The sequence below is a fragment of the Schistocerca serialis genome, chromosome 5 (genome assembly GCF_023864345.2).
Source record: "Schistocerca serialis cubense isolate TAMUIC-IGC-003099 chromosome 5, iqSchSeri2.2, whole genome shotgun sequence".
Classification (NCBI taxonomy): domain Eukaryota; kingdom Metazoa; phylum Arthropoda; class Insecta; order Orthoptera; family Acrididae; genus Schistocerca; species Schistocerca serialis.
The window spans coordinates 812497034-813073749 of record NC_064642.1 but is presented as its reverse complement, the minus strand read 5'-3'; positions in this window follow the sequence as shown (position 1 = coordinate 813073749).

The following is a 576716-nucleotide window of genomic DNA, read 5'->3' as shown; positions in this document are numbered from 1 at the left end:
GTGCCACTTCTATTTAATTCGGTTCCAATTTCTGTGTTTCATCGTCATTGTGAAGGTCCCAGGGATACAGTAAACCTGCAGTTGTGCATCTTGCTTTAAAACTGGTGACACAGGAAAGGGTCAAAACATAGACAGTAAGAGGACTCAATCTTCTTGTACGTAAGTCGGTATTGATCCTTTTGCATTTAATTCCGATGCAATTTATGTGTTTCATCGTCAATGTGAAAGTCCAAGGGATACAGTAAACCGGCAGTTGTGCACCGGGCTCTAAAACTGGTGACGCAGGAAAGGCTCAAATCATAGACACTAAGAAAAGTCAGTCATCTTGTACTTAAGTTGGCGTTGTGCCTTTTGTATTTAGTTCCGATGCCATTCTTGTGTTTCATCGTCAAAGTGATGGTCCAAGTGATACAGTAATCCTGAAATAAAGTATCGGTATATAAAACTGGTCTCACAGGAAAGGCTCAAAACATAGACAGTGAGAAGACTCAGTACTCTTGTACTTAAGTCGGCATTCTGCCTTTTGTATTTAATTCCGATGCAATTTCTGTGTTTCATCGTCAATGTAAAGGTCCTAAGGATACAGTAAACCTGCAGTAGTGCATCGTACGCTTAACCTGGTGACACAGGAAAGGCTCAAATCATAGGAACTAAGAAAAGTTAGTCCTCTTGTACTTAAGTCGGCATCGTGCCTTTTGTATTTAATTCCGATGCAATATTTATGTTTCATCGTCAAAGTGAAGGTCCATGTGATACAGTAAACCTGAAGTAAAGCATCGGAATATAAAAAAGTGGTCTCACAGGAAAGGCCCAAAACATAGACAGTAAGAGGACTCAGTATTCTTGTAATTAAGTCGGCATTGTGACTTTTGTATTTAATTCCGATGCGTTTTATGTATTTCATCGTCAATTTGAAGGTCCAATGGATACAGTAAACCTGCAGTTGTGCATCGGACTCTAAAACTCGTGACACAGGAAAGGCTCAAACATAGATACTAGAAAGAGTCAGTCTTCTTGTACTTGAGTCGGCATTGTGCCTTTTGTATTTCATTCCGATGCAATATCTGGGTTTCATCGTCAATGTGACGGTCCAAGGGATACAGTAAACCTGCAGTTGTGCATCCGACTCTAAAACTTGTGACACAGGAAAGGCTCAAATCATAGACACTAAGACAAGTCTGTCTTCTTGTACTTAAGATGGCATTGTTCCTTTTGTATTTAATTCCGTTGCGATTTTTGTGATTCATCGACAAAATGAAGGTCCAAGGGAAACAGTAAACCTGAAGTGATGCATCTGAATCTAAAACTTGTCTCACAGGAAAGGCTCAAAACAGAGACAGTAAGAAGACTTAGTCTTCTTGTACTTAAGTCGGCATTCTGCCTTTTGTAATTAATTCCGACGCAATTTCCGTGTTTCATCGTCAATGTGAAGGTCCCAGTGATACAGTAAACCTGCAGTCGTGCATCGGACTCTACAACTGGTGACACAGAAGGGGTCAAAACATAGACACTAAGAAAAGTCAGTCTTCTTGTACTTAAATCGGCCTTGTGCCTTTTCTATATAATTCCGATGCAATTTCTGTGTTTCATCGTCATTGTGAAGTTCCCAGGGATACAGTAAACCTGCAATTGTGCATCAAACTCTAAAACTGGTGACACAGGAAAGGGTCAAAACATAGACAGTAAGAGGACTCAGTCTTCTTGTACTTGAGTCGGCGTTGTGCCTTTTGTATTTAATTCCGATGCAATTTTTGTGTTTCATCGTCAAAGTGAAGGTCACAGTGATACAGTAAACCTGAAGTAAAGCATCGGAATCTAAAAGTGGTCTCACAGGAAAGGCTCAAAACATAGACACTAAGAAATGTCAGTCATCTTGTACTTAAGTCGGCATTGTGCATTTTGTATTTAATCCGATGCAATGTCTGTGTCTCATCGTCAATCTAAAGATCCAAGGGATTAAGTAAACCTGCAGTTGTGCAACGGAATCAAAATCTGGTGACACAGGAAAGGCTCAAATCATAGACACAATGAAGAGTCAGTCTTCTTGTACTTAAGTCGGCATTGTGCCTTTTCTATTTATTTGCGACGCTATGTAGCGTTTCATCGTCAAAATGAAGGTCCAAGGGATACAGTAAACCGGCAGTTGTGCTTCGGAAGCTAAAACCGGTGACACAGGAAAGGCGCAAAACATAGACACTAGGAAAAGTCAGTCATCTTGTACTAAAGTCGGCGTTGTGCCTTTTGAATTTAATTCCGATATCATTTTTGTGTTTCATCGTGAAAGTGATGGTCCAAGTGATACAGTAAACCTGACGTAAAGCATCGGAATCTAAAACTGGTCTCATAGGAAAGGCTCAAAACAAAGACAGTGAGAAGACTCAGTATTCTTGTAATTAAGTCTGCATTGTGTCTTTTGTATTTCATTCCGATGCAATATCTGGGATTCTTCGTCAATGTGAAGGTTCAATTGATACAGTAAACATGAAGTAAAGCATCGGAATCTAAAACTGGTCACACAGGAAAGGCTCAAAACATAGATAGTGAGAAGACTCAGTATTCTTGTAATTAAGTCTGCATTGTGGCTTTTGTGTTTTATTCCGATTCAATTTCTGTGTTTCATCGTCAATGTGAAGGTCCAAAGGATACAGTAAACCTGCAGTAGTGCATCGTACGCTAAACCTGGTGACACAGGAAAGGCTCAAGCCAAAGACACTAAGAACAGTCAGCCTTCTTGTACTTAAGTCGGCATTGTGATATTTGTATTTAATTCCGATGTAATTTTTGTGTATCATCGTCAAAGTGAAGGTTGAAAGGGATCCAGTAAACCTGAAGTGAAGCATCGGAATCTGAAATAGGTTTCACAGGAAAGGCTCAAAACATAGACAGTAAGCAGACTCAGTCTTCTTGTACTTATATCGGAGTTGTGCGTTTTGTAAATAATTCCGATTCAATTTCTGAGTTTCCTAGTCAATGTGAAGGTCCCAGGGATACAGTAAACCTGCAGTTGTGCATCGGACTCTAAAACTGGTGACACAGGAAAGGGTCAAAACGTAGACAGTAAGAGGACTCAGTCTTCTTGTACTTAAGTCGGCATTCTGCCTTGTGTATTTAATTCCGACGCAATTTTGTGTTTCATCGTCAAAGTGAAGGTCCAAGTGATACAGTAAACCTGACATACAGCATCGGAATCTAAAACTGGTCTCACAGGAAAGGCTCAAAACTTAGACCACAAGAAGACTCAGTATTCTTGTAATTAAGTCGGCATTGTGACTTTTGTATTTATTTCCGACCCAATTTAGTGTTTCATCGTCAAAGTGGAGGTCCAAGGGATACAGTAAACTGGCAGTTGTGCATCGGAATGTAAAACCCGTGACACAAGAAAGGCTCAAAACATAGACACTAAGAAAAAGCAGTCATCTTGTACTTAAGTCGGCATTGAGCCTTTTGAATTTTATTCCGATGCAATGTCTGTGTTTCCTCGTCAATCTAAAGGTCCAAGGGATACAGTAAACCTGCAGTTGTGCAACGGAATCAAAAACTGGTGACACAGGGAAGGCTCAGAACCTAGACACTAAGAAGAGTTAGTCTTCTTTTACTTAAGTCGGCATTTTGCCTTTTGTATTTCATTCCGCTGCAAATTTTTAGTTTCATCGTCAATGTAAAGGTCCAAGGGACACACGTAACCTGAAATGAGGCATCGGAAACTGAAACTGGTCTCACAGGAATGGCTCAAAACATAGAAAGTAAGAAGACTCCGTCTTTTTGTACTAAAGTCGGCACTGTGCCTTTAATATTTTATTCCGATGCAATTTCTGTGTTTCATCATCAATGTGAAGGTCCAAGGGATGCAGTAAACCGGCAGTTGTGCATCGTACTCTAAAACTGCTGACACAGGAAAGACTGAAAACATAGACACTAAGAAAAGTCACTCATCATGTACTTAAGTCGGCATTGTGCCTTTGTATTTAATTCCGATGCAATTTTTGTGGTTCTTCGTCAAAGTGAAGGTCGAAAGGGATACAGCAAACCTGAAGTGAAGCATCGGAATCTGAAACAGGACTCACAGGAATGGCTCAAAACATACACAGAAAGCAGACACAGTCTTCTTGTACTTAAATCGGCATTGTGCTTTTGTAATTAATTCCGATGCAATATATGTGTTCCATCGACAAAGTTAAGGTCCAAGGGATACAGTAAACCTGCAGTTGTGCATCGGAATCTAAATTTGGTGAGACAGGGAAAGCTCAAAACATAGACACCAAGAAAAGTCACTCTTCCTGTACTTAAGTTGGAATTGTGCATCTAGTATTTAATTCCGATGCAATTCGTGTGTTACATCGTCAAAGTGAAGGTCCACGGTGTACAGTAAACCTGAAGTGATACATCGGAATGTAAAACAGGTTTCACAGGAAAGGCTCAAAACATAGACAGTAAGCAGACTCAGTCTTCTTGTACTTGAATCGGAGTTGTGCCGTTTTTAATTAATTCCGATCAATTTCTGTGTTTCATAGTCAATGTGAAGGTCCCAGGGATACAGTAAACCTGCAGTTGTGCATCGGACTCTAAAACTGGTGACACAGAAAGGGTCAAAACATAGACACTAAGAAAAGTCAGTCATCTTATACTTAAGTCGGCATTGTGCCTTTTCTATTTTATTCCGATGCAATATCTGTGTTTCTTCGTCATTGTGAAGGACCCGGGGATACAGTAAACCTGCAGTTGTGCATCGGACTCTAAAACTGGTGACACAGGAAAGGGTCAAAACATAGACAGTAAGAGGACTCAGTCTTCTTGTACTTAAGTCGGCATTGTGCCTTTTGTATTTAATTCCGATGCAATTCTTGTGTTTCATCGTCAAAGTGAAGGTCCAAGGGATACAGTAATCCTGAAATGAAGCATCGGAATCTAAAACAGGTCTCACAGGAAAGGCTCAAAATAGTACACAGAAAGCTGACACAGTCTTTTTGTACTTAAATCGGCATTGTGCCTTTTGTAATTAATTCTGATGCAATATCTGTGTTTCATCGTCAATGTGAAGGTCCAAGGGATACAGTAAACCTGCAGTTGTGCGTCGGAATCTAAATTTGGTGACACAGGTAAAGCTCAAAACATAGACACAAAGAAAAGTCAGTCTTCCTGGACCTAAGTCGGAATCGTGCATTCAGTATTTAATTCCGATGCAATTCGTGTGTTACTTCGTCAAAGTGAAGGTCCACGGTATACAGTAAACCAGAAGTAATGAATCGGAATCTTAAAATGGTCTCACAGGAAAGGCACTAAACATAGACAGTAATAAGACTCAGTATTCTTGTAATTAATAGGGCATTGTGGCTTTTGTATTTAATTCCGATGCAATTTCTGTGTTTCATCGTCAATGTGAAGGTCCAAGGGATACAGTAAACCTGCAGTTGTGCATCGGGCTCTAAAACTGGTGACACAGGAAAGGCTCAAATCATAGACGCTAAGAAAAGTCAGTCATTTTGTATTTAAGTCGGCATTGTGCCTTTTCTATTTATTTCCGACGCAATTTTGTGTTTCATCGTCAAAGTGAAGGTTTAAGGGATACAGTAAACCGGCAGTTGTGCATCTGAATCTAAAACCGGTGACACAGGAAAGGCACGAAACGTAGACACTGAGAAAAAGCAGTTATCTTGTACTTAAGTCGGCCTTGTGCCTTTTGTATTTCATTCCGATGCAATTTTTGTGTTTCACCGTCAAAGTAAAGGTCCAAGGGATGCACGAAACCTGAATTGAAGCATCGGACACTAAAACTGGTCTCACAGGAAAGGCTATAGGCATAGACAGTAAGAAGATTCCGTCTTTTTGTACTTAAGTCGGCATTGTGCCTTTTGTATTAAATTCCGATGCAAATCTGTGTTTCCTCGTCAATGTGAAGTTCCAAGGGATACAGTAAACCTGCAGTTGTGCATCGGAATCTAAATTTGGTGACACAGGAAAAGCTCAAAACATAGACACTATGAAAAGTCAGTCTTCTTGTTCTTAAGTCGGGATTGCGCATTTTGTATTTAACTCCGATGCATTTCATATGTTACATCGTCAATGTGGAGGTCCAAGGGATACAGTAAACCTGCAGTTGTGCATCGGAATCTAAAGCTGGTGACACAGGAAAGGCTCAAAATATAGACACTAAGGAAAGTCAGTCTACTTGTGCTTAAGTCGGCATTGTGGCTTTTGTATTTATTTCCGATGCAATTTCTGTGTAGCATCGTCAATGTGAAGTTCCAATAGATACAGTAAACTTGCAGTTGCGCATCGTACTCTAAAACAGGTGACACAGGAATGGCTCTAAACATAGACACTAAGAAAAGTCAGTCTGCTTGTACTTATGACGGCATTGAGGCTCTAGTATTTAATTCCGATGCAAATATCTATGTAACATCGTCAATGTGAAGGTCCAAGGGATACTGAAACTTGCAGTTGTGCATCGTAATCTAAAACTGGTGACACAGGAATGGCCTAAAACATACTCACAAAGAGAAGTCGGTCTTCTTGTACTTTACTCGGCAGTGTGCCTTTTGCATTTAATTCCGATGCAATTTTTGTGTTTCATCGTCAAAGTAAAGGTCCAAGGGATACAAGAAACCTGAAGTGAAGCATCAGAATCCAAAACTGGTCCCACAGGAAAGACTCAAACGTACAAACTAAGAAAAGTCAGTCTTCTTGTACCTAAGTCGGCATTCTGACTTTTGTATTTAATTCCGATGCAATTTCAATGTTTCATTGTCAATGTGAAGATCCAAGGGATACAGTAAACCTGCAGTTGTGCATCGGAATCTTGAACTGGTGACACAGGAATGGCTCACATCATAGACACTACGAAAAGTCAGTCTTGTTGTACTTAAAACGGCATTGGGGCTCTTGTATTTAATTCCGATGCTATTTCTGTGTAACATCGTCAATGTGGAGGTCTAAAGGATACAGTAAACATGAAGTGATACAACGGATTCTAAAAATGGTCTCACAGGATAAGGTCAAAACATAGACACTAAGAAAAGTCAGTCTGCTTGTACTTAAGTTGGTATTGTGCCTTTTGTATTTAATTCCGATGCTATTTTTGTGTTTCATCGTCAAAGTAAAGTTCCAAGGGATACACGATCCTGAAGTGAAGCATCGGAATCTAAAACTGGTGACACAGGAATGGCTCAAATCATAGACTCTAAGAAGAGTTAGTCTTCTTGTACTTAAGTCGGCATTCTGCCTTTTGTATTTCATTCCGATGGAAATATTGTGTTTCATCGTCAAAGTGAAGGCCGAAAGGGATACAGTAAACCTGAAGTGTTGCATCGGAATCTAATAACGGTCTCACAGGATAAGGTCAAAACATAGACAGTAAGAAGTTTCAATCTTCTAGTACTTAAGTCGGCATTGTGCCATTTGTATTTAATTCCGATGCTATTTTTGTGTATCATCGTCAAAGCAAAGGTGCAAGGGATACACCAAACCTGAAATGAAGCATCAGAATCTAAAACTGGTCTCACAGGAAAGGCTCAAAACATACACAGTAAGAAGATTAAGTCTTCTTGTACTTAAGTCGGCATTGTGCCTTTCTTATTTAATTCGGATGCTATTTCTGTGTTTCATCGACAATGTGATCGATCATGGGATACGGTAAACCTACAGTTGTGCATCGGAATCCAAAACTGGTGATACAGGAAATGCTCAAACATAGACTCTAAGAATAGTCAGTCATCTTGTACTTAAGTCGGCATTGTGATATTTGTATTTAATTCCGATGCAATTTTTGTGTTTCATCGTGACAGTGAAGGTCCAAGGGATACAGTAAAAATGAAGTGAAGCATCGGAATCTAAAACTGGTATCACAGGAAAGGCTCAAAACATTAAGAGTAAGAAGATTCAGTCTTCTTGTACTTAAGTCAGCATCGTGCCTATTGTATTTAATTTCGATGCAATTTCTGTGTTTCATCGTAAATGTGATGGTCCAAGGAATACAATAAACCTGCAGTTCTGCATCGGAATCTAAAACTGGTCTTAATGGAAAGGCTCAAAACATAGACAGTTAGAAGACTCAGTCTTCTTGCAGTTAAGTCGGCATTGTGCCTCTTGTATTTAATTTCGATGCAATTTCTGTAATTCATCGTCAATGTGAATGTCCAACGGATACAGTAAACCGGCAGTTTTGCATCGGAATCTACAACTGGTGACACGGGAAAGGATCAAAACAAAGACACAAAGAAAATTCAGTCTTCTGGTACTTACCTCGGCAGTGTGCCTTTTATATTTAGTACCGATGCAATTTCTGTGTGTCATCGTCAATGTGAAACTCCAAGGGATACAGTAAACCAGCAGATGTGCGACTAACTCTGAAACTGCAGACACAGGAAAGGCTCAAAACATACACACTAAGAAATATCGGTCTTCTTGAACTTAAGTCGGCATTATGCCTTTTGTATTTAATTCCGATGCAATTTCTATGTTGCATCGTCAATGTGAAGGTCTAAGGGATACAGTAAACCTGCAGTTGGGCATCGGAATCTAAAACTGGTGACAAAGGAAAGGCCTAAACATAGACACAATGAAAAGTCAGTCTTCTTGTACTTAACTTGGCAGTGTGCCTTTTGTATTTATTCCGATTCAATTTTTGTGTTTCATCGTCAATGTGAAGGTCCAAGGGATACAGTAAACCTGAAGTTGTGCATCGGAATCTAAAACTGGTGACACAGGAAAGGCTCAAAACATAGACACTAAGGAGAGTCAGTCTTCTTGTACTTAACTCGGCAGTGAGCTTTATGTATTTCATTTCGATGCAATTTTTGTCTTTCATCGTCAAAGTAAAAGTCCAAGGTATACACGGATCCTGAAACGAAGCATCGGAAACTAAACTGGTCTCTCAGGAAAGCCTCAAAACATAGACGGTAAGAAGACACCGTCTTTCTGTACTTAAGTCGGCATTGTGCATTTTGTATTTAATTCCGATGCAATTTCCGTGTTTCATTGTCAATGTGAAGGTCCAAGGGATACAGTAAACCTGCAGTTGTGCATCGGAATCTAAAACTAGTGACCCACGAGAGGCTCTAAACATAGACACTAAGAAAAGTCAGTCTTCTAGTACTTACGGCGGCATTGCACCTTTCGTATTTAATTCCGATGCAATTTTTGTGTTTCATCGGCAAAGTGAAGGTCCAAGGCATACAGTAAACCTGAAGTGAAGCATCGGAATCTAAAACTGGTCTCACAGGAAAAGCTCAAAACATAAACAGTAAGAAGATTAAGTCTTCTTGTACTTAAGTCGGCATTGTGCCTTTTGTATTTAATTCCGATGCAATTTTAAAACTTTCATCGTCACATTGATGCTCCAAGGGATCCAGTAAACATGCAGTTGTACATCGGAATCTAAAACTGGTGACACAGGAAAGGCTCAAACCATTGATACTAAAGAAAGCCAGTCTTCATGTACTTAAGTCGGCATTGTGCCTTTTGGTTTTAATTCCGATGCAATACCTGTGTTTCATTGTCATAGTGTAGGTCCAAGGGATACAGTAAACCTGCAGTTGAGCTTTGGAATCGAAAACTGGTGACAAAGGAAAGGATCAAATCATAGACACTAATAAAAGTCAGTCATCTTGTACTTAAATCGGCATTGTGCCTTTTGTATTTCATTTCGATGCAATTTTTGTGCATCATCGACAAAATGAAGGTCCACGGCATACATAAAGCCTGAAGTTGTGCACCGGAATCTAAAACAGGTGACCTAGGAAAGGCTCAAATCAGAGACAGTAAGAAGAGTCAGTCTTCTTGTACTTAAATCAGCATTGTGCCTTTTGTATTTAATTCCGTGCAATTTCTATGTTTCATCGTAAGTGTGAAGGTCCAAGGGATATAGTAAACCTGAAGTGAAGCATCGGAATTTAAAACTGGTGGCACAGGAAATGCTCAATCATAGACAGTAAGAAGACTCAGTCTTCTTGTACATATGTCGGCATTGTGCCTTTTGTATTTAATTCCGATGCGATTTCTGTGTTGCATCGTCAATGTGAATTTCCGAGGGAAACAGTAAACATGCAGTTGTGCATCGGAATCTAAAACTAGTGACACAGGAAAAGCTAAAACCACAGACGCTAGGGAAAGTCAGTCTTCTTGTACTTAAGTCGGCATTGTGCCTTTTGTATTTAATTCCGTGCAATTTCTATGTTTCATCGTAAGTGTGAAGGTCCAAGGGATATAGTAAACCTGAAGTGAAGCATCGGAATTTAAAACTGGTGGCACAGGAAATGCTCAATCATAGACAGTAAGAAGACCCAGTCTTCTTGTACATATGTCGGCATTGTGCCTTTTGTATTTAATTCCGATGCAATTTCTGTGTTGCATCGTCAATGTGAATTTCCGAGGGAAACAGTAAACATGCAGTTGTGCATCGGAATCTAAAACTAGTGACACAGGAAAAGCTAAAACCATAGACGCTAGGGAAAGTCAGTCTTCTTGTACTTAAGTCGGCATTGTGCCTTTTGTATTTAATTCCGATGCAATTTTAAAACTTTCATCGTCACATTGATTCTCCAAGGGATCCAGTAAACATGCAGTTGTACATCGGAATCTAAAACTGGTGACACAGGAAAGGCTCAAACGATTGATACTAAGGAAAGCCAGTCTTCATGTACTTAAGTCGGCAATGTGCCTTTTGGTTTTAATTCCGATGCAATACCTGTGTTTCATTGTCATAGTGTAGGTCCAAGGGATACAGTAAACCTGCAGTTGAGCTTCGGAATCGAAATCTGGTGACAAAGGAAAGGATCAAATCATAGACACTAAGAAAAGTCAGTCATCTTGTACTTAAATCGGCATTGTGCCTTTTGTATTTCATTTCGATGCAATTTTCGTGCATTATCGACAAAATGATGGTCCACAGCATACATAAAGCCTGAAGTTGTGCACCGGAATCTAAAACAGGTGACCCAGGAAAGGCTCAAATCAGAGACAGTAAGAAGAGTCAGTCTTCTTGTACTTAAATCGGCATTGTGTCTTTTGTATTTAATTCCGTGCAATTTCTATGTTTCATCGTAAGTGTGAAGGTCCAAGGGATATAGTAAACCTGAGGTGAAGCATCGGAATTTAAAACTGGTGGCACAGGAAATGCTCAATCATAGACAGTAAGAAGACTCAGTCTTCTTGTACATATGTCGGCATTGTGCCTTTTGTATTTAATTCCGATGCAATTTCTGTGTTGCATCGTCAATGTGAATTTCCGAGGGAAACAGTAAACATGCAGTTGTGCATCGGAATCTAAAACTAGTGACACAGGAAAAGCTAAAACCATAGACGCTAGGGAAAGTCAGTCTTCTTGTACTTAAGTCGGCATTGTGCCTTTTGTATTTAATTCCGATGCAATTGTAAAACTTTCATCGTCACATTGATGCTCCAAGGGATCCAGTAAACATGCAGTTGTACATCGGAATCTAAAACAGGTGACACAGGTAAGGCTCAAAAAATAGACACTAAGATTAGTTAATCTTCTTGTACTTAAGTCAGTATCGTGCCTTTTGTATTGAATTGCGACGCAATTTTTGTGTTTCGTCGTGAAAGTGAAGGTCCAAGGGATACAGTAAACCTGAAAGGAAGCATCGGAATCTAAAACTGGTCTCACAGGAAAGGCACAAAACTTAGACGGTACGAAGACTCAGTCTGCTTATACTTAGGTCGGCATTGTGATTTTTGTATTTAATTCCGATGCAATTTCTGTGTTTCATCGTGAACGTGAAGGTCCAAGGACTACAGTAAACCTACAGATGTGCATTGGAATCTAAAACCGGTGACACAGGAAAGGCTCAAAGTATAGTCACTAAGAAGACTCAGCCTTCTTGTACTTAAGATTGCAATATGCCTTTTGTATTTAATTCCGATGTAATTTTTGTGTTTCATCGCCAAAGTCAAGGTCCAAGTGATACATTAAACCGGCAGTTGAGTATCAGAATCTAAAACTGGTGACACAGGAAAGGCTCAAATCATAGACACTAAGAAGAGTCGGTCTTCTTGTTCTTAAGTCGGCATTGTGCCTTTTGTATTTAATTCCGATGCAATTTTAAAACTTTCATCGTCACATTGATGCTCCAAGGGATCCAGTAAACATGCAGTTGTACATCGGAATCTAAAACTGGTGACACAGGAAAGGCTCAAACCATTGATACTAAGGAAAGCCAGTCTTCATGTACTTAAGTCGGCGATGTGCCTTTTGGTTTTAATTCCGATGCAATACCTGTGTTTCATTGTCATAGTGTAGGTCCAAGGGATACAGTAAACCTGCAGTTGAGCTTCGGAATCGAAAACTGGTGACAAAGGAAAGGATCAAACCATAGACACTAAGAAAAGTCAGTCATCTTGTACTTAAATCGGCATTGTGCCTTTTGTATTTCATTTCGATGCAATTTTTGTGCATCATCGTCAAAATGAAGGTCCACGGCATACATAAAGCCTGAAGTTGTGCAACGGAATCTAAAACGGGTGACCTAGGAAAGGCTCAAATCAGAGACAGTAAGAAGAGTCAGTCTTCTTGTACTTAAATCAGCATTGTGCCTTTTGTATTTAATTCCGTGCAATTTCTATGTTTCATCGTAAGTGTGAAGGTCCAAGGGATATAGTAAACCTGAAGTGAAGCATCGGAATTTAAAACTGGTGGCACAGGAAATGCTCAATCATAGACAGTAAGAAGACTCAGTCTTCTTGTACATATGTCGGCATTGTGCCTTTTGTATTTAATTCCGATGCAATTTCTGTGTTGCATCGTCAATGTGAGTTTCCGAGGGAAACAGTAAACATGCAGTTGTGCATCGGAATCTAAAACTAGTGACACAGGAAAAGCTAAAACCATAGACGCTAGGGAAAGTCAGTCTTCTTGTACTTAAGTCGGCATTGTGCCTTTTGATTTTAATTCCGATGTAATTTTTGTCTTTCATTGTCAAAGTGAAGGTCCAAGAGATAGAGTAAACCTGCAGTTGAACATCGGAATCTAAAACTGGTGACACAGGAAACGCTCTAAACATAGACACTAAGAAAAGTCAGTTTGCTAGTACTTAAGTCGGCATTGTGCCTTTTGTATTTAATTCCAATGCAATTTCTGAGTTTCATCGTCAATGTGAAGGTCCCTGGGATACAGTAAACCTGGAGTTATGCATCATACTCTAAAACAGGTGACACAGGAAAGGCTTAATAAATAGACACGAAGAAAAGTATGCCTTCTAGTACTTAATTCGGTATTGTGACTTTCGTATTTAATTTCGATGCCATTTCTGTGTTTCATCGTCAAAGTGAAGTTCGAAAGTGATACAGTAAACCTGAAGTGAAGCATCGGAAACTAAAACAGGTCTCACAGGAAAGTCTCAAAACATAGACAGTAAGCATACTCAGTCTTCAGGTACTTAAATCGGCATTGTGCCTTTCGTAATTAATTCCGATGCAATTTCTGTGTATCATCGTCAATGTGAAGGTCCAAGGGATACAGTAATCCCGAAGTGAAGCATCAGAATATAAAGCTGGTCTCACAGGAAAGGCTCAAAACATAGACAGTAAGAAGACTCGGTCTTCCTGTACTTAAGTCGGCATTGTCCTTTTTGTATTTATTTCCGATGCTATTTCTGTGTTTCATCGTCAATGTGAACGTCCAAGGGATAGACTAAACCTGCAGTTGTGCATCGGACTCTAAAACTGGTGACACAGGAAAGGCTCAAAACATAGACACTAAGAAAATACAGTCTTCTTGTACTTAAGTCGGCATTATGCCTCTTGTATTTAATTGCGATGCAATTTCTGTTTCATCGTCAATGTGAAGGTCCAAGGGATACAGTAATCCTGAAGTGAAGCATCGGAATCCAAAACTGGTCTCACAGGAAAGGCTCAAAGCATAGACAGTAAGAAGACTCAGTCTTCTTGTTCTTAAGTAGGTATAGTCCCTTTTGAACTTAATTCCGGTGCTATTTCTGTGTTTTACCGTCAATGTAAAATTCCAAGGGATACACTAAACCTGCAGCTGTGCATCGGCCTCTAAAACTGGTGACACAGGAAAGGCTCAAAACATAGACACCAAGAAATGTCAGTCTTCTTGTACTTAAGTAGGCGTTGTGCCTTTTGTATTTAATACCGTTGCAATTTTTGTGCTTTATAGTCAAAGAGAAGATCGAAGGGATATAGTAACCCCGAAGTGCAGCATCGAAATCTATAACTGGTCTCACAGGAAACGCTCAAATCACAGACAGTAAGAAGACTCAGTCTTCTTGTACGTAAGTCGGCATTGTGCCTTCTGTATTTGCTTCCGATGCAATTTCTGTATTTCATCGTCAATGTGGAGGTCCAAGGGATACAGTAAACCTGCACTTGACCATCGGAATCTAAAACTTGTGACAGAGGAAAGGCTCAAATATAAACACTATGAAAAATCAGTCTTCTTGTACTTAAGTCTGCATTGTGCCTTTTGTATTCAATTCAAATGCAGTTTTTGTGTTTCATCGTCAAAGTGAAGGTCCAAGGGATCCAGGAAACCTGAAATGAAGCATCGGAATCTAAAACTGGTGACACAGGAAAGGCTCAAAACATCGACATTAAGAAGACTCAGTCTTCTTGTGTTGAAGTCAGCATTGTGCCTTTTGTATTTAATTCCGATGCAATATTTGTGTTACATCGTCAATGTGAAGGTACAAGGAATACAGTAAACCTGCAGTTGTGCTTCGGAATCTAAAACTGGTCTCACAGGAATGGGTATAAATATAGACGGTAAGAGGACTCAGTCTTCTTGTACTTTTGTCTTCATTGTGCCACTTGTATTTAATTCCGATGTAATATCTGTGTTTCATCGTCAATGTGAAGTTCCAAGGGATACAGTAAACCTGCAGTTGTGCATCGGACTCTAAAACCGGTGACGCAGGAAAGTCTCAAAACATAGACACCTCGAAAAGTCAGTGTTCCTGTACTTAACTCGGCATTGTGCCTTTTGTATTTAATTCCGATACAATTTCTCTGTTTTTTGTCAACGTGAAGGTCGAAAGTGATACAGTAAACCTGAATTGGAACATCGAAATCTAAAACAAATCTCACAGGAAAGGCTCAAAACAAAGACAGTATGAAGACTCAGTCTGCTTGTAATTAAGTAGGCATTGTGGTTTTGTATTTAATTCCGATGCAATTTATGTGTTTCATCGTCAATGTGAAGGTCCAAGGCATACAGTAAACCTGCAGTTGTGCATCGGACTCTAAAATTGGTGACACATGAAGGGTTCTAAACATAGAGACTAAGAAAAGTCAGTCTTCTTGTACTTATGTCGGCATTGTGCCTTTTGTACTTAATTCCGATGCTATTTCTGTGTTTCATCGTCAATGTGAAGGTCCAAGGGATACAGTAATCCTGAAGTAAAGCATCGGAGTCTCAAATTGGTCTCACAGGAAAGTGTCAAAACATAGACAGTAAGAGGACTCAGTCTTCTTGTACTTAAGTCGGCATTGTGCCATTCGTATTTCATTCCGTTGTAATATCTGTGTTTCATCGTCAATGTCACGTTCCAAGCGATACAGTAAACCTGCGTTTGTGCATGGGACTCTAAAGCTGGTGACATAGGAAAGGCTCAAAACATAGACACCAAGAAAAGTCAGTCATCTTGTACTCAAGTCGGCATTGTGCTTTTTTTATTAAATTCCGATGCAAAATTTGTGCTTCATAGTCGAAGTGAAGAACCAAGGGATACAGTAAACCTGAAGTAAAGCATCGGAATCTAAAACGGGTCTCACAGGAAAGGCTCAAAACATAGACAGTAAGAAGACTCAGTCTTTTTGTAATTAAGTCGGCATTGGGGCTTTTGTATTTAATTCCGATGCAATTTATGTGTTTCATCGTCAATGTGAACGTCCAAGGGATAGACTAACCTGCAGTTGTGCATCAGATTCTAAAACAGGTGACACAGGAAAGGCTCAAACATAGACACTAAGAAAAGTTAGTCATCTTGTACTTAAGTCGGCATTGTGACCCTTGTATTTATTTCCGATGCAATTTTTTTGTTTCATCGTTAATGTGGAGGTCGAATGGATACAGTAAACCTGCAGTTATGCATCATACTCTAAAACAGGGGACACAGGAATGGCTTACATCATAGTCACTAAGAAAAGTCAGTCTTCTTGTACTTAAGTCAGTATTGTGACATTTGTATTTAATCCCGATGGAATTTCTGTGTTTTATCGTCAAAGTGAAGGTCGAAAGTGATACAGTAAACCTGAAGTGAAGCATCGGAATCTAAAACAGGTCTCACAGGAAAGGCTCAAAACATAGACAGTAAGCAGTCTCAGTCTTCTGGCACAGAAATCGGCATTGTGCTTTTTGTATTTATTTCCGGTGCAATTACTGTATTTCATCGTCAATGTGAAGGTCCAAGGGATACAGTAATCCTGAAGTGAAGCATCAGAATATAAAGCTGATCTCACAGGAAAGGCTCAAAACATAGACAGTAAGAAGACTCGGTCTTCCTGTACTTAAGTCGGCATTGTCCTTTTATTATTTATTTCCGATGCAATTTCTTTGTTTCATCGTCAATGTGAACGTCCAAGGGATAGACTAAACCTGCAGTTGTGCATCGGACTCTAAAACTGGTGACACAGGAAAGGCTCAAAACATAGACACTAAGAAAATACAGTCTTCTTGTACTTAAGTCGGCATTATGGCTCTTGTACATAATTCCAATGCAATTTCTGTGTTTCATCGTCAATGTGAAGGTCCAAGGGATACAGTAATCCTGAAGTGAAGCATCGGAATCCAAAACTGGTCTCACAGGAAAGGCTCAAAGCATAGACAGTAAGAAGACTCAGTCTTCTTGTACTTAAGTAGGCGTTGTGCCTTTTGTATTTAATACCGTTGCAATTTTTGTGCTTCATAGTCAAAGAGATGATCGAAGGGGTATAGTAAACCCGAAGTGCAGCATCGAAATCTAAAACTGGTCTCACAGGAAACGCTCAAATCACAGACAGTAAGAAGACTCAGTCTTCTTATACGTAAGTCGGCATTGTGCCTTTTGTATTTGCTACCGATGCAATATCTGGGTTTCATCGTCAGTGTGAAGGTCCAAGGGATACAGTAAACCTGCACTTGTGCAGTGGAATCTAAAACTGGTGACAGAGGAAAGGCTCAATTATGGACACGAAGAAAAATCAGTCCTCTTGTAATTAAGTCGGCATTGTGACTTTTGTATTTAATTCCGATGCGTTTTATGTATTTCATCGTCAATGTGAAGGTCGAATGGATACAGTAAACCTGCAGTTGTGCATCGGACTCTAAAACTCGTGACACAGGAAAGGCTCAAAACACAGATACTAGAAAGAGTCAGTCTTCTTGTACTTGAGTCGGCATTGTGCCTTTTGTATTTGCTACCGATGCAATATCTGTGTTTCATCGTCAATGTGAAGGTCCAAGGGATCCAGGAAACCTGAAATGAAGCATCGGAATCTAAAACTGGTGACACAGGAAAGGCTCAAAACATCGACATTAAGAAGACTCAGTCTTCTTGTGTTGAAGTCAGCATTGTGCCTTTTGTATTTAATTCTGATGCAATTTTTGTGTTACATCGTCAATGTGAAGGTACAAGGGATACAGTAAACCTGCAGTTGTGCTTCGGAATCTAAAACTGGTCTCACAGGAATGGGTTTAAACATAGGCGGTAAGAGGACTCAGTCTTCATGTACTTTTGTCTTCATTGTGCCACTTGTATTTCATTCCGATGTAATATCTGTGTTTCATCGTCAATGTGAAGTTCCAAGGGATACAGTAAACCTGCAGTTGTGCAACGGACACTAAAACCGGTGACGTAGGGAAGTCTCAAAACAAAGACACCAAGAAAAGTCAGTCTTCTTGTACTTAAGTCGGCATTGTGCCATTTGTATTTAATTCCGATGCAATTTTTGTCTATCATCGTAAAAGTGAAGGTCCAAGGGATACAGTAACCCTGAAGTAAAGCATCGGAATCTAAAACTGATTTCACAGGAATGTGTCAAAACATAGACAGTAAGAGGACTCAGTCTTCTTGTACTTAAGTCGGCATTGTGCCATTCGTATTTCATTCCGTTGTAATTTCTGTGTTTCATCGTCAATGTGACATTCCCAGCGATACAGTAAACCTGCGGTTGTGCATGGGACTCTAAAACTGGTGACATAGGAAAGGCTCAAAACATAGACACCAAGAAAAGTCAGTCATCTTGTACTTAAGTCGGCATTGTGCCTCTTGAATGTAATTCCGATGCAATTTCTGTGTTTCATCGCCAATGTGCAGGTCCAAGGGATACAGTAAACCTGCGGTTGCGCATCGCACTCTAAAACTGGTGACACAGGAAAGGCTCAAAGCATAGATACTAAGAAAAATCATTCTTCTTGTACTTAAGTCGGCATTGTGACTTTTGTATTTCATCCCGATGCAATTTTTGTGTTTCATCGTCAAAGTGAAGGTCCAAGGGATCCAGGAAATCTGAAATGAAGCATCGGAATCGAGAACTGGTCTCACAGGAAAGGCTCAAAACATCGACATTAAGAAGCCCCTGTCTTCTTGTGTTTAAGTCAGCATTGTCCCTTTTGTATTTAATTCCGATGCAACTCTTGTGTTTCATCGTCAATGTGAACGTCCAAGGGATAGACTAAACCTGCAGTTGTGCATCGGACTCTAAAACTGGTGACACAGGAAAGGCTCAAAACATAGACACTAAGAAAATTCATTCTTCTTGTACTTAAGTCGGCATTATGCGTCTTGTATTTAATTCCGATGCAATTTCTGTGTTTCATCGTCAATGGGAAGGTCCAAGGGATACAGTAATCCTGAAGTGAAGCATCGGAATCCAAAACTGGTCTCACAGGAAAGGCTCAAACCATAGACAGTAAGAAGACTCAGTCTTCTTGTTCTTAAGTCGGCATTGTCACTTTTGAATTAAATTCCGGTGCTATTTCTGTGTTTTACCGTCAATGTAAAAGTCCAAGGGATACACTAAACCTGCAGTTGTGCATCGGCCTCTAAAACTGGTGACACAGGAAAGGCTCAAAACATAGACACCAAGAAATGTCAGTCTTCTTGTACTTAAGTAGGCGTTGTGCCTTTTGTATTTAATACCGTTGCAATTTTTGTGCTTCATAGTCAAAGAGAAGATCGAAGGGATATAGTAAACCCAAAGCGCAGCATCGAAATCTAAAACTGGTCTCACAGGAAACCCTCAAATCACAGACAGTAAGAAGACTCAGTCTTCTTGTAAGTAAGTCGGCATTGTGCCTTTTGTATTTGCTTCCGATGCAATATCTGTGTTTCATCGTCAATGTGAAGGTCCAAGGGATACAGTAAACCTGCACTTGTGCAGCGGAATCTAAAACTGGTGACAGAGGAAAGGCTCAAATGTAGACACTAAGAAAAATCAGTCTTGTTGTACTTATGTCGGCATTGTGCCTTTTGTTTTTAATTCAAATGCAGTTTTTGTGTTTCATCGTCAAAGTGAAGGTCCAAGGGATCCAGGAAACCTGAAATGAAGCATCGGAATCTAAAACTGGCGACTCAGGAAAGGCTCAAAACATCGACATTAGGAAGACTCAGTCTTCTTGTGTTGAAGTCAGCATTATGCCTTCTGTATTTAATTCCGATGCAATTATTGTGTTACATCGTCAATGTGAAGGTACAAGGGATACAGTAAACCTGCAGTTGTGCTTCGGAATCTAAAACTGGGGTCACAGGAATGGGTTTAAACATAGTCGGTAAGAGGACTCAGTCTTCTTGTACTTTTGTCTTCATTGTGCCACTTGTATTTCATTCCGATGTAATATCTGTGTTTCATCGTCAATGTGAAGTTCCAAGGGATACAGTAAACCTGCAGTTGTGCATCGGAATCTAAAACTGGTGACACAGGAAAGGCCCAAGACATAGACACTAAAAAGTCAGTCTTCTTGTACTTAAGTCGGCATTGTGCCATTTGTATTTAATTCCGATGCAATTTTTGTCTATCATCGTAAAAGTGAAGGTCCAAGGGATACACGAAATCTGAAGTGAACCATAGGAATTTAAAACTAGTCACACAGGATAGGCTCCAATCATAGACAGTAACAAAACTCAGTCTTCTTGTACTTATGTCGTCGTTGAGCCTTTTGTATTTCATTCCGATGCAATATCTGGGTTTCATCGTTAATATGAAGGTCCAAGGGATACAGCAAATCTGCAGTTGTGCATCGGACTCTAAAACGTTTGTCACAGGAAAGGCTCAAAACAAAGACAGTGAGAAGACTCAGTCTTCTTGTACTTAAGTTGTCATTCAGCCTTTTGTATTTAATTCCAATGCAATTTCTGTATTTCAGCGTCAATGTGAAGGTCCCAGGAATACAGCAAACCTGCAGTTGTGCATCGGAATATAAAACTGATTACACGGGAAAGGCTCAAAACATAGACACCTCGAAAAGTCAGTGTTCCTGTACTTAACTCGGCATTGTGCCTTTTGTGTTCAATTCCGATACAATTTCTCTGTTTTTTGTCAACGTGAAGGTCGAAAGTGATACAGTAAACCTGAATTGAAACATCAGAATCTAAAACAGATCTCACAGGAAAGACTCAAAACAAAGACAGTATGAAGACTCAGTCTGCGCGTAATTAAGTAGGCATTGTGGTTTTGTATTTAATTCCGATGCAATTTATGTGTTTCATCGTCAATGTGAAGGTCCAAGGCATACAGTAAACCAACAGTTGTGCATCGGACTCTAAAATTGGTGACACATGAAAGGTTCTAAACATAGACACCAAGAAAAGTCAGTCATCTTGTACTTAAGTCGGCATTGTGCCTCTTGTATGTAATTCCGATACAATTTCTGTGTTTCATCGCCAATGTGCAGGTCCACGGGATATAGTAAACCTGCGGTTGCGCATCGGACTCTAAAACTGGTGACACAGGAAAGGCTCAAAGCATAGACACTAAGAAAAGTCATTCTTCTTGTACTTAAGTCGGCATTGTGACTTTTGTATTTCATCCCGATGCAATTTTTGTGTTTCATCGTCAAAGTGAAGGTCCAAGGAATCCAGGAAACCTGAAATGAAGCATCGGAATCTAGAACTGGTCTCACAGGAAAGTCTCAAAACATCGACATTAAGAAGACCCTGTCTTCTTGTTTTTAAGTCAGCATTGTGCCTTTTGTATTTACTTCCGATGCAACTCTTGTGTTTCATCGTCAATTTGAAGGTCCAAGGGATACAGTAAACCTGCAGTTGTGCTTCGGACTCTAAAACTGGTGACGGAGGAAAGGCTCAAACATAGACACTAAGAAAAGTAAGTCTCCTTGTCCTTAAGTCGGCATTGTGCCTCTTGTATTTAATTCCGATGCAATTTCTGTGTATCATCGTCAATGTGAAGGTCCAAGGGATACTGTAATCCTGAAGTGAAGCATCAGAATATAAAACTGGTCTCACAGGAAAGGCTCAAAACATAGACAGTAAGAAGACTCGGTCTTCCTGTACTTAAGTCGGCATTGTCCTTTTTGTATTTATTTCCGATGCAATTTCTGTGTTTCTTCGTCAATGTGAAGGTCCAATGGATACAGTAAACCTGCAGTTGTGCATCGGACTCTAAAACTGGTGACACAGGAAAGGCTCAGAACATAGACACGAAGAAATGTCAGTCTTCTTGTACTCAAGTCGGCATTGTGCCTATTTTATTAAATTCCGATGCAAAATTTGTGCTTCATAGTCGAAGTGAAGAACCAAGTGATACAGTAAACCTGAAGTAAAGCATCGGAATCTAAAACGGGTCTCACAGGAAGGCTCAAAACATAGACAGTAAGAAGACTCAGTCTTTTTGTAATTAAGACGGCATTGGGGCTTTTGTATTTAATTCCGATTTAAATTATGTGTTTCATCGTCAATGTGAGCGTCCAAGGGATAGACTAAACCTGCAGTTGTGCATCGGACTCTAAAACTGATGACACAGGAGAGGCTCAAAACATAGACACTAAGAAAATTCATTCTTCTTGTACTTAAGTCGGCATTATGCGTCTTGTATTTAATTCCGATGCAATTTCTGTGTTTCATCGTCAATGGGAAGGTCCAAGGGACACAGTAATCCTGAAGTGAAGCATCGGAATCCAAAACTGGTCTCACAGGAAAGTCTCAAAGCATAGACAGTAAGAAGACTCAGTCTTCCAGTTCTTAAGTCGACATTGTTCCTTTTGAATTTCATTCCGGTGCTATTTCTGTGTTTTACCGTCAATGTAAAAGTCCAAGGGATACACTAAACCTGCAGTTGTGCATCGGCCTCTAAAACTGGTGACACAGGAAAGGCTCAAAACATAGACACCAAGAAGTGTCAGTCTTCTTGTACTTAAGTAGGCATTGTGCCTATTGTATATAATACCGATGCAATTTTTCTGCTTCATCGTCAATATGAAGGTCCAAGGGATACAGTAAACCTGCAGTCGAACTTCGGACTCTAAAACTGGTCTCACAGGAAAGGCTCAAAACATAGACAGTAAGCAGTCTCAGTCTTCTGGCACTTAAATCGGCATTGTGCTTTTTGTATTTATTTCCGGTGCAATTTCTGTGTTTCATCGTCAATGTGAAGGTCCAAGGGATACAGTAACCCTGAAGTAAAGCATCGGAATCTAAAACTGGTCTCACAGGAAACGCTCAAACCATAGACAGTAAGAAGACTCAGTCTTCTTGTACTTAAGTCTGCATTGTCCCTTTTGTATTTAATTCAGATGCTATTTCTGTGTTTTACCGTCCATGTGACGGTCCAAGGGATACAGTAAACCTGCAGTTGAGCTTCGGGCTCTAAAACTGGTCTCACAGGAAAGGGTTTAAACATAGATGGTAAGAGGACTCAGTCTTCTTGTACTTTTGTCTTCATTGTGCCTTTTGTATTTCATTCCGATGTAATATCTGTGTTTCATCGTCAATGTGAAGTTCCAAGGGATACAGTAAAACTGCAATTGTGCATTGGACTCTAAACTGGTGACGCAGGAAAGTCTCAAAACATAGACAGTAAGAAAAGTCAGTCTTCTTGTACCTAAGTCGGCATTGTGCCTTTTGTATTTCATTCCGATACAATTTATGTGTTTCATCGCCAATGTTAAGGTCCAATGGATACAGTAACCCTGCAGTTGTGCATCGGAATCGAAAACTGGTGACACAGGAAAGGCTCCATACATAGACACTAAAAAGTCAGTCTTCTTGTACTTAAGTCGGCATTGTGCCTTTTGTATTTAATTCCGATGCAATTTTTGTGTATCATCGTAAAAGTGAAAGTCCAAGGGATACACAAAAACTGAAGTGAAGCATCGGAATTTAAAACTAGTCACACAGGAAAGGCTCCAATCATAGACAGTAACAAAACTCAGTCTTCTTGTACTTAAGTCGTCGATGAGCCTCTTGTATTTCATTCCGATGCAATATCTGGGTTTCATCGTCAATGTTAATGTGAAGGTCCAAGGGATACAGCAAACCTGCAGTTGTGCATCGGAATCTAAAACTGGTGACAGAGGAAAGGCTCGAACACAGACACTAAGAAAAATCAGTCTTCTTGTACTTAAGTCGTCATTGAGCCTCTTGTATTTCACTCCGATGCAATATCTGGGTTTCATCGTTAATGTGAATGTCCAAGGGACATAGTGAAGCTGCAGTTGTGCATCGGACTCTAAAACTTTTGTCACAGGAAACGCTCCAAACATAGACACTAAGAAAAGTCAGTCTTCATGTACTTAAGTCGGTATTGTGACTTTTGTATTTAATTCCGATGCAATTTCCGTGTTTCATCGGCAATTTGAAGGTCCACGGGATACAGTAAGCCTGCACTTCTGCATCGGAATTTAAAACTGGTGACAGAGGAAAGGCTTAAACATAGACACTAAGGAAAATCAGTCTTCTTGTACTTAAGTCGGCATTGTGACTTTTGTATTTAATGCAAATGAAAATTTTGTGTTTCATCGTCAAAGTGAAAGTCCAAGGGATCCAGGAAACCTGAAGTGAAGCATCGGAATCTAAAACAGGTCTCACAGGAAAGGCTCAAAACATAGACAGTAAGCAGACTCAGTCTTCTGGCACTTAAATCGGCATTGTGCCATTCGTAATTAATTCCGATGAAATTTCTGTGTTTCATCGTCAATATGAAGGTCCAAGGGATACAATAACCCTCAAGTAAAGCATCAGAATCTAAAACTGGTCTCACAGAAAGTGTCTAACCATAGACAGTAAGAGGACTCAGTCTTCTTGTACTTAAGTCCGCATTGTGCCTTTTGTATATCATTCCGATTCAATTTCTGTGCTTCATCGTCAATGAGAAGGTCCAAGGGATACAGTAACCCTGAAGTAAAGCATCGGAATCTAAAACTGGTCTCACAGGAAAGGCTCAAACCATAGACAGTAAGAAGACTCAGTCTGCTTGTAATTAAGTCGGAATTGTTTCTTTTGTATTTAATTCCGATGCAATTTATGTGTTTCATCGTCAATGTGAAGGTCCGAGGGAAACAGTAAACCTGCAGTTGTGCATCGGAATCAGAAATTGGTGACACAGGAAAAGCTCAAAACATAGACAGCAAGTAGGCTCAGTCTTCTTGTACTAAAGTCGGCATTGTGCCTTTTGTATTTATTTCCGATGCAATTTCTGTGTTTCATCGTCAATGCGAAGGACCAAGGGATACATTAAAACCTGAAGTTGTGCATCACAATCTAAAACAGGTGACACAGGAAATGCTCAAAACATAGACTCTAAGAAAAGTCAGTCATCTTGAACTTAAGTCGGCATTGTGACTTCTGTATTTAATTTCGATGCAAATTTTGTGTTTCATCGTCAAAGTGAAGGTCCACGGGATACAGTAAACCTGAAAGTAAGCATATAAAATAAATAAAATAAATAAAAAATGTTATTTTGAATATGTTAATTATTCTATCTGTATGATGGTGATTGTTTTTGCAATTGTATTTGCTTATCTGGAACGTGGACGTTTAATTATTCGTTATCAGACGCTTGACAATGGCTTTTTCGTAAAGGCAATGTTACTCGTAGTTGACCGTGAAATAAAACTGAATAATCGGACTTCGTAATTAAATCGTTTCCAAAGACTGCTGCGGTAGGTGCGGACTCATAATCTAAATCTCAATATTTCAATAATTTGCCATCCATGCCAATGCGTCGTACAGAGGTGATTGTCTACTAAACATAAAAAAATTACACAGTTAGTCAAATCAGATATATTCAATGAATAAGCCAAATCCTACTTACTTTTATAAATATAAATTCTTTACAGAATCGAGTGCCTAGTGTGGTTGCAACTCGCAGTATTCTTCTATAACATGAAATATGGCGGTGTGCCAGACAATAAAAAAAAAATACGTGCTACTCGCACCACTTCAACCAGAGCTCTCCTTTCTTAATCAAACATAAGAGTAACGTAATTGTGCTTTTGTTTTATCAGCGACACAGCGCTGCAGTTGTGTGCCATAGGCTTTATTTATTTGTCACTGATTATTTATTTAATTAATATTTCGCGTTTCGGAGGAAAAATCTAAGTTATCTACAACTATTTACATGACTTACATTACACATTATACACATTATATACAAAATTTGAATGACGCGGGTGCGCCGTAAAAGTTCTAATGTTGGCAGATAGAGTGCGCGCATGCGCAGAAGCGTCTGTGTAACTGCGGCACTGCCGTTATATCGTACAGTTAGATCACGCGGCACAGCATTTCAGATCATATTGTTCGTGTGCGCGCGTTTTTCAGTCGTTGCACAAAGAAAATATTCAACCAAGATTACATATGAAGACTACATTCTATGACAGGTAACTTAGTTTTAAATTTACAATATTTGTTATAACACAATACAACTTAGATTGTTGAATGTTCTTAGTTACATAGTATTGTTTTGAAATACTTCAAAGAAAAATGTCCGTATTTTTCAGTTGCGTTGACCTACACACATCGTGTCGTTATTACAGTTCATATTCATCCGCTGCACAATAATTTTTTACAGGTTAGTATCGTCGTGGTAAAGTTTTTTGATCACAGTAACATCGTTGTATAACAACGTGATTAATACATAAGCGTGTCCATTTCTCATTTCCATTATAGTCGTAGTGATGCAGTTCGTTGTGACTAAAAGCATTGCTTATTACAGATCAGATGTGACCCGTCGAGTAATTGGTCCACGTGCAGTTCGTTTTTTACATTCCGTGGAAGCTTGGTTGCAGAACCTCGGACGGCACATAGTTGGCGTCGATCCTTGGACAGTCCAGGTAAGAGTGTCCGTCACATTTCGAGAACATTTCATTCCCTGAAGTTCCAACCAAAATTCTTCCACCCGTCGTGTTGTTTTCTGGACAGGCACTTTGTGTCCATTTAATCCAGTTAACATCTTGAAGTTGGGTACTGTAGTAATGTCACTAGACGATGCACGAATTATGCACTTCACATTTTCAGTTTTTTTTTTTTTTTTTTTTGCTGAATATAGCTCACCTAAATGTTCGTAGTTATTAATCAAGGAAATCGTTCATCGCGTTCTCATAGATACGCTGCATAATGAATGGCATTAACAGTTTCTTTCACATAGGTTTCCGCGTAGTTGCAGAGTTAGTAATGTTCGTTAATGTCCGTGAACAGTGGTTCACTATGCAATGTCTTTTTGTCACTCGTTTTGTTCAAATTTTTACATAGTAACAGTTGCACTATACATCAGTTAAAAAGTAAGTAATTATACATACACACGTCACATATTTTCTTAGCATAAACATAATATAGTTGCACATAAACATGTTTACATCATCATTACATCGCTACAGATTATTACATTGTGTCACATTTGATTACATGAATTGCAGATATTTACATCCTCTTTAGCGGTTTTGCTGGGATATTATCGATGTTTTTTGTGATGCCATCTGAAATTAAGATAGGTTAGACACAACATTCATTACATCAGTAGGCAAGACCAGGCGTTTTCACTACTCAATAAATATTCAAAATAGTAAGAGAGAGAAAATGTTCGATTCCTCGCGTTTTGTGCGTGTGTGTAGAGTGTCTGTGTGGCCTTGACTACTGATAGATGCTTTTCGTGTTGAGAGATGTGCGTCTAATCTATTTCTCAAAGTAAAAGATCGCTTCACAGATGACATCTGTCAGTTCGTCAGGTGTCACACCAAGTCAGTGGTACCTTCAGTAACAAATGTTCCGTGAAAAATTAATATGTCATCCACTGCTACGTAATCATAAATTTTACTTTAATATTCCGACTTTCAGGTGGAGGCGCGCGCTGAAAGAAGAGTTCTTCTGTCTTCAACTGCGTCACTGGAACCGCTGAAATGAAAATTTCTATACTACTTATTATCTGTGTTGTAACAACAGAGTTTTTCGAGTTGCTTAGCAATATTTTGATGAGTATGACTTTGACATTATTCAGCATGAAATGCTCTAAGATCTCGGTGTGCGTATAGCCCAATAATTTTGTTAGTTCTAGGATGTTGTAACAGATACGCACCAGGATGTGGTATGTTAACAATTATATAAGGTCCTTCATATAGCAGACGCCACTTTGCGTTGCGTCGTTTGAGTGCTACAGATTTATGATGAGTACGAAGTAGTACAAGCATTCCTACCTCGAATTTTTGTTTTCTTTTTATTATGTTTCTGTGATGTTTGTTTCGTATTTGTGCGTGATGTGTCAATGTAGTCAATACTTCTTTTATTTTCTGTTCAGGTGTGATTTCCTTGTCTGACAACTTAGGTAATGGTTCTATCCACTGATCGTTCTGTTTGCAATTGAACATGATCTCGTTAGGTGTGTAATTCGTATCGTAAATATTTAAGTTATTGTGTACGTCTTCGAAAAGACTTAGGTAGGACACCCAATTAGTATGTTTTGATGAAATATAGGTCCTCATGAAACGGTTTAATTCTCGGAAAAGTCTCTCAGTCGCGTTACATTGTGGACTAAACCTCGAAATAAATATACTTTTAATGTTATTGTCCTTCAAGAAATTTCTCCATTTGTACCCAGAGTAGTATGCTGCATTATCTGATAGAATTGCTTCATGGTTTTCCCACGTGCGTCAGGTAATCACTTGAGAATCTTCGTATTATAGCATTTGCAGTGGCGGATTTTAAAGCATAAAGTTTTACATGTTTAGAAAATATATCGTAAAAAGCTAAGATATATTTGACGCCTCCAGAGCTTGCTGGATGCGGTCCACTGATGTCAGTACACAGAATTTCCAGGGGTTTACTGGGTAAAATAGAATGTAAATCTGTTTTTGTGGATAAATTCTGAGGTTTTGATTTTTGACATATGACACATGTTTTCAGTTCCCTGTAAATTTTTCTTCTCATATTGCTAAAATAACAGTATGTGCTGAGCTTCGCTAAACACTTTTTTGTCCCATAATGACCCCAAACTAAGTGTGTGTGCCAAATTAAATTACGTTCAGACTCTTTGGGAATGCATACACACCAGTTAGTAGCATTTGTATGTCGTCGATAAAGTAGCACATCATTGTGTAACTTGTAATACTTAGTCAAAGGATGATTGTGTTTTTCTACCAGTAATGTTATTATCTTATACCAGTGAGGATCAGATTTTTGTAATTCAGCCATGTTTCTGCACATATCAATATAATATTGGTGATACTGCTTGTCTTGCATTAAGAGAATCCTGTAGTCATTTATATTTTCTAAGTCACTGTTGGTATCATTCATACCTTGTGGAAGTCTAGACAAAGTGTCTGCAATGGTGTTGTCCTTACCTCTTATGTACTTAATTTCAAAAGAGTAGTTCTGAAGTGTAACTGCCCATCGTGATAGTCTAGGATGTACAAGTTTACAAGTTAACAAAAATGTCAGGGCCTGGTGATCGGTGTAAATTACTGTATGTTTTCCAAATAAATAATAATTGAATTTCTTGAATGCCCATACTATGGAAAGTGTTTCTAACTCAGTAGTGGAGTATGTACGCTCACATTCAGTTAGAGTGCGACTCGCAAACCCAATAATTCTTATCTGTTCCTCCTCTTTATTCTTTACAACTTGAAATAAGCAACAGCCCAAGCCAGTACGTGAAGCGTCACAAGTCATACAAAAATCTAAATTGAAATCTGGATGGCTCAATATGTTAGCATTCACTAAAGCATGTTTAATTGTATTAAAGTCATTCTGGCACTGTTCCGACCAGATCCAAACTTGATTCTTTCTGAGTAGATTTAGCAGATGTTTACTGTTCAAAAGTGGTTGTGGCAAAAAACGTCTGAAAAATGAACATAGCCCAAGGAATGATTTTAACTGCTTTTTAGTTCGAGGGCTAGGAAAGTTTCTGATAGCATCTAATTTACTGGGATCCGGACGTATGCCCTGTGAATTAATGATATGTCCTAAATACTTTATCTCACTGCAACCAAACTTTGATTTTCTTAGAATGGCTGTGACTCCAGCTTGTGCAAATTTTTCTAAAATTCTTTGAAGAGTGTCAACGTGTTCATTCCAAGATTGTGTAGCTATCAGTATATCATCTACATAGTGTGCCAAGCACGGTATCCAGGGCTGTAATGAATACCCCAGAGCTGACATTCAGTCCGAAGGGTAGAACACGAAACTGATAGGTTCGCCCCCCCGAACATAAATGCAGTATATTTCCGAGAATCAGGAGTGATACCCACCTGCCAAAACGAATTAGCGAGATCTATTGTGGAAAAATATTTTGCATCTAGAAATTTCTGTAATTGCTCTTCTAAATTTTCAGGTTTTGTGTGAACCGGTAAAATTATTTCATTAATAGCTCGTGCGTCTAACACTAACCTAATGCTTCCATTTGATTTTTTGACAACAAGTAGAGGACTACAATAAGGTGAGGTGGATGGTTCAATGACCTTCCAGTCTAACATTTGTTTTAATTCTTGCCACACAGCAGGTTGTTGAGATAACGGTACGTTATATGTCTTATGGTAGAAGATCTTGTGAGGCTTAACTTCAATCTTGTACACATACGTGTTGATAACACCTAATCGTTTGGTAAAAACTTGTAAATATTTGGATAACACTTCCTGTAGTTTTATACGTTCATGTACACTGAGAGCTGTAGCTTCACTTATCTTATGATCAAGCAATGTTTTCAAGTCCATTGTCTCTGTGTCAGATGAGTGTGTTTGCATGTCTTGAATGTCATTGTCAAGTACTAACTGAACCTTGTACCCTGTACAGTGTTTGTCATGCTTTAGAGTTCTCCTGTCCAAATCAATAATAATTACACTGCCTTTATCATTTAAAATACATTTACCTTTGGAGAAGTCTATAATGCAGTCCTTCTCGCTCATAATATCTATTCCTAATATGCAATTTGTCACAAGGTTTTGTACAACCAGGAATGGCCATTGTACGGTTCCATTACCTATTTTAACGTTTACAAAGACTTGCTTCGTAACCCTACATGACTTATTACCTAGTGCAGTAGTTATTTTACAGTTTTGGGCAGGAAACTCAGGCACAGGTTCCAATTCACACATCTTTTTATAGAAATTAAAAGACAAAACGCTCACAGCTGCACCTGTATCTAGGATAATAGTAGTTGGAATCCCACCTACTACACCAGTAGTAGATGCTAAAACAATTTCATTTGTGTTTAAACGACATTGTGTACTGTCTTGTAAAAGTTCATCTGATATATTGTTATTGTGGTTGTATCTTATAAATAAAACAGGTAGTTTTTGTTTAGAATTACTCGGCATATCATTATTCTGTTGTTCAAGTGTGGTGTCAAATAACTGATTAACATTGAAGTCGCCCCCCAAGAATTCTTCAGCCACGACCTGGGGCAAAGTAGTGACTGTTTCTAGTTTGTTGGATTATCATTTGTACTAGGTACTGACACAGATTGAGGTTGTGCATCAGGTGTCATTTCTGTTATATTCACATTCGGATATTGCCTATTATGATCTCCAAACTTTTGCAGTTGTTGTTGCTGTTGCGCATTATAACTTACCTGTCGGTCGTAAGGTATGCTCCAATTTTGACCTGGTGGCTGCTGTGGTAAAGCAGAGTTTGAATGAAAGTACTGATCGTAACGAGTCCAACCTTGATGCTGTCTTGGCTCGTAGTTATTATTATTTCTATTTCTGTTTGTGTTTTTGTTATTACCTTTGTATCCGTTGTTACCGTTGTAGTTATTACCGTGGTGCCTTTTGTATGGATTGCCGCATGAAATGTTATTACTGTTGTAACTATTGTTTGTATTGGAATACGCGTGTTGATTTTGATTTCCGTACTGAGACGGCATGTGAGTTTGCTGTTTTTGTTGTACCGCGTATCCAACTGTGGGCGCGCCAGAATTGTGTTGGCAAGCCTGCATGTTTTGCATACCACTAGTGTAAACATTGTGGCTGCTGTTTTGCCGCGCGAAGCGCTGATCTTCAAGTAACATGTCAACCGAATCTAAAGCTGTTAAAAAATAATCTGAATCGTCATCCGGGATATGTAGGAGTTTTTCTTTAATGTTGAAAGGCAATTTGGCCTTCAACGCACGGAGTATATCACGCGTTGCGACTGGTTCGTCTAAAAAGTGTCCCATGTTCAAGTATTTTTCAAAATATCTGCGTAAGTTACCATTTTTACTGTTAAAAGTTTCAGGTTCTAAAATTTGTCTTCTGAGTCGCTCCTGGAAGGATTGCGACCAGAATTTGTTCAGAAAAGCACGCCCAAACTCACTGTACGTGGTACATACGTCAGCTTGACTGTATGCCCAGACAGCTGCATCGCCTTGGATGTAACCGACAATATATGAAATCTTTTTCGGTCACTCCAAGTGCGTGGAAATGCGTTACTAAAAGATTTAAGAAAAATCACCGGATGAATGGTTCGTTTTTCTGGGATAAAAATCTGAAATTGCCTGTGTTTCATTAAGCTTTCATCTTCCTTCGCATTGTGATATGGATTTATTCCACTGTAATTACTGGTATGTTCAGCTGGCGAGTAATTACGATAATGTTGCTGTGGTTTACCATGAAAATAGCTTGTGTTTGTGTTTCCACATCGTGGTATGTGTTGTAGTCGTGGTGTGTTTTGTTCTTGTGTATTTGTCGTGTGCGGAATGTGTGTATCATACTCGAATGTATATTGGTTTCTGAACTGTACATTTTGACTGATATTTTCGTTACATTCAGACTGTAGTTGATCGGTGAATTGTCTCATGGGTGCAGTGACGGATTGTACTGCGTCACTGATCAGCTGTTTGTTATTAGTAATGTATTGCGCTACGGAGTCGTGCACAATTGTTGGTAAATTTTCACGTAAGCATCTATCAAAATGTTTGTCTTTGTTCTCAACCCAATCATGAAATTCTTTATTAATATTTTGAAAATGAGCTGTGGCATGTAATGTATTGCGAATACATAGAAAGAAGGATCCTTCATTGTATGATTATATCATAGCGGAACAAACACTGGTAGCAGTTACTTCTGTAAAATATCTGGGAGTATGCGTACGGAACGATTTGAAGTGGAATGATCATATAAAACTAATTGTTGGTAAGGCGGGTACCAGGTTGAGATTCATTGGGAGAGTGCTTAGAAAATGTAGTCCATCAACAAAGGAGGTGGCTTACAAAACACTCGTTCGACCTATACTTGAGTATTGCTCATCAGTGTGGGATCCGTACCAGGTTGGGTTGACGGAGGAGATAGAGAAGATCCAAAGAAGAGCGGCGCGTTTCGTCACTGGGTTATTTGGTAACCGTGATAGCGTTACGGAGATGTTTAATAAACTCAAGTGGCAGACTCTGGAAGAGAGGCGCTCTGCATCGCGGTGTAGCTTGCTCGCCAGGTTTCGAGAGGGTGCGTTTCTGGATGAGGTATCGAATATATTGCTTCCCCCTACTTATACTTCCCGAGGAGATCACGAATGTAAAATTAGAGAGATTAGAGCGCGCACGGAGGCTTTCAGACAGTCGTTCTTCCCGCGAACCATACGCGACTGGAACAGGAAAGGGAGGTAATGACAGTGGCACGTAAAGTGCCCTCCGCCACACACCGTTGGGTGGCTTGCGGAGTATCAATGTAGATGTAGATGTAGACATCTGATTGTAAGATGTCAGTCAGGTGTTGTTCAACATTGTCAAATTTATTCTGTACGTCAGTAATTCGTTTTTCAAGATTGTCATGTACTGAAGGATATGCTTGAATTTGTTCAGTAAGAACTTCACACGTGACATTAAGGTTTTTTACTTGTGTCTGTAAAAGTGCTACGTCAGTTGTAGTCTTTTCTTGTCTCGTATTGAGCTGGGAAAATTTAGTACTGAGTTCGGTCATCTGTTTGGTCAGTGTGGCGTCTATAAGTTCCACACGCTTACATAAAGTGTCATTACCTATCTTGATTGCTATGAGATCAGATTTGATTTCGTCATTTTGTGTTTTTAACTGTTCATTTTGTGTCTCTAATTGTGCCTTTAAGGTTGCCATGTTTTAGGCGTTTTGTTTCATTAGCATTTGTAACATGTCGGCAATGTTTACCGTTTGCAAGGTCTCTGCCCCCGCCGCGTCATTAGACGTGACGTCATGCATTAACATGGGCTCTGATTGAGATTTTGAAATTTTTGTAGTGGACGGCCTATCGTCAAAATTTTCGTCAACACTTGCGTCAATGTTTGATGAATCGTCACTACCGGTTGCTGTCGTAAAGTCATTTTCTAACACTTGTCTCACGTCCGAGTCGGATTGCGTCTGAATAGTACGTCCTTGCTGTTCCATTTTTGCGTATTGTTTTCTAGTTATTACCATGCCACACGTGATATATGTTTCAAGAAAATTTTTGACACTGATTTTAAAATAAAATGTAGTTGAGCATGATTCGCTCGTAGCAACAATGGCTGTCTGTTAATTTAAAAATATAAACTGAATTTGAGATTATTGGTAATGGCTGCTGGCCATGTTACATGATATCGTACAGAAGTCGGCCATATTGTACACTCGTGTATTGATATTGTTGCATACGTTATTGTTTAGGGAAAAGTACTGAGAATGAAATTTATCACTGAAACTGTTATGCAGAAAAGAAACACTACAGAATTTACTGAAAAGCTAATACACTGAATTATACGTCTGGTCAAGCCTACCAATGCAAAGATGCTGCGTCTTACCTTTTTTGCTGGAAGTTTCATTGCGTCTTCCGGCAAAATTTCAGAATTGGAAAATATCTTCAGATTTTGTTATCTCTCATACATTGACATCCAGGTCCAGAAAGTTGATTTTTTACATGAAACAAAGAGAACAATGTAACAAATGACAAAATAACAAGTCCGACACGCAGTCGCCAATATAAAATAAATAAAATAAATGAAAAATGTTATTTTGAATATGGTAATTATTCTATCTGTATGATGGTGATTGTGATTGCAATTGTATTTGCTTATCTGGAACGTGGACGTTTAATTATTCGTTATCAGACGCTTGACAATGGCTTTTTCGTAAAGGCAATGTTACTCGTAGTTGACCGTGATGTAAAACTGAATAATCGGACTTCGTAATTAAATCGTTTCCAAAGACTGCTGCGGTAGGTGCGGACTCATAATCTAAATCTCAATATTTCAATAATTTGCCAGCCATGCCAATGCGTCGTACAGAGGTGATTGTATACTAAACATAAAAAAATTACACAGTTAGTCAAATCAGATATATTCAATGAATAAGCCAAATCCTACTTACTTTTATAAATATAAATTCTTTACAGAATCGAGTGCCTAGTGTGGTTGCAACTCGCAGTATTCTTCTATAACATGAAATATGGCGGTGTGCCAGACAATAAAAAAAAATACGTGCTTCTCGCACCACTTCAACCAGAGCTCTCCTTTCTTAATCAAACATAAGAGTAAAGTAATTGTGCTTTTGTTTTATCAGCAACACAGCGCTGCAGTTGTGTGCCATAGGCTTTATTTATTTGTCACTGATTATTTATTTAATTAATATTTCGCGTTTCGGAGGAAACTCACGCTCGGCATGCAAATGTGCCTTTATAAGCATCGGAATCTATAACTGGTCTCACAGGAAAGGCACAAAGCACGGACATTAAGAAGATCAGTGTTTCATCGTCAATGTGAATGTCCTAGGGATACAGTAAACCTGAAGTGAAGCATCGGAATCTGAAACCGGTCTCACACGAAAATGTCAAATGATAGACAGTAAGAAGAATCAGTCTTCTTCTACTTAAGTCGGCATTGTGAGATTTGTAATTAATTCCGATTCAAGTTCTGTGTTTCATCGTCAATGTGAAGGTACCATGGATATAGTAAACATGCAGTTGTGCATCGTACTCTAAAACAGGTGACACAATAAAGGCTCAAAACATAGACACTAAGAGAAGCAAGTCCTCTTGTACTTATGTCGGCATTGTGCCTTTTGTATTTAATTCCGATGCAATCTTTGTGTTTCATCATCAATGTGAAGGCCCAAGGGATTCAGTAATCCTGAAGAGATGCATCGGAATCAAAAACTGGTCTCACAGGAAAGGGTCAAAACATAGACAGTAAGGAGACTCAGTCTTCTTGTAGTTAAGTCATCATCGTGCCATTTGTAATTAATTTCGATGCAATTTCTGTGTCTCATCGTCAATGTGAGGGTACGGGGATACAGTAAACCTGCAGTTGCGAATCGGAATCTAAAACTGGTGACACAGGAAAGGCTCAAAACATAAAAACGAAGAGAAGTCAGTCGTCTTGTACTTAACTAAGCAGTGTGTCTTTTGTATTTAATTCCGATGCAATTTTTGTGTTTCATCGTCAAAGTGAACGTCCAAGGGATACAGTAAACCTGCAATTGTGCATGAGAATCTAAAACTGGTGACAGAGGAAAGGCTCAAATCATAGACACTAAAAAAGTCAGTCTTCTTGAACTGAAGCCGGTATTGTGCATTTTGTATTTAATTGCGATGCAATTTCTGTGTTTCATCGTCAAAGTGAAGATCCAAGGGATACAGGAAAACTGATGTGAAGCATCGGATTTTAAAACAGGTCGTAAAGGAAAGACTCAAAGCATTGACAGTAGGAAGACTCAGTCTTCTTGTACTTACGTCGGCATTGTGCCTTTTGTATTTAATTCCGAGGCTATTTCCGTGGTTCATCGCCAATGTGAAGGTCCAAGGGATACAGTAAACCTTCAGTTGTGCCTCGGAATCTAAAACTGGTGAGACAGGAAAGGCTCAAACCATAAAAACTAAGAAAAGTCAGTCTTCTTGTACTTAACTAAGCAGTGTGCATTTTGTACCTTATTCCGATGCAATTATATTGTTTCTTCGTCAAAGTGAACGTCCAAGAGATCCAGTAAACCTGCAGTTGTGCATCGGAATCTAAAACTGGTGACACAGGAAAGGCTCAAAACATAAAAACTAAGAAAAGTCAGTCCTCTTGTACTTATGACGGCATTGTGCCTTTTGTATTTAATTCCGACGCAATTTAGTGTTTCATCGTCAATGTGAATGTCAAAGGGATACAGTAAACCTGCAATTGTGCATCGGAAACTAAAACTGGTGACACAGGACACGCTCAAAACAAAAAAACTAAGAAAAGTCAGTCTTCTTGTACTTAACTAAGCAGTGTGCATTTTGTATTTAATTCCGATGCAATTATAGTGTTTCTTCGTCAAAGTGAACGTCCAAGAGATCCAGTAAACCTGCAGTTGTGCATCGGAATGTAAAACTGGTGACACAGGAAAGGCTCAAAACATAGACAATAAGAAAAGTCGGTCATCTTGTACCTAAGTCAGCATTGTGCGTTTTGTATTTAATTACGATGCAATTTCTGTGTTTCTTCGTCAATGTGAAGGTCCAAGGGATACAATAAACCTGCAGTTGTGCATCGGAATCTGAAACTGGTGACAGAGGAAAGGCTCAAAACATATACACTAAGCAATGTCAGTCTTCTTGTACGTAAGTCGGCATTGTGTGTTTTGTATTTCTTTCCGATGCAATTTCTGTGTTTCATCGTCAATGTGAAGGTCCAAGGGATACAATAAACCTGCAGTTGTGCATCCGACTCTAAAACTGGTGACACAGGAAAGGCTCCAATATAGACACTAAGAAAAGTCAGTCTTCTTGTACTTAAGTCGGCATTGTGCGTTTCGTATTTAATTCCATAGCAATTTTAGTGCTTTATCATCAAAGTGAAGGCCCAAATGACACAGTAAACCTAAAGTGATACATCGGAATCTGAATCTGGTCTCACAGGAATGGCTCAAAACATAGCCAGTATGAGGAGTCAGTCTTCTTGTACTTAAGTCGCCATTGTGCCTTTTGGATTTAATTCCGATGCAATTCTGTGTTTCATCGTCATTGTGAAGGTCCCATGGATACGGTAAACCTGCAGTTGCGCATCGGAATCTTAAACTGGTGACACAGGAAATGCTCAAAACATAGACACTAAGAAGAGTCAGTCTTCTTGTACTTAAGTCGCCATTGTGCCTTTTGTATTTAATTCCGACGCAATTTAGTGTTTCATCCTCAAAGTGCAAGTCCAAGTGATACAGTAAACCTGCAGTTGTGCATCGGAATGTAAAACTGGTGATACAGGAAAGGCTAAAAACATAGACACTAAGAAAAGTCAGTCTTCTTGTACTTAAGTCGGCATTGTGCCATTTGTATTTAATTCCGATACAATATCAGTGTTTCATCGTCAATGTGAATGTCCTAGGGATACAGTAAACCTGAAGTGAAGCATCTTAATCTGAAACCGGTCTCACACGAAAATGTCAAATGATAGACAGTAAGAAGAATCAGTCTTCTTCTACTTAAGTCGGCATTGTGAGATTTGTAATTAATTCCGATTCAAGTTCTGTGTTTCATCGTCAATGTGAAGGTACCATGGATATAGTAAACATGCAGTTGTGCATCGTACTCTAAAACAGGTGACACAATAAAGGCTCAAAACATAGACACTAAGAGAAGCAAGTCCTCTTGTACTTATGTCGGCATTGTGCCTTTTGTATTTAATTCCGATGCAATCTTTGTGTTTCATCATCAATGTGAAGGCCCAAGGGATTCAGTAATCCTGAAGAGATGCATCGGAATCAAAAACTGGTCTCACAGGAAAGGGTCAAAACATAGACAGTAAGGAGACTCAGTCTTCTTGTAGTTAAGTCATCATCGTGCCATTTGTAATTAATTTCGATGCAATTTCTGTGTCTCATCGTCAATGTGAAGGTACGGGGATACAGTAAACCTGCAGTTGCGAATCGGAATCTAAAACTGGTGACACAGGAAAGGCTCAAAACATAAAAACGAAGAGAAGTCAGTCTTCTTGTACTTAACTAAGCAGTGTGCCTTTTGTATTTAATTCCGATGCAATTTTTGTGTTTCATCGTCAAAGTGAACGTCCAAGGGATACAGTAAACCTGCAATTGTGCATGGGAATCTAAAACTGGTGACAGAGGAAAGGCTCAATTCATAGACACTAAAAAAGTCAGTCTTCTTGAACTAAAGCCGGTATTGTGCATTTTGTATATAATTGCGATGCAATTTTTGTGTTTCATCGTCAAAGTGAAGATCCAAGGGATACAGGAAAACTGATGTGAAGCATCGGATTTTAAAACAGGTCGTAAAGGAAAGACTCAAAGCATTGACAGTAGGAAGACTCAGTCTTCTTGTACTTACGTCGGCATTGTGCCTTTTGTATTTAATTCCGAGGCAATTTCCGTGGTTCATCGCCAATGTGAAGGTCCAAGGGATACAGTAAACCTTCAGTTGTGCCTCGGAATCTAAAACTGGTGAGACAGGAAAGGCTCAAACCATAAAAACTAAGAAAAGTCAGTCTTCTTGTACTTAACTAAGCAGTGTGCATTTTGTACTTACTTCCGATGCAATTATTGTGTTTCTTCGTCAAAGTGAACGTCCAAGAGATCCAGTAAACCTGCAGTTGTGCATCGGAATCTAAAACTGGTGACACAGGAAAGGCTCAAAACGCAGACACTAAGAAATGTCAGTCATCTTGCACTTAAGTCGGCATTGTGTTTATTGTATTTAAGTCCGATACAATTTCTGTGATTCATCGTCAATGGTAAGGTCCAAGGGATACAGTAAACCTGCAGTAGTGCATCGGAATCTAAAACTGGTGACATAGGAAAGGCTCAAAGCATAAAAACTAAGAAAAGTCAGTCTTCTTGTACTTCACTCGGTAGTGTGCCTATTGTATTTAATTCCGATGCAATTTTTGTGTTTCTTCGTCAATGTGAAGGTCCAGGGGATCCAGTAAACATGCAGTTGTGCATCGGAATCTAAAACTGGTGACACAGGAAAGGCTCAAAACATAAAAACTAAGAAAAGTCAGTCCTCTTGTACTTATGTCGGCATTGTGCCTTTTGTATTTAATTCCGACGCAATATAGTGTTTCATCGTCAAAGTGAAGGTCCAAGGGATACAGTAAACATGCAGTTGTGCATCAGAATGTAAAACTTGGTGATACAGGAACGGCTCAAAGCATAGGCACAAAGAGAAGTCAGTCTTCTTGTACTTAAGTCGGCATTGTGCCTTTTGTATTTAAATCCGATGCAATTTTTTTGTTTCAACGTCAATGTGAAGGTCCAGGGGATACAGTAAACATGAAATGATCCACCGGAATTTAAAACTGGTCTCACAGGTAAGCGTCAAATCATAGACAGTAAGAAGACTCAGTCTTCTTGTAGTTAAGTCGGCAGTCTGCCTTTTGTATTTCATTCCGATACAATTTTTGTGTTTCATCGTCAATGTGAAGGTCCAAGGGGTACAGTAAAAATGCAGTTGTGCTTCGGACTCTAAAACTGGTCTGACAGGAAAGGGTTTAAACATAGTTGGTAAAGGACACAGTCTTCTTGTACTTACGTCGGCATTCTGCCTTTTTGTACTTCATTCCGATTAAGTATCTGTGTTTCATTGTCAATGTGAAGGTCCAAGGGATACAGTAAACCTGCAGTTGTGCATCGGAATCTAAAACTGGTGACACAGGAAAGGCTCAAAACATAAAAACTAAGAAAATTCAGTCCTCTTGTACTTATGTCGGCAATGTGCCTTTTGTATTTAATTCCGATGCAATTTTTGTGTTTCGTCATCAAAATGAAGGGCCAAAAGACACAGTAAACCTAAAGTGATGCATCGGAATCTGAAACTGGTCTCACAGGAATGGCTCAAAACATAGCCAGTAAGAGGTGTCAGTCTTCTTGTACTTAAGTCGGCATTGTGCCTTTTGTATTTAATTCCGATGCAATTCTGTGTTTCATCGTCAATGTGAAGGTCCCATGGATACGGTAAACCTGCAGTTGTGCTTCGTACTCTAAAACAGGTGACACACGAAAGGCTCAAAGCATAGGCACTGAGAGACGACATTCTTGTTGTACTTAAGTCGGCTTTGTGCTTTTTGTATTTAATTCCGATGCAATTTTTGTATTTCATCGTCAATGTGAGTGTCCAAGGGATACAGTTATTATGAAGTGAAGCGTCAGATTCTAAAACTGGTGTCACAGGAGAGGCTCAAACCATATACGCTAAGAAGACTCAGGCTTCTTGTTGTTAAGTCGGCATAGTGCTTTTTGTATTTAATTCCCATGCAATTTCTGTGTTTCATCGCCAATGTGAAGGTCCAGGGGATACAATAACCTGCAGTTGCGCATCGGAATCTAAAACTGGTGACACAGGAAAGGCTCAAAACACAAATACAAAGAGACGCAATTCTTCTTGTACTTAACTGAGCAGTGTGCCTTTTGTATTTAATTCCGATGCAATTTTTGTGTTTCATCGTCGAAGTGAACGTCCAAGGGATACAGTAAACCTGCAATTGTGCATGATAACCTAAAACTGGTGACAGAGGGAAGGCTCAAATCATAGAAACTAAAAAAGTCTGTCTTCTTGAACTTGAGTCGGTATTGTGCTTTTTCTATTTAAATTCGATGCAATATTTGTGTTTCATCGTCAAAGTGAAGGTCCAAGAGATACAGGAAAACTGATGTGAAGCATCGGAATTTAAAACTGGTCTCAAAGGAAAGACTCAAAGCATAGACAGTAGGAACACTCAGTCTTCTTGTACTTACGTCGGCATTGTGCCATTTGTATTTAATTCCGATGCAATTTCTGTGGTTCATCGTCAATGTGAAGGTGCAAGAGATACAGTAAACCTTCAGTTATGCCTCCGAATCTAAAACTGGTAACACAGGAAAGGCTCAAACCATAAAAACTAAGAAAAGACAGTCTTCTTGTACTTAACTAAGCAGTGTGCCTTTTGTATTTAATTCCGATGCAATTGCTGTGTTTCTTCGTCAAAGTGAACGTACAAGAGATCCAGTAAACCTGCATTTGTGCATCGGAATCTAAAACAGGTGACACAGGAAAGGCTCAAAACCAAAAAACTAAGAAAAGTCAGTCTTCTTGTACTTAACTCGGCAGTGTGCATTTTGTATTTAATTCCGATGCCATTTTTGTGTTTCATCGTCAAAGTGAACTTCCAATGGATACAGTGAACCTGCAGTTGAGCATCGGAATCTAAAATTGGTGACACAGGAAAGGCTCAAAACGTAGACACTAAGAAATGTCAGTCATCTTGCACTTAAGTCGGCATTGTGTTTATTGTATTTAATTCCGATACAATTTCTGTGATTCATCGTCAATGTGAAGGTCCAAGGGATACAGTAAACCTGCAGCTATGCATCGGAATCAAAAACTGGTGACACAGGAAAGGCTCAAAGGATAATAACTAAGAAAAGTCAGTCTTCTTGTACTTAAGTCGGCATTGTGCCTTTTGTATTTATTTCCGATGCAATTTTTGTGTTTTATCTTCAATGTGAAGGTTCAAGGGAAATAGTAATCCTGAAGTGAAGCACCGGAATCTAAAACTGGTCTCACAGGAAAGGCTCAAAGCATAGACGGTGAGAAGACTCAGTCTTCTTGTACTTAAGTCGGCATTGTGCCTTTTGTGTTTAATACCGATGCAATTTTTGTGTTTCATCGTCAATGTGAAGGGCCAGGGGATACAGTGAACCTGCAGTTGCGCATCGGAATCTAAATATGGTGACACAGGGAAGGCACAAAACATAGACAGTAAGAAGACTCAGTCTTTTTGTACTTAAGTCGGCATTGTGATTTTTGTATTTGTTTCCGATGCAATTTCTGGACTTCGTCGTCAATGTGAAGGTCCAAGGGATACAGTAAACCTGCGGTTGTGCATGAGACTCTACAACTGGTGACACAGGAAAGGCACAAAACATAGACAGAAAGAAGGCTCAGCCTTGTTGTAGTTAAGTCTGCATTGTGCCTTTTGTATTTAATTCCAATGCAATTTCATTGTTTAATCATCAATGTGAAGGTCCAGGGGATACAGTAAACCTGCAGATGCGCATCGTACTCTAAATCAGGTGACACAGGAAAATGCTCAAAACATAGACACTAAGAGAAGTCAGTCTTCTTGTACTTAAGTCGGCATTGTACCTTTTGTAATTAATTCTGATGCAATTTCTGTGTTTCATCGTCAATGTGAAGGTCCAGGGGATACAGTAAACCTGCAGTTGCGCGACAGAATCTAAAACTCGTGACACAGGAAAGGCTCAAATCATAGACACTAAGAAAAGTCATCCATGTTGTACTTAAATCGGCATTGTGCATATTTATTTAGTGCCGACGCAATTTGGTGTTTCATCGTCAAAGTGAACGGCAAAGGCATATAGTAAACCTGCAGTTGTGCATTGGATTCTAAAACTGGTGACACAGGTAAGGCTCAAATCAAAGAAACAAAAAAAGTAAGTCTACTTGTACTTAAGTCGGCATTGTGCATTTGTATTTAATTCCGATGCAATTTTTGTGTTTCATCGTCAAAGTGACGGTCCAAGAGGTACAGGAAACCTGAAGTGAAGTATCGGAATCTTAAACTGGTCTCACAGGAACGGCTCAAAACATAGACAGTAAGAAGTCTCAGCCTTCTTGTACTAAAGTCGGCATTGTGACTTTTGTATTTCATTCCGATGCAATATCTGTTTCATCGTCAATGTGAAATTCCAAGGGATACAGTAAACATGCAGTTGTGCATCGTGCTCTAAAACAGGTGACACAGGAAAGGCTTAAAACATAGACACTAAGAGAAGTCAGTCTTCTTGTACTTAAGTCGGCATTGTGCATTTTGTATTTAATGCCGATGAAATTTCTGTGTTTCATCGTCAATGTAATCGTCCAAGGGATACAGTAAACCTACAGTTGTGCATCGGACTCTAAAACTGGTGACTCAGGAAAACATCAAAGCATAGACACTAAGAAACATCAGACTTCTTGTACTTAAGTCGGCATTGTGCTTTTTGTATTTCATTCCCATCCAATTTTTGTGATTCATCGTCAATGTGAACGTCCGAGGGATACTGTAGACATTCAGTTGTGCATCAGACTATAAAACTGGTGACACAGGAAACGCTCAAAGCATAGACAATTAGAAAAGTCAGTCTTCTTGTACTTAAGTTGGCATTGTGCGTTCTGTATTTAATTCCAATGCAATTTTTGTGTTTCATCGTCAAAATGAAGGTCCAAGGGATACAGGAAACCTGAAGTGAAGGATCGGAATCTGAAACTGGTCTCACATGAAAGGCTCAAAACTTAGACAGCAAGAAGACTCAGTCTTCTTGTACTTAAGTCGGCATTGTGCTTTTGAATTTAATTTCGATGCAATTTCTCTGTTTCATCGTCAATGTGATGGTCCAAAAAATACAGTAAACCTGCAGGTGTGCATCGGAATCCAAAACACGTGACACAGGAATGGCTCAAAACATAGACAGTAAGAAAACTCAGTCTTCTCGTATTTAAGTCGGCATTGTGCCCTTTGTATTTAATTCCGATGAAATTTCTGTGTTTCATAGAAAATGTGAAGCTCCAATGGACACAGTTAACCTGCATTTGTGCTTCGGACTCAAAAACTGGTGACACAGGGAAATCTGAAAACATAGATACTAAGAAAAGCCAGTCTCCTAATACTTAAGGCGGCATTGTGCCTTTTTTATTTAATTCCGATGCATTTTAGTGATTCATCGTCTAAGTGAAGGTCCAAGGGATACAGGAAATCTCCAGTTTTGCGTTTTAATCTAAAACTGCAGACACAGGTAAGGCTTAAAACATAGACACTACGAAAAGTCAGTCTTCTTGTACCTTAGTCGGCATTTTGCCTTTTTTTAAATTCCAATGCAATTTTTGTGTTTCATCGTCAAAATGAAGGTCAAAGAGATACAGGAAACCTGAAGTGAAGCATCGGAATCTAAAACTGGTCTCACAGGAAAGGCTCAAAACATAGACAGTAAGAGGACTCAGTCTTCTTGTATTTAACTCGGCATTGTGCCTTTTGTACTTAATTCCGATGAAATTTCTGAGTTTCATAGCCAATGTTAATCTCCAATGGATACAGAAAACCTGCATTTGTGCATCGGACACTAAATCTGATGACACAGGAAACGCTAAAATCGTAGACACTAAGAAAAGTCAGTCTTCTTGTACTTTAATCGGCATTGTGCCTTTTGTATTTAATTCCAATGCAATTTAGTGTTTCATCGTCAAAGTGAAGATTTAAGGGATACAGTAAACCTGCAGTTGTGCATCGGAATCTAAAACTGGTGACACAGGAAAGGCTCAAACTTAGACACAAAGAAAAGTCAATCATATTGTCCTTAAGTCGGTATTGTGCTTTTTGTCTTTAGGTCCGATGCAATTTCTGTGTTTCATCGCCAATGTGAAGGCCCAATGGATACAGTAAACTTGCAGTTGTGCTTTGGAATCTAAAACTGCAGACGAAGGTAAGGTTCAAATATAGACACAAAGAAATGTCAGTATTCTTGTACTTAACTCGGCTGTATGCCTTTTGTACTTAGTTCCGATGCAATTTTTGCGTTTCATCGTCAAAGTGAAGGTCCAAGGGATACAGTAAACCTGCAGTTGTGCATCGGAATCTAAAACAGGCGACACAGGAGAGACTCAAACATAGACACTAAGAAGGCTTAGTCTTCATGTAATTAATTCGGCATTGTGCCTTTTGTACTTAATTCCGATGAAATTTCTGTGTTTCATAGCTAATGTGAAGCTCCAATGTATACAGTGAACCTGCATTTGTGCATCGGACACTAAAACTGGTGAAACAGGAAACGCTAAAATCATAGACACTAAGAAAAGTCAGTCTTCTTGTACTTTAGTCGGCATTGTGCCTTTAGTATTCAATTCCAATGCAATTTTTGTGCTTCATCGTCAAAATGAAGGTCCAAGGGATACAGGAAACCTGAAGTGAAGCTACGGAATCCAAAACTGGTCTCACAGGAAAGGCTCAAACCATAGACAGTGAGAGGACTCAGTCCTCTTGTACTTAAGTCGGCATTGTGCCTTTTGTACTTAATTCCGATGCAATATCTGTGTTTCATAACAAATGTGAAGCTCCAATGGATACAGTTAACCTGCATTAGTGCTTCGGACTCTAAAACTGGTGACACAGGGAAGTCTGAAAACATAGACGCTAAGAAAAGTCAGTCTCCTAGTACTTAAGGCGGCATTGTGTCTTTTTTATTTAATTCCGATGCAATTTAGTGTTTCATCGTCAAAGTAAAGGTCCAAGGGATACAGTAAACCTGCAGTTGTGCATAGGAATCTAAAACTGGTGACACAGGAAAGGCTCTAAACATAGACACGTAGAAAAGTCAGTCATATTGTACTTAAGTCGGCATTGTGCTTTTTGTCTTTAGGTCCGATGCAATCTCTGTGTTTCATCGCCAATGTGAAGGTCCAGGGGATACAGTAAACCTGCAGTTGTGCATCGGAAGCTAAAACTGGTGACACAGGAAAGGCTCAAAACATAGACACTAAGAAAAGTAGGTCTTCTTGTCCTTACGTCGGCATTGTGCCTTTTGTATTTAATTCCAATGCAATTTTTGCGCTTCATCGTCAAAATGAAGGTCCAAGGGATACAGGAAACCTGAAGTGAAGCTACGGAATCTAAAACTGGTCTCACAGGAAAGGCTCAAACCATAGACAGTGAGAGGACTCAGTCCTCTTGTACTTAAGTCGGCATTGTGCCTTTTGTACTTAATTCCGATGCAATATCTGTGTTTCATCGTCAATGTAAAGGTCCAAGGGATACAGTAAACGTGCAATTGTGTGTTGGAATCTGAAATTGGATACACAGGTAATGCTGAAAACATAGACACTAAGAAAAGTCAGTCTTCTTGTACTTAAGTCGGCTGTGTGCCTTTTGTATTTAATTCCGATGCAATTTTTGTGTTTCATCGTCAAAGTGAAGGTCCAAGGGATACAGTAAACCTGCAGTTGTGCATTGGAATCTAAAACAGGTGACACAGGAAAGGCGCAAAACATAGACAGCAAGAAGACTCAGTCTTCTTGTACTTATGTAGGCATTGTGCCTTTTGTATTTAATTCCGAACCAATTTCTGTGTTTCATCGTCAATGTCAAGGTACAAGGGATCAGTAAATCTCAAGTGAAGCATCGGAATCTAAAACAGGTCTCACATGAAAGACTTAAAGCATAGGCACTAAGAAAAGTCAGTCTTTTTATACTGAAGTCGGCATTGTGACTTTAGTATTTAATTCCAATGCAATTTTTGTGTTTCATCGTCAAAGTGAAGGTCCAATCGGATACAGTAAACCTGAACTGAAGCATCGGTATCTAAAACTGGTCTCACAGTAAAGGCTCAAAACATAGACAGTAAGAAGACTCATTCTTATTGTACTTATGTTGGCATTGTGCATTTTGTACTTAATTCCGATGCAATTTCCTCGTTTCATCGGCAATGTGAAGGTCGATGGGATACATTAAACCTGAAGTGAAGCATCGGAATCTAAAACTGGTGACATAGGAAAGGCTCATAACATAGACACTACGATAAGTCAGTCTTCTTGTACAAAAGTCGGCATTGTGCCTTTTGTATTTAATTCCGATTCAATTTAGGTGTTTCATCGTTAATGTGAAGGTCCATGGAATACAGTAAACCTGAAGAGAAGCATCGGAATCTAAAACTGGTCGCACAGGATAGGGTCAAAACATAGGAATTAAGAAACGTCAGTCTTCTTGTGCTTGAGTTAGCATTGTGCATTTTTCATTTAATTCCGATGCAATTTCTGTGTTTCAACGTTAATGTGAAGGTCCAAGGGATACAGTAAACCTGAAGTGAGGCATCGGAATCTAAAACAGGTCTCACTGGGAACGCTCAAACCATAGACAGTAAGAAAACTCAGTCCTCTTCTACTTAAGTCGGCATTGTGCTTTTGTATTTAATTCCGATGCAATTTTTATATTTCATCGTCACAGTGAGGGACCAAGGTATACAGTAAACTTCAAGTGAAGGATCGGAATCTAAAACTGGTATCACAGGTTAGACACAAAACATAGACGGTAAGAAGACACAATCGTCTTGTACTTAAGTTGGCATTGTGTCATTTGTATTTAATTCCGATGCAATTTTTGTTTTTTATCGCCAATGTGAAGATCCAAGGGGTACTGTAAAACTGAAGTTAAGCATCGGAATCTCACACCGGTCTTACAGCAAAGGCTCAATATTTGGACGGTAAGAAGAGTCAGTCTTCTCGTAGTTAAGTCGGCATTGTGCCCTTTGTATTTAATTCTGTTGCAATTTCTGTGTTCCATAGCCGAAGTGTAGGTCCAAGGGATACAGTATACCTGATGTGAAGCATCAGAAGCTGAAGCTGGTTTCACAGGAAAGGCTCAAAACATATACACTAAGAAATTTCAGTCTTCTTGCACTTATGTCGGCATTGTGTCTTTTGTATTCATTCCGGTGCAATTACTTTGATTCATTGTCCATGTGAAGGTCCAAGGGATACTGTTATCCTGAAGAGAATCATCGGAATGTAAAACTGGTCTCACAGGAAATGCTCAAAACCTAGACGGTAAGAAGACTCAGTCCTCTTGTGCTTAAGTCGGCATTGCCCCTTTTGTATTTAATTCCGATGCAATTTCTGTGTTTCATTGTCAATGTGAAGGTCCAAGGGATACAGTAAACCCGAACTGAAGCATCGGAATCGAAAACTGGTCTCACAGCAAAGGCTCAAATCATAGACACTAAGAAAAGTCAGTCATTTTGTACTTATGTCGGCATTGTTCCTTTTGTATTAAATTGCGATGCAATTACTGTGTTTCATTTTCAATGTGAAGATCCAAGGGATACAGTATACCTGCAGTTGTGCATCGGAATCTAAAACTAGTCTCACAGGAAAGGCTCAAAACATAGACAGTAAGAAGTCTCAGTCTTATTGTACTTCAGTCGGCATTGTGATTTTTGAGTTTTATTCCGATGCAAATTTTGTGTTTCATCGTCAAAGAGAACGTCCAAAGGATACAGTTAACCTGAAGTGAAGCATCGGAATCTAAAACTGGTCTCACAAGTATGGGTCAAAGCATAGACGTAAGAAGACTCAGTCTTTTTGTACATAAGTCTGCATTGTGTCTTTTGTATTTAATTCCGATCCAATTTCTGTGTTTCATAGTCAATGTGAAGGTCCAAGGGATACAGTAAACCTGAAGTGAAGCATCGGAATCTAAAACTGGTCTCACATGAAAGGCTCAAAACATAGGCACTAAGAAAAGTCAGTCTTCTTGTACTTAAGTCGTCATTGTGCCTTTTGTAGTTAATTGCGATGCAGTTTCGGTGTTTCATCATCAAAGTGAAGGTCCAAGGGATACAGTAAACCCAAAGTGAAGCATCGGAATCTAAAATTGGACCCACAGGGAAGGCTCAAAACATAGACACTAAGAAGTCTCAGTCTCTTTGTACTTTAGTCGGCATTGTGCCTTTTGTATTTAATTCCGATGCAATTCCTATGTTTCATTTTCATTGTGAAGGTCCAAGGGATACAGTATACCTGCAGTTAAGGATCGGAATCTAATACTGGTCTCAATGGAAAGACTCAAAACATAGACAGTAAGAAGACTATGTCTTCTTGTACTTAAGTGGCCACTATGACTTTTGTATTTAATGCAACTGCAATTTCGTGTATCATCGTGAAATTGAACGTCCAAGGGATACAGTTAACCTGAAGTGAAGCATCGGAATCTAAATGTGGTCTCAAAGGAAAGGCTCAAATCATAGAAAGTAAGAAGACTCAGTCTTCTTGTACTTAAGTCGGCATTGTGCCTTTTGTATATAATTCCGATGCAATTCCTGTGTTTCATCGTCAATGTGGAGGTCCAAGGAATACAGTAAACCTGAACTGAAGCAACGGAATCTAAAACTGGTCTCACAGCAAAGGCTGAAGACATGGACTCTAAGAAAACTCAGTCTTCTTGTTCTTAAGTCGGCATTGTGTTTTTTGCATTAAATTCCGATGCAATTGCTGTGTTTCATTTTCAATGCGAAGGTCCAAGGGATACAGTATACCTGCAGTTGTGCATCGGAATCTGAAACTCGTCTCACAGGAAAAGCTCAAAGCATAGACACTAGGAAATGTCAGGTAACTTGTACTTAAGTCGGCATTGTGTTTTTTGTAATAAATTCCAATGCAATTACTGTGTTTTATTTTCAATGTGATGGTCCAAAAGATACAGTATACCAGCAGTTGTGCATCGGAATCTAAAACTGGTCTCACATGAAAAGCTCAAACCATAGACAGTAAGAAGACTCAGTCTTCTCGAACTTATGTCGGTATTGTGCATTTTGTATTTAATTCCGGTGCAATAACTGTGTTTTATCGCCAATGTGAAGTTCCGAGGGATGCAGTAAACCTGAAGTGAAGCATCGGAATCTAAAACTGGTCTCACAGGAAAGGCCCAAATCATAGACACTAAGAAATGTCTATCTTCTTGTACTTACGTCGGCATTGTGCATTTTGTATCTACTTGCGATGCAATTTTTGTGTATCAAAGTAAAAGTGAAAGTCCAAGGGATACAGTAAACCGGAAGTGTAGCATTGGAATCCAAATCTGGTCTCAAAGGAAAGGCTCAAAACATAGACAGTAAGAAGACTAAGTCTTCTTGTATGTAAGTCGGCATTGTGCCTTTCGTATTTAATTCCGATGCAATATCTGTGTTTCATCGTCAAAGGGAAGATCAAAGGAATACAGTGAACCTGAAGTGAAGCATCGGAATGTGAAACCAGACTCTCAGGAACGGATCAGAACATAGACACTAAGAAAAGTCAGTCTTCTTGTACTTAAGTCGGCATTGTGGCTTTTGTATTTAATTCCGATGCAATATTTGTGTTTCATCGTCAATGTGGAGGTCCAAGAGATACAGTAAACCTGAAGTGAAGCATCACAATCTAAAACCGGTCTCACAGGAAAGGCTCGGAGCATAGGCACTACGAAAAGTCAGTCTTCTTGTACGTAAGTCGGCATTGTGCCTTTTGCATTTAATTCCGACGCAATTACTGTGTTTCATCGTCAATGTGAAGGTCGAAGAGATGCAGTAACCAGCAGTTGTGCAACGGAATCTAATACTGGTGACTCAGGAACGGCTCAAAACATAGACACTAAGAAAAGACTGTCTTCTTGTACCTCAGTCGGCATTGTGCCTTTTGTATTTAATTCCTATGCAATTACTGTGTTTCATCGTCAATGTGAAGGTCCAAGGCATACAGCAAACCAGCAGTTGTGCATCGGAATCTAAAACAGGTGACAAAGGAAAGGCTCAAAACATAGACACTAAAAAAAGTCAGTCTTCTTGTACTTAAGTCGGCATTGTGCGTTTTGTATTTAATTTCGGTGCAATTTCTGTGTTTCTTCGTCAATGTGAAGGTTTAGGGGATACAGTAAACCTGCAGTTGTGCATCCGAATCTAAATCTGGTGACACAGGAAAAGCTCGAAACATAGACACTATAAAAGTCAATCTTCTTGTACTTATGTCGGGATTGTGGATTTTGTAATTAATTCCGATATAAATTCTGTTTTTCTTCGTCAATGTGAAGGTCCATGGGATTCAGTAAACCTGACGTGAAGCATCGGAATCTAAAACTGGTCTCACAAGGAAGGCTCAACACATAGACTGTAAGAAGACTCGGTCTACTTGTACTTAAGTAGGAATTGTGCCTCTTGTATTTAATTCCGAAGCAATTTTTGTGTTTCATAGTCAAAGTAAAGGTACAAGGGAGACAGAAAAATTGAAATGAAGCATCTGAATCTAAAACAGGTCTCCCATCAAATGCTCAAACATTGACGGTAAGAAGCGTCAGTCTTCTAGTCGGCATTGTGGCTTTTGTATTTAATTGTGATGCAGTTTTTGTGTTTCATCGTCAAAGTGAAGGTCAAAGGCAAACAGTAAACCTGAAGTGAAGCATCGGAATCTAAAACTGGTCTCACAGGATAGGCTCAAATCATAGACACTAAGAAATGTCAGTCATCTTGTACTTAAGTCTTCATTGTGCCTTTTGTATTTAATTACGATGCAATTATTGTGTTTCTTCGACAACGTGAAGGTCTAAGGGATACAGTAAACATGAATAGAAGCATCAGAATGTAAAACTAGTCTCACAGGAAAGGCTCAAATCATAGACATTAAGAAAAGTCAGTCTTCTTGTACTTAAGTCGGCATTGTGCCTTTTGTATTTAATTACGATGCAATTGCTGTGTTTCATCGGCAATGTGAAAATCCAAGGGTACAGTAAACCTGAAGTGAAGCATCGTAATCTAAAACTGGAGACACAGGAAAGGCTAGAAACATAGACACTAAGAAAAGTCAGTCTTCTTGTACTTAAGTCGGCATTGTGCGTTTTGCATTTAATTCCGATGCAATTACTGAGTTTCATCGTCAATGAGTAGGTCCAAGGGATACAGTAAACCTGCAGTTGTGCATCGGAATCTAAAACTGGTGACACAGGAAAGGCTCGAAGCATAGACGCAATAAAAGTCAATCTTCTTGTACTTATGCCGGCATTGTGGGTTTCGTAATTAATTCCGATGCAATTTCTGTGTTTCATCGTCAATGTGCAGGTCAAAGGGATACAGTAAACCTGACGTGAAGCATCGGAATCTAAAACTGGTCTCACAGGAAAGGCTCAAACAAAGATGGTAAGAAAAGACAGTCTTCTTGTTCTTAAGTCGGCATTATGCAATTTGTAATGAATTCCGTTGCAACTTTTGCGTTTCATGGAAAATGAGGAGATCCAAGGGATACTGTAATCCTGAAGGGATGCATCTGAAACTAAACCTGGTCTCACAGGAAAGGCTCAAAACATAGATTTTTAGGAAGACTCAATCTTCTTGTACTTAAGCCGGCATTGTGCCTTTTGTAATTAATTCCGATGCAATTTCTGTGTTTCATCGTCAATGTGAAGGTCCAAGGGATACAGTAAACCTGAAGTGAAGCATCGAAATCTAAAACTGGTCTCACAGCAAAGGCTCAAACGTAGACACTAAGAAAACTCAGTCTTCTTGTACTTTAGTCGGCATTGTGCTTTATGTATTAAATTCCGATGCCATTACTGTGTTTCATGTTCAATGTGAAGGTCCAAGGGATACAGTGTACCTGGAGTTGTGCATCGGAATCGAAAACTGGTCTCACAAGAAAGGCTCAAACATAGACAGCAAGAAGACTCAGTCTTATTGTACTTGAGTCGGCATTGTGACTTTTGTATTTTATTCCGATGCAATTTTTGTGTTTCATCGTCAAAGCGAACGTCCAGGGGATACTGTAAACCTGAGGTGAAGCATCGGAATGTAAAACTCGTCTCACAGCAAAGGCTCAAAGCAAAGCCACTAAGAAAAGTCAATCTTCTTGTACTTAAGTCGGCATTGTGCATTTTGTATTTCATTTCGATGCAATTTTTGTGTATCATCGTCAAAGTGGAGGTCCTAGGGATACAGTATACCTGAAGTGAAGCATCGGAATCCAAAATTGGTCTCACAGGAAAGGCTCAGAGCACAGACAGTAAGAAGACTCAATCTTCTTGTACATAAGTCTGCATTGTGCCTTTTGTATTTAATGACGATGCAATTTTTGAGTTTCATCGACAAAGTGAAGGTCTAAGGGATACAGTAAACCTGTATCAGAATATAAAACTAGTCTCACAGGAAAGGCTCAAATCATAGACACTTAGAAAAGTCAGTCTTCTTGTACTTAAGTCGGCATTGTGCCATTTGTATTTAATTACGATGCAATTGCTGTGTTTCATCGGCAATGTGAAGGTCCAAGTGTACAGTAAACCTGAAGGGAAGCATCGTAATCTAAAACTGGAGACACAGGAAAGGTTCGAAACATAGACACTAAGAAAAGTCAGTCTTCATGTGCTTAAGTCGGCATTGTGCCTTTTATAATTAATTCCGATGCAATTTTTGTGTTTCTTCGTCAATCTGAAGGTCCAGGAATTCAGTAAACATGAAGTGAAGCATCGGAATCTAAAACTGGTCTCACAGGAAAGGCTCAAAGAATAGACACTATGAACAGTCTGTCTTCTTGTACTTAAGTCGGGCTTGTGCCATTTGTATTTAATTCCGATGCAATTACTGTGTTTCATCGTCCAATTTAAGGTTTAAGGGATACAGTAAAACTGAAGTGAAGCATCAGAATATAAAACTGGTCTTACAGCAGAAGTTCAAAACATAGACACTAAGAAAAGTCAGTCTTCCTGCACTTAAGTCGGCATTGTGCCATTTGAATTTAATTACGAAGCAAATGCTGTGATTCTTCATCAATGCGAAGGGCCAAGGTATACAATAACACAGCAGTTGTGCATCGTAATCCAAAACTGGTGACATAGAAAAGGCTCAAAGCATAGCCACTAAGAAAAGTCAGTCTCCTTCAACTTAAGTCAGCATTGTGCCTTTTGTATGAAATTCCAGAACACTTTCTGTGGTTCACCGTCAATGTGAAGGTCGATGGGGTACAGTGAACCTGCAGTAGTGCATCGGAATCTAAAACTGGCTACACAGTCAAGGCTCGAAACGTAGACACTAAGAAAAGTCAGTCTTCATGTTCTTAAGTCGGCATTGTGCCTTTTGTATTTAATTCCGATGCAATATCTGTGTTACATCGTCAAAGTGAAGGTTTAAGGGATACAGTAAACCTGTAGTGATGCATTGGAATCTAAAACTGGTGACACAGGAAAGGCTCAAAGCATAGGCAGTAAGAAGACTTAGTCTTCTTATACTTAAGTCGCCATTGTGCCTTTTTTATTTTATTCCGATGCAATTTTTGTGTTGTATCATCAAAGTGATGGTCCAAGGGATACAGTAAAACTGAAGTGAAGCATCGTAATCAAAAACTGGTCTCACAGGAAAGTTTGAAACCATAGACACTAAGAAAAGTCAGTCTTATTGTACTTAAGTCGCCATTGTGCCTTTTGTATTTAATTCCGATGCAATTACTGTGTTTCTTAGTCAATGTGAAGTTCTAAGGGATACAGAAAACCAGCAGTTGTGCAACGGAATCATAAACTGGTGACACAGGACAGGCTCAAAACACGGACACTAAGAAAAGTCAGTTTTCTTGTACTTAAGTCGGCATTGTGCCTTTGTATTTAATTCCGATGCAATTACTGTGTTTCATCGACAATGTGAAGGTCCAAGGGATACAGTAAACCAGCAGTCAAGCATCGGAATCTAAAACTGGTCCCACAGGAAAGGCTCAAATCACAGACGGTAAGAGGAATCAGTCTTCTTGTACTTAAGTCGCCATTGTGCCTTTAGTATTTAATTCGGAAGCAATTTTTGTATTTCATCGTCAAAGTGAAGGTCCAAAGGATTCAGTAAACCAGAAGTGAAGCTTTGGAATCCAAACCTAGTCTCACAGGAAAGGCACAAAGCATAGACACTATGAAAAGTCTGTCTTCGTGTACTTAAGTCGGCATTGTGCCTTTTGTATTTAGTTGCGATGCAATTACTGTGTTTCATCGTCAAAGTGAAGGTCCAAGGGATACAGTAAATTGGACGTGAAGAATCGGAATCTAAAACCAGTCACACAGGAGAGGCTCAAAACATAGACACGATGAAAATTCAATCTTCTTGTACTTAAGTCAGCATTGTGTCTTTGTATTTATTTCCGTGCAGTTAATTTGTTTCTTCGTCAATGTGAAGGTCTAAGGGGTGCAGAAATCCAGCAGTTGTGCAACGGAATGTAAAACTGGTGACACAGGAGTGGCTCAGAACACGGACACTAAGAAAAGTCTTTCTTCTTGTACTTAAGTCGGCATTGTGCCTTTTGTATTTAATTCCGGTGCAATTACTGCGTCTCATCGACAATGTGAAGGTCCAAGGGATACAGTAAAATAGGAGTTGTGCATCGGAATCTAAAACTGGTGACATAGAAAAGGTTCGAAACATAGACACTAAGAAAAGTTAGTCTACTTGTACTTAAGTCGGCATTGTGCATTTTGTAATTAATTCCGATGCAATATCTATGTTTCACCGTCAATGTGAAGGTCCAAGTGATACAGTAAACCTGCAGTCAGGCATCGGATTGTAAAACTGGTCTCACAGGAAAGGCTCAAATCATAGACGGTAAGAGGATTCTGTCTTCATGTACTTAAGTCGGAATTGTACCTTTTGCATTTAATTCCGAAGCAATTTCTGTGATTAATCGTGAATGTGAAGTTCCAAGCATGCAGTAAACCTGCAGGACTACAACGGAATCTAAAACTGGTGACACAGGAAAGGCTCAAACATAGTCAATAAGAAAAGTCAGTCTCCTTGTACTTAAGTCGGAATTGTGCCTTTTGTATTCAATTCCGATGCAGTTACTGTGTTTCATCGTAAATGTGAAGGTCCAAGGCATAAAGTAAACCTGCATTTGTGCATCGGAATCTAACACTGGAGACACAGTAAAGACTCGAATCATAGACACTAAGAAAAGTCAGTCTTCTTACACTAAATTCGGCATTGTGCCTTTTGTATTTAATTCTGATGCGATTTCTTATTTTCAGCGTCAACTTGAACGTCCAAGGAATACAGTAAACCTGAAGTGAAGCATCGTAATCCAAAACTGGTCTCACAGGAGAGATTCAAATCATGGACACTATGAAACATCAGCCTTCTTGTACTTAAGTCGGCACTGTGCCATTTGTATTTAATTACGATGCAATTACTGTGTTTCATTGTCAAAATGAAGGTCCAAGGGATACAGTAAACCTGAAGTGAAGCATCAGAATCTAAAACTGGTCTAACAGGAAAGGCTCAAAACATAGACATTAAGAAAGGTCAGTCCTCTTGTACTGAAGTTGCCATTGTGCCTTTTGTATGTAATTCCGATGCAATTTTGTGTTTCATCGTCACAGTGAAGGTCCAAGGGATCCAGTAAATTGGCCGTGAAGCATCGGAAACTAAAACTGGTGACACAGGAAGGGTTCAAAGTATATACAGTAAGAAGACTCAGTCTTCTTGCACTTAAGTCGGCATTGTGCCTTTTGTATTTAATTCCTAGCAATTTCTGTGTTTCAACGTCAAAGTGAAGGTACAAGGGATACAGTAAAATAGACGTTAACCATCGGAATCTTAAACTAGTCTCACTGGAGAGGCTCAAAACATAAACACTAAGAAAGGACAGTTTTCTTGAACTTAAGTCGGCACTGTGCCTTTTGTATTTCATTCCGATGCAATGTCTGTGTTTCATCGTCAATGTGAAGATCCAAGAGATACAGAGAAGCTTCAGTTGTGCATCGGAATCTAAAACTGGTGACACAGGAAAGGCTCGAACATAGACACTAAGAAAAGTAAGTCTTCTTGTACATAAATCGGCATTGTGCATTTTGTATTTAATTCCGTTGCAATTTCAGTGTTTCGTCGACATTGTGAAGGTCCAAGGGTTACAGGAAATTTGAAGTGAAGCATCGGAATCTAAAACTGGTGTCACAGGAAAGGCTCAAACATTAGACGGTAAGAAGACTCAGTCTTCTCGTACTTAAGGCGGCACTGTGCCTTTTGTATTTAATTCCGAAGCAATTTCTGTCTTTACTCGTCAATGTGAAGGTCCAAGGGATACAGTAAACCTGGTGTGAAGCATCGGAATTTGAAACAGGTCTCTCAGGGAAGATTCAAAACATATACACTAAGAAAAGTCAATCTTATTGGAATTAAGTCGGCATCGTGCCCTTTGTATTTAATTCAGATGCATTTACTGTGTTTCATCATAAATGTGAAGGTTCAAGGGAAACAGCAAACCAGCAGTTGTGCATCGGAATCTAAAACTGGTGACATAGAAAAGGCTCAAAACATAGACACTAAGAGAAGTCAGTCTTCATGTACTTAAGTCCGCATTGTGCCTTTTGTTTTTAATTCCGAAGCAATTTCTGTGTTAATCGTAAATATGAAGATCCGAGGGATGCAGTAAACCTGCAGTTGTGCACAGGAATCTAAAACTGGTGACACAGGAAAGGCTCGAAACGTAGACACTAATAAAATGTAGTCTTCTTTTACTTAAGTCGGCATTATGCCTTTTGTATTTAATTCCGATGCAATATCTGTGTTTATCGTCAATGTGCAGGTCAAAGGGATACAGTAAACCTGACGTGAAGCATCGGAATCTAAAACTGGTCTCACAGGAAAGGCTTAAATCACAGATGGTAAAAAGACTCACTCTTTACGTACTTAAGGCGGCATTGTGCCTTTTGTATTTAATTCCGATGCAATTTCTGTGATTCATCGTCAATGTGAAGGTCCATATAATACAGTAAACCAGAAGTGAAGCATCGGAATCTAAAACTGGTTTCACAGGAAAGGCACAAATCATAGACAGTAAGAAGACTCAGTCCTCTAGTATTTAAGTCGGCATTGTGTCTTTTGTATATAATTCCGATGCAATTTCTGTGTTTCATCGTCAAAGAGAGGGTCCAAGGGATACACTTAATCTGAAGAGAAGCATCGGAATCTAAAACTGGTTACATAGGAAAGGCTCAAAACATAGACAGTATGAAGACTCAGTCTTGTAGTACTTAAGTCGGCATTGTGCCTTTTGTATTTCATTCCGATGCAATTTCTTTGTTTCATCGTCAAAGTGAAGGTCCAAGGGATACAGTAAACCTGAAGACGTGCATCGGAAACAAAAACTGGTGACACAGGAAAGGTTTAAACATCAACACTAAGAAAAGTCAGTCTTCTTGTACTAAAGGCGGCATTGTGCCTTTTGTATTTAATTCCGCTGCAATTTTTGTGTTTCATCGTCAAAGTGAAGGTCCAAGGGATACAGTAAACCTGAAGCGCAGCACCGGAATCAAAAAATGGTCGCATAGGGATGACTCAAAACATAGACAGTAGGAATACTCAGTGCTCTTGTACTTATGTCAGCATTGTGCCTTTTGTATTTAATTCCGATGCAATGTTTGTGTTTCATCATCAAAGTGATGGGCCACGGGATACAGTAATCCTGAAGTGAAGCATCGGAATCTAAAACTGGTCTAACAGGATAGGCTTAAAGCATAGGCACTAGGAAAAGTCAATCGTCTTGTACTTAAGTCGGCATTCTGCCTTTTGTATTTAATTCCGAAGGAATTACTATGTTTTATCGTCAATGTGAAGATCCAAGGGATACCGTAAACCTGAAGTGAAGCATCTGAATCTAAAACTGGTTTCACAGGAAAGTCTCAAAACATAGACTGTAAGATGACTCAGTTTTCCAGTACTTAAGTCGGCATTGTGCCTTTTGTATTTAATTGCGATGCAATTTCTGTGCTTCATCGTCAATGTGAAGGTCCATGTGATACAGTAAACCTGCAGTCAAGCATGGGAATACAAAACTGGTCTCACAGGAATGGTTCAATTCATAGACGGTAAGATTACTCAGTGTTCTTGTACTTAAGTCGGCATTGGGCCTTTTGTATTCGATTCCGATGCAATTTCTGTGTTTAATCGTGAATGTGATATTCCAAGGGATACAGTAAACCTGCAGTTGCGCATCGGAATCTAAAACTGGTGACACACTAAAGCCTCAAAGCATAGGCACTAAGAGAATTCGGTCATCATGTACTTCAGTTGGCATTGTGCCTTTTGTATTTAATTCAGATGCAATTTCTGTGTTTCGTTGTCAAAGTGAACGTCCAAGGGATACAGTAAACCTGAAGTGAAGCATCGGAATCTAAAGCTGGTGACACAGGAAATTTTCAAAGCATAGACAGTAAGAAGACTCAGTCCTCTTGTACTTAAGTCGGTATTGTGATTTTAGTATTTAATTCCGGTGCAATTTTTGTGTCTCATAGTCAAAGTGAAGCTCCAAGGGAGACAGTAAAGCTGAAAAGATGCATTGGAATCCAAAACTGTTCTCACAGGAAAGGCTCAAAACATAGACGGTAAGAAGACTCAGTCTTCTTGTATTTAAGTCGGCATTGTGCCTTTTGTATTGAATTCCGATGCAATTTCTGTGTTTAAGGCCAAAGTGAAGGTCCAGGTCATACAGTAAACCTGAAGTGAAGCATCGGAATCTAAAACAGGTCTTACAGGAAAGGCTCAAATCATTGACACTAAGAAATGTCAGTCTTCTTGTACTTAAGTCGGCATTGTGCGTTTTGTATTTAATTCCGATGCAATTTCTGTGTTTCATCGTCAATGTGAAGTTCGAAGTGATACATTAATTCTGCAGTTGTGCATCGGAATCTAAAACTGGTGACACAGGAAAAGCTCAAAACATAGACCCTATGAAAAGTCAGTCTTCTTGAACTTAAGTCGGCATTGTGCCTTTTGTATTTAATTCCGATGCAATTTCTGTGTTTAATCGTGAATGTGAAATTCCAAGGGATACAGTAAACCTGCAGTTACGCATCGGAATCTAAAACTGGTGACACACTAAAGGCTCAAAGCATAGGCACTAAGAGAATTCGGTCATCATGTACTTCAGTTGGCATTGTGCCTTTTGTATTTAATTCAGATGCAATTTCTGTGTTTCGTTGTCAAAGTGAACGTCCAAGGGATACAGTAAACCTGAAGTGAAGCATCAGAATCTAAAACTGGTGACACAGGAAATTTTCAAAGCATAGACAGTAAGAAGACTCAGTCCTCTTGTACTTAAGTCGGTATTGTGATTTTAGTATTTAATTCCGGTGCAATTTTTGTGTCTCTTAGTCAAAGTGAAGCTCCAAGGGAGACAGTAAAGCTGAAATGATGCATTGAAATTCAAAACTGTTCTCACAGGAAAGGCTCAAAACATAGATGGTAAGAAGACTAAGTCTTCTTGTACCTAAGTCAGCGTAGTGGTTTTTTTGTATTTGATTACGATGCAACTTCTGTGTTTCATCGTCAAAGCGAAGGTCCAAGGGATACAGTAAACCTGAAGTGAAGTATTGGAATCTAAAACTGGTCTCACAGGAAAGGCTCCAATCATTGACACTGAGAAAACTCAGTCTTTTTCTACTTAAGTCGGCATTGTGCCTTTTCTATTTAATTCCGATGCAATTACTGTGCTTCATTGTCATAATGAAAGTCCAAGGGATACAGTAAACCTGAAGTGAAGCATCGGAATCTAAAACTGGTTTCCTATGAAAGGCTTAAATCATAGACACTAAGAAAAGTCAGTCGTCCTGTACTTAAGTCGGCAGTGTGCCTTTTGTAATTAATTCCGATGGAATTACTGTACAACATCGTCATTGTGATGGTCTATTGGATTCAGTAAACCTGAAGTGGAGCATCGGAATCTAAAACTGGTCTCACAGGAAATTCTCAAAGCGTAGACACTATGAATAGTCAGTCTTCTCGTACTATAGTCGGCATTGTGTCATTTGTATTTGATTCCGATGCAATTTTTGTGTTTCATCGTGAAAGTGAAGGTCCAAGGGATACAGCAACTTGGACGTGAAAAATCGGAACCTAAAACTGGTGACACAGGAAAGGCTCAAAACATAGACAGTATGAAGACTCACTCTTCTGGTACTTAAGTTGGCATTGTGCCTTTTGTGTTCAATTCAAATGTAATTTCTGTGTTTCATCATCAAAGTGATGGTCCAAAAGATACAGTAAATAGGACGTGAAGCATAGGAATCAAAAATTAGTCTCACTGGAGGGGCTCAAAACATAGACACTAAGAAAAGTCAGTCTTCTTGTACTTATGTCGACATTGTGCCTTTTGTAATTAATTCCGACGCGATTTCTGTGTTTCATCGTCAATGTGAAGGTCCAAGGGATACAGTAAACATGAAGTGAAGCATCGGAATCTAAAACTGGTCTCACAAGAAAGGCTCAAATCATAGACAGTAAGATGAATCTGTCTTCCGGTACTTAAGTCGGCCTTGTCCCTTTTGTATTTAATTCCGATGCAATTTTTGTGTTTCATCATCAAAGTGTAGGTCCAAGGGATACAGTAAACCTGAAGTGAAGCATCGGAATCTAAAACTGGTCTCACAGGAAAGGCTCACTACATAGACACTAAGAAAAGTCAGTTTTCTTGTACTTAAGTCGACATTGTGCCTTTTGTATTTAATTCCGATGCAATTTTTGTGTTTCATCGTCAAACTGAAGGTCCAAGCGACACAGTAAATTGGAAGTGAAGCATCGGAATCTAAAAACTGGTGACACAGGAAAGGCTCGATGCATAGACCGTAAGAAGACTCAGTCTTCTTGTACATAAGTTGGCATTATGCCTTTTGTATTTAATTCCTATGCAATTTTTGTGCTTCATCGTCAAAGTGAAGGTCCAAGGGATACAGTAAACCTGAAGCGAAGTACTGGAATCTAAATCTGGTCTCATAGGGAAGGCTCAAAACATAGACAGTAAGAAGGCTCAGTGTTCTTGTGCTTAAGTCGGCATTGTGCCTTTTGTATATAATTCCGATGCAATGTTTGTGTTTCATCACCAAAGTGAAGGACCACGGGATACAGTAAACCTGAAGTGAAGCATCGGAATCTAAAACTGGTCACACAGGAAAGGCTTAAACATAGACACTAAGAAAAGTCAGTATTGTTGTACTAAAGGCGGCATTGTGCCTTTTGTATTTAATTCCGATGCAATTTTTGTGTTTCATTGTCAAAGTGAAGGTCCAAGGAATAAATGAAATGTGAAGTGAACCATCGGAATCTGAAACTGGTCTCACAGGAAAGGCTCAAAACATAGACACAAGGAAAAGTCAGTCTTCTTGTACTTATGTCAACATTGTTCCTTTTGTAATTAATTCCGATGCAATTTCTGTGTTTCATCGTCAAACGGAAGGTCCAAGGGATACAGTAAATTGGAAGTGAAGCATCGGAATCTAAAAACTGGTGCCACAGGAAAGTCTCGAAACATAGACCGTAAGAAGACTCAGTCTTCTTGTACTTAGGTTGGCATTGTGCCTTTTGTATTCAATTCCGATGTAATTTCTGTGTTTCATCGTCAAAGTGAAAATCCAAGGGATAAAGTAAATTGGAGGTGAAGCATAGGATTCTAAAAGTAGTCTCACAGGAGATTCTCAAAACATAGTCACTAAGAAAAGTCAGTCTTCTTGTACTTAATTCGGCATTGTGCCTTTTGTAATTAATTCCGATGCAATAACTGTGTTTCATCGTCAATGTGAAGGCCTAAGGGATACAGAAAACCAGCAGTTGTGGAACGGAATCTAAGACTGGTGACACCAGGAGAGGCTCAAAACACAGACACTAAGAAAAGTCGGTCTTCTTGTACTTTAGTCGGCATTGTGCCTCTTGTATTTACTTCCGATGCAAGTACTGTGTTTCATCGTCAATGTTAAGGTCCAAGGGAGACAGTAAACCTGAAGTGCAGCTTCGGAATCTAAAACTGGTGACACAGGAAAGGCTAAACGTAGACACTAAGTAAAGTCAGTCTTCTTGTATTTACGTCGGCATTGTGCATTTTGTACTTAATTCCGATGCCATTTCTGTGTTTCATCGTCATGTGAAGGTCCAAGGGATACAGTAAACCTGAAGTGAGCATCGCAATCTAAAACTGATCTCACACGAAAGGCTCAAAACATAGACACTATGATAAGTCAGTCTTCTTGTACTTAAGTCGGCATTGTGCCCTTTGTATTTAATTCCGGTGCAAATTTTGTATTTCATCGCCAAAGTGAAGGTCCAAGGGATACAGTTAATTGGAAGTGAAGCATCGGAATCTAAAAACTGGTGGCACAGGAGACTCTCGAAGCATGGTCAGTAAGAAGACTCAGTCTTCTTGTACTTAAGTCGGCACTGTGCCTTTTGTATATAATTCCGATGCAATTTTTGTGTTTCATCTTCAAAGTGAAGGTCCAAGGTATACAGTAAACCTGAAACGAAGTACCGGAATCTAAATCTGCTCACATAGGGAAGGCTCAAAACACAGACAGTAAGTAGGCCCAGTGTTCTTGTACTTAAGTCGGCATTGTGCCTCTTGTATTTACTTCCGATGCAATTACAGTGTTTTATCGTCAATGTGAAGGTCCAAGGGATACAGTAAACCTGAAGTGAAGCATCGGATTCTAAGACTGGTTTCACAGGAAGGGCTCAAAACATAGAAAGTGAGAAGACTCAGTCATCTAGTATTTAAGTCGGCATTGTGCCTTTTGTAGTTTATTCCGATGCAATTTCTGTAATTCATCGTCAATGTGAAGGTCCAAGGGATTCAATAAACCTGATGTGATACATCGGATTCTTAAACTGGTCTCACAGGAACGGCTCAAAGCATAGAGACTATGAAAAGTCAGTCTTGTTGTACTTAAGTCAGCATTGTGCCTTTTGTATTTTACTGTGTGTCTTCGTCAAAATAAAGGTCCAAGTGACACAGTAAACCTGAAGTGAAGCATCAGAATCTAAAACTGGTCTCACAGGAAAGGCACAAATCATAGACACTAAGAAATACCAGTCATCTTGCACTAAAGTTGGCATTGTGCCTTTTGTATTTAATTCAGATGCAATGTTTGTGTTTCATCGTCAAAGTGAAGGTCCAAGGGATACAGTAACCATGAAGTGAAGCATCGGAATCTGAAACAGGTCTCACTGGAAAGGCTCAAACATAGACGGTAAGAGTACTCAGTCTTCCTGTACATAAGTCGGCGTTGTGCCCTTTGTATTCAATTCCGATGCAATTACAGTGTTTCATCGTCAAAGTTAAGGTCCAAGGGATACAATAAACCTGCAGTCGTGCATCGGAAACTAAAACTGATCACACAAAAAAAGCTTAAACATAGACACTAAGAAAAGTAAGTATTCTTGTGCTAACGGCGGCATTGTGCTTTTTGTATTTAATTCCCATGCAATTTTTGTGTTTCATTGTCAAAGTGAAGGTCCAAGGGATAAATTAAACCTGAAGTGAACCATCAGAATCTGAAACTGATCTCACAGGAAAGGCTCAAAACATAGACGGTAAGAAGACACAGTCTTCTTGTACCTAAGTCGGCTTAGTGGCTTTTGTATTGGATTGCGATGCAATTTCTGTGTTTCGTCGTCAAAGTGAAGGTCCATAGGATACAGTAAATTGGAATTGAAGCATAGCAGTCAAAAACTAGTCACACAGGATAGGCTCAATACAAAGACAGTAAGAAGACTCAGAGTTCTTCTACTAAAGTCGGCATTGTGCCTTTTCTATTTAATTCCGATGCAATTACTGTGCTTCATCGTCATAATGAAAGTCCAAGGGATACAGTAAACCTGAAGTGAAGCATCAGAATCTGAAACTGGTCAAAAAGGAAAGGCTCAAAACACAGACACTAAGAAAAGTCAGTCTTCTTATACTTAAGTCGACATTGTGCCTATTGTATTTAATTCCGATGTAATTTTTGTGTTTCATCGTCAAACGGAAGGTCCAAGGAATACAGTAAACTGGAGTGAAGCATCGGAATCTAAAAACTGGTGACGCAGTAAAGTCTCGAAGCATAGACCGTATGAAGACTCAGTCTTCTTGTACATAAGTCGGCATTGTGCCTTTTGTATATAATTCCGATGCAATTATTGTGCTTCATCGTCAAAGTGAAGGTCCAAGGGATACAGTAAACCTGAAGCGGAGTACTGGAATCTAAATCTGGTCTCATAGGGAAGGCTCAAAACATAGACAGTAAGAAGGCTCAGTGTTCTTGTACTTAAGTCGGCATTGTGCCTTTTGTATTGAATTCCGATGCAATGTTTTTGTTTCATCGCCAACGTGAAGGACCACGGGATACAGTAAACGTGAAGTGAAGCATCGGAATCTAAAACTGGTGACACACTAAAGGCTCAAAGAAAAGGCACTAAGAGAATTCGGTCATCATGTACCTAAGTCGGCATTGTGCCTTTTGTATTTAATTCAGATGCAATTTCTGTGTTTCATGGCCAAAGTGAAGGTCCAGGTCATACAGTAAACCTGAAGTGAAGCATCGGAATCTAAAACAGGTCTCACAGGAAAGGCTCAAATCATGGACACTAAGAAATGTCAGTCTTCTTGTACTTAAGTCGGCATTGTGCGTTTTGTATTTAATTCCGATGCAATTTCTGTGTTTCATCGTCAATGTGAAGTTCGAAGTGATACATTAATTCTGCAGTTGTGCATCGGAATCTAAAACTGGTGACACAGGAAAAGCTCAAAGCATAGACCCTATGAAAAGTCAGTCTTCTTGTACTTAAGTCGGCATTGGGCCTTTTGTATTTAATTCCGATGCAATTTCTGTGTTTAATCGTGAATGTGAAATTCCAAGGGATACAGTAAACCTGCAGTTGCGCATCGGAATCTAAAACTGGTGACACACTAAAGGCTCAAAGCATAGGCACTAAGAGAATTCGGTCATCATGTACATAAGTTGGCATTGTGCCTTTTGTATTTAATTCAGATGCAATTTCTGTGTTTCGTTGTCAAAGTGAACGTCCAAGGGATACAGTAAACCTGAAGTGAAGCATCGGAATCTAAAACTGGTGACACAGGAAATTTTCAAAGCACAGACAGTAAGAAGACTCAGTCCTCTTGTACTTAAGTCGGTATTGTGATTTTAGTATTTAATTCCGGTGCAATTTTTGTGTCTCATAGTCAAAGTGAAGCTCCAAGGGAGACAGTAAAGCTGAAATGATGCATTGAAATTCAAAACTGTTCTCACAGGAAAGGCTCAAAACATAGACGGTAAGAAGACTCAGTCTTCTAGTACTTAGGTCGGCATTGTGCCTTTATATATCATTCCAATGCAATTTCTGTGTTTCATCGTCAATGTGAAGGGCCAAGGGCCGGCCGCGGTGGTTATGCGGTTCTGGCGCTGCAGTTCGGAACCGCGGGACTGCTAGGGTCGCAGGTTCGAATCCTGCCTCGGGCATGGCTGTGTGTGATGTCCTTATGTTAGTTAGGTTTAAGTAGTTCTAAGTTCTAGGGGACTTATGACCTAAGATGTTGAGTCCCATAGTGCTCTGAGCCATTTCACCCATTTGAAGGTCCAAGGGATACAGTAAACCTGAAGTGAAGCATCGGAATCTAAATCTGGTTTCACAGGAAAGGCTCAAAACATAGACGGTAAGGAGACTCAGCCTTATTGTACATAAGTCGGCGTTGTGCCTTTTTTATTCAATTCCGATGCAATTACTGTGTTTCATCGTCAAAGTGAAGGTCCAAGGGGTACAGTAATCCTGAAGTGAAGCACCGGAATCTGAAACTGTTCTCACAGGAAAGGCTCAAAACATAGATGGTAAGAAGACTAAGTCTTCTTGTACCTAAGTCAGCGTAGTGGTTTTTTTGTATTTGATTACGATGCAACTTCTGTGTTTCATCGTCAAAGCGAAGGTCCAAGGGATACAGTAAACCTGAAGTGAAGTATTGGAATCTAGAAATGGTCTCACAGGAAAGGCTCCAATCATTGACACTGAGAAAATTCAGTCTTCTTCTACTTAAGTCGGCATTGTGCCTTTTCTATTTAATTCCGATGCAATTACTGTGCTTCATTGTCATAATGAAAGTCCAAGGGATACAGTAAACCTGAAGTGAAGCATCGGAATCTAAAACTGGTTTCCTATGAAAGGCTTAAATCATAGACACTAAGAAAAGTCAGTCGTCCTGTACTGAAGTCGGCAGTGTGCCTTTTGTAATTAATTCCGATGGAATTACTGTACAACATCGTCATTGTTATGGTCTATTGGATTCAGTAAACCTGAAGTGGAGCATCAGAATCTAAAACTGGTCTCACAGGAAATTCTCAAAGCATAGGCACTATGTATAGTCAGTCTTCTAGTACTTAAGTCGGCATTGTGCCTTTTGTATTATATTCCGATGCAATTACTGTGTTTCACCGTCAAAATGAAGGTCCAAGGGATACACTAAACCTTAAGTGAAGCATCGGAATCTATAACTGGTATCACAGGAAAGGTTCAAAACATAGTCACTAAGTAAAGTCAGTCTTCTCGTACTATAGTCGGCATTGTGTCATTTGTATTTGATTCCGATGCAATTTTTGTGTTTCATCGTGAAAGTGAAGGTCCAAGGGATACAGTAAACATGAAGTGAAGCATCGGAATCTAAAACTGGTCTCACAAGAAAGGCTCAAATCATAGACAGTAAGATGAATCTGTCTTCCGGTACTTAAGTCGGCCTTGTCCCTTTTGTATTTAATTCCGATGCAATTTTTGTGTTTCATCATCAAAGTGTAGGTCCAAGGGATACAGTAAACCTGAAGTGAAGCATCGGAATCTAAAACTGGTCTCACAGGAAAGGCTCACAACATAGACACTAAGAAAAGTCATTTTTCTTGTACTTACGTCGACATTGTGCCTTTTGTAATTAATTCCGATGCAATTTTTGTGTTTCATCGTCAAACTGAAGGTCCAAGCGACACAGTAAATTGGAAGTGAAGCATCGGAATCTAAAAACTGGTGACACAGGAAAGGCTCGATGCATAGACCGTAAGAAGACTCAGTCTTCTTGTACATAAGTCGGCATTGTGCTTTTTGTATTTAATTCCTATGCAATTTTTGTGCTTCATCGTCAAAGTGAATGTCCAAGGGATACAGTAAACCTGAAGCGAAGTACTGGAATCTAAATCTGGTCTCATAGGGAATGCTCAAATCATAGACAGTAAGAAGGCTCAGTGTTCTTGTGCTTAAGTCGGCATTGTGCCTTTTGTATATAATTCCGATGCAATGTTTGTGTTTCATCGCCAAAGTGAAGGACCACGGGATACAGTAAACCTGAAGTGAAGCATCGGAATCTAAAACTGGTCACACAGGAAAGGCTTAAACATAGACACTAAGAAAAGTCAGTATTGTTGTACTAAAGGCGGCATTGTGCCTTTTGTATTTAATTCCGATGCAATTTTTGTGTTTCATTGTCAAAGTTAAGGTCCAAGGAATAAATTAAATGTGAAGTGAACCATCGGAATCTGAAACTGGTCTCACAGGAAAGGCTCAAAACATAGACACTAAGAAAAGTCAGTCTTCTTGTACTTATGTCAACATTGTTCCTTTTGTAATTAATTCCGATGCAATTTCTGTGTTTCATCGTCAAACGGAAGGTCCAAGGGATACAGTAAATTGGAAGTGAAGCATCGGAATCTAAAAACTGGTGACACAGGAAAGTCTCGAAGCATAGACCGTAAGAAGACTCAGTCTCCTTGTACTTAGGTTGGCATTGTGCCTTTTGTATTCAATTCCGATGTAATTTCTGTGTTTCATCGTCAAAGTGAAAATCCAAGGGATAAAGTAAATTGGAGGTGAAGCATAGGATTCTAAAAGTAGTCTCACATGAGATTCTCAAAACATAGTCACTAAGAAAAGTCAATCTTCTTGTACTTAAGTCGGCATTGTGCCTTTTGTAATTAATTCCGATGCAGTTACTGTGTTTCATCGTCAATGTGAAGGCCTAAGGGATACAGAAAACCAGCAGTTGTGCAACGGAATCGAAGACTGGTGACACCAGGAGAGGCTCAAAACACAGACACTAAGAAAAGTCGGTCTTCTTGTACTTTAGTCGGCATTGTGCCTCTTGTATTTACTTCCGATGCAAGTACTGTGTTTCATCGTCAATGTGAAGGTCCAAGGGATACAGTAAACCAGCAGTTGTTCATCGAAATCTAAAACTGGTGACATAGAACCAGCTCAAAACATAGACAATAAGAAAAGTCAGTCTTCTTGTACTAAAGGCGGCATTGTGCTTTTGTATTTAATTCCGATGCAATTTTTGTGTTTCATCGTCAAAGTGAAGGTCCTACTGATACAGTAAACCTGAAACGAAGTACCGGAATCTAAATCTGCTCACATAGGGAAGGCTCAAAACATAGACAGTAAGAAGGCTGAGTGTTCTTGTACTTAAGTCGGCATTGTGCCTCTTGTATTTACTTCCGATGCAATTACTGTGTTTTATCGTCAATGTGAAGGTCCAAGGGATACAGTAAACCTGAAGTGCAGCGTCGGAATCTAAAACTGGTGACACAGGAAAGACTACACGTAGACACTAAGTAAAGTCAGTCTTCTTGTATTTACGTCGGCATTGTGCATTTTGTACTTAATTCCGATGCCATTTCTGTGTTGCATCGTCAATGTGAAGGTCCAAGGGATACAGTAAATCTGAAGTGAGCATCGCAATCTAAAACTGGTCTCACACGAAAGGCTCAAAACGTAGACACTATGATAAGTCAGTCTTCTTGTACTTAAGTCGGCATTGTGGCCTTTGTATTTAATTCCGATGCAAATTTTGTATTTCATCGCCAAAGTGAAGGTCCAAGGGATACAGTTAATTGGAAGTGAAGCATCGGAATCTAAAAACTGGTGGCACAGGAGACTCTCGAAGCATAGTTAGTAAGAAGACTCAGTCTTCTTGTACTTAAGTCGGCACTGTGCCTTTTGTATATAACTCCGATGCAATTTTTGTGTTTCATCTTCAAAGTGAAGGTCCAAGGTATACAGTAAACCTGAAACGAAGTACCGGAATCTAAATCTGCTCACATAGGGAAGGCTCAAATCATAGACAGTAAGAAGGCTCAGTGTTCTTGTACTTAAGTCGGCATTGTGCCTCTTGTATTTACTTCCGATGCAATTACTGTGTTTTATCGTCAATGTGAAGGTCCAAGGGATACAGTGAACCTGAAGTGAAGCATCGGATTCTAAGACTGGTCTCACAGGAAAGGCTCAATCATTGTCACTAAGAAAAGTCAGTCTTCTTGTACTTAAGTCGGCGTTGTGCTTTTTGTATTTAATTCCGATGCAATTTCCGTAATTCATCGTCAAAGTGAAGGTCCAAGGGAACCAGTAGACCTGACATGAAGCATCGTATTCTAAAACTGGTCTCACAGGGAAGGCCCAAATCATAGACAGTAAGAAGCCTCAGCCTTCTTGTACTTAAGTCGGCATTGTGCGTTTTAGTACTTAATTACGATGCAATTTTTGTGTTTCGTAGTCAAAGTGAAGGTCCAAGGGAGACACTAAACCAGAAATGACGCATCGGAACCTATAACTGGTCTCACAGGAGAGGCTCAAAACGTAGACACAAAGAAAAGTCAGTCGTCTGGTACTTAAGTTTGCATTGTGTCTTTTGTGTTTAGTTCCGATGCAATTACTGTGTTTCATTGTCATTGTGAAGGTCCAAGGGATACAGTAAACTTGCAGATGTGCATCGGAAACTAAAATCTGGTGACACAGGACAGGCTCGAATCATAGACACTAAGAAAAGTAAGTCTTTATGTACTTAAGCCGGCATTGTGCTTATTGTATTTAATTCCGCTGCAATTTCTGTGTATCATCGCCAATGTTATGGTCGAAGGGATACAGTAAATCTCGAGTTGTGCATCGGAATCTAAAACCGGGGACACAGGAAAAGCTCGAAACATAGACACTAACAAAAGTCAGTCTTCATGTACTTAAGACGGCATTGTGCCTTTTGTATGTAATTCCGATGCAATTTCTGTGTTTCTTCGTCAAAGTGAAGGACCAAGGGAAACAGAAAATCTGAATTGTATCATTAGAATCTAAAACTGGTATCACAGGAAATGCTCACAGCTTAAAAACTAAGAAAAGACAGTCTTCTTGTACTTAAGTCGGCATTGTGCCTTTTGTATTTAATTCCGAAGCAATTTCTGTGTTTAGTCGTGTATGTGAAGTTCCAAGGGATACTGTAAACCTGCAGTTGTGCTTCTGAATCTAAAACTGGCGACACAAGAAAAGCTTAAAACATAGACACTAAGAAAAGTCAGTCTTCTTGTACTTAAGTCGGCATTGTGCCTTTTGTATTTAATTCCGCTGCAATTGCCTTTTTCATGGTCAATGTGAAGTTCCAAGGGATACAGTAAACCTTAAGCGAAACATCGGAATATAAAATTGGTCTCACAGGGAAGACCTAAAACCTAGACAGAAAGAAGACTCAATCTTCTTGTACTTTTGTCGGTATTGTGCCTTTTGTATTTAATTCCGATGCAATCTTTAAGTTTCATCGTCAAAGTGATGGTCCAAGGGATACAGTAAACATGAAGTGATGCATCCGAATCTAAAACTGGTCTCACAGGAAAGGCTCAATACATAGACCGTAAGAGAAGTCAGTCGTCTCGTACTTATGTCGGCATTGTGCGTTTTGTATTTAATTCCGATGCAATTACTGTGTTGCATCGTCAATGTGAATGTCCAAGAGATACAGTAAACCTGAAGTAAAGCATCGGAATCTAAAACTTGTCTCACAGGAAAGGCTCATATCATAGAGACTAAGAAAAGTCAGTATTTTTGTACTTAAGACGGCATTGTGCTTTTTGTATTTAATTCCGATGCAATTGTTGTCTTTCATCGTCGAAGCGAAGGTCCAAGCGATACAGTAATCCTGAAGTGAAGAATCGGAATCTAAAACTGGTCTCACAGGAATGGCTCAGAACATAGACGGTAAGAAGACTCAGTATTCTAGTACTTAAGTATTCATTGTGACATTTGTATTTAATTCCGATGCAATTTCTGTGTATCATCATGAAAGTGAAGGTCCAAGAGATACTGTACAACTGAAGTGAAGCATCGGAATCCAAAACGTGACACAGGAAAGGCTCAAAGCATAGACAGTAAGAAGACTCAGTCTTCTTTAACTTAAGTCGGCATTGTGCCTTTTGAATTTAATTCTGATGCAATTTCTGTCTTTCATCGACAATGTGAATGTCCAAGTTGTTCAGTAAACCTGAAGTGAAGCATCGGAATCTAGAAATGGTCTCACAGGGATGGCTCAAACTTAGACAGTAAGAATTCTCAGTTTTTCTTGTACTTAAGTCGGCATTGTAACTTTTGTATTTAATTCCGATGCAATTTCTGTGTTTCATCGTGAATGTGGAGGTCCAAGGGATACAATAAACCTGAAGTGATGTATCGGAATCCAAAACTGGTGATACAGGAAAGGCTCAAAGCTTAGACCGTAAGAAGACTCAGTCTTCTTGTACTTATGTCGGCATTGTGCCTTTTGTATTTAATTCCGATGCAATTTCTGTGTTTCATCGTCAATAAGAAGGTCAAAGGGATACAGTAAACCTGAAGTGAAGCATCGGAATCTAAAACTGGACTCACAGGAGAGGTTCAAATCATAGGAAATTTGAGTGTCAGTCCTCTTGTACTTAAGTCGGCATTGTGCCTTTTGTATTAAGTTCGGATGGAATTTCTGTGTTTCATCGTCAATAAGAATGTCGAAGGGATACTGTAAACCTGAAGTGAAACATCAGAATCTATAACTGGACACACAGGAGAGTTCAAATCATCGAAAGTTAGGGTGTCAGTCCTCTTGTACTTAAGTCGTCATTGTGCCTTTTGTATTACATTCGGATGCAATTTCTGTGTTTCATCGTGAATAAGAAGGTCAAAGGGATACAGTTAACCTGAAGTGAAGCATCGGAATCTAAAACTTGACTCACAGGAGAGGTTTAAGTCATAGAAAGTTAGTGTGTCAGTCCTCTTGTACTTAAGTCGCCATTGTGCCTTTTGTATAAAATTCGGATGCAATTTCTGTGTTTCATCGTCAATAAGAAGGTCCAAGGTAAACAGTAAACCTGAAGTGAAGCATCGGAATCTAAAACTGGTCTCACAGGAGAGGTTCATATCATAGAAAGTTAGGTTCTGTCCTCTTGTACTTAAGTCGGCATTGTTCCTTTTGTATTAAATTCGGATGCAATTTCTGTGTTTCATCGTCAATAAGAATGTCAAAGGGATACAGCAAACCTGAAGTGAAGCATGGGAATCTAAAACTGGACTCACAGGAGAGGTTCATATCATAGAAATTTAGAGAGTCTGTCCTCTTATACTTAAGTCGGTTGTTCCTTTTGTATTAAATTCGGATGCAATTTTTGTGTTTCATCGTCAATAAGAAGGTCCAAGGGATACAGTAAACCTGAAGCGAGGCATCGGAATCTAAAACTGGACTCGCAGGAGAGTTTCAAATCATAGAAAGTTAGAGTGTCAGTCATCTTGTACTTAAGTCGCATTATGCCCTTTGTATTAAATTCGGATGGAATTTCTGTGTTTCATCGGCAATGAGAGGGTCCAAGAGATACAGTAAACCTGAAGTGAAGCATCGGAATCTAAAACTGACACACAGGAGAGGTTCATATCATAGAAAGTTACAGTGTCAGTCCTCTTGTACTTAAGTCGGCATTATTCCTTTTGTATTAAATTCGGATGCAATTTCTGTGTTTCATCGTCAGTAAGAGGGTCAAAGGGATACAGTAAACCTGAAGTGAAGTATCGGAATCTAAAACTGGACTCCCAGCAGAGGTTCAAATCATAGAAAGTTGGAGTGTCAGGCATCTTGTACTTAAGTCGGCATTGTGCCTTTTGTATTAAATTCGGATGCAATTTCTGTTTCATCGTCAATAAGAAGGTCCCAGGTATAGAGTAAACCTGAAGTGAAGCATCGGAATCTAAAACTGGACTCACAGGAGAGGTTCAAATCATCGAAAGTTAGAGTGTCAGTTATCTTGTACTTTAGTCGGCATTGTGCCTTTTGTATTAAATTCGGATGCAATTTCTGTGCTCCATCGTCAATAAGAAGGTCCAAGGGACACAGTAAACCTGAAGTGTAGCATCAGAATCTAAAACTGGACTCACAAGAGCGGTTCATACCATAGAAAATTAGAGTGTCAGTCCTCTTGTACTTCAGTCGGCACTGTTCCTTTTGCATTAAATTCGGATGCAAGTTCTGTTTTTCATCGTCAATAAGAAGCACCAAGGGATACAGTAAACCTGAAGTGAAGTATCGGAATCTAAAACTGGACTTCCAGGAGAGGTTCAAATCATAGAAAGTAGTAGTGTCAGTTATCTTGTACTTAAGTCGGCATTGTGACTTTTGTATTAAATTCGGATGCAATTTCTGTGTTTCATCGTCAATAAGAAGGTCCAAGGGATACAGTAAACCTGAAGTGAAGCATCGGAATCTAAAACTGGACTCACAGGAGAGGTTCAAATCATAGAAAGTCAGATTGTCAGTCATCTTGTACTTAAGTCGGCATTGTGCCTTTTGGATTAAATTCGGATGCAATTTCTGATTCATCGTCATTAAGAAGGTCCAAGGGATACAGTAAACCTGAAGTGAAGCATCGGAATCTAAAACTGCACTCACAGGAGAGGTTCAAATCATCGAAAGTTAGAGTGTCAGTCCTCTTGTACTTAAGACGGCATTGTGCCGTTTGTATTAAATTCGGATGCAATTTCTGTGTTTCATCGTTAATTAGAAGGTCCAAGGGATACTGTAAACCTAACTGGACTCATAGGAGAGGTTCAATTCATTGAGAGTTAGTGTGTTAGTCCTCTTCGACTTATGTCGGCATTGTGCTTTTTGTAATAAATTCGGATGCAATTTCTGTGTTTCATCGTCAATAAGATGGTCTCGGGTATACAGTAAACCTGAAGTGAAGCATCAGAATCTAAAACGTGACTCACAGGAGAGGTTCAAATCATCGAAAGTTAGAGTGTCAGTCCTCTTGTACTTATGTCGGCATTGTGCCTTTTGTAATAAATTTGGATGCAATTTCTGTGTTTCATCGTCAATAAGAAGGTCCCGGGGATACAGTAAACCTGAAGTGAAGCATCAGATACTAAAACTGGACTCACAGGAGAGGTTCAAATCATCGAAAGTTAGAGTGTCAGTCCTCTAGTACTTAAGTCGGCATTGTGCCTTTTGTATTAAATTCGGATGCAATTTCTGTGTTTCATCGTCAATAAGAAGGTCCGAGGGATACAGTAAACTTGAAGTGAAGCATCGGAATCTAAAACTGGACTCGCAGGAGAGGTTCAAATCAACGAAATTTAGAGTGTCTGTTCTCTTGTACTTAAGTAGGCATGTGCCTTTTGTATTAAATTCTGATGCAATTTCTGTGTTTCATCGTCTATAAGAAGGTCCAACGGATACAGCAAACCTGACGTGAAGCATCGGATTCTAAAACTGGACTCACAGGACAGGTTCAAATCATAGGAAATTTGAGTGTCAGTCCTCTTGTACTTCAGTCGGCATTGTGCCTTTTGTATTAAGTTCGGATGCAATTTCTGTGTTTCATCGTCAATAAGAAGGTCGAAGGGATACTGTAAACCTGAAGTGAAACATCAGAATCTAAAACTGGACTCACAGGAGAGGTTCAAATCATCAAAAGTTAGGGTGTCAGTCCTCTTGTACTTAAGTCGTCATTGTGCCTTTTGTATTAAATTCCGATGCAATTTCTGTGTTCCATCGTCAATAAGAAGGTCCAAGGGATACAGTAAACCTGAAGAGAATCATCGGAAGCTAAAACTGGACTCACAGGAGAGGTTCAAATCATAGAGTGTTAGAGTGTCAGTCCTCTTGTACTTAAGTCGGCATTGTGCCTTTGTATTAAATTCGGATGCAATTTCTGTGTTTCATCGTGAATAAGAAGGTCCAAGGGATACAGTAAACCTGAAGTGAAGCATCGGAATTTTAAACTTGACTCACAGGAGAGGTTCAAATCATAGAAAGTTAGAGTGTCAGTCCTCTTGTACTTAAGTCGCCATTGTGCCTTTTGTATAAAATTCGGATGCAATTTCTGTGTTTCATCGTCAATAAGAAGGTCTAAGGTAAACAGTAAACCTGAAGTGAAGCATCGGAATCTAAAACTGGTCTCACAGGAGAGGTTCATATCATAGAAAGTTAGTGTCAGTCCTGTTGTACTTAAGTCGGCATTGTGAAGTTTGTATTAAATTCGGATGCAATTTCTGTGTTTCATCGTCAATAAGAAAGTCCTAGGGATACTGTAAACCTGAAGTGAAGCATCGGAATCTAAAACTGGACCCACAGGAGAGGTTCATATCATAGAAAGTTAGTGTGTCAGTCCTCTTGTACTTAAGTCGGCATTGTTCCTTTTGTATTAAATTCGGATGCAATTTTTGTGTTTCATCGTCAATAAGAAGGTCCAAGGGATACAGTAAACCTGAAGCGAGGCATCGGAATCTAAAACTGGACTCGCAGGAGAGTTTCAAATCATAGAAAGTTAGAGTGTCAGTCATCTTGTACTTAAGTCGCATTACGCCCTTTGTATTAATATCGGATGCAATTTTTGTGTTTCATCGTCAATAAGAAGGTCCAAGGGATACAGTAAACCTGAAGTGTAGCATCGGAATTTAAAACTTGACTCACAGGTGCGGTTCATTTCATAGAAAGTTAGAGTGTCAGTCCTCTTGTACTTAAGTCAGCACTGTTCCTTTTGCATTAAATTCGGATGCAATTTCTGTGTTTCATCGTCAATAAGAAGGTCCAAGGGATACAGTAAACCTGAAGTGAAGTATCGGAATCCAAAACAGGACTCCCAGGAGAGGTTCAAATCATAGAAAGTTGGAGTGTCAGGCATCTTGTACTTAAGTCGGCATTGTGCATTTTGTATTAAATTCGGATGCAATTTCTGTTTCATCGTCATTAAGAAGGTCCAAGGGATAGAGTAAACCTGAAGTGAAGCATCGGAATCTAAAACTGGACTCACAGGAGCGGTTCATACCATAGAAAATTAGAGTGTCAGTTATCTTGTACTTAAGTCATCATTGTGCCTTTTGTATTAAATTCGGATGCAATTTCTGTGTTTCATCGTCAATAAGAAGTTCCAAGAGATACAGTAAACCTGAAGTGAAGCATCGGAATCTAAAACTGGATTCACAGGAGAGGTTCAAATCATAGAAAGTCAGATTGTCAGTCATCTTGTACTTAAGTTGGCATTGTGCCTTTTGTATTTAATTCAGATGCAATTTCTGTGTTTAATCGTGAATGTGCAGTTCCAAGGGATACAGTAAACCTGCAGCTGCGCATCGGAATCTAAAACTGGTGATACAGGAAAAGCTCGATTCATAGACACTAAGACAAGTCAGTCTTCTTGTACTTAAGTCGGCATTGTGGCTTTTGTTTTTAATTCTGATGCAATATCTGTATTTCATCGTCAATGTGAAGGTCCAAGGGGTACAGTAAACATGCAGTTATGCTTCGGACTCTAAAACTGGTCCCACAGGAAAGGGTTTAAATATAGACAGTTATAGGACACAGTCTTCTTGTACTTAAGTCGTCATTCTGCCTTTTTGTATTTCATTCCGATGAAATATCTGTGTTTCATCGTCAATGTGCAGATCTAAGGGATACAGTAAAATTGAAGTGAAGCATCCGAATCTAAAACAGGTCTCAAAGTAAAGGCTCAAATCATAGACGGTAAGTAGACTCAGTCTTCTTGTACTTAAGTGGGCATTGTACTTTTTGAATTTAATCCCGATGCAATTTCAGAGTTTCATCGTCAAAGTGAAGGTCCAAGGGATACAGTAAACCTGACGGGAAGAATCGGAATCTAAAACTGGTGACACAGAAAAGGCTCATAGCATAGACTCTAACAAAAGTCATTCTTCTTGTACTTAAGTCGGCATTGTGCCTTTTGTATCTAATTCCGATATCAATATCTGTGTTTCATCGTCAATGTGAAGGTCAAAGGGATACAGTAAACCTGAAGCGAAGCATCGGAATCTAAAACTGGTCTCACGGGGATGGAACGAAACATAGACAGTAAGAAGACTCAGTCTTCTTGCACTTAAGTCGGCATTGTGCTTTTTGTATTTAATTCCGATGCAATTGTTGTTTTTCATCGCCAAAGTGAAGGTCCAAGGGATACAGTAAAGATGAAGTGAAGCATCGGAATCTAAAACTGGTTTCACAGGAAAGGCTCAAAGCATAGACAGTATGAAGACTCAGTCTACTAGTACTTAAGTCTTCATTGTGGCTTTTGTATTTAATTCCGATGCATTTTCTGTGTCGCATCGTCAAAGTGAGAGTCCAAGGGATACAGTAAACCTGAAGTGAGGCATTGTAATCTAAAACGGGTCTCACAGTGAAGGCTCAAACATAGACAGTAAGAAGACTAAGTCCTCTTGTGCTTCAGTCGGCATTATACGTTTTGTATTTAATTCCGATGCAATTTCTGTGTTTCATTGTCAATGTCAAGGTCCAAGGTATACAGTAAAAATGCAGTTGTGCATCGGAATCTAAAACTGGTGACACAGGACATGTTAGAAGCATAGAAACTAAGAAAAGTCAGTATTATTGCACTGATGTCGGCATTGTGCCTTTTGTAATGAATTCCGATGCAATTACTGTGTTTCATCGTCAATGTGAAGGTCCAAGGGAGACGGTAAACCAGCAGTTGTGCATCGGAATCTAAAACAGGGGAGACAGGAAAGGCTCAACACATAGACGCTAAGAAAAGTCAGTCTTCCTGTACTTAAGTCGGCCATGAGCCTTTTGTATTTAATTCCAATGCAATTTTTGTGTTTCATCGTCAAAGTGAAGGTCCAGGGGATACAGTATAGTTGCAGTCGTGCATCGGAATCTAAAACTGGTGACACAGGAAAGGCTTAAACATAGACACTAAGAAAAGTCAGTCTTCTTGTACTTAAGTCGGCATTGTGCCTTTTGTATTAACTTTCGATGCAATTACTGTGTTACATCGTCAATGTGAAGGACCAAGGGATACTGTAAACCTGAAGTGAAGCATCGGAATCTAAAACTCGTTTCACAGGAAAGGCTCAAAACATAGACAGAATGAAGACTCAGTCAACTAGTACTTAAGTCTTCATTGTGCCTTCGTATTTAATTCCGATGCATTTTCTGTGTCTCATCGTCAAAGTGAAAGTCCAAGGGATACAGTAAACCTGAAGTGAAGCATCATAATCTAAAACTGGTCTCACAGTGAAGGCTCAAAACATAGACAGTTTGAACACTCAGTCCTCTTGCACTTAAGTTGGCATTTTGCCTGTTGTATTTAATTCCAATGCAATTACTGTGTTTCATCGTCAATGTGAAGGTCCAAGGGATACAATTAACCTGAAGTGAAGCATCGGAATCTAAAACTGGTCTCACAGGAAAGGCTCAAAACATAGACGGTAAGAGGACGCAGTCTTCTTGTACAAAAGTGAGCATTGCGCCCTTTGTATTTAATTCCGATGCAATTACTGTATATCATCGTCGAAGTGAAGGTCATGGGATACAATAAACCTGCAGTCGTGCATCGGAATCTAAAACTAGTCTCACAGGGAAGGCTCAAATCATAGACAGAAAGAAGAAACAGTCTTCCAGAACTTAAGTCGGCATTGTGCTTTTTGTAATTAATTAGGATGCAATTTCTGTGTTCCTTCGTCAATGTGAAGGTCCAAGATACTGTAAATTTGAAGTGAAGCTTCGGAATCAAAGACTGGTCTCACAGGATAGGCTCAAAGCATAGACACTAAGGAAACTTAGTTGTCTTGTACTTAAGTCCGCATTGTGCCTTTTGTATTTAATTCCGATGCAATTACTGTGTTTCATCGTCAATGTTAAGGTCCAAGGGATACAGTAAACCTGAAGTGAAGCATCGGAATCTAAAACTCGTGACACAGGAAAGGCTCAAACATTTACAGTAAGAAGACTCAGTCTTCTTGTACTTAAGTCGGCATTGTGCCTTTTGTATTTAATTCCGATGCAATTTCTGTGTAGCATCGTCAATGTGAAGGTCCAAGGGAAACAATAACCCTGACGTGAAGCTTCGGAATCTAAAACTGATCTCACAAGAAAGTTTCAAAACATAGACACTAAGAAAATTCAGTCTTCTTGTTCTTAAGGCGGCATTGTGCCTTGTGTATTTAATTCCGATGCAATTACTGTGTTTCATCGTCAATGTGAACGTCCAAGGGATACAGTAAACCAGCAGCTGTGCATCGGAATCCAAATCTGGTGACATAGAAAAGGCTCTAAACATAGACACCAAGAAAAGTCAGTCTTCTTAAACTTAAGTCGGCATTGTGCCTTTTGTATTTAATTTCGATGCAATATTTGTGTTTCATCGTCAATGTGAAGTTCAAAGGGATACAGTAAACCTACAGTTGTGCATTGGAATCTAAAACTGGTGACACAGAAAGGCCTCGAAACATAGACACTAAGAAACGTCAGTCTTGTTGTACTTAAGTCGGCAATGTGCCTTTTCTATTTAATTCCGATGCAATTTCTGTGTTTCATCGTCCATGTGAAGTTCCAAGTGACATAGTAAACCTGAAGTGAAGCATCAGAAACTCAAACCGGTCTCAGAGGAAAGGCTCAAATCATGGACTGTAAGAAGACTCAGTCGTCTTGTACATAAGTCGGCATTGTGCCCTTTGTATTTAATTCTGATGCAATTTCTGTGTTTCATCGTCAATGTGAAGGTCCAAGGGATACAGTAAACCTGAAGTGAAGCATCGGAATCTAAAAGTGGTCTCACAGGAAAGGCTCAAAACATAGACACTAAGAAAAGTCAGTCGTCTTGTACTTATGTCGGCATTGTGTGTTTTGTATTTAGTTCCGTTGCAATAGTTGTGTTTCATCGTCAAAGAGAATGTCAAAGGGATACAGAAATCCCGCAGTCGTGCATCGGAATATAAAACTAGTGACACAGGAAAGGTTTAAACATAGACACTAAGAAAAGTCCGTCTTCTTGTACTTAAGTCGGCTTTGTGCATTTTGTATTTAATTCCGATGCATATATTGCGTTGCATCGTCAATGTGTAGGTCCTAAGGGTACAGGAACACTGAAGTGAAGCATCCAAATTCAAAACTGCTCTCACAGGGAAGGCTTAAATCACAGATAGTAAGGAGACACAGTTTTATAGTACTTAAGTAGGCGTTGTACCTTTTGTAATTAATTCAGATGCAATTTATGTGTTTCATCGTCAAAGTGAAGGTCCAAGGGATACAGTAAACCTGCAGTCGTGCATCGGAATCTAAAACTGGTGACACAAGAAAGGCTTAAACATAGACACTAAGAAAAGTCAGTCTTCTTGTACTTAAATGGCATTGTGCCTTTTGTATTTAATTCCGATGCAATTACTGTGTTTCATCGTCAATGTGAAGGTCCAAAGGATACAGTAAACCTGAAGTGAAGCATCGGAATCTAAAACTCGTTTCACAGGAAAGGCTCAAAACATAGACAGAATGAAGACTCAGTATACTAGTACTTAAGTCTTCATTGTGCCTTTGTATTTAATTCCGATGCATTTTCTGTGTCTCATCGTCAAAGTGAAAGTCCAAGGGATACAGTAAACCTGAAGTGCAGCATCAAAATCTAAAAATGGTCTCACAGTGAAGGCTCAAAACATAGACAGTAAGAACACTCAGTCCTCTTGTACTTAAGTTGGCATTTTGCCTTTTGTATTTAATTCCAATGCAATTACTGTGTTTCATCGTCAATGTGAAGGTCTAAGGGATACAGTTAACCTGAAGTGAAGCATCGGAATCTGAAACTGGTCTCACAGGAAAAGCTCAAAATAATAGATGGTAAGAAGACTGAGTCATCTAGTACATAAGTCGGCATTGTGCCCTTTGTATTTAATTCAGAAGCAATTACAGTGTGGCATCGTCAATGTGAAGGTCCAAGGGATATGGTAATCCTGTAGTGAAGCATCAGAATCTAAAACTGGTCTCACAGGGAATCTCAAAACATAGACAGTAAGAAGACACAGTCTTCTAGTACTTAAGTCTGCATTGTGTATTTTGTATTTAATTCCGATGCAATTTATGTGTTCTTCGTCAAAGTGAAGGTCCAAGGGATCCTGTAAACCTGAAGTAAATCTTCGGAATCTAAAACTGGACTCACAGGATAGGCTCAAAACATAGACACTAAGAAAACTCAGTTGTCTTGTACCTAAGTCGGCATTGTGCTTTTCGTATTTAATTCCGATGCGATAGTTGTGTTTCATCGTCAAGGTGAAGGTCCAAGGGATACAGTAATTCTACAGTCGTGCATCGGAATCTAAAACTGGTGACACAGGACAGGCTTAAACATAGACACTAAAAAAAGTCGGTCTTCTTGTACTTAAGTCAGCATCGTGCCTTTTGTATTTATTTATGATGCAATTACCGTGTTTCGTCGTCAATGTGAAGGTCCAAGGGATGCAGTAAACCTAAAGCGAAGCATTTGAATCTAAAACTGGTCTCACAGGATAGGCTCAAAACATAGACAATAAGAAAAGTCAGTCTTCTTGTACTTATGTCGGCATTGTGCGTTTTGTATTTAATTCCGATGCAATTGTTGTATTTCATCGTCAAAGTGAAGGTCCAATGGATACAGTAATCCTGCAGTCGTGAATTGGAATCTAAAACTGGTGACACAGGAAAGGCTTCAACATAGACACTAAGAAAAGTCTGTCCTCTTGTACTTAAGTCGGCATTGTGCCTTTTGTATTTAATTATGATGCAATTACTGTGTTGCATCGTCAACGTGAAAGACCAAAGGATACCGTAAACCTGAAGTGAAGCATCGGAATCCAAAACTGGACTCAGAGGGAAGTCTCAAATCATAGACACTAAGAAAAGTCAGTATTCTTGTACTTAAGTCGGCATTTGCCTCTTGTATTTAATTCCGATGCAATTGTTGTGTTTCATCATCAAAGTGAAGGTACAAGGGATACAGTAATTCTGCAGTCGTGCTCGGAATCGAAAACTGGTGACACAGGAAAGGCTTAAACATAGACACTAAGAAAGGTCAGTATTCTTGTACTTAAGTCGGCATTGTGCCTTTTGTATTTGATTCCAATGCAATTACTGAATTGCATCGTCAATTTGAAGGTCCAAAGGATACAGTAAACCTGAACTGTAGCATCGGAACCCAAAACAGGTCAAGCAGGGAAGGCTGAAATCATAGACACTAAGAAGACACAGTCTTCTAGTACTTAAGTCGGCATTGTGCCTTTTGTATCTATTTCCGACGCAATGTCAGTGTTTCATCGTCAATGTGAAGGTCCAAGGGATACAGTAATCCTTCAGCGAAGCATCGGAATCTAAAACTGGCCTCACAGGAAAGGCTCAAAACATAGAAACTAAGAAAATTCAGTCTTCTTGTACTTAAGTCGGCATTTGCCTCTTGTATTTAATTCCAATGCAATTACTGAGTTGCATTGTCAATGTGAAGGTCCAAACAATACAGTGAACCAGAAGTGAAGCATCTGAATCCAAAACTGCTCTCACAGGGAATCTCAAAACATAGACAGTAAGAAGACACAGTCTTCTAGTACTTAAGTTGGCATTGGGCATTTTGTGTTTAATTCCGATGCAATATTTGTGTTTCATCGTCAAAGTGAAGGTCCGAGGGATACAGTAAGGCTGAAGTGAAGCATCGCAATGTAAAACTGGTCTCACAGGGAAGGCGGAAACCATGGGCAGAAATAAGACACAGTCTTGTAGAACGTAAGTCGGCATTGTGTATTTTGTATTTAATTCCGATGCAATTTATGTGTTCTTCGTCAATGCGAAGGTCCAAGGGATCCTGTAAAACTGAAGTAAATCTTCGGAATCTAAAACTGGACTCACAGGATAGGCTCAAAACATAGACACTAAGAAAACTCAGTTGTCTTGTACCTAAGTCGGCATTGTGCTATTTGTATTTAATTCCGATGCAGTAGTTGTGTTCCATCGTCAAGGTGAAGGTCCAAGGGATACAGTAATTCTACAGTCGTGCATCGGAATCTAAAACTGGTGACACAGGACAGGCTTAAACATAGACACTAAAAAAAGTCGGTCTTCTTGTACTTAAGTCAGCATCGTGCCTTTTGTATTTATTTATGATGCAATTACCGTGTTTCGTCGTCAATGTGAAGGTCCAAGGGATGCAGTAAACCTAAAGCGAAGCATTTGAATCTAAAACTGGTCTCACAGGATAGGCTCAAAACATAGACAATAAGAAAAGTCAGTCTTCTTGTACTTATGTCGGCATTGTGCGTTTTGTATTTAATTCCGATGCAATTGTTGTATTTCATCGTCAAAGTGAAGGTCCAATGGATACAGTAATCCTGCAGTCGTGAATTGGAATCTAAAACTGGTGACACAGGAAAGGCTTCAACATAGACACTAAGAAAAGTCTGTCCTCTTGTACTTAAGTCGGCATTGTGCCTTTTGTATTTAATTATGATGCAATTACTGTGTTGCATCGTCAACGTGAAAGACCAAAGGATACCGTAAACCTGAAGTGAAGCATCGGAATCCAAAACTGGACTCAGAGGGAAGTCTCAAATCATAGACACTAAGAAAAGTCAGTATTCTTGTACTTAAGTCGGCATTTGCCTCTTGTATTTAATTCCGATGCAATTGTTGTGTTTCATCATCAAAGTGAAGGTACAAGGGATACAGTAATTCTGCAGTCGTGCTCGGAATCGAAAACTGGTGACACAGGAAAGGCTTAAACATAGACACTAAGAAAGGTCAGTATTCTTGTACTTAAGTCAGCATTGTGCCTTTTGTATTTGATTCCAATGCAATTACTGAATTGCATCGTCAATTTGAAGGTCCAAAGGATACAGTAAACCTGAACTGTAGCATCGGAACCCAAAACAGGTCAAGCAGGGAAGGCTGAAATCATAGACACTAAGAAGACACAGTCTTCTAGTACTTAAGTCGGCATTGTGCCTTTTGTATCTATTTCCGATGCAATGTCAGTGTTTCATCGTCAATGTGAAGGTCCAAGGGATACAGTAATCCTTCAGCGAAGCATCGGAATCTAAAACTGGCCTCACAGGAAAGGCTCAAAACATAGAAACTAAGAAAATTCAGTCTTCTTGTACTTAAGTCGGCATTTGCCTCTTGTATTTAATTCCAATGCAATTACTGAGTGGCATTGTCAATGTGAAGGTCCAAACAATACAGTGAACCAGAAGTGAAGCATCTGAATCCAAAACTGCTCTCACAGGGAATCTCAAAACATAGACAGTAAGAAGACACAGTCTTCTAGTACTTAAGTTGGCATTGGGCATTTTGTGTTTAATTCCGATGCAATATTTGTGTTTCATCGTCAAAGTGAAGGTCCGAGGGATACAGTAAGGCTGAAGTGAAGCATCGCAATGTAAAACTGGTCTCACAGGGAAGGCGGAAACCATGGGCAGAAAGAAGACACAGTCTTGTAGAACGTAAGTCGGCATTGTGTATTTTGTATTTAATTCCGATGCAATTTATGTGTTCTTCGTCAATGCGAAGGTCCAAGGGATCCTGTAAAACTGAAGTAAAGCTTCGGAATCTAAAACTGGACTCACAGGATAGGCTCAAAACATAGACACTAAGAAAACTCAGTTGTCTTGTACCTAAGTCGGCATTGTGCTATTTGTATTTAATTCCGATGCAGTAGTTGTGTTCCATCGTCAAGGTGAAGGTCCAAGGGATACAGTAATTCTGCAGTCGTGCATCGGAATCTAAAACTGGTGACACAGGACAGGCTTAAACATAGACACTAAAAAAAGTAAGTCTTCTTGTACTTAAGTCGGCATCGTGCCTTTTGTATTTATTTATGATGCAATTACCGTGTTTCGTCGTCAATGTGAAGGTCCAAGGGATGCAGTAAACCTAAAGCGAAGCATTTGAATCTAAAACTGGTCTCACAGGATAGGCTCAAAACATAGACAATAAGAAAAGTCAGTCTTCTTGTACTTATGTCGGCATTGTGCGATTTGTATTTAATTCCGATGCAATTGTTGTATTTCATCGTCAAAGTGAAGGTCCAATGGATACAGTAATACTGCAGTCGTGAATTGGAATCTAAAACTGGTGACACAGGAAAGGCTTCAACATAGACACTAAGAAAAGTCTGTCCTCTTGTACTTAAGTCGGCATTGTGACTTTTGTATTTAATTATGATGCAATTACTATGTTCCATCGCCAACGTGAAGGACCAAAGGATACCGTAAACCTGAAGTGAAGCACCGGAATCCAAAACTGGTCTCAGAGGGAATGCTCAAATCATAGACACTAAGAAAAGTCAGTCTTCTTGTACTTAAGTCGGCATTTGCCTCTTGTATTTAATTCCGATGCAATTGTTGTGTTTCATCATCAAAGGGAAAGTCCAAGGGATACAGTAATTCTGCAGTCGTGCATCGGAATGGAAAACTGGTGACACAGGACAGGCTTAAACATAGACACTAAGAAAGGTCAGTATTCTTGTACTTAAGTCGGCATTGTGCCTTTTGTGTTTGATTCCAATGCAATTACTGAGTTGCATCGTCAATTTGAAGGTCCAAAGGATACAGTAAACCTGAAGTGAAGCATCGGAACCCAAAACAGGTCAAGCAGGGAAGGCTGGAATCATAGACACTAAGAAGACACAGTCTTCTAATACTTAAGTCGGCATTGTGCCTTTTGTATCTATTTCCGATGCAATGTCAGTGTTTCATCGTCAATGTGAAGGTCCAAGGGATACAGTAATCCTTCAGCGAAGCATCGGAATCTAAAACTGGCCTCACAGGAAAGGCTCAAATCATAGAAACTAAGAAAATTCAGTCTTCTTGTACTTAAGTTGGCATTGTGTATTTTGTAATTAATTCCGATGCAATTACTGTGTGTCATCGTCAATGTGAAAGTCCAAGGGATACAGTAAACCTGACGTGAAGCATCGTAATCTAAAACTGGTCTCACAAGGAAGGTTCAAATCATAGACACTAAGGAAATTCAGTCTTCTTGTACTTAAGGCGACATTGTGCCTTTTGTACTTCATTCTGATGCAATTACTGTGTTTCATCGTCAATGTGGAGGTCCAAGGGATACAGTAATCCAGCAGTTGTGCATCGGAATCCAAAACTAGTGTTATTGAAAAGGCTCAAAACATAGACTCTAAGAAAAGTCAGTCTTCTTGAACTTAAGTCGTTATTGTGCCTTTTGTATTTAATTTCGATGCAATCTCTGTGTTTCATCGTCAATGTGAAGATCCAAGAGATACAGTCAACCTGAAGTGAAGCATCAGAAACTAAAACCGGTCTCAGAGGATAGGCTCAAAACGTAGTCACTAAGAAAACTCAGTTGTCTTGCAATTAAGTTTGCATTGTGCCTTTTGTATTTAATTCCGATGCAATTGTTGTGTTTCATCGTCAAAGTGAATGTCTAAGGGATACAGTAATCCTGCAGTCGTGCATCGTTATCTAAAACTGGTGACACAGGAACGGCTTAAACATAGACACTAAGAAAAGTCTGTCTTCTTGTAGTTATGTCGGCATTGTGACTTTTGCATTTAATTCCGATGCAATTACAGTGTTGCATCGTCAATGTGAAGGTCCAAGTGATGCAGTAAATCTGCAGTTGTCAATCGGAATCTAAAACTGGTGACACAGGGAAGGCTCAAATCATAGACAGTAAGAAGACACAGTCTTCTAGTACTTAAATCGGCATTGTGCCTTTTGTATTAATTTCCGATGCAATTTCTGTGTTTCATCGTCAATGTGAAGGTAAAAGGGATACTGTAAACCTAAAGTGCAGCTCCGCAATCTAAAACTGGTCTCACTGGATTGGCTCAAAACATAGACTCTAAGAAAACTCAGTCGTCTTGTACTTAAGTCGGCATTGTGCCTTTTGTATTTAATTCCAAAGCAATTACTGTGTTTCATCGTCAATGTGAACGTCCAAGTGATGCAGTAAACCTGAAGTGAAGCATTTGAACCTAAAACTGGTCTCATAGGAAAGGCTCAAGCATAGACACTAAGAAAACACAGTCGTCTTATACTTAAGTCGGCATAGTGCCTTTTGTATTTACTTCCAAAGCAATTACCGTGTTTCTTCGTCAATGTGAAGGTCGAAGGGATGCAGTAAACCAGAAGTGAAGCTTCGGAATGTAAAACTTTTCTCACCGTGAAGGCTCAAAACATAGACATTAAGAAGACTCAGTCCTCTTGTACTTAAGTCGGCATTGTGCCTTTTGCATTTAATTCGGATGCAATTTCTGTGATTCTTCGTCAATGTGAAGATCCAAGGGGTACTGTAAAATTAAAGTGAAGCATTGGAATCTAAAACTGGTCTCTCAGGAAAGGCTCAAAACATAGACGGTAAGAAAACTCAGTCTTCCAATACTTAGGTAAAGCGCTTAGGTAAAGCGCATTGTGCGCTTTGTATTTAAATCCGATGCAATTACTGTGTTGCATCGTCAATGTGAAGTTCAAAGGGATACAGTAATCCTGAAGTGAAGCATCGGATTCCAAAACTGGTCTCACAGAGATGGTTCAAAGTATAGACACTAAGAAAAGTCTGTATTCTTGTACTTAAGGCAGCATTGTGCCTTTTGTATTTAATTCCGATGAAATTTCTATGTATCATCGTCAATGTGAAGGTCCTAGGGTTACAGTAAACCTGAAGTGAAGCATCGTAATCTAAAACTGGTCTCACAGGGGAGGTATAAAACATAGACACTAAGAAAAGTCAGTCTTCTTGTACTTAAGGCCTCACTGTGCTATTTGTATTTAATTTCGATGCCATTACTGTGTTTCATTGTCAATGTGATGGTCCAAGGGATACAGTAAACTAGCAGTTGTGCATCGGAATCCGAAACTGGTGACATAGAAAAGGCTCAAAGCATAGACACTAAGAAAAGTCAGTCTTCTTGAACTTAAGTCGGCATTGTACCTTTTGTATTTAATTTCGATGAAATTTCTGTGTTTCATTGTCAATGTGAAGGTGCATGGGACACAGTAAACATAAAGTGAAGCATCGGAATCTAAAACAGGTCACACAGGGAAGGCTCAAATCGTAGACAGTAAGGTGACACAGTCTTCTAGTACGTATGTCGGCACTGTGCTTTTGTATTTAATTCCGATGCAATTACCGTATTTCATCGTCAATGTTGAGGATCAAGGGATACAGTAAATCTGAAGTGAAGCATAGGAATCTAAAACTGGTCTCACAGTGATGGCTCAAATCATAGACAGTAAGAAGACTCAGTCCTCTTGTACATAAGTCCGCATTGTGATTATTGTATATAATTCCGATGCAATTTCTGTGTTTCATCGTCAGTGTGAAGGTCGAAGTGATACAGTAAACCTGCAGTTGTGAATCGGAATCTGAAAGTGGCCTCACAGGATCGGCTCAAAACATAGACACTAAGAAAAGACTGTTGTCTTGTACTTAAGTCGGCATTATGCCTTTTGTATTTAATGCCGATACGATTACTGTGTTTCATCGTCAATGTGAAGGTCCGAGGAATACAGTAAAGCCGAAGTGATTCATCGGAATCTAAAACTGGTCTCACTGGAAAGGCTCAAAATATAGACACTAATAAAAGTCAGTCTTCTTGTACTCAAGTCGGCATTGTGCCTTTTGTATTTAACTCCGATGCAATTGTTGTTTTTTATCGTCTAAGTGAAGGTCCAAGGGATACAGTAAACCTGCAGTTGTCCATCGGAATCTAAAACTGGTCACACAGGATAGGCTGTAAACATAGACACTAAGAAAAGTCAGTCGTCTTGTACTTAAGTCGGCAATGTGCCTTTTGTATTTAATTCCGATGCAATTACCGTATTTCATCGTCAATGTTGAGGATCAAGGGATACAGTAAATCTGAAGTGAAGCATAGGAATCTATAACTGGTCTCACAGGAAAGGCTAAAAACATAGACACAGAAGAGTCAGTCTTCTTGTATTTAAGTCGGCATTGTGCCTTTTGTATTTAATTCCGATGCAATTACTGTGTTTTATCGGCAATGTGAAGGTCCAAGGGATACAGTAAACCAGCAGTTGCGCATCGGAATCTAAAACTGGTGACACAGGAAAGGCTCAAAACATAGACACTAAGAAAAGTCAGTCTTCTTGTACATAAGTCGGCCATGAGCCATTTATATTTAATTCCGATGCAAGTTCTATGTTTCATCGTCAAAGTGAAGGTCCAAGAGACACGGTAAAACTGAAGTGAACCTTCGGAATATAAAACTGGTCTCACAGGGAAGGCTCAAATCATAGACATTAAGAAGACACAGTCTTCTGGTACTTAAGTCGCCATTGTGCTTTTGTATTTAATTCCGTTGCAATATCTGTGTTTCATGGTGAATGTGTAGGTGCAAGAGATACAGTAATCCCGCATTCGTGCATCGGAATCTAAAACTGGTAACACAGGAAAGGCTGGAAACATAGACACTAAGAAAACTCAGTTTCCTTGTACTTAATTTGGCATTGCGCCTTTTGTATTTAATTCCGATGCAATTGTTGTGTTTTATCGTCTAAGTGAAGCTCCAAGGGATACAGTTAACATGAAGTGAAGGATCGGAATATAAAACTGGTTTCACAGGAAAGGCTCAAGTCATAAACAGTAAGAAGACTCAGTCTTCTAGTACTTATGTCGGCATTGTGCCTTTTGAATTTAATTCCGATGCTATTTCTGAGTGTCATCGTCAAAGTGAAGGTCCAAAGGATGCAGTAAACCTGAAGTGAAGCATCGGAATCTATAAATGGTCTCATAGGAAAAGCTCAAAACATAGACGCTAAGAAAAGTCAGTCTTCTTGTACTTAATTCGCATTGTGCACTTAGTATTTAATTGCGATGCAGTTTCTGTGTTTCATTGTCAAAGTGAAGGTCCAAGGGATACAGTGAACGTGCGGTTCTGCATCGGATTCTAAAACTGGTGACACAGGAGAGTCTCAAAACATAGACACTGAGAAAAGTCACTCTTCTTGTACTTGAATCGGCATTGTGCCATTTGTAATTATTTCCAATGCAATTTCTGTGTCTCATCGTGAAAGTGAAGGTCGAAGTGATACACTAAACACGAAGTGAAGCATCGGAATCTAAAACTGGTGACACAGGAATGGCCCAAACATAGACAGTAAGAAGACTCAGTCTTCTTGTACTTAAGTCGGCATTGTGCATTTTTTATTTAATTCCGATGCAACTTCTGTATTTCATCGTCTATGTGAAGGTCGAAGGGATACAGTAAACCTGAATTGAAGCATCGGAATCTAAAACTGGTCTCACAGGGAAGGCTCAAAACATAGACGGTAAGAAGACTCAGTCTTTTCGTACATAAGTCGGAATTGTGCCCTTTCTATTTAATTCCGATGCAATTACTGTGTTTCATCTTCAAAGTGAAGGTCCAAGGGATACAGTAAACCAGAAGTGAAGCTTTGGAATCTAAAACTGGTCTCACAGGGAAGGCTCAAAACATAGACACAAAGAAAAGTCAGTCTTCTTGTATTTAAGTCGGCATTGTGCCTTTTGTAATTAATTCCGATGCAATATCTGCGTTTCATCGTCAATGTCACGGTCCAATTGATAAAGTAAACCTGAAGTGAAGCATCGGAATATATAACTGGTCTCATAGGAAAGGCTCAAAACTTAGACGCTAAGAAAAGTCAGTCTTCTTGTACTTAAGTTGCATTGTGCATTTAGTATTTAATTGCGATGCAGTTTCTGTGATTCATTGTCAAAGTGAAGGTCCAAGGGATACAGTGAACTTGCAGTTGTGCATCGGATTCTAAACTGGTGACACAGGAGAGTCTCGAAACGTAGACACAAAGAAAAGTGAGTCTTCTTGTACTTAAGTCGGCATTGTGCCTTTTGTAATTAATTCCAATGCAATTTCTGTGTTTCATCGTCAAAGTTAAGGTAGAAATGATACACTAAACCTGAAGCGAAGCATCGGAATCTAAAACTGGTGACACAGGAATGGCTCAAACATAGACAGTAAGAAGACTCAGTATTCTTGTACTTAAGTCGGCATTGTGCCTTTTTTATTTAATTCCGATGCAACTTCTGTATTTCATCGTCTATGTGAATGTCCAAGGGATACAGTGAACCGAAGCGAAGCATTGGAATCTAAAACTGGTCTCACAGGGAAGGCTCAAATCGTAAACAGTAACACTCGGTGTTCCTGTACTTAATTCAGCATTATGCCTTTTGTATTTAATTTCGATTCAATTGTTGTGTTTCAGCGTCAAAGTGAAGGTCCAAGGGATACAGTAAACCTGAAGTGAAGCATCGAATTCTAAAACTGGTCTCACAGGAAAGGCTCAAAACATAGACGATAAGAAGACTCAGTCTTCTAGTACTTAAGTCAGCATTGTGCCTTTTGTATTTAATTCTAATGCAATTTCTGTGTTTCATCGTCAAAGTGAAGGTCCAAGGGATACACTAAACCTGAAGTGAAGCATCGAATTCCAAAACTGGTCTCACAGGAAAGGCTCAAATCATAGACGATAAGAAGACTCAGTCTTCTAGTACTTAGGCCGGCATTGTGCCTTTTGTATTTAATTTCGATGCAATTTCTGTGTTTCATCGTAAATGTGAAGGTCCAAGTGATACAGTAACCCTGAAGTGCAGTATCGGAATCTAAAACTGGTGACACAGGAATGGCTCAAAGTATAGACAGTAAGAAGACTCAGTCTTCTTGTACTTAAGTCGGCATTGAGCCGTTTGTGTTTAATTCCGATGCAATTACTGTGTTTCATCGTCAATGTGAAGGTCCAAGTAATACAGTTAACCAGCAGTTGTGCATCGGAATCTAAAACTTGTGACACAGGAAAGGCTCAAGACATAGACACTAAGAAAAGTCGGTCTTCTTGTACTTAAGTCGGCATTGAGCCTTTATTTTTAATTCCGATGCAATTTTTGCGTTGCATCGTCAAAGTGAAGGCCCAAGGGATACTGTAAACCTGTAGTGAAGCATGGGAATCTAAAACTGCTCTCACAGGAAAGGCTCAAAACATAGATGGTAAGAAGACTCAGTCTCCTTGTACATAAGTCGGCATTGTGCCCTTTGTATTTAATTCCGATGCAATTACAGTGTGTCATCTTCAAAGTGAATTTCCAACGGATACAGTGAACCTGCAGTCCTGCATCGGAATCTAAAACTGGTGACACAGGAAAGGCTTAAACATAGACTCTCAGGAAAGTCAGTCTTCTTGTACTTAAGCCGTCATTGTGCCTTTTGTATTTAATTCCGATTCAATTTTTTTGATCCATGGTCAAAGTGAAGGTCCAAGGGATACAGTAAACCTGAAGTGAAGCATTGGAATCTCAAATTGGTCTCACAGGGAAGGCCCAAAACATAGACGGTAAGAAGACTAGGTCTTTTGTACGTAAGTCGGCATTGTGCCTTTTGTTTTTAATTCCGATCCAATTTCTGTGTTTCATCGTCAATGTGAAGGTCCAAGGGATTCAGTAAACCTGCAGCTGTGCATCGGAATCTAAAACTGGTGACACAGGACAGGCTCGGAACACAGACACCAAGAAAAGTCAGTCCGCTTGTACTGAAGTCGTCATTGTGCCTTTTGTATTTAATTCCGGTGCATTTACTGGGTTGCATCGTCAATGTGAAGGTCCAAGGGATACATTAATCCTGAAGTGTAGCATCGGAATCTAAACCTGGTCTCACAGGAAAGGCTCAAAACATAGACACTAAGATAAGTCAGTCTTCTTGTAGTTAAGTCGGCATTGTGCCTTTTGTATTTAATTCCGATGTAATTACTATGTTTCATCGCCAATGTGATGGTCCAAGGTATAATGAATTCTACTCTGCTTTTGTAAATGATGAAAGTCTATGTGAATGCAGCTTGCCGCTAACTTGGTGTAATGTTTTGTCTGTACAGAAGTGTATCTGTCGCCTTTATCGCTCTTTCCCTCTCACACATTAATCGTTACAATAAAGTCAGGGCTTCGTGTTTTCTAGTTAGGCTGATCCGTGAAAAGACAGATAAACAATTATGCTAACGGAGGATTCTCTCACTCTCTCTCTCTCTCTCTCTCTCTCTCTCTGTCCTTTATGTGTGTACAGTTTAAATATATTATTTACGTGAAATCAGCCTAGTAGAATCTCTGGTGGAGCCCTTCGTCTTAATATTCAGCGGCTGGCTTGCTAGAAAAGATCTTTACATTTGTTATTATTATTAAGCGCTGCATTCAGTTGGGAAAATCGATCGTTTGAACAATTCGTTCAGTTTACGACAGATCTAAAATTTCAGATGTGGACGAAGCCTTTTTGGACGATTTCAAAAAACTCTGAGATTGCAGGCTCTCTTCGTCACAGCTGAAACTTCCCAATTAATTACAGGGCCCAGACAATCATCAATGGTTCAGACAGAGAACTCATTCGTCATTCACTCTAGAATAAAATGGTCACAAACCTTATTTCTGAGGAAAATTGTATATTGAATCCATTTCCGTACATGTTCCGTTTTCTGTTGGTTCCAAATCTCATGTAATTTTCTTTTACAGGTTTTTCTTTCTCTTTATCTATCACGCTAGCGGCACAAACTTTCCTAGCTCGCTTTAGCGCGAAGAAGAGTAAATAAATCTCCTTTAGCAATCCGACAATCTTCCAACCGATACTTCCGAAGCTGTTCCTCTCTCTCTCTATAATAACCATGGAGCATACATTTCTGTACCTCTGTTGTTCCAAAGAATAAACGTACTAGAAAAATACCTTGGCGTCGACGAGCTGTCGGCGCATATATTACTAGAAAATCTGATCAGATACTTTTCAAACGTAAATACATGTAAATGATTTGGTTGACCATTATTAATTATTGCGTGGTAGAGGGTAATTTTGCGTGGGGAGATTACAACGCCCCTCGCAGCGAGCGAATTTTGATAGCTCAATTTTGATTCACCGAACACACTTCGCGAGCTATCTATTAGCGTGGATAACCCGGAAGTGATGATTGTCAGTCCTCCGACTGAAAAGAATATTATATTTGAGACAGACGAAGAAAAGAAATGTTGAAGACAGAAGAAAGGAAGGGACCGGTACCGCGGCTGTATTGCTTTTACGTGCATGATCTTTCATGAACTGATGTCAGGGTCTACCCATTCGGGAACTTTCTTAAGCAGGGAAACCTTGGAAAACCTCGTAAGCCTAGACCCCCAGCCTACGGTACATAGAAGATAGGAAAGCCTATAGAAGAAAAAAATATATAATTTTGAGATAGATCTCTAAAGGAAAGACAGGGATCAATTTGTATCACGATTTGGAGAAGAGTGGTTTGTGCCTCTAGCAAAAAAAAAAAAAAAAACGTTTTACAATAAATAACGTGAATTCTCGTTTTACAATCTTGCTCCTGGTACAATATCTTGCGGTGCTAAACTCCCCCGGGTCTTGCATGTCCCTGACGTCCACATTTGTAGTCGGTCTTCTACGCGGCCCCCTCTGTAGTTGATCTTCTACGCGGCCCACAATGGGAAGAGTAGAAGGAACAGGGATACTCGAATTCACATGCAACATTCATTCCAAAAGAATTATCAATGACCAAAAGGAAAACCCTTCCTGTAAGAGAACTGATTAGGTTGCACCGTCCAAGATTCTCCTTTTTGAAAGCAAAATCCTTATGGCTTCATAGATCCTTTTTGTTATGACGTACTTCAAGGAATTCAACCATTAACTAATGATGTTGCCAAAAGCATCATCCGACTTACTCCCTTTTGAATACTCCTTTTGACTTTGCCTCCCCACTTGTGCTTATAAGTCCAAAAGTTCTAACACATTTTCTGTCACTGATTTGTTCTTCGTAATTTAAAGGATTCATGTAACTTACTATAGATTTTGGATTCAAATCATCGAATAATGGAAAGTGTAGTTCATTTTATACCAAGACATCATCCATATTTCCTTGATAAGTCACATAATTTAGCTATACTCAAAACTTTTTATTCTAAGTACATATCTTTCTTCGCTTGAGTACTGAAATGTAAAAGTTATTAGCATTGAGGAATGCGGATTCGCTTCTTTCAATTACTCTCTGATTCATACGGTGTTCATCCATGCTCATATATGGAAATGGATTTTTCACACAAAATTCCCAAACGAACACGAACCATTAAATTACTACTGACTCTATGAATATTACTTTCTTTAATCATTCATTAATAAATTAAAAACTGTTAACTTCTAATTATAACACCTATTCCTTTTAGAGTTCAACATGAATCAGTTTATCCTCGCGTTTGGTGCGAGTCTCTTACAAAGCATATCTGTATCGTCTATATCTATATTATCGTGGCGACGTCAACTGTTTTGCGCGGGAAATTATCTTTGGTGCGTTAACCGTCACTCACGATTCACTACCACAACACATCCCTTCACACGTTTACACATGTAAGCGTTCACATGAGATTATATATGAATATTCACTCGGAACCTCTTTTGATTATTCCGCGTCATTTGCGGGAAACATTTCATTCTTCTTGAAGGTCAGTTAGATCCTTCATCATTCTTGATGACATTAGCAATGCTAAAGTTCTACGTTCACCCAAACCACAGGTGAAGCCTATCTCCACTATCTTCTTTACACCACTCGATAATAATAGTTAGTCACTATTTCTATACTCTATGTCACTGATTAACTATTTCAATTTAAAGGTTTCTATCACTACACACACAGTTTATTGTTATGTTTTTTACGAGCGTTCATTTTGCTTTTGGCACGACCAACAATGGGGAGCAGTATGGGCTTGTAGAGGGTTCGATCAAGCCCCATTTCAACATGCGATCTATTTCTTTTTGAACTTGAGCCTTTAACCTCCAGGGAACAGGATAGAAAGCTCTACAATACGTTTCGTGTGGCTTAACGTAGAGATGGCATATGTATCCCTTAATAACTCCTGGCCTTTCGTCAAACACGTTTTCATACACTAATAATAATTCTTTGAGCTGCTTCTTCTGCTCTTCAATAATGCAGTCGGATTCCTTTAACTTCTCATACACTAATTGACCGAAGTCTCCTTTGACTTGGAACTCATTATTTACGTGCTGTTTAGAATTTTGTGCAGTCCTGATTACTTGCACCCTGATCCTACTATTATATTTTCTGGTAAGGCTTTCCTTTTTCAACAAGTCCAACTCAATTTCTTGTTTATTTAGATTTAACCAAATTTTTCCTGTTTTAAAATCTATTCTGCATCCGTATTGACGTAGGCTGTTGACTCCTATAATGCAGTCTACCACCAAATTTTTTACAACAAGGAATGTGCTTAATATTGCTACATTTCCGACTTCTACACTAAGTAGTGACTGCACTTTTACATTAGCCGATCTAGCCCCAACGGCGCCTATTATTCTGCAATTTTGAACTGGAAAAATTGGTACTCGTCTTATATTTCTGATCTTGTTGAATAGAGCCAACGAAATAACGTTCGTGGTTGCAGCTGTGTCCAAAACCGCCACTATGGGTACAGTCTCCAAAATGACTTGCACTTCGGCTACTGCCACCTGTTCCTTATCCTCATCTTGGAGTTCTAAGTCCTCGGTCAATTCATCTGCCAGTAATCGTCCATCATTATACGTTAGCATGGGTACACATATCCTGTTGCCCCTCAACCAATTGTTGACCGCTCCTCCGGGGCACGAGTGGGTCCTTACAAGTTTGTTGGATTTTGATTCGCCTGGTGGTTGACATCGTCCGTCACTTCGGTAATTACCGGTTGATTCGTAGATGTCCGTCCCCACTGATGTTGTTTATTTGAATCTATTCCCCCCGGTTGATTCCACTTTCTATTACTGTTATTGTTCCAGGCTTGCGGTCTGAAATTCCTTTCGTTCCCCCATACGGGATTGTATCGTTTCCCATTCCTGTTGCTCCTTGGACAGCCCCTCGCAAGACTATTGCCGGTATTATTATTGAGATTTTGAGGGGTTTCTCCACTATTTATCGATCTCTGTGCGTTCCCTTGCCTACCATTTGGCGGAGGTTCTATCTCCCTATATTGGAATCTGTTGTTACGGGCTTTCTGGTTGCTCCCTTCTATAATGTCTATATGATCTAACGTCGTGAGGAACGACTCCAAGTCTTTATCGTTCCCGTAAATTAATTGATTCCGGATGTTAGTTGGTAATCTTGCCGTAAGTATGTTTATTATGTCTGGCAAAGGGATAGGTCTGTCCCAATATCTAGTTTTGTTTATATATTTTTCAAAATACTTCCTAAGGCTTCCTTTTGAAAAAGAGAAAGGCTCTGGGTATAGCACCTCCTGCCTTAGGCGTTCCTGTACCCCTTCTGACCAGAATTTTGCTAAAAACGCTTTCTCAAAATCGTCATATGTCGAGCAAACAGAAGTCATGCCCGAGGCCCAGATCGCCCCCGAACCTTGTATATACCCAGTCACGAAACTGATTTTCTGCCACTCCGACCAATTTCTGGGTAGCACTCCTCTAAAACTTCGGATAAAAACAATCGGATGGACCCCCCTTTTGTCAGTGTTAAAAATCTGGAATTGCCGATGCTTTATCATTTTTTCTTCGGCATGGTAAAGGCTTTCGTAATCTCCGTCAGATAAAACTTCACGCGAACAACTAGCTCGTGGCAATTTAATATTCGAGTTACTCACACAAGTCGGTATCGTGTGCGAATGTGCAGTAACTGGCTCTACAGACGCTGCCAACTTCTGCTGCTGGCCGGTATTCATTTGTTCGGAGCCTTGTTGTGAAACGCGTATCGACTCTTCTATCGTTTGTTTCCAATGCTCGAAATCCGCACCTAACTGCTGTCGCACTTCCTCAAGTCCTTTTGCAAACAAATTCTCTTCCTGTTTGCCGCATGGACTCTGGAATGCTGCTTTGACATTTTGCTCAACGTTTTCACACATTAGCCTTTTGTTTTCTAATGTGATTTCGGATAATTTACCCGTTAATACATTAATTTGGTGGTCTATAATGTCTTGACGTTCGGTCAGATGTTCAACACTTTCCTTTAGGTTCGTCTGCGTACGTGCCAATTCAGGAAGTTGCGCAATTGCACATGACATGGCATCTTGCTTTTGTACTAATTGCGGAACCATTTCCACCTGTTCCCGTACGGTATCTATCTTAATAGCCACATACTCCTTCATTTCTACACGAACGCGTTGAGTAGATTCCTCACATTGAGCTTTAACCAATTCTATTTGTGCAGTTAACTTTCGTTCCGTCTCTTCGGCCTGATCTTTAAGTTCCTTTGTCTTCGCCTCTATCCGCTGCTCTAATTCGGAAAAACTGTCATGTAACTGCTGCTTAATCTCAGCTTTCAGATTTTCCTGCCCCTCAGTAACTGAGGCTAATTTCGCATTCAAATCATTTTGCCCCTCGGTAACTGAGGCTAACTTCGCATTAATGTCGGTTTTCATATTATTCATGCTCTCGGTTATCATCTGCATCTGTCTCATGATAATTACAAATGGATCTAATCCATGTTGCATACTTGCTGTTACATCTACAGCCGTGTCTACCGGGCGTTCTATTGCACTATCTGTAGCGATCGGTTCTACAACACTTCTTACTACATCACTATTATCCGTGCCCACAGCTGAAGGCTGTTGCGTGTTGCTCTGCTCTGCTTGACTCATCTTAAACATTGCCCTAGTTAAAGCCATATAAATGTTCTACAGTCAATATGTATATATCTCCCTTCACACAAGAATACTTCTGCGGCTACATCACTATTATCCGTGCCCACAGCTGAAGGCTGTTGCGTGTTGCTCTGCTCTGCTTGACTCATCTTAAACATTGCCCTAGTTAAAGCCATATAAATGTTCTACAGTCAATATGTAAATATCTCCCTTCACACAAGAATACTTCTGTGGCTTCGTTCTTATAGTACTTATACAGGTAAATGCAACTAGAGCAGGTCAATCAAACTACGTCTGGCATGAACACAATTAGTAAATGTTCAAATCTACGTCTACTTCCTCAATACTAGCAAGCTTTAATAAAAAATTTTAGGTCTGGTCTTTTTCCTGCGCCCAGCGTGCTGCTTTTATTTGTAGATCCACTTAATATGCCTGCGAGTATTTCTTCTCTTTTCCAAGTTAAGTTGTCTCGTCGTAGTTCACATGGAACAGAGAACAAAATTATTTTAACAATGTCCAAAAACGTGTCCTGTCACGGATTGGCCATTATAATGAATTCTACTCTGCTTTTGTAAATGATGAAAGTCTATGTGAATGCAGCTTGCCGCTAACTTGGTGTAATGTTTTGTCTGTACAGAAGTGTATCTGTCGCCTTTATCGCTCTTTCCCTCTCACACACAAATCGGTACAATAAAGTCAGGGCTTCGTGTTTTCTAGTTAGGCTGATCCGTGAAAAGACAGATAAACAATTATGCTAATGGAGGATTCACTCACTCTCTCTGTCTCTCTCTCTCTCTCTCTCTCTCTCTCTCTCTTTCTCTCTCTGTCCTTCATCTGTGTACAGTTTAAATATATTATTTACGTGAAATCAGCCTAGTAGAATCTCTGGTGGAGCCCTTCGTCTTAATATTCAGCGGCTGGCTTGCTAGAAAAGATCTTTACAATTGTTATTTTTATTAAGCGCTGCATTCAGTTGGGAAAATCGATCGTTTGAACAATTCGTTCAGTTTACGACAGATCTAAAATATCAGATGTGGACGAAGCCTTTTTGGACGATTTCAAAAAACTCTGAGATTGCAGGCTCTCTTCGTCACAGCTGAAACTTCCCAATTAATTACAGGGTCCAGACAATCATCAATGGTTCAGACAGAGAACTCATTCGTCATTCACTCTAGAATAAAATGGTCACAAACCTTATTTCTGAGGAAAATTGTATATTGAATCCATTTCCGTACATGTTCCGTTTTCTGTTGGTTCCAAGTCTCATGTAATTTTCTTTTACAGGTTTTTCTTTCTCTTTATCTATCACGCTAGCGGCACAAACTTTCCTAGCTCGCTTTAGCGCGAAGAAGAGTAAATAAATCTCCTTTAGCAATCCGACAATCTTCCAACCGATACTTCCGAAGCTGTTCCTCTCTCTCTCTGTAATAACCATAGAGCATACATTTCTGTACCTCTGTTGTTCCAAAGAATAAACGTACTAGAAAAATACCTTGGCGTCGAAGAGCTGTCGGCGCATATATTACTACAATATCTGATCAGATACTTTTCAAACGTAAATACATGTAAATGATTTGGTTGACCATTATTAATTATTGCGTGGTAGAGGGTAATTTTCCGTGGGGAGATTACAAAGGGATACGGTAAACCAGCAGTTGTGCGACGGAATCTAAAACTCGTGACACAGGAAAGGCTCAAAGCACAGACTCTAAGAAAAGTCAGTCTTCTAGTACTTGAGTCGGCATTGTGAGTTTGGTATTTAATTCCGTTGCAATTTTTGTGTTTCATCGTCATAGTGAAGGTCCAAGAGACACAGTAAAACTGAAGTGAAGCATCGGAATCTAAAACTGGTCTCACAGGGAAGGCTCAAATCATAGACAGTAAGAAGACATTGTATTCTAGTACTTAAGTCGGCATTGTGCCTTTTGCATTTAATTCCGATGCAATATCTGTGTTTCGTGGACAATGTGAAGGTCCTGGGGAAACAGTAAACCTGCAGTTGTGCATCGGAATCTAAAACTGGTGACACAGGAAAGGCTGGAAACATAGAAACTAAGAAAAGTCAGTCTCCTTTTACTTAATTCGGCATTGTGTCTTTTGTATTTAATTCCGATGCAATTTCTGTGTTTCATCGTCAATGTGAAGGTCAAAGGGATACAGTAAACCAGCAGTTGTGCATCGGAATCTAAAACTGGTGACACAGGAAAGGCTCAAAGCATAGACACTAAGAAAAGTCAGTCTTCTTGTACTTAAGTCGGCTTTGTGCCTTATGTATTTAAATCCGATGCAATTACTGTGTTTCATCATCAATGTGAAGGTCCAAGGGTTACAGTAAACCTGCAGTTTTGCAACGGAAGCTAAAACTGGGGACACAGGAAAGGCTAAAAGCATAGACACTAAGAGAATTCAGTCCTCTTGTACTCAAGTCGGCATTGTGCCTTTTGTACTTAATTCCGATGCAATTTTTGTGCTTCATCATCATAGTGAAGGTCCAAGAGATACAGTAAAACTGAAGTGAAGCATCGGAATCTTAAACTGGTCTCACAGGGAAGGATTAAATCATAGACAGTAAGAAGACACAGACTTCTAGTAATTAAACGGCATCGTGCCTTTTCCATTTAATTCCGATGCAACATCTGTGTTTCATGGTCAATGTGAAGGTCCAAGGGATACAGTAAACTTGCAGTTGTGCATCGTAATCTAAAATTGATGACGCAGGAAAGGCTGGAATCAAAGACACTAAGAAAAGTCAGTCTCCTTGTACTTAATTCGGAATTGTGCCTTTTGTATTTAATTCCGATGCAGTTTCTGTGTTGCATCGTCAATGTGAAGGTCGAAGGGATACAGTAAACCAGCAGTTGTGCAACGGAATCCAAAACTGGTGGAACACAAATGGCTTAAAACATAGACAGTGAGAAGACTCAGTCTTCTTGTACTTAAGTCGGCGTTTTGCCTTTTGTCTTTAATTCCGATGCAATTTCTGTGTTTCATCGACAATGTGAAGGTCCAAGGGATACAGTAAACCTGCAGTTGTGCATCGGAATCAAAAACTGGAGACACAGGACTGTGTCGAAACACAGACGCTAAGAAAAGTCAGTCTTTTTATACTTAAGTCGGCATTGTGCCTTTTGTATTTAATTCAGATGTAATTTCTGCGTTTCATCGTCAATGTGAACGTCAAAGCGATACAGTAATTCTCCAGTTGTGCATCGGAATCAAAAACTGGGGACACAGGAAAACTCAAAACACAGACACTAACCAAAGTCGGTCTTTTTGTACATATGTCGGCATTGTGCCATTTGTATTTAATTCCGATATCAATTTCTGTGTTTCATCGTCATGTGAAACCCCAAGGGATACAGTAGACCTGAAGTGAAGCATTGGAATCTAAAACTGGTGACACTAAGAAACGTCAGTCTTCTTGTACTTAAGTCTGCATTGTGGCTTTTGTATTTATTTCCGATGCAATTACTGTGTTTCATCGTCAAAGTGAAGGTCCAATACATGCAGTAAAACTGTAGTGAAGCATCGGTATGTAAAACTGTTCTCACAGGGAACGCTCAAATCATAGACAGTAAGAACACACAGTCTTCTAGTACTTAAGTAAGCACTGTGATTTTAGTATTTAATTCCGATGCAATATCTGTGTTTCATGGTCAATGTGAAGGTCCAAGGGATGCAGTAAACTTGCAGTTGTTTATCGTTATCTAAAATTGGTGACACAGGAAAGGCTGGAATCAGAGACACTAAGAAAAGTCAGTCTCCTTGTACTTAATTCGGAATTGTGCCCCTTGTATTTAAATCCCATGCAATTTCTGTGTTTCATCGACAAAGTAAAGGTCCAAGGGAGACCGTAAACAGGAAATGCATTATCGAAATCTAAAAACTGGTCTCACAGGAAAGGCTCAAAACATAGACACTGAGAAGACTCAGTCTTCTTGTACTTAAGTCGGCGTTGTGCCTTTTGTATTTTATTCCGATGCGATTTCTGTGTTTCATCGTGAAAGTGAAGGTCCAAGGGATACAGCAAACCTCAAGTGAAGCATCGGAATCTAAAACTGGTCTCACAGGAAAGAATCAAAACAAAAAAACCAAGAAAAGTCAGTCTTCTTGTACTTAAGTCGGCATTGTGCCTTTTGTATTTAATTCAGATGCAATTTCTGAGTTCCATCGTGAATGTGAATGTCAAAGGGATACAGAAAATCACCAGTTGTGCATCGGAATCGAAAACTATGGACACAGGAAAAGCTCAAAACATATACAGTAACCAAAGTCAGTCATCTTGTACTTAAGTCGGGATTGTGCAATTTGTATTTAATTCCGATATCAATTTCTGAGTTACATCGTCATGTGAAGGTCCAAGGGATACAGTAAAATTGAAGTGAGGCATCGGAATCCAAAACTGGTCTCACATGGAAGGCTCAAAACATAGACAGTAAGAAGAAATAGTCTTCTTGTACTTAAGTTGGCTTTGCGCCTTTTGTATTTTCCGATGCTATTTTTGTGTTTCCTCGTCATAGGGAAGGTCCAAGGGATACGGTAAACCATCAGTGAAACATCGTAATCTAAAACTGGTGACACAGGAAAGGCTCGAAACATAGACACTAAGAAAAGTCAGTCTTCTTGCACTTAAGTCGGCATTGTGCCTTTGTATTTAATTCCGATGCAATTGTTGACTTTCATCGTCAAAGTGAAGGTCCAAGTTATACAGTAAAGCTGAAGTGAAGCATCGGAATTTAAAACAGGTCTCACAGGGAAGGCTCAAAACATAGACAGTAAGAAGACTAGGTCTTCTTGTATATAAGTCGGCATTGTGCATTTTGTAATTTATTCCGATGCAATTACTGTGCTTCATCGTCAAAGTAAAGGTCCAAGGGATACAAAAAAGTTGCAGTTGTGCATCGTAATCTAAAATTGGTGACACAGGAAAGGCCGGAATCAGAGACACTAAGAAAAGTCAGTCTTGTTGTACTTAAGGCGGCAGTGTGCCTTTTTTTTTAAATTCCGATGCAATTTTTGTTTTTCATTGTCAATGTGAAGGTCCAAAGCTCACAATAAACCTGAAGTGTAGCTTCGGAATATAAACCTGGACTCACAGGGAAGGCTCAAACTTTAACAGCATGAAAACTCAGTCTTCTTCTACTTAAGTCGGCATTGAGCCCCTTGTATTTAATTCCGATGCAATTTCTGTGTTTCATCGTCAAAGTGAAGGTCCAAGGGAGAACGTAAACATGAAATGAAGTATCGAAATCTAAAAACTGGTCTCACAGGAAAGGCTCAAAACATAGACGGTAAGAAGACTCAGTCTTCTTGTACTTAAGTCGGCATTGTGCCTTTCGTATTGATTTCCGATGCGATTTCTGTGTTTCATCATGAAAGTGATGGTCCAAGGGATACAGTAAAACTCAAGTGAACCATCTGAATCTAAATCTGGTCACACAGGAAACGCTCAAATTATAGACCCTAAGAAAAGTCAGTCGTCTGGTAATTATGTCTGCACTGTGCCTTTTGTATTTAATTCTCATGCAATTACTGTGTTTCATCGTCAAAGTGAAGGGCCAAGGGATACAGTAAACCTGCAGTCGTGCATCGCAATGTAATACCGGTGACACAGGAAAGGCTCAATCACAGACACAAAGCAAAGTCAGTCTTCTTGTACTTAAGGCGGCAGTGTGCCTTTTTTTTAAAAGTCCGGTGCAATTTTTGTGTTCCATTGTCAAAGTGAACGGCCAAGGGATACAGTAAACCTGAAGTGAAGCATCCGAATCTAAAACTGGTCTCACAGGGAAAGCTCAAAAGATAGACAGTGAGAAGACTCAGTCTTCTTGTACTTAAGTCGGCGTTATGCCTTTTGTAATTAATTCCGATGCAATTTCAGTGTTTCATCGTCAAAGGGAAGGTCCAAGGGATACGGTAAACCTGCAGTGAAGCATCGGAATCTAAAACTGGTCTCACAGGAAAAGCTTAAACGTTGACGGTAGGAAGACTCAGTCTTCTTGTACATACGTCGGCATTGTGCATTTTGTTTTTTATTCCGATGCAATTTCTGTGTTTCATCGTCAAAGTGAAGGTCCAAGGGATACAGTAAACCTGAAGTGAAGCATTGGAATCTAAAACTGGTCTCACAGGAAAGGTTCAAATCATAGACACTAAAAGAAGTCAGTCTTCTTGTACTTACTTGGGCATTGAGCTCTTTGTATTTAATTCCGATGCTATTTCTGTGTTTAATCGTGAATGTGAAGTTCCAAGCGATACAGTAAACCTGCAGTTGTGCATCGGATTATAAAACTGGTGACACAGGAAAGGCTCGAAACATAGACACTAAGGAAAGTCAGTCTTCTTGCACTTAAGTCGGCATATTGCCTTTGTATTTAATTCCGATGCAATTGTTGTGTTTCATCGTCAAAGTGAAGGTCCAAGTTATACAGTAAAGCTGAAGTGAGGCATCGGAATTTAAAACAGATCTCACAGGGAAGGCTCAAAACATAGATAGTAGGAAGACTAGGTCTTCTTGTACTTAAGTCGGCATTGTGGCTTTTGTATTTAATTCCGATGCAATTTCTGTGTTTCATCGTGAATGTGGAGGTCCAAGGGATATAGTAAACATGAAGTTAAGCATCGGAATCTAACACTGGTGACACAGGGAAGGCTCAAATCATAGAGAGTAAGAAGACACAGTCTTCTAGTGCTTAAGTCGGCATTGTGCCTTTTGTATTTAATGCCGATGCAATTTCTGTGATTCATCGTCATGTGAAGGTCCAAGGGATACAGTAATCTTGAAGTGAAGCATCGGCATCTAAAACTAGTCTCACAGGGAAGGCTCAAAACATGGACAGTAAGAAGACTTAGTCTTGTTGTACATAAGTCGGCATGGCGCCTTTTGTATTTTCCAATGCAGATTTTTGTGTATCATCGTCAAAGAGAAGGTCCAAGGGAGACTGTAAACCTGAAGTGAAGTATCGGAATCTAAAGCTGGTCTCACTAGAAAGGCTCAAAACATAGACGGTAAGAAGACTCAGTCTTCCTGTACCTATGTCTGCATTGTGCTTTTTGTATTGAATTCCGATGCAATTTCTGTGTTTCATCGTGAAAGTGAAGGTCCAAGGGATACAGTAAACCTCAAGTCAAGCATCGGAATCTAAAACTGGTCTCACAGGAAAGAATCATAACATAGACACTAAGAAAAGTTAGTCTTCTTGTACCTAAGTCGGCATTGACCCATTAAATTTAATGCCGATGCAATTTCTGTGTTTCATCGTCTTAGTGAAGGTCCAAGGGATACAGTACCTGCAGTTGTGCATAGAAAACTAAAACTGGTGACACAGTAAAGGCTGGAACCATAGACATTAAGTAAAGTCGGTCTCCTTGTACGTAATTCGGCATTGTGCTTTTGTATTTAATTCCGATGCAATTTCAGTGTTTTATCGTCAATGTGAAGGTCGAAAGGACACAATAAACCTGACGTGTAGCTTCGGAATCTAAATCTTGTCTCACATGTAAGGCTCAAAACTTAGACAGCTCGAAAACTCAGGCATCTTCTCTTAAGTCGGCATTGTGCCCCTTATATTTAATTCCTATGCAATTTCAGTGTTTCATCGTCGAAGTGAAGGTCCAATTCATACAGGAAGTCTGAAGTGACGCATCGGAATGTAAAACTGGCCTCACAGGAAAGGCTCAAATTATAGACCCTATGAAAAGTCAGTCGTTTGGTAATTAAGTCTGCATTGTGCCAATTGTATTTAATTCCGATGCAATTACTATGTTTCAACGTCAAAGTGAAGGTCCAAGGGATACTGTAAACCTGTAGTCGTGCATCGCAATCTAAAACTGGTGACACAGGAAAGGCTCAATCACAGACACAAAGATAGGTCAGTCTTCTTGTACTTATGGCGGCATTGTCCCTTTTGTATTTAATTCCGATCCAATTTTTGTGTTTCTTCGTCAAAGTGAAGGTCCAAGGGATACAGTAAACATGAACTGAAGCACCCGAATCTAAATCTATTCTCACAGGGAAGGCTCAAAACATAGACAGAAAGAAGAATATGTCATCTTGCACTTAAGTCGGCATTGTGCATTTTGTATTTAATTCCGATGCAATTTCTGTGTTTCATCGTCAATGTGAAGGTCCAAGGTATACGGTAAACTAGCAGTTGTGCAATGGAATCTAAAACTTGTGACACAGGAAAGGCTCCAAACATAGACACTAAGAAAAGTCAGTCTCCTTGTACTTAATTCGGCATTGAGCTTTTATATTTAATTCCGATGCAATTTCTGTGTTTCATCGTCAATGTGAAGGTCGAAGGGATACAGTAAACCAGAAGTTGTGCATCGGAATCTAAAGCTGGTATCACAGGGAAGGCTCAAATCATTGAGAGTAAGAGGACACAGTCCTGTAATGCTTAAATCGGCATTGTGCCTTTTGTATTTAATTCCGATGCAATTTGTGTGTTTCATCGTCATAGTGAAGGTCCAAGGGATACAGTAAACCTGAAGTGAAGCATCGGAATCTAAAACTGGTCTCACAGGGAAGGCTCAAAACATAGACAGTAAGAAGACTTAGTCTTCTTGTACTTAAGTCGGCATTGTGCCTTTTGTATTAAATTCCGATGCAATTTTTGTGTTTCATCGTCATAGTGAAGGTCCAAGGGATGATGTAAACCTGCAGTTGTGCATCGGAATCTAAAACTGGTGACACAGTAAAGGCTGGGAACATAGACATTAAGAAAAGTCAGTATCTTTGTACTTAATTTGGCATTGTGCTTTTGTTTTTAATTCCGATGCAATTTCTGTGTTTCATCGTCAATGTGAAGGTCGAAGGGATACAGTAAACCAGCAGTTGTGCATCGGAATCTAAAACTGGTGACACAGGAAAGGCTCAGAACGTAGACACTAAGAAAAGTCAGTCTCCTTGTACTTAAGTCGGCAAGGTGCCTTTTGTATTTAATTCCGATGCAATTTCTGTGTTTCATCGTCAATGTCAAGGTCCAAGGGATACCGTAAACCTGAAGTGAAGCATCGGAAGCTAAAGCTGGTGACGCAGGATAGGCTCAAAATATAGATAGTAAGTAGACTCAGTCTTCTTGTACTTAAGTCGGTATTGTGGCATTAGTATTTAATTCCGAAGCAATTTCAGCGTTTCATCGTCAATGTGAAGGTCCAAAGGACACAATAAACCTGACGTGTAGCTTCGGAATCAAAATCTGGACTCACAGGTAAGGCTCAAAACTTAGACAGCCCGAGAACTCAGTCTTCTTCTACTTAAGTCGGCATTGTGCCCCTTGTATTTAATTCCTATGCAATTTCCGTGTTTCATCGTCAAAGTTAAGGTCCAAGGGATATAGTACCCCGGAAGTGAAGCATCGGAATCAAAAACTGGTCCCACAGGGAAGGCACAAAACATAGTCTGTAAGAAGACTTAGTCTTCTTGTACTTAAGTTGGCATTGCGACTTTTGTTTTTAATTCCGGTGCAATTTCCGTGTTTCATCGTCAAAGTGAAGGTCCAAGGGATACTGTAAACCTGCAGTCGTGCATTGCAATCTAAAACTGGTGACACAGGAAAGTCTCATTCACAGACACAAATATAGGACAGTTTTCTTGTACTTAAGGCGGCATTGTCCCTTTTGTATTTAATTCCGATCCAATTTTTGTGTTTCATCGTCAAAGTGAAGGTCCAAGGGATACAGAAAACATGAAGTGAAGCATCCGAATCTAAATCTGGTCTCACAGGGAAGGCTAAAAACATAGACAGAAAGAAGAATAGGTCTTCTTGTACTTAAGTCGACATTGTGCGTTTTGTATTTAATTCCGATGCAATTTCTGTGTTTCGACGCCAATGTGTAGGTCCAAGGGTTACAGTAAACCTGCAGTTGTACATCGGAATCTAAAACTGGTGACACAGGACACGCTCGAAACGTAGACACTAAGAAAAGTCAGTCTTCTTGTACTTAAGTCGGCATTGTGATTTTTGTATTTAATTCCGATGCATTTACTGTGTTGCATCGTCAATGTGAAGGTCCAAGGGATAAAGTAAACCTGAAGTGAAGCATCGGAATCAAAAACTGGTCTCACAGGGAAGGCTCAAAACATAGTCTGTAAGAAGAATTAGTCTTCTTGTACTTAAGTCGGCATTGCGACTTTTGTATTTAATTCCAATGCAATTTCCGTGTTTCATCGTCAATGTGAAGGTCGAAGAGATACAGTAAACCAGCAGTTGTGCATCGGAATCTAATACTGGTGACACAGGAAAGGCTCAATCACAGACACAAAGATAGGTCAGTCTTCTTGTACTTAAAGCGGCATTGTCCGTTTTGTATTTAATTCCGATCCAATTTTTGTGTTTCATCGTCAAAGTGAAGGTCCAGGGGATACAGTAAACATGAAGTGAGGCATCCGAATCTAAATCTATACTCACAGGGAAGGCTCAAAACATAGACAGAAAGAAGAATAGGTCTTCTTGTACTTAAGTCGGCATTGTGCATTTTGTATTTAATTCCTATGCAATTTCTGTGTTTCATCGTCAATGTGAAGGACCAATGTATACAGGAAACCTGCAGTTGTGCATCGGAATCTAAAAGTGATGACACAGGATAGGGCCGGAAACATAGACACTAAGAAAAGTCAGTCTTCTTGTACTTATGTCAGCATTGTGATTTTTGTATTTCATTCCGATGCATTTACTGTGTTGCATCGTCAATGTGAATTTCCAAGAGATAAAGTAAACCTGAAGTGAAGCATCGGAATCTAAAACTGGTGACACAGGACAGGCCCGAAACGTAGACACTAAGAAAAGTCAGTCTCCTTGTACTTAAGTCGGCATTGTGGTTTTTGTATTTAATTCCGATGCATTTACCGAGTTGCATCGTCAATGTGAAGGGCCAATGGATAAAGTAAACCTGCAGTCGTGCATCGCAATCTAACACTGGTGACACAGGAAAGGCTCATTCATAGACACAAAGATAGGTCAGTTTTCTTGTACTTAAGGCGGCATTGTCATTTTTGTATTTAATTCCGATCCAATTTTTGTGTTTCATCGTCAAAGTGAAGGTCCAAGTTATACAGTAAACATGAAGTGAGGCATCCGAATCTAAATCTGGTCTCACAGGGAAGTCTAAAAACATAGAAAAGAAAGAAGAATAGGTCTTCTTGTACTTAAGTCGACATTGTGCGATTTGTATTTAATTCCGATGCAATTTCTGTGTTTCATCGTCAATGTGAAGGTCGAAGGGAAACAGTAAACCAGAAGTTGTGCATCGGAATCTAAAACTGGTGACACAGGAAAGTCTCAAAACATAGACACTTAGAAAAGTAGGTCTTCTTAAACTTACGTCGGCATTGTGCCTTTTGTGTTTAATTCCGATGCAATTTCTGAGTTTCATCGGCAATGTGAAGGTCCAAGGAAAACAGTAAACCTGAAATGATGTATCGGAATCTAAAGCTGTTCTCACAGGTTAGGCTCAGAACATAGACGGTAAGAAGACTCAGTATTCTTGTACTTAAGTTGTCATGTGGCTTTTGTATTGAATTCCGATGCAATTTCAGTGTTTCATCGTCAATGGTAAGGTCCAAAGGGCACAATAAACCTGACATGTAGCTTCGGAATCTAAATCTTGTCTCACAGGGAAGGCACAAAACTTAGACAGCACGAAAACTCAGTCTTCTTCTACTTAAGTCGGCATTGTGCCCATTGTATTTAATTCCTATGCAGTTTCAGTGTTTCATCGTCAAAGTTAAGGTCCAAGGGACACAGAAACCCGGATGTGAAGCACCGGAATCAAAAACTGGTCTCACAGGGAAGGCTCAAAACATAGACAGTAAGAAGACTCAGTCTTCTTGTACTTAAGTCGGCCTTGTGCCTTTTGTGTTTAATTCCGATGCAATTTCTGTGTTTCATCGTCAATATGAACGTCCAATGGATACAGAAAACCTGAAGTGATGCATCGGAATCTAGAACTGGTCTCACAGAAAAGGCTCAAAACATAGACGGTAAGAAGACTCAGTGTTCTTGTACATAAGTCGGCATTGTGCCTTTTGTATATAATTCCGATGCAATTTCTGTGTTTCATCGTCAATGAGAAGCTCCAAGGGATACAGTAAACCTCAAGTGAAGCATCGGAAACTAAAACTGGTCTCACAGGGAAGAATAAAAACATAGATAGTAAGACAGGTAGTCTTCTTGTACTTAAGTCAGCATTATGCCTTTTGTATTTAATCCCGATGCAATTGTTGTGTTTCATCGTCAAAGTGAAGGTCCAAGGGATACAGTAAACCTGAAGTGAAGCATCGGAATCTAAAACTGGTCTCACAGGAAAGGCTCAAATCATAGACACTAAGAAAAGTCAGTCTTCTTGTACTTAAGTCGGCATTTTGATTTTTGTATTTAATTCCGATGCATTTACTGAGTTGCATCGTCAATGTGAAGGTCCAAGGGATACTGTAAACCTGCAGTCATGCATCGCAATCTAAAACTGGTGACACAGGAAAGGCTCATTTACAGACACAAAGATAGGTCAGTTTTCTTGTACTTAAGGCGGCATTGTCATTTTTGTATATAATTACGATCCAATTTTTGTGTTTCATCCTCAAAGTGAAAGTACAAGGAATACAGTAAACATGAAGTGAAGCATCCGAATCTAAATCTGGTCTCACAGGGAAGGCTGAAAACATTGACAGAAAGAAGAATAAGTCTTCTTGTACTTAAGTCGGCATGTGGCTTTTGTATTGAATTCCGATGCAATATCAGTGTTTCATCGTCAATGTGAAGGTCCAAAGGGCACAATAAACCTGACGTGTAGCTTCGGAATCTAAATTTGGTCTCACAGGGAAGGCTCAAAACTTAGACAGCACGAAAACTCAGTCTTCTTCTACTTAAGTCGGCATTGTGCCCATTGTATTTAATTCCTATGCAGTTTCAGTGTTTCATCGTCAAAGTTAAGGTCCAAGGGATACAGTACACCGTAAGTGAAGCGTCGGAATCAAAATCTGGTCTCACAGATAAGGCTCAAAACATAGACTGTAAGAGGACTTAGTCTTCATGTACTTATGTCGGCCTTTTGACTTTAGTATTTAAATCAGATGCAATTTCCGTGTTTCATCGTCAATGTGAAGGTCCAAGGGATACAGTAAACCTGAAGTGAAGCATCGGAGTCTAATGCTGGTGACCCAGGAAAGGCTCAAATCGTAGTCAGTAAGAAGACTCAGTCTTCTTGTACTTAAGTCGGCATTGTGACTTTTGTATTTAATTCCGATGCAATATCAGTGTTTGATCGTCAATGTGCAGGTTCAAGGGACACAATAATCCTGACGTGTTGCTTCGGAATCTAATTCTGGTCTCACAGGGAAGGCTCAAATCTTAGACAGCAAGATAACTCAGTCTTCTTGTACTTAGTCGGCATTGTGCCCATTGTATTTAATTCCGATGCAATATTAGTGTTTCATCGTCAGTGTGAAGGTCCAAGGGATACAGTACACCAGAAGGGAAGCATCGGAATCTAAAACTGGTCTCACAGGAAAGGATCAAAACATAGACACAAAGAAAAGTCAGTCGTCTTGTACTTAAGTTGGCATTGTGCCTTTTGTATTTAATTTCGATGAAATATTTGGGATTCATCGTCAAAGGGAATGTCCAAGGGATACAGTAAACCTGAAGTGAAGCATCGGAATCTAAAACAGGTCCCAAAGGAAAGGCTCAAAACATAGGCACTAAGAAAAGTCAGTTTTCTTGTACTTAAGTCGGTATTGTGCCTTTTGTATTTAATTCCGATGCAATTTCTGTGTTGCATCGTCAATATGGATGTCCAAGGGATACAGCAATCCTGAAGTGAAGCATCGGGATCTAAAACTGGTCTCACAGGAAAGGCTCAAACCATAGACACTAAGAAAAGTAAGTACTCTTGTACTTAAGTCGGCATTGTGCCTTTTGTATTTGAATCCGACGCAATTCCTGTGTTTCATAGGGAATGTGAAAGTCCAAGGGAAACAGTAAACCAGCAGTTGTGCATCGGAATGTAAAACCGGTGACAGAGGAAAAGCCCAAATATAGACATTAAGAAAAGTCAGTCTTCTTGTACTTAAGTCAGCATTGTGCGTTTTGTATTTAATTCCAATGCAATTTCTGTGTTTCATCGTCAATGTGAAGGTCCAAGGATACAGTAAACCTGAAGCGAAGCATCGGAATCTAAGACTGGTCACACAGGAACCGCTCAAACATAGACAGTAAGAAGACTCAGTCTACTTGTACTTAAGTCGGAATTGTGCATTCTGTATTTAATTCCGATGCAATTTCTGTGTTTCATTGTCAATATGAAGGTCCAATGGATACATAAAACCTGAAGTGATGCATCGGAATCTAGAACTGGTCTCACAGAAAAGGCTCAAAACATAGAAGGTAAGAAGACTCAGTGTTCTTGTACATAAGTCGGCATTGTACCTTTTGTATTTAAGTCCGATGCAATTTCTGTGTTTCATCGTCAATAAGAATCTCCAAGGGATACAATAAACCTCAAGTGAAGCAAAGGAAACTAAAACTGGTCTCACAGGGAAGAATAAAAACATAGATAGTAAGACAGGTAGTCTTCTTGTACTTAAGTCAGCATTATGCCTTTTGTATTTAATCCCGATGCAATTGTTGTGTTTCATCGTCAAAGTGAAGGTCCAAGGGATACAGTAAACCTGAAGTGAAGCATCGGAATCTAAAACTGGTCTCACAGGAAAGGCTCAAATCATAGACACTAAGAAAAGTCAGTCTTCTTGTACTTAAGTCGGCATTTTGATTTTTGTATTTAATTCCGATGCATTTACTGAGTTGCATCGTCAATGTGAAGGTCCAAGGGATACTGTAAACCTGCAGTCATGCATCGCAATCTAAAACTGGTGACACAGGAAAGGCTCATTTACAGACACAAAGATAGGTCAGTTTTCTTGTACTTAAGGCGGCATTGTCATTTTTGTATATAATTACGATCCAATTTTTGTGTTTCATCCTCAAAGTGAAAGTACAAGGAATACAGTAAACATGAAGTGAAGCATCCGAATCTAAATCTGGTCTCACAGGGAAGGCTGAAAACATTGACAGAAAGAAGAATAAGTCTTCTTGTACTTAAGTCGGCATGTGGCTTTTGTATTGAATTCCGATGCAATATCAGTGTTTCATCGTCAATGTGAAGGTCCAAAGGGCACAATAAACCTGACGTGTAGCTTCGGAATCTAAATTTGGTCTCACAGGGAAGGCTCAAAACTTAGACAGCACGAAAACTCAGTCTTCTTCTACTTAAGTCGGCATTGTGCCCATTGTATTTAATTCCTATGCAGTTTCAGTGTTTCATCGTCAAAGTTAAGGTCCAAGGGATACAGTACACCGTAAGTGAAGCGTCGGAATCAAAATCTGGTCTCACAGATAAGGCTCAAAACATAGACTGTAAGAGGACTTAGTCTTCATGTACTTATGTCGGCCTTTTGACTTTAGTATTTAAATCAGATGCAATTTCCGTGTTTCATCGTCAATGTGAAGGTCCAAGGGATACAGTAAACCTGAAGTGAAGCATCGGAGTCTAATGCTGGTGACCCAGGAAAGGCTCAAATCGTAGTCAGTAAGAAGACTCAGTCTTCTTGTACTTAAGTCGGCATTGTGACTTTTGTATTTAATTCCGATGCAATATCAGTGTTTGATCGTCAATGTGCAGGTTCAAGGGACACAATAATCCTGACGTGTTGCTTCGGAATCTAATTCTGGTCTCACAGGGAAGGCTCAAATCTTAGACAGCAAGATAACTCAGTCTTCTTGTACTTAGTCGGCATTGTGCCCATTGTATTTAATTCCGATGCAATATTAGTGTTTCATCGTCAGTGTGAAGGTCCAAGGGATACAGTACACCAGAAGGGAAGCATCGGAATCTAAAACTGGTCTCACAGGAAAGGATCAAAACATAGACACAAAGAAAAGTCAGTCGTCTTGTACTTAAGTTGGCATTGTGCCTTTTGTATTTAATTTCGATGAAATATTTGGGATTCATCGTCAAAGGGAATGTCCAAGGGATACAGTAAACCTGAAGTGAAGCATCGGAATCTAAAACAGGTCCCAAAGGAAAGGCTCAAAACATAGGCACTAAGAAAAGTCAGTTTTCTTGTACTTAAGTCGGTATTGTGCCTTTTGTATTTAATTCCGATGCAATTTCTGTGTTGCATCGTCAATATGGATGTCCAAGGGATACAGCAATCCTGAAGTGAAGCATCGGGATCTAAAACTGGTCTCACAGGAAAGGCTCAAACCATAGACACTAAGAAAAGTAAGTACTCTTGTACTTAAGTCGGCATTGTGCCTTTTGTATTTGAATCCGACGCAATTCCTGTGTTTCATAGGGAATGTGAAAGTCCAAGGGAAACAGTAAACCAGCAGTTGTGCATCGGAATGTAAAACCGGTGACAGAGGAAAAGCCCAAATATAGACATTAAGAAAAGTCAGTCTTCTTGTACTTAAGTCAGCATTGTGCGTTTTGTATTTAATTCCAATGCAATTTCTGTGTTTCATCGTCAATGTGAAGGTCCAAGGATACAGTAAACCTGAAGCGAAGCATCGGAATCTAAGACTGGTCACACAGGAACCGCTCAAACATAGACAGTAAGAAGACTCAGTCTACTTGTACTTAAGTCGGAATTGTGCATTCTGTATTTAATTCCGATGCAATTTCTGTGTTTCATTGTCAATATGAAGGTCCAATGGATACATAAAACCTGAAGTGATGCATCGGAATCTAGAACTGGTCTCACAGAAAAGGCTCAAAACATAGAAGGTAAGAAGACTCAGTGTTCTTGTACATAAGTCGGCATTGTACCTTTTGTATTTAAGTCCGATGCAATTTCTGTGTTTCATCGTCAATAAGAATCTCCAAGGGATACAATAAACCTCAAGTGAAGCAAAGGAAACTAAAACTGGTCTCACAGGGAAGAATAAAAACATAGATAGTAAGACAGGTAGTCTTCTTGTACTTAAGTCAGCATTATGCCTTTTGTATTTAATCCCGATGCAATTGTTGTGTTTCATCGTCAAAGTGAAGGTCCAAGGGATACAGTAAACCTGAAGTGAAGCATCGGAATCTAAAACTGGTCTCACAGGAAAGGCTCAAATCATAGACACTAAGAAAAGTCAGTCTTCTTGTACTTAAGTCGGCATTTTGATTTTTGTATTTAATTCCGATGCATTTACTGAGTTGCATCGTCAATGTGAAGGTCCAAGGGATACTGTAAACCTGCAGTCATGCATCGCAATCTAAAACTGGTGACACAGGAAAGGCTCATTTACAGACACAAAGATAGGTCAGTTTTCTTGTACTTAAGGCGGCATTGTCATTTTTGTATATAATTACGATCCAATTTTTGTGTTTCATCCTCAAAGTGAAAGTACAAGGAATACAGTAAACATGAAGTGAAGCATCCGAATCTAAATCTGGTCTCACAGGGAAGGCTGAAAACATTGACAGAAAGAAGAATAAGTCTTCTTGTACTTAAGTCGGCATGTGGCTTTTGTATTGAATTCCGATGCAATATCAGTGTTTCATCGTCAATGTGAAGGTCCAAAGGGCACAATAAACCTGACGTGTAGCTTCGGAATCTAAATTTGGTCTCACAGGGAAGGCTCAAAACTTAGACAGCACGAAAACTCAGTCTTCTTCTACTTAAGTCGGCATTGTGCCCATTGTATTTAATTCCTATGCAGTTTCAGTGTTTCATCGTCAAAGTTAAGGTCCAAGGGATACAGTACACCGTAAGTGAAGCGTCGGAATCAAAATCTGGTCTCACAGATAAGGCTCAAAACATAGACTGTAAGAGGACTTAGTCTTCATGTACTTATGTCGGCCTTTTGACTTTAGTATTTAAATCAGATGCAATTTCCGTGTTTCATCGTCAATGTGAAGGTCCAAGGGATACAGTAAACCTGAAGTGAAGCATCGGAGTCTAATGCTGGTGACCCAGGAAAGGCTCAAATCGTAGTCAGTAAGAAGACTCAGTCTTCTTGTACTTAAGTCGGCATTGTGACTTTTGTATTTAATTCCGATGCAATATCAGTGTTTGATCGTCAATGTGCAGGTTCAAGGGACACAATAATCCTGACGTGTTGCTTCGGAATCTAATTCTGGTCTCACAGGGAAGGCTCAAATCTTAGACAGCAAGATAACTCAGTCTTCTTGTACTTAGTCGGCATTGTGCCCATTGTATTTAATTCCGATGCAATATTAGTGTTTCATCGTCAGTGTGAAGGTCCAAGGGATACAGTACACCAGAAGGGAAGCATCGGAATCTAAAACTGGTCTCACAGGAAAGGATCAAAACATAGACACAAAGAAAAGTCAGTCGTCTTGTACTTAAGTTGGCATTGTGCCTTTTGTATTTAATTTCGATGAAATATTTGGGATTCATCGTCAAAGGGAATGTCCAAGGGATACAGTAAACCTGAAGTGAAGCATCGGAATCTAAAACAGGTCCCAAAGGAAAGGCTCAAAACATAGGCACTAAGAAAAGTCAGTTTTCTTGTACTTAAGTCGGTATTGTGCCTTTTGTATTTAATTCCGATGCAATTTCTGTGTTGCATCGTCAATATGGATGTCCAAGGGATACAGCAATCCTGAAGTGAAGCATCGGGATCTAAAACTGGTCTCACAGGAAAGGCTCAAACCATAGACACTAAGAAAAGTAAGTACTCTTGTACTTAAGTCGGCATTGTGCCTTTTGTATTTGAATAGGACGCAATTCCTGTGTTTCATAGGGAATGTGAAAGTCCAAGGGAAACAGTAAACCAGCAGTTGTGCATCGGAATGTAAAACCGGTGACAGAGGAAAAGCCCAAATATAGACATTAAGAAAAGTCAGTCTTCTTGTACTTAAGTCAGCATTGTGCGTTTTGTATTTAATTCCAATGCAATTTCTGTGTTTCATCGTCAATGTGAAGGTCCAAGGATACAGTAAACCTGAAGCGAAGCATCGGAATCTAAGACTGGTCACACAGGAACCGCTCAAACATAGACAGTAAGAAGACTCAGTCTACTTGTACTTAAGTCGGAATTGTGCATTCTGTATTTAATTCCGATGCAATTTCTGTGTTTCATTGTCAATATGAAGGTCCAATGGATACATAAAACCTGAAGTGATGCATCGGAATCTAGAACTGGTCTCACAGAAAAGGCTCAAAACATAGAAGGTAAGAAGACTCAGTGTTCTTGTACATAAGTCGGCATTGTACCTTTTGTATTTAAGTCCGATGCAATTTCTGTGTTTCATCGTCAATAAGAATCTCCAAGGGATACAATAAACCTCAAGTGAAGCAAAGGAAACTAAAACTGGTCTCACAGGGAAGAATCAAAACATAGATAGTAAGACAGGTAGTCTTCTTGTACTTAAGTCGGCATTATGCCTTTTGTATCTAATCCCGATGCAATTGTTGTGTTTCATCGTTAAAGTGAAGGTCCAAGGGATACAGTAAACCTGAAGTGAAGCATCGGAATCAAAAACTGGTCTCACAGGAAAGGCTCAAAACATAGACAGTTAGAAAACTCAGTCTTCTTGTACTGAAGTCGGCATTGTGCCTTTTGTATTTAATTCCGATGCAATTACTGTGTTGCATCGTCAATGTGAAGGTCCAAGGGATGCAGCAATCCTAAAGTGAAGCATCGGAATCTAAACTGGTGTCAGAGGGAAGGCTTAAATCATAGACTGTAAGGTGACACAGTCTTATAGTACATAAGTCGGGATTGTGATTTTTGTATTTAATTCCGATGCAATTTTTGTGTTTCATCTTTAATGAGAAGGTGCAAGGAATACATTAAGCTTGAAGTGAAGCATCAGAATGTAAAACTGGTCATAAAGTGAATGCTCAAAACATAGGCAGTAAGAGGACTCAGTCCTCTTGTACTTATGTCGGCATTGTGCCTTTAGTATTCAATTCCGATGCAATTTCTGTCTTTCATCGTCAAAGCGAAGGTCCAAGGAATACAGTAAATCTGCAGTTGTGCATCAGAATCTAAAGCTGGTGACCCAGGACAGATTCCAATCATAGACACTAAGAAAAGTCAGTCTTCTTGTACTTAAGTCGATATTGTGCCTTTTGTATTTAATTCCGATGCAATTACTGTGTTGCATCGTCAGTGTGAAGGTCCAAGGGATTCAGCAAACCTGAAGTGAAGCATCGGTGTCTAAAACTGGTCTCACTGGGATGGCTCAAATCATAGACAGTAAGAAGACACAGTCTTCTTGTACTTATGTCGGCATTGTGTCTTTTGTATTTCATTCCAATGCAATTACTGTGTTGTATCGTCAATGTGAAGGTCCAAGGGATACTGCAAACCTGAAGTGAAGCATCGGGATCTAAAATTGGTCTCACAGAGAAGGCTCAAAACATAGACAGTAAGAAGACACAGTTTTCTAGTTCTTAAGCCGGCATTGTGCATTTTGTATTTAATTGCGATGCAATTTTTGTGTTTCATCGTCAAAGAGATGGCGCAAGGGATACAGCAAGCCTCAAGTGAAGCATCGGAATCTAAAACTGGTTTCAAAGTGAAGGCTCAAAACATAGACATCAACAAGACTCAGTCCTCTTGCACTTAAGTCGGCATTGTGCATTTAGTATCCAATTCCGATGCAATTTTATTCTTTCATCGTCAATGTGAAGGTCCAAGGGATACAGTAAACCTGCAGTTATGCATCGGAATCTAAGACTGGTGACCCAGGACAGGATCGAAATATAGACACTAAGAAAAGTCAGTCTTCTTGTACTTATGTCGGCATTGTGCCTTTTGTATTTAATTCCGTTGCAATTACTGTGTTGCACCGTCAATGTGAAGGTCCAAGGGATACAGCAAACTTGAAGTGAAGCATCGGAATCTAAAACTGGTCTCACAGGGCAGGCTCAAATCATAGACAGTGAGGAGACACAGTCGTCTAGTACTTAAGTCGGAATTGTCCCTTTTGTATTTAATTCCCCTGCAAATTCAGTGCTTCATCGTCAAAGTGAAGGTCCAATGGATGCATTGAAAATGACGTGAAGCATCGGAGTCTAAAACTGGTCTCAGATTGAAGGCTCAAAGCATAGACAGCAAGAAAACTCAGTCTTCTTCATCTTAAGTCGGCATTGTGCCTTTTGTATTTAATTCCTTTGCAATTCTTGTGTTTCATCGTCAAAGTGAAGGTACAGGTTATACAGTAAACCTGGATTGAAGCCACGGATTATAAAACCGGTCTCACAGTAAAAGTTAAAAACATAGTCGGTAATTAGACTCAGTCTTCTTGTACTTAAGTCGGCATTGTGCATTTCGCAATTAATTCCGATGCAATTTCAGTGTTTCATCGTCAATGTGAAGGTCCAAGGGATACAGTAAATCTGACGTGAAGCATCGGAGTCTAAAACTGGTCTCACAGGTAAGGCTCAATTCATAGACTGCAAGAAAACTCAGTCTTCTTCTTCTTAAGTCGGCATTAAGCACTTTGTATTTAATTCCGATGCAATTTCTGTGTTTCATCGTCAATGTGATGGTCCTAACGATGCAGTAAATTTGCAGTTGAGCATCGGAATCTAAAACTGGTGACACAGAAAAGGCTCAATACATAGAGACTAAGAATAGTCAGTCTTCTTGTACTTAAGTCGGCATTGTGCCTTTTGTATTTAATTCCGGTGGAATTTATGTGTTTCATCTCCAAAGTGAGGGTCTAAGGTACACAGTAAACCTGAAGTGAAGCATCGGAATCTGAAACTGGTCTCACAGCAAAGGCTGAAAACATAGACCGTAAGAAGACTCAGTCTTCTTGTACTTAATTCGGCATTGGGCCTTTTACATTTAATTCCGATGCAAATTCTGTGATTCATCAATGTGAAGGTCCAAGGGATACAGTAGACGATGTAGTTGTGCATCGGAATCTAAGACTGGTGACCCAGGTAAAGCTGGAAACATAGACGCTAAGAAAAGTCGGTCATCTTGTACTTAAGTCGGCATTGTGCCTTTTTTATTTAATTCCGATGCAATTTCTGTGTTTCATCGTCGATGTGAAGGTCCAAGGGATACAGTAAACCTGAAGTGACGCATCGTAGTCTAAAGCTGGTGACACAGGAAAGACTCCAATGATAGGCAGTAAGAAGACGCAGTCTTCTTGTACTTACAACGGCATTGTGCCCTTTGTATTTATTCCGATGCAATTTCTGTGTTTCATTGTCAATGTGATGGTCCAATGGATGAAGTAAAAATGACGTGAACCATGGGAGTCTAAATCTGGTCTCACATTGAAGGCTCAAAGCATAGACAGCAAGAAAACTCAGTCTTCCTCTACTTAAGTCGGCATTGTGCCTTTTGTATTAATTTTCGATGCAATGTCTGTGTTTCATCGTCAATGTGGAGGTCCAAGGGATGCAGTAAACCTGCAGTTGTGCATCGGAATCTAAAACTGGTGACACAGGAAGGGCTCAAACCATAGACTGTAGGAAGACTCAGTCTTCTTGTACTTAAGTCGGCATTGTGCTTTCGCAATTAATTCCGATGCAATTTCAGTGTTTCATCGTCAATGTGAAGGTCCAAGGGATACAGTAAACCTGACGTGAAGCATTGGAGTCTAAAACTGGTCTCACAGGTAAGGCTCAAATCATAGATAGCAAGTAAACTCAGTCTTCTTCTACTTAAGTCTGCATTGTGCACTTTGTATTTATTTCCGATGCAATTTCTGTGTTTCATAGTCAATGTAATGTTCCTAGCGATGCAGTAAATTTGCAGTTGAGCATCGGAACCTAAAACTGGTGACACAGGAAAGGCTCAATCCATACACACTAAGAATAGTTAGTCTACTTGTACTTACGTCGGCATTGTGCCTTTTGTATTTAATTCCGATGCAATTTATGTGTTTCGTCTTCAAAGTGAAGGTCGAAGGGATACAGTAACCTGAAGTAAAGCATCGGAATCTAAAACTGGTCTCACAGGGAAGGCTCATAACAAAGACAGCAAGAAAACTCAGTCTTCTTCTACTTAAGTGGGCATTGTGCCCTTTGTATTTAATTCCGATGCCATTTCTGTGTTTCATCGTCAATGTGAAGGTTCAATTGATGCAGTAAACCTGCAGTTGTGCATCGGATTCTAAAACTGGTGATCCAGGACAGGCACGAAATATAGACACTAAGAAAAGGCCGTCAACTTGTACTTAAGTCCCCATTGTGTCTTTTGTATTTAATTCCGATGCAATTTCTGTGTTTCATCGTCAATGTGAAGGTCGACGGGATACAGTAAATCTCCAGTTGTGCATCATAATCTATAAATGGGGACATAGGAAAAGCTCAAAGCATAGACACTAAGAAAAGTCAGTCCTCTTGTACTTAAGTCGGCATTGTGCCTTTTGCATTTAATTACGATTCAATATCTGTGTTTCATCATCAATGTGAAGGTACAAGGGATACAGTAAAAATGCAATTGTGCATCGAAATCTAAAACTGGTAACACAGGATAGGCTCAAAACATAGACCCTAAGAAAAGTCAGTCTTCTACTACTTAAGTCGGCATTGTGCCTTTTGTATTATTTTTCGATGCAATTTTTGTGTGTCACCGTCAATGTGAAGGTCCAAGGGAAGCAGAAAACCTGCAGTTGTGCATCGAAATCTAAAACTGGTGACACAGGAAAGGCTCAAACCATAGACAGAAAGAAGACTCAGTCTACTTGTACTTAAGTCGGCATTGTGCCTTTCGCATTTAATTCCGATGCAATTTCAGTGTTTCATCGTCAATGTGAATGTCCAAGGGATACAGTAAACCTGACGTGAAGCATCGGAGTCTAAAACTGTTATCACAGGTAAGGCTCAGATCATAGACAGCAAGAAAACTCAGTCTTCTTCTACTTAAGTCGGCATTGTGCACTTTGTATTTAATTCCGATGCAAGTTCTGTGTTTCATTGTCAATGTGATGGACATAGCGATGCAGTAAATTTGCAGTTGAGCATCGGAATCTAAAACTGGTGACACAGGAAAGGCTCAATAAATAGACACTAAGAATAGTCAGTCTTCTTGCACAAAAGTCGGCATTGTGCCTTTTTTATTTAATTCCGATGCAATTTCTGTGTTTCATCGCCAATGTGAAGGTCCAAGGGATAGAGTAAACCTGAAGTGACGCATCGGAATCTAAAGCTGGTGACACAGGAAGGACTCAAATCGTAGGCAGTAAGAAGACGCAGTCTTTATGTACCTATGTCTGCATTGTGCCTTTTGTATTTAATTCCGATGCAATCTATGAGTTTCATCGTCAACGTGAAGGTCTAAGGGATACAGTAAACCTGAAGTGAAGCATCGGAATCCAAAACTGGTTTCACAGCAAAGGCTCAATCCATAGACCGTAAGAAGACTCAGTCTTCTTGAACATAATTCTATACTGTGCCATTTGTATTTAGTTACCATGCAATTTCTGTGCTACATCGTCAATGTGAAGGTCCAAGGGATACAGTAAATCTGCAGTTGTGCATCGGAATCTAAAACTGGTGACACAGGTCAGGCTCGAAGCATAGACACCATGAGAAGTAAGTCTGCTTGTACTTAAGTCGGCATTGTGCCTTTTGTACTTAAATTTGATGTAATGTCTGTGTTTCACGTCATAGTGAAGGTCCAAGTGATACAGTAAACCTGAATTGAAGCATTGGCATCTACAACTGGTCTCACAGTAAAGGCTCAAATCATAGACACTAAGAAAAGTCAGTTTTCTTGAACATAAGCCGGCATTGTGCCCTTTGTATTTAATTCGGATGCAATTCCTGTGGTTCATCGTCTAAGTGAAGGCCCAGGGGATACTGTAAACCGGCAGTCGTGCATCGGAATCTAAAACTGGTGACACAGGAGAGGCTGAAACATAGTAACGATGAAAAGTCAATCTTCTAGTACTTAAGGCGACCTTGTGCCTTTTGTATTTAATTCTGATGCAATTTTTGTGATTCATCGTTAAAGTGAATGTGCAAGGGATACAGTAAACCTGAAGTGAAGACTCGGAATCTAAAACTGGTCTCACAGGGAAGGCCCAGGTCATAGACAGCAAGAAAACTCAGTCTTCTTCTACTTAAGTCGGCATTGTGCACTTTGTATTTAATTCCAATGCAATTTCTATGTTTCATCGTCAATGTGATGGTCTAGGCGATGCAGTAAATTTGCAGTTGAGCGTCGGAATTTAAAACTGTCGACACAGTAAAGGCTCAAACCATTGACAGTAAGAAGATTCAGCCTTCTTGTACTTATGTCGGCATTGTGCCTTTCGCATTTAATTCCGATGCAATTTCAGTGTTCCATCGTCAATGTGAAGGTCCAAGGGATTCAGTAAACATGACGTGAAGCATCGGAGTCTAAAACTGGTCTTACAGGGATATTTCAAAACATATACAGCAAGTGAACTCAGTCTTTATCTACTTAAGTCGGCATTGTGCCCTTTGTATTTACTTCCGATGCAATATCTGTGTTTCATCGTCAATGTGTTGGTCCAAGGAATGCAGTAAATCTGCAGTTGAGCTTCGGAATTAAAACTTGTGACACAGGATAAGTTGGAAACATAGGCACTGACAATTGTCAGTCTTCATGCAGGTAAGTCGGCATTGTGCTTTTTGTATTTAATTCCGATGCAATTTCTGTGTTTCATCGTTAATGTGAAGGGCCAAGGGATACAGTAAACCTGCAGTTGTGCACCGGAATCTAAAACTGGTGACACAGGAAAGGCTCAAACCATAGACAGTTAGAAGACTCAGTCTTCTTGTACGTATGTAGGCATTGTGCCTTTCGCATTTAATTCCGATGCAATTCCTGTGTTTCATCGTCAATGCGAAGGTCCATGGGATACAATAAACCTGACGTGAAGCATCTGAGTCTAAAACTGGTCTCACAGGGAAGGCTCATAACATATACAGCAAGAAAACATAGTCTTCTTCTACTGAAGTCGGCTATGTGCCCTTTGTATTAAATTCCGATGCAATTTCTGTGTTCCTTCGTCAATGTGAAGGTCCAAGGGATGCAGTAAGTCTGCAGTTGAGCATCAGAATCTAAAACTGGTGACACACGAAAGGCTCAAAATATCGACACTAAGAATAGTCAGTCTTCTTGTACTTAAGTCAGCATTGCGCTTTTTGTATTTACATCCGATGCAATTTCTGTGTTTCACGTCATAGTGAAGGTCCAAGCGATACAGTAAACCTGAAGTGAAGCATTGCCATCTACAACTGGTCTCACAGTATGGGCTCAAATCATAGACACTAAGGAAAGTCAGTTTTCTTGAACATAAGCCGGCATTGTGCCCTTTGAATTTAATTCGGATGCAATTCCTGTCTTTCATCGTCAAAGTGAAGGCCCAGGGGATACAGTAAACCTGCAGTCGTGCATCGGAATCTAAAACTGGTGACACAGGAGAGGCTGAAACATAGTAACGATGAAAAGTCAATCTTCTAGTAGTTAAGGCGACCTTGTGCCTTTTGTATTTAATTCCGATGCAATTTTTGTGATTCATCGTGAAAGTGAATGTCAAAGGGATACAGTAAACCTGAAGTGAAGCGTCGGATTCTAAAACTGGTCTCACAGGAAGGCTGAAAACATAGACGGTAAGAAGACTCAGTCCTCTTGAACTTAAGTCGGCATTGTGTCTTTTGCATTTAATTCCGATGCAATTTCTTTGTTTCATCGTCAAAGTTAAGGTCCAAGGTAAACAGTAAACCTCAAGTGAAGCAATGGAATCTAAAAGTGTGCTCACAGGAATGGCTCATACATAGACGGTAAGAAAACACAGTCTTCTTGTACTTAAGTCTTCATTGTGCCTTAAGTATTTAATTCCGATGCAATTTCTGTGTTTCATCGTCAATGTGAATTTACAAGGGATACAGTAAACCTGCAGGTGTGCATCGGAATCTAAAACTGGTGACTCAGGAGAGGCTCAAAATATGGACACTATGAAAAGTCAGTCTCCTTGTACTTAAGTCGGCATTGTGATCTTTCATTTAATTCTGATGCAATTACTGTGTTTCTTCGTCAAAGTGAAGGCCCAAGGGATACAGTAAACTTGCAGTGGTGCATCGGAATCTAAAACTGGAAACACAGGCGAGGCTCAAACATAGACACTAAGAAAAGTCAATCTTCTAGTACTTAAGGCGACCTTGTGCCTTTTGTATTTAATTCCGATGCAATTTCTGTGTTTCATCGTCACTGTGGTGGTCCAAGGGATGCAGTAAATCTCCTGTTGAGCATCGGAATCTACAGCTGGTGACACAGGACAGGCTCAAACCATAGACACTAAGATTAGTCAGTGTTTCATCGTCAAAGTGAAGGTCTATGGGTTACAGTAAACCTGAAGTAAGACATCGGAATCTATAACTGGTCTCACAGCAAAGGCTCAAAACGTAGACCGTAAGAAAACTCAGTCTTCCTGTACATAATTTGTCATTGTGCCTTTCGCATTTAATTCCGATGCAATTTCTGTGCTTCATAGTCAATGTGAAGGTCCAAGGGATACACTAAACCTGCAGTTGAGCATCGGAATCTAAAAGTGGTGAAACAGGACGGGCTCGAAGCGTAGACACTATGAAAATTCAGACTTCTTGTACTTAAGTCGGCATTGTGCCTTTTGTATTTAATTCCGATGTAATTTTTGTGTTTCATCGTCGAAGAGAGGGTCCAAGGAATAGAGAACCTGACGTGATGCATCGGAATTTAATACTGGTCTCACGGGAAAGGCTCAAAAAATGGACGGTAAGTAGACTCAGTCTTTTAGTACTTAAGTCGGCATTGTGCCATTTGTATTTAATTCCGATGCAGTTTCCGTGTTGCATTGTCAATGTGAAGGCTTAAGGGATACTGTAAACCTGACGTGAATCATCGGAAACTAAAACTGGTTTCACAGGAAGGGCTCATAACATAGCTGGTAAAATGACTAAGTCTTCTTGAACTTAGGTCGGCATTGTTCCTTTTGCATTTATTTCCGATGCAATTTCTGTGTATCATCGTCAAAGTGAAGGTCCAAGGTGTGCAGTAAACCTCAAGTGAAGCATCGGAATCTAAAACTGGTCTTACAGGATAGGCTCATACATAGACGGTAAGAAGACACAGTCTTCATGTACTTCAGTCGGCATTGTGCCTTTTGTATTTTTTTCCGATGCAATTTCTGTGTTTCATCGTCAATGTGAAGGTACAAGGGATACAGTAAACCTGCAGTTGTGCATCGGAATCAAAAACTGGTGACACAGGAAATGCTCAAAACATAGACACTAAGAAGATTTAATTCCGATACAGATACTGCGTTTCTTCGTCAAATAGAAGGCCCAAGGGATACAGTAAACCTGCAGTCGTGCATCGGAATCTAAAACTGGTAACAGAGGAGAGCCTCAAACATAGACACTACGAAAAGTCAATCTTCTAGTACTTAAGGCGACCCTGTGAGTTTAGTATTTATTTCTGATGCTATTTTTGTGTTTCATCGTTAAAGTGAATGTCCAAGGGATACAGTAAACCTGATGTGAAGCATCGGAATCTAAAACTGGTCTCACAGCAAAGGCTCAAAACATAGACAGCAAGAAAACTCAGTCTTCTTGTGCATAAGCCGGCATTGTGCCCTTTGTATTTCATTCCGATGCAATTTCTGTGTTTCATCATCAATGTGAAGGCCCGAGGGATACAGTAAACCTGCAGTTGTGCATCGGAATCTAAAACTGGTGACACAGGACAGGCTTGAAACATGGACACTAACAAAAGTCAGTCTTCTTGTACGTAAGTCGGCATTGTGCCTTGTGTATTTAATTCCGATCCATTTTCTGTGTTTCATCGTCAATGTGAAGGTCCAAGGGATACAGTAAACCTGCAGTTTTGCATCGGAATCTAAAACTGGTCTCACAGGAAAGGCTCAAAACACAGATGGTGAGAAGACTAAGTCTTCTTGTACTTACGTCGGCATTGTGCCTTTTGTATTTAATTCCGATACAATTGTTCCGTTTCATCGTTAATGTGAAGGTCCAAGGGGTACAATAAACCAGAAGTGAAGCATCGGAATCTAAAACTGGTCTCACAGAAAGGGCTCAAAACATAGACCGTAAGAAGACTCAGTCTTCATGTAATTAAGTCGGTATTGTGACTTTTGTATTTCATTCGGATGCAATTTTTGTGCTTCATCGTTTATGTGAAAGTCCAAGGTATACAGTAAACCTCACGTGACGCATCGGAATCTAAAACTGGTCTCACAGGGAAGGCTCCAAACATAGACAGCAAGAAAACTCAGTCTTCTTCTACTTAAGTCGGCATTGTGCCCTATGTTTTTAATTCCGATGCTATTTCTGTGTATCATCGTCAATGTGAAGGTCCAAGTGATGCAGTAAATCTGCAGTTGTGAATCGGAATCTAAAACTGGTGACACAGGAAAGGCTCAAACCATAGACAGAGAGAAGACTCAGTCTTCTTGTACTTAAGACGGCATTGTGCCTTTTGTATTTAATTACGATGCAATTTCAGTGTTTCATCGTCAATGTGAAGGCCCAAGGGATACAGTAAACCTGACGTGAAGTATCGGAATCTAAAACTGGTCTCACAGGGAAGGGTCGAAACATAGACGGAAAGGAGACTCAGTCATCTAGTACTTAAGTCGGCTATGTGCCTTATGTATTTAATTCCGATGCGATATCAGTGTTTCATCGTCAATGTGAATGTCCAAGGGATACAGTAAACCTCAAGTGAAGCATCGGAATCTAAAACTGGTCTTACAGGATAGGGTCAAAACATAGACGGTGTGAAGGCTCAGTCTTCTTGTACTGAAGTCGGCATTGTGCCTATAGTATTTAATTCCGATGCAATTTCACAGTTTCGTCGTCAATGTGAAGGTCCAAGGAGTAGAGTAAATATGCAGTTGTGCATCGGAATCTAAAACTGGTCTCACAGGGAAGGCTCAACACATAGACAGCAAGAAAACTCAGTCTTCTTCTACTTAAGTCGGCATTGTGCCCTTTGTATGTAATTCCGATGCAATATCTGTGTTTCTTGGTCAAAGTGAAGGTCCAAGTGATAGAGTAAACCTGAAGTGAAGCATTGGAATGCAAAACTGGTCTCACAGTGTTGTGTCCAGACAAGACAGCATAGACAGAATGAGAGGAAGCCGAAAGGCACGCGCTATGCTAAAGCAGGGTGCGTGAGGTCTGAACAGGATACGTAATGAATGCTATAAAGAAAAGTACGTAGCTTCTGAAATACTTAACTTTAATCCATCCTTTTGGTACATCTGGAGCTTGTGGCGATACAAGTGAGACTCTTTAGATACATGCAATGTTACTAATGGCGCCTTGCTAGGTCGTAGCCATTGACTTAGCTGAAGGCTATTCTAACTACCGGCTCGGCAAAGGAGCGAGGCTTCGTCAGTATAGTCGCTAGCTACGTCGTCCGTACAACTGGGGCGAGTGCTAGTCAGTCTCTCGAGACCTGCCTTGTGGTGGCACTCGGTCTGCAATCCCTGAAAGTGGCGACACGCGGGTCCAACATGTAGTAATGGACCGCGGCCGATTTAAAACTACCACCTAGCAAGAGTGGTGTCTGGCGGAGACACCACATTCCTCCCCCGCAAATCGGCGAACGGTCGTGTTATAAGGCTTCCGCCCGCCGTGGGGAGGACCCCATGTTGACGTATGCGATGAGGTGGTGAGCCTAACAACAGGCGAGGCCGTGCCATCCGCACCCGGCCATTCGGTCCGAGGGGAGCTAGCAAACGCCTGAAAACCTATTCCAGGGTGCACGTCAACACGCGGTGTATGCGCCCGTAAAGAGGCAGGAGGGGTGGAAGGTCGATCTCCATTGCGTCGGGGTACCCGACGCGCGAAGACGCCATGTGGTCCGGAGCGGGCAAGAGTTCCATGGTGGAGGATGGCTGGTCACGGGAAGCGATCGGCGGCGCGTGACCCAGGGAGGCGCTTGGCGGCTGCAGCGAAGCGTCCACTGCGGGCGGCGCCGGCTGGAGGACAGGCGGCGGCAGCGGCGGCTGCGGCGGCGCGTCGCCATGGGGCGAAATGGATGGCATCGTCGGTAACACCTGGGGATGAGGTGAGCCAGTAGATGGGTCCCCAGGCCGCTGACCGGACGGCACCGTCGCTGAAAGCAGACGGGGAGCGGCAGAACCCGTGCGACGACAGAGGCGCAGCTGATTGAGATGCCGACGCACCTCACCAGAGGCCCCCAAAACCAAATACATCGCGCGGCCAAGGCAGCGAAGAATGCGCCCTGCGAGCCAACGCCGTGAACCTCGTTGGTTGCGATAGAATACAACGTCGCCTGGAGCAAAAGCAGAAGTCTGCCGCTGCACGGGAACCTGATGCGGCGGGTGCAGCAAAGACATCATGGTTCGATGAGGACGACCGTGGAGCAACTCAGGCGGCGAGCGACCATCTCGGGGCTGAGAGCGATACGATGACAAAAAGTGCAACAACGCGTCCTCCCGAGAATGCGACTCTCAACTTCAACATCTGGGACTTGAAAGTCCGGACCAACCGTTCAGCGGCACCGTTTGACTGAGGCGAAAACGGCGCGGATGTCAGATGTTGAATACCATTGGCCTGGCAGAATGCCTGAAATTCTGCGGACATGGATTGTGGGCCATTGTCGGAAACAATAGTCTGCGGAAGACCTTCAATGCAAAAGATAGCAGACAACGCTTGGATGGTGGCAGAATACGTCGTGGAAGATATTCGGACAACAAAAGGAAAATTACTGAAGGCATCTACCAGAACCAACCATCGAGCATTCCAGAATGGAGAAGCAAAATCGATGTGCTAGCGTTGCCAAGGGGAAGTGGCTTTTGGCCATGCAAAGACTTTCCGCGGCGGTGCGGATTGTTGTTCGGCACACGCCATGCAAGAAGAGCACATATTCGTAATCGCAGCATCGATTCCGAAGCAAGTACAGTGCTGACGAGCAAGTTGTTTCGTTCGCACTATACCCCAATGTCCTTGGTGAAGAAGCCGTAAGACAGAGGACTGTAACGAACGTGGGACCACGACTCTGGACTGATCATTATCAAAACGCGACAGCAAAACACCACGTCGTACAAAAAGTCTCTCCTTGTGAGCAAAAAAATCGGTGAACCAGCGGATCCTCAATCCGCGATTTCGACAAAGGCCATTGCGTAGCAACAAAACGCAAACGGTAGCAAGGACAGGGTCAGCAGCTGTGGCTGTAGCTACACGACGAAAATCAATCGGAAACGATTCGACCACGTCATCGGTTTCCGCATCAATGAACAGGCCAGCATGTTCGGAAGAATCGAATGCTCTATCCTCAGCAACAGGCCAACGGGACAAAGCATCAGCGTTTCCGTGCTTAGCAGTGGACCGATACAAGATATCGTAGCGGTACTGCGAGAGGAAAATAGACCAGCGAAAGAAATTCTGCGCTGTACGCGGAGGTACAGGCTTGTTCGGATGAAAAAGTGACGTCAAAGGTTTGTGGTCTGTGATGATGGTAAAGGGACGACCATACAAGAAATCATGGAACTTAGTAACACCAAAGACGGGAGCCAAAGCTTCTTTCTCTATCTGTGAATAATTTCTTTGCGCAGACGAGAGTAATTTGAACGCAAAGGCAATTGGGCGATCATGCAACCCATCTCTGTGCGCAAGCACAGCACCGATCCCGAAATCCGATGCATCTACCATCAACAAAAGGGGTTTCTGGGGATTGAATGGCATAAGGCAAGTATTTGAAAGCAACGCCAATTTCAACTGGCGAAAGGCGCGTTCGCATTCCGTCGTCCACACGAACGGAACACCTTTACGGCGTAAGCGATGAAGCGGAGCTGAAATGGAAGAGGCATTGCGCAGAAAGCGATGATAATAGTTAATTTTACCCAACACACTCTGTAGCTGCTTCAAATTATGCGCCGAAGGCAAGTCTTGTATGGCACGGAGGTGCTCTGGACTGGGATGTATGCCTTGGGCATTGATTACATGTCCCAGATATGGCAAGTCACGAGCAAAAACACACATTTGTCCTTCCGCAAGCGAAGACCATTTTGTCGCAACACTTGAAATAACGTTCGTAGATTCGCTCAATGTTCGTCATCTGTCCTTCCGGAGATCACAATATCGTCCAGATAGTTCGCAGCAGTGGGGACCGACGCACAAACAGTTTGTAAATATTGCTGAAACAATGCAGGGGCGGATGCACACCCGAATGGCAGTCTTTTGAATCGGTACAAACCAAGATGCGTGGTAACCACCAAGACGCGCTGGGATTCTTCGTCCACCGGTATTTGCAAGTACGCATCGGCGAGGTCCAACTTCGAAAAGTATTTACCCGGGCACAGTTTATCAAAAAGATCTTCCGGGCGGGGTAAAGGAAAAGTTGCAGTCACTACTTGTGGATTCACAGTGGCCTTGAAGTCCACACAAAGTCTCAATTTTCCGGAAGGTTTTGGCAAAATTACTAAGGGTGAGGCCCAGAGAGAAGCCTGCACACGTTCAATTACACCTTGTGATTCTAAATCGTGTAATGTTCTTGCGACCTCATCACGCAATGCGTGAGGAACATTGCGCGCTCTGAAAAATTTCGGTTGCGCGTTGACTTTCAGTTCCAAATGTGCTTCATAGTTTTTAGCGCAGCCTAAGCCCGGTGCAAAAATGTCTCCAAATTCTTCACACAGACGAGAAACCCTGTCTGAAGGCACAGTCTGATTCACTGATAGGACCTGATTTACTATAGACATGTTAAACAATTGAAATAAATCTAAACCAAACAAGTTCACTGCAGAAGAAGAACGAAGAACGCAAAATGACACAAGTTTTGTCTGTCCCTTGTATGTTGCAAGAAGAGTGCACTGTCCTAACACAGGGATATTCTGACCTGAATAACTATGTAACTTAACATTTGTGGCACGCAACGGAGGTTCGCCCAGTTGTTTGTACGTGTCGTGATTGATCAATGAAACTGCAGCTCCGGTATCGAGCTGGAATGGTATGACCTTGCCGTGAAAGTCCAAGTCTACAAAAAGTTTATTGTCCTGCTGACGACAAGAGTGACTGTCTCGTGCAATTTGAACTGATACAGGTACAGCATCACTTGCTAACTGACGTGATTTCCAGCGACGTCGACGCACACGTTTTGTGGGACGAACACAGTCACTGTTAGAGAAAGTGGCACTGGACGAAGTGGAATTAATTACATGAATGTCCATGGGCGCAGGTTCACGAGCCTGAGTATTCTTGGTTCGATTCCGGCGCGAAGCAGAAGGCCTGAAATGATTAAGAGTGTCTGATCTGAGCTTTTTCTGGCAAACACTTTGAACATGTCCTTTTTTATTACAGTAAAAACAGATAGCTTGGCGTGATGGGCAATTTTCACGCGAATGTCTAGTGGCACACCGCGGGCATGATTTCACTGCAGTTGTATGCTGTCCGTGCAGCGCACCCGGCGGGCCGGTTAATGTTACACACGGCTGGCGAAGTTGCATATGATTCCTGAGCAAAGTCAAGCGTGTCTTGTCTATCTAATATGTCTATCACTTGCTGAAGGGAGGGATTAACTAGTTTCAAAATCTGTTCCCGTATACGAACATCAGAAACGTTCTGTGCTATTGCATCACGTACCATAGTATCTGAATAAGGGAGTCCACATTCACACTCAAAAGCACAATCCCTCGTAAGGCCTTGCAATGTTGCAACCCACTCCCTATTAGATTGACTGGCTGTACGTTTTGCACGAAAGAAAGTATACCTTTTTGTAACGACATTGACTGTATCCTTGAAATAGGCATCTAAAGCAGACAAAATTTCTTCGTAGGACAGAGTTGCTACGTCGCGTCGGGGAAACAATTTCACTATCACACGGTACGTTTGAACCCCTACACACGCCAATAAATGAGGCTGCCGCTCGTTACCTTGAATTCTGTAGGCGGCGAGATGAAATCCAAACTGGCGTGACCACTCCGTCCAGGATTCCACGTCTGCGTGAAAATTACGGAATGGAGGTGCAACTGCATGTTGTGGCTGCGATAGCGGTGAAGCGGCGGCTGCCGCATCGTTTTGCAGTGCACGTTGACCCTGGACGAACTGTCCAAGGGCATCCAATAACGCCCGCGTCTGCTGATTCTGCAAGCGATAAAATTCGGACAGTACATCTGGCGAAGCCATGACACAAGTAAATGTAAGCAATTTGAAAGAACAAGACCCTTTTCGCTGACTCGTCGCCGAAAAATGTTGTGTCTAGACAAGACAGCCTAGACACAACGAGACGAAGCCGAAAGGCACGCGCTATGCTAAAGCAGGGTGCGAGAAGTCTGAAACTGGATACGTAATGAATGCTATAAAGAAAAGTACGTAGCTTCTGAAATACTTAACTTTACTCCATCCTTTTGGTACATCTGGAGCTTGTGGCGATACAAGTGAGACTCTTTAGATACATGCTTTGTTACTAATGGCGCCTTGCTAGGTCGTAGAAATTGACTTAGCTGAAGGCTATTCTAACTTTCGGCTCAGCAAAGGAGCAAGGCTTCGTCAGTATAGTCGCTAGCTACGTCGTCCGTACAACTGGGGCGAGTGCTAGTCAGTCTCTCGAGACCTGCCTTGTGGTGGCGCTCGGTCTGCGATCCCTGAAAGTGGCAACACGCGGGTCCGACATGTAGTAATGGACCGCGGCCGAGTTAAAACTACCACCTAGCAAGTGTGGTGTCTGGCGGAGACACCACACACAGGCAAGGCTCAAAACATCGACACTAAGTCAGTCTTCTTGTACATAAGCCGGCATTGTCCCCTTTGTATTTAATTCCGGTGCAATTACTGTGTCTCATCGTCATAGTGAAGGCCCAAGGGATAAAGAAAACCTGCAGTCGTGCATTGGAATCTAAAACTGGTGACCCAGACCCTAAGAAAAGTCAATCTTCTAGTACTTAATGCGACCTTGTGCCTTTTGTATTTTATTCCGATGCAATTACGGTGTATCATCGCCAAAGTGAAGGTGCAAGGGATATAGTAAACCTGAAGAGAAGCATCGGAATCTAAAACTGGTCTCACAGGAAAGGCTCAGAAGATAGACGGTAAGAAGCCTCACTCTTCTTATACCTAAGTCGGCATTGTGGTTTTTGTTCTTAATTCCGATGCCATTTCTGTGTTTCATCGTCAAAGTGAAGGTCCAAGGGATACACTAAACCTGCTGTTGTGCATCGGAATCTAAAAGTGGTGACACAGGACGGGCTCGAAACGTAGATACTATGAAAAACCAGACTTCTTGTACTTAAGCCGGCATTGTGCATTTTGTATTTAATTCAGATGCCATTTTTGTGTTTCATCGTCAAAGTGAAGGTCCACGGGATACAGTAAACCTGAAGTGAAAAATCGGAATCTAAAACTTGTCTCACAAGAAAGGCTCAAAACATAGACGGGAAGGAACCTCAGTCTTCTAGTACTTAAGTCAGCATTGTGCCTTATGTTTTTAATTCCGATGCAATTTTTGTGTATCATCGTCAATGTGAAGGTCCAAGGGATACAGTAAACCCGAAGTACAGCATCGAAATTTAAAACAGGTGACACAGGAAAGGCTCAAACCCATACAGTAAGAAGACTCAGTCTTCTTGTCCATAAGTCAGCATTGTGCCTTTTGAATTTAATTCCGATGCAATTTCAGTGTTTCAACATCAATGTGAAGGTCCAAGGGATACAGTATACCTGACGTGAAGCATCGGAATGTAAAACTGGTCTCACAGGGGAGGATCAGAACATAGACAACAAGATAACTCAGCCTTCTTCTACTTAACTCGGCATTGTGCCCTTTGTATTTAATTAAGATGCAATTTCTGTGTTTCATCGTCAATGTGATGGTCCAAGGGATGCCGTAAATCTGCAGTTGAGCATCAGAATCTAAAACTGGTGACACAGGAAAGGCTCAAACCATATATAGTAAGAGGACTCAGTCCTCTGTTACTTAATTCGGCATTGTGCCTTTCGCATTTAATTCCGATGCAATTTCAGTGTTTCTTCGTCAATGTGAATGTCCAAGGGATACAGTAAACTGACGTGAAACATCGGAGTCTAAAACTGGTCACACAAGGATGGCTCAAAACGCAGACAGCAAGGAAACTCAGTCCTCTTCTACTTAAGTGGGCATTGCGCCCTTTGTATTTAATACCGATGCAATGTCTGTGTTTCATCGTCAATGTGATGGTCCTAGGGTTGCAGTAAATCTGCAGTTGAGCATCGGAATCTAAAACTACTTACACAGGAACGGCTCAAAACATAGACACTAAGAATAGTCAATCTTCTTGTACTTAAGTCGGCATTGTGCCTTTTGTATTGATTTCCGAAACAATATCTGTGTTTCATCGTCCATGTGAAGGTCCAAATGATACAGTAAACCTGACGTGTAGCATCGAAATCTAAAACTGGTCTCACAGGAAAGGCTCAGAACATAGACGGTACGAAGACTCAGTCTTCTAGTACTTAAGTCGGCATTGTGCCAATTTGATTTAATTCCGATTCAGTTTCTAGGTTGCATCGTCAATGTGAAAGTCAAGGGATACAATAAACCTGAAGTGAAGCAACGGAATCTAAACCTGGTCTCACAGGTAAGGCTCAAAACATTGACACTAAGAAAAGTCAGTCTTCTTGTACTTAAGTCTGCATTGTGCCTTTTGTATTTTACTCCAATGCCATTACGGTTTAACATCGACAAAGTGAAGGTGCAAGGGATACAGTAAACCTCAATTGAAGCATCGAAATCTAATACTGGCCTCACAGGAAAGGCTAAAAAGCATAGATGGTAAGAAGACTCAGTCTTCTTGTACTTAAGTCGGCATTGTGCTTTTTGTTTTTAATTCCGATGCAATTTCTGTGTTTCATCGTCAAAGTGTAGGTCCAAGGTATACAGTAAACCTCAAGTGAAGCATCTGAATCCAAATCTGGTCTCACAGGAAAGGCTGATACGTAGACGGTAAGAAGACACAGTCGTCTTGTACTTAAGTGTGCATTGTGCCTTTTATATTTAATTCCGATGCCATTTTTGTGTTTCATCATCAAAGTGAAGGTCCAAGGGATACAGTAAACCTCAAGTGAAGCATCGGAATCTAAAACAGGTCTCACAGGATAAGCGCATAACATAGGCACTAAGAAAAGTCAGTCTTCTTGTACTCAAGTCGGCATTATGCCTTTTGTATTTAATTCCGATGCAATTTTTGTGTTTCATCGTCAAAGTGAAGGTCCAAGGGCTTCTGTAAACCTGAAGTGATGCATCGGAATCAATAACTGGTCTCACAGGAAAGGCTCAGAACATAGACGGTAAGAACACACAGTTTTCTTCTACTTAAGTTTGCATTGTGCCTTTTGTATTTAATTCCGATGCAATTTCTGTGAATCATTATCAAAGTGAAGGTCCAAGGAATACAGTCAAACTGAAGTGAAGCATCGGAATCTAAAACGGTTCTCACAGGAAAGGCTCAAATCATAGACACTGAGAAAAGTCAGTCGTCTTGTACTTAGGTCTGCATTGTGCCAATTGTATTTAATTCCGATTCAATTGCTGTTTTTCATCGTCTATGTAAAGCTCGAAGGGATACAGTAAAACTGCAGTTGTGCATCAGAATCTAAAACTGGTGATACAGGATAGGCTGAAAGCATAGCCACTAAGAAAAGTCAGTCTTCTTGTACATAAGCCGGCATTGTGCCTTTTGTTTTTAATTCCGATGCAATTGTTGTGTTTCATCGTCAAAGTGAAGGTCCTACGGATACAGTATACCTGAAGTGAAGCATCGGAATCTAAAAGTGGTCTCACAGGAATGGCTCAAAACATAGACGGTAAGAGGACTCAGTATTATTGTACTTAATTCGGCATTGTGCCTTTTGTATTTAATTCCGATGCAATTTCTGTGTATCATCATCAAAGTGAAGGTCCAAGGGATACAGTCAAACTGAAGTGAAGCATTGGAATCTAAAACTGGTCTCATAGGAAAGGCTCTAAACATAGACACTAAGAAAAGTCAGTCGTCTCGTACTTAGGTCTGCATTGTGCCTTTTGTATTTCATTTAGATGCAATTACTGTGTTTCATCGTGAAAATGAGGGTCCAAGAGATACAGTAAACCTGCAGTCGTTCATCGGAATCTTAAACTGGTGACACAGGAAAGGCTCAAACACAGACACAAAGAAATGTCAGTCTTCTGGTCGATAAGGCGCCCTTAAGCCTTTTGTATTTAATTCCGATGCAATATTTGCGTTTCATCGTCTAAGTGAAGGTCCTAGGGATACAGCAAACCTGAAGTGACGCATCGGAATCTAAAACTGGTCTCACAGGGATCGCTCAAGTCATAGACAGTAAGAAGGCTCAAGCTTCTTGTGCCTTTTGTATTTAATTCCGATGCAATTTCTGTGTTTCTTCGTCAATGTGAAGGTCTAAGAGATACAGTAAACCCGCAGTTGTGCATCGGAATCTAAAACTGGTGACACAGGACAGGCTCGAATTCTAGACACTGAGAAAAGGCAGTCTTCTTGTACTTAAGTCGGCATTGTGCCTTTTGTAATTAATTCCGAAGCAAATTCTGTATTTCTTTGTCAATGTGAAGGTTGTAGGGGTACAGTAAATCCCCAGCTGTGCACCCGAATCTTAAATGGGGACATAGGAAATGCTCCAAACATAGACACTTAGAAAAGTCAGTCTTCTTGTACTTTAGTCGGCATTGTGCTTCTTGTATTTCATTCCGATGCAATTTCTGTGTGTCATCGTCAATGTGAAGGTCCGAGGGATACAGTAAATATGAGGTGAAGCATTGGAATCTAAAACTGGTCTATCAGGAAAGGCTCAAGACTTAGACAGTAAGAAGACACAGCCCGCTTGTACTTAAGTCGGCATTGTGCCTTTTGTACATAATTCCGATGCAATTTCTGTGTTTCATCGTCAAAGTGAAGGTCCAAGGGATACAGTAAACCTGAAGTGAGGCGTCGGAAGCTAAAACTGGTGACACAGGAAACGCTCAAAACAAAGACACTAAGAAAAATCAGTCTTCTTGTACTTAAGTCGGCATTGTGCCTTTTGTATTTAATTCCGATGCAATTTTTGTGGTTCATCGTCAGTGTGAAGGTCCAGGGTTACAGTAAACCTGACGTGAAGCTTCGGAATCTATAACTGGACCCACAGGGACGGCTCAAAACATATACAGCAAGAAAACTCACTCTTCCTGTACTTTAATCAGTATTGTGTCTTTTGTATTTAATTCTGATGCAATTTTTGTGTTTCATTGTCAAAGTGAAGATCCAAGGGATACAGTAAACTTGAAGTGAAGCATCGGAATCTAAAACTGGTCTCACAAGGAAGGCTCAAAACATAGATGGTAAGAAGAATCAGTCTTCTAGTACATAAGTCGGCATTGTGCCTTATGTATTTAATTCCTATGCAATTTCAGTGTTTCATCGTCAATGTGAAAGTCCAGGGGATACAGTAAACCTCATGTGAAGCATCGGAATGTAATACTGGTATCACAGGAAAGGCTCAAAACATAGACGTTGAGTAGACTCAGTCTTCTTGTACTTAAGTTGGCATTGTGCCTTTTGTATTTAATTCCGATGTAATATCTGTGTTTCATCGTCAATGTGATGGTCCAAGGGATACAGTAAAACTGCAGTTGTGCATCGGAATCTAAAACTGGTGATACAGGATAGGCCCAATTCATAGACACTAAGAAAAGTCGATCTTCTTGTACTTAAGTCGGCATTATGCCTATGTTTTTAATTCCGAATAAATTTTTGTGTTTCTCGTCAACGTGAAGGTCTAAGGGATACAGTAAACCTGAAGTGAAGCATCGGAATCTAAAACAGGTCTCACAGGGATGGCTCAAATCAAAGGCAGTATGAAGGCTCACTCTTCTTGTACGTAAGCCGGCATTGTGCCTTATGTATTTATTTACGAGGCAATTTCTGTGTTTCATCGTCAAAGTGAAGGTCCAAGGGATACAGTAAACCTCCAGTTGTGCATCGAAATCTAAAACTGCTGGCACAGGAAAGGCTCAACCATAGACAGTAAGAAGACTCAGTCTTCTTGTACTCATGTCGGCATTGTGCATTTTGTATTTAATTCCGATGCAATTTCAGTGTTTCATCGTCAATGTGAAGGTCCAAGGGATACAGTACACCTGACGTGAAGCATTGGAATTTGAAACCTTTCTCAGTGGGAAGGCCCAAAACACAGACAGCAAGAAATCTCACAACTTCTTCTACGTAAGTCGGCATTGTGACTTTTGTATTTAATTCCGATGCAACTTCTGTGTTTCATCGTCAATTTGAAGGTCCAAGGGATACAGAAAAACCTGAAGTGAAGGATCGAAATCTAAAACTGGTCTCACAGAAAAGGCTCAAAACATTGACGGTAAGAAGACTCAGACTTCTTGCACTTAAGTCGGCATTGTGCCTTTTGTATATAATTCCGATGAATTTTTTGTGTTTCATCGTCAGAGGGAAAATCCAAGTGATACAGTAAACCTGAACTGACGCATTGGAGTCTAAAACTGGTCTCACAGGAAAGGCTCAAAACATACATGGTAAGAAGACACAGTCTTCTTGTACTTAAGTCGGCATTGTGCCTTTTATATTTAATTCCGATGCAATTACTTTGTTTCATCGACAATGTGAATGTCCAAGGGATACAGTAAACCGGCAGTTGTGCATCGGATCCTAAAACTGGTGGCGCAGGACAGGCTCGAAACATAGACACTAAGAAATGTTAGCCTTCTTGAGCTTAAACCGGCATTGTGACTTTTGTTTTTAATTCCGAAGCAATTTCTGTGTTTCATCGTCAAAGTGAGGGTCCAAGGGACACAGTAAACCTGCAGTCGTGCATCGGAATCTAAAACTAGTGACACAGGTAAGGCTCAAACACAGACACAAAGAAAAGTCAGTCTTCTTGTACTTATGGCGGCCTTGTGCCATTTGTATATAATCCCGATGAACTTTTTGTGTTTCATCGTCACCTGAAGTGACGCATCGGAATCCAAAACAGGTCTCACAGGGATGGCTCAAATCATTGACAGTAAAAAGGCTCACTCTGCTTGTACTTAAGCCGGCATTGTGCCTTATGTATTTAATTCCCACGCATTTTCTATGATTCATCGTCAATGTGAAGGTCCAAGGGATAGGGTAAACCAGCAGTTGTGCAACGGAATCTAAACTGGTGAGACAATACATGCTCTAAATATAGACACTAAGAAAAGGCAGTCTTCGTGTACTTAAGTCGGCATTGTGCCTTTTGTATTTAATTCCGATGCAATTTCTGTGTTTCCTCCTCAATGTGAAGGTCCCAGGGATACAGAAAACCATCAGTTGTGCATCTGAATCTAAAGCTGGTGACGCAGGACAGGCTCGAAACATAGACACTAAAAATGTTAGTCTTCTTGAACTTAAACCGGCATTGTGACTTTTGTTTTTAATTCGGACGCAATTATTGTGTGTCATCGTCAAAGTGAAGGTCCAAGGGTTACAGTAAACTTGAAGTGAAGCATCGATATCTATAACTGCTCTCACAGGAAAGGCACAAAGCATTGACCTTAAGAAGACTCAGACCTCCTGTACTTAAGTCGGCATTGTGCCTTTTGTATTTAATTCCGATGCAATTTCTGTGTTTCATCGTCAATGTGAAGGTCCAAGGGTTACAGTAAACATGAAGTGAAGCATTGGAATCTAAAACTGGTCTCACAGGAAAGGCTCAAAACATACACAGTAAGAAGACACAGTCTTCTTGTACTTCAGTCGTCATTGTGCCCATTGTATATGATTCAAATGCAATTTCTGTGTTTCATCGTCAATGTGAAGGTCCGAGTGATGCAGTAAATCTGCAGTTGAGCATCGGAATCTCAAACTGGTGACACAGGAAAGGCTCAAAGCATAGACACCGAGAAAAGTAAGTCTTCCTGTACTTAAGTCGTCATTGTGCCCATTGTATATAATTGCAACGCAATTTCTGTGTTTCATCGTTAATGTGAAGGTCCGAGTGATGCAGTAAAACTGCAGTTGAGCATCGGAATCTCAAACTGGTGATGCAGGAAAATCCCAAAGCATAGCCACCGAGAAAAGTCAGTCTTCTTGTACTTCAGTCGGCATTGTGCCTTTTGTATTTAATTCTAATGCAAATTCTGTGATTCATCGTCAATGTGAAGGTCGAAGGGATACAGTAAATATCCAGTTGAGCATCGGAATCTAAAAATGGAGACAGTCTTCTTGTACTTATGACGGCATTGTGTCTTTTGTATTTAATTTCGATGCAATTTCTGTGTATCATCGTCAAAGTAAAGGTCCAAAGGATACAGTGAACATGAGGTGAAGCATCGGAATCAAAAACTGGTCTCTCAGTAAAGGCTCATAACATAGACGGTAAGAAGACTCAGTCTTCTTATACTATTGTTGGCATTGTGCCTCTTGTATTTAATTCCGAGGCAATTTCTGTGTTTCATCGTCAAAATGAAGGGCCAAGGGATACAGTAAACCTGAAGTGAAGCATCGATTTCTAAAACTGCTCTCACAGGAAATTCTCAAAACATTGACGGTAAGAAGACTCAGACCTCTTGTACTTAATTCGGCATTGTGCATTTTGTATTTAGTTCCGATGCAATTTCTGTGTTTCATCGCCAATGTGAAGGTCCAAGGGTTACAGTAAACATGAAGTGAAGCATTGGAATCTAAAACTGGTCTCACAGGAAATGCTCAAAACATACACGGTAAGAACACACAGTCTTCTTGTACTTAAGTCGTCATTGTGCCCATTGAATATAATTCCAAAGCAATTTCTGTGTTTCATCGTCAATGTGAAGGTCCGAGTGATGCAGTAAATCTACAGTTGAGCATCGGAATCTCAAACTGGTGACACAGGAAAGGCTCAAAGCATAGACACCGAGAAAAGTCAGTCTTCCTGTACTTAAGTCGGCATTGTGCCTTTTGCATTTAATATCGATGCAATTTTTGTGTTTCATCATCAAAGTGTAGGTCCACGAGATACAGTAAACCTGCAGTCGTGCATCGGAATCTTAAACTAGTGACACAAGAAAGGCTTAAACACAGACACAAAGAAAAGTCCGTCTTCTTTTACTTAAGGCGGCCTTGACCGTTTTGTATTTAATTCGGATGCTATTTTTGTGTTTCATCGTCAAAGTGAATGTCCAAGGGATGCAGTAAACCTGACGTGAAGCATCGTATTCTAAAACTGGTTTCACAGGAAAGGCTCACATCATTGTCACAAAGAATAGTCAGCCTTCTTGTACAAATTCGGCATTGTGCCACTTGATTTTAATTCCGATACTATTACTGTGTTTCATTGTCAATGTCAAGGACCAAGGGATACAGTAAACCAGCAGTTGTGCATCGGTTTCAAAATCTGGCGACACAGGAGAACTCTCAAAACATAGACACTAAGAAATGTCAGTCTTCTTGTACTTATGGCGGCCTCGTGCATTTTGTATTTAACTCGGATGCTATTTTTGTGTTTCATCGTCACAGTGGATGTCCAAGGGATACGGTAAACCTGAAGTGAAGAATCGGAATCTATAAACTGGTCTCAAAGGAAAGGCCCAAAGCATATACAGTAGGAAGACTCAGTCTCCTTGTACTAAAGTCGGCATTGTGCATTTTGTGTTTAATACCGATGCAATTTCTGTGTTTCATCGATAATGTGAAGGTCCAAGGGATACAGTAAACCAGCAGTTGTTCATCGGATTCAAAAACTGGTGCACGGGAAAGGCTCAAAACATAGACACTAAGAAAAGTCAGTCTTCTTGTACTTGTACTTAAGGCAGCCTTGTGCCTTTTGTATTTAATTCGGGTGCTATTTTTGTGTTTCATCATACAAGCGAATGTCCAACGGATACAGTAAACCTGAAGTGAAGAATCGGAAACTAAAACTGGTATCACAGGGATGGCCCAAAGCATAGACAGTAAGAAGACTCAGTCATCTTGTACTTAAGTCGGCACTATGCCTTTTGTATGTAGTTCCGATGCAATTTCTGTGTATCATCGTCAATGTGAAGGTCCAAGGGATACAGTAAAACTGCAGTTGTGCATCGGAATCTTAAACTGGTGATACAGGGTAGGCTCAAAAACATTGACACTAAGAAAATTCAGGGTAATTGTACTTAAGTCGGCATTGTGCACTTTTTTTTCAATTCCGATGAAATTTCTGTGTTTCATCGTCAATGTGAAGGTACCAGGGATACACTATTCCTGCAGTTGTGCATCGGAATCTCAAACTGGTGACTCAGGAAAGGCTCAAATCGTAGACACTATGAAAAGCCAGTCATCCTGTAAAGTACAGGAAGACTGGCTTTTCATAGTGTCTATGATTTGAGCCTTAATTCGGATGCAAATTTTGTGTTTTATCGTCAGTTTGAGGCCGAAGGTATACAGTAAATCTAACGTCAAACATCGGAATCTAAAACTGGTCTCACAGGGAAGAATCAAAACATATACAGCAAGAGTACTCAGTCTTCTTCTACCTAAGTCGGCATTGTGCCTTTTGTATTTAACTCCGATGCAATTTTTGTGTTTTATCGTCAAAGTGAAAGTCCGAATGATACAGTAAACCTCAAGTGAAGCATCGGAATCTAAAACTGTTCTCACAGGAAAGACTCAAAGCATAGATGGTGACAAGACTCAGTCTTCTTGTACTTAAGTCGGCATAGTGCGTTTTGTGATTAATTCCGATGCAATTTCTGTGATTCATCGTCAATGTGAGGGCCCAAGCGATACGGTAAACCTGCAGTTGTGCATCTTAATCTAAAACTGGTGACACAGGACAGGCACGAAACAAAGACACTAAGAAAAGTCAGTCTTCTTGTACTTAAGTCGGCATTGTGACTTTTGTATTTAATTCCGATGCAATTACTGTGTTTCATCGTCCATTAGAAGGTCCAAGGGATGCAGTAAACCTGCAGTTGTGCATCGGAATCTAAAACTGGTGACACAAGAAAGGCTCAAAGCATGGACAGTAAGAAGACTCAGTCTTCATGTACTGAAGTCGGCAATGTGCCTTTTGTGTTTAATTCCGATGCACTTTTTGCGTTCCATCGTCAACGTGAAGGTCCAAGGGATACAGTAAACCTGACTTGAAGCATCGGAATCTAAAACTGGTCTCACAGGGAAGGCTCATAACATAGACACTAAGAAAAGTCAGTCTTCTTGTACTTAAGTCAGCATTGTGACTTTTGAATTTAATTCCGATGCAATTTTTGTGTTTCACCGTCAAAGTGAAGGTCCAAATTATACGGTAAACCTCAAGTGAGGCATCGGAATCTAACACTGGTCTCACAGGAAAGGCTCAAACATACGCTGTAAGAAGATACAGTGTTCTTGTACTTAAGTCGGCATTGTACCTTTTGTATTTAATTCTGATGCAATTCCTGTGTTTCATCGTCAATGTGAAGGCACAAGGGATACAGCAAACCTGCAAGTTGTGCATCGGAATCTCGAACTGGTGACTCTGGAAAGGCTCAAAACATAGACACTATGAAATGTCAGTCTTCCTGTACATAAGTCGGCATTGTGGGTTTTGTATTCACTTCGGATGCAATTTTTGTGTTACATCGTCGGTTTAAAAGACCACGGTATACCGTAAACCTGACGTGAACCATCGGAATCTAAAACTGGTCACACAGGAAAGGCGCAAAGCATTGACGGTGGGAAGACTCAGTCTTCTTGTACTTAAGTCGGCATTGTGCATTTTGTATTTAATTCCGATGAAATTTCTGTGTTTCATCGTCATTGTGGAGGTCCAAGTGATACAATAAAACTGCAGTTGTGCATCGGAATTCAAAACTGGTGACACAGGATACGCTCAAAACATAGACACTAAAAAAAGTCAGTCTTCCTGTACTTAAGGCGGCCTTGTGCATCTCGTATTTAATTCGGATGCTATTTTTGTGTTTCATCGTCAAAGTGAATGTCCAAGGAATACAGTAAACCTGAAGTGAAGAATCGGAAGCTAAAACCGCTATCACAGGCAGGGCCCAAAGCATAGACAGTAAGAAGACTCAGTCTTCTTTTACTAAGGTCGGCATTGTGCCCTTTGTGTTTAATGACGATGTAATTTCTATGTTTCATCGTCAATGTGAAGGCCCTAGGGTTACAGTAAACCTGCAGTTGTGCATCTGAATCTGAAACAGGTGACACAGGAAAGGCTCACAACATAGACACTATGAAATGTCAGTCTTCCTGTACTTAAGACGGCATTGTGCCTTTTGTATATAATTCCGATGCAACTACTGTGTTTCACGGTCAATGTGATGTCCAAGAGAAACAATAAACCAGCAGTTGTGAATCGGATTCTAAAACTGGTGACACAGGAAAGACTCAAATCATAGACACTAAGAAAATTCAGTTTTGTTGTACTTAAGGCGGCCTTGTGCCTTTTGTATTTAATTCGGTTTCTATTTTTGTGTTTCATCGTCAAAGTGAATGTCCAAGGTACACAGTAAACCTCAATTGAAGCATCAGAATCTAAAACTGGTCTCACAGGAAAAGCACAAGTTATAGACACCAAGAAAAGTCAGTCTTCTTGTCCTCAAGTCGGCATCGAGCCTTTTATATTTAATTCCGATGCAGTTTCTGTGTTTCATCGTCAAAGTGAAGGTCCAAGGGATACAGTAAAATTGCAGTTGTGCATCGGAATCAAAAACTGGTGACACATGAAAGGCTCAAATCATAGACACTAAGAAAAGTCAGTCTTCTTGTACTTAAGTCGTCATTGTGCCTTTTGTACTCAATTCCAATGCAATTTTTGTGTTTCATCGTCAAAGTGAAGGTCTAAGGGATGCAGTAAACCTGATGTGAAGCATCGGAATCTAAATGCGGTCTCACAGGACAGGCCCAAACATAGGCCGTAAGAAGATTCAGTTATCTTGTGCTGAAATCGACATTGTGCCTTTTGTATTTAATTCCGGTGTAATTTCTGTGTTGCATCGTCAATGTGAAGGTGCAAGGGATACGGTATACCTGCAGTTGTGCATCGGAATATAAAACTGGTGACGCAGGAAAGGCTCAAAACAGAGACAGTAAAAAGGCTCAGTCATCTTGTACTTAAGTCGGTATTGTATTTAATTTCGATGCAATTACTGTGTTTCATCGTCAATGTGAAGGACCAAGGGATAGTGTAATCCTTCAGTTGTGCATCGGAATCTAAGACTGGTGACACAGGAAAGGCTCAAAACATAGACAGTAAGAAGACTCAGTCCTCAAATACTTAAGTCGGCATTGTGCCAGTTGCATTTAGTTCCGATGCAATTTCTGTGTTTCATCGTCAATGTGTAGGACCAAGGTATACAGTAAACCTGACGAGAAGCATCGGAATCTAAAACTGGTCTCACAGGGAAGGCTCAAAACATAGACAGCAAGAAAAATCAGTCTTTTTCTACTTAAGTCGGCATTGTGCCCTTTGTATTTAATTTGGATGCAATTAATGTGTTTCATCGCGCTGTGAAGGTCAAAGTGATGCAGTAAATCTGCAGTTATGCATCTTAATCCAAAACCGGTGACACCGGAAAAGGTCAAAACATACACACTAAGATAAGTCAGTCTTCTTGTACTTTAGTCGACATTGTGCGTTTTGTATTTAATTCCGATGCAATTACTGTGTTTCATTGTCAAAGTGAATGTCCAAGGGATACAGTAAACCCGAAATGAAGCATCGGAATCTAAAACGTGTCTCACAGGAAGGCTCAAAGCATAGACGGTGAGAAGACTCAGTCTTTTTCTACTTAAGTCGGAATTGTGCCTTTTGTATATCATTCCGATGCAATTTTTGTGTGTCATCGTCAAAGTGAAGGTCCAAGGGATACAGTAAACCTGACGTGAAGCATCGGAATCTAATACTGGTCTCACAGGGGAGATTCAAAAAATTGACACTAAGAAAAGTCAGTCTTTTTTTACTTAAGTCAACATTGTGCATTTTGTACTTAATTCCGATGCAATTTTTGTGTTTCATCGTCAAAGTGAAGGCCTAAGTGATACAGTAAACCTGAAGTGAAGCATCGGAATCTAAAAGAGGTCTCACAGGAGAGGCTCAAATCATAGAAGCTAAGAAGATTCAGTCTTCTTGTACATAAGTCGGCATTGTGCCTTTTGTATCTAGTTGCCATGCAATTTCTGTGTTACACCGTCAAAGTGAAGGTCCAAGGGAAACAGATAACCTGCAGTTAACTCTAAAATATAAAACTGGTGACACAGGAAATGCTGGAATCATAGACACTAAGAAAAGTCAGTCTTCTTCTACGTAAGTCGGCATTGTGCATTTTGCATTTCATTCCGATGCAATTTCTGTTTTTTATCGTCAATGTGAATGTCCAAGGGATACAGTAAACCTGAAATGCAGCATCGGAATCAGAAACTGGTCTCACATGAAAAGCTCAAATCATAGACGGTAAGAAGCCTCAGTCTTCTTGTACTTAATTCGGCATTGTGCCATTTGTATTTAAATCCGATTCAAATTCTGTGTTTCATCGCCAATGTGAAGGTCCAAGGGATGCAGTAAACTTGACGTGAAGCATCGGAAACTAAAACTGGTCTCACAGGGAAGGCTCAAAACATAGACAGCAAAAAACCCAGTCGTCTTCTACATAAGTTGGGAATGTGCCCTTTGTATTTAATTCTGATGGAGGTTTTTGTGTTTCATCGTCAATGTGAATGTCCAAGGGATGCAGTAAATCTTCAGTTGCGCATCGGAATCTAAAACTGGTGACACAGGATAGGCTCAAATCATAGACGGTAAGAAGACTTAGTCTTCCTGTACTAAAGTCGGCATGGTACCTTTCGTATTTAATTTCGATGCAATTTCTGTGTTTCATCCTCAATGTTAATGTTCAAGGGATACAGGAAATCTGCAGTTGTGCATCGGAATCTAAAACTGGTCTCACAGGAAAGGCTCAGATCATAGACGGTAAGATTTCTCAGTCTTTATGTACTTCAGTCAGCATAGTACCTTTTGTACTTATTGCGATGCAATTTCTGTGTTTCATCGTCAGTGTGAAGATCCAACAGATACAGTAAACCTGATGTGAAGCATTGGAATCAAAAGCTGGTGACACAGGGAAGGATCAAATCATAGACAGAAAGAAGACTCAGTCTTCTGGAACTTAATTCGGCATTGTGCCTTTTCTATTTAATTCCGATGCAAGTTCTGTGTTTCATCGTCTATGTGAAGGTCCAAGGTGTACAGTAAACCTGCAATTGTGCATCGCAATCTAAAACTGGTGACACAGGACAGGCTCGAATCATTGACACTAAGAAAAGTCAGTGTTCCTGTACTTAAGTTGGCATTGTGCCTTTTGTCTTTCATTCCGATGAAATTACTGTGTTTCATCGTCAATGTGAAGGTCCAAAGGATACAGTAAACCTGCAGTTGGGCATCGGGATCTAAAGCTGGTGACACAGGAAAGGCTCAAAACGTAGAGAGTAAGAAGACTCAGTCTTGTTGTACTTTCGTCGGCATTCTGCCTTTTGTATTTAATTCCGATGCAATTTCTGTGTTTCATCGTCAATGTGAAGGTCTAAGTGATACAGTGACCCTGCAGTTGTGCATCAGAATCTAAAACTGGTGACACAGGAACGGCTCGAATCATAGGCACTAAGAAGACTCATTCTTCTTGTACTTAAGTCGGCATTGTGCTTTTGTATTTAATTCCGATGCAATTTCTGTGTTTCATCGTCAATTTTATGGACCAAGGGATACAGTAAACCTGGCGTGAAGCATCGGAATCTAATACTGGTCTCACACGAAAGGCTCAAAACGTAGATGGTAAGAACAGTCAGTCTTCTTCTACTTAATTCGGCATTGTGCCTTTTGTATTTAATTCCGATGCAAATTTTTGTATTTCATCGCCAATGTGAAGGTCCAATGGATACAGTAAACCTAACCTGAAGCATAGGAGTCCAAAACTGGTCTCACAGGGATTGCTCAAAGCATAGACAGCAAGAATACTCAGTCTTCTCCTACCTAAGTCGGCAATGTGCCCTCTGTATTTAATTCCGTTGCAATTTTTGTGTTTTATCGTTAATGTGACGGTCCAAGGGATGCAGTAAATCTGCAGTTGCGGATTGGAATCTAAAACTGGTGACACGGGAAAGGCTCGAAACATAGACACTAAGAAAAGTCAGTGTTCTTGTAATTAAGTTGGCATTGTGCCTTTTATCTTTCATTCCGATGCAATTACTGTGTTTCATCGTCAATGTGAAGGTCCATGGGAGACAGTAAACCTGCAGTTGTTCATCGGAATCTAAAGCTGGTAACACAGGAAAAGCTCAAAGCGTAGAGAGTAAGAAGACTCAGTCATCTTGTACTTAAGTCGACATTGTGCTATTAGTATTCAATTCCGATGCAATGTTTGTGTTTCATCGTCAAAGTGTAGGTCCAAGGGATACAGAAAATCTTAAGTGACGCATCTGAATCTTAAACTGGTGACACCGGAAAGGCTCAAAACATAGACAGTAAGAAGATGCAGTCTTCTTGTACTTAAGTCGGCATTGCGCCCTTTGTATTTAATTCCAAGGCAATTTCTGTGTTTCGTCGTAAATGTGAAGGTTCAAGGGATATAGTAAACCTGCAGTATTGCATCGGAATCTGAAACTGGTGACACAGGACAGGTTCGAAACATAGTCACAAAGTCAAGTCCGTCTTCTTGTACTTAAGTCGGCATTGTGTCTTTTGTATTTAATTCCGATGCAATTTCTGTGTTTCATCGTCAAGGAGATGGTCCAAGTGAGACAGAAAACCTGAAGTGGAGCTTCGGAATCTAAAACTGGTCTCACAGTGAAGGCTCAATACATAGACAGTAAGAAGACTCAGTCCTCTTGTACTTATGTCGGCATTGTGCCCTTTGTATTTAATTCCGATGAAATTTTGTGTTTCAACGTCAATGTAAAGTTCCAAGGGATACAGTAAACCTGCAGTATTGCATCGGAATCTTAAATTGGTGACACAGGACAGGTTCGAAACATAGGCACTAAGAGATGTCAGTCTTCTTCTACCTAAGGTGGCATTGTGCCTTTGTAATCAATTCCAATGCATTTTCTGTGTTTCAACGTCAATGTGAAGGTCCAAGTGATACAGTAAACCTGAAGTGAAGCATCGGAATCTAAAACTGGTGACACAGGAATGGCTCAAAACATAGACAGTAAGAAGACGCTGTCTTCTTGTACTTAAGTCGGCATTGTGCGTTTTTGTATTTAATTCCGATGCAATTTGAGTGTTTCATCGTCAATGTGAAGGCCCAAGGGATACATTAAACCTGACGTGTGGCTTCGGAATCTAAAATTGGTCTCACAGGGAAGTCTCAAAACATAGACTGTAACAAGACTCAGTCTTCTTGTACGTAAGTCGGCATTGTGCCTTTTGAATTTAATTCAGATACAATTTCTGTGTTTCATCTTCAATGTAAAGGTTTAAGGGATACAGTAAACCTGTAGTTGTGCATCGGAATCTAAAACTGGTGCCACAGGACAGGTTCGAAACATAGACACTAAGAAAAGTCAGTCTTCTTGTACTTAAGTCGGCATTGTGCCGATGCAATTACTGTGTTGCATAGTCAATGTGAAGGTCCAAGGGATACAGTAAACCTGAACTGAAGCATCGGAATCAAAAACTGCTGACACAGGACGGGTTCGAAACATAGACACTAAGAAAAGTCAAACTTCTTGTGCTTAAGTCAGCATTGTGTCTTTTGTATTTAATTCCGATGCAATTAATGTGTTGTATCGTCAATGTGAAGGTCCAAGGGATACAGCAAACCTGAAGTGAAGCATCGGGATCTAAAATTGGTCTCACAGAGAAAGCTCAAATCATAGACAGTAAGAGGACACAGTTTTCTAGTACTTAAGGCGGCATTGTGCATTTAGTATTTAATTGCGATGCAATTTTTGTGTTTCATCGTCAAAGAGATGGCCCATGGGATACAGTAAGCCTCAAGTGACGCATCGGAATCTAAAACTGGTCTCAAAGTGAAGGCTCAAAACATAGACATCAACAAGACTCAGTCCTCTTGCACCTAAGTCGGCATTGTGCATTTAGTATTTAATTCCGATGCAATTTCGGTCTTTCATCGTCAATGAGAAGGTCCAAGGGATATAGTAAACCTGCAGTTATGCATCGGAATCTGAGACTGGTGACCCAGGACAGGTTCGAAATATAGACACTAAGAAAAGTCAGTCTTCTTGTACTTATGTCGGCATTGTGCCTTTTGTATTTAATTCCGTTGCAATTACTGTGTAGCATCGTCAATGTGAAGGTCCAAGGGATACAGCAAACTTGAAGTGAAGCATCGGAATCTAAAACTGGTCTCACAGGGAAGGCTCAAATCATAGACAGTAAGGAGACACAGTCGTCTAGTACTGAAGTCGACATTGTCCCTTTTGTATTTAATTCCCATGCAAATTCTGTGTTACATCGTCAATGTGAAGCTTAAAGGGATACAGTAAACCTGATGTGAAGCATCGGAACCTAAAACTGGTGTCACAGGAAAGGCTCAAAAGATAGACACTAAGAAAAGTCTGTCTTCTTTTACGTAAGTTGGCATTGTGCCTTTTGTATTCAATTCTGATGCAATTTCTGCGTTTCATCGTCAATGTGAAAGCCCAAGAGATACAGTAAGCCTGACGTGAAGCATCGGAATCGAAAACTGATCTCACAGGAATGGCTAAAATCATAGACAGTAAGAAAAGTCAGTCTTCTTGAACTTTAGTCGGCATTGTGCCTTTAGTATTTAATTCCGATGCAATTTCTGTGTTTCATCGTCAATGTGAAAGTACAAGGGATACAGTAAAACTGCAATTGTGCATCGGATTCTATAACTGGTGACACATGATAGGCTCAAAGCATAGACACTAACAAAAGTCAGACTTCTTGTACTTTAGTCGGCATGGTGCCTGTTGTGTTTAATTCCGTCGCAATTGTTGCGTTTCATCGTCAATGTGAAGGTCCGAGGGATACAGTAAATATGAAGTGAAGCATTGGAATCTAAAACTGGTCTCACATTAAAGGCTCAAAACCTAGACGGTTAGAAGACACAGTCTTCGTGTACTTAAGTCGGCATTGTGCCTTTTGTATTTAATTCCGATGCAATTTCTGTGTTTCATCGTCAATGTGAAGGTCCAAGGGATACAGTAAACCTGCCGTGATGCATCGGAGTCTAAAACTGGTCTCACAGGGAAGGCACAAAACGTAGACGGCAAGAAAACTCAGTCTTTATCTACTTAAGTAGGCATTGTGCCCCTTGTATTTAATTCCGATGCACTTTCTGTGTATCATCGTCAATAAAATGGTCCAAGGGATGCAGTAAATGTGCAGTTGAGCATCAGAATCTAAACCCGGTGACACAGGACCGGCTCAAAGCATAGACACTAAGAATAGCCAGTCTTCTTGTACTTGAGGAGGGATTGTGCCTTTTGTATTTAATTCCGATGCAATTTCTGTGTTTCATCGTCAATGTGAAGGTCCAAGGGATACAGTAAACCTGAGGTGAAGCATCGGAATCTAAAACTGGTCTCGCAGGGAAGGCTTAAAGCATAGACAGCAAGAGAACTCATCCTTCTTCTGCTTAAATCGGCATTGTGCCCTTTGTATTTATTCCGTTGCAATTTCTGTGTTTCATTGTCAATGTGATGGTCCAATGGATGCAGTAAAAATGACGTGAAGCACCGGAGTCTAAAACTGGTCTCAGATTGAATTCTCAAAGCATAGACAGCAAAAAAACTCAGTCATCTTCAACTTATGTCGGCATTGTGCCTTTTGTATTTAATTCCTATGCAATTTTTGTGTTTCATCGTCAACGTGAAGGTACAGGTGATACAGTAAACCTGGAGTGAATCCACGGATTATAAAACCAGTCTCTCAGTAAAGGTTAACAACATAGTCGGTAATTAGACTCAGTCTTCTTGTACTTAAGTCGGCATTGTGCCTTTCGCATTTAATTCCGATGCAATTTCAGTGTTTCATCGTCAATGTGAAGGTCCAAGGGATACAGTAAACCTGACGTGAAGCATCGAAGTCTAAAACTGGTCTCACAGGTATGGCTCAAATCATAGACACCAAGAAAACACAGTCTTTTTCTTCTTAAGTCGGCATTGTGCAATTTTTGTATTTAATTCCGATGCAATTTCTGTGTTTCATCGTCAATGTGATGGTCCTAACGATGCAGTAAGTTTGCAGTTGAGCATCGGAATCTATAACTGGTGACACAAGAAAGGCTCAATACATAGAGACTAAGAATAGTCAGTCTTCTTGTACTTACGTCGGCATTGTGCCTTTTGTATTTAATTCCGGTGCAATTTATGTGTTTCATCTCCAAAGTGAAGGTCTAAGGTATACAGTAAACCTGAAGTGAAGCATCGAAATCTATAACTTGTCTCACAGCAAAGGCTCAAAACATAGACGGTAAGAAGTCTCAGACGTCTTGTACTTATGCCGGCATTGTGCCTTTTGTATTTAATTCCAATGTAATTTATGTGTTTCATCGCCAATGTGAAGGTCCTAGGGATAGAGTAAACCTGAAATGACGCATCGGAATCTAAAGCTGGTGACACAGGAATGACTCAAATCATAGGCAGTAAGAAGACGCAGTCATTTGTACTTATGTCGGCATTGTGCCTTTTGTATTTAATTCTGATGCAAATAATGAGTATCATCGTCAACGTGAAGGTCTAAGGGATACAGTAAACCTGAAGTGAAGCATCGGAATCCAAAACTGGTCTCACAGCAGAGGCTCAATTCATAGACCGTAAGAAGACCCAGTCTTCTTGTACTTAATTCTACACTGTGCCTTTTGTATTTAGTTGCCATGCAATTTCTGTGCTACATCGTCAATGTGAAGGTCCAAGGGATACAGTAAATCTGCAGTTGTGCATCGGAATCTAAAACTGGTGACACAGGTCAGGCTCGAAGCATTGACACCATGAGAAGTCAGTCTGCTTGCACTTAAGTCGGCATTGTGCCCTTTGTATTTAATTCGGATGCAATTCCTGTGTTTCATCGTCAAAGTGAAGGCCCAGGGGATACAGTAAACCTGCAGTCGTGCATCGGAATCTAAAACTGGTGACACAGGAGAGGCTCAAACATAGACACTAAGAAAAGTCAATCTTTTAGTACTTAAGGCGACCTTCTGCTTTTTGTATTTAATTCCGATGCTATTTTTGTGTTTCATCGTTAAAGTGAATGTCCAAGCGATACAGTAAATCTCAAGTGAAGAATCGGATTCTAAAACTGGTCTCACAGGGAAGGCCCAGAGCATAGACAGTAAGAAGACTCAGTCTTCTTGTACTAATGTCGGCATTGTGTCTTTTGTATTTAATTCCGATGTAATTTCTGTGTTACATCGTCAATGTGTAGGTCCAAGGGATACAGTCAACCTGAAGTGAAGCGTCGGAATCTAAAACTGGTCTCACAGGTAAGGCTCAAAGCATTGACACTATGAAAAGTCAGTCTTATTATACTTAAGTCTGCATTGTGCCTTTTGTATTTTATTCCGATGCAATTACGGTGTATCATCGCCAAAGGGAAGGTGGAAGGGATATAGTAAACCAGAAGTGAAGCATCGGAATCTAAAACTGGTCTCACAGGTAGGCTCAGAAGATAGACGGTAAGAAGACACAGTCTTCTTGTACTTTAGTCTGCATTGTGCCTTTTATATTTAATTCCGATGCAATTTTTGTGGTTCATCGTCAGTGTGAAACTCCAAGGTATACAGTAAACCTGACGTGAAGCTTCGGAATCTATAACTGGTCCCACGGGGAGGGCTCAAAACATATACAGCAAGAAAACTCAATCTTCCTGTACTTTAATCGGTATTGTGTCTTTTGTATTTAATTCTGATGCAATTTTTGTGTTTCATCGTCAAAGTGAAGATCCAAGGGATACAGTAAACTTGAAGTGAAGCATCGGAATCTAAAACTGGTCTCACAAGGAAGGCTCAAAACATAGACGGTAAGAAGAATCAGTCTTCTAGTACATAAGTCGGCATTGTGCATTATGTACTTATTTCCGATGCAATTTCAGTGTTTCATCGTCAATGTGAAGGTCCAGGGGATACAGTTAACCTCTAGTGAAGCATCGGAATCTAATACTGGTATCACAGTAAAGGCTCAAAACATAGACGTTCAGAAGACTCAGTCTTCATGTACTTAAGTCGGCATTGTGCCTTTTGTATTTAATTCCGAAGTAATATTTGTGTTTCATCGTCAATGTGATGGTCCAAGGGATACAGTAAAACTGCAGTTGCGCATCGGAATCTAAAATTGGTGATACAGGATAATCCCAATTCATAGACACTAAGAAAAGTCAGTCTTCTTGTACTTAAGTCGGCATTGTGGCTATTGTTTTTAATTCCGATTATATTTTTGTGTGTCATCGTCAAAGTGAAGGTCCAAGGGATACAGTAAACCTGAAGTGAAGCATCGGAATCTAAAACTGGTCTCACAGGGCTGGCTCAAATCATAGACAGTATGAAGGCTCACTCTTCTTGTACGTAAGCCGGCATTGTGCCTTATGTATTTAATTCCGATGCAATTTCTGTGTGTCATCGTCAAAGTGAAGGTCCAAGGGATACAGTAAACCTGCAATTGTGCATCGGAATCTAAAACTGCTGACACAGGAAAGGCTCAACCATAGACAGTAAGAAGACTCAGTCTTCTTGTACTCATGTCGGCATTGTGCCTTTTGTAATTAATTCCGATGCAATGTCAGTGTTTCATCGTCAATGTGAAGATCCAAGGGATACAGTACACCTGACGTGAAGCATTGGAATTTAAAACTTTTCTCAGAGGGAAGGCTCAAAACACAGACAGCAAGAAATCTCACAACTTGTTCTACTTAAGTCAGCATTGTGACTTTTGTATTTAATTCCGATGCAATTTCTGTGTTTCATCGTCAATGTGAATGTCCGGGTGATGCAGTTGAGCATCGGAATCTCAAACTGGTTACACAGGAAAGGCTCAAAGCATAGACACCGAGAAAAGTCAGTCTTCTTGAACTTCAGTCGGCATTGTGCCTTTTGTATATAATTCCGATGAATTTTTTGTGTTTCATCGTCAAAGGGAAAGTCCAAGTGAAACAATAAACCTCAACTGACGCGTTCAAATCATAGACAGTGAGAAGGCTCACGCTTCTTGTACTTAAGCCGGCATTGTGCCTTATGTATTTAATTCCCATGCAATTTCTGTGATTCATCGTCAATGTGAAGGTCCAAGGGATAGAGTAAACCTGCAGTTGTGCAACGTAATCGAAACTGGTGACACAGGACAGGCTCGAAATGTAGGCACTAAGAAAAGGCAGTCTTCCTGTACTTAAGTCGGCATTGTGACTTTTGTATTTAATTCCGATGCAATTTCTGTGTTTCATCGTCGATGTGAAGGTCCAAGGGATACAGTAAACATGAGGTGAAGCATCGGAATCTAAAACTGGTCTCTCAGGAAAGACTCATTTCATTGACGGTAAGAAGACTCAGTCTTCTTATACTTTTGTTTTCATTGTGCCTTTTGTATTTAATTCCGATGCAAATTTTTGTGTTTCATCGTCAAAGGGAAGATGCAAGGGATACAGTAAACCTGAAGTGATTCATCGGAATCTAAAACTGGTCTCACAGGAAAGGCTCAAAACATAGACAGTAAGAAGACTCAGTCTTCTTGTACTTAAGTCGGCATTGTGCCTTTTGTATTTAATTCCGATACAATTACTGTGTTTCATCGTCAAAGTGAAGGTCCAAGGGATACAGTAAACCTGCAGTCGTGCATCGGAATCTAAAACTGGTGACACAGGAAAGGCTCAAACACAGACACAAAGAAAATTCAGTCTTCTTGTACTTTAGGCGGCCTTGTGGCTTTTGTATTTAATTCCGATGAAATTTTTGTGTTTCATCGTCAAAGGGAAGGTCCAAGTGATAGAGTAAACCTGCAGCTGTGCAACAAAATGAAAACTGGTGACACAGGACTGGCTCGAAATATAGACACTAAGAAAAGGCAGTCTTCTTGTACTTAAGTCGGCATTGCGCCTTTTGTATTTAATTCCGAAGCAATTTCTGTGTTTCATCGCCCAAGTGAAGGTCCAAGGGATACAGTAAAAATGAGGTGAAGCATTGGAAGCTGAAACTGGTCTGACAGGAAAGGCTCAAAACATTTACGGTAAGAAGACACAGTCTTCTTGTACTTAGTCGGCGTTGTGCCTTTTGTATTTATTTCCGATGCAATTTCAGTGTTTCATCGTCAATGTGAAGGTCCAAGGGGTACAGTACACCTGACGTGAAGCATTGGAATCTAAAACTGGTCTCAGAGGGAAGGCCAAAGCACAGAGAGAAAAAATTCTCACAACTTCTTCTACTTAAGTCGGCAATGTGACTGTTGTATTTAATTCCGATGCAATTTCTGTGTTACATCGTCAATTTGAAGGTCCAAGGGATACAGTATACCTGAAGTGAAACATCTAAATCTAAAACTGGTTTCACAGGAAAGGCTCAAAACATAGACGGTAAGAAGACTCAGACTTCTTGTACTTATGTCGGCATTGTGCCTTTTGTATTTAATTCCTATGCTATCTCTGTGTTTCATCGTCAATGTGATGGTCCAAGGGATACAGTACACCAGACGTGAAGCATCGGAATCTAAAACTGGTCTCATAGGGAAGACTCAAAGCATATACAGCAAGAAAACTCAGTCTTCATCTACATAAGTCGTCATTGTGCCCCTTGTATATAATTCCAATGAAATTTTTGTGTTTCATCGTCAATGTGAAGGTCCGGGTGATGCATTAATCTGCAGTTGAGCATCGGAATCTCAAACTGGTTACACAGGAAAGGCTCAAAGCATAGACACCGAGAAAAGTCTGTCCTCTTGAACTTAAGTCGGCATTGTGCCTTTTGTATTTAATTCCGATGCAATTTCTGTGTTTCATAGTCAAAGTGAAGGTCCAAGGGATACAGTCAACCTGAAGTGAAGCATTGGAATCTAAAACTGGTGTCACAGGAAAGACTCAAAACATAGACACTAAGAAAAGTCAGTCGTCCTGTACTTAAGTCTGCATTGTGCCTATTGTTTTTAATTCCGAAACAATTTCTGTGTTTCATCTTCAATGTGAGGGTCCAAGAGGTACTTTAAACCCCCAGTCGTGCATCGGATCTAAAACTAGTGACACAGGAAAGGCTCAAACACAGACTCAAAGAAAAATCAATCTTTTTGTACTTAAGGAGGCCTTGTGCCTTTTGTGTATCATTCCGATGAAATTTTTGTGTTTCCTCGTAGAAGGGGAAGTCCAAGTGATACAGTAAACCTGAACTCACGCATCGGAATCTAAAACTGGTCTTACAGGGATGGCTCAAATCATAGACAGTAAGAACGCTCACTCTTCTTCTACTTAAGCCGGGATTGTGACTTTTGTTTTTAATTCCGATGCAATTTTTGTGTTTCATCGTCAAAGTGAAGGTCCAAGGGATACCTGAAGTGAAGCATCCAAATCTAAAACTGGTCTCACAGGAAAGGCTCAAAACAAAGGCGGTAAGAAGATTCAGACCTCTTGTACTTATGTCGGCATTGTGCGTTTTGTACTTCATTCCTATGCTATTTCTGTGTTTCATCGTCAATGAGAAGGTCCAAGGGATACAGTAAACCTGAAGTGAAGCATCGGAATGTAGAGCTGGTGACGCAGGAAAGGCTCAAAACATAGACTGTAAGAAGACGCAGTCTTCTTGAACTTAAGTCGGCATTGTGCCTTTTGTATTTAATTCCGATGCAATATCTGTGTTTCATCGTCAATCTGAAGGTCCAAGGGATACAGTAAACATGAGGTAAAGCATCGCAATCTAAAACTGGTCTCTCAGGAAAGTCTCACAACACAGACGGTGAGAAGACTCAGTCTTCTTATTCTTTAGTTGGCATTGTGAATTTTGTATTTAATTCCGAAGCAATTTCTGTGTTTCATCGTCAAAGTGAATGTCCAAGGGATACAGTAAACATGAGGTGAAGCATAGGAATCTAAAACTGGTCTCACAGGAAAGGCTCAAAACATACACGGTAAGAAGACACAGTCGTCTTGTACATAGTCGGCATTGTGCCTTTTGTATTTATTTCCGATGCAGTTTCTGTGTTTTATCGTCAATGTGAAGGCGCAAGGGATACAGTAAAGCTACAGTTGTGCATCGGAATCTAAAACTGGTGACACATGAGAGGCTCGAAACATAGACACTAAGAAAAGTCTGTCTTCTTGTACTTAAGGCGGCCTTGACCGTTTTGTATTTAATTCGGATGCTAATTTTGTGTTTCATCGTCGAAGTGTATGTCCAAGGGATACAGTAAACCTGACGTGAAGCATCGTATTCTAAAACTGGTCTCACAGGAAAGGCTCACATCATTGTCTTTTGAATTTAATTCCGATATTATTACTGTGTTTCATTGTCAATGTCAAGATCCAAGGGATACAGTAACCCTGCAGTTGTGCATCGGAATCGAAAACAGGTGACACAGGTAAGGCTCAAAACATAGACAGTAAGAAGACTCAGTCTTCTTGTACTTAAGTCAGCACTGTGCTTTTTGTAAGTAATTCCGATGCAATTTCTGTATATCATCGTCAATGTGAAGGTCCAAGGGATACAGTAATACTGCAGTTGTGCATCGGAATATAAAACTGGTGATACAGAATACGTTCAAAATATAGACACTAAGAAAAGCCAGTTTACTTGTGGTTAAGTCGGCATTTTGAATTTTGTTTTTAATTCTGATGCAGTTTTAGTGTTTCATCGTCAACGTGAATGTCCGAGGGATACAGTACACCTGAAGTGAGGCATCGAAATCTAAAACTGGCCTCACAGGAAAGGCTCAAAACATTGTCGGTAAGAAGACGCAGTCATCTTGAACTTAAGTCGGCATTGTGCCTTTTGTATTTAATTCCGATGCAATTTCTGTGTTTCATCGTCAATGTGAAGGTCCGAGTGATGCAGTAAATCTGCAGTTAAGTATCGGAATCTCAAACAGGAGACACAGGAAAGGCCCAAAGCATAGACACCGAGAAAAGACAGTCAACATGTACTTAAGTCGACATTGTGCCTTTTGTATTTAATTCCGATGCAATTTTTGTGCTTCATCGTCTAAGTGATGGTCCAAGTGATGCAGTAAACCTGCAGTTGACCATCGGAATCTAAAACGGTTCTCACAGGAAAGGCTCAAAACATTGACCGTAGGAATACACGGTCTTGTTGTACTTAAGTCGGCATTTTGCATTTTGTATTTAATTCCGATTCAATTTCTGTGATTCATCGTCAATGTGAAGGTACAAGGGGTACAGTAACCCTGCAGTTGTGCATCAGAATCTAAAACTGGTGACACAGGAAGGGCTCAAAGCATAGACAGTAAGAAGACTCAGTCTTCTTGTACTTAAGTCGGCACTGTGCCTTTTGTATGTAATTCCGATGCAATTTCCGTGTATCATCGTCAATGTGAAGGTACAACGAATACAGTAAAACTGCAGTTGTGCATGGGAATACAAAACTGGTGATACAGGATAGGCTCAAAACATAGACACCAAGAAAATTCAGTCTTCTTGTACTTAAGTCGGCATTGTGAATTTTGTGTTTAATTCCGATGCAATTTTCGTGTTTCATCGTCAACGTGAAGGTCCAACTGATACAGTAAACCTGAAGTGAAACATCGGAATCTAAAGCTGGTCTCACAGGAAAGGCTCAAAACATAGAAGGTAAGAAGACTCAGTCTTCTTGTACTTAATTCGGCATTGTGCCTTTTGTATTTAATTCGGATGCTATTTCTGTGTTACACAGTCAAAGTGAAGGTCCTAGGGATGCAGTCAACCTGAAGTGAAGCAATGGAATCTAAATCTGGTCTCATAGGAAAGGCTCAAAACATAGACACTAAGAAGAGTCAGTCGTCTCGTACCTAAGTCTGCATTGTGCCTTTTGTATTTAATTCCGATGCAATTACTGTGTTTCATCGTCAAAACGAGGGTCCAAAGGATACAGGAAACCTGCAGTTGTGCATCGGAATCTAAAACTGGTGACACAGGAAAGGCTCAAACACAGACACAAAGGAAAGTCAGTCTTCTTGTACTTAAGGTGCCCTTGTGTCTTTTGTATTCAATTCCGATGAAATTTTTGTGCTTCATCCTCAACGTGAAGGTCCAAATGGTACAGTAAACATAAAGTGACGCATCGGAATCTAATACGGGTCTCTCTCAGGGATGGCTCAAATTATAGACAGTAACAAGGCTGAGACTTCTGTACTTAAGCCGGCATTGTGCCATATGTATTTCATTCCCATGCAATTTCTGTGTTTCATCGTCAAAGTGAACGTCCAAGGGATGCAGTAAACCTGCAATTGTGCATCGGAATCTAAAACTGATGACACAGGATTGGCTTGAAATATAGACACTAAGAAAAGGCAGTCTTCTTGCACTTAACTCGGCATTGCGCCTTTTGTATTTAGTTCCGATGCGATTTCTGTGCCTCATCGTCATCGTGAAGGACCAAGGGGTACAGTAGACATGACCTGAAGCATTGGAATCTAAAACTGTTCTCACAGGAAAGGCTCAAAACATAGACCGTAAGAAGACTCAGGCATCTTGGACTTAAGTCGGCATTGTGCCTTTTGCATTTAAATCCGATGAAATTTCGTGTTTCATCGTCAATGTGAAGGTACAAGAGATACAGTAAACATGATGTGAGTCATCGGAATCTAAAACTGGTCTCTCTGGAAAGACTCAAAACACATACGGTAAGAAGACTCAGCCTTCTTCTACTTCAGTCGGGATTGTCAATTTTATATTTATTTCCGATGCAATTTCTGTGTTTCATCGTCAAGGTGATGGTCCAAGGTATACAGTAAACCTCAAGTGAAGCATCGGAATCTAAAACTGGTCTCACAGCAAAAGCACAAACATAGACACTAAGAAAAGTTAGTCTTCTTGTACTCAAGTCGGCATTGTGCACTTTGTATTTAATTCCGATGCAATTTTTGTGCTTCATCGTCAACGTGAAGGTCCAAGGGATACAGTAAACCTAAAGTAAAGCATCGGAATCTAAAACAGGTGACACCGGAAACGCTCAGATCACAGACACTAAGAAGACTCAGTCTTCTTGTACGTAAGCCGGTTTGTGCCTTTTGTATTTAATTCGGATGCAGTTTTTGTGTTTCATCGTCAAAGTGAAGGTCCAAGGGATACAGTAAACCAGCAGTTGTTCATCGGATTCTAAAACTGGTGGACGGGAAAGGCTCAAAACATAGACACTAAGAAAAATCAGTCTTCTTGTACTTAAGGCGGCCTTGTGCCTTTTGTATTTAATTCGGGTGCTATTTTTGTGTTTCACCATCCAAGCGAATGTCCAACGGATACAATAAACCTGAAGTGAGGAATCGGAATCTAAAACTGGTATCACAGAGATGGCCCAAAGCATAGACAGTAAGAAGACTCAGTCTTCCTGTACATAAGTCGGCACTATGCCTTTTGTATGTAGTTCCGATGCAATTTCTGTGTATTATGGTCAATTTGAAGGTTTAAGGGATACAATAAAACTGCAGTTGTGCATCGGAATCTTAAACTGGTGATACAGGGTAGGCTTAAAACATAGACACTAAGAAAATTCAGTGTAACTGTACGCAAGTCGGCATTGTGCATTTTGTGTTTAATTCGGATGCAAATTTTGTGTTTTATCGTCAGTTTGAGGCCGAAGGTATACAGTAAATCTAACGTGAAGCATCGGAATCTAAACTGGTCTCACAGGGAAGAATCAAAACATATACAGCAAGAGAACTCAATCTTCTTCTACCTAAGTCGGCATTGTGCCTTTTGTATTTAATTCAAATGCAATTTTTGTGTTTCATCGTCAAGTAAAAGTCCAAGGGATACAGTAAACCTGAAGTGAAGCATCGGAATCTAAAACTGTTCTCACAGGAAAGACTCAAAACAAATCCAGCATGAAAACTCAGTCTCCTTCTACTTATGTCGGCATTGTGCCTTTTGTATTTAATTCCGTTGCAATTTTTATGTTTCTTCGTCAAAGTTAACGTCAAAGGGATACAGTAAACCTGAAGTGAATCATCGAAATCTAAATCTGGTCTCGCAGGAGAGGCTCAAAACATAGACTGTATGAAGTCCCAGCCTTCTAGTAATTAAGTCGGCATTGTGCCTTATGTATATAATTCCGATGCAATTTCAGTGTTTCATAGCTAATGTGAAGGTCCAAGGAATAGAGTAAACATCAGGTGAAGCATCGGAATCTAGAACTGGTCCCACAGGAGAAGCTCAAACATAGATGGTGAGAAGACTCTGCCTTCTTGTAATTAAGTTGGCATTGAGCCTTTAGTATTCAGTTCCGATGCAATTTCTGCGTTTCATCGTCAAAGTGAAGGTCCAATGGATACAGTAAGCCTGAAGTGAAGCATCGGAATCTAAAACTCGTCTCACAGGAAGGGCCCAAAACATAAATAGTAATAAGACTCAGTCTTCTTGTACTTAATTCGGCACTGTGTCTTTTGTATTTAATTCCGATGCAATTTCTCTGTTTCATGGTCAATGTGAAGGTCCAAGGAATACAGTAAACCTGAAGTGAAGCATTGGGTTCAAAAACAGGTGACACAGGACAGGCTCGAAACATAGACACTAAGGAAAGTCAGTCGTCTTGTACTTAAGTCGGCATTGTGCCTTTTGAATTTAATTCCGATGCAATTACTGTGATTCTACGTCAAAGTGTGGGTCCAAGGGATACAGTAAACCTGCAGTCGTACATCGGAATCTAAAACTGGTTACACAGGAAAGGATCAAACACAGACACAAAGAAAAGTCAGTCTTCTTGTACTAAAGTCGGCATTGTGCCATTTGTGTTTAATTCCGATGCAATTTCTGTGTTTCATCGTCAATGTGAAGGCCCAAGGGATACAGTAAACCTGCAGTTGTGCATCGGAATCTAAAACTGGTGACACAGGACAGGCTCGAAACATAGACACTAAGAAAAGTCAGTCTTCTTGTACTTAAGTCGGCATTGTGCCTTTTGAATTTAATTCCGATGCAATTACTGTCATTCTACGTCAATGTGTAGGTCCTAGGGACACAGTAAACCTGCAGTTACGCAATGGTATCTAAAACGTTTGGCACAGGAAACGCTCAAGCATAGACAGAGGGAAGTCTCAGTCTTCTTGTACTTAATTCGGCACTGTCCCTTTTGTGTTTAATTCCGATGCAATTTCTCTGTTTCATCGGCAATGTGTAGGTCCAAGGAATACTGTAAAACTGCAGTTGTGCATCGGAATGTAAAAGTGGTCTCACAGGAATGGCTCAAAACATAGAGGGTAAGAAGACTCAGTCTACTTGTACTTAAGTCGGCATTGTGCCTTTTGTATTTAATTCCGATGGAATTTCAGAATTTCATCTTCAATGTGAAGGTCCAAGGGATACAGTAAACCTGACGTGAAACATCGGAATCTAAAACTAATCTCACAGGGAAGGCTCAAAACATAGACACTTAGGACAGTCAGTCTTCTTGTACTTAAGTCAGCTTTGTGCCTTTTGCATTTAATTCCGATGCAATTTCTGTGTTTCATCGACAACGTGAAGGTACAAGGGATACAGTAAACCTGCAGTTGTGCATCGGAATCTGAAACAGGTGACACAGGAAAGAGTAAGATCATAGAAACTATGAAATGTCAGTCTTCCTGTACTTAATCGGCATTGTGCCCTCTGTATTTAATTCGGATGCAATTTTTGTGTTTCATCGTCCGTGTGGAGGTCCAAGGTGTATAGTAAACCTGCCGTGAAGCATTTGAATCTAAAACAGGTCTCACAGGAAATGCTAAAGACATAGACGGTAAGAAGACTCAGTCTTCTAGTACTTAAGTCGGCATTGTGGCTTATGTATTTAATTCTGGTGCTAATTCAGTGTTTCATCGTCAATGTGAAGGTCCAAGGGATACAGTAAACCTCAATGGAAGCATCGGAATCTAAAACCGGTTTCACAGGGACGGCTCACAACATTGACACTAAGAAAAGACAGTCTACTTGTACTAACTCGGCATTGTGCCTTTTGAATTTAATTCCGATGCTATTACTGTGTTTCATCGTCAATGTGGAGGCCCAAGGGGTACAGTATACATACAGTTGTGCATCGGAATCTACAACTGGTCTTACAGGAAAGGCTCAAAGCGTAGACCCTAAGAAATGTCAGTCGTCTTGTACTTAATCCGGTATTGTGCGTTTTGTATTTCATTCCTATGCATTTTCTGTGTTTCATCGTCATTGTGAAGGTCCAAGGGATACAGTAAACCTCAATTGAAGCATCGGAATCTAAAACTGGTCTCAGAGGGATAGCTCAAATCATAGACAGTAAGAAGGCTCACACTTCTTGTACTTAAGCCGGCATTGTGCCTTATGTATTTAATTTCGATGCAATTTCTGTGTTTCATCGTCAATGTGAAGTTCCAAGGGATGCAGTAAACATGAAGTGAAGCATCGTAAACTAAAACTGGTCTCTTAGGAACGGCTCAAAACATAGACGGTAAGAAGACTCAGTCTTCTTGTACTTAAGTCGGCGTTGTGCCTTTTGTATTTAATTCCGATGCAATTTCTGTGTTTCATCTTCAAAGAGAAGGTCCAAGGGATACAGTAAACATAAAGTGAAACATTGGAATATAAAACTGGTCTCACAGGAAAGGCTCAAAACACAGATGGTAAGAAGACACAGTCTTCTTGTACTTAAGCCGGCATTGTGAATTTTATATTTAATTCCGATGCAATGTCTGTGTTTCATCTTCAAAGTGAAGATCCAAGGTATACAGTAAGCCTCAAGCGAAGCATCGGAATCTAAATCTGGTCTCACAGGAAAAGCACAAATCATAGACACTAAGAAAAGTCAGTCTTCTTCTACTCAAGTCAGCATTGTGCCTTTTGTATTTAATTTCGACGCAATTTCTGTGTTTCATCGTCTTTGTGAAGGTCCAAGGGATACAGTAATTTTTCAGTTGTGCATCGGAATCTACAGCTGGTGACACAGGAAAGACTCAAAACATAGACACTAAGAAGAGTCAGTCTTCTTGTACTTAAATCGGCCTTGTGCATTACGTACTTAATTCGGATGCAATTTTTGTGTTTCATCGTTAAAGGAACGTCCAAGGGATACAGTAAACCTGAAGTGAAGAATCGGATTCTAAAACTGGTCTCACAGGGAAGGCGCAAAACATAGGCCGTAAGAAGATTCAATCATCTTGTGCTGAAATCGGTATTGTGCCTTTTGTACTTAATTCCGGTGCAATTTCTGTGTTGCATCGTCAATGTGAAGGTCCAAGGGATACAGTATACCCGAAGTTGTGCATCGGAATCTCGAACTGGTGACTCTGGAAAGGCTCAAGACATAGACACTATGAAATGTCAGTCTTCCTGTACATAAGTCGGCATTGTGCCTTTTGTATTTAATTCGGATGCAATTTTTGTGTTTCATCGTCAGTTTAAAGGTCCACGGTATACTGTAAACCTGACGTGAAGCATCGTAATCTAAAACTGGTCTCACAGGAAAGGCGCAAAACATAGGCCCGTAAGAAGATTCAGTCATCTTGCGCTGAAATCGGCATTGTGCCTTTTGTATTTAATTCCGGTGCAATTTCTGTGTTGCATCGCCAATGTGAAGGTCCAAGGGATACGGTATACCTGCAGTTGTACATCGGAATCTAAAGCTGGTGACACCGGAAAGGCTCAAAACGTAGAGAGTGAGAAGACTCAGTCTTCTTGTACTTAAGTCAGCATTGTGTCTTTTGTATTTAATTTCGATGCAATTTCTGTGTTTCATCGTCAATGTGTAGGTGTAAGGGATACAGTAAACCTGCAGTTGTGCATCGGAATCTAAAACTGGTGACACAGGAAGGGCTCGAATCATAGACACTAAGAAAAGTCAGTCTTCTTGTACTTAAGTTGGCATTGTGCCTTTTGTATTTAATTCCGATGCAATTTCTGTGCTTCATCGTCTATGTGAAGGTCCTGGGGGTACAGTAAACCTGCAGTTGTGCATCGCAATCTAAAACTGGTGACACAGGACAGGCTCGAACCATACACACTAAGAAAAGTCAAGGTTCTTGTACTTAAGTTGGCATTGTTCCTTTTGTCTTTCATTCCGATGTAATTACTGTGTTTCATCGTCAATTTGAAGGTCCAAGGGATATAGTAAACGTCCAGTTGTGCATCGAAAACTAAAACTGGTGACACAGGAAAGGCTCTAAACCTAGAGAGTGAGAAGACTCTGTCTTCTTGTACTTAAGTCAGCATTGTGCCTTTTGTATTTAATTCCAATGCAATTTCTGTGTTTCATTGTCAATGTGAAGGTCTAAGGGATACAGTAGACCTGAAGTGAAGCATCGGTATCTAAAACTGGTGACACAGGAAAGGCTCAAACATAGACACAAAGAAAAGTCAGCCTTCTTGTACTTAAGTCGGCATTGTGCCTTTTGTGTTTGATTCCGATGCAATGTTTGTGTTTCATCGTCAAAGTGAAGGTTCAACGGATACAGTAAACTGGAAGTGACGCATCGGAATCCAAAACTGGTGACACAGGAAAGGCTCAAAACATAGACGCAAAGAAAAGGCAGTCTTCTTGTACTTAAGTCGGGATTGCGCCTTTTGTATTTAATTCTGATTCAATTTTTGTATTTCATCGCCAATGTGAATGTCCAAGGGATACAGTAAACCTAACCTAAAGCATCGGAATCCAAAACTGGTCTCACAGGGATTGCTCAAAACATAGACAGAAAGAATACTCATACTTCTTCTACCTAAGTCGGCTATATTCCCTCTGTATTTAATTCCGATGCAATTTTTGTGTTCCATCGTCAAAGTGAAGGTCTAAGGGATACAGTAAACCTGAAGTGAAGCATCGGAATCTAAAACTGGTGACACAGGATAGGCTCGAAGTATAGACACTAAGAAATGTCAGTGTTCATGTACTTAAGTTGGCATTGTGCCTTTTATCTATCATTCCGATGCAATTTCTGTGTTTCACCGTCAATGTAAAGGTCCATGGGAGACAGTAAACCTGCAGTTGTTAATCGGAATGTAAAACTGGTGACACAGGAAATTCTCAAAACGTAGAGAGTAAGAAGACTCAGTCTTCCTGTACTTGAGTCTGCATTGTTCCTTTGGAACTTAATTCCGATGCAATTACTGTGTTCCATTATCAAAGTGAAGGTGCAAGGGATACAGTAAACCAACAGTCGTGCATCGGAATCTAAAACTGGTGACACAGAAAAGGTTCAAAACATAGACACTAAGAAAAGTGAGTCTTCTTGTACTCAAGTCGTCATTGTGCCTTTTGTATTCAGTCCCGATGCAATGTTTGTGCTTCATCGTAAAAGTGAATGTCGAAGGGATACAGAAAACATGAAGTGAAGCATTGGAATCTAAAACTGGTTACACAGGAAAGGCTCAAACATAGACACTAAGAAAAGTCAGTCTTCTTGTACTTAAGTCGGCATTGTGCTTTTTGTATTTGATTCCGATGCGATGTTTGTGTTTCATCGTCAAAGTGAAGCCCAAGAGAACAGTAAACCTGAAGTGAAGTATCGGAATCTAATAATGGTATCTCAGGATGGGCTCAAAACATAGACGGTAAGAAGAATCTGTCTTCTATTTCTTACGTCGGCATTGTGCATTTTGTATTTAATTCCGATGCAATTTTTTGTGTTTTATCGTCAAAGTGAATGTCCAAGGGATACAGTAAATCTGAAGTGAAGCATCGGAATCCAAAACTGGTCTCACAGGAGAGGCCCAAAACATAGCCGGTAAGAAGACTCAGTCATCTAGTACTTAATTCGGCTTTGTGCCTTTTTATTTAATTCCCATGCAATTACTGTGTGTCTTCGTCAATGTTAAAGTCCAAGGGATACAGTAAAACCGCAGTTGTGCATGGGAATCTAAAACTGCTGACACAGGAAAGGCTCAAATCATATTCACTAAGAAAAGTAAGTCTTCTTGTACATGAGTCGGCATTGTGCCTTTTGTATTTCATTCCGAAGCAATAATTGTGTTTCATCGTCTAAGTGAAGGTCCAAGGGATTCAGAAAACCTTAAGTGACGCATTGGAATCTAAAACTGGTGACACAGGAAAGGCTCAAAACATAGACCCAAAGAACAGGCAGTCTTCTTGTACTTAAGTCGGCATTGTGCCTTTTGTATCTAATTCTGGTGTAATTTTTGTATTTCATCGCCAATGTGAAGGTCCAAGGGATACAGTAAACCTAACCTGAAGCATCGGAATCTAAAACTGGTGACACAGGAAGGGCTCAAAACATAGACAGTAAGAAGACTCAGTCTTTTTATACTTAAGTCGGCATTGTGCCTTTTGTATTTAATTCCGATGCTATTTCAGTGTTTCATCGTCAATGTGAAGGTCCAAGTGACACCGTAAACCTGACGTGAATCTTCGGAATCTAAAACTGGTCTCACAGGGAAGGCTCAAAACATAGACAGTAAGAAGACTCATTCTTCTTGTACTTAAGTCGGCATTTGCCTATTGTACTTAATTCCGATGCAATTTTTGTGTTTCATTGTCTTAGTGAAGGTCCAAAGTACACAGTAAACCCGAAGTGAAGCATCGGAATCTAAAACTGGTCTCACAGGAAAGGCTCAAAACATAGACAGGAAGAAGACTCAGTCTTCTTGTACTTAAGTCGGCATTGTGCGTTGTGAATTTAATTCCGATGCAATTTCTGTGTTTCATTGTCAAAGTTAAGGTCCAAGGGATACAGTAAACCTGAAGTTAAGCATCGGAATCTAAAACTTGTCTCTCAGGAAAGACTCAAAACATAGACGGTAAGAAGTCTTAGTCTTCTTGTACTTAAGTCGGCATTGTTCCTTTTGTATTAAATCCGATCCAAATTTTGTGTATCATCGTCAAAGTGAAGGTCCAAGGGATACAGTAAACCTGAAGTGAAGCATCGGAATATAAAACTGGTGACACAGGAATGGCTCAAATCATAGACACTAAGAAAAGTCAGTCCTCTTGTACTTAAGTCGGCATTGTGCCTTTTGTATTTAATTCCGATGCAATTTCTGTGTTTCATCGTCTATGTGAAGGTCTAAGTGATACAGTAAATCTGCAGTTGTGCATCGGAATGTAAAACTGGTCTCACAGGAAAGGCTCTAATCATAGACGATGAGAATTCTCAGTCTTCTTGTACTTAAGTCAGCATAGTACCTTTTGTACTTATTGCGATGCAATTTATGTGTTACATCGTCAATGTGAAGGTCCAACAGATACAGTAAACCTGAAGTGAAGCATTGGAATCAAAAGCTAATGACACAGGAAAGCCTCAAATCATAGACAGTAAGAAGACTCAGTGTTCTCGTACTTAATTCGGCATTGTGCCTTTTGTATTTAGTTCCGATGCCATTTGTGCGTTTCATAGCCAATGTTAAGGTCCAAGGGATACAGTAAACTTAAAGTGAAGCATCAGAATCCTAAACTGGACTCACAGTGAATTCTCAAACCACAGACACTAAGAAAAGTCAGTCTTCTTGTACTTAAGTCGGCATTATGCCTTTTGTATTTAATTCCGATGCAACTTTTGTATTTCATCGTTAAAGTGAAGGCCAAGAGAACAGTAAACCTGAAGTGAAGCATCGGAATCTAATACTGGTCTCACAGGAAAGGCTCAAATCGTAGACGGTAAGAAGTCTCAGTCTTTTAGTTCTTAAGTCGGCATTGTGAATTTTGTATTTAATTCCGATGCAATTTCTGTGTTTCATCGTCACTGTGAAGGTCCAAGGGATACAGTAAACCTGAAGTGAAGCATCGGAATTAAAATTTGGTCTCACACGAAAGACTCATACATAGACACTAAGAAAAGTCAGTCTTCTTGTACTTAAGTCGGCATTGTGTCTTTTTATTTAATTCCCGTGTAATTACTGTGTTTCTTCGTCAATGAGAAGGTCCAAGGGATACAGCAAACCTGACGTGAATCATCGGAATCTAAAACTGGTCTCACAGGGAAGGCTCAAAACATAGACAGTAAGAAGACTCATTCTTCTTGTACTTAAGTCGGCATTTCTCTTTTGTACTTAATTCCGATGCAATTATTTGTATTTCATTGTCAAAGTGAAGGTGCGAAGTATACAGTAAACCCGAAGTGAAGCATCGGAATCTAAAACTGGTCTCACAGGAAAGGCTCAAAACATAGACATTAAGAAGACTCAGTCTTCTTGTACTTAAGTCGGCATTGTGCCTTGTGAATTTAATTCCGATGCAATTTCTGTGTTTCATCATCAAAGTTAAGGTCCAAGGGATACAGTAAACCTGAAGTTAATCATCGGAATCCAAAACTGGTCTCACAGGTGTAATGTCTCTCGAAACGGTCTCTCAACGATATTTTCTGAAATTTTATAAATTATATAACTCAGTACAGATCTCGAAATATCTTTTCTTATCTGACCGATTAGCAATGCAAAGTAGTTTGAACCCCAATTATTCCTTGGAGCGTCCATTTACTCCGTGGAATAGCTTCTCTGCTATCTATGTTTTCTCTTAGGGAAAAGGATAAAGGACTTCTTTCCGATTAGTCGTGAAAGAAGGATGTATATGTATGTATTTTTGGACTAGTCGCCATCTAGATGAGATTATGTATGAGAAGGAATTTAATACATGAACTAAACTAAAGTAAGTGTGTTTGTGTATTATTTAACTGATTATTTTTGACAGTGTCTGCTTTCTATGCTGTGTTGCACGGGATCAGTGGGGAACGTCTGATTTACACTGGACGAACCTGCCGTTTTCTATGCTCAAGATTTCCAGTTACTTCAAATAAATAGGCTAACACGGTCTTACCAGCAGATCTCCGGTCTTCCCCATGTGATCACCGAAAGTTAATAATTATTACAAATGTTTCCAGGAGATCGACTGACAATTTTTCGTCCCACCGAGACTTAGAAATGGCTTCACTGCCTTCTGGAATTTAAGTTAAGCTCAATTTAATCAGGATAGAACAGTATTGAACTGTGTGAATGTGATAAGCCTGCTTTGTGAACGAAAATTCCCTTAGCATACGCATGTTTTTACTATCCTGATCAGTGAAGCTAAATCAGTCCGGTGTGATAGAGGTTTTTTAAATTTGAGATCCCACACAAAATATATTAAATTTGGCGACCATGACAGTAAATGGACGCTCCAAGGAATAATTGGGCTTGAAACTACTTTGCATTGCTAATCGATAAGATAAGAAGAGATATTTCGAGACATGTACTGAGTTATATAATTTATAAAATTTCTGAAAATATCGCGGAGAAACCGCTGCAAGAGACATTACATCGCCCCTCACAGCGAGCAAGGTTGATATGTATCCACTTTGCGAGCTAACTATTGACTTAGCTAACCTGTTAGAATTTGTGGAACATACGTTCCTATAAATTTTAAAAAGTTAGTAAGATTTTTTTTTTTTTATTACGGGAACTGAAAGAGATTTTTTATCTTCGTTTTTAGATACCTAATTGTTGCTTTCACGTGTAGTGGGGCGTACCCGCATCCCACGTACACAACCAGGGAAGATGGACTTATATAGTTGTTAATCAGGTCTACCTATTCAGGAACTGGCCTTCACAGGGAAACCCCGGAATACTTGGAGGCTTAGACCCCAACTAGGTATCACAGATGATAGGAAAGACAGAATAATTTAGAAATTTGAGAGTTATCTAGAATTCAAAGGAAAGATAAAATCTGCCTCATAGCCAAAAAAAAAAAAAACTTTACACAAGGAAATTTTTTTTTACAATCTTCGGAAAAATTTCCTTTATCGATGTCTTGCTGAACTTCGGTGAAACTGACCGAACAGGAACATGGGACATGGCACGGAGGACAGGACAGGCGTCGCATTGGCGTACCGTACAGGAGACATAAGGGATTTGAGAGACCAGCAGGAACCTCAGGAACAGGTACTCAGGATTGTGCCAAGAAACAATCGAAATTCGTCTAAGGAATGGTCTACTATTAAAGATTCCTGGAAGAGAATGGTTAGTCGAAATTTTCCAGATTATTTTTGAACTCAAATATGGACCTGATCCATCCAATCTTCCATCTGAGGAATGGGAAAATCCATTTGTCTTATTCTTTCCACACCTAGGTGTCTTAATCGACACTGTACTTGCACAATATCACAACTCCAGATCGGAAAACAATGTTTGAAAACATGGATAATTTCATGCATCTTCTTAAATAAGCCGAAAGGTTCTAATCCTGGTTTTAATTATTTATTTATTTAATCTGTTTTTTCGTTGGCTTTTCCAGGTGGAAGTAAATCTGAATCTTTCCTAATTTGATTTCAAGTACGAATGTGGATAGCATGTCAGAATATTAAAAACTTTATTATTTGAGACAATTTCCAAAAAAAATTATATCTTAGTCAAACATGATTAAAATGAAATTATGCTGAAAGAGAACGTTTAAGTAAGTCTTGCTGCATGATCTCTCCAGCTGAAATTAATCTTTGTTATTGACAATAAAATTTTTCTCTTTTATACTCCAAATGCCGCATTTTCTCATGAACATATATGAATGCAATATAACAATAAACAAATCCAACTGGAAAATGAAACATTATTACAAATTCAATGAAGAACTTTCTTACTAACTCTAAATTTATAAACACACACTAAGCTGGTTAATTAAATTCTCTTGAACAGAATTTAGATCGCGACAAAAAAAAAAAAAAAAAAAAAAAAAAAAAAAAAAAAAAAAAAAAAAAACACAGCGAGTCTTTATATCTGTGGACAGTAGCAATCGATTCTAATTTCCTAACGCGGTTCATTTGTTCTCCTGTGAACTGTCAGTTTACAAACACTAACTTTACACGCAAGCACCGTATTCGATCATATAGTTTCAGTAAACTTATTCTCACTGGAGATTGACACTCCCTGAATGTATATTATTTCACACACACAAGCTTCTTTGGTGATCATCGTGTAGACAGTTAATCCGTAAGTCTTCACAGCAATAGCTACAGTTCCACTTACTTTTCTAAATGTTCCTATACTATCACAGAAGCAATCGGTTACTGTTCATTAAACTATCACAGATGCTAGGCATGCTGTCAATTAACCTATCACAGTAGCTGAGGCATACTGTCCTTCGCACTTTATTTATTTATTTTTTTAACACCCAAATACTCTGTTCTTACCTACGTACTCTTCCGAAGTGGTCAGCAGTGCTGTATGTGTTTCGTCAGTGGCACCAGCTGTACTATTAGCAGCGTAGCATCTCGGTGGTCAGATGTTAGTGTTAGTAAAAAAACAAATGTAAAATATTTGGTGTGGTATCTCAAATTTAAAAAACCTCTCTCAAAAAGGCCTGATTTAGCTTCACTAATCAGGATAGTAAAAACATGCGTATATTAAGGGAATTTTCATTCACAATGCAGGCTTATCACATTCACACAGTTCAATACTGTTCTATCCTGATTAAATTGAGCTTAACTTAAATTCCAGAAGGCAGTGAAGCCGTTTCGAAGAGTCGGTTCGACGGAACTTGTCAGTCGATCTCCTGAAAACATTTGTAATAATTATTAACTTTCGGTGATCACATGGGGAAGACCGGAGATTTGCTGATAAGACGGTATTAGCCTATTTATTTGAAGTAACTGGATATCTTGAGCATACAAAACGGCAGGTTCGTCCAGTGTAAATCAGACGTTCCCCACTGACCCCGTGCAACACAGCGTAGTAAGCAGACACTGTCAATAATAATCAGTTAAATAATATGGGAACACACTTACTTTAGTTTAGTTCATGTTTAAATTCCTCCTCATACAGAATCTCATCAAGATCGCGACTAGCCCAACAATACTTACATATACATCCTTCTTTCACGACTAATCGGCAAGAAGTCCTCTATTCTTTTCCCTAAGAGAAAACATTGAGAGCAGAGAAGCTATTCCATGGAGTAAATGGACGCGCCAAGGAATACTTGGGCTTGAAACTACTTCGCATTGCTAATCGGTAAGACAAGAAGAGATATTTCGGGATATGTACTGAGTTATGTAATTTATAAAATTTCTGAAAATATCGCGGGGAGACCGCTGCAAGAGACATTACATCGCAACACACAGAGAGCAGAGTCAATATGTATCCACTTTGCGAGCTAATTATTGGCTTAGCTAACTCGTTAGAATTTGTGGAAGATACATTCCTATAAATTTTAAGAAGTTAGTAAAGTTCTTTTTTTCTTTTTTTGGCTATGAGGCAATATTTAATATATTTTTTGTGTGGGAACTAAAATTTAAAAACCTCTCTCACACCGAGACTTCGAAAGGGCTTCACTGCCTTAAGGAATTTACGTTGAGCTCAATTTAATCAGGATAGGACAGTATTGAACTGTGTGAAAGTGATAAGCCTGCCTCGTGAATGAAAATTCCCTTAACACACGCATGTTTTTACTATCCTGATCAGTGAAGCTAAATCAGACCGGTGTGAGAGAGGTTTTTAAATTTTAGATCCCACACAAAATACATTAAAGAGGAAATGCTAAAACCATAGACACTAAGAAGAGTCGGTCTTCTTGTACTTAAATCGGCATTGTGCCTTTTGTATTTAAATCCGATGCAATTTCTGTGTTTCATCGTCAAACGGAAGGTCCAAAGGATACAGTATACCTAAAGTCAAGCATCGGTATATAATACTGGTGACACAGGAAAGGCGGAAATCATAGACTGTAAGAAGACTCAGTCTTCTTATACTTAGGTCGGCATTGTGCCATTTGTATTTACTTCCGATGCAATTTCTGTGTTTCATCGTCAATTTGAAGGTCCAAGGGATACAGTAAACCATACGTGAAGCATCGGAATCTAAAACTGAACTCACAGGGAAGGCTCAATACATAGACTGCAAGAAGACTCAGTCTTCTTGTACTTAAATCGACATTGTGCCTTTTGTATTTAATTCCGATGCAATATCTGTGATTCATCGTGAATGTGAAGGTCTGAGGGATACAGTAAACCTGAAGTGAAGAGTCGAATGCTAAAACTGGTCTCACAGGAAAGGCTCAAATCATTGACGGTGAGAAGACTCAAGTCAGTCTTCTAGTACTTAACACGGCATTTTGCCTTTTGTATTTAATTCCAATTCAATTACTGTGTTTCATCGTCAAAGTGAAGGTTCAAGTGATACAGTAAACCTGAAGTGAAGCATCGGAAACTACATCTGGTCTCACAGGAAAGGCCCAAAACATAGGCACTAAGAAAAGTCAGTCTTCTTGTAATTAAGTGGCCATTGTGCCTTTTGTATTTAATTCCGATGCAATTATTGTGTTTCATCGACACAGTGAAGGTCCAAGGGATACAGTAAACCTGAAGTGAAGCATCAGAATCTAGATCTGGTGTCACAGGAATGGCTCAAATTATAGGCGGTAAGAAGATTCAGTCTTCATGTACTTATGTCGGAATTGTGCCTTTTGTATTTAATTCCGATGCTATTTCCGTGTTTCTTCGTCAATGTGAAGGTCCAAGGGATAGAGCAAACCTGCAGTTGCTCATCGGAATCTAAAACTGGTGACACAGGAAAGTCTCAAAACATAGACGATGAGAAAAGTCAGTCTTCTTGTATTTAAGTCGGCAATGTGCATTTTGTATTAGATTCCATTGCAAATACTGTGTTTCATTTTGAACGTGAAGGTCCGAGGGATACAGTATACCTGCAGTAGTGCATCGGAATCTAAAACTGGTGACGCATTAGAGGCTCAAAACATAGAGAGTAAGAAGTCTCAGTCTTCGTGTACTTAAGTCCGCATTGTGACTTTTCTATTTAATTCCGATGCTTTTTCGGTGTTTCATCGTCAATGTGAAAGTCCATGGGATACTATGCACCTGCAGTTCTGCATCGGAATCTAAAACTGTTTGCACAGGAAAGCCTCAAACCTAAGACACTGAGTAAAGTCAGTCTTCTTGTACTTAAGTCGCCATTGTGCCTTTAGTAAAAAATTCCGATGGTATTACTGTGTTTCTTTTAAAATGTGAACGTCCAAGGGATACAGTATACCTGCAGTTGTGCATCGGAATGTAAAACTGGAGACACAGGAAGGGCTCAAAACATAGACAGTATGAAGGATAAGTCTTCTTGTAATTAAGTCGGCATTGTGCCTTTTGTATTTAATTCCGATGCAATATTTGTATTTCATTGTCAAAGTGAAGGTCCAAGGGATCCAGTATGCCTGAAGTGAAGCATCGGAATTTAAAACTGGTCTCACAGGAAACTCTCAAAACATAGCCGGTAAGAAGACTCAGTCTTCTTTTACATAAGTCGGCATTGTGCCTATTGTATTTAATTCCGATGGAATTTTTGTATTTCATCGTCAAAGTCAAGATCCAAGGGATACAGTAAACCTGAAGTGAAGCATCGGAATCTAAAACTGATCTAACAGGAAAGGCTCAAAACATAGGCACTAACAAAAGACAGTCTTTTTGATTTAAGTCGGCATTGTGCCTTTAGTTTTAAATTCCGATGCAATTGCTGTGTTTTATCGTCAAAATGAACGTCCAAGGGATACAGTAATCCTGAAGTGAAGCATCGGGATGTAAAACTGGTCTCACAGGAAAGGCTCGAACCATAGACGGTAAGGAGACTCAGTCTTCTTGTACTTAAGTCGTCATTGTGCCTTTTGCATTTAATTCCGATGCAATTTCTGTGTTTCATCGTCAATGTGAAAGTCAAAGGAATCCAGTAAACCTGAAGTGAAGCATCGGAATCTAAAACTAGTCTCACAGGAAAGGTTCAAAACATAGACACTAAGAGAGATTAGTCTCCTTGTACTTAAGTCGGAATTGAGTCTTTTGAATTTAATTCCGATGCAGTTACTGTGTTTCATCGTCAGTGTGAAGGTCTAAGGGATACAGGAAACCAAAAGTTGTGCAACGTAATCTGAAACTGCTGACACAGGAAGGGCTCAAAACATAGACACTAAGAAAAGTCAGTCTTCTTGTACTTAAGTCGGCATTGTGCCTCTTGTATTTAATTCCGATGCAATTTTTGTGTTTCATCGCAAAATTGAAGACCTAAGGAGTACATTAAACCTGAAGTAAAGCATCTAATTCTGAAACTGGTTTCACAGGATAGGGTCAAAGCATAGTCACTAAGAATAGTCAGTCTTCTTGTACTTAAGGCGGCATTGTGTATTTTGTATTTAATTACGATGCAATTACGGTGTTTCATCGTCAATGTGAAGGTCCAAGGGATATAGTAAACCTGAAGTGAAATATCGGAATCTAAAACTGGTCACACAGGAAAGGCTCAAAACCTAGAGGGTAAGAAGACTCAGTTTTCTTGTACTTAAGTCGGCATTGTACCTTTTGTTTTTGATTCCGACGAATTTACTGTGTTGCATCGTCAATGTGACGGTCCATGGTATAGAGTAAACATGAAGTGAAGAATCGGAATGTCGGAATGTAAAACAGGTCTCACAGTGAAGGCTCAAAACATAGACAGTAAGAAAACTCAGTCTTTTTGTACTTCAGTCGGCATTGTGCCTTTTGTATTTAATTCCGACGCAATTTCTGTGTTTCATTGTCAATGTGAAAGACCAAGGGATACAGTTAACCTGAAGTGAGGCATCGGAATCTAAAAGTGGTCTCACAGGAAAGGCTCGAAACACAGACACTAAGAAAAGTCAGTATTCTTGTACTTAAGTCGCCATTCTGCCTTTTAAATTTAATTCCGATGCAATTACTGTGTTTCATCGTCAATGTGAAGGTCCAAGGGATACAGTAAACCAGCGGTTGTGCTTCGGAATCTAAAACTGGTGACACAGGAAAGGCTCAAAACATAGACACTAACGGAAGTCAGTCTTCTTGTACTTATGTCGGCATTGTGCCTTTTATATTTAATTACGGTGCAATGTTTGTGTTTCATCGTCAAGGTGAAGGTCCAAGGGATACAGTAAACGTGAAGTGAATCATCGGAATCTGTAACTGGTTTAACATGAAAGGCTCAAAACGTAGACGGTAAGAAGACTCAGTCATCTTGTACTTAATTCGGCATTGTGCATTATGTATTTAATTCCGATGCAATATATGTGTGTCATCGTCAAAGTGTAGGTCCAAGGGATACAGTACACCTGAAGTGAAGCATAGGAATCTAATACTGGTCTGACAGGAAAGGCTGAAAACATAGACACTAAGAAAAGTCAGTCATCTTGTACTCAAATCGGAATAGTGCCTTTTTTATTTAATTCCGATGCAATTTCTCTGTTTCATCGTCAATGTGAACGTCCACGGGATACAGTAAATCTGCAGTTGTGCATCGGAATCTAAAACTGATGACCCAGGAAAGGCCCAAAAAATAGACACTAAGAAAAGTCAGTCTTCTTGTTTAGTCGGCATTGTGCCTTCTGTAATTAATTCCGATACAATTTTGGTGTTTCATTGTCAAAGTGAAGGTCGTAGGGATACAGTAAACCCGAAGTGAAGCATCAGAATCTAAAACTGGTGACACAGGAAACCCTCAAATCATAGACATTAAGAAGACTCAGTGCTCTGGTACTTTAGTCGGTATTGTGCCCTTTGTAATTAATTCAGATGGAATTTGTATGTTTTATCGTTAATGTGAAGGTCAAAGGGATACAAAAAACCTGAAGTGAAGCATCGGAATCTAATATTAGTCTCACAGGAAAGGCTGAAAACATAGACGTTAAGAAGACTCAGTCTTCTAGTACTTAAGTCGGCGATGCGACTTCTGTATTTAATTCCGATGCAATTTCTGTGTTTCAACGTCAATGTGAAGGTCCAAGGTAGACAGTAGACCTGAAGTGAAGCAGCGGAATCTAAAACTGGTCTCACGGGAAAGGCTCAAATGATAGACACTAAGAAAATCCAGCCTTCTTGTAATTTAGTCGGCATTGTGCCTTTTATATTTAATTCCGGTGCAATTTTTGTGTTTCATCGTCAAAGTGAATGTCCAAGGGATACAGTATACCTGAAGTGAAACATCGGAATGTAAAACTGGTCTGAAAGGGTAGGCCCAAAACATAGACAGTAAGAAGACTCCGTCTTCTTGTACTTAATTCCGATGCAATTTCTGTGTTTCTGTGTGAACGTCCAAGGGATACAGCATTGAAATTTAAACTGGTTTCACAGGGAAGGTTCCAATAATAGACAGCAAGAGAAATCAGTCCTCTTCTATTTAAGTCGGCATTGTGCCCTTTTTATTTGATTCCGATGCAATTTCTGTGTTTCATCGTCAACGTGAAGGTCCAAGTGATGCAGTAAATCTTCAGTTGTGCATCGGAATCTAAAACTGATGACACAGGAAGATCTCAAAATATAGACACTAAGGAAAGTGAGTCTTCTTGTACTTAAGTCGTCATTGTGCCTTTTGTATTTAATTCCGATGCAATTTCTGTGTTTCTATGTCAATGTGAAGGTCCAAGAGATACAGTACCTCAAGTGAAGCATCGGAATCAAAAACTGGTCTCACAGCAAGTCTCAAAACATTGACACAAAGAAAAGTCTGTCTTACTGTACTTCAGTCGGCATTCTGCCTTTTGTATTTGTTCCGTTGCGATTACTGTCTTTCATCGATAATTTGAATGTCCAAGGGATACAGTAAACCTGCATTTGTGCATCGGAATCTACAACTAGTGACACAGGACAGAATCGGAACATAGACACTACGAAAAGTTAGTCTTCTTGTACTTAAGTCGGCATTGTGACTTTTGTATTTAATTCCGATGAATTTACTGTGTTGCATCGTCAATGTGAAGGTCCAAGAGATACAGTAAACCTGAAATGAAGCATCGGAATATAAAACTGGTCTCACAGGGAAGGCTCAAAACACAGGCAGTGAGAAGACTCAGACTTCTAGTACTTAAGTCGGCATTGTGCCTTTTATATTTAATTCCGATGCAATTTCTGTGTTTCATCGTCAATGTGAAGGTCCAAGGGATACAGAAAAACCTGAAGTGAAGCTTCGGAATCTAAAACTGGTCTCACACGAAAGTCTCAAGGCATAGACACTAAGAAAAGTCAGTCTTCTTGTACTCAAGTCGGAATTGTGACTTTTTTATTTAATTCCGATGCAATTTTTGTGTTTCATCGTCAAAGTGAAGGTTCAAGGGATACAGTAAACCTGCAGTGAATCATCGTTTTCCAAAACTGGTCTCACAGGAAAGGCTCAAATCATAGACGATAAGAAGACTCAGTCTTCTTGTACTTAAGTCTGCATTGTGCCTTTCGTATTTAATTCCGATGCAATTTCTGTATTTCGTCGTCAATGTGAAGGCCCAGGGGATACAGTAAATCTGCAGTTGTGATTCGGAATCTATAACTGGTGACACAGGAAAGGCTCAACAATAGACACTAAGTAAAGTCAGTCTTCTTGTTTAGTCGACATTGTGCCATTTGTGTTTATTTCTGATGCAAGTTTTGTGCTTCATCGTCAAAGTGAAGGTCGTAGGGATACAGTAAACCTGAAGTGCAGCATCGGAAGCTAAATCTGGTGACACAGGAAACGCTCAAAACATAGACACTAAGAAGACTCAGTGTTCTTGTACTTAAGTCGGTATTGTGCCTTTTGAATTTAATTCGTATGCAATTTTTTGTTTCATCGTCAAATGAAGGTCCAAGTGATACAGTGAACCTGCAGTCGTGCATCGGAGTATAAAACTGGTGACACACGAAAGGCTCAAACACAGACACAAAGAAAAGTCAGGCTTCTCGTACTTAAGGCGGCCTTGTGCCTTTTGTATTTAATTCCGATTCATATTTTGTGTTTCATCGTCAATGTGTAGGTCCAAGGGATACAGTAAACCTGAAGTGAAGCATCGGAATCTAAAATTGGTCTCACAGGGAAGCTCAAATTATAGATAGTAAGAACACTCAGTCTTCTTGTACATAAGTCGGCATTGTGACTTTTGTATTTAATTCCGATGAATTGGCTGTGTTGCATCGTCAATGTGAAGGTCCAAGGGATACAGTAAACCTGAAGTGAAGCGTCGGAATATAAAACTGGTCTCACAGGGAAGGCTCAAAACACAGGCAGTGAGAAGACTCAGACCTCTAGTACTTAAGTCGGCGTTGTGCCTTTTGTATTTAATTCCGATGCAATTTCTGTGTTTCATCGTCAATGTGAAGGTCCAAGGGATACAGAAAAACCTGAAGTGAAGCATCGGAATCTAAAAGTGGTCTCACACGAAAGTCTCAAGGCATAGACACTAAGAAAAGTCAGTCTTCCTGTACTCAAGTCGGAATTGTGACTATATTATTTAATTCCGACGCAATTTTTGTGTTTCATCGTCAAAGTGATGGTTCAAGAGATACCGTAAACCTTCAGTGAATCATCGGAATCCAAAACTGGTATCACAGGAAAGGCTCAAATCATAGACGATAAGAAGACTCAGTCCTCTTGTACTTAAGTCTGCATTGTGCCTTTTGTATTTATTTCCGATGCAATTTCTGTATTTCGTCGTCAATGTGAAGGCCCAAGGGATACAGTAAATCTGCAGTTGTGATTCGGAATCTAAAACTGGTGACACAGGAAAGGCTCAGAACATAGAAACTAAGTAAAGTCAGTCTTCTCATTTAGTCGGCATTGTGCCATTTGTGTTTATTTCGGATGCAAGTTTTGTGTTTCATCGTCAAAGTGAAGGTCGTAGGGATACAGAAAAACTGAAGTGAAGCATCGGAATCTAAAAGTGGTGACACAGGAAACGCTAAAAATGTGAAGGTCCAAGGCATACAGTAAACATGAAGTGAAGCATCGGAATCTAAAATTGGTCTCACAGGAAAGGCTAAAAGCATAGACGTGAAGCAGACTCAGTCTTCTAGTACTTAAGTCGGCATTGTGCTTTTTGTATTTAATTCCGATGCAATTTCTGTGTTTCATCGTCAATGTGAAGGTCCAAGCGATACAGTTAACCTGAAGTGAAGCATCTGAATCTAAAATTGGTCTCACAGGAAAGGCTCAAAACATAGACACTAAGAGAAGTCAGTCTTCTTGCACTAATTCGGCATTGTGCCTTTTATATATAATTCCGATGCAATTACTGTCATTCATCGTCAATGTGAAGGGCCAAGGGATACAGCAAACCAGCAGTTGTGCATCGGAATCTAAAACTGGTGACACAGGAATGGCTCAAAACATAGACACTAAGAAAAGTAAGTCTTCCTGTAGTTAAGACGGCATTGAGCATTTTATATTTATTTCCGATGAGATTTCTGTGCTACATCGTCAAAGTGAAGGCCCAAGGAATACAGTAAACTTGAAATGAAGCATCGGAATCTAAAACTTGTCTCACAGGAAAGGCTCAAATTGTAGACAGTAATGAGACTCTGTCTTCTTGTACTTAAGTCGCCATTGTGCCTTTTGTATTGAGTTCCGATGAAATATCTGTGTTTCATCGTCAATGTGAAGGTCCATGGGATACAGTAAACCTGCAGTTGTGCATAGGAATCTAAAACTGGTGACACAGGACAGGGTCGAAACATAGACACTAAGAGAAGTCAGTCTTATTGCACTAATTCGGAATTGTGCCTTTTGTACTTAATTCCGATGCAATTTCTGTTTTACATCGTCAATGTGAAGGACCAAGGGATACAGTAAACCTGAAGTGAATCATCGTAATCTAAAAGTGGTCTCTTAGGAATGGCCCAAAACATAGACATTAAGAAAAGCAGTCTTCTTGTACTTAAGTCGGCATTGTGCTTTTTGTATTTAAATGCGATCCACTTACTGTGTTTCATCGTCAATGTGACGGTCCAAGGTATACAGTAAACCTGCAAATGTGCATCGGAATCTAAAACTGGTGACACACGAAATGCTCAATCACAGACACAAAGAAAAGTCAGTCTTCTTGTACTTAACGCGCATTGTGCCTTTTGTATTTAATTCAGATGCAATTGTTGTGTCTCATCGTCAAAGTGAAGGTCCAAGGGATACAGTAAACCTGAACTGGAGCAGCGGAATCTAAAACTAGTCTCACAGGGAAAGCTCAAAACATAGACAGTAAGAGAACTCAGTCTTCTTGTACTTAAGTCGGCATTGTGCCTTTTGTATTTAATTCCGAAGCAATTTCTGTGTTTCATCGTAAATGTGAAGGTCCAAGGGATACAGTAAACCTGCAGTGGTGCATCGGAATCTAAAACTGGTGACACAGGATGGGCTCGAAACATAGACACTTAAGAAAAGTGAGTCTTCTTTTACTTAAGTCGGCATTATGCCTTTTGTATTTAATTAGGATGCAATTACAGTGTTTCATCGTCAATGTGTAGGTCCAAGGGATACAGTAAATCTGCAATTGTGCACATCAATCTAAAACTGGTGATACAGGATAGGCTCAAAACATAGATACTGAGAAAAGTCTGTCTTCTTCTACTTAATTCGGCATTGTGCATTTGTATTTAAATCCGATGCAATTACTGTGTTTCATCGTTAATGGGAAGGTCTAAGGGATACATTAAACCTGAAGTGCAGCATCGGAATATAAAACTGGTCTCACAGGGAAGGCTCAAAACATAGACAGTAAGAAGACTCAGACTTCTAGTACTTAAGTCGGCATTGTGCCTTTTTGCATTCAATTCCGATGCAATTTCTGCGTTTCATTGTCAATGTGAAGGTCCAAGGTATACAGTAAACCTGAAGTGAAGCATCGGACTCTAAAACTGGTCTCACAGGAAAGGCTCAAAACATAGACACTACGAAAAGTAAGTCCTCTTGTACTTAAGTCGGCATTGTGAGTTTTGTATTTAATTCCGATGCAATTACTGGGTTTCATCGTCAATGTGAAGGTCCAAATGATACAGTAAACCAGCAGTTGTGCATCATGATCTAAAACAGGTGACACAGGAAAGGCTAGAAACATAGACACTAAGAAACGTCAGACTTCTTGTAGTTAAGTCGGCATTGTGAATTTTGTATTTGAATCCGATGACTTTACTGTGTTGCATCGTCAATGTGAAGGTCAAAGGGGTACAGAAAACCTGAAGTGAAGCATCGGAATGTAAAACTGGTCTCACAGGGAAGGCTCAAACATTGACTGTAAGAAGACTCAGTTCTCTAGTACTTAAGTCGGCATTGTGCCTTATGTATTTAATTCCGATGCAATTTCTGTGTTTCATCGTCAATGTGAAGGTCCAAGGGATACTGTAAACCTGAAGTGAAGCATCGGAATCTAAAAGTGGTCTCACAGGAAAGGCTCAAATCATGGACACTAAGATAAGTCATTCTTCTTGTACTTAAGTCGGCATAGCACATTTTAAATTTTATTCCGATGGAATTACGGTGTTTCATCGTCTATGTGAAGGTCCAAGGGATACAGTAAACCAGCAGTTGTGCATCGGAATCGAAAACTGGTGACACAGGAAAGGCACAGAACATAGACACTAAGTAAAGTCAGTCTTCTTGATCTTAAGTCGGTATTGTGCCTTTTAATTTTAATTCCGATGCAATTACTGTGTTTCATCGTCTATGTGTAGGTCCAAGGGTTACGGTAAACCAGCAGTTATGCATCGGAATCAAAAACTGGTGACACAGGACAGGCTCGAAACATAGACACTAAGAGAAGTCAGTCTTATTGCACTAATTCGGCATTGTGCCTTTTGTATTTAATTCCGATGCAAATTCTGTGTTTCATCGTCAATGTGAAGGTCCAACCGATACAGTTAACCAGCAGTTGTGCATCGGAATCTAAAACTGGTGACACAGGAATGGCTCAAAACATAGACACTAAGAAAAGTAAGTCTTCCTGTAGTTAAGTCGGCATTGAGCATTTTATATTTATTTCCGATGAGATTTCTGTGTTTCATCGTCAAAGTGAAGGCCCAAGGAATACAGTAAACCTGAAATGAAGCATCGGAATCTAAAACTGGTCTCACAGGAAAGGCTCAAATTGTAGACAGTAATGAGACTCTGTCTTCTTGTACTTAAGTCGCCATTGTGCCTTTTGTATTGAGTTCCGATGCAATATCTGTGTTTAATCGTCAATGTGAAGGTCCATGGGATACAGTAAACCTGCAGTTGTGCATAGGAATCTAAAACTGGTGACACAGGACAGGGTCGAAACATAGACACTAAGAGAAGTCAGTCTTATTGCACTAATTCGGAATTGTGCCTTTTGTACTTAATTCCGATGCAATTTCTGTTTTACATCGTCAATGTGAAGGACCAAGGGATACAGTAAACCTGAAGTGAATCATCGTAATCTAAAAGTGGTCTCTTAGGAATGGCCCAAAACATAGACACTAAGAAAAGCAGTCTTCTTGTACTTAAGTCGGCATTGTGCTTTTTGTATTTAATTGCGATCCACTTACTGTGTTTCATCGTCAATGTGACGGTCCAAGGGATACAGTAAACCTGCAAATGTGCATCGGAATCTAAAACTGGTGACACACGAAATGCTCAATCACAGACACAAAGAAAAGTCAGTCTTCTTGTACTTAAGGCGCATTGTGCCTTTTGTATTTAATTCCGATGCAATTGTTGTGTCTCATCGTCAAAGTGAAGGTCCAAGGGATACAGTAAAACTGAACTGGAGCAGCGGAATCTAAAACTAGTCTCACAGGGAAAGCTCAAAACATAGACAGTAAGTGAACTCAGTCTTCTTGTACTTAAGTCGGCATTGTGCCTTTTGTATTTAATTCCGAAGCAATTTCTGTGTTTCATCGTAAATGTGAAGGTCCAAGGGATACAGTAAACCTGCAGTGGTGCATCGGAATCTAAAACTGGTGACACAGGATGGGCTCGAAACATAGACACTTAAGAAAAGTGAGTCTTCTTTTACTTAAGTCGGCATTGTGCCTTTTGTATTTAATTAGGATGCAATTACAGTGTTTCATCGTCAATGTGTAGGTCCAAGGGATACAGTAAATCTGCAATTGTGCACATCAATCTAAAACTGGTGATACAGGATAGGCTCAAAACATAGATACTGAGAAAAGTCTGTCTTCTTCTACTTAATTCGGCATTGTGCATTTGTATTTAAATCCGATGCAATTACTGTGTTTCATCGTTAATGGGAAGGTCTAAGGGATACATTAAACCTGAAGTGCAGCATCGGAATATAAAACTGGTCTCACAGGGAAGGCTCAAAACATAGACAGTAAGAAGACTCAGACTTCTAGTACTTAAGTCGGCATTGTGCCTTTTTGCATTCAATTCCGATGCAATTTCTGCGTTTCATTGTCAATGTGAAGGTCCAAGGTATACAGTAAACCTGAAGTGAAGCATCGGACTCTAAAACTGGTCTCACAGGAAAGGCTCAAAACATAGACACTACGAAAAGTAAGTCCTCTTGTACTTAAGTCGGCATTGTGAGTTTTGTATTTAATTCCGATGCAATTACTGGGTTTCATCGTCAATGTGAAGGTCCAAATGATACAGTAAACCAGCAGTTGTGCATCATGATCTAAAACAGGTGACACAGGAAAGGCTAGAAACATAGACACTAAGAAACGTCAGACATCTTGTAGTTAAGTCGGCATTGTGCCTTTTGTATTTGAATCCGATGACTTTACTGTGTTGCATCGTCAATGTGAAGGTCAAAGGGGTACAGAAAACCTGAAGTGAAGCATCGGAATGTAAAACTGGTCTCACAGGGAAGGCTCAAACATTGACTGTAAGAAGACTCAGTTCTCTAGTACTTAAGTCGGCATTGTGCCTTTTGTATTTAATTCCGATGCAATTTCTGTGTTTCATCGTCAATGTGAAGGTCCAAGGGATACTGTAAACCTGAAGTGAAGCATCGGAATCTAAAAGTGGTCTCACAGGAAAGGCTCAAATCATGGACACTAAGATAAGTCATTCTTCTTGTACTTAAGTCGGCATAGCACATTTTAAATTTCATTCCGATGGAATTACGGTGTTTCATCGTCTATGTGAAGGTCCAAGGGATACAGTAAACCAGCAGTTGTGCATCGGAATCGAAAACTGGTGACACAGGAAAGGCACAGAACATAGACACTAAGTAAAGTCAGTCTTCTTGATCTTAAGTCGGTATTGTGTCTTTTAATTTTAATTCCGATGCAATTACTGTGTTTCATCGTCTATGTGTAGGTCCAAGGGTTACGGTAAACCAGCAGTTGTGCATCAGAATCAAAAACTGGTGACGCAGGACAGGCTGGAAACATAGACACTAAGAGAAGTCAGTCTTATTGCACTAATTCAGCATTGTGCCTTTTGTATTTAATTCCGATGCAAATTCTGTCTTTCAACGTCAAAGTGAAGGGCCAAGAGATGCAGTAAACCTGAAATGAAGCATCGGTATCTAAAACAAGTCTCACAGGAAAGGCGCAAAACATAGACGGTAAGAAGACTCACTCTTCTTGTACTTAAGTCGGCATTGTGCCTTTTGTATTGAAATCCGATGCAATTTCTGAGTTTCAACATCAAAGTGAAGGTCCAAGGGATACAGAAACTATCAGTTGTGCATCGGAATCTAAAGCTGGTGTCACAGGAAAGGATCATAACATAGACACTCTCGCGACCGTCCGCCATCGTAATTTAATGTATATATTATTGTTGTTATTATTATTTTTTGATTGTTGCCGACTTACGTGGTGGGCCTTAATAAAAATGATATTTAAGTTGAACAATGTAATAAACTTTTCATATTACTTTCCTCGGCTAGTCAGTTCACTTTAAAGCAAGAAATCTTTAGTTTTTAATTAAAATTGCGGCCCACACACGCGCGAGAGTATTTTTATTACCTCCGTTGACCATTGTATTGTAGTCGGAGTCCTGGCTCTGGCTCTCAGCTATGGTACTGAAAATAAGAATCTTAAAGCTAAGTATTTCTGCAATTTCGTGCGGCTGCGGAGAAGAATTGATATTATGCTAATAGCGGGCGAGTTTTCCGCTTCCGCTAATTTTTCATAAGTTAAATTCGCCACGTAATGGCGTCGTTGACTGCATCGCCCGCTGCGATTGTTGAGCTGTAAATTACTTGAATGCAGTTTATTTCAAGGAAGGTGGACATGAAATCGGGATCACCTCTTACAAATTAAAAGTGCACAATAATATTAAATCAGTATATTATATGCTTAACTCATACAAATATGCTTACATTCGTCAGCACACGCAAGATGTCCCTCTAGACACATTCAAGACAAAAGAGGAAGTGAAGACGACTAAAAAATTAACAAGAGAGTGTATCTTGTCACCTCTTTAGATCATTTTGTCATAAATTATTTCTTTGCATTTGAAACTTGGACAGAGAAATTATTATTTTACGGCTACATGAAGAAAAATCTCTTACAAATTATGAATGTCTTCTTTATAATTAATTTAAAGTCTTTTCGTAATATGGCACTGGGGACGCTATATTGCCCCCCGAAATGTTTATGTCATAAAAAAGGTTCGTGTTTTTTGACATAAATATTTCCTCTTTCATGTCCACAGTGTCCACACGTAGATTTTTCTTTCACAGTTTACATATGTCACATCGTATATTTAAAGCGTTAAAATACTGAGGTGTGTTGTCCACAAAGTGTAATACAGATGAGGTTCAAGGTATACAACCACGAGTTAGTCCGGAATATTTGAAGTCCCAGGGGTGTCAACTGTTCGCTCCCCATTTGGCGCGGCCGTAGGGAAACCTGGGGAAAACCTCGGCGGAGCTACAGACTAACTGCTTAGGTCACTTTCACTTAATTGTTTCTGGAATGTCATTGGAGTACAGGATGTGCATACAAATATTTTGTTGCACTATGCAAAAAATGAGGTCATTATAACACTTGATGATCTACGCCGCGACGTTTGGCTCGCGACGGCGTCGGTTGGTGTGTTCGGTGCTCGGCGTTTGCGGCGGCTGCGGAGAGGTCAACGCCCGCTCGACGCCAGCGTGTGTCTCGCCGTCGCGGAACGTCAGAATCAGCTGATCGGCTGCACCGTTGGCGATGCGCTTCTGTCTCGCCCGGGTGTGGCGGAGTGGGATGATATTCGCCCCCCGCTCTTGTTGGCAGGAGTCAGCTCTGCTACGCATCTCCGACGTAGTACATGAAACATACACACAACCAACGTAATATTTGTTTACCGCTGCAGATGGTTACGCTAGTGGGAAAGGAGCATTTATTAGTGCGGCAGTTGTTGTTAAGTTTTCGCCAGTTTCCGAATGTCAAGCTAGCACTGTCTTGCAGAATACATGACATGGATCTTCTCCCGTGAATGAAGTTTTGATGCGCCACTGTTTCCATTACACGTCAGTTTTTGTCTTGATAAAATTATTTATGTTTTCGCCGCACTCGCAGGCACTGGTGAGTGTCCCAATACGAGCTTAGTACAAACATTCGCCGTTTCTGCGGTCGCTGTTTTGCAACAGTCCATGCATCGCATTCCAATCTCGCATTGTTGTACTCACTGAAATTACAGTCTGTCCCAAAAATATTGACTGTGGGTTCACTTCACGTTAACAGTTCACATTTATAAGCAAATTCACAGTTTTTCGTGCGTAATATTGGCGTTTGGCGTCCTCACCGCTGTTGAACGTTCAATACTAGCACTTCACTGTCCATATCACAGTTTCACCTTCACAGTTTTTCACACTGTTTAAAGTAACTGTTTCGATTAGTTCACAAACACTAATGTATTTTATTCAGTCTGAACTGGATTTTGGCTTGTGCTGGATTTTACCAGTCTCTCGCACTACTTGTCTCTTTTCCTTTTCCACTTAGAGTCGTACTTGCCTTCAGATTTTTTGACTATACAATTGTATTTCCGTCTCATCTGAGGTCTGTCCCCATGTCATGTCTGCCCACTCATTGCGTACTTGCCCTCCAGAGCCAGGCTCGACTTTACAAAACCTTGCCTCTCGCATTATTGTACACATTTTATAATCTAGGCCTAGTGTGCAAGTTCCTAGATTAATGTTAGATTTGTGACTTTTGTTTGCACTACAAATTCGTGCAAATCTCTGCCTTAGCAGATGGCAATATATTTTAACAGTGCTTAGCGGTAGTCGCGTTTATTGATTTGCTTTGTACCTTGTCCACAACACATGAGGTACCTTGGGTGATGTACACCCTGCACTCATGTTGTTTAGTAAATTATGATTGAGCATATTTCAAGATCGGTATAGACATAAATACATGGAACAACATATACATTATAATATTAAATTTTCATAAGTTTCATTACTACTACAGTTCAAAAATATTCATGACACACTAATGAAAACTTCTTTCATCGTTACATGCTATTGAATTTCCTCTTTTTTTAAATATTTTTTTTAGCGTTTTTCAACATGAAATTTTTAACATATTCTTAAACCTACGTTCATTTTTTTTCTTCAAAATGCAATTGCTTAAAAATATTATTATTCCTTAACATCTACAAAATTGAATCGCACTAATCTTGTGTGCATCATTGTTTTTAAATATTACACTAAAATCGGAACATTTACACACAGAAAAAATACACTATAAACTTAACCTACTACACACAAATGTAAACGTTGCTCTACTGAGCAAACTTCTTTAAGTCTTTGTAAGTATTTTTCTTGTTTACTTCGTAATTCCCTCCTTCTTCGACCACGGGATGGTGTAGTTTGCGTGACAGAAAGTTTCGTGAGGTACCACTTCGATGTTATAGGTGTAGCCCTCGATAACACCGGGTTTTTCCGAAAACACATTCTCATAATCTGTAAGTCGGTGAGTCAATTCGTTTTGTTGTGCTTCAGTCAAATGTTCTGACTCCCTAACTTTCATGGCTATCAGTTCCCTTTTTTCCTCTTTATCTTCAGTAATAAATTCTTTATAATACGCTTGTCTTGTACTTAAGTCAGAATATAAATTCATTACCTGTATTCCTTCGAATCTCGTTTGAAAGCTCCGGCAATATTTACCGTGCACTTCCCGTGTCCTCAACAATGGCAAAACTACACGTCTATCATTCATAAGGCTTACTTCCCCGCACAAGAGGTCGATTTTTGCGTCCCTCTGGCGTAAAAATCCCATCCCCAGGATGCAAGCAACACTTAATCCCTTAACTACTAGGAACGAGCTTTTCATTGCTTCATTTCCTACCGTAAACTCGACTTGCACCTGGTGCTTTATGATATGAGATTGTGCACCTATTGCACCTGTAACACGACAACTCTTCACTGGCAATACTGGTATTCTATTCTTTTGACTCAAGTACTTGTAAAAATTTGCGCTCATGACATTGGTTGACGCACCGGTATCGACTATTATGTGTATTGGTGCTCCATACATATCTGCTTGCAATATAGCCTGCACAACACTTTTGTCGGTTCGGTTACATGTCTGCGGTATGTCTACAAGTTCCTTTTCTATTTTTGTTCCTTCATTGTATCTCAGCATACAAAGTATATGGCTGTCATCCGTGAATGTGCCCTCACTACACCATCCTGCAGCCAACAACGGAGAGCGTATTGTGGCTGTCTTTAGTTTAACGGATGAGCATTAGTGGGTTGACAGTTGTCTGTCACTTCCACTAACCTCACATTGTGGTTCTGGTTGTTGTTGTTGCTACTGTTGGGTTGGCCGCCCTGCCTCCCCGATGGTGTATTTTGATATTGTGTATGGCTCTGGTTTTGCGGTGGTCGGTTGTAACTCCCTGACATGTTCTGTGACGGACCTGGGTTGGCGTTCCATTGTGGCGCTGTGTTTTGTTGCCACTGTGGTGTCGGTTCGTTACGACCACGCCACTGGTTTCGGTTGTTCCGCCATTGCGGATTGCCGTTACCATTATATCCATTACTCATGCGTCCATCATGATGTCTCTTTCGATTTTGACGATTACAACCGTTGCCGTTATAACCATTGCCATTGTTTGTGCCTCGATTCTGTTGCCGGAGCTCTTCCCTATTCCCGTTACCATTTGGTACTAAGTTACTACCATTACTGTGGCTGCTATTGTAATCGGCTTTTTGTTGATTACAGTCTGCATGGTTCCACTTGTTTTCGGTTTTCATATCTTCGATCAATAAGTCAACAGAATCCACTATTTCCATGAATTGTTCTATACCGTATTCCGGCACATTGATGAAATATCTTTTAATTTCACTGGGCAACTTCATTTTTATCAATCTGATTATGTCAAGATCGGGCATTGGCTCGTCCCAGTACCTGGTTTTGTTTATATACTTTTCGAAATATTTGCGTAACGTTCCCATCTTAGGATTGTACATTTCTGGACTGTACAACTCCTTTCGTAGTCTTTCTTGGACACCATCGGACCAGAATTTTTGCAAGAACGCACCTTCAAACTGTTGCATCCTTAGACATTTTTCGGACACGTCGGTGGCCCACAGCGCCGCGTCACCTTGAATAAAGGAGACCACGAACTGTATTCTTTGTCTTTCCATCCATGTCCTGGGAAACACATTCCTGAAGCTCTTAATAAATACAACAGGGTGGACATTTCGTTTTTCGCTATTGAAGGGTTGGAATGTCCTGTGTTTTATTACATTGTCCTCTTTTTTGCATATCTGATTGCTACATTCTGGGACATTCATCACTTCGTGATGTGCGCTGCACGGTATCGCATGTTGTTCGTGCTCATAATTCGCATTAGGTTGCGGTTGCGCACTCGCACCCTGCCTACCGTCAGCGTTATTACAGTAATCAGTACGCGGAGTCGGATTCATGATCTGTCCGCCACTGTTTACATTGCTTTCCAACGCAGACAGTCTCCGCGCGACCTCCTGTTGCCAATTTGGCAACTCCGCTGTCACACGGGATTTGATCTGTGTTAATTCGGCATGTAGTGCAGCAGCGCTAGCGTCAATATTTACACTCGCGGCCGCAGTCGCTTGTTCTACAGCTGTTTTTACGTCGCTTTCAATCTTTGCAGATATCTCGCGATCCTTTACTTCTAGCCATTCATTTAATTCTTTTTCTACTTTTTGAGCTTGCACTTCCAAATATGCGTCAATACTTTTCCGTGCATCTATCTCCACATTATCTACGCGGTTGGTTAAAGTCTGGACATTATCTTCAAGCCTAGCCTGCGATATCTGTAATTTTTGCATTTCGCCGGCTAAGCTTTGCACAGGATCGGGTATTTCTTTGCACGCGACCCGCATCTCGGCTAGTTCGCTTTGGATCCTATCTAGTTTTGCTTCATTGCGCTGCTCTTGCTCACGTAGCATCTGAGCCAGTTTCTGATCTCTTTCCCTATCTCTTTCTTCTAACCTGCGCAGAAATTCTGCAAATGGGTCTGCAATCGGTGAGCATACTGGTGCCCCGCTTAATCTAGCACTCGATTGGCCCCCCTGCCCAGGCAGTGGAGTTGTTACTCTATTCCCATTCTGCTGTGGAGCGTCATTCACCGTCCACAGATCCTCGCCCCCCGCTCCGGAAATTATGTTATCTGAGGCGGTGGCTTGGAATTCGTTTACGTATTGCAAATAATCCTCACTTTCCATATCAACAGAATTTTGTTCTTCTGGTACGGATGCTTTAGCTTGTCCTATCTTACCCATAATAAATTCACTTTAAGCCACTGACGAATCTTTAACACTGATACACACACGATTAATTATCCCCTCCAAAAATATACATATAAATAAACAAAACGAATAATTATCCCCTCCAAAAATAAACACATAAATACACAAAACACCGAAGGTATCTCATGTGCACATGGGTTCGATATTCCGCACAGAGCTACACAGGATGCTTGCACAATAGGCCTTACCTTACTTATTTTTCTTTCTCGCAATCCTCGTTCTTTTCTACACTTTTTCCTCTCCAGATCTCCTCAGGGTGTGGTTTTGTTGTTGTACATGTAAAAGAATTCATACAAGCATTAATATTTTACAACAATTTGACACATACATAATTACATTCAGTACAATAGAATCATATTAATCGGGCCCCAATGTTGCGGCGCCAATCTCGCGTCCGTCGGCCGTCGTAATTTAATGTATATATTATTGTTGTTATTATTATTTTTTGATTGTTGCCGACTTACGTGGTGGGCCTTAATAAAAATGATATTTAAGTTGAACAATGTAATAAACTTTTCATATTACTTTCCTCGGCTAGTCAGTTCACTTTAAAGCAAGAAATCTTTAGTTATTAATTAAAATTGCGGCCCACACACGCGCGAGAGTATTTTTCTTACCTCCGTTGGCCATTGTATTGTAGTCGGAGTCCTGGCTCTGGCTCTCAGCTATGGTACTGAAAATAAGAATCTTAAAGCTAAGTATTTCTGCAATTTCGTGTGGCTGCGGAGAAAAATTGATATAATGCTAATAGCGGGCGAGTTTTCCGCTTCCGCTAATTTTTCATAAGTTAAATTCGCCACGTAATGGCGTCGTTGACTGCATCGGCCGCTGCGATTGTTGAGCTGTAAATTACTTGAATGCAGGTTAATTCAAGGAAGGCGGACATGAAATCGGGATCACCTCTTACAAATTAAAAGTGCACAATAATATTAAATCAGTATATTTTATGCTTAACTCATACAAATATGCTTACATTCGTCAGCACACGCAAGATGTCCCTCTAGACACATTCAAGACAAAAGAGGAAGTGAAGACGACCAAAAATTAACAAGAGAGTGTATCTTGTCACCTCTTTAGATCATTTTGTCATAAATTATTTCTTTGGATTTGAAACTTGGACAGAGAAATTATTATTTTACAGCTACATGAAAAAAAATCTCTTACAAATTATGAATGCCTTCTTTATAAATAATTTAAAGTCTTTTCGTAATATGTCACTGGGGAAGCTATAACACCAAGATATGTCAGTCTTCTTGTACTTAAGTCGGCATTGTGCCTTTTATATTTAAATCCGATGAAATTCTTGTATTTCATCGTCAAAGTGAAGATCCAAGGGATACAGTATACCTGAAGTGAAGCATCGGAATCTAAAACTGGTCTCACAGGAAAGGCTCAAACCATAGACACAAAGATAAGTCAGTCTTATTGCACTAATTCGGCATTGTGCCTTTTGTATTTAATTCCGATGCAAATTCTGTGTTTCATCGTCAAAGCGAAGGTCCAAGGGATACAGTAAACCTGAAATGAAGCATCGGAATCTAAAACAAGCCTCACAGGAAACGCGCAAAACATATACGATAAAAAGACTCAGTCTTCTTGTACTTAAGTCGGCATAGGGCATTTTTTATTTAATTCCGATGCAGTTTCTGTGTTTCGTCGTCAAAGTGAAGGTCCAGGGGATACAGTAAACCTGAAATGAAGCATCGGAATCTAAAACTGGTCTCACTGGAAAGGCTCAAAACATAGACACTAAGAGAAGGCAGTCTCCTTGCACTAATTCTGCATTGTGCCTTTTATATTTAATTCCGATGCAATAGTTGTGTTTCATCGTTAAAGTGAAGGTCCAAGGGATACAGTAAACGTGAAGTGAAGCATCGGAATCTGAAACTGGTCTCACAGGACAGGCACAAAACATAGACAGTAAGAAGACTCTGACTTCTAGTCCTTATGTCGGCATAGTGCCTTTTGTATTCTATTCCGATGCAATTTCTGCGTTTAATCGTAAATGTGAAGGTCCAAGGGATACAGTATACCTGAAGTGCAGCATCGGAATCTAAAACTGTTCTCACAGGTCAGGCTCAAAACATTGACACAAAGAAAAGTCAGTCTTCTTGTACTTAAGTCGGCATTGTGCCTTTCGTATTTAATTCCGGTGCAATTACTGTGTTTCATCGTCAATGTGAAGGTCCGAGGGATACAGTAAACCAGCAGATGTGCATCGGAATCTAAATCTGGTGACACAGGAAATTCTGAAACCATAGACGCTAAGAAAAGTCAGTCTCCTTGTACTTAAGTCGGCATTATGCAACGTATATTTAATTTTGATGAAATTTTTGGCGTTTCATCGTCAAAGTGAAGGTCCAAGGGATACAGTACACCTGAAGTGAAGCACGGAATCTAAAACTGGTCTCACAGGAAAGGCCCAAAACATAGACACTAAGAAGAGTCAGTCTTCTTGTACTTAAGTCGTCATTGTGCCTTTTTTATTTGATCCGATGCTATTTCTGTTTTTCAACGTACATGTGTAGGTATAGGGGATACAGTAAATGTGCAATTGTGCACCTGGATCTAAAACAGGTGACACAGGACGGGCTCAAAACATAGCAAGTAAGAAGACTCAGTCTTCTTGTACTTAAGTCGGCATAGGGCATTTTTTATTTAATTCCGATGCAATTTCTGTGTTTCGTCGTCAAAGTGAAGGTCCAGGGGATACAGTAAACCTGAAATGAAGCATCGGAATCTAAAACTGGTCTCACCGGAAAGGCTCAAAACATAGACACAAAGAGAAGGCAGTCTCCTTGCACTAATTCTGCATTGTGCCTTTTGTATTTAATTACGATGCAATAGTTGTGTTTCATCGTTAAAGTGAAGGTCCAAGGGATACAGTAAACCTGAGGTGAAGCATCGGAATGTGAAACTGGTCTCACAGGAAAGGCTCAAAACATAGACAGTAAGAAGACTCTGACATCTAGTTCTCATGTCGGCATTGTGCCTTTTGTATTCAATTCCGATGCAATTTCTGCGTTTCATCGTAAATGAGAAGGTCCAAGGGATACAGTAAACCTGAAGTGAAGCATCGGAATCTAAAACTGGTCTCACAGGTAAGGCTCAAAACATAGACACAAAGAAAAGTCAGTCTTCTTGTACTTAAGTCGGCATAACTGTATTTCATCGCCAATATGAAGGTCCAAGGGATACAGTAAACCTGCAGTTGTGCATCGGAATCTAAAACTGGTGACACAGGACGGGCCCGAAACATATACACTAAGAAACGACAGTCGTCTTGTACATATGTCTGCATTGTGCCCTTTGTAATTAATTCCGAAGAATTTACTGTGTTGCATCGTCAATGTGAAGGTCCAAGGGATACAGTAAACCTGAAGTGAGGCAGCGGAATATAAAACTGTCTCACAGGGAAGGCTCAAAACATAGACAATAAGAAGACTCAGTCTTCTAGTACTTAAGTCGGCATTGTGCCTCTTGTATTCAATTCGGATACAATTTCGGTGTTTCATCGTCAATGTGAAGTACCAAAGAATACAGTGAAGTGAAGTGAAGCATGGGAGTCTAAAATTGGTCTCACAGTAAAGGTTCAAAACATAGTCATTAAGAAGACTGAGTCTACTAGTCTTTAAGTCGGCATTGTGGCTTTTGTTTTCAATTCCGATGGAATTTCTGTCTTTCATCGTCAGTGTGAAGGTAAAAAGGGATACAGTAAACCTGAAGTGAAGCTTCGGAATCTAAAACTGGTCTCTCAGGAAAGGCTCAAGACATAGGCACTAAGAAAAGTCAGTCTTCTTGTACTTAATTCGGCATTGTGCCTTTTGTATTTAATTCCGGTGCAATTACTGTGATTCATCCTCAATGTGAAAGTCCAAGGGATCCAGTAAACCTGCAGTTGTGCATCGGAATCCAAATCTGTTACACAGGAAATTCTCAAACCATAGACACTAAGAAGACTCAGTCTTCCTGTACTTAAGTCGGCGTTGCGCCTTTTGTATTGAAATCCGGTGCAATTTCTGTGTTTCAACGTCAAAGTGAAGGTCCAAGGGATACAGTAAACCTGAAGCGAAGCATCGGAATCTAAAACTGGTGTCACAGGAAAGGCTCAAAACATAGACAGTAAGAAGACTCTGACTTCTAGTACTTAAGTCGGCATTGTGCCTTTTGTGTGCAATTCCCATTCAATTTTTGTGTTTCATCGTCAATGTGAATGTCCATGGGATACAGTAAACCTGAAGTGAAGCATCGGAATCTAAAACTGGTCTCACAGGAAAGGCTCAAGACATAGGCACTAAGAAAAGTCAGTCTTCTTGTACTTAATTCGGCATTGTGCCTTTTGTATTTAATTCCGGTGCAATTACTGTGATTCATCCTCAATGTGAAAGTCCAAGGGATCCAGTAAACCTGCAGTTGTGCATCGGAATCTAAAACTGGTGACACAGGACAGGCTCGAAACATAGACACTAAGAAAATTCAGTCGTCATGTACTTATGTCTGCATTGTGCCTTTTGTATACAATTCCGATGAATTTACTGTGTTGCATCGTCAATGTGAAGGTCCAACGGATACAGTAAACCAGAAGTGAAGCATCGGAATCTAAAAATGGTCTCAGAGAAAAGGCTCAAAGCATAGACGGTAAGAACACTAAGACTTCTTGTACTGTAGTCGGCACTGTGCCTTATATATTTGTTTCCGATGCTATATCTGTGTTTCAACATCAATGTAAAAGTCCAAGGGATACAGTAAACCTGAAGTGAAGCATCGGAATCTAAAGCTGGTGACACACGAAAGGCTCAAAACATAGACAGTACAAGGACTCAGTCTTCTTGTTCTTAAGTCGGCATTGTGCCATTTGTGTTTAATTCCTACGCAATTTCTGTGTTTCATCGTCAAAGTGAAGGTCCAAGGGATGCAGCAAACCTGCAGTCGTGCATCTTAAACTAAATCTGGTGACACAGGAAAGGCTCAAACAAAGACACTAAGAAAAGTCAGTATTCTTGTACTTAAGTCGGCATTGTACCTTTTGTATTTGATTCCGATGCAATTATTGTGTTGCATCGTCATAGTCAAGGTCCAAGGGATACAGTAATCCTGAAGTGGAACATAGGAATCTAAAACTGGTCTCACAGGGAATTCTCAAAACATAGGCAGTAAGAAGACTCAGTCTTCTTGTAGTTATGTCGGCAATGTGCCTTTTGTATTACTTCCGTTGGAGTTTCTGTGTTTCACCGTCAATGTGAAGGTCCAAGTGATACACTAAAACTGCAGTCGTGCATTTTAATCTTAGTCTGGTGACGCAGGAAAGGCTGAAAACATATACGTTAAGAAGACTCAGTGTTCTTCTTCTTAAGTCGGCATTGTGCTTTATGTATTGAATTCCGATATAATTTCGGTGTTTCATCGCCAATGCGAAGGTCCATGGGAAACTCTAAACCTGATGTGTAGCATCGGAATCTAAAACTGGTTTCACAGGGAAAGCTCATATCATAGACAGCAAGAAAACTCAGTCTTCTTCTACTAAGTCGGCAAGGTGCCCATTGTATTTAATTCCGATGCAAATTCCTTGTTTCATCGTCAAAGTGAAGGTCCAAGCGGTACAGTTAAACTGCAGTGAAGCATCGGAAACTAAAATTGGTCTCACACGAAAGGCTCATAACATAGACGTTAAGAGGACTCAGTCTTCTAGTACTTAAGTCGGCATTGTGCCTTTTGTATTTAATTCGGATGCAATTTCTGTGTTTCATCGTCAATGTGAAGGTCCTAGGGATACAGTAAACCTGACGTGAAGCATCGAAATCTAAAACCTGGTGTCACAGGGGAAGCTCATAACATGGACCTGTAAGAAGACTCAGTCTTCTAGTACTTACGTCGGCATTGTGCCTTTTGTATTTAATTCCCATGCAATTTCTGTGTTTCATCGTCAATGTTAAGGTCCAAGGGATACAGTAAGCCTGAAGAGAAGCACCGGAATCTAAAACTGGTCTCACAGGAAAGGCTCAAAGCTTAGACTCCAAGAGAAGTCAGTCTTGTAGCACTAATTCGGCGTTGTGCCCTTTGTATTTAATTCCGATGCAATTACTGTGTTTCATCGTATATGAGAAGGTCCAAGGGATACAGTAAACCAGCAGTTGTGCATCGGAATCTAAAACTGGTGACAAAGGAGCGGCTTTAAACATAGACACTGAGAAATGTCAGTCTTCTTGTACTTAAGTCGGCATTGTGCATTTTATATTTAATTCCGATGAAATTTTTGTGTTTCATCGTCAAAGTGAAGGTCCAAGGGATACAGTAAAACCGAAGTTAAGCATCGAAATCTAAAACTGGTCTCATAGGTAAGGCTCAAAACACAGACACTAATAAAAGTCAGTCTTCTTGTACATAAGCCGGCATTGTGCTCTTTGCATTAAATTCCGATGCAATTACTGTGTTTCATCGTCAACGTAAAGGTACAATTGATACAGTAAACGTGCAATCGTGCACCGGAATCTAAAACTGGTGACACAGGAGAGGCTCAAACATAGACACTAAGCAAAGTCAATCATCTTGCATTTTATTGCGATGAAATTTTTGTGTTTCATCGTCAAAGTGAATGTCAAAGGGATTCAGTAAACCAGAAGCGAAGAATCTAAATCTAAAACTGGTCTCACAGGATTGGCCAAAACATAGACAGTTAGAAGACTCAGTACTCTTGTACTTAAGTCGGCATTGTGCCTTTTGTATTTCATTCCCATGCAATTTCTGTGTTTCATAGTCAATGTGAAGGTCCAAGGGATACAGTAAACATGAAGTTAAGCATTGGAATCTAAAGCTGGTGTCACAGAAAAGGCTCAAAACATAGACCGTATGGACACTCAGTCTTCTTGTACTTAATTCGGCATTGTGCCTTTTGTATTTAATTCCGGTGCAATTTCTGTGTTTCATCGTTAAAGTGAACGTCCAAAGGATGCAATAAATCTGAAGTGAAGCATCGGAATCAAAAACTGGTCTCACAGGAAAGGCTCCAAACATAGACGGTAAGAAGACTCAGACTTATTGTACTTAAGTCGGCATTGTGCCTTATGTATTTAAATCCGATGCAATTTCTATGTTTCATAGTCAAAGTGAACGTCCAAGGGTTACAGTAAACCTGAAGTGAAGCATCAGAATCTAAAGCTGGTGACACACGAAAGGCTCAAAACATAGACAGTAAAAAGACTCAGTCTACTTGTTCTTATGTCGGCTTTGTGATTCTTTTATTTAATTCCGATGCAATTTCAGTGTTTCATCGTCAAAGTGAACGTCCAAGGGATACAGTAAACCAGCAGTTGTGCATCTTAATCTAAATCTGGTGACACAGGAAAGGCTCAAAGCATAGACACTAAGAAGAGTCAGTCTTCTTGTACTTAAGTCGGCATTGTGCCTTATGTATTTAATTCCGGTGCAATTTCTGTGTTTCATCGCCAATGTGAATGTTTAAGGGTTGCAGTAAACCTGAAGTGAAGCATCGGAATCTAAAGCTGGTGACACACGAAAGCTCAAAACATAGACAGTAAGAAGACTCAGTCTTTTTGCACTTATGTCGGCTTTGTGATTCTTGTATTTAATTACGATGCAATTTCAGTGATTTATCGTCAACGTGATGGTCCAAGGAATACAGTGAACTTGATGTGAAGCATCGGAATCTAAAAACTGGTTTCACAGGGAAGGCTCAAAACATAGACAACAAGAAAACTCAGTCTTCATCAACTTAAGTCAGCATTGTGCCCTTTGTATTTAATTCCATTGCAATTTCTGTGTTTCATCGTCAATGTGAATGTCCAAGTGATGCAGTAAACCAGCATTTCAGCATCGGAATCTAATACTGGTGTCAGATGAAAGGCTCAAACACTGACACAAAGAAAAGTCAGACTTCTTGTACTTAAGTCGGCATTGTGCCTTTTGTATTTAATTCCGATACATTTTTTGTGTTTCATTGTCAAAGTGAAGGTTCAACGGATACAGTAAACCTGAAGTGAAGCATCGGAATCTAAAACTGGTCTCACAGGGAAGGCTCAAATCATAGACAGTAAGAAGACTCAGTCTTCTTGTACATAAGTCGGCATTGTGCCTTTTGTATTTAATTCCGATGCAATTTCTGTGTTTCATCGTCAATGTGAAGGTCCAGGGGATACAGCAAAACTGCAGATGTGCATCGGAATCTAAAACTGGTGGCACAGGATAGGCTCAAAACATAGACACAAAGAAAAGTCAAACTTCTTGTACTCAAGTCGGAATTGTGCCTGTTTTTTTTTTTTTTTTTTTTTTTTTTTTAAAGAATTCCGATGCAATTTCTGTGTTTCGTTGTCAATGTGAAGTTCCAAGGGATACAGTAAACCTCCAGTTGTGCATCGGAATCTAAAACTGCTGACATAGAAATGGCTCAAAACATAGACATTAAGATAAGTCAGTCTTCGTGTTTAGTAGGCATTGTGCCTTTTGTATTTATTTCCGATGCAATTTTTGTGTTTCATAGACAAAGTGAAGGTCGTAGGGATACAGTAAACCTGAAGTGAAGCATCGGAATCTAAAACTAGTGACACAGGAAACGCTCGAAACATAGACACTAAGAAGACTCAGTGTCCTTGTACTTAAGTTGGTATTGTGCCTTTTGTATTTAATTCGGATGCAATTTTTGTGTTTCATCGTCAAAGTGAAGGTCCAAGCGATACAGTTAAACCGAAGTGAAGCATCATAAACTAATATTGGTCTCACACGAAAGGCTCAAAACATAGACGTTAAGAGGACTCAGTCTTCCTGTATTTAAGTCGGCATCGAGTCTTTTGTATTTAATTCCGATGCAATTTCTGTGTTTCATCGTCAATGTGAAGGTCCTAGGGATACAGTAAACCTGACGTGTAGCATCGGAATCTAAAACCTGGTGACACAGGGAAAGCTCATAACATAGACCTGTAAGAAGACTCAGTGTTCTTGTACTTAAGTCGGCATTGTGCCTTATGTATTTACTTCCGGTGCAATTTCTGTGTTTCATCGCCAATGTGAAGGTTTAAGGGTTGCAGTAAACCTGAAGTGAAGCATCGGAATCTAAAGCTGGTGACACACGAAAAGCTCAAAACATAGACAGTAAGAAGACTCTGTCTTTTTGCACTTATGTCGGTTTTGTGAGTCTTGTACTTAATTCCATTGCAATTTCTGTGTTTCATCGTCAATGTGAATGTCCAAGTGATGCAGTAAACCAGCAGTTCTGCATCGGAATCTAATACTGGTGTCAGATGAAAGGCTCCAACACAGACACTAAGAAAAGTCAGACTTCTTGTACTTAAGGCGGCATTGTTATTTTTGTATGTAATACCGATGCAATTTTTGTGTTTCATCGTCAAAGTGAAGGTCCTAATGATACAGTAAAACTGAAGTGAAGCATGGGAATGTAAAACTGGTGTCACAGGAAAGGCTCAAAACATAGACACTAAGAAAATTCAGTCTTCCTGTATTTAAGTCGGCATCAAGTCTTTTGTATTTAATTCCGATGCAATTTCTGAGTTTCATCGTCAATGTGAAGGTCCAAGGGATACAGTACACCTGAAGTGATGCATCGGAATCTAATCCAGGTCTCACAGGAGAGGCTCAAAGCATATATGGTAAGAAGACTCAGTCTTCTTGTACATAAGTCGGCATTGTGCCTTTAGTATTTAATTCCGATGAAATTTTTGTGTTTCATCGTCAAAGTGAAGGTCCAAATGATACAGTAAAACTGAAGTGAAGCATCGGAATCTAAAACTGGTGTCACAGGAAAGGCTAAAACATAGACACTAAGAAAATTCAGTCTTCCTGTATTTAAGACGGCATTGAGCCTTTTGTATTTAATTCCGATGCAATTTCTGAGTTTCATCGTCAATGTGAAGGTACAAGGGATACAGTAAACCTGACGTGAGGTATCGTAATCTAAAACTGGTCTCACAGGGAAGGCTCAAGACATAGATGATAAGCAGACTCAGTCTTCGTGTACTTAAGTCGGCATTGTGCCTTTTGTATTTAATTCCGATGCTATTTCTTTGTTTGAACGTCGATTTGAAGGTCCAAGGGATACAGTAAACCTGACGTGAAGCATCGGAATCTAAAACTGGTCTCACAGGGAAGGCTCTAAAAATAGACCTGTGAGAAGACTCAGTTTTCTAGTACTTAAGACGGCATTGTTCCTTTTGTATTTAATTCTGATGCAATTTCTATGTTTCATCGTCTATGTGAATGTCCACGGGACACAGTAAACCAGCAGTTGTGCATCGGAATCTGCAACTGTTGACACAGGGAAGGCTCAAAACATAGACACTAAGAAAAGTCAGTCTTCTTGTTCATAAGGCGACTTTGTGCCCTTTGCATTTAATTCCGATGCAATTACTGTGTTTCATGGTCAAAGCGAATGTCCAAGGGATACAGTAAACCTGCAGTTGTGCATCGGAATCTAAAACTGATGACACACGAAAGGCACAAATCATAGGCACTAAGATGACTCAGTCTTCTTGTACTTAAGTCGGCATTGTGCCTTTTGTATTTAAATCCGATGCAATTTCTGTGTTTCATCTTCAATATGAAGGTCCAAGGCTACAGTAAACCTGAAGTGGAGGATCGAAATCTAAAACTGGTCTCACACGGAAGGCTCAAAACATAGACCTGTAAGTTTTCTAGTAGTTAAATTTGCATTGTGCCTTTTGTATTTATTTCGATGCAATTTCTATGATTCATCGTCAATGTGAATGTCCTCGGGATACAGTAAAACTGCAGTTGCGCATCGGAATCTAAAACTGTTGACACAGAAATGGCTCAAAACATAGACAGTAAAAAGGCTCAGTCTTCTTGTACTTAAGTTGGGATTGTGACTTTTTTATTTAATTCCGATGCAATATCAGTGTTTCATCGTCAATGTGAAAGTCCAAGTTATACATTAAACCTGCCGTGAAGAATAGGAATCTAAAACTGGTCTCACAGGGAAGGCTTAATACACAGACAGCAAGAAAGACCAGTCTTCTTCTACTTAAGTCGGCACTGTGCACTTTCTATTTAATTATAATGCAATTTCTGTGGTTCCTCGTCAATGTGAAGGTCCAAGGGATACAGTAAACCAGCAGCTGTGCATCGGAATCTAAAACTGGAGACACAGGAAAGGCTCAAAGCATAGACACTGGGAAAAGTCAGTCTTCTTGTACTTAAGTCGGCATTGTGAATTTTATATTTAATTCCGATGACATTTTTGTATATCATCGTCAAAGTGAAGGTCCAAGGGATGCAGTAAGCCTGAAGGGAAGCATCGGAATCTGAAACTGGTCCACAGGAAAGGCTCCAAACATAGACGGTAAGAATTCTCAGTCTTCTTGAACATAATTCGGCATTGTGCCTTTTGTATTTACTCCAATGCATTTTCTGAGTTTCATCGGCAAAGTGAAGGTCCAAGGAATACAATAAACCTGAAGTGAAGCATCGGAATCTAAAACTAGTCTCACAGGAAAGGCTCAAAACATAGACACTAAGAAGAGTCAGTCTTCTTGTACGGAATCCGGCATTGTGCCTTTTGCATTTAATTCCGATGCAATTACTGTGTTTCATCGTCAATGTGAAAGTCCGAGGGATACAATTAACCTGCAGTCGTGCATCGGAATCTAAAACTGGTGACACAAGAGAGGCCCAAAACATAGACAGTAAGAAGACTCAGTCTTCTTGTACTTAAGTCAGCATTGTGACTTTTTTATTTAATTCCGATGCTATTTCTTTGTTTCATCGTCAATGTTAAGGTCGAAGGCATACAGTAGACCTGCAGTTGTGCATCGGAATCTGAAACTGGTAACACAGGAACGGCTCGAAACATAGACACTAAGAGAAGTCAGTCTTCTCGTACCTATGTCGGCATTGTGACTTTTGTATTAAATTCCGATGCTATTTCTGTGTTTCATCGTCAATGTGAAGGTCCAAGGGATACAGTAAATCTGACGTGAAGCATCGGAATTTAATCTGGTCTCACAGGGATGGCTCAAAACATAGAACTGTAAGAAGACTCAGTCATCTTGTACTTAAGTTGGCATTATGCCTTTCGTATCTATTTCCGATGCAATATCTATGTTTGATCGTCAATGTAAATGTCCACGGGATACAGTAAACCTACTGTTGTGCATCGGATTCTAAAACTGGTGACACAGAAATGGCTCAAAACATAGACAGTTATAAGACACTGTCTTCATGTACTTAAGTCGGTGTTGTGCCTTTTGTATTTAATTCCGATACAACTTCTATATTTCATCGTCAGTGTGAAGGTCCAAGGGATACAGCATACTGGATGTGAAGAATCGGAATCTAAAGCTGGTAACACAGGAAAGGCTCAAAACATAGTTAGTAAGAACACTCAGTCTTCTTGCACTTATGTCGGGCTTGTGCCTTTTGTATTTAATTCTTATTCAATTTCTATGTTTCATCGCCAATATGCATGTCCAGGGGATACAGTAAACCTGCAGTTGTGCATCGGAATCTAAAACTGGTGACTAAGAATAGGCTCAAAACATAGACAGTAAGAAGACTCAGTCTTCTTGTTCTTAAGATAGCATTGTGGCTTTTGTATTTAATTCCGATGCAATTTCAGAATTTCATCGTCAATGTGAAGGTCCATCGTATACAGTAAACCTGACGTGAACCATCGGAATCTAAAACTGGTCTAACAGGGTAGGCTCAAAACATAGACCTGTAAGAAGACTCGGTCTTCTAGTACTTAAGTTGCCATTGTGACTTTTGTATTTAATTCCTATGCAATTTCTACGTTTCATCGTCATTGTCAAGGTCCAAGGGATGCAGTAAATCTGCAGTTGTGCATCGGAATCTAAGACTGGTGACACAGGAAAGGCTGAAACATAGACACTAAGAAAAGTCAGTCTTCTTGTATTAAGTCGTCATTGTGCTTTTGTGTATAATTCCGATGCAATTTTGGTCCTTCATCGTCAAAGTGAAGGTCCAAAGGATACAGTAAACCTGAAGTGAATCATCGGAATCTAAAACTGGTCTCACAGGATAGGCTCAAAGCATATACGGTAAGAAGACTCAGTCTTCTAGTACTTAAGTCGGCATTGTGTCCTTTGTATTTAATTCCGATGCAATTTCTGTTTTTCATCGTCAAAGTGAAGCCCCAAGGGATACAATAAACCTGAATTGAAGCAGCCGGAATCTAAAACTGGTCTCACATGAAAGGCTCAAAACATTGTACTTAAGTCGGCATTGTTCTACTGTATCTCATCAACATTGTGCAGGACCAAGGGATACAGTAACGTAACAGTTGTTCATTGGAATCTAAAATTCGTGACACAGGAAATGGCTCAGTACATAGACACGAGCAAAAGTCATTCTTCTTGTACTTAAGTCGGCTTTGTCCCTTTTGTATTTTATTCCGATGCAATTTCTGTGTTTCATCACCAATGTGAAGGTCCAAGGGATACCGTAAACTTGACGTGAAGCATCGGAATCTAAAACTGGTCCCACAGAACAGGCTCAAAACATAGACACTAAGAAAAGTCAGTCTTCTTGTACTTAAGTTGGCATTGTGCTTATTGTATTTAAATCCGATGCAATTTTGGTGTTTCATCGTCAAAGTGAAAGTCCAAGGGATACAGTAAACCTGAAGTGAAGCATTGGAATCTAAAACTGGTCTCACAGGAGTGGCTCAAAACATAGTCACTAAGAAAAGTCAGTCTCCTTGTTTTTAAGTCGGTTTTTGTGCCTTTTGTATTTAATTCCGATTAAATTTTTGTGTTTCATTTGTCAAAGTGAAGTTCCAAGGGATACAGGAAAACCCGAAGAGAAGAATCGGAATCTAAAACTGGTCTCACAGAAAAGGCTCAAAACATAAACGGTAAGAAGACTCAGTCTTCTACTACTTAATTCGGCTTTGTGCCTGTTATATTTAATTCCGATTCAATTTCTGTGTTTCATCGTCACAGTGAAGGTCCGAGGGATACAGCAAACCAGCACAGTTTTGCATCGGAATCTAAAACTGGTGACACAGGAAAGGCTCAAATCATAGACAGTAAGAAGACTGAGTCTTCTTGTTCTTCAGCCGGCATTGTGCGTTTTGTATTTAATTCCGATGCAATTTCTGTGTTTCATCGTCAAAGTGAAGGTCCAATGGATACAGTAAAACCAGCAGTTCTGTATCGGATTCTAAATCTGGTGACACATGAAAGGCCCGAAACATAGACACTAACAAATGTCAGTCTTCTTGTACTTAAGTATTTAATTCCGATGCAATTTCTGTGTTTCAACGTCAATGTGGCGGTCCAAGGGATACAGTAAACCTGCAGTTGTGCATCGGAATCTAAAACTGGTGACACAGGAAAGGCTCAAAACATAGACAGAAAGAAGACTCAGTCTTCTTGTTCTTCAGCCGGCATTGTGCGTTTTGTATTTAATTCCGATGCAATTTCTGTGTTTCATCGCCAATGTGAAGGTCTAAGGGATACCGTAAACATAACGTGAAGCATCAGAATCTAAAACTGGTCTCACAGGTAATTCTCAAAACATAGACAGCAAGAAAACTCAGTCTTCTTATACTTAAGTCAGAATTGTGCCCTTTGTATATAATTCGAGTGCAATTTTTGTGTTTCATCGTCAATGTGAAGGACCAAGGGATGAAGTAAATCTGCAGTTGTGTATCGGAATCTAAAACTGGTGAGACAGGAAAGGCTCAAAACATAGACACTAACAAGAGTCAGTCTTCTTGTACTTCAGTCGGCATTGTGCCTTTTGTATTTAATTCCTATGCAATTTCTGTGTTTCGTCGTCAATGTGGAGGTCGAAGCGAGACAGTAAACCTGCAGTTCAGTATCGGATTCTAAAACTGGTGACACAGGAGAGGCCCGCAACATAGACACTAAGATATGTCAGTTATCTTGTACTTAAGTCGGCTTTGTGCCTTTTGTATTTAATTCCGATGCAATTTCTGTGTTTCATCGCCAATGTGAAGGTCCAAGGGCTACAGTAAACCTGAAGTGAAGCATCGGAATGTCAAACTGGTCTCACAGGACGGGCTCAAAGCATAGACGGTAAGAATACTCAGTACTCTTGCACTAAAGTCGGCATTGTGCCATTTGTATTTATTTTCGATGCATTTTCAGTGTTTCATCTTCAATGTGAAGGTCCAAGGGATACAGTAAATCTGACGTGAAGCGTCGGGATCTAAAACTGGTCTCACAGGGAAGGCCCAAATCAGAGACAGCAAGAAAACTTAATCTTCTTCTACTTATGTCGGCATTGTGCCTTTGGTATTCAATTCCGATGCAATTTCTGTGTTTCATCGTCAATGTGAAAGTCCAATGGATACACTAAACCTGCAGTTCTGCATCGGAATCTATAGCTGGTGACACAAGATGAACTCGAAACATAGACACTAAGAATAGTCAGTCTAAAGTCGGCATCGTGCCCTTTGTATTTAATTCCGATACAATTTCTGTATTTCATCGTCAATGTGAAGGTCCAAGGGATGCAGTAAATTTGCAGTTGTGCATCGGAATCAAAAACTGGTGATACAGGAAAGGCTCAATACATAGACACTAAGAAAAGTCAGTATTCTTGTACTTAAGTCGGCATTGTGCGTTTTGTATTTAACTCCTATGCAATTTTGGTGCTTCATCGTCAATGTGAAGGTCCAAGGGATACATTAAACCTGAAGTGAAGCATCGGAATCTAAAACTGGCCTCACAGGAAAGGCTCAAAACATAGACAGTAAGAAGACCCAGTCTTCTTGTACTTAAGTTGGCATTGTGGTGGTGGTGGTTAGTGTTTAACGGCCCGTCGACAACGAGGTCATTAGAGACGGAGCTCATGCTCGGCTTAGGGAAGGATTGGGAAAGAAGTCGGCCGTGCCCTTTCAAAGGAACCATCCCGGCATTTGCCGGAAGCGATTTAGGGAAATCACGGAAAACCTAAATCAGGATGGCTGTAGACGGGATTGAACCGTCGTCCTCCCGAATGCGAGTCCAGTGTGCTAACCACTGCGCCACCTCGCTCGGTCGGCATTGTGCCTTTTGTATTTAATTCCTATGCAATTCGTGTGTTTCATCGTCAGTCTGAAGCTCCATGGGGTACAGTAAACCTGCAGTTGTGCATCGGAATCTATAACTGGTGACACAGGAAAGGCTCGAAACATAGACACTAAGAAAAGTCAGTCTTCTCGTACTTAAGTCAGCATTGTGAATTTTGTATATAATTCCAATGCACTTTCAGTGCTTCTTCGTTAAAGTGAAAGTTCAAGGGATACAGCAAACCTGAAGTGAAGCATTGAAATCTAAAACTGGTCTCACAGGAATGGCTCAAAACGTAGACAGTAAGAAGACTCAGTCTTCTAGTACTTCAGTCAGCATTGTGCCCTAAGTATTTAATTCCGAACAAATTTCTGTGTTTCATCGTCACTGTGAAGGTCCAAGGGATACAGTAAACCTGATGTGAAGCATCTAAATCTAAAACTGGTCTCACAGGAAACGCTGAAATCATAGTCAGTAAGAGGACACAGTCTTCTTGTACTTAAGTCGGCATTGTGCCTTTTGTATTTAATTATCTTCGTTATTAGATACCTAGTTTTTGCTTTCACGTGTACTGGGTCGTACCCGCATCTCACGTACACAACCAGGGAAGATGGACTTACATAGTTGTTAATCAGGTCTACCTATTCAGGAACTGGCCTTCACAGGGAAACCCCGGAAAACCTGGAGGCTTAGACCCCAACTAGGTATCACAGATGATAGGAAAGAGAGAATAATTTAGAAATTTGAGAGTTATCTAGAATTCATAGGAAAGATAAAATCTGCCTCATAGCCAAAAAAAAAATTTACACATGCAAATTTTTTTTACAATCTTCTGAAATATTTTCTTCATCGATGTCTTGCTGAACTTCGGTGAAACTGATCGAACAGGAACATGGGACACGGCACGGAGGACAGGCGTCGCATTGGCGTACCGGACAGGAGACGTAAGGGATTTCAGAGACAAAAGGAACCTCAGGAACAGGCACTCAGGATTGTGGCATGAAACAATCGAAATTCGTCTATGGAATGGTTAACTATTAACGATTCCAGGAAGAGAATGGTTGGTCGAAATTTTCCAGATTCATTTTGAACTCAAATATGGACCTGATCCATCCAATCTTCCATCTGAGGAATGGGAAAATCCATTCGCCTTATACTTTCCACACCTAGGTGTCTTAATCGATACTGTAGTTGCACAATATCACAACTCCAGATCGGAAAACAATTTATGAAAACAAGGATGATTTCATCCATCTTCTTGAGTAAGCCGAAAGGTTGTAATCCTGGTTTTAATTATTTATATATTTAATTTTTTTTCGTTGGCTTTTCCAGGTGGAAGTAAATCTGAATCATTCCTAATTTGGTTTCGAGTACGAATGTGGATAGCATGTCAGAATATTAAAATCTTTATTATTTGAGACAATTTCCAAAAAAAATTATATCTTACTCACACATGTTTAAAATGAAATTTTGCTGAAAGAGAACGTTTAAATAAGTTTTGCTGCATGATCTCTCCAGCTGAAATTAATCTTTGTTATTGACGATAAAATTTTTCTCTTTTATACTAGAAATGCCGCATTTTCTCATGAACATATATGAATGCAATAAACAAATCCAACTGGAAAATGACACATTATTACAAATTCAATGAAGAACTTTCTTATTAACTCTAACTTTATAGACACACACCAAGCTGGTTACTTCAATTCTCTTGAATAGAATTTAGCTCGCGCCAAGAAAAAAAAAACAAAAAACAAAAAAAAAAAAAAAACAGCGAGTCTTTATATCTGTGGACAGTAGCAATCGATTCTAATTTCCTAACGCAGTTCATTTGTTCTCCTGTGAACTGTCAGTTTACAAACACTAACTTCACACGCAAGCGCCGTATTCGATCATATAGTTTCAGTATACTTATTCTCACTGGAGATCAACACTCCCTGAATGTATATTATTTCACACGCACAAGCTTCTTTGGTGATCATCGTGTAGACAGATAATCCGTAAGTCTTCACAGCAGCAGTAGCTACAGTTCCACTTACTTTTCTAAATATTCCTATACTATCACAGAAGCAATCGCTTACTGTTCATTAAACTATCACAGATGCTTGGCATGCTACAATTAACCTATCACAGTAGCTGAGGCATACTGTTTTTCGCACTATACTTATTTATTTTTTTTTAACACCCAAATACTCTGTTCCTACCTATGTACTCTTCCGAAGTGGTCAGCAGTGCTGTATGTGTTTCGCCAGTGGCACCAGCTGTACTATTAGCAGCGTAGCATCTCGGTGGTCAGATGTCAGTGTTGTAAAAAAACAAATTTAATATATTTTGTGTGGGATCTAAATTTTAAAAAACCTCTCTCACACCGGCCTGATTTAGCTTCACTGATCAGGATAGTAAAAACATGCGTATATTAAGGGAATTTTCATTGACAAAGCAGACTTATCACATTCACACAGTTCAATACTGTTCTATCCTGATTAAATTGAGCTTAACTTAAATTCCATAAGGCAGTGAAGCCATTTCGAAGACTCGGTGCGATGAAAATTGTCAGTCGATCTCCTGAAAACATTTGTAATAATTATTAACTTTCGGTGATCACATGGGGAAGACCGGAGATCTGCTGGTAAGACCGTGTTAGCCTATTTATTTGAAGTAACTGGATATCTTGAGCATAGAAAACGGCAGGTTCGTCCAGTGTAAATCAGACGTTCCCCACTGACCCCGTGCAACACAGCGTAGTATGCAGACAATGTCAATAATAATTAGTTAAATAATACGCGAACACACTTACTTTAGTTTAGTGCATGTATTAAATTTCTTCTCACTCAGAATCTCATCAAGATGGCGACTAGCCCAACAATACATACATATACATCCTCCTTTCACGACTAATCGGCAAGAAGTCCTCTATTCTCTTCCCTAAGAGAAAACATGGATAGCAGAGAAGCTATTCCATGGAGTAAATGGACGCTCCAAGGAATAATTGGGCTTGAAACTACTTTGCATTGCTAATCGGTAAGATAAGAAGAGATATTTCGAGATATGTACTGAGTTATATAATTTATAAAATTTCTGAAAATATCGCGGAGAGACCGCTGCAAGAGACATTACATCGCCCCTCGCAGCAAGCAAAGTTGATATGCATCCACCTTGCGAGCTAACTATTGGCTTAGCTAACTCGTTAGAATTTGTGAAACATACGTTCCTATAAATTTTAAGAAGTTAGAAAAGCCTTTTTTTTTTTTTTTTGCTATGAGGCAAATCTAATATATTTTTTGTGTGGGATCTAAAACATAAAAAAATCTCTCACACCGAGACCTCGAAAGGGCTTCACTGCCTTAAGGAATTTACGTTGAGCTCAATTAAATCAGGACACAACAGTATTGAACTGTGTGAAAGTGATAAGCCTGCCTTGTGAATGAAAATTCACTTAACATAGGCATGTTTCTACTATCCTGATCAGTGAAGCTAAATCAGGCCTGTGTGAGAGAGGTTTTTAAATTTTAGATCCCACACAAAATATATTAAACAGGAAATGCTAAAATAATAGATCCTAAGAAAAGTCAGTCTTCTAGAACTTAAGTCGGCATTGTGCCTTTTGCATTTAATTCCGATGCAATTTCTGTGTTTCATCCTCAATGAGAAGGTCCAACGGATACAGTAAATCTGCAGTTGTGCATCGGAATCTAAAACTAGTGACACAGGAAAAGCTCAAAGCTAAGACACTAAGAAAAGTCTGTCTTCTTATACTTCAGTCGGCATTGTGCATTTTGTATTTAATTCCGATGCAATTTCTGTGTTTCGTCGTCAATGAGATGGGCCAACGGATACAGTAAACCTGAAGTGAAGCATCGGAATCTAAAACTGATTCCACACGAAACGCTCAAAACATAGACGGTAAGATGATTCAGTCTTCTTGTACTTAAGTGAGCATTGTGCTTTTTGTATTTAATTCCGGTGCAATTTCTGTGTTTCATCGTGAAAGTGAAGGTCCAAAGGATGCAGTAAACCTGCAGTTGCGCATCGGAATCTAAAACTGGCGACACAGGAAAAGATCAAACATAGGCACTACAAAAGTTAGTCTTCATGTACTTAGGTCGGCATTTTGCATTTTGTATTTAATTCCGTTTCAATTTCTGTGTTTCATCGTCAATGTGAAGGTCCAAGGGATACAGTAAAACTGACGAGAAGCATCGCAATTTAAAACTGGTCGCACAGGGAAGGTTCAAATCATAGACTGTAAGAAGACTCAGTCTTCTTGTACTTAAGGGGGCATTGTGCATTTTGTATTTAATTCCGATGCCATTTTTGTGTTTCATCGTCAGTGAGAGTGTCCAAGGGATACAGTAAATCTGCAGTTGTGAATCGGAATATAAATTTGGTGACACAGGAAAGGCTCAAAAAATAGACACTAAGACAAGTCAGTCTTCTGTTACTTAGGTCGGCATTGTGCATTTTGAATTTAAGTCCGGTCCAATTTCTGTGTTCCATCGTCAAAATGAAGGTCCATAGCATACAGTAAACCTGAAGTGAAGCATCGGAATGTAAAACTGGTTTCACAGGAAAGGCGCAAAACGTAAACGGTAAGCAGACTCGGTCTTCTTGTACTTAAGTCCGCATTGGGCCTTTTGTATTTAATTAAGATGCAATATCTGTGTTTCATTGTCAATGCAAAGGTCCAAGGGATACAGTAAATCTGCAGTTGTGCTCAAAATGTAAAACTGGTCACACAGGAAAAGCCCAAAACATAGACACCAAGAAAAGTCAGACTTCTTGTACTTAAGTCGGCATTGTGATTTTTGTATCCAATCTTGATGCAATTTTTGTGTTTCGTCGTCAATGTAAAGGTCCAAGGGAACAGTATACCAGCAGTTGTGCATCGGAATCTAAGACTGGTGACACAGAAAGGCTCAAATCATAGACACCATGAAAAGTCAGTTTTCTTGTACTTAAGTCGGCATTGCGCCTTTTGTATTTAATTCCGATGCACTTTTTGTGTTTCATCGTCAAAGTGAAGGTCCTAATGATACAGTAAACCTGAAGTCAAGCATTGTAATCGAAAACTGGTCTCACAGGAAAGGCTCAAAACATAGACACTACGAAAAGTCTGTCTTCTTGTACTTAAGTCGGCATTGTGCCTTTTGTATTTAATTCCGATGCAATTTCTGTGTTTCATCGTCAAAGTTAAGGTCCGAGTGATACAGTAAACCTGAAGTGAAGCATCGTAATCTAAAACTGGTCTCACAGGAAATGCTCAAATCATAGACACTAAGAAAAGTCAGTCTTCTTGTACTCAAGTCGGCATTCTGTCTTTTGTAATTACTTCCGATGCAATTTCTGTGTTTCATCGTCAATTTGAAGGTCCAAGCGATGTAGTAAACCTGACGTCAAACATCGGAATCTAGAACTGTTCTCACAGGGAAAGCTCAATACATAGACTGTAAGAAGACTCAGTCTACTTGTATTTTAGTGGCATTGTGCCTTTCGTATTTAATTCCGATGCAAATTTTGTGTTTCATCGGCAAAGTGATGGTACAAAGGATACGGTAAACCCGAAGTGAAGCATCGGAAACTAACACTGGTCTCACAGGGATGGCTCACAACATAGACAGTGAGAAGACTCAGTATTCTTTTACTTAAGTCGGCATTGTGTCTTTTGTATTTAATTCCGATGCAATTTCTGTGTTTCATCGTCAAAGTGAAGCTCCAAGGGATACAGTACACCTGAAGTGAGGCATCGGAACCTAAAACTGGTTTCACTGGTAAGGCTCAATACATAGACGGTAAGAAGACTCAGTGTTCTTGTACTTAAGTCGGCTTTGTGCCTTTCGTATTTTATTCCGATGCAATTTCTGTGTTTCATCGTCAAAGTGAAGGTCCAAGGGATACAATAAACCTGACGAGAAGCATCGCAATTAAAAACTGGTCGCACAGGGAAGGTTCAAATCATAGACTGTAAGAAGACTCAGTCTTCTTGTACTTAAGGGTTCATTGTGCCTTTTGTATTTAATTCCGATGCAATTTCTGTGTTTCATCGTCAATGAGAGGGTCCAAGGGATACAGTAAATCTGCAGTTGTGAATCGGAATATAAATTTGGTGACACAAGAAAAGCTCAAAAAATAGACACTAATACAAGTCAGTCTTCTTTTACTTAAGTCGGCATTGTGCATTTTGTATTTAATTCCGATGCAGTTTTTGTGTTTCATCGTCAAAGTGAAGGTCCTAATGATACAGTAAACCTGAAGTCAAGCATTGTAATCGTAAACTCCTCTCACAGGAAAGGCTCAAAACATAGACACTACGAAAAGTCTGTCTTCTTGTACATACGTCGGCATTCTGCCTTTTGTTTTTAATTCCGATGCAATTTCTGTGTTTCATCGTCAATGTGAAGGTCCAAGGGATATAGTAAACCTGACGTCAAGCATCCTAATCTACAACTGGTCTCACAGGGAAGGCTCAATAAAAAGACTGTAAGAAAATTGAGTCTTCTTGTACTTAAGTCAGCAATGTGCATTTTGTAATTAATTCCGATGCAATTTCTGTGTCTCATCGTCAAAGTGAAGGTCCAAGGGATACAGTAAACCTGAGGTGAAGCATCGGAATCTATAACTGGTCTCACAGGGATGGCTCACAACATAGACAGTGAGAAGACTCAGTCTTCTTGTACTTAAGTCGGCATTGTGCCTTTTGTATTTAATTCCGATGCAATTTTTGTGTTTCATCGACAATGAGAAGGTCCAAGGGATACAGTAAATCTGCAGTTGTGCATCGGAATCTAAAACTGGTGACACAGGAAAAGCTCAAATCATAGACACTAAGAAAAGTCAGTCCTCTTGTACTTATGTCGGCATTGTGCCTTTTGTATTTAATTCCGATGCAATTACTGTGTTTCATCGTCAAAGTGAAGGTCCATGGGATACAGTAAACCTGCAGTTGTGCATCGGAATCTAAAACTCGTGTCACAGGAAAGGCTCAAACAAAGACACTACGAGAAGTCAGTCCTCTTGTACTTAAGGGACTCCGGAACGCCCTATACTTGCAATGTTAAAATAACGCTTTTATATTACATCTTTCCTCACAAAGTATTTGAGGTACGAAGTTGAACTTTTTACAGATTATTTATTGGAATATGGGCTACCACTTAGCACAGGGATTTTACAAAATTTTAGTTCAGTTTTTAAAGATGATTTGTTTTCAATTGTAATGAAAATTCACAACATTTTTTTGCAATTTTTTATTTATATATTCAAAAATATATAGTTTTTTGGAAAAAGGCTGTGTTAAATTATGCAGAAGGTACTGTGTAACATTTACTGAAAGTTTGAAACAAATATGTTTGGAAGGTCCTTAGAAAACATGTAATTAGTATGAGAAAATAAAAGTTTTGGGTATCGAGCGACAAAGATTGGATTAACTTTTTAGTGCATTCCAGGTCCATAGGATGGATTATGTTCATCATCTGCACACTCCTCTTCCAGCTTCCTCTTGTTCCTCCTCCTGTTTACCCTTGCTTGTATTTCTAGACTCTTTACAGTCCTGTCTGCAGCCCGAAGGCGTTCCTTGTCTAAAGCAAGCATCGCTCGTTGTTGTGTTCGTAGATTTTGCTACCATTTTCTTCAGTTGCAGTTACTGCAACACTGTTCCAAAAGGTTGTCATGTATGAACACTTATCACATTTCAGTTGTATTTCACTAGCAAGTCCCACGTGCTTTATTATGGAGAGTTCCAGACCAACTTCACTACAATGAATACATCTTACACAGTTTGAAAACATTCCTTTGAGAACCGACATATCAAATATTTCATTCACATCCGATTTGCCCATAAAACATTCATAGTTTTCACTCATTGAACCAAGCTTCTTCTGTGAAGTATTTTCTTTCCCACTTTGACTGCTATGGGCAGGTGTACTTGAGAGGTTAGGTTCACTCACTTGGTTATCGTCTTTATTGTTTACAGTAATAACACATACCTTTGGCTTTCCAACATTTCTCCTTTTCTTAAAAGCCTTCAGAGGATTTCTAATAACTTTACTTTTACTCATTATTATACTTCAACAAAACTGAGACTCAAGAAACAGAATTAATTACGAATATTTTCGAGATAACGACAGAGTAAATAAACATGAAACAATCGACAGTCACACCAGCGATATATATTGAACCATCACAGGTTAGCCACAACACATACTTTATCTCACATCACTAAAATGTACCTGATGAACACGGACGTTAATAATAACACCATTGGACAGCAGTTTAACAGCGCCACAGTGGGTCACGCCCATGTACAACACATTTCAATAAAAAATTTAAAAATAGTTGTAGTCTTCGGAATTGAATAAATTATATGTCTATTCATAGTCTGCAGATTCAGAATACGCAAAAAAGTAAAAATTGAACTTTTCATGATTTTGAGCATTTCTGGAGCCCCTTAAGGCGGCATTGTGCCTTTTGTATTTAATTCCGATTCAATTTCTGTGTTTCATCGTCAAAGTGAAGGTCCAAAGGATACAGTAAACCTGAAGTGAAGCATCGGAATCTAAAACTGGTTTCACAGGAAAGGCTCAAAGCGTAGACGGTAAGCAGACTCAGTCTTCTTGTACATGAGTCGGCATTGTGCATTTTGTATTTAATTCCGATGCAATATCTGTATTTCTTTGTAAGGTGAAAGTCCACAGGATACAGTAAACCTGAGGCGAAGCATCGGAATCTAAAACTGGTTTCACCGGAAAGGCTCAAAACATACACGGTAAGAGGACTCAGTCTTCTTGTACTGAAGTCGACATTGTGCATTCTGTATTTTAATTCCGATGCAATTTCTGTGTTTCATCGTCAAAGTGAAGGTACAAAGGTTACTGTAAACCTGAAGTGAAGCATCAGAATCTAAAACTGGTTTCACAGGAAAGGCTCAAAACATAGACGGTAAGAAGACTCAGTATTCTTGTACATAAGTCGGCATTGTGCATTTTGTATTTGATTCCGATGCGATTTCTGCGTTTCATCGTCAAAGTGAAGGTCCAAGGGAAACAGTAAACTTGACGTGAAGCATCGGAATCAACAACTGGACTCACAGGGATGGCTCACAACATAGACTGTAAGAAGACTCAGTCTACTTGTACTTAAGTCGGCATTGCGCTTTTGTATTTAATTCCGATGCAATTTTTGCGGTTCATCGTCAAAGTGAAGGTCCAAGAGATACAGTAAACCTGATGGGAACCATCGGAATCTATAACTGGTCTCACAGGGATGGCTCACAACATAGACAGTGAGAAGACTCAGTCTTCTTATACTTAAGTCGGCATTGTGACTTTTGTATTTAATTCCGATGCAATTTCTGTGTTTCATTGTCAATGTGAAGGTCCAAGGGCTTCAGTAAACCTGACGTGAAGCATCGGAATCTAAAACAGGTCTCACAGGGAAGGCTCAAATCATAGACAGTTAGAAGACTTAATCTTCTTGTACTTAAGTCGGCATTGTGCCTTTTCCATCCAATTCCGATGCAACTTTTGTCTTTCGTCGTCAATGTAAATTTCCAAGCGAACAGTAAACCAGCAGTTGTGCATTGGAATCTAAAAGTGGTCTCACAGGAAAAGCTCAAAACATAGACACTGAGAAAAGTCAGTCTTTTTGTACTTAAGTTGGCATGGGGCCTTTTTGTATTAAATTCCGATGCAATTTCTGTGTTTCATCGTCAAAGTGAAGGTCCAAGGGATATAGTAAACCTGACGTCAAGCATCCTAATCTACAACTGGTCTCACAGGGAAGGCTCAATAAAAACACTGTAAGAAGATTCAGTCTTCTTGTACTTAAGTCGGCATTGCGCATTTTCTAATTAAATCCGATGCCATTTCTGCGTTTCATCGTCAAAGTGAAGGTCCAAGGGATACCGTAAACCTGAGATGAAGCATCGGAATCTATAACTGGTCTCACAGGGATGGCGCACAACACAGACAGTGAGAAGACTCAGTCTTCTTGTACTTAAGTCGGCATTGTGCATTTTGTATTTAATTACGATGCAATTACTGTGTCTCATCGTCAAAGTGTAAGTCCATGGGATACAGTAAACCTGCAGTTGTGCATCGGAATCTAAAACTCGTGACACTGGAAAGGCTCAAACAAAGACACTACGAAAAGTGAGTCCTCGTGTACTCAAGGCGGCATTGTGCCTTTTGTATATAATTCCGATTCAATTTCTGTGTTTCATCGTCAAAGTGTAGGTCCAAAGGATACAGTAAACCTGAAGTGAAGCATCGGATTCTAAAACTGGTTTCAGAGGAAAGGCTCAAAACGTAGACGGTAAGCAGACTCAGTCTTCTTGTACTGAAGTCGGCATTGTGCATTTTGTATTTAATTCCGATGCAATTTCTGCGTTTTATCGTCAAAGTGAAGGTCCAAGGGAAACAGTAAACCTGAAGTGAAGCATCGGAATCTACAACTGGTCTCACAGGGATGGCTCACAACACAGACAGTGAGAAGACTCAGTCTTCTTGTACTTAAGTCGCCAATGTGCTTTTGTATTTAATTCCGATGCAATTTCTGCGTTCCATCGTCAAAATGAAGGTCCAAAGGATACGGTAAACCTGAAGTGAAGCATCGGAATCTAAAACTGGTTTCACAGAAAAGGCGCAAAACGTAAACGGTAAGCAGACTCGGTCTTCTTCTACTTAAGTCCGCATTGTGCCTTTTGTAATTAATTAAGATGCCATTTCTGTGTTTCATCGACATTGTGAAGGTACAAAGGATACGGTAAACCTGAAGTGAAGCATCGGAATCTAACACTGGTATCACAGGAAATGCTCAAATCATAAACATGAAGAAGACTTAGTCTTCTTGTACTTAAGTCGACATTGTGCCTTTTGTATTTAATTCCGATGCAATTTTTGTTTTTCATCGTCAAAGTGAAGATCTAAAGGATACGGTAAACCTGAAGTGAAACATCGAAATCTAAATTTGGTCTCACAGGAAATGCTCAAATCATAGACGGTAAAAAGACTCTCTCTTCTCGTACTTAAGTCGACATTGTGCCTTGTGTATATTATTCCGATGCAATTTCTGTGTTTCTTCGTCAAAGTCAAGGTCCGAGGCATACAGTACCCCTGAAGTTAAGCATCGGAATCTAAAACTGGTCTCACAGAAAATGCTCTAAACATAGACACTAAGAAAAGTCAATCATCTTGTACTTAAGTCGGCATTGTGCCTTTTTCATTTAATTCCGATGCAATTTCTGTGTTTCGTTGTCAATGTGAAGGACCAAGGGTTACAGCAAACCTGCAGTTGTGCATAGCACTCTAAAACTGGTGACACAGGAAAAGATCAAACAAAGACACTAAAAAAGTTAGTCTTCTTGTACATAAGTCGGCATTGTGCATTTTGCATCTAATTCCGATGCAATTTCTGTGTTTCATCGTCAAAGTGAAGGTCCAAGGGATACAGTAAACGTGAAGTGAAGCATCGGAATCTAAAACTGGTGACACAGGGATGGCTCAAAACAGAGACAGAAAGAAGTCTCAGTCTTCTTGTACTTAAGTCGGCATTGTGTCTTTCGTATTTAAATCCGATGCAATTTCCGTGTATCATCGTCAATGTGAAGGTGCAAGGGATACAGAAAACCTGAAGTGAAGCATCGGAATCTAAAACTGGTTTCACAGGGAAGGCTCAAAGCATAGACGGTAAGAAGACTCGGTCATCTTGTACTTAAGTCGGCATTGTGCATTTTGTATTTCATTCCGATGGAATTTCTGTGTTTCATCGTCAAACTGAAGGTCCAAAGGATACAGTAAACCTGAAGTGAAGCATCGGAATGTAAAACTGGTTTCACAGGAAAGGCTCAAAGCGTAGACGGTAAGCAGACTCAGTCTTCTTGTACATGAGTCAGCATTGTGCATTTTGTATTTAATTCCGATGCAATATCTGTATTACTTCGTAAGGTGAAAGTCCACAGGATACAGTAAACCTGAGGCGAAGCATCGGATTCTAAAACTGGTTTCACCGGAAAGGCTCAAAACATACACGGTAAGAAGACTCAGTCTTCTTGTACTGAAGTCGACATTGTGCATTCTGTATTTTAATTCCGATGCAATTTCTGTGTTTCATCGTCAAAGTGAAGGTACAAAGGTTACTGTAAACCTGAAGTGAAGCATCAGAATCTAAAACTGGTTTCACAGGAAAGGCTCAAAACATAGACGGTAAGAAGACTCAGTATTCTTGTACATAAGTCGGCATTGTGCATTTTGTATTTGATTCCGATGCAATTTCTGCGTTTCATCGTCAAAGTGAAGGTCCAAGGGAAACAGTAAACTTGACGTGAAGCATCGGAATCAACAACTGGACTCACAGGGATGGCTCACAACATAGACTGTAAGAAGACTCAGTCTACTTGTACTTAAGTCGGCTATGCGCTTTTGTATTTAATTCCGATGCAATTTTTGCGGTTCATCGTCAAAGTGAAGGTCCAAGAGATACAGTAAACCTGATGGGAACCATCGGAATCTATAACTGGTCTCACAGGGATGGCTCACAACATAGACAGTGAGAAGACTCAGTCTTCTTATACTTAAGTCGGCATTGTGACTTTTGTATTTAATTCCGATGCAATTTCTGTGTTTCATTGTCAATGTGAAGGTCCAAGGGCTTCAGTAAACCTGACGTGAAGCATCGGAATCTAAAACAGGTCTCACAGGGAAGGCTCAAATCATAGACAGTTAGAAGACTTAATCTTCTTGTACTTAAGTCGGCATTGAGCCTTTTCCATCCAATTCCGATGCAACTTTTGTCTTTCGTCGTCAATGTAAATTTCCAAGCGAACAGTAAACCAGCAGTTGTGCATTGGAATCTAAAACTGGTCTCACAGGAAAAGCTCAAAACATAGACACTGAGAAAAGTCAGTCTTTTTGTACTTAAGTTGGCATGGGGCCTTTTTGTATTAAATTCCGATGCAATTTCTGTGTTTCATCGTCAAAGTGAAGGTCCAAGGGATATAGTAAACCTGACGTCAAGCATCCTAATCTACAACTGGTCTCACAGGGAAGGCTCAATAAAAACACTGTAAGAAGATTCAGTCTTCTTGTACTTAAGTCGGCATTGCGCATTTTCTAATTAAATCCGATGCCATTTCTGCGTTTCATCGTCAAAGTGAAGGTCCAAGGGGTACCGTAAACCTGAGATGAAGCATCGGAATCTATAACTGGTCTCACAGGGATGGCGCACAACACAGACAGTGAGAAGACTCAGTCTTCTTGTACTTAAGTCGGCATTGTGCATTTTGTATTTAATTACGATGCAATTACTGTGTCTCATCGTCAAAGTGTAAGTCCATGGGATACAGTAAACCTGCAGTTGTGCATCGGAATCTAAAACTCGTGACACTGGAAAGGCTCAAACAAAGACACTACGAAAAGTGAGTCCTCGTGTACTCAAGGCGGCATTGTGCCTTTTGTATATAATTCCGATTCAATTTCTGTGTTTCATCGTCAAAGTGTAGGTCCAAAGGATACAGTAAACCTGAAGTGAAGCATCGGATTCTAAAACTGGTTTCAGAGGAAAGGCTCAAAACGTAGACGGTAAGCAGACTCAGTCTTCTTGTACTGAAGTCGGCATTGTGCATTTTGTATTTAATTCCGATGCAATTTCTGCGTTTTATCGTCAAAGTGAAGGTCCAAGGGAAACAGTAAACCTGAAGTGAAGCATCGGAATCTACAACTGGTCTCACAGGGATGGCTCACAACACAGACAGTGAGAAGACTCAGTCTTCTTGTACTTAAGTCGGCAATGTGCTTTTGTATTTAATTCCGATGCAATTTCTGCGTTCCATCGTCAAAATGAAGGTCCAAAGGATACAGTAAACCTGAAGTGAAGCATCGGAATCTAAAACTGGTTTCACAGGAAACGCTCAAAAACGTAAACGGTAAGCAGACTCAGTCTTCTTGTACTAAAGTCGGCATTGTGCCTTTTGTATTTAATTCCGATGCAATTTTTGTGTTTCATCGTAAATGTGTAGACCCATGGGATACAGTATACCTGAAGTGAAGCATCGGAATCTATAACTGGTCTCACAGGGATGGCTCACAACATAGACAGTGAGAAGACTCAGTCTTCTTGTACTTAAGTCCGCATTGTGCCCTTTGTATTTAAATAAGATGCTATTTCTGTGTTTCATCGTCAATGAGAAGGTCCAATGGATACAGTAAATCTGCAGTTGTGCATCGGAATCAAAAACTGGTGACACAGGAAAAGCTCAATGCATAGACACTGAGAAAAGTCAATCTTCTTATACTTAAGTCGGCATTGTGCCTTTTGTATTTATTTCTGATGCAATTACTGCGTTTCATCGTCAAAGTGAAGGTCCAAGGAATACAGTAAAAATGCAGTTGTGCATCGGAATCTAAAACTCGTGTTACAGGACAGGCTCAAACAAAGACACATTGAAAAGTCAGTCCTCTTGTACTTAAGGCGGCATTGTGAATTTTGTATTGAAGTCCGGTCCAATTTCTGTGTTCCATCGTCAAAATGAAGGTCCAAAGCATACAGTAAACCTGAAGTGAAGCATCGGAATGTAAAACTGGTTTCACAGAAAAGGCGCAAAACGTAAACGGTAAGCAGACTCGGTCTTCTTCTACTTAAGTCCGCATTGTGCCTTTTGTAATTAATTAAGATGCCATTTCTGTGTTTCATCGACATTGTGAAGGTACAAAGGATACGGTAAACCTGAAGTGAAGCATCGGAATCTAACACTGGTATCACAGGAAATGCTCAAATCATAAACATGAAGAAGACTTAGTCTTCTTGTACTTAAGTCGACATTGTGCCTTTTGTATTTAATTCCGATGCAATTTTTGTTTTTCATCGTCAAAGTGAAGATCTAAAGGATACGGTAAACCTGAAGTGAAACATCGAAATCTAAAATTGGTCTCACAGGAAATGCTCAAATCATAGACGGTAAAAAGACTCTCTCTTCTCGTACTTAAGTCGACATTGTGCCTTGTGTATATTATTCCGATGCAATTTCTGTGTTTCTTCGTCAAAGTCAAGGTCCGAGGCATACAGTACCCCTGAAGTTAAGCATCGGAATCTAAAACTGGTCTCACAGAAAATGCTCTAAACATAGACACTAAGAAAAGTCAATCATCTTGTACTTAAGTCGGCATTGTGCCTTTTTCATTTAATTCCGATGCAATTTCTGTGTTTCGTTGTCAATGTGAAGGACCAAGGGTTACAGCAAACCTGCAGTTGTGCATAGCACTCTAAAACTGGTGACACAGGAAAAGATCAAACAAAGACACTAAAAAAGTTAGTCTTCTTGTACATAAGTCGGCATTGTGCATTTTGCATCTAATTCCGATGCAATTTCTGTGTTTCATCGTCAAAGTGAAGGTCCAAGGGATACAGTAAACGTGAAGTGAAGCATCGGAATCTAAAACTGGTGACACAGGGATGGCTCAAAACAGAGACAGAAAGAAGTCTCAGTCTTCTTGTACTTAAGTCGGCATTGTGTCTTTCGTATTTAAATCCGATGCAATTTCCGTGTATCATCGTCAATGTGAAGGTGCAAGGGATACAGAAAACCTGAAGTGAAGCATCGGAATCTAAAACTGGTTTCACAGGGAAGGCTCAAAGCATAGACGGTAAGAAGACTCGGTCATCTTGTACTTAAGTCGGCATTGTGCATTTTGTATTTCATTCCGATGGAATTTCTGTGTTTCATCGTCAAACTGAAGGTCCAAAGGATACAGTAAACCTGAAGTGAAGCATCGGAATGTAAAACTGGTTTCACAGGAAAGGCTCAAAGCGTAGACGGTAAGCAGACTCAGTCTTCTTGTACATGAGTCAGCATTGTGCATTTTGTATTTAATTCCGATGCAATATCTGTATTACTTCGTAAGGTGAAAGTCCACAGGATACAGTAAACCTGAGGCGAAGCATCGGAATCTAAAACTGGTTTCACCGGAAAGGCTCAAAACATACACGGTAAGAAGACTCAGTCTTCTTGTACTGAAGTCGACATTGTGCATTCTGTATTTTAATTCCGATGCAATTTCTGTGTTTCATCGTCAAAGTGAAGGTACAAAGGTTACTGTAAACCTGAAGTGAAGCATCAGAATCTAAAACTGGTTTCACAGGAAAGGCTCAAAACATAGACGGTAAGAAGACTCAGTATTCTTGTACATAAGTCGGCATTGTGCATTTTGTATTTGATTCCGATGCAATTTCTGCGTTTCATCGTCAAAGTGAAGGTCCAAGGGAAACAGTAAACTTGACGTGAAGCATCGGAATCAACAACTGGACTCACAGGGATGGCTCACAACATAGACTGTAAGAAGACTCAGTCTACTTGTACTTAAGTCGGCTATGCGCTTTTGTATTTAATTCCGATGCAATTTTTGCGGTTCATCGTCAAAGTGAAGGTCCAAGAGATACAGTAAACCTGATGGGAACCATCGGAATCTATAACTGGTCTCACAGGGATGGCTCACAACATAGACAGTGTGAAGACTCAGTCTTCTTATACTTAAGTCGGCATTGTGACTTTTGTATTTAATTCCGATGCAATTTCTGTGTTTCATTGTCAATGTGAAGGTCCAAGGGCTTCAGTAAACCTGACGTGAAGCATCGGAATCTAAAACAGGTCTCACAGGGAAGGCTCAAATCATAGACAGTTAGAAGACTTAATCTTCTTGTACTTAAGTCGGCATTGTGCCTTTTCCATCCAATTCCGATGCAACTTTTGTCTTTCGTCGTCAATGTAAATTTCCAAGCGAACAGTAAACCAGCAGTTGTGCATTGGAATCTAAAACTGGTCTCACAGGAAAAGCTCAAAACATAGACACTGAGAGAAGTCAGTCTTTTTGTACTTAAGTTGGCATGGGGCCTTTTTGTATTAAATTCCGATGCAATTTCTGTGTTTCATCGTCAAAGTGAAGGTCCAAGGGATATAGTAAACCTGACGTCAAGCATCCTAATCTACAACTGGTCTCACAGGGAAGGCTCAATAAAAACACTGTAAGAAGATTCAGTCTTCTTGTACTTAAGTCGGCATTGCGCATTTTGTAATTAAATCCGATGTCATTTCTGCGTTTCATCGTCAAAGTGCAGGTCCAAGGGATACCGTAAACCTGAGATCAAGCATCGGAATCTATAACTGGTCTCACAGGGATGGCGCACAACACAGACAGTGAGAAGACTCAGTCTTCTTGAACTTAAGTCGGCATTGTGCATTTTGTATTTAATTACGATGCAATTACTGTGTCTCATCGTCAAAGTGTAAGTCCATGGGATACAGTAAACCTGCAGTTGTGCATCGGAATCTAAAACTCGTGACACTGGAAAGGCTCAAACAAAGACACTACGAAAAGTGAGTCCTCGTGTACTCAAGGCGGCATTGTGCCTTTTGTATAAAATTCCGATTCAATTTCTGTCTTTCATCGTCAAAGTGTAGGTCCAAAGGATACAGTAAACCTGAAGTGAAGCATCGGATTCTAAAACTGGTTTCAGAGGAAAGGCTCAAAACGTAGACGGTAAGCAGACTCAGTCTTCTTGTACTGAAGTCGGCATTGTGCATTTTGTATTTAATTCCGATGCAATTTCTGCGTTTTATCGTCAAAGTGAAGGTCCAAGGGAAACAGTAAACCTGAAGTGAAGCATCGGAATCTACAACTGGTCTCACAGGGATGGCTCACAACACAGACAGTGAGAAGACTCAGTCTTCTTGTACTTAAGTCGGCAATGTGATTTTGTATTTAATTCCGATGCAATTTCTGTGTTCCATCGTCAAAATGAAGGTCCAAAGTATACAGTAAACCTGAAGTGAAGCATCGGAATCTAAAACTGGTTTCACAGGAAACGCTCAAAAACGTAAACGGTAAGCAGACTCAGTCTTCTTGTACTAAAGTCGGCATTGTGCCTTTTGTATTTAATTCCGATGCAATTTTTGTGTTTCATCGTAAATGTGTAGACCCATGGGATACAGTATACCTGAAGTGAAGCATCGGAATCTATAACTGGTCTCACAGGGATGGCTCACAACATAGACAGCGAGAAGACTCAGTCTTCTTGTACTAAAGTCCGCATTGTGCCCTTTGTATTTAAATAAGATGCTATTTCTGTGTTTCATCGTCAATGAGAAGGTCCAATGGATACAGTAAATCTGCAGTTGTGCATCGGAATCAAAAACTGGTGACACAGGAAAAGCTCAATGCAAAGACACTAAGAAAAGTCAATCTTCTTATACTTAAGTCGGCATTGTGCCTTTTGTATTTATTTCTGATGCAATTACTGCGTTTCATCGTCAAAGTGAAGGTCCAAGGAATACAGTAAAAATGCAGTTGTGCATCGGAATCTAAAACTCGTGTTACAGGACAGGCTCAAACAAAGACACTTTGAAAAGTCAGTCCTCTTGTACTTAAGGCGGCATTGTGAATTTTGTATTGAAGTCCGGTCCAATTTCTGTGTTCCATCGTCAAAATGAAGGTCCAAAGCATACAGTAAACCTGAAGTGAAGCATCGGAATGTAAAACTGGTTTCACAGAAAAGGCGCAAAACGTAAACGGTAAGCAGACTCGGTCTTCTTCTACTTAAGTCCGCATTGTGCCTTTTGTAATTAATTAAGATGCCATTTCTGTGTTTCATCGACATTGTGAAGGTGCAAAGGATACGGTAAACCTGAAGTGAAGCATCGGAATCTAACACTGGTATCACAGGAAATGCTCAAATCATAGACATGAAGAAGACTTAGTCTTCTTGTACTTAAGTCGGCATTGTGCCTTTTGTATCTAATTCCGATGCAATTTTTGTTTTTCATCGTCAAAGTGAAGATCTAAAGGATACGGTGAACCTGAAGTGAAACATCGAAATCTAAAATTGGTCTCACAGGAAACGCTCAAAACATAGACGGTAAAAAGACTCTCTCTTCTCGTACTTAAGTCGACACTGTGCCTTGTGTATATTATTCCGATGCAATTTCTGTGTTTCTTCGTCAAAGTCAAGGTCCGAGGCATACAGCACCCCTGAAGTTAAGCATCGGAATCTAAAACTGGTCTCACAGAAAATGCTCTAAACATAGACACTAAGAAAAGTCAATCATCTTGTACTTAAGTCGGCATTGTGCCTTTTTCATTTAATTCCGATGCAATTTCTGTGTTTCGTTGTCAATGTGAAGGACCCAGGGTTACAGCAAACCTGCAGTTGTGCATCGCACTCTAAAACTGGTGACACAGGAAAAGATCAAACAAAGACACTAAAAAAGTTAGTCTTCTTGTACATAAGTCGGCATTGTGCATTTTGCATCTAATTCCGATGCAATTTCTGTGTTTCATCGTCAAAGTGAAGGTCCAAGGGATACAGTAAACGTGAAGTGAAGCATCGGAATCTAAAACTGGTGACACAGGGATGGCTCAAAACAGAGACAGAAAGAAGTCTCAGTCTTCTTGTACTTAAGTCGGCATTGTGTCTTTCGTATTTAAATCCGATGCAATTTCCGTGTATCATCGTCAATGTGAAGGTGCAAGGGATACAGAAAACCTGAAGTGAAGCATCGGAATCTAAAACTGGTTTCACAGGGAAGGCTCAAAGCATAGACGGTAAGAAGACTCGGTCATCTTGTACTTAAGTCGGCATTGTGCATTTTGTATTTAATTCCGATGGAATTTCTGTGTTTCATCGTCAAACTGAAGGTCCAAGGAATACAGTAAACCCGAAGTAAAGCTTTGGAAACTAAAACTGGTGACACAGGAAAGGCTCAAAATATAGACAGTAAGAAGACTTAGTCTTCTCGTACTTATGTTGGCATTGTGCCATTTGTATTTAATTCCGACTCAATTTCTGTGTTTCATTGTCATTGTGATCGTCCAAGGGATACAGAAAACCTCACAAGAAGCATCCGAATTTAAAACAGGTCGCACAGGGAAGGCTCAGAACATAGACAGTAAGAAGACTCAGTCTTCTTGTACTTAACTCGGCATTGTGCCATTTGTCTTTAATTCCGATGCAATTTGTGTGTTACATTGTGAATGTGAAGTTCCAAGGGATACAGTAGATCTGCAGTTGTGCATCGGAATCTAAAACTGGTGACACAGGAAAAGCTCAAACATAGACACTAAGATAAGTCAGTCTTCTTGAACTTAAGACGGCATTGTGCCTTTTGTATTTAATTCAGATGCACTTTTTGTGGTTCATCGTCAATGTGAAGGTCCAAGAGATACAGTAAACCTGAAGTGACGCATCGGAAACCATAACTGGTCTCACGGGGATGGCTCACAACATAGACAGTGAGAAAACTCAGTCTTCTTGTACTTAAGTCGGCATTGTGCCTTTTGTATTTAATTCCGATGCAATTTCTGTGTTTCATTGTCAATGTGAAGGACCAAGGGATACAGTAAACCTGCAGTTGTGCATCGGAATCAAAAACTGGTGAAACAGAAAGGCACAAACGTAGACACTAAGAAAACTCAGTATTCTTGTACTTCAGGCGGCATTGTACCTTTTGTATTTAATTCCGATGCAATTTTTGTGGTTCATCGTCAAAGTGAAGGTCCAAAGGTTGCAGTAAACCTGAAGTGAAGCATCGGAATCTAAAACTGGTTTCACAGGAAAGGTCCAAAGCATAGACGATAGGAAGACTCGGTCTTCTTCTACTTAAGTCGGCATTGTGCCTTTTGTATTTCATTCCGATGCAATTTCTGTGTTTCATCGCCATTGAGAAGGTCCATGGGATACATTAATCCTGAAGTGAAGCATCGGAATCTTAAACTGGTTTCACAGGAAAGGCTCAAAACATAGACGGTAAGATGACTCAGTCTTTTTGTACTTAAGTCGACATGGAGCATTTTGTATTAAATTCCGATGCAATTTCTGTGTTTCATCGTATAGTCAAGGTCCACAGGACACAGTAGACCTGAAGTGAAGCATCGGAATCTAAAACTGGTATCACCGGAAAAGCCCTTTCTCTCTATCATTCTTGCTATGGCTGTCCTACAGAACCGATGTGCCACTATATGTCCACGTTAACGTCGTCTCTGTTACTCCCACTACCAGTCTCTCGAGTTAGCAAATGTACCTCGCCGGATGACGAGGCATGTGGCTACCTTAAGAGCGTCATAGTTACTGCAGCCAGCTGCTCCCCCTTCTTTGAATCTTTCCTGTCTTTAATTCGTACTGTCCTGCAGAAGCGATACGCCACCACCTGTCCATGTTACCGTTGTCTGAGTTACTTCAACAACGATTTCCTCGAGTTTTCAAATAAATTTAGCCGAGTGACGAGGTATTTGGCTACCTCAAGAGAGTCATAGTTACTGCTGCCAGCTGCTCGACCTACTTTCTTTCTTTCCACTCTTTAATTATTACTGTGGTCAGTCCTGCAGGAGCAATATGCCACTACATGTAAACCTTAACGTTGTCTGAGCTACCTTATCGAAGATATCCTCGAGCTTTCAAGAAACATTTCACATGGTGACGAGGCATTTGGCTACCTTAAAAGAGTCATAGTACTCCTGCCTGCTGCTCCCACTTTTCTAAGCCCTTTCTCTCTATCATTCTTGCTATGGCTGTCCTACAGAACCGATGTGCCACTATATGTCCACGTTAACGTCGTCACTGTTACTCCCACTACGAGTCTCTCGAGTTAGCAAATGTACCTCGCCGGATGACGAGGCATTTGGCTAACTTAAGAGAGTCATAGCTACTGCATCCAGCTGCTCCCCCTTCTTTGAATCTTTCCTCTCTTTAATTCGTACTGTGGTGTCCTGCAGAAGCGATACGCCACCACCTGTCCATGTTACCGTTGTCTGAGTTACTTCAACGACGATTTCCTCGAGTTTTCAAATAAATTTCGCCGAGTGACGAGGCATTTGGCTACCTTACGAGAGTCATAGTTACTGCTGCCAGCTGCTCGACCTACTTTCTTTCTTTCCACTCATTAATTATTACTGTGGTCAGTCCTGCAGGAGCAATTTGCCACTACATGTATACCTTAACGTTGTCTGAGCTACCTTAACGAAGATATTCTCGAGTTTTCAAAAAAATTTTCACATGGTGACGAGGCATTTGGCTACCATAAGAGAGTCATAGTACCCCTGCCTGCTGCTCCCACTTTTCTAAGCCCTTTCTCTCTATCATTCTTGCTATGGCTGTCCTACAGAACCGATGTGCCACTATATGTCCACGTTAACGTCGTCTCTGTTACTCCCACTACGAGTCTCTCGAGTTAGCAAATGTACCTCGCCGGATGACGAGGCATTTGGCTACCTTAAGAGCGTCATAGTTTCTGCAGCCAGCTGCTCCCCCTTCTTTAAATCTTTCCTGTCTTTAATTCGTACTGTGGTCAGTCCTGCAGAAGCGATACGATACCACCTGTCCATGTTACCGTTGTCTGAGTTACCTCAACAACGATTTCCTCGAGTTTTCATATAAATTTCGCCGAGTGACGAGGCATTTGGCTACCTTCAGAAAGTCATAGTTACTGTTGCCAGCTGCTCGACCAACTTTCTTTCTTTCCACTCTTTAATTATTACTGTGGTCAGTCCTGCAGGAGCAATATGCCACTACATGTAAACCTTAACGTTGTCTGAGCTACCTTAACGAAGATATCCTCGAGTTTTCAAAAAAAATTTTACATGGTGACGAGGCATTTGGCTACCTTAAGGGAGTCATAGTACCCCTGCCTGCTGCTCCCACTTTTCTAAGCCCTTTCTCTCTATCATTCTTGCTATGGCTGTCATACAGAACCGATGTGCCACTATATGTCCACGTTAACGTCGTCTCTGTTACTCCCACTACGAGTCTCTCGAGTTAGCAAATGTACCTTGCCGGATGACGAGGCATGTGGCTACCTTAAGAGCGTCATATTTACTGCAGCCAGCTGCTCCCCCTTCTTTGAATCTTTCCTGTCTTTAATTCGGACTGTGGTCAGTCCTGCAGAAGCGATACGCCACCACCTGTGCATGTTACCGTTGTCTGAGTTACTTCAACGACGATTTCCTCGAGTTTTCACATAAATTTCGCCGAGTGACGAGGCATTTGGCTACCTTAAGAGAGTCATAGTTACTGCTGCCAGCTGCTCGACCTACTTTCTTTCTTTCCACTCATTAATTATTACTGTGGTCAGTCCTGCAGTAGCAATTTGCCACTACATGTATACCTTAACGTTGTCTGAGCTACCTTAACGAAGATATTCTCGAGTTTTCAAAAAAATTTTCACATGGTGACGAGGCATTTGGCTACCTTAAGAGAGTCATAGTACCCCTGCCTGCTGCTCCCACTTTTCTAAGCCCTTTCTCTCTATCATTCTTGCTATGGCTGTCCTACAGAACCGATGTGCCACTATATGTCCACGTTAACGTCGTCTCTGTTACTCCCACTACGAGTCTCTCGAGTTAGCAAATGTACCTTGCCGGATGACGAGGCATGTGGCTACCTTAAGAGCGTCATAGTTACTGCAGCCAGCTGCTCCCCCTTCTTTGAATCTTTCCTGTCTTTAATTCGGACTGTGTTCAGTCCTGCAGAAGCGATACGCCACCACCTGTCCATGTTACCGTTGTCTGAGTTACTTCAACAACGATTTCCTCGAGTTTTCAAATAAATTTCGCCGAGTGACGAGGTATTTGGCTACCTGAAGAGACTCATAGTTACTGCTGCCAGCTGCTCGACCTACTTTCTTTCTTTCCACTCTTTAATTATTACTGTGGTCAGTCCTGCAGGAGCAATATGCCACTACATGTAAACCTTAACGTTGTCTGAGCTACCTTATCGAAGATATCCTCGAGTTTTCAAAAAAAATTTCACATGGTGACGAGGCATTTGGCTACCTTAAGAGAGCCATAGTACTCCTGCCTGCTGCTCCCACTTTTCTAAGCCCATTCTCTCTATCATTCTTGCTATGGCCTGTCCTACGGAACCGATGTGCCACCATATGTCCACGTTAACGTCGTCACTGTTACACCCACTACGAGTCTCTCGAGTTAGCAAATGTACCTCGCCGGATGACGAGGCATTTGGCTATTCCAGCCGTCTTTATTCATTATTCATGAATAACACATATATGTTACAGAAAATTGTCATGTATATAGGTGTTGTTATACACGCCATTGTCCTGCACCGAGGTGGGACTTACAAGGCGAACACCAAAAGGTAATAATATTGACATATATATGCAGAAAAGAGAAGGAAACAAAAAAACAAGATTAGACGAAGAAAAGACAAGGAAGAAGAAAGACGGACATTCCTCCTGTGACAGGCCCCAGGAGTCAAGGCGAAGAAATAACCAGCATCCTATCCGACGCCGGCTCGCTCCATCAGTGTTTGCGCCGTCATATATTCGAAAATGCGATAGCTCGTGCAGCAGCTCTGCAGTACTATTGTGCTAAGCACCGCCAGTTCTCGGGGTCGAAATCCAAGTGTGGAGAGGTCTCTTGCCGACGCTGGAGACCATACACCCCTCCAATTCAATGTCGCGGTGGACACTGTAACCTCCTCAACGTCTCGGTGCAGGTTGGAGATGGCACGCCTGATGGACGGCGTGTTGTAGTAGGCCGCTTTCTCGGAGTGACACCAGTCGAGCCGGAGATGATCTCCGACTACCTGGGCGTCGATCACGCGGGCGATGCCGTCTTTAACCGCCACCACGTCAGGCTTGCGGATTCCCTCAGGTGTTCGGAGGTGGGGCTCCACAGACACATTGAAGCCCCTCTGCGCGAGTCCACGGGCGACATAGCGCACGATCGCGTCATGCCGCTTGACCCGGGACCCGTGCGTCCTGAAGCAAGCCTGTAACACGTGGTTGGCGGTCTCCACGGCCTGGCAGCCCGCGCGGCATCTGGTGTCCGCCTCCCGCCCGCGACTGCGCCGTGCCATCGTGGGGAAGGCGTTGATGCGGGCGCGGAGAGCGTCAATGAAGTTACGCCCAGATAGCAGGCGACTGGTGTCAGCGACCCACTGGTGTTGCCCCTTGACAGCGGCGGAAGATGACAGCGCCGCACCGTCAAAGGCAACATGCAGGCGCGCGGCCCACATTTCTCCAACCTGCGTCGACGATTTGAGGAGGTGGCCCTCCCACATAAGATGCCGCTCCAGCACCTCAATCTCACGCTGCACCTCGTCCCGGCCTGCACCGTCGGAGGCTGGCCCAATCTTCTTCAACGCCAGGAGACGGGACCGGCGAAGTGTTGGCCCCATCCATCGGCATGATGGGATGCCGAGGCCTCCCTGGGCTACAGGAGCGTGGAAGTAGCCCAGGGGAGTGTCCGCCGGAAGGCGGAACCATCTCCTGACGGCGGCCCTGATGGTAACGTCTGCCGCTTTCAAGGCACCCACTCGGGTGCGGCTGAGGGCCAGCCCATGGTACAGGCCAGGCAGAAGTACGGTGGTGAAGGCGTGGAGGCGCTGTTGCGGCTTGAGCGGAGCTCGGGAGATGACGTCCAGCTGCTCCACCAGGTGGCGTCGTGGGTTGAAAACGCAGCGACCAGCGGTGGAAAATTGCAGTCCCAGGTACCGGAAGGTTTCACCCACACGTAGGGCGGGCACGGTGGCGTTGCCCGCTTTGAAGGTAACGTCGGCGTCGACCTTCACCTTCTTGTCGCGCCCAGACGCGACTAAGGCGAGGGTGAAACACTTCCGGGCGTTGATCTGCAGCCCCAGATGGGCGAGGGCTGCGACGGCTGCGTCGATGAGGGACTGCAAGCCCCTCGCGGTCGATGCAAACAGCAGGACGTCATCTGCGAAGGCCGCAGCGTTAACTCTGCGACCGAGGATCCGAGCTCCGATGTGGGAGGGAAGTTGACTCAAAACATAGTCCACCGCAAAATTGAAAAGGAGGGGGGAGAGGGGGTCGCCCTGACGCACACCCCTTGCCGGCTGCAGGGGCACGCCCACGTCGGCGCCGCCCGCTATCACCGTCGTGCTACCCTCGTAACACCTCTCCACGTACTCAATAAAGCACTCCGGCAGGCCATGAGCCCTCAGCACGGGGCGGAGGGCAGCATGGTCCACCGAATCGAACGCTTTAGAGACGTCGATCGATGCCACAAAAACAGAGCGACAGGAGCGGACTGCGTCGGTGAGAGCAGTGTCCAAGATGAAGGTGTTTTCCAACATCCCATCCCGGGGGATGAATGCCCGCTGACGTTCGTCCACAGCACATGCACGCATCAGGCGTGACGCGAAAACCTTGTGAAAGGTCCGCGCCAGCACCGAGCAGACCGTAATGGGGCGAAAGTCAGCGGGGGATGTTGGTGCAGCCGTTTTGGGGAGAAGTGACGTCCGCGCGCGAAGCAGACGCTCAGGGAGGGCGCGGGCCAGGAGGAAGAGGTTCAAGAGTTTCACCAGGACTTCATGCGGCAGTCGCCGCAGCTCCGCTGGAGTAAGGCCGTCCGGCCCGGCTGCCGATCCCCTGGGCGGCAAGGCAGCAGCGACCTCCTCACGTGTGACCGGCCCCCATAGGCACTCAGGAGCGACAGGCTCCGAGTGCGGGAGAAGGCGGTCACGGATGAAGCCAGCGGTGGAGATCGGCTTCTTAGTGAAGAGGTCCGCCCAGAAGTCCAGCAGACCGGGGATGTCGGGTGGCGGCTGCAGCAGGGTGCCGTCCAGCAGGCCGCGCACGCAACGTGCACGCGACCTACGGTAGGCGTCCTGTGTCCGCGCGTACTCCCAGCGGCGCCGCTTGCGCTTCTGCAGCGGCGGGGCGGCAGGCGGCCGCTTGGATGATTGGCGCGGCCGCTTCGTCCTGGTGTTCGTCCTCTCCCCCCTGGACCCGACCGACGCAAGGGCATCCGGGAGCATGCCCAGGATGACATCAGGCGGCGTGCCCCGCCCCAGACCAATGACTCGGTCTAGAGCAGAGAAACGCTGGGCGGAAGCAGGCAGCTCCGCGAGATGCTCCCAAATGGCAGCGTCAGTCGGCCCCTCCACAGGCGGCCCGATGGCGTCGGCCGCGAAGTCCGCAGCTGCGTCGCGGGACGGCGCAGCGCCATCGCCCGCGTCCGGCGGTGGCGTCGCCGCTCCCCGGCGGGACGCCGGCTCTTACCCCCGACCGATCTCAACTGCCTCCATGAATTCGCGGACAAGCTGCTTGTGGGCAGCTTGCCGCCGTCGGCACTTAATTGCCTCGAGCGTTCGGTCGGGGAACATCCTGATCAGCTCTTGGTTGACAAAGAAGAACCGAGCGTCCCTCTCGAGGAACAGCTCCGCCTCCGCTTTGGCGAGCGAAAGGACTTCTTCTTCCGTCCACCTCGCGCGGTGCCTCTCCGTGACGATCTCCGCGTTGGCGGCTGCCGGGTGTTGGCGGCGGCGGTGGACCCCGAGACCGTTCTTCGTGGTAAATGTGCGGTGGCACTCACTGCAAGCAAATGGAGCTACACAAACTATCGCATTTCCGTCACGGCCGGTTGGCCGGATAGGTGCTGGGGTAGCTGTGGTGCCACCTTCAGCGGAAGGGCCACCATCTCTTCTTTCTTGTCATAGTTACAGAGCCATTTTGAACCATTTTGTCTGAGCTACCTTAACGAAAATATCCTCGAGTTTTCAAAAAAAATTTTACATGGTGACGAGGCATTTGGCTACCATAAGGGAGTCATAGTACCCCTGCCTGCTGCTCCCACTTTTCTAAGCCCTTTCTCTCTATCATTCTTGCTATGGCTGTCCTACAGAACCGATGTGCCACTATATGTCCACGTTAACGTCGTCTCTGTTACTCCCACTACGAGTCTCTCGAGTTAGCATATGTGACTCGCCGGATGACGAGGCATTTGGCTACCTTAAGAGCGTCATAGTTACCGCAGGCAGCTGCTCCCCCTTCTTTGAATCTTTCCTCCCTTTAAATCGTACTGTGGTCAGTCCTGCAGAAGCGATACGCCACCACCTGTCCATGTTACCGTTGTCTGAGTTACTTCAACGACGATTTCCTCGCGTTTTCAAATAAATTTCGCCGAGTGACGAGGCATTTGGCACCCTTAAGAGAGTCATAGTTACTGCTGCCAGCTGCTCGACCTACTTTCTTTCTTTCCACTCATTAATTATTACTGTGGTCAGTCCTGCAGGAGCAATATGCCACTACACGTATACCTTAACGTTGTCTGAGCTACCTTAACGAAGATATTCTCGAGTTTTCAAAAAAAATTTCACATGGTGACGAGGCATTTGGCTACCTTAAGAGAGTCATATTACCCCTGCCTGCTGCTCCCACTTTTCTGAGCCCTTTCTCTCTATCATTCTTGCTATGGCTGTCCTACAGAACCGATGTGCCACTATATGTCCACGTCAACGTCGTCTCTGTTACTCCCACTACGAGTCTCTCGAGTTAGCAAATGTGACTCGCCGGATGACGAGGCATTTGGCTACCTTAAGAGCGTCATAGTTACCGCAGGCAGCTGCTCCCCCTTCTTTGAATCTTTCCTCCCTTTAAATCGTACTGTGGTCAGTCCTGCAGAAGCGATACGCCACCACCTGTCCATGTTACCGTTGTCTGAGTTACTTCAACGACGATTTACTCGAGTTTTCAAATAAATTTCGCCGAGTGACGAGGCATTTGGCACCCTTAAGAGAGTCATAGTTACTGCTGCCAGCTGCTCGTCCTACTTTCTTTCTTTCCACTCATTAATTATTACTGTGGTCAGTCCTGCAGGAGCAATATGCCACTACATGTATACCTTAACGTTGTCTGAGCTACCTTATCGAAGATATCCTCGAGTTTTCAATATAAATTTTACATGGTGACGATTCATTTGGCTACCTTAAGGGAGTTATAGTACCCCTGCCTGCTGCTCCCACTTTTCTAAGCCGTTTCTCTCTATCATTCTTGCTATGGCTGTCCTACAGAACCGATGTGCCACTATACGTCCACGTTAACGTCGTCTCTGTTACTCCCACTACGAGTCTCTCGAGTTAGCAAATGTACCTCGCCGGATGACGAGGCATTTGGCTACCTTATAAGCGTCATAGTTACTGCAGCCAGCTGCTCCCCCTTCTTTGAATCTTTCCTCCCTTTAAATCGTACTGTGGTCAGTCCTGCAGAAGCGATACGCCACCACCTGTCCATGTTACCGTTGTCTGAGTTACTTCAACGACGATTTCCTCGAAATTTCAAATAAATTTCGCCGAGTGACGAGGCATTTGGCACCCTTAAGAGAGTCATAGTTACTGCTGCCAGCTGCTCGTCCTACTTTCTTTCTTTCCACTCATTAATTATTACTGTGGTCAGTCCTGCAGGAGCAATATGCCACTACATGTATACCTTAACGTTGTCTGAGCTACCTTATCGAAGATATCCTCGAGTTTTCAATATAAATTTTACATGGTGACGATTCATTTGGCTACCTTAAGGGAGTTATAGTACCCCTGCCTGCTGCTCCCACTTTTCTAAGCCGTTTCTCTCTATCATTCTTGCTATGGCTGTCCTACAGAACCGATGTGCCACTATACGTCCACGTTAACGTCGTCTCTGTTACTCCCACTACGAGTCTCTCGAGTTAGCAAATGTACCTCGCCGGATGACGAGGCATTTGGCTACCTTATAAGCGTCATAGTTACTGCAGCCAGCTGCTCCCCCTTCTTTGAATCTTTCCTCCCTTTAAATCGTACTGTGGTCAGTCCTGCAGAAGCGATACGCCACCACCTGTCCATGTTACCGTTGTCTGAGTTACTTCAACGACGATTTCCTCGAAATTTCAAATAAATTTCGCCGAGTGACGAGGCATTTGGCACCCTTAAGAGAGTCATAGTTACTGCTGCCAGCTGCTCGACCTACTTTCTTTCTTTCCACTCATTAATTATTACTGTGGTCAGTCCTGCAGGAGCAATATGCCCCTACACGTATACCTTAACGTTGTCTGAGCTACCTTAACGGAGTTATTCTCGAGTTTTCAAAAAAAATTTCACATGGTGACGAGGCATTTGGCTACCTTAAGAGAGTCATAGTACCCCTGCCTGCTGCTCCCACTTTTCTAAGCGCTTTCTCTCTATCATTCTTGCTATGGCTGTCCTACAGAACCGATGTGCCACTATATGTCCACGTCAACGTCGTCTCTGTTACTCCCACTACGAGTCTCTCGAGTTAGCAATTGTACCTCGCCGGATGACGAGGCATTTGGCTACCTTATAAGCGTCATAGTTACTGCAGCCAGCTGCTCCCCCTTCTTTGAATCTTTCCTCTCTTTAATTCGTACCTTGTGTCCTGCAGAAGCGATACGCCACCACCTGTCCATGTTACCGTTGTCTGAGTTACTTCAACGACGATTTCCTCGAGTTTTCAAATAAATTTCGCCGAGTGACGAGGCATTTGGCTACCATAAGAGAGTCATAGTTACAGTTGCCAGTTGCTCGACCTGCCTTCTTTCTTTCCACTCTTTAATTATTACTGTGGTCAGGCCTGCAGGAGCAATATGCCACTACATGTTAACCTTAACGTTGTCTGAGCTACCTTAACGAAGATATTCTCGAGTTTTCAAAAAAATTTCACATGGTGACGAGGCATTTAGCTACCTTAAGAGAGTCATAGTACCCCTGCCTGCTGCTCCCACTTTTCTAAGCCCTTTCTCTCTATCATTCTTGCTATGGCTGTCCTACAGAACCGATGTGCCACTATATGTCCACGTCAACGTCGTCTCTGTTAGTCCCACTACGAGTCTCTCGAGTTAGCAAATGTACCTCGCCGGATGACGAGGCATTTGGCTACCTTATAAGCGTCATAGTTACTGCAGCCAGCTGCTCCCCCTTCTTTGAATCTTTCCTCCCTTTAAATCGTACTGTGGTCAGTCCTGCAGAAGCGATACGCCACCACCTGTCCATGTTACCGTTGTCTGAGTTACTTCAACGATGATTTCCTCGAAATTTCAAATAAATTTCGCCGAGTGACGAGGCATTTGGCACCCTTAAGAGAGTCATAGTTACTGCTGCCAGCTGCTCGACCTACTTTCTTTCTTTCCACTCATTAATTATTACTGTGGTCAGTCCTGCAGGAGCAATATGCCCCTACACGTATACCTTAACGTTGTCTGAGCTACCTTAACGGAGATATTCTCGAGTTTTCAAAAAAAATTTCACATGGTGACGAGGCATTTGGCTACCTTAAGAGAGTCATAGTACCCCTGCCTGCTGCTCCCACTTTTCTAAGCGCTTTCTCTCTATCATTCTTGCTATGGCTGTCCTACAGAACCGATGTGCCACTATATGTCCACGTCAACGTCGTCTCTGTTACTCCCACTACGAGTCTCTCGAGTTAGCAATTGTACCTCGCCGGATGACGAGGCATTTGGCTACCTTATAAGCGTCATAGTTACTGCAGCCAGCTGCTCCCCCTTCTTTGAATCTTTCCTCTCTTTAATTCGTACCTTGTGTCCTGCAGAAGCGATACGCCACCACCTGTCCATGTTACCGTTGTCTGAGTTACTTCAACGACGATTTCCTCGCGTTTTCAAATAAATTTCGCCGAGTGACGAGGCATTTGGCACCCTTAAGAGAGTCATAGTTACTGCTGCCAGCTGCTCGACCTACTTTCTTTCTTTCCACTCATTAATTATTACTGTGGTCAGTCCTGCAGGAGCAATATGCCACTACACGTATACCTTAACGTTGTCTGAGCTACCTTAACGAAGATATTCTCGAGTTTTCAAAAAAAATTTCACATGGTGACGAGGCATTTGGCTACCTTAAGAGAGTCATATTACCCCTGCCTGCTGCTCCCACTTTTCTGAGCCCTTTCTCTCTATCATTCTTGCTATGGCTGTCCTACAGAACCGATGTGCCACTATATGTCCACGTCAACGTCGTCTCTGTTACTCCCACTACGAGTCTCTCGAGTTAGCAAATGTGACTCGCCGGATGACGAGGCATTTGGCTACCTTAAGAGCGTCATAGTTACCGCAGGCAGCTGCTCCCCCTTCTTTGAATCTTTCCTCCCTTTAAATCGTACTGTGGTCAGTCCTGCAGAAGCGATACGCCACCACCTGTCCATGTTACCGTTGTCTGAGTTACTTCAACGACGATTTCCTCGAGTTTTCAAATAAATTTCGCCGAGTGACGAGGCATTTGGCACCCTTAAGAGAGTCATAGTTACTGCTGCCAGCTGCTCGACCTACTTTCTTTCTTTCCACTCATTAATTATTACTGTGGTCAGTCCTGCAGGAGCAATATGCCACTACACGTATACCTTAACGTTGTCTGAGCTACCTTAACGAAGATATTCTCGAGTTTTCAAAAAAAATTTCACATGGTGACGAGGCATTTGGCTACCTTAAGAGAGTCATATTACCCCTGCCTGCTGCTCCCACTTTTCTGAGCCCTTTCTCTCTATCATTCTTGCTATGGCTGTCCTACAGAACCGATGTGCCACTATATGTCCACGTCAACGTCGTCTCTGTTACTCCCACTACGAGTCTCTCGAGTTAGCAAATGTGACTCGCCGGATGACGAGGCATTTGGCTACCTTAAGAGCGTCATAGTTACCGCAGGCAGCTGCTCCCCCTTCTTTGAATCTTTCCTCCCTTTAAATCGTACTGTGGTCAGTCCTGCAGAAGCGATACGCCACCACCTGTCCATGTTACCGTTGTCTGAGTTACTTCAACGACGATTTCCTCGGGTTTTCAAATAAATTTCGCCGAGTGACGAGGCATTTGGCTACCATAAGAGAGTCATAGTTACCGTTGCCAGTTGCTCGACCTACCTTCTTTCTTTCCACTCTTTAATTATTACTGTGGTCAGGCCTGCAGGAGCAATATGCCACTACATGTTAACCTTAACGTTGTCTGAGCTACCTTATCGAAGATATCCTCGAGTTTTCAATATAAATTTTACATGGTGACGATTCATTTGGCTACCTTAAGGGAGTTATAGTACCCCTGCCTGCTGCTCCCACTTTTCTAAGCCGTTTCTCTCTATCATTCTTGCTATGGCTGTCCTACAGAACCGATGTGCCACTATACGTCCACGTTAACGTCGTCTCTGTTACTCCCACTACGAGTCTCTCGAGTTAGCATATGTGACTCGCCGGATGACGAGGCATTTGGCTACCTTAAGAGCGTCATAGTTACCGCAGGCAGCTGCTCCCCCTTCTTTGAATCTTTCCTCCCTTTAAATCGTACTGTGGTCAGTCCTGCAGAAGCGATACGCCACCACCTGTCCATGTTACCGTTGTCTGAGTTACTTCAACGACGATTTCCTCGAGTTTTCAAATAAATTTCGCCGAGTGACGAGGCATTTGGCACCCTTAAGAGAGTCATAGTTACTGCTGCCAGCTGCTCGACCTACTTTCTTTCTTTCCACTCATTAATTATTACTGTGGTCAGTCTTGCAGGAGCAATATGCCACTACATGTATACCTTAACGTTGTCTGAGCTACCTTAACGAAGATATTCTCGAGTTTTCAAAAAAATTTCACATGGTGACGAGGCATTTAGCTACCTTAAGAGAGTCATAGTACCCCTGCCTGCTGCTCCCACTTTTCTAAGCCCTTTCTCTCTATCATTCTTGCTATGGCTGTCCTACAGAACCGATGTGCCACTATATGTCCACGTCAACGTCGTCTCTGTTACTCCCACTACGAGTCTCTCGAGTTAGCAAATGTACCTCGCCGGATGACGAGGCATTTGGCTACCTTATAAGCGTCATAGTTACTGCAGCCAGCTGCTCCCCCTTCTTTGAATCTTTCCTCCCTTTAAATCGTACTGTGGTCAGTCCTGCAGAAGCGATACGCCACCACCTGTCCATGTTACCGTTGTCTGAGTTACTTCAACGACGATTTCCTCGAAATTTCAAATAAATTTCGCCGAGTGACGAGGCATTTGGCACCCTTAAGAGAGTCATAGTTACTGCTGCCAGCTGCTCGACCTACTTTCTTTCTTTCCACTCATTAATTATTACTGTGGTCAGTCCTGCAGGAGCAATATGCCCCTACACGTATACCTTAACGTTGTCTGAGCTACCTTAACGGAGATATTCTCGAGTTTTCAAAAAAAATTTCACATGGTGACGAGGCATTTGGCTACCTTAAGAGAGTCATAGTACCCCTGCCTGCTGCTCCCACTTTTCTAAGCCGTTTCTCTCTATCATTCTTGCTATGGCTGTCCTACAGAACCGATGTGCCACTATATGTCCACGTCAACGTCGTCTCTGTTACTCCCACTACGAGTCTCTCGAGTTAGCAATTGTACCTCGCCGGATGACGAGGCATTTGGCTACCTTATAAGCGTCATAGTTACTGCAGCCAGCTGCTCCCCCTTCTTTGAATCTTTCCTCTCTTTAATTCGTACCTTGTGTCCTGCAGAAGCGATACGCCACCACCTGTCCATGTTACCGTTGTCTGAGTTACTTCAACGACGATTTCCTCGAGTTTTCAAATAAATTTCGCCGAGTGACGAGGCATTTGGCTACCATAAGAGAGTCATAGTTACAGTTGCCAGTTGCTCGACCTGCCTTCTTTCTTTCCACTCTTTAATTATTACTGTGGTCAGGCCTGCAGGAGCAATATGCCACTACATGTTAACCTTAACGTTGTCTGAGCTACCTTAACGAAGATATTCTCGAGTTTTCAAAAAAATTTCACATGGTGACGAGGCATTTAGCTACCTTAAGAGAGTCATAGTACCCCTGCCTGCTGCTCCCACTTTTCTAAGCCCTTTCTCTCTATCATTCTTGCTATGGCTGTCCTACAGAACCGATGTGCCACTATATGTCCACGTCAACGTCGTCTCTGTTACTCCCACTACGAGTCTCTCGAGTTAGCAAATGTACCTCGCCGGATGACGAGGCATTTGGCTACCTTATAAGCGTCATAGTTACTGCAGCCAGCTGCTCCCCCTTCTTTGAATCTTTCCTCCCTTTAAATCGTACTGTGGTCAGTCCTGCAGAAGCGATACGCCACCACCTGTCCATGTTACCGTTGTCTGAGTTACTTCAACGACGATTTCCTCGAGTTTTCAAATAAATTTCGCCGAGTGACGAGGCATTTGGCACCCTTAAGAGAGTCATAGTTACTGCTGCCAGCTGCTCGACCTACTTTCTTTCTTTCCACTCATTAATTATTACTGTGGTCAGTCTTGCAGGAGCAATATGCCACTACATGTATACCTTAACGTTGTCTGAGCTACCTTAACGAAGATATTCTCGAGTTTTCAAAAAAATTTCACATGGTGACGAGGCATTTAGCTACCTTAAGAGAGTCATAGTACCCCTGCCTGCTGCTCCCACTTTTCTAAGCCCTTTCTCTCTATCATTCTTGCTATGGCTGTCCTACAGAACCGATGTGCCACTATATGTCCACGTCAACGTCGTCTCTGTTACTCCCACTACGAGTCTCTCGAGTTAGCAAATGTACCTCGCCGGATGACGAGGCATTTGGCTACCTTATAAGCGTCATAGTTACTGCAGCCAGCTGCTCCCCCTTCTTTGAATCTTTCCTCCCTTTAAATCGTACTGTGGTCAGTCCTGCAGAAGCGATACGCCACCACCTGTCCATGTTACCGTTGTCTGAGTTACTTCAACGACGATTTCCTCGAAATTTCAAATAAATTTCGCCGAGTGACGAGGCATTTGGCACCCTTAAGAGAGTCATAGTTACTGCTGCCAGCTGCTCGACCTACTTTCTTTCTTTCCACTCATTAATTATTACTGTGGTCAGTCCTGCAGGAGCAATATGCCCCTACACGTATACCTTAACGTTGTCTGAGCTACCTTAACGGAGATATTCTCGAGTTTTCAAAAAAAATTTCACATGGTGACGAGGCATTTGGCTACCTTAAGAGAGTCATAGTACCCCTGCCTGCTACTCCCACTTTTCTAAGCCGTTTCTCTCTATCATTCTTGCTATGGCTGTCCTACAGAACCGATGTGCCACTATATGTCCACGTCAACGTCGTCTCTGTTACTCCCACTACGAGTCTCTCGAGTTAGCAATTGTACCTCGCCGGATGACGAGGCATTTGGCTACCTTATAAGCGTCATAGTTACTGCAGCCAGCTGCTCCCCCTTCTTTGAATCTTTCCTCTCTTTAATTCGTACCTTGTGTCCTGCAGAAGCGATACGCCACCACCTGTCCATGTTACCGTTGTCTGAGTTACTTCAACGACGATTTCCTCGAGTTTTCAAATAAATTTCGCCGAGTGACGAGGCATTTGGCTACCATAAGAGAGTCATAGTTACAGTTGCCAGTTGCTCGACCTGCCTTCTTTCTTTCCACTCTTTAATTATTACTGTGGTCAGGCCTGCAGGAGCAATATGCCACTACATGTTAACCTTAACGTTGTCTGAGCTACCTTAACGAAGATATTCTCGAGTTTTCAAAAAAATTTCACATGGTGACGAGGCATTTAGCTACCTTAAGAGAGTCATAGTACCCCTGCCTGCTGCTCCCACTTTTCTAAGCCCTTTCTCTCTATCATTCTTGCTATGGCTGTCCTACAGAACCGATGTGCCACTATATGTCCACGTCAACGTCGTCTCTGTTACTCCCACTACGAGTCTCTCGAGTTAGCAAATGTACCTCGCCGGATGACGAGGCATTTGGCTACCTTATAAGCGTCATAGTTACTGCAGCCAGCTGCTCCCCCTTCTTTGAATCTTTCCTCCCTTTAAATCGTACTGTGGTCAGTCCTGCAGAAGCGATACGCCACCACCTGTCCATGTTACCGTTGTCTGAGTTACTTCAACGACGATTTCCTCGAAATTTCAAATAAATTTCGCCGAGTGACGAGGCATTTGGCACCCTTAAGAGAGTCTTAGTTACTGCTGCCAGCTGCTCGACCTACTTTCTTTCTTTCCACTCATTAATTATTACTGTGGTCAGTCCTGCAGGAGCAATATGCCCCTACACGTATACCTTAACGTTGTCTGAGCTACCTTAACGGAGATATTCTCGAGTTTTCAAAAAAAATTTCACATGGTGACGAGGCATTTGGCTACCTTAAGAGAGTCATAGTACCCCTGCCTGCTGCTCCCACTTTTCTAAGCGCTTTCTCTCTATCATTCTTGCTATGGCTGTCCTACAGAACCGATGTGCCACTATATGTCCACGTCAACGTCGTCTCTGTTACTCCCACTACGAGTCTCTCGAGTTAGCAATTGTACCTCGCCGGATGACGAGGCATTTGGCTACCTTATAAGCGTCATAGTTACTGCAGCCAGCTGCTCCCCCTTCTTTGAATCTTTCCTCTCTTTAATTCGTACCTTGTGTCCTGCAGAAGCGATACGCCACCACCTGTCCATGTTACCGTTGTCTGAGTTACTTCAACGACGATTTCCTCGAGTTTTCAAATAAATTTCGCCGAGTGACGAGGCATTTGGCACCCTTAAGAGAGTCATAGTTACTGCTGCCAGCTGCTCGACCTACTTTCTTTCTTTCCACTCATTAATTATTACTGTGGTCAGTCTTGCAGGAGCAATATGCCACTACATGTATACCTTAACGTTGTCTGAGCTACCTTAACGAAGATATTCTCGAGTTTTCAAAAAAATTTCACATGGTGACGAGGCATTTAGCTACCTTAAGAGAGTCATAGTACCCCTGCCTGCTGCTCCCACTTTTCTAAGCCCTTTCTCTCTATCATTCTTGCTATGGCTGTCCTACAGAACCGATGTGCCACTATATGTCCACGTCAACGTCGTCTCTGTTACTCCCACTACGAGTCTCTCGAGTTAGCAAATGTACCTCGCCGGATGACGAGGCATTTGGCTACCTTATAAGCGTCATAGTTACTGCAGCCAGCTGCTCCCCCTTCTTTGAATCTTTCCTCCCTTTAAATCGTACTGTGGTCAGTCCTGCAGAAGCGATACGCCACCACCTGTCCATGTTACCGTTGTCTGAGTTACTTCAACGACGATTTCCTCGAAATTTCAAATAAATTTCGCCGAGTGACGAGGCATTTGGCACCCTTAAGAGAGTCATAGTTACTGCTGCCAGCTGCTCGACCTACTTTCTTTCTTTCCACTCATTAATTATTACTGTGGTCAGTCCTGCAGGAGCAATATGCCCCTACACGTATACCTTAACGTTGTCTGAGCTACCTTAACGGAGATATTCTCGAGTTTTCAAAAAAAATTTCACATGGTGACGAGGCATTTGGCTACCTTAAGAGAGTCATAGTACCCCTGCCTGCTGCTCCCACTTTTCTAAGCCGTTTCTCTCTATCATTCTTGCTATGGCTGTCCTACAGAACCGATGTGCCACTATATGTCCACGTCAACGTCGTCTCTGTTACTCCCACTACGAGTCTCTCGAGTTAGCAATTGTACCTCGCCGGATGACGAGGCATTTGGCTACCTTATAAGCGTCATAGTTACTGCAGCCAGCTGCTCCCCCTTCTTTGAATCTTTCCTCTCTTTAATTCGTACCTTGTGTCCTGCAGAAGCGATACGCCACCACCTGTCCATGTTACCGTTGTCTGAGTTACTTCAACGACGATTTCCTCGAGTTTTCAAATAAATTTCGCCGAGTGACGAGGCATTTGGCTACCATAAGAGAGTCATAGTTACAGTTGCCAGTTGCTCGACCTGCCTTCTTTCTTTCCACTCTTTAATTATTACTGTGGTCAGGCCTGCAGGAGCAATATGCCACTACATGTTAACCTTAACGTTGTCTGAGCTACCTTAACGAAGATATTCTCGAGTTTTCAAAAAAATTTCACATGGTGACGAGGCATTTAGCTACCTTAAGAGAGTCATAGTACCCCTGCCTGCTGCTCCCACTTTTCTAAGCCCTTTCTCTCTATCATTCTTGCTATGGCTGTCCTACAGAACCGATGTGCCACTATATGTCCACGTCAACGTCGTCTCTGTTACTCCCACTACGAGTCTCTCGAGTTAGCAAATGTACCTCGCCGGATGACGAGGCATTTGGCTACCTTATAAGCGTCATAGTTACTGCAGCCAGCTGCTCCCCCTTCTTTGAATCTTTCCTCCCTTTAAATCGTACTGTGGTCAGTCCTGCAGAAGCGATACGCCACCACCTGTCCATGTTACCGTTGTCTGAGTTACTTCAACGACGATTTCCTCGAAATTTCAAATAAATTTCGCCGAGTGACGAGGCATTTGGCACCCTTAAGAGAGTCTTAGTTACTGCTGCCAGCTGCTCGACCTACTTTCTTTCTTTCCACTCATTAATTATTACTGTGGTCAGTCCTGCAGGAGCAATATGCCCCTACACGTATACCTTAACGTTGTCTGAGCTACCTTAACGGAGATATTCTCGAGTTTTCAAAAAAAATTTCACATGGTGACGAGGCATTTGGCTACCTTAAGAGAGTCATAGTACCCCTGCCTGCTGCTCCCACTTTTCTAAGCGCTTTCTCTCTATCATTCTTGCTATGGCTGTCCTACAGAACCGATGTGCCACTATATGTCCACGTCAACGTCGTCTCTGTTACTCCCACTACGAGTCTCTCGAGTTAGCAATTGTACCTCGCCGGATGACGAGGCATTTGGCTACCTTATAAGCGTCATAGTTACTGCAGCCAGCTGCTCCCCCTTCTTTGAATCTTTCCTCTCTTTAATTCGTACCTTGTGTCCTGCAGAAGCGATACGCCACCACCTGTCCATGTTACCGTTGTCTGAGTTACTTCAACGACGATTTCCTCGAGTTTTCAAATAAATTTCGCCGAGTGACGAGGCATTTGGCTACCATAAGAGAGTCATAGTTACAGTTGCCAGTTGCTCGACCTGCCTTCTTCCTTTCCACTCTTTAATTATTACTGTGGTCAGGCCTGCAGGAGCAATATGCCACTACATGTTAACCTTAACGTTGTCTGAGCTACCTTATCGAAGATATCCTCGAGTTTTCAATATAAATTTTACATGGTGACGATTCATTTGGCTACCTTAAGGGAGTTATAGTACCCCTGCATGCTGCTCCCACTTTTCTAAGCCGTTTCTCTCTATCATTCTTGCTATGGTTGTCCTACAGAACCGATGTGCCACTATATGTCCACGTTAACGTCGTCTCTGTTACTCCCACTACGAGTCTCTCGAGTTAGCAAATGTGACTCGCCGGATGACGAGGCATTTGGCTACCTTAAGAGCGTCATAGTTACCGCAGGCAGCTGCTCCCCCTTCTTTGAATCTTTCCTCCCTTTAAATCGTACTGTGGTCAGTCCTGCAGAAGCGATACGCCACCACCTGTCCATGTTACCGTTGTCTGAGTTACTTCAACGACGATTTCCTCGAGTTTTCAAATAAATTTCGCCGAGTGACGAGGCATTTGGCACCCTTAAGAGAGTCATAGTTACTGCTGCCAGCTGCTCGACCTACTTTCTTTCTTTCCACTCATTAATTATTACTGTGGTCAGTCTTGCAGGAGCAATATGCCACTACATGTATACCTTAACGTTGTCTGAGCTACCTTAACGAAGATATTCTCGAGTTTTCAAAAATGTTTCACATGGTGACGAGGCATTTAGCTACCTTAAGAGAGTCATAGTACCCCTGCCTGCTGCTCCCACTTTTCTAAGCCCTTTCTCTCTATCATTCTTGCTATGGCTGTCCTACAGAACCGATGTGCCACTATATGTCCACGTCAACGTCGTCTCTGTTACTCCCACTACGAGTCTCTCGAGTTAGCAAATGTACCTCGCCGGATGACGAGGCATTTGGCTACCTTATAAGCGTCATAGTTACTGCAGCCAGCTGCTCCCCCTTCTTTGAATCTTTCCTCCCTTTAAATCGTACTGTGGTCAGTCCTGCAGAAGCGATACGCCACCACCTGTCCATGTTACCGTTGTCTGAGTTACTTCAACGACGATTTCCTCGAGTTTTCAAATAAATTTCGCCGAGTGACGAGGCATTTGGCACCCTTAAGAGAGTCATAGTTACTGCTGCCAGCTGCTCGTCCTACTTTCTTTCTTTCCACTCATTAATTATTACTGTGGTCAGTCCTGCAGGAGCAATATGCCACTACATGTATACCTTAACGTTGTCTGAGCTACCTTATCGAAGATATCCTCGAGTTTTCAATATAAATTTTACATGGTGACGATTCATTTGGCTACCTTAAGGGAGTTATAGTACCCCTGCCTGCTGCTCCCACTTTTCTAAGCCGTTTCTCTCTATCATTCTTGCTATGGCTGTCCTACAGAACCGATGTGCCACTATACGTCCACGTTAACGTCGTCTCTGTTACTCCCACTACGAGTCTCTCGAGTTAGCAAATGTACCTCGCCGGATGACGAGGCATTTGGCTACCTTATAAGCGTCATAGTTACTGCAGCCAGCTGCTCCCCCTTCTTTGAATCTTTCCTCCCTTTAAATCGTACTGTGGTCAGTCCTGCAGAAGCGATACGCCACCACCTGTCCATGTTACCGTTGTCTGAGTTACTTCAACGACGATTTCCTCGAAATTTCAAATAAATTTCGCCGAGTGACGAGGCATTTGGCACCCTTAAGAGAGTCATAGTTACTGCTGCCAGCTGCTCGACCTACTTTCTTTCTTTCCACTCATTAATTATTACTGTGGTCAGTCCTGCAGGAGCAATATGCCCCTACACGTATACCTTAACGTTGTCTGAGCTACCTTAACGGAGATATTCACGAGTTTTCAAAAAAAATTTCACATGGTGACGAGGCATTTGGCTACCTTAAGAGAGTCATAGTACCCCTGCCTGCTGCTCCCACTTTTCTAAGCGCTTTCTCTCTATCATTCTTGCTATGGCTGTCCTACAGAACCGATGTGCCACTATATGTCCACGTCAACGTCGTCTCTGTTACTCCCACTACGAGTCTCTCGAGTTAGCAATTGTACCTCGCCGGATGACGAGGCATTTGGCTACCTTATAAGCGTCATAGTTACTGCAGCCAGCTGCTCCCCCTTCTTTGAATCTTTCCTCCCTTTAAATCGTACTGTGGTCAGTCCTGCAGAAGCGATACGCCACCACCTGTCCATGTTACCGTTGTCTGAGTTACTTCAACGACGATTTCCTCGAAATTTCAAATAAATTTCGCCGAGTGACGAGGCATTTGGCACCCTTAAGAGAGTCATAGTTACTGCTGCCAGCTGCTCGACCTACTTTCTTTCTTTCCACTCATTAATTATTACTGTGGTCAGTCCTGCAGGAGCAATATGCCCCTACACGTATACCTTAACGTTGTCTGAGCTACCTTAACGGAGATATTCTCGAGTTTTCAAAAAAAATTTCACATGGTGACGAGGCATTTGGCTACCTTAAGAGAGTCATAGTACCCCTGCCTGCTGCTCCCACTTTTCTAAGCGCTTTCTCTCTATCATTCTTGCTATGGCTGTCCTACAGAACCGATGTGCCACTATATGTCCACGTCAACGTCGTCTCTGTTACTGCCACTACGAGTCTCTCGAGTTAGCAATTGTACCTCGCCGGATGACGAGGCATTTGGCTACCTTATAAGCGTCATAGTTACTGCAGCCAGCTGCTCCCCCTTCTTTGAATCTTTCCTCTCTTTAATTCGTACCTTGTGTCCTGCAGAAGCGATACGCCACCACCTGTCCATGTTACCGTTGTCTGAGTTACTTCAACGACGATTTCCTCGAGTTTTCAAATAAATTTCGCCGAGTGACGAGGCATTTGGCTACCATAAGAGAGTCATAGTTACAGTTGCCAGTTGCTCGACCTGCCTTCTTTCTATCCACTCTTTAATTATTACTGTGGTCAGGCCTGCAGGAGCAATATGCCACTACATGTTAACCTTAACGTTGTCTGAGCTACCTTATCGAAGATATCCTCGAGTTTTCAATATAAATTTTACATGGTGACGATTCATTTGGCTACCTTAAGGGAGTTATAGTACCCCTGCCTGCTGCTCCCACTTTTCTAAGCCGTTTCTCTCTATCATTCTTGCTATGGCTGTCCTACAGAACCGATGTGCCACTATATGTCCACGTTAACGTCGTCTCTGTTACTCCCACTACGAGTCTCTCGAGTTAGCAAATGTACCTCGCCGGATGACGAGGCATTTGGCTACCTTATAAGCGTCATAGTTACTGCAACCAGCTGCTCCCCCTTCTTTGAATCTTTCCTCCCTTTAAATCGTACTATGGTCAGTCCTGCAGAAGCGATACGCCACCACCTGTCCATGTTACCGTTGTCTGAGTTACTTCAACGACGATTTCCTCGCGTTTTCAAATAAATTTCGCCGAGTGACGAGGCATTTGGCACCCTTAAGAGAGTCATAGTTACTGCTGCCAGCTGCTCGACCTACTTTCTTTCTTTCCACTCATTAATTATTACTGTGGTCAGTCCTGCAGGAGCAATATGCCACTACACGTATACCTTAACGTTGTCTGAGCTACCTTAACGAAGATATTCTCGAGTTTTCAAAAAAAATTTCACATGGTGACGAGGCATTTGGCTACCTTAAGAGAGTCATATTACCCCTGCCTGCTGCTCCCACTTTTCTGAGCCCTTTCTCTCTATCATTCTTGCTATGGCTGTCCTACAGAACCGATGTGCCACTATATGTCCACGTCAACGTCGTCTCTGTTATTCCCACTACGAGTCTCTCGAGTTAGCAAATGTGACTCGCCGGATGACGAGGCATTTGGCTACCTTAAGAGCGTCATAGTTACCGCAGGCAGCTGCTCCCCCTTCTTTGAATCTTTCCTCCCTTTAAATCGTACTGTGGTCAGTCCTGCAGAAGCGATACGCCACCACCTGTCCATGTTACCGTTGTCTGAGTTACTTCAACGACGATTTCCTCGAGTTTTCAAATAAATTTCGCCGAGTGACGAGGCATTTGGCACCCTTAAGAGAGTAATAGTTACTGCTGCCAGCTGCTCGTCCTACTTTCTTTCTTTCCACTCATTAATTATTACTGTGGTCAGTCCTGCAGGAGCAATATGCCACTACATGTATTCCTTAACGTTGTCTGAGCTACCTTAACGGAGATATTCTCGAGTTTTCAAAAAAAATTTCACATGGTGACGAGGCATTTGGCTACCTTAAGAGAGTCATAGTACCCCTGCCTGCTGCTCCCACTTTTCTAAGCGCTTTCTCTCTATCATTCTTGCTATGGCTGTCCTACAGAACCGATGTGCCACTATATGTCCACGTCAACGTCGTCTCTGTTACTCCCACTACGAGTCTCTCGAGTTAGCAATTGTACCTCGCCGGATGACGAGGCATTTGGCTACCTTATAAGCGTCATAGTTACTGCAGCCAGCTGCTCCCCCTTCTTTGAATCTTTCCTCTCTTTAATTCGTACCTTGTGTCCTGCAGAAGCGATACGCCACCACCTGTCCATGTTACCGTTGTCTGAGTTACTTCAACGACGATTTCCTCGGGTTTTCAAATAAATTTCGCCGAGTGACGAGGCATTTGGCTACCATAAGAGAGTCATAGTTACCGTTGCCAGTTGCTCGACCTACCTTCTTTCTTTCCACTCTTTAATTATTACTGTGGTCAGGCCTGCAGGAGCAATATGCCACTACATGTTAACCTTAACGTTGTCTGAGCTACCTTATCGAAGATATCCTCGAGTTTTCAATATAAATTTTACATGGTGACGATTCATTTGGCTACCTTAAGGGAGTTATAGTACCCCTGCCTGCTGCTCCCACTTTTCTAAGCCGTTTCTCTCTATCATTCTTGCTATGGCTGTCCTACAGAACCGATGTGCCACTATACGTCCACGTTAACGTCGTCTCTGTTACTCCCACTACGAGTCTCTCGAGTTAGCATATGTGACTCGCCGGATGACGAGGCATTTGGCTACCTTAAGAGCGTCATAGTTACCGCAGGCAGCTGCTCCCCCTTCTTTGAATCTTTCCTCCCTTTAAATCGTACTGTGGTCAGTCCTGCAGAAGCGATACGCCACCACCTGTCCATGTTACCGTTGTCTGAGTTACTTCAACGACGATTTCCTCGAGTTTTCAAATAAATTTCGCCGAGTGACGAGGCATTTGGCACCCTTAAGAGAGTCATAGTTACTGCTGCCAGCTGCTCGACCTACTTTCTTTCTTTCCACTCATTAATTATTACTGTGGTCAGTCTTGCAGGAGCAATATGCCACTACATGTATACCTTAACGTTGTCTGAGCTACCTTAACGAAGATATTCTCGAGTTTTCAAAAAAAATTTCACATGGTGACGAGGCATTTGGCTACCTTAAGAGAGTCATAGTACCCCTGCCTGCTGCTCCCACTTTTCTAAGCGCTTTCTCTCTATCATTCTTGCTATGGCTGTCCTACAGAACCGATGTGCCACTATATGTCCACGTCAACGTCGTCTCTGTTACTCCCACTACGAGTCTCTCGAGTTAGCAATTGTACCTCGCCGGATGACGAGGCATTTGGCTACCTTATAAGCGTCATAGTTACTGCAGCCAGCTGCTCCCCCTTCTTTGAATCTTTCCTCTCTTTAATTCGTACCTTGTGTCCTGCAGAAGCGATACGCCACCACCTGTCCATGTTACCGTTGTCTGAGTTACTTCAACGACGATTTCCTCGAGTTTTCAAATAAATTTCGCCGAGTGACGAGGCATTTGGCACCCTTAAGAGAGTCATAGTTACTGCTGCCAGCTGCTCGTCCTACTTTCTTTCTTTCCACTCATTAATTATTACTGTGGTCAGTCCTGCAGGAGCAATATGCCACTACATGTATACCTTAACGTTGTCTGAGCTACCTTATCGAAGATATCCTCGAGTTTTCAATATAAATTTTACATGGTGACGATTCATTTGGCTACCTTAAGGGAGTTATAGTACCCCTGCCTGCTGCTCCCACTTTTCTAAGCCGTTTCTCTCTATCATTCTTGCTATGGCTGTCCTACAGAACCGATGTGCCACTATACGTCCACGTTAACGTCGTCTCTGTTACTCCCACTACGAGTCTCTCGAGTTAGCAAATGTACCTCGCCGGATGACGAGGCATTTGGCTACCTTATAAGCGTCATAGTTACTGCAGCCAGCTGCTCCCCCTTCTTTGAATCTTTCCTCCCTTTAAATCGTACTGTGGTCAGTCCTGCAGAAGCGATACGCCACCACCTGTCCATGTTACCGTTGTCTGAGTTACTTCAACGACGATTTCCTCGAAATTTCAAATAAATTTCGCCGAGTGACGAGGCATTTGGCACCCTTAAGAGAGTCATAGTTACTGCTGCCAGCTGCTCGACCTACTTTCTTTCTTTCCACTCATTAATTATTACTGTGGTCAGTCCTGCAGGAGCAATATGCCCCTACACGTATACCTTAACGTTGTCTGAGCTACCTTAACGGAGATATTCACGAGTTTTCAAAAAAAATTTCACATGGTGACGAGGCATTTGGCTACCTTAAGAGAGTCATAGTACCCCTGCCTGCTGCTCCCACTTTTCTAAGCGCTTTCTCTCTATCATTCTTGCTATGGCTGTCCTACAGAACCGATGTGCCACTATATGTCCACGTCAACGTCGTCTCTGTTACTCCCACTACGAGTCTCTCGAGTTAGCAATTGTACCTCGCCGGATGACGAGGCATTTGGCTACCTTATAAGCGTCATAGTTACTGCAGCCAGCTGCTCCCCCTTCTTTGAATCTTTCCTCTCTTTAATTCGTACCTTGTGTCCTGCAGAAGCGGTACGCCACCACCTGTCCATGTTACCGTTGTCTGAGTTACTTCAACGACGATTTCCTCGAGTTTTCAAATAAATTTCGCCGAGTGGCGAGGCATTTGGCTACCATAAGAGAGTCATAGTTACAGTTGCCAGTTGCTCGACCTGCCTTCTTTCTTTCCACTCTTTAATTATTACTGTGGTCAGGCCTGCAGGAGCAATATGCCACTACATGTTAACCTTAACGTTGTCTGAGCTACCTTAACGAAGATATTCTCGAGTTTTCAAAAAAATTTCACATGGTGACGAGGCATTTAGCTACCTTAAGAGAGTCATAGTACCCCTGCCTGCTGCTCCCACTTTTCTAAGCCCTTTCTCTCTATCATTCTTGCTATGGCTGTCCTACAGAACCGATGTGCCACTATATGTCCACGTCAACGTCGTCTCTGTTACTCCCACTACGAGTCTCTCGAGTTAGCAAATGTACCTCGCCGGATGACGAGGCATTTGGCTACCTTATAAGCGTCATAGTTACTGCAGCCAGCTGCTCCCCCTTCTTTGAATCTTTCCTCCCTTTAAATCGTACTGTGGTCAGTCCTGCAGAAGCGATACGCCACCACCTGTCCATGTTACCGTTGTCTGAGTTACTTCAACGACGATTTCCTCGAAATTTCAAATAAATTTCGCCGAGTGACGAGGCATTTGGCACCCTTAAGAGAGTCATAGTTACTGCTGCCAGCTGCTCGACCTACTTTCTTTCTTTCCACTCATTAATTATTACTGTGGTCAGTCCTGCAGGAGCAATATGCCCCTACACGTATACCTTAACGTTGTCTGAGCTACCTTAACGGAGATATTCTCGAGTTTTCAAAAAAAATTTCACATGGTGACGAGGCATTTGGCTACCTTAAGAGAGTCATAGTACCCCTGCCTGCTGCTCCCACTTTTCTAAGCGCTTTCTCTCTATCATTCTTGCTATGGCTGTCCTACAGAACCGATGTGCCACTATATGTCCACGTCAACGTCGTCTCTGTTACTCCCACTACGAGTCTCTCGAGTTAGCAATTGTACCTCGCCGTATGACGAGGCATTTGGCTACCTTATAAGCGTCATAGTTACTGCAGCCAGCTGCTCCCCCTTCTTTGAATCTTTCCTCTCTTTAATTCGTACCTTGTGTCCTGCAGAAGCGATACGCCACCACCTGTCCATGTTACCGTTGTCTGAGTTACTTCAACGACGATTTCCTCGAGTTTTCAAATAAATTTCGCCGAGTGACGAGGCATTTGGCTACCATAAGAGAGTCATAGTTACAGTTGCCAGTTGCTCGACCTGCCTTCTTTCTTTCCACTCTTTAATTATTACTGTGGTCAGGCCTGCAGGAGCAATATGCCACTACATGTTAACCTTAACGTTGTCTGAGCTACCTTATCGAAGATATCCTCGAGTTTTCAATATAAATTTTACATGGTGACGATTCATTTGGCTACCTTAAGGGAGTTATAGTACCCCTGCCTGCTGCTCCCACTTTTCTAAGCCGTTTCTCTCTATCATTCTTGCTATGGCTGTCCTACAGAACCGATGTGCCACTATATGTCCACGTTAACGTCGTCTCTGTTACTCCCACTACGAGTCTCTCGAGTTAGCAAATGTACCTCGCCGGATGACGAGGCATTTGGCTACCTTATAAGCGTCATAGTTACTGCAACCAGCTGCTCCCCCTTCTTTGAATCTTTCCTCCCTTTAAATCGTACTATGGTCAGTCCTGCAGAAGCGATACGCCACCACCTGTCCATGTTACCGTTGTCTGAGTTACTTCAACGACGATTTCCTCGCGTTTTCAAATAAATTTCGCCGAGTGACGAGGCATTTGGCACCCTTAAGAGAGTCATAGTTACTGCTGCCAGCTGCTCGACCTACTTTCTTTCTTTCCACTCATTAATTATTACTGTGGTCAGTCCTGCAGGAGCAATATGCCACTACACGTATACCTTAACGTTGTCTGAGCTACCTTAACGAAGATATTCTCGAGTTTTCAAAAAAAATTTCACATGGTGACGAGGCATTTGGCTACCTTAAGAGAGTCATATTACCCCTGCCTGCTGCTCCCACTTTTCTGAGCCCTTTCTCTCTATCATTCTTGCTATGGCTGTCCTACAGAACCGATGTGCCACTATATGTCCACGTCAACGTCGTCTCTGTTACTCCCACTACGAGTCTCTCGAGTTAGCAAATGTGACTCGCCGGATGACGAGGCATTTGGCTACCTTAAGAGCGTCATAGTTACCGCAGGCAGCTGCTCCCCCTTCTTTGAATCTTTCCTCCCTTTAAATCGTACTGTGGTCAGTCCTGCAGAAGCGATACGCCACCACCTGTCCATGTTACCGTTGTCTGAGTTACTTCAACGACGATTTCCTCGAGTTTTCAAATAAATTTCGCCGAGTGACGAGGCATTTGGCACCCTTAAGAGAGTCATAGTTACTGCTGCCAGCTGCTCGTCCTACTTTCTTTCTTTCCACTCATTAATTATTACTGTGGTCAGTCCTGCAGGAGCAATATGCCACTACATGTATACCTTAACGTTGTCTGAGCTACCTTAACGGGGATATTCTCGAGTTTTCAAAAAAAATTTCACATGGTGACGAGGCATTTGGCTACCTTAAGAGAGTCATAGTACCCCTGCCTGCTGCACCCACTTTTCTAAGCGCTTTCTCTCTATCATTCTTGCTATGGCTGTCCTACAGAACCGATGTGCCACTATATGTCCACGTCAACGTCGTCTCTGTTACTCCCACTACGAGTCTCTCGAGTTAGCAATTGTACCTCGCCGGATGACGAGGCATTTGGCTACCTTATAAGCGTCATAGTTACTGCAGCCAGCTGCTCCCCCTTCTTTGAATCTTTCCTCTCTTTAATTCGTACCTTGTGTCCTGCAGAAGCGATACGCCACCACCTGTCCATGTTACCGTTGTCTGAGTTACTTCAACGACGATTTCCTCGAAATTTCAAATAAATTTCGCCGAGTGACGAGGCATTTGGCTACCATAAGAGAGTCATAGTTACCGTTGCCAGTTGCTCGACCTACCTTCTTTCTTTCCACTCTTTAATTATTACTGTGGTCAGGCCTGCAGGAGCAATATGCCACTACATGTTAACCTTAACGTTGTCTGAGCTACCTTATCGAAGATATCCTCGAGCTTTCAATATAAATTTTACATGGTGACGATTCATTTGGCTACCTTAAGGGAGTTATAGTACCCCTGCCTGCTGCTCCCACTTTTCTAAGCCGTTTCTCTCTATCATTCTTGCTATGGCTGTCCTACAGAACCGATGTGCCACTATACGTCCACGTTAACGTCGTCTCTGTTACTCCCACTACGAGTCTCTCGAGTTAGCATATGTGACTCGCCGGATGACGAGGCATTTGGCTACCTTAAGAGCGTCATAGTTACCGCAGGCAGCTGCTCCCCCTTCTTTGAATCTTTCCTCCCTTTAAATCGTACTGTGGTCAGTCCTGCAGAAGCGATACGCCACCACCTGTCCATGTTACCGTTGTCTGAGTTACTTCAACGACGATTTCCTCGAGTTTTCAAATAAATTTCGCCGAGTGACGAGGCATTTGGCACCCTTAAGAGAGTCATAGTTACTGCTGCCAGCTGCTCGACCTACTTTCTTTCTTTCCACTCATTAATTATTACTGTGGTCAGTCTTGCAGGAGCAATATGCCACTACATGTATACCTTAACGTTGTCTGAGCTACCTTAACGAAGATATTCTCGAGTTTTCAAAAAAATTTCACATGGTGACGAGGCATTTAGCTACCTTAAGAGAGTCATAGTACCCCTGCCTGCTGCTCCCACTTTTCTAAGCCCTTTCTCTCTATCATTCTTGCTATGGCTGTCCTACAGAACCGATGTGCCACTATATGTCCACGTCAACGTCGTCTCTGTTACTCCCACTACGAGTCTCTCGAGTTAGCAAATGTACCTCGCCGGATGACGAGGCATTTGGCTACCTTATAAGCGTCATAGTTACTGCAGCCAGCTGCTCCCCCTTCTTTGAATCTTTCCTCCCTTTAAATCGTACTGTGGTCAGTCCTGCAGAAGCGATACGCCACCACCTGTCCATGTTACCGTTGTCTGAGTTACTTCAACGACGATTTCCTCGAAATTTCAAATAAATTTCGCCGAGTGACGAGGCATTTGGCACCCTTAAGAGAGTCATAGTTACTGCTGCCAGCTGCTCGACCTACTTTCTTTCTTTCCACTCATTAATTATTACTGTGGTCAGTCCTGCAGGAGCAATATGCCCCTACACGTATACCTTAACGTTGTCTGAGCTACCTTAACGGAGATATTCTCGAGTTTTCAAAAAAAATTTCACATGGTGACGAGGCATTTGGCTACCTTAAGAGAGTCATAGTACACCTGCCTGCTGCTCCCACTTTTCTAAGCCGTTTCTCTCTATCATTCTTGCTATGGCTGTCCTACAGAACCGATGTGCCACTATATGTCCACGTCAACGTCGTCTCTGTTACTCCCACTACGAGTCTCTCGAGTTAGCAATTGTACCTCGCCGGATGACGAGGCATTTGGCTACCTTATAAGCGTCATAGTTACTGCAGCCAGCTGCTCCCCCTTCTTTGAATCTTTCCTCTCTTTAATTCGTACCTTGTGTCCTGCAGAAGCGATACGCCACCACCTGTCCATGTTACCGTTGTCTGAGTTACTTCAACGACGATTTCCTCGAGTTTTCAAATAAATTTCGCCGAGTGACGAGGCATTTGGCTACCATAAGAGAGTCATAGTTACAGTTGCCAGTTGCTCGACCTGCCTTCTTTCTTTCCACTCTTTAATTATTACTGTCGTCAGGCCTGCAGGAGCAATATGCCACTACATGTTAACCTTAACGTTGTCTGAGCTACCTTAACGAAGATATTCTCGAGTTTTCAAAAAAATTTCACATGGTGACGAGGCATTTAGCTACCTTAAGAGAGTCATAGTACCCCTGCCTGCTGCTCCCACTTTTCTAAGCCCTTTCTCTCTATCATTCTTGCTATGGCTGTCCTACAGAACCGATGTGCCACTATATGTCCACGTCAACGTCGTCTCTGTTACTCCCACTACGAGTCTCTCGAGTTAGCAAATGTACCTCGCCGGATGACGAGGCATTTGGCTACCTTATAAGCGTCATAGTTACTGCAGCCAGCTGCTCCCCCTGCTTTGAATCTTTCCTCCCTTTAAATCGTACTGTGGTCAGTCCTGCAGAAGCGATACGCCACCACCTGTCCATGTTACCGTTGTCTGAGTTACTTCAACGACGATTTCCTCGAAATTTCAAATAAATTTCGCCGAGTGACGAGGCATTTGGCACCCTTAAGAGAGTCATAGTTACTGCTGCCAGCTGCTCGACTTACTATCTTTCTTTCCACTCATTAATTATTACTGTGGTCAGTCCTGCAGGAGCAATATGCCCCTACACGTATACCTTAACGTTGTCTGAGCTACCTTAACGGAGATATTCTCGAGTTTTCAAAAAAAATTTCACATGGTGACGAGGCATTTGGCTACCTTAAGAGAGTCATAGTACCCCTGCCTGCTGCTCCCACTTTTCTAAGCGCTTTCTCTCTATCATTCTTGCTATGGCTGTCCTACAGAACCGATGTGCCACTATATGTCCACGTCAACGTCGTCTCTGTTACTCCCACTACGAGTCTCTCGAGTTAGCAATTGTACCTCGCCGGATGACGAGGCATTTGGCTACCTTATAAGCGTCATAGTTACTGCAGCCAGCTGCTCCCCCTTCTTTGAATCTTTCCTCTCTTTAATTCGTACCTTGTGTCCTGCAGAAGCGATACGCCACCACCTGTCCATGTTACCGTTGTCTGAGTTACTTCAACGACGATTTCCTCGAGTTTTCAAATAAATTTCGCCGAGTGACGAGGCATTTGGCACCCTTAAGAGAGTCATAGTTACTGCTGCCAGCTGCTCGACCTACTTTCTTTCTTTCCACTCATTAATTATTACTGTGGTCAGTCTTGCAGGAGCAATATGCCACTACATGTATACCTTAACGTTGTCTGAGCTACCTTAACGAAGATATTCTCGAGTTTTCAAAAAAATTTCACATGGTGACGAGGCATTTAGCTACCTTAAGAGAGTCATAGTACCCCTGCCTGCTGCTCCCACTTTTCTAAGCCCTTTCTCTCTATCATTCTTGCTATGGCTGTCCTACAGAACCGATGTGCCACTATATGTCCACGTCAACGTCGTCTCTGTTACTCCCACTACGAGTCTCTCGAGTTAGCAATTGTACCTCGCCGGATGACGAGGCATTTGGCTACCTTATAAGCGTCATAGTTACTGCAGCCAGCTGCTCCCCCTTCTTTGAATCTTTCCTCTCTTTAATTCGTACCTTGTGTCCTGCAGAAGCGATACGCCACCACCTGTCCATGTTACCGTTGTCTGAGTTACTTCAACGACGATTTCCTCGAAATTTCAAATAAATTTCGCCGAGTGACGAGGCATTTGGCACCCTTAAGAGAGTCATAGTTACTGCTGCCAGCTGCTCGACTTACTTTCTTTCTTTCCACTCATTAATTATTACTGTGGTCAGTCCTGCAGGAGCAATATGCCCCTACACGTATACCTTAACGTTGTCTGAGCTACCTTAACGGAGATATTCTCGAGTTTTCAAAAAAAATTTCACATGGTGACGAGGCATTTGGCTACCTTAAGAGAGTCATAGTACCCCTGCCTGCTGCTCCCACTTTTCTAAGCGCTTTCTCTCTATCATTCTTGCTATGGCTGTCCTACAGAACCGATGTGCCACTATATGTCCACGTCAACGTCGTCTCTGTTACTCCCACTACGAGTCTCTCGAGTTAGCAATTGTACCTCGCCGGATGACGAGGCATTTGGCTACCTTATAAGCGTCATGGTTACTGCAGCCAGCTGCTCCCCCTTCTTTGAATCTTTCCTCTCTTTAATTCGTACCTTGTGTCCTGCAGAAGCGATACGCCACCACCTGTCCATGTTACCGTTGTCTGAGTTACTTCAACGACGATTTCCTCGAGTTTTCAAATAAATTTCGCCGAGTGACGAGGCATTTGGCACCCTTAAGAGAGTCATAGTTACTGCTGCCAGCTGCTCGACCTACTTTCTTTCTTTCCACTCATTAATTATTACTGTGGTCAGTCTTGCAGGAGCAATATGCCACTACATGTATACCTTAACGTTGTCTGAGCTACCTTAACGAAGATATTCTCGAGTTTTCAAAAAAATTTCACATGGTGACGAGGCATTTAGCTACCTTAAGAGAGTCATAGTACCCCTGCCTGCTGCTCCCACTTTTCTAAGCCCTTTCTCTCTATCATTCTTGCTATGGCTGTCCTACAGAACCGATGTGCCACTATATGTCCACGTCAACGTCGTCTCTGTTACTCCCACTACGAGTCTCTCGAGTTAGCAAATGTACCTCGCCGGATGACGAGGCATTTGGCTACCTTATAAGCGTCATAGTTACTGCAGCCAGCTGCTCCCCCTTCTTTGAATCTTTCCTCCCTTTAAATCGTACTGTGGTCAGTCCTGCAGAAGCGATACGCCACCACCTGTCCATGTTACCGTTGTCTGAGTTACTTCAACGACGATTTCCTCGAAATTTCAAATAAATTTCGCCGAGTGACGAGGCATTTGGCACCCTTAAGAGAGTCATAGTTACTGCTGCCAGCTGCTCGACCTACTTTCTTTCTTTCCACTCATTAATTATTACTGTGGTCAGTCCTGCAGGAGCAATATGCCCCTACACGTATACCTTAACGTTGTCTGAGCTACCTTAACGGAGATATTCTCGAGTTTTCAAAAAAAATTTCACATGGTGACGAGGCATTTGGCTACCTTAAGAGAGTCATAGTACCCCTGCCTGCTGCTCCCACTTTTCTAAGCCGTTTCTCTCTATCATTCTTGCTATGGCTGTCCTACAGAACCGATGTGCCACTATATGTCCACGTCAACGTCGTCTCTGTTACTCCCACTACGAGTCTCTCGAGTTAGCAATTGTACCTCGCCGGATGACGAGGCATTTGGCTACCTTATAAGCGTCATAGTTACTGCAGCCAGCTGCTCCCCCTTCTTTGAATCTTTCCTCTCTTTAATTCGTACCTTGTGTCCTGCAGAAGCGATACGCCACCACCTGTCCATGTTACCGTTGTCTGAGTTACTTCAACGACGATTTCCTCGAGTTTTCAAATAAATTTCGCCGACTGACGAGGCATTTGGCTACCATAAGAGAGTCATAGTTACAGTTGCCAGTTGCTCGACCTGCCTTCTTTCTTTCCACTCTTTAATTATTACTGTCGTCAGGCCTGCAGGAGCAATATGCCACTACATGTTAACCTTAACGTTGTCTGAGCTACCTTAACGAAGATATTCTCGAGTTTTCAAAAAAATTTCACATGGTGACGAGGCATTTAGCTACCTTAAGAGAGTCATAGTACCCCTGCCTGCTGCTCCCACTTTTCTAAGCCCTTTCTCTCTATCATTCTTGCTATGGCTGTCCTACAGAACCGATGTGCCACTATATGTCCACGTCAACGTCGTCTCTGTTACTCCCACTACGAGTCTCTCGAGTTAGCAAATGTACCTCGCCGGATGACGAGGCATTTGGCTACCTTATAAGCGTCATAGTTACTGCAGCCAGCTGCTCCCCCTGCTTTGAATCTTTCCTCCCTTTAAATCGTACTGTGGTCAGTCCTGCAGAAGCGATACGCCACCACCTGTCCATGTTACCGTTGTCTGAGTTACTTCAACGACGATTTCCTCGAAATTTCAAATAAATTTCGCCGAGTGACGAGGCATTTGGCACCCTTAAGAGAGTCATAGTTACTGCTGCCAGCTGCTCGACTTACTTTCTTTCTTTCCACTCATTAATTATTACTGTGGTCAGTCCTGCAGGAGCAATATGCCCCTACACGTATACCTTAACGTTGTCTGAGCTACCTTAACGGAGATATTCTCGAGTTTTCAAAAAAAATTTCACATGGTGACGAGGCATTTGGCTACCTTAAGAGAGTCATAGTACCCCTGCCTGCTGCTCCCACTTTTCTAAGCGCTTTCTCTCTATCATTCTTGCTATGGCTGTCCTACAGAACCGATGTGCCACTATATGTCCACGTCAACGTCGTCTCTGTTACTCCCACTACGAGTCTCTCGAGTTAGCAATTGTACCTCGCCGGATGACGAGGCATTTGGCTACCTTATAAGCGTCATAGTTACTGCAGCCAGCTGCTCCCCCTTCTTTGAATCTTTCCTCTCTTTAATTCGTACCTTGTGTCCTGCAGAAGCGATACGCCACCACCTGTCCATGTTACCGTTGTCTGAGTTACTTCAACGACGATTTCCTCGAGTTTTCAAATAAATTTCGCCGAGTGACGAGGCATTTGGCACCCTTAAGAGAGTCATAGTTACTGCTGCCAGCTGCTCGACCTACTTTCTTTCTTTCCACTCATTAATTATTACTGTGGTCAGTCTTGCAGGAGCAATATGCCACTACATGTATACCTTAACGTTGTCTGAGCTACCTTAACGAAGATATTCTCGAGTTTTCAAAAATGTTTCACATGGTGACGAGGCATTTAGCTACCTTAAGAGAGTCATAGTACCCCTGCCTGCTGCTCCCACTTTTCTAAGCCCTTTCTCTCTATCATTCTTGCTATGGCTGTCCTACAGAACCGATGTGCCACTATATGTCCACGTCAACGTCGTCTCTGTTACTCCCACTACGAGTCTCTCGAGTTAGCAAATGTACCTCGCCGGATGACGAGGCATTTGGCTACCTTATAAGCGTCATAGTTACTGCAGCCAGCTGCTCCCCCTTCTTTGAATCTTTCCTCCCTTTAAATCGTACTGTGGTCAGTCCTGCAGAAGCGATACGCCACCACCTGTCCATGTTACCGTTGTCTGAGTTACTTCAACGACGATTTCCTCGAGTTTTCAAATAAATTTCGCCGAGTGACGAGGCATTTGGCTACCATAAGAGAGTCATAGTTACAGTTGCCAGTTGCTCGACCTGCCTTCTTTCTTTCCACTCTTTAATTATTACTGTGGTCAGGCCTGCAGGAGCAATATGCCACTACATGTTAACCTTAACGTTGTCTGAGCTACCTTATCGAAGATATCCTCGAGTTTTCAATATAAATTTTACATGGTGACGATTCATTTGGCTACCTTAAGGGAGTTATAGTACCCCTGCCTGCTGCTCCCACTTTTCTAAGCCGTTTCTCTCTATCATTCTTGCTATGGTTGTCCTACAGAACCGAAGTGCCACTATATGTCCACGTTAACGTCGTCTCTGTTACTCCCACTACGAGTCTCTCGAGTTAGCAAATGTGACTCGCCGGATGACGAGGCATTTGGCTACCTTAAGAGCGTCATAGTTACCGCAGGCAGCTGCTCCCTCTTCTTTGAATCTTTCCTCCCTTTAAATCGTACTGTGGTCAGTCCTGCAGAAGCGATACGCCACCACCTGTCCATGTTACCGTTGTCTGAGTTACTTCAACGACAATTTCCTCGAGTTTTCAAATAAATTTCGCCGAGTGACGAGGCATTTGGCACCCTTAAGAGAGTCATAGTTACTGCTGCCAGCTGCTCGACCTACTTTCTTTCTTTCCACTCATTAATTATTACTGTGGTCAGTCTTGCAGGAGCAATATGCCACTACATGTATACCTTAACGTTGTCTGAGCTACCTTAACGAAGATATTCTCGAGTTTTCAAAAATGTTTCACATGGTGACGAGGCATTTAGCTACCTTAAGAGAGTCATAGTACCCCTGCCTGCTGCTCCCACTTTTCTAAGCCCTTTCTCTCTATCATTCTTGCTATGGCTGTCCTACAGAACCGATGTGCCACTATATGTCCACGTCAACGTCGTCTCTGTTACTCCCACTACGAGTCTCTCGAGTTAGCAAATGTACCTCGCCGGATGACGAGGCATTTGGCTACCTTATAAGCGTCATAGTTACTGCAGCCAGCTGCTCCCCCTTCTTTGAATCTTTCCTCCCTTTAAATCGTACTGTGGTCAGTCCTGCAGAAGCGATACGCCACCACCTGTCCATGTTACCGTTGTCTGAGTTACTTCAACGACGATTTCCTCGAGTTTTCAAATAAATTTCGCCGAGTGACGAGGCATTTGGCACCCTTAAGAGAGTCATAGTTACTGCTGCCAGCTGCTCGTCCTACTTTCTTTCTTTCCACTCATTAATTATTACTGTGGTCAGTCCTTCAGGAGCAATATGCCACTACATGTATACCTTAACGTTGTCTGAGCTACCTTAACGGAGATATTCTCGAGTTTTCAAAAAAAATTTCACATGGTGACGAGGCATTTGGCTACCTTAAGAGAGTCATAGTACCCCTGCCTGCTGCTCCCACTTTTCTAAGCGCTTTCTCTCTATCATTCTTGCTATGGCTGTCCTACAGAACCGATGTGCCACTATATGTCCACGTCAACGTCGTCTCTGTTACTCCCACTACGAGTCTCTCGAGTTAGCAATTGTACCTCGCCGGATGACGAGGCATTTGGCTACCTTATAAGCGTCATAGTTACTGCAGCCAGCTGCTCCCCCTTCTTTGAATCTTTCCTCTCTTTAATTCGTACCTTGTGTCCTGCAGAAGCGATACGCCACCACCTGTCCATGTTACCGTTGTCTGAGTTACTTCAACGACGATTTCCTCGAGTTTTCAAATAAATTTCGCCGAGTGACGAGGCATTTGGCTGCCATAAGAGAGTCATAGTTACAGTTGCCAGTTGCTCGACCTGCCTTCTTTCTTTCCACTCTTTAATTATTACTGTGGTCAGGCCTGCAGGAGCAATATGCCACTACATGTTAACCTTAACGTTGTCTGAGCTACCTTATCGAAGATATCCTCGAGTTTTCAATATAAATTTTACATGGTGACGATTCATTTGGCTACCTTAAGGGAGTTATAGTACCCCTGCCTGCTGCTCCCACTTTTCTAAGCCGTTTCTCTCTATCATTCTTGCTATGGTTGTCCTACAGAACCGATGTGCCACTATATGTCCACGTTAACGTCGTCTCTGTTACTCCCACTACGAGTCTCTCGAGTTAGCAAATGTGACTCGCCGGATGACGAGGCATTTGGCTACCTTAAGAGCGTCATAGTTACCGCAGGCAGCTGCTCCCCCTTCTTTGAATCTTTCCTCCCTTTAAATCGTACTGTGGTCAGTCCTGCAGAAGCGATACGCCACCACCTGTCCATGTTACCGTTGTCTGAGTTACTTCAACGACGATTTCCTCGAGTTTTCAAATAAATTTCGCCGAGTGACGAGGCATTTGGCACCCTTAAGAGAGTCATAGTTACTGCTGCCAGCTGCTCGACCTACTTTCTTTCTTTCCACTCATTAATTATTACTGTGGTCAGTCTTGCAGGAGCAATATGCCACTACATGTATACCTTAACGTTGTCTGAGCTACCTTAACGAAGATATTCTCGAGTTTTCAAAAATGTTTCACATGGTGACGAGGCATTTAGCTACCTTAAGAGAGTCATAGTACCCCTGCCTGCTGCTCCCACTTTTCTAAGCCGTTTCTCTCTATCATTCTTGCTATGGCTGTCCTACAGAACCGATGTGCCACTATATGTCCACGTCAACGTCGTCTCTGTTACTCCCACTACGAGTCTCTCGAGTTAGCAAATGTACCTCGCCGGATGACGAGGCATTTGGCTACCTTAAGAGCGTCATAGTTACCGCAGGCAGCTGCTCCCTCTTCTTTGAATCTTTCCTCCCTTTAAATCGTACTGTGGTCAGTCCTGCAGAAGCGATACGCCACCACCTGTCCATGTTACCGTTGTCTGAGTTACTTCAACGACGATTTCCTCGAGTTTTCAAATAAATTTCGCCGAGTGACGAGGCATTTGGCACCCTTAAGAGAGTCATAGTTACTGCTGCCAGCTGCTCGACCTACTTTCTTTCTTTCCACTCATTAATTATTACTGTGGTCAGTCTTGCAGGAGCAATATGCCACTACATGTATACCTTAACGTTGTCTGAGCTACCTTAACGAAGATATTCTCGAGTTTTCAAAAATGTTTCACATGGTGACGAGGCATTTAGCTACCTTAAGAGAGTCATAGTACCCCTGCCTGCTGCTCCCACTTTTCTAAGCCCTTTCTCTCTATCATTCTTGCTATGGCTGTCCTACAGAACCGATGTGCCACTATATGTCCACGTCAACGTCGTCTCTGTTACTCCCACTACGAGTCTCTCGAGTTAGCAAATGTACCTCGCCGGATGACGAGGCATTTGGCTACCTTATAAGCGTCATAGTTACTGCAGCCAGCTGCTCCCCCTTCTTTGAATCTTTCCTCCCTTTAAATCGTACTGTGGTCAGTCCTGCAGAAGCGATACGCCACCACCTGTCCATGTTACCGTTGTCTGAGTTACTTCAACGACGATTTCCTCGAGTTTTCAAATAAATTTCGCCGAGTGACGAGGCATTTGGCACCCTTAAGAGAGTCATAGTTACTGCTGCCAGCTGCTCGTCCTACTTTCTTTCTTTCCACTCATTAATTATTACTGTGGTCAGTCCTTCAGGAGCAATATGCCACTACATGTATACCTTAACGTTGTCTGAGCTACCTTAACGGAGATATTCTCGAGTTTTCAAAAAAAATTTCACATGGTGACGAGGCATTTGGCTACCTTAAGAGAGTCATAGTACCCCTGCCTGCTGCTCCCACTTTTCTAAGCGCTTTCTCTCTATCATTCTTGCTATGGCTGTCCTACAGAACCGATGTGCCACTATATGTCCACGTCAACGTCGTCTCTGTTACTCCCACTACGAGTCTCTCGAGTTAGCAATTGTACCTCGCCGGATGACGAGGCATTTGGCTACCTTATAAGCGTCATAGTTACTGCAGCCAGCTGCTCCCCCTTCTTTGAATCTTTCCTCTCTTTAATTCGTACCTTGTGTCCTGCAGAAGCGATACGCCACCACCTGTCCATGTTACCGTTGTCTGAGTTACTTCAACGACGATTTCCTCGAGTTTTCAAATAAATTTCGCCGAGTGACGAGGCATTTGGCTGCCATAAGAGAGTCATAGTTACAGTTGCCAGTTGCTCGACCTGCCTTCTTTCTTTCCACTCTTTAATTATTACTGTGGTCAGGCCTGCAGGAGCAATATGCCACTACATGTTAACCTTAACGTTGTCTGAGCTACCTTATCGAAGATATCCTCGAGTTTTCAATATAAATTTTACATGGTGACGATTCATTTGGCTACCTTAAGGGAGTTATAGTACCCCTGCCTGCTGCTCCCACTTTTCTAAGCCGTTTCTCTCTATCATTCTTGCTATGGTTGTCCTACAGAACCGATGTGCCACTATATGTCCACGTTAACGTCGTCTCTGTTACTCCCACTACGAGTCTCTCGAGTTAGCAAATGTGACTCGCCGGATGACGAGGCATTTGGCTACCTTAAGAGCGTCATAGTTACCGCAGGCAGCTGCTCCCCCTTCTTTGAATCTTTCCTCCCTTTAAATCGTACTGTGGTCAGTCCTGCAGAAGCGATACGCCACCACCTGTCCATGTTACCGTTGTCTGAGTTACTTCAACGACGATTTCCTCGAGTTTTCAAATAAATTTCGCCGAGTGACGAGGCATTTGGCACCCTTAAGAGAGTCATAGTTACTGCTGCCAGCTGCTCGACCTACTTTCTTTCTTTCCACTCATTAATTATTACTGTGGTCAGTCTTGCAGGAGCAATATGCCACTACATGTATACCTTAACGTTGTCTGAGCTACCTTAACGAAGATATTCTCGAGTTTTCAAAAATGTTTCACATGGTGACGAGGCATTTAGCTACCTTAAGAGAGTCATAGTACCCCTGCCTGCTGCTCCCACTTTTCTAAGCCGTTTCTCTCTATCATTCTTGCTATGGCTGTCCTACAGAACCGATGTGCCACTATATGTCCACGTCAACGTCGTCTCTGTTACTCCCACTACGAGTCTCTCGAGTTAGCAAATGTACCTCGCCGGATGACGAGGCATTTGGCTACCTTATAAGCGTCATAGTTACTGCAGCCAGCTGCTCCCCCTTCTTTGAATCTTTCCTCCCTTTAAATCGTACTGTGGTCAGTCCTGCAGAAGCGATACGCCACCACCTGTCCATGTTACCGTTGTCTGAGTTACTTCAACGACGATTTCCTCGAGTTTTCAAATAAATTTCGCCGAGTGACGAGGCATTTGGCACCCTTAAGAGAGTCATAGTTACTGCTGCCAGCTGCTCGTCCTACTTTCTTTCTTTCCACTCATTAATTATTACTGTGGTCAGTCCTTCAGGAGCAATATGCCACTACATGTATACCTTAACGTTGTCTGAGCTACCTTAACGGAGATATTCTCGAGTTTTCAAAAAAAATTTCACATGGTGACGAGGCATTTGGCTACCTTAAGAGAGTCATAGTACCCCTGCCTGCTGCTCCCACTTTTCTAAGCGCTTTCTCTCTATCATTCTTGCTATGGCTGTCCTACAGAACCGATGTGCCACTATATGTCCACGTCAACGTCGTCTCTGTTACTCCCACTACGAGTCTCTCGAGTTAGCAATTGTACCTCGCCGGATGACGAGGCATTTGGCTACCTTATAAGCGTCATAGTTACTGCAGCCAGCTGCTCCCCCTTCTTTGAATCTTTCCTCTCTTTAATTCGTACCTTGTGTCCTGCAGAAGCGATACGCCACCACCTGTCCATGTTACCGTTGTCTGAGTTACTTCAACGACGATTTCCTCGAGTTTTCAAATAAATTTCGCCGAGTGACGAGGCATTTGGCTACCATAAGAGAGTCATAGTTACAGTTGCCAGTTGCTCGACCTGCCTTCTTTCTTTCCACTCTTTAATTATTACTGTGGTCAGGCCTGCAGGAGCAATATGCCACTACATGTTAACCTTAACGTTGTCTGAGCTACCTTATCGAAGATATCCTCGAGTTGTTAATATAAATTTTACATGGTGACGATTCATTTGGCTACCTTAAGGGAGTTATAGTACCCCTGCCTGCTGCTCCCACTTTTCTAAGCCGTTTCTCTCTATCATTCTTGCTATGGTTGTCCTACAGAACCGATGTGCCACTATATGTCCACGTTAACGTCGTCTCTGTTACTCCCACTACGAGTCTCTCGAGTTAGCAAATGTGACTCGCCGGATGACGAGGCATTTGGCTACCTTAAGAGCGTCATAGTTACCGCAGGCAGCTGCTCCCCCTTCTTTGAATCTTTCCTCCCTTTAAATCGTACTGTGGTCAGTCCTGCAGAAGCGATACGCCACCACCTGTCCATGTTACCGTTGTCTGAGTTACTTCAACGACGATTTCCTCGAGTTTTCAAATAAATTTCGCCGAGTGACGAGGCATTTGGCACCCTTAAGAGAGTCATAGTTACTGCTGCCAGCTGCTCGACCTACTTTCTTTCTTTCCACTCATTAATTATTACTGTGGTCAGTCTTGCAGGAGCAATATGCCACTACATGTATACCTTAACGTTGTCTGAGCTACCTTAACGAAGATATTCTCGAGTTTTCAAAAATGTTTCACATGGTGACGAGGCATTTAGCTACCTTAAGAGAGTCATAGTACCCCTGCCTGCTGCTCCCACTTTTCTAAGCCCTTTCTCTCTATCATTCTTGCTATGGCTGTCCTACAGAACCGATGTGCCACTATATGTCCACGTCAACGTCGTCTCTGTTACTCCCACTACGAGTCTCTCGAGTTAGCAAATGTACCTCGCCGGATGACGAGGCATTTGGCTACCTTATAAGCGTCATAGTTACTGCAGCCAGCTGCTCCCCCTTCTTTGAATCTTTCCTCCCTTTAAATCGTACTGTGGTCAGTCCTGCAGAAGCGATACGCCACCACCTGTCCATGTTACCGTTGTCTGAGTTACTTCAACGACGATTTCCTCGAGTTTTCAAATAAATTTCGCCGAGTGACGAGGCATTTGGCACCCTTAAGAGAGTCATAGTTACTGCTGCCAGCTGCTCGTCCTACTTTCTTTCTTTCCACTCATTAATTATTACTGTGGTCAGTCCTTCAGGAGCAATATGCCACTACATGTATACCTTAACGTTGTCTGAGCTACCTTAACGGAGATATTCTCGAGTTTTCAAAAAAAATTTCACATGGTGACGAGGCATTTGGCTACCTTAAGAGAGTCATAGTACCCCTGCCTGCTGCTCCCACTTTTCTAAGCGCTTTCTCTCTATCATTCTTGCTATGGCTGTCCTACAGAACCGATGTGCCACTATATGTCCACGTCAACGTCGTCTCTGTTACTCCCACTACGAGTCTCTCGAGTTAGCAATTGTACCTCGCCGGATGACGAGGCATTTGGCTACCTTATAAGCGTCATAGTTACTGCAGCCAGCTGCTCCCCCTTCTTTGAATCTTTCCTCTCTTTAATTCGTACCTTGTGTCCTGCAGAAGCGATACGCCACCACCTGTCCATGTTACCGTTGTCTGAGTTACTTCAACGACGATTTCCTCGAGTTTTCAAATAAATTTCGCCGAGTGACGAGGCATTTGGCTACCATAAGAGAGTCATAGTTACAGTTGCCAGTTGCTCGACCTGCCTTCTTTCTTTCCACTCTTTAATTATTACTGTGGTCAGGCCTGCAGGAGCAATATGCCACTACATGTTAACCTTAACGTTGTCTGAGCTACCTTATCGAAGATATCCTCGAGTTGTTAATATAAATTTTACATGGTGACGATTCATTTGGCTACCTTAAGGGAGTTATAGTACCCCTGCCTGCTGCTCCCACTTTTCTAAGCCGTTTCTCTCTATCATTCTTGCTATGGTTGTCCTACAGAACCGATGTGCCACTATATGTCCACGTTAACGTCGTCTCTGTTACTCCCACTACGAGTCTCTCGAGTTAGCAAATGTGACTCGCCGGATGACGAGGCATTTGGCTACCTTAAGAGCGTCATAGTTACCGCAGGCAGCTGCTCCCCCTTCTTTGAATCTTTCCTCCCTTTAAATCGTACTGTGGTCAGTCCTGCAGAAGCGATACGCCACCACCTGTCCATGTTACCGTTGTCTGAGTTACTTCAACGACGATTTCCTCGAGTTTTCAAATAAATTTCGCCGAGTGACGAGGCATTTGGCACCCTTAAGAGAGTCATAGTTACTGCTGCCAGCTGCTCGACCTACTTTCTTTCTTTCCACTCATTAATTATTACTGTGGTCAGTCTTGCAGGAGCAATATGCCACTACATGTATACCTTAACGTTGTCTGAGCTACCTTAACGAAGATATTCTCGAGTTTTCAAAAATGTTTCACATGGTGACGAGGCATTTAGCTACCTTAAGAGAGTCATAGTACCCCTGCCTGCTGCTCCCACTTTTCTAAGCCCTTTCTCTCTATCATTCTTGCTATGGCTGTCCTACAGAACCGATGTGCCACTATATGTCCACGTCAACGTCGTCTCTGTTACTCCCACTACGAGTCTCTCGAGTTAGCAAATGTACCTCGCCGGATGACGAGGCATTTGGCTACCTTATAAGCGTCATAGTTACTGCAGCCAGCTGCTCCCCCTTCTTTGAATCTTTCCTCCCTTTAAATCGTACTGTGGTCAGTCCTGCAGAAGCGATACGCCACCACCTGTCCATGTTACCGTTGTCTGAGTTACTTCAACGACGATTTCCTCGAGTTTTCAAATAAATTTCGCCGAGTGACGAGGCATTTGGCACCCTTAAGAGAGTCATAGTTACTGCTGCCAGCTGCTCGTCCTACTTTCTTTCTTTCCACTCATTAATTATTACTGTGGTCAGTCCTGCAGGAGCAATATGCCACTACATGTATACCTTAACGTTGTCTGAGCTACCTTAACGGAGATATTCTCGAGTTTTCAAAAAAAATTTCACATGGTGACGAGGCATTTGGCTACCTTAAGAGAGTCATAGTACCCCTGCCTGCTGCTCCCACTTTTCTAAGCGCTTTCTCTCTATCATTCTTGCTATGGCTGTCCTACAGAACCGATGTGCCACTATATGTCCACGTCAACGTCGTCTCTGTTACTCCCACTACGAGTCTCTCGAGTTAGCAATTGTACCTCGCCGGATGACGAGGCATTTGGCTACCTTATAAGCGTCATAGTTACTGCAGCCAGCTGCTCCCCCTTCTTTGAATCTTTCCTCTCTTTAATTCGTACCTTGTGTCCTGCAGAAGCGATACGCCACCACCTGTCCATGTTACCGTTGTCTGAGTTACTTCAACGACGATTTCCTCGAGTTTTCAAATAAATTTCACCGAGTGACGAGGCATTTGGCTACCATAAGAGAGTCATAGTTACAGTTGCCAGTTGCTCGACCTGCCTTCTTTCTTTCCACTCTTTAATTATTACTGTGGTCAGGCCTGCAGGAGCAATATGCCACTACATGTTAACCTTAACGTTGTCTGAGCTACCTTATCGAAGATATCCTCGAGTTTTCAATATAAATTTTACATGGTGACGATTCATTTGGCTACCTTAAGGGAGTTATAGTACCCCTGCCTGCTGCTCCTACTTTTCTAAGCCGTTTCTCTCTATCATTCTTGCTATGGTTGTCCTACAGAACCGATGTGCCACTATATGTCCACGTTAACGTCGTCTCTGTTACTCCCACTACGAGTCTCTCGAGTTAGCAAATGTGACTCGCCGGATGACGAGGCATTTGGCTACCTTAAGAGCGTCATAGTTACCGCAGGCAGCTGCTCCCCCTTCTTTGAATCTTTCCTCCCTTTAAATCGTACTGTGGTCAGTCCTGCAGAAGCGATACGCCACCACCTGTCCATGTTACCGTTGTCTGAGTTACTTCAACGACGATTTCCTCGAGTTTTCAAATAAATTTCGCCGAGTGACGAGGCATTTGGCACCCTTAAGAGAGTCATAGTTACTGCTGCCAGCTGCTCGACCTACTTTCTTTCTTTCCACTCATTAATTATTACTGTGGTCAGTCTTGCAGGAGCAATATGCCACTACATGTATACCTTAACGTTGTCTGAGCTACCTTAACGAAGATATTCTCGAGTTTTCAAAAATGTTTCACATGGTGACGAGGCATTTAGCTACCTTAAGAGAGTCATAGTACCCCTGCCTGCTGCTCCCACTTTTCTAAGCCCTTTCTCTCTATCATTCTTGCTATGGCTGTCCTACAGAACCGATGTGCCACTATATGTCCACGTCAACGTCGTCTCTGTTACTCCCACTACGAGTCTCTCGAGTTAGCAAATGTACCTCGCCGGATGACGAGGCATTTGGCTACCTTATAAGCGTCATAGTTACTGCAGCCAGCTGCTCCCCCTTCTTTGAATCTTTCCTCCCTTTAAATCGTACTGTGGTCAGTCCTGCAGAAGCGATACGCCACCACCTGTCCATGTTACCGTTGTCTGAGTTACTTCAACGACGATTTCCTCGAGTTTTCAAATAAATTTCGCCGAGTGACGAGGCATTTGGCACCCTTAAGAGAGTCATAGTTACTGCTGCCAGCTGCTCGTCCTACTTTCTTTCTTTCCACTCATTAATTATTACTGTGGTCAGTCCTTCAGGAGCAATATGCCACTACATGTATACCTTAACGTTGTCTGAGCTACCTTAACGGAGATATTCTCGAGTTTTCAAAAAAAATTTCACATGGTGACGAGGCATTTGGCTACCTTAAGAGAGTCATAGTACCCCTGCCTGCTGCTCCCACTTTTCTAAGCGCTTTCTCTCTATCATTCTTGCTATGGCTGTCCTACAGAACCGATGTGCCACTATATGTCCACGTCAACGTCGTCTCTGTTACTCCCACTACGAGTCTCTCGAGTTAGCAATTGTACCTCGCCGGATGACGAGGCATTTGGCTACCTTATAAGCGTCATAGTTACTGCAGCCAGCTGCTCCCCCTTCTTTGAATCTTTCCTCTCTTTAATTCGTACCTTGTGTCCTGCAGAAGCGATACGCCACCACCTGTCCATGTTACCGTTGTCTGAGTTACTTCAACGACGATTTCCTCGAGTTTTCAAATAAATTTCGCCGAGTGACGAGGCATTTGGCACCCTTAAGAGAGTCATAGTTACAGTTGCCAGTTGCTCGACCTGCCTTCTTTCTTTCCACTCTTTAATTATTACTGTCGTCAGGCCTGCAGGAGCAATATGCCACTACATGTTAACCTTAACGTTGTCTGAGCTACCTTATCGAAGATATCCTCGAGTTTTCAATATAAATTTTACATGGTGACGATTCATTTGGCTACCTTATGGGAGTTATAGTGCCCCTGCCTGCTGCTCCCACTTTTCTAAGCCGTTTCTCTCTATCATTCTTGCTATGGCTGTCCTACAGAACCGATGTGCCACTATATGTCCACGTTAACGTCGTCTCTGTTACTCCCACTACGAGTCTCTCGAGTTAGCAAATGTACCTCGCCGGATGACGAGGCATTTGGCTACCTTATAAGCGTCATAGTTACTGCAGCCAGCTGCTCCCCCTTCTTTGAATCTTTCCTCCCTTTAAATCGTACTGTGGTCAGTCCTGCAGAAGCGATACGCCACCACCTGGCCATGTTACCGTTGTCTGAGTTACTTCAACGACGATTTCCTCGCGTTTTCAAATAAATTTCGCCGAGTGACGAGGCATTTGGCACCCTTAAGAGAGTCATACTTACTGCTGCCAGCTGCTCGACCTACTTTCTTTCTTTCCACTCATTAATTATTACTGTGGTCAGTCCTGCAGAAGCAATATGCCACTACACGTATACCTTAACGTTGTCTGAGCTACCTTAACGAAGATATTCTCGAGTTTTCAAAAAAATTTTCACATGGTGACGAGGCATTTGGCTACCTTAAGAGAGTCATATTACCCCTGCCTGCTGCTCCCACTTTTCTGAGCCCTTTCTCTCTATCATTCTTGCTATGGCTGTCCTACAGAACCGATGTGCCACTATATGTCCACGTCAACGTCGTCTCTGTTACTCCCACTACGAGTCTCTCGAGTTAGCAAATGTGACTCGCCGGATGACGAGGCATTTGGCTACCTTAAGAGCGTCATAGTTACCGCAGGCAGCTGCTCCCCCTTCTTTGAATCTTTCCTCCCTTTAAATCGTACTGTGGTCAGTCCTGCAGAAGCGATACGCCACCACCTGTCCATGTTACCGTTGTCTGAGTTACTTCAACGACGATTTCCTCGAGTTTTCAAATAAATTTCGCCGAGTGACGAGGCATTTGGCACCCTTAAGAGAGTCATAGTTACTGCTGCCAGCTGCTCGTCCTACTTTCTTTCTTTCCACTCATTAATTATTACTGTGGTCAGTCCTGCAGGAGCAATATGCCACTACATGTATACCTTAACGTTGTCTGAGCTACCTTAACGGAGATATTCTCGAGTTTTCAAAAAAAAATTCACATGGTGACGAGGCATTTGGCTACCTTAAGAGAGTCATAGCACCCCTGCCTGCTGCTCCCACTTTTCTAAGCGCTTTCTCTCTATCATTCTTGCTATGGCTGTCCTACAGAACCGATGTGCCACTATATGTCCACGTCAACGTCGTCTCTGTTACTCCCACTACGAGTCTCTCGAGTTAGCAATTGTACCTCGCCGGATGACGAGGCATTTGGCTACCTTATAAGCGTCATAGTTACTGCAGCCAGCTGCTCCCCCTTCTTTGAATCTTTCCTCTCTTTAATTCGTACCTTGTGTCCTGCAGAAGCGATACGCCACCACCTGTCCATGTTACCGTTGTCTGAGTTACTTCAACGACGATTTCCTCGGGTTTTCAAATAAATTTCGCCGAGTGACGAGGCATTTGGCTACCATAAGAGAGTCATAGTTATCGTTGCCAGTTGCTCGACCTACCTTCTTTCTTTCCACTCTTTAATTATTACTGTGGTCAGGCCTGCAGGAGCAATATGCCACTACATGTTAACCTTAACGTTGTCTGAGCTACCTTATCGAAGATATCCTCGAGTTTTCAATATAAATTTTACATGGTGACGATTCATTTGGCTACCTTAAGGGAGTTATAGTACCCCTGCCTGCTGCTCCCACTTTTCTAAGCCGTTTCTCTCTATCATTCTTGCTATGGCTGTCCTACAGAACCGATGTGCCACTATATGTCCACGTCAACGTCGTCTCTGTTACTCCCACTACGAGTCTCTCGAGTTAGCAAATGTGACTCGCCGGATGACGAGGCATTTGGCTACCTTAAGAGCGTCATAGTTACCGCAGGCAGCTGCTCCCCCTTCTTTGAATCTTTCCTCCCTTTAAATCGTACTGTGGTCAGTCCTGCAGAGGCGATACGCCACCACCTGTCCATGTTACCGTTGTCTGAGTTACTTCAACGACGATTTCCTCGAGTTTTCAAATAAATTTCGCCGAGTGACGAGGCATTTGGCACCCTTAAGAGAGTCATAGTTACTGCTGCCAGCTGCTCGACCTACTTTCTTTCTTTCCACTCATTAATTATTACTGTGGTCAGTCTTGCAGGAGCAATATGCCACTACATGTATACCTTAACGTTGTCTGAGCTACCTTAACGAAGATATTCTCGAGTTTTCAAAAATGTTTCACATGGTGACGAGGCATTTAGCTACCTTAAGAGAGTCATAGTACCCCTGCCTGCTGCTCCCACTTTTCTAAGCCCTTTCTCTCTATCATTCTTGCTATGGCTGTCCTACAGAACCGATGTGCCACTATATGTCCACGTCAACGTCGTCTCTGTTACTCCCACTACGAGTCTCTCGAGTTAGCAAATGTACCTCGCCGGATGACGAGGCATTTGGCTACCTTATAAGCGTCATAGTTACTGCAGCCAGCTGCTCCCCCTTCTTTGAATCTTTCCTCCCTTTAAATCGTACTGTGGTCAGTCCTGCAGAAGCGATACGCCACCACCTGTCCATGTTACCGTTGTCTGAGTTACTTCAACGACGATTTCCTCGAGTTTTCAAATAAATTTCGCCGAGTGACGAGGCATTTGGCACCCTTAAGAGAGTCATAGTTACTGCTGCCAGCTGCTCGTCCTACTTTCTTTCTTTCCACTCATTAATTATTACTGTGGTCAGTCCTTCAGGAGCAATATGCCACTACATGTATACCTTAACGTTGTCTGAGCTACCTTAACGGAGATATTCTCGAGTTTTCAAAAAAAATTTCACATGGTGACGAGGCATTTGGCTACCTTAAGAGAGTCATAGTACCCCTGCCTGCTGCTCCCACTTTTCTAAGCGCTTTCTCTCTATCATTCTTGCTATGGCTGTCCTACAGAACCGATGTGCCACTATATGTCCACGTCAACGTCGTCTCTGTTACTCCCACTACGAGTCTCTCGAGTTAGCAATTGTACCTCGCCGGATGACGAGGCATTTGGCTACCTTATAAGCGTCATAGTTACTGCAGCCAGCTGCTCCCCCTTCTTTGAATCTTTCCTCTCTTTAATTCGTACCTTGTGTCCTGCAGAAGCGATACGCCACCACCTGTCCATGTTACCGTTGTCTGAGTTACTTCAACGACGATTTCCTCGAGTTTTCAAATAAATTTCGCCGAGTGACGAGGCATTTGGCTACCATAAGAGAGTCATAGCTACAGTTGCCAGTTGCTCGACCTGCCTTCTTTCTTTCCACTCTTTAATTATTACTGTCGTCAGGCCTGCAGGAGCAATATGCCACTACATGTTAACCTTAACGTTGTCTGAGCTACCTTATCGAAGATATCCTCGAGTTTTCAATATAAATTTTACATGGTGACGATTCATTTGGCTACCTTATGGGAGTTATAGTGCCCCTGCCTGCTGCTCCCACTTTTCTAAGCCGTTTCTCTCTATCATTCTTGCTATGGCTGTCCTACAGAACCGATGTGCCACTATATGTCCACGTTAACGTCGTCTCTGTTACTCCCACTACGAGTCTCTCGAGTTAGCAAATGTACCTCGCCGGATGACGAGGCATTTGGCTACCTTATAAGCGTCATAGTTACTGCAGCCAGCTGCTCCCCCTTCTTTGAATCTTTCCTCCCTTTAAATCGTACTGTGGTCAGTCCTGCAGAAGCGATACGCCACCACCTGTCCATGTTACCGTTGTCTGAGTTACTTCAACGACGATTTCCTCGCGTTTTCAAATAAATTTCGCCGAGTGACGAGGCATTTGGCACCCTTAAGAGAGTCATAGTTACTGCTGCCAGCTGCTCGACCTACTTTCTTTCTTTCCACTCATTAATTATTACTGTGGTCAGTCCTGCAGAAGCAATATGCCACTACACGTATACCTTAACGTTGTCTGAGCTACCTTAACGAAGATATTCTCGAGTTTTCAAAAAAAATTTCACATGGTGACGAGGCATTTGGCTACCTTAAGAGAGTCATATTACCCCTGCCTGCTGCTCCCACTTTTCTGAGCCCTTTCTCTCTATCATTCTTGCTATGGCTGTCCTACAGAACCGATGTGCCACTATATGTCCACGTCAACGTCGTCTCTGTTACTCCCACTACGAGTCTCTCGAGTTAGCAAATGTGACTCGCCGGATGACGAGGCATTTGGCTACCTTAAGAGCGTCATAGTTACCGCAGGCAGCTGCTCCCCCTTCTTTGAATCTTTCCTCCCTTTAAATCGTACTGTGGTCAGTCCTGCAGAAGCGATACGCCACCACCTGTCCATGTTACCGTTGTCTGAGTTACTTCAACGACGATTTCCTCGAGTTTTCAAATAAATTTCGCCGAGTGACGAGGCATTTGGCACCCTTAAGAGAGTCATAGTTACTGCTGCCAGCTGCTCGTCCTACTTTCTTTCTTTCCACTCATTAATTATTACTGTGGTCAGTCCTGCAGGAGCAATATGCCACTACATGTATACCTTAACGTTGTCTGAGCTACCTTAACGGAGATATTCTCGAGTTTTCAAAAAAAAATTCACATGGTGACGAGGCATTTGGCTACCTTAAGAGAGTCATAGCACCCCTGCCTGCTGCTCCCACTTTTCTAAGCGCTTTCTCTCTATCATTCTTGCTATGGCTGTCCTACAGAACCGATGTGCCACTATATGTCCACGTCAACGTCGTCTCTGTTACTCCCACTACGAGTCTCTCGAGTTAGCAATTGTACCTCGCCGGATGACGAGGCATTTGGCTACCTTATAAGCGTCATAGTTACTGCAGCCAGCTGCTCCCCCTTCTTTGAATCTTTCCTCTCTTTAATTCGTACCTTGTGTCCTGCAGAAGCGATACGCCACCACCTGTCCATGTTACCGTTGTCTGAGTTACTTCAACGACGATTTCCTCGGGTTTTCAAATAAATTTCGCCGAGTGACGAGGCATTTGGCTACCATGAGAGAGTCATAGTTATCGTTGCCAGTTGCTCGACCTACCTTCTTTCTTTCCACTCTTTAATTATTACTGTGGTCAGGCCTGCAGGAGCAATATGCCACTACATGTTAACCTTAACGTTGTCTGAGCTACCTTATCGAAGATATCCTCGAGTTTTCAATATAAATTTTACATGGTGACGATTCATTTGGCTACCTTAAGGGAGTTATAGTACCCCTGCCTGCTGCTCCCACTTTTCTAAGCCGTTTCTCTCTATCATTCTTGCTATGGCTGTCCTACAGAACCGATGTGCCACTATATGTCCACGTTAACGTCGTCTCTGTTACTCCCACTACGAGTCTCTCGAGTTAGCAAATGTGACTCGCCGGATGACGAGGCATTTGGCTACCTTAAGAGCGTCATAGTTACCGCAGGCAGCTGCTCCCCCTTCTATGAATCTTTCCTCCCTTTAAATCGTACTGTGGTCAGTCCTGCAGAAGCGATACGCCACCACCTGTCCATGTTACCGTTGTCTGAGTTACTTCAACGACGATTTCCTCGAGTTTTCAAATAAATTTCGCCGAGTGACGAGGCATTTGGCACCCTTAAGAGAGTCATAGTTACTGCTGCCAGCTGCTCGACCTACTTTCTTTCTTTCCACTCATTAATTATTACTGTGGTCAGTCTTGCAGGAGCAATATGCCACTACATGTATACCTTAACGTTGTCTGAGCTACCTTAACGAAGATATTCTCGAGTTTTCAAAAAAGTTTCACATGGTGACGAGGCATTTAGCTACCTTAAGAGAGTCATAGTACCCCTGCCTGCTGCTCCCACTTTTCTAAGCCCTTTCTCTCTATCATTCTTGCTATGGCTGTCCTACAGAACCGATGTGCCACTATATGTCCACGTCAACGTCGTCTCTGTTACTCCCACTACGAGTCTCTCGAGTTAGCAAATGTACCTCGCCGGATGACGAGGCATTTGGCTACCTTATAAGCGTCATAGTTACTGCAGCCAGCTGCTCCCCCTTCTTTGAATCTTTCCTCCCTTTAAATCGTACTGTGGTCAGTCCTGCAGAAGCGATACGCCACCACCTGTCCATGTTACCGTTGTCTGAGTTACTTCAACGACGATTTCCTCGAGTTTTCAAATAAATTTCGCCGAGTGACGAGGCATTTGGCAAACTTAAGAGAGTCATAGTTACTGCTGCCAGCTGCTCGACCTACTTTCTTTCTTTCCACTCATTAATTATTACTGTGGTCAGTCCTGCAGGAGCAATATGCCACTACACGTATACCTTAACGTTGTCTGAGCTACCTTAACGAAGATATTCTCGAGTTTTCAAAAAAAATTTCACATGGTGACGAGGCATTTGGCTACCTTAAGAGAGTCATATTACCCCTGCCTGCTGCTCCCACTTTTCTGAGCCCTTTCTCTCTATCATTCTTGCTATGGCTGTCCTACAGAACCGATGTGCCACTATATGTCCACGTCAACGTCGTCTCTGTTACTCCCACTACGAGTCTCTCGAGTTAGCAAATGTGACTCGCCGGATGACGAGGCATTTGGCTACCTTAAGAGCGTCATAGTTACCGCAGGCAGCTGCTCCCCCTTCTTTGAATCTTTCCTCCCTTTAAATCGTACTGTGGTCAGTCCTGCAGAAGCGATACGCCACCACCTGTCCATGTTACCGTTGTCTGAGTTACTTCAACGACGATTTCCTCGAGTTTTCAAATAAATTTCGCCGAGTGACGAGGCATTTGGCACCCTTAAGAGAGTCATAGTTACTGCTGCCAGCTGCTCGTCCTACTTTCTTTCTTTCCACTCATTAATTATTACTGTGGTCAGTCCTGCAGGAGCAATATGCCACTACATGTATACCTTAACGTTGTCTGAGCTACCTTAACGGAGATATTCTCGAGTTTTCAAAAAAAATTTCACATGGTGACGAGGCATTTGGCTACCTTAAGAGAGTCATAGTACCCCTGCCTGCTGCTCCCACTTTTCTAAGCGCTTTCTCTCTATCATTCTTGCTATGGCTGTCCTACAGAACCGATGTGCCACTATATGTCCACGTCAACGTCGTCTCTGTTACTCCCACTACGAGTCTCTCGAGTTAGCAATTGTACCTCGCCGGATGACGAGGCATTTGGCTACCTTATATGCGTCATAGTTACTGCAGCCAGCTGCTCCCCCTTCTTTGAATCTTTCCTCTCTTTAATTCGTACCTTGTGTCCTGCAGAAGCGATACGCCACCACCTGTCCATGTTACCGTTGTCTGAGTTACTTCAACGACGATTTCCTCGAGTTTTCAAATAAATTTCGCCGAGTGACGAGGCATTTGGCACCCTTGAGAGAGTCATAGTTACTGCTGCCGGCTGCTCGACCTACTTTCTTTCTTTCCACTCATTAATTATTACTGTGGTCAGTCCTGCAGGAGCAATATGCCACTACATGTATACCTTAACGTTGTCTGAGCTACCTTAACGGAGATATTCTCGAGTTATCAAAAAAAATTTCACATGGTGACGAGGCATTTGGGTACCTTAAGAGAGTCATAGTACCCCTGCCTGCTGCTCCCACTTTTCTAAGCGCTTTCTCTCTATCATTCTTGCTATGGCTGTCCTACAGAACCGATGTGCCACTATATGTCCACGTCAACGTCGTCTCTGTTACTCCCACTACGAGTCTCTCGAGTTAGCAATTGTACCTCGCCGGATGACGAGGCATTTGGCTACCTTATAAGCGTCATAGTTACTGCAGCCAGCTGCTGCCCCTTCTTTGAATCTTTCCTCTCTTTAATTCGTACCTTGTGTCCTGCAGAAGCGATACGCCACCACCTGTCCATGTTACCGTTGTCTGAGTTACTTCAACGACGATTTCCTCGAGTTTTCAAATAAATTTCGCCGAGTGACGAGGCATTTGGCACCCTTGAGAGAGTCATAGTTACTGCTGCCGGCTGCTCGACCTACTTTCTTTCTTTCCACTCATTAATTATTACTGTGGTCAGTCCTGCAGGAGCAATATGCCACTACATGTATACCTTAACGTTGTCTGAGCTACCTTAACGGAGATATTCTCGAGTTTTCAAAAAAAATTTCACATGGTGACGAGGCATTTGGGTACCTTAAGAGAGTCATAGTACCCCTGCCTGCTGCTCCCACTTTTCTAAGCGCTTTCTCTCTATCATTCTTGCTATGGCTGTCCTACAGAACCGATGTGCCACTATATGTCCACGTCAACGTCGTCTCTGTTACTCCCACTACGAGTCTCTCGAGTTAGCAAATGTACCTCGCCGGATGACGAGGCATTTGGCTACCTTAAGAGCGTCATAGTTACCGCAGGCAGCTGCTCCCCCTTCTTTGAATCTTTCCTCCCCTTAAATCGTACTGTGGTCAGTCCTGCAGAAGCGATACGCCACCACCTGTCCATGTTACCGTTGTCTGAGTTACTTCAACGACGATTTCCTCGAGTTTTCAAATAAATTTCGCCGAGTGACGATGCATTTGGCACCCTTAAGAGAGTCATAGTTACTGCTGCCAGCTGCTCGACCTACTTTCTTTCTTTCCACTCATTAATTATTACTGTGGTCAGTCTTGCAGGAGCAATATGCCACTACATGTATACCTTAACGTTGTCTGAGCTACCTTAACGAAGATATTCTCGAGTTTTCAAAAAAGTTTCACATGGTGACGAGGCATTTAGCTACCTTAAGAGAGTCATAGTACCCCTGCCTGCTGCTCCCACTTTTCTAAGCCCTTTCTCTCTATCATTCTTGCTATGGCTGTCCTACAGAACCGATGTGCCACTATATGTCCACGTCAACGTCGTCTCTGTTACTCCCACTACGAGTCTCTCGAGTTAGCAAATGTGACTCGCCGGATGACGAGGCATTTGGCTACCTTAAGAGCGTCATAGTTACCGCAGGCAGCTGCTCCCCCTTCTTTGAATCTTTCCTCCCTTTAAATCGTACTGTGGTCAGTCCTGCTGAAGCGATACGCCACCACCTGTCCATGTTACCGTTGTCTGAGTTACTTCAACGACGATTTCCTCGAGTTTTCAAATAAATTTCGCCGAGTGACGAGGCATTTGGCACCCTTAAGAGAGTCATAGTTACTGCTGCCAGCTGCTCGTCCTACTTTCTTTCTTTCCACTCATTAATTATTACTGTGGTCAGTCCTGCAGGAGCAATATGCCACTACATGTATACCTTAACGTTGTCTGAGCTACCTTAACGGAGATATTCTCGAGTTTTCAAAAAAAATTTCACATGGTGACGAGGCATTTGGCTACCTTAAGAGAGTCATAGTACCCCTGCCTGCTGCTCCCACTTTTCTAAGCGCTTTCTCTCTATCATTCTTGCTATGGCTGTCCTACAGAACCGATGTGCCACTATATGTCCACGTCAACGTCGTCTCTGTTACTCCCACTACGAGTCTCTCGAGTTAGCAATTGTACCTCGCCGGATGACGAGGCATTTGGCTACCTTATAAGCGTCATAGTTACTGCAGCCAGCTGCTCCCCCTTCTTTGAATCTTTCCTCTCTTTAATTCGTACCTTGTGTCCTGCAGAAGCGATACGCCACCACCTGTCCATGTTACCGTTGTCTGAGTTACTTCAACGACGATTTCCTCGGGTTTTCAAATAAATTTCGCCGAGTGACGAGGCATTTGGCTACCATAAGAGAGTCATAGTTACCGTTGCCAGTTGCTCGACCTACCTTCTTTCTTTCCACTCTTTAATTATTACTGTGGTCAGGCCTGCAGGAGCAATATGCCACTACATGTTAACCTTAACGTTGTCTGAGCTACCTTATCGAAGATATCCTCGAGTTTTCAATATAAATTTTACATGGTGACGATTCATTTGGCTACCTTAAGGGAGTTATAGTACCCCTGCCTGCTGCTCCCACTTTTCTAAGCCCTTTCTCTCTATCATTCTTGCTATGGCTGTCCTACAGAACCGATGTGCCACTATATGTCCACGTTAACGTCGTCTCTGTTACTCCCACTACGAGTCTCTCGAGTTAGCAAATGTGACTCGCCGGATGACGAGGCATTTGGCTACCTTAAGAGCGTCATAGTTACCGCAGGCAGCTGCTCCCCCTTCTTTGAATCTTTCCTCCCTTTAAATCGTACTGTGGTCAGTCCTGCAGAAGCGATACGCCACCACCTGTCCATGTTACCGTTGTCTGAGTTACTTCAACGACGATTTCCTCGAGTTTTCAAATAAATTTCGCCGAGTGACGAGGCATTTGGCACCCTTAAGAGAGTCATAGTTACTGCTGCCAGCTGCTCGACCTACTTTCTTTCTTTCCACTCATTAATTATTACTGCGGTCAGTCTTGCAGGAGCAATATGCCACTACATGTATACCTTAACGTTGTCTGAGCTACCTTAACGAAGATATTCTCGAGTTTTCAAAAAAGTTTCACTTGGTGACGAGGCATTTAGCTACCTTAAGAGAGTCATAGTACCCCTGCCTGCTGCTCCCACTTTTCTAAGCCCTTTCTCTCTATCATTCTTGCTATGGCTGTCCTACAGAACCGATGTGCCACTATATGTCCACGTCAACGTCGTCTCTGTTACTCCCACTACGAGTCTCTCGAGTTAGCAAATGTACCTCGCCGGATGACGAGGCATTTGGCTACCTTATAAGCGTCATAGTTACTGCAGCCAGCTGCTCCCCCTTCTTTGAATCTTTCCTCCCTTTAAATCGTACTGTGGTCAGTCCTGCAGAAGCGATACGCCACCACCTGTCCATGTTACCGTTGTCTGAGTTACTTCAACGACGATTTCCTCGAGTTTTCAAATAAATTTCGCCGAGTGACGAGGCATTTGGCACCCTTAAGAGAGTCATAGTTACTGCTGCCAGCTGCTCGTCCTACTTTCTTTCTTTCCACTCATTAATTATTACTGTGGTCAGTCCTGCAGGAGCAATATGCCACTACATGTATACCTTAAAGTTGTCTGAGCTACCTTAACGGAGATATTCTCGAGTTTTCAAAAAAAATTTCACATGGTGACGAGGCATTTGGCTACCTTAAGAGAGTCATAGTACCCCTGCCTGCTGCTCCCACTTTTCTAAGCGCTTTCTCTCTATCATTCTTGCTATGGCTGTCCTACAGAACCGATGTGCCACTATATGTCCACGTCAACGTCGTCTCTGTTACTCCCACTACGAGTCTCTCGAGTTAGCAATTGTACCTCGCCGGATGACGAGGCATTTGGCTACCTTATAAGCGTCATAGTTACTGCAGCCAGCTGCTCCCCCTTCTTTGAATCTTTCCTCTCTTTAATTCGTACCTTGTGTCCTGCAGAAGCGATACGCCACCACCTGTCCATGTTACCGTTGTCTGAGTTACTTCAACGACGATTTCCTCGAGTTTTCAAATAAATTTCGCCGAGTGACGAGGCATTTGGCACCCTTGAGAGAGTCATAGTTACTGCTGCCGGCTGCTCGACCTACTTTCTTTTTTTATTTTTTTTTTTATTTTTATTTATATTTATTTATTGTTCCGTGGGACCACATTTAGGAGAAGTCTCCATGGTCATGGAACGAGTCAATACATGAAATTATAACACGATTGTAGAAACACATAAAATGAAACAAGTCGTTAGTTTAAATAAAGAAAATCAAGAATGTAACACTGGAATTTGCTTAATTTTTTATCTCTTCCAGGAGCTCCTCGACAGAATAGAAGGAGTGAGCCATGAGGAAACTCTTCAGTTTAGACTTAAAAGTGTTTGGGCTACTGCTAAGATTTTTGAGTTCTTGTGGTAGCTTATTGAAAATGGATGCAGCAGAATACTGCACTCCTTTCTGCGCAAGAGTCAAGGAAGTGCATTCCACATGCAGATTTGATTTCTGCCTAGTATTAACTGAGTGAAAGCTGCTAACTCTTGGGAATAAGCTAATATTGCTAACAACAAACGACATTAAAGAAAATACATACTGTGAGGGCAATGTCAAAATTCCCAGACTATTGAATAGGGGTCGACAAGAGGTTTTCGAACTTACACCATACATAGCTCGAACAGCCCGTTTTTGAGCCAAAAATACCCTTTTTGAATCAGAAGAATTACCCCAAAAAATAATACCATATGACATAAGCGTATGAAAATATGCGAAGTATACTACTTTTCGTGTTGAAATGTCACTTATTTCAGATACTGTTCTAATGGTAAATAAAGCGGCATTTAGTTTCTGAACAAGATCCTGAACATGGGCTTTCCGCAACAGCTTACTATCTATCCGTACGCCTAGGAACTTGAACTGTTCCGTCTCGCTTATAACATGCCCATTCTGTCTGATTAAAATGTCAGTTCTTGTTGAATTGTGGGTTAGAAACTGTAAAAACTGAGTCTTACTGTGATTTAGCATCAAATTATTTTCCACAAGCCACGAACTTACTTCATGAACTACATTATTTGATAATGTTTCAATATTACACACAAGATCCTTCACTACCAAGGTGGTGTCATCAGCAAACAGAAATATTTTTGAATCACCTGTAATACTAGAAGGCATATCATTTACATAAATAAGGAACAGCAGTGGCCCCAGCACCGACCCTTGGGGAACGCCCCATTTAACAGTGCCCCATTGGGACTGAACATCATTACCACTCTCAATATTGCGGAGGATTACCTTCTGCTTTCTGTTCTTAAAGTAGGAGGCGAACCAATTGTAAGCTACTCCCCTTACTCCATAATGTTCCAACTTCTGCAGTAATATTTTGTGGTCAACACAGTCAAAAGCCTTCGTTAAATCAAAGAAAACACCTAACGTTCTCAACCTTTTATTTAATCCGTCCAAAACCTCACAGAGAAAAGAGAATATAGCATTTTCAGTTGTTAAGCCATTTCTAAAACCAAACTGTACATTTGACAGCAAATTATGTGAATTTAAATGCTGCAGTAACCTTGTATATACAAGCCTCTCGATAACTTTAGCAAACACCGATGGCATAGAAATAGGTCTATAATTGTCAACATTATCCCTGTCTCCCTTTTTATAAAGTGGCTTCACTACCGAGTACTTTAATCGGTCAGGAAACCGACCACTGCTAAAGGAAAAGTTACAGATATGGCTAAGTACTGAGCTAATATACGTGGAACAATACTTCAGTATTCTGCTAGATACCCCGTCATATCCATGAGAGTTCTTGGTCTTTAGTGATTTAATTATTAACTCAATCTCCCTCTTGTCAGTATCATGGAGGAGCATTTCAGGTAACAGTCTCGGAACACTTTTTTCTAAGAGCGCTATATGATTCCCTGTTGGGACTAGGTTTCTATTTAGTTCACCTGCTATATTCAGAAAGTGATTATTAAGTACTGTACATATATGCGACTTATCAGCAACACGGACATCCCCACTACGCACTGATTCTATATCCTCGACCTGTCTCTGCAGACCAGCCACTTCCTTTACGACTGACCATATGGTTTTAATTTTATCCTGAGACTTAGCTATTCTATCTGCATACCACATACTTTTTGCCTTCCTAATAACTTTTTTAAGCACCTTACAATACTGTTTGTAATGGGCTGCTGCATTTAGATTTTGACTGTTTCTAACGTTTTGATATAATTGCCACTTTGTTCTACAAGATATTCTTATCCCTTTAGTCAGCCACCCAGGCTGCCTGTTTGTGCTAGTACCCTGTTTTAAACGTTCTAACGGAAAGCAACTTTCAAAGAGCACGAGAAAAGTCTTGAGGAAAGCATTATATTTATCGTCTACTGTATCAGCACTATAAACATCTTGCCAATCTTGTTCCTTGATAAGGTTTACAAAAGTCTGTACAGCAACTGGATCAGCTTTCCTAAAAAGTTGGTAACTATATTTAACATGTGTTGAAGCACAAAAATCTTTTAGACTTAAAATTTGTGCATCATGATCTGAAAGGCCATTCACCTTTTTGCTAACAGAATGCCCTTCTAATAATGACGAATGAACAAAAATATTGTCTATGGTTGTTCTACTGTTCCCTTGCACTCTCGTTGGAAAGAATACAGTTTGCATAAGATTATATGAATTAAGGAGGTCTACCAGCATCCTTTTCCTTGCACAATCACTTATACAATTAATATTGAAGTCACCACATATAACTAACTTTTTGTATTTCCTATAAAGTGAACCAAGAACCTCCTCTAGCTTTAGCAAAAATGTTGTGAAATCGGAGTCTGGGGATCTATAAATAACAACAGTAAGAAGTTTAGCTCCACTAAATTTAACCACACCTGCACAACATTCAAACACCTTTTCAGTGCAGTACTTTGAAACATCAATTGACTCAAATGGGATACCGTTTCTCACATACATGGCTACTCCCCCACACCGCAAAGAGCTCCTAGAAAAGCTGCCAGCCAACCTGTATCCTGGTAAAGGAAGCCTCTGAATTATCTCCTTATTTAAGAAGTGTTCAGATATACCAATAATTTCACTCATTAATTATTACTGTGGTCAGTCCTGCAGGAGCAATATGCCACTACATGTATACCTTAACGTTGTCTGAGCTACCTTATCGAAGATATCCTCGAGTTTTCAACAAAAAATTTCACATGGTGACGATTCATTTGGCTACCTTAAAAGAGTCATAGTACTCCTGCCTGCTGTTCCCACTTTTCTAAGCCCATTCTCTCTATCATTCTTGCTATGGCCTGTCCTACGGAACCGATGTGCCACTATATGTCCACGTTAACGTCGTCACTGTTACTCCCACTACGAGTCTCTCGAGTTAGCAAATGTACCTCGCCGGATGACGAGGCATTTGGCTACCTTAAGAGAGTCATAGTTACTGCAGCCAGCTGCTCCCCCTTCTTTGAATCTTTCCTCTCTTTAATTCGTACCTTGGTGTCCTTTAGAAGCGATACGCCACCACCTGTCCATGTTACCGTTGTCTGAGTTACTTCAACGACGATTTCCTCGAGTTTTCAAATAAATTTTGCCGAGTGACGAGGCATTTGGCACCCTTGAGAGAGTCATAGTTACTGCTGCCGGCTGCTCGACCTACTTTCTTTCTTTCCACTCATTAATTATTACTGTGGTCAGTCCTGCAGGAGCAATATGCCACTACATGTATACCTTAACGTTGTCTGAGCTACCTTAACGGAGATATTCTCGAGTTTTCAAAAAAAATTTCACATGGTGACGAGGCATTTGGCTACCTTAAGAGAGTCATAGTACCCCTGCCTGCTGCTCCCACTTTTCTAAGCGCTTTCTCTCTATCATTCTTGCTATGGCTGTCCTACAGAACCGATGTGCCACTATATGTCCACGTCAACGTCGTCTCTGTTACTCCCACTACGAGTCTCTCGAGTTAGCAAATGTACCACGCCGGATGACGACTCATTTGGCTACCTTATAAGCGTCATAGTTACTGCAGCCAGCTGCTCCCCCTTCTTTGAATCTTTCCTCCCTTTAAATCGTACTGTGGTCAGTCCTGCAGAAGCGATACGCCACCACCTGTCCATGTTACCGTTGTCTGAGTTACTTCAACGACGATTTCCTCGGGTTTTCAAATAAATTTCGCCGAGTGACGAGGCATTTGGCTACCATAAGAGAGTCATAGTTACCGTTGCCAGTTGCTCGACCTACCTTCTTTCTTTCCACTCTTTAATTATTACTGTGGTCAGGCCTGCAGGAGCAATATGCCACTACATGTTAACCTTAACGTTGTCTGAGCTACCTTATCGAAGATATCCTCGAGTTTTCAATATAAATTTTACATGGTGACGATTCATTTGGCTACCTTAAGGGAGTTATAGTACCCCTGCCTGCTGCTCCCACTTTTCTAAGCCGTTTCTCTCTATCATTCTTGCTATGGCTGTCCTACAGAACCGATGTGCCACTATATGTCCACGTTAACGTCGTCTCTGTTACTCCCACTACGAGTCTTTCGAGTTAGCAAATGTGACTCGCCGGATGACGAGGCATTTGGCTACCTTAAGAGCGTCATAGTTACCGCAGGCAGCTGCTCCCCCTTCTTTGAATCTTTCCTCCCTTTAAATCGTACTGTGGTCAGTCCTGCAGAAGCGATACGCCACCACCTGTCCATGTTACCGTTGTCTGAGTTACTTCAACGACGATTTCCTCGAGTTTTCAAATAAATTTCGCCGAGTGACGAGGCATTTGGCACCCTTAAGAGAGTCATAGTTACTGCTGCCAGCTGCTCGACCTACTTTCTTTCTTTCCACTCATTAATTATTACTGTGGTCAGTCTTGCAGGAGCAATATGCCACTACATGTATACCTTAACGTTGTCTGAGCTACCTTAACGAAGATATTCTCGAGTTTTCAAAAAAGTTTCACATGGTGACGAGGCATTTAGCTACCTTAAGAGAGTCATAGTACCCCTGCCTGCTGCTCCCACTTTTCTAAGCCCTTTCTCTCTATCATTCTTGCTATGGCTGTCCTACAGAACCGATGTGCCACTATATGTCCACGTCAACGTCGTCTCTGTTACTCCCACTACGAGTCTCTCGAGTTAGCAAATGTACCTCGCCGGATGACGAGGCATTTGGCTACCTTATAAGCGTCATAGTTACTGCAGCCAGCTGCTCCCCCTTCTTTGAATCTTTCCTCCCTTTAAATCGTACTGTGGTCAGTCCTGCAGAAGCGATACGCCACCACCTGTCCATGTTACCGTTGTCTGAGTTACCTCAACAACGATTTCCTCGAGTTTTCAAATAAAGTTCGCCGAGTGACGAGGTATTTGGATACCTTATGAGAGTCATAGTTACTGTTGCCAGCTGCTCGACCTACCTTCTTTCTTTCCACTCTTTAATTATTACTGTGGTCAGGCATGCAGGAGCAATATGCCACTACATGTTAACCTTAACGTTGTCTGAGCTACCTTATCGAAGATATCCTCGAGTTTTCAACAAAAGTTTCACATGGTGACGATTCATTTGGCTACCTTAAAAGAGTCATAGTACTCCTGCCTGCTGTTCCCACTTTTCTAAGCCCATTCTCTCTATCATTCTTGCTATGGCCTGTCCTACGGAACCGATGTGCCACTATATGTCCACGTTAACGTCGTCACTGTTACTCCCACTACGAGTCTCTCGAGTTAGCAAATGTACCTCGCCGGATGACGAGGCATTTGGCTACCTTAAGAGAGTCATAGTTACTGCAGCCAGCTGCTCCCCCTTCTTTGAATCTTTCCTCTCTTTAATTCGTACCTTGGTGTCCTTTAGAAGCGATACGCCACCACCTGTCCATGTTACCGTTGTCTGAGTTACTTCAACGACGATTTCCTCGAGTTTTCAAATAAATTTCGCCGAGTGACGAGGCATTTGGCACCCTTGAGAGAGTCATAGTTACTGCTGCCGGCTGCTCGACCTACTTTCTTTCTTTCCACTCATTAATTATTACTGTGGTCAGTCCTGCAGGAGCAATATGCCACTACATGTATACCTTAACGTTGTCTGAGCTACCTTAACGGAGATATTCTCGAGTTTTCAAAAAAAATTTCACATGGTGACGAGGCATTTGGCTACCTTAAGAGAGTCATAGTACCCCTGCCTGCTGCTCCCACTTTTCTAAGCGCTTTCTCTCTATCATTCTTGCTATGGCTGTCCTACAGAACCGATGTGCCACTATATGTCCACGTCAACGTCGTCTCTGTTACTCCCACTACGAGTCTCTCGAGTTAGCAAATGTACCTCGCCGGATGACGAGGCATTTGGCTACCTTATAAGCGTCATAGTTACTGCAGCCAGCTGCTCCCCCTTCTTTGAATCTTTCCTCCCTTTAAATCGTACTGTGGTCAGTCCTGCAGAAGCGATACGCCACCACCTGTCCATGCTACCGTTGTCTGAGTTACTTCAACGACGATTTCCTCGAGTTTTCAAATAAATTTCGCCGAGTGACGAGGCATTTGGCACCCTTAAGAGAGTCATAGTTACTGCTGCCAGCTGCTCGACCTACTTTCTTTCTTTCCACTCATTAATTATTACTGTGGTCAGTCTTGCAGGAGCAATATGCCACTACATGTATACCTTAACGTTGTCTGAGCTACCTTAACGAAGATATTCTCGAGTTTTCAAAAAAAATTTCACATGGTGACGAGGCATTTAGCTACCTTAAGAGAGTCATAGTACCCCTGCCTGCTGCTCCCACTTTTCTAAGCCCTTTCTCTCTATCATTCTTGCTATGGCTGTCCTACAGAACCGATGTGCCACTATATGTCCACGTCAACGTCGTCTCTGTTACTCCCACTACGAGTCTCTCGAGTTAGCAAATGTACCTCGCCGGATGACGAGGCATTTGGCTACCTTATAAGCGTCATAGTTACTGCAGCCAGCTGCTCCCCCTTCTTTGAATCTTTCCTCCCTTTAAATCGTACTGTGGTCAGTCCTGCAGAAGCGATACGCCACCACCTGTCCATGTTACCGTTGTCTGAGTTACTTCAACGACGATTTCCTCGAGTTTTCAAATAAATTTCGCCGAGTGACGAGGCATTTGGCACCCTTAAGAGAGTCATAGTTACTGCTGCCAGCTGCTCGACCTACTTTCTTTCTTTCCACTCATTAATTATTACTGTGGTCAGTCCTGCAGGAGCAATATGCCACTACACGTATACCTTAACGTTGTCTGAGCTACCTTAACGAAGATATTCTCGAGTTTTCAAAAAAAAATTCACATGGTGACGAGGCATTTGGCTACCTTCAGAGAGTCATATTACCCCTGCCTGCTGCTCCCACTTTTCTGAGCCCTTTCTCTCTATCATTCTTGCTATGGCTGTCCTACAGAACCGATGTGCCACTATATGTCCACGTCAACGTCGTCTCTGTTTCTCCCACTACGAGTCTCTCGAGTTAGCAAATGTGACTCGCCGGATGACGAGGCATTTGGCTACCTTAAGAGCGTCATAGTTACCGCAGGCAGCTGCTCCCCCTTCTTTGAATCTTTCCTCCCTTTAAATCGTACTGTGGTCAGTCCTGCAGAAGCGATACGCCACCACCTGTCCATGTTACCGTTGTCTGAGTTACTTCAACGACGATTTCCTCGAGTTTTCAAATAAATTTCGCCGAGTGACGAGGCATTTGGCACCCTTAAGAGAGTCATAGTTACTGCTGCCAGCTGCTCGTCCTACTTTCTTTCTTTCCACTCATTAATTATTACTGTGGTCAGTCCTGCAGGAGCAATATGCCACTACATGTATACCTTAAAGTTGTCTGACCTACCTTAACGGAGATATTCTCGAGTTTTCAAAAAAAATTTCACATGGTGACGTGGCATTTGGCTACCTTAAGAGAGTCATAGTACCCCTGCCTGCTGCTCCCACTTTTCTAAGCCCTTTCTCTCTATCATTCTTGCTATGGCTGTCCTACAGAACCGATGTGCCACTATATGTCCACGTCAACGTCGTCTCTGTTACTCCCACTACGAGTCTCTCGAGTTAGCAATTGTACCTCGCCGGATGACGAGGCATTTGGCTACCTTATAAGCGTCATAGTTACTGCAGCCAGCTGCTCCCCCTTCTTTGAATCTTTCCTCTCTTTAATTCGTACCTTGTGTCCTGCAGAAGCGATACGCCACCACCTGTCCATGTTACCGTTGTCTGAGTTACTTCAACGACGATTTCCTCGAGTTTTCAAATAAATTTCGCCGAGTGACGAGGCATTTGGCACCCTTGAGAGAGTCATAGTTACTGCTGCCGGCTGCTCGACCTACTTTCTTTCTTTCCACTCATTAATTATTACTGTGGTCAGTTCTGCAGGAGCAATATGCCACTACATGTATACCTTAACGTTGTCTGAGCTACCTTAACGGAGATATTCTCGAGTTTTCAAAAAAAATTTCACATGGTGACGAGGCATTTGGGTACCTTAAGAGAGTCATAGTACCCCTGCCTGCTGCTCCCACTTTTCTAAGCGCTTTCTCTCTATCATTCTTGCTATGGCTGTCCTACAGAACCGATGTGCCACTATATGTCCACGTCAACGTCGTCTCTGTTACTCCCACTACGAGTCTCTCGAGTTAGCAAATGTACCTCGCCGGATGACGAGGCATTTGGCTACCTTATAAGCGTCATAGTTACTGCAGCCAGCTGCTCCCCCTTCTTTGAATCTTTCCTCCCTTTAAATCGTACTGTGGTCAGTACTGCAGAAGCGATACGCCACCACCTGTCCATGTTACCGTTGTCTGAGTTACCTCAACAACGATTTCCTCGAGTTTTCAAATAAAGTTCGCCGAGTGACGAGGCATTTGGATACCTTAAGAGAGTCATAGTTACTGTTGCCAGCTGCTCGACCTACCTTCTTTCTTTCCACTCTTTAATTATTACTGTGGTCAGGCATGCAGGAGCAATATGCCACTACATGTTAACCTTAACGTTGTCTGAGCTACCTTATCGAAGATATCCTCGAGTTTTCAACAAAAAATTTCACATGGTGACGATTCATTTGGCTACCTTAAAAGAGTCATAGTACTCCTGCCTGCTGTTCCCACTTTTCTAAGCCCATTCTCTCTATCATTCTTGCTATGGCCTGTCCTACGGAACCGATGTGCCACTATATGTCCACGTTAACGTCGTCACTGTTACTCCCACTACGAGTCTCTCGAGTTAGCAAATGTACCTCGCCGGATGACGAGGCATTTGGCTACCTTAAGAGAGTCATAGTTACTGCAGCCAGCTGCTCCCCCTTCTTTGAATCTTTCCTCTCTTTAATTCGTACCTTGGTGTCCTTTAGAAGCGATACGCCACCACCTGTCCATGTTACCGTTGTCTGAGTTACTTCAACGACGATTTCCTCGAGTTTTCAAATAAATTTCGCCGAGTGACGAGGCATTTGGCACCCTTAAGAGAGTCATAGTTACTGCTGCCAGCTGCTCGACCTACTTTCTTTCTTTCCACTCATTAATTATTACTGTGGTCAGTCCTGCAGGAGCAATATGCCACTACACGTATACCTTAACGTTGTCTGAGCTACCTTAACGAAGATATTCTCGAGTTTTCAAAAAAAAATTCACATGGTGACGATTCATTTGGCTACCTTAAGAGAGTCATAGTACTCCTGCCTGCTGCTCCCACTTTTCTAAGCCCATTCTCTATATCATTCTTGCTATGGCCTGTCCTACGGAACCGATGTGCCACTATATGTCCACGTTAACGTCGTCACTGTTACTCCCACTACGAGTCTCTCGAGTTAGCAAATGTACCTCGCCGGATGACGAGGCATTTGGCTACCTTAAGAGAGTCATAGTTACTGCAGCCAGCTGCTCCCCCTTCTTTGAATCTTTCCTCTCTTTAATTCGTACCTTGTGTCCTGCAGAAGCGATACGCCACCACCTGTCCATGTTACCGTTGTCTGAGTTACTTCAACGACGATTTCCTCGAGTTTTCAAATAAATTTCGCCGAGTGACGAGGCATTTGGCACCCTTGAGAGAGTCATAGTTACTGCTGCCGGCTGCTCGACCTACTTTCTTTCTTTCCACTCATTAATTATTACTGTGGTCAGTCCTGCAGGAGCAATATGCCACTACATGTTAACCTTAAAGTTGTCTGGGCTACCTTATCGAAGATTTCCTCGAGTTTTCAAAATAAATTTTACAATGTGACGATTCATTTGGCTACCTTAAGGGAGTTATAGTACCCCTGCCTGCTGCTCCCACTTTTCTAAGCCCTTTCTCTCTATCATTCTTGCTATGGCTGTCCTACATAACCGATGTGCCACTATATGTCCACGTTAACGTCGTCTCTGTTACTCCCACTACGAGTCTCTCGAGTTAGCAAATGTGACTCGCCGGATGACGAGGCATTTGGCTACCTTAAGAGCGTCATAGTTACTGCAGGCAGCTGCTCCCCCTTCTTTGAATCTTTCCTCCCTTTAAATCGTACTGTGGTCAGTCCTGCAGAAGCGATACGCCACCACCAGTCCATGTTACCGTTGTCTGAGTTACTTCAACGACGATTTCCTCGAGTTTTCAAATAAATTTCGCCGAGTGACGAGGCATTTGGCACCCTTGAGAGAGTCATAGTTACTGCTGCCAGCTGCTCGACCTACTTTCTTTCTTTCCACTCATTAATTATTACTGTGGTCAGTCCTGCAGGAGCAATATGCCACTACATGTATACCTTAACGTTGTCTGAGCTACCTTAACGAAGATATTCTCGAGTTTTCAAAAAAAATTTCACATGGTGACGAGGCATTTGGCTACCTTAAGAGAGTCATAGTACCCCTGCCTGCTGCTCCCACTTTTCTAAGCGTTTTCTCTCTATCATTCTTGCTATGGCTGTCCTACAGAACCGATGTGCCACTATATGTCCACGTCAACGTCGTCTCTGTTACTCCCACTACGAGTCTCTCGAGTTAGCAAATGTACCTCGCCGGATGACGAGGCATTTGGCTACCTTAAGAGCGTCATAGTTACTGCAGGCAGCTGCTCCCCCTTCTTTGAATCTTTCCTCCCTTTAAATCGTACTGTGGTCAGTCCTGCAGAAGCGATACGCCACCACCAGTCCATGTTACCGTTGTCTGAGTTACTTCAACGACGATTTCCTCGAGTTTTCAAATAAATTTCGCCGAGTGACGAGGCATTTGGCACCCTTGAGAGAGTCATAGTTACTGCTGCCAGCTGCTCGACCTACTTTCTTTCTTTCCACTCATTAATTATTACTGTGGTCAGTCCTGCAGGAGCAATATGCCACTACATGTATACCTTAACGTTGTCTGAGCTACCTTAACGAAGATATTCTCGAGTTTTCAAAAAAAATTTCACATGGTGACGAGGCATTTGGCTACCTTAAGAGAGTCATAGTACCCCTGCCTGCTGCTCCCACTTTTCTAAGCCCTTTCTCTCTATCATTCTTGCTATGGCTGTCCTACAGAACCGATGTGCCACTATATGTCCACGTCAACGTCGTCTCTGTTACTCCCACTACGAGTCTCTCGAGTTAGCAATTGTACCTCGCCGGATGACGAGGCATTTGGCTACCTTATAAGCGTCATAGTTACTGCAGCCAGCTGCTCCCCCTTCTTTGAATCTTTCCTCTCTTTAATTCGTACCTTGTGTCCTGCAGAAGCGATACGCCACCACCTGTCCATGTTACCGTTGTCTGAGTTACTTCAACGACGATTTCCTCGAGTTTTCAAATAAATTTCGCCGAGTGACGAGGCATTTGGCTACCATAAGAGAGTCATAGTTACCGTTGCCAGCTGCTCGACCTACCTTCTTTCTTTCCACTCTTTAATTATTACTGTGGTCAGGCCTGCAGGAGCAATATGCCACTACATGTTAACCTTAACGTTGTCTGAGCTACCTTATCGAAGATATCCTCGAGTTTTCAAAATAAATTTTACACGGTGACGATTCATTTGGCTACCTTAAGGGAGTTATAGTACCCCTGCCTGCTGCTCCCACTTTTCTAAGCCGTTTCTCTCTATCATTCTTGCTATGGCTGTCCTACAGAACCGATGTGCCACTATATGTCCACGTTAACGTCGTCTCTGTTACTCCCACTACGAGTCTCTCGAGTTAGCAAATGTGACTCGCCGGATGACGAGGCATTTGGCTACCTTAAGAGCGTCATAGTTACCGCAGGCAGCTGCTCCCCCTTCTTTGAATCTTTCCTCCCTTTAAATCGTACTGTGGTCAGTCCTGCAGAAGCGATACGCCACCACCTGTCCATGTTACCGTTGTCTGAGTTACTTCAACGACGATTTCCTCGAGTTTTCAAATAAATTTCGCCGAGTGACGAGGCATTTGGCACCCTTAAGAGAGTCATAGTTACTGCTGCCAGCTGCTCGTCCTACTTTCTTTCTTTCCACTCATTAATTATTACTGTGGTCAGTCCTGCAGGAGCAATATACCACTACATGTGTACCTTAACGTTGTCTGAGCTACCTTAACGGAGATATTCTCGAGTTTTCAAAAAAAATTTCACATGGTGACGAGGCATTTGGCTACCTTAAGAGAGTCATAGTACCCCTGCCTGCTGCTCCCACTTTTCTAAGCGTTTTCTCTCTATCATTCTTGCTATGGCTGTCCTACAGAACCGATGTGCCACTATATGTCCACGTCAACGTCGTCTCTGTTACTCCCACTACGAGTCTCTCGAGTTAGCAATTGTACCTCGCCGGATGACGAGGCATTTGGCTACCTTATAAGCGTCATAGTTACTGCAGCCAGCTGCTCCCCCTTCTTTGAATCTTTCCTCTCTTTAATTCGTACCTTGTGTCCTGCAGAAGCGATACGCCACCACCTGTCCATGTTACCGTTGTCTGAGTTACTTCAACGACGATTTCCTCGAGTTTTCAAATAAATTTCGCCGAGTGACGAGGCATTTGGCACCCTTGAGAGAGTCATAGTTACTGCTGCCGGCTGCTCGACCTACTTTCTTTCTTTCCACTCATTAATTATTACTGTGGTCAGTTCTGCAGGAGCAATATGCCACTACATGTTAACTTTAACGTTGTCTGAGCTACCTTATCGAAGATATCCTCGAGTTTTCAAAATAAATTTTACATGGTGACGATTCATTTGGCTACCTTAAGGGAGTTATAGTACCCCTGCCTGCTGCTCCCACTTTTCTAAGCCCTTTCTCTCTATCATTCTTGCTATGGCTGTCCTACAGAACCGATGTGCCACTATATGTCCACGTCAACGTCGTCTCTGTTACTCCCACTACGAGTCTCTCGAGTTAGCAATTGTACCTCGCCGGATGACGAGGCATTTGGCTACCTTATAAGCGTCATAGTTACTGCAGCCAGCTGCTCCCCCTTCTTTGAATCTTTCCTCCCTTTAAATCGTACTGTGGTCAGTCCTGCAGAAGCGATACGCCACCACCAGTCCATGTTACCGTTGTCTGAGTTACTTCAACGACGATTTCCTCGAGTTTTCAAATAAATTTCGCCGAGTGACGAGGCATTTGGCACCCTTAAGAGAGTCATAGTTACTGCTGCCAGCTGCTCGTCCTACTTTCTTTCTTTCCACTCATTAATTATTACTGTGGTCAGTCCTGCAGGAGCAATATACCACTACATGTATACCTTAACGTTGTCTGAGCTACCTTAACGGAGATATTCTCGAGTTTTCAAAAAAAATTTCACATGGTGACGAGGCATTTGGCTACCTTAAGAGAGTCATAGTACCCCTGCCTGCTGCTCCCACTTTTCTAAGCGTTTTCTCTCTATCATTCTTGCTATGGCTGTCCTACAGAACCGATGTGCCACTATATGTCCACGTCAACGTCGTCTCTGTTACTCCCACTACGAGTCTCTCGAGTTAGCAATTGTACCTCGCCGGATGACGAGGCATTTGGCTACCTTATAAGCGTCATAGTTACTGCAGCCAGCTGCTCCCCCTTCTTTGAATCTTTCCTCCCTTTAAATCGTACTGTGGTCAGTCCTGCAGAAGCGATACGCCACCACCAGTCCATGTTACCGTTGTCTGAGTTACTTCAACGACGATTTCCTCGAGTTTTCAAATAAATTTCGCCGAGTGACGAGGCATTTGGCTACCATAAGAGAGTCATAGTTACCGTTGCCAGCTGCTCGACCTACCTTCTTTCTTTCCACTCTTTAATTATTACTGTGGTCAGGCCTGCAGGAGCAATATGCCACTACATGTTAACCTTAACGTTGTCTGAGCTACCTTATCGAAGATATCCTCGAGTTTTCAAAATAAATTTTACATGGTGACGATTCATTTGGCTACCTTAAGGGAGTTATAGTACCCCTGCCTGCTGCTCCCACTTTTCTAAGCCGTTTCTCTCTATCATTCTTGCTATGGCTGTCCTACAGAACCGATGTGCCACTATATGTCCACGTTAACGTCGTCTCTGTTACTCCCACTACGAGTCTCTCGAGTTAGCAAATGTGACTCGCCGGATGACGAGGCATTTGGCTACCTTAAGAGCGTCACAGTTACCGCAGGCAGCTGCTCCCCCTTCTTTGAATCTTTCCTCCCTTTAAATCGTACTGGGGTCAGTCCTGCAGAAGCGATACGCCACCACCTGTCCATGTTACCGTTGTCTGAGTTACTTCAACGACGATTTCCTCGAGTTTTCAAATAAATTTCGCCGAGTGACGAGGCATTTGGCACCCTTAAGAGAGTCATAGTTACTGCTGCCAGCTGCTCGTCCTACTTTCTTTCTTTCCACTCATTAATTATTACTGTGGTCAGTCCTGCAGGAGCAATATACCACTACATGTATACCTTAACGTTGTCTGAGCTACCTTAACGGAGATATTCTCGAGTTTTCAAAAAAAATTTCACATGGTGACGAGGCATTTGGCTACCTTAAGAGAGTCATAGTACCCCTGCCTGCTGCTCCCACTTTTCTAAGCGTTTTCTCTCTATCATTCTTGCTATGGCTGTCCTACAGAACCGATGTGCCACTATATGTCCACGTCAACGTCGTCTCTGTTACTCCCACTACGAGTCTCTCGAGTTAGCAATTGTACCTCGCCGGATGACGAGGCATTTGGCTACCTTATAAGCGTCATAGTTACTGCAGCCAGCTGCTCCCCCTTCTTTGAATCTTTCCTCTCTTTAATTCGTACCTTGTGTCCTGCAGAAGCGATACGCCACCACCTGTCCATGTTACCGTTGTCTGAGTTACTTCAACGACGATTTCCTCGAGTTTTCAAATAAATTTCGCCGAGTGACGAGGCATTTGGCACCCTTGAGAGAGTCATAGTTACTGCTGCCGGCTGCTCGACCTACTTTCTTTCTTTCCACTCATTAATTATTACTGTGGTCAGTTCTGCAGGAGCAATATGCCACTACATGTTAACTTTAACGTTGTCTGAGCTACCTTATCGAAGATATCCTCGAGTTTTCAAAATAAATTTTACATGGTGACGATTCATTTGGCTACCTTAAGGGAGTTATAGTACCCCTGCCTGCTGCTCCCACTTTTCTAAGCCCTTTCTCTCTATCATTCTTGCTATGGCTGTCCTACAGAACCGATGTGCCACTATATGTCCACGTCAACGTCGTCTCTGTTACTCCCACTACGAGTCTCTCGAGTTAGCAAATGTACCTCGCCGGATGACGAGGCATTTGGCTACCTTATAAGCGTCATAGTTACTGCAGCCAGCTGCTCCCCCTTCTTTGAATCTTTCCTCCCTTTAAATCGTACTGTGGTCAGTCCTGCAGAAGCGATACGCCACCACCTGTCCATGTTACCGTTGTCTGAGTTACTTCAACGACGATTTCCTCGAGTTTTCAAATAAATTTCGCCGAGTGACGAGGCATTTGGCATCCTTAAGAGAGTCATAGTTACTGTTGCCAGCTGCTCGACCTACCTTCTTTCTTTCCACTCTTTAATTATTACTGTGGTCAGTCCTGCAGGAGCAATATGCCACTACATGTAAACCTTAACCTTGTCTGAGCTACCTTATCTAAGTTAACCTCGAGTTTTCAAAAAAAATTTCACATGGTGACGAGGCATTTGGCTACCTTAAGAGAGTCATAGTACCCCTGCCTGCTGCTCCCACTTTTCTAAGCCCTTTCTCTCTATCATTCTTGCTATGGCTGTCCTACAGAACCGATGTGCCACTATATGTCCACGTCAACGTCGTCTCTGTTACTCCCACTACGAGTCTCTCGAGTTAGCAAATGTACCTCGCCGGATGACGAGGCATTTGGCTACCTTATAAGCGTCATAGTTACTGCAGCCAGCTGCTCCCCCTTCTTTGAATCTTTCCTCCCTTTAAATCGTACTGTGGTCAGTCCTGCAGAAGCGATACGCCACCACCTGTCCATGTTACCGTTGTCTGAGTTACTTCAACGACGATTTCCTCGAGTTTTCAAATAAATATCGCCGAGTGACGAGGCATTTGGCACCCTTAAGAGAGTCATAGTTACTGCTGCCAGCTGCTCGACCTACTTTCTTTCTTTCCACTCATTAATTATTACTGTGGTCAGTCCTGCAGGAGCAATATGCCACTACACGTATACCATAACGTTGTCTGAGCTACCTTAACGAAGATATTCTCGAGTTTTCAAAAAAAATTTCACATGGTGACGATTCATTTGGCTACCTTAAGAGAGTCATAGTACTCCTGCCTGCTGCTCCCACTTTTCTAAGCCCATTCTCTCTATCATTCTTGCTATGGCCTGTCCTACGGAACCGATGTGCCACTATATGTCCACGTTAACGTCGTCACTGTTACTCCCACTACGAGTCTCTCGAGTTAGCAAATGTACCTCGCCGGATGACGAGGCATTTGGCTACCTTAAGAGAGTCATAGTTACTGCAGCCAGCTGCTCCCCCTTCTTTGAATCTTTCCTCTCTTTAATTCGTACCTTGTGTCCTGCAGAAGCGATACGCCACCACCTGTCCATGTTACCGTTGTCTGAGTTACTTCAACGACGATTTCCTCGAGTTTTCAAATAAATTTCGCCGAGTGACGAGGCATTTGGCACCCTTGAGAGAGTCATAGTTACTGCTGCCGGCTGCTCGACCTACTTTCTTTCTTTCCACTCATTAATTATTACTGTGGTCAGTCCTGCAGGAGCAATATGCCACTACATGTTAACCTTAACGTTGTCTGAGCTACCTTATCGAAGATATCCTCGAGTTTTCAAAATAAATTTTACATGGTGACGATTCATTTGGCTACCTTAAGGGAGTTATAGTACCCCTGCCTGCTGCTCCCACTTTTCTAAGCCCTTTCTCTCTATCATTCTTGCTATGGCAGTCCTACATAACCGATGTGCCACTATATGTCCACGTTAACGTCGTCTCTGTTACTCCCACTACGAGTCTCTCGAGTTAGCAAATGTGACTCGCCGGATGACGAGGCATTTGGCTACCTTAAGAGAGTCATAGTTACTGCAGGCAGCTGCTCCCCCTTCTTTGAATCTTTCCTCCCTTTAAATCGTACTGTGGTCAGTCCTGCAGAAGCGATACGCCACCACCAGTCCATGTTACCGTTGTCTGAGTTACTTCAACGACGATTTCCTCGAGTTTTCAAATAAATTTCGCCGAGTGACGAGGCATTTGGCACCCTTGAGAGAGTCATAGTTACTGCTGCCAGCTGCTCGACCTACTTTCTTTCTTTCCACTCATTAATTATTACTGTGGTCAGTCCTGCAGGAGCAATATGCCACTACATGTATACCTTAACGTTGTCTGAGCTACCTTAACGAAGATATTCTCGAGTTTTCAAAAAAAATTTCACATGGTGACGAGGCATTTTTCTACCTTAAGAGAGTCATAGTACCCCTGCCTGCTGCTCCCACTTTTCTAAGCCCTTTCTCTCTATCATTCTTGCTATGGCTGTCCTACAGAACCGATGTGCCACTATATGTCCACGTCAACGTCGTCTCTGTTACTCCCACTACGAGTCTCTCGAGTTAGCAATTGTACCTCGCCGGATGACGAGGCATTTGGCTACCTTATAAGCGTCATAGTTACTGCAGCCAGCTGCTCCCCCTTCTTTGAATCTTTCCTCTCTTTAATTCGTACCTTGTGTCCTGCAGAAGCGATACGCCGCCACCTGTCCATGTTACCGTTGTCTGAGTTACTTCAACGACGATTTCCTCGAGTTTTCAAATAAATTTCGCCGAGTGACGAGGCATTTGGCACCCTTAAGAGAGTCATAGTTACTGCTGCCAGCTGCTCGACCTACTTTCTTTCTTTCCACTCATTAATTATTACTGTGGTCAGTCCTGCAGGAGCAATATGCCACTACACGTATACCATAACGTTGTCTGAGCTACCTTAACGAAGATATTCTCGAGTTTTCAAAAAAAATTTCACATGGTGACGATTCATTTGGCTACCTTAAGAGAGTCATAGTACTCCTGCCTGCTGCTCCCACTTTTCTAAGCCCATTCTCTCTATCATTCTTGCTATGGCCTGTCCTACGGAACCGATGTGCCACTATATGTCCACGTTAACGTCGTCACTGTTACTCCCACTACGAGTCTCTCGAGTTAGCAAATGTACCTCGCCGGATGACGAGGCATTTGGCTACCTTAAGAGAGTCATAGTTACTGCAGCCAGCTGCTCCCCCTTCTTTGAATCTTTCCTCTCTTTAATTCGTACCTTGTGTCCTGCAGAAGCGATACGCCACCACCTGTCCATGTTACCGTTGTCTGAGTTACTTCAACGACGATTTCCTCGAGTTTTCAAATAAATTTCGCCGAGTGACGAGGCATTTGGCACCCTTGAGAGAGTCATAGTTACTGCTGCCGGCTGCTCGACCTACTTTCTTTCTTTCCACTCATTAATTATTACTGTGGTCAGTCCTGCAGGAGCAATATGCCACTACATGTTAACCTTAACGTTGTCTGAGCTACCTTATCGAAGATATCCTCGAGTTTTCAAAATAAATTTTACATGGTGACGATTCATTTGGCTACCTTAAGGGAGTTATAGTACCCCTGCCTGCTGCTCCCACTTTTCTAAGCCCTTTCTCTCTATCATTCTTGCTATGGCAGTCCTACATAACCGATGTGCCACTATATGTCCACGTTAACGTCGTCTCTGTTACTCCCACTACGAGTCTCTCGAGTTAGCAAATGTGACTCGCCGGATGACGAGGCATTTGGCTACCTTAAGAGAGTCATAGTTACTGCAGGCAGCTGCTCCCCCTTCTTTGAATCTTTCCTCCCTTTAAATCGTACTGTGGTCAGTCCTGCAGAAGCGATACGCCACCACCAGTCCATGTTACCGTTGTCTGAGTTACTTCAACGACGATTTCCTCGAGTTTTCAAATAAATTTCGCCGAGTGACGAGGCATTTGGCACCCTTGAGAGAGTCATAGTTACTGCTGCCAGCTGCTCGACCTACTTTCTTTCTTTCCACTCATTAATTATTACTGTGGTCAGTCCTGCAGGAGCAATATGCCACTACATGTATACCTTAACGTTGTCTGAGCTACCTTAACGAAGATATTCTCGAGTTTTCAAAAAAAATTTCACATGGTGACGAGGCATTTTTCTACCTTAAGAGAGTCATAGTACCCCTGCCTGCTGCTCCCACTTTTCTAAGCCCTTTCTCTCTATCATTCTTGCTATGGCTGTCCTACAGAACCGATGTGCCACTATATGTCCACGTCAACGTCGTCTCTGTTACTCCCACTACGAGTCTCTCGAGTTAGCAATTGTACCTCGCCGGATGACGAGGCATTTGGCTACCTTATAAGCGTCATAGTTACTGCAGCCAGCTGCTCCCCCTTCTTTGAATCTTTCCTCTCTTTAATTCGTACCTTGTGTCCTGCAGAAGCGATACGCCGCCACCTGTCCATGTTACCGTTGTCTGAGTTACTTCAACGACGATTTCCTCGAGTTTTCAAATAAATTTCGCCGAGTGACGAGGCATTTGGCACCCTTAAGAGAGTCATAGTTACTGCTGCCAGCTGCTCGACCTACTTTCTTTCTTTCCACTCATTAATTATTACTGTGGTCAGTCCTGCAGGAGCAATATGCCACTACACGTATACCATAACGTTGTCTGAGCTACCTTAACGAAGATATTCTCGAGTTTTCAAAAAAAATTTCACATGGTGACGATTCATTTGGCTACCTTAAGAGAGTCATAGTACTCCTGCCTGCTGCTCCCACTTTTCTAAGCCCATTCTCTCTATCATTCTTGCTATGGCCTGTCCTACGGAACCGATGTGCCACTATATGTCCACGTTAACGTCGTCACTGTTACTCCCACTACGAGTCTCTCGAGTTAGCAAATGTACCTCGCCGGATGACGAGGCATTTGGCTACCTTAAGAGAGTCATAGTTACTGCAGCCAGCTGCTCCCCCTTCTTTGAATCTTTCCTCTCTTTAATTCGTACCTTGTGTCCTGCAGAAGCGATACGCCACCACCTGTCCATGTTACCGTTGTCTGTGTTACTTCAACGACGATTTCCTCGAGTTTTCAAATAAATTTCGCCGAGTGACGAGGCATTTGGCACCCTTGAGAGAGTCATAGTTACTGCTGCCGGCTGCTCGACCTACTTTCTTTCTTTCCACTCATTAATTATTACTGTGGTCAGTCCTGCAGGAGCAATATGCCACTACATGTTAACCTTAACGTTGTCTGAGCTACCTTATCGAAGATATCCTCGAGTTTTCAAAATAAATTTTACATGGTGACGATTCATTTGGCTACCTTAAGGGAGTTATAGTACCCCTGCCTGCTGCTCCCACTTTTCTAAGCCCTTTCTCTCTATCATTCTTGCTATGGCTGTCCTACATAACCGATGTGCCACTATATGTCCACGTTAACGTCGTCTCTGTTACTCCCACTACGAGTCTCTCGAGTTAGCAAATGTGACTCGCCGGATGACGAGGCATTTGGCTACCTTAAGAGAGTCATAGTTACTGCAGGCAGCTGCTCCCCCTTCTTTGAATCTTTCCTCCCTTTAAATCGTACTGTGGTCAGTCCTGCAGAAGCGATACGCCACCACCAGTCCATGTTACCGTTGTCTGAGTTACTTCAACGACGATTTCCTCGAGTTTTCAAATAAATTTCGCCGAGTGACGAGGCATTTGGCACCCTTGAGAGAGTCATAGTTACTGCTGCCAGCTGCTCGACCTACTTTCTTTCTTTCCACTCATTAATTATTACTGTGGTCAGTCCTGCAGGAGCAATATGCCACTACATGTATACCTTAACGTTGTCTGAGCTACCTTAACGAAGATATTCTCGAGTTTTCAAAAAAAATTTCACATGGTGACGAGGCATTTTTCTACCTTAAGAGAGTCATAGTACCCCTGCCTGCTGCTCCCACTTTTCTAAGCCCTTTCTCTCTATCATTCTTGCTATGGCTGTCCTACAGAACCGATGTGCCACTATATGTCCACGTCAACGTCGTCTCTGTTACTCCCACTACGAGTCTCTCGAGTTAGCAATTGTACCTCGCCGGATGACGAGGCATTTGGCTACCTTATAAGCGTCATAGTTACTGCAGCCAGCTGCTCCCCCTTCTTTGAATCTTTCCTCTCTTTAATTCGTACCTTGTGTCCTGCAGAAGCGATACGCCACCACCTGTCCATGTTACCGTTGTCTGAGTTACTTCAACGACGATTTCCTCGAGTTTTCAAATAAATTTCGCCGAGTGACGAGGCATTTGGCTACCATAAGAGAGTCATAGTTACCGTTGCCAGCTGCTCGACCTACCTTCTTTCTTTCCACTCTTTAATTATTACTGTGGTCAGTCCTGCAGGAGCAATATGCCACTACATGTTAACCTTAACGTTGTCTGAGCTACCTTATCGAAGATATCCTCGAGTTTTCAAAATAAATTTTACATGGTGACGATTCATTTGGCTACCTTAAGGGAGTTATAGTACCCCTGCCTGCTGCTCCCACTTTTCTAAGCCGTTTCTCTCTATCATTCTTGCTATGGCTGTCCTACAGAACCGATGTGCCACTATATGTCCACGTTAACGTCGTCTCTGTTACTCCCACTACGAGTCTCTCGAGTTAGCAAATGTGACTCGCCGGATGACGAGGCATTTGGCTACCTTAAGAGCGTCATAGTTACCGCAGGCAGCTGCTCCCCCTTCTTTGAATCTTTCCTCCCTTTAAATCGTACTGGGGTCAGTCCTGCAGAAGCGATACGCCACCACCTGTCCATGTTACCGTTGTCTGAGTTACTTCAACGACGATTTCCTCGAGTTTTCAAATAAATTTCGCCGAGTGACGAGGCATTTGGCACCCTTAAGAGAGTCATAGTTACTGCTGCCAGCTGCTCGTCCTACTTTCTTTCTTTCCACTCATTAATTATTACTGTGGTCAGTCCTGCAGGAGCAATATGCCACTACATGTATACCTTAACGTTGTCTGAGCTACCTTAACGAAGATATTCTCGAGTTTTCAAAAAAAATTTCACATGGTGACGAGGCATTTTTCTACCTTAAGAGAGTCATAGTACCCCTGCCTGCTGCTCCCACTTTTCTAAGCCCTTTCTCTCTATCATTCTTGCTATGGCTGTCCTACAGAACCGATGTGCCACTATATGTCCACGTCAACGTCGTCTCTGTTACTCCCACTACGAGTCTCTCGAGTTAGCAATTGTACCTCGCCGGATGACGAGGCATTTGGCTACCTTATAAGCGTCATAGTTACTGCAGCCAGCTGCTCCCCCTTCTTTGAATCTTTCCTCTCTTTAATTCGTACCTTGTGTCCTGCAGAAGCGATACGCCACCACCTGTCCATGTTACCGTTGTCTGAGTTACTTCAACGACGATTTCCTCGAGTTTTCAAATAAATTTCGCCGAGTGACGAGGCATTTGGCACCCTTAAGAGAGTCATAGTTACTGCTGCCAGCTGCTCGACCTACTTTCTTTCTTTCCACTCATTAATTATTACTGTGGTCAGTCCTGCAGGAGCAATATGCCACTACACGTATACCATAACGTTGTCTGAGCTACCTTAACGAAGATATTCTCGAGTTTTCAAAAAAAATTTCACATGGTGACGATTCATTTGGCTACCTTAAGAGAGTCATAGTACTCCTGCCTGCTGCTCCCACTTTTCTAAGCCCATTCTCTCTATCATTCTTGCTATGGCCTGTCCTACGGAACCGATGTGCCACTATATGTCCACGTTAACGTCGTCACTGTTACTCCCACTACGAGTCTCTCGAGTTAGCAAATGTACCTCGCCGGATGACGAGGCATTTGGCTACCTTAAGAGAGTCATAGTTACTGCAGCCAGCTGCTCCCCCTTCTTTGAATCTTTCCTCTCTTTAATTCGTACCTTGTGTCCTGCAGAAGCGATACGCCACCACCTGTCCATGTTACCGTTGTCTGAGTTACTTCAACGACGATTTCCTCGAGTTTTCAAATAAATTTCGCCGAGTGACGAGGCATTTGGCACCCTTGAGAGAGTCATAGTTACTGCTGCCGGCTGCTCGACCTACTTTCTTTCTTTCCACTCATTAATTATTACTGTGGTCAGTCCTGCAGGAGCAATATGCCACTACATGTTAACCTTAACGTTGTCTGAGCTACCTTATCGAAGATATCCTCGAGTTTTCAAAATAAATTTTACATGGTGACGATTCATTTGGCTACCTTAAGGGAGTTATAGTACCCCTGCCTGCTGCTCCCACTTTTCTAAGCCCTTTCTCTCTATCATTCTTGCTATGGCTGTCCTACATAACCGATGTGCCACTATATGTCCACGTTAACGTCGTCTCTGTTACTCCCACTACGAGTCTCTCGAGTTAGCAAATGTGACTCGCCGGATGACGAGGCATTTGGCTACCTTAAGAGAGTCATAGTTACTGCAGGCAGCTGCTCCCCCTTCTTTGAATCTTTCCTCCCTTTAAATCGTACTGTGGTCAGTCCTGCAGAAGCGATACGCCACCACCAGTCCATGTTACCGTTGTCTGAGTTACTTCAACGACGATTTCCTCGAGTTTTCAAATAAATTTCGCCGAGTGACGAGGCATTTGGCACCCTTGAGAGAGTCATAGTTACTGCTGCCAGCTGCTCGACCTACTTTCTTTCTTTCCACTCATTAATTATTACTGTGGTCAGTCCTGCAGGAGCAATATGCCACTACATGTATACCTTAACGTTGTCTGAGCTACCTTAACGAAGATATTCTCGAGTTTTCAAAAAAAATTTCACATGGTGACGAGGCATTTTTCTACCTTAAGAGAGTCATAGTACCCCTGCCTGCTGCTCCCACTTTTCTAAGCCCTTTCTCTCTATCATTCTTGCTATGGCTGTCCTACAGAACCGATGTGCCACTATATGTCCACGTCAACGTCGTCTCTGTTACTCCCACTACGAGTCTCTCGAGTTAGCAATTGTACCTCGCCGGATGACGAGGCATTTGGCTACCTTATAAGCGCCATAGTTACTGCAGCCAGCTGCTCCCCCTTCTTTGAATCTTTCCTCTCTTTAATTCGTACCTTGTGTCCTGCAGAAGCGATACGCCACCACCTGTCCATGTTACCGTTGTCTGAGTTACTTCAACGACGATTTCCTCGAGTTTTCAAATAAATTTCGCCGAGTGACGAGGCATTTGGCTACCATAAGAGAGTCATAGTTACCGTTGCCAGCTGCTCGACCTACCTTCTTTCTTTCCACTCTTTAATTATTACTGTGGTCAGTCCTGCAGGAGCAATATGCCACTACATGTTAACCTTAACGTTGTCTGAGCTACCTTATCGAAGATATCCTCGAGTTTTCAAAATAAATTTTACATGGTGACGATTCATTTGGCTACCTTAAGGGAGTTATAGTACCCCTGCCTGCTGCTCCCACTTTTCTAAGCCGTTTCTCTCTATCATTCTTGCTATGGCTGTCCTACAGAACCGATGTGCCACTATATGTCCACGTTAACGTCGTCTCTGTTACTCCCACTACGAGTCTCTCGAGTTAGCAAATGTGACTCGCCGGATGACGAGGCATTTGGCTACCTTAAGAGCGTCATAGTTACCGCAGGCAGCTGCTCCCCCTTCTTTGAATCTTTCCTCCCTTTAAATCGTACTGGGGTCAGTCCTGCAGAAGCGATACGCCACCACCTGTCCATGTTACCGTTGTCTGAGTTACTTCAACGACGATTTCCTCGAGTTTTCAAATAAATTTCGCCGAGTGACGAGGCATTTGGCACCCTTAAGAGAGTCATAGTTACTGCTGCCAGCTGCTCGTCCTACTTTCTTTCTTTCCACTCATTAATTATTACTGTGGTCAGTCCTGCAGGAGCAATATGCCACTACATGTATACCTTAACGTTGTCTGAGCTACCTTAACGAAGATATTCTCGAGTTTTCAAAAAAAATTTCACATGGTGACGAGGCATTTTTCTACCTTAAGAGAGTCATAGTACCCCTGCCTGCTGCTCCCACTTTTCTAAGCCCTTTCTCTCTATCATTCTTGCTATGGCTGTCCTACAGAACCGATGTGCCACTATATGTCCACGTCAACGTCGTCTCTGTTACTCCCACTACGAGTCTCTCGAGTTAGCAATTGTACCTCGCCGGATGACGAGGCATTTGGCTACCTTATAAGCGTCATAGTTACTGCAGCCAGCTGCTCCCCCTTCTTTGAATCTTTCCTCTCTTTAATTCGTACCTTGTGTCCTGCAGAAGCGATACGCCACCACCTGTCCATGTTACCGTTGTCTGAGTTACTTCAACGACGATTTCCTCGAGTTTTCAAATAAATTTCGCCGAGTGACGAGGCATTTGGCACCCTTAAGAGAGTCATAGTTACTGCTGCCAGCTGCTCGACCTACTTTCTTTCTTTCCACTCATTAATTATTACTGTGGTCAGTCCTGCAGGAGCAATATGCCACTACACGTATACCATAACGTTGTCTGAGCTACCTTAACGAAGATATTCTCGAGTTTTCAAAAAAAATTTCACATGGTGACGATTCATTTGGCTACCTTAAGAGAGTCATAGTACTCCTGCCTGCTGCTCCCACTTTTCTAAGCCCATTCTCTCTATCATTCTTGCTATGGCCTGTCCTACGGAACCGATGTGCCACTATATGTCCACGTTAACGTCGTCACTGTTACTCCCACTACGAGTCTCTCGAGTTAGCAAATGTACCTCGCCGGATGACGAGGCATTTGGCTACCTTAAGAGAGTCATAGTTACTGCAGCCAGCTGCTCCCCCTTCTTTGAATCTTTCCTCTCTTTAATTCGTACCTTGTGTCCTGCAGAAGCGATACGCCACCACCTGCCCATGTTACCGTTGTCTGAGTTACTTCAACGACGATTTCCTCGAGTTTTCAAATAAATTTCGCCGAGTGACGAGGCATTTGGCACCCTTGAGAGAGTCATAGTTACTGCTGCCGGCTGCTCGACCTACTTTCTTTCTTTCCACTCATTAATTATTACTGTGGTCAGTCCTGCAGGAGCAATATGCCACTACATGTTAACCTTAACGTTGTCTGAGCTACCTTATCGAAGATATCCTCGAGTTTTCAAAATAAATTTTACATGGTGACGATTCATTTGGCTACCTTAAGGGAGTTATAGTACCCCTGCCTGCTGCTCCCACTTTTCTAAGCCCTTTCTCTCTATCATTCTTGCTATGGCTGTCCTACATAACCGATGTGCCACTATATGTCCACGTTAACGTCGTCTCTGTTACTCCCACTACGAGTCTCTCGAGTTAGCAAATGTGACTCGCCGGATGACGAGGCATTTGGCTACCTTAAGAGAGTCATAGTTACTGCAGGCAGCTGCTCCCCCTTCTTTGAATCTTTCCTCCCTTTAAATCGTACTGTGGTCAGTCCTGCAGAAGCGATACGCCACCACCAGTCCATGTTACCGTTGTCTGAGTTACTTCAACGACGATTTCCTCGAGTTTTCAAATAAATTTCGCCGAGTGACGAGGCATTTGGCACCCTTGAGAGAGTCATAGTTACTGCTGCCAGCTGCTCGACCTACTTTCTTTCTTTCCACTCATTAATTATTACTCTGGTCAGTCCTGCAGGAGCAATATGCCACTACATGTATACCTTAACGTTGTCTGAGCTACCTTAACGAAGATATTCTCGAGTTTTCAAAAAAAATTTCACATGGTGACGAGGCATTTTTCTACCTTAAGAGAGTCATAGTACCCCTGAATGCTGCTCCCACTTTTCTAAGCCCTTTCTCTCTATCATTCTTGCTATGGCTGTCCTACAGAACCGATGTGCCACTATATGTCCACGTCAACGTCGTCTCTGTTACTCCCACTACGAGTCTCTCGAGTTAGCAATTGTACCTCGCCGGATGACGAGGCATTTGGCTACCTTATAAGCGTCATAGTTACTGCAGCCAGCTGCTCCCCCTTCTTTGAATCTTTCCTCTCTTTAATTCGTACCTTGTGTCCTGCAGAAGCGATACGCCACCACCTGTCCATGTTACCGTTGTCTGAGTTACTTCAACGACGATTTCCTCGAGTTTTCAAATAAATTTCGCCGAGTGACGAGGCATTTGGCTACCATAAGAGAGTCATAGTTACCGTTGCCAGCTGCTCGACCTACCTTCTTTCTTTCCACTCTTTAATTATTACTGTGGTCAGGCCTGCAGGAGCAATATGCCACTACATGTTAACCTTAACGTTGTCTGAGCTACCTTATCGAAGATATCCTCGAGTTTTCAAAATAAATTTTACTTGGTGACGATTCATTTGGCTACCTTAAGGGAGTTATAGTACCCCTGCCTGCTGCTCCCACTTTTCTAAGCCGTTTCTCTCTATCATTCTTGCTATGGCTGTCCTACAGAACCGATGTGCCACTATATGTCCACGTTAACGTCGTCTCTGTTACTCCCACTACGAGTCTCTCGAGTTAGCAAATGTGACTCGCCGGATGACGAGGCATTTGGCTACCTTAAGAGCGTCATAGTTACCGCAGGCAGCTGCTCCCCCTTCTTTGAATCTTTCCTCCCTTTAAATCGTACTGGGGTCAGTCCTGCAGAAGCGATACGCCACCACCTGTCCATGTTACCGTTGTCTGAGTTACTTCAACGACGATTTCCTCGAGTTTTCAAATAAATTTCGCCGAGTGACGAGGCATTTGGCACCCTTAAGAGAGTCATAGTTACTGCTGCCAGCTGCTCGTCCTACTTTCTTTCTTTCCACTCATTAATTATTACTGTGGTCAGTCCTGCAGGAGCAATATACCACTACATGTATACCTTAACGTTGTCTGAGCTACCTTAACGGAGATATTCTCGAGTTTTCAAAAAAAATTTCACATGGTGACGAGGCATTTGGCTACCTTAAGAGAGTCATAGTACCCCTGCCTGCTGCTCCCACTTTTCTAAGCGTTTTCTCTCTATCATTCTTGCTATGGCTGTCCTACAGAACCGATGTGCCACTATATGTCCACGTCAACGTCGTCTCTGTTACTCCCACTACGAGTCTCTCGAGTTAGCAATTGTACCTCGCCGGATGACGAGGCATTGGGCTACCTTATAAGCGTCATAGTTACTGCAGCCAGCTGCTCCCCCTTCTTTGAATCTTTCCTCTCTTTAATTCGTACCTTGTGTCCTGCAGAAGCGATACGCCACCACCTGTCCATGTTACCGTTGTCTGAGTTACTTCAACGACGATTTCCTCGAGTTTTCAAATAAATTTCGCCGAGTGACGAGGCATTTGGCACCCTTGAGAGAGTCATAGTTACTGCTGCCGGCTGCTCGACCTACTTTCTTTCTTTCCACTCATTAATTATTACTGTGGTCAGTTCTGCAGGAGCAATATGCCACTACATGTTAACTTTAACGTTGTCTGAGCTACCTTATCGAAGATATCCTCGAGTTTTCAAAATAAATTTTACATGGTGACGATTCATTTGGCTACCGTAAGGGAGTTATAGTACCCCTGCCTGCTGCTCCCACTTTTCTAAGCCCTTTCTCTCTATCATTCTTGCTATGGCTGTCCTACAGAACCGATGTGCCACTATATGTCCACGTCAACGTCGTCTCTGTTACTCCCACTACGAGTCTCTCGAGTTAGCAAATGTACCTCGCCGGAAGACGAGGCATTTGGCTACCTTATAAGAGTCATAGTTACTGCAGCCAGCTGCTCCCCCTTCTTTGAATCTTTCCTCCCTTTAAATCGTACTGTGGTCAGTCCTGCAGAAGCGATACGCCACCACCTGTCCATGTTACCGTTGTCTGAGTTACTTCAATGACGATTTCCTCGAGTTTTCAAATAAATTTCGCCGAGTGACGAGGCATTTGGCACCCTTAAGAGAGTCATAGTTACTGCTGCCAGCTGCTCGACCTACTTTCTTTCTTTCCACTCATTAATTATTACTGTGGTCAGTCCTGCAGGAGCAATATGCCACTACACGTATACCTTAACGTTGTCTGAGCTACCTTAACGAAGATATTGTCGAGTTTTCAAAAAAAATTTCACATGGTGACGATTCATTTGGCTACCTTAAGAGAGTCATAGTACTCCTGCCTGCTGCTCCCACTTTTCTAAGCCCATTCTCTCTAGCATTCTTGCTATGGCCTGTCCTACGGAACCGATGTGCCACTATATGTCCACGTTAACGTCGTCACTGTTACTCCCACTACGAGTCTCTCGAGTTAGCAAATGTACCTCGCCGGATGACGAGGCATTTGGCTACCTTAAGAGAGTCATAGTTACTGCAGCCAGCTGCTCCCCCTTCTTTGAATCTTTCCTCTCTTTAATTCGTACCTTGTGTCCTGCAGAAGCGATACGCCACCACCTGTCCATGTTACCGTTGTCTGAGTTACTTCAACGACGATTTCCTCGAGTTTTCAAATAAATTTCGCCGAGTGACGAGGCATTTGGCTACCATAAGAGAGTCATAGTTACCGTTGCCAGCTGCTCGACCTACCTTCTTTCTTTCCACTCTTTAATTATTACTGTGGTCAGGCCTGCAGGAGCAATATGCCACTACATGTTAACCTTAACGTTGTCTGAGCTACCTTATCGAAGATATCCTCGAGTTTTCAAAATAAATTTTACATGGTGACGATTCATTTGGCTACCTTAAGGGAGTTATAGTACCCCTGCCTGCTGCTCCCACTTTTCTAAGCCGTTTCTCTCTATCATTCTTGCTATGGCTGTCCTACAGAACCGATGTGCCACTATATGTCCACGTTAACGTCGTCTCTGTTACTCCCACTACGAGTCTCTCGAGTTAGCAAATGTGACTCGCCGGATGACGAGGCATTTGGCTACCTTAAGAGCGTCATAGTTACCGCAGGCAGCTGCTCCCCCTTCTTTGAATCTTTCCTCCCTTTAAATCGTACTGTGGTCAGTCCTGCAGAAGCGATACGCCACCACCTGTCCATGTTACCGTTGTCTGAGTTACTTCAACGACGATTTCCTCGAGTTTTCAAATAAATTTCGCCGAGTGACGAGGCATTTGGCACCCTTAAGAGAGTCATAGTTACTGCTGCCAGCTGCTCGTCCTACTTTCTTTCTTTCCACTCATTAATTATTACTGTGGTCAGTCCTGCAGGAGCAATATACCACTACATGTATACCTTAACGTTGTCTGAGCTACCTTAACGGAGATATTCTCGAGTTTTCAAAAAAAATTTCACATGGTGACGAGGCATTTGGCTACCTTAAGAGAGTCATAGTACCCCTGCCTGCTGCTCCCACTTTTCTAAGCGTTTTCTCTCTATCATTCTTGCTATGGCTGTCCTACAGAACCGATGTGCCACTATATGTCCACGTCAACGTCGTCTCTGTTACTCCCACTACGAGTCTCTCGAGTTAGCAATTGTACCTCGCCGGATGACGAGGCATTTGGCTACCTTATAAGCGTCATAGTTACTGCAGCCAGCTGCTCCCCCTTCTTTGAATCTTTCCTCTCTTTAATTCGTACCTTGTGTCCTGCAGAAGCGATACGCCACCACCTGTCCATGTTACCGTTGTCTGAGTTACTTCAACGACGATTTCCTCGAGTTTTCAAATAAATTTCGCCGAGTGACGAGGCATTTGGCACCCTTGAGAGAGTCATAGTTACTGCTGCCGGCTGCTCGACCTACTTTCTTTCTTTCCACTCATTAATTATTACTGTGGTCAGTCCTGCAGGAGCAATATGCCACTACATGTTAACCTTAACGTTGTCTGAATTACCTTATGGAAGATATCCTCGAGTTTTCAAAATAAATTTTACATGGTGACGATTCATTTGGCTACCTTAAGGGAGTTATAGTACCCCTGCCTGCTGCTCCCACTTTTCTAAGCCCTTTCTCTCTATCATTCTTGCTATGGCTGTCCTACATAACCGATGTGCCACTATATGTCCACGTTAACGTCGTCTCTGTTACTCCCACTACGAGTCTCTCGAGTTAGCAAATGTGACTCGCCGGATGACGAGGCATTTGGCTACCTTAAGAGCGTCATAGTTACTGCAGGCAGCTGCTCCCCCTTCTTTGAATCTTTCCTCCCTTTAAATCGTACTGTGGTCAGTCCTGCAGAAGCGATACGCCACCACCAGTCCATGTTACCGTTGTCTGAGTTACTTCAACGACGATTTCCTCGAGTTTTCAAATAAATTTCGCCGAGTGACGAGGCATTTGGCACCCTTGAGAGAGTCATAGTTACTGCTGCCAGCTGCTCGACCTACTTTCTTTCTTTCCACTCATTAATTATTACTGTGGTCAGTCCTGCAGGAGCAATATGCCACTACATGTATACCTTAACGTTGTCTGAGCTACCTTAACGAAGATATTCTCGAGTTTTCAAAAAAAATTTCACATGGTGACGAGGCATTTGGCTACCTTAAGAGAGTCATAGTACCCCTGCCTGCTGCTCCCACTTTTCTAAGCCCTTTCTCTCTATCATTCTTGCTATGGCTGTTCTACAGAACCGATGTGCCACTATATGTCCACGTCAACGTCGTCTCTGTTACTCCCACTACGAGTCTCTCGAGTTAGCAATTGTACCTCGCCGGATGACGAGGCATTTGGCTACCTTATAAGCGTCATAGTTACTGCAGCCAGCTGCTCCCCCTTCTTTGAATCTTTCCTCTCTTTAATTCGTACCTTGTGTCCTGCAGAAGCGATACGCCACCACCTGTCCATGTTACCGTTGTCTGAGTTACCTCAACAACGATTTCTTCGAGTTTTCAAATAAATTTCGCCGAGTGACGAGGCATTTGGCTACCATAAGAGAGTCATAGTTACCGTTGCCAGCTGCTCGACCTACCTTCTTTCTTTCCACTCTTTAATTATTACTGTGGTCAGGCCTGCAGGAGCAATATGCCACTACATGTTAACCTTAACGTTGTCTGAGCTACCTTATCGAAGATATCCTCGAGTTTTCAAAATAAATTTTACATGGTGACGATTCATTTGGCTACCTTAAGGGAGTTATAGTACCCCTGCCTGCTGCTCCCACTTTTCTAAGCCGTTTCTCTCTATCATTCTTGCTATGGCTGTCCTACAGAACCGATGTGCCACTATATGTCCACGTTAACGTCGTCTCTGTTACTCCCACTACGAGTCTCTCGAGTTAGCAAATGTGACTCGCCGGATGACGAGGCATTTGGCTACCTTAAGAGCGTCATAGTTACCGCAGGCAGCTGCTCCCCCTTCTTTGAATCTTTCCTCCCTTTAAATCGTACTGTGGTCAGTCCTGCAGAAGCGATACGCCACCACCTGTCCATGTTACCGTTGTCTGAGTTACTTCATTGACGATTTCCTCGAGTTTTCAAATAAATTTCGCCGAGTGACGAGGCATTTGGCACCCTTAAGAGAGTCATAGTTACTGCTGCCACCTGCTCGTCCTACTTTCTTTCTTTCCACTCATTAATTATTACTGTGGTCAGTTCTGCAGGAGCAATATGCCACTACATGTATACCTTAACGTTGTCTGAGCTACCTTAACGGAGATATTCTCGAGTTTTCAAAAAAAATTTCACATGGTGACGAGGCATTTGGCTACCTTAAGAGAGTCATAGTACCCCTGCCTGCTGCTCCCACTTTTCTAAACGCTTTCTCTCTATCATTCTTGCTATGGCTGTCCTACAGAACCGATGTGCCACTATATGTCCACGTCAACGTCGTCTCTGTTACTCCCACTACGAGTCTCTCGAGTTAGCAATTGTACCTCGCCGGATGACGAGGCATTTGGCTACCTTATAAGCGTCATAGTTACTGCAGCCAGCTGCTCCCCCTTCTTTGAATCTTTCCTCTCTTTAATTCGTACCTTGTGTCCTGCAGAAGCGATACGCCACCACCTGTCCATGTTACCGTTGTCTGAGTTACCTCAACAACGATTTCTTCGAGTTTTCAAATAAATTTCGCCGAGTGACGAGGCATTTGGCTACCATAAGAGAGTCATAGTTACCGTTGCCAGCTGCTCGACCTACCTTCTTTCTTTCCACTCTTTAATTATTACTGTGGTCAGGCCTGCAGGAGCAATATGCCACTACATGTTAACCTTAACGTTGTCTGAGCTACCTTATCGAAGATATCCTCGAGTTTTCAAAATAAATTTTACATGGTGACGATTCATTTGGCTACCTTAAGGGAGTTATAGTACCCCTGCCTGCTGCTCCCACTTTTCTAAGCCGTTTCTCTCTATCATTCTTGCTATGGCTGTCCTACAGAACCGATGTGCCACTATATGTCCACGTTAACGTCGTCTCTGTTACTCCCACTACGAGTCTCTCGAGTTAGCAAATGTGACTCGCCGGATGACGAGGCATTTGGCTACCTTAAGAGCGTCATAGTTACCGCAGGCAGCTGCTCCTCCTTCTTTGAATCTTTCCTCCCTTTAAATCGTACTGTGGTCAGTCCTGCAGAAGCGATACGCCACCACCTGTCCATGTTACCGTTGTCTGAGTTACTTCATTGACGATTTCCTCGAGTTTTCAAATAAATTTCGCCGAGTGACGAGGCATTTGGCACCCTTAAGAGAGTCATAGTTACTGCTGCCAGCTGCTCGTCCTACTTTCTTTCTTTCCACTCATTAATTATTACTGTGGTCAGTCCTGCAGGAGCAATATGCCACTACATGTATACCTTAACGTTGTCTGAGCTACCTTAACGGAGATATTCTCGAGTTTTCAAAAAAAATTTCACATGGTGACGAGGCATTTGGCTACCTTAAGAGAGTCATAGTACCCCTGCCTGCTGCTCCCACTTTTCTAAACGCTTTCTCTCTATCATTCTTGCTATGGCTGTCCTACAGAACCGATGTGCCACTATATGTCCACGTCAACGTCGTCTCTGTTACTCCCACTACGAGTCTCTCGAGTTAGCAATTGTACCTCGCCGGATGACGAGGCATTTGGCTACCTTATAAGCGTCATAGTTACTGCAGCCAGCTGCTCCCCCTTCTTTGAATCTTTCCTCTCTTTAATTCGTACCTTGTGTCCTGCAGAAGCGATACGCCACCACCTGTCCATGTTACCGTTGTCTGAGTTACCTCAACAACGATTTCTTCGAGTTTTCAAATAAATTTCGCCGAGTGACGAGGCATTTGGCTACCATAAGAGAGTCATAGTTACCGTTGCCAGCTGCTCGACCTACCTTCTTTCTTTCCACTCTTTAATTATTACTGTGGTCAGGCCTGCAGGAGCAATATGCCACTACATGTTAACCTTAACGTTGTCTGAGCTACCTTATCGAAGATATCCTCGAGTTTTCAAAATAAATTTTACATGGTGACGATTCATTTGGCTACCTTAAGGGAGTTATAGTACCCCTGCCTGCTGCTCCCACTTTTCTAAGCCGTTTCTCTCTATCATTCTTGCTATGGCTGTCCTACAGAACCGATGTGCCACTATATGTCCACGTTAACGTCGTCTCTGTTACTCCCACTACGAGTCTCTCGAGTTAGCAAATGTGACTCGCCGGATGACGAGGCATTTGGCTACCTTAAGAGCGTCATAGTTACCGCAGGCAGCTGCTCCCCCTTCTTTGAATCTTTCCTCCCTTTAAATCGTACTGTGGTCAGTCCTGCAGAAGCGATACGCCACCACCTGTCCATGTTACCGTTGTCTGAGTTACTTCATTGACGATTTCCTCGAGTTTTCAAATAAATTTCGCCGAGTGACGAGGCATTTGGCACCCTTAAGAGTGTCATAGTTACTGCTGCCAGCTGCTCGTCCTACTTTCTTTCTTTCCACTCATTAATTATTACTGTGGTCAGTCCTGCAGGAGCAATATGCCACTACATGTATACCTTAACGTTGTCTGAGCTACCTTAACGGAGATATTCTCGAGTTTTCAAAAAAAATTTCACATGGTGACGAGGCATTTGGCTACCTTAAGAGAGTCATAGTACCCCTGCCTGCTGCTCCCACTTTTCTAAACGCTTTCTCTCTATCATTCTTGCTATGGCTGTCCTACAGAACCGATGTGCCACTATATGTCCACGTCAACGTCGTCTCTGTTACTCCCACTACGAGTCTCTCGAGTTAGCAATTGTACCTCGCCGGATGACGAGGCATTTGGCTACCTTATAAGCGTCATAGTTACTGCAGCCAGCTGCTCCCCCTTCTTTGAATCTTTCCTCTCTTTAATTCGTACCTTGTGTCCTGCAGAAGCGATACGCCACCACCTGTCCATGTTACCGTTGTCTGAGTTACTTCAACGACGATTTCCTCGAGTTTTCAAATAAATTTCGCCGAGTGACGAGGCATTTGGCTACCATAAGAGAGTCATAGTTACCATTGCCAGCTGCTCGACCTACCTTCTTTCTTTCCACTCTTTAATTATTACTGTGGTCAGGCCTGCAGGAGCAATATGCCACTACATGTTAACCTTAACGTTGTCTGAGCTACCTTATCGAAGATATCCTCGAGTTTTCAAAATAAATTTTACATGGTGACGATTCATTTGGCTACCTTAAGGGAGTTATAGTACCCCTGCCTGCTGCTCCCACTTTTCTAAGCAATTTCTCTCTATCATTCTTGCTATGGCTGTCCTACAGAACCGATGTGCCACTATATGTCCACGTTAACGTCGTCTCTGTTACTCCCACTACGAGTCTCTCGAGTTAGCAAATGTGACTCGCCGGATGACGAGGCATTTGGCTACCTTAAGAGCGTCATAGTTACCGCAGGCAGCTGCTCCCCCTTCTTTGAATCTTTCCTCCCATTAAATCGTACTGTGGTCAGTCCTGCAGAAGCGATACGCCACCACCTGTCCATGTTACCGTTGTCTGAGTTACTTCATTGACGATTTCCTCGAATTTTCAAATAAATTTCGCCGAGTGACGAGGCATTTGGCACCCTTAAGAGAGTCATAGTTACTGCTGCCAGCTGCTCGTCCTACTTTCTTTCTTTCCACTCATTAATTATTACTGTGGTCAGTCCTGCAGGAGCAATATGCCACTACATGTATACCTTAACGTTGTCTGAGCTACCTTAACGGAGATATTCTCGAGTTTTCAAAAAAAATTTCACATGGTGACGAGGCATTTGGCTACCTTAAGAGAGTCATAGTACCCCTGCCTGCTGCTCCCACTTTTCTAAACGCTTTCTCTCTATCATTCTTGCTATGGCTGTCCTACAGAACCGATGTGCCACTATATGTCCACGTCAACGTCGTCTCTGTTACTCCCACTACGAGTCTCTCGAGTTAGCAATTGTACCTCGCCGGATGACGAGGCATTTGGCTACCTTATAAGCGTCATAGTTACTGCAGCCAGCTGCTCCCCCTTCTTTGAATCTTTCCTCTCTTTAATTCGTACCTTGTGTCCTGCAGAAGCGATACGCCACCACCTGTCCATGTTACCGTTGTCTGAGTTACCTCAACAACGATTTCTTCGAGTTTTCAAATAAATTTCGCCGAGTGACGAGGCATTTGGCTACCATAAGAGAGTCATAGTTACCGTTGCCAGCTGCTCGACCTACCTTCTTTCTTTCCACTCTTTAATTATTACTGTGGTCAGGCCTGCAGGAGCAATATGCCACTACATGTTAACCTTAACGTTGTCTGAGCTACCTTATCGAAGATATCCTCGAGTTTTCAAAATAAATTTTACATGGTGACGATTCATTTGGCTACCTTAAGGGAGTTATAGTACCCCTGCCTGCTGCTCCCACTTTTCTAAGCCGTTTCTCTCTATCATTCTTGCTATGGCTGTCCTACAGAACCGATGTGCCACTATATGTCCACGTTAACGTCGTCTCTGTTACTCCCACTACGAGTCTCTCGAGTTAGCAAATGTGACTCGCCGGATGACGAGGCATTTGGCTACCTTAAGAGCGTCATAGTTACCGCCGGCAGCTGCTCCCCCTTCTTTGAATCTTTCCTCCCTTTAAATCGTACTGTGGTCAGTCCTGCAGAAGCGATACGCCACCACCTGTCCATGTTACCGTTGTCTGAGTTACTTCATTGACGATTTCCTCGAGTTTTCAAATAAATTTCGCCGAGTGACGAGGCATTTGGCACCCTTAAGAGAGTCATAGTTACTGCTGCCAGCTGCTCGTCCTACTTTCTTTCTTTCCACTCATTAATTATTACTGTGGTCAGTCCTGCAGGAGCAATATGCCACTACATGTATACCTTAACGTTGTCTGAGCTACCTTAACGGAGATATTCTCGAGTTTTCAAAAAAAATTTCACATGGTGACGAGGCATTTGGCTACCTTAAGAGAGTCATAGTACCCCTGCCTGCTGCTCCCACTTTTCTAAACGCTTTCTCTCTATCATTCTTGCTATGGCTGTCCTACAGAACCGATGTGCCACTATATGTCCACGTCAACGTCGTCTCTGTTACTCCCACTACGAGTCTCTCGAGTTAGCAATTGTACCTCGCCGGATGACGAGGCATTTGGCTACCTTATAAGCGTCATAGTTACTGCAGCCAGCTGCTCCCCCTTCTTTGAATCTTTCCTCTCTTTAATTCGTACCTTGTGTCCTGCAGAAGCGATACGCCACCACCTGTCCATGTTACCGTTGTCTGAGTTACCTCAACAACGATTTCTTCGAGTTTTCAAATAAATTTCGCCGAGTGACGCGGCATTTGGCTACCATAAGAGAGTCATAGTTACCGTTGCCAGCTGCTCGACCTACCTTCTTTCTTTCCACTCTTTAATTATTACTGTGGTCAGGCCTGCAGGAGCAATATGCCACTACATGTTAACCTTAACGTTGTCTGAGCTACCTTATCGAAGATATCCTCGAGTTTTCAAAATAAATTTTACATGGTGACGATTCATTTGGCTACCTTAAGGGAGTTATAGTACCCCTGCCTGCTGCTCCCACTTTTCTAAGCCGTTTCTCTCTATCATTCTTGCTATGGCTGTCCTACAGAACCGATGTGCCACTATATGTCCACGTTAACGTCGTCTCTGTTACTCCCACTACGAGTCTCTCGAGTTAGCAAATGTGACTCGCCGGATGACGAGGCATTTGGCTACCTTAAGAGCGTCATAGTTACCGCAGGCAGCTGCTCCCCCTTCTTTGAATCTTTCCTCCCTTTAAATCGTACTGTGGTCAGTCCTGCAGAAGCGATACGCCACCACCTGTCCATGTTACCGTTGTCTGAGTTACTTCATTGACGATTTCCTCGAGTTTTCAAATAAATTTCGCCGAGTGACGAGGCATTTGGCACCCTTAAGAGAGTCATAGTTACTGCTGCCAGCTGCTCGTCCTACTTTCTTTCTTTCCACTCATTAATTATTACTGTGGTCAGTCCTGCAGGAGCAATATGCCACTACATGTATACCTTAACGTTGTCTGAGCTACCTTAACGGAGATATTCTCGAGTTTTCAAAAAAAATTTCACATGGTGACGAGGCATTTGGCTACCTTAAGAGAGTCATAGTACCCCTGCCTGCTGCTCCCACTTTTCTAAACGCTTTCTCTCTATCATTCTTGCTATGGCTGTCCTACAGAACCGATGTGCCACTATATGTCCACGTCAACGTCGTCTCTGTTACTCCCACTACGAGTCTCTCGAGTTAGCAATTGTACCTCGCCGGATGACGAGGCATTTGGCTACCTTATAAGCGTCATAGTTACTGCAGCCAGCTGCTCCCCCTTCTTTGAATCTTTCCTCTCTTTAATTCGTACCTTGTGTCCTGCAGAAGCGATACGCCACCACCTGTCCATGTTACCGTTGTCTGAGTTACTTCAACGACGATTTCCTCGAGTTTTCAAATAAATTTCGCCGAGTGACGAGGCATTTGGCTACCATAAGAGAGTCATAGTTACCATTGCCAGCTGCTCGACCTACCTTCTTTCTTTCCACTCTTTAATTATTACTGTGGTCAGGCCTGCAGGAGCAATATGCCACTACATGTTAACCTTAACGTTGTCTGAGCTACCTTATCGAAGATATCCTCGAGTTTTCAAAATAAATTTTACATGGTGACGATTCATTTGGCTACCTTAAGGGAGTTATAGTACCCCTGCCTGCTGCTCCCACTTTTCTAAGCCGTTTCTCTCTATCATTCTTGCTATGGCTGTCCTACAGAACCGATGTGCCACTATATGTCCACGTTAACGTCGTCTCTGTTACTCCCACTACGAGTCTCTCGAGTTAGCAAATGTGACTCGCCGGATGACGAGGCATTTGGCTACCTTAAGAGCGTCATAGTTACCGCAGGCAGCTGCTCCCCCTTCTTTGAATCTTTCCTCCCTTTAAATCGTACTGGGGGTCAGTCCTGCAGAAGCGATACGCCACCACCTGTCCATGTTACCGTTGTCTGAGTTACTTCAACGACGATTTCCTCGAGTTTTCAAATAAATTTCGCCGAGTGACGAGGCATTTGGCACCCTTAAGAGAGTCATAGTTACTGCTGCCAGCTGCTCGTCCTACTTTCTTTCTTTCCACTCATTAATTATTACTGTGGTCAGTCCTGCAGGAGCAATATACCACTACATGTATACCTTAACGTTGTCTGAGCTACCTTAACGAAGATATTCTCGAGTTTTCAAAAAAAATTTCACATGGTGACGAGGCATTTGGCTACCTTAAGAGAGTCATAGTACCCCTGCCTGCTGCTCCCACTTTTCTAAGCCCTTTCTCTCTATCATTCTTGCTATGGCTGTCCTACAGAACCGATGTGCCACTATATGTCCACGTCAACGTCGTCTCTGTTACTCCCACTACGAGTCTCTCGAGTTAGCAAATGTACCTCGCCGAATGACGAGGCATTTGGCTACCTTATAAGCGTCATAGTTACTGCAGCCAGCTGCTCCCCCTTCTTTGAATCTTTCCTCTCTTTAATTCGTACCTTGTGTCCTGCAGAAGCGATACGCCACCACCTGTCCATGTTACCGTTGTCTGAGTTACCTCAACAACGATTTCTTCGAGTTTTCAAATAAATTTCGCCGAGTGACGAGGCATTTGGCTACCATAAGAGAGTCATAGTTACCGTTGCCAGCTGCTCGACCTACCTTCTTTCTTTCCACTCTTTAATTATTACTGTGGTCAGGCCTGCAGGAGCAATATGCCACTACATGTTAACCTTAACGTTGTCTGAGCTACCTTATCGAAGATATCCTCGAGTTTTCAAAATAAATTTTACATGGTGACGATTCATTTGGCTACCTTAAGGGAGTTATAGTACCCCTGCCTGCTGCTCCCACTTTTCTAAGCCGTTTCTCTCTATCATTCTTGCTATGGCTGTCCTACAGAACCGATGTGCCACTATATGTCCACGTTAACGTCGTCTCTGTTACTCCCACTACGAGTCTCTCGAGTTAGCAAATGTGACTCGCCGGATGACGAGGCATTTGGCTACCTTAAGAGCGTCATAGTTACCGCAGGCAGCTGCTCCCCCTTCTTTGAATCTTTCCTCCCTTTAAATCGTACTGTGGTCAGTCCTGCAGAAGCGATACGCCACCACCTGTCCATGTTACCGTTGTCTGAGTTACCTCAACAACGATTTCTTCGAGTTTTCAAATAAGTTTCGCCGAGTGACGAGGCATTTGGCTACCATAAGAGAGTCATAGTTACCGTTGCCAGCTGCTCGACCTACCTTCTTTCTTTCCACTCTTTAATTATTACTGTGGTCAGGCCTGCAGGAGCAATATGCCACTACATGTTAACCTTAACGTTGTCTGAGCTACCTTATCGAAGATATCCTCGAGTTTTCAAAATAAATTTTACATGGTGACGATTCATTTGGCTACCTTAAGGGAGTTATAGTACCCCTGCCTGCTGCTCCCACTTTTCTAAGCCGTTTCTCTCTATCATTCTTGCTATGGCTGTCCTACAGAACCGATGTGCCACTATATGTCCACGTTAACGTCGTCTCTGTTACTCCCACTACGAGTCTCTCGAGTTAGCAAATGTGACTCGCCGGATGACGAGGCATTTGGCTACCTTAAGAGCGTCATAGTTACCGCAGGCAGCTGCTCCCCCTTCTTTGAATCTTTCCTCCCTTTAAATCGTACTGTGGTCAGTCCTGCAGAAGCGATACGCCACCACCTGTCCATGTTACCGTTGTCTGAGTTACTTCATTGACGATTTCCTCGAGTTTTCAAATAAATTTCGCCGAGTGACGAGGCATTTGGCACCCTTAAGAGAGTCATAGTTACTGCTGCCAGCTGCTCGTCCTACTTTCTTTCTTTCCACTCATTAATTATTACTGTGGTCAGTCCTGCAGGAGCAATATGCCACTACATGTATACCTTAACGTTGTCTGAGCTACCTTAACGGAGATATTCTCGAGTTTTCAAAAAAAATTTCACATGGTGACGAGGCATTTGGCTACCTTAAGAGAGTCATAGTACCCCTGCCTGCTGCTCCCACTTTTCTAAACGCTTTCTCTCTATCATTCTTGCTATGGCTGTCCTACAGAACCGATGTGCCACTATATGTCCACGTCAACGTCGTCTCTGTTACTCCCACTACGAGTCTCTCGAGTTAGCAATTGTACCTCGCCGGATGACGAGGCATTTGGCTACCTTATAAGCGTCATAGTTACTGCAGCCAGCTGCTCCCCCTTCTTTGAATCTTTCCTCTCTTTAATTCGTACCTTGTGTCCTGCAGAAGCGATACGCCACCACCTGTCCATGTTACCGTTGTCTGAGTTACTTCAACGACGATTTCCTCGAGTTTTCAAATAAATTTCGCCGAGTGACGAGGCATTTGGCTACCATAAGAGAGTCATAGTTACCATTGCCAGCTGCTCGACCTACCTTCTTTCTTTCCACTCTTTAATTATTACTGTGGTCAGGCCTGCAGGAGCAATATGCCACTACATGTTAACCTTAACGTTGTCTGAGCTACCTTATCGAAGATATCCTCGAGTTTTCAAAATAAATTTTACATGGTGACGATTCATTTGGCTACCTTAAGGGAGTTATAGTACCCCTGCCTGCTGCTCCCACTTTTCTAAGCCGTTTCTCTCTATCATTCTTGCTATGGCTGTCCTACAGAACCGATGTGCCACTATATGTCCACGTTAACGTCGTCTCTGTTACTCCCACTACGAGTCTCTCGAGTTAGCAAATGTGACTCGCCGGATGACGAGGCATTTGGCTACCTTAAGAGCGTCATAGTTACCGCAGGCAGCTGCTCCCCCTTCTTTGAATCTTTCCTCCCTTTAAATCGTACTGGGGGTCAGTCCTGCAGAAGCGATACGCCACCACCTGTCCATGTTACCGTTGTCTGAGTTACTTCAACGACGATTTCCTCGAGTTTTCAAATAAATTTCGCCGAGTGACGAGGCATTTGGCACCCTTAAGAGAGTCATAGTTACTGCTGCCAGCTGCTCGTCCTACTTTCTTTCTTTCCACTCATTAATTATTACTGTGGTCAGTCCTGCAGGAGCAATATACCACTACATGTATACCTTAACGTTGTCTGAGCTACCTTAACGAAGATATTCTCGAGTTTTCAAAAAAAATTTCACATGGTGACGAGGCATTTGGCTACCTTAAGAGAGTCATAGTACCCCTGCCTGCTGCTCCCACTTTTCTAAGCCCTTTCTCTCTATCATTCTTGCTATGGCTGTCCTACAGAACCGATGTGCCACTATATGTCCACGTCAACGTCGTCTCTGTTACTCCCACTACGAGTCTCTCGAGTTAGCAATTGTACCTCGCCGGATGACGAGGCATTTGGCTACCTTATAAGCGTCATAGTTACTGCAGCCAGCTGCTCCCCCTTCTTTGAATCTTTCCTCTCTTTAATTCGTACCTTGTGTCCTGCAGAAGCGATACGCCACCACCTGTCCATGTTACCGTTGTCTGAGTTACCTCAACAACGATTTCTTCGAGTTTTCAAATAAATTTCGCCGAGTGACGAGGCATTTGGCTACCATAAGAGAGTCATAGTTACCGTTGCCAGCTGCTCGACCTACCTTCTTTCTTTCCACTCTTTAATTATTACTGTGGTCAGGCCTGCAGGAGCAATATGCCACTACATGTTAACCTTAACGTTGTCTGAGCTACCTTATCGAAGATATCCTCGAGTTTTCAAAATAAATTTTACATGGTGACGATTCATTTGGCTACCTTAAGGGAGTTATAGTACCCCTGCCTGCTGCTCCCACTTTTCTAAGCCGTTTCTCTCTATCATTCTTGCTATGGCTGTCCTACAGAACCGATGTGCCACTATATGTCCACGTTAACGTCGTCTCTGTTACTCCCACTACGAGTCTCTCGAGTTAGCAAATGTGACTCGCCGGATGACGAGGCATTTGGCTACCTTAAGAGCGTCATAGTTACCGCAGGCAGCTGCTCCCCCTTCTTTGAATCTTTCCTCCCTTTAAATCGTACTGGGGTCAGTCCTGCAGAAGCGATACGCCACCACCTGTCCATGTTACCGTTGTCTGAGTTACTTCAACGACGATTTCCTCGAGTTTTCAAATAAATTTCGCCGAGTGACGAGGCATTTGGCTACCATAAGAGAGTCATAGTTACCATTGCCAGCTGCTCGACCTACCTTCTTTCTTTCCACTCTTTAATTATTACTGTGGTCAGGCCTGCAGGAGCAATATGCCACTACATGTTAACCTTAACGTTGTCTGAGCTACCTTATCGAAGATATCCTCGAGTTTTCAAAATAAATTTTACATGGTGACGATTCATTTGGCTACCTTAAGGGAGTTATAGTACCCCTGCCTGCTGCTCCCACTTTTCTAAGCCGTTTCTCTCTATCATTCTTGCTATGGCTGTCCTACAGAACCGATGTGCCACTATATGTCCACGTTAACGTCGTCTCTGTTACTCCCACTACGAGTCTCTCGAGTTAGCAAATGTGACTCGCCGGATGACGAGGCATTTGGCTACCTTAAGAGCGTCATAGTTACCGCAGGCAGCTGCTCCCCCTTCTTTGAATCTTTCCTCCCTTTAAATCGTACTGGGGTCAGTCCTGCAGAAGCGATACGCCACCACCTGTCCATGTTACCGTTGTCTGAGTTACTTCAACGACGATTTCCTCGAGTTTTCAAATAAATTTCGCCGAGTGACGAGGCATTTGGCACCCTTAAGAGAGTCATAGTTACTGCTGCCAGCTGCTCGTCCTACTTTCTTTCTTTCCACTCATTAATTATTACTGTGGTCAGTCCTGCAGGAGCAATATACCACTACATGTATACCTTAACGTTGTCTGAGCTACCTTAACGAAGATATTCTCGAGTTTTCAAAAAAAATTTCACATGGTGACGAGGCATTTGGCTACCTTAAGAGAGTCATAGTACCCCTGCCTGCTGCTCCCACTTTTCTAAGCCCTTTCTCTCTATCATTCTTGCTATGGCTGTCCTACAGAACCGATGTGCCACTATATGTCCACGTCAACGTCGTCTCTGTTACTCCCACTACGAGTCTCTCGAGTTAGCAATTGTACCTCGCCGGATGACGAGGCATTTGGCTACCTTATAAGCGTCATAGTTACTGCAGCCAGCTGCTCCCCCTTCTTTGAATCTTTCCTCTCTTTAATTCGTACCTTGTGTCCTGCAGAAGCGATACGCCACCACCTGTCCATGTTACCGTTGTCTGAGTTACTTCAACGACGATTTCCTCGAGTTTTCAAATAAATTTCGCCGAGTGACGAGGCATTTGGCTACCATAAGAGAGTCATAGTTACCATTGCCAGCTGCTCGACCTACCTTCTTTCTTTCCACTCTTTAATTATTACTGTGGTCAGGCCTGCAGGAGCAATATGCCACTACATGTTAACCTTAACGTTGTCTGAGCTACCTTATCGAAGATATCCTCGAGTTTTCAAAATAAATTTTACATGGTGACGATTCATTTGGCTACCTTAAGGGAGTTATAGTACCCCTGCCTGCTGCTCCCACTTTTCTAAGCCGTTTCTCTCTATCATTCTTGCTATGGCTGTCCTACAGAACCGATGTGCCACTATATGTCCACGTTAACGTCGTCTCTGTTACTCCCACTACGAGTCTCTCGAGTTAGCAAATGTGACTCGCCGGATGACGAGGCATTTGGCTACCTTAAGAGCGTCATAGTTACCGCAGGCAGCTGCTCCCCCTTCTTTGAATCTTTCCTCCCTTTAAATCGTACTGGGGGTCAGTCCTGCAGAAGCGATACGCCACCACCTGTCCATGTTACCGTTGTCTGAGTTACTTCAACGACGATTTCCTCGAGTTTTCAAATAAATTTCGCCGAGTGACGAGGCATTTGGCACCCTTAAGAGAGTCATAGTTACTGCTGCCAGCTGCTCGTCCTACTTTCTTTCTTTCCACTCATTAATTATTACTGTGGTCAGTCCTGCAGGAGCAATATACCACTACATGTATACCTTAACGTTGTCTGAGCTACCTTAACGAAGATATTCTCGAGTTTTCAAAAAAAATTTCACATGGTGACGAGGCATTTGGCTACCTTAAGAGAGTCATAGTACCCCTGCCTGCTGCTCCCACTTTTCTAAGCCCTTTCTCTCTATCATTCTTGCTATGGCTGTCCTACAGAACCGATGTGCCACTATATGTCCACGTCAACGTCGTCTCTGTTACTCCCACTACGAGTCTCTCGAGTTAGCAATTGTACCTCGCCGGATGACGAGGCATTTGGCTACCTTATAAGCGTCATAGTTACTGCAGCCAGCTGCTCCCCCTTCTTTGAATCTTTCCTCTCTTTAATTCGTACCTTGTGTCCTGCAGAAGCGATACGCCACCACCTGTCCATGTTACCGTTGTCTGAGTTACCTCAACAACGATTTCTTCGAGTTTTCAAATAAATTTCGCCGAGTGACGAGGCATTTGGCTACCATAAGAGAGTCATAGTTACCGTTGCCAGCTGCTCGACCTACCTTCTTTCTTTCCACTCTTTAATTATTACTGTGGTCAGGCCTGCAGGAGCAATATGCCACTACATGTTAACCTTAACGTTGTCTGAGCTACCTTATCGAAGATATCCTCGAGTTTTCAAAATAAATTTTACATGGTGACGATTCATTTGGCTACCTTAAGGGAGTTATAGTACCCCTGCCTGCTGCTCCCACTTTTCTAAGCCGTTTCTCTCTATCATTCTTGCTATGGCTGTCCTACAGAACCGATGTGCCACTATATGTCCACGTTAACGTCGTCTCTGTTACTCCCACTACGAGTCTCTCGAGTTAGCAAATGTGACTCGCCGGATGACGAGGCATTTGGCTACCTTAAGAGCGTCATAGTTACCGCAGGCAGCTGCTCCCCCTTCTTTGAATCTTTCCTCCCTTTAAATCGTACTGTGGTCAGTCCTGCAGAAGCGATACGCCACCACCTGTCCATGTTACCGTTGTCTGAGTTACTTCATTGACGATTTCCTCGAGTTTTCAAATAAATTTCGCCGAGTGACGAGGCATTTGGCACCCTTAAGAGAGTCATAGTTACTGCTGCCAGCTGCTCGTCCTACTTTCTTTCTTTCCACTCATTAATTATTACTGTGGTCAGTCCTGCAGGAGCAATATGCCACTACATGTATACCTTAACGTTGTCTGAGCTACCTTAACGGAGATATTCTCGAGTTTTCAAAAAAAATTTCACATGGTGACGAGGCATTTGGCTACCTTAAGAGAGTCATAGTACCCCTGCCTGCTGCTCCCACTTTTCTAAACGCTTTCTCTCTATCATTCTTGCTATGGCTGTCCTACAGAACCGATGTGCCACTATATGTCCACGTCAACGTCGTCTCTGTTACTCCCACTACGAGTCTCTCGAGTTAGCAATTGTACCTCGCCGGATGACGAGGCATTTGGCTACCTTATAAGCGTCATAGTTACTGCAGCCAGCTGCTCCCCCTTCTTTGAATCTTTCCTCTCTTTAATTCGTACCTTGTGTCCTGCAGAAGCAATACGCCACCACCTGTCCATGTTACCGTTGTCTGAGTTACCTCAACAACGATTTCTTCGAGTTTTCAAATAAATTTCGCCGAGTGACGAGGCATTTGGCTACCATAAGAGAGTCATAGTTACCGTTGCCAGCTGCTCGACCTACCTTCTTTCTTTCCACTCTTTAATTATTACTGTGGTCAGGCCTGCAGGAGCAATATGCCACTACATGTTAACCTTAACGTTGTCTGAGCTACCTTATCGAAGATATCCTCGAGTTTTCAAAATAAATTTTACATGGTGACGATTCATTTGGCTACCTTAAGGGAGTTATAGTACCCCTGCCTGCTGCTCCCACTTTTCTAAGCCGTTTCTCTCTATCATTCTTGCTATGGCTGTCCTACAGAACCGATGTGCCACTATATGTCCACGTTAACGTCGTCTCTGTTACTCCCACTACGAGTCTCTCGAGTTAGCAAATGTGACTCGCCGGATGACGAGGCATTTGGCTACCTTAAGAGCGTCATAGTTACCGCAGGCAGCTGCTCCCCCTTCTTTGAATCTTTCCTCCCTTTAAATCGTACTGTGGTCAGTCCTGCAGAAGCGATACGCCACCACCTGTCCATGTTACCGTTGTCTGAGTTACTTCATTGACGATTTCCTCGAGTTTTCAAATAAATTTCGCCGAGTGACGAGGCATTTGGCACCCTTAAGAGAGTCATAGTTACTGCTGCCAGCTGCTCGTCCTACTTTCTTTCTTTCCACTCATTAATTATTACTGTGGTCAGTCCTGCAGGAGCAATATGCCACTACATGTATACCTTAACGTTGTCTGAGCTACCTTAACGGAGATATTCTCGAGTTTTCAAAAAAAATTTCACATGGTGACGAGACATTTGGCTACCTTAAGAGAGTCATAGTACCCCTGCCTGCTGCTCCCACTTTTCTAAACGCTTTCTCTCTATCATTCTTGCTATGGCTGTCCTACAGAACCGATGTGCCACTATATGTCCACGTCAACGTCGTCTCTGTTACTCCCACTACGAGTCTCTCGAGTTAGCAATTGTACCTCGCCGGATGACGAGGCATTTGGCTACCTTATAAGCGTCATAGTTACTGCAGCCAGCTGCTCCCCCTTCTTTGAATCTTTCCTCTCTTTAAATCGTACCTTGTGTCCTGCAGAAGCGATACGCCACCACCTGTCCATGTTACCGTTGTCTGAGTTACTTCAACGACGATTTCCTCGAGTTTTCAAATAAATTTCGCCGAGTGACGAGGCATTTGGCTACCATAAGAGAGTCATAGTTACCATTGCCAGCTGCTCGACCTACCTTCTTTCTTTCCACTCTTTAATTATTACTGTGGTCAGGCCTGCAGGAGCAATATGCCACTACATGTTAACCTTAACGTTGTCTGAGCTACCTTATCGAAGATATCCTCGAGTTTTCAAAATAAATTTTACATGGTGACGATTCATTTGGCTACCTTAAGGGAGTTATAGTACCCCTGCCTGCTGCTCCCACTTTTCTAAGCCGTTTCTCTCTATCATTCTTGCTATGGCTGTCCTACAGAACCGATGTGCCACTATATGTCCACGTTAACGTCGTCTCTGTTACTCCCACTACGAGTCTCTCGAGTTAGCAAATGTGACTCGCCGGATGACGAGGCATTTGGCTACCTTAAGAGCGTCATAGTTACCGCAGGCAGCTGCTCCCCCTTCTTTGAATCTTTCCTCCCATTAAATCGTACTGTGGTCAGTCCTGCAGAAGCGATACGCCACCACCTGTCCATGTTACCGTTGTCTGAGTTACTTCATTGACGATTTCCTCGAGTTTTCAAATAAATTTCGCCGAGTGACGAGGCATTTGGCACCCTTAAGAGAGTCAGAGTTACTGCTGCCAGCTGCTCGTCCAACTTTCTTTCTTTCCACTCATTAATTATTGCTGTGGTCAGTCCTGCAGGAGCAATATGCCACTACATGTATACCTTAACGTTGTCTGAGCTACCTTAACGGAGATATTCTCGAGTTTTCAAAAAAAATTTCACATGGTGACGAGGCATTTGGCTACCTTAAGAGAGTCATAGTACCCCTGCCTGCTGCTCCAACTTTTCTAATCGCTTTCTCTCTATCATTCTTGCTATGGCTGTCCTACAGAACCGATGTGCCACTATATGTCCACGTCAACGTCGTCTCTGTTACTCCCACTACGAGTCTCTCGAGTTAGCAATTGTACCTCGCCGGATGACGAGGCATTTGGCTACCTTATAAGCGTCATAGTTACTGCAGCCAGCTGCTCCCCCTTCTTTGAATCTTTCCTCTCTTTAATTCGTACCTTGTGTCCTGCAGAAGCGATACGCCACCACCTGTCCATGTTACCGTTGTCTGAGTTACTTCAACGACGATTTCCTCGAGTTTTCAAATAAATTTCGCCGAGTGACGAGGCATTTGGCTACCATAAGAGAGTCATAGTTACCGTTGCCAGCTGCTCGACCTACCTTCTTTCTTTCCACTCTTTAATTATTACTGTGGTCAGGCCTGCAGGAGCAATATGCCACTACATGTTAACCTTAACGTTGTCTGAGCTACCTTATCGAAGATATCCTCGAGTTTTCAAAATAAATTTTACATGGTGACGATTCATTTGGCTACCTTAAGGGAGTTATAGTACCCCTGCCTGCTGCTCCCACTTTTCTAAGCCGTTTCTCTCTATCATTCTTGCTATGGCTGTCCTACAGAACCGATGTGCCACTATATGTCCACGTTAACGTCGTCTCTGTTACTCCCACTACGAGTCTCTCGAGTTAGCAAATGTGACTCGCCGGATGACGAGGCATTTGGCTACCTTAAGAGCGTCATAGTTACCGCAGGCAGCTGCTCCCCCTTCTTTGAATCTTTCCTCCCTTTAAATCGTACTGGGGTCAGTCCTGCAGAAGCGATACGCCACCACCTGTCCATGTTACCGTTGTCTGAGTTACTTCAACGACGATTTCCTCGAGTTTTCAAATAAATTTCGCCGAGTGACGAGGCATTTGGCTACCATAAGAGAGTCATAGTTACCGTTGCCAGCTGCTCGACCTACCTTCTTTCTTTCCACTCTTTAATTATTACTGTGGTCAGGCCTGCAGGAGCAATATGCCACTACATGTTAACCTTAACGTTGTCTGAGCTACCTTAACGGAGATATTCTCGAGTTTTCAAAAAAAATTTCACATAGTGACGAGGCATTTGGCTACCTTAAGAGAGTCATAGTACCCCTGCCTGCTGCTCCCACTTTTCTAAACGCTTTCTCTCTATCATTCTTGCTATGGCTGTCCTACAGAACCGATGTGCCACTATATGTCCACGTCAACGTCGTCTCTGTTACTCCCACTACGAGTCTCTCGAGTTAGCAATTGTACCTCGCCGGATGACGAGGCATTTGGCTACCTTATAAGCGTCATAGTTACTGCAGCCAGCTGCTCCCCCTTCTTTGAATCTTTCCTCTCTTTAATTCGTACCTTGTGTCCTGCAGAAGCGATACGCCACCACCTGTCCATGTTACCGTTGTCTGAGTTACTTCAACGACGATTTCCTCGAGTTTTCAAATAAATTTCGCCGAGTGACGAGGCATTTGGCTACCATAAGAGAGTCATAGTTACTGCTGCCAGCTGCTCGTCCTACTTTCTTTCTTTCCACTCATTAATTATTACTGTGGTCAGTCCTGCAGGAGCAATATGCCACTACATGTATACCTTAACGTTGTCTGAGCTACCTTAACGGAGATATTCTCGAGTTTTCAAAAAAAATTTCACATGGTGACGAGGCATTTGTCTACCTTAAGAGAGTCATAGTACCCCTGCCTGCTGCTCCCACTTTTCTAATCGCTTTCTCTCTATCATTCTTGCTATGGCTGTCCTACAGAACCGATGTGCCACTATATGTCCACGTCAACGTCGTCTCTGTTACTCCCACTACGAGTCTCTCGAGTTAGCAATTGTACCTCGCCGGATGACGAGGCATTTGGCTACCTTATAAGCGTCATAGTTACTGCAGCCAGCTGCTCCCCCTTCTTTGAATCTTTCCTCTCTTTAATTCGTACCTTGTGTCCTGCAGAAGCGATACGCCACCACCTGTCCATGTTACCGTTGTCTGAGTTACTTCAACGACGATTTCCTCGAGTTTTCAAATAAATTTCGCCGAGTGACGAGGCATTTGGCTACCATAAGAGAGTCATAGTTACCGTTGCCAGCTGCTCGACCTACCTTCTTTCTTTCCACTCTTTAATTATTACTGTGGTCAGGCCTGCAGGAGCAATATGCCACTACATGTTAACCTTAACGTTGTCTGAGCTACCTTATCGAAGATATCCTCGAGTTTTCAAAATAAATTTTACATGGTGACGATTCATTTGGCTACCTTAAGGGAGTTATAGTACCCCTGCCTGCTGCTCCCACTTTTCTAAGCGTTTTCTCTCTATCATTCTTGCTATGGCTGTCCTACAGAACCGATGTGCCACTATATGTCCACGTTAACGTCGTCTCTGTTACTCCCACTACGAGTCTCTCGAGTTAGCAAATGTACCTCGCCGGATGACGAGGCATTTGGCTACCTTAAGAGCGTCATAGTTACCGCAGGCAGCTGCTCCCCCTTCTTTGAATCTTTCCTCCCTTTAAATCGTACTGGGGTCAGTCCTGCAGAAGCGATACGCCACCACCTGTCCATGTTACCGTTGTCTGAGTTACTTCAACGACGATTTCCTCGAGTTTTCAAATAAATTTCGCCGAGTGACGAGGCATTTGGCACCCTTAAGAGAGTCATAGTTACTGCTGCCAGCTGCTCGTCCTACTTTCTTTCTTTCCACTCATTAATTATTACTGTGGTCAGTCCTGCAGGAGCAATATACCACTACATGTATACCTTAACGTTGTCTGAGCTACCTTAACGGAGATATTCTCGAGTTTTCAAAAAAAATTTCACATGGTGACGAGGCATTTGGCTACCTTAAGAGAGTCATAGTACCCCTGCCTGCTGCTCCCACTTTTCTAAGCGTTTTCTCTCTATCATTCTTGCTATGGCTGTCCTACAGAACCGATGTGCCACTATATGTCCACGTTAACGTCGTCTCTGTTACTCCCACTACGAGTCTCTCGAGTTAGCAATTGTACCTCGCCGGATGACGAGGCATTTGGCTACCTTATAAGCGTCATAGTTACTGCAGCCAGCTGCTCCCCCTTCTTTGAATCTTTCCTCCCTTTAAATCGTACTGTGGTCAGTCCTGCAGAAGCGATACGCCACCACCTGTCCATGTTACCGTTGTCTGAGTTACTTCAACGACGATTTCCTCGAGTTTTCAAATAAATTTCGCCGAGTGACGAGGCATTTGGCACCCTTGAGAGAGTCATAGTTACTGCTGCCGGCTGCTCGACCTACTTTCTTTCTTTCCACTCATTAATTATTACTGTGGTCAGTCCTGCAGGAGCAATATGCCACTACATGTTAACCTTAACGTTGTCTGAGCTACCTTATCGAAGATATCCTCGAGTTTTCAAAATAAATTTTACATGGTGACGATTCATTTGGCTACCTTAAGGGAGTTATAGTACCCCTGCCTGCTGCTCCCACTTTTCTAAGCCCTTTCTCTCTATCATTCTTGCTATGGCTGTCCTACATAACCGATGTGCCACTATATGTCCACGTTATCGTCGTCTCTGTTACTCCCACTACGAGTCTCTCGAGTTAGCAAATGTGACTCGCCGGATGACGAGGCATTTGGCTACCTTAAGAGCGTCATAGTTACTGCAGGCAGCTGCTCCCCCTTCTTTGAATCTTTCCTCCCTTTAAATCGTACTGTGGTCAGTCCTGCAGAAGCGATACGCCACCACCAGTCCATGTTACCGTTGTCTGAGTTACTTCAACGACGATTTCCTCGAGTTTTCAAATAAATTTCGCCGAGTGACGAGGCATTTGGCACCCTTGAGAGAGTCATAGTTACTGCTGCCAGCTGCTCGACCTACTTTCTTTCTTTCCACTCATTAATTATTACTGTGGTCAGTCCTGCAGGAGCAATATGCCACTACATGTATACCTTAACGTTGTCTGAGCTACCTTAACGAAGATATTCTCGAGTTTTCAAAAAAAATTTCACATGGTGACGAGGCATTTGGCTACCTTAAGAGAGTCATAGTACCCCTGCCTGCTGCTCCCACTTTTCTAAGCCCTTTCTCTCTATCATTCTTGCTATGGCTGTCCTACAGAACCGATGTGCCACTATATGTCCACGTCAACGTCGTCTCTGTTACTCCCACTACGAGTCTCTCGAGTTAGCAATTGTACCTCGCCGGATGACGAGGCATTTGGCTACCTTATAAGCGTCATAGTTACTGCAGCCAGCTGCTCCCCCTTCTTTGAATCTTTCCTCTCTTTAATTCGTACCATGTGTCCTGCAGAAGCGATACGCCACCACCTGTCCATGTTACCGTTGTCTGAGTTTCCTCAACAACGATTTCTTCGAGTTTTCAAATAAATTTCGCCGAGTGACGAGGCATTTGGCTACCATAAGAGAGTCATAGTTACCGTTGCCAGCTGCTCGACCTACCTTCTTTCTTTCCACTCTTTAATTATTACTGTGGTCAGGCCTGCAGGAGCAATATGCCACTACATGTTAACCTTAACGTTGTCTGAGCTACCTTATCGAAGATATCCTCGAGTTTTCAAAATAAATTTTACATGGTGACGATTCATTTGGCTACCTTAAGGGAGGTATAGTACCCCTGCCTGCTGCTCCCACTTTTCTAAGCCGTTTCTCTCTATCATTCTTGCTATGGCTGTCCTACAGAACCGATGTGCCACTATATGTCCACGTTAACGTCGTCTCTGTTACTCCCACTACGAGTCTCTCGAGTTAGCAAATGTGACTCGCCGGATGACGAGGCATTTGGCTACCTTAAGAGCGTCATAGTTACCGCAGGCAGCTGCTCCCCCTTCTTTGAATCTTTCCTCCCTTTAAATCGTACTGTGGTCAGTCCTGCAGAAGCGATACGCCACCACCTGTCCATGTTACCGTTGTCTGAGTTACTTCAACGACGATTTCCTCGAGTTTTCAAATAAATTTCGCCGAGTGACGAGGCATTTGGCACCCTTAAGAGAGTCATAGTTACTGCTGCCAGCTGCTCGACCTACTTTCTTTCTTTCCACTCATTAATTATTACTGTGGTCAGTCCTGCAGGAGCAATATGCCACTACACGTATACCTTAACGTTGTCTGAGCTACCTTAACGAAGATATTCTCGAGTTTTCAAAAAAAATTTCACATGGTGACGATTCATTTGGCTACCTTAAGAGAGTCATAGTACTCCTGCCTGCTGCTCCCACTTTTCTAAGCCCATTCTCTCTATCATTCTTGCTATGGCCTGTCCTACGGAACCGATGTGCCACTATATGTCCACGTTAACGTCGTCACTGTTACTCCCACTACGAGTCTCTCGAGTTAGCAAATGTACCTCGCCGGATGACGAGGCATTTGGCTACCTTAAGAGAGTCATAGTTACTGCAGCCAGCTGCTCCCCCTTCTTTGAATCTTTCCTCTCTTTAATTCGTACCTTGTGTCCTGCAGAAGCGATACGCCACCACCTGTCCATGTTACCGTTGTCTGAGTTACTTCAACGACGATTTCCTCGAGTTTTCAAATAAATTTCGCCGAGTGACGAGGCATTTGGCACCCTTGAGAGAGTCATAGTTACTGCTGCCGGCTGCTCGACCTACTTTCTTTCTTTCCACTCATTAATTATTACTGTGGTCAGTCCTGCAGGAGCAATATGCCACTACATGTTAACCTTAACGTTGTCTGAGCTACCTTATCGAAGATATCCTCGAGTTTTCAAAATAAATTTTACATGGTGACGATTCATTTGGCTACCTTAAGGGAGTTATAGTACCCCTGCCTGCTGCTCCCACTTTTCTAAGCCCTTTCTCTCTATCATTCTTGCTATGGCTGTCCTACATAACCGATGTGCCACTATATGTCCACGTTATCGTCGTCTCTGTTACTCCCACTACGAGTCTCTCGAGTTAGCAAATGTGACTCGCCGGATGACGAGGCATTTGGCTACCTTAAGAGCGTCATAGTTACTGCAGGCAGCTGCTCCCCCTTCTTTGAATCTTTCCTCCCTTTAAATCGTACTGTGGTCAGTCCTGCAGAAGCGATACGCCACCACCAGTCCATGTTACCGTTGTCTGAGTTACTTCAACGACGATTTCCTCGAGTTTTCAAATAAATTTCGCCGAGTGACGAGGCATTTGGCACCCTTGAGAGAGTCATAGTTACTGCTGCCAGCTGCTCGACCTACTTTCTTTCTTTCCACTCATTAATTATTACTGTGGTCAGTCCTGCAGGAGCAATATGCCACTACATGTATACCTTAACGTTGTCTGAGCTACCTTAACGAAGATATTCTCGAGTTTTCAAAAAAAATTTCACATGGTGACGAGGCATTTGGCTACCTTAAGAGAGTCATAGTACCCCTGCCTGCTGCTCCCACTTTTCTAAGCCCTTTCTCTCTATCATTCTTGCTATGGCTGTCCTACAGAACCGATGTGCCACTATATGTCCACGTCAACGTCGTCTCTGATACTCCCACTACGAGTCTCTCGAGTTAGCAATTGTACCTCGCCGGATGACGAGGCATTTGGCTACCTTATAAGCGTCATAGTTACTGCAGCCAGCTGCTCCCCCTTCTTTGAATCTTTCCTCTCTTTAATTCCTATCATGTGTCCTGCAGAAGCGATACGCCACCACCTGTCCATGTTACCGTTGTCTGAGTTACCTCAACAACGATTTCTTCGAGTTTTCAAATAAATTTCGCCGAGTGACGAGGCATTTGGCTACCATAAGAGAGTCATAGTTACCGTTGCCAGCTGCTCGACCTACCTTCTTTCTTTCCACTCTTTAATTATTACTGTGGTCAGGCCTGTAGGAGCAATATGCCACTACATGTTAACCTTAACGTTGTCTGAGCTACCTTATCGAAGATATCCTCGAGTTTTCAAAATAAATTTTACATGGTGACGATTCATTTGGCTACCTTAAGGGAGGTATAGTACCCCTGCCTGCTGCTCCCACTTTTCTAAGCCGTTTCTCTCTATCATTCTTGCTATGGCTGTCCTACAGAACCGATGTGCCACTATATGTCCACGTTAACGTCGTCTCTGTTACTCCCACTACGAGTCTCTCGAGTTAGCAAATGTGACTCGCCGGATGACGAGGCATTTGGCTACCTTAAGAGCGTCATAGTTACTGCAGGCAGCTGCTCCCCCTTCTTTGAATCTTTCCTCCCTTTAAATCGTACTGTGGTCAGTCCTGCAGAAGCGATACGCCACCACCTGTCCATGTTACCGTTGTCTGAGTTACTTCAACGACGATTTCCTCGAGTTTTCAAATAAATTTCGCCGAGTGACGAGGCATTTGGCACCCTTGAGAGAGTCATAGTTACTGCTGCCGGCTGCTCGACCTACTTTCTTTCTTTCCACTCATTAATTATTACTGTGGTCAGTCCTGCAGGAGCAATATGCCACTACATGTTAACCTTAACGTTGTCTGAGCTACCTTATCGAAGATATCCTCGAGTTTTCAAAATAAATTTTACATGGTGACGATTCATTTGGCTACCTTAAGGGAGTTATAGTACCCCTGCCTGCTGCTCCCACTTTTCTAAGCCCTTTCTCTCTATCATTCTTGCTATGGCTGTCCTACATAACCGATGTGCCACTATATGTCCACGTTATCGTCGTCTCTGTTACTCCCACTACGAGTCTCTCGAGTTAGCAAATGTGACTCGCCGGATGACGAGGCATTTGGCTACCTTAAGAGCGTCATAGTTACTGCAGGCAGCTGCTCCCCCTTCTTTGAATCTTTCCTCCCTTTAAATCGTACTGTGGTCAGTCCTGCAGAAGCGATACGCCACCACCAGTCCATGTTACCGTTGTCTGAGTTACTTCAACGACGATTTCCTCGAGTTTTCAAATAAATTTCGCCGAGTGACGAGGCATTTGGCACCCTTGAGAGAGTCATAGTTACTGCTGCCAGCTGCTCGACCTACTTTCTTTCTTTCCACTCATTAATTATTACTGTGGTCAGTCCTGCAGGAGCAATATGCCACTACATGTATACCTTAACGTTGTCTGAGCTACCTTAACGAAGATATTCTCGAGTTTTCAAAAAAAATTTCACATGGTGACGAGGCATTTGGCTACCTTAAGAGAGTCATAGTACCCCTGCCTGCTGCTCCCACTTTTCTAAGCCCTTTCTCTCTATCATTCTTGCTATGGCTGTCCTACAGAACCGATGTGCCACTATATGTCCACGTCAACGTCGTCTCTGATACTCCCACTACGAGTCTCTCGAGTTAGCAATTGTACCTCGCCGGATGACGAGGCATTTGGCTACCTTATAAGCGTCATAGTTACTGCAGCCAGCTGCTCCCCCTTCTTTGAATCTTTCCTCTCATTAATTCGTACCTTGTGTCCTGCAGAAGCGATACGCCACCACCTGTCCATGTTACCGTTGTCTGAGTTACTTCAACGACGATTTCCTCGAGTTTTCAAATAAATTTCGCCGAGTGACGAGGCATTTGGCACCCTTGAGAGAGTCATAGTTACTGCTGCCGGCTGCTCGACCTACTTTCTTTCTTTCCACTCATTAATTATTACTGTGGTCAGTCCTGCAGGAGCAATATGCCACTACATGTTAACCTTAACGTTGTCTGAGCTACCTTATCGAAGATATCCTCGAGTTTTCAAAATAAATTTTACATGGTGACGATTCATTTGGCTACCTTAAGGGAGTTATAGTACCCCTGCCTGCTGCTCCCACTTTTCTAAGCCCTTTCTCTCTATCATTCTTGCTATGGCTGTCCTACATAACCGATGTGCCACTATATGTCCACGTTATCGTCGTCTCTGTTACTCCCACTACGAGTCTCTCGAGTTAGCAAATGTGACTCGCCGGATGACGAGGCATTTGGCTACCTTAAGAGCGTCATAGTTACTGCAGGCAGCTGCTCCCCCTTCTTTGAATCTTTCCTCCCTTTAAATCGTACTGTGGTCAGTCCTGCAGAAGCGATACGCCACCACCAGTCCATGTTACCGTTGTCTGAGTTACTTCAACGACGATTTCCTCGAGTTTTCAAATAAATTTCGCCGAGTGACGAGGCATTTGGCACCCTTGAGAGAGTCATAGTTACTGCTGCCAGCTGCTCGACCTACTTTCTTTCTTTCCACTCATTAATTATTACTGTGGTCAGTCCTGCAGGAGCAATATGCCACTACATGTATACCTTAACGTTGTCTGAGCTACCTTAACGAAGATATTCTCGAGTTTTCAAAAAAAATTTCACATGGTGACGAGGCATTTGGCTTCCTTAAGAGAGTCATAGTACCCCTGCCTGCTGCTCCCACTTTTCTAAGCCCTTTCTCTCTATCATTCTTGCTATGGCTGTCCTACAGAACCGATGTGCCACTATATGTCCACGTCAACGTCGTCTCTGATACTCCCACTACGAGTCTCTCGAGTTAGCAATTGTACCTCGCCGGATGACGAGGCATTTGGCTACCTTATAAGCGTCATAGTTACTGCAGCCAGCTGCTCCCCCTTCTTTGAATCTTTCCTCTCTTTAATTCGTACCATGTGTCCTGCAGAAGCGATACGCCACCACCTGTCCATGTTACCGTTGTCTGAGTTACCTCAACAACGATTTCTTCGAGTTTTCAAATAAATTTCGCCGAGTGACGAGGCATTTGGCTACCATAAGAGAGTCATAGTTACCGTTGCCAGCTGCTCGACCTACCTTCTTTCTTTCCACTCTTTAATTATTACTGTGGTCAGGCCTGCAGGAGCAATATGCCACTACATGTTAACCTTAACGTTGTCTGAGCTACCTTATCGAAGATATCCTCGAGTTTTCAAAATAAATTTTACATGGTGACGATTCATTTGGCTACCTTAAGGGAGGTATAGTACCCCTGCCTGCTGCTCCCACTTTTCTAAGCCGTTTCTCTCTATCATTCTTGCTATGGCTGTCCTACAGAACCGATGTGCCACTATATGTCCACGCTAACGTCGTCTCTGTTACTCCCACTACGAGTCTCTCGAGTTAGCAAATGTGACTCGCCGGATGACGTGGCATTTGGCTACCTTAAGAGCGTCATAGTTACTGCAGGCAGCTGCTCCCCCTTCTTTGAATCTTTCCTTCCTTTAAATCGTACTGTGGTCAGTCCTGCAGAAGCGATACGCCACCACCAGTCCATGTTACCGTTGTCTGAGTTACTTCAACGACGATTTCCTCGAGTTTTCAAATAAATTTCGCCGAGTGACGAGGCATTTGGCACCCTTGAGAGAGTCATAGTTACTGCTGCCAGCTGCTCGACCTACTTTCTTTCTTTCCACTCATTAATTATAACTGTGGTCAGTCCTGCAGGAGCAATATGCCACTACATGTATACCTTAACGTTGTCTGAGCTACCTTAATGAAGATATTCTCGAGTTTTCAAAAAAAATTTCACATGGTGACGAGGCATTTGGCTACCTTAAGAGAGTCATAGTACCCCTGCCTGCTGCTCCCACTTTTCTAAGCCCTTTCTCTCTATCATTCTTGCTATGGCTGTCCTACAGAACCGATGTGCCACTATATGTCCACGTCAACGTCGTCTCTGTTACTCCCACTACGAGTCTCTCGAGTTAGCAATTGTACCTCGCCGGATGACGAGGCATTTGGCTACCTTATAAGCGTCATAGTTACTGCAGCCAGCTGCTCCCCCTTCTTTGAATCATTCCTCTCTTTAATTCGTACCTTGTGTCCTGCGGAAGCGATACGCCACCACCTGTCCATGTTACCGTTGTCTGAGTTTCCTCAACAACGATTTCTTCGAGTTTTCAAATAAATTTCGCCGAGTGACGAGGCATTTGGCTACCATAAGAGAGTCATAGTTACCGTTGCCAGCTGCTCGACCTACCTTCTTTCTTTCCACTCTTTAATTATTACTGTGGTCAGGCCTGCAGGAGCAAAATGCCACTACATGTTAACCTTAACGTTGTCTGAGCTACCTTATCGAAGATATCCTCGAGTTTTCAAAATAAATTTTACATGGTGACGATTCATTTGGCTACCTTAAGGGAGGTATAGTACCCCTGCCTGCTGCTCCCACTTTTCTAAGCCGTTTCTCTCTATCATTCTTGCTATGGCTGTCCTACAGAACCGATGTGCCACTATATGTCCACGTTAACGTCGTCTCTGTTACTCCCACTACGAGTCTCTCGAGTTAGCAAATGTACCTCGCCGGATGACGAGGCATTTGGCTACCTTATAAGCGTCATAGTTACTGCAGCCAGCTGCTCCCCCTTCTTTGAATCTTTCCTCCCTTTAAATCGTACTGTGGTCAGTCCTGCAGAAGCGATACGCCACCACCAGTCCATGTTACCGTTGTCTGAGTTACTTCAACGACGATTTCCTCGAGTTTTCAAATAAATTTCGCCGAGTGACGAGGCATTTGGCACCCTTAAGAGAGTCATAGTTACTGCTGCCAGCTGCTCGACCTACTTTCTTTCTTTCCACTCATTAATTATTACTGTGGTCAGTCCTGCAGGAGCAATATGCCACTACATGTTAACCTTAACGTTGTCTGAGCTACCTTAACGAAGATATTCTCGAGTTTTCAAAAAAAATTTCACATGGTGACGATTCATTTGGCTACCTTAAGAGAGTCATAGTACTCCTGCCTGCTGCTCCCACTTTTCTAAGCCCATTCTCTCTATCATTCTTGCTATGGCCTGTCCTACGGAACCGATGTGCCACTATATGTCCACGTTAACGTCGTCACTGTTACTCCCACTACGAGTCTCTCGAGTTAGCAAATGTACCTCGCCGGATGACGAGGCATTTGGCTACCTTATAAGCGTCATAGTTACTGCAGCCAGCTGCTCCCCCTTCTTTGAATCTTTCCTCTCTTTAATTCGTACCATGTGTCCTGCAGAAGCGATACGCCACCACCTGTCCATGTTACCGTTGTCTGAGTTACCTCAACAACGATTTCTTCGAGTTTTCAAATAAATTTCGCCGAGTGACGAGGCATTTGGCTACCATAAGAGAGTCATAGTTACCGTTGCCAGCTGCTCGACCTACCTTCTTTCTTTCCACTCTTTAATTATTACTGTGGTCAGGCCTGCAGGAGCAATATGCCACTACATGTTAACCTTAACGTTGTCTGAGCTACCTTATCGAAGATATCCTCGAGTTTTCAAAATAAATTTTACATGGTGACGATTCATTTGGCTACCTTAAGGGAGGTATAGTACCCCTGCCTGCTGCTCCCACTTTTCTAAGCCGTTTCTCTCTATCATTCTTGCTATGGCTGTCCTACAGAACCGATGTGCCACTATATGTCCACGCTAACGTCGTCTCTGTTACTCCCACTACGAGTCTCTCGAGTTAGCAAATGTGACTCGCCGGATGACGTGGCATTTGGCTACCTTAAGAGCGTCATAGTTACTGCAGGCAGCTGCTCCCCCTTCTTTGAATCTTTCCTTCCTTTAAATCGTACCTTGTGTCCTGCGGAAGCGATACGCCACCACCTGTCCATGTTACCGTTGTCTGAGTTTCCTCAACAACGATTTCTTCGAGTTTTCAAATAAATTTCGCCGAGTGACGAGGCATTTGGCTACCATAAGAGAGTCATAGTTACCGTTGCCAGCTGCTCGACCTACCTTCTTTCTTTCCACTCTTTAATTATTACTGTGGTCAGGCCTGCAGGAGCAAAATGCCACTACATGTTAACCTTAACGTTGTCTGAGCTACCTTATCGAAGATATCCTCGAGTTTTCAAAATAAATTTTACATGGTGACGATTCATTTGGCTACCTTAAGGGAGGTATAGTACCCCTGCCTGCTGCTCCCACTTTTCTAAGCCGTTTCTCTCTATCATTCTTGCTATGGCTGTCCTACAGAACCGATGTGCCACTATATGTCCACGTTAACGTCGTCTCTGTTACTCCCACTACGAGTCTCTCGAGTTAGCAAATGTACCTCGCCGGATGACGAGGCATTTGGCTACCTTATAAGCGTCATAGTTACTGCAGCCAGCTGCTCCCCCTTCTTTGAATCTTTCCTCCCTTTAAATCGTACTGTGGTCAGTCCTGCAGAAGCGATACGCCACCACCAGTCCATGTTACCGTTGTCTGAGTTACTTCAACGACGATTTCCTCGAGTTTTCAAATAAATTTCGCCGAGTGACGAGGCATTTGGCACCCTTAAGAGAGTCATAGTTACTGCTGCCAGCTGCTCGACCTACTTTCTTTCTTTCCACTCATTAATTATTACTGTGGTCAGTCCTGCAGGAGCAATATGCCACTACATGTTAACCTTAACGTTGTCTGAGCTACCTTAACGAAGATATTCTCGAGTTTTCAAAAAAAATTTCACATGGTGACGATTCATTTGGCTACCTTAAGAGAGTCATAGTACTCCTGCCTGCTGCTCCCACTTTTCTAAGCCCATTCTCTCTATCATTCTTGCTATGGCCTGTCCTACGGAACCGATGTGCCACTATATGTCCACGTTAACGTCGTCACTGTTACTCCCACTACGAGTCTCTCGAGTCAGCAAATGTACCTCGCCGGATGACGAGGCATTTGGCTACCTTAAGAGAGTCATAGTTACTGCAGCCAGCTGCTCCCCCTTCTTTGAATCTTTCCTCTCTTTAATTCGTACCTTGTGTCCTGCAGAAGCGATACGCCACCACCTGTCCATGTTACCGTTGTCTGAGTTACTTCAACGACGATTTCCTCGAGTTTTCAAATAAATTTCGCCGAGTGACGAGGCATTTGGCACCCTTGAGAGAGTCATAGTTACTGCTGCCGGCTGCTCGACCTACTTTCTTTCTTTCCACTCATTAATTATTACTGTGGTCAGTCCTGCAGGAGCAATATGCCACTACATGTTAACCTTAACGTTGTCTGAGCTACCTTATCGAAGATATCCTCGAGTTTTCAAAATAAATTTTACATGGTGACGATTCATTTGGCTACCTTAAGGGAGTTATAGTACCCCTGCCTGCTGCTCCCACTTTTCTAAGCCCTTTCTCTCTATCATTCTTGCTATGGCTGTCCTACAGAACCGATGTGCCACTATATGTCCACGTTAACGTCGTCTCTGTTACTCCCACTACGAGTCTCTCGAGTTAGCAAATGTGACTCGCCGGATGACGAGGCATTTGGCTACCTTAAGAGCGTCATAGTTACTGCAGGCAGCTGCTCCCCCTTCTTTGAATCTTTCCTCCCTTTAAATCGTACTGTGGTCAGTCCTGCAGAAGCGATACGCCACCACCTGTCCATGTTACCGTTGTCTGAGTTACCTCAACAACGATTTCTTCGAGTTTTCAAATAAATTTCGCCGAGTGACGAGGCATTTGGCTACCATAAGAGAGTCATAGTTACCGTTGCCAGCTGCTCGACCTACCTTCTTTCTTTCCACTCTTTAATTATTACTGTGGTCAGGGCTGCAGGAGCAATATGCCACTACATGTTAACCTTAACGTTGTCTGAGCTACCTTATCGAAGATATCCTCGAGTTTTCAAAATAAATTTTACATGGTGACGATTCATTTGGCTACCTTAAGGGAGGTATAGTACCCCTGCCTGCTGCTCCCACTTTTCTAAGCCGTTTCTCTCTATCATTCTTGCTATGGCTGTCATACAGAACCGATGTGCCACTATATGTCCACGTTAACGTCGTCTCTGTTACTCCCACTACGAGTCTCTCGAGTTAGCAAATGTGACTCGCCGGATGACGAGGCATTTGGCTACCTTAAGAGCGTCATAGTTACTGCAGGCAGCTGCTCCCCCTTCTTTGAATCTTTCCTCCCTTTAAATCGTACTGTGGTCAGTCCTGCAGAAGCGATACGCCACCACCAGTCCATGTTACCGTTGTCTGAGTTACTTCAACGACGATTTCCTCGAGTTTTCAAATAAATTTCGCCGAGTGACGAGGCATTTGGCACCCTTGAGAGAGTCATAGTTACTGCTGCCAGCTGCTCGACCTACATTCTTTCTTTCCACTCATTAATTATTACTGTGGTCAGTCCTGCAGGAGCAATATGCCACTACATGTATACCTTAACGTTGTCTGAGCTACCTTAACGAAGATATTCTCGAGTTTTCAAAAAAAATTTCACATGGTGACGAGGCATTTGGCTACCTTAAGAGAGTCATAGTACCCCTGCCTGCTGCTCCCACTTTTCTAAGCCCTTCCTCTCTATCATTCTTGCTATGGCTGTCCTACAGAACCGATGTGCCACTATATGTCCACGTCAACGTCGTCTCTGTTACTCCCACTACGAGTCTCTCGAGTTAGCAATTGTACCTCGCCGGATGACGAGGCATTTGGCTACCTTATAAGCGTCATAGTTACTGCAGCCAGCTGCTCCCCCTTCTTTGAATCTTTCCTCTCTTTAATTCGTACCTTGTGTCCTGCAGAAGCGATACGCCACCACCAGTCCATGTTACCGTTGTCTGAGTTACTTCAACGACGATTTCCTCGAGTTTTCAAATAAATTTCGCCGAGTGACGAGGCATTTGGCACCCTTGAGAGAGTCATAGTTACTGCTGCCAGCTGCTCGACCTACATTCTTTCTTTCCACTCATTAATTATTACTGTGGTCAGTCCTGCAGGAGCAATATGCCACTACATGTATACCTTAACGTTGTCTGAGCTACCTTAACGAAGATATTCTCGAGTTTTCAAAAAAAATTTCACATGGTGACGAGGCATTTGGCTACCTTAAGAGAGTCATAGTACCCCTGCCTGCTGCTCCCACTTTTCTAAGCCCTTCCTCTCTATCATTCTTGCTATGGCTGTCCTACAGAACCGATGTGCCACTATATGTCCACGTCAACGTCGTCTCTGTTACTCCCACTACGAGTCTCTCGAGTTAGCAATTGTACCTCGCCGGATGACGAGGCATTTGGCTACCTTATAAGCGTCATAGTTACTGCAGCCAGCTGCTCCCCCTTCTTTGAATCTTTCCTCTCTTTAATTCGTACCTTGTGTCCTGCAGAAGCGATACGCCACCACCTGTCCATGTTACCGTTGTCTGAGTTACTTCAACGACGATTTCCTCGAGTTTTCAAATAAATTTCGCCGAGTGACGAGGCATTTGGCACCCTTGAGAGAGTCATAGTTACTGCTGCCGGCTGCTCGACCTACTTTCTTTCTTTCCACTCATTAATTATTACTGTGGTCAGTCCTGCAGGAGCAATATGCCACTACATGTTAACCTTAACGTTGTCTGAGCTACCTTATCGAAGATATCCTCGAGTTTTCAAAATAAATTTTACATGGTGACGATTCATTTGGCTACCTTAAGGGAGTTATAGTACCCCTGCCTGCTGCTCCCACTTTTCTAAGCCCTTTCTCTCTATCATTCTTGCTATGGCTGTCCTACAGAACCGATGTGCCACTATACGTCCACGTTAACGTCGTCTCTGTTACTCCCACTACGAGTCTCTCGAGTTAGCAAATGTGACTCGCCGGATGACGAGGCATTTGGCTACCTTAAGAGCGTCATAGTTAATGCAGGCAGCTGCTCCCCCTTCTTTGAATCTTTCCTCCCTTTAAATCGTACTGTGGTCAGTCCTGCAGAAGCGATACGCCACCACCTGTCCATGTTACCGTTGTCTGAGTTACCTCAACAACGATTTCTTCGAGTTTTCAAATAAATTTCGCCGAGTGACGAGGCATTTGGCTACCATAAGAGAGTCATAGTTACCGTTGCCAGCTGCTCGACCTACCTTCTTTCTTTCCACTCTTTAATTATTACTGTGGTCAGGCCTGCAGGAGCAATATGCCACTACATGTTAACCTTAACGTTGTCTGAGCTACCTTATCGAAGATATCCTCGAGTTTTCAAAATAAATTTTACATGGTGACGATTCATTTGGCTACCTTAAGGGAGGTATAGTACCCCTGCCTGCTGCTCCCACTTTTCTAAGCCGTTTCTCTCTATCATTCTTGCTATGGCTGTCCTACAGAACCGATGTGCCACTATATGTCCACGTTAACGTCGTCTCTGTTACTCCCACTACGAGTCTCTCGAGTTAGCAAATGTGACTCGCCGGATGACGAGGCATTTGGCTACCTTAAGAGCGTCATAGTTACTGCAGGCAGCTGCTCCCCCTTCTTTGAATCTTTCCTCCCTTTAAATCGTACTGTGGTCAGTCCTGCAGAAGCGATACGCCACCACCAGTCCATGTTACCGTTGTCTGAGTTACTTCAACGACGATTTCCTCGAGTTTTCAAATAAATTTCGCCGAGTGACGAGGCATTTGGCACCCTTGAGAGAGTCATAGTTACTGCTGCCAGCTGCTCGACCTACTTTCTTTCTTTCCACTCATTAATTATTACTGTGGTCAGTCCTGCAGGAGCAATATGCCACTACATGTATACCTTAACGTTGTCTGAGCTACCTTAACGAAGATATTCTCGAGTTTTCAAAAAAAATTTCACATGGTGACGAGGCATTTGGCTACCTTAAGAGAGTCATAGTACCCCTGCCTGCTGCTCCCACTTTTCTAAGCCCTTTCTCTCTATCATTCTTGCTATGGCTGTCCTACAGAACCGATGTGCCACTATATGTCCACGTCAACGTCGTCTCTGTTACTCCCACTACGAGTCTCTCGAGTTAGCAATTGTACCTCGCCGGATGACGAGGCATTTGGCTACCTTATAAGCGTCATAGTTACTGCAGCCAGCTGCTCCCCCTTCTTTGAATCTTTCCTCTCTTTAATTCGTACCTTGTGTCCTGCAGAAGCGATACGCCACCACCTGTCCATGTTACCGTTGTCTGAGTTACTTCAACGACGATTTCCTCGAGTTTTCAAATAAATTTCGCCGAGTGACGAGGCATTTGGCACCCTTGAGAGAGTCATAGTTACTGCTGCCGGCTGCTCGACCTACTTTCTTTCTTTCCACTCATTAATTATTACTGTGGTCAGTCCTGCAGGAGCAATATGCCACTACATGTTAACCTTAACGTTGTCTGAGCTACCTTATCGAAGATATCCTCGAGTTTTCAAAATAAATTTTACATGGTGACGATTCATTTGGCTACCTTAAGGGAGTTATAGTACCCCTGCCTGCTGCTCCCACTTTTATAAGCCCTTTCTCTCTATCATTCTTGCTATGGCTGTCCTACAGAACCGATGTGCCACTATATGTCCACGTTAACGTCGTCTCTGTTACTCCCACTACGAGTCTCTCGAGTTAGCAAATGTGACTTGCCGGATGACGAGGCATTTGGCTACCTTAAGAGCGTCATAGTTACTGCAGGCAGCTGCTCCCCCTTCTTTGAATCTTTCCTCCCTTTAAATCGTACTGTGGTCAGTCCTGCAGAAGCGATACGCCACCACCTGTCCATGTTACCGTTGTCTGAGTTACCTCAACAACGATTTCTTCGAGTTTTCAAATAAATTTCGCCGAGTGACGAGGCATTTGGCTACCATAAGAGAGTCATAGTTACCGTTGCCAGCTGCTCGACCTACCTTCTTTCTTTCCACTCTTTAATTATTACTGTGGTCAGGCCTGCAGGAGCAATATGCCACTACATGTTAACCTTAACGTTGTCTGAGCTACCTTATCGAAGATATCCTCGAGTTTTCAAAATAAATTTTACATGGTGACGATTCATTTGGCTACCTTAAGGGAGGTATAGTACCCCTGCCTGCTGCTCCCACTTTTCTAAGCCGTTTCTCTCTATCATTCTTGCTATGGCTGTCCTACAGAACCGATGTGCCACTATATGTCCACGTTAACGTCGTCTCTGTTACTCCCACTACGAGTCTCTCGAGTTAGCAAATGTGACTCGCCGGATGACGAGGCATTTGGCTACCTTAAGAGCGTCATAGTTACCGCAGGCAGCTGCTCCCCCTTCTTTGAATCTTTCCTCCCTTTAAATCGTACTGTGGTCAGTCCTGCAGAAGCGATACGCCACCACCTGTCCATGTTACCGTTGTCTGAGTTACTTCAACGACGATTTCCTCGAGTTTTCAAATAAATTTCGCCGAGTGACGAGGCATTTGGCACCCTTAAGAGAGTCATAGTTACTGCTGCCAGCTGCTCGTCCTACTTTCTTTCTTTCCACTCATTAATTATTACTGTGGTCAGTCCTGCAGGAGCAATATGCCACTACATGTATACCTTAACGTTGTCTGAGCTACCTTAAAGGAGATATTCTCGAGTTTTCAAAAAAAATTTCACATGGTGACGAGGCATTTGGCTACCTTAAGAGAGTCATAGTACCCCTGCCTGCTGCTCCCACTTTTCTAAGCGCTTTCTCTCTATCATTCTTGCTATGGCTGTCCTACAGAACCGATGTGCCACTATATGTCCACGTCAACGTCGTCTCTGTTACTCCCACTACGAGTCTCTCCAGTTAGCAATTGTACCTCGCCGGATGACGAGGCATTTGGCTACCTTATAAGCGTCATAGTTACTGCAGCCAGCTGCTCCCCCTTCTTTGAATCTTTCCTCTCTTTAATTCGTACCTTGTGTCCTGCAGAAGCGATACGCCACCACCTGTCCATGTTACCGTTGTCTGAGTTACTTCAACGACGATTTCCTCGAGTTTTCAAATAAATTTCGCCGAGTGACGAGGCATTTGGCTACCATAAGAGAGTCATAGTTACCGTTGCCAGCTGCTCGACCTACCTTCTTTCTTTCCACTCTTTAATTATTACTGTGGTCAGGCCTGCAGGAGCAATATGCCACTACATGTTAACCTTAACGTTGTCTGAGCTACCTTATCGAAGATATCCTCGAGTTTTCAAAATAAATTTTACATGGTGACGATTCATTTGGTTACCTTAAGGGAGTTATAGTACCCCTGCCTGCTGCTCCCACTTTTCTAAGCCGTTTCTCTCTATCATTCTTGCTATGGCTGTCCTACAGAACCGATGTGCCACTATATGTCCACGTTAACGTCGTCTCTGTTACTCCCACTACGAGTCTCTCGAGTTAGCAAATGTGACTCGCCGGATGACGAGGCATTTGGCTACCTTAAGAGCGTCATAGTTACCGCAGGCAGCTGCTCCCCCTTCTTTGAATCTTTCCTCCCTTTAAATCGTACTGTGGTCAGTCCTGCAGAAGCGATACGCCACCACCTGTCCATGTTACCGTTGTCTGAGTTACTTCAACGACGATTTCCTCGAGTTTTCAAATAAATTTCGCCGAGTGACGAGGCATTTGGCACCCTTAAGAGAGTCATAGTTACTGCTGCCAGCTGCTCGTCCTACTTTCTTTCTTTCCACTCATTAATTATTACTGTGGTCAGTCCTGCAGGTGCAATATACCACTACATGTATACCTTAACGTTGTCTGAGCTACCTTAACGGAGATATTCTCGAGTTTTCAAAAAAAAATTTCACATGGTGACGAGGCATTTGGCTACCTTAAGAGAGTCATAGTACCCCTGCCTGCTGCTCCCACTTTTCTAAGCGTTTTCTCTCTATCATTCTTGCTATGGCTGTCCTACAGAACCGATGTGCCACTATATGTCCACGTTAACGTCGTCTCTGTTACTCCCACTACGAGTCTCTCGAGTTAGCAATTGTACCTCGCCGGATGACGAGGCATTTGGCTACCTTATAAGCGTCATAGTTACTGCAGCCAGCTGCTCCCCCTTCTTTGAATCTTTCCTCTCTTTAATTCGTACCTTGTGTCCTGCAGAAGCGATACGCCACCACCTGTCCATGTTACCGTTGTCTGAGTTACTTCAACGACGATTTCCTCGAGTTTTCAAATAAATTTCGCCGAGTGACGAGGCATTTGGCACCCTTGAGAGAGTCATAGTTACTGCTGCCGGCTGCTCGACCTACTTTCTTTCTTTCCACTCATTAATTATTACTGTGGTCAGTCCTGCAGGAGCAATATGCCACTACATGTTAACTTTAACGTTGTCTGAGCTACCTTATCGAAGATATCCTCGAGTTTTCAAAATAAATTTTACATGGTGACGATTCATTTGGCTACCTTAAGGGAGTTATAGTACCCCTGCCTGCTGCTCCCACTTTTCTAAGCCGTTTCTCTCTATCATTCTTGCTATGGCTGTCCTACAGAACCGATGTGCCACTATATGTCCACGTTAACGTCGTCTCTGTTACTCCCACTACGAGTCTCTCGAGTTAGCAAATGTGACTCGCCGGATGACGAGGCATTTGGCTACCTTAAGAGCGTCATAGTTACCGCAGGCAGCTGCTCCCCCTTCTTTGAATCTTTCCTCCCTTTAAATCGTACTGTGGTCAGTCCTGCAGAAGCGATACGCCACCACCAGTCCATGTTACCGTTGTCTGAGTTACTTCAACGACGATTTCCTCGAGTTTTCAAATAAATTTCGCCGAGTGACGAGGCATTTGGCTACCATAAGAGAGTCATAGTTACCATTGCCAGCTGCTCGACCTACCTTCTTTCTTTCCACTCTTTAATTATTACTGTGGTCAGGCCTGCAGGAGCAATATGCCACTACATGTTAACCTTAACGTTGTCTGAGCTACCTTATCGAAGATATCCTCGAGTTTTCAAAATAAATTTTACATGGTGACGATTCATTTGGCTACCTTAAGGGAGTTATAGTACCCCTGCCTGCTGCTCCCACTTTTCTAAGCCCTTTCTCTCTATCATTCTTGCTATGGCTGTCCTACAGAACCGATGTGCCACTATATGTCCACGTTAACGTCGTCTCTGTTACTCCCACTACGAGTCTCTCGAGTTAGCAAGTGTGACTCGCCGGATGACGAGGCATTTGGCTACCTTAAGAGCGTCATAGTTACCGCAGGCAGCTGCTACCCCTTCTTTGAATCTTTCCTCCCATTAAATCGTACTGTGGTCAGTCCTGCAGAAGCGATACGCCACCACCTGTCCATGTTACCGTTGTCTGAGTTACTTCATTGACGATTTCCTCGAGTTTTCAAATAAATTTCGCCGAGTGACGAGGCATTTGGCACCCTTAAAAGAGTCATAGTTACTGCTGCCAGCTGCTCGTCCTACTTTCTTTCTTTCCACTCATTAATTATTACTGTGGTCAGTCCTGCAGGAGCAATATGCCACTACATGTATACCTTAACGTTGTCTGAGCTACCTTAAAGGAGATATTCTCGAGTTTTCAAAAAAAATTACACATGGTGACGAGGCATTTGGCTACCTTAAGAGAGTCATAGTACCCCTGCCTGCTGCTCCCACTTTTCTAAGCGCTTTCTCTCTATCATTCTTGCTATGGCTGTCCTACAGAACCGATGTGCCACTATATGTCCACGTCAACGTCGTCTCTGTTACTCCCACTACGAGTCTCTCGAGTTAGCAATTGTACCTCGCCGGATGACGAGGCATTTGGCTACCTTATAAGCGTCATAGTTACTGCAGCCAGCTGCTCCCCCTTCTTTGAATCTTTCCTCTCTTTAATTCGTACCTTGTGTCCTGCAGAAGCGATACGCCACCACCTGTCCATGTTACCGTTGTCTGAGTTACTTCAACGACGATTTCCTCGAGTTTTCAAATAAATTTCGCCGAGTGACGAGGCATTTGGCTACCATAAGAGAGTCATAGTTACCGTTGCCAGCTGCTCGACCTACCTTCTTTCTTTCCACTCTTTAATTATTACTGTGGTCAGGCCTGCAGGAGCAATATGCCACTACATGTTAACCTTAACGTTGTCTGAGCTACCTTATCGAAGATATCCTCGAGTTTTCAAAATAAATTTTACATGGTGACGATTCATTTGGTTACCTTAAGGGAGTTATAGTACCCCTGCCTGCTGCTCCCACTTTTCTAAGCCGTTTCTCTCTATCATTCTTGCTATGGCTGTCCTACAGAACCGATGTGCCACTATATGTCCACGTTAACGTCGTCTCTGTTACTCCCACTACGAGTCTCTCGAGTTAGCAAATGTGACTCGCCGGATGACGAGGCATTTGGCTACCTTAAGAGCGTCATAGTTACCGCAGGCAGCTGCTCCCCCTTCTTTGAATCTTTCCTCCCTTTAAATCGTACTGTGGTCAGTCCTGCAGAAGCGATACGCCACCACCTGTCCATGTTACCGTTGTCTGAGTTACTTCAACGACGATTTCCTCGAGTTTTCAAATAAATTTCGCCGAGTGACGAGGCATTTGGCACCCTTAAGAGAGTCATAGTTACTGCTGCCAGCTGCTCGTCCTACTTTCTTTCTTTCCACTCATTAATTATTACTGTGGTCAGTCCTGCAGGTGCAATATACCACTACATGTATACCTTAACGTTGTCTGAGCTACCTTAACGGAGATATTCTCGAGTTTTCAAAAAAAAATTTCACATGGTGACGAGGCATTTGGCTACCTTAAGAGAGTCATAGTACCCCTGCCTGCTGCTCCCACTTTTCTAAGCGTTTTCTCTCTATCATTCTTGCTATGGCTGTCCTACAGAACCGATGTGCCACTATATGTCCACGTTAACGTCGTCTCTGTTACTCCCACTACGAGTCTCTCGAGTTAGCAATTGTACCTCGCCGGATGACGAGGCATTTGGCTACCTTATAAGCGTCATAGTTACTGCAGCCAGCTGCTCCCCCTTCTTTGAATCTTTCCTCTCTTTAATTCGTACCTTGTGTCCTGCAGAAGCGATACGCCACCACCTGTCCATGTTACCGTTGTCTGAGTTACTTCAACGACGATTTCCTCGAGTTTTCAAATAAATTTCGCCGAGTGACGAGGCATTTGGCACCCTTGAGAGAGTCATAGTTACTGCTGCCGGCTGCTCGACCTACTTTCTTTCTTTCCACTCATTAATTATTACTGTGGTCAGTCCTGCAGGAGCAATATGCCACTACATGTTAACTTTAACGTTGTCTGAGCTACCTTATCGAAGATATCCTCGAGTTTTCAAAATAAATTTTACATGGTGACGATTCATTTGGCTACCTTAAGGGAGTTATAGTACCCCTGCCTGCTGCTCCCACTTTTCTAAGCCGTTTCTCTCTATCATTCTTGCTATGGCTGTCCTACAGAACCGATGTGCCACTATATGTCCACGTTAACGTCGTCTCTGTTACTCCCACTACGAGTCTCTCGAGTTAGCAAATGTGACTCGCCGGATGACGAGGCATTTGGCTACCTTAAGAGCGTCATAGTTACCGCAGGCAGCTGCTCCCCCTTCTTTGAATCTTTCCTCCCTTTAAATCGTACTGTGGTCAGTCCTGCAGAAGCGATACGCCACCACCAGTCCATGTTACCGTTGTCTGAGTTACTTCAACGACGATTTCCTCGAGTTTTCAAATAAATTTCGCCGAGTGACGAGGCATTTGGCTACCATAAGAGAGTCATAGTTACCATTGCCAGCTGCTCGACCTACCTTCTTTCTTTCCACTCTTTAATTATTACTGTGGTCAGGCCTGCAGGAGCAATATGCCACTACATGTTAACCTTAACGTTGTCTGAGCTACCTTATCGAAGATATCCTCGAGTTTTCAAAATAAATTTTACATGGTGACGATTCATTTGGCTACCTTAAGGGAGTTATAGTACCCCTGCCTGCTGCTCCCACTTTTCTAAGCCCTTTCTCTCTATCATTCTTGCTATGGCTGTCCTACAGAACCGATGTGCCACTATATGTCCACGTTAACGTCGTCTCTGTTACTCCCACTACGAGTCTCTCGAGTTAGCAAGTGTGACTCGCCGGATGACGAGGCATTTGGCTACCTTAAGAGCGTCATAGTTACCGCAGGCAGCTGCTACCCCTTCTTTGAATCTTTCCTCCCATTAAATCGTACTGTGGTCAGTCCTGCAGAAGCGATACGCCACCACCTGTCCATGTTACCGTTGTCTGAGTTACTTCATTGACGATTTCCTCGAGTTTTCAAATAAATTTCGCCGAGTGACGAGGCATTTGGCACCCTTAAGAGAGTCATAGTTACTGCTGCCAGCTGCTCGTCCTACTTTCTTTCTTTCCACTCATTAATTATTACTGTGGTCAGTCCTGCAGGAGCAATATGCCACTACATGTATACCTTAACGTTGTCTGAGCTACCTTAAAGGAGATATTCTCGAGTTTTCAAAAAAAATTTCACATGGTGACGAGGCATTTGGCTACCTTAAGAGAGTCATAGTACCCCTGCCTGCTGCTCCCACTTTTCTAAGCGCTTTCTCTCTATCATTCTTGCTATGGCTGTCCTACAGAACCGATGTGCCACTATATGTCCACGTCAACGTCGTCTCTGTTACTCCCACTACGAGTCTCTCGAGTTAGCAATTGTACCTCGCCGGATGACGAGGCATTTGGCTACCTTATAAGCGTCATAGTTACTGCAGCCAGCTGCTCCCCCTTCTTTGAATCTTTCCTCTCTTTAATTCGTACCTTGTGTCCTGCAGAAGCGATACGCCACCACCTGTCCATGTTACCGTTGTCTGAGTTACTTCAACGACGATTTCCTCGAGTTTTCAAATAAATTTCGCCGAGTGACGAGGCATTTGGCTACCATAAGAGAGTCATAGTTACCGTTGCCAGCTGCTCGACCTACCTTCTTTCTTTCCACTCTTTAATTATTACTGTGGTCAGGCCTGCAGGAGCAATATGCCACTACATGTTAACCTTAACGTTGTCTGAGCTACCTTATCGAAGATATCCTCGAGTTTTCAAAATAAATTTTACATGGTGACGATTCATTTGGTTACCTTAAGGGAGTTATAGTACCCCTGCCTGCTGCTCCCACTTTTCTAAGCCGTTTCTCTCTATCATTCTTGCTATGGCTGTCCTACAGAACCGATGTGCCACTATATGTCCACGTTAACGTCGTCTCTGTTACTCCCACTACGAGTCTCTCGAGTTAGCAAATGTGACTCGCCGGATGACGAGGCATTTGGCTACCTTAAGAGCGTCATAGTTACCGCAGGCAGCTGCTCCCCCTTCTTTGAATCTTTCCTCCCTTTAAATCGTACTGTGGTCAGTCCTGCAGAAGCGATACGCCACCACCTGTCCATGTTACCGTTGTCTGAGTTACTTCAACGACGATTTCCTCGAGTTTTCAAATAAATTTCGCCGAGTGACGAGGCATTTGGCACCCTTAAGAGAGTCATAGTTACTGCTGCCAGCTGCTCGTCCTACTTTCTTTCTTTCCACTCATTAATTATTACTGTGGTCAGTCCTGCAGGTGCAATATACCACTACATGTATACCTTAACGTTGTCTGAGCTACCTTAACGGAGATATTCTCGAGTTTTCAAAAAAAAATTTCACATGGTGACGAGGCATTTGGCTACCTTAAGAGAGTCATAGTACCCCTGCCTGCTGCTCCCACTTTTCTAAGCGTTTTCTCTCTATCATTCTTGCTATGGCTGTCCTACAGAACCGATGTGCCACTATATGTCCACGTTAACGTCGTCTCTGTTACTCCCACTACGAGTCTCTCGAGTTAGCAATTGTACCTCGCCGGATGACGAGGCATTTGGCTACCTTATAAGCGTCATAGTTACTGCAGCCAGCTGCTCCCCCTTCTTTGAATCTTTCCTCTCTTTAATTCGTACCTTGTGTCCTGCAGAAGCGATACGCCACCACCTGTCCATGTTACCGTTGTCTGAGTTACTTCAACGACGATTTCCTCGAGTTTTCAAATAAATTTCGCCGAGTGACGAGGCATTTGGCACCCTTGAGAGAGTCATAGTTACTGCTGCCGGCTGCTCGACCTACTTTCTTTCTTTCCACTCATTAATTATTACTTTGGTCAGTCCTGCAGGAGCAATATGCCACTACATGTTAACTTTAACGTTGTCTGAGCTACCTTATCGAAGATATCCTCGAGTTTTCAAAATAAATTTTACATGGTGACGATTCATTTGGCTACCTTAAGGGAGTTATAGTACCCCTGCCTGCTGCTCCCACTTTTCTAAGCCGTTTCTCTCTATCATTCTTGCTATGGCTGTCCTACAGAACCGATGTGCCACTATATGTCCACGTTAACGTCGTCTCTGTTACTCCCACTACGAGTCTCTCGAGTTAGCAAATGTGACTCGCCGGATGACGAGGCATTTGGCTACCTTAAGAGCGTCATAGTTACCGCAGGCAGCTGCTCCCCCTTCTTTGAATCTTTCCTCCCTTTAAATCGTACTGTGGTCAGTCCTGCAGAAGCGATACGCCACCACCTGTCCATGTTACCGTTGTCTGAGTTACTTCAACGACGATTTCCTCGAGTTTTCAAATAAATTTCGCCGAGTGACGAGGCATTTGGCACCCTTAAGAGAGTCATAGTTACTGCTGCCAGCTGCTCGTCCTACTTTCTTTCTTTCCACTCATTAATTATTACTGTGGTCAGTCCTGCAGGAGCAATATACCACTACATGTATACCTTAACGTTGTCTGAGCTACCTTAACGGAGATATTCTCGAGTTTTCAAAAAAAATTTCACATGGTGACGAGGCATTTGGCTACCTTAAGAGAGTCATAGTACCCCTGCCTGCTGCTCCCACTTTTCTAAGCGTTTTCTCTCTATCATTCTTGCTATGGCTGTCCTACAGAACCGATGTGCCACTATATGTCCACGTTAACGTCGTCTCTGTTACTCCCACTACGAGTCTCTCGAGTTAGCAATTGTACCTCGCCGGAGGACGAGGCATTTGGCTACCTTATAAGCGTCATAGTTACTGCAGCCAGCTGCTCCCCCTTCTTTGAATCTTTCCTCTCTTTAATTCGTACCTTGTGTCCTGCAGAAGCGATACGCCACCACCTGTCCATGTTACCGTTGTCTGAGTTACTTCAACGACGATTTCCTCGAGTTTTCAAATAAATTTCGCCGGGTGACGAGGCATTTGGCACCCTTGAGAGAGTCATAGTTACTGCTGCCGGCTGCTCGACCTACTTTCTTTCTTTCCACTCATTAATTATTACTGTGGTCAGTCCTGCAGGAGCAATATGCCACTACATGTTAACTTTAACGTTGTCTGAGCTACCTTATCGAAGATATCCTCGAGTTTTCAAAATAAATTTTACATGGTGACGATTCATTTGGCTACCTTAAGGGAGTTATAGTACCCCTGCCTGCTGCTCCCACTTTTCTACGCCCTTTCTCTCTATCATTCTTGCTATGGCTGTCCTACAGAACCGATGTGCCACTATATGTCCACGTTAACGTCGTCTCTGTTACTCCCACTACGAGTCTCTCGAGTTAGCAAATGTGACTCGCCGGATGACGAGGCATTTGGCTACCTTAAGAGCGTCATAGTTACTGCAGGCAGCTGCTCCCCCTTCTTTGAATCTTTCCTCCCTTTAAATCGTACTGTGGTCAGTCCTGCAGAAGCGATACGCCACCACCTGTCCATGTTACCGTTGTCTGAGTTACTTCAACGACGATTTCCTCGAGTTTTCAAATAAATTTCGCCGAGTGACGAGGCATTTGGCACCCTTGAGAGAGTCATAGTTACTGCTGCCAGCTGCTCGTCCTACTTTCTTTCTTTCCACTCATTAATTATTACTGTGGTCAGTCCTGCAGGAGCAATATACCACTACATGTATACCTTAACGTTGTCTGAGCTACCTTAACGGAGATATTCTCGACTTTTCAAAAAAAATTTCACATGGTGACGAGGCATTTGGCTACCTTAAGAGAGTCATAGTACCCCTGCCTGCTGCTCCCACTTTTCTAAGCGTTTTCTCTCTATCATTCTTGCTATGGCTGTCCTACAGAACCGATGTGCCACTATATGTCCACGTTAACGTCGTCTCTGTTACTCCCACTACGAGTCTCTCGAGTTAGCAATTGTACCTCGCCGGATGACGAGGCATTTGGCTACCTTATAAGCGTCATAGTTACTGCAGCCAGCTGCTCCCCCTTCTTTGAATCTTTCCTCTCTTTAATTCGTACCTTGTGTCCTGCAGAAGCGATACGCCACCACCTGTCCATGTTACCGTTGTCTGAGTTACTTCAACGACGATTTCCTCGAGTTTTCAAATAAATTTCGCCGAGTGACGAGGCATTTGGCACCCTTGAGAGAGTCATAGTTACTGCTGCCGGCTGCTCGACCTACTTTCTTTCTTTCCACTCATTAATCATTACTGTGGTCAGTCCTGCAGGAGCAATATGCCACTACATGTTGACTTTAACGTTGTCTGAGCTACCTTATCGAAGATATCCTCGAGTTTTCAAAATAAATTTTACATGGTGACGATTCATTTGGCTACCTTAAGGGAGTTATAGTACCCCTGCCTGCTGCTCCCACTTTTCTACGCCCTTTCTCTCTATCATTCTTGCTATGGCTGTCCTACAGAACCGATGTGCCACTATATGTCCACGTTAACGTCGTCTCTGTTACTCCCACTACGAGTCTCTCGAGTTAGCAAATGTGACTCGCCGGATGACGAGGCATTTGGCTACCTTAAGAGCGTCATAGTTACTGCAGCCAGCTGCTCCCCCTTCTTTGAATCTTTCCTCCCTTTAAATCGTACTGTGGTCAGTCCTGCAGAAGCGATACGCCACCACCTGTCCATGTTACCGTTGTCTGAGTTACTTCAACGACGATTTCCTCGAGTTTTCAAATAAATTTCGCCGAGTGACGAGGCATTTGGCACCCTTGAGAGAGTCATAGTTACTGCTGCCAGCTGCTCTACCTACTTTCTTTCTTTCCACTCATTAATTATTACTGTGGTCAGTCCTGCAGGAGCAATATACCACTACATGTATACCTTAACGTTGTCTGAGCTACCTTAACGGAGATATTCTCGAGTTTTCAAAAAAAATTTCACATGGTGACGAGGCATTTGGCTACCTTAAGAGAGTCATAGTACCCCTGCCTGCTGCTCCCACTTTTCTAAGCGTTTTCTCTCTATCATTCTTGCTATGGCTGTCCTACAGAACCGATGTGCCACTATATGTCCACGTTAACGTCGTCTCTGTTACTCCCACTACGAGTCTCTCGAGTTAGCAATTGTACCTCGCCGGATGACGAGGCATTTGGCTACCTTATAAGCGTCATAGTTACTGCAGCCAGCTGCTCCCCCTTCTTTGAATCTTTCCTCTCTTTAATTCGTACCTTGTGTCCTGCAGAAGCGATACGCCACCACCTGTCCATGTTACCGTTGTCTGAGTTACTTCAACGACGATTTCCTCGAGTTTTCAAATAAATTTCGCCGAGTGACGAGGCATTTGGCACCCTTGAGAGAGTCATAGTTACCATTGCCAGCTGCTCGTCCTACTTTCTTTCTTTCCACTCATTAATTATTACTGTGGTCAGTCCTGCAGGAGCAATATGCCACTACATGTTAACTTTAACGTTGTCTGAGCTACCTTATCGAAGATATCCTCGAGTTTTCAAAATAAATTTTACATGGTGACGATTCATTTGGCTACCTTAAGGGAGTTATAGTACCCCTGCCTGCTGCTCCCACTTTTCTACGCCCTTTCTCTCTATCATTCTTGCTATGGCTGTCCTACAGAACCGATGTGCCACTATATGTCCACGTTAACGTCGTCTCTGTTACTCCCACTACGAGTCTCTCGAGTTAGCAAATGTGACTCGCCGGATGACGAGGCATTTGGCTACCTTAAGAGCGTCATAGTTACTGCAGGCAGCTGCTCCCCCTTCTTTGAATCTTTCCTCCCTTTAAATCGTACTGTGGTCAGTCCTGCAGAAGCGATACGCCACCACCTGTCCATGTTACCGTTGTCTGAGTTACTTCAACGACGATTTCCTCGAGTTTTCAAATAAATTTCGCCGAGTGACGAGGCATTTGGCACCCTTGAGAGAGTCATAGTTACTGCTGCCAGCTGCTCTACCTACTTTCTTTCTTTCCACTCATTAATTATTACTGTGGTCAGTCCTGCAGGAGCAATATGCCACTACATGTATACCTTAACGTTGTCTGAGCTACCTTGACGAAGATATTCTCGAGTTTTCAAAAAAAATTTCACATGGTGACGAGGCATTTGGCTACCTTAAGAGAGTCATAGTACCCCTGCCTGCTGCTCCCACTTTTCTAAGCCCTTTCTCTCTATCATTCTTGCTATGGCTGTCCTACAGAACCGATGTGCCACTATATGTCCACGTCAACGTCGTCTCTTTTACTCCCACTACGAGTCTCTCGAGTTAGCAAATGTACCTCGCCGGATGACGAGGCATTTGGCTACCTTATAAGCGTCATAGTTAATGCAGGCAGCTGCTCCCCCTTCTTTGAATCTTTCCTCCCTTTAAATCGTACTGTGGTCAGTCCTGCAGAAGCGATACGCCACCACCTGTCCATGTTACCGTTGTCTGAGTTACCTCAACAACGATTTCCTCGAGTTTTCAAATAAATTTCGCCGAGTGACGAGGCATTTGGATACCTTAAGAGAGTCATAGTTACTGTTGCCAGCTGCTCGACCTACCTTCTTTCTTTCCACTCTTTAATTATTACTGTGGTCAGGCCTGCAGGAGCAATATGCCACTACATGTTAACCTTAACGTTGTCTGAGCTACCTTATCGAAGATTCCTGCAGAAGCGATACGCCACCACCAGTCCATGTTACCGTTGTCTGAATTACTTCAACGACGATTTCCTCGAGTTTTCAAATAAATTTCGCCGAGTGACGAGGCATTTGGCACCCTTAAGAGAGTCATAGTTACTGCTGCCAGCTGCTCGACCTACCTTCTTTCTTTCCACTCATTAATTATTACTGTGGTCAGTCCTGCAGGAGCAATATGCCACTACACGTATACCTTAACGTTGTCTGAGCTACCTTAACGAAGATATTCTCGAGTTTTCAAAAAAAATTTCACATGGTGACGAGGCATTTGGCTACCTTAAGAGAGTCATAGTACCCCTGCCTGCTGCTCCCACTTTTCTAAGCCCTTTCTCTCTATCATTCTTGGTATGGCTGTCCTACAGAACCGATGTGCCACTATATGTCCACGTCAACGTCGACTCTGTTACTCCCACTACGAGTTTCTCGAGTTAGCAAATGTACCTCGCCGGATGACGAGGCATTTGGCTACCTTATAAGCGTCATAGTTACTGCAGCCAGCTGCTCCCCCTTCTTTGAATCTTTCCTCCCTTTAAATCGTACTGTGGTCAGTCCTGCAGAAGCGATACGCCACCACCTGTCCATGTTACCGTTGTCTGAGTTACCTGAACAACGATTTCCTCGAGTTTTCAAATAAATTTCGCCGAGTGACGAGGCATTTGGATACCTTAAGAGAGTCATAGTTACTGTTGCCAGCTGCTCGACCTACCTTCTTTCTTTCCACTCTTTAATTATTACTGTGGTCAGGCCTGCAGGAGCAATATGCCACTACATGTTAACCTTAACGTTGTCTGAGCTACCTTATCGAAGATATCCTCGAGTTTTCAACAAAAAATTTCACATGGTGACGATTCATTTGGCCACCTCAAAAGAGGCATAGTACTCCTGCCCTCTGTTCCCACTTTTCTAAGACCATTCTCTCTATCATTCTTGCTATGGCCTGTCCTACGGAACCGATGTGCCACTATATGTCCACGTTAACGTCGTCACTGTTACTCCCACTACGAGTCTCTCGAGTTAGCAAATGTACCTCTCCAGATGACGAGGCATTTGGCTACCTTAAGAGAGTCATAGTAACTGCAGCCAGCTGCTCCCCCTTCTTTGAATCTTTCCTCTCTTTAATTCGTACCTTGGTGTCCTGCAGAAGCGATACGCCACCACCTGTCCATGTTACCGTTGTCTGAGTTACTTCAACGACGATTTCCTCGAGTTTTCAAATAAATTTCGCCGAGTGACGAGGCATTTGGCTACCATAAGAGAGTCATAGTTACCGTTGCCAGCTGCTCGACCTACCTTCTTTCTTTCCACTCTTTAATTATTACTGTGGTCAGTCCTGCAGGAGCAATATGCCACTACATGTAAACCTTAACGTTGTCTGAGCTACCTTATCGAAGATATCCTCGAGTTTTCAACAAAAAATTTCACATGGTGACGATTCATTTGGCTACCTTAAGAGAGTCATAGTACTCCTGCCTGCTGCTCCCACTTTTCTAAGCCCATTCTCTCTATCATTCTTGCTATGGCCTGTCCTACGGAACCGATGTGCCACTATATGTCCACGTTAACGTCGTCACTGTTACTCCCACTACGAGTCTCTCGAGTTAGCAAATGTACCTCGTCGGATGACGAGGCATTTGGCTACCTTAAGAGAGTCATAGTTACTGCAGCCAGCTGCTCCCCCTTCTTTGAATCTTTCCTCTCTTTAATTCGTACCGTGTGTCCTGCAGAAGCGATACGCCACCACCTGTCCATGTTACCGTTGTCTGAGTTACTTCAACGACGATTTCCTCGAGTTTTCAAATAAATTTCGCCGAGTGACGAGGCATTTGGCACCCTTGAGAGAGTCATAGTTACTGCTGCCGGCTGCTCGACCTACTTTCTTTCTTTCCACTCATTAATTATTACTGTGGTCAGTCCTGCAGGAGCAATATGCCACTACATGTATACCTTAACGTTGTCTGAGCTACCTTAACGAAGATATTCTCGAGTTTTCAAAAAAAATTTCACATGGTGACGAGGCATTTGGCTACCTTAAGAGAGTCATAGTACCCCTGCCTGCTGCTCCCACTTTTCTAAGCCCTTTCTCTCTATCATTCTTGCTATGGCTGTCCTACAGAACCGATGTGCCACTATATGTCCACGTCAACGTCGTCTCTTTTACTCCCACTACGAGTCTCTCGAGTTAGCAAATGTACCTCGCCGGATGACGAGGCATTTGGCTACCTTATAAGCGTCATAGTTAATGCAGCCAGCTGCTCTCCCTTCTTTGAATCTTTCCTCCCTTTAAATCGTACTGTGGTCAGTCCTGCAGAAGCGATACGCCACCACCTGTCCATGTTACCGTTGTCTGAGTTACCTCAACAACGATTTCCTCGAGTTTTCAAATAAATTTCGCCGAGTGACGAGGCATTTGGATACCTTAAGAGAGTCATAGTTACTGTTGCCAGCTGCTCGACCTACCTTCTTTCTTTCCACTCTTTAATTATTACTGTGGTCAGTCCTGCAGGAGCAATATGCCACTACATGTAAACCTTAACCTTGTCTGAGCTACCTTATCGAAGATATCCTCGAGTTTTCAAAAAAATTTCACATGGTGACGTGGCATTTGGCTACCTTAAGAGAGTCATAGTACCCCTGCCTGCTGCTCCCACTTTTCTAAGCCCTTTCTCTCTATCATTCTAGCTATGGCTGTCCTACAGAACCGATGTGCCACTATATGTCCACGTCAACGTCGTCTCTCTTATTCCCACTACGAGTCTCTCGAGATAGCAAATGTACCTCTCCAGATGACGAGGCATTTGGCTACCTTAAGAGAGTCATAGTAACTGCAGCCAGCTGCTCCCCCTTCTTTGAATCTTTCCTCCCTTTAAATCGTACTGTGGTCAGTCCTGCAGAAGCGATACGCCACCACCAGTCCATGTTACCGTTGTCTGAGTTACTTCAACGACGATTTCCTCGAGTTTTCAAATAAATTTCGCCGAGTGACGAGGCATTTGGCTACCATAAGAGAGTCATAGTTACCATTGCCAGCTGCTCGACCTACCTTCTTTCTTTCCACTCTTTAATTATTACTGTGGTCAGGCCTGCAGGAGCAATATGCCACTACATGTTAACCTTAACGTTGTCTGAGCTACCTTATCGAAGATATCCTCGAGTTTTCAAAATAAATTTTACATGGTGACGATTCATTTGGCTACCTTAAGGGAGTTATAGTACCCCTGCCTGCTGCTCCCACTTTTCTAAGCCCTTTCTCTCTATCATTCTTGCTATGGCTGTCCTACAGAACCGATGTGCCACTATATGTCCACGTTAACGTCGTCTCTGTTACTCCCACTACGAGTCTCTCGAGTTAGCAAGTGTGACTCGCCGGATGACGAGGCATTTGGCTACCTTAAGAGCGTCATAGTTACCGCAGGCAGCTGCTACCCCTTCTTTGAATCTTTCCTCCCATTAAATCGTACTGTGGTCAGTCCTGCAGAAGCGATACGCCACCACCTGTCCATGTTACCGTTGTCTGAGTTACTTCATTGACGATTTCCTCGAGTTTTCAAATAAATTTCGCCGAGTGACGAGGCATTTGGCACCCTTAAGAGAGTCATAGTTACTGCTGCCAGCTGCTCGTCCTACTTTCTTTCTTTCCACTCATTAATTATTACTGTGGTCAGTCCTGCAGGAGCAATATGCCACTACATGTATACCTTAACGTTGTCTGAGCTACCTTAAAGGAGATATTCTCGAGTTTTCAAAAAAAATTTCACATGGTGACGAGGCATTTGGCTACCTTAAGAGAGTCATAGTACCCCTGCCTGCTGCTCCCACTTTTCTAAGCGCTTTCTCTCTATCATTCTTGCTATGGCTGTCCTACAGAACCGATGTGCCACTATATGTCCACGTCAACGTCGTCTCTGTTACTCCCACTACGAGTCTCTCGAGTTAGCGATTGTACCTCGCCGGATGACGAGGCATTTGGCTACCTTATAAGCGTCATAGTTACTGCAGCCAGCTGCTCCCCCTTCTTTGAATCTTTCCTCTCTTTAATTCGTACCTTGTGTCCTGCAGAAGCGATACGCCACCACCTGTCCATGTTACCGTTGTCTGAGTTACTTCAACGACGATTTCCTCGAGTTTTCAAATAAATTTCGCCGAGTGACGAGGCATTTGGCACCCTTGAGAGAGTCATAGTTACTGCTGCCGGCTGCTCGACCTACTTTCTTTCTTTCCACTCATTAATTATTACTTTGGTCAGTCCTGCAGGAGCAATATGCCACTACATGTTAACTTTAACGTTGTCTGAGCTACCTTATCGAAGATATCCTCGAGTTTTCAAAATAAATTTTACATGGTGACGATTCATTTGGCTACCTTAAGGGAGTTATAGTACCCCTGCCTGCTGCTCCCACTTTTCTAAGCCGTTTCTCTCTATCATTCTTGCTATGGCTGTCCTACAGAACCGATGTGCCACTATATGTCCACGTTAACGTCGTCTCTGTTACTCCCACTACGAGTCTCTCGAGTTAGCAAATGTGACTCGCCGGATGACGAGGCATTTGGCTACCTTAAGAGCGTCATAGTTACCGCAGGCAGCTGCTCCCCCTTCTTTGAATCTTTCCTCCCTTTAAATCGTACTGTGGTCAGTCCTGCAGAAGCGATACGCCACCACCTGTCCATGTTACCGTTGTCTGAGTTACTTCAACGACGATTTCCTCGAGTTTTCAAATAAATTTCGCCGAGTGACGAGGCATTTGGCACCCTTAAGAGAGTCATAGTTACTGCTGCCAGCTGCTCGTCCTACTTTCTTTCTTTCCACTCATTAATTATTACTGTGGTCAGTCCTGCAGGAGCAATATACCACTACATGTATACCTTAACGTTGTCTGAGCTACCTTAACGGAGATATTCTCGAGTTTTCAAAAAAAATTTCACATGGTGACGAGGCATTTGGCTACCTTAAGAGAGTCATAGTACCCCTGCCTGCTGCTCCCACTTTTCTAAGCGTTTTCTCTCTATCATTCTTGCTATGGCTGTCCTACAGAACCGATGTGCCACTATATGTCCACGTTAACGTCGTCTCTGTTACTCCCACTACGAGTCTCTCGAGTTAGCAATTGTACCTCGCCGGAGGACGAGGCATTTGGCTACCTTATAAGCGTCATAGTTACTGCAGCCAGCTGCTCCCCCTTCTTTGAATCTTTCCTCTCTTTAATTCGTACCTTGTGTCCTGCAGAAGCGATACGCCACCACCTGTCCATGTTACCGTTGTCTGAGTTACTTCAACGACGATTTCCTCGAGTTTTCAAATAAATTTCGCCGGGTGACGAGGCATTTGGCACCCTTGAGAGAGTCATAGTTACTGCTGCCGGCTGCTCGACCTACTTTCTTTCTTTCCACTCATTAATTATTACTGTGGTCAGTCCTGCAGGAGCAATATGCCACTACATGTTAACTTTAACGTTGTCTGAGCTACCTTATCGAAGATATCCTCGAGTTTTCAAAATAAATTTTACATGGTGACGATTCATTTGGCTACCTTAAGGGAGTTATAGTACCCCTGCCTGCTGCTCCCACTTTTCTACGCCCTTTCTCTCTATCATTCTTGCTATGGCTGTCCTACAGAACCGATGTGCCACTATATGTCCACGTTAACGTCGTCTCTGTTACTCCCACTACGAGTCTCTCGAGTTAGCAAATGTGACTCGCCGGATGACGAGGCATTTGGCTACCTTAAGAGCGTCATAGTTACTGCAGGCAGCTGCTCCCCCTTCTTTGAATCTTTCCTCCCTTTAAATCGTACTGTGGTCAGTCCTGCAGAAGCGATACGCCACCACCTGTCCATGTTACCGTTGTCTGAGTTACTTCAACGACGATTTCCTCGAGTTTTCAAATAAATTTCGCCGAGTGACGAGGCATTTGGCACCCTTGAGAGAGTCATAGTTACTGCTGCCAGCTGCTCGTCCTACTTTCTTTCTTTCCACTCATTAATTATTACTGTGGTCAGTCCTGCAGGAGCAATATACCACTACATGTATACCTTAACGTTGTCTGAGCTACCTTAACGGAGATATTCTCGACTTTTCAAAAAAAATTTCACATGGTGACGAGGCATTTGGCTACCTTAAGAGAGTCATAGTACCCCTGCCTGCTGCTCCCACTTTTCTAAGCGTTTTCTCTCTATCATTCTTGCTATGGCTGTCCTACAGAACCGATGTGCCACTATATGTCCACGTTAACGTCGTCTCTGTTACTCCCACTACGAGTCTCTCGAGTTAGCAATTGTACCTCGCCGGATGACGAGGCATTTGGCTACCTTATAAGCGTCATAGTTACTGCAGCCAGCTGCTCCCCCTTCTTTGAATCTTTCCTCTCTTTAATTCGTACCTTGTGTCCTGCAGAAGCGATACGCCACCACCTGTCCATGTTACCGTTGTCTGAGTTACTTCAACGACGATTTCCTCGAGTTTTCAAATAAATTTCGCCGAGTGACGAGGCATTTGGCACCCTTGAGAGAGTCATAGTTACCATTGCCAGCTGCTCGTCCTACTTTCTTTCTTTCCACTCATTAATTATTACTGTGGTCAGTCCTGCAGGAGCAATATGCCACTACATGTTAACTTTAACGTTGTCTGAGCTACCTTATCGAAGATATCCTCGAGTTTTCAAAATAAATTTTACATGGTGACGATTCATTTGGCTACCTTAAGGGAGTTATAGTACCCCTGCCTGCTGCTCCCACTTTTCTACGCCCTTTCTCTCTATCATTCTTGCTATGGCTGTCCTACAGAACCGATGTGCCACTATATGTCCACGTTAACGTCGTCTCTGTTACTCCCACTACGAGTCTCTCGAGTTAGCAAATGTGACTCGCCGGATGACGAGGCATTTGGCTACCTTAAGAGCGTCATAGTTACTGCAGGCAGCTGCTCCCCCTTCTTTGAATCTTTCCTCCCTTTAAATCGTACTGTGGTCAGTCCTGCAGAAGCGATACGCCACCACCTGTCCATGTTACCGTTGTCTGAGTTACTTCAACGACGATTTCCTCGAGTTTTCAAATAAATTTCGCCGAGTGACGAGGCATTTGGCACCCTTGAGAGAGTCATAGTTACTGCTGCCAGCTGCTCTACCTACTTTCTTTCTTTCCACTCATTAATTATTACTGTGGTCAGTCCTGCAGGAGCAATATGCCACTACATGTATACCTTAACGTTGTCTGAGCTACCTTGACGAAGATATTCTCGAGTTTTCAAAAAAAATTTCACATGGTGACGAGGCATTTGGCTACCTTAAGAGAGTCATAGTACCCCTGCCTGCTGCTCCCACTTTTCTAAGCCCTTTCTCTCTATCATTCTTGCTATGGCTGTCCTACAGAACCGATGTGCCACTATATGTCCACGTCAACGTCGTCTCTTTTACTCCCACTACGAGTCTCTCGAGTTAGCAAATGTACCTCGCCGGATGACGAGGCATTTGGCTACCTTATAAGCGTCATAGTTAATGCAGGCAGCTGCTCCCCCTTCTTTGAATCTTTCCTCCCTTTAAATCGTACTGTGGTCAGTCCTGCAGAAGCGATACGCCACCACCTGTCCATGTTACCGTTGTCTGAGTTACCTCAACAACGATTTCCTCGAGTTTTCAAATAAATTTCGCCGAGTGACGAGGCATTTGGATACCTTAAGAGAGTCATAGTTACTGTTGCCAGCTGCTCGACCTACCTTCTTTCTTTCCACTCTTTAATTATTACTGTGGTCAGGCCTGCAGGAGCAATATGCCACTACATGTTAACCTTAACGTTGTCTGAGCTACCTTATCGAAGATTCCTGCAGAAGCGATACGCCACCACCAGTCCATGTTACCGTTGTCTGAATTACTTCAACGACGATTTCCTCGAGTTTTCAAATAAATTTCGCCGAGTGACGAGGCATTTGGCACCCTTAAGAGAGTCATAGTTACTGCTGCCAGCTGCTCGACCTACCTTCTTTCTTTCCACTCATTAATTATTACTGTGGTCAGTCCTGCAGGAGCAATATGCCACTACACGTATACCTTAACGTTGTCTGAGCTACCTTAACGAAGATATTCTCGAGTTTTCAAAAAAAATTTCACATGGTGACGAGGCATTTGGCTACCTTAAGAGAGTCATAGTACCCCTGCCTGCTGCTCCCACTTTTCTAAGCCCTTTCTCTCTATCATTCTTGGTATGGCTGTCCTACAGAACCGATGTGCCACTATATGTCCACGTCAACGTCGACTCTGTTACTCCCACTACGAGTTTCTCGAGTTAGCAAATGTACCTCGCCGGATGACGAGGCATTTGGCTACCTTATAAGCGTCATAGTTACTGCAGCCAGCTGCTCCCCCTTCTTTGAATCTTTCCTCCCTTTAAATCGTACTGTGGTCAGTCCTGCAGAAGCGATACGCCACCACCTGTCCATGTTACCGTTGTCTGAGTTACCTGAACAACGATTTCCTCGAGTTTTCAAATAAATTTCGCCGAGTGACGAGGCATTTGGATACCTTAAGAGAGTCATAGTTACTGTTGCCAGCTGCTCGACCTACCTTCTTTCTTTCCACTCTTTAATTATTACTGTGGTCAGGCCTGCAGGAGCAATATGCCACTACATGTTAACCTTAACGTTGTCTGAGCTACCTTATCGAAGATATCCTCGAGTTTTCAACAAAAAATTTCACATGGTGACGATTCATTTGGCCACCTCAAAAGAGGCATAGTACTCCTGCCCTCTGTTCCCACTTTTCTAAGACCATTCTCTCTATCATTCTTGCTATGGCCTGTCCTACGGAACCGATGTGCCACTATATGTCCACGTTAACGTCGTCACTGTTACTCCCACTACGAGTCTCTCGAGTTAGCAAATGTACCTCTCCAGATGACGAGGCATTTGGCTACCTTAAGAGAGTCATAGTAACTGCAGCCAGCTGCTCCCCCTTCTTTGAATCTTTCCTCTCTTTAATTCGTACCTTGGTGTCCTGCAGAAGCGATACGCCACCACCTGTCCATGTTACCGTTGTCTGAGTTACTTCAACGACGATTTCCTCGAGTTTTCAAATAAATTTCGCCGAGTGACGAGGCATTTGGCTTCCATAAGAGAGTCATAGTTACCGTTGCCAGCTGCTCGACCTACCTTCTTTCTTTCCACTCTTTAATTATTACTGTGGTCAGTCCTGCAGGAGCAATATGCCACTACATGTAAACCTTAACGTTGTCTGAGCTACCTTATCGAAGATATCCTCGAGTTTTCAACAAAAAATTTCACATGGTGACGATTCATTTGGCTACCTTAAGAGAGTCATAGTACTCCTGCCTGCTGCTCCCACTTTTCTAAGCCCATTCTCTCTATCATTCTTGCTATGGCCTGTCCTACGGAACCGATGTGCCACTATATGTCCACGTTAACGTCGTCACTGTTACTCCCACTACGAGTCTCTCGAGTTAGCAAATGTACCTCGTCGGATGACGAGGCATTTGGCTACCTTAAGAGAGTCATAGTTACTGCAGCCAGCTGCTCCCCCTTCTTTGAATCTTTCCTCTCTTTAATTCGTACCGTGTGTCCTGCAGAAGCGATACGCCACCACCTGTCCATGTTACCGTTGTCTGAGTTACTTCAACGACGATTTCCTCGAGTTTTCAAATAAATTTCGCCGAGTGACGAGGCATTTGGCACCCTTGAGAGAGTCATAGTTACTGCTGCCGGCTGCTCGACCTACTTTCTTTCTTTCCACTCATTAATTATTACTGTGGTCAGTCCTGCAGGAGCAATATGCCACTACATGTATACCTTAACGTTGTCTGAGCTACCTTAACGAAGATATTCTCGAGTTTTCAAAAAAAATTTCACATGGTGACGAGGCATTTGGCTACCTTAAGAGAGTCATAGTACCCCTGCCTGCTGCTCCCACTTTTCTAAGCCCTTTCTCTCTATCATTCTTGCTATGGCTGTCCTACAGAACCGATGTGCCACTATATGTCCACGTCAACGTCGTCTCTTTTACTCCCACTACGAGTCTCTCGAGTTAGCAAATGTACCTCGCCGGATGACGAGGCATTTGGCTACCTTATAAGCGTCATAGTTAATGCAGCCAGCTGCTCTCCCTTCTTTGAATCTTTCCTCCCTTTAAATCGTACTGTGGTCAGTCCTGCAGAAGCGATACGCCACCACCTGTCCATGTTACCGTTGTCTGAGTTACCTCAACAACGATTTCCTCGAGTTTTCAAATAAATTTCGCCGAGTGACGAGGCATTTGGATACCTTAAGAGAGTCATAGTTACTGTTGCCAGCTGCTCGACCTACCTTCTTTCTTTCCACTCTTTAATTATTACTGTGGTCAGTCCTGCAGGAGCAATATGCCACTACATGTAAACCTTAACCTTGTCTGAGCTACCTTATCGAAGATATCCTCGAGTTTTCAAAAAAATTTCACATGGTGACGTGGCATTTGGCTACCTTAAGAGAGTCATAGTACCCCTGCCTGCTGCTCCCACTTTTCTAAGCCCTTTCTCTCTATCATTCTAGCTATGGCTGTCCTACAGAACCGATGTGCCACTATATGTCCACGTCAACGTCGTCTCTCTTATTCCCACTACGAGTCTCTCGAGATAGCAAATGTACCTCTCCAGATGACGAGGCATTTGGCTACCTTATAAGCGTCATAGTTACTGCAGCCAGCTGCTCCCCCTTCTTTGAATCTTTCCTCCCTTTAAATCGTACTGTGGTCAGTCCTGCAGAAGCGATACGCCACCACCTGTCCATGTTACCGTTGCCTGAGTTACCTCAACAACGATTTCCTCGAGTTTTCAAATAAATTTCGCCGAGTGACGAGGCATTTGGCTACCTTAAGAGAGTCATAGTTACTGTTGCCAGCTGCTCGACCTACCTTCTTTCTTTCCACTCATTAATTATTACTGTGGTCAGTCCTGCAGGAGCAATATGCCTCTACATGTAAACCTTAACGTTGTCTGAGCTACCTTATCGAAGATATCCTCGAGTTTTCAACAAAAAATTTCACATGGTGACGATTCATTTGGCTACCTTAAGAGAGTCATAGTACTCCTGCCTGCTGCTCCCACTTTTCTAAGCCCATTCTCTCTATCATTCTTGCTATGGCCTGTCCTACGGAACCGATGTGCCACTATATGTCCACGTTAACGTCGTCACTGTTACTCCCACTACGAGTCTCTCGAGTTAGCAAATGTACCTCGCCGGATGACGAGGCATTTGGCTACCTTAAGAGAGTCATAGTTACTGCAGCCAGCTGCTCCCCCTTCTTTGAATCTTTCCTCTCTTTAATTCGTACCTTGTGTCCTGCAGAAGCGATACGCCACCACCTGTCCATGTTATCGTTGTCTGAGTTACTTCAACGACGATTTCCTCGAGTTTTCAAATAAATTTCGCCGAGTGACGAGGCATTTGGCACCCTTGAGAGAGTCATAGTTACTGCTGCCGGCTGCTCGACCTACTTTCTTTCTTTCCCCTCATTAATTATTACTGTGGTCAGTCCTGCAGGAGCAATATGCCACTACATGTTAACCTTAACGTTGTCTGAGCTACCTTATCGAAGATATCCTCGAGTTTTCAAAATAAATTTTACATGGTGACGATTCATTTGCCTACCTTAAGGGAGTTATAGTACCCCTGCCTGCTGCTCCCACTTTTCTAAGCCCTTTCTCTCTATCATTCTTGCTATGGCTGTCCTACAGAACCGATGTGCCACTATATGTCCACGTCAACGTCGTCTCTTTTACTCCCACTACGAGTCTCTCGAGTTAGCAAATGTACCTCGCCGGATGACGAGGCATTTGGCTACCTTATAAGCGTCATAGTTAATGCAGGCAGCTGCTCCCCCTTCTTTGAATCTTTCCTCCCTTTAAATCGTACTGTGGTCAGTCCTGCAGAAGCGATACGCCACCACCTGTCCATGTTACCGTTGTCTGAGTTACCTCAACAACGATTTCCTCGAGTTTTCAAATAAATTTCGCCGAGTGACGAAGCATTTGGATACCTTAAGAGAGTCATAGTTACTGTTGCCAGCTGCTCGACCTACCTTCTTTCTTTCCACTCTTTAATTATTACTGTGGTCAGGCCTGCAGGAGCAATATGCCACTACATGTTAACCTTAACGTTGTCTGAGCTACCTTATCGAAGATATCCTCGAGTTTTCAACAAAAAATTTCACATGGTGATGATTCATTTGGCCACCTCAAAAGAGTCATAGTACTCCTGCCTGCTGTTCCCACTTTTCTAAGCCCATTCTCTCTATCATTCTTGCTATGGCCTGTCCTACGGAACCGATGTGCCACTATATGTCCACGTTAACGTCGTCACTGTTACTCCCACTACGAGTCTCTCGAGTTAGCAAATGTACCTCGCCGGATGACGAGGCATTTGGCTACCTTAAGAGAGTCATAGTTACTGCAGCCAGCTGCTCCCCCTTCTTTGAATCTTTCCTCTCTTTAATTCGTACCTTGTGTCCTGCAGAAGCGATACGCCACCACCTGTCCATGTTATCGTTGTCTGAGTTACTTCAACGACGATTTCCTCGAGTTTTCAAATAAATTTCGCCGAGTGACGAGGCATTTGGCACCCTTGAGAGAGTCATAGTTACTGCTGCCGGCTGCTCGACCTACTTTCTTTCTTTCCCCTCATTAATTATTACTGTGGTCAGTCCTGCAGGAGCAATATGCCACTACATGTTAACCTTAACGTTGTCTGAGCTACCTTATCGAAGATATCCTCGAGTTTTCAAAATAAATTTTACATGGTGACGATTCATTTGCCTACCTTAAGGGAGTTATAGTACCCCTGCCTGCTGCTCCCACTTTTCTGAGCCCTTTCTCTCTATCATTCTTGCTATGGCTGTCCTACAGAACCGATGTGCCACTATATGTCCACGTCAACGTCGTCTCTGTTACTCCCACTACGAGTTTCTCGAGTTAGCAAATGTACCCCGCCGGATGACGAGGCATTTGGCTACCTTATAAGCGTCATAGTTAATGCAGCCAGCTGCTCTCCCTTCTTTGAATCTTTCCTCCCTTTAAATCGTACTGTGGTCAGTCCTGCAGAAGCGATACGCCACCACCTGTCCATGTTACCGTTGTCTGAGTTACCTCAACAACGATTTCCTCGAGTTTTCAAATAAATTTCGCCGAGTGACGAGGCATTTGGATACCTTAAGAGAGTCATAGTTACTGTTGCCAGCTGCTCGACCTACCTTCTTTCTTTCCACTCTTTAATTATTACTGTGGTCAGTCCTGCAGGAGCAATATGCCACTACATGTAAACCTTAACCTTGTCTGAGCTACCTTATCGAAGATATCCTCGAGTTTTCAAAAAAATTTCACATGGTGACGTGGCATTTGGCTACCTTAAGAGAGTCATAGTACCCCTGCCTGCTGCTCCCACTTTTCTAAGCCCTTTCTCTCTATCATTCTAGCTATGGCTGTCCTACAGAACCGATGTGCCACTATATGTCCACGTCAACGTCGTCTCTCTTATTCCCACTACGAGTCTCTCGAGATAGCAAATGTACCTCTCCAGATGACGAGGCATTTGGCTACCTTATAAGCGTCATAGTTACTGCAGCCAGCTGCTCCCCCTTCTTTGAATCTTTCCTCCCTTTAAATCGTACTGTGGTCAGTCCTGCAGAAGCGATACGCCACCACCTGTCCATGTTACCGTTGCCTGAGTTACCTCAACAACGATTTCCTCGAGTTTTCAAATAAATTTCGCCGAGTGACGAGGCATTTGGCTACCTTAAGAGAGTCATAGTTACTGTTGCCAGCTGCTCGACCTACCTTCTTTCTTTCCACTCATTAATTATTACTGTGGTCAGTCCTGCAGGAGCAATATGCCTCTACATGTAAACCTTAACGTTGTCTGAGCTACCTTATCGAAGATATCCTCGAGTTTTCAACAAAAAATTTCACATGGTGACGATTCATTTGGCTACCTTAAGAGAGTCATAGTACTCCTGCCTGCTGCTCCCACTTTTCTAAGCCCATTCTCTCTATCATTCTTGCTATGGCCTGTCCTACGGAACCGATGTGCCACTATATGTCCACGTTAACGTCGTCACTGTTACTCCCACTACGAGTCTCTCGAGTTAGCAAATGTACCTCGCCGGATGACGAGGCATTTGGCTACCTTAAGAGAGTCATAGTTACTGCAGCCAGCTGCTCCCCCTTCTTTGAATCTTTCCTCTCTTTAATTCGTACCTTGTGTCCTGCAGAAGCGATACGCCACCACCTGTCCATGTTATCGTTGTCTGAGTTACTTCAACGACGATTTCCTCGAGTTTTCAAATAAATTTCGCCGAGTGACGAGGCATTTGGCACCCTTGAGAGAGTCATAGTTACTGCTGCCGGCTGCTCGACCTACTTTCTTTCTTTCCCCTCATTAATTATTACTGTGGTCAGTCCTGCAGGAGCAATATGCCACTACATGTTAACCTTAACGTTGTCTGAGCTACCTTATCGAAGATATCCTCGAGTTTTCAAAATAAATTTTACATGGTGACGATTCATTTGCCTACCTTAAGGGAGTTATAGTACCCCTGCCTGCTGCTCCCACTTTTCTAAGCCCTTTCTCTCTATCATTCTTGCTATGGCTGTCCTACAGAACCGATGTGCCACTATATGTCCACGTCAACGTCGTCTCTTTTACTCCCACTACGAGTCTCTCGAGTTAGCAAATGTACCTCGCCGGATGACGAGGCATTTGGCTACCTTATAAGCGTCATAGTTAATGCAGGCAGCTGCTCCCCCTTCTTTGAATCTTTCCTCCCTTTAAATCGTACTGTGGTCAGTCCTGCAGAAGCGATACGCCACCACCTGTCCATGTTACCGTTGTCTGAGTTACCTCAACAACGATTTCCTCGAGTTTTCAAATAAATTTCGCCGAGTGACGAAGCATTTGGATACCTTAAGAGAGTCATAGTTACTGTTGCCAGCTGCTCGACCTACCTTCTTTCTTTCCACTCTTTAATTATTACTGTGGTCAGGCCTGCAGGAGCAATATGCCACTACATGTTAACCTTAACGTTGTCTGAGCTACCTTATCGAAGATATCCTCGAGTTTTCAACAAAAAATTTCACATGGTGATGATTCATTTGGCCACCTCAAAAGAGTCATAGTACTCCTGCCTGCTGTTCCCACTTTTCTAAGCCCATTCTCTCTATCATTCTTGCTATGGCCTGTCCTACGGAACCGATGTGCCACTATATGTCCACGTTAACGTCGTCACTGTTACTCCCACTACGAGTCTCTCGAGTTAGCAAATGTACCTCGCCGGATGACGAGGCATTTGGCTACCTTAAGAGAGTCATAGTTACTGCAGCCAGCTGCTCCCCCTTCTTTGAATCTTTCCTCTCTTTAATTCGTACCTTGTGTCCTGCAGAAGCGATACGCCACCACCTGTCCATGTTATCGTTGTCTGAGTTACTTCAACGACGATTTCCTCGAGTTTTCAAATAAATTTCGCCGAGTGACGAGGCATTTGGCACCCTTGAGAGAGTCATAGTTACTGCTGCCGGCTGCTCGACCTACTTTCTTTCTTTCCCCTCATTAATTATTACTGTGGTCAGTCCTGCAGGAGCAATATGCCACTACATGTTAACCTTAACGTTGTCTGAGCTACCTTATCGAAGATATCCTCGAGTTTTCAAAATAAATTTTACATGGTGACGATTCATTTGCCTACCTTAAGGGAGTTATAGTACCCCTGCCTGCTGCTCCCACTTTTCTGAGCCCTTTCTCTCTATCATTCTTGCTATGGCTGTCCTACAGAACCGATGTGCCACTATATGTCCACGTCAACGTCGTCTCTGTTACTCCCACTACGAGTTTCTCGAGTTAGCAAATGTACCCCGCCGGATGACGAGGCATTTGGCTACCTTATAAGCGTCATCGTTACTGCAGCCAGCTGCTCCCCCTTCTTTGAATCTTTCCTCCCTTTAAACCGTACTGTGGTCAGTCCTGCAGAAGTGATACGCCACCACCTGTCCATGTTACCGTTGCCTGAGTTACCTCAACAACGATTTCCTCGAGTTTTCAAATAAATATCGCAGAGTGACAAGGCATTTGGCTACCTTAAGAGAGTCATAGTTACTGTTGCCAGCTGCTCGACCTACCTTCTTTCTTTCCACTCTTTAATTATTACTGTGGTCAGTCCTGCAGGAGCAATATGCCACTACATGTAAACCTTAACCTTGTCTGAGCTACCTTATCGAAGATATCCTCGAGTTTTCAAAAAAAATATCACATGGTGACGAGGCATTTGGCTACCTTAAGAGAGTCATAGTACACCTGCCTGCTGCTCCCACTTTTCTAAGCCCTTTCTCTCTATCATTCTTGCTATGGCTGTCCTACAGAACCGATGTGCCACCATATGTCCACGTTAACGTCGTCACTGTTACTCCCACTACGAGTCTCTCGAGTTAGCAAATGTACCTCGCCGGATGACGAGGCATTTGGCTACCTTAAGAGAGTCATAGTTACTGCAGCCAGCTGCTCCCCCTTCTTTGAATCTTTCCTCTCTTTAATTCGTACCTTGTGTCCTGCAGAAGCGATACGCCACCACCTGTCCATGTTACCGTTGTCTGAGTTACTTCAACGACGATTTCCTCGAGTTTTCAAATAAATTTCGCCGAGTGACGAGGCATTTGGCACCCTTGAGAGAGTCATAGTTACTGCTGCCAGCTGCTCTACCTACTTTCTTTCTTTCCACTCATTAATTATTACTGTGGTCAGTCCTGCAGGAGCAATATGCCACTACATGTATACCTTAACGTTGTCTGAGCTACCTTAACGAAGATATTCTCGAGTTTTCAAAAAAATATTTCACATGGTGACGAGGCATTTGGCTACCTTAAGAGAGTCATAGTACCCCTGCCTGCTGCTCCCACTTTTCTAAGCCCTTTCTCTCTATCATTCTTGCTATGGCTGTCCTACAGAACCGATGTGCCACTATATGTCCACGTCAACGTCGTCTCTTTTACTCCCACTACGAGTCTCTCGAGTTAGCAAATGTACCTCGCCGGATGACGAGGCATTTGGCTACCTTATAAGCGTCATAGTTAATGCAGGCAGCTGCTCCCCCTTCTTTGAATCTTTCCTCCCTTTAAATCGTACTGTGGTCAGTCCTGCAGAAGCGATACGCCACCACCTGTCCATGTTACCGTTGTCTGAGTTACCTCAACAACGATTTCCTCGAGTTTTCAAATAAATTTCGCCGAGTGACGAAGCATTTGGATACCTTAAGAGAGTCATAGTTACTGTTGCCAGCTGCTCGACCTACCTTCTTTCTTTCCACTCTTTAATTATTACTGTGGTCAGGCCTGCAGGAGCAATATGCCACTACATGTTAACCTTAACGTTGTCTGAGCTACCTTATCGAAGATATCCTCGAGTTTTCAACAAAAAATTTCACATGGTGATGATTCATTTGGCCACCTCAAAAGAGTCATAGTACTCCTGCCTGCTGTTCCCACTTTTCTAAGCCCATTCTCTCTATCATTCTTGCTATGGCCTGTCCTACGGAACCGATGTGCCACTATATGTCCACGTTAACGTCGTCACTGTTACTCCCACTACGAGTCTCTCGAGTTAGCAAATGTACCTCGCCGGATGACGAGGCATTTGGCTACCTTAAGAGAGTCATAGTAACTGCAGCCAGCTGCTCCCCCTTCTTTGAATCTTTCCTCTCTTTAATTCGTACCTTGGTGTCCTGCAGAAGCGATACGCCACCACCAGTCCATGTTACCGTTGTCTGAATTACTTCAACGACGATTTCCTCGAGTTTTCAAATAAATTTCGCCGAGTGACGAGGCATTTGGCACCCTTAAGAGAGTCATAGTTACTGCTGCCAGCTGCTCGACCTACCTTCTTTCTTTCCACTCATTAATTATTACTGTGGTCAGTCCTGCAGGAGCAATATGCCACTACACGTATACCTTAACGTTGTCTGAGCTACCTTAACGAAGATATTCTCGAGTTTTCAAAAAAAATTTCACATGGTGACGAGGCATTTGGCTACCTTAAGAGAGTCATAGTACCCCTGCCTGCTGCTCCCACTTTTCTAAGCCCTTTCTCTCTATCATTCTTGGTATGGCTGTCCTACAGAACCGATGTGCCACTATATGTCCACGTCAACGTCGACTCTGTTACTCCCACTACGAGTTTCTCGAGTTAGCAAATGTACCTCGCCGGATGACGAGGCATTTGGCTACCTTATAAGCGTCATAGTTACTGCAGCCAGCTGCTCCCCCTTCTTTGAATCTTTCCTCCCTTTAAATCGTACTGTGGTCAGTCCTGCAGAAGCGATACGCCACCACCTGTCCATGTTACCGTTGTCTGAGTTACCTGAACAACGATTTCCTCGAGTTTTCAAATAAATTTCGCCGAGTGACGAGGCATTTGGATACCTTAAGAGAGTCATAGTTACTGTTGCCAGCTGCTCGACCTACCTTCTTTCTTTCCACTCTTTAATTATTACTGTGGTCAGGCCTGCAGGAGCAATATGCCACTACATGTTAACCTTAACGTTGTCTGAGCTACCTTATCGAAGATATCCTCGAGTTTTCAACAAAAAATTTCACATGGTGACGATTCATTTGGCCACCTCAAAAGAGGCATAGTACTCCTGCCTGCTGTTCCCACTTTTCTAAGACCATTCTCTCTATCATTCTTGCTATGGCCTGTCCTACGGAACCGATGTGCCACTATATGTCCACGTTAACGTCGTCACTGTTACTCCCACTACGAGTCTCTCGAGTTAGCAAATGTACCTCTCCAGATGACGAGGCATTTGGCTACCTTAAGAGAGTCATAGTAACTGCAGCCAGCTGCTCCCCCTTCTTTGAATCTTTCCTCTCTTTAATTCGTACCTTGGTGTCCTGCAGAAGCGATACGCCACCACCTGTCCATGTTACCGTTGTCTGAGTTACTTCAACGACGATTTCCTCGAGTTTTCAAATAAATTTCGCCGAGTGACGAGGCATTTGGCTACCATAAGAGAGTCATAGTTACCGTTGCCAGCTGCTCGACCTACCTTCTTTCTTTCCACTCTTTAATTATTACTGTGGTCAGTCCTGCAGGAGCAATATGCCACTACATGTAAACCTTAACGTTGTCTGAGCTACCTTATCGAAGATATCCTCGAGTTTTCAACAAAAAATTTCACATGGTGACGATTCATTTGGCTACCTTAAGAGAGTCATAGTACTCCTGCCTGCTGCTCCCACTTTTCTAAGCCCATTCTCTCTATCATTCTTGCTATGGCCTGTCCTACGGAACCGATGTGCCACTATATGTCCACGTTAACGTCGTCACTGTTACTCCCACTACGAGTCTCTCGAGTTAGCAAATGTACCTCGTCGGATGACGAGGCATTTGGCTACCTTAAGAGAGTCATAGTTACTGCAGCCAGCTGCTCCCCCTTCTTTGAATCTTTCCTCTCTTTAATTCGTACCGTGTGTCCTGCAGAAGCGATACGCCACCACCTGTCCATGTTACCGTTGTCTGAGTTACTTCAACGACGATTTCCTCGAGTTTTCAAATAAATTTCGCCGAGTGACGAGGCATTTGGCACCCTTGAGAGAGTCATAGTTACTGCTGCCGGCTGCTCGACCTACTTTCTTTCTTTCCACTCATTAATTATTACTGTGGTCAGTCCTGCAGGAGCAATATGCCACTACATGTATACCTTAACGTTGTCTGAGCTACCTTAACGAAGATATTCTCGAGTTTTCAAAAAAAATTTCACATGGTGACGAGGCATTTGGCTACCTTAAGAGAGTCATAGTACCCCTGCCTGCTGCTCCCACTTTTCTAAGCCCTTTCTCTCTATCATTCTTGCTATGGCTGTCCTACAGAACCGATGTGCCACTATATGTCCACGTCAACGTCGTCTCTTTTACTCCCACTACGAGTCTCTCGAGTTAGCAAATGTACCTCGCCGGATGACGAGGCATTTGGCTACCTTATAAGCGTCATAGTTAATGCAGCCAGCTGCTCTCCCTTCTTTGAATCTTTCCTCCCTTTAAATCGTACTGTGGTCAGTCCTGCAGAAGCGATACGCCACCACCTGTCCATGTTACCGTTGTCTGAGTTACCTCAACAACGATTTCCTCGAGTTTTCAAATAAATTTCGCCGAGTGACGAGGCATTTGGATACCTTAAGAGAGTCATAGTTACTGTTGCCAGCTGCTCGACCTACCTTCTTTCTTTCCACTCTTTAATTATTACTGTGGTCAGTCCTGCAGGAGCAATATGCCACTACATGTAAACCTTAACCTTGTCTGAGCTACCTTATCGAAGATATCCTCGAGTTTTCAAAAAAATTTCACATGGTGACGTGGCATTTGGCTACCTTAAGAGAGTCATAGTACCCCTGCCTGCTGCTCCCACTTTTCTAAGCCCTTTCTCTCTATCATTCTAGCTATGGCTGTCCTACAGAACCGATGTGCCACTATATGTCCACGTCAACGTCGTCTCTCTTATTCCCACTACGAGTCTCTCGAGATAGCAAATGTACCTCTCCAGATGACGAGGCATTTGGCTACCTTATAAGCGTCATAGTTACTGCAGCCAGCTGCTCCCCCTTCTTTGAATCTTTCCTCCCTTTAAATCGTACTGTGGTCAGTCCTGCAGAAGCGATACGCCACCACCTGTCCATGTTACCGTTGCCTGAGTTACCTCAACAACGATTTCCTCGAGTTTTCAAATAAATTTCGCCGAGTGACGAGGCATTTGGCTACCTTAAGAGAGTCATAGTTACTGTTGCCAGCTGCTCCACCTACCTTCTTTCTTTCCACTCATTAATTATTACTGTGGTCAGTCCTGCAGGAGCAATATGCCTCTACATGTAAACCTTAACGTTGTCTGAGCTACCTTATCGAAGATATCCTCGAGTTTTCAACAAAAAATTTCACATGGTGACGATTCATTTGGCTACCTTAAGAGAGTCATAGTACTCCTGCCTGCTGCTCCCACTTTTCTAAGCCCATTCTCTCTATCATTCTTGCTATGGCCTGTCCTACGGAACCGATGTGCCACTATATGTCCACGTTAACGTCGTCACTGTTACTCCCACTACGAGTCTCTCGAGTTAGCAAATGTACCTCGCCGGATGACGAGGCATTTGGCTACCTTAAGAGAGTCATAGTTACTGCAGCCAGCTGCTCCCCCTTCTTTGAATCTTTCCTCTCTTTAATTCGTACCTTGTGTCCTGCAGAAGCGATACGCCACCACCTGTCCATGTTATCGTTGTCTGAGTTACTTCAACGACGATTTCCTCGAGTTTTCAAATAAATTTCGCCGAGTGACGAGGCATTTGGCACCCTTGAGATAGTCATAGTTACTGCTGCCGGCTGCTCGACCTACTTTCTTTCTTTCCACTCATTAATTATTACTGTGGTCAGTCCTGCAGGAGCAATATGCCACTACATGTTAACCTTAACGTTGTCTGAGCTACCTTATCGAAGATATCCTCGAGTTTTCAAAATAAATTTTACATGGTGACGATTCATTTGCCTACCTTAAGGGAGTTATAGTACCCCTGCCTGCTGCTCCCACTTTTCTGAGCCCTTTCTCTCTATCATTCTTGCTATGGCTGTCCTACAGAACCGATGTGCCACTATATGTCCACGTCAACGTCGTCTCTGTTACTCCCACTACGAGTTTCTCGAGTTAGCAAATGTACCCCGCCGGATGACGAGGCATTTGGCTACCTTATAAGCGTCATCGTTACTGCAGCCAGCTGCTCCCCCTTCTTTGAATCTTTCCTCCCTTTAAACCGTACTGTGGTCAGTCCTGCAGAAGTGATACGCCACCACCTGTCCATGTTACCGTTGCCTGAGTTACCTCAACAACGATTTCCTCGAGTTTTCAAATAAATATCGCAGAGTGACAAGGCATTTGGCTACCTTAAGAGAGTCATAGTTACTGTTGCCAGCTGCTCGACCTACCTTCTTTCTTTCCACTCTTTAATTATTACTGTGGTCAGTCCTGCAGGAGCAATATGCCACTACATGTAAACCTTAACCTTGTCTGAGCTACCTTATCGAAGATATCCTCGAGTTTTCAAAAAAAATATCACATGGTGACGAGGCATTTGGCTACCTTAAGAGAGTCATAGTACCCCTGCCTGCTGCTCCCACTTTTCTAAGCCCTTTCTCTCTATCATTCTTGCTATGGCTGTCCTACAGAACCGATGTGCCACCATATGTCCACGTTAACGTCGTCACTGTTACTCCCAATACGAGTCTCTCGAGTTAGCAAATGTACCTCGCCGGATGACGAGGCATTTGGCTACCTTAAGAGAGTCATAGTTACTGCAGCCAGCTGCTCCCCCTTCTTTGAATCTTTCCTCTCTTTAATTCGTACCTTGTGTCCTGCAGAAGCGATACGCCACCACCTGTCCATGTTACCGTTGCCTGAGTTACCTCAACAACGATTTCCTCGAGTTTTTAATAAATTTCGCCGAGTGACGAGGCATTTGGCTACCTTAAGAGAGTCATAGTTACTGTTGCCAGCTGCTCGACCTACCTTCTTTCTTTCCACTCTTTAATTATTACTGTGGTCAGTCCTGCAGGAGCAATATGCCACTACATGTAAACCTTAACGTTGTCTGAGCTACCTTATCGAAGATATCCTCGAGTTTTCAACAAAAAATTTCACATGGTGACGATTCATTTGGCTACATTAAGAGAGTCATAGTACTCCTGCCTGCTGCTCCCACTTTTCTAAGCCCATTCTCTCTATCATTCTTGCTATGGCGTGTCCTACGGAACCGATGTGCCACTATATGTCCACGTTAACGTCGTCACTGTTACTCCCACTACGAGTCTCTCGAGTTAGCAAATGTACCTCGTCGGATGACGAGGCATTTGGCTACCTTAAGAGAGTCATAGTTACTGCAGCCAGCTGCTCCCCCTTCTTTGAATCTTTCCTCTCTTTAATTCGTACCTTGTGTCCTGCAGAAGCGATACGCCACCACCTGTCCATGTTACCGTTGTCTGAGTTACTTCAACGACGATTTCCTCGAGTTTTCAAATAAATTTCGCCGAGTGACGAGGCATTTGGCACCCTTGAGAGAGTCATAGTTACTGCTGCCGGCTGCTCGACCAACTTTCTTTCTTTCCACTCATTAATTATTACTGTGGTCAGTCCTGCAGGAGCAATATGCCACTACATGTTAACTTTAACGTTGTCTGAGCTACCTTATCGAAGATATCCTCGAGTTTTCAAAATAAATTTTACAAGGTGACGATTCATTTGGCTACCTTAAGGGAGTTATAGTACCCCTGCCTGCTGCTCCCACTTTTCTAAGCCCTTTCTCTCTATCATTCTTGCTATGGCGGTCCTACAGAACCAATGTGCCACTATATGTCCACGTTAACGTCGTCTCTGTTACTCCCACTACGAGTCTCTCGAGTTAGCAAATGTGACTCGCCGGATGACGAGGCATTTGGCTGCCTTAAGAGCGTCATAGTTACTGCAGGCAGCTGCTCCCCCTTCTTTGAATCTTTCCTCCCTTTAAATCGTACTGTGGTCAGTCCTGCAGAAGCGATACGCCACCACCAGTCCATGTTACCGTTGTCTGAGTTACTTCAACGACGATTTCCTCGAGTTTTCAAATAAATTTCGCCGAGTGACGAGGCATTTGGCACCCTTAAGAGCGTCATAGTTACTGCTGCCAGCTGCTCGACCTACTTTCTTTCTTTCCACTCATTAATTATTACTGTGGTCAGTCCTGCAGGAGCAATATGCCACTACACGTATACCTTAACGTTGTCTGAGCTACCTTAACGAAGATATTCTCGAGTTTTCAAAAAAAATTTCCCATGGTGACGAGGCATTTGGCTACCTTAAGAGAGTCATAGTACCCCTGCCTGCTGCTCCCACTTTTCTAAGCCCTTTCTCTCTATCATTCTTGGTATGGCTGTCCTACAGAACCGATGTGCCACTATATGTCCACGTCAACGTCGACTCTGTTACTCCCACTACGAGTTTCTCGAGTTAGCAAATGTACCTCGCCGGATGATGAGGCATTTGGCTACCTTATAAGCGTCATAGTTACTGCAGCCAGCTGCTCCCCCTTCTTTGAAACTTTCATCCCTTTAAATCGTACTGTGGTCAGTCCTGCAGAAGCGATACGCCACCACCTGTCCATGTTACCGTTGCCTGAGTTACCTCAACAACGATTTCCTCGAGTTTTCAAATAAATATCGCCGAGTGACAAGGCATTTGACTACCTTAAGAGAGTCATAGTTACTGATGCCAGCTGCTCGACCTACCTTCTTTCTTTCCACTCTTTAATTATTACTGTGGTCAGACCTGCAGGAGCAATATGCCACTACATGTAAACCTTAACCTTGTCTGAGCTACCTTATCGAATATATACTCGAGTTTTCAAAAAAAATTTCACATGGTGACGAGGCATTTGGCTACCTTAAGAGAGTCATAGTACCCCTGCCTGCTGCTCCCACATTTCTAAGCCCTTTCTCTATATCATTCTAGCTATGGCTGTCCTACAGAACCGATATGCCACTATATGTCCACGTCAACGTCGACTCTGTTACTCCCACTACGAGTCTCTCGAGATAGCAAATGTACCTCTCCAGATGACGAGGCATTTGGCTACCTTATAAGCGTCATAGTTACTGCAGCCAGCTGCTCCCCCTTCTTTGAATCTTTCCTCCCTTTAAATCGTACTGTGGTCAGTCCTGCAGAAGCGATACGCCACCACCTGTCCATGTTACCGTTGCCTGAGTTACCTCAACAACGATTTCCTCGAGTTTTCAAATAAATTTCGCCGAGTGACGAGGCATTTGGCTACCTTAAGAGAGTCATAGTTACTGTTGCCAGCTGCTCGACCTACCTTCTTTCTTTCCACTCTTTAATTATTACTGTGGTCAATCCTGCAGGAGCAATATGCCACTACATGTAAACCTTAACGTTGTCAGAGCTACCTTATCGAAGATATCCTCGAGTTTTCAACAAAAAATTTCACATGGTGACGATTCATTTGGCTACCTTAAGAGAGTCATAGTACTCCTGCCTGCTGCTCCCACTTTTCTAAGCCCATTCTCTCTATCATTCTTGCTATGGCCTGTCCTACGGAACCGATGTGCCACTATATGTCCACGTTAACGTCGTCACTGTTACTCCCACTACGAGTCTCTCGAGTTAGCAAATGTACCTCGCCGGATGACGAGGCATTTGGCTACCTTAAGAGAGTCATAGTTACTGCAGCCAGCTGCTCCCCCTTCTTTGAATCTTTCCTCTCTTTAATTCGTACCTTGTGTCCTGCAGAAGCGATACGCCACCACCTGTCCATGTTACCGTTGTCTGAGTTACTTCAACGACGATTTCCTCGAGTTTTCAAATAAATTTCGCCGAGTGACGAGGCATTTGGCACCCTTGAGAGAGTCATAGTTACTGCTGCCGGCTGCTCGACCTACTTTCTTTCTTTCCACTCATTAATTATTACTGTGGTCAGTCCTGCAGGAGCAATATGCCACTACATGTTAACCTTAACGTTGTCTGAGCTACCTTATCGAAGATATCCTCGAGTTTTCAAAATAAATTTTACATGGTGACGATTCATTTGGCTACCTTAAGGGAGTTATAGTACCCCTGCCTGCTGCTCCCACTTTTCTAAGCCCTTTCTCTCTATCATTCTTGCTATGGCTGTCCTACAGAACCGATGTGCCACTATATGTCCACGTCAACGTCGTCTCTGTTACTCCCACTACGAGTTTCTCGAGTTAGCAAATGTACCTCGCCGGATGACGAGGCATTTGGCTACCTTATAAGCGTCATAGTTACTGCAGCCAGCTGCTCCCCCTTCTTTGAATCTTTCCTCCCTTTAAATCGTACTGTGGTCAGTCCTGCAGAGGCGATACGCCACCACCTGTCCATGTTACCGTTGCCTGAGTTACCTCAACAACGATTTCCTCGAGTTTTCAAATAAATATCGCAGAGTGACAAGGCATTTGGCTACCTTAAGAGAGTCATAGTTACTGTTGCCAGCTGCTCGACCTACCTTCTTTCTTTCCACTCTTTAATTATTACTGTGGTCAGTCCTGCAGGAGCAATATGCCACTACATGTAAACCTTAACCTTGTCTGAGCTACCTTATCGAAGATATCCTCGAGTTTTCAAAAAAAATTTCACATGGTGACGAGGCATTTGGCTATCTTAAGAGAGTCATAGTACCCCTGCCTGCTGCTCCCACTTTTCTAAGCCCATTCTCTCTATCATTCTTGCTATGGCCTGTCCTACGGAACTGATGTGCCACTATATGTCCACGTTAACGTCGTCACTGTTACTCCCACTACGAGTCTCTCGAGTTAGCAAATGTACATCGTCGGATGACGAGGCATTTGGCTACCTTAAGAGAGTCATAGTTACTGCAGCCAGCTGCTCCCCCTTCTTTGAATCTTTCCTCTCTTTAATTCGTACCTTGTGTCCTGCAGAAGCGATACGCCACCACCTGTCCATGTTACCGTTGTCTGAGTTACTTCAACGACGATTTCCTCGAGTTTTCAAATAAATTTCGCCGAGTGACGAGGCATTTGGCACCCTTGAGAGAGTCATAGTTACTGCTGCCGGCTGCTCGACCTACTTTCTTTCTTTCCACTCATTAATTATTACTGTGGTCAGTCCTGCAGGAGCAATATGCCACTACATGTTAACTTTAACGTTGTCTGAGCTACCTTATCGAAGATATCCTCGAGTTTTCAAAATAAATTTTACAAGGTGACGATTCATTTGGCTACCTTAAGGGAGTTATAGTACCCCTGCCTGCTGCTCCCACTTTTCTAAGCCCTTTCTCTCTATCATTCTTGCTATGGCTGTCCTACAGAACCGATGTGCCACTATATGTCCACGTTAACGTCGTCTCTGTTACTCCCACTACGAGTCTCTCGAGTTAGCAAATGTGACTCGCCGGATGACGAGGCATTTGGCTACCTTAAGAGCGTCATAGTTACTGCAGGCAACTGCTCCCCCTTCTTTGAATCTTTCCTCCCTTTAAATCGTACTGTGGTCAGTCCTGCAGAAGCGATACGCCACCACCAGTCCATGTTACCGTTGTCTGAGTTACTTCAACGACGATTTCCTCGAGTTTTCAAATAAATTTCGCCGAGTGACGAGGCAATTTGCACCCTTAAGAGAGTCATAGTTACTGCTGCCGGCTGCTCGACCTACTTTCTTTCATTCCACTCATTAATTATTACTGTGGTCAGTCCTGCAGGAGCAATATGCCACTACACGTATACCTTAACGTTGTCTGAGCTACCTTAACGAAGATATTCTCGAGTTTTCAAAAAAAATTTCACATGGTGACGAGGCATTTGGCTACCTTAAGAGAGTCATAGTACCCCTGCCTGCTGCTCCCACTTTTCTAAGCCCTTTCTCTCTATCATTCTTGGTATGGCTGTCCTACAGAACCGATGTGCCACTATATGTCCACGTCAACGTCGACTCTGTTACTCCCACTACGAGTTTCTCGAGTTAGCAAATGTACCTCGCCGGATGACGAGGCATTTGGCTACCTTATAAGCGTCATAGTTACTGCAGCCAGCTGCTCGCCCTTCTTTGAATCTTTCCTCCTTTTAAATCGTACTGTGGTCAGTCCTGCAGAAGCGATACGCCACCACCTGTCCATGTTACCGTTGCCTTAGTTACCTCAACAACGATTTCCTCGAGTTTTCAAATAAATATCGCCGAGTGACAAGGCATTTGGCTACCTTAAGAGAGTCATAGTTACTGATGCCAGCTGCTCGACCTACCTTCTTTCTTTCCACTCTTTAATTATTACTGTGGTCAGTCCTGCAGGAGCAATATGCCACTACATGTAAACCTTAACCTTGTCTGAGCTACCTTATCGAAGATATCCTCGAGCTTTCAAAAAAAATTTCACATGGTGACGAGGCATTTGGCTACCTTAAGAGAGTCATAGTACCCCTGCCTGCTGCTCCCACTTTTCTAAGCCCTTTCTCTCTATCATTCTAGCTATGGCTGTCCTACAGAACCGATGTGCCACTATATGTCCACGTCAACGTCGCCTCTGTTATTCCCACTACGAGTCTCTCGAGATAGCAAATGTACCTCTCCAGATGACGAGGCATTTGGCTACCTTATAAGCGTCATAGTTACTGCAGCCAGCTGCTCCCCCTTCTTTGAATCTTTCCTCCCTTTAAATCGTACTGTGGTCAGTCCTGCAGAAGCGATACGCCACCACCTGTCCATGTTACCGTTGCCTGAGTTACCTCAACAACGATTTCCTCGAGTTTTCAAATAAATTTCGCCGAGTGACGAGGCATTTGGCTACCTTAAGAGAGTCATAGTTACTGTTGCCAGCTGCTCGACCTACCTTCTTTCTTTCCACTCTTTAATTATTACTGTGGTCAGACCTGCAGGAGCAATATGCCACTACATGTAAACCTTAACGTTGTCTGAGCTACCTTATCGAAGATATCCTCGAGTTTTCAACAAAAAATTTCACATGGTGACGATTCATTTGGCTACCTTAAGAGAGTCATAGTACTCCTGCCTGCTGCTCCCACTTTTCTAAGCCCATTCTCTCTATCATTCTTGCTATGGCCTGTCCTACGGAACCGATGTGCCACTATATGTCCACGTTAACGTCGTCACTGTTACTCCCACTACGAGTCTCTCGAGTTAGCAAATGTACCTCGCCGGATGACGAGGCATTTGGCTACCTTAAGAGAGTCATAGTTACTGCAGCCAGCTGCTCCCCCTTCTTTGAATCTTTCCTCTCTTTAATTCGTACCTTGTGTCCTGCAGAAGCGATACGCCACCACCTGTCCATGTTACCGTTGTCTGAGGTACTTCAACGACGATTTCCTCGAGTTTTCAAATAAATTTCGCCGAGTGACGAGGCATTTGGCACCCTTGAGAGAGTCATAGTTACTGCTGCCGGCTGCTCGACCTACTTTCTTTCTTTCCACTCATTAATTATTACTGTGGTCAGTCCTGCAGGAGCCATATGCCACTACATGTTAACCTTAACGTTGTCTGAGCTACCTTATCGAAGATATCCTCGAGTTTTCAAAATAAATTTTACATGGTGACGATTCATTTGGCTACCTTAAGGGAGTTATAGTACCCCTGCCTGCTGCTCCCACTTTTCTAAGCCCTTTCTCTCTATCATTCTTGCTATGGCTGTCCTACAGAACCGATGTGCCACTATATGTCCACGTTAACGTCGTCTCTGTTACTCCCACTACGAGTCTCTCGAGTTAGCAAATGTGACTCGCCGGATGACGAGGCATTTGGCTACCTTAAGAGCGTCATAGTTACTGCAGGCAGCTGCTCCCCCTTCTTTGAATCTTTCCTCCCTTTAAATCGTACTGTGGTCAGTCCTGCAGAAGCGATACGCCACCACCAGTCCATGTTACCGTTGTCTGAGTTACTTCAACGACGATTTCCTCGAGTTTTCAAATAAATTTCGCCGAGTGACAAGGCATTTGGCTACCTTAAGAGAGTCATAGTTACTGATGCCAGCTGCTCGACCTACCTTCTTTCTTTCCACTCTTTAATTATTACTGTGGTCAGTCCTGCAGGAGCAATAAGCCACTACATGTAAACCTTAACCTTGTCTGTGCTACCTTATCGAAGATATCCTCGAGTTTTCAAAAAAAATTTCACATGGTGACGAGGCATTTGGCTACCTTAAGAGAGTCATAGTACCCCTGCCTGCTGCTCCCACTTTTCTAAGCCCTTTCTCTCTATCATTCTAGCTATGGCTGTCCTACAGAACCGATGTGCCACTATATGTCCACGTCAACGTCGTCTCTGTTACTCCCACTACGAGTCTCTCGAGATAGCAAATGTACCTCTCCAGATGACGAGGCATTTGGCTACCTTATAAGCGTCATAGTTACTGCAGCCAGCTGCTCCCCCTTCTTTGAATCTTTCCTCCCTTTAAATCGTACTGTGGTCAGTCCTGCAGAAGCGATACGCCACCACCTGTCCATGTTACCGTTGCCTGAGTTACCTCAACAACGATTTCCTCGAGTTTTCAAATAAATTTCGCCGAGTGACGAGGCATTTGGCTACCTTAAGAGAGTCATAGTTACTGTTGCCAGCTGCTCGACCTACCTTCTTTCTTTCCACTCTTTAATTATTACTGTGGTCAGTCCTGCAGGAGCAATATGCCACTACATGTAAACCTTAACGTTGTCTGAGCTACCTTATCGAAGATATCCTCGAGTTTTCAACAAAAAATTTCACATGGTGACGATTCATTTGGCTACCTTAAGAGAGTCATAGTACTCCTGCCTGCTGCTCCCACTTTTCTAAGCCCATTCTCTCTATCATTCTTGCTATGGCCTGTCCTACGGAACCGATGTGCCACTATATGTCCACGTTAACGTCGTCACTGTTACTCCCACTACGAGTCTCTCGAGTTAGCAAATGTACCTCGCCGGATGACGAGGCATTTGGCTACCTTATAAGCGTCATAGTTACTGCAGCCAGCTGCTCCCCCTTCTTTGAATCTTTCCTCTCTTTAATTCGTACCTTGTGTCCTGCAGAAGCGATACGCCACCACCTGTCCATGTTACCGTTGTCTGAGTTACTTCAACGACGATTTCCTCGAGTTTTCAAATAAATTTCGCCGAGTGACGAGGCATTTGGCACCCTTGAGAGAGTCATAGTTACTGCTGCCGGCTGCTCGACCTACTTTCTTTCTTTCCACTCATTAATTATTACTGTGGTCAGTCCTGCAGGAGCCATATACCACTACATGTTAACCTTAACGTTCTCTGAGCTACCTTATCGAAGATATCCTCGAGTTTTCAAAATAAATTTTACATGGTGACGATTCATTTGGCTACCTTAAGGGAGTTATAGTACCCCTGCCTGCTGCTCCCACTTTTCTAAGCCCTTTCTCTCTATCATTCTTGCTATGGCTGTCCTACAGAACCGATGTGCCACTATATGTCCACGTTAACGTCGTCTCTGTTACTCCCACTACGAGTCTCTTGAGTTAGCAAATGTGACTCGCCGGATGACGAGGCATTTGGCTACCTTAAGAGCGTCATAGTTACTGCAGGCAGCTGCTCCCCCTTCTTTGAATCTTTCCTCCCTTTAAATCGTACTGTGGTCAGTCCTGCAGAAGCGATACGCCACCACCAGTCCATGTTACCGTTGTCTGAGTAACTTCAACGACGATTTCCTCGAGTTTTCAAATAAATTTCGCCGAGTGACAAGGCATTTGGCTACCTTAAGAGAGTCATAGTTACTGATGCCAGCTGCTCGACCTACCTTCTTTCTTTCCACTCTTTAATTATTACTGTGGTCAGTCCTGCAGGAGCAATATGCCACTACATGTAAACCTTAACCTTGTCTGTGCTACCTTATCGAAGATATCCTCGAGTTTTCAAAAAAAATTTCACATGGTGACGAGGCATTTGGCTACCTTAAGAGAGTCATAGTACCCCTGCCTGCTGCTCCCACTTTTCTAAGCCCTTTCTCTCTATCATTCTAGCTATGGCTGTCCTACAGAACCGATGTGCCACTATATGTCCACGTCAACGTCGTCTCTGTTACTCCCACTACGAGTCTCTCGAGATAGCAAATGTACCTCTCCAGATGACGAGGCATTTGGCTACCTTATAAGCGTCATAGTTACTGCAGCCAGCTGCTCCCCCTTCTTTGAATCTTTCCTCCCTTTAAATCGTACTGTGGTCAGTCCTGCAGAAGCGATACGCCACCACCTGTCCATGTTACCGTCGCCTGAGTTACCTCAACAACGATTTCCTCGAGTTTTCAAATAAATTTCGCCGAGTGACGAGGCATTTGGCTACCTTAAGAGAGTCATAGTTACTGTTGCCAGCTGCTCGACCTACCTTCTTTCTTTCCACTCTTTAATTATTACTGTGGTCAGTCCTGCAGGAGCAATATGCCACTACATGTAAACCTTAACGTTGTCTGAGCTACCTTATCGAAGATATCCTCGAGTTTTCAACAAAATATTTCACATGGTGACGATTCATTTGGCTACCTTAAGAGAGTCATAGTACTCCTGCCTGCTGCTCCCACTTTTCTAAGCCCATTCTCTCTATCATTCTTGCTATGGCCTGTCCTACGGAACCGATGTGCCACTATATGTCCACGTTAACGTCGTCACTGTTACTCCCACTACGAGTCTCTCGAGTTAGCAAATGTACCTCGCCGGATGACGAGGCATTTGGCTACCTTAAGAGAGTCATAGTTACTGCTGCCAGCTGCTCCCCCTTCTTTGAATCTTTCCTCTCTTTAATTCGTACCTTGTGTCCTGCAGAAGCGATACGCCACCACCTGTCCATGTTACCGTTGTCTGAGTTACTTCAACGACGATTTCCTCGAGTTTTCAAATAAATTTCGGCGAGTGACGAGGCATTTGGCACCCTTGAGAGAGTCATAGATACTGCTGCCGGCTGCTCGACCTACTTTCTTTCTTTCCACTCATTAATTATTACTGTGGTCAGTCCTGCAGGAGCCATATGCCACTACATGTTAACCTTAACGTTGTCTGAGCTACCTTATCGAAGATATCCTCGAGTTTTCAAAATAAATTTTACATGGTGACGATTCATTTGGCTACCTTAAGGGAGTTACAGTACCCCTGCCTGCTGCTCCCACTTTTCTAAGCCCTTTCTCTCTATCATTCTTGCTATGGCTGTCCTACAGAACCGATGTGCCACTATATGTCCACGTTAACGTCGTCTCTGTTACTCCCACTACGAGTCTCTCGAGTTAGCAAATGTGACTCGCCGGATGACGAGGCATTTGGCTACCTTAAGAGCGTCATAGTTACTGCAGGCAGCTGCTCCCCCTTCTTTGAATCTTTCTCCCCTTTAAATCGTACTGTGGTCAGTCCTGCAGAAGCGATACGCCACCACCAGTCCATGTTACCGTTGTCTGAGTTACTTCAACGACGATTTCCTCGAGTTTTCAAATAAATTTCGCCTAGTGACAAGGCATTTGGCTACCTTAAGAGAGTCATAGTTACTGATGCCAGCTGCTCGACCTACCTTCTTTCTTTCCACTCTTTAATTATTACTGTGGTCAGTCCTGCAGGAGCAATATGCCACTACATGTAAACCTTAACCTTGTCTGTGCTACCTTATCGAAGATATCCTCGAGTTTTCAACAAAAAATTTCACATGGTGACGATTCATTTGGCTACCTTAAGAGAGTCATAGTACTCCTGCCTGCTGCTCCCACTTTTCTAAGCCCATTCTCTCTATCATTCTTGCTATGGCCTGTCCTACGGAACCGATGTGCCACTATATGTCCACGTTAACGTCGTCACTGTTACTCCCACTACGAGTCTCTCGAGTTAGCAAATGTACCTCGCCGGATGACGAGGCATTTGGCTACCTTAAGAGAGTCATAGTTACTGCAGCCAGCTGCTCCCCCTTCTTTGAATCTTTCCTCTCTTTAATTCGTACCTTGTGTCCTGCAGAAGCGATACGCCACCACCTATCCATGTTACCGTTGTCTGAGGTACTTCAACGACGATTTCCTCGAGTTTTCAAATAAATTTCGCCGAGTGACGAGGCATTTGGCACCCTTGAGAGAGTCATAGTTACTGCTGCCGGCTGCTCGACCTACTTTCTTTCTTTCCACTCATTAATTATTACTGTGGTCAGTCCTGCAGGAGCCATATGCCACTACATGTTAACCTTAACGTTGTCTGAGCTACCTTATCGAAGATATCCTCGAGTTTTCAAAATAAATTTTACATGGTGACGATTCATTTGGCTACCTTAAGGGAGTTATAGTACCCCTGCCTGCTGCTCCCACTTTTCTAAGCCCTTTCTCTCTATCATTCTTGCTATGGCTGTCCTACAGAACCGATGTGCCACTATATGTCCACGTTAACGTCGTCTCTGTTACTCCCACTACGAGTCTCTCGAGTTAGCAAATGTGACTCGCCGGATGACGAGGCATTTGGCTACCTTAAGAGCGTCATAGTTACTGCAGGCAGCTGCTCCCCCTTCTTTGAATCTTTCCTCCCTTTAAATCGTACTGTGGTCAGTCCTGCAGAAGCGATACGCCACCACCAGTCCATGTTACCGTTGTCTGAGTAACTTCAACGACGATTTCCTCGAGTTTTCAAATAAATTTCGCCGAGTGACAAGGCATTTGGCTACCTTAAGAGAGTCATAGTTACTGATGCCAGCTGCTCGACCTACCTTCTTTCTTTCCACTCTTTAATTATTACTGTGGTCAGTCCTGCAGGAGCAATATGCCACTACATGTAAACCTTAACCTTGTCTGTGCTACCTTATCGAAGATATCCTCGAGTTTTCAAAAAAAATTTCACATGGTGACGAGGCATTTGGCTACCTTAAGAGAGTCATAGTACCCCTGCCTGCTGCTCCCACTTTTCTAAGCCCTTTCTCTCTATCATTCTAGCTATGGCTGTCCTACAGAACCGATGTGCCACTATATGTCCACGTCAACGTCGTCTCTGTTACTCCCACTACGAGTCTCTCGAGATAGCAAATGTACCTCTCCAGATGACGAGGCATTTGGCTACCTTATAAGCGTCATAGTTACTGCAGCCAGCTGCTCCCCCTTCTTTGAATCTTTCCTCCCTTTAAATCGTACTGTGGTCAGTCCTGCAGAAGCGATACGCCACCACCTGTCCATGTTACCGTCGCCTGAGTTACCTCAACAACGATTTCCTCGAGTTTTCAAATAAATTTCGCCGAGTGACGAGGCATTTGGCTACCTTAAGAGAGTCATAGTTACTGTTGCCAGCTGCTCGACCTACCTTCTTTCTTTCCACTCTTTAATTATTACTGTGGTCAGTCCTGCAGGAGCAATATGCCACTACATGTAAACCTTAACGTTGTCTGAGCTACCTTATCGAAGATATCCTCGAGTTTTCAACAAAATATTTCACATGGTGACGATTCATTTGGCTACCTTAAGAGAGTCATAGTACTCCTGCCTGCTGCTCCCACTTTTCTAAGCCCATTCTCTCTATCATTCTTGCTATGGCCTGTCCTACGGAACCGATGTGCCACTATATGTCCACGTTAACGTCGTCACTGTTACTCCCACTACGAGTCTCTCGAGTTAGCAAATGTACCTCGCCGGATGACGAGGCATTTGGCTACCTTAAGAGAGTCATAGTTACTGCTGCCAGCTGCTCCCCCTTCTTTGAATCTTTCCTCTCTTTAATTCGTACCTTGTGTCCTGCAGAAGCGATACGCCACCACCTGTCCATGTTACCGTTGTCTGAGTTACTTCAACGACGATTTCCTCGAGTTTTCAAATAAATTTCGGCGAGTGACGAGGCATTTGGCACCCTTGAGAGAGTCATAGATACTGCTGCCGGCTGCTCGACCTACTTTCTTTCTTTCCACTCATTAATTATTACTGTGGTCAGTCCTGCAGGAGCCATATGCCACTACATGTTAACCTTAACGTTGTCTGAGCTACCTTATCGAAGATATCCTCGAGTTTTCAAAATAAATTTTACATGGTGACGATTCATTTGGCTACCTTAAGGGAGTTACAGTACCCCTGCCTGCTGCTCCCACTTTTCTAAGCCCTTTCTCTCTATCATTCTTGCTATGGCTGTCCTACAGAACCGATGTGCCACTATATGTCCACGTTAACGTCGTCTCTGTTACTCCCACTACGAGTCTCTCGAGTTAGCAAATGTGACTCGCCGGATGACGAGGCATTTGGCTACCTTAAGAGCGTCATAGTTACTGCAGGCAGCTGCTCCCCCTTCTTTGAATCTTTCTCCCCTTTAAATCGTACTGTGGTCAGTCCTGCAGAAGCGATACGCCACCACCAGTCCATGTTACCGTTGTCTGAGTTACTTCAACGACGATTTCCTCGAGTTTTCAAATAAATTTCGCCTAGTGACAAGGCATTTGTCTACCTTAAGAGAGTCATAGTTACTGATGCCAGCTGCTCGACCTACCTTCTTTCTTTCCACTCTTTAATTATTACTGTGGTCAGTCCTGCAGGAGCAATATGCCACTACATGTAAACCTTAACCTTGTCTGTGCTACCTTATCGAAGATATCCTCGAGTTTTCAAAAAAAATTTCACATGGTGACGAGGCATTTGGCTACCTTAAGAGAGTCATAGTACCCCTGCCTGCTGCTCCCACTTTTCTAAGCCCTTTCTCTCTATCATTCTAGCTATGGCTGTCCTACAGAACCGATGTGCCACTATATGTCCACGTCAACGTCGTCTCTGTTACTCCCACTACGAGTCTCTCGAGATAGCAAATGTACCTCTCCAGATGACGAGGCATTTGGCTACCTTATAAGCGTCATAGTTACTGCAGCCAGCTGCTCCCCCTTCTTTGAATCTTTCCTCCCTTTAAATCGTACTGTGGTCAGTCCTGCAGAAGCGATACGCCACCACCTGTCCATGTTACCGTTGCCTGAGTTACCTCAACAACGATTTCCTCGAGTTTTCAAATAAATTTCGCCGAGTGACGAGGCATTTGGCTACCTTAAGAGAGTCATAGTTACTGTTGCCAGCTGCTCGACCTACCTTCTTTCTTTCCACTCTTTAATTATTACTGTGGTCAGTCCTGCAGGAGCAATATGCCACTACATGTAAACCTTAACGTTGTCTGAGCTACCTTATCGAAGATATCCTCGAGTTTTCAACAAAAAATTTCACATGGTGACGATTCATTTGGCTACCTTAAGAGAGTCATAGTACTCCTGCCTGCTGCTCCCACTTTTCTAAGCCCATTCTCTCTATCATTCTTGCTATGGCCTGTCCTACGGAACCGATGTGCCACTATATGTCCACGTTAACGTCGTCACTGTTACTCCCACTACGAGTCTCTCGAGTTAGCAAATGTACCTCGCCGGATTACGAGGCATTTGGCTACCTTAAGAGAGTCATAGTTACTGCAGCCAGCTGCTCCCCCTTCTTTGAATCTTTCCTCTCTTTAATTCGTACCTTGTGTCCTGCAGAGGCGATACGCCACCACCTGTCCATGTTACCGTTGTCTGAGTTACTTCAACGACGATTTCCTTGAGTTTTCAAATAAATTTCGCCGAGTGACGAGGCATTTGGCACCCTTGAGAGAGTCATAGTTACTGCTGCCGGCTGCTCGACCTACTTTCTTTCTTTCCACTCATTAATTATTACTGTGGTCAGTCCTGCAGGAGCCATATGCCACTACATGTTAACCTTAACGTTGTCTGAGCTACCTTATCGAAGATATCCTCGAGTTTTCAAAATAAATTTTACATGGTGACGATTCATTTGGCTACCTTAAGGGAGTTATAGTACCCCTGCCTGCTGCTCCCACTTTTCTAAGCCCTTTCTCTCTATCATTCTTGCTATGGCTGTCCTACAGAACCGATGTGCCACTATATGTCCACGTTAACGTCGTCTCTGTTACTCCACTACGAGTCTCTCGAGTTAGCAAATGTGACTCGCCGGATGACGAGGCATTTGGCTACCTTAAGAGCGTCATAGTTACTGCAGGCAGCTGCTCCCCCTTCTTTGAATCTTTCCTCCCTTTAAATCGTACTGTGGTCAGTCCTGCAGAAGCGATACGCCACCACCTGTCCATGTTACCGTTGTCTGAGTTACCTCAACAACGATTTCCTCGAGTTTTCAAATAAATTTCGCCGGGTGACGAGGCATTTGGCTACCTTAAGAGAGTCATAGTTACCGTTGCCAGCTGCTCGACCTACCTTCTTTCTTTCCACTCTTTAATTATTACTGTGGTCAGGCCTGCAGGAGCAATATGCCACTACATGTTAACCTTAACGTTGTCTGAGCTACCTTATCGAAGATATCCTCGATTTTTCAAAATAAATTTTACATGGTGACGATTCATTTGTCTACCTTAAGGGAGTTATAGTACCCCTGCCTGCTGCTCCCACTTTTCTAAGCCGTCTCTCTCTATCATTCTTGCTATTGCTGTCCTACAGAACCAATGTGCCACTATATGTCCACGTTAACGTCGTCTCTGTTACTCCCACTACGAGTCTCTCGAGTTAGCAAATGTGACTCGCCGGATGACGAGGCATTTGGCTACCTTATAAGCGTCATAGTTACTGCAGCCAGCTGCTCCCCCTTCTTTGAATCTTTCCTCTCTTTAATTCGTACCTTGTGTCCTGCAGAAGCGATACGCCACCACCTGTCCATGTTACCGTTATCTGAGTTACTTCAACGACGATTTCCTCGAGTTTTCAAATAAATTTCGCCGAGTGACGAGGCATTTGGCACCCTTAAGAGAGTCATAGTTACTGCTGCCAGCTGCTCGTCCTACTTTCTTTCTTTCCACTCATTAATTATTACTGTGGTCAGTCCTGCAGGAGCAATATGCCACTACATGTATACCTTAACGTTGTCTGAGCTACCTTAACGGAGTTATTCTCGAGTTTTCAAAAAAAATTTCACATGGTGACGAGGCATTTGGCTACCTTAAGAGAGTCATAGTACCCCTGCCTGCTGCTCCCACTTTTCTGAGCGCTTTCTCTCTATCATTCTTGCTATGGCTGTCCTACAGAACCGATGTGCCACTATATGTCCACGTTAACGTCGTCTCTGTTACTCCCACTACGAGTCTCTCGAGTTAGCAAATGTGACTCGCCGGATGACGAGGCATTTGGCTACCTTAAGAGCGTCATAGTTACTGCAGGCAGCTGCTCCCCCTTCTTTGAATCTTTCCTCCCTTTAAATCGTACTGTGGTCAGTCCTGCAGAAGCGATACGCCACCACCAGTCCATGTTACCGTTGTCTGAGTTACTTCAACGACGATTTCCTCGAGTTTTCAAATAAATTTCGCCGAGTGACAAGGCATTTGGCTACCTTAAGAGAGTCATAGTTACTGATGCCAGCTGCTCGACCTACCTTCTTTCTTTCCACTCTTTAATTATTACTGTGGTCAGTCCTGCAGGAGCAATATGCCACTACATGTAAACCTTAACCTTGTCTGTGCTACCTTATCGAAGATATCCTCGAGTTTTCAAAAAAAATTTCACATGGTGACGAGGCATTTGGCTACCTTAAGAGAGTCATAGTACCCCTGCCTGCTGCTCCCACTTTTCTAAGCCCTTTCTCTCTATCATTCTAGCTATGGCTGTCCTACAGAACCGATGTGCCACTATATGTCCACGTCAACGTCGTCTCTGTTACTCCCACTACGAGTCTCTCGAGATAGCAAATGTACCTCTCCAGATGACGAGGCATTTGGCTACCTTATAAGCGTCATAGTTACTGCAGCCAGCTGCTCCCCCTTCTTTGAATCTTTCCTCCCTTTAAATCGTACTGTGGTCAGTCCTGCAGAAGCGATACGCCACCACCTGTCCATGTTACCGTTGCCTGAGTTACCTCAACAACGATTTCCTCGAGTTTTCAAATAAATTTCGCCGAGTGACGAGGCATTTGGCTACCTTAAGAGAGTCATAGTTACTGTTGCCAGCTGCTCGACCTACCTTCTTTCTTTCCACTCTTTAATTATTACTGTGGTCAATCCTGCAGGAGCAATATGCCACTACATGTAAACCTTAACGTTGTCTGAGCTACCTTATCGAAGATATCCTCGAGTTTTCAACAAAAAATTTCACATGGTGACGATTCATTTGGCTACCTTAAGAGAGTCATAGTACTCCTGCCTGCTGCTCCCACTTTTCTAAGCCCATTCTCTCTATCATTCTTGCTATGGCCTGTCCTACGGAACCGATGTGCCACTATATGTCCACGTTAACGTCGTCACTGTTACTCCCACTACGAGTCTCTCGAGTTAGCAAATGTACCTCGCCGGATGACGAGGCATTTGGCTACCTTAAGAGAGTCATAGTTACTGCAGCCAGCTGCTCCCCCTTCTTTGAATCTTTCCTCTCTTTAATTCGTACCTTGTGTCCTGCAGAAGCGATACGCCACCACCTGTCCATGTTACCGTTGTCTGAGTTACTTCAACGACGATTTCCTCGAGTTTTCAAATAAATTTCGCCGAGTGACGAGGCATTTGGCACCCTTGAGAGAGTCATAGTTACTGCTGCCGGCTGCTCGACCTACTTTCTTTCTTTCCACTCATTAATTATTACTGTGGTCAGTCCTGCAGAAGCCATATGCCACTACATGTTAACCTTAACGTTGTCTGAGCTACCTTATCGAAGATATCCTCGAGTTTTCAAAATAAATTTTACATGGTGACGATTCATTTGGCTACCTTAAGGGAGTTATAGTACCCCTGCCTGCTGCTCCCACTTTTCTAAGCCCTTTCTCTCTATCATTCTTGCTATGGCTGTCCTACAGAACCGATGTGCCACTATATGTCCACGTTAACGTCGTCTCTGTTACTCCACTACGAGTCTCTCGAGTTAGCAAATGTGACTCGCCGGATGACGAGGCATTTGGCTACCTTAAGAGCGTCATAGTTACTGCAGGCAGCTGCTCCCCCTTCTTTGAATCTTTCCTCCCTTTAAATCGTACTGTGGTCAGTCCTGCAGAAGCGATACGCCACCACCTGTCCATGTTACCGTTGTCTGAGTTACCTCAACAACGATTTCCTCGAGTTTTCAAATAAATTTCGCCGAGTGACGAGGCATTTGGCTACCTTAAGAGAGTCATAGTTACCGTTGCCAGCTGCTCGACCTACCTTCTTTCTTTCCACTCTTTAATTATTACTGTGGTCAGGCCTGCAGGAGCAATATGCCACTACATGTTAACCTTAACGTTGTCTGAGCTACCTTATCGAAGATATCCTCGAGTTTTCAAAATAAATTTTACATGGTGACGATTCATTTGTCTACCTTAAGGGAGTTATAGTACCCCTGCCTGCTGCTCCCACTTTTCTAAGCCGTCTCTCTCTATCATTCTTGCTATTGCTGTCCTACAGAACCAATGTGCCACTATATGTCCACGTTAACGTCGTCTCTGTTACTCCCACTACGAGTCTCTCGAGTTAGCAAATGTGACTCGCCGGATGACGAGGCATTTGGCTACCTTATAAGCGTCATAGTTACTGCAGCCAGCTGCTCCCCCTTCTTTGAATCTTTCCTCTCTTTAATTCGTACCTTGTGTCCTGCAGAAGCGATACGCCACCACCTGTCCATGTTACCGTTGTCTGAGTTACTTCAACGACGATTTCCTCGAGTTTTCAAATAAATTTCGCCGAGTGACGAGGCATTTGGCACCCTTAAGGGAGTCATAGTTACTGCTGCCAGCTGCTCGTCCTACTTTCTTTCTTTCCACTCATTAATTATTACTGTGGTCAGTCCTGCAGGAGCAATATGCCACTACATGTATACCTTAACGTTGTCTGAGCTACCTTAACGGAGTTATTCTCGAGTTTTCAAAAAAAATTTCACATGGTGACGAGGCATTTGGCTACCTTAAGAGAGTCATAGTACCCCTGCCTGCTGCTCCCACTTTTCTGAGCGCTTTCTCTCTATCATTCTTGCTATGGCTGTCCTACAGAACCGATGTGCCACTATATGTCCACGTCAACGTCGTCTCTGTTACTCCCACTACGAGTCTCTCGAGTTAGCATTTGTACCTCGCCGGATGACGAGGCATTTGGCTACCTTATAAGCGTCATAGTTACTGCAGCCAGCTGCTCCCCCTTCTTTGAATCTTTCCTCTCTTTAATTCGTACCTTGTGTCCTGCAGAAGCGATACGCCACCACCTGCCCGTGTTACCGTTGTCTGAGTTACTTCAACGACGATTTCCTCGAGTTTTCAAATAAATTTCGCCGAGTGACGAGGCATTTGGCACCCTTGAGAGAGTCATAGTTACTGCTGCCGGCTGCTCGACCTACTTTCTTTCTTTCCACTCATTAATTATTACTGTGGTCAGTCCTGCAGGAGCAATATGCCACTACATGTTAACCTTAACCTTGTCTGAGCTACCTTATCGAAGATATCCTCGAGTTTTCAAAATAAATTTTACATGGTGACGATTCATTTGGCTACCTTAAGGGAGTTATAGTACCCCTGCCTGCTGCTCCCACTTTTATAAGCCGTTTCTCTCTATCATTCTTGCTATGGCTGTCCTACAGAACCGATGTGCCACTATATGTCCACGTTAACGTCGTCTCTGTTACTCCCACTACGAGTCTCTCGAGTTAGCAAATGTGACTCGCTGGATGACGAGGCATTTGGCTACCTTAAGAGCGTCATAGTTACCGCAGGCAGCTGCTTCCCCTTCTTTGAATCTTTCCTCCCTTTAAATCGTGCTGTGGTCAGTCCTGCAGAAGCGATACGCCACCACCTGTCCATGTTACCGTTGTCTGAGTTACTTCAACGACGATTTCCTCGAGTTTTCAAATAAATTTCGCCGAGTGACGAGGCATTTGGCACCCTTAAGAGAGTCATAGTTACTGCTGCCAGCTGCTCGTCCTACTTTCTTTCTTTCCACTCATTAATTATTACTGTGGTCAGTCCTGCAGGAGCAATATGCCACTACATGTATACCTTAACGTTGTCTGAGCTACCTTAACGGAGATATTCTCGAGTTTTCAAAAAAAATTTCACATGGTGACGAGGCATTTGGCTACCTTAAGAGAGTCATAGTACCCCTGCCTGCTGCTCCCACTTTTCTAAGCGCTTTCTCTCTATCATTCTTGCTATGGCTGTCCTACAGAACCGATGTGCCACTATATGTCCACGTCAACGTCCTCCCTGTTACTCCCACTACGAGTCTCTCGAGTTAGCAATTGTACCTCGCCGGATGACGAGGCATTTGGCTACCTTATAAGCGTCATAGTTACTGCAGCCAGCTGCTCCCCCTTCTTTGAATCTTTCCTCTCTTTAATTCGTACCTTGTGTCCTGCAGAAGCGATACGCCACCACCTGTCCATGTTACCGTTGTCTGAGTTACTTCAACGACGATTTCCTCGAGTTTTCAAATAAATTTCGCCGAGTGACGAGGCATTTGGCACCCTTGAGAGAGTCATAGTTACTGCTGCCGGCTGCTCGACCTACTTTCTTTCTTTCCACTCATTAATTATTACTGTGGTCAGTCCTGCAGGAGCAATATGCCACTACATGTTAACCTTAACGTTGTCTGAGCTACCTTATCGAAGATATCCTCGAGTTTTCAAAATAAATTTTACATGGTGACGATTCATTTGGGTACCTTAAGGGAGTTATAGTACCCCTGCCTGCTGCTCCCACTTTTCTAAGCCCTTTCTCTCTATCATTCTTGCTATGGCTGTCCTACAGTACCGATGTGCCACTATATGTCCACGTTAACGTCGTCTCTGTTACTCCCACTACGAGTCTCTCGAATTAGCAAATGTGACTCGCCGGATGACGAGGCATTTGGCTACCTTAAGAGCGTCATAGTTACTGCAGGCAGCTGCTCCCCCTTCTTTGAATCTTTCCTCTCTTTAATTCGTACCTTGTGTCCTGCAGAAGCGATACGCCACCACCTGTCCATGTTACCGTTGTCTGAGTTACTTCAACGACGATTTCCTCGAGTTTTCAAATAAATTTCGCCGAGTGACGAGGCATTTGGCACCCTTAAGAGAGTCATAGTTACTGCTGCCAGCTGCTCGTCCTACTTTCTTTCTTTCCACTCATTAATTATTACTGTGGTCAGTCCTGCAGGAGCAATATGCCACTACATGTATACCTTAACGTTGTCTGAGCTACCTTAACGGAGTTATTCTCGAGTTTTCAAAAAAAATTTCACATGGTGACGAGGCATTTGGCTACCTTAAGAGAGTCATAGTACCCCTGCCTGCTGCTCCCACTTTTCTGAGCGCTTTCTCTCTATCATTCTTGCTATGGCTGTCCTACAGAACCGATGTGCCACTATATGTCCACGTCAACGTCGTCTCTGTTACTCCCACTACGAGTCTCTCGAGTTAGCAATTGTACCTCGCCGGATGACGAGGCATTTGGCTACCTTATAAGCGTCATAGTTACTGCAGCCAGCTGCTCCCCCTTCTTTGAATCTTTCCTCTCTTTAATTCGTACCTTGTGTCCTGCAGAAGCGATACGCCACCACCTGCCCGTGTTACCGTTGTCTGAGTTACTTCAACGACGATTTCCTCGAGTTTTCAAATAAATTTCGCCGAGTGACGAGGCATTTGGCACCCTTGAGAGAGTCATAGTTACTGCTGCCGGCTGCTCGATCTACTTTCTTTCTTTCCACTCATTAATTATTACTGTGGTCAGTCCTGCAGGAGCAATATGCCACTACATGTTAACCTTAACCTTGTCTGAGCTACCTTATCGAAGATATCCTCGAGTTTTCAAAATAAATTTTACATGGTGACGATTCATTTGGCTACCTTAAGGGAGTTATAGTACCCCTGCCTGCTGCTCCCACTTTTATAAGCCGTTTCTCTCTATCATTCTTGCTATGGCTGTCCTACAGAACCGATGTGCCACTATATGTCCACGTTAACGTCGTCTCTGTTACTCCCACTACGAGTCTCTCGAGTTAGCAAATGTGACTCGCTGGATGACGAGGCATTTGGCTACCTTAAGAGCGTCATAGTTACCGCAGGCAGCTGCTTCCCCTTCTTTGAATCTTTCCTCCCTTTAAATCGTGCTGTGGTCAGTCCTGCAGAAGCGATACGCCACCACCTGTCCATGTTACCGTTGTCTGAGTTACTTCAACGACGATTTCCTCGAGTTTTCAAATAAATTTCGCCGAGTGACGAGGCATTTGGCACCCTTAAGAGAGTCATAGTTACTGCTGCCAGCTGCTCGTCCTACTTTCTTTCTTTCCACTCATTAATTATTACTGTGGTCAGTCCTGCAGGAGCAATATGCCACTACATGTATACCTTAACGTTGTCTGAGCTACCTTAACGGAGATATTCTCGAGTTTTCAAAAAAAATTTCACATGGTGACGAGGCATTTGGCTACCTTAAGAGAGTCATAGTACCCCTGCCTGCTGCTCCCACTTTTCTAAGCGCTTTCTCTCTATCATTCTTGCTATGGCTGTCCTACAGAACCGATGTGCCACTATATGTCCACGTCAACGTCGTCCCTGTTACTCCCACTACGAGTCTCTCGAGTTAGCAATTGTACCTCGCCGGATGACGAGGCATTTGGCTACCTTATAAGCGTCATAGTTACTGCAGCCAGCTGCTCCCCCTTCTTTGAATCTTTCCTCTCTTTAATTCGTACCTTGTGTCCTGCAGAAGCGATACGCCACCACCTGTCCATGTTACCGTTGTCTGAGTTACTTCAACGACGATTTCCTCGAGTTTTCAAATAAATTTCGCCGAGTGACGAGGCATTTGGCACCCTTGAGAGAGTCATAGTTACTGCTGCCGGCTGCTCGACCTACTTTCTTTCTTTCCACTCATTAATTATTACTGTGGTCAGTCCTGCAGGAGCAATATGCCACTACATGTTAACCTTAACCTTGTCTGAGCTACCTTATCGAAGATATCCTCGAGTTTTCAAAATAAATTTTACATGGTGACGATTCATTTGGCTACCTTAAGGGAGTTATAGTACCCCTGCCTGCTGCTCCCACTTTTATAAGCCGTTTCTCTCTATCATTCTTGCTATGGCTGTCCTACAGAACCGATGTGCCACTATATGTCCACGTTAACGTCGTCTCTGTTACTCCCACTACGAGTCTCTCGAGTTAGCAAATGTGACTCGCTGGATGACGAGGCATTTGGCTACCTTAAGAGCGTCATAGTTACCGCAGGCAGCTGCTTCCCCTTCTTTGAATCTTTCCTCCCTTTAAATCGTGCTGTGGTCAGTCCTGCAGAAGCGATACGCCACCACCTGTCCATGTTACCGTTGTCTGAGTTACTTCAACGACGATTTCCTCGAGTTTTCAAATAAATTTCGCCGAGTGACGAGGCATTTGGCACCCTTAAGAGAGTCATAGTTACTGCTGCCAGCTGCTCGTCCTACTTTCTTTCTTTCCACTCATTAATTATTACTGTGGTCAGTCCTGCAGGAGCAATATGCCACTACATGTATACCTTAACGTTGTCTGAGCTACCTTAACGGAGATATTCTCGAGTTTTCAAAAAAAATTTCACATGGTGACGAGGCATTTGGCTACCTTAAGAGAGTCATAGTACCCCTGCCTGCTGCTCCCACTTTTCTAAGCGCTTTCTCTCTATCATTCTTGCTATGGCTGTCCTACAGAACCGATGTGCCACTATATGTCCACGTCAACGTCGTCCCTGTTACTCCCACTACGAGTCTCTCGAGTTAGCAATTGTACCTCGCCGGATGACGAGGCATTTGGCTACCTTATAAGCGTCATAGTTACTGCAGCCAGCTGCTCCCCCTTCTTTGAATCTTTCCTCTCTTTAATTCGTACCTTGTGTCCTGCAGAAGCGATACGCCACCACCTGTCCATGTTACCGTTGTCTGAGTTACTTCAACGACGATTTCCTCGAGTTTTCAAATAAATTTCGCCGAGTGACGAGGCATTTGGCACCCTTGAGAGAGTCATAGTTACTGCTGCCGGCTGCTCGACCTACTTTCTTTCTTTCCACTCATTAATTATTACTGTGGTCAGTCCTGCAGGAGCAATATGCCACTACATGTTAACCTTAACGTTGTCTGAGCTACCTTATCGAAGATATCCTCGAGTTTTCAAAATAAATTTTACATGGTGACGATTCATTTGGGTACCTTAAGGGAGTTATAGTACCCCTGCCTGCTGCTCCCACTTTTCTAAGCCCTTTCTCTCTATCATTCTTGCTATGGCTGTCCTACAGTACCGATGTGCCACTATATGTCCACGTTAACGTCGTCTCTGTTACTCCCACTACGAGTCTCTCGAATTAGCAAATGTGACTCGCCGGATGACGAGGCATTTGGCTACCTTAAGAGCGTCATAGTTACTGCAGGCAGCTGCTCCCCCTTCTTTGAATCTTTCCTCCCTTTAAATCGTACTGTGGTCAGTCCTGCAGAAGCGATACGCCACCACCTGTCCATGTTACCGTTGTCTGAGTTACTTCAACGACGATTTCCTCGAGTTTTCAAATAAATTTCGCCGAGTGACGAGGCATTTGGCACCCTTGAGAGAGTCATAGTTACTGCTGCCAGCTGCTCGACCTACTTTCTTTCTTTCCACTCATTAATTATTACTGTGGTCAGTCCTGCAGGAGCAATATGCCACTACATGTATACCTTAACGTTGTCTGAGCTACCTTAACGAAGATATTCTCGAGTTTTCAAAAAAAATTTTACATGGTGACGAGGCATTTGGCTACCTTAAGAGAGTCATAGTACACCTGCCTGCTGCTCCCACTTTTCTAAGCCCTTTCTCTCTATCATTCTTGCTATGGCTGTCCTACAGAACTGATGTGCCACTATATGTCCACGTCAACGTCGTCTCTGTTACTCCCACTACGAGTCTCTCGAGTTAGCAAATGTACCTCGCCGGATGACGAGGCATTTGGCTACCTTATAAGCGTCATAGTTACTGCAGCCAGCTGCTCCCCCTTCTTTGAATCTTTCCTCCCTTTAAATCGTACTGTGGTCAGTCCTGCAGAAGCGATACGCCACCACCTGTCCATGTTACCGTTGTCTGAGTTACCTCAACAACGATTTCCTCGAGTTTTCAAATAAATTTCGCCGAGTGACGAGGCATTTGGATACCTTAAGAGAGTCATAGTTACTGTTGCCAGCTGCTCGACCTACCTTCTTTCTTTCCACTCTTTAATTATTACTGTGGTCAGGCCTGCAGGAGCAATATGCCACTACATGTTAACCTTAACGTTGTCTGAGCTACCTTATCGAAGATATCCTCGAGTTTTCAACAAAAAATTTCACATGGTGACGATTCATTTGGCTACCTTAAAAGAGTCATAGTACTCCTGCCTGCTGTTCCAACTTTTCTAAGCCCATTCTCTCTATCATTCTTGCTATGGCCTGTCCTACGGAACCGATGTGCCACTATATGTCCACGTTAACGTCGTCACTGTTACTCCCACTACGAGTCTCTCGAGTTAGCAATTGTACCTCGCCGGATGACGAGGGATTTGGCTACCTTAAAAGAGTCATAGTTACTGCAGCCAGCTGCTCCCCCTTCTTTGAATCTTTCCTCTCTTTAATTCGTACCTTGGTGTCCTGCAGAAGCGATACGCCACCACCTGTCCATGTTACCGTTGTCTGAGTTACTTCAACGACGATTTCCTCGAGTTTTCAAATAAATTTCGCCGAGTGACGAGGCATTTGGCACCCTTAAGAGAGTCATAGTTACTGCTGCCAGCTGCTTGACCTACTTTCTTTCTTTCCACTCATTAATTATTACTGTGGTCAGTCTTGCAGGAGCAATATGCCACTACATGTATACCTTAACGTTGTCTGAGATACCTTAACGAAGATATTCTCGAGTTTTCAAAAAAAATTTCACATGGTGACGAGGCATTTAGCTACCTTAAGAGAGTCATAGTACCCCTGCCTGCTGCTCCCACTTTTCTAAGCCCTTTCTCTCTATCATTCTTGCTATGGCTGTCCTACAGAACCGATGTGCCACTATATGTCCACGTCAACGTCGTCTCTGTTACTCCCACTACGAGTCTCTCGAGTTAGCAAATGTACCTCGCCGGATGACGAGGCATTTGGCTACCTTATAAGCGTCATAGTTACTGCAGCCAGCTGCTCCCCCTTCTTTGAATCTTTCCTCCCTTTAAATCGTACTGTGGTCAGTCCTGCAGAAGCGATACGCCACCACCTGTCCATGTTACCGTTGCCTGAGTTACCTCAACAACGATTTCCTCGAGTTTTCAAATAAATATCGCAGAGTGACAAGGCATTTGGCTACCTTAAGAGAGTCATAGTTACTGTTGCCAGCTGCTCGACCTACCTTCTTTCTTTCCACTCTTTAATTATTACTGTGGTCAGTCCTGCAGGAGCAATATGCCACTACATGTATACCTTAACGTTGTCTGAGCTACCTTAACGAAGATATTCTCGTGTTTTCAAAAAAAATTTTACATGGTGACGAGGCATTTGGCTACCTTAAGAGAGTCATAGTACACCTGCCTGCTGCTCCCACTTTTCTAAGCCCTTTCTCTCTATCATTCTTGCTATGGCTGTCCTACAGAACTGATGTGCCACTATATGTCCACGTCAACGTCGTCTCTGTTACTCCCACTACGAGTCTCTCGAGTTAGCAAATGTACCTCGCCGGATGACGAGGCATTTGGCTACCTTATAAGCGTCATAGTTACTGCAGCCAGCTGCTCCCCCTTCTTTGAATCTTTCCTCCCTTTAAATCGTACTGTGGTCAGTCCTGCAGAAGCGATACGCCACCACCTGTCCATGTTACCGTTGTCTGAGTTACCTCAACAACGATTTCCTCGAGTTTTCAAATAAATTTCGCCGAGTGACGAGGCATTTGGATACCTTAAGAGAGTCATAGTTACTGTTGCCAGCTGCTCGACCTACCTTCTTTCTTTCCACTCTTTAATTATTACTGTGGTCAGGCCTGCAGGAGCAATATGCCACTACATGTTAACCTTAACGTTGTCTGAGCTACCTTATCGAAGATATCCTCGAGTTTTCAACAAAAAATTTCACATGGTGACGATTCATTTGGCTACCTTAAAAGAGTCATAGTACTCCTGCCTGCTGTTCCAACTTTTCTAAGCCCATTCTCTCTATCATTCTTGCTATGGCCTGTCCTACGGAACCGATGTGCCACTATATGTCCACGTTAACGTCGTCACTGTTACTCCCACTACGAGTCTCTCGAGTTAGCAATTGTACCTCGCCGGATGACGAGGGATTTGGCTACCTTAAAAGAGTCATAGTTACTGCAGCCAGCTGCTCCCCCTTCTTTGAATCTTTCCTCTCTTTAATTCGTACCTTGGTGTCCTGCAGAAGCGATACGCCACCACCTGTCCATGTTACCGTTGTCTGAGTTACTTCAACGACGATTTCCTCGAGTTTTCAAATAAATTTCGCCGAGTGACGAGGCATTTGGCACCCTTAAGAGAGTCATAGTTACTGCTGCCAGCTGCTTGACCTACTTTCTTTCTTTCCACTCATTAATTATTACTGTGGTCAGTCTTGCAGGAGCAATATGCCACTACATGTATACCTTAACGTTGTCTGAGATACCTTAACGAAGATATTCTCGAGTTTTCAAAAAAAATTTCACATGGTGACGAGGCATTTAGCTACCTTAAGAGAGTCATAGTACCCCTGCCTGCTGCTCCCACTTTTCTAAGCCCTTTCTCTCTATCATTCTTGCTATGGCTGTCCTACAGAACCGATGTGCCACTATATGTCCACGTCAACGTCGTCTCTGTTACTCCCACTACGAGTCTCTCGAGTTAGCAAATGTACCTCGCCGGATGACGAGGCATTTGGCTACCTTATAAGCGTCATAGTTACTGCAGCCAGCTGCTCCCCCTTCTTTGAATCTTTCCTCCCTTTAAATCGTACTGTGGTCAGTCCTGCAGAAGCGATACGCCACCACCTGTCCATGTTACCGTTGCCTGAGTTACCTCAACAACGATTTCCTCGAGTTTTCAAATAAATATCGCAGAGTGACAAGGCATTTGGCTACCTTAAGAGAGTCATAGTTACTGTTGCCAGCTGCTCGACCTACCTTCTTTCTTTCCACTCTTTAATTATTACTGTGGACAGTCCTGCAGGAGCAATATGCCACTACATGTAAACCTTAACCTTGCCTGAGCTACCTTATCGAAGATATCCTCGAGTTTTCAAAAAAAATTTCACATGGTGACGAGGCATTTGGCTACCTTAAGAGAGTCATAGTACCCCTGCCTGCTGCTCCCACTTTTCTAAGCCCTTTCTCTCTATCATTCTTGCTATGGCTGTCCTACAGAACCGATGTGCCACTATATGTCCACGTCAACGTCGTCTCTGTTACTCCCACTACGAGTCTCTAGAGTTAGCAAATGTACCTCGCCGGATGACGAGGCATTTGGCTACCTTATAAGCGTCATAGTTACTGCAGCCATCTGCTCCCCCTTCTTTGAATCTTTCCTCCCTTTAAATCGTACTGTGGTCAGTCCTGCAGAAGCGATACGCCACCACCTGTCCATGTTACCGTTGTCTGAGTTACCTCAACAACGATTTCCTCGAGTTTTCAAATAAATTTCGCCGAGTGACGAGGCATTTGGCTACCTTAAGAGAGTCATAGTTACCGTTGCCAGCTGCTCGACCTACCTTCTTTCTTTCCACTCTTTAGTTATTACTGTGGTCAGGCCTGCAGGAGCAATATGCCACTACATGTTAACCTTAACGTTGTCTGAGCTACCTTATCGAAGATATCCTCGAGTTTTTAAAATAAATTTTACATGGTGACGATTCATTTGGCTACCTTAAGGGAGTTATAGTACCCCTGCCTGCTGCTCCCACTTTTCTAAGCCGTTTCTCTCTATCATTCTTGCTATGGCTGTCCTACAGAACCGATGTGCCACTATATGTCCACGTCAACGTCGTCTCTGTTACTCCCACTACGAGTCTCTCGAGTTAGCAAATGTACCTCGCCGGATGACGAGGCATTTGGCTACCTTAAGAGCGTCATAGTTACTGCAGGCAGCTGCTCCCCCTTCTTTGAATCTTTCCTCCCTTTAAATCGTACTGTGGTCAGTCCTGTAGAAGCGATACGCCACCACCAGTCCATGTTACCGTTGTCTGAGTTACTTCAACGACGATTTCCTCGAGTTTTCAAATAAATTTCGCCGAGTGACGAGGCATTTGGCACCCTTGAGAGAGTCATAGTTACTGCTGCCAGCTGCTCGACCTACTTTCTTTCTTTCCACTCATTAATTATTACTGTGGTCAGTCCTGCAGGAGCAATATGCCACTACATGTATACCTTAACGTTGTCTGAGCTACCTTAACGGAGATATTCTCGAGTTTTCAAAAAAAATTTCACATGGTGACGAGGCATTTGGCTACCTTAAGAGAGTCATAGTACCCCTGCCTGCTGCTCCCACTTTTCTAAGCGCTTTCTCTCTATCATTCTTGCTATGGCTGTCCTACAGAACCGATGTGCCACTATATGTCCACGTCAACGTCGTCCCTGTTACTCCCACTACGAGTCTCTCGAGTTAGCAATTGTACCTCGCCGGATGACGAGGCATTTGGCTACCTTATAAGCGTCATAGTTACTGCAGCCAGCTGCTCCCCCTTCTTTGAATCTTTCCTCTCTTTAATTCGTACCTTGTGTCCTGCAGAAGCGATACGCCACCACCTGTCCATGTTACCGTTGTCTGAGTTACTTCAACGACGATTTCCTCGAGTTTTCAAATAAATTTCGCCGAGTGACGAGGCATTTGGCACCCTTGAGAGAGTCATAGTTACTGCTGCCGGCTGCTCGACCTACTTTCTTTCTTTCCACTCATTAATTATTACTGTGGTCAGTCCTGCAGGAGCAATATGCCACTACATGTTAACCTTAACGTTGTCTGAGCTACCTTATCGAAGATATCCTCGAGTTTTCAAAATAAATTTTACATGGTGACGATTCATTTGGGTACCTTAAGGGAGTTATAGTACCCCTGCCTGCTGCTCCCACTTTTCTAAGCCCTTTCTCTCTATCATTCTTGCTATGGCTGTCCTACAGTACCGATGTGCCACTATATGTCCACGTTAACGTCGTCTCTGTTACTCCCACTACGAGTCTCTCGAATTAGCAAATGTGACTCGCCGGATGACGAGGCATTTGGCTACCTTAAGAGCGTCATAGTTACTGCAGGCAGCTGCTCCCCCTTCTTTGAATCTTTCCTCCCTTTAAATCGTACTGTGGTCAGTCCTGCAGAAGCGATACGCCACCACCTGTCCATGTTACCGTTGTCTGAGTTACTTCAACGACGATTTCCTCGAGTTTTCAAATAAATTTCGCCGAGTGACGAGGCATTTGGCACCCTTGAGAGAGTCATAGTTACTGCTGCCAGCTGCTCGACCTACTTTCTTTCTTTCCACTCATTAATTATTACTGTGGTCAGTCCTGCAGGAGCAATATGCCACTACATGTATACCTTAACGTTGTCTGAGCTACCTTAACGAAGATATTCTCGAGTTTTCAAAAAAAATTTTACATGGTGACGAGGCATTTGGCTACCTTAAGAGAGTCATAGTACACCTGCCTGCTGCTCCCACTTTTCTAAGCCCTTTCTCTCTATCATTCTTGCTATGGCTGTCCTACAGAACTGATGTGCCACTATATGTCCACGTCAACGTCGTCTCTGTTACTCCCACTACGAGTCTCTCGAGTTAGCAAATGTACCTCGCCGGATGACGAGGCATTTGGCTACCTTATAAGCGTCATAGTTACTGCAGCCAGCTGCTCCCCCTTCTTTGAATCTTTCCTCCCTTTAAATCGTACTGTGGTCAGTCCTGCAGAAGCGATACGCCACCACCTGTCCATGTTACCGTTGTCTGAGTTACCTCAACAACGATTTCCTCGAGTTTTCAAATAAATTTCGCCGAGTGACGAGGCATTTGGATACCTTAAGAGAGTCATAGTTACTGTTGCCAGCTGCTCGACCTACCTTCTTTCTTTCCACTCTTTAATTATTACTGTGGTCAGGCCTGCAGGAGCAATATGCCACTACATGTTAACCTTAACGTTGTCTGAGCTACCTTATCGAAGATATCCTCGAGTTTTCAACAAAAAATTTCACATGGTGACGATTCATTTGGCTACCTTAAAAGAGTCATAGTACTCCTGCCTGCTGTTCCAACTTTTCTAAGCCCATTCTCTCTATCATTCTTGCTATGGCCTGTCCTACGGAACCGATGTGCCACTATATGTCCACGTTAACGTCGTCACTGTTACTCCCACTACGAGTCTCTCGAGTTAGCAATTGTACCTCGCCGGATGACGAGGGATTTGGCTACCTTAAAAGAGTCATAGTTACTGCAGCCAGCTGCTCCCCCTTCTTTGAATCTATCCTCTCTTTAATTCGTACCTTGGTGTCCTGCAGAAGCGATACGCCACCACCTGTCCATGTTACCGTTGTCTGAGTTACTTCAACGACGATTTCCTCGAGTTTTCAAATAAATTTCGCCGAGTGACGAGGCATTTGGCACCCTTAAGAGAGTCATAGTTACTGCTGCCAGCTGCTTGACCTACTTTCTTTCTTTCCACTCATTAATTATTACTGTGGTCAGTCTTGCAGGAGCAATATGCCACTACATGTATACCTTAACGTTGTCTGAGATACCTTAACGAAGATATTCTCGAGTTTTCAAAAAAAATTTCACATGGTGACGAGGCATTTAGCTACCTTAAGAGAGTCATAGTACCCCTGCCTGCTGCTCCCACTTTTCTAAGCCCTTTCTCTCTATCATTCTTGCTATGGCTGTCCTACAGAACCGATGTGCCACTATATGTCCACGTCAACGTCGTCTCTGTTACTCCCACTACGAGTCTCTCGAGTTAGCAAATGTACCTCGCCGGATGACGAGGCATTTGGCTACCTTATAAGCGTCATAGTTACTGCAGCCAGCTGCTCCCCCTTCTTTGAATCTTTCCTCCCTTTAAATCGTACTGTGGTCAGTCCTGCAGAAGCGATACGCCACCACCTGTCCATGTTACCGTTGCCTGAGTTACCTCAACAACGATTTCCTCGAGTTTTCAAATAAATATCGCAGAGTGACAAGGCATTTGGCTACCTTAAGAGAGTCATAGTTACTGTTGCCAGCTGCTCGACCTACCTTCTTTCTTTCCACTCTTTAATTATTACTGTGGTCAGTCCTGCAGGAGCAATATGCCACTACATGTAAACCTTAACCTTGCCTGAGCTACCTTATCGAAGATATCCTCGAGTTTTCAAAAAAAATTTCACATGGTGACGAGGCATTTGGCTACCTTAAGAGAGTCATAGTACCCCTGCCTGCTGCTCCCACTTTTCTAAGCCCTTTCTCTCTATCATTCTTGCTATGGCTGTAATACAGAACCGATGTGCCACTATATGTCCACGTCAACGTCGTCTCTGTTACTCCCACTACGAGTCTCTAGAGTTAGCAAATGTACCTCGCCGGATGACGAGGCATTTGGCTACCTTATAAGCGTCATAGTTACTGCAGCCATCTGCTCCCCCTTCTTTGAATCTTTCCTCCCTTTAAATCGTACTGTGGTCAGTCCTGCAGAAGCGATACGCCACCACATGTCCATGTTACCGTTGTCTGAGTTACCTCAACAACGATTTCCTCGAGTTTTCAAATAAATTTCGCCGAGTGACGAGGCATTTGGCTACCTTAAGAGAGTCATAGTTACCGTTGCCAGCTGCTCGACCTACCTTCTTTCTTTCCACTCTTTAGTTATTACTGTGGTCAGGCCTGCAGGAGCAATATGCCACTACATGTTAACCTTAACGTTGTCTGAGCTACCTTATCGAAGATATCCTCGAGTTTTTAAAATAAATTTTACATGGTGACGATTCATTTGGCTACCTTAAGGGAGTTATAGTACCCCTGCCTGCTGCTCCCACTTTTCTAAGCCGTTTCTCTCTATCATTCTTGCTATGGCTGTCCTACAGAACCGATGTGCCACTATATGTCCACGTCAACGTCGTCTCTGTTACTCCCACTACGAGTCTCTCGAGTTAGCAAATGTACCTCGCCGGATGACGAGGCATTTGGCTACCTTAAGAGCGTCATAGTTACTGCAGGCAGCTGCTCCCCCTTCTTTGAATCTTTCCTCCCTTTAAATCGTACTGTGGTCAGTCCTGTAGAAGCGATACGCCACCACCAGTCCATGTTACCGTTGTCTGAGTTACTTCAACGACGATTTCCTCGAGTTTTCAAATAAATTTCGCCGAGTGACGAGGCATTTGGCACCCTTGAGAGAGTCATAGTTACTGCTGCCAGCTGCTCGACCTACTTTCTTTCTTTCCACTCAGTAATTATTACTGTGGTCAGTCCTGCAGGAGCAATATGCCACTACATTTTAACCTTAACGTTGTCTGAGCTACTTTATCGAAGATATCCTCGAGTTTTCAAAATAAATTTTACATGGTGACGATTCATTTGGCTACCTTAAGGGAGTTATTGTACCCCTGCCTGCTGCTCCCACTTTTCTAAGCCCTTTCTCTCTATCATTCTTGCTATGGCTGTCCTACAGAACCGATGTGCCACTATATGTCCACGTTAACGTCGTCTCTGTTACTCCCCCTACGAGTCTCTCGAGTTAGCAAATGTGACTCGCCGGATGACGAGGCATTTGGCTACCTTAAGAGCGTCATAGTTACTGCAGGCAGCTGCTCCCCCTTCTTTGAATCTTTCCTCCCTTTAAATCGTACTGTGGTCAGTCCTGCAGAAGCGATACGCCACCACCAGTCCATGTTACCGTTGTCTGAGTTACTTCAACGACGATTTCCTCGAGTTTTCAAATAAATTTCGCCGAGTGACGAGGCATTTGGCACCCTTGAGAGAGTCATAGTTACTGCTGCCAGCTGCTCGACCTACTTTCTTTCTTTCCACTCATTAATTATTACTGTGGTCAGTCCTGCAGGAGCAATATGCCACTACATGTATACCTTAACGTTGTCTGAGCTACCTTAACGAAGATATTCTCGAGTTTTCAAAAAAAATTTCACACGGTGACGAGGCATTTGGCTACCTTAAGAGAGTCATAGTACCCCTGCCTGCTGCTCCCACTTTTCTAAGCCCTTTCTCTCTATCATTCTTGCTATTGCTGTCCTACAGAACCGATGTGCCACTATATGTCCACGTCAACGTCGTCTCTGTTACTCCCACTACGAGTCTCTCGAGTTAGCAAATGTACCTCCCCGGATGACGAGGCATTTGGCTACCTTATAAGCGTCATAGTTACTGCAGCCAGCTGCTCCCCCTTCTTTGAATCTTTCCTCTCTTTAATTCGTACCTTGTGTCCTGCAGAAGCGATACGCCACCACCTGCCCGTGTTACCGTTGTCTGAGTTACTTCAACGACGATTTCCTCGAGTTTTCAAATAAATTTCGCCGAGTGACGAGGCATTTGGCACCCTTGAGAGAGTCATAGTTACTGCTGCCGGCTGCTCGACCTACTTTCTTTCTTTCCACTCATTAATTATTACTGTGGTCAGTCCTGCAGGAGCAATATGCCACTACATGTTAACCTTAACGTTGTCTGAGCTACCTTATCGAAGATATCCTCGAGTTTTCAAAATAAATTTTACATGGTGACGATTCATTTGGCTACCTTAAGGGAGTTATAGTACCCCTGCCTGCTGCTCCCACTTTTATAAGCCGTTTCTCTCTATCATTCTTGCTATGGCTGTCCTACAGAACCGATGTGCCACTATATGTCCACGTTAACGTCGTCTCTGTTACTCCCACTACGAGTCTCTCGAGTTAGCAAATGTGACTCGCTGGATGACGAGGCATTTGGCTACCTTAAGAGCGTCATAGTTACCGCAGGCAGCTGCTTCCCCTTCTTTGAATCTTTCCTCCCTTTAAATCGTGCTGTGGTCAGTCCTGCAGAAGCGATACGCCACCACCTGTCCATGTTACCGTTGTCTGAGTTACTTCAACGACGATTTCCTCGAGTTTTCAAATAAATTTCGCCGAGTGACGAGGCATTTGGCACCCTTAAGAGAGTCATAGTTACTGTTGCCAGCTGCTCGACCTACCTTCTTTCTTTCCACTCTTTAATTATTACTGTGGTCAGTCCTGCAGGAGCAATATGCCACTACATGTAAACCTTAACCTTGCCTGAGCTACCTTATCGAAGATATCCTCGAGTTTTCAAAAAAAATTTCACATGGTGACGAGGCATTTGGCTACCTTAAGAGAGTCATAGTACCCCTGCCTGCTGCTCCCACTTTTCTAAGCCCTTTCTCTCTATCATTCTTGCTATGGCTGTCATACAGAACCGATGTGCCACTATATGTCCACGTCAACGTCGTCTCTGTTACTCCCACTACGAGTCTCTAGAGTTAGCAAATGTACCTCGCCGGATGACGAGGCATTTGGCTACCTTATAAGCGTCATAGTTACTGCAGCCAGCTGCTCCCCCTTCTTTGAATCTTTCCTCCCTTTAAATCGTACTGTGGTCAGTCCTGCAGAAGCGATACGCCACCACCTGTCCATGTTACCGTTGTCTGAGTTACTTCAACGACGATTTCCTCGAGTTTTCAAATAAATTTCGCCGAGTGACGAGGCATTTGGCACCCTTGAGAGAGTCATAGTTACTGCTGCCAGCTGCTCGACCTACTTTCTTTCTTTCCACTCATTAATTATTACTGTGGTCAGTCCTGCAGGAGCAATATGCCACTACATGTATACCTTAACGTTGTCTGAGCTACCTTAACGAAGATATTCTCGAGTTTTCAAAAAAAATTTCACATGGTGACGAGGCATTTGGCTACCTTAAGAGAGTCATAGTACACCTGCCTGCTGCTCCCACTTTTCTAAGCCCTTTCTCTCTATCATTCTTGCTATGGCTGTCCTACAGAACTGATGTGCCACTATATGTCCACGTCAACGTCGTCTCTGTTACTCCCACTACGAGTCTCTCGAGTTAGCAAATGTACCTCGCCGGATGACGAGGCATTTGGCTACCTTATAAGCGTCATAGTTACTGCAGCCAGCTGCTCCCCCTTCTTTGAATCTTTCCTCCCTTTAAATCGTACTGTGGTCAGTCCTGCAGAAGCGATACGCCACCACCTGTCCATGTTACCGTTGTCTGAGTTACCTCAACAACGATTTCCTCGAGTTTTCAAATAAATTTCGCCGAGTGACGAGGCATTTGGATACCTTAAGAGAGTCATAGTTACTGTTGCCAGCTGCTCGACCTACCTTCTTTCTTTCCACTCTTTAATTATTACTGTGGTCAGGCCTGCAGGAGCAATATGCCACTACATGTTAACCTTAACGTTGTCTGAGCTACCTTATCGAAGATATCCTCGAGTTTTCAACAAAAAATTTCACATGGTGACGATTCATTTGGCTACCTTAAAAGAGTCATAGTACTCCTGCCTGCTGTTCCAACTTTTCTAAGCCCATTCTCTCTATCATTCTTGCTATGGCCTGTCCTACGGAACCGATGTGCCACTATATGTCCACGTTAACGTCGTCACTGTTACTCCCACTACGAGTCTCTCGAGTTAGCAATTGTACCTCGCCGGATGACGAGGGATTTGGCTACCTTAAAAGAGTCATAGTTACTGCAGCCAGCTGCTCCCCCTTCTTTGAATCTTTCCTCTCTTTAATTCGTACCTTGGTGTCCTGCAGAAGCGATACGCCACCACCTGTCCATGTTACCGTTGTCTGAGTTACTTCAACGACGATTTCCTCGAGTTTTCAAATAAATTTCGCCGAGTGACGAGGCATTTGGCACCCTTAAGAGAGTCATAGTTACTGCTGCCAGCTGCTTGACCTACTTTCTTTCTTTCCACTCATTAATTATTACTGTGGTCAGTCTTGCAGGAGCAATATGCCACTACATGTATACCTTAACGTTGTCTGAGATACCTTAACGAAGATATTCTCGAGTTTTCAAAAAAAATTTCACATGGTGACGAGGCATTTAGCTACCTTAAGAGAGTCATAGTACCCCTGCCTGCTGCTCCCACTTTTCTAAGCCCTTTCTCTCTATCATTCTTGCTATGGCTGTCCTACAGAACCGATGTGCCACTATATGTCCACGTCAACGTCGTCTCTGTTACTCCCACTACGAGTCTCTCGAGTTAGCAAATGTACCTCGCCGGATGACGAGGCATTTGGCTACCTTATAAGCGTCATAGTTACTGCAGCCAGCTGCTCCCCCTTCTTTGAATCTTTCCTCCCTTTAAATCGTACTGTGGTCAGTCCTGCAGAAGCGATACGCCACCACCTGTCCATGTTACCGTTGCCTGAGTTACCTCAACAACGATTTCCTCGAGTTTTCAAATAAATATCGCAGAGTGACAAGGCATTTGGCTACCTTAAGAGAGTCATAGTTACTGTTGCCAGCTGCTCGACCTACCTTCTTTCTTTCCACTCTTTAATTATTACTGTGGTCAGTCCTGCAGGAGCAATATGCCACTACATGTAAACCTTAACCTTGCCTGAGCTACCTTATCGAAGATATCCTCGAGTTTTCAAAAAAAATTTCACATGGTGACGAGGCATTTGGCTACCTTAAGAGAGTCATAGTACCCCTGCCTGCTGCTCCCACTTTTCTAAGCCCTTTCTCTCTATCATTCTTGCTATGGCTGTCCTACAGAACCGATGTGCCACTATATGTCCACGTCAACGTCGTCTCTGTTACTCCCACTACGAGTCTCTAGAGTTAGCAAATGTACCTCGCCGGATGACGAGGCATTTGGCTACCTTATAAGCGTCATAGTTACTGCAGCCATCTGCTCCCCCTTCTTTGAATCTTTCCTCCCTTTAAATCGTACTGTGGTCAGTCCTGCAGAAGCGATACGCCACCACCTGTCCATGTTACCGTTGTCTGAGTTACCTCAACAACGATTTCCTCGAGTTTTCAAATAAATTTCGCCGAGTGACGAGGCATTTGGCTACCTTAAGAGAGTCATAGTTACCGTTGCCAGCTGCTCGACCTACCTTCTTTCTTTCCACTCTTTAGTTATTACTGTGGTCAGGCCTGCAGGAGCAATATGCCACTACATGTTAACCTTAACGTTGTCTGAGCTACCTTATCGAAGATATCCTCGAGTTTTTAAAATAAATTTTACATGGTGACGATTCATTTGGCTACCTTAAGGGAGTTATAGTACCCCTGCCTGCTGCTCCCACTTTTCTAAGCCGTTTCTCTCTATCATTCTTGCTATGGCTGTCCTACAGAACCGATGTGCCACTATATGTCCACGTCAACGTCGTCTCTGTTACTCCCACTACGAGTCTCTCGAGTTAGCAAATGTACCTCGCCGGATGACGAGGCATTTGGCTACCTAAAGAGCGTCATAGTTACTGCAGGCAGCTGCTCCCCCTTCTTTGAATCTTTCCTCCCTTTAAATCGTACTGTGGTCAGTCCTGTAGAAGCGATACGCCACCACCAGTCCATGTTACCGTTGTCTGAGTTACTTCAACGACGATTTCCTCGAGTTTTCAAATAAATTTCGCCGAGTGACGAGGCATTTGGCACCCTTGAGAGAGTCATAGTTACTGCTGCCAGCTGCTCGACCTACTTTCTTTCTTTCCACTCAGTAATTATTACTGTGGTCAGTCCTGCAGGAGCAATATGCCACTACATTTTAACCTTAACGTTGTCTGAGCTACCTTATCGAAGATATCCTCGAGTTTTCAAAATAAATTTTACATGGTGACGATTCATTTGGCTACCTTAAGGGAGTTATTGTACCCCTGCCTGCTGCTCCCACTTTTCTAAGCCCTTTCTCTCTATCATTCTTGCTATGGCTGTCCTACAGAACCGATGTGCCACTATATGTCCACGTTAACGTCGTCTCTGTTACTCCCACTACGAGTCTCTCGAGTTAGCAAATGTGACTCGCCGGATGACGAGGCATTTGGCTACCTTAAGAGCGTCATAGTTACTGCAGGCAGCTGCTCCCCCTTCTTTGAATCTTTCCTTCCTTTAAGTCGTACTGTGGTCAGTCCTGCAGAAGCGATACGCCACCACCAGTCCATGTTACCGTTGTCTGAGTTACTTCAACGACGATTTCCTCGAGTTTTCAAATAAATTTCGCCGAGTGACGAGGCATTTGGCACCCTTGAGAGAGTCATAGTTACTGCTGCCAGCTGCTCGACCTACTTTCTTTCTTTCCACTCATTAATTATTACTGTGGTCAGTCCTGCAGGAGCAATATGCCACTACATGTATACCTTAACGTTGTCTGAGCTACCTTAACGAAGATATTCTCGAGTTTTCAAAAAAAATTTCACACGGTGACGAGGCATTTGGCTACCTTAAGAGAGTCATAGTACCCCTGCCTGCTGCTCCCACTTTTCTAAGCCCTTTCTCTCTATCATTCTTGCTATTGCTGTCCTACAGAACCGATGTGCCACTATATGTCCACGTCAACGTCGTCTCTGTTACTCCCACTACGAGTCTCTCGAGTTAGCAAATGTACCTCCCCGGATGACGAGGCATTTGGCTACCTTATAAGCGTCATAGTTACTGCAGCCAGCTGCTCCCCCTTCTTTGAATCTTTCCTCTCTTTAATTCGTACCTTGTGTCCTGCAGAAGCGATACGCCACCACCTGCCCGTGTTACCGTTGTCTGAGTTACTTCAACGACGATTTCCTCGAGTTTTCAAATAAATTTCGCCGAGTGACGAGGCATTTGGCACCCTTGAGAGAGTCATAGTTACTGCTGCCGGCTGCTCGACCTACTTTCTTTCTTTCCACTCATTAATTATTACTGTGGTCAGTCCTGCAGGAGCAATATGCCACTACATGTTAACCTTAACGTTGTCTGAGCTACCTTATCGAAGATATCCTCGAGTTTTCAAAATAAATTTTACATGGTGACGATTCATTTGGCTACCTTAAGGGAGTTATAGTACCCCTGCCTGCTGCTCCCACTTTTATAAGCCGTTTCTCTCTATCATTCTTGCTATGGCTGTCCTACAGAACCGATGTGCCACTATATGTCCACGTTAACGTCGTCTCTGTTACTCCCACTACGAGTCTCTCGAGTTAGCAAATGTGACTCGCTGGATGACGAGGCATTTGGCTACCTTAAGAGCGTCATAGTTACCGCAGGCAGCTGCTTCCCCTTCTTTGAATCTTTCCTCCCTTTAAATCGTGCTGTGGTCAGTCCTGCAGAAGCGATACGCCACCACCTGTCCATGTTACCGTTGTCTGAGTTACTTCAACGACGATTTCCTCGAGTTTTCAAATAAATTTCGCCGAGTGACGAGGCATTTGGCACCCTTAAGAGAGTCATAGTTACTGTTGCCAGCTGCTCGACCTACCTTCTTTCTTTCCACTCTTTAATTATTACTGTGGTCAGTCCTGCAGGAGCAATATGCCACTACATGTAAACCTTAACCTTGCCTGAGCTACCTTATCGAAGATATCCTCGAGTTTTCAAAAAAAATTTCACATGGTGACGAGGCATTTGGCTACCTTAAGAGAGTCATAGTACCCCTGCCTGCTGCTCCCACTTTTCTAAGCCCTTTCTCTCTATCATTCTTGCTATGGCTGTCATACAGAACCGATGTGCCACTATATGTCCACGTCAACGTCGTCTCTGTTACTCCCACTACGAGTCTCTAGAGTTAGCAAATGTACCTCGCCGGATGACGAGGCATTTGGCTACCTTATAAGCGTCATAGTTACTGCAGCCAGCTGCTCCCCCTTCTTTGAATCTTTCCTCCCTTTAAATCGTACTGTGGTCAGTCCTGCAGAAGCGATACGCCACCACCTGTCCATGTTACCGTTGTCTGAGTTACCTCAACAACGATTTCCTCGAGTTTTCAAATAAATTTCGCCGAGTGACGAGGCATTTGGCTACCTTAAGAGAGTCATAGTTACCGTTGCCAGCTGCTCGACCTACCTTCTTTCTTTCCACTCTTTAGTTATTACTGTGGTCAGGCCTGCAGGAGCAATATGCCACTACATGTTAACCTTAACGTTGTCTGAGCTACCTTATCGAAGATATCCTCGAGTTTTCAAAATAAATTTTACATGGTGACGATTCATTTGGCTACCTTAAGGGAGTTATAGTACCCCTGCCTGCTGCTCCCACTTTTCTAAGCCGTTTCTCTCTATCATTCTTGCTATGGCTGTCCTACAGAACCGATGTGCCACTATATGTCCACGTCAACGTCGTCTCTGTTACTCCCACTACGAGTCTCTCGAGTTAGCAAATGTACCTCGCCGGATGACGAGGCATTTGGCTACCTTAAGAGCGTCATAGTTAATGCAGGCAGCTGCTCCCCCTTCTTTGAATCTTTCCTCCCTTTAAATCGTACTGTGGTCAGTCCTGTAGAAGCGATACGCCACCACCAGTCCATGTTACCGTTGTCTGAGTTACTTCAACGACGATTTCCTCGAGTTTTCAAATAAATTTCGCCGAGTGACGAGGCATTTGGCACCCTTGAGAGAGTCATAGTTACTGCTGCCAGCTGCTCGACCTACTTTCTTTCTTTCCACTCAGTAATTATTACTGTGGTCAGTCCTGCAGGAGCAATATGCCACTACATTTTAACCTTAACGTTGTCTGAGCTACCTTATCGAAGATATCCTCGAGTTTTCAAAATAAATTTTACATGGTGACGATTCATTTGGCTACCTTAAGAGAGTTATAGTACCCCTGCCTGCTGCTCCCACTTTTATAAGCCGTTTCTCTCTATCATTCTTGCTATGGCTGTCCTACAGAACCGATGTGCCACTATATGTCCACGTTTACGTCGTCTCTGTTACTCCCACTACGAGTCTCTCGAGTTAGCAAATGTGACTCGCTGGATGACGAGGCATTTGGCTACCTTAAGAGCGTCATAGTTACCGCAGGCAGCTGCTTCCCCTTCTTTGAATCTTTCCTCCCTTTAAATCGTGCTGTGGTCAGTCCTGCAGAAGCGATACGCCACCACCTGTCCATGTTACCGTTGTCTGAGTTACTTCAACGACGATTTCCTCGAGTTTTCAAATAAATTTCGCCGAGTGACGAGGCATTTGGCACCCTTAAGAGAGTCATAGTTACTGCTGCCAGCTGCTCGTCCTACTTTCTTTCTTTCCACTCATTAATTATTACTGTGGTCAGTCCTGCAGGAGCAATATGCCACTACATGTATACCTTAACGTTGTCTGAGCTACCTTAACGGAGATATTCTCGAGTTTTCAAAAAAAATTTCACATGGTGACGAGGCATTTGGCTACCTTAAGAGAGTCATAGTACCCCTGCCTGCTGCTCCCACTTTTCTAAGCGCTTTCTCTCTACCATTCTTGCTATGGCTGTCCTACAGAACCGACGTGCCACTATATGTCCACGTCAACGTCGTCTCTGTTACTCCCACTACGAGTCTCTCGAGTTAGCAATTGTACCTCGCCGGATGACGAGGCATTTGGCTACCTTATAAGCGTCATAGTTACTGCAGCCAGCTGCTCCCCCTTCTTTGAATCTTTCCTCTCTTTAATTCGTACCTTGGTGTCCTGCAGAAGCGATACGCCACCACCTGTCCATGTTACCGTTGTCTGAGTTACTTCAACGACGATTTCCTCGAGTTTTCAAATAAATTTCGCCGAGTGACGAGGCATTTGGCACCCTTGAGAGAGTCATAGTTACTGCTGCCGGCTGCTCGACCTACTTTCTTTCTTTCCACTCATTAATTATTACTGTGGTCAGTCCTGCAGGAGCAATATGCCACTACATGTTAACCTTAACGTTGTCTGAGCTACCTTATCGAAGATATCCTCGAGTTTTCAAAATAAATTTTACATGGTGACGATTCATTTGGGTACCTTAATTGAGTTATAGTACCCCTGCCTGCTGCTCCCACTTTTCTAAGCCCTTTCTCTCTATCATTCTTGCTATGGCTGTCCTACAGAACCGATGTGCCACTATATGTCCACGTTAACGTCGTCTCTGTTACTCCCACTACGAGTCTCTCGAGTTAGCAAATGTACCTCGCCGGATGACGAGGCATTTGGCTACCTTATAAGCGTCATAGTTACTGCAGCCAGCTGCTCCCCCTTCTTTGAATCTTTCCTCCCTTTAAATCGTACTGTGGTCAGTCCTGCAGAAGCGATACGCCACCACCTGTCCATGTTACCGTTGTCTGAGTTACCTCAACAACGATTTCCTCGAGTTTTCAAATAAATTTCGCCGAGTGACGAGGCATTTGGATACCTTAAGAGAGTCATAGTTACTGTTGCCAGCTGCTCGACCTACCTTCTTTCTTTCCACTCTTTAATTATTACTGTGGTCAGGCCTGCAGGAGCAATATGCCACTACATGTTAACCTTAACGTTGTCTGAGCTACCTTATCGAAGATATCCTCGAGTTTTCAACAAAAAATTTCACATGGTGACGATTCATTTGGCTACCTTAAAAGAGTCATAGTACTCCTGCCTGCTGTTCCCACTTTTCTAAGCCCATTCTCTCTATCATTCTTGCTATGGCCTGTCCTACGGAACCGATGTGCCACTATATGTCCACGTTAACGTCGTCACTGTTACTCCCACTACGAGTCTCTCGAGTTAGCAATTGTACCTCGCCGGATGACGAGGGATTTGGCTACCTTAAGAGAGTCATAGTTACTGCAGCCAGCTGCTCCCCCTTCTTTGAATCTTTCCTCTCTTTAATTCGTACCTTGGTGTCCTGCAGAGCCGATACGCCACCACCTGTCCATGTTACCGTTGTCTGAGTTACTTCAACGACGATTTCCTCGAGTTTTCAAATAAATTTCGCCGAGTGACGAGGCATTTGGCACCCTTAAGAGAGTCATAGTTACTGCTGCCAGCTGCTCGTCCTACTTTCTTTCTTTCCACTCATTAATTATTACTGTGGTCAGTCCTGCAGGAGCAATATGCCAGTACATGTATACCTTAACGTTGTCTGAGCTACCTTAACGGAGATATTCTCGAGTTTTCAAAAAAAATTTCACATGGTGACGAGGCATTTGGTTACCTTAAGAGAGTCATAGTACCCCTGCCTGCTGCTCCCACTTTTCTAAGCGCTTTCTCTCTACCATTCTTGCTATGGCTGTCCTACAGAACCGATGTGCCACTATATGTCCACGTCAACGTCGTCTCTGTTACTCCCACTACGAGTCTCTCGAGTTAGCAATTGTACCTCGCCGGATGACGAGGCATTTGGCTACCTTATAAGCGTCATAGTTACTGCAGCCAGCTGCTCCCCCTTCTTTGAATCTTTCCTCTCTTTAATTCGTACCTTGTGTCCTGCAGAAGCGATACGCCACCACCTGTCCATGTTACCGTTGTCTGAGGTACTTCAACGACGATTTCCTCGAGTTTTCAAATAAATTTCGCCGAGTGACGAGGCATTTGGCACCCTTGAGAGAGTCATAGTTACTGCTGCCGGCTGCTCGACCTACTTTCTTTCTTTCCACTCATTAATTATTACTGTGGTCAGTCCTGCAGGAGCAATATGCCACTACATGTTAACCTTAACGTTGTCTGAGCTACCTTATCGAAGATATCCTCGAGTTTTCAAAATAAATTTTACATGGTGACGATTCATTTGGGTACCTTAAGGGAGTTATAGTACCCCTGCCTGCTGCTCCCACTTTTCTAAGCCCTTTCTCTCTATCATTCTTGCTATGGCTGTCCTACAGAACCGATGTGCCACTATATGTCCACGTTAACGTCGTCTCTGTTACTCCCACTACGAGTCTCTCGAGTTAGCAAATGTACCTCGCCGGATGACGAGGCATTTGGCTACCTTAAGAGCGTCATAGTTACCGCAGGCAGCTGCTTCCCCTTCTTTGAATCTTTCCTCCCTTTAAATCGTGCTGTGGTCAGTCCTGCAGAAGCGATACGCCACCACCTGTCCATGTTACCGTTGCCTGAGTTACCTCAACAACGATTTCCTCGAGTTTTCAAATAAATATCGCAGAGTGACAAGGCATTTGGCTACCTTAAGAGAGTCATAGTTACTGTTGCCAGCTGCTCGACCTACCTTCTTTCTTTCCACTCTTTAATTATTACTGTGGTCAGTCCTGCAGGAGCAATATGCCACTACATGTAAACCTTAACCTTGCCTGAGCTACCTTATCGAAGATATCCTCGAGTTTTCAAAAAAAATTTCACATGGTGACGAGGCATTTGGCTTCCTTAAGAGAGTCATAGTACCCCTGCCTGCTGCTCCCACTTTTCTAAGCCCTTTCTCTCTATCATTCTTGCTATGGCTGTCCTACAGAACCGATGTGCCACTATATGTCCACGTCAACGTCGTCTCTGTTACTCCCACTACGAGTCTCTAGAGTTAGCAAATGTACCTCGCCGGATGACGAGGCATTTGGCTACCTTATAAGCGTCATAGTTACTGCAGCCAGCTGCTCCCCCTTCTTTGAATCTTTCCTCCCTTTAAATCGTACTGTGGTCAGTCCTGCAGAAGCGATACGCCACCACCTGTCCATGTTACCGTTGTCTGAGTTACCTCAACAACGATTTCCTCGAGTTTTCAAATAAATTTCGCCGAGTGACGAGGCATTTGGCTACCTTAAGAGAGTCATAGTTACCGTTGCCAGCTGCTCGACCTACCTTCTTTCTTTCCACTCTTTAGTTATTACTGTGGTCAGGCCTGCAGGAGCAATATGCCACTACATGTTGACCTTAACGTTGTCTGAGCTACCTTATCGAAGATATCCTCGAGTTTTCAAAATAAATTTTACATGGTGACGATTCATTTGGCTACCTTAAGGGAGTTATAGTACCCCTGCCTGCTGCTCCCACTTTTCTAAGCCGTTTCTCTCTATCATTCTTGCTATGGCTGTCCTACAGAACCGATGTGCCACTATATGTCCACGTCAACGTCGTCTCTGTTACTCCCACTACGAGTCTCTCGAGTTAGCAAATGTACCTCGCCGGATGACGAGGCATTTGGCTACCTTAAGAGCGTCATAGTTAATGCAGGCAGCTGCTCCCCCTTCTTTGAATCTTTCCTCCCTTTAAATCGTACTGTGGTCAGTCCTGTAGAAGCGATACGCCACCACCAGTCCATGTTACCGTTGTCTGAGTTACTTCAACGACGATTTCCTCGAGTTTTCAAATAAATTTCGCCGAGTGACGAGGCATTTGGCACCCTTGAGAGAGTCATAGTTACTGCTGCCAGCTGCTCGACCTACTTTCTTTCTTTCCACTCAGTAATTATTACTGTGGTCAGTCCTGCAGGAGCAATATGCCACTACATTTTAACCTTAACGTAGTCTGAGCTACCTTATCGAAGATATCCTCGAGTTTTCAAAATAAATTTTACATGGTGACGATTCATTTGGCTACCTTAAGAGAGTTATAGTACCCCTGCCTGCTGCTCCCACTTTTATAAGCCGTTTCTCTCTATCATTCTTGCTATGGCTGTCCTACAGAACCGATGTGCCACTGTATGTCCACGTTTACGTCGTCTCTGTTACTCCCACTACGAGTCTCTCGAGTTAGCAAATGTGACTCGCTGGATGACGAGGCATTTGGCTACCTTAAGAGCGTCATAGTTACCGCAGGCAGCTGCTTCCCCTTCTTTGAATCTTTCCTCCCTTTAAATCGTGCTGTGGTCAGTCCTGCAGAAGCGATACGCCACCACCTGTCCATGTTACCGTTGTCTGAGTTACTTCAACGACGATTTCCTCGAGTTTTCAAATAAATTTCGCCGAGTGACGAGGCATTTGGCACCCTTAAGAGAGTCATAGTTACTGCTGCCAGCTGCTCGTCCTACTTTCTTTCTTTCCACTCATTAATTATTACTGTGGTCAGTCCTGCAGGAGCAATATGCCACTACATGTATACCTTAACGTTGTCTGAGCTACCTTAACGGAGATATTCTCGAGTTTTCAAAAAAAATTTCACATGGTGACGAGGCATTTGGCTACCTTAAGAGAGTCATAGTACCCCTGCCTGCTGCTCCCACTTTTCTAAGCGCTTTCTCTCTACCATTCTTGCTATGGCTGTCCTACAGAACCGACGTGCCACTATATGTCCACGTCAACGTCGTCTCTGTTACTCCCACTACGAGTCTCTCGAGTTAGCAATTGTACCTCGCCGGATGACGAGGCATTTGGCTACCTTATAAGCGTCATAGTTACTGCAGCCAGCTGCTCCCCCTTCTTTGAATCTTTCCTCTCTTTAATTCGTACCTTGGTGTCCTGCAGAAGCGATACGCCACCACCTGTCCATGTTACCGTTGTCTGAGTTACTTCAACGACGATTTCCTCGAGTTTTCAAATAAATTTCGCCGAGTGACGAGGCATTTGGCACCCTTGAGAGAGTCATAGTTACTGCTGCCGGCTGCTCGACCTACTTTCTTTCTTTCCACTCATTAATTATTACTGTGGTCAGTCCTGCAGGAGCAATATGCCACTACATGTTAACCTTAACGTTGTCTGAGCTACCTTATCGAAGATATCCTCGAGTTTTCAAAATAAATTTTACATGGTGACGATTCATTTGGGTACCTTAAGGGAGTTATAGTACCCCTGCCTGCTGCTCCCACTTTTCTAAGCCCTTTCTCTCTATCATTCTTGCTATGGCTGTCCTACAGAACCGATGTGCCACTATATGTCCACGTTAACGTCGTCTCTGTTACTCCCACTACGAGTCTCTCGAGTTAGCAAATGTACCTCGCCGGATGACGAGGCATATGGCTACCTTATAAGCGTCATAGTTACTGCAGCCAGCTGCTCCCCCCTCCTTTGAATCTTTCCTCCCTTTAAATCGTACTGTGGTCAGTCCTGCAGAAGCGATACGCCACCACCTGTCCATGTTACCGTTGTCTGAGTTACCTCAACAACGATTTCCTCGAGTTTTCAAATAAATTTCGCCGAGTGACGAGGCATTTGGATACCTTAAGAGAGTCATAGTTACTGTTGCCAGCTGCTCGACCTACCTTCTTTCTTTCCACTCTTTAATTATTACTGTGGTCAGGCCTGCAGGAGCAATATGCCACTACATGTTAACCTTAACGTTGTCTGAGCTACCTTATCGAAGATATCCTCGAGTTTTCAACAAAAAATTTCACATGGTGACGATTCATTTGGCTACCTTAAAAGAGTCATAGTACTCCTGCCTGCTGTTCCCACTTTTCTAAGCCCATTCTCTCTATCATTCTTGCTATGGCCTGTCCTACGGAACCGATGTGCCACTATATGTCCACGTTAACGTCGTCACTGTTACTCCCACTACGAGTCTCTCGAGTTAGCAATTGTACCTCGCCGGATGACGAGGGATTTGGCTACCTTAAGAGAGTCATAGTTACTGCAGCCAGCTGCTCCCCCTTCTTTGAATCTTTCCTCTCTTTAATTCGTACCTTGGTGTCCTGCAGAGCCGATACGCCACCACCTGTCCATGTTACCGTTGTCTGAGTTACTTCAACGACGATTTCCTCGAGTTTTCAAATAAATTTCGCCGAGTGACGAGGCATTTGGCACCCTTAAGAGAGTCATAGTTACTGCTGCCAGCTGCTCGTCCTACTTTCTTTCTTTCCACTCATTAATTATTACTGTGGTCAGTCCTGCAGGAGCAATATGCCAGTACATGTATACCTTAACGTTGTCTGAGCTACCTTAACGGAGATATTCTCGAGTTTTCAAAAAAAATTTCACATGGTGACGAGGCATTTGGCTACCTTAAGAGAGTCATAGTACCCCTGCCTGCTGCTCCCACTTTTCTAAGCGCTTTCTCTCTACCATTCTTGCTATGGCTGTCCTACAGAACCGATGTGCCACTATATGTCCACGTCAACGTCGTCTCTGTTACTCCCACTACGAGTCTCTCGAGTTAGCAATTGTACCTCGCCGGATGACGAGGCATTTGCCTACCTTATAAGCGTCATAGTTACTGCAGCCAGCTGCTCCCCCTTCTTTGAATCTTTCCTCCCTTTAAATCGTACTGTGGTCAGTCCTGCAGAAGCGATACGCCACCACCTGTCCATGTTACCGTTGTCTGAGTTACCTCAACAACGATTTCCTCGAGTTTTCAAATAAATTTCGCCGAGTGACGAGGCATTTGGCTACCTTAAGAGAGTCATAGTTACCGTTGCCAGCTGCTCGACCTACCTTCTTTCTTTCCACTCTTTAGTTATTACTGTGGTCAGGCCTGCAGGAGCAATATGCCACTACATGTTAACCTTAACGTTGTCTGAGCTACCTTATCGAAGATATCCTCGAGTTTTCAAAATAAATTTTACATGGTGACGATTCATTTGGCTACCTTAAGGGAGTTATAGTACCCCTGCCTGCTGCTCCCACTTTTCTAAGCCGTTTCTCTCTATCATTCTTGCTATGGCTGTCCTACAGAACCGATGTGCCACTATATGTCCACGTCAACGTCGTCTCTGTTACTCCCACTACGAGTCTCTCGAGTTAGCAAATGTACCTCGCCGGATAACGAGGCATTTGGCTACCTTAAGAGCGTCATAGTTACTGCAGGCAGCTGCTCCCCCTTCTTTGAATCTTTCCTCCCTTTAAATCGTACTGTGGTCAGTCCTGCAGAAGCGATACGCCACTACCAGTCCATGTTACCGTTGTCTGAGTTACTTCAACGACGATTTCCTCGAGTTTTCAAATAAATTTCGCCGAGTGACGAGGCATTTGGCACCCTTGAGAGAGTCATAGTTACTGCTGCCAGCTGCTCGACCTACTTTCTTTCTTTCCACTCAGTAATTATTACTGTGGTCAGTCCTGCAGGAGCAATATGCCACTACATTTTAACCTTAACGTTGTCTGAGCTACCTTATCGAAGATATCCTCGAGTTTTCAAAATAAATTTTACATGGTGACGATTCATTTGGCTACCTTAAGGGAGTTATAGTACCCCTGCCTGCTGCTCCCACTTTTATAAGCCGTTTCTCTCTATCATTCTTGCTATGGCTGTCCTACAGAACCGATGTGCCACTATACGTCCACGTTAACGTCGTCTCTGTTACTCCCACTACGAGTCTCTCGAGTTAGCAAATGTGACTCGCTGGATGACGAGGCATTTGGCTACCTTAAGAGCGTCATAGTTACCGCAGGCAGCTGCTTCCCCTTCTTTGAGTCTTTCCTCCCTTTAAATCGTGCTGTGGTCAGTCCTGCAGAAGCGATACGCCACCACCTGTCCATGTTACCGTTGTCTGAGTTACTTCAACGACGATTTCCTCGAGTTTTCAAATAAATTTCGCCGAGTGACGAGGCATTTGGCACCCTTAAGAGAGTCATAGTTACTGCTGCCAGCTGCTCGTCCTACTTTCTTTCTTTCCACTCATTAATTATTACTGTGGTCAGTCCTGCAGGAGCAATATGCCACTACATGTATACCTTAACGTTGTCTGAGCTACCTTAACGGAGATATTCTCGAGTTTTCAAAAAAAATTTCACATGGTGACGAGGCATTTGGCTACCTTAAGAGAGTCATAGTACCCCTGCCTGCTGCTCCCACTTTTCTAAGCGCTTTCTCTCTACCATTCTTGCTATGGCTGTCCTACAGAACCGACGTGCCACTATATGTCCACGTCAACGCCGTCTCTGTTACTCCCACTACGAGTCTCTCGAGTTAGCAATTGTACCTCGCCGGATGACGAGGCATTTGGCTACCTTATAAGCGTCATAGTTACTGCAGCCAGCTGCTCCCCCTTCTTTGAATCTTTCCTCTCTTTAATTCGTACCTTGTGTCCTGCAGAAGCGATACGCCACCACCTGTCCATGTTACCGTTGTCTGAGGTACTTCAACGACGATTTCCTCGAGTTTTCAAATAAATTTCGCCGAGTGACGAGGCATTTGGCACCCTTGAGAGAGTCATAGTTACTGCTGCCGGCTGCTCGACCTACTTTCTTTCTTTCCACTCATTAATTATTACTGTGGTCAGTCCTGCAGGAGCAATATGCCACTACATGTTAACCTTAACGTTGTCTGAGCTACCTTATCGAAGATATCCTCGAGTTTTCAAAATAAATCTTACATGGTGACGATTCATTTGGGTACCTTAAGGGAGTTATAGTACCCCTGCCTGCTGCTCCCACTTTTCTAAGCCCTTTCTCTCTATCATTCTTGCTATGGCTGTGCTACAGAACCGATGTCCCACTATATGTCCACGTTAACGTCGTCTCTGTTACTCCCACTACGAGTCTCTCGAGTTAGCAAATGTACCTCGCCGGATGACGAGGCATTTGGCTACCTTATAAGCGTCATAGTTACTGCAGCCAGCTGCTCCCCCTTCTTTGAATCTTTCCTCCCTTTAAATCGTACTGTGGTCAGTCCTGCAGAAGCGATACGCCACCACCTGTCCATGTTACCGTTGTCTGAGTTACTTCAACGACGATTTCCTCGAGTTTTCAAATAAATTTCGCCGAGTGACGAGGCATTTGGCACCCTTAAGAGAGTCATAGTTACTGCTGCCAGCTGCTCGTCCTACTTTCTTTCTTTCCACTCATTAATTATTACTGTGGTCAGTCCTGCAGGAGCAATATGCCACTACATGTAAACCTTAACCTTGCCTGAGCTACCTTATCGAAGATATCCTCGAGTTTTCAAAAAAAATTTCACATGGTGACGAGGCATTTGGCTACCTTAAGAGAGTCATAGTACCCCTGCCTGCTGCTCCCACTTTTCTAAGCCCTTTCTCTCTATCATTCTTGCTATGGCTGTCCTACAGAACCGATGTGCCACTATATGTCCACGTCAACGTCGTCTCTGTTACTCCCACTACGAGTCTCTAGAGTTAGCAAATGTACCTCGCCGGATGACGTGGCATTTGGCTACCTTATAAGCGTCATAGTTACTGCAGCCAGCTGCCCCCCTTCTTTGAATCTCTCCTCCCTTTAAATCGTACTGTGGTCAGTCCTGCAGAAGCGATACGCCACCACCTGTCCATGTTACCGTTGTCTGAGTTACCTCAACAACGATTTCCTCGAGTTTTCAAATAAATTTCGCCGAGTGACGAGGCATTTGGCTACCTTAAGAGAGTCATAGTTACCGTTGCCAGCTGCTCGACCTACCTTCTTTCTTTCCACTCTTTAGTTATTACTGTGGTCAGGCCTGCAGGAGCAATATGCCACTACATGTTAACCTTAACGTTGTCTGAGCTACCTTATCGAAGATATCCTCGAGTTTTCAAAATAAATTTTACATGGTGACGATTCATTTGGCTACCTTAAGGGAGTTATAGTACCCCTGCCTGCTGCTCCCACTTTTCTAAGCCGTTTCTCTCTATCATTCTTGCTATGGCTGTCCTACAGAACCGATGTGCCACTATATGTCCACGTCAACGTCGTCTCTGTTACTCCCACTACGAGTCTCTCGAGTTAGCAAATGTACCTCGCCGGATAACGAGGCATTTGGCTACCTTAAGAGCGTCATAGTTACTGCAGGCAGCTGCTCCCCCTTCTTTGAATCTTTCCTCCCTTTAAATCGTACTGTGGTCAGTCCTGCAGAAGCGATACGCCACCACCAGTCCATGTTACCGTTGTCTGAGTTACTTCAACGACGATTTCCTCGAGTATTCAAATAAATTTCGCCGAGTGACGAGGCATTTGGCACCCTTGAGAGAGTCATAGTTACTGCTGCCAGCTGCTCGACCTACTTTCTTTCTTTCCACTCAGTAATTATTACTGTGGTCAGTCCTGCAGGAGCAATATGCCACTACATTTTAACCTTAACGTTGTCTGAGCTACCTTATCGAAGATATCCTCGAGTTTTCAAAATAAATTTTACATGGTGACGATTCATTTGGCTACCTTAAGGGAGTTATAGTACCCCTGCCTGCTGCTCCCACTTTTATAAGCCGTTTCTCTCTATCATTCTTGCTATGGCTGTCCTACAGAACCGATGTGCCACTATATGTCCACGTTAACGTCGTCTCTGTTACTCCCACTACGAGTCTCTCGAGTTAGCAAATGTGACTCGCTGGATGACGAGGCATTTGGCTACCTTAAGAGCGTCATAGTTACCGCAGGCAGCTGCTTCCCCTTCTTTGAATCTTTCCTCCCTTTAAATCGTGCTGTGGTCAGTCCTGCAGAAGCGATACGCCACCACCTGTCCATGTTACCGTTGTCTGAGTTACTTCAACGACGATTTCCTCGAGTTTTCAAATAAATTTCGCCGAGTGACGAGGCATTTGGTACCCTTAAGAGAGTCATAGTTACTGCTGCCAGCTGCTCGTCCTACTTTCTTTCTTTCCACTCATTAATTATTACTGTGGTCAGTCCTGCAGGAGCAATATGCCACTACATGTATACCTTAACGTTGTCTGAGCTACCTTAACGGAGATATTCTCGAGTTTTCAAAAAAAATTTCACATGGTGACGAGGCATTTGGCTACCTTAAGAGAGTCATAGTACCCCTGCCTGCTGCTCCCACTTTTCTAAGCGCTTTCTCTCTACCATTCTTGCTATGGCTGTCCTACAGAACCGATGTGCCACTATATGTCCACGTCAACGTCGTCTCTGTTACTCCCACTACGAGTCTCTCGAGTTAGCAATTGTACCTCGCCGGATGACGAGGCATTATCTACCTTATAAGCGTCATAGTTACTGCAGCCAGCTGCTCCCCCTTCTTTGAATCTTTCCTCTCTTTAATTCGTACCTTGTGTCCTGCAGAAGCGATACGCCACCACCTGTCCATGTTACCGTTGTCTGAGGTACTTCAACGACGATTTCCTCGAGTTTTCAAATAAATTTCGCCGAGTGACGAGGCATTTGGCACCCTTGAGAGAGTCATAGTTACTGCTGCCGGCTGCTCGACCTACTTTCTTTCTTTCCACTCATTAATTATTACTGTGGTCAGTCCTGCAGGAGCAATATGCCACTACATGTAAACCTAAACGTTGTCTGAGCTACCTTAACTAAGATATTCTCGAGTTTTCAAAAATAATTTCACATGGTGACGAGGCATTTGGCTACCTTAAGAGAGTCATAGTACCCCTGCCTGCTGATCCCACTTTTCTAAGCCCATTCTCTCTATCATTCTTGCTATGGCTGTCCTACAGAACCGATGTGCCACTATATGTCCACGTTAACGTCGTCACTGTTACTCCCACTACGAGTCTCTCGAGTTAGCAAATGTACCTCGCCGGATGACGAGGCATTTGGCTACCTTATAAGCGTCATAGTTACTGCAGCCAGCTGCTCCCCCTTCTTTGAATCTTTCCTCCCTTTAAATCGTACTGTGGTCAGTCCTGCAGAAGCGATACGCCACCACCTGTCCATGTTACCGTTGTCTGAGTTACTTCAACGACGATTTCCTCGAGTTTTCAAATAAATTTCGCCGAGTGACGAGGCATTTGGCACCCTTGAGAGAGTCATAGTTACTGCTGCCAGCTGCTCGACCTACCTTCTTTCTTTCCACTCTTTAATTATTACTGTGGTCAGGCCTGCTGGAGCAATATGCCACTACATGTTAACCTTAACGTTGTCTGAGCTACCTTATCGAAGATATCCTCGAGTTTTCAAAATAAATTTTACATGGTGACGATTCATTTGGCTACCTTAAGGGAGTTATTGTACCCCTGCCTGCTGCTCCCACTTTTCTAAGCCCTTTCTCTCTATCATTCTCGCTATGGCTGTCCTACAGAACCGATGTGCCACTATATGTCCACGTTAACGTCGTCTCTGTTACTCCCACTACGAGTCTCTCGAGTTAGCAAATGTGACTCGCCGGATGACGAGGCATTTGGCTACCTTAAGAGCGTCATAGTTACTGCAGGCAGCTGCTCCCCCTTCTTTGAATCTTTCCTCCCTTTAAATCGTACTGTGCTCAGTCCTCCAGAAGCGATACGCCACCACCAGTCCATGTTACCGTTGTCTGAGTTACTTCAACGACGATTTCCTCGAGTTTTCAAATAAATTTCGCCGAGTGACGAGGCATTTGGCACCCTTGAGAGAGTCATAGTTACTGCTGCCAGCTGCTCGACCTACTTTCTTTCTTTCCACTCATTTATTATTACTGTGGTCAGTCCTGCAGGAGCAATATGCCACTACATGTATACCTTAACGTTGTCTGAGCTACCTTAACGAAGATATTCTCGAGTTTTCAAAAAAAATTTCACACGGTGACGAGGCATTTGGCTACCTTAAGAGAGTCATAGTACCCCTGCCTGCTGCTCCCACTTTTCTAAGCCCTTTCTCTCTATCATTCTTGCTATTGCTGTCCTACAGAACCGATGTGCCACTATATGTCCACGTCAACGTCGTCTCTGTTACTCCCACTACGAGTCTCTCGAGTTAGCAAATGTACCTCGCCGGATGACGAGGCATTTGGCTACCTTATAAGCGTCATAGTTACTGCAGCCAGCTGCTCCCCCTTCTTTGAATCTTTCCTCTCTTTAATTCGTACCTTGTGTCCTGCAGAAGCGATACGCCACCACCTGCCCGTGTTACCGTTGTCTGAGTTACTTCAACGACGATTTCCTCGAGTTTTCAAATAAATTTCGCCGAGTGACGAGGCATTTGGCACCCTTGAGAGAGTCATAGTTACTGCTGCCGGCTGCTCGACCTACTTTCTTTCTTTCCACTCATTAATTATTACTGTGGTCAGTCCTGCAGGAGCAATATGCCACTACATGTTAACCTTAACGTTGTCTGAGCTACCTTATCGAAGATATCCTCGAGTTTTCAAAATAAATTTTACATGGTGACGATTCATTTGGGTACCTTAACGGAGTTATAGTACCCCTGCCTGCTGCTCCCACTTTTATAAGCCGTTTCTCTCTATCATTCTTGCTATGGCTGTCCTACAGAACCGATGTGCCACTATATGTCCACGTTAACGTCGTCTCTGTTACTCCCACTACGAGTCTCTCGAGTTAGCAAATGTGACTCGCTGGATGACGAGGCATTTGGCTACCTTAAGAGCGTCATAGTTACCGCAGGCAGCTGCTTCCCCTTCTTTGAATCTTTCCTCCCTTTAAATCGTGCTGTGGTCAGTCCTGCAGAAGCGATACGCCACCACCTGTCCATGTTACCGTTGTCTGAGTTACTTCAACGACGATTTCCTCGAGTTTTCAAATAAATTTCGCCGAGTGACGAGGCATTTGGCACCCTTAAGAGAGTCATAGTTACTGCTGCCAGCTGCTCGTCCTACTTTCTTTCTTTCCACTCATTAATTATTACTGTGGTCAGTCCTGCAGGAGCAATATGCCACTACATGTATTCCTTAACGTTGTCTGAGCTACCTTAACGGAGATATTCTCGAGTTTTCAAAAAAAATTTCACATGGTGACGAGGCATTTGGCTACCTTAAGAGAGTCATAGTACCCCTGCCTGCTGCTCCCACTTTTCTAAGCGCTTTCTCTCTACCATTCTTGCTATGGCTGTCCTACAGAACCGATGTGCCACTATATGTCCACGTCAACGTCGTCTCTGTTACTCCCACTACGAGTCTCTCGAGTTAGCAATTGTACCTCGCCGGATGACGAGGCATTTGGCTACCTTATAAGCGTCATAGTTACTGCAGCCAGCTGCTCCCCCTTCTTTGAATCTTTCCTCTCTTTAATTCGTACCTTGTGTCCTGCAGAAGCGATACGCCACCACCTGTCCATGTTACCGTTGTCTGAGGTACTTCAACGACGATTTCCTCGAGTTTTCAAATAAATTTCGCCGAGTGACGAGGCATTTGGCACCCTTGAGAGAGTCATAGTTACTGCTGCCGGCTGCTCGACCTACTTTCTTTCTTTCCACTCATTAATTATTACTGTGGTCAGTCCTGCAGGAGCAATATGCCACTACATGTTAACCTTAACGTTGTCTGAGCTACCTTATCGAAGATATCCTCGAGTTTTCAAAATAAATTTTACATGGTGACGATTCATTTGGGTACCTTAAGGGAGTTATAGTACCCCTGCCTGCTGCTCCCACTTTTCTAAGCCCTTTCTCTCTATCATTCTTGCTATGGCTGTGCTACAGAACCGATGTGCCACTATATGTCCACGTTAACGTCGTCTCTGTTACTCCCACTACGAGTCTCTCGAGTTAGCAAATGTACCTCGCCGGATGACGAGGCATTTGGCTACCTTATAAGCGTCATAGTTACTGCAGCCAGCTGCTCCCCCTTCTTTGAATCTTTCCTCCCTTTAAATCGTACTGTGGTCAGTCCTGCAGAAGCGATACGCCACCACCTGTCCATGTTACCGTTGTCTGAGTTACCTCAACAACGATTTCCTCGAGTTTTCAAATAAATTTCGCCGAGTGACGAGGCATTTGGATACCTTAAGAGAGTCATAGTTACTGTTGCCAGCTGCTCGACCTACCTTCTTTCTTTCCACTCTTTAATTATTACTGTGGTCAGGCCTGCAGGAGCAATATGCCACTACATGTTAACCTTAACGTTGTCTGAGCTACTTTATCGAAGATATCCTCGAGTTTTCAACAAAAAATTTCACATGGTGACGATTCATTTGGCTACCTTAAAAGAGTCATAGTACTCCTGCCTTCTGTTCCCACTTTTCTAAGCCCATTCTCTCTATCACTCTTGCTATGGCCTGTCCTACGGAACCGATGTGCCACTATATGTCCACGTTAACGTCGTCACTGTTACTCCCACTACGAGTCTCTCGAGTTAGCAATTGTACCTCGCCGGATGACGAGGGATTTGGCTACCTTAAGAGAGTCATAGTTACTGCAGCCAGCTGCTCCCCCTTCTTTGAATCTTTCCTCTCTTTAATTCGTACCTTGGTGTCCTGCAGAAGCGATACGCCACCACCTGTCCATGTTACCGTTGTCTGAGTTACTTCAACGACGATTTCCTCGAGTTTTCAAATAAATTTCGCCGAGTGACGAGGCATTTGGCACCCTTAAGAGAGTCATAGTTACTGCTGCCAGCTGCTTGACCTACTTTCTTTCTTTCCACTCATTAATTATTACTGTGGTCAGTCTTGCAGGAGCAATATGCCACTACATGTAAACCTAAACGTTGTCTGAGCTACCTTAACTAAGATATTCTCGAGTTTTCAAAAATAATTTCACATGGTGACGAGGCATTTGGCTACCTTAAGAGAGTCATAGTACCCCTGCCTGCTGATCCCACTTTTCTAAGCCCATTCTCTCTATCATTCTTGCTATGGCTGTCCTACAGAACCGATGTGCCACTATATGTCCACGTTAACGTCGTCACTGTTACTCCCACTACGAGTCTCTCGAGTTAGCAATTGTACCTCGCCGGATGACGAGGCATTATCTACCTTATAAGCGTCATAGTTACTGCAGCCAGCTGCTCCCCCTTCTTTGAATCTTTCCTCTCTTTAATTCGTACCTTGTGTCCTGCAGAAGCGATACGCCACCACCTGTCCATGTTACCGTTGTCTGAGGTACTTCAACGACGATTTCCTCGAGTTTTCAAATAAATTTCGCCGAGTGACGAGGCATTTGGCACCCTTGAGAGAGTCATAGTTACTGCTGCCGGCTGCTCGACCTACTTTCTTTCTTTCCACTCATTAATTATTACTGTGGTCAGTCCTGCAGGAGCAATATGCCACTACATGTAAACCTAAACGTTGTCTGAGCTACCTTAACTAAGATATTCTCGAGTTTTCAAAAATAATTTCACATGGTGACGAGGCATTTGGCTACCTTAAGAGAGTCATAGTACCCCTGCCTGCTGATCCCACTTTTCTAAGCCCATTCTCTCTATCATTCTTGCTATGGCTGTCCTACAGAACCGATGTGCCACTATATGTCCACGTTAACGTCGTCACTGTTACTCCCACTACGAGTCTCTCGAGTTAGCAAATGTACCTCGCCGGATGACGAGGCATTTGGCTACCTTATAAGCGTCATAGTTACTGCAGCCAGCTGCTCCCCCTTCTTTGAATCTTTCCTCCCTTTAAATCGTACTGTGGTCAGTCCTGCAGAAGCGATACGCCACCACCTGTCCATGTTACCGTTGTCTGAGTTACTTCAACGACGATTTCCTCGAGTTTTCAAATAAATTTCGCCGAGTGACGAGGCATTTGGCACCCTTGAGAGAGTCATAGTTACTGCTGCCAGCTGCTCGACCTACCTTCTTTCTTTCCACTCTTTAATTATTACTGTGGTCAGGCCTGCTGGAGCAATATGCCACTACATGTTAACCTTAACGTTGTCTGAGCTACCTTATCGAAGATATCCTCGAGTTTTCAAAATAAATTTTACATGGTGACGATTCATTTGGCTACCTTAAGGGAGTTATTGTACCCCTGCCTGCTGCTCCCACTTTTCTAAGCCCTTTCTCTCTATCATTCTCGCTATGGCTGTCCTACAGAACCGATGTGCCACTATATGTCCACGTTAACGTCGTCTCTGTTACTCCCACTACGAGTCTCTCGAGTTAGCAAATGTGACTCGCCGGATGACGAGGCATTTGGCTACCTTAAGAGCGTCATAGTTACTGCAGGCAGCTGCTCCCCCTTCTTTGAATCTTTCCTCCCTTTAAATCGTACTGTGCTCAGTCCTCCAGAAGCGATACGCCACCACCAGTCCATGTTACCGTTGTCTGAGTTACTTCAACGACGATTTCCTCGAGTTTTCAAATAAATTTCGCCGAGTGACGAGGCATTTGGCACCCTTGAGAGAGTCATAGTTACTGCTGCCAGCTGCTCGACCTACTTTCTTTCTTTCCACTCATTTATTATTACTGTGGTCAGTCCTGCAGGAGCAATATGCCACTACATGTATACCTTAACGTTGTCTGAGCTACCTTAACGAAGATATTCTCGAGTTTTCAAAAAAAATTTCACACGGTGACGAGGCATTTGGCTACCTTAAGAGAGTCATAGTACCCCTGCCTGCTGCTCCCACTTTTCTAAGCCCTTTCTCTCTATCATTCTTGCTATTGCTGTCCTACAGAACCGATGTGCCACTATATGTCCACGTCAACGTCGTCTCTGTTACTCCCACTACGAGTCTCTCGAGTTAGCAAATGTACCTCGCCGGATGACGAGGCATTTGGCTACCTTATAAGCGTCATAGTTACTGCAGCCAGCTGCTCCCCCTTCTTTGAATCTTTCCTCTCTTTAATTCGTACCTTGTGTCCTGCAGAAGCGATACGCCACCACCTGCCCGTGTTACCGTTGTCTGAGTTACTTCAACGACGATTTCCTCGAGTTTTCAAATAAATTTCGCCGAGTGACGAGGCATTTGGCACCCTTGAGAGAGTCATAGTTACTGCTGCCGGCTGCTCGACCTACTTTCTTTCTTTCCACTCATTAATTATTACTGTGGTCAGTCCTGCAGGAGCAATATGCCACTACATGTTAACCTTAACGTTGTCTGAGCTACCTTATCGAAGATATCCTCGAGTTTTCAAAATAAATTTTACATGGTGACGATTCATTTGGGTACCTTAACGGAGTTATAGTACCCCTGCCTGCTGCTCCCACTTTTATAAGCCGTTTCTCTCTATCATTCTTGCTATGGCTGTCCTACAGAACCGATGTGCCACTATATGTCCACGTTAACGTCGTCTCTGTTACTCCCACTACGAGTCTCTCGAGTTAGCAAATGTGACTCGCTGGATGACGAGGCATTTGGCTACCTTAAGAGCGTCATAGTTACCGCAGGCAGCTGCTTCCCCTTCTTTGAATCTTTCCTCCCTTTAAATCGTGCTGTGGTCAGTCCTGCAGAAGCGATACGCCACCACCTGTCCATGTTACCGTTGTCTGAGTTACTTCAACGACGATTTCCTCGAGTTTTCAAATAAATTTCGCCGAGTGACGAGGCATTTGGCACCCTTAAGAGAGTCATAGTTACTGCTGCCAGCTGCTCGTCCTACTTTCTTTCTTTCCACTCATTAATTATTACTGTGGTCAGTCCTGCAGGAGCAATATGCCACTACATGTATTCCTTAACGTTGTCTGAGCTACCTTAACGGAGATATTCTCGAGTTTTCAAAAAAAATTTCACATGGTGACGAGGCATTTGGCTACCTTAAGAGAGTCATAGTACCCCTGCCTGCTGCTCCCACTTTTCTAAGCGCTTTCTCTCTACCATTCTTGCTATGGCTGTCCTACAGAACCGATGTGCCACTATATGTCCACGTCAACGTCGTCTCTGTTACTCCCACTACGAGTCTCTCGAGTTAGCAATTGTACCTCGCCGGATGACGAGGCATTTGGCTACCTTATAAGCGTCATAGTTACTGCAGCCAGCTGCTCCCCCTTCTTTGAATCTTTCCTCTCTTTAATTCGTACCTTGTGTCCTGCAGAAGCGATACGCCACCACCTGTCCATGTTACCGTTGTCTGAGGTACTTCAACGACGATTTCCTCGAGTTTTCAAATAAATTTCGCCGAGTGACGAGGCATTTGGCACCCTTGAGAGAGTCATAGTTACTGCTGCCGGCTGCTCGACCTACTTTCTTTCTTTCCACTCATTAATTATTACTGTGGTCAGTCCTGCAGGAGCAATATGCCACTACATGTTAACCTTAACGTTGTCTGAGCTACCTTATCGAAGATATCCTCGAGTTTTCAAAATAAATTTTACATGGTGACGATTCATTTGGGTACCTTAAGGGAGTTATAGTACCCCTGCCTGCTGCTCCCACTTTTCTAAGCCCTTTCTCTCTATCATTCTTGCTATGGCTGTGCTACAGAACCGATGTGCCACTATATGTCCACGTTAACGTCGTCTCTGTTACTCCCACTACGAGTCTCTCGAGTTAGCAAATGTACCTCGCCGGATGACGAGGCATTTGGCTACCTTATAAGCGTCATAGTTACTGCAGCCAGCTGCTCCCCCTTCTTTGAATCTTTCCTCCCTTTAAATCGTACTGTGGTCAGTCCTGCAGAAGCGATACGCCACCACCTGTCCATGTTACCGTTGTCTGAGTTACCTCAACAACGATTTCCTCGAGTTTTCAAATAAATTTCGCCGAGTGACGAGGCATTTGGATACCTTAAGAGAGTCATAGTTACTGTTGCCAGCTGCTCGACCTACCTTCTTTCTTTCCACTCTTTAATTATTACTGTGGTCAGGCCTGCAGGAGCAATATGCCACTACATGTTAACCTTAACGTTGTCTGAGCTACTTTATCGAAGATATCCTCGAGTTTTCAACAAAAAATTTCACATGGTGACGATTCATTTGGCTACCTTAAAAGAGTCATAGTACTCCTGCCTTCTGTTCCCACTTTTCTAAGCCCATTCTCTCTATCACTCTTGCTATGGCCTGTCCTACGGAACCGATGTGCCACTATATGTCCACGTTAACGTCGTCACTGTTACTCCCACTACGAGTCTCTCGAGTTAGCAATTGTACCTCGCCGGATGACGAGGGATTTGGCTACCTTAAGAGAGTCATAGTTACTGCAGCCAGCTGCTCCCCCTTCTTTGAATCTTTCCTCTCTTTAATTCGTACCTTGGTGTCCTGCAGAAGCGATACGCCACCACCTGTCCATGTTACCGTTGTCTGAGTTACTTCAACGACGATTTCCTCGAGTTTTCAAATAAATTTCGCCGAGTGACGAGGCATTTGGCACCCTTAAGAGAGTCATAGTTACTGCTGCCAGCTGCTTGACCTACTTTCTTTCTTTCCACTCATTAATTATTACTGTGGTCAGTCTTGCAGGAGCAATATGCCACTACATGTATACCTTAACGTTGTCTGAGCTACCTTAACGAAGATATTCTCGAGTTTTCAAAAAAAATTTCACATGGTGACGGGGCATTTAGCTTTCTTAAGAGAGTCATAGTACCCCTGCCTGCTGCTCCCACTTTTCTAAGCCCTTTCTCTCTATCATTCTTGCTATGGCTGTCCTACAGAACCGATGTGCCACTATATGTCCACGTCAACGTCGTCTCTGTTACTCCCACTACGAGTCTCTCGAGTTAGCAAATGTACCTCGCCGGATGACGAGGCATTTGGCTACCTTATAAGCGTCATAGTTACTGCAGCCAGCTGCTCCCCCTTCTTTGAATCTTTCCTCCCTTTAAATCGTACTGTGGTCAGTCCTGCAGAAGCGATACGCCACCACCTGTCCATGTTACCGTTGCCTGAGTTACCTCAACAACGATTTCCTCGAGTTTTCAAATAAATATCGCAGAGTGACAAGGCATTTGGCTACCTTAAGAGAGTCATAGTTACTGTTGCCAGCTGCTCGACCTACCTTCTTTCTTTCCACTCTTTAATTATTACTGTGGTCAGTCCTGCAGGAGCAATATGCCACTACATGTAAACCTTAACCTTGCCTGAGCTACCTTATCGAAGATATCCTCGAGTTTTCAAAAAAAATTTCACATGGTGACGAGGCATTTGGCTACCTTAAGAGAGTCATAGTACCCCTGCCTGCTGCTCCCACTTTTCTAAGCCCTTTCTCTCTATCATTCTTGCTATGGCTGTCCTACAGAACCGATGTGCCACTATATGTCCACGTCAACGTCGTCTCTGTTACTCCCACTACGAGTCTCTAGAGTTAGCAAATGTACCTCGCCGGATGACGAGGCATTTGGCTACCTTAAGAGCGTCATAGTTACTGCAGGCAGCTGCTCCCCCTTCTTTGAATCTTTCCTCCCTTTAAATCGTACTGTGGTCAGTCCTGCAGAAGCGATACGCCACCACCTGTCCATGTTACCGTTGTCTGAGTTACTTCAACGACGATTTCCTCGAGTTTTCAAATAAATTTCGCCGAGTGACGAGGCATTTGGCACCCTTAAGAGAGTCATAGTTACTGCTGCCAGCTGCTCGTCCTACTTTCTTTCTTTCCACTCATTAATTATTACTGTGGTCAGTCCTGCAGGAGCAATATGCCACTACATGTATTCCTTAACGTTGTCTGAGCTACCTTAACGGAGATATTCTCGAGTTTTCAAAAAAAATTTCACATGGTGACGAGGCATTTGGCTACCTTAAGAGAGTCATAGTACCCCTGCCTGCTGCTCCCACTTTTCTAAGCGCTTTCTCTCTACCATTCTTGCTATGGCTGTCCTACAGAACCGATGTGCCACTATATGTCCACGTCAACGTCGTCTCTGTTACTCCCACTACGAGTCTCTCGAGTTAGCAATTGTACCTCGCCGGATGACGAGGCATTTGGCTACCTTATAAGCGTCATAGTTACTGCAGCCAGCTGCTCCCCCTTCTTTGAATCTTTCCTCTCTTTAATTCGTACCTTGTGTCCTGCAGAAGCGATACGCCACCACCTGTCCATGTTACCGTTGTCTGAGGTACTTCAACGACGATTTCCTCGAGTTTTCAAATAAATTTCGCCGAGTGACGAGGCATTTGGCACCCTTGAGAGAGTCATAGTTACTGCTGCCGGCTGCTCGACCTACTTTCTTTCTTTCCACTCATTAATTATTACTGTGGTCAGTCCTGCAGGAGCAATATGCCACTACATGTTAACCTTAACGTTGTCTGAGCTACCTTATCGAAGATATCCTCGAGTTTTCAAAATAAATTTTACATGGTGACGATTCATTTGGGTACCTTAAGGGAGTTATAGTACCCCTGCCTGCTGCTCCCACTTTTCTAAGCCCTTTCTCTCTATCATTCTTGCTATGGCTGTGCTACAGAACCGATGTGCCACTATATGTCCACGTTAACGTCGTCTCTGTTACTCCCACTACGAGTCTCTCGAGTTAGCAAATGTACCTCGCCGGATGACGAGGCATTTGGCTACCTTATAAGCGTCATAGTTACTGCAGCCAGCTGCTCCCCCTTCTTTGAATCTTTCCTCCCTTTAAATCGTACTGTGGTCAGTCCTGCAGAAGCGATACGCCACCACCTGTCCATGTTACCGTTGTCTGAGTTACCTCAACAACGATTTCCTCGAGTTTTCAAATAAATTTCGCCGAGTGACGAGGCATTTGGATACCTTAAGAGAGTCATAGTTACTGTTGCCAGCTGCTCGACCTACCTTCTTTCTTTCCACTCTTTAATTATTACTGTGGTCAGGCCTGCAGGAGCAATATGCCACTACATGTTAACCTTAACGTTGTCTGAGCTACTTTATCGAAGATATCCTCGAGTTTTCAACAAAAAATTTCACATGGTGACGATTCATTTGGCTACCTTAAAAGAGTCATAGTACTCCTGCCTTCTGTTCCCACTTTTCTAAGCCCATTCTCTCTATCACTCTTGCTATGGCCTGTCCTACGGAACCGATGTGCCACTATATGTCCACGTTAACGTCGTCACTGTTACTCCCACTACGAGTCTCTCGAGTTAGCAATTGTACCTCGCCGGATGACGAGGGATTTGGCTACCTTAAGAGAGTCATAGTTACTGCAGCCAGCTGCTCCCCCTTCTTTGAATCTTTCCTCTCTTTAATTCGTACCTTGGTGTCCTGCAGAAGCGATACGCCACCACCTGTCCATGTTACCGTTGTCTGAGTTACTTCAACGACGATTTCCTCGAGTTTTCAAATAAATTTCGCCGAGTGACGAGGCATTTGGCACCCTTAAGAGAGTCATAGTTACTGCTGCCAGCTGCTTGACCTACTTTCTTTCTTTCCACTCATTAATTATCACTGTGGTCAGTCTTGCAGGAGCAATATGCCACTACATGTATACCTTAACGTTGTCTGAGCTACCTTAACGAAGATATTCTCGAGTTTTCAAAAAAAATTTCACATGGTGACGGGGCATTTAGCTTTCTTAAGAGAGTCATAGTACCCCTGCCTGCTGCTCCCACTTTTCTAAGCCCTTTCTCTCTATCATTCTTGCTATGGCTGTCCTACAGAACCGATGTGCCACTATATGTCCACGTCAACGTCGTCTCTGTTACTCCCACTACGAGTCTCTCGAGTTAGCAAATGTACCTCGCCGGATGACGAGGCATTTGGCTACCTTATAAGCGTCATAGTTACTGCAGCCAGCTGCTCCCCCTTCTTTGAATCTTTCCTCCCTTTAAATCGTACTGTGGTCAGTCCTGCAGAAGCGATACGCCACCACCTGTCCATGTTACCGTTGCCTGAGTTACCTCAACAACGATTTCCTCGAGTTTTCAAATAAATATCGCAGAGTGACAAGGCATTTGGCTACCTTAAGAGAGTCATAGTTACTGTTGCCAGCTGCTCGACCTACCTTCTTTCTTTCCACTCTTTAATTATTACTGTGGTCAGTCCTGCAGGAGCAATATGCCACTACATGTAAACCTTAACCTTGCCTGAGCTACCTTATCGAAGATATCCTCGAGTTTTCAAAAAAAATTTCACATGGTGACGAGGCATTTGGCTACCTTAAGAGAGTCATAGTACCCCTGCCTGCTGCTCCCACTTTTCTAAGCCCTTTCTCTCTATCATTCTTGCTATGGCTGTCCTACAGAACCGATGTGCCACTATATGTCCACGTCAACGTCGTCTCTGTTACTCCCACTACGAGTCTCTAGAGTTAGCAAATGTACCTCGCCGGATGACGAGGCATTTGGCTACCTTATAAGCGTCATAGTTACTGCAGCCAGCTGCTCCCCCTTCTTTGAATCTTTCCTCCCTTTAAATCGTACTGTGGTCAGTCCTGCAGAAGCGATACGCCACCACCTGTCCATGTTACCGTTGTCTGAGTTACCTCAACAACGATTTCCTCGAGTTTTCAAATAAATTTCGCCGAGTGACGAGGCATTTGGCTACCTTAAGAGAGTCATAGTTACCGTTGCCAGCTGCTCGACCTACCTTCTTTCTTTCCACTCTTTAGTTATTGCTGTGGTCAGGCCTGCAGGAGCAATATGCCACTACATGTTAACCCTAACGTTGTCTGAGCTACCTTATCGAAGATATCCTCGAGTTTTCAAAATAAATTTTACATGGTGACGATTCATTTGGCTACCTTAAGGGAGTTTTAGTACCCCTGCCTGCTGCTCCCACTTTTCTAAGCCGTTTCTCTCTATCATTCTTGCTATGGCTGTCCTACAGAACCGATGTGCCACTATATGTCCACGTCAACGTCGTCTCTGTTACTCCCACTACGAGTCTCTCGAGTTAGCAAATGTACCTCGCCGGATGACGAGGCATTTGGCTACCTTAAGAGCGTCATAGTTACTGCAGGCAGCTGCTCCCCCTTCTTTGAATCTTTCCTCCCTTTAAATCGTACTGTGGTCAGTCCTGCAGAAGCGATACGCCACCACCTGTCCATGTTACCGTTGTCTGAGTTACCTCAACAACGATTTCCTCGAGTTTTCAAATAAATTTCGCCGAGTGACGAGGCATTTGGATACCTTAAGAGAGTTATAGTTACTGTTGCCAGCTGCTCGACCTACCTTCTTTCTTTCCACTCTTTAATTATTACTGTGGTCAGGCCTGCAGGAGCAATATGCCACTACATGTTAACCTTAACGTTGTCTGAGCTACCTTATCGAAGATTTCCTCGAGTTTTCAACAAAAAATTTCACATGGTGACGATTCATTTGGCTACCTTAAAAGAGTCATAGTACTCCTGCCTGCTGTTCCCACTTTTCTAAGCCCATTCTCTCTATCATTCTTGCTATGGCCTGTCCTACGGAACCGATGTGCCACTATATGTCCACGTTAACGTCGTCACTGTTACTCCCACTACGAGTCTCTCGAGTTAGCAATTGTACCTCGCCGGATGACGAGGGATTTGGCTACCTTAAGAGAGTCATAGTTACTGCAGCCAGCTGCTCCCCCTTCTTTGAATCTTTCCTCTCTTTAATTCGTACCTTGGTGTCCTGCAGAAGCGATACGCCACCACCTGTCCATGTTACCGTTGTCTGAGTTACTTCAACGACGATTTCCTCGAGTTTTCAAATAAATTTCGCCGAGTGACGAGGCATTTGGCACCCTTAAGAGAGTCATAGTTACTGCTGCCAGCTGCTTGACCTACTTTCTTTCTTTCCACTCATTAATTATTACTGTGGTCAGTCTTGCAGGAGCAATATGCCACTACATGTATACCTTAACGTTGTCTGAGCTACCTTAACGAAGATATTCTCGAGTTTTCAAAAAAAATTTCACATGGTGACGAGGCATTTAGCTACCTTAAGAGAGTCATAGTACCCCTGCCTGCTGCTCCCACTTTTCTAAGCCCTTTCTCTCTATCATTCTTGCTATGGCTGTCCTACAGAACCGATGTGCCACTATATGTCCACGTCAACGTCGTCTCTGTTACTCCCACTACGAGTCTCTCGAGTTAGCAAATGTACCTCGCCGAATGACGAGGCATTTGGCTACCTTATAAGCGTCATAGTTACTGCAGCCAGCTGCTCCCCCTTCTTTGAATCTTTCCTCCCTTTAAATCGTACTGTGGTCCTGCAGAAGCGATACGCCACCACCTGTCCATGTTACCGTTGCCTGAGTTATCTCAACAACGATTTCCTCGAGTTTTCAAATAAATATCGCAGAGTGACAAGGCATTTGGCTACCTTAAGAGAGTCATAGTTACTGTTGCCAGCTGCTCGACCTACCTTCTTTCTTTCCACTCTTTAATTATTACTGTGGTCAGTCCTGCAGGAGCAATATGCCACTACATGTAAACCTTAACCTTGCCTGAGCTACCTTATCGAAGATATCCTCGAGTTTTCAAAATAAATTTTACATGGTGACGATTCATTTGGCTACCTTAAGGGAGTTTTAGTACCCCTGCCTGCTGCTCCCACTTTTCTAAGCCGTTTCTCTCTATCATTCTTGCTATGGCTGTCCTACAGAACCGATGTGCCACTATATGTCCACGTCAACGTCGTCTCTGTTACTCCCACTACGAGTCTCTCGAGTTAGCAAATGTACCTCGCCGGATGACGAGGCATTTGGCTACCTTAAGAGCGTAATAGTTACTGCAGGCAGCTGCTCCCCCTTCTTTGAATCTTTCCTCCCTTTAAATCGTACTGTGGTCAGTCCTGCAGAAGCGATACGCCACCACCTGTCCATGTTACCGTTGTCTGAGTTACCTCAACAACGATTTCCTCGAGTTTTCAAATAAATTTCGCCGAGTGACGAGGCATTTGGATACCTTAAGAGAGTCATAGTTACTGTTGCCAGCTGCTCGACCTACCTTCTTTCTTTCCACTCTTTAATTATTACTGTGGTCAGGCCTGCAGGAGCAATATGCCACTACATGTTAACCTTAACGTTGTCTGAGCTACCTTATCGAAGATTTCCTCGAGTTTTCAACAAAAAATTTCACATGGTGACGATTCATTTGGCTACCTTAAAAGAGTCATAGTACTCCTGCCTGCTGTTCCCACTTTTCTAAGCCCATTCTCTCTATCATTCTTGCTATGGCCTGTCCTATGGAACCGATGTGCCACTATATGTCCACGTTAACGTCGTCACTGTTACTCCCACTACGTGTCTCTCGAGTTAGCAATTGTACCTCGCCGGATGACGAGGGATTTGGCTACCTTAAGAGAGTCATAGTTACTGCAGCCAGCTGCTCCCCCTTCTTTGAATCTTTCCTCTCTTTAATTCGTACCTTGGTGTCCTGCAGAAGCGATACGCCACCACCTGTCCATGTTACCGTTGTCTGAGTTACTTCAACGACGATTTCCTCGAGTTTTCAAATAAATTTCGCCGAGTGACGAGGCATTTGGCACCCTTAAGAGAGTCATAGTTACTGCTGCCAGCTGCTTGACCTACTTTCTTTCTTTCCACTCATTAATTATTACTGTGGTCAGTCTTGCAGGAGCAATATGCCACTACATGTATACCTTAACGTTGTCTGAGCTACCTTAACGAAGATATTCTCGAGTTTTCAAAAAAAATTTCACATGGTGACGAGGCATTTAGCTACCTTAAGAGAGTCATAGTACCCCTGCCTGCTGCTCCCACTTTTCTAAGCCCTTTCTCTCTATCATTCTTGCTATGGCTGTCCTACAGAACCGATGTGCCACTATATGTCCACGTCAACGTCGTCTCTGTTACTCCCACTACGAGTCTCTCGAGTTAGCAAATGTACCTCGCCGAATGACGAGGCATTTGGCTACCTTATAAGCGTCATAGTTACTGCAGCCAGCTGCTCCCCCTTCTTTGAATCTTTCCTCCCTTTAAATCGTACTGTGGTCAGTCCTGCAGAAGCGATACGCCACCACCTGTCCATGTTACCGTTGCCTGAGTTACCTCAACAACGATTTCCTCGAGTTTTCAAATAAATATCGCAGAGTGACAAGGCATTTGGCTACCTTAAGAGAGTCATAGTTACTGTTGCCAGCTGCTCGACCTACCTTCTTTCTTTCCACTCTTTAATTATTACTGTGGTCAGTCCTGCAGGAGCAATATGCCACTACATGTAAACCTTAACCTTGCCTGAGCTACCTTATCGAAGATATCCTCGAGTTTTCAAAATAAATTTTACATGGTGACGATTCATTTGGCTACCTTAAGGGAGTTTTAGTACCCCTGCCTGCTGCTCCCACTTTTCTAAGCCGTTTCTCGCTATCATTCTTGCTATGGCTGTCCTACAGAACCGATGTGCCACTATATGTCCACGTCAACGTCGTCTCTGTTACTCCCACTACGAGTCTCTCGAGTTAGCAAATGTACCTCGCCGGATGACGAGGCATTTGGCTACCTTAAGAGCGTCATAGTTACTGCAGGCAGCTGCTCCCCCTTCTTTGAATCTTTCCTCCCTTTAAATCGTACTGTGGTCAGTCCTGCAGAAGCGATACGCCACCACCTGTCCATGTTACCGTTGTCTGAGTTACCTCAACAACGATTTCCTCGAGTTTTCAAATAAATTTCGCCGAGTGACGAGGCATTTGGATACCTTAAGAGAGTCATAGTTACTGTTGCCAGCTGCTCGACCTACCTTCTTTCTTTCCACTCTTTAATTATTACTGTGGTCAGGCCTGCAGGAGCAATATGCCACTACATGTTAACCTTAACTTTGTCTGAGCTACCTTATCGAAGATTTCCTCGAGTTTTCAACAAAAAATTTCACATGGTGACGATTCATTTGGCTACCTTAAAAGAGTCATAGTACTCCTGCCTGCTGTTCCCACTTTTCTAAGCCCATTCTCTCTATCATTCTTGCTATGGCCTGTCCTACGGAACCGATGTGCCACTATATGTCCACGTTAACGTCGTCACTGTTACTCCCACTACGAGTCTCTCGAGTTAGCAATTGTACCTCGCCGGATGACGAGGGATTTGGCTACCTTAAGAGAGTCATAGTTACTGCAGCCAGCTGCTCCCCCTTCTTTGAATCTTTCCTCTCTTTAATTCGTACCTTGGTGTCCTGCAGAAGCGATACGCCACCACCTGTCCATGTTACCGTTGTCTGAGTTACTTCAACGACGATTTCCTCGAGTTTTCAAATAAATTTCGCCGAGTGACGAGGCATTTGGCACCCTTAAGAGAGTCATAGTTACTGCTGCCAGCTGCTTGACCTACTTTCTTTCTTTCCACTCATTAATTATTACTGTGGTCAGTCTTGCAGGAGCAATATGCCACTACATGTATACCTTAACGTAGTCTGAGCTACCTTAACGAAGATATTCTCGAGTTTTCAAAAAAAATTTCACATGGTGACGAGGCATTTAGCTACCTTAAGAGAGTCATAGTACCCCTGCCTGCTGCTCCCACTTTTCTAAGCCCTTTCTCTCTATCATTCTTGCTATGGCTGTCCTACAGAACCGATGTGCCACTATATGTCCACGTCAACGTCGTCTCTGTTACTCCCACTACGAGTCTCTCGAGTTAGCAAATGTACCTCGCCGAATGACGAGGCATTTGGCTACCTTATAAGCGTCATAGTTACTGCAGCCAGCTGCTCCCCCTTCTTTGAATCTTTCCTCCCTTTAAATCGTACTGTGGTCAGTCCTGCAGAAGCGATACGCCACCACCTGTCCATGTTACCGTTGCCTGAGTTACCTCAACAACGATTTCCTCGAGTTTTCAAATAAATTTCGCCGAGTGACGAGGCATTTGGCGCCCTTGAGAGAGTCATAGTTACTGCTGCCAGCTGCTCGACCTACTTTCTTTCTTTCCACTCAGTAATTATTACTGTGGTCAGTCCTGCAGGAGCAATATGCCACTACATTTTAACCTTAACGTTGTCTGAGCTACCTTATCGAAGATATCCTCGAGTTTTCAAAATAAATTTTACATGGTGACGATTCATTTGGCTACCTTAAGGGAGTTATTGTACCCCTGCCTGCTGCTCCCACTTTTCTAAGCCCTTTCTCTCTATCATTCTTGCTATGGCTGTCCTACAGAACCGATGTGCCACTATATGTCCACGTTAACGTCGTCTCTGTTACTCCCACTACGAGTCTCTCGAGTTAGAAAATGTGACTCGCCGGATGACGAGGCATTTGGCTACCTTAAGAGCGTCATAGTTACTGCAGGCAGCTGCTCCCCCTTCTTTGAATCTTTCCTCCCTTTAAATCGTACTGTGGTCAGTCCTGCAGAAGCGATACGCCACCACCTGTCCATGTTACCGTTGCCTGAGTTACCTCAACAACGATTTCCTCGAGTTTTCAAATAAATTTCGCCGAGTGACGAGGCATTTGGCACCCTTGAGAGAGTCATAGTTACTGCTGCCAGCTGCTCGACCTACTTTCTTTCTTTCCACTCATTAATTATTACTGTGGTCAGTCCTGCAGGAGCAATATGCCACTACATGTATACCTTAACGTTGTCTGAGCTACCTTAACGAAGATATTCTCGAGTTTTCAAAAAAAATTTCACATGGTGACGAGGCATTTGGCTACCTTAAGAGAGTCATAGTACCCCTGCCTGCTGCTCCCACTTTTCTAAGCCCTTTCTCTCTATCATTCTTGCTATTGCTGTCCTACAGAACCGATGTGCCACTATATGTCCACGTCAACGTCGTCTCTGTTACTCCCACTACGAGTCTCTCGAGTTAGCAAATGTACCTCGCCGGATGACGAGGCATTTGGCTACCTTATAAGCGTCATAGTTACTGCAGCCAGCTGCTCCCCCTTCTTTGAATCTTTCCTCCCTTTAAATCGTATTGTGGTCAGTCCTGCAGAAGCGATACGCCACCACCTGTCCATGTTACCGTTGCCTGAGTTAACTCAACAACGATTTCCTCGAGTTTTCAAATAAATTTCGCCGAGTGACGAGGCATTTGGCACCCTTGAGAGAGTCATAGTTACTGCTGCCGGCTGCTCGACCTACTTTCTTTCTTTCCACTCATTAATTATTACTGTGGTCAGTCCTGCAGGAGCAACATGCCACTACATGTATACCTTAACGTTGTCTGAGCTACCTTATCGAAGATATCCTCGAGTTTTCAAAATAAATTTTACATGGTGACGATTCATTTGGCTACCTTAAGGGAGTTATAGTACCCCTGCCTGCTGCTCCCACTTTTCTAAGCCCTTTCTCTCTATCATTCTTGCTATGGCTGTCCTACAGAACCGATGTGCCACTATATGTCCACGTTAACGTCGTCTCTGTTACTCCCACTACGAGTCTCTCGAGTTAGCAAATGTGACTCGCCGGATGACGAGGCATTTGGCTACCTTAAGAGCGTCATAGTTACTGCAGGCAGCTGCTCCCCCTTCTTTGAATCTTTCCTCCCTTTAAATCGTACTGTGGTCAGTCCTGCAGAGGCGATAAGCCACCACCAGTCCATGTTACCGTTGTCTGAGTTACTTCAACGACGATTTCCTCGAGTTTTCAAATAAATTTCGCCGAGTGACGAGGCATTTGGCACCCTTGAGAGAGTCATAGTTACTGCTGCCAGCTGCACGGCCTACTTTCTTTCCTTCCACTCATTAATTATTACTGTGGTCAGTCCTGCAGGAGCAATATGCCACTACATGTATACCTTAACGTTGTCTGAGCTACCTTAACGGAGATAGTCTCGAGTTTTCAAAATAAATTTTACATGGTGACGATTCATTTGGCTACCTTAAGGGAGTTATAGTACCCCTGCCTGCTGCTCCCACTTTTCTAAGCCCTTTCTCTCTATCATTCTTGCTATGGCTGTCCTACAGAACCGATGTGCCACTATATGTCCACGTTAACGTCGTCTCTGTTACTCCCCATACGAGTCTCTCGAGATAGCAAATGTACCTCTCCGGATGACGAGGCATTTGGCTACCTTATAAGCGTCATAGTTACTGCAGCCAGCTGCTCCCCCTTCTTTGAATCTTTCCTCTCTTTAATTCGTACCTTGTGTCCTGCAGAAGCGATACGCCACCACCTGTCCATGTTACAGTTGTCTGAGTTACTTCAACGACGATTTCCTCGAGTTTCCAAATAAATTTCGCCGAGTGACGAGGCATTTGGCACCCTTGAGAGAGTCATAGTTACTGCTGCCGGCTGCTCGACCTACTTTCTTTCTTTCCACTCATTAATTATTACTGTGGTCAGTCCTGCAGGAACAATATGCCACTACATGTTAACCTTAACGTTGTCTGAGCTACCTTATCGAAGATATCCTCGAGTTTTCAAAATAAATTTTACATGGTGACGATTCATTTGGCTACCTTAAGGGAGTTATAGTACCCCTGCCTGCTGCTCCCACTTTTCTAAGCCGTTTCTCTCTATCATTCTTGCTATGGCTGTCCTACAGAACCGATGTGCCACTATATGTCCACGTCAACGTCGTCTCTGTTACTCCCACTACGAGTCTCTGGAGTTAGCAAATGTACCTCGCCGGATGACGAGGCATTTGGCTACCTTAAGAGCGTCATAGTTACTGCAGGCAGCTGCTCCCCCTTCTTTGAATCTTTCCTCCCTTTAAATCGTACTGTGGTCAGTCCTGCAGAAGCGATACGCCACCACCTGTCCATGTTACCGTTGTCTGAGTTACCTCAACAACGATTTCCTCGAGTTTTCAAATAAATTTCGCCGAGTGACGAGGCATTTGGCACCCTTGAGAGAGTCATAGTTACTGCTGCCAGCTGCTCGACCTACTTTCTTTCTTTCCACTCAGTAATTATTACTGTGGTCAGTCCTGCAGGAGCAATATGCCACTACATTTTAACCTTAACGTTGTCTGAGCTACCTTATCGAAGATATCCTCGAGTTTTCAAAATAAATTTTACATGGTGACGATTCATTTGGCTACCTTAAGGGAGTTATTGTACCCCTGCCTGCTGCTCCCACTTTTCTAAGCCCTTTCTCTCTATCATTCTTGCTATGGCTGTCCTACAGAACCGATGTGCCACTATATGTCCACGTTAACGTCGTCTCTGTTACTCCCACTACGAGTCTCTCGAGTTAGCAAATGTACCTCGCCGGATGACGAGGCATTTGGCTACCTTATAAGCGTCATAGTTACTGCAGCCAGCTGCTCCCCCTTCTTTGAATCTTTCCTCCCTTTAAATCGTATTGTGGTCAGTCCTGCAGAAGCGATACGCCACCACCTGTCCATGTTACCGTTGCCTGAGTTACCCCAACAACGATTTCCTCGAGTTTTCAAATAAATTTCGCCGGGTGACGAGGCATTTGGCACCCTTGAGAGAGTCATAGTTACTGCTGCCGGCTGCTCGACCTACTTTCTTTCTTTCCACTCATTAATTATTACTGTGGTCAGTCCTGCAGGAGCAACGTGCCACTACATGTACACCTTAACGTTGTCTGAGCTACCTTATCGAAGATATCCTCGAGTTTTCAAAATAAATTTTACATGGTGACGATACATTTGGCTACCTTAAGGGAGTTATAGTACCCCTGCCTGCTGCTCCCACTTTTCTAAGCCCTTTCTCTCTATCATTCTTGCTATGGCTGTCCTACAGAACCGATGTGCCACTATATGTCCACGTTAACGTCGTCTCTGTTACTCCCACTACGAGTCTCTCGAGTTAGCAAATGTGACTCGCCGGATGACGAGGCATTTGGCTACCTTAAGAGCGTCATAGTTACTGCAGGCAGCTGCTCCCCCTTCTTTGAATCTTTCCTCCCTTTAAATCGTACTGTGGTCAGTCCTGCAGAGGCGATAAGCCACCACCAGTCCATGTTACCGTTGTCTGAGTTACTTCAACGACGATTTCCTCGAGTTTTCAAATAAATTTCGCCGAGTGACGAGGCATTTGGCACCCTTGAGAGAGTCATAGTTACTGCTGCCAGCTGCACGGCCTACTTTCTTTCTTTCCACTCATTAATTATTACTGTGGTCAGTCCTGCAGGAGCAATATGCCACTACATGTATACCTTAACGTTGTCTGAGCTACCTTAACGAAGATAGTCTCGAGTTTTCAAAATAAATTTTACATGGTGACGATTCATTTGGCTACCTTAAGGGAGTTATTGTACCCCTGCCTGCTGCTCCCACTTTTCTAAGCCCTTTCTCTCTATCATTCTTGCTATGGCTGTCCTACAGAACCGATGTGCCACTATATGTCCACGTTAACGTCGTCTCTGTTACTCCCACTACGAGTCTCTCGAGTTAGCAAATGTACCTCGCCGGATGACGAGGCATTTGGCTACCTTATAAGCGTCATAGTTACTGCAGCCAGCTGCTCCCCCTTCTTTGAATCTTTCCTCCCTTTAAATCGTATTGTGGTCAGTCCTGCAGAAGCGATACGCCACCACCTGTCCATGTTACCGTTGCCTGAGTTACCTCAACAACGATTTCCTCGAGTTTTCAAATAAATTTCGCCGGGTGACGAGGCATTTGGCACCCTTGAGAGAGTCATAGTTACTGCTGCCGGCTGCTCGACCTACTTTCTTTCTTTCCACTCATTAATTATTACTGTGGTCAGTCCTGCAGGAGCAACGTGCCACTACATGTACACCTTAACGTTGTCTGAGCTACCTTATCGAAGATATCCTCGAGTTTTCAAAATAAATTTTACATGGTGACGATTCATTTGGCTACCTTAAGGGAGTTATAGTACCCCTGCCTGCTGCTCCCACTTTTCTAAGCCCTTTCTCTCTATCATTCTTGCTATGGCTGTCCTACAGAACCGATGTGCCACTATATGTCCACGTTAACGTCGTCTCTGTTACTCCCACTACGAGTCTCTCGAGTTAGCAAATGTGACTCGCCGGATGACGAGGCATTTGGCTACCTTAAGAGCGTCATAGTTACTGCAGGCAGCTGCTCCCCCTTCTTTGAATCTTTCCTCCCTTTAAATCGTACTGTGGTCAGTCCTGCAGAAGCGATACGCCACCACCAGTCCATGTTACCGTTGTCTGAGTTACTTCAACGACGATTTCCTCGAGTTTTCAAATAAATTTCGCCGAGTGACGAGGCATTTGGCACCCTTAAGAGAGTCATAGTTACTGCTGCCAGCTGCTCGTCCTACTTTCTTTCTTTCCACTCATTAATTATTACTGTGGTCAGTCCTGCAGGAGCAATATGCCACTACATGTATTCCTTAACGTTGTCTGAGCTACCTTAACGGAGATATTCTCGAGTTTTCAAAAAAAATTTCACATGGTGACGAGGCATTTGGCTACCTTAAGAGAGTCATAGTACCCCTGCCTGCTGCTCCCACTTTTCTAAGCGCTTTCTCTCTACCATTCTTGCTATGGCTGTCCTACAGAACCGATGTGCCACTATATGTCCACGTCAACGTCGTCTCTGTTACTCCCACTACGAGTCTCTCGAGTTAGCAATTGTACCTCGCCGGATGACGAGGCATTTGGCTACCTTATAAGCGTCATAGTTACTGCAGCCAGCTGCTCCCCCTTCTTTGAATCTTTCCTCTCTTTAATTCGTACCTTGTGTCCTGCAGAAGCGATACGCCACCACCTGTCCATGTTACCGTTGTCTGAGGTACTTCAACGACGATTTCCTCGAGTTTTCAAATAAATTTCGCCGAGTGACGAGGCATTTGGCACACTTGAGAGAGTCATAGTTACTGCTGCCGGCTGCTCGACCTACTTTCTTTCTTTCCACTCATTAATTATTACTGTGGTCAGTCCTGCAGGAGCAATATGCCACTACATGTTATCCTTAACGTTGTCTGAGCTACCTTATCGAAGATATCCTCGAGTTTTCAAAATAAATTTTACATGGTGACGATTCATTTGGGTACCTTAAGGGAGTTATAGTACCCCTGCCTGCTGCTCCCACTTTTCTAAGCCCTTTCTCTCTATCATTCTTGCTATGGCTGTGCTACAGAACCGATGTGCCACTATATGTCCACGTTAACGTCGTCTCTGTTACTCCCACTACGAGTCTCTCGAGTTAGCAAATGTACCTCGCCGGATGACGAGGCATTTGGCTACCTTATAAGCGTCATAGTTACTGCAGCCAGCTGCTCCCCCTTCTTTGAATCTTTCCTCCCTTTAAATCGTACTGTGGTCAGTCCTGCAGAAGCGATACGCCACCACCTGTCCATGTTACCGTTGTCTGAGTTACCTCAACAACGATTTCCTCGAGTTTTCAAATAAATTTCGCCGAGTGACGAGGCATTTGGATACCTTAAGAGAGTCATAGTTACTGTTGCCAGCTGCTCGACCTACCTTCTTTCTTTCCACTCTTTAATTATTACTGTGGTCAGGCCTGCAGGAGCAATATGCCACTACATGTTAACCTTAACGTTGTCTGAGCTACCTTATCGAAGATATCCTCGAGTTTTCAACAAAAAATTTCACATGGTGACGATTCATTTGGCTACCTTAAAAGAGTCATAGTACTCCTGCCTTCTGTTCCCACTTTTCTAAGCCCATTCTCTCTATCACTCTTGCTATGGCCTGTCCTACGGAACCGATGTGCCACTATATGTCCACGTTAACGTCGTCACTGTTACTCCCACTACGAGTCTCTCGAGTTAGCAATTGTACCTCGCCGGATGACGAGGGATTTGGCTACCTTAAGAGAGTCATAGTTACTGCAGCCAGCTGCTCCCCCTTCTTTGAATCTTTCCTCTCTTTAATTCGTACCTTGGTGTCCTGCAGAAGCGATACGCCACCACCTGTCCATGTTACCGTTGTCTGAGTTACTTCAACGACGATTTCCTCGAGTTTCCAAATAAATTTCGCCGAGTGACGAGGCATTTGGCACCCTTAAGAGAGTCATAGTTACTGCTGCCAGCTGCTTGACCTACTTTCTTTCTTTCCACTCATTAATTATTACTGTGGTCAGTCTTGCAGGAGCAATATGCCACTACATGTATACCTTAACGTTGTCTGAGCTACCTTAACGAAGATATTCTCGAGTTTTCAAAAAAAATTTCACATGGTGACGGGGCATTTAGCTTTCTTAAGAGAGTCATAGTACCCCTGCCTGCTGCTCCCACTTTTCTAAGCCCTTTCTCTCTATCATTCTTGCTATGGCTGTCCTACAGAACCGATGTGCCACTATATGTCCACGTCAACGTCGTCTCTGTTACTCCCACTACGAGTCTCTCGAGTTAGCAAATGTACCTCGCCGGATGACGAGGCATTTGGCTACCTTATAAGCGTCATAGTTACTGCAGCCAGCTGCTCCCCCTTCTTTGAATCTTTCCTCCCTTTAAATCGTACTGTGGTCAGTCCTGCAGAAGCGATACGCCACCACCTGTCCATGTTACCGTTGCCTGAGTTACCTCAACAACGATTTCCTCGAGTTTTCAAATAAATATCGCAGAGTGACAAGGCATTTGGCTACCTTAAGAGAGTCATAGTTACTGTTGCCAGCTGCTCGACCTACCTTCTTTCTTTCCACTCTTTAATTATTACTGTGGTCAGTCCTGCAGGAGCAATATGCCACTACATGTAAACCTTAACCTTGCCTGAGCTACCTTATCGAAGATATCCTCGAGTTTTCAAAAAAAATTTCACATGGTGACGAGGCATTTGGCTACCTTAAGAGAGTCATAGTACCCCTGCCTGCTGCTCCCACTTTTCTAAGCCCTTTCTCTCTATCATTCTTGCTATGGCTGTCCTACAGAACCGATGTGCCACTATATGTCCACGTCAACGTCGTCTCTGTTACTCCCACTACGAGTCTCTAGAGTTAGCAAATGTACCTCGCCGGATGACGAGGCATTTGGCTACCTTATAAGCGTCATAGTTACTGCAGCCAGCTGCTCCCCCTTCTTTGAATCTTTCCTCCCTTTAAATCGTACTGTGGTCAGTCCTGCAGAAGCGATACGCCACCACCTGTCCATGTTACCGTTGCCTGAGTTACCTCAACAACGATTTCCTCGAGTTTTCAAATAAATTTCGCCGAGTGACGAGGCATTTGGCACCCTTGAGAGAGTCATAGTTACTGCTGCCAGCTGCACGGCCTACTTTCTTTCTTTCCACTCATTAATTATTACTGTGGTCAGTCCTGCAGGAGCAATATGCCACTACATGTATACCTTAACGTTGTCTGAGCTACCTTAACGAAGATAGTCTCGAGTTTTCAAAATAAATTTTACATGGTGACGATTCATTTGGCTACCTTAAGGGAGTTATTGTACCCCTGCCTGCTGCTCCCACTTTTCTAAGCCCTTTCTCTCTATCATTCTTGCTATGGCTGTCCTACAGAACCGATGTGCCACTATATGTCCACGTTAACGTCGTCTCTGTTACTCCCACTACGAGTCTCTCGAGTTAGCAAATGTACCTCGCCGGATGACGAGGCATTTGGCTACCTTATAAGCGTCATAGTTACTGCAGCCAGCTGCTCCCCCTTCTTTGAATCTTTCCTCCCTTTAAATCGTATTGTGGTCAGTCCTGCAGAAGCGATACGCCACCACCTGTCCATGTTACCGTTGCCTGAGTTACCTCAACAACGATTTCCTCGAGTTTTCAAATAAATTTCGCCGGGTGACGAGGCATTTGGCACCCTTGAGAGAGTCATAGTTACTGCTGCCGGCTGCTCGACCTACTTTCTTTCTTTCCACTCATTAATTATTACTGTGGTCAGTCCTGCAGGAGCAACGTGCCACTACATGTACACCTTAACGTTGTCTGAGCTACCTTATCGAAGATATCCTCGAGTTTTCAAAATAAATTTTACATGGTGACGATTCATTTGGCTACCTTAAGGGAGTTATAGTACCCCTGCCTGCTGCTCCCACTTTTCTAAGCCCTTTCTCTCTATCATTCTTGCTATGGCTGTCCTACAGAACCGATGTGCCACTATATGTCCACGTTAACGTCGTCTCTGTTACTCCCACTACGAGTCTCTCGAGTTAGCAAATGTGACTCGCCGGATGACGAGGCATTTGGCTACCTTAAGAGCGTCATAGTTACTGCAGGCAGCTGCTCCCCCTTCTTTGAATCTTTCCTCCCTTTAAATCGTACTGTGGTCAGTCCTGCAGAGGCGATAAGCCACCACCAGTCCATGTTACCGTTGTCTGAGTTACTTCAACGACGATTTCCTCGAGTTTTCAAATAAATTTCGCCGAGTGACGAGGCATTTGGCACCCTTGAGAGAGTCATAGTTACTGCTGCCAGCTGCACGGCCTACTTTCTTTCTTTCCACTCATTAATTATTACTGTGGTCAGTCCTGCAGGAGCAATATGCCACTACATGTATACCTTAACGTTGTCTGAGCTACCTTAACGAAGATAGTCTCGAGTTTTCAAAATAAATTTTACATGGTGACGATTCATTTGGCTACCTTAAGGGAGTTATAGTACCCCTGCCTGCTGCTCCCACTTTTCTAAGCCCTTTCTCTCTATCATTCTTGCTATGGCTGTCCTACAGAACCGATGTGCCACTATATGTCCACGTTAACGTCGTCTCTGTTACTCCCCATACGAGTCTCTCGAGATAGCAAATGTACCTCTCCGGATGACGAGGCATTTGGCTACCTTATAAGCGTCATAGTTACTGCAGCCAGCTGCTCCCCCTTCTTTGAATCTTTCCTCTCTTTAATTCGTACCTTGTGTCCTGCAGAAGCGATACGCCACCACCTGTCCATGTTACCGTTGTCTGAGTTACTTCAACGACGATTTCCTCGAGTTTCCAAATAAATTTCGCCGAGTGACGAGGCATTTGGCACCCTTGAGAGAGTCATAGTTACTGCTGCCGGCTGCTCGACCTACTTTCTTTCTTTCCACTCATTAATTATTACTGTGGTCAGTCGTGCAGGAACAATATGCCACTACATGTTAACCTTAACGTTGTCTGAGCTACCTTATCGAAGATATCCTCGAGTTTTCAAAATAAATTTTACATGGTGACGATTCATTTGGCTACCTTAAGGGAGTTATAGTACCCCTGCCTGCTGCTCCCACTTTTCTAAGCCGTTTCTCTCTATCATTCTTGCTATGGCTGTCCTACAGAACCGATGTGCCACTATATGTCCACGTCAACGTCGTCTCTGTTACTCCCACTACGAGTCTCTCGAGTTAGCAAATGTACCTCGCCGGATGACGAGGCATTTGGCTACCTTAAGAGCGTCATAGTTACTGCAGGCAGCTGCTCCCCCTTCTTTGAATCTTTCCTCCCTTTAAATCGTACTGTGGTCAGTCCTGCAGAAGCGATACGCCACCACCAGTCCATGTTACCGTAGTCTGAGTTACTTCAACGACGATTTCCTCGAGTTTTCAAATAAATTTCGCCGAGTGACGAGGCATTTGGCACCCTTAAGAGAGTCATAGTTACTGCTGCCAGCTGCTCGTAATACTTTCTTTCTTTCCACTCATTAATTATTACTGTGGTCAGTCCTGCAGGAGCAATATGCCACTACATGTATTCCTTAACGTTGTCTGAGCTACCTTAACGGAGATATTCTCGAGTTTTCAAAAAAAATTTCACATGGTGACGAGGCATTTGGCTACCTTAAGAGAGTCATAGTACCCCTGCCTGCTGCTCCCACTTTTCTAAGCGCTTTCTCTCTACCATTCTTGCTATGGCTGTCCTACAGAACCGATGTGCCACTATATGTCCACGTCAACGTCGTCTCTGTTACTCCCACTACGAGTCTCTCGAGTTAGCAATTGTACCTCGCCGGATGACGAGGCATTTGGCTACCTTATAAGCGTCATAGTTACTGCAGCCAGCTGCTCCCCCTTCTTTGAATCTTTCCTCTCTTTAATTCGTACCTTGTGTCCTGCAGAAGCGATACGCCACCACCTGTCCATGTTACCGTTGTCTGAGGTACTTCAACGACGATTTCCTCGAGTTTTCAAATAAATTTCGCCGAGTGACGAGGCATTTGGCACACTTGAGAGAGTCATAGTTACTGCTGCCGGCTGCTCGACCTACTTTCTTTCTTTCCACTCATTAATTATTACTGTGGTCAGTCCTGCAGGAGCAATATGCCACTACATGTTATCCTTAACGTTGTCTGAGCTACCTTATCGAAGATATCCTCGAGTTTTCAAAATAAATTTTACATGGTGACGATTCATTTGGGTACCTTAAGGGAGTTATAGTACCCCTGCCTGCTGCTCCCACTTTTCTAAGCCCTTTCTCTCTATCATTCTTGCTATGGCTGTGCTACAGAACCGATGTGCCACTATATGTCCACGTTAACGTCGTCTCTGTTACTCCCACTACGAGTCTCTCGAGTTAGCAAATGTACCTCGCCGGATGACGAGGCATTTGGCTACCTTATAAGCGTCATAGTTACTGCAGCCAGCTGCTCCCCCTTCTTTGAATCTTTCCTCCCTTTAAATCGTACTGTGGTCAGTCCTGCAGAAGCGATACGCCACCACCTGTCCATGTTACCGTTGTCTGAGTTACCTCAACAACGATTTCCTCGAGTTTTCAAATAAATTTCGCCGAGTGACGAGGCATTTGGATACCTTAAGAGAGTCATAGTTACTGTTGCCAGCTGCTCGACCTACCTTCTTTCTTTCCACTCTTTAATTATTACTGTGGTCAGGCCTGCAGGAGCAATATGCCACTACATGTTAACCTTAACGTTGTCTGAGCTACCTTATCGAAGATATCCTCGAGTTTTCAACAAAAAATTTCACATGGTGACGATTCATTTGGCTACCTTAAAAGAGTCATAGTACTCCTGCCTTCTGTTCCCACTTTTCTAAGCCCATTCTCTCTATCACTCTTGCTATGGCCTGTCCTACGGAACCGATGTGCCACTATATGTCCACGTTAACGTCGTCACTGTTACTCCCACTACGAGTCTCTCGAGTTAGCAAATGTACCTCGCCGGATGACGAGGGATTTGGCTACCTTAAGAGAGTCATAGTTACTGCAGCCAGCTGCTCCCCCTTCTTTGAATCTTTCCTCTCTTTAATTCGTACCTTGGTGTCCTGCAGAAGCGATACGCCACCACCTGTCCATGTTACCGTTGTCTGAGTTACTTCAACGACGATTTCCTCGAGTTTCCAAATAAATTTCGCCGAGTGACGAGGCATTTGGCACCCTTAAGAGAGTCATAGTTACTGCTGCCAGCTGTTTGTCCTACTTTCTTTCTTTCCACTCATTAATTATTACTGTGGTCAGTCTTGCAGGAGCAATATGCCACTACATGTATACCTTAACGTTGTCTGAGCTACCTTAACGAAGATATTCTCGAGTTTTCAAAAAAATTTCACATGGTGACGGGGCATTTAGCTTTCTTAAGAGAGTCATAGTACCCCTGCCTGCTGCTCCCACTTTTCTAAGCCCTTTCTCTCTATCATTCTTGCTATGGCTGTCCTACAGAACCGATGTGCCACTATATGTCCACGTCAACGTCGTCTCTGTTACTCCCACTACGAGTCTCTCGAGTTAGCAAATGTACCTCGCCGGATGACGAGGCATTTGGCTACCTTATAAGCGTCATAGTTACTGCAGCCAGCTGCTCCCCCTTCTTTGAATCTTTCCTCCCTTTAAATCGTACTGTGGTCAGTCCTGCAGAAGCGATACGCCACCACCTGTCCATGTTACCGTTGCCTGAGTTACCTCAACAACGATTTCCTCGAGTTTTCAAATAAATATCGCAGAGTGACAAGGCATTTGGCTACCTTAAGAGAGTCATAGTTACTGTTGCCAGCTGCTCGACCTACCTTCTTTCTTTCCACTCTTTAATTATTACTGTGGTCAGTCCTGCAGGAGCAATATGCCACTACATGTAAACCTTAACCTTGCCTGAGCTACCTTATCGAAGATATCCTCGAGTTTTCAAAAAAAATTTCACATGGTGACGAGGCATTTGGCTACCTTAAGAGAGTCATAGTACCCCTGCCTGCTGCTCCCACTTTTCTAAGCGCTTTCTCTCTACCATTCTTGCTATGGCTGTCCTACAGAACCGATGTGCCACTATATGTCCACTTCAACGTCGTCTCTGTTACTCCCACTACGAGTCTCTCGAGTTAGCAATTGTACCTCGCCGGATGACGAGGCATTTGGCTACCTTATAAGCGTCATAGTTACTGCAGCCAGCTGCTCCCCCTTCTTTGAATCTTTCCTCTCTTTAATTCGTACCTTGTGTCCTGCAGAAGCGATACGCCACCACCTGTCCATGTTACCGTTGTCTGAGGTACTTCAACGACGATTTCCTCGAGTTTTCAAATAAATTTCGCCGAGTGACGAGGCATTTGGCACCCTTGAGAGAGTCATAGTTACTGCTGCCGGCTGCTCGACCTACTTTCTTTCTTTCCACTCATTAATTATTACTGTGGTCAGTCCTGCAGGAGCAATATGCCACTACATGTTAACCTTAACGTTGTCTGAGCTACCTTATCGAAGATATCCTCGAGTTTTCAAAATAAATTTTACATGGTGACGATTCATTTGGGTACCTTAAGGGAGTTATAGTACCCCTGCCTGCTGCTCCCACTTTTCTAAGCCCTTTCTCTCTATCATTCTTGCTATGGCTGTGCTACAGAACCGATGTGCCACTATATGTCCACGTTAACGTCGTCTCTGTTACTCCCACTACGAGTCTCTCGAGTTAGCAAATGTACCTCGCCGGATGACGAGGCATTTGGCTACCTTATAAGCGTCATAGTTACTGCAGCCAGCTGCTCCCCCTTCTTTGAATCTTTCCTCCCTTTAAATCGTACTGTGGTCAGTCCTGCAGAAGCGATACGCCACCACCTGTCCATGTTACCGTTGTCTGAGTTACCTCAACAACGATTTCCTCGAGTTTTCAAATAAATTTCGCCGAGTGACGAGGCATTTGGATACCTTAAGAGAGTCATAGTTACTGTTGCCAGCTGCTCGACCTACCTTCTTTCTTTCCACTCTTTAATTATTACTGTGGTCAGGCCTGCAGGAGCAATATGCCACTACATGTTAACCTTAACGTTGTCTGAGCTACCTTATCGAAGATATCCTCGAGTTTTCAACAAAAAATTTCACATGGTGACGATTCATTTGGCTACCTTAAAAGAGTCATAGTACTCCTGCCTTCTGTTCCCACTTTTCTAAGCCCATTCTCTCTATCACTCTTGCTATGGCCTGTCCTACGGAACCGATGTGCCACTATATGTCCACGTTAACGTCGTCACTGTTACTCCCACTACGAGTCTCTCGAGTTAGCAATTGTACCTCGCCGAATGACGAGGGATTTGGCTACCTTAAGAGAGTCATAGTTACTGCAGCCAGCTGCTCCCCCTTCTTTGAATCTTTCCTCTCTTTAATTCGTACCTTGGTGTCCTGCAGAAGCGATACGCCACCACCTGTCCATGTTACCGTTGTCTGAGTTACTTCAACGACGATTTCCTCGAGTTTTCAAATAAATTTCGCCGAGTGACGAGGCATTTGGCACCCTTAAGAGAGTCATAGTTACTGCTGCCAGCTGCTTGACCTACTTTCTTTCTTTCCACTCATTAATTATTACTGTGGTCAGTCTTGCAGGAGCAATATGCCACTACATGTATACCTTAACGTTGTCTGAGCTACCTTAACGAAGATATTCTCGAGTTTTCAAAAAAAATTTCACATGGTGACGGGGCATTTAGCTTTCTTAAGAGAGTCATAGTACCCCTGCCTGCTGCTCCCACTTTTCTAAGCCCTTTCTCTCTATCATTCTTGCTATGGCTGTCCTACAGAACCGATGTGCCACTATATGTCCACGTCAACGTCGTCTCTGTTACTCCCACTACGAGTCTCTCGAGTTAGCAAATGTACCTCGCCGGATGACGAGGCATTTGGCTACCTTATAAGCGTCATAGTTACTGCAGCCAGCTGCTCCCCCTTCTTTGAATCTTTCCTCCCTTTAAATCGTACTGTGGTCAGTCCTGCAGAAGCGATACGCCACCACCTGTCCATGTTACCGTTGCCTGAGTTACCTCAACAACGATTTCCTCGAGTTTTCAAATAAATATCGCAGAGTGACAAGGCATTTGGCTACCTTAAGAGAGTCATAGTTACTGTTGCCAGCTGCTCGACCTACCTTCTTTCTTTCCACTCTTTAATTATTACTGTGGTCAGTCCTGCAGGAGCAATATGCCACTACATGTAAACCTTAACCTTGCCTGAGCTACCTTATCGAAGATATCCTCGAGTTTTCAAAAAAAATTTCACATGGTGACGAGGCATTTGGCTACCTTAAGAGAGTCATAGTACCCCTGCCTGCTGCTCCCACTTTTCTAAGCCCTTTCTCTCTATCATTCTTGCTATGGCTGTCCTACAGAACCGATGTGCCACTATATGTCCACGTCAACGTCGTCTCTGTTACTCCCACTACGAGTCTCTAGAGTTAGCAAATCTACCTCGCCGGATGACGAGGCATTTGGCTACCTTATAAGCGTCATAGTTACTGCAGCCAGCTGCTCCCCCTTCTTTGAATCTTTCCTCCCTTTAAATCGTACTGTGGTCAGTCCTGCAGAAGCGATACGCCACCACCTGTCCATGTTACCGTTGCCTGAGTTACCTCAACAACGATTTCCTCGAGTTTTCAAATAAATATCGCCGAGTGACGAGGCATTTGGCTACCTTAAGAGAGTCATAGTTACTGTTGCCAGCTGCTCGACCTACTTTCTTTCTTTCCACTCATTAATTATTACTGTGGTCAGTCCTGCAGGAGCCATATACCACTACATGTTAACCTTAACGTTGTCTGAGCTACCTTATCGAAGATATCCTCGAGTTTTCAAAATAAATTTTACATGGTGACGATTCATTTGGCTACCTTAAGGGAGTTATAGTACCCCTGCCTGCTGCTCCCACTTTTCTAAGCCCTTTCTCTCTATCATTCTTGCTATGGCTGTCCTACAGAACCGATGTGCCACTATATGTCCACGTTAACGTCGTCTCTGTTACTCCCACTACGAGTCTCTCGAGTTAGCAAATGTGACTCGCCGGATGACGAGGCATTTGGCTACCTTAAGAGCGTCATAGTTACTGCAGGCAGCTGCTCCCCCTTCTTTGAATCTTTCCTCCCTTTAAATCGTACTGTGGTCAGTCCTGCAGAGGCGATAAGCCACCACCAGTCCATGTTACCGTTGTCTGAGTTACTTCAACGACGATTTCCTCGAGTTTTCAAATAAATTTCGCCGAGTGACGAGGCATTTGGCACCCTTGAGAGAGTCATAGTTACTGCTGCCAGCTGCACGGCCTACTTTCTTTCTTTCCACTCATTAATTATTACTGTGGTCAGTCCTGCAGGAGCAATATGCCACTACATGTATACCTTAACGTTGTCTGAGCTACCTTAACGGAGATAGTCTCGAGTTTTCAAAATAAATTTTACATGGTGACGATTCATTTGGCTACCTTAAAAGAGTCATAGTACTCCTGCCTTCTGTTCCCACTTTTCTAAGCCCATTCTCTCTATCACTCTTGCTATGGCCTGTCCTACGGAACCGATGTGCCACTATATGTCCACGTTAACGTCGTCACTGTTACTCCCACTACGAGTCTCTCGAGTTAGCAATTGTACCTCGCCGAATGACGAGGGATTTGGCTACCTTAAGAGAGTCATAGTTACTGCAGCCAGCTGCTCCCCCTTCTTTGAATCTTTCCTCCCTTTAAATCGTACTGTGGTCAGTCCTGCAGAAGCGATACGCCACCACCTGTCCATGTTACCGTTGTCTGAGTTACCTCAACAACGATTTCCTCGAGTTTTCAAATAAATTTCGCCGAGTGACGAGGCATTTGGATACCTTAAGAGAGTCATAGTTACTGTTGCCAGCTGCTCGACCTACCTTCTTTCTTTCCACTCTTTAATTATTACTGTGGTCAGGCCTGCAGGAGCAATATGCCACTACATGTTAACCTTAACGTTGTCTGAGCTACCTTATCGAAGATATCCTCGAGTTTTCAACAAAAAATTTCACATGGTGACGATTCATTTGGCTACCTTAAAAGAGTCATAGTACTCCTGCCTTCTGTTCCCACTTTTCTAAGCCCATTCTCTCTATCACTCTTGCTATGGCCTGTCCTACGGAACCGATGTGCCACTATATGTCCACGTTAACGTCGTCACTGTTACTCCCACTACGAGTCTCTCGAGTTAGCAATTGTACCTCGCCGAATGACGAGGGATTTGGCTACCTTAAGAGAGTCATAGTTACTGCAGCCAGCTGCTCCCCCTTCTTTGAATCTTTCCTCTCTTTAATTCGTACCTTGGTGTCCTGCAGAAGCGATACGCCACCACCTGTCCATGTTACCGTTGTCTGAGTTACTTCAACGACGATTTCCTCGAGTTTTCAAATAAATTTCGCCGAGTGACGAGGCATTTGGCACCCTTAAGAGAGTCATAGTTACTGCTGCCAGCTGCTTGACCTACTTTCTTTCTTTCCACTCATTAATTATTACTGTGGTCAGTCTTGCAGGAGCAATATGCCACTACATGTATACCTTAACGTTGTCTGAGCTACCTTAACGAAGATATTCTCGAGTTTTCAAAAAAAATTTCACATGGTGACGGGGCATTTAGCTTTCTTAAGAGAGTCATAGTACCCCTGCCTGCTGCTCCCACTTTTCTAAGCCCTTTCTCTCTATCATTCTTGCTATGGCTGTCCTACAGAACCGATGTGCCACTATATGTCCACGTCAACGTCGTCTCTGTTACTCCCACTACGAGTCTCTGGAGTTAGCAAATGTACCTCGCCGAATGACGAGGCATTTGGCTACCTTATAAGCGTCATAGTTACTGCAGCCAGCTGATCCCCCTTCTTTGAATCTTTCCTCCCTTTAAATCGTACTGTGGTCAGTCCTGCAGAAGCGATACGCCACCACCTGTCCATGTTACCGTTGCCTGAGTTACCTCAACAACGATTTCCTCGAGTTTTCAAATAAATATCGCAGAGTGACAAGGCATTTGGCTACCTTAAGAGAGTCATAGTTACTGTTGCCAGCTGCTCGACCTACTTTCTTTCTTTCCACTCATTAATTATTACTGTGGTCAGTCCTGCAGGAGCCATATACCACTACATGTTAACCTTAACGTTGTCTGAGCTACCTTATCGAAGATATCCTCGAGTTTTCAAAATAAATTTTACATGGTGACGATTCATTTGGCTACCTTAAGGGAGTTATAGTACCCCTGCCTGCTGCTCCCACTTTTCTAAGCCCTTTCTCTCTATCATTCTTGCTATGGCTGTCCTACAGAACCGATGTGCCACTATATGTCCACGTTAACGTCGTCTCTGTTACTCCCACTACGAGTCTCTCGAGTTAGCAAATGTGACTCGCCGGATGACGAGGCATTTGGCTACCTTAAGAGCGTCATAGTTACTGCAGGCAGCTGCTCCCCCTTCTTTGAATCTTTCCTCCCTTTAAATCGTACTGTGGTCAGTCCTGCAGAAGCGATACGCCACCACCTGTCCATGTTACCGTTGTCTGAGTTACCTCAACAACGATTTCCTCGAGTTTTCAAATAAATTTCGCCGAGTGACGAGGCATTTGGCTACCTTAAGAGAGTCATAGTTACCGTTGCCAGCTGCTCGACCTACCTTCTTTCTTTCCACTCTTTAGTTATTACTGTGGTCAGGCCTGCAGGAGCAATATGGCACTACATGTTAACCTTAACGTTGTCTGAGCTACCTTATCGAAGATATCCTCGAGTTATCAAAATAAATTTTACATGGTGACGATTCATTTGGCTACCTTAAGGGAGTTATAGTACCCCTGCCTGCTGCTCCCACTTTTCTAAGCCCTTTCTCTCTATCATTCTTGCTATGGCTGTCCTACAGAACCGATGTGCCACTATATGTCCACGTCAACGTCGTCTCTGTTACTCCCACTACGAGTCTCTCGAGTTAGCAAATGTACCTCGCCGGATGACGAGGCATTTGGCTACCTTAAGAGCGTCATAGTTACTGCAGGCAGCTGCTCCCCCTTCTTTGAATCTTTCCTCCCTTTAAATCGTACTGTGGTCAGTCCTGCAGAAGCGATACGCCACCACCAGTCCATGTTACCGTTGTCTGAGTTACTTCAACGACGATTTCCTCGAGTTTTCAAATAAATTTCGCCGAGTGACGAGGCATTTGGCACCCTTGAGAGAGTCATAGTTACTGCTGCCAGCTGCTCGACCTACTTTCTTTCTTTCCACTCAGTAATTATTACTGTGGTCAGTCCTGCAGGAGCAATATGCCACTACATTTTAACCTTAACGTTGTCTGAGCTACCTTATCGAAGATATCCTCGAGTTTTCAAAATAAATTTTACATGGTGACGATTCATTTGGCTACCTTAAGGGAGTTATTGTACCCCTGCCTGCTGCTCCCACTTTTCTAAGCCCTTTCTCTCTATCATTCTTGCTATGGCTGTCCTACAGAACCGATGTGCCACTATATGTCCACGTTAACGTCGTCTCTGTTACTCCCACTACGAGTCTCTCGAGTTAGAAAATGTGACTCGCCGGATGACGAGGCATTTGGCTACCTTAAGAGCGTCATAGTTACTGCAGGCAGCTGCTCCCCCTTCTTTGAATCTTTCCTCCCTTTAAATCGTACTGTGGTCAGTCCTGCAGAAGCGATACGCCACCACCAGTCCATGTTACCGTTGTCTGAGTTACTTCAACGACGATTTCCTCGAGTTTTCAAATAAATTTCGCCGAGTGACGAGGCGTTTGGCACCCTTGAGAGAGTCATAGTTACTGCTGCCAGCTGCTCGACCTACTTTCTTTCTTTCCACTCATTAATTATTACTGTGGTCAGTCCTGCAGGAGCAATATGCCACTACATGTATACCTTAACGTTGTCTGAGCTACCTTAACGAAGATATTCTCGAGTTTTCAAAAAAAATTTCACATGGTGACGAGGCATTTGGCTACCTTAAGAGAGTCATAGTACCCCTGCCTGCTGCTCCCACTTTTCTAAGCCCTTTCTCTCTATCATTCTTGCTATGGCTGTCCTACAGAACCGATGTGCCACTATATGTCCACGTTAACGTCGTCTCTGTTACTCCCACTACGAGTCTCTCGAGTTAGCAAATGTGACTCGCCGGATGACGAGGCATTTGGCTACCTTAAGAGCGTCATAGTTACTGCAGGCAGCTGCTCCCCCTTCTTTGAATCTTTCCTCCCTTTAAATCGTACTGTGGTCAGTCCTGCAGAGGCGATAAGCCACCACCAGTCCATGTTACCGTTGTCTGAGTTACTTCAACGACGATTTCCTCGAGTTTTCAAATAAATTTCGCCGAGTGACGAGGCATTTGGCACCCTTGAGAGAGTCATAGTTACTGCTGCCAGCTGCACGGCCTACTTTCTTTCTTTCCACTCATTAATTATTACTGTGGTCAGTCCTGCAGGAGCAATATGCCACTACATGTATACCTTAACGTTGTCTGAGCTACCTTAACGGAGATAGTCTCGAGTTTTCAAAATAAATTTTACATGGTGACGATTCATTTGGCTACCTTAAGGGAGTTATAGTACCCCTGCCTGCTGCTCCCACTTTTCTAAGCCGTTTCTCTCTATCATTCTTGCTATGGCTGTCCTACAGAACCGATGTGCCACTATATGTCCACGTTAACGTCGTCTCTGTTACTCCCCATACGAGTCTCTCGAGATAGCAAATGTACCTCTCCGGATGACGAGGCATTTGGCTACCTTATAAGCGTCATAGTTACTGCAGCCAGCTGCTCCCCCTTCTTTGAATCTTTCCTCTCTTTAATTCGTACCTTGTGTCCTGCAGAAGCGATACGCCACCACCTGTCCATGTTACCGTTGTCTGAGTTACTTCAACGACGATTTCCTCGAGTTTGCAAATAAATTTCGCCGAGTGACGAGGCATTTGGCACCCTTGAGAGAGTCATAGTTACTGCTGCCGGCTGCTCGACCTACTTTCTTTCTTTCCACTCATTAATTATTACTGTGGTCAGTCCTGCAGGAACAATATGCCACTACATGTTAACCTTAACGTTGTCTGAGCTACCTTATCGAAGATATCCTCGAGTTTTCAAAATAAATTTTACATGGTGACGATTCATTTGGCTACCTTAAGGGAGTTATAGTACCCCTGCCTGCTGCTCCCACTTTTCTAAGCCGTTTCTCTCTATCATTCTTGCTATGGCTGTCCTACAGAACCGATGTGCCACTATATGTCCACGTCAACGTCGTCTCTGTTACTCCCACTACGAGTCTCTGGAGTTAGCAAATGTACCTCGCCGGATGACGAGGCATTTGGCTACCTTAAGAGCGTCATAGTTACTGCAGGCAGCTGCTCCCCCTTCTTTGAATCTTTCCTCCCTTTAAATCGTACTGTGGTCAGTCCTGCAGAAGCGATACGCCACCACCAGTCCATGTTACCGTTGTCTGAGTTACTTCAACGACGATTTCCTCGAGTTTTCAAATAAATTTCGCCGAGTGACGAGGCATTTGGCACCCTTGAGAGAGTCATAGTTACTGCTGCCAGCTGCTCGACCTACTTTCTTTCTTTCCACTCAGTAATTATTACTGTGGTCAGTCCTGCAGGAGCAATATGCCACTACATTTTAACCTTAACGTTGTCTGAGCTACCTTATCGAAGATATCCTCGAGTTTTCAAAATAAATTTTACATGGTGACGATTCATTTGGCTACCTTAAGGGAGTTATTGTACCCCTGCCTGCTGCTCCCACTTTTCTAAGCCCTTTCTCTCTATCATTCTTGCTATGGCTGTCCTACAGAACCGATGTGCCACTATATGTCCACGTTAACGTCGTCTCTGTTACTCCCACTATGAGTCTCTTGAGTTAGCAAATGTACCTCGCCGGATGACGAGGCATTTGGCTACCTTATAAGCGTCATAGTTACTGCAGCCAGCTGCTCCCCCTTCTTTGAATCTTTCCTCCCTTTAAATCGTATTGTGGTCAGTCCTGCAGAAGCGATACGCCACCACCTGTCCATGTTACCGTTGCCTGAGTTACCTCAACAACGATTTCCTCGAGTTTTCAAATAAATTTCGCCGGGTGACGAGGCATTTGGCACCCTTGAGAGAGTCATAGTTACTGCTGCCGGCTGCTCGACCTACTTTCTTTCTTTCCACTCATTAATTATTACTGTGGTCAGTCCTGCAGGAGCAACGTGCCACTACATGTACACCTTAACGTTGTCTGAGCTACCTTATCGAAGATATCCTCGAGTTTTCAAAATAAATTTTACATGGTGACGATTCATTTGGCTACCTTAAGGGAGTTATAGTACCCCTGCCTGCTGCTCCCACTTTTCTAAGCCCTTTCTCTCTATCATTCTTGCTATGGCTGTCCTACAGAACCGATGTGCCACTATATGTCCACGTTAACGTCGTCTCTGTTACTCCCACTACGAGTCTCTCGAGTTAGCAAATGTGACTCGCCGGATGACGAGGCATTTGGCTACCTTAAGAGCGTCATAGTTACTGCAGGCAGCTGCTCCCCCTTCTTTGAATCTTTCCTCCCTTTAAATCGTACTGTGGTCAGTCCTGCAGAGGCGATAAGCCACCACCAGTCCATGTTACCGTTGTCTGAGTTACTTCAACGACGATTTCCTCGAGTTTTCAAATAAATTTCGCCGAGTGACGAGGCATTTGGCACCCTTGAGAGAGTCATAGTTACTGCTGCCAGCTGCACGGCCTACTTTCTTTCTTTCCACTCATTAATTATTACTGTGGTCAGTCCTGCAGGAGCAATATGCCACTACATGTATACCTTAACGTTGTCTGAGCTACCTTAACGAAGATAGTCTCGAGTTTTCAAAATAAATTTTACATGGTGACGATTCATTTGGCTACCTTAAGGGAGTTATAGTACCCCTGCCTGCTGCTCCCACTTTTCTAAGCCTTTTCTCTCTATCATTCTTGCTATGGCTGTCCTACAGAACCGATGTGCCACTATATGTCCACGTTAACGTCGTCTCTGTTACTCCCCATACGAGTCTCTCGAGATAGCAAATGTACCTCTCCGGATGACGAGGCATTTGGCTACCTTATAAGCGTCATAGTTACTGCAGCCAGCTGCTCCCCCTTCTTTGAATCTTTCCTCTCTTTAATTCGTACCTTGTGTCCTGCAGAAGCGATACGCCACCACCTGTCCATGTTACCGTTGTCTGAGTTACTTCAACGACGATTTCCTCGAGTTTCCAAATAAATTTCGCCGAGTGACGAGGCATTTGGCACCCTTGAGAGAGTCATAGTTACTGCTGCCGGCTGCTCGACCTACTTTCTTTCTTTCCACTCATTAATTATTACTGTGGTCAGTCCTGCAGGAACAATATGCCACTACATGTTAACCTTAACGTTGTCTGAGCTACCTTATCGAAGATATCCTCGAGTTTTCAAAATAAATTTTACATGGTGACGATTCATTTGGCTACCTTAAGGGAGTTATAGTACCCCTGCCTGCTGCTCCCACTTTTCTAAGCCGTTTCTCTCTATCATTCTTGCTATGGCTGTCCTACAGAACCGATGTGCCACTATATGTCCACGTCAACGTCGTCTCTGTTACTCCCACTACGAGTCTCTCGAGTTAGCAAATGTACCTCGCCGGATGACGAGGCATTTGGCTACCTTAAGAGCGTCATAGTTACTGCAGGCAGCTGCTCCCCCTTCTTTGAATCTTTCCTCCCTTTAAATCGTACTGTGGTCAGTCCTGCAGAAGCGATACGCCACCACCAGTCCATGTTACCGTTGTCTGAGTTACTTCAACGACGATTTCCTCGAGTTTTCAAATAAATTTCGCCGAGTGACGAGGCATTTGGCACCCTTGAGAGAGTCATAGTTACTGCTGCCAGCTGCTCGACCTACTTTCTTTCTTTCCACTCAGTAATTATTACTGTGGTCAGTCCTGCAGGAGCAATATGCCACTACATTTTAACCTTAACGTTGTCTGAGCTACCTTATCGAAGATATCCTCGAGTTTTCAAAATAAATTTTACATGGTGACGATTCATTTGGCTACCTTAAGGGAGTTATTGTACCCCTGCCTGCTGCTCCCACTTTTCTAAGCCCTTTCTCTCTATCATTCTTGCTATGGCTGTCCTACAGAACCGATGTGCCACTATATGTCCACGTTAACGTCGTCTCTGTTACTCCCACTACGAGTCTCTCGAGTTAGCAAATGTACCTCGCCGGATGACGAGGCATTTGGCTACCTTATAAGCGTCATAGTTACTGCAGCCAGCTGCTCCCCCTTCTTTGAATCTTTCCTCCCTTTAAATCGTATTGTGGTCAGTCCTGCAGAAGCGATACGCCACCACCTGTCCATGTTACCGTTGCCTGAGTTACCTCAACAACGATTTCCTCGAGTTTTCAAATAAATTTCGCCGGGTCACGAGGCATTTGGCACCCTTGAGAGAGTCATAGTTACTGCTGCCGGCTGCTCGACCTACTTTCTTTCTTTCCACTCATTAATTATTACTGTGGTCAGTCCTGCAGGAGCAACGTGCCACTACATGTACACCTTAACGTTGTCTGAGCTACCTTATCGAAGATATCCTCGAGTTTTCAAAATAAATTTTACATGGTGACGATTCATTTGGCTACCTTAAGGGAGTTATAGTACCCCTGCCTGCTGCTCCCACTTTTCTAAGCCCTTTCTCTCTATCATTCTTGCTATGGCTGTCCTACAGAACCGATGTGCCACTATATGTCCACGTTAACGTCGTCTCTGTTACTCCCACTACGAGTCTCTCGAGTTAGCAAATGTGACTCGCCGGATGACGAGGCATTTGGCTACCTTAAGAGCGTCATAGTTACTGCAGGCAGCTGCTCCCCCTTCTTTGAATCTTTCCTCCCTTTAAATCGTACTGTGGTCAGTCCTGCAGAGGCGATAAGCCACCACCAGTCCATGTTACCGTTGTCTGAGTTACTTCAACGACGATTTCCTCGAGTTTTCAAATAAATTTCGCCGAGTGACGAGGCATTTGGCACCCTTCAGAGAGTCATAGTTACTGCTGCCAGCTGCACGGCCTACTTTCTTTCTTTCCACTCATTAATTATTACTGTGGTCAGTCCTGCAGGAGCAATATGCCACTACATGTATACCTTAACGTTGTCTGAGCTACCTTAACGAAGATAGTCTCGAGTTTTCAAAATAAATTTTACATGGTGACGATTCATTTGGCTACCTTAAGGGAGTTATAGTACCCCTGCCTGCTGCTCCCACTTTTCTAAGCCCTTTCTCTCTATCATTCTTGCTATGGCTGTCCTACAGAACCGATGTGCCACTATATGTCCACGTTAACGTCGTCTCTGTTACTCCCCATACGAGTCTCTCGAGATAGCAAATGTACCTCTCCGGATGACGAGGCATTTGGCTACCTTATAAGCGTCATAGTTACTGCAGCCAGCTGCTCCCCCTTCTTTGAATCTTTCCTCTCTTTAATTCGTACCTTGTGTCCTGCAGAAGCGATACGCCACCACCTGTCCATGTTACCGTTGTCTGAGTTACTTCAACGACGATTTCCTCGAGTTTCCAAATAAATTTCGCCGAGTGACGAGGCATTTGGCACCCTTGAGAGAGTCATAGTTACTGCTGCCGGCTGCTCGACCTACTTTATTTCTTTCCACTCATTAATTATTACTGTGGTCAGTCGTGCAGGAACAATATGCCACTACACGTTAACCTTAACGTTGTCTGAGCTACCTTATCGAAGATATCCTCGAGTTTTCAAAATAAATTTTACATGGTGACGATTCATTTGGCTACCTTAAGGGAGTTATAGTACCCCTGCCTGCTGCTCCCACTTTTCTAAGCCGTTTCTCTCTATCATTCTTGCTATGGCTGTCCTACAGAACCGATGTGCCACTATATGTCCACGTCAACGTCGTCTCTGTTACTCCCACTACGAGTCTCTCGAGTTAGCAAATGTGACTCGCCGGATGACGAGGCATTTGGCTACCTTAAGAGCGTCATAGTTACTGCAGGCAGCTGCTCCCCCTTCTTTGAATCTTTCCTCCCTTTAAATCGTACTGTGGTCAGTCCTGCAGAGGCGATAAGCCACCACCAGTCCATGTTACCGTTGTCTGAGTTACTTCAACGACGATTTCCTCGAGTTTTCAAATAAATTTCGCCGAGTGACGAGGCATTTGGCACCCTTGAGAGAGTCATAGTTACTGCTGCCAGCTGCACGGCCTACTTTCTTTCTTTCCACTCATTAATTATTACTGTGGTCAGTCCTGCAGGAGCAATATGCCACTACATGTATACCTTAACGTTGTCTGAGCTACCTTAACGGAGATAGTCTCGAGTTTTCAAAATAAATTTTACATGGTGACGATTCATTTGGCTACCTTAAGGGAGTTATAGTACCCCTGCCTGCTGCTCCCACTTTTCTAAGCCGTTTCTCTCTATCATTCTTGCTATGGCTGTCCTACAGAACCGATGTGCCACTATATGTCCACGTTAACGTCGTCTCTGTTACTCCCCATACGAGTCTCTCGAGATAGCAAATGTACCTCTCCGGATGACGAGGCATTTGGCTACCTTATAAGCGTCATAGTTACTGCAGCCAGCTGCTCCCCCTTCTTTGAATCTTTCCTCTCTTTAATTCGTACCTTGTGTCCTGCAGAAGCGATACGCCACCACCTGTCCATGTTACCGTTGTCTGAGTTACTTCAACGACGATTTCCTCGAGTTTCCAAATAAATTTCGCCGAGTGACGAGGCATTTGGCACCCTTGAGAGAGTCATAGTTACTGCTGCCGGCTGCTCGACCTACTTTCTTTCTTTCCACTCATTAATTATTACTGTGGTCAGTCCTGCAGGAACAATATGCCACTACATGTTACCCTTAACGTTGTCTGAGCTACCTTATCGAAGATATCCTCGAGTTTTCAAAATAAATTTTACATGGTGACGATTCATTTGGGTACCTTAAGGGAGTTATAGTACCCCTGCCTGCTGCTCCCACTTTTCTAAGCCGTTTCTCTCTATCATTCTTGCTATGGCTGTCCTACAGAACCGATGTGCCACTATATGTCCACGTCAACGTCGTCTCTGTTACTCCCACTACGAGTCTCTGGAGTTAGCAAATGTACCTCGCCGGATGACGAGGCATTTGGCTACCTTAAGAGCGTCATAGTTACTGCAGGCAGCTGCTCCCCCTTCTTTGAATCTTTCCTCCCTTTAAATCGTACTGTGGTCAGTCCTGCAGAAGCGATACGCCACCACCAGTCCATGTTACCGTTGTCTGAGTTACTTCAACGACGATTTCCTCGAGTTTTCAAATAAATTTCGCCGAGTGACGAGGCATTTGGCACCCTTGAGAGAGTCATAGTTACTGCTGCCAGCTGCTCGACCTACTTTCTTTCTTTCCACTCAGTAATTATTACTGTGGTCAGTCCTGCAGGAGCAATACGCCACTACATTTTAACCTTAACGTTGTCTGAGCTACCTTATCGGAGATATCCTCGAGTTTTCAAAATAAATTTTACATGGTGACGATTCATTTGGCTACCTTAAGGGAGTTATTGTACCCCTGCCTGCTGCTCCCACTTTTCTAAGCCCTTTCTCTCTATCATTCTTGCTATGGCTGTCCTACAGAACCGATGTGCCACTATATGTCCACGTTAACGTCGTCTCTGTTACTCCCACTACGAGTCTCTCGAGTTAGCAAATGTACCTCGCCGGATGACGAGGCATTTGGCTACCTTATAAGCGTCATAGTTACTGCAGTTAGCTGCTCCCCCTTCTTTGAATCTTTCCTCCCTTTAAATCGTATTGTGGTCAGTCCTGCAGAAGCGATACGCCACCACCTGTCCATGTTACCGTTGCCTGAGTTACCTCAACAACGATTTCCTCGAGTTTTCAAATAAATTTCGCCGGGTGACGAGGCATTTGGCACCCTTGAGAGAGTCATAGTTACTGCTGCCGGCTGCTCGACCTACTTTCTTTCTTTCCACTCATTAATTATTACTGTGGTCAGTCCTGCAGGAGCAACGTGCCACTACATGTACACCTTAACGTTGTCTGAGCTACCTTATCGAAGATATCCTCGAGTTTTCAAAATAAATTTTACATGGTGACGATTCATTTGGCTACCTTAAGGGAGTTATAGTACCCCTGCCTGCTGCTCCCACTTTTCTAAGCCCTTTCTCTCTATCATTCTTGCTATGGCTGTCCTACAGAACCGATGTGCCACTATATGTCCACGTTAACGTCGTCTCTGTTACTCCCACTACGAGTCTCTCGAGTTAGCAAATGTGACTCGCCGGATGACGAGGCATTTGGCTACCTTAAGAGCGTCATAGTTACTGCAGGCAGCTGCTCCCCCTTCTTTGAATCTTTCCTCCCTTTAAATCGTACTGTGGTCAGTCCTGCAGAGGCGATAAGCCACCACCAGTCCATGTTACCGTTGTCTGAGTTACTTCAACGACGATTTCCTCGAGTTTTCAAATAAATTTCGCCGAGTGACGAGGCATTTGGCACCCTTGAGAGAGTCATAGTTACTGCTGCCAGCTGCACGGCCTACTTTCTTTCTTTCCACTCATTAATTATTACTGTGGTCAGTCCTGCAGGAGCAATATGCCACTACATGTATACCTTAACGTTGTCTGAGCTACCTTAACGAAGATAGTCTCGAGTTTTCAAAATAAATTTTACATGGTGACGATTCATTTGGCTACCTTAAGGGAGTTATAGTACCCCTGCCTGCTGCTCCCACTTTTCTAAGCCCTTTCTCTCTATCATTCTTGCTATGGCTGTCCTACAGAACCGATGTGCCACTATATGTCCACGTTAACGTCGTCTCTGTTACTCCCCATACGAGTCTCTCGAGATAGCAAATGTACCTCTCCGGATGACGAGGCATTTGGCTACCTTATAAGCGTCATAGTTACTGCAGCCAGCTGCTCCCCCTTCTTTGAATCTTTCCTCTCTTTAATTCGTACCTTGTGTCCTGCAGAAGCGATACGCCACCACCTGTCCATGTTACCGTTGTCTGAGTTACTTCAACGACGATTTCCTCGAGTTTCCAAATAAATTTCGCCGAGTGACGAGGCATTTGGCACCCTTGAGAGAGTCATAGTTACTGCTGCCGGCTGCTCGACCTACTTTCTTTCTTTCCACTCATTAATTATTACTGTGGTCAGTCGTGCAGGAACAATATGCCACTACATGTTAACCTTAACGTTGTCTGAGCTACCTTATCGAAGATATCCTCGAGTTTTCAAAATAAATTTTACATGGTGACGATTCATTTGGCTACCTTAAGGGAGTTATAGTACCCCTGCCTGCTGCTCCCACTTTTCTAAGCCGTTTCTCTCTATCATTCTTGCTATGGCTGTCCTACAGAACCGATGTGCCACTATATGTCCACGTCAACGTCGTCTCTGTTACTCCCACTACGAGTCTCTCGAGTTAGCAAATGTGACTCGCCGGATGACGAGGCATTTGGCTACCTTAAGAGCGTCATAGTTACTGCAGGCAGCTGCTCCCCCTTCTTTGAATCTTTCCTCCCTTTAAATCGTACTGTGGTCAGTCCTGCAGAGGCGATAAGCCACCACCAGTCCATGTTACCGTTGTCTGAGTTACTTCAACGACGATTTCCTCGAGTTTTCAAATAAATTTCGCCGAGTGACGAGGCATTTGGCACCCTTGAGAGAGTCATAGTTACTGCTGCCAGCTGCACGGCCTACTTTCTTTCTTTCCACTCATTAATTATTACTGTGGTCAGTCCTGCAGGAGCAATATGCCACTACATGTATACCTTAACGTTGTCTGAGCTACCTTAACGAAGATAGTCTCGAGTTTTCAAAATAAATTTTACATGGTGACGATTCATTTGGCTACCTTAAGGGAGTTATAGTACCCCTGCCTGCTGCTCCCACTTTTCTAAGCCCTTTCTCTCTATCATTCTTGCTATGGCTGTCCTACAGAACCGATGTGCCACTATATGTCCACGTTAACGTCGTCTCTGTTACTCCCCATACGAGTCTCTCGAGATAGCAAATGTACCTCTCCGGATGACGAGGCATTTGGCTACCTTATAAGCGTCATAGTTACTGCAGCCAGCTGCTCCCCCTTCTTTGAATCTTTCCTCTCTTTAATTCGTACCTTGTGTCCTGCAGAAGCGATACGCCACCACCTGTCCATGTTACCGTTGTCTGAGTTACTTCAACGACGATTTCCTCGAGTTTCCAAATAAATTTCGCCGAGTGACGAGGCATTTGGCACCCTTGAGAGAGTCATAGTTACTGCTGCCGGCTGCTCGACCTACTTTCTTTCTTTCCACTCATTAATTATTACTGTGGTCAGTCGTGCAGGAACAATATGCCACTACATGTTAACCTTAACGTTGTCTGAGCTACCTTATCGAAGATATCCTCGAGTTTTCAAAATAAATTTTACATGGTGACGATTCATTTGGCTACCTTAAGGGAGTTATAGTACCCCTGCCTGCTGCTCCCACTTTTCTAAGCCGTTTCTCTCTATCATTCTTGCTATGGCTGTCCTACAGAACCGATGTGCCACTATATGTCCACGTCAACGTCGTCTCTGTTACTCCCACTACGAGTCTCTCGAGTTAGCAAATGTGACTCGCCGGATGACGAGGCATTTGGCTACCTTAAGAGCGTCATAGTTACTGCAGGCAGCTGCTCCCCCTTCTTTGAATCTTTCCTCCCTTTAAATCGTACTGTGGTCAGTCCTGCAGAGGCGATAAGCCACCACCAGTCCATGTTACCGTTGTCTGAGTTACTTCAACGACGATTTCCTCGAGTTTTCAAATAAATTTCGCCGAGTGACGAGGCATTTGGCACCCTTGAGAGAGTCATAGTTACTGCTGCCAGCTGCACGGCCTACTTTCTTTCTTTCCACTCATTAATTATTACTGTGGTCAGTCCTGCAGGAGCAATATGCCACTACATGTATACCTTAACGTTGTCTGAGCTACCTTAACGGAGATAGTCTCGAGTTTTCAAAATAAATTTTACATGGTGACGATTCATTTGGCTACCTTAAGGGAGTTATAGTACCCCTGCCTGCTGCTCCCACTTTTCTAAGCCGTTTCTCTCTATCATTCTTGCTATGGCTGTCCTACAGAACAGATGTGCCACTATATGTCCACGTTAACGTCGTCTCTGTTACTCCCACTACGAGTCTCTCGAGTTAGCAAATGTACCTCGCCGGATGACGAGGCATTTGGCTACCTTATAAGCGTCATAGTTACTGCAGCCAGCTGCTCCCCCTTCTTTGAATCTTTCCTCCCTTTAAATCGTATTGTGGTCAGTCCTGCAGAAGCGATACGCCACCACCTGTCCATGTTACCGTTGCCTGAGTTACCTCAACAACGATTTCCTCGAGTTTTCAAATAAATTTCGCCGGGTCACGAGGCATTTGGCACCCTTGAGAGAGTCATAGTTACTGCTGCCGGCTGCTCGACCTACTTTCTTTCTTTCCACTCATTAATTATTACTGTGGTCAGTCCTGCAGGAGCAACGTGCCACTACATGTACACCTTAACGTTGTCTGAGCTACCTTATCGAAGATATCCTCGAGTTTTCAAAATAAATTTTACATGGTGACGATTCATTTGGCTACCTTAAGGGAGTTATAGTACCCCTGCCTGCTGCTCCCACTTTTCTAAGCCCTTTCTCTCTATCATTCTTGCTATGGATGTCCTACAGAACCGATGTGCCACTATATGTCCACGTTAACGTCGTCTCTGTTACTCCCACTACGAGTCTCTCGAGTTAGCAAATGTGACTCGCCGGATGACGAGGCATTTGGCTACCTTAAGAGCGTCATAGTTACTGCAGGCAGCTGCTCCCCCTTCTTTGAATCTTTCCTCCCTTTAAATCGTACTGTGGTCAGTCCTGCAGAGGCGATAAGCCACCACCAGTCCATGTTACCGTTGTCTGAGTTACTTCAACGACGATTTCCTCGAGTTTTCAAATAAATTTCGCCGAGTGACGAGGCATTTGGCACCCTTGAGAGAGTCATAGTTACTGCTGCCAGCTGCACGGCCTACTTTCTTTCTTTCCACTCATTAATTATTACTGTGGTCAGTCCTGCAGGAGCAATATGCCACTACATGTATACCTTAACGTTGTCTGAGCTACCTTAACGAAGATAGTCTCGAGTTTTCAAAATAAATTTTACATGGTGACGATTCATTTGGCTACCTTAAGGGAGTTATAGTACCCCTGCCTGCTGCTCCCACTTTTCTAAGCCTTTTCTCTCTATCATTCTTGCTATGGCTGTCCTACAGAACCGATGTGCCACTATATGTCCACGTTAACGTCGTCTCTGTTACTCCCCATACGAGTCTCTCGAGATAGCAAATGTACCTCTCCGGATGACGAGGCATTTGGCTACCTTATAAGCGTCATAGTTACTGCAGCCAGCTGCTCCCCCTTCTTTGAATCTTTCCTCTCTTTAATTCGTACCTTGTGTCCTGCAGAAGCGATACGCCACCACCTGTCCATGTTACCGTTGTCTGAGTTACTTCAACGACGATTTCCTCGAGTTTCCAAATAAATTTCGCCGAGTGACGAGGCATTTGGCACCCTTGAGAGAGTCATAGTTACTGCTGCCGGCTGCTCGACCTACTTTATTTCTTTCCACTCATTAATTATTACTGTGGTCAGTCGTGCAGGAACAATATGCCACTACATGTTAACCTTAACGTTGTCTGAGCTACCTTATCGAAGATATCCTCGAGTTTTCAAAATAAATTTTACATGGTGACGATTCATTTGGCTACCTTAAGGGAGTTATAGTACCCCTGCCTGCTGCTCCCACTTTTCTAAGCCGTTTCTCTCTATCATTCTTGCTATGGCTGTCCTACAGAACCGATGTGCCACTATATGTCCACGTCAACGTCGTCTCTGTTACTCCCACTACGAGTCTCTCGAGTTAGCAAATGTGACTCGCCGGATGACGAGGCATTTGGCTACCTTAAGAGCGTCATAGTTACTGCAGGCAGCTGCTCCCCCTTCTTTGAATCTTTCCTCCCTTTAAATCGTACTGTGGTCAGTCCTGCAGAGGCGATAAGCCACCACCAGTCCATGTTACCGTTGTCTGAGTTACTTCAACGACGATTTCCTCGAGTTTTCAAATAAATTTCGCCGAGTGACGAGGCATTTGGCACCCTTGAGAGAGTCATAGTTACTGCTGCCAGCTGCACGGCCTACTTTCTTTCTTTCCACTCATTAATTATTACTGTGGTCAGTCCTGCAGGAGCAATATGCCACTACATGTATACCTTAACGTTGTCTGAGCTACCTTATCGAAGATATCCTCGAGTTTTCAAAATAAATTTTACATGGTGACGATTCATTTGGCTACCTTAAGGGAGTTATAGTACCCCTGCCTGCTGCTCCCACTTTTCTAAGCCGTTTCTCTCTATCATTCTTGCTATGGCTGTCCTACAGAACCGATGTGCCACTATATGTCCACGTTAACGTCGTCTCTGTTACTCCCCATACGAGTCTCTCGAGATAGCAAATGTACCTCTCCGGATGACGAGGCATTTGGCTACCTTATAAGCGTCATAGTTACTGCAGCCAGCTGCTCCCCCTTCTTTGAATCTTTCCTCTCTTTAATTCGTACCTTGTGTCCTGCAGAAGCGATACGCCACCACCTGTCCATGTTACCGTTGTCTGAGTTACTTCAACGACGATTTCCTCGAGTTTCCAAATAAATTTCGCCGAGTGACGAGGCATTTGGCACCCTTGAGAGAGTCATAGTTACTGCTGCCGGCTGCTCGACCTACTTTCTTTCTTTCCACTCATTAATTATTACTGTGGTCAGTCCTGCAGGAACAATATGCCACTACATGTTAACCTTAACGTTGTCTGAGCTACCTTATCGAAGATATCCTCGAGTTTTCAAAATAAATTTTACATGGTGACGATTCATTTGGGTACCTTAAGGGAGTTATAGTACCCCTGCCTGCTGCTCCCACTTTTCTAAGCCGTTTCTCTCTATCATTCTTGCTATGGCTGTCCTACAGAACCGATGTGCCACTATATGTCCACGTCAACGTCGTCTCTGTTACTCCCACTACGAGTCTCTGGAGTTAGCAAATGTACCTCGCCGGATGACGAGGCATTTGGCTACCTTAAGAGCGTCATAGTTACTGCAGGCAGCTGCTCCCCCTTCTTTGAATCTTTCCTCCCTTTAAATCGTACTGTGGTCAGTCCTGCAGAAGCGATACGCCACCACCAGTCCATGTTACCGTTGTCTGAGTTACTTCAACGACGATTTCCTCGAGTTTTCAAATAAATTTCGCCGAGTGACGAGGCATTTGGCACCCTTGAGAGAGTCATAGTTACTGCTGCCAGCTGCTCGACCTACTTTCTTTCTTTCCACTCAGTAATTATTACTGTGGTCAGTCCTGCAGGAGCAATACGCCACTACATTTTAACCTTAACGTTGTCTGAGCTACCTTATCGGAGATATCCTCGAGTTTTCAAAATAAATTTTACATGGTGACGATTCATTTGGCTACCTTAAGGGAGTTATTGTACCCCTGCCTGCTGCTCCCACTTTTCTAAGCCCTTTCTCTCTATCATTCTTGCTATGGCTGTCCTACAGAACCGATGTGCCACTATATGTCCACGTTAACGTCGTCTCTGTTACTCCCACTACGAGTCTCTCGAGTTAGCAAATGTACCTCGCCGGATGACGAGGCATTTGGCTACCTTATAAGCGTCATAGTTACTGCAGTTAGCTGCTCCCCCTTCTTTGAATCTTTCCTCCCTTTAAATCGTATTGTGGTCAGTCCTGCAGAATCGATACGCCACCACCTGTCCATGTTACCGTTGCCTGAGTTACCTCAACAACGATTTCCTCGAGTTTTCAAATAAATTTCGCCGGGTGACGAGGCATTTGGCACCCTTGAGAGAGTCATAGTTACTGCTGCCGGCTGCTCGACCTACTTTCTTTCTTTCCACTCATTAATTATTACTGTGGTCAGTCCTGCAGGAGCAACGTGCCACTACATGTACACCTTAACGTTGTCTGAGCTACCTTATCGAAGATATCCTCGAGTTTTCAAAATAAATTTTACATGGTGACGATTCATTTGGCTACCTTAAGGGAGTTATAGTACCCCTGCCTGCTGCTCCCACTTTTCTAAGCCCTTTCTCTCTATCATTCTTGCTATGGCTGTCCTACAGAACCGATGTGCCACTATATGTCCACGTTAACGTCGTCTCTGTTACTCCCACTACGAGTCTCTCGAGTTAGCAAATGTGACTCGCCGGATGACGAGGCATTTGGCTACCTTAAGAGCGTCATAGTTACTGCAGGCAGCTGCTCCCCCTTCTTTGAATCTTTCCTCCCTTTAAATCGTACTGTGGTCAGTCCTGCAGAGGCGATAAGCCACCACCAGTCCATGTTACCGTTGTCTGAGTTACTTCAACGACGATTTCCTCGAGTTTTCAAATAAATTTCGCCGAGTGACGAGGCATTTGGCACCCTTGAGAGAGTCATAGTTACTGCTGCCAGCTGCACGGCCTACTTTCTTTCTTTCCACTCATTAATTATTACTGTGGTCAGTCCTGCAGGAGCAATATGCCACTACATGTATACCTTAACGTTGTCTGAGCTACCTTAACGAAGATAGTCTCGAGTTTTCTAAATAAATTTTACATGGTGACGATTCATTTGGCTACCTTAAGGGAGTTATAGTACCCCTGCCTGCTGCTCCCACTTTTCTAAGCCCTTTCTCTCTATCATTCTTGCTATGGCTGTCCTACAGAACCGATGTGCCACTATATGTCCACGTTAACGTCGTCTCTGTTACTCCCCATACGAGTCTCTCGAGATAGCAAATGTACCTCTCCGGATGACGAGGCATTTGGCTACCTTATAAGCGTCATAGTTACTGCAGCCAGCTGCTCCCCCTTCTTTGAATCTTTCCTCTCTTTAATTCGTACCTTGTGTCCTGCAGAAGCGATACGCCACCACCTGTCCATGTTACCGTTGTCTGAGTTACTTCAACGACGATTTCCTCGAGTTTCCAAATAAATTTCGCCGAGTGACGAGGCATTTGGCACCCTTGAGAGAGTCATAGTTACTGCTGCCGGCTGCTCGACCTACTTTCTTTCTTTCCACTCATTAATTATTACTGTGGTCAGTCGTGCAGGAACAATATGCCACTACATGTTAACCTTAACGTTGTCTGAGCTACCTTATCGAAGATATCCTCGAGTTTTCAAAATAAATTTTACATGGTGACGATTCATTTGGCTACCTTAAGGGAGTTATAGTACCCCTGCCTGCTGCTCCCACTTTTCTAAGCCGTTTCTCTCTATCATTCTTGCTATGGCTGTCCTACAGAACCGATGTGCCACTATATGTCCACGTCAACGTCGTCTCTGTTACTCCCACTACGAGTCTCTCGAGTTAGCAAATGTGACTCGCCGGATGACGAGGCATTTGGCTACCTTAAGAGCGTCATAGTTACTGCAGGCAGCTGCTCCCCCTTCTTTGAATCTTTCCTCCCTTTAAATCGTACTGTGGTCAGTCCTGCAGAGGCGATAAGCCACCACCAGTCCATGTTACCGTTGTCTGAGTTACTTCAACGACGATTTCCTCGAGTTTTCAAATAAATTTCGCCGAGTGACGAGGCATTTGGCACCCTTGAGAGAGTCATAGTTACTGCTGCCAGCTGCACGGCCTACTTTCTTTCTTTCCACTCATTAATTATTACTGTGGTCAGTCCTGCAGGAGCAATATGCCACTACATGTATACCTTAACGTTGTCTGAGCTACCTTAACGAAGATAGTCTCGAGTTTTCAAAATAAATTTTACATGGTGACGATTCATTTGGCTACCTTAAGGGAGTTATAGTACCCCTGCCTGCTGCTCCCACTTTTCTAAGCCCTTTCTCTCTATCATTCTTGCTATGGCTGTCCTACAGAACCGATGTGCCACTATATGTCCACGTTAACGTCGTCTCTGTTACTCCCCATACGAGTCTCTCGAGATAGCAAATGTACCTCTCCGGATGACGAGGCATTTGGCTACCTTATAAGCGTCATAGTTACTGCAGCCAGCTGCTCCCCCTTCTTTGAATCTTTCCTCTCTTTAATTCGTACCTTGTGTCCTGCAGAAGCGATACGCCACCACCTGTCCATGTTACCGTTGTCTGAGTTACTTCAACGACGATTTCCTCGAGTTTCCAAATAAATTTCGCCGAGTGACGAGGCATTTGGCACCCTTGAGAGAGTCATAGTTACTGCTGCCGGCTGCTCGACCTACTTTCTTTCTTTCCACTCATTAATTATTACTGTGGTCAGTCGTGCAGGAACAATATGCCACTACATGTTAACCTTAACGTTGTCTGAGCTACCTTATCGAAGATATCCTCGAGTTTTCAAAATAAATTTTACATGGTGACGATTCATTTGGCTACCTTAAGGGAGTTATAGTACCCCTGCCTGCTGCTCCCACTTTTCTAAGCCGTTTCTCTCTATCATTCTTGCTATGGCTGTCCTACAGAACCGATGTGCCACTATATGTCCACGTCAACGTCGTCTCTGTTACTCCCACTACGAGTCTCTCGAGTTAGCAAATGTGACTCGCCGGATGACGAGGCATTTGGCTACCTTAAGAGCGTCATAGTTACTGCAGGCAGCTGCTCCCCCTTATTTGAATCTTTCCTCCCTTTAAATCGTACTGTGGTCAGTCCTGCAGAGGCGATAAGCCACCACCAGTCCATGTTACCGTTGTCTGAGTTACTTCAACGACGATTTCCTCGAGTTTTCAAATAAATTTCGCCGAGTGACGAGGCATTTGGCACCCTTGAGAGAGTCATAGTTACTGCTGCCAGCTGCACGGCCTACTTTCTTTCTTTCCACTCATTAATTATTACTGTGGTCAGTCCTGCAGGAGCAATATGCCACTACATGTATACCTTAACGTTGTCTGAGCTACCTTAACGGAGATAGTCTCGAGTTTTCAAAATAAATTTTACATGGTGACGATTCATTTGGCTACCTTAAGGGAGTTATAGTACCCCTGCCTGCTGCTCCCACTTTTCTAAGCCGTTTCTCTCTATCATTCTTGCTATGGCTGTCCTACAGAACCGATGTGCCACTATATGTCCACGTTAACGTCGTCTCTGTTACTCCCCATACGAGTCTCTCGAGATAGCAAATGTACCTCTCCGGATGACGAGGCATTTGGCTACCTTATAAGCGTCATAGTTACTGCAGCCAGCTGCTCCCCCTTCTTTGAATCTTTCCTCTCTTTAATTCGTACCTTGTGTCCTGCAGAAGCGATACGCCACCACCTGTCCATGTTACCGTTGTCTGAGTTACTTCAACGACGATTTCCTCGAGTTTCCAAATAAATTTCGCCGAGTGACGAGGCATTTGGCACCCTTGAGAGAGTCATAGTTACTGCTGCCGGCTGCTCGACCTACTTTCTTTCTTTCCACTCATTAATTATTACTGTGGTCAGTCCTGCAGGAACAATATGCCACTACATGTTAACCTTAACGTTGTCTGAGCTACCTTATCGAAGATATCCTCGAGTTTTCAAAATAAATTTTACATGGTGACGATTCATTTGGGTACCTTAAGGGAGTTATAGTACCCCTGCCTGCTGCTCCCACTTTTCTAAGCCGTTTCTCTCTATCATTCTTGCTATGGCTGTCCTACAGAACCGATGTGCCACTATATGTCCACGTCAACGTCGTCTCTGTTACTCCCACTACGAGTCTCTGGAGTTAGCAAATGTACCTCGCCGGATGACGAGGCATTTGGCTACCTTAAGAGCGTCATAGTTACTGCAGGCAGCTGCTCCCCCTTCTTTGAATCTTTCCTCCCTTTAAATCGTACTGTGGTCAGTCCTGCAGAAGCGATACGCCACCACCAGTCCATGTTACCGTTGTCTGAGTTACTTCAACGACGATTTCCTCGAGTTTTCAAATAAATTTCGCCGAGTGACGAGGCATTTGGCACCCTTGAGAGAGTCATAGTTACTGCTGCCAGCTGCTCGACCTACTTTCTTTCTTTCCACTCAGTAATTATTACTGTGGTCAGTCCTGCAGGAGCAATATGCCACTACATTTTAACCTTAACGTTGTCTGAGCTACCTTATCGAAGATATCCTCGAGTTTTCAAAATAAATTTTACATGGTGACGATTCATTTGGCTACCTTAAGGGAGTTATTGTACCCCTGCCTGCTGCTCCCACTTTTCTAAGCCCTTTCTCTCTATCATTCTTGCTATGGCTGTCCTACAGAACCGATGTGCCACTATATGTCCACGTTAACGTCGTCTCTGTTACTCCCACTACGAGTCTCTCGAGTTAGCAAATGTACCTCGCCGGATGACGAGGCATTTGGCTACCTTATAAGCGTCATAGTTACTGCAGCCAGCTGCTCCCCCTTCTTTGAATCTTTCCTCCCTTTAAATCGTATTGTGGTCAGTCCTGCAGAAGCGATACGCCACCACCTGTCCATGTTACCGTTGCCTGAGTTACCTCAACAACGATTTCCTCGAGTTTTCAAATAAATTTCGCCGGGTGACGAGGCATTTGGCACCCTTGAGAGAGTCATAGTTACTGCTGCCGGCTGCTCGACCTACTTTCTTTCTTTCCACTCATTAATTATTACTGTGGTCAGTCCTGCAGGAGCAACGTGCCACTACATGTACACCTTAACGTTGTCTGAGCTACCTTATCGAAGATATCCTCGAGTTTTCAAAATAAATTTTACATGGTGACGATTCATTTGGCTACCTTAAGGGAGTTATAGTACCCCTGCCTGCTGCTCCCACTTTTCTAAGCCCTTTCTCTCTATCATTCTTGCTATGGCTGTCCTACAGAACCGATGTGCCACTATATGTCCACGTTAACGTCGTCTCTGTTACTCCCACTATGAGTCTCTCGAGTTAGCAAATGTGACTCGCCGGATGACGAGGCATTTGGCTACCTTAAGAGCGTCATAGTTACTGCAGGCAGCTGCTCCCCCTTCTTTGAATCTTTCCTCCCCTTAAATCGTACTGTGGTCAGTCCTGCAGAGGCGATAAGCCACCACCAGTCCATGTTACCGTTGTCTGAGTTACTTCAACGACGATTTCCTCGAGTTTTCAAATAAATTTCGCCGAGTGACGAGGCATTTGGCACCCTTGAGAGAGTCATAGTTACTGCTGCCAGCTGCACGGCCTACTTTCTTTCTTTCCACTCATTAATTATTACTGTGGTCAGTCCTGCAGGAGCAATATGCCACTACATGTATACCTTAACGTTGTCTGAGCTACCTTAACGAAGATAGTCTCGAGTTTTCAAAATAAATTTTACATGGTGACGATTCATTTGGCTACCTTAAGGGAGTTATAGTACCCCTGCCTGCTGCTCCCACTTTTCTAAGCCCTTTCTCTCTATCATTCTTGCTATGGCTGTCCTACAGAACCGATGTGCCACTATATGTCCACGTTAACGTCGTCTCTGTTACTCCCCATACGAGTCTCTCGAGATAGCAAATGTACCTCTCCGGATGACGAGGCATTTGGCTACCTTATAAGCGTCATAGTTACTGCAGCCAGCTGCTCCCCCTTCTTTGAATCTTTCCTCTCTTTAATTCGTACCTTGTGTCCTGCAGAAGCGATACGCCACCACCTGTCCATGTTACCGTTGTCTGAGTTACTTCAACGACGATTTCCTCGAGTTTCCAAATAAATTTCGCCGAGTGACGAGGCATTTGGCACCCTTGAGAGAGTCATAGTTACTGCTGCCGGCTGCTCGACCTACTTTCTTTCTTTCCACTCATTAATTATTACTGTGGTCAGTCCTGCAGGAACAATATGCCACTACATGTTAACCTTAACGTTGTCTGAGCTACCTTATCGAAGATATCCTCGAGTTTTCAAAATAAATTTTACATGGTGACGATTCATTTGGCTACCTTAAGGGAGTTATAGTACCCCTGCCTGCTGCTCCCACTTTTCTAAGCCGTTTCTCTCTATCATTCTTGCTATGGCTGTCCTACAGAACCGATGTGCCACTATATGTCCACGTCAACGTCGTCTCTGCTACTCCCACTACGAGTCTCTCGAGTTAGCAAATGTACCTCGCCGGATGACGAGGCATTTGGCTACCTTAAGAGCGTCATAGTTACTGCAGGCAGCTGCTCCCCCTTCTTTGAATCTTTCCTCCCTTTAAATCGTACTGTGGTCAGTCCTGCAGAAGCGATACGCCACCACCAGTCCATGTTACCGTTGTCTGAGTTACTTCAACGACGATTTCCTCGAGTTTTCAAATAAATTTCGCCGAGTGACGAGGCATTTGGCACCCTTGAGAGAGTCATAGTTACTGCTGCCAGCTGCTCGACCTACTTTCTTTCTTTCCACTCAGTAATTATTACTGTGGTCAGTCCTGCAGGAGCAATATGCCACTACATTTTAACCTTAACGTTGTCTGAGCTACCTTATCGAAGATATCCTCGAGTTTTCAAAATAAATTTTACATGGTGACGATTCATTTGGCTACCTTAAGGGAGTTATTGTACCCCTGCCTGCTGCTCCCACTTTTCTAAGCCCTTTCTCTCTATCATTCTTGCTATGGCTGTCCTACAGAACCGATGTGCTACTATATGTCCACGTTAACGTCGTCTCTGTTACTCCCACTACGAGTCTCTCGAGTTAGCAAATGTACCTCGCCGGATGACGAGGCATTTGGCTACCTTATAAGCGTCATAGTTACTGCAGCCAGCTGCTCCCCCTTCTTTGAATCTTTCCTCCCTTTAAATCGTATTGTGGTCAGTCCTGCAGAAGCGATACGCCACCACCTGTCCATGTTACCGTTGCCTGAGTTACCTCAACAACGATTTCCTCGAGTTTTCAAATAAATTTCGCCGGGTCACGAGGCATTTGGCACCCTTGAGAGAGTCATAGTTACTGCTGCCGGCTGCTCGACCTACTTTCTTTCTTTCCACTCATTAATTATTACTGTGGTCAGTCCTGCAGGAGCAACGTGCCACTACATGTACACCTTAACGTTGTCTGAGCTACCTTATCGAAGATATCCTCGAGTTTTCAAAATAAATTTTACATGGTGACGATTCATTTGGCTACCTTAAGGGAGTTATAGTACCCCTGCCTGCTGCTCCCACTTTTCTAAGCCCTTTCTCTCTATCATTCTTGCTATGGCTGTCCTACAGAACCGATGTGCCACTATATGTCCACGTTAACGTCGTCTCTGTTACTCCCACTACGAGTCTCTCGAGTTAGCAAATGTACCTCGCCGGATGACGAGGCATTTGGCTACCTTATAAGCGTCATAGTTACTGCAGCCAGCTGCTCCCCCTTCTTTGAATCTTTCCTCCCTTTAAATCGTATTGTGGTCGGTCCTGCAGAAGCGATACGCCACCACCTGTCCATGTTACCGTTGCCTGAGTTACCTCAACAACGATTTCCTCGAGTTTTCAAATAAATTTCGCCGAGTGACGAGGCATTTGGCACCCTTGAGAGAGTCATAGTTACTGCTGCCGGCTGCTCGACCTACTTTCTTTCTTTCCACTCATTAATTATTACTGTGGTCAGTCCTGCAGGAGCAACATGCCACTACATGTATACCTTAACGTTGTCTGAGCTACCTTATCGAAGATATCCTCGAGTTTTCAAAATAAATTTTACATGGTGACGATTCATTTGGCTACCTTAAGGGAGTTATAGTACCCCTGCCTGCTGCTCCCACTTTTCTAAGCCCTTTCTCTCTATCATTCTTGCTATGGCTGTCCTACAGAACCGATGTGCCACTATATGTCCACGTTAACGTCGTCTCTGTTACTCCCACTACGAGTCTCTCGAGTTAGCAAATGTGACTCGCCGGATGACGAGGCATTTGGCTACCTTAAGAGCGTCATAGTTACTGCAGGCAGCTGCTCCCCCTTCTTTGAATCTTTCCTCCCTTTAAATCGTACTGTGGTCAGTCCTGCAGAGGCGATAAGCCACCACCAGTCCATGTTACCGTTGTCTGAGTTACTTCAACGACGATTTCCTCGAGTTTTCAAATAAATTTCGCCGAGTGACGAGGCATTTGGCACCCTTGAGAGAGTCATAGTTACTGCTGCCAGCTGCTCGACCTACTTTCTTTCTTTCCACTCATTAATTATTACTGTGGTCAGTCCTGCAGGAGCAATATGCCACTACATGTATACCTTAACGTTGTCTGAGCTACCTTAACGAAGATATTCTCGAGTTTTCAAAATAAATTTTACATGGTGACGATTCATTTGGCTACCTTAAGGGAGTTATAGTACCCCTGCCTGCTGCTCCCACTTTTCTAAGCCGTTTCTCTCTATCATTCTTGCTATGGCTGTCCTACAGAACCGATGTGCCACTATATGTCCACGTTAACGTCGTCTCTGTTACTCCCCATACGAGTCTCTCGAGATAGCAAATGTACCTCTCCGGATGACGAGGCATTTGGCTACCTTATAAGCGTCATAGTTACTGCAGGCAGCTGCTCCCCCTTCTTTCAATCTTTCCTCCCTTTAAATCGTACTGTGGTCAGTCCTGCAGAAGCGATACGCCACCACCAGTCCATGTTACCGTTGTCTGAGTTACTTCAACGACGATTTCCTCGAGTTTTCAAATAAATTTCGCCGAGTGACGAGGCATTTGGCACCCTTGAGAGAGTCATAGTTACTGCTGCCAGCTGCTCGACCTACTTTCTTTCTTTCCACTCATTAATTATTACTGTGGTCAGTCCTGCAGGAGCAATATGCCACTACATGTATACCTTAACGTTGTCTGAGCTACCTTAACGAAGATATTCTCGAGTTTTCAAAAAAAATTTCACATGGTGACGAGGCATTTGGCTACCTTAAGAGAGTCATAGTACCCCTGCCTGCTGCTCCCACTTTTCTAAGCCCTTTCTCTCTATCATTCTTGCTATTGCTGTCCTACAGAACCGATGTGCCACTATATGTCCACGTCAACGTCGTCTCTGTTACTCCCACTACGAGTCTCTCGAGTTAGCAAATGTACCTCGCCGGATGACGAGGCATTTGGCTACCTTATAAGCGTCATAGTTACTGCAGCCAGCTGCTCCCCCTTCTTTGAATCTTTCCTCCCTTTAAATCGTATTGTGGTCAGTCCTGCAGAAGCGATACGCCACCACCTGTCCATGTTACCGTTGCCTGAGTTACCTCAACAACGATTTCCTCGAGTTTTCAAATAAATTTCGCCGAGTGACGAGGCATTTGGCACCCTTGAGAGAGTCATAGTTACTGCTGCCGGCTGCTCGACCTACTTTCTTTCTTTCCACTCATTAATTATTACTGTGGTCAGTCCTGCAGGAGCAACATGCCACTACATGTATACCTTAACGTTGTCTGAGCTACCTTATCGAAGATATCCTCGAGTTTTCAAAATAAATTTTACATGGTGACGATTCATTTGGCTACCTTAAGGGAGTTATAGTACCCCTGCCTGCTGCTCCCACTTTTCTAAGCCCTTTCTCTCTATCATTCTTGCTATGGCTGTCCTACAGAACCGATGTGCCACTATATGTCCACGTTAACGTCGTCTCTGTTACTCCCACTACGAGTCTCTCGAGTTAGCAAATGTGACTCGCCGGATGACGAGGCATTTGGCTACCTTAAGAGCGTCATAGTTACTGCAGGCAGCTGCTCCCCCTTCTTTGAATCTTTCCTCCCTTTAAATCGTACTGTGGTCAGTCCTGCAGAGGCGATAAGCCACCACCAGTCCATGTTACCGTTGTCTGAGTTACTTCAACGACGATTTCCTCGAGTTTTCAAATAAATTTCGCCGAGTGACGAGGCATTTGGCACCCTTGAGAGAGTCATAGTTACTGCTGCCAGCTGCTCGACCTACTTTCTTTCTTTCCACTCATTAATTATTACTGTGGTCAGTCCTGCAGGAGCAATATGCCACTACATGTATACCTTAACGTTGTCTGAGCTACCTTAACGAAGATATTCTCGAGTTTTCAAAATAAATTTTACATGGTGACGATTCATTTGGCTACCTTAAGGGAGTTATAGTACCCCTGCCTGCTGCTCCCACTTTTCTAAGCCGTTTCTCTCTATCATTCTTGCTATGGCTGTCCTACAGAACCGATGTGCCACTATATGTCCACGTTAACGTCGTCTCTGTTACTCCCCATACGAGTCTCTCGAGATAGCAAATGTACCTCTCCGGATGACGAGGCATTTTGCTACCTTATAAGCGTCATAGTTACTGCAGCCAGCTGCTCCCCCTTCTTTGAATCTTTCCTCTCTTTAATTCGTACCTTGTGTCCTGCAGAAGCGATACGCCACCACCTGTCCATGTTACCGTTGTCTGAGTTACTTCAACGACGATTTCCTCGAGTTTCCAAATAAATTTCGCCGAGTGACGAGGCATTTGGCACCCTTGAGAGAGTCATAGTTACTGCTGCCGGCTGCTCGACCTACTTTCTTTCTTTCCACTCATTAATTATTACTGTGGTCAGTCCTGCAGGAACAATATGCCACTACATGTTAACCTTAACGTTGTCTGAGCTACCTTATCGAAGATATCCTCGAGTTTTCAAAATAAATTTTACATGGTGACGATTCATTTGGCTACCTTAAGGGAGTTATAGTACCCCTGCCTGCTGCTCCCACTTTTCTAAGCCGTATCATTCTTGCTATGGCTGTCCTACAGAACCGATGTGCCACTATATGTCCACGTCAACGTCGTCTCTGTTACTCCCACTACGAGTCTCTCGAGTTAGCAAATGTACCTCGCCGGATGACGAGGCATTTGGCTACCTTAAGAGCGTCATAGTTACTGCAGGCAGCTGCTCCCCCTTCTTTGAATCTTTCCTCCCTTTAAATCGTACTGTGGTCAGTCCTGCAGAAGCGATACGCCACCACCAGTCCATGTTACCGTTGTCTGAGTTACTTCAACGACGATTTCCTCGAGTTTTCAAATAAATTTCGCCGAGTGACGAGGCATTTGGCACCCTTGAGAGAGTCATAGTTACTGCTGCCAGCTGCTCGACCTACTTTCTTTCTTTCCACTCAGTAATTATTACTGTGGTCAGTCCTGCAGGAGCAATATGCCACTACATGTATACCTTAACGTTGTCTGAGCTACCTTAAGGAAGATATTCTCGAGTTTTCAAAAAAAATTTCACATGGTGACGAGGCATTTGGCTACCTTAAGAGAGTCATAGTACCCCTGCCTGCTGCTCCCACTTTTCTAAGCCCTTTCTCTCTATCATTCTTGCTATTGCTGTCCTACAGAACCGATGTGCCACTATATGTCCACGTCAACGTCGTCTCTGTTACTCCCACTACGAGTCTCTCGAGTTAGCAAATGTACCTCGCCGGATGACGAGGCATTTGGCTACCTTATAAGCGTCATAGTTACTGCAGCCAGCTGCTCCCCCTTCTTTGAATCTTTCCTCCCTTTAAATCGTATTGTGGTCAGTCCTGCAGAAGCGATACGCCACCACCTGTCCATGTTACCGTTGCCTGAGTTACCTCAACAACGATTTCCTCGAGTTTTCAAATAAATTTCGCCGAGTGACGAGGCATTTGGCACCCTTGAGAGAGTCATAGTTACTGCTGCCGGCTGCTCGACCTACTTTCTTTCTTTCCACTCATTAATTATTACTGTAATCAGTCCTGCAGGAGCAATATGCCACTACATGTATACCTTAACGTTGTCTGAGCTACCTTAACGAAGATATCCTCGAGTTTTCAATAAAAAATTTCACATGGTGACGATTCATTTGGCTACCTTAAGAGAGTCATAGTACCCCTGTCTGCTGCTCCCACTTTTCTAAGCCCTTTCTCTCTATCATATTTTGCTATGGCTGTCCTACAGAACCGATGTGCCACTATATGTCCACGTTAACGTCGTCTCTGTTACTCCCACTACGAGTCTCTCGAGTTAGCAAATGTACCTCGCCGGATGACGAGGCATTTGGCTACCTTAAGAGCGTCATAGTTACTGCAGGCAGCTGCTCCCCCATCTTTGAATCTTTCCTCTTTTTAAATCGTACTGTGGTCAGTCCTGCAGAAGCGATTCGCCACCACCTGTCCATGTTACCGTTGTCTGAGTTACTTCAACGACGATTTCCTCGAGTTTTCAAATAAATTTCGCCGAGTGATGAGGCATTTGGCTACCTTAAGAGAGTCATAGTTACTGCAGCCAGCTGCTCCCCCTTCTTTGAATCTTTCCTCCCTTTAAATCGTACTGTGGTCAGTCCTGCAGAGCGATACGCCAACACCTGTGCATGTTACCGTTGTCTGATTTACTTCAACGACGATTTCCTCGAGTTTTCAAATAAATCTCGCCGAGTGACGAGGCATTTGGCTACCTTAAGAGAGTCATAGTTACTGTTGCCAGCTGCTCGACCTACTTTCTTTCCTTCCACTCTTTAATTATTACTGTGGTCAGTACTGCAGGAGCAATATGCCACTACATGTAAACCTTAACGTTGTCTGAGCTACCTTATCGAAGATATCCTCGAGTTTTCAAAAAAAAAATGTCACATGTTGACGAGGCATTTAACTACCTTAAGAGAGTTATTGTACTCCTGCCTGCTGCTCCCACTTTTCTAAGCCTATTCTCTCTATCATTCTTGCTATGGCCTGTCCTACGGAACCGATGTGCCACTATATGTCCACGGTAACGTCGTCACTGTTATTCCCACTACGAGTCTCTCGAGTTAGCAAATGTACCTCGCCGGATGACGAGCCATTTGACTACCTTAAGAGAGTCATAGTTACTGCAGCCAGCTTCTCCCCCGTCTTCGAATCTTTCCTCTCTTTAATTCGTACTGTGGTGTCCTGCAGAAGCGATAAGCCACCACCTGTCCATGTTACCGTTGTCTGAGTTACTTCAACGACGATTTCCTCGAGTTTTCAAATAAATTTCGCCGAGTTACGAGGCATTTGGCACCCTTGAGAGAGTCATAGTTACTGCTGCCAGCTGCTCGACCTACTTTCTTTCTTTCCACTCAGTAATTATTACTGTGGTCAGTCCTGCAGGAGCAATATGCCACTACATGATAACCTTAACGTTGTCTGAGCTACCTTAACGAAGATATTCTCGAGTTTTCAAAAAAAATTTCACATGGTGACGAGGCATTTGGCTACCTTAAGAGAGTCATAGTACCCTTGCCTGCTGCTCCCACTTTTCTAAGCCCTTTTTCTCTATCATTCTTGCTATGGCTGTCCTACAGAACCGATGTGCCACTATATGTCCACGTCAAAGTCGTCTCTGTTACTCCCACTGCGAGTCTCTCGAGTTAGCAAATGTACCTCGCCGGATGACGAGGCATTTGGCTACCTTAAGAGAGTCATAGTTACTGCAGCCAGCTGCTCCCCCTTCTTTGAATCTTTCCTCCCTTTACATCGTACTGTGGTCAGTCCTGCAGAGCGATACGCCACCACCTGTGCATGTTACCATTGTCTGATTTACTTCAACGACGATTTCCACGAGTTTTCAAATAAATCACGCCGAGTGACGAGGCATTTGGCTACCTTAAGAGAGTCATAGTTACTGCTGCCAGCTGCTCGACCTACTTTCTTTTTTTCCACTCTTTAATTATTACTGTGGTCAGTCCTGCAGGAGCAATATGCCACTACATGTAAACCTTAACGTTGTCTGAGCTACCTTATCGAAGATATCCTCGAGTTTTCAAAAAAAAATTTACATGGTGACGAGGCATTTGGCTACCTTAAGGGAGTCATAGTACCCCTGCCTGCTGCTCCCACTTTTCTAAGCTCTTTCTCTCTATCATTCTTGCTATGGCTGTCCTACAGAACCGATGTGCCACTATAAGTCCAAGTTAACGTCGTCTCTGTTACTCCCACTACGAGTCTCTCGAGTTAGCAAATGTACCTCGCCGGATGACGAGGCATTTGTCTACCTTAAGAGCGTCATAGTTACTGCAGCCAGCTGCTCCCCCTTCTTTGAATCTTTCCTCCCTTTAAATCGTACTGTGGTCAGTCCTGCAGAAGCGAAACGCCACCACCAGTCCATGTTACCGTTGTCTGAGTTACTTCAACGACGATTTCCTCGAGTTTTCAAATAAATATCGCCGAGTGACAAGGCATTTGGCTACCTTAAGAGAGTCATAGTTACTGTTGCCAGCTGCTCGACCTACCTTCTTTCTTTCCACTCTTTAATTATTACTGTGGTCAGTCCTGCAGGAGCAATATGCCACTACATTTAAACCTTAACCTTGTCTGAGCTACCTTATCGAAGATATCCTCGAGTTTTCAAAAAAAATTTCACATGGTGACGAGGCATTTAGCTACCTTAAGAGAGTCATAGTACCCCTGCCTGCTGCTCCCACTTTTCTAAGCCCTTTCTCTCTATCATTCTTGCTATGGCTGTCCTACAGAACCGATGTGCCACTATATGTCCACGTCAACGTCGTCTCTGTTACTCCCACTACGAGTCTCTCTAGATAGCAAATGTACCTCTCCGGATGACGAGGCATTTGGCTACCTTATAAGCGTCATAGTTACTGCAGCCAGCTGCTCCCCCTTCTTTGAATCTTTCCTCCCTTTAAATCGTACTGTGGTCAGTCCTGCAGAAGCGATACGCCACCACCTGTCCTTGTTACCGTTGCCTGAGTTACCTCAACAACGATTTCCTCGAGTTTTCAAATAAATTTCGCCGAGTGACGAGGCATTTGGCTACCTTAAGAGAGTCATAGTTACTGTTGCCAGCTGCTCGACCTACCTTCTTTCTTTCCACTCTTTAATTATTACTGTGGTCAGTCCTGCAGGAGCAATATGCCACTACATGTAAACCTTAACGTTGTCTGAGCTACCTTATCGAAGATATCCTCGACTTTTCAACAAAAAATTTCACATGGTGACGATTCATTTGGCTACCTTAAGAGAGTCATAGTACTCCTGCCTGCTGCTCCCACTTTTCTAAGCCCATTCTCTCTATCATTCTTGCTATGGCCTGTCCTACGGAACCGATGTGCCACTATATGTCCACGTTAACGTCGTCACTGTTACTCCCACTACGAGTCTCTCGAGTTAGCAAATGTACCTCGCCGGATGACGAGGCATTTGGCTACCTTAAGAGAGTCATAGTTACTGCAGCCAGCTGCTCCCCCTTCTTTGAATTTTTCCTCTCTTTAATTCGTACCTTGTGTCCTGCAGAAGCGATACGCCACCACCTGTCCATGTTACCGTTGTCTGAGTTACTTCAACGACGATTTCCTCGAGTTTTCAAATAAATATCGCCGAGTGACGAGGCATTTGGCACCCTTGAGGGAGTCATAGTTACTGCTGCCGGCTGCTCGACCTACTTTCTTTCTTTCCACTCATTAATTATTACTGTGGTCAGTCCTGCAGGAGCAATATGCCACTACATGTATACCTTAACGTTGTCTGAGCTACCTTATCGAAGATATCCTCGAGTTTTCAAAATAAATTTTACATGGTGACGATTCATTTGGCTACCTTAAGGGAGTTATAGTACCCCTGCCTGCTGCTCCCACTTTTCTAAGCCCTTTCTCTCTATCATTCTTGCTATGGCTGTCTTACAGAACCGATGTGCCACTATATGTCCACGTTAACGTCGTCTCTGTTACTCCCACTACGAGTCTCTCGAGTTAGCAAATGTGACTCGCCGGATGACGAGTCATTTGGCTACCTTAAGAGCGTCATAGTTACTGCAGGCAGCTGCTCCCTCTTCTTTGAATCTTTCCTCCCTTTAAATCGTACTGTGGTCAGTCCTGCAGAGGCGATACGCCACCACCAGTCCATGTTACCGTTGTCTGAGTTACTTCAACGACGATTTCCTCGAGTTTTCAAATAAATTTCGCCGAGTGACGAGGCATTTGGCACCCTTGAGAGAGTCATAGTTACTGCTGCCAGCTGCACGACCTACTTTCTTTCTTTCCACTCATTAATTATTACTGTGGTCAGTCCTGCAGGAGCAATATGCCACTACATGTATACCTTAACGTTGTCTGAGCTACCTTAACGAAGATATTCTCGAGTTTTCAAAATAAATTTTACATGGTGACGATTCATTTGGCTACCTTAAGGGAGTTATAGTACCCCTGCCTGCTGCTCCCAGTTTTCTAAGCCGTTTCTCTCTATCATTCTTGCTATGGGTGTCCTACAGAAGCGATGTGCCACTATATGTCCACGTTAACGTCGTCTCTGTTACTCCCCATACGAGTCTCTCGAGATAGCAAATGTACCTCTCCGGATGACGAGGCATTTGGCTACCTTATAAGCGTCATAGTTACTGCAGCCAGCTGCGCCCCCTTCTTTGAATCTTTCCTCCCTTTAAATCGTACTGTGGTCAGTCCTGCAGAAGCGATACGCCACCACCAGTCCATGTTACCGTTGTCTGAGTTACTTCAACGACGATTTCCTCGAGTTTTCAAATAAATTTCGCCGAGTGACGAGGCATTTGGCACCCTTGAGAGAGTCATAGTTACTGCTGTCAGCCGCTCGACCTACTTTCTTTCTTTCCACTCATTAATTATTACTGTGGTCAGTCCTGCAGGAGCAATATGCCACTACATGTATACCTTAACGTTGTCTGAGCTACCTTAACGAAGATATTCTCGAGTTTTCAAAAAAAATTTCACATGGTGACGAGGCATTTGGCTACCTTAAGAGAGTCATAGTACCCCTGCCTGCTGCTCCCACTTTTCTAAGCCCTTTCTCTCTATCATTCTTGCTATGGCTGTCCTACAGAACCGATGTGCCACTATATGTCCACGTCAACGTCGTCTCTGTTACTCCCACTACGAGTCTCTCGAGTTAGCAAATGTACCTCGCCGGATGACGAGGCATTTGGCTACCTTATAAGCGTCATAGTTACTGCAGCCAGCTGCTCCCCCTTCTTTGAATCTATCCTCCCTTTAAATCGTACTGTGGTCAGTCCTGCAGAAGCGATACGCCACCACCTGTCCATGTTACCGTTGCCTGAGTTACCTCAACAACGATTTCCTCGAGTTTTCAAATAAATATCGCCGAGTGACAAGGCATTTGGCTACCTTAAGAGAGTCATAGTTACTGTTGCCAGCTGCTCGACCTACCTTCTTTCTTTCCACTCTTTAATTATTACTGTGGTCAGTCCTGCAGGAGCAATATGCCACTACATGTTAACTTTAACGTTGTCTGAGCTACCTTATCGAAGATATCCTCGAGTTTTCAAAATAAATTTTACATGGTGACGATTCATTTGGCTACCTTAAGGGAGTTATAGTACCCCTGCCTGCTGCTCCCACTTTTCTACGCCCTTTCTCTCTATCATTCTTGCTATGGCTGTCCTACAGAACCGATGTGCCACTATATGTCCACGTTAACGTCGTCTCTGTTACTCCCACTACGAGTCTCTCGAGTTAGCAAATGTGACTCGCCGGATGACGAGGCATTTGGCTACCTTAAGAGCGTCATAGTTACTGCAGGCAGCTGCTCCCCCTTCTTTGAATCTTTCCTCCCTTTAAATCGTACTGTGGTCAGTCCTGCAGAGGCGATACGCCACCACCAGTCCATGTTACCGTTGTCTGAGTTACTTCAACGACGATTTCCTCGAGTTTTCAAATAAATTTCGCCGAGTGACGAGGCATTTGGCACCCTTGAGAGAGTCATAGTTACTGCTGCCAGCTGCACGACCTACTTTCTTTCTTTCCACTCAGTAATTATTACTGTGGTCAGTCCTGCAGGAGCAATATGCCACTACATGTATACCTTAACGTTGTCTGAGCTACCTTAACGAAGATATTCTCGAGTTTTCAAAATAAATTTTACATGGTGACGATTCATTTGGCTACCTTAAGGGAGTTATAGTACCCCTGCCTGCTGCTCCCACTTTTCTAAGCCGTTTCTCTCTATCATTCTTGCTATGGGTGTCCTACAGAAGCGATGTGCCACTATATGTCCACGTTAACGTCGTCTCTGTTACTCCCCATACGAGTCTCTCGAGATAGCAAATGTACCTCTCCGGATGACGAGGCATTTGGCTACCTTATAAGCGTCATAGTTACTGCAGCCAGCTGCGATCCCTTCTTTGAATCTTTCCTCCCTTTAAATCGTACTGTGGTCAGTCCTGCAGAAGCGATACGCCACCACCAGTCCATGTTACCGTTGTCTGAGTTACTTCAACGACGATTTCCTCGAGTTTTCAAATAAATATCGCCGAGTGACGAGGCATTTGGCACCCTTGAGGGAGTCATAGTTACTGCTGCCGGCTGCTCGACCTACTTTCTTTCTTTCCACTCATTAATTATTACTGTGGTCAGTCCTGCAGGAGCAATATGCCACTACATGTATACCTTAACGTTGTCTGAGCTACCTTATCGAAGATATCCTCGAGTTTTCAAAATAAATTTTACATGGTGACGATTCATTTGGCTACCTTAAGGGAGTTATAGTACCCCTGCCTGCTGCTCCCACTTTTCTAAGCCCTTTCTCTCTATCATTCTTGCTATGGCTGTCCTACAGAACCGATGTGCCACTATATGTCCACGTTAACGTCGTCTCTGTTACTCCCACTACGAGTCTCTCGAGTTAGCAAATGTGACTCGCCGGATGACGAGGCATTTGGCTACCTTAAGAGCGTCATAGTTACTGCAGGCAGCTGCTCCCCCTTCTTTGAATCTTTCCTCCCTTTAAATCGTACTGTGGTCAGTCCTGCAGAGGCGATACGCCACCACCAGTCCATGTTACCGTTGTCTGAGTTACTTCAACGACGATTTCCTCGAGTTTTCAAATAAATTTCGCCGAGTGACGAGGCATTTGGCACCCTTGAGAGAGTCATAGTTACTGCTGCCAGCTGCACGACCTACTTTCTTTCTTTCCACTCATTAATTATTACTGTGGTCAGTCCTGCAGGAGCAATATGCCACTACATGTATACCTTAACGTTGTCTGAGCTACCTTAACGAAGATATTCTCGAGTTTTCAAAATAAATTTTACATGGTGACGATTCATTTGGCTACCTTAAGGGAGTTATAGTACCCCTGCCTGCTGCTCCCACTTTTCTAAGCCGTTTCTCTCTATCATTCTTGCTATGGGTGTCCTACAGAACCGATGTGAGACTATATGTCCACGTTAACGTCGTCTCTGTTACTCCCACTACGAGTCTCTCGAGTTAGCAAATGTGACTCGCCGGATGACGAGGCATTTGGCTACCTTAAGAGCGTCATAGTTACTGCAGGCAGCTGCTCCCCCTTCTTTGAATCTTTCCTCCCTTTAAATCGTACTGTGGTCAGTCCTGCAGAAGCGATACGCCACCACCTGTCCATGTTACCGTTGCCTGAGTTACCTCAACAACGATTTCCTCGAGTTTTCAAATAAATATCGCCGAGAGACAAGGCATTTGGCTACCTTAAGAGAGTCATAGTTACTGTTGCCAGCTGCTCGACCTACCTTCTTTCTTTCCACTCTTTAATTATTACTGTGGTCAGTCCTGCAGGAGCAATATGCCACTACATGTAAACCTTAACCTTGTCTGAGCTACCTTATCGAAGATATCCTCGAGTTTTCAAAATAAATTTTACATGGTGACGATTCATTTGGCTACCTTAAGAGAGTCATAGTACCCCTGCCTGCTGCTCCCACTTTTCTAAGCCCTTTCTCTCTATCATTCTTGCTATGGGTGTCCTACAGAACCGATGTGCCACTATATGTCCACGTTAACGTCGTCTCTGTTACTCCCCATACGAGTCTCTCGAGATAGCAAATGTACCTCTCCGGATGACGAGGCATTTGGCTACCTTATAAGCGTCATAGTTACTGCAGCCAGCTGCGCCCCCTTCTTTGAATCTTTCCTCCCTTTAAATCGTACTGTGGTCAGTCCTGCAGAAGCGATACGCCACCACCTGTCCTTGTTACCGTTGCCTGAGTTACCTCAACAACGATTTCCTCGAGTTTTCAAATAAATTTCGCCGAGTGACGAGGCATTTGGCTACCTTAAGAGAGTCATAGTTACTGTTGCCAGCTGCTCGACCTACCTTCTTTCTTTCCACTCTTTAATTATTACTGTGGTCAGTCCTGCAGGAGCAATATGCCACTACATGTTAACTTTAACGTTGTCTGAGCTACCTTATCGAAGATATCCTCGAGTTTTCAAAATAAATTTTACATGGTGACGATTCATTTGGCTACCTTAAGGGAGTTATAGTACCCCTGCCTGCTGCTCCCACTTTTCTACGCCCTTTCTCTCTATCATTCTTGCTATGGCTGTCCTACAGAACCGATGTGCCACTATATGTCCACGTTAACGTCGTCTCTGTTACTCCCACTACGAGTCTCTCGAGTTAGCAAATGTGACTCGCCGGATGACGAGGCATTTGGCTACCTTAAGAGCGTCATAGTTACTGCAGGCAGCTGCTCCCCCTTCTTTGAATCTTTCCTCCCTTTAAATCGTACTGTGGTCAGTCCTGCAGAAGCGATACGCCACCACCTGTCCATGTTACCGTTGCCTGAGTTACCTCAACAACGATTTCCTCGAGTTTTCAAATAAATATCGCCGAGAGACAAGGCATTTGGCTACCTTAAGAGAGTCATAGTTACTGTTGCCAGCTGCTCGACCTACCTTCTTTCTTTCCACTCTTTAATTATTACTGTGGTCAGTCCTGCAGGAGCAATATGCCACTACATGTAAACCTTAACCTTGTCTGAGCTACCTTATCGAAGATATCCTCGAGTTTTCAAAATAAATTTTACATGGTGACGATTCATTTGGCTACCTTAAGAGAGTCATAGTACCCCTGCCTGCTGCTCCCACTTTTCTAAGCCCTTTCTCTCTATCATTCTTGCTATGGGTGTCCTACAGAACCGATGTGCCACTATATGTCCACGTTAACGTCGTCTCTGTTACTCCCCATACGAGTCTCTCGAGATAGCAAATGTACCTCTCCGGATGACGAGGCATTTGGCTACCTTATAAGCGTCATAGTTACTGCAGCCAGCTGCGCCCCCTTCTTTGAATCTTTCCTCCCTTTAAATCGTACTGTGGTCAGTCCTGCAGAAGCGATACGCCACCACCTGTCCTTGTTACCGTTGCCTGAGTTACCTCAACAACGATTTCCTCGAGTTTTCAAATAAATTTCGCCGAGTGACGAGGCATTTGGCTACCTTAAGAGAGTCATAGTTACTGTTGCCAGCTGCTCGACCTACCTTCTTTCTTTCCACTCTTTAATTATTACTGTGGTCAGTCCTGCAGGAGCAATATGCCACTACATGTTAACTTTAACGTTGTCTGAGCTACCTTATCGAAGATATCCTCGAGTTTTCAAAATAAATTTTACATGGTGACGATTCATTTGGCTACCTTAAGGGAGTTATAGTACCCCTGCCTGCTGCTCCCACTTTTCTACGCCCTTTCTCTCTATCATTCTTGCTATGGCTGTCCTACAGAACCGATGTGCCACTATATGTCCACGTTAACGTCGTCTCTGTTACTCCCACTACGAGTCTCTCGAGTTAGCAAATGTGACTCGCCGGATGACGAGGCATTTGGCTACCTTAAGAGCGTCATAGTTACTGCAGGCAGCTGCTCCCCCTTCTTTGAATCTTTCCTCCCTTTAAATCGTACTGTGGTCAGTCCTGCAGAAGCGATACGCCACCACCAGTCCATGTTACCGTTGTCTGAGTTACTTCAACGACGATTTCCTCGAGTTTTCAAATAAATATTGCCGAGTGACGAGGCATTTGGCACCCTTGAGGGAGTCATAGTTATTGCTGCCGGCTGCTCGACCTACTTTCTTTCTTTCCACTCATTAATTATTACTGTGGTCAGTCCTGCAGGAGCAATATGCCACTACATGTATACCTTAACGTTGTCTGAGCTACCTTATCGAAGATATCCTCGAGTTTTCAAAATAAATTTTACATGGTGACGATTCATTTGGCTACCTTAAGGGAGTTATAGTACCCCTGCCTGCTGCTCCCACTTTTCTAAGCCCTTTCTCTCTATCATTCTTGCTATGGCTGTCCTACAGAACCGATGTGCCACTATATGTCCACGTTAACGTCGTCTCTGTTACTCCCACTACGAGTCTCTCGAGTTAGCAAATGTGACTCGCCGGATGACGAGGCATTTGGCTACCTTAAGAGCGTCATAGTTACTGCAGGCAGCTGCTCCCCCTTCTTTGAATCTTTCCTGCCTTTAAATCGTACTGTGGTCAGTCCTGCAGAGGCGATACGCCACCACCAGTCCATGTTACCGTTGTCTGAGTTACTTCAACGACGATTTCCTCGAGTTTTCAAATAAATTTCGGCGAGTGACGAGGCATTTGGCACCCTTGAGAGAGTCATAGTTACTGCTGCCAGCTGCACGACCTACTTTCTTTCTTTCCACTCATTAATTATTACTGTGGTCAGTCCTGCAGGAGCAATATGCCACTACATGTATACCTTAACGTTGTCTGAGCTACCTTAACGAAGATATTCTCGAGTTTTCAAAATAAATTTTACATGGTGACGATTCATTTGGCTACCTTAAGGGAGTTATAGTACCCCTGCCTGCTGCTCCCACTTTTCTAAGCCGTTTCTCTCTATCATTCTTGCTATGGGTGTCCTACAGAACCGATGTGCCACTATATGTCCACGTTAACGTCGTCTCTGTTACTCCCACTACGAGTCTCTCGAGTTAGCAAATGTGACTCGCCGGATGACGAGGCATTTGGCTACCTTAAGAGCGTCATAGTTACTGCAGGCAGCTGCTCCCCCTTCTTTGAATCTTTCCTCCCTTTAAATCGTACTGTGGTCAGTCCTGCAGAAGCGATACGCCACCACCTGTCCATGTTACCGTTGCCTGAGTTACCTCAACAACGATTTCCTCGAGTTTTCAAATAAATATCGCCGAGAGACAAGGCATTTGGCTACCTTAAGAGAGTCATAGTTACTGTTGCCAGCTGCTCGACCTACCTTCTTTCTTTCCACTCTTTAATTATTACTGTGGTCAGTCCTGCAGGAGCAATATGCCACTACATGTAAACCTTAACCTTGTCTGAGCTACCTTATCGAAGATATCCTCGAGTTTTCAAAATAAATTTTACATGGTGACGATTCATTTGGCTACCTTAAGAGAGTCATAGTACCCCTGCCTGCTGCTCCCACTTTTCTAAGCCCTTTCTCTCTATCATTCTTGCTATGGGTGTCCTACAGAACCGATGTGCCACTATATGTCCACGTTAACGTCGTCTCTGTTACTCCCCATACGAGTCTCTCGAGATAGCAAATGTACCTCTCCGGATGACGAGGCATTTGGCTACCTTATAAGCGTCATAGTTACTGCAGCCAGCTGCGCCCCCTTCTTTGAATCTTTCCTCCCTTTAAATCGTACTGTGGTCAGTCCTGCAGAAGCGATACGCCACCACCTGTCCATGTTACCGTTGTCTGAGTTACTTCAACGACGATTTCCTCGAGTTTTCAAATAAATTTCGCCGAGTGACGAGGCATTTGGCACCCTTAAGAGAGTCATAGTTACTGCTGCCAGCTGCTCGTCCTACTTTCTTTCTTTCCACTCATTAATTATTACTGTGGTCAGTCCTGCAGGAGCAATATGCCACTACATGTATACCTTAACGTTGTCTGAGCTACCTTAACGGAGATATTCTCGAGTTTTCCAAAAAAAATTTCACATGGTGACGAGGCATTTGGCTACCTTAAGAGAGTCATAGTACCCCTGCCTGCTGCTCCCACTTTTCTAAGCGCTTTCTCTCTATCATTCTTGCTATGGCTGTCCTACAGAACCGATGTGCCACTATATGTCCACGTCAACGTCGTCTCTGTTACTCCCACTACGAGTCTCTCGAGTTAGCAATTGTACCTCGCCGGATGACGAGGCATTTGGCTACCTTATTAGCGTCATAGTTACTGCAGCCAGCTGCTCCCCCTTCTTTGAATCTTTCCTCTCTTTAATTCGTACCTTGTGTCCTGCAGAAGCGATACGCCACCACCTGTCCATATTACCGTTGTCTGAGTTACTTCAACGACGATTTCCTCGAGTTTTCAAATAAATTTCGCCGAGTGACGAGGCATTTGGCACCCTTGAGAGAGTCATAGTTACTGCTGCCGGCTGCTCGACCTACTTTCTTTCTTTCCACTCATTAATTATTACTGTGGTCAGTCCTGCAGGAGCAATATGCCACTACATGTATACCTTAACGTTGTCTGAGCTACCTTATCGAAGATATCCTCGAGTTTTCAATAAAAAATTTCACATGGTGACGATTCATTTGGCTACCTTAAGAGAGTCATAGTACCCCTGTCTGCTGCTCCCACTTTTCTAAGCCCTTTCTCTCTATCATATTTTGCTATGGCTGTCCTACAGAACCGATGTGCCACTATATGTCCACGTTAACGTCGTCTCTGTTACTCCCACTACGAGTCTCTCGAGTTAGCAAATGTGACTCGCCGGATGACGAGGCATTTGGCTACCTTAAGAGCGTCATAGTTACTGCAGGCAGCTGCTCCCCCATCTTTGAATCTTTCCTCTTTTTAAATCGTACTGTGGTCAGTCCTGCAGAAGCGATTCGCCACCACCTGTCCATGTTACCGTTGTCTGAGTTACTTCAACGACGATTTCCTCGAGTTTTCAAATAAATTTCGCCGAGTGATGAGGCATTTGGCTACCTTAAGAGAGTCATAGTTACTGCAGCCAGCTGCTCCCCCTTCTTTGAATCTTTCCTCCCTTTAAATCGTACTGTGGTCAGTCCTGCAGAGCGATACGCCAACACCTGTGCATGTTACCGTTGTCTGATTTACTTCAACGACGATTTCCTCGAGTTTTCAAATAAATCTCGCCGAGTGACGAGGCATTTGGCTACCTTAAGAGAGTCGTAGTTACTGTTGCCAGCTGCTCGACCTACTTTCTTTCTTTCCACTCTTTAATTATTACTGTGGTCAGTACTGCAGGAGCAATATGCCACTACATGTAAACCTTAACGTTGTCTGAGCTACCTTATCGAAGATATCCTCGAGTTTTCAAAAAAAAAATGTCACATGTTGACGAGGCATTTAACTACCTTAGGAGAGTTATTGTACTCCTGCCTGCTGCTCCCACTTTTCTAAGCCCATTCTCTCTATCATTCTTGCTATGGCCTGTCCTACGGAACCGATGTGCCACTATATGTCCACGGTAACGTCGTCACTGTTATTCCCACTACGAGTCTCTCGAGTTAGCAAATGTACCTCGCCGGATGACGAGCCATTTGACTACCTTAAGAGAGTCATAGTTACTGCAGCCAGCTGCTCCCCCGTCTTTGAATCTTTCCTCTCTTTAATTCGTACTGTGGTGTCCTGCAGAAGCGATAAGCCACCACCTGTCCATGTTACCGTTGTCTGAGTTACTTCAACGACGATTTCCTCAAGTTTTCAAATAAATTTCGCCGAGTGACGAGGCATATGGCTACCTTAAGGGAGTCATAGTTACTGCTGCCAGCTGCTCGACCTACTTTCTTTCTTTCCACTCTTTAATTATTACTGTGGTCAGTCCTGCAGGAGCAATATGCCACTACATGTATACCTTAACGTTGTCTGAGCTACGTTAACGAAGATATTCTCGAGTTTTCAAAAAAAATTTCACATGGTGACGAGGCATTTGGCTACCTTAAGAGAGTTATAGTACCCTTGCCTGCTGCTCCCACTTTTCTAAGCCCTTTTTCTCTATCATTCTTGCTATGGCTGTCCTACAGAACCGATGTGCCACTATATGTCCACGTCAACGTCGTCTCTGTTACTCCCACTGCGAGTCTCTCGAGTTAGCAAATGTACCTCGCCGGATGACGAGGCATTTGGCTACCTTAAGAGAGTCATAGTTACTGCAGCCAGCTGCTCCCCCCTCTTTGAATCTTTCCTCCCTTTACATCGTACTGTGGTCAGTCCTGCAGAGCGATACGCCACCACCTGTGCATGTTACCATTGTCTGATTTACTTCAACGACGATTTCCACGAGTTTTCAAATAAATCACGCCGAGTGACGAGGCATTTGGCTACCTTAAGAGAGTCATAGTTACTGCTGCCAGCTGCTCGACCTACTTTCTTTCTTTCCACTCTTTAATTATTACTGTGGTCAGTCCTGCAGGAGCAATATGCCACTACATGTAAACCTTAACGTTGTCTGAGTTACCTTATCGAAGATATCCTCGAGTTTTCAAAAAAAAATTTACATGGTGACGAGGCATTTGGCTATCTTAAGGGAGTCATAGTACCCCTGAGTGCTGCTCCCACTTTTCTAAGCTCTTTCTCTCTATCATTCTTGCTATGGCTGTCCTACAGAACCGATGTGCCACTATAAGTCCAAGTTAACGTCGTCTGTGTTACTCCCACTACGAGTCTCTCGAGTTAGCAAATGTACCTCGCCGGATGACGAGGCATTTGGCTACCTTAAGAGCGTCATAGTTACTGCAGCCAGCTGCTCCCCCTTCTTTGAATCTTTCCTCCCTTTAAATCGTACTGTGGTCAGTCCTGCAGAAGCGATACGCCACCACCAGTCCATGTTACCGTTGTCTGAGTTACTTCAACGACGATTTCCTCGAGTTTTCAAATAAATTTCGCCGAGTGACGAGGCATTTGGCACCCTTGAGAGAGTCATAGTTACTGCTGCCAGCTGCTCGACCTACTTTCTTTCTTTCCACTCAGTAATTATTACTGTGGTCAGTCCTGCAGGAGCAATATGCCACTACATGTTAACCTTAACGTTGTCTGAGCTACCTTATCGAAGATATCCTCGAGTTTTCAAAATAAATTTTACATGGTGACGATTCATTTGGCTACCTTAAGGGAGTTATAGTACCCCTGCCTGCTGCTCCCACTTTTCTAAGCCCTTTCTCTCTATCATTCTTGCTATGGCTGTCCTACAGAACCGATGTGCCACTATATGTCCACGTTAACGTCGTCTCTGTTACTCCCACTACAAGTCTCTCGAGTTAGCAAATGTGACTCGCCGGATGACGAGGCATTTGGCTACCTTAAGAGCGTCATAGTTACTGCAGGCAGCTGCTCCCCCTTCTTTGAATCTTTCCTCCCTTTAAATCGTACTGTGGTCAGTCCTGCAGAAGCGATACGCCACCACCAGTCCATGTTACCGTTGTCTGAGTTACTTCAACGACGATTTCCTCGAGTTTTCAAATAAATTTCGCCGAGTGACGAGGCATTTGGCACTCTTGAGAGAGTCATAGTTACTGCTGCCAGCTGCTCGACCTACTTTCTTTCTTTCCACTCATTAATTATTACTGTGGTCAGTCCTGCAGGACAATATGCCACTACATGTATACCTTAACGTTGTCTGAGCTACCTTAACGAAGATATTCTCGAGTTTTCAAAAAAAATTTCACATGGTGACGAGGCATTTGGCTACCTTAAGAGAGTCATAGTACCCCTGCCTGCTGCTCCCACTTTTCTAAGCCCTTTCTCTCTATCATTCTTGCTATGGCTGTCCTACAGAACCGATGTGCCACTATATGTCCACGTCAACGTCGTCTCTGTTACTCCCACTGCGAGTCTCTCGAGTTAGCAAATGTACCTCGCCGGATGACGAGGCATTTGGCTGCCTTAAGAGAGTCATAGTTACTGCAGCCAGCTGCTCCCCCTTCTTTGAATCTTTCCTCCCTTTACATCGTACTGTGGTCAGTCCTGCAGAGCGATACGCCACCACCTGTGCATGTTACCATTGTCTGATTTACTTCAACGACGATTTCCACGAGTTTTCAAATAAATCACGCCGAGTGACGAGGCATTTGGCTACCTTAAGAGAGTCATAGTTACTGTTGCCAGCTGCTCGACCTACTTTCTTTCTTTCCACTCTTTAATTATTACTGTGGTCAGTCCTGCAGGAGCAATATGCCACTACATGTAAACCTTAACGTTGTCTGAGCTACCTTATCGAAGATATCCTCGAGTTTTCAAAAAAAAATTTACATGGTGACGAGGCATTTGGCTACCTTAAGGGAGTCATAGTACCCCTGCCGGCTGCTCCCACTTTTCTAAGCTCTTTCTCTCTATCATTCTTGCTATGGCTGTCCTACAGAACCGATGTGCCACTATAAGTCCAAGTTAACGTCGTCTCTGTTACTCCCACTACGAGTCTCTCGAGTTAGCAAATGTACCTCGCCGGATGACGAGGCATTTGGCTACCTTATAAGCGTCATAGTTACTGCAGCCAGCTGCTCCCCCTTCTTTGAATCTTTCCTCCCTTTAAATCGTACTGTGGTCAGTCCTGCAGAAGCGATACGCCACCACCTGTCCATGTTACCGTTGCCTGAGTTACCTCAACGACGATTTCCTCGAGTTTTCAAATAAATATCGCCGAGTGACAAGGCATTTGGCTACCTTAAGAGAGTCATAGTTACTGTTGCCAGCTGCTCGACCTACCTTCTTTCTTTCCACTCTTTAATTATTACTGTGGTCAGTCCTGCAGGAGCAATATGCCCCTACATGTAAACCTTAACCTTGTCTGAGCTACCTTATCGAAGATATCCTTGAGTTTTCAAAAAAAATTTCACATGGTGACGAGGCATTTAGCTACCTTAAGAGAGTCATAGTACCCCTGCCTGCTGCTCCCACTTTTCTAAGCCCTTTCTCTCTATCATTCTTGCTATGGCTGTCCTACAGAACCGATGTGCCACTATATGTCCACGTCAACGTCGTCTCTGTTACTCCCACTGCGAGTCTCTCGAGTTAGCAAATGTACCTCGCCGGATGACGAGGCATTTGGCTACCTTAAGAGAGTCATAGTTACTGCAGCCAGCTGCTCCCCCTTCTTTGAATCTTTCCTCCCTTTACATCGTACTGTGGTCAGTCCTGCAGAGCGATACGCCACCACCTGTGCATGTTACCATTGTCTGATTTACTTCAACGACGATTTCCACGAGTTTTCAAATAAATCACGCCGAGTGACGAGGCATTTGGCTACCTTAAGAGAGTCATAGTTACTGCTGCCAGCTGCTCGACCTACTTTCTTTCTTTCCACTCTTTAATTATTACTGTGGTCAGTCCTGCAGGAGCAATATGCCACTACATGTAAACCTTAACGTTGTCTGAGTTACCTTATCGAAGATATCCTCGAGTTTTCAAAAAAAAATTTACATGGTGACGAGGCATTTGGCTACCTTAAGGGAGTCATAGTACCCCTGCCTGCTGCTCCCACTTTTCTAAGCTCTTTCTCTCTATCATTCTTGCTATGGCTGTCCTACAGAACCGATGTGCCACTATAAGTCCAAGTTAACGTCGTCTCTGTTACTCCCACTACGAGTCTCTCGAGTTAGCAAATGTACCTCGCCGGATGACGAGGCATTTGGCTACCTTATAAGCGTCATAGTTACTGCAGCCAGCTGCTCCCCCTTCTTTGAATCTATCCTCCCTTTAAATCGTACTGTGGTCAGTCCTGCAGAAGCGATACGCCACCACCTGTCCATGTTACCGTTGCCTGAGTTACCTCAACAACGATTTCCTCGAGTTTTCAAATAAATATCGCCGAGTGACAAGGCATTTGGCTACCTTAAGAGAGTCATAGTTACTGTTGCCAGCTGCTCGACCTACCTTCTTTCTTTCCACTCTTTAATTATTACTGTGGTCAGTCCTGCAGGAGCAATATGCCACTACATGTAAACCTTAACCTTGTCTGAGCTACCTTATCGAAGATATCCTCGAGTTTTCAAAATAAATTTTACATGGTGACGATTCATTTGGCTACCTTAAGAGAGTCATAGTACCCCTGCCTGCTGCTCCCACTTTTCTAAGCCCTTTCTCTCTATCATTCTTGCTATGGGTGTCCTACAGAACCGATGTGCCACTATATGTCCACGTTAACGTCGTCTCTGTTACTCCCCATACGAGTCTCTCGAGATAGCAAATGTACCTCTCCGGATGACGAGGCATTTGGCTACCTTATAAGCGTCATAGTTACTGCAGCCAGCTGCGCCCCCTTCTTTGAATCTTTCCTCCCTTTAAATCGTACTGTGGTCAGTCCTGCAGAAGCGATACGCCACCACCTGTCCATGTTACCGTTGTCTGAGTTACTTCAACGACGATTTCCTCGAGTTTTCAAATAAATTTCGCCGAGTGACGAGGCATTTGGCACCCTTAAGAGAGTCATAGTTACTGCTGCCAGCTGCTCGTCCTACTTTCTTTCTTTCCACTCATTAATTATTACTGTGGTCAGTCCTGCAGGAGCAATATGCCACTACATGTATACCTTAACGTTGTCTGAGCTACCTTAACGGAGATATTCTCGAGTTTTCCAAAAAAAATTTCACATGGTGACGAGGCATTTGGCTACCTTAAGAGAGTCATAGTACCCCTGCCTGCTGCTCCCACTTTTCTAAGCGCTTTCTCTCTATCATTCTTGCTATGGCTGTCCTACAGAACCGATGTGCCACTATATGTCCACGTCAACGTCGTCTCTGTTACTCCCACTACGAGTCTCTCGAGTTAGCAATTGTACCTCGCCGGATGACGAGGCATTTGGCTACCTTATTAGCGTCATAGTTACTGCAGCCAGCTGCTCCCCCTTCTTTGAATCTTTCCTCTCTTTAATTCGTAACTTGTGTCCTGCAGAAGCGATACGCCACCACCTGTCCATGTTACCGTTGTCTGAGTTACTTCAACGACGATTTCCTCGAGTTTTCAAATAAATTTCGCCGAGTGACGAGGCATTTGGCACCCTTGAGAGAGTCATAGTTACTGCTGCCGGCTGCTCGACCTACTTTCTTTCTTTCCACTCATTAATTATTACTGTGGTCAGTCCTGCAGGAGCAATATGCCACTACATGTATACCTTAACGTTGTCTGAGCTACCTTATCGAAGATATCCTCGAGTTTTCAATAAAAAATTTCACATGGTGACGATTCATTTGGCTACCTTAAGAGAGTCATAGTACCCCTGTCTGCTGCTCCCACTTTTCTAAGCCCTTTCTCTCTATCATATTTTGCTATGGCTGTCCTACAGAACCGATGTGCCACTATATGTCCACGTTAACGTCGTCTCTGTTACTCCCACTACGAGTCTCTCGAGTTAGCAAATGTGACTCGCCGGATGACGAGGCATTTGGCTACCTTAAGAGCGTCATAGTTACTGCAGGCAGCTGCTCCCCCATCTTTGAATCTTTCCTCTTTTTAAATCGTACTGTGGTCAGTCCTGCAGAAGCGATTCGCCACCACCTGTCCATGTTACCGTTGTCTGATTTACTTCAACGACGATTTCCACGAGTTTTCAAATAAATCACGCCGAGTGACGAGGCATTTGGCTACCTTAAGAGAGTCATAGTTACTGCTGCCAGCTGCTCGACCTACTTTCTTTCTTTCCACTCTTTAATTATTACTGTGGTCAGTCCTGCAGGAGCAATATGCCACTACATGTAAACCTTAACGTTGTCTGAGTTACCTTATCGAAGATATCCTCGAGTTTTCAAAAAAAAATTTACATGGTGACGAGGCATTTGGCTACCTTAAGGGAGTTATAGTACCCCTGCCTGCTGCTCCCACTTTTCTAAGCTCTTTCTCTCTATCATTCTTGCTATGGCTGTCCTACAGAACCGATGTGCCACTATAAGTCCAAGTTAACGTCGTCTCTGTTACTCCCACTACGAGTCTCTCGAGTTAGCAAATGTACCTCGCCGGATGACGAGGCATTTGGCTACCTTATAAGCGTCATAGTTACTGCAGCCAGCTGCTCCCCCTTCTTTGAATCTATCCTCCCTTTAAATCGTACTGTGGTCAGTCCTGCAGAAGCGATACGCCACCACCTGTCCATGTTACCGTTGCCTGAGTTACCTCAACAACGATTTCCTCGAGTTTTCAAATAAATATCGCCGAGTGACAAGGCATTTGGCTACCTTAAGAGAGTCATAGTTACTGTTGCCAGCTGCTCGACCTACCTTCTTTCTTTCCACTCTTTAATTATTACTGTGGTCAGTCCTGCAGGAGCAATATGCCACTACATGTAAACCTTAACCTTGTCTGAGCTACCTTATCGAAGATATCCTCGAGTTTTCAAAATAAATTTTACATGGTGACGATTCATTTGGCTACCTTAAGAGAGTCATAGTACCCCTGCCTGCTGCTCCCACTTTTCTAAGCCCTTTCTCTCTATCATTCTTGCTATGGCTGTCCTACAGAACCGATGTGCCACTATATGTCCACGTCAACGTCGTCTCTGTTACTCCCACTGCGAGTCTCTCGAGTTAGCAAATGTACCTCGCCGGATGACGAGGCATTTGGCTACCTTAAGAGAGTCATAGTTACTGCAGCCAGCTGCTCCCCCTTCTTTGAATCTTTCCTCCCTTTACATCGTACTGTGGTCAGTCCTGCAGAGCGATACGCCACCACCTGTGCATGTTACCATTGTCTGATTTACTTCAACGACGATTTCCACGAGTTTTCAAATAAATCACGCCGAGTGACGAGGCATTTGGCTACCTTAAGAGAGTCATAGTTACTGTTGCCAGCTGCTCGACCTACTTTCTTTCTTTCCACTCTTTAATTATTACTGTGGTCAGTCCTGCAGGAGCAATATGCCACTACATGTAAACCTTAACGTTGTCTGAGCTACCTTATCGAAGATATCCTCGAGTTTTCAAAAAAAAATTTACATGGTGACGAGGCATTTGGCTACCTTAAGGGAGTCATAGTACCCCTGCCTGCTGCTCCCACTTTTCTAAGCTCTTTCTCTCTATCATTCTTGCTATGGCTGTCCTACAGAACCGATGTGCCAATATAAGTCCAAGTTAACGTCGTCTCTGTTACTCCCACTACGAGTCTCTCGAGTTAGCAAATGTACCTCGCCGGATGACGAGGCATTTGGCTACCTTATAAGCGTCATAGTTACTGCAGCCAGCTGCTCCCCCTTCTTTGAATCTTTCCTCCCTTTAAATCGTACTGTGGTCAGTCCTGCAGAAGCGATACGCCACCACCTGTCCATGTTACCGTTGCCTGAGTTACCTCAACAACGATTTCCTCGAGTTTTCAAATAAATGTCGCCGAGTGACAAGGCATTTGGCTACCTTAAGAGAGTCATAGTTACTGTTGCCAGCTGCTCGACCTACCTTCTTTCTTTCCACTCTTTAATTATTACTGTGGTCAGTCCTGCAGGAGCAATATGCCCCTACATGTAAACCTTAACCTTGTCTGAGCTACCTTATCGAAGATATCCTTGAGTTTTCAAAAAAAATTTCACATGGTGACGAGGCATTTAGCTACCTTAAGAGAGTCATAGTACCCCTGCCTGCTGCTCCCACTTTTCTAAGCCCTTTCTCTCTATCATTCTTGCTATGGCTGTCCTACAGAACCGATGTGCCACTATATGTCCACGTCAACGTCGTCTCTGTTACTCCCACTGCGAGTCTCTCGAGTTAGCAAATGTACCTCGCCGGATGACGAGGCATTTGGCTACCTTAAGAGAGTCATAGTTACTGCAGCCAGCTGCTCCCCCTTCTTTGAATCTTTCCTCCCTTTACATCGTACTGTGGTCAGTCCTGCAGAGCGATACGCCACCACCTGTGCATGTTACCATTGTCTGATTTACTTCAACGACGATTTCCACGAGTTTTCAAATAAATCACGCCGAGTGACGAGGCATTTGGCTACCTTAAGAGAGTCATAGTTACTGCTGCCAGCTGCTCGACCTACTTTCTTTCTTTCCACTCTTTAATTATTACTGTGGTCAGTCCTGCAGGAGCAATATGCCACTACATGTATACCTTAACGTTGTCTGAGCTACCTTAACGGAGATATTCTCGAGTTTTCCAAAAAAAATTTCACATGGTGACGAGGCATTTGGCTACCTTAAGAGAGTCATAGTACCCCTGCCTGCTGCTCCCACTTTTCTAAGCGCTTTCTCTCTATCATTCTTGCTATGGCTGTAATACAGAACCGATGTGCCACTATATGTCCACGTCAACGTCGTCTCTGTTACTCCCACTACGAGTCTCTCGAGTTAGCAATTGTACCTCGCCGGATGACGAGGCATTTGGCTACCTTATTAGCGTCATAGTTACTGCAGCCAGCTGCTCCCCCTTCTTTGAATCTTTCCTCTCTTTAATTCGTACCTTGTGTCCTGCAGAAGCGATACGCCACCACCTGTCCATGTTACCGTTGTCTGAGTTACTTCAACGACGATTTCCTCGAGTTTTCAAATAAATTTCGCCGAGTGACGAGGCATTTGGCACCCTTGAGAGAGTCATAGTTACTGCTGCCGGCTGCTCGACCTACTTTCTTTCTTTCCACTCATTAATTATTACTGTGGTCAGTCCTGCAGGAGCAATATGCCACTACATGTATACCTTAACGTTGTCTGAGCTACCTTATCGAAGATATCCTCGAGTTTTCAATAAAAAATTTCACATGGTGACGATTCATTTGGCTACCTTAAGAGAGTCATAGTACCCCTGTCTGCTGCTCCCACTTTTCTAAGCCCTTTCTCTCTATCATATTTTGCTATGGCTGTCCTACAGAACCGATGTGCCACTATATGTCCACGTTAACGTCGTCTCTGTTACTCCCACTACGAGTCTCTCGAGTTAGCAAATGTGACTCGCCGGATGACGAGGCATTTGGCTACCTTAAGAGCGTCATAGTTACTGCAGGCAGCTGCTCCCCCATCTTTGAATCTTTCCTCTTTTTAAATCGTACTGTGGTCAGTCCTGCAGAAGCGATTCGCCACCACCTGTCCATGTTACCGTCGTCTGAGTTACTTCAACGACGATTTCCTCGAGTTTTCAAATAAATTTCGCCGAGTGATGAGGCATTTGGCTACTTTAAGAGAGTCATAGTTACTGCAGCCAGCTGCTCCCCCTTCTTTGAATCTTTCCTCCCTTTAAATCGTACTGTGGTCAGTCCTGCAGAGCGATACGCCAACACCTGTGCATGTTACCGTTGTCTGATTTACTTCAACGACGATTTCCTCGAGTTTTCAAATAAATCTCGCCGAGTGACGAGGCATTTGGCTACCTTAAGAGAGTCGTAGTTACTGTTGCCAGCTGCTCGACCTACTTTCTTTCTTTCCACTCTTTAATTATTACTGTGGTCAGTACCGCAGGAGCAATATGCCACTACATGTAAACCTTAACGTTGTCTGAGCTACCTTATCGAAGATATCCTCGAGTTTTCAAAAAAAAAATGTCACATGTTGACGAGGCATTTAACTACCTTAAGAGAGTTATTGTACTCCTGCCTGCTGCTCCCACTTTTCTAAGCCCATTCTCTCTATCATTCTTGCTATGGCCTGTCCTACGGAACCGATGTGCCACTATATGTCCACGGTAACGTCGTCACTGTTATTCCCACTACGAGTCTCTCGAGTTAGCAAATGTACCTCGCCGGATGACGAGCCATTTGACTACCTTAAGAGAGTCATAGTTACTGCAGCCAGCTGCTCCCCCGTCTTTGAATCTTTCCTCTCTTTAATTCGTACTGTGGTGTCCTGCAGAAGCGATAAGCCACCACCTGTCCATGTTACCGTTGTCTGAGTTACTTCAACGACGATTTCCTCAAGTTTTCAAATAAATTTCGCCGAGTGACGAGGCATATGGCTACCTTAAGGGAGTCATAGTTACTGCTGCCAGCTGCTCGACCTACTTTCTTTCTTTCCACTCTTTAATTATTACTGTGGTCAGTCCTGCAGGAGCAATATGCCACTACATGTATACCTTAACGTTGTCTGAGCTACCTTAACGGAGATATTCTCGAGTTTTCCAAAAAAAATTTCACATGGTGACGAGGCATTTGGCTACCTTAAGAGAGTCATAGTACCCCTGCCTGCTGCTCCCACTTTTCTAAGCGCTTTCTCTCTATCATTCTTGCTATGGCTGTCCTACAGAACCGATGTGCCACTATATGTCCACGTCAACGTCGTCTCTGTTACTCCCACTACGAGTCTCTCGAGTTAGCAATTGTACCTCGCCGGATGACGAGGCATTTGGCTACCTTATTAGCGTCATAGTTACTGCAGCCAGCTGCTCCCCCTTCTTTGAATCTTTCCTCTCTTTAATTCGTAACTTGTGTCCTGCAGAAGCGATACGCCACCACCTGTCCATGTTACCGTTGTCTGAGTTACTTCAACGACGATTTCCTCGAGTTTTCAAATAAATTTCGCCGAGTGACGAGGCATTTGGCACCCTTGAGAGAGTCATAGTTACTGCTGCCGGCTGCTCGACCTACTTTCTTTCTTTCCACTCATTAATTATTACTGTGGTCAGTCCTGCAGGAGCAATATGCCACTACATGTATACCTTAACGTTGTCTGAGCTACCTTATCGAAGATATCCTCGAGTTTTCAATAAAAAATTTCACATGGTGACGATTCATTTGGCTACCTTAAGAGAGTCATAGTACCCCTGTCTGCTGCTCCCACTTTTCTAAGCCCTTTCTCTCTATCATATTTTGCTATGGCTGTCCTACAGAACCGATGTGCCACTATATGTCCACGTTAACGTCGTCTCTGTTACTCCCACTACGAGTCTCTCGAGTTAGCAAATGTGACTCGCCGGATGACGAGGCATTTGGCTACCTTAAGAGCGTCATAGTTACTGCAGGCAGCTGCTCCCCCATCTTTGAATCTTTCCTCTTTTTAAATCGTACTGTGGTCAGTCCTGCAGAAGCGATTCGCCACCACCTGTCCATGTTACCGTTGTCTGATTTACTTCAACGACGATTTCCACGAGTTTTCAAATAAATCACGCCGAGTGACGAGGCATTTGGCTACCTTAAGAGAGTCATAGTTACTGCTGCCAGCTGCTCGACCTACTTTCTTTCTTTCCACTCTTTAATTATTACTGTGGTCAGTCCTGCAGGAGCAATATGCCACTACATGTAAACCTTAACGTTGTCTGAGTTACCTTATCGAAGATATCCTCGAGTTTTCAAAAAAAAATTTACATGGTGACGAGGCATTTGGCTACCTTAAGGGAGTTATAGTACCCCTGCCTGCTGCTCCCACTTTTCTAAGCTCTTTCTCTCTATCATTCTTGCTATGGCTGTCCTACAGAACCGATGTGCCACTATAAGTCCAAGTTAACGTCGTCTCTGTTACTCCCACTACGAGTCTCTCGAGTTAGCAAATGTACCTCGCCGGATGACGAGGCATTTGGCTACCTTATAAGCGTCATAGTTACTGCAGCCAGCTGCTCCCCCTTCTTTGAATCTATCCTCCCTTTAAATCGTACTGTGGTCAGTCCTGCAGAAGCGATACGCCACCACCTGTCCATGTTACCGTTGCCTGAGTTACCTCAACAACGATTTCCTCGAGTTTTCAAATAAATATCGCCGAGTGACAAGGCATTTGGCTACCTTAAGAGAGTCATAGTTACTGTTGCCAGCTGCTCGACCTACCTTCTTTCTTTCCACTCTTTAATTATTACTGTGGTCAGTCCTGCAGGAGCAATATGCCACTACATGTAAACCTTAACCTTGTCTGAGCTACCTTATCGAAGATATCCTCGAGTTTTCAAAATAAATTTTACATGGTGACGATTCATTTGGCTACCTTAAGAGAGTCATAGTACCCCTGCCTGCTGCTCCCACTTTTCTAAGCCCTTTCTCTCTATCATTCTTGCTATGGCTGTCCTACAGAACCGATGTGCCACTATATGTCCACGTCAACGTCGTCTCTGTTACTCCCACTGCGAGTCTCTCGAGTTAGCAAATGTACCTCGCCGGATGACGAGGCATTTGGCTACCTTAAGAGAGTCATAGTTACTGCAGCCAGCTGCTCCCCCTTCTTTGAATCTTTCCTCCCTTTACATCGTACTGTGGTCAGTCCTGCAGAGCGATACGCCACCACCTGTGCATGTTACCATTGTCTGATTTACTTCAACGACGATTTCCACGAGTTTTCAAATAAATCACGCCGAGTGACGAGGCATTTGGCTACCTTAAGAGAGTCATAGTTACTGTTGCCAGCTGCTCGACCTACTTTCTTTCTTTCCACTCTTTAATTATTACTGTGGTCAGTCCTGCAGGAGCAATATGCCACTACATGTAAACCTTAACGTTGTCTGAGCTACCTTATCGAAGATATCCTCGAGTTTTCAAAAAAAAATTTACATGGTGACGAGGCATTTGGCTACCTTAAGGGAGTCATAGTACCCCTGCCTGCTGCTCCCACTTTTCTAAGCTCTTTCTCTCTATCATTCTTGCTATGGCTGTCCTACAGAACCGATGTGCCAATATAAGTCCAAGTTAACGTCGTCTCTGTTACTCCCACTACGAGTCTCTCGAGTTAGCAAATGTACCTCGCCGGATGACGAGGCATTTGGCTACCTTATAAGCGTCATAGTTACTGCAGCCAGCTGCTCCCCCTTCTTTGAATCTTTCCTCCCTTTAAATCGTACTGTGGTCAGTCCTGCAGAAGCGATACGCCACCACCTGTCCATGTTACCGTTGCCTGAGTTACCTCAACAACGATTTCCTCGAGTTTTCAAATAAATGTCGCCGAGTGACAAGGCATTTGGCTACCTTAAGAGAGTCATAGTTACTGTTGCCAGCTGCTCGACCTACCTTCTTTCTTTCCACTCTTTAATTATTACTGTGGTCAGTCCTGCAGGAGCAATATGCCCCTACATGTAAACCTTAACCTTGTCTGAGCTACCTTATCGAAGATATCCTTGAGTTTTCAAAAAAAATTTCACATGGTGACGAGGCATTTAGCTACCTTAAGAGAGTCATAGTACCCCTGCCTGCTGCTCCCACTTTTCTAAGCCCTTTCTCTCTATCATTCTTGCTATGGCTGTCCTACAGAACCGATGTGCCACTATATGTCCACGTCAACGTCGTCTCTGTTACTCCCACTGCGAGTCTCTCGAGTTAGCAAATGTACCTCGCCGGATGACGAGGCATTTGGCTACCTTAAGAGAGTCATAGTTACTGCAGCCAGCTGCTCCCCCTTCTTTGAATCTTTCCTCCCTTTACATCGTACTGTGGTCAGTCCTGCAGAGCGATACGCCACCACCTGTGCATGTTACCATTGTCTGATTTACTTCAACGACGATTTCCACGAGTTTTCAAATAAATCACGCCGAGTGACGAGGCATTTGGCTACCTTAAGAGAGTCATAGTTACTGCTGCCAGCTGCTCGACCTACTTTCTTTCTTTCCACTCTTTAATTATTACTGTGGTCAGTCCTGCAGGAGCAATATGCCACTACATGTATACCTTAACGTTGTCTGAGCTACCTTAACGGAGATATTCTCGAGTTTTCCAAAAAAAATTTCACATGGTGACGAGGCATTTGGCTACCTTAAGAGAGTCATAGTACCCCTGCCTGCTGCTCCCACTTTTCTAAGCGCTTTCTCTCTATCATTCTTGCTATGGCTGTAATACAGAACCGATGTGCCACTATATGTCCACGTCAACGTCGTCTCTGTTACTCCCACTACGAGTCTCTCGAGTTAGCAATTGTACCTCGCCGGATGACGAGGCATTTGGCTACCTTATTAGCGTCATAGTTACTGCAGCCAGCTGCTCCCCCTTCTTTGAATCTTTCCTCTCTTTAATTCGTACCTTGTGTCCTGCAGAAGCGATACGCCACCACCTGTCCATGTTACCGTTGTCTGAGTTACTTCAACGACGATTTCCTCGAGTTTTCAAATAAATTTCGCCGAGTGACGAGGCATTTGGCACCCTTGAGAGAGTCATAGTTACTGCTGCCGGCTGCTCGACCTACTTTCTTTCTTTCCACTCATTAATTATTACTGTGGTCAGTCCTGCAGGAGCAATATGCCACTACATGTATACCTTAACGTTGTCTGAGCTACCTTATCGAAGATATCCTCGAGTTTTCAATAAAAAATTTCACATGGTGACGATTCATTTGGCTACCTTAAGAGAGTCATAGTACCCCTGTCTGCTGCTCCCACTTTTCTAAGCCCTTTCTCTCTATCATATTTTGCTATGGCTGTCCTACAGAACCGATGTGCCACTATATGTCCACGTTAACGTCGTCTCTGTTACTCCCACTACGAGTCTCTCGAGTTAGCAAATGTGACTCGCCGGATGACGAGGCATTTGGCTACCTTAAGAGCGTCATAGTTACTGCAGGCAGCTGCTCCCCCATCTTTGAATCTTTCCTCTTTTTAAATCGTACTGTGGTCAGTCCTGCAGAAGCGATTCGCCACCACCTGTCCATGTTACCGTCGTCTGAGTTACTTCAACGACGATTTCCTCGAGTTTTCAAATAAATTTCGCCGAGTGATGAGGCATTTGGCTACTTTAAGAGAGTCATAGTTACTGCAGCCAGCTGCTCCCCCTTCTTTGAATCTTTCCTCCCTTTAAATCGTACTGTGGTCAGTCCTGCAGAGCGATACGCCAACACCTGTGCATGTTACCGTTGTCTGATTTACTTCAACGACGATTTCCTCGAGTTTTCAAATAAATCTCGCCGAGTGACGAGGCATTTGGCTACCTTAAGAGAGTCGTAGTTACTGTTGCCAGCTGCTCGACCTACTTTCTTTCTTTCCACTCTTTAATTATTACTGTGGTCAGTACCGCAGGAGCAATATGCCACTACATGTAAACCTTAACGTTGTCTGAGCTACCTTATCGAAGATATCCTCGAGTTTTCAAAAAAAAAATGTCACATGTTGACGAGGCATTTAACTACCTTAAGAGAGTTATTGTACTCCTGCCTGCTGCTCCCACTTTTCTAAGCCCATTCTCTCTATCATTCTTGCTATGGCCTGTCCTACGGAACCGATGTGCCACTATATGTCCACGGTAACGTCGTCACTGTTATTCCCACTACGAGTCTCTCGAGTTAGCAAATGTACCTCGCCGGATGACGAGCCATTTGACTACCTTAAGAGAGTCATAGTTACTGCAGCCAGCTGCTCCCCCGTCTTTGAATCTTTCCTCTCTTTAATTCGTACTGTGGTGTCCTGCAGAAGCGATAAGCCACCACCTGTCCATGTTACCGTTGTCTGAGTTACTTCAACGACGATTTCCTCAAGTTTTCAAATAAATTTCGCCGAGTGACGAGGCATATGGCTACCTTAAGGGAGTCATAGTTACTGCTGCCAGCTGCTCGACCTACTTTCTTTCTTTCCACTCTTTAATTATTACTGTGGTCAGTCCTGCAGGAGCAATATGCCACTACATGTATACCTTAACGTTGTCTGAGCTACGTTAACGAAGATATTCTCGAGTTTTCAAAAAAAATTTCACATGGTGACGAGGCATTTGGCTACCTTAAGAGAGTCATAGTACCCTTGCCTGCTGCTCTCACTTTTCTAAGCCCTTTTTCTCTATCATTCTTGCTATGGCTGTCCTACAGAACCGATGTGCCACTATATGTCCACGTCAACGTCGTCTCTGTTACTCCCACTGCGAGTCTCTCGAGTTAGCAAATGTACCTCGCCGGATGACGAGGCATTTGGCTACCTTAAGAGAGTCATAGTTACTGCAGCCAGCTGCTCCCCCTTCTTTGAATCTTTCCTCCCTTTACATCGTACTGTGGTCAGTCCTGCAGAGCGATACGCCACCACCTGTGCATGTTACCATTGTCTGATTTACTTCAACGACGATTTCCACGAGTTTTCAAATAAATCACGCCGAGTGACGAGGCATTTGGCTACCTTAAGAGAGTCATAGTTACTGCTGCCAGCTGCTCGACCTACTTTCTTTCTTTCCACTCTTTAATTATTACTGTGGTCAGTCCTGCAGGAGCAATATGCCACTACATGTAAACCTTAACGTTGTCTGAGTTACCTTATCGAAGATATCCTCGAGTTTTCAAAAAAAAATTTACATGGTGACGAGGCATTTGGCTATCTTAAGGGAGTCGTAGTACCCCTGAGTGCTGCTCCCACTTTTCTAAGCTCTTTCTCTCTATCATTCTTGCTATGGCTGTCCTACAGAACCGATGTGCCACTATAAGTCCAAGTTAACGTCGTCTGTGTTACTCCCACTACGAGTCTCTCGAGTTAGCAAATGTACCTCGCCGGATGACGAGGCATTTGGCTACCTTAAGAGCGTCATAGTTACTGCAGCCAGCTGCTCCCCCTTCTTTGAATCTTTCCTCCCTTTAAATCGTACTGTGGTCAGTCCTGCAGAAGCGATACGCCACCACCAGTCCATGTTACCGTTGTCTGAGTTACTTCAACGACGATTTCCTCGAGTTTTCAAATAAATTTCGCCGAGTGACGAGGCATTTGGCACCCTTGAGAGAGTCATAGTTACTGCTGCCAGCTGCTCGACCTACTTTCTTTCTTTCCACTCATTAATTATTACTGTGGTCAGTCCTGCAGGAGAAATATGCCACTACATGTATACCTTAACGTTGTCTGAGCTACCTTAACGGAGATATTCTCGAGTTTTCCAAAAAAAATTTCACATGGTGACGAGGCATTTGGCTACCTTAAGAGAGTCATAGTACCCCTGCCTGCTGCTCCCACTTTTCTAAGCGCTTTCTCTCTATCATTCTTGCTATGGCTGTCCTACAGAACCGATGTGCCACTATATGTCCACGTCAACGTCGTCTCTGTTACTCCCACTACGAGTCTCTCGAGTTAGCAATTGTACCTCGCCGGATGACGAGGCATTTGGCTACCTTATTAGCGTCATAGTTACTGCAGCCAGCTGCTCCCCCTTCTTTGAATCTTTCCTCTCTTTAATTCGTACCTTGTGTCCTGCAGAAGCGATACGCCACCACCTGTCCATGTTACCGTTGTCTGAGTTACTTCAACGACGATTTCCTCGAGTTTTCAAATAAATTTCGCCGAGTGACGAGGCATTTGGCACCCTTGAGAGAGTCATAGTTACTGCTGCCGGCTGCTCGACCTACTTTCTTTCTTTCCACTCATTAATTATTACTGTGGTCAGTCCTGCAGGAGCAATATGCCACTACATGTATACCTTAACGTTGTCTGAGCTACCTTATCGAAGATATCCTCGAGTTTTCAATAAAAAATTTCACATGGTGACGATTCATTTGGCTACCTTAAGAGAGTCATAGTACCCCTGTCTGCTGCTCCCACTTTTCTAAGCCCTTTCTCTCTATCATATTTTGCTATGGCTGTCCTACAGAACCGATGTGCCACTATATGTCCACGTTAACGTCGTCTCTGTTACTCCCACTACGAGTCTCTCGAGTTAGCAAATGTGACTCGCCGGATGACGAGGCATTTGGCTACCTTAAGAGCGTCATAGTTACTGCAGGCAGCTGCTCCCCCATCTTTGAATCTTTCCTCTTTTTAAATCGTACTGTGGTCAGTCCTGCAGAAGCGATTCGCCACCACCTGTCCATGTTACCGTTGTCTGAGTTACTTCAACGACGATTTCCTCGAGTTTTCAAATAAATTTCGCCGAGTGATGAGGCATTTGGCTACTTTAAGAGAGTCATAGTTACTGCAGCCAGCTGCTCCCCCTTCTTTGAATCTTTCCTCCCTTTAAATCGTACTGTGGTCAGTCCTGCAGAGCGATACGCCAACACCTGTGCATGTTACCGTTGTCTGATTTACTTCAACGACGATTTCCTCGAGTTTTCAAATAAATCTCGCCGAGTGACGAGGCATTTGGCTACCTTAAGAGAGTCGTAGTTACTGTTGCCAGCTGCTCGACCTACTTTCTTTCTTTCCACTCTTTAATTATTACTGTGGTCAGTACCGCAGGGGCAATATGCCACTACATGTAAACCTTAACGTTGTCTAAGCTACCTTATCGAAGATATCCTCGAGTTTTCAAAAAAAAAATGTCACATGTTGACGAGGCATTTAACTACCTTAAGAGAGTTATTGTACTCCTGCCTGCTGCTCCCACTTTTCTAAGCCCATTCTCTCTATCATTCTTGCTATGGCCTGTCCTACGGAACCGATGTGCCACTATATGTCCACGGTAACGTCGTCACTGTTATTCCCACTACGAGTCTCTCGAGTTAGCAAATGTACCTCGCCGGATGACGAGCCATTTGACTACCTTAAGAGAGTCATAGTTACTGCAGCCAGCTGCTCCCCCGTCTTTGAATCTTTCCTCTCTTTAATTCGTACTGTGGTGTCCTGCAGAAGCGATAAGCCACCACCTGTCCATGTTACCGTTGTCTGAGTTACTTCAACGACGATTTCCTCAAGTTTTCAAATAAATTTCGCCGAGTGACGAGGCATATGGCTACCTTAAGGGAGTCATAGTTACTGCTGCCAGCTGCTCGACCTACTTTCTTTCTTTCCACTCTTTAATTATTACTGTGGTCAGTCCTGCAGGAGCAATATGCCACTACATGTATACCTTAACGTTGTCTGAGCTACGTTAACGAAGATATTCTCGAGTTTTCAAAAAAAATTTCACATGGTGACGAGGCATTTGGCTACCTTAAGAGAGTCATAGTACCCTTGCCTGCTGCTCCCACTTTTCTAAGCCCTTTTTCTCTATCATTCTTGCTATGGCTGTCCTACAGAACCGATGTGCCACTATATGTCCACGTCAACGTCGTCTCTGTTACTCCCACTGCGAGTCTCTCGAGTTAGCAAATGTACCTCGCCGGATGACGAGGCATTTGGCTACCTTAAGAGAGTCATAGTTACTGCAGCCAGCTGCTCCCCCTTCTTTGAATCTTTCCTCCCTTTACATCGTACTGTGGTCAGTCCTGCAGAGCGATACGCCACCACCTGTGCATGTTACCATTGTCTGATTTACTTCAACGACGATTTCCACGAGTTTTCAAATAAATCACGCCGAGTGACGAGGCATTTGGCTACCTTAAGAGAGTCATAGTTACTGCTGCCAGCTGCTCGACCTACTTTCTTTCTTTCCACTCTTTAATTATTACTGTGGTCAGTCCTGCAGGAGCAATATGCCACTACATGTAAACCTTAACGTTGTGTGAGTTACCTTATCGAAGATATCCTCGAGTTTTCAAAAAAAAATTTACATGGTGACGAGGCATTTGGCTATCTTAAGGGAGTCATAGTACCCCTGAGTGCTGCTCCCACTTTTCTAAGCTCTTTCTCTCTATCATTCTTGCTATGGCTGTCCTACAGAACCGATGTGCCACTATAAGTCCAAGTTAACGTCGTCTGTGTTACTCCCACTACGAGTCTCTCGAGTTAGCAAATGTACCTCGCCGGATGACGAGGCATTTGGCTACCTTAAGAGCGTCATAGTTACTGCAGCCAGCTGCTCCCCCTTCTTTGAATCTTTCCTCCCTTTAAATCGTACTGTGGTCAGTCCTGCAGAAGCGATACGCCACCACCAGTCCATGTTACCGTTGTCTGAGTTACTTCAACGACGATTTCCTCGAGTTTTCAAATAAATTTCGCCGAGTGACGAGGCATTTGGCACCCTTGAGAGAGTCATAGTTACTGCTGCCAGCTGCTCGACCTACTTTCTTTCTTTCCACTCAGTAATTATTACTGTGGTCAGTCCTGCAGGAGCAATATGCCACTACATGTATACCTTAACGTTGTCTGAGCTACCTTAACGAAGATATTCTCGAGTTTTCAAAAAAAATTTCACATGGTGACGAGGCATTTGGCTACCTTAAGAGAGTCATAGTACCCCTGCCTGCTGCTCCCACTTTTCTAAGCCCTTTCTCTCTATCATTCTTGCTATGGCTGTCCTACAGAACCGATGTGCCACTATATGTCCACGTCAACGTCGTCTCTGTTACTCCCACTGCGAGTCTCTCGAGTTAGCAAATGTACCTCGACGGATGACGAGGCATTTGGCTACCTTAAGAGAGTCATAGTTACTGCAGCCAGCTGCTCCCCCTTCTTTGAATCTTTCCTCCCTTTACATCGTACTGTGGTCAGTCCTGCAGAGCGATACGCCACCACCTGTGCATGTTACCATTGTCTGATTTACTTCAACGACGATTTCCACGTGTTTTCAAATAAATCACGCCGAGTGACGAGGCATTTGGCTACCTTAAGAGAGTCATAGTTACTGCTGCCAGCTGCACTACCTACTTTCTTTCTTTCCACTCTTTAATTATTACTGTGGTCAGTCCTGCAGGAGCAATATGCCACTACATGTAAACCTTAACGTTGTCTGAGCTACCTTATCGAAGATATCCTCGAGTTTTCAAAAAAAAATTTACATGGTGACGAGGCATTTGGCTACCTTAAGGGAGTCATAGTACCCCTGCCTGCTGCTCCCACTTTTCTAAGCTCTTTCTCTCTATCATTCTTGCTATGGCTGTCCTACAGAACCGATGTGCCACTATAAGTCCAAGTTAACGTCGTCTCTGTTACTCCCACTACGAGTCTCTCGAGTTAGCAAATGTACCTCGCCGGATGACGAGGCATTTGGCTACCTTATGAGCGTCATAGTTACTGCAGCCAGCTGCTCCCCCTTCTTTGAATCTTTCCTCCCTTTAAATCGTACTGTGGTCAGTCCTGCAGAAGCGATACGCCACCACCTGTCCATGTTACCGTTGCCTGAGTTACCTCAACAACGATTTCCTCGAGTTTTCAAATAAATATCGCCGAGTGACAAGGCATTTGGCTACCTTAAGAGAGTCATAGTTACTGTTGCCAGCTGCTCGACCTACCTTCTTTCTTTCCACTCTTTAATTATTACTGTGGTCAGTCCTGCAGGAGCAATATGCCCCTACATGTAAACCTTAACCTTGTCTGAGCTACCTTATCGAAGATATCCTTGAGTTTTCAAAAAAAATTTCACATGGTGACGAGGCATTTAGCTACCTTAAGAGAGTCATAGTACCCCTGCCTGCTGCTCCCACTTTTCTAAGCCCTTTCTCTCTATCATTCTTGCTATGGCTGTCCTACAGAACCGATGTGCCACTATATGTCCACGTCAACGTCGTCTCTGTTACTCCCACTGCGAGTCTCTCGAGTTAGCAAATGTACCTCGCCGGATGACGAGGCATTTGGCTACCTTAAGAGAGTCATAGTTACTGCAGCCAGCCTGCTCCCCCTTCTTTGAATCTTTCCTCCCTTTACATCGTACTGTGGTCAGTCCTGCAGAGCGATACGCCACCACCTGTGCATGTTACCATTGTCTGATTTACTTCAACGACGATTTCCACGAGTTTTCAAATAAATCACGCCGAGTGACGAGGCATTTGGCTACCTTAAGAGAGTCATAGTTACTGCTGCCAGCTGCTCGACCTACTTTCTTTCTTTCCACTCTTTAATTATTACTGTGGTCAGTCCTGCAGGAGCAATATGCCACTACATGTAAACCTTAACGTTGTCTGAGTTACCTTATCGAAGATATCCTCGAGTTTTCAAAAAAAAATTTACATGGTGACGAGGCATTTGGCTATCTTAAGGGAGTCATAGTACCCGTGCCTGCTGCTCCCACTTTTCTAAGCCCTTTCTCTCTATCATTCTTGCTATGGCTGTCCTACAGAACCGATGTGCCACTATATGTCCACGTTAACGTCGTCTCTGTTACTCCCACTACAAGTCTCTCGAGTTAGCAAATGTGACTCGCCGGATGACGAGGCATTTGGCTACCTTAAGAGCGTCATAGTTACTGCAGGCAGCTGCTCCCCCTTCTTTGAATCTTTCCTCCCTTTAAATCGTACTGTGGTCAGTCCTGCAGAGCCGATACGCCACCACCAGTCCATGTTACCGTTGTCTGAGTTACTTCAACGACGATTTCCTCGAGTTTTCAAATAAATTTCGCCGAGTGACGAGGCATTTGGCACTCTTGAGAGAGTCATAGTTACTGCTGCCAGCTGCTCGACCTACTTTCTTTCTTTCCACTCATTAATTATTACTGTGGTCAGTCCTGCAGGAGCAATATGCCACTACATGTATACCTTAACGTTGTCTGAGCTACCTTAACGAAGATATTCTCGAGTTTTCAAAAAAAATTTCACATGGTGACGAGGCATTTGGCTACCTTAAGAGAGTCATAGTACCCCTGCCTGCTGCTCCCACTTTTCTAAGCCCTTTCTCTCTATCATTCTTGCTATGGCTGTCCTACAGAACCGATGTGCCACTATATGTCCACGTCAACGTCGTCTCTGTTACTCCCACTGCGAGTCTCTCGAGATAGCAAATGTACCTCGCCGGATGACGAGGCATTTGGCTACCTTATGAGCGTCATAGTTACTGCAGCCAGCTGCTCCCCCTTCTTTGAATCTTTCCTCCCTTTAAATCGTACTGTGGTCAGTCCTGCAGAAGCGATACGCCACCACCTGTCCATGTTACCGTTGCCTGAGTTACCTCAACAGCGATTTCCTCGAGTTTTCAAATAAATTTCGCCGAGTGACGAGGCATTTGGCTACCTTAAGAGAGTCATAGTTACTGTTGCCAGCTGCTCGACCTACCTTCTTTCTTTCCACTCTTTAATTATTACTGTGGTCAGTCCTGCAGGAGCAATATGCCACTACATGTAAACCTTAACGTTGTCTGAGCTACCTTATCGAAGATATCCTCGACTTTTCAACAAAAAATTTCACATGGTGACGATTCATTTGGCTACCTTAAGAGAGTCATAGTACTCCTGCCTGCTGCTCCCACTTTTCTAAACCCATTCTCTCTATCATTCTTGCTATGGCCTGTCCTACGGAACCGATGTGCCACTATATGTCCACGTTAACGTCGTCACTGTTACTCCCACTACGAGTCTCTCGAGTTAGCAAATGTACCTCGCCGGATGACGAGGCATTTGGCTACCTTAAGAGAGTCATAGTTGCTGCAGGCAGCTGCTCCCCCTTCTTTGAATCTTTCCTCTCTTTAATTCGTACCTTGTGTCCTGCAGAAGCGATACGCCACCACCTGTCCATGTTACCGTTGCCTGAGTTACCTCAACAACGATTTCCTCGAGTTTTCAAATAAATATCGCCGAGTGACAAGGCATTTGGCTACCTTAAGAGAGTCATAGTTACTGTTGCCAGCTGCTCGACCTACCTTCTTTCTTTCCACTCTTTAATTATTACTGTGGTCAGTCCTGCAGGAGCAATATGCCCCTACATGTAAACCTTAACCTTGTCTGAGCTACCTTATCGAAGATATCCTTGAGTTTTCAAAAAAAATTTCACATGGTGACGAGGCATTTAGCTACCTTAAGAGAGTCATAGTACCCCTGCCTGCTGCTCCCACTTTTCTAAGCCCTTTCTCTCTATCATTCTTGCTATGGCTGTCCTACAGAACCGATGTGCCACTATATGTCCACGTCAACGTCGTCTCTGTTACTCCCACTGCGAGTCTCTCGAGTTAGCAAATGTACCTCGCCGGATGACGAGGCATTTGGCTACCTTAAGAGAGTCATAGTTACTGCAGCCAGCCTGCTCCCCCTTCTTTGAATCTTTCCTCCCTTTACATCGTACTGTGGTCAGTCCTGCAGAGCGATACGCCACCACCTGTGCATGTTACCATTGTCTGATTTACTTCAACGACGATTTCCACGAGTTTTCAAATAAATCACGCCGAGTGACGAGGCATTTGGCTACCTTAAGAGAGTCATAGTTACTGCTGCCAGCTGCTCGACCTACTTTCTTTCTTTCCACTCTTTAATTATTACTGTGGTCAGTCCTGCAGGAGCAATATGCCACTACATGTAAACCTTAACGTTGTCTGAGTTACCTTATCGAAGATATCCTCGAGTTTTCAAAAAAAAATTTACATGGTGACGAGGCATTTGGCTATCTTAAGGGAGTCATAGTACCCGTGCCTGCTGCTCCCACTTTTCTAAGCCCTTTCTCTCTATCATTCTTGCTATGGCTGTCCTACAGAACCGATGTGCCACTATATGTCCACGTTAACGTCGTCTCTGTTACTCCCACTACAAGTCTCTCGAGTTAGCAAATGTGACTCGCCGGATGACGAGGCATTTGGCTACCTTAAGAGCGTCATAGTTACTGCAGGCAGCTGCTCCCCCTTCTTTGAATCTTTCCTCCCTTTAAATCGTACTGTGGTCAGTCCTGCAGAGCCGATACGCCACCACCAGTCCATGTTACCGTTGTCTGAGTTACTTCAACGACGATTTCCTCGAGTTTTCAAATAAATTTCGCCGAGTGACGAGGCATTTGGCACTCTTGAGAGAGTCATAGTTACTGCTGCCAGCTGCTCGACCTACTTTCTTTCTTTCCACTCATTAATTATTACTGTGGTCAGTCCTGCAGGAGCAATATGCCACTACATGTATACCTTAACGTTGTCTGAGCTACCTTAACGAAGATATTCTCGAGTTTTCAAAAAAAATTTCACATGGTGACGAGGCATTTGGCTACCTTAAGAGAGTCATAGTACCCCTGCCTGCTGCTCCCACTTTTCTAAGCCCTTTCTCTCTATCATTCTTGCTATGGCTGTCCTACAGAACCGATGTGCCACTATATGTCCACGTCAACGTCGTCTCTGTTACTCCCACTGCGAGTCTCTCGAGTTAGCAAATGTACCTCGCCGGATGACGAGGCATTTGGCTACCTTATGAGCGTCATAGTTACTGCAGCCAGCTGCTCCCCCTTCTTTGAATCTTTCCTCCCTTTAAATCGTACTGTGGTCAGTCCTGCAGAAGCGATACGCCACCACCTGTCCATGTTACCGTTGCCTGAGTTACCTCAACAACGATTTCCTCAAGTTTTCAAATAAATTTCGCCGAGTGACGAGGCATTTGGCTACCTTAAGAGAGTCATAGTTACTGTTGCCAGCTGCTCGACCTACCTTCTTTCTTTCCACTCTTTAATTATTACTGTGGTCAGTCCTGCAGGAGCAATATGCCACTACATGTAAACCTTAACGTTGTCTGAGCTACCTTATCGAAGATATCCTCGACTTTTCAACAAAAAATTTCACATGGTGACGATTCATTTGGCTACCTTAAGAGAGTCATAGTACTCCTGCCTGCTGCTCCCACTTTTCTAAACCCATTCTCTCTATCATTCTTGCTATGGCCTGTCCTACGGAACCGATGTGCCACTATATGTCCACGTTAACGTCGTCACTGTTACTCCCACTACGAGTCTCTCGAGTTAGCAAATGTACCTCGCCGGATGACGAGGCATTTGGCTACCTTAAGAGAGTCATAGTTGCTGCAGGCAGCTGCTCCCCCTTCTTTGAATCTTTCCTCTCTTTAATTCGTACCTTGTGTCCTGCAGAAGCGATACGCCACCACCTGTCCATGTTACCGTTGTCTGAGTTACTTCAACGACGATTTCCTCGAGTTTTCAAATAAATATCGCCGAGTGACGAGGCATTTGGCACCCTTGAGGGAGTCATAGTTACTGCTGCCGGCTGCTCGACCTACTTTCTTTCTTTCCACTCATTAATTATTACTGTGGTCAGTCCTGCAGGAGCAATATGCCACTACATGCATACCTTAACGTTGTCTGAGCTACCTTATCGAAGATATCCTCGAGTTTTCAAAATAAATTTTACATGGTGACGATTCATTTGGCTACCTTAAGGGAGTTATAGTACCCCTGCCTGCTGCTCCCACTTTTCTAAGCCCTTTCTCTCTATCATTCTTGCTATGGCTGTCCTACAGAACCGATGTGCCACTATATGTCCACGTTAACGTCGTCTCTGTTACTCCCACTGCGAGTCTCTCGAGTTAGCAAATGTGACTCGCCGGATGACGAGGCATTTGGCTACCTTAAGAGCGTCATAGTTACTGCAGGCAGCTGCTCCCCCTTCTTTGAATCTTTCCTCCCTTTAAATCGTACTGTGGTCAGTCCTGTAGAGGCGATACGCCACCACCAGTCCATGTTACCGTTGTCTGAGTTACTTCAACGACGATTTCCCCGAGTTTTCAAATAAATTTCGCCGAGTGACGAGGCATTTGGCACCCTTGAGAGAGTCATAGTTACTGCTGCCAGCTGCACGACCTACTTTCTTTCTTTCCACTCATTAATTATTACTGTGGTCAGTCCTGCAGGAGCAATATGCCACTACATGTATACCTTAACGTTGTCTGAGCTACCTTAACGAAGATATTCTCGAGTTTTCAAAATAAATTTTACATGGTGACGATTCATTTGGCTACCTTAAGGGAGTTATAGTACCCCTGCCTGCTGCTCCCACTTTTCTAAGCCGTTTCTCTCTATCATTCTTGCTATGGGTGTCCTACAGAACCGATGTGCCACTATATGTCCACGTTTACGTCGTCTCTGTTACTCCCCATACGAGTCTCTCGAGATAGCAAATGTACCTCTCCGGATGACGAGGCATTTGGCTACCTTATAAGCGTCATAGTTACTGCAGCCAGCTGCGCCCCCTTCTTTGAATCTTTCCTCCCTTTAAATCGTACTGTGGTCAGTCCTGCAGAAGCGATACGCCACCACCTGTCCATGTTACCGTTGTCTGAGTTACTTCAACGACGATTTCCTCGAGTTTTCAAATAAATTTCGCCGAGTGACGAGGCATTTGGCACCCTTAAGTGAGTCATAGTTACTGCTGCCAGCTGCTCGTCCTACTTTCTTTCTTTCCACTCATTAATTATTACTGTGGTCAGTCCTGCAGGAGCAATATGCCACTACATGTATACCTTAACGTTGTCTGAGCTACCTTAACGGAGATATTCTCGAGTTTTCAAAAAAAATTTCACATGGTGACGAGGCATTTGGCTACCTTAAGAGAGTCATAGTACCCCTGCCTGCTGCTCCCACTTTTCTAAGCGCTTTCTCTCTATCATTCTTGCTATGGCTGTCCTACAGAACCGATGTGCCACTATATGTCCACGTCAACGTCGTCTCTGTTACTCCCACTACGAGTCTCTCGAGTTAGCAATTGTACCTCGCCGGATGACGAGGCATTTGGCTACCTTATAAGCGTCATAGTTACTGCAGCCAGCTGCTCCCCCTTCTTTGAATCTTTCCTCTCTTTAATTCGTACCTTGTGTCCTGCAGAAGCGATACGCCACCACCTGTCCATGTTACCGTTGTCTGAGTTACTTCAACGACGATTTCCTCGAGTTTTCAAATAAATTTCGCCGAGTGACGAGGCATTTGGCACCCTTGAGAGAGTCATAGTTACTGCTGCCGGCTGCTCGACCTACTTTCTTTCTTTCCACTCATTAATTATTACTGTGGTCAGTCCTGCAGGAGCAATATGCCACTACATGTATACCTTAACGTTGTCTGAGCTACCTTATCGAAGATATCCTCGAGTTTTCAATAAAAAATTTCACATGGTGACGATTCATTTGGCTACCTTAAGAGAGTCATAGTACCCCTGTCTGCTGCTCCCACTTTTCTAAGCCCTTTCTCTCTATCATATTTTGCTATGGCTGTCCTACAGAACCGATGTGCCACTATATGTCCACGTTAACGTCGTCTCTGTTACTCCCACTACGAGTCTCTCGAGTTAGCAAATGTACCTCGCCGGATGACGAGGCATTTGGCTACCTTAAGAGCGTCATAGTTACTGCAGGCAGCTGCTCCCCCATCTTTGAATTTTTCCTCTTTTTAAATCGTACTGTGGTCAGTCCTGCAGAAGCGATTCGCCACCACCTGTCCATGTTACCGTTGGCTGAGTTACTTCAACGACGATTTCCTCGAGTTTTCAAATAAATTTCGCCGAGTGATGAGGGATTTGGCTACCTTAAGAGAGTCATAGTTACTGCAGCCAGCTGCTCCCCCTTCTTTGAATCTTTCCTCCCTTTAAATCGTACTGTGGTCAGTCCTGCAGAGCGATACGCCAACACCTGTGCATGTTACCGTTGTCTGATTTACTTCAACGACGATTTCCTCGAGTTTTCAAATAAATCTCGCCGAGTGACGAGGCATTTGGCTACCTTAAGAGAGTCGTAGTTACTGTTGCCAGCTGCTCGACCTACTTTCTTTCTTTCCACTCTTTAATTATTACTGTGGTCAGTACTGCAGGAGCAATATGCCACTACATGTAAACCTTAACGTTGTCTAAGCTACCTTATCGAAGATATCCTCGAGTTTTCAAAAAAAAAATGTCACATGTTGACGAGGCATTTAACTACCTTAAGAGAGTTATTGTACTCCTGCCTGCTGCTCCCACTTTTCTAAGCCCATTCTCTCTATCATTCTTGCTATGGCCTGTCCTACGGAACCGATGTGCCACTATATGTCCACGGTAACGTCGTCACTGTTATTCCCACTACGAGTCTCTCGAGTTAGCAAATGTACCTCGCCGGATGACGAGCCATTTGACTACCTTAAGAGAGTCATAGTTACTGCAGCCAGCTGCTCCCCCGTCTTTGAATCTTTCCTTTCTTTAATTCGTACTGTGGTGTCCTGCAGAAGCGATAAGCCACCACCTGTCCATGTTACCGTTGTCTGAGTTACTTCAACGACGATTTCCTCAAGTTTTCAAATAAATTTCGCCGAGTGACGAGGCATATGGCTACCTTAAGGGAGTCATAGTTACTGCTGCCAGCTGCTCGACCTACTTTCTTTCTTTCCACTCTTTAATTATTACTGTGGTCAGTCCTGCAGGAGCAATATGCCACTACATGTATACCTTAACGTTGTCTGAGCTACGTTAACGAAGATATTCTCGAGTTTTCAAAAAAAATTTCACATGGTGACGAGGCATTTGGCTACCTTAAGAGAGTCATAGTACCCTTGCCTGCTGCTCCCACTTTTCTAAGCCCTTTTTCTCTATCATTCTTGCTATGGCTGTCCTACAGAACCGATGTGCCACTATATGTCCACGTCAACGTCGTCTCTGTTACTCCCACTACGAGTCTCTCGAGTTAGCAAATGTACCTCGCCGGATGACGAGGCATTTGGCTACCTTATAAGCGTCATAGTTACTGCAGCCAGCTGCTCCCCATTCTTTGAATCTATCCTCCCTTTAAATCGTACTGTGGTCAGTCCTGCAGAAGCGATACGCCACCACCTGTCCATGTTACCGTTGCCTGAGTTACCTCAACAACGATTTCCTCGAGTTTTCAAATAAATATCGCCGAGTGACAAGGCATTTGGCTACCTTAAGAGAGTCATAGTTACTGTTGCCAGCTGCTCGACCTACCTTCTTTCTTTCCACTCTTTAATTATTACTGTGGTCAGTCCTGCAGGAGCAATATGCCACTACATGTAAACCTTAACCTTGTCTGAGCTACCTTATCGAGGATATCCTCGAGTTTTCAAAAAAAATTTCACATGGTGACGAGGCATTTAGCTACCTTAAGAGAGTCATAGTACCCCTGCCTGCTGCTCCCACTTTTCTAAGCCCTTTCTCTCTATCATTCTTGCTATGGCTGTCCTACAGAACCGATGTGCCACTATATGTCCACGTCAACGTCGTCTCTGTTACTCCCACTACGAGTCTCTCTAGATAGCAAATGTACCTCTCCGGATGACGAGGCATTTGGCTACCTTATAAGCGTCATAGTTACTGCAGCCAGCTGCGCCCCCTTCTTTGAATCTTTCCTCCCTTTAAATCGTACTGTGGTCAGTCCTGCAGAAGCGATACGCCACCACCTGTCCATGTTACCGTTGTCTGAGTTACTTCAACGACGATTTCCTCGAGTTTTCAAATAAATTTCGCCGAGTGACGAGGCATTTGGCACCCTTAAGAGAGTCATAGTTACTGCTGCCAACTGCTCGTCCTACTTTCTTTCTTTCCACTCATTAATTATTACTGTGGTCAGTCCTGCAGGAGCAATATGCCACTACATGTATACCTTAACGTTGTCTGAGCTACCTTAACGGAGATATTCTCGAGTTTTCAAAAAAAATTTCACATGGTGACGAGGCATTTGGCTACCTTAAGAGAGTCATAGTACCCCTGCCTGCTGCTCCCACTTTTCTAAGCGCTTTCTCTCTATCATTCTTGCTATGGCTGTCCTACAGAACCGATGTGCCACTATATGTCCACGTCAACGTCGTCTCTGTTACTCCCACTACGAGTCTCTCGAGTTAGCAATTGTACCTCGCCGGATGACGAGGCATTTGGCTACCTTAAGAGCGTCATAGTTACTGCAGGCAGCTGCTCCCCCATCTTTGAATCTTTCCTCTTTTTAAATCGTACTGTGGTCAGTCCTGCAGAAGCGATTCGCCACCACCTGTCCATGTTACCGTTGGCTGAGTTACTTCAACGACGATTTCCTCGAGTTTTCAAATAAATTTCGCCGAGTGATGAGGCATTTGGCTAAGTTAAGAGAGTCATAGTTACTGCAGCCAGCTGCTCCCCCTTCTTTGAATCTTTCCTCCCTTTAAATCGTACTGTGGTCAGTCCTGCAGAGCGATACGCCAACACCTGTGCATGTTACCGTTGTCTGATTTACTTCAACGACGATTTCCTCGAGTTTTCAAATAAATCTCGCCGAGTGACGAGGCATTTGGCTACCTTAAGAGAGTCGTAGTTACTGTTGCCAGCTGCTCGACCTACTTTCTTTCTTTCCACTCTTTAATTATTACTGTGGTCAGTACTGCAGGAGCAATATGCCACTACATGTAAACCTTAACGTTGTCTGAGCTACCTTATCGAAGATATCCTCGAGTTTTCAAAAAAAAAATGTCACATGTTGACGAGGCATTTAACTACCTTAAGAGAGTTATTGTACTCCTGCCTGCTGCTCCCACTTTTCTAAGCCCATTCTCTCTATCATTCTTGCTATGGCCTGTCCTACGGAACCGATGTGCCACTATATGTCCACGGTAACGTCGTCACTGTTATTCCCACTACGAGTCTCTCGAGTTAGCAAATGTACCTCGCCGGATGACGAGCCATTTGACTACCTTAAGAGAGTCATAGTTACTGCAGCCAGCTGCTCCCCCGTCTTTGAATCTTTCCTCTCTTTAATTCGTACTGTGGTGTCCTGCAGAAGCGATAAGCCACCACCTGTCCATGTTACCGTTGTCTGAGTTACTTCAACGACGATTTCCTCAAGTTTTCAAATAAATTTCGCCGAGTGACGAGGCATATGGCTACCTTAAGGGAGTCATAGTTACTGCTGCCAGCTGCTCGACCTACTTTCTTTCTTTCCACTCTTTAATTATTACTGTGGTCAGTCCTGCAGGAGCAATATGCCACTACATGTATACCTTAACGTTGTCTGAGCTACCTTAACGGAGATATTCTCGAGTTTTCAAAAAAAATTTCACATGGTGACGAGGCATTTGGCTACCTTAAGAGAGTCATAGTACCCCTGCCTGCTGCTCCCACTTTTCTAAGCCCTTTCTCTCTATCATTCTTGCTATGGCTGTCCTACAGAACCGATGTGCCACTATATGTCCACGTCAACGTCGTCTCTGTTACTCCCACTACGAGTCTCTCGAGTTAGCAATTGTACCTCGCCGGATGACGAGGCATTTGGCTACCTTATAAGCGTCATAGTTACTGCAGCCAGCTGCTCCCCCTTCTTTGAATCTATCCTCCCTTTAAATCGTACTGTGGTCAGTCCTGCAGAAGCGATACGCCACCACCTGTCCATGTTACCGTTGTCTGAGTTACTTCAACGACGATTTCCTCGAGTTTTCAAATAAATTTCGCCGAGTGACGAGGCATTTGGCACCCTTTAGAGAGTCATAGTTACTGCTGCCAGCTGCTCGACCTACTTTCTTTTTTTCCACTCTTTAATTATTACTGTGGTCAGTCCTGCAGGAGCAATATGCCACTACATGTAAACCTTAACCTTGTCTGAGCTACCTTATCGAGGATATCCTCGAGTTTTCAAAAAAAATTTCACATGGTGACGAGGCATTTAGCTACCTTAAGAGAGTCATAGTACCCCTGCCTGCTGCTCCCACTTTTCTAAGCCCTTTCTCTCTATCATTCTTGCTATGGCTGTCCTACAGAACCGATGTGCCACTATATGTCCACGTCAACGTCGTCTCTGTTACTCCCACTACGAGTCTCTCTAGATAGCAAATGTACCTCTCCGGATGACGAGGCATTTGGCTACCTTATAAGCGTCATAGTTACTGCAGCCAGCTGCGCCCCCTTCTTTGAATCTTTCCTCCCTTTAAATCGTACTGTGGTCAGTCCTGCAGAAGCGATACGCCACCACCTGTCCATGTTACCGTTGTCTGAGTTACTTCAACGACGATTTCCTCGAGTTTTCAAATAAATTTCGCCGAGTGACGAGGCATTTGGCACCCTTAAGAGAGTCATAGTTACTGCTGCCAGCTGCTCGACCTACTTTCTTTCTTTCCACTCATTAATTATTACTGTGGTCAGTCCTGCAGGAGCAATATGCCACTACATGTATACCTTAACGTTGTCTGAGCTACCTTAACGGAGATATTCTCGAGTTTTCAAAAAAAATTTCACATGGTGACGAGGCATTTGGCTACCTTAAGAGAGTCATAGTACCCCTGCCTGCTGCTCCCACTTTTCTAAGCGCTTTCTCTCTATCATTCTTGCTATGGCTGTCCTACAGAACCGATGTGCCACTATATGTCCACGTCAACGTCGTCTCTGTTACTCCCACTACGAGTCTCTCGAGTTAGCAATTGTACCTCGCCGGATGACGAGGCATTTGGCTACCTTAAGAGCGTCATAGTTACTGCAGGCAGCTGCTCCCCCATCTTTGAATCTTTCCTCTTTTTAAATCGTACTGTGGTCAGTCCTGCAGAAGCGATTCGCCACCACCTGTCCATGTTACCGTTGGCTGAGTTACTTCAACGACGATTTCCTCGAGTTTTCAAATAAATTTCGCCGAGTGATGAGGCATTTGGCTACCTTAAGAGAGTCATAGTTACTGCAGCCAGCTGCTCCCCCTTCTTTGAATCTTTCCTCCCTTTAAATCGTACTGTGGTCAGTCCTGCAGAGCGATACGCCAACACCTGTGCATGTTACCGTTGTCTGATTTACTTCAACGACGATTTCCTCGAGTTTTCAAATAAATCTCGCCGAGTGACGAGGCATTTGGCTACCTTAAGAGAGTCGTAGTTACTGTTGCCAGCTGCTCGACCTACTTTCTTTCTTTCCACTCTTTAATTATTACTGTGGTCAGTACTGCAGGAGCAATATGCCACTACATGTAAACCTTAACGTTGTCTGAGCTACCTTATCGAAGATATCCTCGAGTTTTCAAAAAAAAAATGTCACATGTTGACGAGGCATTTAACTACCTTAAGAGAGTTATTGTACTCCTGCCTGCTGCTCCCACTTTTCTAAGCCCATTCTCTCTATCATTCTTGCTATGGCCTGTCCTACGGAACCGATGTGCCACTATATGTCCACGGTAACGTCGTCACTGTTATTCCCACTACGAGTCTCTCGAGTTAGCAAATGTACCTCGCCGGATGACGAGCCATTTGACTACCTTAAGAGAGTCATAGTTACTGCAGCCAGCTGCTCCCCCGTCTTTGAATCTTTCCTCTCTTTAATTCGTACTGTGGTGTCCTGCAGAAGCGATAAGCCACCACCTGTCCATGTTACCGTTGTCTGAGTTACTTCAACGACGATTTCCTCAAGTTTTCAAATAAATTTCGCCGAGTGACGAGGCATATGGCTACCTTAAGGGAGTCATAGTTACTGCTGCCAGCTGCTCGACCTACTTTCTTTCTTTCCACTCTTTAATTATTACTGTGGTCAGTCCTGCAGGAGCAATATGCCACTACATGTATACCTTAACGTTGTCTGAGCTACCTTAACGGAGATATTCTCGAGTTTTCAAAAAAAATTTCACATGGTGACGAGGCATTTGGCTACCTTAAGAGAGACATAGTACCCCTGCCTGCTGCTCCCACTTTTCTAAGCCCTTTCTCTCTATCATTCTTGCTATGGCTGTCCTACAGAACCGATGTGCCACTATATGTCCACGTCAACGTCGTCTCTGTTACTCCCACTACGAGTCTCTCGAGTTAGCAATTGTACCTCGCCGGATGACGAGGCATTTGGCTACCTTATAAGCGTCATAGTTACTGCAGCCAGCTGCTCCCCCTTCTTTGAATCTATCCTCCCTTTAAATCGTACTGTGGTCAGTCCTGCAGAAGCGATACGCCACCACCTGTCCATGTTACCGTTGCCTGAGTTACCTCAACAACGATTTCCTCGAGTTTTCAAATAAATATCGCCGAGTGACAAGGCATTTGGCTACCTTAAGAGAGTCATAGTTACTGTTGCCAGCTGCTCGACCTACCTTCTTTCTTTCCACTCTTTAATTATTACTGTGGTCAGTCCTGCAGGAGCAATATGCCACTACATGTAAACCTTAACCTTGTCTGAGCTACCTTATCGAGGATATCCTCGAGTTTTCAAAAAAAATTTCACATGGTGACGAGGCATTTAGCTACCTTAAGAGAGTCATAGTACCCCTGCCTGCTGCTCCCACTTTTCTAAGCCCTTTCTCTCTATCATTCTTGCTATGGCTGTCCTACAGAACCGATGTGCCACTATATGTCCACGTCAACGTCGTCTCTGTTACTCCCACTACGAGTCTCTCTAGATAGCAAATGTACCTCTCCGGATGACGAGGCATTTGGCTACCTTATAAGCGTCATAGTTACTGCAGCCAGCTGCTCCCCCTTCTTTGAATCTTTCCTCCCTTTAAATCGTACTGTGGTCAGTCCTGCAGAAGCGATACGCCACCACCTGTCCATGTTACCGTTGCCTGAGTTACCTCAACAACGATTTCCTCGAGTTTTCAAATAAATTTCGCCGAGTGACGAGGCATTTGGCTACCTTAAGAGAGTCATAGTTACTGTTGCCAGCTGCTCGACCTACCTTCTTTCTTTCCACTCTTTAATTATTACTGTGGTCAGTCCTGCAGGAGCAATATGCCACTACATGTAAACCTTAACGTTGTCTGAGCTACCTTATCGAAGATATCCTCGACTTTTCAACAAAAAATTTCACATGGTGACGATTCATTTGGCTACCTTAAGAGAGTCATAGTACTCCTGCCTGCTGCTCCCACTTTTCTAAGCCCATTCTCTCTATCATTCTTGCTATGGCCTGTCCTACGGAACCGATGTGCCACTATATGTCCACGTTAACGTCGTCACTGTTACTCCCACTACGAGTCTCTCGAGTTAGCAAATGTACCTCGCCGGATGACGAGGCATTTGGCTACCTTAAGAGAGTCATAGTTACTGCAGCCAGCTGCTCCCCCTTCTTTGAATCTTTCCTCTCTTTAATTCGTACCTTGTGTCCTGCAGAAGCGATACGCCACCACCTGTCCATGTTACCGTTGTCTGAGTTACTTCAACGACGATTTCCTCGAGTTTTCAAATAAATATCGCCGAGTGACGAGGCATTTGGCACCCTTGAGGGAGTCATAGTTACTGCTGCCGGCTGCTCGACCTACTTTCTTTCTTTCCACTCATTAATTATTACTGTGGTCAGTCCTGCAGGAGCAATATGCCACTACATGTATACCTTAACGTTGTCTGAGCTACCTTATCGAAGATATCCTCGAGTTTTCAAAATAAATTTTACATGGTGACGATTCATTTGGCTACCTTAAGGGAGTTATAGTACCCCTGCCTGCTGCTCCCACTTTTCTAAGCCCTTTCTCTCTATCATTCTTGCTATGGCTGTCCTACAGAACCGATGTGCCACTATATGTCCACGTTAACGTCGTCTCTGTTACTACCACTGCGAGTCTCTCGAGTTAGCAAATGTGACTCGCCGGATGACGAGGCATTTGGCTACCTTAAGAGCGTCATAGTTACTGCAGGCAGCTGCTCCCCCTTCTTTGAATCTTTCCTCCCTTTAAATCGTACTGTGGTCAGTCCTGCAGAGGCGATACGCCACCACCAGTCCATGTTACCGTTGTCTGAGTTACTTCAACGACGATTTCCTCGAGTTTTCAAATAAATTTCGCCGAGTGACTAGGCATTTGGCACCCTTGAGAGAGTCATAGTTACTGCTGCCAGCTGCACGACCTACTTTCTTTCTTTCCACTCATTAATTATTACTGTGGTCAGTCCTGCAGGAGCAATATGCCACTACATGTATACCTTAACGTTGTCTGAGCTACCTTAACGAAGATATTCTCGAGTTTTCAAAATAAATTTTACATGGTGACGATTCATTTGGCTACCTTAAGGGAGTTATAGTACCCCTGCCTGCTGCTCCCACTTTTCTAAGCCGTTTCTCTCTATCATTCTTGCTATGGGTGTCCTACAGAACCGATGTGCCACTATATGTCCACGTTAACGTCGTCTCTGTTACTCCCCATACGAGTCTCTCGAGATAGCAAATGTACCTCTCCGGATGACGAGGCATTTGGCTACCTTATAAGCGTCATAGTTACTGCAGCCAGCTGCGCCCCCTTCTTTGAATCTTTCCTCCCTTTAAATCGTACTGTGGTCAGTCCTGCAGAAGCGATACGCCACCACCTGTCCATGTTACCGTTGTCTGAGTTACTTCAACGACGATTTCCTCGAGTTTTCAAATAAATTTCGCCGAGTGACGAGGCATTTGGCACCCTTAAGAGAGTCATAGTTACTGCTGCCAGCTGCTCGTCCTACTTTCTTTCTTTCCACTCATTAATTATTACTGTGGTCAGTCCTGCAGGAGCAATATGCCACTACATGTATACCTTAACGTTGTCTGAGCTACCTTAACGGAGATATTCTCGAGTTTTCAAAAAAAATTTCACATGGTGACGAGGCATTTGGCTACCTTAAGAGAGTCATAGTACCCCTGCCTGCTGCTCCCACTTTTCTAAGCCCTTTCTCTCTATCATTCTTGCTATGGCTGTCCTACAGAACCGATGTGCCACTATATGTCCACGTCAACGTCGTCTCTGTTACTCCCACTACGAGTCTCTCGAGTTAGCAATTGTACCTCGCCGGATGACGAGGCATTTGGCTACCTTATAAGCGTCATAGTTACTGCAGCCAGCTGCTCCCCCTTCTTTGAATCTTTCCTCTCTTTAATTCGTACCTTGTGTCCTGCAGAAGCGATACGCCACCACCTGTCCATGTTACCGTTGTCTGAGTTACTTCAACGACGATTTCCTCGAGTTTTCAAATAAATTTCGCCGAGTGACGAGGCATTTGGCACCCTTGAGAGAGTCATAGTTACTGCTGCCGGCTGCTCGACCTACTTTCTTTCTTTCCACTCATTAATTATTACTGTGGTCAGTCCTGCAGGAGCAATATGCCACTACATGTATACCTTAACGTTGTCTGAGCTACCTTAACGAAGATATTCTCGAGTTTTCAAAAAAAATTTCACATGGTGACGAGGCATTTGGCTATCTTAAGGGAGTCATAGTACCCCTGAGTGCTGCTCCCACTTTTCTAAGCTCTTTCTCTCTATCATTCTTGCTATGGCTGTCCTACAGAACCGATGTGCCACTATATGTCCACGTCAACGTCGTCTCTGTTACTCCCACTACGAGTCTCTCGAGTTAGCAATTGTACCTCGCCGGATGACGAGGCATTTGGCTACCTTATAAGCGTCATAGTTACTGCAGCCAGCTGCTCCCCCTTCTTTGAATCTTTCCTCTCTTTAATTCGTACCTTGTGTCCTGCAGAAGCGATACGCCACCACCTGTCCATGTTACCGTTGTCTGAGTTACTTCAACGACGATTTCCTCGAGTTTTCAAATAAATTTCGCCGAGTGACGAGGCATTTGGCACCCTTGAGAGAGTCATAGTTACTGCTGCCGGCTGCTCGACCTACTTTCTTTCTTTCCATTCATTAATTATTACTGTGGTCAGTCCTGCAGGAGCAATATGCCACTACATGTATACCTTAACGTTGTCTGAGTTACCTTATCGAAGATATCCTCGAGTTTTCAAAAAAAAATTTACATGGTGACGAGGCATTTGGCTATCATAAGGGAGTCATAGTACCCCTGAGTGCTGCTCCCACTTTTCTAAGCTCTTTCTCTCTATCATTCTTGCTATGGCTGTCCTACAGAACCGATGTGCCACTATAAGTCCAAGTTAACGTCGTCTCTGTTACTCCCACTACGAGTCTCTCGAGTTAGCAAATGTACCTCGCCGGATGACGAGGCATTTGGCTACCTTAAGAGCGTCATAGTTACTGCAGCCAGCTGCTCCCCCTTCTTTGAATCTTTCCTCCCTTTAAATCGTACTGTGGTCAGTCCTGCAGAAGCGATACGCCACCACCAGTCCATGTTACCGTTGTCTGAGTTACTTCAACGACGATTTCCTCGAGTTTTCAAATAAATTTCGCCGAGTGACGAGGCATTTGGCACCCTTGAGAGAGTCATAGTTACTGCTGCCAGCTGCTCGACCTACTTTCTTTCTTTCCACTCAGTAATTATTACTGTGGTCAGTCCTGCAGGAGCAATATGCCACTACATGTTAACCTTAACGTTGTCTGAGCTACCTTATCGAAGATATCCTCGAGTTTTCAAAATAAATTTTACATGGTGACGATTCATTTGGCTACCTTAAGGGAGTTATAGTACCCCTGCCTGCTGCTCCCACTTTTCTAAGCCGTTTCTCTCTATCATTCTTGCTATGGGTGTCCTACAGAACCGATGTGCCACTATATGTCCACGTTAACGTCGTCTCTGTTACTCCCCATACGAGTCTCTCGAGATAGCAAATGTACCTCTCCGGATGACGAGGCATTTGGCTACCTTATAAGCGTCATAGTTACTGCAGCCAGCTGCGCCCCCTTCTTTGAATCTTTCCTCCCTTTAAATCGTACTGTGGTCAGTCCTGCAGAAGCGATACGCCACCACCTGTCCATGTTACCGTTGTCTGAGTTACTTCAACGACGATTTCCTCGAGTTTTCAAATAAATTTCGCCGAGTGACGAGGCATTTGGCACCCTTAAGAGAGTCATAGTTACTGCTGCCAGCTGCTCGTCCTACTTTCTTTCTTTCCACTCATTAATTATTACTGTGGTCAGTCCTGCAGGAGCAATATGCCACTACATGTATACCTTAACGTTGTCTGAGCTACCTTAACGGAGATATTCTCGAGTTTTCAAAAAAAATTTCACATGGTGACGAGGCATTTGGCTACCTTAAGAGAGTCATAGTACCCCTGCCTGCTGCTCCCACTTTTCTAAGCCCTTTCTCTCTATCATTCTTGCTATTGCTGTCCTACAGAACCGATGTGCCACTATATGTCCACGTCAACGTCGTCTCTGTTACTCCCACTACGAGTCTCTCGAGTTAGCAAATGTACCTCGCCGGATGACGAGGCATTTGGCTACCTTATAAGCGTCATAGTTACTGCAGCCAGCTGCTCCCACTTCTTTGAATCTTTCCTCTCTTTAATTCGTACCTTGTGTCCTGCAGAAGCGATACGCCACCACCTGCCCGTGTTACCGTTGTCTGAGTTACTTCAACGACGATTTCCTCGAGTTTTCAAATAAATTTCGCCGAGTGACGAGGCATTTGGCACCCTTGAGAGAGTCATAGTTACTGCTGCCGGCTGCTCGACCTACTTTCTTTCTTTCCACTCATTAATTATTACTGTGGTCAGTCCTGCAGGAGCAATATGCCACTACATGTTAACCTTAACGTTGTCTGAGCTACCTTATCGAAGATATCCTCGAGTTTTCAAAATAAATTTTACATGGTGACGATTCATTTGGGTACCTTAACGGAGTTATAGTACCCCTGCCTGCTGCTCCCACTTTTATAAGCCGTTTCTCTCTATCATTCTTGCTATGGCTGTCCTACAGAACCGATGTGCCACTATATGTCCACGTTAACGTCGTCTCTGTTACTCCCACTACGAGTCTCTCGAGTTAGCAAATGTGACTCGCTGGATGACGAGGCATTTGGCTACCTTAAGAGCGTCATAGTTACCGCAGGCAGCTGCTTCCCCTTCTTTGAATCTTTCCTCCCTTTAAATCGTGCTGTGGTCAGTCCTGCAGAAGCGATACGCCACCACCTGTCCATGTTACCGTTGTCTGAGTTACTTCAACGACGATTTCCTCGAGTTTTCAAATAAATTTCGCCGAGTGACGAGGCATTTGGCACCCTTAAGAGAGTCATAGTTACTGCTGCCAGCTGCTCGTCCTACTTTCTTTCTTTCCACTCATTAATTATTACTGTGGTCAGTCCTGCAGGAGCAATATGCCACTACATGTATACCTTAACGTTGTCTGAGCTACCTTAACGGAGATATTCTCGAGTTTTCAAAAAAAATTTCACATGGTGACGAGGCATTTGGCTACCTTAAGAGAGTCATAGTACCCCTGCCTGCTGCTCCCACTTTTCTAAGCCCTTTCTCTCTATCATTCTTGCTATGGCTGTCCTACAGAACCGATGTGCCACTATATGTCCACGTCAACGTCGTCTCTGTTACTCCCACTACGAGTCTCTCGAGTTAGCAATTGTACCTCGCCGGATGACGAGGCATTTGGCTACCTTATAAGCGTCATAGTTACTGCAGCCAGCTGCTCCCCCTTCTTTGAATCTTTCCTCTCTTTAATTCGTACCTTGTGTCCTGCAGAAGCGATACGCCACCACCTGTCCATGTTACCGTTGTCTGAGTTACTTCAACGACGATTTCCTCGAGTTTTCAAATAAATTTCGCCGAGTGACGAGGCATTTGGCACCCTTGAGAGAGTCATAGTTACTGCTGCCGGCTGCTCGACCTACTTTCTTTCTTTCCACTCATTAATTATTACTGTGGTCAGTCCTGCAGGAGCAATATGCCACTACATGTATACCTTAACGTTGTCTGAGCTACCTTAACGAAGATATTCTCGAGTTTTCAAAAAAAATTTCACATGGTGACGAGGCATTTGGCTATCTTAAGGGAGTCATAGTACCCCTGAGTGCTGCTCCCACTTTTCTAAGCTCTTTCTCTCTATCATTCTTGCTATGGCTGTCCTACAGAACCGATGTGCCACTATATGTCCACGTCAACGTCGTCTCTGTTACTCCCACTACGAGTCTCTCGAGTTAGCAATTGTACCTCGCCGGATGACGAGGCATTTGGCTACCTTATAAGCGTCATAGTTACTGCAGCCAGCTGCTCCCCCTTCTTTGAATCTTTCCTCTCTTTAATTCGTACCTTGTGTCCTGCAGAAGCGATACGCCACCACCTGTCCATGTTACCGTTGTCTGAGTTACTTCAACGACGATTTCCTCGAGTTTTCAAATAAATTTCGCCGAGTGACGAGGCATTTGGCACCCTTAGAGAGTCATAGTTACTGCTGCCGGCTGCTCGACCTACTTTCTTTCTTTCCATTCATTAATTATTACTGTGGTCAGTCCTGCAGGAGCAATATGCCACTACATGTATACCTTAACGTTGTCTGAGTTACCTTATCGAAGATATCCTCGAGTTTTCAAAAAAAAATTTACATGGCGACGAGGCATTTGGCTATCTTAAGGGAGTCATAGTACCCCTGAGTGCTGCTCCCACTTTTCTAAGCTCTTTCTCTCTATCATTCTTGCTATGGCTGTCCTACAGAACCGATGTGCCACTATAAGTCCAAGTTAACGTCGTCTCTGTTACTCCCACTACGAGTCTCTCGAGTTAGCAAATGTACCTCGCCGGATGACGAGGCATTTGGCTACCTTAAGAGCGTCATAGTTACTGCAGCCAGCTGCTCCCCCTTCTTTGAATCTTTCCTCCCTTTAAATCGTACTGTGGTCAGTCCTGCAGAAGCGATACGCCACCACCAGTCCATGTTACCGTTGTCTGAGTTACTTCAACGACGATTTCCTCGAGTTTTCAAATAAATTTCGCCGAGTGACGAGGCATTTGGCACCCTTGAGAGAGTCATAGTTACTGCTGCCAGCTGCTCGACCTACTTTCTTTCTTTCCACTCAGTAATTATTACTGTGGTCAGTCCTGCAGGAGCAATATGCCACTACATGTTAACCTTAACGTTGTCTGAGCTACCTTATCGAAGATATCCTCGAGTTTTCAAAATAAATTTTACATGGTGACGATTCATTTGGCTACCTTAAGGGAGTTATAGTACCCCTGCCTGCTGCTCCCACTTTTCTAAGCCGTTTCTCTCTATCATTCTTGCTATGGGTGTCCTACAGAACCGATGTGCCACTATATGTCCACGTTAACGTCGTCTCTGTTACTCCCCATACGAGTCTCTCGAGATAGCAAATGTACCTCTCCGGATGACGAGGCATTTGGCTACCTTATAAGCGTCATAGTTACTGCAGCCAGCTGCGCCCCCTTCTTTGAATCTTTCCTCCCTTTAAATCGTACTGTGGTCAGTCCTGCAGAAGCGATACGCCACCACCTGTCCATGTTACCGTTGTCTGAGTTACTTCAACGACGATTTCCTCGAGTTTTCAAATAAATTTCGCCGAGTGACGAGGCATTTGGCACCCTTAAGAGAGTCATAGTTACTGCTGCCAGCTGCTCGTCCTACTTTCTTTCTTTCCACTCATTAATTATTACTGTGGTCAGTCCTGCAGGAGCAATATGCCACTACATGTATACCTTAACGTTGTCTGAGCTACCTTAACGGAGATATTCTCGAGTTTTCAAAAAAAATTTCACATGGTGACGAGGCATTTGGCTACCTTAAGAGAGTCATAGTACCCCTGCCCGCTGCTCCCACTTTTCTAAGCCCTTTCTCTCTATCATTCTTGCTATTGCTGTCCTACAGAACCGATGTGCCACTATATGTCCACGTCAACGTCGTCTCTGTTACTCCCACTACGAGTCTCTCGAGTTAGCAAATGTACCTCGCCGGATGACGAGGCATTTGGCTACCTTATAAGCGTCATAGTTACTGCAGCCAGCTGCTCCCCCTTCTTTGAATCTTTCCTCTCTTTAATTCGTACCTTGTGTCCTGCAGAAGCGATACGCCACCACCTGCCCGTGTTACCGTTGTCTGAGATACTTCAACGACGATTTCCTCGAGTTTTCAAATAAATTTCGCCGAGTGACGAGGCATTTGGCACCCTTGAGAGAGTCATAGTTACTGCTGCCGGCTGCTCGACCTACTTTCTTTCTTTCCACTCATTAATTATTACTGTGGTCAGTCCTGCAGGAGCAATATGCCACTACATGTTAACCTTAACGTTGTCTGAGCTACCTTATCGAAGATATCCTCGAGTTTTCAAAATAAATTTTACATGGTGACGATTCATTTGGGTACCTTAACGGAGTTATAGTACCCCTGCCTGCTGCTCCCACTTTTATAAGCCGTTTCTCTCTATCATTCTTGCTATGGCTGTCCTACAGAACCGATGTGCCACTATATGTCCACGTTAACGTCGTCTCTGTTACTCCCACTACGAGTCTCTCGAGTTAGCAAATGTGACTCGCTGGATGACGAGGCATTTGGCTACCTTAAGAGCGTCATAGTTACCGCAGGCAGCTGCTTCCCCTTCTTTGAATCTTTCCTCCCTTTAAATCGTGCTGTGGTCAGTCCTGCAGAAGCGATACGCCACCACCTGTCCATGTTACCGTTGTCTGAGTTACTTCAACGACGATTTCCTCGAGTTTTCAAATAAATTTCGCCGAGTGACGAGGCATTTGGCACCCTTGAGAGAGTCATAGTTACTGCTGCCGGCTGCTCGACCTACTTTCTTTCTTTCCACTCATTAATTATTACTGTGGTCAGTCCTGCAGGAGCAATATGCCACTACATGTATACCTTAACGTTGTCTGAGGTACCTTAACGAAGATATTCTCGAGTTTTCAAAAAAAATTTCACATGGTGACGAGGCATTTGGCTATCTTAAGGGAGTCATAGTACCCCTGAGTGCTGCTCCCACTTTTCTAAGCTCTTTCTCTCTATCATTCTTGCTATGGCTGTCCTACAGAACCGATGTGCCACTATATGTCCACGTTAACGTCGTCTCTGTTACTCCCACTACAAGTCTCTCGAGTTAGCAAATGTGACTCGCCGGATGACGAGGCATTTGGCTACCTTAAGAGCGTCATAGCTACTGCAGGCAGCTGCTCCCCCTTCTTTGAATCTTTCCTCCCTTTAAATCGTACTGTGGTCAGTCCTGCAGAAGCGATACGCCACCACCAGTCCATGTTACCGTTGTCTGAGTTACTTCAACGACGATTTCCTCGAGTTTTCAAATAAATTTCGCCGAGTGACGAGGCATTTGGCACTCTTGAGAGAGTCATAGTTACTGCTGCCAGCTGCTCGACCTACTTTCTTTCTTTCCACTCATTAATTATTACTGTGGTCAGTCCTGCAGGAGCAATATGCCACTACATGTATACCTTAACGTTGTCTGAGCTACCTTAACGAAGATATTCTCGAGTTTTCAAAAAAAATTTCACATGGTGACGAGGCATTTGGCTACCTTAAGAGAGTCATAGTACCCCTGCCTGCTGCTCCCACTTTTCTAAGCCCTTTCTCTCTATCATTCTTGCTATGGCTGTCCTACAGAACCGATGTGCCACTATATGTCCACGTCAACGTCGTCTCTGTTACTCCCACTGCGAGTCTCTCGAGTTAGCAAATGTACCTCGCTGGATGACGAGGCATTTGGCTACCTTAAGAGAGTCATAGTTACTGCAGCCAGCTGCTCCCCCTTCTTTGAATCTTTCCTCCCTTTACACCGTACTGTGGTCAGTCCTGCAGAGCGATACGCCACCACCTGTGCATGTTACCATTGTCTGATTTACTTCAACGACGATTTCCACGAGTTTTCAAATAAATCACGCCGAGTGACGAGGCATTTGGCTACCTTAAGAGAGTCATAGTTACTGTTGCCAGCTGCTCGACCTACTTTCTTTCTTTCCACTCTTTAATTATTACTGTGGTCAGTCCTGCAGGAGCAATATGCCACTACATGTAAACCTTAACGTTGTCTGAGCTACCTTATCGAAGATATCCTCGAGTTTTCAAAAAAAAATTTGCATGGTGACGAGGCATTTGGCTACCTTAAGGGAGTCATAGTACCCCTGCCTGCTGCTCCCACTTTTCTAAGCTCTTTCTCTCTATCATTCTTGCTATGGCTGTCCTACAGAACCGATGTGGTACTATAAGTCCAAGTTAACGTCGTCTCTGTTACTCCCACTACGAGTCTCTCGAGTTAGCAAATGTACCTCGCCGGATGACGAGGCATTTGGCTACCTTATAAGCGTCATAGTTACTGCAGCCAGCTGCTCCCCCTTCTTTGAATCTTTCCTCCCTTTAAATCGTACTGTGGTCAGTCCTGCAGAAGCGATACGCCACCACCTGTCCATGTTACCGTTGCCTGAGTTACCTCAACAACGATTTCCTCGAGTTTTCAAATAAATATCGCCGAGTGACAAGGCATTTGACTACCTTAAGAGAGTCATAGTTACTGTTGCCAGCTGCTCGACCTACCTTCTTTCTTTCCACTCTTTAATTATTACTGTGGTCAGTCCTGCAGGAGCAATATGCCACTACATGTAAACCTTAACCTTGTCTGAGCTACCTTATCGAAGATATCCTCGAGTTTTCAAAAAAAATTTCACATGGTGACGAGGCATTTAGCTACCTTAAGAGAGTCATAGTACCCCTGCCTGCTGCTCCCACTTTTCTAAGCCCTTTCTCTCTATCATTCTTGCTATGGCTGTCCTACAGAACCGATGTGCCACTATATGTCCACGTCAACGTCGTCTCTGTTACTCCCACTACGAGTCTCTCTAGATAGCAAATGTACCTCTCCGGATGACGAGGCATTTGGCTACCTTATAAGCGTCATAGTTACTGCAGCCAGCTGCTCCCCCTTCTTTGAATCTTTCCTCCCTTTAAATCGTACTGTGGTCAGTCCTGCAGAAGCGATACGCCACCACCTGTCCATGTTACCGTTGCCTGAGTTACCTCAACAACGATTTCCTCGAGTTTTCAAATAAATTTCGCCGAGTGACGAGGCATTTGGCTACCTTAAGAGAGTCATAGTTACTGTTGCCAGCTGCTCGACCTACCTTCTTTCTTTCCACTCTTTAATTATTACTGTGGTCAGTCCTGCAGGAGCAATATGCCACTACATGTAAACCTTAACGTTGTCTGAGCTACCTTATCGAAGATATCCTCGACTTTTCAACAAAAAATTTCACATGGTGACGATTCATTTGGCTACCTTAAGAGAGTCATAGTACTCCTGCCTGCTGCTCCCACTTTTCTAAGCCCATTCTCTCTATCATTCTTGCTATGGCCTGTCCTACGGAACCGATGTGCCACTATATGTCCACGTTAACGTCGTCACTGTTACTCCCACTACGAGTCTCTCGAGTTAGCAAATGTACCTCGCCGGATGACGAGGCATTTGGCTACCTTAAGAGAGTCATAGTTACTGCAGCCAGCTGCTCCCCCTTCTTTGAATCTTTCCTCTCTTTAATTCGTACCTTGTGTCCTGCAGAAGCGATACGCCACCACCTGTCCATGTTACCGTTGTCTGAGTTACTTCAACGACGATTTCCTCGAGTTTTCAAATAAATATCGCCGAGTGACGAGGCATTTGGCACCCTTGAGGGAGTCATAGTTACTGCTGCCGGCTGCTCGACCTACTTTCTTTCTTTCCACTCATTAATTATTACTGTGGTCAGTCCTGCAGGAGCAATATGCCACTACATGTATACCTTAACGTTGTCTGAGCTACCTTATCGAAGATATCCTCGAGTTTTCAAAATAAATTTTACATGGTGACGATTCATTTGGCTACCTTAAGGGAGTTATAGTACCCCTGCCTGCTGCTCCCACTTTTCTAAGCCCTTTCTCTCTATCATTCTTGCTATGGCTGTCCTACAGAACCGATGTGCCACTATATGTCCACGTTAACGTCGTCTCTGTTACTCCCACTGCGAGTCTCTCGAGTTAGCAAATGTGACTCGCCGGATGACGAGGCATTTGGCTACCTTAAGAGCGTCATAGTTACTGCAGGCAGCTGCTCCCCCTTCTTTGAATCTTTCCTCCCTTTAAATCGTACTGTGGTCAGTCCTGCAGAGGCGATACGCCACCACCAGTCCATGTTACCGTTGTCTGAGTTACTTCAACGACGATTTCCTCGAGTTTTCAAATAAATTTCGCCGAGTGACGAGGCATTTGGCACCCTTGAGAGAGTCATAGTTACTGCTGCCAGCTGCACGACCTACTTTCTTTCTTTCCACTCATTAATTATTACTGTGGTCAGTCCTGCAGGAGCAATATGCCACTACATGTATACCTTAACGTTGTCTGAGCTACCTTAACGAAGATATTCTCGAGTTTTCAAAATAAATTTTACATGGTGACGATTCATTTGGCTACCTTAAGGGAGTTATAGTACCCCTGCCTGCTGCTCCCACTTTTCTAAGCCGTTTCTCTCTATCATTCTTGCTATGGGTGTCCTACAGAACCGATGTGCCACTATATGTCCACGTTAACGTCGTCTCTGTTACTCCCCATACGAGTCTCTCGAGATAGCAAATGTACCTCTCCGGATGACGAGGCATTTGGCTACCTTATAAGCGTCATAGTTACTGCAGCCAGCTGCTCCCCCTTCTTTGAATCTTTCCTCCCTTTAAATCGTACTGTGGTCAGTCCTGCAGAAGCGATACGCCACCACCTGTCCATGTTACCGTTGCCTGAGTTACCTCAACAACGATTTCCTCGAGTTTTCAAATAAATTTCGCCGAGTGACGAGGCATTTGGCTACCTTAAGAGAGTCATAGTTACTGTTGCCAGCTGCTCGACCTACCTTCTTTCTTTCCACTCTTTAATTATTACTGTGGTCAGTCCTGCAGGAGCAATATGCCACTACATGTAAACCTTAACGTTGTCTGAGCTACCTTATCGAAGATATCCTCGACTTTTCAACAAAAAATTTCACATGGTGACGATTCATTTGGCTACCTTAAGAGAGTCATAGTACTCCTGCCTGCTGCTCCCACTTTTCTAAGCCCATTCTCTCTATCATTCTTGCTATGGCCTGTCCTACGGAACCGATGTGCCACTATATGTCCACGTTAACGTCGTCACTGTTACTCCCACTACGAGTCTCTCGAGTTAGCAAATGTACCTCGCCGGATGACGAGGCATTTGGCTACCTTAAGAGAGTCATAGTTACTGCAGCCAGCTGCTCCCCCTTCTTTGAATCTTTCCTCTCTTTAATTCGTACCTTGTGTCCTGCAGAAGCGATACGCCACCACCTGTCCATGTTACCGTTGTCTGAGTTACTTCAACGACGATTTCCTCGAGTTTTCAAATAAATATCGCCGAGTGACGAGGCATTTGGCACCCTTGAGGGAGTCATAGTTACTGCTGCCGGCTGCTCGACCTACTTTCTTTCTTTCCACTCATTAATTATTACTGTGGTCAGTCCTGCAGGAGCAATATGCCACTACATGTATACCTTAACGTTGTCTGAGCTACCTTATCGAAGATATCCTCGAGTTTTCAAAATAAATTTTACATGGTGACGATTCATTTGGCTACCTTAAGGGAGTTATAGTACCCCTGCCTGCTGCTCCCACTTTTCTAAGCCCTTTCTCTCTATCATTCTTGCTATGGCTGTCCTACAGAACCGATGTGCCACTATATGTCCACGTTAACGTCGTCTCTGTTACTCCCACTGCGAGTCTCTCGAGTTAGCAAATGTGACTCGCCGGATGACGAGGCATTTGGCTACCTTAAGAGCGTCATAGTTACTGCAGGCAGCTGCTCCCCCTTCTTTGAATCTTTCCTCCCTTTAAATCGTACTGTGGTCAGTCCTGCAGAGGCGATACGCCACCACCAGTCCATGTTACCGTTGTCTGAGTTACTTCAACGACGATTTCCTCGAGTTTTCAAATAAATTTCGCCGAGTGACGAGGCATTTGGCACCCTTGAGAGAGTCATAGTTACTGCTGATAGCTGCACGACCTACTTTCTTTCTTTCCACTCATTAATTATTACTGTGGTCAGTCCTGCAGGAGCAATATGCCACTACATGTATACCTTAACGTTGTCTGAGCTACCTTAACGAAGATATTCTCGAGTTTTCAAAATAAATTTTACATGGTGACGATTCATTTGGCTACCTTAAGGGAGTTATAGTACCCCTGCCTGCTGCTCCCACTTTTCTAAGAGGTTTCTCTCTATCATTCTTGCTATGGGTGTCCTACAGAACCGATGTGCCACTATATGTCCACGTTAACGTCGTCTCTGTTACTCCCCATACGAGTCTCTCGAGATAGCAAATGTACCTCTCCGGATGACGAGGCATTTGGCTACCTTATAAGCGTCATAGTTACTGCAGCCAGCTGCGCCCCCTTCTTTGAATCTTTCCTCCCTTTAAATCGTACTGTGGTCAGTCCTGCAGAAGCGATACGCCACCACCTGTCCATGTTACCGTTGCCTGAGTTACCTCAACAACGATTTCCTCGAGTTTTCAAATAAATTTCGCCGAGTGACGAGGCATTTGGCTACCTTAAGAGAGTCATAGTTACTGTTGCCAGCTGCTCGACCTACCTTCTTTCTTTCCACTCTTTAATTATTACTGTGGTCAGTCCTGCAGGAGCAATATGCCACTACATGTAAACCTTAACGTTGTCTGAGCTACCTTATCGAAGATATCCTCGACTTTTCAACAAAAAATTTCACATGGTGACGATTCATTTGGCTACCTTAAGAGAGTCATAGTACTCCTGCCTGCTGCTCCCACTTTTCTAAGCCCATTCTCTCTATCATTCTTGCTATGGCCTGTCCTACGGAACCGATGTGCCACTATATGTCCACGTTAACGTCGTCACTGTTACTCCCACTACGAGTCTCTCGAGTTAGCAAATGTACCTCGCCGGATGACGAGGCATTTGGCTACCTTAAGAGAGTCATAGTTACTGCAGCCAGCTGCTCCCCCTTCTTTGAATCTTTCCTCCCTTTACATCGTACTGTGGTCAGTCCTGCAGAGCGATACGCCACCACCTGTGCATGTTACCATTGTTTGATTTACTTCAACGACGATTTCCACGAGTTTTCAAATAAATCACGCCGAGTGACGAGGCATTTGGCTACCTTAGGAGAGTCATAGTTACTGCTGCCAGCTGCTCGACCTACTTTCTTTCTTTCCACTCTTTAATTATTACTGTGGTCAGTCCTGCAGGAGCAATATGCCACTACATGTTAACCTTAACGTTGTCTGAGCTACCTTATCGAAGATATCCTCGAGTTTTCAAAATAAATTTTACATGGTGACGATTCATTTGGCTACCTTAAGGGAGTTATAGTACCCCTGCCTGCTGCTCCCACTTTTCTAAGCCCTTTCTCTCTATCATTCTTGCTATGGCTGTCCTACAGAACCGATGTGCCACTATATGTCCACGTTAACGTCGTC